The sequence below is a fragment of the Anticarsia gemmatalis genome, chromosome 2, assembly GCF_050436995.1.
Source record: "Anticarsia gemmatalis isolate Benzon Research Colony breed Stoneville strain chromosome 2, ilAntGemm2 primary, whole genome shotgun sequence".
Lineage (NCBI taxonomy): Eukaryota > Metazoa > Arthropoda > Insecta > Lepidoptera > Erebidae > Anticarsia > Anticarsia gemmatalis.
Genome location: NC_134746.1, coordinates 7,669,922 through 8,246,637, shown reverse-complemented (window position 1 = coordinate 8,246,637; position 576,716 = coordinate 7,669,922). Strand labels below are relative to the sequence as shown.

General features: G+C 35.8%; 38 protein-coding genes across 84 annotated transcripts; 19 read left to right on the top strand and 19 right to left on the bottom strand.

Moving 5' to 3' along the window:
• The first annotated feature begins 41,045 nt into the window (after positions 1–41,045).
• LOC142983181 (uncharacterized) lies at positions 41,046–101,661 on the top strand. Its single transcript, XM_076130067.1, has 10 exons — positions 41,046–41,401; positions 81,870–82,103; positions 95,240–98,144; positions 98,238–98,473; positions 98,586–98,662; positions 98,757–99,129; positions 99,210–99,340; positions 99,427–99,576; positions 99,889–100,046; positions 100,268–101,661. Exons 2-10 carry the CDS (start codon positions 82,028–82,030, stop codon positions 100,392–100,394), a joined length of 4,233 nt encoding a protein of 1,410 aa, XP_075986182.1. The 5' UTR covers positions 41,046–41,401; positions 81,870–82,027; the 3' UTR covers positions 100,395–101,661.
• A 78,456-nt stretch (positions 101,662–180,117) lies between these two features.
• LOC142983159 (odorant receptor 4-like) lies at positions 180,118–186,378 on the bottom strand. Its single transcript, XM_076130032.1, has 9 exons — positions 186,099–186,378; positions 183,305–183,454; positions 182,780–182,962; positions 182,157–182,355; positions 181,655–181,751; positions 181,244–181,345; positions 180,858–180,946; positions 180,481–180,547; positions 180,118–180,283 (listed from the first exon to the last, which is right to left on the bottom strand). Exons 1-9 carry the CDS (start codon positions 186,376–186,378, stop codon positions 180,224–180,226), a joined length of 1,227 nt encoding a protein of 408 aa, XP_075986147.1. The 3' UTR covers positions 180,118–180,223.
• A 14,759-nt stretch (positions 186,379–201,137) lies between these two features.
• Positions 201,138–204,537, top strand: arg (arginase). Of its 2 annotated transcripts, XM_076130045.1 has the most exons (7): positions 201,138–201,178; positions 201,715–201,875; positions 202,232–202,420; positions 202,768–202,954; positions 203,205–203,315; positions 203,391–203,518; positions 203,743–204,533. In XM_076130045.1, the coding sequence occupies exons 2-7, from the start codon at positions 201,731–201,733 to the stop codon at positions 203,982–203,984; spliced, it is 1,002 nt and encodes a 333-aa protein (XP_075986160.1). In that variant the 5' UTR covers positions 201,138–201,178; positions 201,715–201,730; the 3' UTR covers positions 203,985–204,533. The 2 variants fall into 2 exon arrangements, with proteins under 2 accessions (XP_075986160.1, XP_075986169.1); XM_076130054.1 differs by lacking the exon at positions 201,138–201,178 and having other exon boundaries at positions 201,675–201,875; positions 203,743–204,537.
• A 734-nt stretch (positions 204,538–205,271) lies between these two features.
• Positions 205,272–211,253, bottom strand: LOC142983148 (cytoplasmic 60S subunit biogenesis factor ZNF622). Its single transcript, XM_076130020.1, has 6 exons — positions 210,618–211,253; positions 210,080–210,280; positions 209,031–209,185; positions 208,541–208,687; positions 207,807–207,935; positions 205,272–207,423 (listed from the first exon to the last, which is right to left on the bottom strand). Exons 1-6 carry the CDS (start codon positions 211,083–211,085, stop codon positions 207,312–207,314), a joined length of 1,212 nt encoding a protein of 403 aa, XP_075986135.1. The 5' UTR covers positions 211,086–211,253; the 3' UTR covers positions 205,272–207,311.
• A 458-nt stretch (positions 211,254–211,711) lies between these two features.
• LOC142983141 (uncharacterized) lies at positions 211,712–214,866 on the top strand. The gene is made up of 3 exons (XM_076130008.1): positions 211,712–211,973; positions 212,118–212,285; positions 212,372–214,866. Exons 1-3 carry the CDS (start codon positions 211,924–211,926, stop codon positions 213,711–213,713), a joined length of 1,560 nt encoding a protein of 519 aa, XP_075986123.1. The 5' UTR covers positions 211,712–211,923; the 3' UTR covers positions 213,714–214,866.
• A 3,587-nt stretch (positions 214,867–218,453) lies between these two features.
• LOC142983133 (zinc finger CCCH-type with G patch domain-containing protein) lies at positions 218,454–223,255 on the top strand. The gene is made up of 10 exons (XM_076129996.1): positions 218,454–218,662; positions 218,737–218,931; positions 219,161–219,256; positions 219,634–219,771; positions 220,088–220,182; positions 220,269–220,386; positions 220,641–220,827; positions 221,250–221,419; positions 221,810–221,980; positions 222,753–223,255. Exons 1-10 carry the CDS (start codon positions 218,621–218,623, stop codon positions 223,167–223,169), a joined length of 1,629 nt encoding a protein of 542 aa, XP_075986111.1. The 5' UTR covers positions 218,454–218,620; the 3' UTR covers positions 223,170–223,255.
• A 1,143-nt stretch (positions 223,256–224,398) lies between these two features.
• Positions 224,399–267,312, bottom strand: raw (NDT-like domain-containing protein raw). Of its 8 annotated transcripts, XM_076129931.1 has the most exons (15): positions 267,049–267,312; positions 262,142–262,449; positions 247,913–248,321; positions 242,020–242,132; positions 236,031–236,148; positions 235,007–235,089; positions 231,248–231,369; positions 228,931–229,142; positions 228,140–228,492; positions 227,651–227,761; positions 227,089–227,249; positions 226,688–226,846; positions 226,209–226,548; positions 225,959–226,125; positions 224,399–225,875 (listed from the first exon to the last, which is right to left on the bottom strand). In XM_076129931.1, exons 3-15 carry the CDS (start codon positions 248,245–248,247, stop codon positions 225,735–225,737), a joined length of 2,415 nt encoding a protein of 804 aa, XP_075986046.1. In that variant the 5' UTR covers positions 248,248–248,321; positions 262,142–262,449; positions 267,049–267,312; the 3' UTR covers positions 224,399–225,734. The 8 variants fall into 8 exon arrangements, with proteins under 8 accessions (XP_075986046.1, XP_075986079.1, XP_075986086.1 ...); XM_076129964.1 differs by lacking the exon at positions 247,913–248,321 and having other exon boundaries at positions 267,049–267,311; XM_076129971.1 differs by lacking the exon at positions 247,913–248,321 and having other exon boundaries at positions 262,350–262,449; positions 267,049–267,310.
• A 307-nt stretch (positions 267,313–267,619) lies between these two features.
• LOC142983068 (uncharacterized) lies at positions 267,620–282,530 on the top strand. Its single transcript, XM_076129890.1, has 10 exons — positions 267,620–268,947; positions 273,326–273,536; positions 274,145–274,301; positions 274,376–274,536; positions 275,207–275,373; positions 275,763–275,903; positions 276,294–276,458; positions 277,430–277,655; positions 277,845–278,001; positions 278,094–282,530. Exons 1-10 carry the CDS (start codon positions 268,120–268,122, stop codon positions 280,000–280,002), a joined length of 4,122 nt encoding a protein of 1,373 aa, XP_075986005.1. The 5' UTR covers positions 267,620–268,119; the 3' UTR covers positions 280,003–282,530.
• A 133-nt stretch (positions 282,531–282,663) lies between these two features.
• LOC142983077 (rab-like protein 6) lies at positions 282,664–287,694 on the bottom strand. 2 transcript variants are annotated; one of them, XM_076129903.1, is made up of 11 exons: positions 287,370–287,694; positions 287,125–287,279; positions 286,458–286,648; positions 285,806–285,952; positions 285,264–285,438; positions 284,844–285,002; positions 284,566–284,708; positions 284,335–284,487; positions 283,687–284,018; positions 283,548–283,588; positions 282,664–283,391 (listed from the first exon to the last, which is right to left on the bottom strand). In XM_076129903.1, exons 1-11 carry the CDS (start codon positions 287,479–287,481, stop codon positions 283,197–283,199), a joined length of 1,803 nt encoding a protein of 600 aa, XP_075986018.1. In that variant the 5' UTR covers positions 287,482–287,694; the 3' UTR covers positions 282,664–283,196. The 2 variants fall into 2 exon arrangements, with proteins under 2 accessions (XP_075986018.1, XP_075986025.1); XM_076129910.1 differs by having other exon boundaries at positions 282,664–283,388; positions 287,370–287,693.
• Positions 287,695–288,534: 840 nt separating this feature from the next.
• Positions 288,535–289,375, bottom strand: LOC142978428 (small integral membrane protein 8). The gene is made up of 2 exons (XM_076122883.1): positions 288,936–289,375; positions 288,535–288,762 (listed from the first exon to the last, which is right to left on the bottom strand). Exons 1-2 carry the CDS (start codon positions 289,044–289,046, stop codon positions 288,607–288,609), a joined length of 267 nt encoding a protein of 88 aa, XP_075978998.1. The 5' UTR covers positions 289,047–289,375; the 3' UTR covers positions 288,535–288,606.
• Positions 289,376–289,789: 414 nt separating this feature from the next.
• Positions 289,790–295,012, top strand: LOC142983044 (uncharacterized). Of its 5 annotated transcripts, none has more exons than XM_076129862.1 (13): positions 289,790–290,093; positions 290,301–290,399; positions 290,618–290,718; positions 291,155–291,320; positions 291,411–291,522; positions 291,593–291,727; positions 291,955–292,082; positions 292,211–292,449; positions 292,569–292,646; positions 292,730–292,891; positions 293,064–293,234; positions 293,528–293,714; positions 294,097–295,012. In XM_076129862.1, exons 1-13 carry the CDS (start codon positions 289,949–289,951, stop codon positions 294,183–294,185), a joined length of 1,812 nt encoding a protein of 603 aa, XP_075985977.1. In that variant the 5' UTR covers positions 289,790–289,948; the 3' UTR covers positions 294,186–295,012. The 5 variants fall into 5 exon arrangements, with proteins under 5 accessions (XP_075985977.1, XP_075985993.1, XP_075985985.1 ...); XM_076129878.1 differs by having other exon boundaries at positions 290,298–290,399; positions 291,188–291,320; XM_076129870.1 differs by having other exon boundaries at positions 290,298–290,399; positions 292,232–292,449.
• On the bottom strand, positions 294,963–313,215 carry Rim (Rab3 interacting molecule). 12 transcript variants are annotated; one of them, XM_076129803.1, is made up of 23 exons: positions 312,248–312,375; positions 312,055–312,150; positions 309,733–309,937; positions 309,180–309,651; positions 307,048–307,586; positions 306,217–306,433; positions 305,928–306,092; positions 305,539–305,675; positions 305,047–305,292; positions 304,805–304,942; positions 304,056–304,214; positions 303,802–303,918; positions 303,467–303,590; positions 302,728–302,861; positions 302,535–302,643; positions 301,962–302,151; positions 299,968–301,850; positions 299,743–299,907; positions 299,453–299,600; positions 296,585–296,747; positions 295,775–295,972; positions 295,334–295,468; positions 294,963–295,256 (listed from the first exon to the last, which is right to left on the bottom strand). In XM_076129803.1, the coding sequence occupies exons 2-23, from the start codon at positions 312,099–312,101 to the stop codon at positions 295,254–295,256; spliced, it is 5,694 nt and encodes a 1,897-aa protein (XP_075985918.1). In that variant the 5' UTR covers positions 312,102–312,150; positions 312,248–312,375; the 3' UTR covers positions 294,963–295,253. The 12 variants fall into 12 exon arrangements, with proteins under 12 accessions (XP_075985918.1, XP_075985890.1, XP_075985908.1 ...); XM_076129775.1 differs by lacking the exons at positions 312,055–312,150; positions 312,248–312,375 and adding an exon at positions 313,059–313,215; XM_076129793.1 differs by lacking the exons at positions 307,048–307,586; positions 312,248–312,375 and adding an exon at positions 308,426–308,511 and having other exon boundaries at positions 312,055–312,241.
• Positions 313,216–315,639: 2,424 nt separating this feature from the next.
• On the top strand, positions 315,640–327,883 carry LOC142982941 (antichymotrypsin-2-like). Of its 6 annotated transcripts, none has more exons than XM_076129728.1 (9): positions 315,640–315,793; positions 316,913–317,013; positions 319,014–319,148; positions 319,488–319,694; positions 319,897–319,995; positions 320,071–320,211; positions 321,149–321,358; positions 321,647–321,791; positions 322,886–323,039. In XM_076129728.1, exons 2-9 carry the CDS (start codon positions 316,957–316,959, stop codon positions 323,026–323,028), a joined length of 1,137 nt encoding a protein of 378 aa, XP_075985843.1. In that variant the 5' UTR covers positions 315,640–315,793; positions 316,913–316,956; the 3' UTR covers positions 323,029–323,039. The 6 variants fall into 6 exon arrangements, with proteins under 6 accessions (XP_075985843.1, XP_075985835.1, XP_075985809.1 ...); XM_076129720.1 differs by lacking the exons at positions 315,640–315,793; positions 322,886–323,039 and adding exons at positions 316,357–316,659; positions 327,747–327,883; XM_076129694.1 differs by lacking the exon at positions 315,640–315,793 and adding an exon at positions 316,357–316,659.
• Positions 327,884–329,211: 1,328 nt separating this feature from the next.
• On the top strand, positions 329,212–336,775 carry LOC142982913 (antichymotrypsin-2-like). Of its 2 annotated transcripts, XM_076129658.1 has the most exons (9): positions 329,212–329,297; positions 329,380–329,698; positions 330,070–330,814; positions 331,624–331,797; positions 331,923–332,135; positions 332,273–332,512; positions 334,365–334,568; positions 335,267–335,390; positions 336,580–336,775. In XM_076129658.1, exons 3-9 carry the CDS (start codon positions 330,167–330,169, stop codon positions 336,687–336,689), a joined length of 1,713 nt encoding a protein of 570 aa, XP_075985773.1. In that variant the 5' UTR covers positions 329,212–329,297; positions 329,380–329,698; positions 330,070–330,166; the 3' UTR covers positions 336,690–336,775. The 2 variants fall into 2 exon arrangements, with proteins under 2 accessions (XP_075985773.1, XP_075985765.1); XM_076129650.1 differs by lacking the exons at positions 329,212–329,297; positions 329,380–329,698 and adding an exon at positions 329,750–329,971.
• LOC142986104 (neuronal acetylcholine receptor subunit alpha-6-like) lies at positions 332,523–333,963 on the bottom strand. Its single transcript, XM_076134359.1, has one exon. It carries the CDS (start codon positions 333,961–333,963, stop codon positions 332,692–332,694), a length of 1,272 nt encoding a protein of 423 aa, XP_075990474.1. The 3' UTR covers positions 332,523–332,691.
• On the bottom strand, positions 336,773–339,323 carry LOC142982927 (uncharacterized). Its single transcript, XM_076129670.1, has 3 exons — positions 338,712–339,323; positions 338,136–338,298; positions 336,773–337,180 (listed from the first exon to the last, which is right to left on the bottom strand). Exons 1-3 carry the CDS (start codon positions 338,928–338,930, stop codon positions 336,894–336,896), a joined length of 669 nt encoding a protein of 222 aa, XP_075985785.1. The 5' UTR covers positions 338,931–339,323; the 3' UTR covers positions 336,773–336,893.
• A 171-nt stretch (positions 339,324–339,494) lies between these two features.
• Positions 339,495–345,566, bottom strand: Csp (Cysteine string protein). Its single transcript, XM_076129683.1, has 2 exons — positions 344,827–345,566; positions 339,495–340,397 (listed from the first exon to the last, which is right to left on the bottom strand). The coding sequence occupies exons 1-2, from the start codon at positions 345,413–345,415 to the stop codon at positions 340,372–340,374; spliced, it is 615 nt and encodes a 204-aa protein (XP_075985798.1). The 5' UTR covers positions 345,416–345,566; the 3' UTR covers positions 339,495–340,371.
• A 449-nt stretch (positions 345,567–346,015) lies between these two features.
• On the top strand, positions 346,016–347,240 carry Mpv17 (Mitochondrial inner membrane protein MPV17). Of its 2 annotated transcripts, XM_076129628.1 has the most exons (3): positions 346,016–346,173; positions 346,315–346,537; positions 346,772–347,239. In XM_076129628.1, the coding sequence occupies exons 2-3, from the start codon at positions 346,340–346,342 to the stop codon at positions 347,129–347,131; spliced, it is 558 nt and encodes a 185-aa protein (XP_075985743.1). In that variant the 5' UTR covers positions 346,016–346,173; positions 346,315–346,339; the 3' UTR covers positions 347,132–347,239. The 2 variants fall into 2 exon arrangements, with proteins under 2 accessions (XP_075985743.1, XP_075985751.1); XM_076129636.1 differs by lacking the exon at positions 346,016–346,173 and having other exon boundaries at positions 346,180–346,537; positions 346,772–347,240.
• Positions 347,241–347,884: 644 nt separating this feature from the next.
• LOC142982894 (S-formylglutathione hydrolase) lies at positions 347,885–350,547 on the top strand. The gene is made up of 5 exons (XM_076129622.1): positions 347,885–348,006; positions 348,363–348,586; positions 349,472–349,717; positions 349,900–350,119; positions 350,279–350,547. The coding sequence occupies exons 2-5, from the start codon at positions 348,372–348,374 to the stop codon at positions 350,459–350,461; spliced, it is 864 nt and encodes a 287-aa protein (XP_075985737.1). The 5' UTR covers positions 347,885–348,006; positions 348,363–348,371; the 3' UTR covers positions 350,462–350,547.
• Positions 350,548–350,719: 172 nt separating this feature from the next.
• rho-7 (rhomboid family intramembrane serine protease rho-7) lies at positions 350,720–354,107 on the bottom strand. The gene is made up of 9 exons (XM_076129609.1): positions 353,921–354,107; positions 353,662–353,848; positions 353,377–353,499; positions 352,949–353,111; positions 352,527–352,622; positions 352,067–352,191; positions 351,631–351,732; positions 351,247–351,344; positions 350,720–350,918 (listed from the first exon to the last, which is right to left on the bottom strand). The coding sequence occupies exons 1-9, from the start codon at positions 353,965–353,967 to the stop codon at positions 350,822–350,824; spliced, it is 1,038 nt and encodes a 345-aa protein (XP_075985724.1). The 5' UTR covers positions 353,968–354,107; the 3' UTR covers positions 350,720–350,821.
• A 1,765-nt stretch (positions 354,108–355,872) lies between these two features.
• Positions 355,873–364,183, top strand: NaPi-III (Na[+]-dependent inorganic phosphate cotransporter type III). The gene is made up of 10 exons (XM_076129597.1): positions 355,873–355,988; positions 356,561–357,149; positions 357,320–357,565; positions 360,114–360,296; positions 360,788–360,943; positions 361,028–361,518; positions 361,640–361,875; positions 362,037–362,222; positions 362,447–362,593; positions 362,705–364,183. Exons 2-10 carry the CDS (start codon positions 356,951–356,953, stop codon positions 362,793–362,795), a joined length of 1,935 nt encoding a protein of 644 aa, XP_075985712.1. The 5' UTR covers positions 355,873–355,988; positions 356,561–356,950; the 3' UTR covers positions 362,796–364,183.
• Positions 364,184–364,858: 675 nt separating this feature from the next.
• On the top strand, positions 364,859–368,079 carry LOC142978422 (lipopolysaccharide-induced tumor necrosis factor-alpha factor homolog). The gene is made up of 4 exons (XM_076122871.1): positions 364,859–365,010; positions 366,400–366,487; positions 366,940–367,064; positions 367,392–368,079. Exons 2-4 carry the CDS (start codon positions 366,407–366,409, stop codon positions 367,486–367,488), a joined length of 303 nt encoding a protein of 100 aa, XP_075978986.1. The 5' UTR covers positions 364,859–365,010; positions 366,400–366,406; the 3' UTR covers positions 367,489–368,079.
• Positions 368,080–368,547: 468 nt separating this feature from the next.
• LOC142982867 (lipopolysaccharide-induced tumor necrosis factor-alpha factor homolog) lies at positions 368,548–374,758 on the top strand. 2 transcript variants are annotated; one of them, XM_076129574.1, is made up of 5 exons: positions 368,548–368,787; positions 372,374–372,431; positions 372,933–373,028; positions 373,488–373,612; positions 374,280–374,758. In XM_076129574.1, the coding sequence occupies exons 1-5, from the start codon at positions 368,765–368,767 to the stop codon at positions 374,374–374,376; spliced, it is 399 nt and encodes a 132-aa protein (XP_075985689.1). In that variant the 5' UTR covers positions 368,548–368,764; the 3' UTR covers positions 374,377–374,758. The 2 variants fall into 2 exon arrangements, with proteins under 2 accessions (XP_075985689.1, XP_075985697.1); XM_076129582.1 differs by lacking the exon at positions 368,548–368,787 and adding an exon at positions 371,173–371,351.
• A 156-nt stretch (positions 374,759–374,914) lies between these two features.
• IntS8 (integrator complex subunit 8) lies at positions 374,915–380,934 on the bottom strand. The gene is made up of 9 exons (XM_076129562.1): positions 380,641–380,934; positions 380,201–380,410; positions 379,701–379,798; positions 379,291–379,421; positions 377,594–379,190; positions 377,242–377,404; positions 376,672–377,020; positions 375,833–376,076; positions 374,915–375,510 (listed from the first exon to the last, which is right to left on the bottom strand). Exons 1-9 carry the CDS (start codon positions 380,756–380,758, stop codon positions 375,271–375,273), a joined length of 3,150 nt encoding a protein of 1,049 aa, XP_075985677.1. The 5' UTR covers positions 380,759–380,934; the 3' UTR covers positions 374,915–375,270.
• A 424-nt stretch (positions 380,935–381,358) lies between these two features.
• On the top strand, positions 381,359–385,937 carry LOC142982850 (lipopolysaccharide-induced tumor necrosis factor-alpha factor homolog). Its single transcript, XM_076129550.1, has 3 exons — positions 381,359–381,613; positions 382,115–382,310; positions 384,760–385,937. Coding segments are annotated over exons 1-3 (312 nt in total). The 5' UTR covers positions 381,359–381,612; the 3' UTR covers positions 384,875–385,937.
• On the bottom strand, positions 385,935–390,779 carry LOC142982842 (uncharacterized). The gene is made up of 3 exons (XM_076129538.1): positions 390,562–390,779; positions 387,944–388,253; positions 385,935–386,949 (listed from the first exon to the last, which is right to left on the bottom strand). Exons 1-3 carry the CDS (start codon positions 390,572–390,574, stop codon positions 386,844–386,846), a joined length of 429 nt encoding a protein of 142 aa, XP_075985653.1. The 5' UTR covers positions 390,575–390,779; the 3' UTR covers positions 385,935–386,843.
• Positions 390,780–392,038: 1,259 nt separating this feature from the next.
• On the top strand, positions 392,039–440,171 carry Mid1 (calcium-permeable channel component Mid1). Its single transcript, XM_076129527.1, has 3 exons — positions 392,039–392,642; positions 432,391–432,748; positions 433,305–440,171. The coding sequence occupies exons 1-3, from the start codon at positions 392,178–392,180 to the stop codon at positions 433,637–433,639; spliced, it is 1,158 nt and encodes a 385-aa protein (XP_075985642.1). The 5' UTR covers positions 392,039–392,177; the 3' UTR covers positions 433,640–440,171.
• Positions 440,172–440,414: 243 nt separating this feature from the next.
• On the bottom strand, positions 440,415–469,145 carry Mmp1 (Matrix metalloproteinase 1). 11 transcript variants are annotated; one of them, XR_012960018.1, is made up of 15 exons: positions 468,813–469,145; positions 463,108–463,391; positions 451,107–451,260; positions 448,987–449,091; positions 448,673–448,841; positions 447,707–447,782; positions 446,119–446,196; positions 445,724–445,855; positions 445,344–445,512; positions 444,775–444,978; positions 444,276–444,532; positions 443,854–444,007; positions 442,217–442,408; positions 441,090–441,208; positions 440,825–440,847 (listed from the first exon to the last, which is right to left on the bottom strand). XR_012960018.1 is itself a non-coding variant. In XM_076129479.1 (13 exons), the coding sequence occupies exons 2-13, from the start codon at positions 463,258–463,260 to the stop codon at positions 440,738–440,740; spliced, it is 1,761 nt and encodes a 586-aa protein (XP_075985594.1). In that variant the 5' UTR covers positions 463,261–463,391; positions 468,813–469,145; the 3' UTR covers positions 440,415–440,737. The 11 variants fall into 11 exon arrangements, 3 of the variants coding, with proteins under 3 accessions (XP_075985594.1, XP_075985611.1, XP_075985599.1); XR_012960023.1 differs by having other exon boundaries at positions 443,923–444,007; XR_012960021.1 differs by having other exon boundaries at positions 451,107–451,236.
• Positions 469,146–481,169: 12,024 nt separating this feature from the next.
• On the bottom strand, positions 481,170–492,821 carry SiaT (beta-galactoside-a-2,6-sialyltransferase). Its single transcript, XM_076122857.1, has 5 exons — positions 491,888–492,821; positions 484,582–484,679; positions 484,059–484,204; positions 483,610–483,740; positions 481,170–483,205 (listed from the first exon to the last, which is right to left on the bottom strand). Exons 1-5 carry the CDS (start codon positions 492,666–492,668, stop codon positions 482,961–482,963), a joined length of 1,401 nt encoding a protein of 466 aa, XP_075978972.1. The 5' UTR covers positions 492,669–492,821; the 3' UTR covers positions 481,170–482,960.
• Positions 492,822–495,405: 2,584 nt separating this feature from the next.
• Positions 495,406–498,279, bottom strand: Tmem43 (Transmembrane protein 43). Its single transcript, XM_076129469.1, has 8 exons — positions 498,078–498,279; positions 497,874–497,978; positions 497,564–497,790; positions 497,119–497,312; positions 496,663–496,838; positions 496,101–496,329; positions 495,754–495,859; positions 495,406–495,566 (listed from the first exon to the last, which is right to left on the bottom strand). The coding sequence occupies exons 2-8, from the start codon at positions 497,976–497,978 to the stop codon at positions 495,425–495,427; spliced, it is 1,179 nt and encodes a 392-aa protein (XP_075985584.1). The 5' UTR covers positions 498,078–498,279; the 3' UTR covers positions 495,406–495,424.
• A 258-nt stretch (positions 498,280–498,537) lies between these two features.
• Positions 498,538–503,418, top strand: LOC142982756 (transcription termination factor 5, mitochondrial-like). 2 transcript variants are annotated; one of them, XM_076129449.1, is made up of 9 exons: positions 498,538–498,634; positions 498,905–498,950; positions 499,272–499,509; positions 499,838–499,998; positions 500,286–500,626; positions 500,838–500,969; positions 501,270–501,388; positions 501,803–502,051; positions 502,454–503,418. In XM_076129449.1, the coding sequence occupies exons 2-9, from the start codon at positions 498,926–498,928 to the stop codon at positions 502,680–502,682; spliced, it is 1,494 nt and encodes a 497-aa protein (XP_075985564.1). In that variant the 5' UTR covers positions 498,538–498,634; positions 498,905–498,925; the 3' UTR covers positions 502,683–503,418. The 2 variants fall into 2 exon arrangements, with proteins under 2 accessions (XP_075985564.1, XP_075985556.1); XM_076129441.1 differs by lacking the exon at positions 498,538–498,634 and having other exon boundaries at positions 498,698–498,950.
• repo (homeobox domain-containing protein reversed polarity) lies at positions 503,413–510,455 on the bottom strand. The gene is made up of 3 exons (XM_076129459.1): positions 509,713–510,455; positions 506,065–506,188; positions 503,413–505,983 (listed from the first exon to the last, which is right to left on the bottom strand). Exons 1-3 carry the CDS (start codon positions 510,051–510,053, stop codon positions 505,330–505,332), a joined length of 1,119 nt encoding a protein of 372 aa, XP_075985574.1. The 5' UTR covers positions 510,054–510,455; the 3' UTR covers positions 503,413–505,329.
• Positions 510,456–516,119: 5,664 nt separating this feature from the next.
• Positions 516,120–529,465, bottom strand: LOC142982747 (uncharacterized). Its single transcript, XM_076129430.1, has 15 exons — positions 528,701–529,465; positions 528,022–528,246; positions 527,184–527,390; positions 526,354–526,503; positions 525,772–525,906; positions 525,117–525,352; positions 523,810–523,924; positions 523,200–523,357; positions 522,830–522,905; positions 520,267–520,419; positions 519,768–519,918; positions 519,199–519,342; positions 518,186–518,342; positions 517,650–517,836; positions 516,120–517,277 (listed from the first exon to the last, which is right to left on the bottom strand). Exons 1-15 carry the CDS (start codon positions 528,934–528,936, stop codon positions 516,299–516,301), a joined length of 3,309 nt encoding a protein of 1,102 aa, XP_075985545.1. The 5' UTR covers positions 528,937–529,465; the 3' UTR covers positions 516,120–516,298.
• Positions 529,466–530,320: 855 nt separating this feature from the next.
• Bcs1 (mitochondrial chaperone BCS1) lies at positions 530,321–533,513 on the top strand. The gene is made up of 7 exons (XM_076129419.1): positions 530,321–530,767; positions 530,852–530,991; positions 531,359–531,571; positions 531,796–531,934; positions 532,238–532,432; positions 532,933–533,076; positions 533,284–533,513. The coding sequence occupies exons 1-7, from the start codon at positions 530,445–530,447 to the stop codon at positions 533,402–533,404; spliced, it is 1,275 nt and encodes a 424-aa protein (XP_075985534.1). The 5' UTR covers positions 530,321–530,444; the 3' UTR covers positions 533,405–533,513.
• Positions 533,504–542,307, bottom strand: LOC142982721 (uncharacterized). 3 transcript variants are annotated; one of them, XM_076129400.1, is made up of 4 exons: positions 542,197–542,307; positions 539,015–539,152; positions 537,901–538,038; positions 533,504–537,635 (listed from the first exon to the last, which is right to left on the bottom strand). In XM_076129400.1, exons 2-4 carry the CDS (start codon positions 539,135–539,137, stop codon positions 535,170–535,172), a joined length of 2,727 nt encoding a protein of 908 aa, XP_075985515.1. In that variant the 5' UTR covers positions 539,138–539,152; positions 542,197–542,307; the 3' UTR covers positions 533,504–535,169. The 3 variants fall into 3 exon arrangements, with proteins under 3 accessions (XP_075985515.1, XP_075985522.1, XP_075985506.1); XM_076129407.1 differs by lacking the exon at positions 542,197–542,307 and adding an exon at positions 539,385–539,588; XM_076129391.1 differs by lacking the exon at positions 542,197–542,307 and adding an exon at positions 539,389–539,588.
• An 821-nt stretch (positions 542,308–543,128) lies between these two features.
• LOC142982719 (uncharacterized) lies at positions 543,129–547,981 on the bottom strand. Its single transcript, XM_076129376.1, has 7 exons — positions 547,826–547,981; positions 545,891–546,106; positions 545,466–545,591; positions 545,092–545,229; positions 544,883–545,003; positions 544,693–544,805; positions 543,129–544,478 (listed from the first exon to the last, which is right to left on the bottom strand). The coding sequence occupies exons 1-7, from the start codon at positions 547,847–547,849 to the stop codon at positions 543,672–543,674; spliced, it is 1,545 nt and encodes a 514-aa protein (XP_075985491.1). The 5' UTR covers positions 547,850–547,981; the 3' UTR covers positions 543,129–543,671.
• An 892-nt stretch (positions 547,982–548,873) lies between these two features.
• Nct (Nicastrin) lies at positions 548,874–555,821 on the top strand. Of its 2 annotated transcripts, XM_076129363.1 has the most exons (16): positions 548,874–548,939; positions 549,017–549,103; positions 549,536–549,637; positions 550,029–550,224; positions 550,618–550,821; positions 551,067–551,168; positions 551,554–551,644; positions 551,719–551,785; positions 552,147–552,251; positions 552,631–552,863; positions 553,061–553,325; positions 553,434–553,588; positions 553,759–553,992; positions 554,154–554,256; positions 554,464–554,692; positions 554,859–555,821. In XM_076129363.1, exons 2-16 carry the CDS (start codon positions 549,052–549,054, stop codon positions 554,881–554,883), a joined length of 2,163 nt encoding a protein of 720 aa, XP_075985478.1. In that variant the 5' UTR covers positions 548,874–548,939; positions 549,017–549,051; the 3' UTR covers positions 554,884–555,821. The 2 variants fall into 2 exon arrangements, with proteins under 2 accessions (XP_075985478.1, XP_075985469.1); XM_076129354.1 differs by having other exon boundaries at positions 548,882–549,103.
• A 2,566-nt stretch (positions 555,822–558,387) lies between these two features.
• Positions 558,388–571,126, top strand: Cndp2 (Cytosolic non-specific dipeptidase 2). Its single transcript, XM_076129340.1, has 9 exons — positions 558,388–558,807; positions 560,452–560,649; positions 561,717–561,978; positions 563,209–563,356; positions 564,459–564,559; positions 564,850–564,980; positions 565,805–565,927; positions 566,234–566,392; positions 570,776–571,126. The coding sequence occupies exons 1-9, from the start codon at positions 558,397–558,399 to the stop codon at positions 570,824–570,826; spliced, it is 1,584 nt and encodes a 527-aa protein (XP_075985455.1). The 5' UTR covers positions 558,388–558,396; the 3' UTR covers positions 570,827–571,126.
• Positions 571,127–576,716: the final 5,590 nt, after the last annotated feature.

Sequence of the window (576,716 nt, the reverse complement as noted above, 5' to 3'; positions counted from 1 at the left end):
TAGCACATAGATCGCTACAGTAGTTCACTATTCTGTGGTTGGTACTATTACTTATTAGCGAGTCTTTAATGTTTAAAATAACTTGATGGAAATTGGGTTCGAATCCCACCCGGGACAAATCTTTATGTGATGAGCACGAGTATTTGTTCCGAGCTTGGCTGTTTATGTATCTATATAAGTATATATGTATTTAGAAGTATATAAGTATGTTTATCAGATATTCGGTTACCAACGATATTTATTTAAATAGTTCTTGCGAAATACGCTAGAGGCGCTGATCAGTTCGAGACAAAATTAAAAGTCGATAGTAACAGAAAATCACTATTTTGTTTATAGAGACATAATATTCGTTGTATTAGCACTTGTAGTAAAAACACATCACTAAGGCCACAAAGATAAAAGCTGAAATCCTAACAAATACATTAATTTGTAAGTATCGTACAGCGACATTATGTTTATATATGTAACAAGACATGTAAGCACAAAAGTTTCCTAAAATAATAAAGCCCGTGGGGTATTCGAAATAACAAAAGACTACCCTAATAAGTTTCGTAAGGATTCTGCCAGAGATCATTATGAAGGTTTTATTAAAAGCGTTGTAAGCCACAAAAATTCGCTTGAAATGTTTTTAATTAAGCCACTGAAACATTTGGTGAAATTAAATGGTTGTGCTGTTATAAAAGCTCTCCTTTATTATATAACTTTATATTTACACTTTGTTTTCACGAACCGTGATTTTTATTTTATCTTTTGTGAAGTAACGATAACAATTTGTAATGATACGATAATATTACTATATTAGTGAATATTTGAGTTCCATAATTAGTAGTAGGTTTATTTCAAACTTGTTTTAAAGAGGGAAGAAGAAGGAAATTTTGCTTTTTTTGTCTCTGTATCAAAGACTTTTTTGGTAATGGGTAACGTGAGGAATAATAATTATTAGCTATAACGAGTTTAGTAGGCGCTAATGACAAATAACAGCTTAGGCTGAATCTAAGTATTAGAGAATTATTAATCTAATTAAAAAATACTGTTTATTTCACAAATTTCCGCTTAACCTCTCGAGCGCCCAACGTCAAAATTCAAATATACCGTTAAGCGTCCGGGCCAAAAATGGCGCGCGAAATTGAATTGGCGGTTGGCGTTTAAGCGCCGATTCCGTCATATTTTGATACTAACACCCTAGTCATACCTTATATATTTGAAATCTACATAAAATTTGCTATTTATTAAAAAAATAAACCTCAAATAATATTTGATAGTGGTGGTACAATAGTCGGTTTAATCTGAATATTGTGTGCTTTAGGCATGTGTTTGAAAAAAGTCTAAAAAATATTTTTAGGCATAAAAAATAATATGGCGGAAGGTCTTATCGTGTAGTTAATGAATAATGACATTAAAATCCAACTGTAAAATATACTCAAATCTTTAAAATTAGTTAAAAAAAGTATTTACAATATTGGTCATAAAGGAACATGTCGTTGGGTCGGATGTTGTTTAAGGTGCTCTCTGGCCTATATCAACCACTTATTCAAGTGTGTGCATTCGATCGTCGTCTCGTTTCATCAGCTTCAATGTCAAATATGTTTGAAAGGGATAAACATAGTTTTAGCATTTCGTTTTTACGTTTTTTTAATGTAAGATCGTTTTGCCGTACCACGGTGGCGGGGCGCTTGACGGGGGTAGCACATTTAACCGTGACACGGTGGCCGGGCGCTTGAGAGGTTAATGATTACCTACTCACCAAATCATTCTCTCTTTATTAAAGTAAGGGATTTTTGTATCAAATACACGATTCAATGCTCAGCAATCACTGTTGTATTGATAAAAAGTTCGGCTGTTTTATTTCACAACAAAATAAAAAGGAAAAATTTAAAATTTGCTCACTCCGCTCACTTGTTTGTTATTTGTTTCGCTCAAACAGTACGTATTTCGTAAAAAATCTGTCCGAATTCAGTACTGCAGGCAAATAAATTTTCGAACTGAGAAATTAACTGAACATTTTAAAGAATTTCCTTTTTTTAAGAGGCTTATGGTGAGATCGTAGAACCTTGTTAGAGGAACATCGATTGTGTCCCGCTTCGGTGAAATATGACCGATACGATGAACTTTAAATTGCTATTGCTCTTGATCCATACATATTTTATGGAACTTGCGATTGGTTTCTAGTCAGGAAATACAGTTTCAATTGCTGGAAAACGTACGTGGATTTTTCAATGCAATGGCGCTTTCGTCTCTTTGCCTTGATATAAATTTAAATCCTGCCAAGAAAAATAGAGCAAGCATTTTTTTAAGGTTTTACCATTACTTAATGATAATGAAAGTTACTAAAATCTAAAGTTAATTGTATCATTATATGTCAATTATAAAATTTCAGTTTTAAATAAATTATATTGCCAAAAGTTAAGCTTGTTGACGTTATTAAGTTGATATTAATAAATTTAAAATTAATCTATACTAATATTATAAAGCTGAAGAGTTTGTTTGTTTGTTTGAACGCGCTAATCTCAGGAACTACTGGTCCGATTTGAAAAATTCTTTCAGTGTTAGATAGTCCATTTATTGAGGAAGGTTATAGGCTATATATCATCACGCTACTACCAATAGGAGCAGAGTACCAGTGAAAAATGTTACAAAAACGGTTTTTTTTTTACACAACGCAAGCGAAGTTGCGCGGGTCAGCTAGTTTATTATAAAGAAAAGATACACGAGTTGCTGATTTTGTGTCTACGCCTACGTCCCAAAAATTAAAACTTGTTCGTCCCAGTTTTTAAACGATAAACGTAAAAATATAACGATGTTTAAATAATAAAGTTATTTCTTGGCTATCCTATTTAAAAGTCCATTTTGGATTACCTATCAACACCTTACAATTATGTATCTTTTAATGGTAATAAACTACTATTTAAAACATGGGTAGTTGATCTAAGTTAAAAGTTTAAACGGTTTACAGGTCGCTCTCAATAAAACTTTAGATGGTAGAGATGGAGTCGTGCTGTGGACCCGCTTATTTTATATTCTACTACTTTTGTCCTTATTCACATAGTTGCATGACACAATAATGGGATACGTCTTGGTTCCTTTTGTCGAATGGTGATCGAATGGTAATACTAAGCTTTCATAGTTTTCAAAATAAAGTAACAGTTGCCATTTTTATGTTTATTGTAACGATCTCGATGCTCACTTGCTCAACAGAAATACCCTTGCGAAACCATGAAAGCATATAAATAATAAATTGCATAAGTAATACCCACTCAATAAAAGTACCCACATCCAAGAGAATAAAATCGTGTGACGTCTATACGAAACCATTACTTTGATGTTTATTTCAAAGGCCGACCTCCCTTTTCATATAATATTTCTGTGTTGACGAAAAGAATTGGGCGATTACCTACCCCGATAAAATAAACATAACAAAAATGTACGCATGGACCAATGTTGCCGGTGATAAGAAGCTTTCTATGAATTGAGGAAGTTAAAAATGTATTGGGTACTTCTACGAACTTTACTTTTGTTGTAATCAAAGGTCTTTAGAGAAAGTTAATATTTTAGCTGAATTAATAAAGTAGGTTTATTACGATTCGTATTTTCCTGGTAAGCTAAAGGAAGTCTGTTCATTACATTCATAATTAAGACGAGAATAAACTATAAAAGATTTACTTTGCTGTAATACGTGTTTAAACTTACGCCACTGAGTAACAAAGGAACTGTATTTTTGAGTTACGCGACTGGTATCACTGAAAACTCAAATTACTCCGCATGGAGTGGGGTCGCAGCACTCACTGCTCTCACTGCGACCCTCAATGATGTGAGAGATCAAAGAGCAATTAACTGATCAGATGCGGCGTGCGGCGCGGCAGCTTAACGAGAAAATTCTCGTGTCGAAGTGAACAGGGGACTGATTTGACACACGAACTGATTACACGTGCTGTTTACACTCCAGATTGATCCATTTGATGTTAGATTTCCATTGATTATAGGCGTTAATTAAAACAGATTTGAAACTCATGTTTGATAAACAAATCTGATGAAGTTTCAGTGTTTACACCGCATACATAGCTTATCTACTAAGTAATCGAGGAAATTGCATTGATTTGCGTAAGTTATTATTATCTTATTTTATGCTTTGAATCTTTATCGTAAAAATACCATATTATGATATAATAGTATATATAAGGAGATGCATTAAGGATTTACTGTATCCGTCACTGTCTATTGGTATGAAGAAACATCAACAGATATCATTTATACAACACTATTTCCCTTGATCGTGTTTGTAAAGTACAATTTTAACACAATTTGTGTTTATATTACTCCTCCTCCCTCTAAATATAGACACGGTGTTTAAACGACTCACTGTCAAGCTGTTATGGCTTGTAAAATGATATTAGGTATTAAACGTTAGGTGCACTACAGGCTATAACTATAAACGTAATGTCTAGGGTTTCTGTTAACTACCCAGAGCAACACTTCAGAGTGCTTTGACCGAGCGCATATCTATAAATTCAACCGCAATAGGTGAGTGAGAATTACGAGTCGCCGCCCGCAAATACAACCAGCGCCTTTGCTAGTACTCCCCACAAACATTGTTATTTTATACGATATTTCAACGATGCAATAACTTGTAGTGTAATACTATTATTGAATTAATTTTACAACGAGAAGCGTAGACGGAGAGATGATACGTCTTTATGAACTGCTGTATGTTTATGAGTGTAGTAATAGCCATCGCATAAGGCCCGGGAACGGTGTATTTAATGGGCTGTAAATGAAAAATGGCACAATTGCCGTGACGTTGGTCGCCAAGGACGTCGCGGCTCCTCCGGGACCGATGTATGGTCATTGTGCTTTTATGAGCCATATGTATTGGTTTGGCGCTGACACTTTATTGAACTATTCTTATAATATCACAATAATATTATATCCTTAAGTTATGTAAAAGACAATGGTTACAACGGAGACGTAGAGTGCTTGTTGACGCAAAGTGCTACGGACTTTGTTTTTGTTTACTTCGTAAGACTAAAAATATATTTCAGTTGAGCGACGTGAACATTAATAATTTACTGAAATCATTCGTTTCCTTTCTGTTTTGTGCCAGTCAGCGAGGAAAACGTCAAAATGAAATTTTCTCGCATTAGACATAAACATTAAATATTGGAAATTATATTATTTTTGTTGATAAAATGTTTGATGTATATTTATTCGATTTTCATCTTGATGTTTACATTAAACCTTATAGCCTTTAGCGTTATAAAATAATAAAATTGCAAAAACAGAGTACTCCAGATTCTGCTAAAAACAAAATAATATTTGATTCACGATATTGTAAACAGCAAACAGAATTGTTTACAAAAAGGTTTCATTATAGATTTATTCAACAACAAATATAAATCTGTAGGAGAGCGTATTCTGAATCAAAACAAAAGACAGTTTATGGTAGTAGATGTACGTCGGTGAGGGTCAATCGATTACCTTATACATCGTCGTGACAAATAGTTCCATTTGCCGTTTCCAGATGGCAGGGACTGCCTTTTATTTTCGAAGCATTGCCGTCGGCAATTTCATATTTTGCTTCTGGGAAAAGGATTTCTGCGTCCAGCGTCAAATTGGAATCACGATTGCTCAAAGGAATCATTTCGTTATATTATACAGGTGCTTTTAGACGCGACCCAGTAGGAAGTATGAGTGCAAGAGAAATAATCTAATAAAAATCTTGTCGTGTGCCGAGTGCTTCGTAATTTAGCTATGCCAACTTTTTAAACTCTTCTTTAAAATTCAACTTTGAAAAAATAAAAATTTGAAACTTTTATAGAAACAAGAAATTGCTGTTCTCAGTTTGAAACGATAAACACGTATCTCTTAAGTCTCCCGAGATTCCAGTTAATCCTTCAGAAGAGGTTGATGATAAATAGCTATTGTACTTTTCAAATACAAAACGTTGCGATAAAAGCTTACCTATATTGGTTCGACAGGTGGGCAGACAGATAACGTGTCAAGTGGATTGAGTGCGGTGGCTCGATGCGATCCCAAAAAAACTCACTCCTTTGATTGTCTACTCTCTACTACAAAGCTTTTACAAGACGACAATGTTACGATTGAAATACCTTTTGTACTGAACATACCTAGGTTTAAAAGTAATGCTACATTGAACCAAATTTAGAGGAAAAATGGATACAACCGTCAAGACTACATTAGGTCCTTTGTTGTGAAAATGGGTCGTCCGTCTCAATGTAGATGGATTGACAGAGTAAAAATCTTGACAAAGATATATCGGAATGTTATATGTTAGTATATTATATTTTCTTTGACCACATATAACATTCAAACGATAAATCAAATATGTAAGAGCGATCTAAGATATGTAAGCTCAAATATATTCAATCTCCCAAATCGCTCAAAAGGACAAAAAGGACGAAAATAAAATGAACAACAGAAAAATGTGTCTTAAATTCATTACTGTCTGCGGTTTACACAGTCAATGTCAAGAAATTGGAAAGAAGGCTAAAAATGTTAGAGGCGAGACCCGACATGTCCTCTGGGAACGGATAGCCAACGAGTTTACTCGTTTTATTTTCGACTTTCTTTGAAAATAATCTTTTTCCAACAAGCGACGTGTTCTATTGAAAACTTTATAATTAAGAACAGTCGAAAGGTCGGAAGCTAAGAAAGGAAGCTGTCGGACACTTCAAAACTGTGGAACAAGTTTGTAGCATAAACCAATTTGTATTTGCGTGTACACATTGTAGTGTTATATGATATTGAAGTATTGCTTAGTAATCGACATTAATGTGCCGAAGGTAGCTAAGAAACTTCAATGTGTTTAATTAATGCGTTGAAAAGTTTAAAAGTCTTCTGTGCCCCATTAGCCCATTTAGAAGTTGTCTTTTAACTTCGTAAATTGGAGTTCGCAGGCATTAAGGTGGAAATTTGGTAGGATGATGTTTATACTGAATATTTAAGTTGATAGCGTTATGAGTTCTGATTCACTAAGTGCCGTTTGTTTCTATTATTTCGTTTATGGGTTCTCGCCTACTTTGTTATGGAATGTCTTAAATTATTCTGAATGTTATTTTCCTAACACCGATTGCTCATTTAACATTAACGTAATCACATCTTAATTCTAATTAAAGCACTAGATTCACGAAACTCACTTTACATAAAGTAATCACTTAAATGTTTGTAGACTTATGACAAACATAAACACAACTCCTAACGACTAACGAGATAGATACTAGAGGATTTGAAACTGCATGAGAGTTAATTGGAGTAGTAGTGTGAATTGAATTATTATCATGCAAATATTTGCATGTAAGCCTTGTACCCGCGAGATGAAGCAACATGGCGCAACTCCGCGATTCCCAGACAAATAATAGGGCATCACAGAATAGACATATTGGGTAATTGATGTAGCCTCTATATTATTATTTGGCAATAAAATAACTCCTTTCATTCGGATAGTTCAACGAAGGTTGCGAATCACAATGGCATGGTCTTGACATTGTCTCGCAATTCAATCCCGACGTCACTTTCATGTCTTAACAATTACGTTTTATTCATCAGTCAGCAGTTTTTAATTAGGAAAAGAAAGTATTCGCGACACGAGTGTGGGAATTTCGCAATGTACCTACTTACAATGGGAGAATTCGCTATTGACTGTGCGTCAGTTATCGTTGAGTTAAAATTGTCGTAATTGCGCAATAAATTTGTGTAAAGTTAGTTGAGAAACCTCTTCTTAAGTGTAGGAGCACGCGAGGTGTAGCCGGAGGCACGCGCGTGCTCGCCTCCCGCATCTACCCACTGGAACCCTCGTGGCGAACAAACAACTTCAAGGGAACCGACACCCTCGGCCAAATATCTCCAAAGCTAATGAATTCTAAGAATCCCTAACGAAATCCTGATTGAAAAATAAATCGCACCTCAATATTGACATTGTTTTGCCGCGAAGAAAATAAGCCAATAAATTAGAAGGTAATTCGAAGACAATTTAATGGTCTCCCTTACGTTTTTCGTTGATCAATAGCTTATGAGGTAAATTATTTGGGATCGTCGTATCCTCGTTCGGAATCATTATTGTAGTTAGCATCATAAGTAAGGGAATTTCGAGAATGAAAGAAATGTTTGATGTCTATTTTTGTGATTTGTCCTTTTTGTTAGAAGAAACGATATTTCTAATAATAACGAGATAAAGGTAGAGCCTACAGTGAAATACTGACATGGAGTTGAGAAATCAGTAAATGTCACAATTGTGTTCCTTTGATGCGGTCGGCTCTAAAGCGTCACTCTATTATGTCGGTCTCACAGCGTGCGGTCATTGTTTAACAATAACTGCTTGCCTACCGAGTGTGTTCAACGTGAACAACAAACTGTTCAAGCCTGTTTTTGACTTATTGTTGCATATGTTTACCAAACCCCGGCTTAATATCTCCACCATGGTATAAGTATTATGACATAATAATTAAGGAGCGTTCCCCTAATTTAAGTGACGCAAGTACAATCCTCGAAATTAATGTTACACAAAGTAATTAGTCGGAAGAGCTTTACAAATGGTCCTGGCACCACCTTTATCGGGCTTACAGCATGTTAAGTTATATGACAACAGAATACGTCCGTAAACGCCAAATTCAGTGCGATTAAAATCTTGTGTCACGTCATGTGAGACAGACTGTGTGCTTTGTGATGACTCGTTTAGATTTCATGACTAGAACTGTGTTATAATGATTTTGTCTAGTTAAATCTTGACTGAAAATAAACTTCCTAGTTTCTGATTATTAAAAAGTTCCTTGTACTTAAGATTTTGTCTTACACAGTTACGACAGTTTGAAAACGTGATGAAGTAAGAATCATCCTTTAATTGTAAACAATAAAAGCTACCAAATACTCATTAAAGCCATTGTTCTGTGATGAACAATTGTCAGCGTGGGTGTTTTATACCGTTACCTAAAAAAAGGCAATTGTCTGAATTAGGATGGTTAGGTTATTTATACACATGAGGGCACAACGGATCCCCTGAATGGGATCGGATGATCATCGTTACATCTCATACGCTATTTTAAATGAATCGTGTAATCAACCACGAAGGCAGGTGAATACCTAATTCGTTAGCTTTCAGTAGAGAGCATCGTTGACCCATTTGTTCGGAGCCCAATCACGGGTCGAATTCAATTTCGTCCACTTTTATTCGCTACAGTAATCTTGAAAGATACGAAAGGAAATAAGAGAAACCCTATTATTATTTCCCTTTTATTATGAGAGTTATTGGTGTATTATTCACTCATGAAAGAACAGGTATCGGTAGTTGTGAAAGATATAGTTAAACGTTTCCGCTGGAAAAGTATAAAAAATTACAATCTGTAACATTTTACGAAAATAATGTTTGTTCGTAGGAAGTTTAGGGAAAACAAGCTCATCAGTTTCACACGTAATGTCCGCGATAAGTGAATAATTTAAGTTGGCGGTGATAGTAATAGGAAGCATTTTTTACCTTGTAGAACTTAGAGAACTGTAGGGTAATAGGCATATACGTAGTATAAATAAATTTGCATGTAGGCAGAGCTCATAATAGGGGCATAAATGTACATATATAACATGTTTCAAGGCATGCAGGAACCAAGGCAGTGCGTGGGCTGCGGGGCCATTAGCCGCGTTGTTCGTGCTAGCAACTCTCGAGATAAATTGTCGCGAGTAAATTCTATTGCAAGTATAATATGCGGTGGTGTGTTGGACAGTCCGGTACCAGTTAACTGGCAGTTTGCGCTGCGCCGCGGAAACCGCAATAAAATAAACGCGACCCGCCCTAATGTGAGGACGTATACCAAATGAAAGTTGAATTGCTACAAAGGTACAGATGCTTTCCCTAATGTGCTGTTTACGAGTATAGTGGTGCTGGGACTAGTGGATTGCGACACATTTTTAGTTAATTTATTTTGTAATTACGAGTGTAGGCTGTAGGCTGCGGACGTTTGTGAACAGTACACAGAATGGCCTTTATTTTTAGTATATTTTTACAATGGCACTGGGTTTTATATCCAGCCAAGTTTTATTAAAGTTAGCATAAAGTCGAGTATTCGGCTTTTTGCGAAGGTTTAGGTGGACACTGCAATATAAGAAAATAGGATAAAAGCGAGCAGTGCTAAATATAAATTTTTATTATAAAAAAACATAAATCGGAAGATTAAAATACGCAATAAAGTTGTAATATCATATAATATTATTATTATAGAGTACTGCGGATAACATTGAAACGTATAGGTAATGGCTGTTATTAGATATTCTATACAATGTTGCATGGACTAACCCTAGCCAGGCTTTATCTCGGCTAGCAACCACTATCATTTATACCATTCGAAGCCATTAGGCGATTTGCCCACAATACTCGTGATTCTCGGGAAAATGTCTTTATCATTTTAACCAATGGTGTATACGTTTTGAACTATTCTAAAGTAGACTTACTATTTTATTACACAATCCCGGGATATATAGAACACAAGCAACAACAATAAAAACATGAGTTTTTTTCAGTTAATCGATGACACGATGCAAAAGGCGTGAGCCTTTTTTAGTTATTTATATTTTACTTATACTTACTTTTTATTAATACTTAATTCAAATAAAAAATACATTTTGTTTTTTTTTTTTATAAAAGCGTGTTTTTTTTATTGATTGTATTCAGTTTGATGAAACGTTGCCAAACACAAACTTAATAAAATCATCTCAAATATTATTATTACCCTTAATACTAATTAGTACCATATTTGCATATTCGAGTACTTTAACTATAAGTACTATAAAGTATAATAAGGGTATTAAATAGGCATTTATGTTCCGTAGAGGAGTTTGTACGTGAGAAGGATAATATTGTCATTTGAGATTACCGCCGTTCAAATACTTGTCTTGAGGGCCGGGGCTTGTGAGCGTTGCCGCCATTATGCAATAAAAAGACTTTAATATTGCCATTTTGCAGGCAATTTAAACTCCAATTTTGTGATGGCACCTTAGTGAACAATACTGTCTTTACATTTTATTGCATCCGACTGTTTACAATGAGTTTCTGAGAATATTAATCACTGAATCTGGTGTGCTTTGTTTAGACTTTGGTCGAGTAATTCTGCAGATTTTTAGAAATGATAGTATTTTTTCTGTTCGTTCGCTTTTTTTGAAGTATCCTGTCAGTTATTATTCGAGCTTTATTATTTTCTAGATCAAATACAGTTGTTACAATATTTGTTCAATCGATCTGTCTGCATCAAGTTTATACTAGTTACCGTAGAGCATTATTCAATACCAGCTTCTATCCGCGATAAAAGTATTCTATATCTCATTAAAATCCCTTAAGTAGTTATCCCGTGAAAACAAACATTGATTCATACCTACAAACTTTAATTACTTTAATTATTAGGATCAATAACATTGATCAGTACATTTACTCCAGAAATCGAAATACTAAACTACAATCACAGTACTCCCGACCCATGTTTCATGACTTTACGTGCAGCTAAGTAGAGCACACCCCCGTTTAATAACGGCATTATAAACTTTGAGATTTAAGCACCTAATATGTTCTCAAACTTAGTTTACACTAAGCTTTGTACCGTGCCCTTGCCATTGATATAACAAACCCATTAGCAATATCTACCAGTTTCTACTTATCTTATTGTTTGTTGCCAAATTGGTTCTTAGTTTTACATTAAAGGGTGCTTAGAGTTGAATAGTATGTAATTGTAATATAAATTTACTTTAGTAGCAAAGTTTTAATTAAAGTAGTAGGTATGTAACTATTAAGATACATGTTTATTATGTTATGTTACTATAGGATCGTTGTAAAATAAAATATGTAGGTACGAAACTATACGTAAGATTTCAATGTCGCTTACAAATAATTTGTCTAACATTAGTTCGAAAAAGCAATTACGTGTAGACGCAAAAACGACATCAACGTTTTATAAATTATAAAAAAATACTTCAAAAGAACTTATCTAGTATCAATTTCCTTCGAAAGCGAACCAATATCAATTTATCAAATCACTTGCATACATTGGATAAACATGTTATATTAGCGAACGCGCTTCGAGGCACTAAACTATCAGATATATCCGACAAATAGGTATTAGTTTCTACATTATAATGTACTTAGTGCACGTAGCATCGAGAAACAAGAAACTCCCTCCTCGGGGAGGTGTCCGTTTGCCGACATACTTATGTACTCCTTCGAGGCAACGTCGTTGTAAATTTTCACCTGCTATCTATACTATAAATACGAAAGTTTGATGTATGTGAATGAATGTTTGTTACTCAATTACGCCAAAATTACTGAAAGGATTTTGATAAAATATTGGTAGTCGGATAGTTTATAATCTGAATTAATAGAAAGGACATTTTTTTTAACCCTCTACTGTCCCAACTCCCACTGTTGGGCAAGGGTCCCCTCCCAAACGAAGAAGGGGTTAGGCCTTGACTCCACCACGCTGGCCACGTGCGGGTGAGAGACTTTTCATGCCCTCTTCAACCTTTTAATGCAGACGGAGTCGTGGGTAGTAGTTAGCTTTAAATCAACACATTTTATTTAAAGACAGATATGCCTGCCAGCTACTCTATAATTACATTTTTATGAGTCTCATAATTATTGGCCGTAGGCTGTGCTTTGTTTTCGAAATGTCGAACACCCACTCATAGAGAGCGATATGAACTTTTCTCTGACAGAATAAAAATAATTATGATCTGATGAACAATATTTAAATTATATAATATATTTAGACATCAGACTTGCGATCGGAAGGTCGTGGGTTCGAATTCCACCCACTCTTACAACTGAAACTTGAGTTTGAGGGATGAATAAGATTGCTATTATTAGTCGTAATACTATTCATCTTCAATTGTTTTTGTTTCCAATCTTCAGCATAAAAAGAAAACTAACATAATAATATGTTTAAAACTAACATACATATGTAAAAATTGTGTTAAAAAAGCGATAGCCAAGTAATTTAAGCTTGCACTTCCCACACAAGGGGTTGATGGTTCGAACACGAGGCAACACACCAATGACTTTTCGGAGTTATGTGCGTATTAGAAATAATTATCACTTGTTGCAATAGTAAAGGAAAACATCATAATGCAGCCTTTGCATGTCTAAGAGATCTTTAACACAGTTCCCAACTTAGCCAGCGTGACTTGGACGTGACATGGACTCAAGGCCAAACCCCTCCCAACTAGCACACAAGCGCTATAACAAGCTGTACAATGGCCGGTTAAAGGATTTTTATAACGCCTTAGGCTCCTTAGTAAGAAGTATAGTGGTTCTATAAGCGGCTACAGAGCTCTTGTAGCGTCAAATAGGCCCATACTGTCCAGCTTATAGCTCGACATTGGATCTACAGTGGTCGTAAATAGTAATTATAATAGTACGTAGTATAGTAGTTGTACAGGAGCGCTAAAATAAGATAAAGGTGGTATAATCGCGCTACAAGAGCTTTTCGCAGCTTCGTGGCGCTTACCAGCTGTTGTACAGAGGTGGTTAGCGCCACGAGCGTTCGAAAAAGCTCTTGCAGCGCGATTATACCACCTTTACCTTATTTTAGCGCTACTGTGTAACGGTTATAAATGCTAACGCTCTAAATTAGTAATATAGTCGGTTTATTATGGTGTAAACTAAATATATTTTTTTAAAATGAATCATCAGTGACAAATGAGGAGACATTTTATTTTTACGGATTGGATTATTAAAATAACAAGTAGTCTATCGCTTTTATTTCTTTGTGTACGTGATATGAAAGTGCGAGTTCAAGTTTGCTGTCAATATATATGTATATTATCGTCAATATTTTCATGCGCCCTCAAAATATTCAGTTTTAAGTGCAAAAATTATATAGATATGTGGATTTGGAAATTGTATTTTGAACATAAATAAGACTTTGAGGGTTACAGATAATTTAATTAGGGTTATAGGTAATAAAAAATGATTTTAATTATGTTAACGTTACCAGGCTATAGATTTATTTGATCTTCAAAAGATCGTAATAACCTCAAAAAATATGTTTACCAAATGCTATAATGGCGTCTCGATCAAGCAGCTCTCAGAGTTGGTTACATCTGCTCTAGCGCCTTAAGCTGTACAAAGGCTCTAGTGTTTGCTGTTGTAGACCTCAAGGTTTTGCAGTTGTGGCATAGGAGTGCTTCAATATAACTGTTTTGGTCGCACACCAGCATTTTACTCGTACTTTTAGGGGTCAGTCGTTGAATATTAAAATAGTTTGAAAATCTTTTTTATTTTATTTTATTTTATTTTATTTTATTTTATTTTATTTTATTTTATTTTATTTTATTTTATTTTATTTTATTTTATTTTATTTTATTTTATTTTATTTTATTTTATTTTATTTTATTTTATTTTATTTTATTTTATTTTATTTTATTTTATTTTATTTTATTTTATTTTATTTTATTTTATTTTATTTTATTTTATTTTATTTTATTTTATTTTATTTTATTTTATTTTATTTTATTTTATTTTATTTTATTTTATTTTATTTTATTTTATTTTATTTTATTTTATTTTATTTTATTTTATTTTATTTTATTTTATTTTATTTTATTTTATTTTATTTTATTTTATTTTATTTTATTTTATTTTATTTTATTTTATTTTTTCTTTAAAAACAGTTGACAGACTGAACCACCACTGCACCTATGTAAATATATTATGATAATAATTTTAAGCTTTAGTATAAAGGTATATTACTCGGTTATAGCGCTTTAGGTGCTTAACATAATTCTGTAATCCCCATGGCTGTAAAAATGTTTCGAATGATACCTTATACATCTATTTGCCATACAGAAGCCATATAAATATCTGATATAACGCTCAAGGCGCTATTAAAGACCTACGCAACTCTTTTATAGATGAGTAATACACTAGCCCTAAAAAAATCTGTTATAGAACCTAAGGCATTACAAAAAGCTTATTTACGCTCTTGAGCGCTATAAGCGCAACGCATAACTCCGTTTAAACTCCTTTATCTCCTAAAGTCCCCTTATACAGTTTACGGCGTTATAGAAGATTCCATTAACTCAGTTATACTTCCCTAGGCTGTCTAGCGATGCAATTACATGCTCATATATCACTATAAGTCATTAGTTTCCTACTAAACGGCTACTGTCCCGCCTAGCTGTTAAAGGGTTTTTTAAATAGCTAGTATACAACTTATAGAGAATTGTACAGCATTTGAACGACTCTTATGCAACTATCAGGCTGTATAACGACTGTATAAGCAGCTTGTGTGCTAGTTGGGCTCCCTCATTACGGGAGAAGACCCTTGCCCAGCAGTGGGACATTAATGGGTTTTTATAACATATGTGAAACTTCTCATGTGATATGAATTGTAATATAATATCCTCACACAATATACTTTGAAGTTGAGTCTTGTATAATAAACGTAGGTAAGCTCATACTCATACCGCTACATAATTCATGTAAGTCACGAAAATAATAGTTTAACTTTTGAAGTTTAAGTGACATGGAGTCAAAGCTGTTTAGTTATGGACAACGTGATGTAGGTGTTACGCTTGAACTACTTCAAAATAATCTACATATTTAACATGTGTACTACAAATTGCCGTCTAGTTTGTAGTTAAGAGTTTAACTAGAACCGTGTTTGATATCGAAGGGTACAATTATGTATCGGGTCAATAGGCATGACTGTGGAATTTCTGGAACCTTCCATTAAACTCCTGTACATAAGTACTATGTGGAATTATACCATGTTACCATTTATTTATCTAACGTATGGTAAATTGATAAACTAATGCCATAGTTGTTCAAGCAATCGAAGGCTTTTGACATTGCTTAATTATTCTTTATGTTCCCTTTCAGGTATAGACACTAACACTTAATACAATTAAGCGGCAACCCAAGTATGGAATATCCCTGATGAGCTTATTAACGCCCTGATTTTTTACCGACCGACGACTGCTGGTGAACGTTATGCTATGCTTTGTGAAAACAACTACTTAAAGAAATACTAATTACGTTTTCCGCGGTGAGTTGAAATTCCAGTGCTATTGCACCATTACGTACATCTTGGATTTGTTACTGATGCGTATATATTGTTTTAGTGTCTATCCTGGGTCCTATTGCTGTGAAAAGGGTGAAGGGTAATAATAAAATAGTTACTTTAACCAGTGTTCAAGATACAGTGCAGTTTATGGCATCCATTTTTAGTGCGTTACACTTGAGAGCATGTGGTGGTTTAAATATGTAAACACTGCTGAAAGAAAGCGGAGGTACTTCTTATAAGTAAGTTTTCTTCAACAATTTATTCACGTCATATAAAAAGTATAGAGAAGATGCTACGCGCCGATATTGCCGAGATTCCAAATTAATGTAATAGGATGACGAGACTGAAATGTTCGCTCGCCACAAAACTGTGGTTACCACAAACGATTCTTGCCTAACTTTGATTTTTTCATCAAATACAATCACGAAAGTTCTATTCAATCAGCCTTTGTCATGCATGAAATTGAGGGCTCGATAGGTTAAAGGAATTTATTGACCCAACATTTAGGCACAGCCCGTATTTTTTCTAACACATACTATGTTTCGTATGTGTGCCAGTTCTGTGCGATATTTTAATTTAAAAGAGATAAATCAGCCGATGTTTTATTCGAATACAAAAAGATTTATCTTCCGCGTTTTATACTGGCGTCTTTTAATCCCGAAATCGATTGCGCAGAGTTCAGCCGTCGTGTTTAATGGTACACTTGAGGCATTCCGAAAAAGTTTCAGCACAGATCGAAGTTAATTAAAAAGTTGTGTTTGGATTCCGTTTACGTTTACTGCGACAGCGGAATAGACAATGAGCGGCAGAGATAATAAACAACATTAAATGGTACCGCGGGTAACTGTTTATGGTGCACCCAAACTCTGAAGATTTTTCCTCCGTACGTTTGTTAGCCTTTATCTTTAGTACCTCTGTGCTTTGGGAAAAATATTGTTAGGTTGGATGGCTCGAGAGGTATGTAATGACATTGCGGTTACGTTGCTTTTTCCTTGTTCCACGTCAGGTAATGGTCCTGCGATAGGATTTGAATTATTTCATGCGGGAAATTGAGTCTCTCGTAATGTGCCTGAGAAAGTAAAATGGTCAAATTCAAAGTCAATCGCCGATAAACAACGTAACATGAACCATATCATATATGTTTTGTATTGTATGTACTTATTATGGAATTGCAACCATAAGTCGAAATAATGTTAACATTGTAAGTAAATATCCTTAATCACTGCCCACAAAGACGATAATAAACAGCTTAGCGCCAGTTATTTCCTCATTTATACGAAGCAATCTCTTCACATAGATCGGGTAACTATAACATGGTCGGACAGGGCTAGTCAACGCAAATATTAATTACAATATGTTACACACGGGCGGGCCGAGAGTGTAACTGACGAACAACAATATTGGAGATTAACTCAAACAGAGGCCTACAGTCCAGACTGGGTAATCACATCTGTGGCGGCTAATGTAAGCGGCCCAAACAAGAGCCCTGTTAAATTGGATCCCGAAATAATTAAATTATCGGCCGACGATCGCGAAACAATTTTCGGGCAATATTGACTTACTCGATCAGCGCTGCTGGCTAAATCGAATTCTTACCCCTAATAGAATCATTAAAGCCAAAGACAACGGACAATGAATCGTTTCGCCTTTATATTTTTTTTGAAAATCCAACAGAGAGGAAAATTTAAATATTGATAGAGGTCGCCAGCATAAAAATGTTGCCTTAATTGAAAGGTTGACTTTGTTCCTTATTGCATGGTGACCTTTTATAGAATTTTTTGGTACAACGTTTAGGTTTGTAGATATATTTTTTTGCGCACTGACATGGCCTTGAATTGAATTTATGTGTAAGCTATAACTAAAAGCAATGATTTTTTATAATCTATTGAAAACGGGTTGAACAAGAACAGTTTACGTTAGCAAACAATCGAGCACATAAATTGCGATATTACACAGCATATTTTGTAATACAAATACACAAATTCCAATGTATTAAATAATATTATGCGACGCTGGAGTGCACCTGGCCCCGACTGCTCTTTGTCATAGCAGCCAGCTTCCTGACAAAGCGTCTTAAGTGTAGGGTGCGTCAAACGCAGCCGCTCTGAGCACTACACCCATCGGCAAAGCAAACTACTTTCTAACTTAGCAGAGTTAGTTCTGCACTTCTAGTTAGCTCTTCAATATCAATAAATTGGGTCCATTTCTATACAAACATTTGTTGACACAATTTAACGATTTTATGTCAAATATTGTCTATATGTTTTTTTGTAGTAACCAAAAATGTTTGATGTAATATATAAGTATCATTTTATTCGCTAAATAGGTAGTAATAAAGAAAAAGAAATGTTTTAAATCAGAGTTGCGTGCAAATTAGTAAATTCTTCGGCGTGATTTCTTGTGCAGGGTACGAAATGAAATGTAACTACTTGCAAGCTATCGAGATTTTTCATTTAAAGAAATAATCAGCGCCAGCGACAAAAAATAATAGCTAGTGATTTTAAACCACAAATACTAGATGCGAATGCGATAGACGATATGTTAGCGAGATTGTGATTTAAAAGAATCAGCGTTGGAAATGTAAATAAATGATGTACAAGAAAAGGAGAATAACTTGATAGAATCAATATGTTTATGATAAAACCTGAATGTGAGGCCTGCGAACCCTGATCGCGTATGTATCGTATGTTGATCTGATTACATCAATTCAATATCGTTCCCTCACAGATATCAGGAACTCATTTATAAGATACCAACTCCCCGTGATTCTGTACGAAGAAAACCAGCAAAGTATTAACTAGTGAACATGATTTCACTTATAGTGAAATTGCAATAGTCACCGCCTACTAAAACTATGTGCAAGTTGTACCCGAGGGGAGTGAATTGCAAATTGCAAAGTCTTTGATGTAGCAAGCCGGACAATACGCAATCAGAGACATATCGCAATACAATATCTTATAATGTATCATTTTGTCGCTAGTCACTTACAATCACGACCGATGAGTAATAGCGTCTGTCGCAGCGATTGAAATAAAGCGATACCAAAACAAAAAGAAACATTCGCAATTGTACATTGTTTGACCTTGACATTTAAACTCTAGCTATACAAGTGAACCTACCTTACGTAGCACAGATCCAAAGGCCTACACAGGCCATGAAATATGCAAAACGTTTCGCGAACGAATATTGACGCTCCAATTACATAGAGAGGCGCATGTCTGTGCCATAGCTTTGGTGTTGGACATATTCGTACGGCCGTCATGACGAAACAAGCAAAATGGGAAAATAATTGACGAATCGGACGCGAAGTGCTCTACAGAAGGCATGCATGAACGTTTTTTAACGAATGAATGCCCACGAAAATTGGTTTCGTTACAATACATACAATACACGTATAGGTTCGGCCGAAACAAAAACTCTGTGTATTTGTCTCGATTAATCAATCCTCTTGATTGTATTCTGCGGCTTATTTGTAATCAAAAGCCCAGCAAGTAATTGTGTCAAGCGAATACTTGTTTACTCAAAAACCAGAACGAAATTGAGGCAATAATCTTATGCCTGCAGTGTTTCTAAACGTGAGGCTAAAAACAAAATAGTTGGAACGTAATTAGACATGGTTAATTTAAAGCAAGTTCAAGATTATCAAAGTCTGTTTCGTTCTACCGCGACGACAAATTAGTTTAAACTTGATGCAAATAAGTGGATTAATACTGGGAGAAGTTTAGAGTGGAAAGTATTACTGTAAAGGACTGTTCATTGTTCGAATGAGACATTATTATTCACGGTCGAAGAGTTTAAATGTATTTTTGTCAAAAACTTCCAAAAAATGGAACGCACATTAAGTGCCTTTGCGGGTAACTTAGGAAAATTAGATCAATTGTTTTATTGACTCATAAAAGGAAAGGTAAATAATAGGCTGAAATAATAGGTACGGTTTTCTTACGTAAGAGAGGAATGAATGTGCTCTATGCACAAATACCTTTTCATATTCCACCTTAGCGCCACACGTTGTCTCAGTGAAAACACTTGAGGCTCCTCCCTGAGGAGTTTTCGTCTTTGACTTTATAAGATACAGGAAAAGGTTTTCCTTTTGTGAACAGAGGAGGTTACCAGAGTTAACAAACTTTCAATAAAATATCGAGTGATTGGCATTTCGGATAGCAATCCAGTAGATTGATACTTTTGATGTACCCTAAGCGTATTCATATTGTGGAAGTCACCAAAAATGTTTCCTGATTCCGGGTTCTCGAATAAATAATGGGTACAATTTCAGAATAACGTTGGGTAATCAGTGCTAAGATAATAAACTCAGCCGATTACTAATTCGTCCCTTGTCAAACGAGAGTACAGTCGGCACAAAGCGCTGAAGACAATGCAATCGCGATGGTTATTAACTACGTATATTTATTACATTTCGATTGTTTGCCCGCAATCTAGGCAATTATTCGCTTGTCAATGCCAAACAGAGATGGTACAAATAGATTTATCTGTTGTAAGATAACAGACGTCCGCACAAATTAGTGCAAAGACCCAGGAGGGCTCTTTTGATGACTCAAATAGAATATATAACGCAATGAAACGAGATGAAAGCTATCAGCTAGTTTAAGCTGGTTGGCTTTGAATGCTTTGTTCTAGTTTAATGATTATTACAGGGACACGCGCAGCTATTTTACCTGTAATCGGTACAAATTATTGTTTATATCTATCATTTTGGAATACAAAACAAAAGGATAACAGTTTAGTAATGACCCGTTTCACGAATATTTATTGCGTGTTATTTTTTCTGTTAATTTATCTGTCAGATAGGTTATCTGATACTAATCTAGAGGCCTTAATACTGGTCCTTATGACAGTTTTTTAAAGCCATTCAGATACGTAGCAGTTTCATTGTTGGAAAATCTTAAATAATGTTAACTTAAGGAAAAAGAAATCGCGATTATAACAGCAATAGAAAGAAAGGATTATTCCCGGAAAATATCCTCATCTATAGCAAGTCTCATATTAACAAGTAGTTATCGAACAATAACAATATTATTTAGGTTATTATTACTTAGAAAATAAATCACATGTGCGCCACATTTTCCGGCGCATTACGTCCTCAGTTACTTCCCAAGTAGGAACTTTGTGCAACTTCGCTCTAACTATTAAGCGAGGATTATAAGATATCGGGGCTGTTGTGGCCAAATATAGATAGATTATTTACCGCACATTGGGTTAATGTGTTATTAAACATACCAGATTGTGGTTCAGGGCAACAAAGGAAAATGATGAAAGTATAGAATGTTGCGCAAACGACGTTCATGTTCAGTTCAGATCGAAATAAAATACTTTTCAATAGTATCAATGTAAAGTTCTCGTACAAAACATGCTCTACAAGCATTAACCTACAGGAAAATGTAGAGTCTTATGGGATGGCATATTATTTCACTCAAAAATCTACAGTTATAAATTCTTCCCATATTTTATTTAAATATCACTTGTCATATAATTCAACGAGTATCTTTCTTCACTTAATCGACTTACATAAACTCATCCAATAATACACGGAGATTCTATAGCATTTGTTAACTCCTCTCGAGCGAGTGTGTTCGGTATAATTTAGTAAATCCGAGATTATTGTCCTTTGTCACATCTAATTGGTTGATTAAGCAGAACGTCTATTAGTTCGTGTAATGATGTCTTGTGTCCTGTCCCCTTTGTGTCGTCATTGTGTTATGTAATACCGTTGGACCCTGCTTGAGTTACTTCAAACCCTGTTTATGCTCAAATCAGTTGCTTTAGACGAGGATTATCAGATTATGTTTTCCTTTGAGATTCCTCACTGCCTCGGTATTCCAAGCAGCGTTTGCGACTGCTGATCACGAAATCCAGATAAATCCTTTGCTTTAAAACCTCAACTGTGTAGACGTGTTTTAACATTTTACATCGCAACATTAGCCTTAAACATATATTAGGGAAAATATGTGGAGAGCACTCGCAAGGAACTTTAATCCCATCAAGCTCTTTGCTTAAAGGTGGCTATCTCGTATACGTCTAGCGTAGAATATATAATAGCGGAAATTTGAAACTAGTTCACGTTAAACAGCGGGTGGGTCGGAGCACTTTCCTATATTAAAAGATTTTGCGAGTTGTGTGCACTTGGGCCGGTTGCTTGAGGCGCGGGGCCACAACGCCTGCGTAAACTTTGCTGCGTAACTCACTACAGTCCCCACGAGGAACAAATACCGAGCACGGATTGTTTATGTATTTCGCATGACTTGGAGAACATCTTTAAACGTTTTACAGATCGCAGGTACGACGTCAGATAATATATTGTTTAGTTTCACTACAACTTCAATAGCTTGAACATAGTTTTTGCCACGAGGTCAGTGTTGTAGCTTACAATTTCCGAATTCTATTTTCAGCTTTGAGTCGAGAAAAAACCTTTGACGTTACCTTTTCTGCATTGAAAAGTGGTCGCATCGCCAATCACCATTGCGCTGACTGTGGGATTCAGGCTACAGACAGCTCAATCAATGTTTGTAAAGCCGCCTGCGATACACGAATCATCGTAGTACGGAAGTCGAAAAAAAAGGGAATTCGTGTTTTTCACGTTAGTTTGAAAGAGTAAAAGGGAATAATATATGAAGGTGAAGCAGGAGGCGTGGCAACCCTACTCTCAATAAATGTTACACCGTTTCGGCACGTATGAGAATCTTTTAACTTCTGCACGAAGCTGTAATTTGAGTTTCAAAGACGCGCCGCGACTTTTTCGTGAGTTTTAATTATTCTTCGTTTCCATGTTAATGAGGGTGAACCGTTTCGTTGCTAACTTACAATCGTGATTAAAATTCGTTTTCAAAACGTGCCACGGCTACATTCATTACATAACATTGCGTTTGTATCCCTGAAGGGTTAGACAGAGGTTTATTACTTTTAAATTACGTTCATTATTCATGTAGATGGCTACTAAGTACCCGTGGGCCGGATACTCATGAGCTTCTTGTTTGGTTTTTTTATTCCTTTGCTAGGAGGTAGCTTTACTGATTTTGTTTTTAAAATAGTATGTATACAAAATAAATTATGATATTGAAGTATGTTCTTAATTTGATTATAGGAGGTACCATTTGAAAGTGATGATCATACGATATCACGTTATCTATTGGAGACAAAACACTCAAGAAGGCACTCAAATCAATTGTTCTCGAAACATATTATATTCTTAATCAATATCTATTTTCAGTTAATATAATATTCTTCAGATATTTTCAAGCACCAATACCGAAACAGCCAATGAAAAAGCAAATAATAAACAAACCAGTCTATATTGAAAATATTGATAAAGCCGATCAAATTTCATCACAATTTCACTGAATTTATTAAGATAAAGCTCACCATTCTGGTTGAAAGCGGGCGGGGCCCTTTTAAAAATACCTCTGGAGTGGTAAATATACGGGACTCATTTCGGTAGTATTGTGGCTTATGTCACGTGAGACGAGGGCGTCATACAAACTCCCGCATTATGTAAATAATATAGATAAAGACAGCAATTCAATTAGGGAGCACTTCACGCACGGCCGCGATCCACGCATGTCAACGAAGTCAAGATTTTCATTAATTAACTCAATTATATTCCCGCATATCAAATTCATACTAACTCACAGCGTTGAATAAAGGTCGGAACACATTACCGGCGGGACTGATGGTCGCGACCTACGCATAATGACCATATCTAGTGATATTTACATTATCACTATATACAGTGGATTGTAATCACCAAATGATTTGGCTTTTCAATTTGATTGTTGACCTTAGTTAATCAAATTTCGATTTAAGGCAAGGGAATCTGTTTTCATTGGCATATTGTTGGATAGAATGAGTTTTGTTTCCTGGTGGCTTAACCATAATCAGACAATATAAGCTCTTCCTTGAATTTGATTATGCATGTAGCTACTACTCGTAGACTGAACTTGAGAGTGACAATTAGTCGTTTCCACGTAGTAGTACGTTTTCACGTAGATGAGACAAGTAGCGACTGTTAGTCGCATCCAATGAGTCTGTATTAATCCTTATCCGTATTTCGTATTTGATTCGAATTCTTTATTACCTTCTTAGTCGCATACTTAACGACTCAAGTACATATTTTGGATTTTTTATTGGAGGAATATTGACATCTATTTATATTATCAAGAACTCCGTCGTATTAAGCTTTATGTAAGCGTTCGAGTGAGAGTCACGTTACCTTCCTCCTGAAACGAAATTGATTTCATTTGTCATTTGAGACAAATTCAATCTCAAATGAAATGAATCTGTCGCTATTGGTTTGTTGAATGTTAATTTTATCAATCCATACTTTGAATACTTTTAAGCAAACCAATTTAGAAATTCGATATAATAATTTGTTAACAGTCTTGTGTTTTATTGTCTTATGTGATAAATTTGAAATGTATAGTTTATTTCCAAATATAGCCGTATATATTAAAGGATCCTTATGAGATTTTGAACAATATTTTTGGTCTACCAAATTATTGTAGGATTTTTTTTCTTAGGGAAATTATGCCTTTGGTTTGCTTGTTTCGTTTTGAGTACACAATGAACAAAGGTTTGTAAAAAGAAAATGAAGTAAATTTTTTATTCAATTCAATATCGTCATGTAAAGCGACGTAATCCTCCCAGTTATCGTATTTATATTATTTCATTTCGATGGATTATTTTTGTGGTTTTATCTGCATTGAATTCAATTGAATTGGTATTACTCTTTTGCAGTATTATAAAAAATTGGCAGTATAATAAAAGTAGTATTTCATAATGTACTTTATTTAAATGACATTTGAAACTGACCAACTGGTGAGGGAGAAATACATTTGTAATTTCATCCTTTTAAGGCAAAGATTCATTAATGTTTTGTATATTTTTTATTCTGTTTCACTTACTCATATGCCAAATTGTGTAGACAGAGATATAGTATTTGACAGACTCGCGAATCCAAGTGTAGTCTCATCATTAGGATTCTAGTAGTTTTGTCACTAAGCCGTTACTAACAGACTTTCCTCGGAATGATTTACCTACACTTGTATACAAATGTTGGTAACGAGGGCGTTATTAGGGTGTTTATACAGTATGTTACCGTATGTTCGATATACGTGGGCACAAATACACCCTGCCTACGGAGCGTTCGCAACTGATTGCTCAATTAAGTTCAGCACAAAATCATCAATCAATCGCAAGCCGTGCTCTGTTCACCTTTGATTGATTCCGCTCATTATACTACGATGAGGTTGTTAACCGAACTCCGACGTATTAAAGTACTGCATAATTATGTGGCCGCATGTGTGAGTACGTCATTATATTTTTATGAGAGCCGACTGGAAGAAATCAATAGGATATAATACAGGAATGCTGCAATCGAATATGGTTCAAATTCTATTTTCTTTGTACACAACTTCCTCTTCTGCACTATTCATAAACTTATCTTTTCTATTAAAACTTGCCTACATCATACACACAGGTTAAAATGGCTCGACATATCTATCTGTGGTTCAATGTTGTTGTTTGTCGTATGGTTACTGGTCATCCTAGTGTCAAAGTGGTTTAAGCCGCCCGAGAGGCCTTTGACGTGGCTTAACGACTGTTATCTTAGTAGACATCAGCCGGGACCGACTTTTTACGTCCTCTTCGAAACACGAAGATGTCTAGCTCATATACCACTATGCGGTCGCCCATCTATTGAATGACCGCGCCAAGGGTTGCTTAATCCACAGATCGTTTAACGACCGGTGAGCGCAACTGACTATGGGCGCCTGTGGTTCAATTAAAATTCATATTCATACACAAATGTTTGTTCTATGTTGATTTCGAGCTAATGACAACCGTCGTGGTGGTTACGTCTTCCTGTTGTTTACACCGTCTACACGTGCCGATTGAAAGTGATTTAAAAATCTTAGTCAATATGATACCATTTGTTATAAGATATAATAATTATAATACAGTTCGTATTGTCTGAGGTAACAAAGCTGCTTCTACAATAGGCGTTGAGAGCAATACGAATAGAATGCTTAGCTATTTGATTTTAGTCCAAAGCTTGGCCATTGTCCTATTAACTATAGTAAATAGCTCTGAAGGCAGATAAGGCTAGATTTGCCGGCGGTATTTGTGGCCGCGTGTCGCGTGGTCTGTGAGATTATTATCATTCGGTTCGGATGCAGCGTTATATTGCGGTTACTATACCGCTCTATCAACGCTTTATTCCATTTCCTTTTGATTGGTTTAGCATTTCGATATTATCTCATTTCGTTTTCAAATAGACTTTTATTTTGGTAACACTAATCCTAATTGGATTTCGGTAATTACGGTGCTACTGTTTTGAAGAATTAGAGAAAAACTTTTGTGTTATTTTATTAAAGCCAAACTAATCTGTTACCAACCCGCTATACATAAGTATTTACTGTCTCGCTGCTGGGCACTGGTCGCAAGAGGGTTTAGGCATTTGCTTATAATGTAATTCAATATCAATAGTTAAGTCAAACAACCCTTCAAAATAATAAATTAACATTGTACTTGGCGATGTGTATGAAAATTTCCGAGGAAGACATATTGTTATAGGCTCATGCAGCCGCGTGTCATATCACATTGTACGATAACGACGCACACCGTTGCTTTGTTAACATGTGCGCCACAAAAAGGGTATGATTGATGTCACGTTTGGTAAGAGATGCTTAATGCCTGGAGCGATTCTTTACGCACCTGACACGGGGAGGGAAATGTGACGAGAGAACGGCGAGTTTGTGGATTTAAGTGATAAGCGATTTCACGGCGTCATAATTCATTAATGATTATTTTACACTTAGAAAAACTTTATTAGCTTTGACAACATACATACTATTCTTCAAATTTTGTATATTATGTTTTGCTAACTACTATTCTGTTTGATAAGTCTTACATAAATCAACTTTATTTATCCAGTAGCATTTTTGAGACTGCGATTAACCGTTGCAAAATATTCTATACTTACTTCAAGAGAGACGGGAAGACGTGATTTTGTTTTACATAATTTTACATCGTATTTTTGCAGACGAATAGTAAGAGGGTGCTGTGGAAATAAACGATAGGTCGCGCGCAGTGAGACGGGTGGTTTTCACGTCGCGGCGGCGCCTTAATGTCGTGATCTCAAAGGGCTCGGAAACGATGAGGGAACAATGCTCTACTTACCACTGTAGAGTAAGCTTCACACAAGCGAAACAACAGCTACTTGGGAACAACGATAAGTTATTGGAGGTAACACGATATTATAGAGCACGTATTTAGGGAATACACACGTATATTTGATATACTAACTAAGTTTGCTTGTAAATGCTTAGTTTCCAATAGTATAGGGAAACTTAATCTCCTCACATTTACCCAAATTCAAACAATGAAATCTAACTATCAAGGTAATCGTATATCGTTCTCATTATGACAAGCTTCATATCGCAAGTCTCGGGTATCAAGGGTCTAATTAATTGTAAATCAATTGCGAGTGAAACCCGCTATTTCCTAATACGGATCTTGATCCTGTCCTTTAGTGTCACGCGACCCAATATTAATGTCCTGCAACCTAATACCCAATAATGTAAGAACGATTTCACAATCACGTCCCGAATAAAGCAATAAGTAATCAAATTGTAGATACCTCTCCTTATGTATTAGCGTTCGGTAATGACTTTTTTATTCTTTTTCTATAAAACGATAAAATTGGCCGGGATTCCGGAAGCAATCGCATGAAAGACTCCCGGATTACAATATCGGCAGGTGAGATGAATACGGTGGGAAGCAATAAGGAACTTTCTCGCATTACTCCCGGGCCCCGGCGCGTGAAACGATCCCGCAGTGTAAACTCACAACTTGATTGTGCCGCCGGGATCGCGCCCACCACCATGCTGTTTTGTTTCCACTGATAAACTGTTATTGGCTTTGCAGCAACTGAGAAAAACTTTGACATTGTTCGAAATCGTACCACTTGAATGTCGCGGCGACATGTTTACACGTAACGTTTTTTAACACGCCGAAAGCGATTTTGTTATCGAACGTACAATAGAATCGATTAATAGCTTTAACTATGAGAGACGAAGTATAACCAGTAATTACACACGGCTATTGTATTAGATTACGTGGTGGATCGAAATTCCTGTTTGGAGAATTTAACAAAGACGGCATTTCAAAGGGCATTTATTAATTCTGCAGAAGCAATTTGAAAAGCAATTTTAGCACAACGTCGTCGGATAAACGGGTGGTTAAACATAATCGTGGCTCGACTGTTCAATATTCAGAATCGTATAATCGTTTTACACAAAATTCAATAACCGTAAACCCTTCACCTACTATCGTACTAATTGCTAAAGATTGATCGCGGGACACAAATGTGTGTTTCGTCCATTACATGGTTTATTCGTCCATAATTCAGAGATACGTTTGTCGTCGTTGCAAGCAAACTAATGGGTGGCTGTCACACTTCGTTATTCAATTTGAATACATCCCGAGGGCAACTAAACAAACGGAGCCATACTCCGCCCCAAACGACGTGTTGTGTTGTTACTGTGTTTGTCACTGAAGGCAATCTTCGCTGGATTTGCATACAAATACCGCAAAAATGTACTATAGCCAAAGGGACAAATATCATTGAAAGTGTCGCTGTTTTAAAGCTAATTTGCAGAGAAAATGCGTGTAGTAATATGACCGCGCAAGAACGCGTGAAATTTCTGTAATATAGGTCAAGATGCGTCTTTGAGGGACGTAATAGTAAATTAACTCGCACACGCCGCCTTTATCGTCGAGCATCCATACTAATATCTTGCGGTCTGAAACGGTGACGTGACACAAGTGGCTATTGGCAGTAGCGAGCGAAATTGCTTATTGCCTGCCAACCGACACCCGGGTAAGTATACGTATGTACAAGTGTACATACTCGTGGATATATTGCCTCGATAATGTGCTGACAATGATTGCATTGGACTTTTGAAATGAAAAAAGCAATACAAGAATGTGCTTTATGAGCCATGAAAGGAGCTGTGACACAGACCTAAAAATATGTACCTACCTTATTATCAACTTTTATTCATAATGTCTAATGTTTTTATTTTGTTTGATTAACATCATAATCTTCGATACATTATTATCAAGTGTAGAATCTTTAACGAGAACGACGCAAATAATTACAATACATCTATAAATAAAAGCATGTAGGTACAAAATAATATTTCCTCTCAAAGTGGAAATTTCTAAAAAGCTTCACCGTAATATATCAAGTTATTTGAGTAGCTCAGTAGCTTACGAGGCGACGTATCAATTGGGGACAATCTTAGCATGAGGTGGGTGACGACGCCGGCTAATTAGATTGATAACACTCGTAATTACGTACCCGCACGGAAAATGCGCTCCTTCCTTATATCCCAACACGGCTTACAAAAATGTACACGGAATATTTATAAAGGTACGAAAAATTCTCTGCTAGCTTGATGCTCTAATTAAGGTTTGTTTTCGAAAATACCGTGGAAAATGTTGAGAAAAACCTCTAATAATAATGAAGCCTTGTGGTTTATTGATTTCTAACCAAGAAGAGTTTTATTTTGTAGCCTGAATAAAGAATAAGTATGTAAATAAACAGATACTAGAGACTAGATTTATATCTACCATAGAACGGACAATGATAAACGTAAGCTAACCACAATAAAACTACAGAAATAGCCGAATTCTGTGTACAAACATCAAGGGATTTAGAGAATTACACAAAAACGTAACATTTATTGAGCATTTTAGTTGTAAGTTAGTGGAGCTCTACATATTATAAAACTACGTGGGTAGTCATAAACTTTTGGGTTTTATTTCCCCTTTGGATTCTGCTCTTTTGTTCTCTTGATGTTCTAGAGAAATATGAGGGTAATAATTGTTTCATGTGAGGCTTCATCTCTCTTTGTTGTGTTTTTGAAACTAACTTCCAACTTTACGTTAGTGTTGTCAAACATTTTATAGGTTTCTCTTTGAAAATATTTCAGAACTCAGTTCAGAACTTTGGTGTAGTCCTGAATTTTGTTGTGGTTATAAATGTTTAGCTTTATAATATTGAGCATTATTTTTTCTTATAAATTCAGTAAAATGTACTTTTGTTGTGTTTTGATGTACTTTTAGCGTTCAGGCTTTTATAAGCTGTCGCAGTAGTTGTACATAAAATATGACTAAATTACGTTCCTTTTCGAGACACTTTCAAGGCAGGATTGATATAAGAGACGACTGTCTTGAATTAAATATTCAGGTACAATCTTCGCTCTCTGTTTATCTGACGTAGACAGTATTACATCAGCAGTGTATTGTGTTCTGTATATCTATACATCTGATAACAGATACAAGTTAGCTCCAGATACAAGTAAAAGAAAGGTTTAAATAACCTTTGAGAGTAAACCGAGCGCTACAGTTCAAAAATTCTAAGAATCTGCACCTCCCAACGGAGAACTTTCAATAAAAGCTTCTATAACAAGATGTTTATCTTCGCCTTTCTTTCGTTGCCAAGATAAACGCCAATTCGCAAATCGCATAAACTTTGCAAAAGTCCTTGATTGATCGCTACACTTCGAGCCCGGGATTTTTTCAATAAGCAATTTGTAAACTCAGTTACATAATACCAATAGCCGGATTAAATAATCAAACGATCAAAACGTTTGGTAAACAATCCCTAATTTAGAAGGAAAACCGATGGAAACCGCGTCGATAATAAATTCTGATCATGTTTACTACCTTGAGTAAGAGGTAGGCACATTAATGTGTGTCGACACATTAAACACTGTCAGCGTAATATGTATGCACATGGTACCTGTGTCCGCTGCGGTGAGACCTAGTTAAACATGCCTCATTACTGCACAACCGTACATTATATTACTTTGATTTAGGGTCATCGATTAATTCTGCCAAATAGGTACATTGAAGTGATCCACAGCCTAAATATTTTAAGTGTTACCAGAAAAGTCACGCTTTATTTGTAACCAGTTTTACCACGGTTGTGGAAAAGGCCGCAATGCAGAAAGGGGATTGAGCTGGTCACGTTTGTCGCCACTCAAAGGTATGCCGAGCCGAAACAATTGTATCCACGATACACACGTCGACATGGCGGATCAAAGGGGAACGCTACCCACTTCCAAACTTTACTCCAAAGTGAAAAATGTGCAAAAGTTTCACAAAAACGATTTTGTATTTTTAGCTGTAGGGTATTTAAATTAGGTCAAAGATAAATTGTAACAATTTCGGGAGAGAATATTGGTATTTATAAGACTTGAATTAAAAAAGAATATCATCGATAAAGCATCTTTTTTATAATTTTTCTCGATGGTTCTAATGTCGTTATTCTATCTTTATCGTTCAATAAATTCATACATAAATAATGGCATAAAGCCCCTTTAATTCTTAGAAAAGCACATTACCAAAATATTGTCTGTCAGATGACCCCTAAAAACAGGGTGGCTGACATAATTTTAACGAATTTAAAATGGGGTGGCGTCTCTTCAACCAAAATTTATCGATAAAATATAAGGTTCGACAGATTCATTGGTTCAATTTGAAACGGAGTCGGACGTCGAGTGTAATTAAAAATTCAGTAACTTAGTTCAGGAACTACTAACAACTTTTAAACATATTTAAAGGAAAAACACAACTATAAAATTTCAGAGAAACAACAATGACAAACTTTAGGAAAGAGTTTTCTACCAAACGGTTTTAAACTTCCACTGCGAGTTCAGTAGAAAGGAAAGCGCTGGGAAATGTTTTTGGCACTTCTTAAAACCGTGGGCGGCGCCACAAATAGACAGAAAGGAATCCTTTGCACAATACTGGACTCCCTGTACGGTTTTAGTGAACGAACGACCGCAAATAGTCTTACGGACTGGTTTATTAATATGCTTGAGTGTAGAGACTAAACGAAATTCGTTGAATCCTAATCCGCAAACGTTTGGCGCCACAATACGTATAATAGGGCGGTTCAAAGGAATTAAATTATCTGTGTAACGTTCCGTGAATTTTCCACTTGTTAAAAGAGACCGCTGTTCATAACGAAACCAAACGTAAGCATGAAATTAATTCATTCGTTTTGCTATAATGGGGCTTATACGAGGATTTTCAGCCGCGTACCTTTGCTTTCAATAGATATTCGGAAATTGTTTTATTTCATTCAGCCCGAAGCAATTACCACTAATTAAAAGGATAAATGAATATTAGCACAATGAGTAACGGATTTAATACTCTTATTAGTATAATGTACAATTGAAAAACGTGCCTAGCGTATTAACTTTTCATTATGACATTACGATGGAAAACCGATACAAATACAAGTTTAACGGCTTAAATAAACGACTGGGCGCCCTGAACAAATGTTGTGTAAAGCAGATAAAAGCGCCGCTTAGCACTATTCAAATAGTTAAAGGTTTATAGTTGGTATCACGCTCTCGATCACTATAAAGATGTTGATTGGAAAACCGAATTGTCGACGCGCCGTGACCCGGAAACAATAAAAAGTTTACGGGCGTCGCTGCGGAACCACTCGGCTCGGGGCGACGCCGCTAGGTGGCGCTGCGGCCTGTTGTCCTTTTTACGACCAGATTACGGGAAGATTAAATAAAAAACAGAATCCCCGAGCTCATCGCCATTTTTAAAAGGTTCCGTGTTTGTACTCGAGTCTGTGAACACTCGTACCTAAATGTTAGTTCAACTTTATTTACAGCTGAGTTTTGTTCGTGCGGTGTTCAAGTGGACACTGTTGTTCGAGTAGTTTTAAACTCTCCGTGTAGTTTGTACTACATCTGTTTAAATAATTTATGGATTTTGTTTGTTCTGACCACTAACCAGTGCTGCTTTGTTGTGTTTATATTACTACTAGATTATTTTGATTACAGTTGTTGGACTTATGCAAATATCCTAGAACTGATAGTCCATTTATCGAGGAAGGCTATAGGCTATATATCATCACGCTACGACCAATAGGAGCAAAGTAGCAATAAAAAATGTTACAAAAACGGGGAAAATTTTGACCCATACTATCTTATGTGACGCAAGCGAAGTTGCGCGGGTCAGCTAGTTTAAGTAAAAAATAATGTTAGTAAATTGTTTCAAAGTTTTAAATGATTTTATGATCACTGAGACTACAATAATCGTTAGAGTTAAAGAGTCCTTTAATATATTAAATGGCTTAGGACAGTTTGGTATCAGTTGCAGTGTCTTCATTATTGAGACTTTAATTTGCCATGCAATTTTAACTGTGGAAAAGCTTGGGAGACATTTAGTCTAAACTGTACCTACCACAATTATGAGACTATTGGAAATCTTAAGAATAAAATAATAGAGTACTGCTTACACTATTCTACCTTCGTCTTTATAGATCTTACTTCTTTTTCTTACTTTAATTCGGTTTGAAGGCTTGGACGTTTGGATAGATGTTTGTTATTTAATCATATCGAGACTGCAAAATGGATATTGATAAAATTTGGTTTACAGATAGCGTATAACTTGATTTAACACACAGGATACTTTTTGTCCCACAGAGACTCTTTTCACAAAATGAAACACAGAACGCGAGAGTAAAACATGTAGTAAGTACTTAGTACGGGTACTATTTGCAATGGGAGAGAGTAGAAACTGTTTGCTTAACAATACCAAGCAGTTTACTGGACAGTGAATGCATGTGTATAAATTAATCATAAATTATTCCACTCGTAGTTTAGCTTGCAACGTTTAATTTAATCCGGTACTCATCCAGTTGCTCTCGCTGCTTAGTAAACAGTAAATCAGTTACGAGTAAACACTATATAGTGGTATTTGAGTTTCTCTGTTTTTCTGATACCAATTAAGATGCCTAGCTGCTGAATACGTCAATTTTTTGTCGCGATAATACTCGTTATAATGACAAAGAATACAAGATTATTTTACCTTCTTATAATAGAGCATAATTTCAGTTTTCAGTTATTAGGTAACTACTTTTTTTTTAACCCATTATTGTCCCACTGCAGGGCAAGGGTCTAATAGCCAGTTATCTACTAATAACACTAAATAAAGAGTTCATTCTCATAACTAAAATGGCGTACCAACTAAAGGGTGGTCAGGAAATGAATTTATATTTACGTACTAAAATGTTTAGGCGGCGTATATCCAGTGCGGAGGGACCGCTGTATGACACTATTTTATATTTTCATGTCACGGATCAACCCTTACTTTACGTGACTTTATGAAGGTAGCTACGTTTTCAGAACTCGTGTACTATTGGATCATCGCAAAAAATTGTTCGAGGACCTTGGCGTGCCCTCGATTCACTTTCGCTCGGCAACGGCCGCCAATGAATGAAACTTTGTCAAGAATAATAATAGTTGCAAACTACTTTATTACTCAAAATTAAATTCCACGGAAGGCTTTTGATTTATCTACTTCCGAATAGCAAGGTAAAATGGGTGTTTAACTAAATCACCGTTGCTAATTTTAATGATCGAACATTACGTGTCGGTAATGTGTTCCATTTTTAATGCCCATGAAAGTTGGTTAGTTAACGCACGACTGTGAAATTATAGTGCAGTTTGTCCATTAAAAAATAACAATAAGAAAACAAGCACGACCTTTTTTAATGGATTACATATTATGTACATATATACATACATACATAGAGTCACGCCTTTTTTCCATAGTTGTAGGTGGAGACCAAAGAACGGCTTTAGTACGATCATTACAAACTTCCCTTGTTTTGTTCTCATCCATACATCTTTCTATTGTGGAATTTTTTTTCAAATTTAAATATTGATGTATTTCCGTTGCCTAAGAACACAATTAATTAACACATTACAAGGAAATGCGTAAATAAATCATGTAGACACTTTCCCACTTCACTAAACCATTTGTTAGCTAATAAAGGCTTATAAATAACTAATTAGCAATCTTACAATGTAAATGTGGTTGATTACTCTGCATACGAAACGATTTCAATACATTACGTGCAGCTAAAACAATCTAAGATTAACTTGACGTTAGAACATCGAATTACTACATGCATAACTGAGGTTTAATTAGTACTTAGCAAATTCATTCCGAGCGAATTTCATAGAACAAAGAATGTATTTTGGTTGCCACAGGCTTGCATACAGCGAGGTTGTGTAAGCATGTGTGTAAAGTCTCTCTCTCTCTCATTGAATCGTATGGTTAGTGGTCAACCTAGTGTCGAAGTTGTTCAAGCCGCCCGAAGGCCTTTGACGTGGCTTAACGACTGTCATCTTAAATGACAACAACCGGAACCGACTTTTTACGTGCCCTCCGAAGCATTTAGACGCTTAGTTCATATACCACTCTGCGGTCACCCATCAATGGAATGACCGCGCCAACGTTTGCTTAACCCACAAATCGTTTACGGAACGGTGAGCGCAACTGGCTATGGACGCGTCAGGGTGTAAAGTGTACATTAACCTCACATTATCGTTATATTTGAGATGCATCATGGTTCCTTGCAAGGTCGCTTTAGCATTCAATACTAGTTCCGCGTCCACTCCGACATTGTAGTGCAAGTACGTGGCCTTTTTACGTTCAGAAAATAGCTTTTAAATTTTATTCAGACGTAAACTTCGATGTGTTTTGTAGTACTGACGTACTGTTTATGCATTGTGACCCTGTTTTGTTCGCTGTTGTATATTTTAGACGTTTTTTTATTGATTTTATTGTTTAATATTGTTTTACTATTACCATATTCCTTTTATATTTGCCTTGCTATCAACATGTTCCTTTTTTCAATATTCAGTTTAATCACTCATACTAAGATTAGCGCGATTCTCTACAGTCGGTACCATCAAGTATCGAGAGTTTGACATTTAAAAGTGCTGCAAAAATATGTAGTTCTTACGGCGTCCGCTAGAAGTTTTCGAGAGTCGTAGTAGAGAATCGCATTACTGGTTCTTCTTTTAGTTTTTAAATTATATTTCAAATCTGATAAAATGTTTATTCTTAGGATCGTATAAAGTAGGAATAGCAACACACGCAGTATTTAAAGCATGTTTAGGTGTAATGAATAGGTGTAAATGGTGTGCGACGAGGTAATTAGTAGTTTCAGTAAAAACTAATTGCGGTGAAAGTAATTCGCGTACGGTGGATAAATAGCAGCAGCTTATGTCACGTTTTATCGTCACACTAACAATTAAATCTAACATATTATGAAAGTAATTAACGTATTATGATATATGATATGATGATTACTCCTGATAAAAAGTTCTGCTCTCTTAGTGGCTGCTAAATTGCATATAAACAAAAGATTGAAATTTCCAATCGTCATAGCATCTCTTTTGAATAATAATTAATACCGGTATTATGACCTATTCTCCACTATATTAACTCAAACAGCAACAAACTAACAACACATAATCTAGCAGCAAAAAACATACTTATTTTATCAAATTAGCCGCTAAACTGCAACTGGCAATAAATTCCATAGACACAACTGACCTAATTTCACGTCAAGAAAAAAGAAAAAACCATAAACGGTAGCGCAAGAGTGCACGAAGCATGACGAAACAAATGAAAAGGAAATAGATTTCATACGATATGCACGAGGATGTATCCCACCGTGGCGAGTCGTGCGAATCTAACACAATGGACAGAGATTACGACTTGCTACCGAATGTACTAAACGACTGATCATTTACATATTTTTACGTTTATTGTACAATTTTAATGACTGTATACGTGTATTAAATTGTTTAATGATAGTTTATTAAACTTTTTTGACAGATCGTGGGTTAGTACGAAATTATATAGCAAAGAAACTGAATGATTAAGGGTTTGGACGTTAAGAGAGCCCTCAAATCCATCCAATCATTTATTGCCCAACTGACGGGAATCAGGCTAAAATCTCAAAAGGGGAAAATACTATTTTAAGTATTGTAAGTTACAAATTTTGTTCTTATTAGAAAAGAAGTTGAAATACATATTTTCTCAATAAGGATTTAAAGACCTTTATCAACAGACTCTAACAACGTAGGCGGTGTATTGGGGCTTAATAAACACAGAACTACATTGACGAACAAAATAACTTTTTGAAACATCAAACAGTAGTTCTCGAGGGAAAAACGTACATACGCTTTAATTCGAAATAGATATTTACCCGAAAATATAATTTTAATGCCTGATGATTTCGCCCTTTGATAACTTTACTGTTTAGAAACGGTTTCTATCTGCTGCTATCTGTCAAAAAAAGATATATGTATGTATGTGACCATATGCTGTATGGGCATAGTGATCTTCGCCTCTGCTCCAATACAACAGCAAGAAATAAAAAATAAACAAGAAAATCTGCACAAAATAAATATCTGTTGGTAGAAAATCCGTACTTTAACCACTGTTATATATTCTGCTTTAGCTAAAGGTCTCTCTGTATTATAATATAAAGTTAATACAAATTAACTTAACAAAATATCAGGCACACGACTTGGAAAGGTTGAGCGGAGGTGTGCTACCCCCGCGACGTTCAAGTTCCACTGTGTTATAACCAGTTTACGACCTATATACAACAAACTTTCTAGCCACAGAATACTAATTAGTTTATTTTGTAATTAGTATTAAAAACCTTGTGAACAAACATTGAAAGCAAACGCATATATTATTAACTAGCTGACCCGCGCAACTTCGCTTGCGTCACTTAAGATAATCATAATTTTCCCCGTTTTTGTAACATTTTTCACTGTTACTCTGCTCCTATTGGTCGTAGCGTGATGATATATAGCCTATAGCCTTCCTCGATAAATGGGCTATCTAACACTGAAAGATTTTTTCTAATCGGACCAGTAGTTCCCGAGATTAGCGCGTTCAAACAAACAAACAAACAAACAAACAATCAAACAAACAAACAAACTCTTCAGCTTTATAATATTAGTAAGTATAGATAAGGTACGTTTTTGATTTAATTGCTAATTTTCGGATTATAAATTTAAATTTTTGCCTATTCATTTCATTCAGTTTAACATAATTCTCATTTAATAAAATGTTATATATTTTTTTAATTAAATAGAGCGCCTTAATTTCCACACTGCTGGTATAAAAATAATTGGGTTATTAAAAAACGAAACGGCGATAATTTAAGAATAAAAATTTTAAACATATAATTGAATTAAGTAATTATTTTGATTTCTTTTGTTAAATTTGGTACATAGTCCTAAATGCAAATAAATTCATAACTTATTTGGACCTAAGCTAACTAATTAAATGTTCATGATAATAGCAGTATTTACATGAACATTTTCGACATGTTATACAAAATGATTGTTAAGACAAGTAGTCAATATCCACTTCAAAAGGTATAACACTTAAGATATCTACTAATTAGTAAAAGAAACCCGTGATTGAAAAGCTAAAAAATTATTCTACTTTTATTTATATCTGATGCAAAATATATGAAAAGAACATACCAATATCCATTTCAGAAAGTATAAAACTTAAGATAAGTGGATATCTCCCAATAAGTAAAAAAACCCGTGATTGAAAAGTAAAAAAAAATATTCATCTTTTATTTATATTTGGTGCAAAATATATGAAAATGTTTATTTAAACACGGGAGCCGAATTATTAAATAATTATGAAAACAAATATTGGCAAAAACATCGGCAGATAAAATACAATTTGACGTCACGCCGTAATGACCGCTAATTAAGGCTGGCACCCACTGGTTTCATTAATTATTTGTTGTAACACCCAGTAACCAGTATTGTTGAATAATCAATGATGCACTATCGCTGTGCCAACTAATTATTGATATGTAATTAGTAATTTGTAAACAGGTCCTTTGTGCAACATTGATGCGATTATTGTCATAAATAATAATTGTTAAATGTCGAAAACAAGTTAACATTTTGTTGACTTCACAGTTTTTTAATTTAAAAACGTTAAAAGACTTAAGTGATCAGGTGTAATTTTTTTACCTTTTTTAAGCAATAGATACCTTCATGAATTCTATAAAAAAATCATAATGTTCTTTATAAAGCTTCGGACTCTCAAACTATTTTTTTGAATTAAAATAAATATACCGTGTGCGATTTAAGCAAAACCTGTATGCTAAAGCTATATGATCTTAGACTTCACCAAATCTGGACCTGAACAATACATATTTTGTGTTAGTAGAAATTCCGCATTTAGCATTTGAACTTCCATCATATCGCGTACTTTTTTCCTTTGAAGTTTAACAAGAACTCTATTTCTTCTGTACAAACCGTAGAAAGGTACAAGTAACATGGGTAACATTGTCTGAGTTTACAAATTCAAGGTTCCCATCAAATTGTAGGTTCAAACCTATATACATACGAAAATTATTGTTATACTAAATTCTACGCCTCAGGGAAACGATGAGGTACAGTCAGCGACAACTGTCACTTAGCAACTTCAAATTATTACGAAATGTTTGAACAAAATCAGTTTAGACCAGTTAGAAATAAAATTTTCAATCAATGTCAAATAATATGCCTGCTTTAGAATACAGGGTTTCGAAAGACTGAACATGTTCAGCGACTTTTGTAGCTGACTGTACTCGGGAAACATTTAATAAGCTTTATAATATATTTTGTTACACAGCATTATCCCTGTGATCTGATATTTTTGTATGAAGGCTCTACAAATCCCATATGTTACGCCGTGGGCGGAACTTATCAGTTTTATGGAGAATTTATTTTCTTACACGTTTTCCTGTAAACTATGACAATTTTCGTTTTCATCTTTTTGTTATCGAACTATATTTTCACATTTATTTTTTGACTAGCTGACCCGCGCAACTTCGCTTGCGTCACTAAAGAGAGAATGGGTCAAAATTTACCCCGTTTTTGTAACATTTTTTATTGCTACTCTGCTCCTATTGGTCGTAGCGTAATGATATATAGCCTATAGCCTTCCTCGATAAATGGACTATCTAACACTGAAAGAATTTTTCAAATCGGACCAGTAGTTCCTGAGATTAACGCGTTCAAACAAACAAACAAATAAACAAACAAACAAACTCTTCAGCTTTATAATATTAGTATAGAGAGTATAGATATGAATTGTTTAAGTTATGTCAATTGAAGTATCTTTGACGGCTGATCGAGGAATAGGTTAGTATTATAGCAATATCTTAATGTTTCCTAATATTCTTCAAAGATATCATATTAAGTATTTTTATTCAGTACTTACCTATTAAGTATCTGTGATCTCATTATATAAAAACCTAACAAGGTCCATCTAAATCACACAAACGTGTTAAATTGTACAAAGAGCGAAAATTCGGTTGATCGTGGTGAAAATTCGTTGATGGAAACATTGTGAAATTTAAATTGAATAGTGAATCCACTAACTGATCCGGCCATTTGCCCTTATTGTTAGCTATCGGTTTGTGGACGAAATTCAACGAGTGTGGATCATTTTATATCGAGTTTAAACCGAGAACTCATAGTTACGCGTCAGGGATTATACCGCCATAGACTATGTTAGTCAAAATTAATGGTACGGGATCTTTTGCTTACTTAAAATATCAAATTGGGAATTAAATAGGTAAATCCAAGATAACTGAGATAGAGCAGCCTATGTTTCATTACGACTTACTCTGCACTTGTAAAATTTATATTAGCTTTAGGTGTGATATTTTAATCCTAGTACATTATTATATCCAACAACATTAGACATACGTATATTAGCTAGACCGTGGCATACAAGCGCGGTGCGAACTTATGTGGTAATCGACATTTTACCTTGCAAGCCTACCCATTCATTTGACAATTAGAACGTTTTTGTTATTTCCGTTTACACATAATAAATGCTTGTGCAATGAGATATACCTTTCAAATAATTCACAAAGGCAAAGCACGGTCTTAAGTTAGAACTATCAAGACTCGAGTTCGGGTTTTCCTGTGAGGCTGTGTTGCTATCGTCTCGCTCGCGCGGCCCGCTCGGCGAGGCTTTGGATTGTCCATCTCGCTCTAACTTGGGAAGGCTTGCGCGGAAAGAGAATGTGGGTAACGAACGACCTTTTGCCGTTACGGGCAAGCAGTGCGGCCCGTGCGTTCACCGGGAGCGGTACATTCGGCTGCGGCCACACTACATCGCGCCGACCGTCTGACAAGCTGAAAAAAAAATTACGTAAATATTACAACACTCACGCATTGATTATGAAACGTCTGTAACTGTTAGGCCGAGTCCTGGACATCCTCACGTAACCGAGTGCATGGTGCGAGCGCGTTTTGTTTGATTGTGCGATCCTGTTTGACCCTGGTGATTTTATTTTATTATATTGTTTTGTAACCCTCTCCCGTGGTGTTCATTGTATCGTCCATTTCTGTGTTTCTGTTGTGATTTATTTCTGTCTCATTGGATTGTCACTGGAGCCGTTGGTGAGTAACAACTTTTTCATTCATGTTCTTTAAGTTAATGTTCTAAGATTTTTTTTTCACCTGGATGTTGTCATCACATATTAAAGATAAATTAGCGTATACTTAATCTTATTTATTCGCACACATTCCTAATTTTGTAGATCTAATTTATCTTATTTGGCAAACATAACAAATGTAGAGACATTAGATACTGCATGGTCGAACTTCACTCCTCTGTAATGAGATTAGCTTAACACACTGCAGCTTTTTCTAAGCTTGTACGAGTATGTTTGTGTTTTAGAATTGTTATTTGTTTAAGTATATTTTTTATTTTTCATCCATATTTATTTTTAAAAGACTAATCCTAAGGCCAAAGCTACTGCAGTCGTAATCATTTAGACAACTCTTATTCTACAAAAAGGTCAAAAATAGCTGAGGGTCCTATGGCGTGGTCAGCCCAAGGATGGGTGACCGCATGTAATTTGTTGCTCAAAATTAATTTGTTCGCAATAATATGCTTACTTCTTTGACAAAACCACGCGTCTTAAAGGATAAATGTGAGGATATGCGACTAACCTTCCTTAAGAAAAGATTATAAAAAGTGGACCTATGTCTAGTAATGGAGGTCAAAAGGCTGGTATTATGTATTATTCCGCATTCCCAGTCTACGCATGGAAGAGGCGATTGTATCCCACAACGGTTGTCGATGCCTCTCCTAACTCCTTTAAATAGTTGGAGGAAGTATAATTATTTTCTGTATCAATAATTATTTCCAATGAATTTGGTTGTTGAATTCTTTATTTGGACAATGCATGATTTTTTTGATATGTTATGATGTTTTTAGTATCCCTTATAAAAATCTGTTGGATTCGGCTTATCACCGTATTGTGATTTGTATTTATTCATGATTATTATTTTGCGAGTTTTCTATTGCTATGTAATATTTCTGAGCTATACAAAAATCTGTTTAAAAAATACACATAATATTGTTTTAATATTAAAATCATTGAATTAATAATATTACAAATCATTATTATTATGCTTAGGTAGAGTTTACGTAAGCATACTAATATATGCAATAGTCCGGTTAAACACGATAAAAAAAAAACTAGATGACATTTGCAAATAACCTACGCAAAGACATTTTAAGATTCCAAATGAACAAGCTCTTGTCTATAGGTATTCACACTTCTAGCCGTCTCTGCATACATTAAAAACAATTGGAAATACCCGTTCAATAGCGTAATAAATATGGAAATGAGATACAAAATATCAATACGATTAAGCTTTATAATCTATAGTAAATACTAATATTATAAAGCTGAAGAGTTTGTTTGTTTGTTTGTTTGTTTGAACGCGCTAATCTCAGGAACTACTGGTCCGATTTGAAAAATTATTTCACTGCTAGATAGCCTATTTATCGAGGAAGGCTATAGGCTATATATCATCACGCTACGACCAATAGGAGCAGAGTACCAGCAAAAAATGTTACAAAAACGGGGAAAAACTTCGCCCATTCACTTATGTGACGCAAGCGAAGTTGCGCGGGTCAGCTAGTGTTTTAGATACAAATGATGTCGGATCTCCTAAAACAGTGTTTACATACAATTAACAGAAAATAAACACAATTTATTCTGAATACATTTGAAATTAACATTATTAAATATTTTAATTTTGGTCTTTAAGCCGAAATGAAGGCTTTGGATTAATTCAAGAGATTTACAAATCAGAGTTGTTTGTTCATTTGGGTTATCATTTCTGATTTATACTACAATAGTATTGATCTACTTTTTTACTTCTATTAATGAGAAATCGACGACCAATACTATATCTAATATATATTATCAGTCATATACCTAATATGATGAGATAAAAAGAACATGTTATAATTTAATGCAAATATAATCGAAGCGTTAGGTCAAACAGATATAATAAGATACATTTTTTACCCGTCGTATGTTTTTAGGTACGATTTTGCCGATTCTTTTTCTATTTACGGATAAAGTCACCTTAAACTTCGTGATATTTTTAAAAGTTTTCGTCTTTCAGTCAACTAGGGTGACACGGGTGTTCGATATTACTTCAAAAACTGTTAATTTTATGTAGTAGAGAGAAAATGATCGAGAGAGGTTGAGGCCCGTGACGCGCACTTGCGATATTGCAAACATTGTTTTTCGGTGGGTTACTCTGACAGAGCAGTTTAAATTGCCTAAAGCCTTTTAAGCCGTTTGAATCTGGCTTAACTCTAGGCTGACAACTGCAGGTAAGACTGGCGTTGCTACGTGATTTGCTTTACCTGAGCGCCCCATCAATAGTTAACGGGCAGTGAGCTGATGGTTAACTAGTCTTAAATAATATGAAGTCAATTAGTAGCGGGATAACATTGCTTTTATGATACTGATAAGTACATCGGGGTCAGTTAGGCTTTTAGTATTTAGATGTGTTTGAGTTGAGAACTTTAATATTGCGCAGCGGCTAAATAGATAAATTATATTAGAGAAATCTAAGCCCGTTCATTGTTAAATAAGCAAGGTCTGAAATTAAACCTTTACCCGTCCTAATTCAAGCCGGGAACTTACGAAAATAGGAAGTATCAGCTGCTTATTCACCCACTTAAATTGTCAAAGACGACCGAGGGAGCGGGTCGTCGGTTAGGAGGGTTATTCTCACCATAAAAGGGTGCCAACCTGACACCCTACGTTGAACAACTTTTTACGATTGAAGCCCGTCAATATTTTTTTAAATAAGGCGATGGTATCATTTGTAAAACCTCGGTTTATTAACCTATTAGAGTTTCATAATATTTTTACAAGTATAAACACAACATTTATTTTAACACACGTTTTTACTCTATATAACTTTATAGCGTACATTCCGACGAAATATTTCGCTCAGTGATCATTGTGAGTTATTTTTTCTCTAATGACATACGTTATAACGAGTTACGTTTATATTGCACGCGTTAACTAGATCCGGCTGCGAATGGCAATTCGGTTTGTCATTGTCACGTTAGCTTTTTATAGTTCGCGTCGGTTCCAAGGGAAATCATGTTTTTGTTCCACTACGTGATCTATTATTAGTAGTAATAGTATCGTATTATCTGACAATATAGTATTGCGTGTTGAGATATCGTAGTGTCGGTGTTAACATGTATCGTAGCTTGTACGTCTATTAACGTAGATATCGTATGTCGGAGTGGCAGGCTTCGTTAGTCTAGCTGTGGGCGTATAACATTGTGGTTTCCTGTCTAGTTAGCGAATTTTTCGCGGAGAAAGTTTTGCTATCAAAAAAAGTACTATTCTGTGATGTATAACTCTAACTACGATATATGTTTGATGTGATCTTAGATTCAATTTTCTGAAGCATTATGACCCATTATAACTTTACAATCGTCATGTTAAGTGTTAAAGAATTTGCATAATAAATACAGCAGAGAACTATTCAAACAATATACTTTGTTCAATAAACTCCGAAGTATTTGAGTCTGGTAAAGCTAAGTCAAGGCTTTGTTGGTCACTTAAACGTTAGCAAAGGGAACTTCGCACATTTTTGCTTTAAGTATTGTAAAGGAAATCTTTTCCAACTATCTGTAATTCTTTCAAGAGGTTCTTTAAGTCTTACAGTTCGGAATAAATCTTGAACAATCTCTGAATTATTTGTTTTACTTCTGAATAATTCAAGGACGTGATGGTCAGTTTAGGCAAATTGCGGGCGTTTCGTGTTGCCAACGAATGTTGGTAATGTTGACTGACGCAAACATTGACACACAAGCCAATTGACATTAGCATTTTTGAAATTGAAATGATCATCCATCATAATTATTTTTTGCATAAAACAAAATTATTCTTACATAATTTTGGTTCTGTAAAATAATAACATGTAGTCTATTTGCCATTCAACAAAATTGCTAAATACACCCTAAGTTTAGACTCAATAAACAGTAACTTTATGATCGAAGCTATCTAACTTTGGCAACTTGATTAGTTGGGACACTAATTTAGTAAACTAAAGTCAAATAGTTGGGATTTTTAACTGTTTGGGGCCACTTAATTCAAAAGGAATTATAAAAGGATGAAACAGGTCTTAAAACTCTGATCTTTCACCTGATCCGGCTGTGTTCTTTATAGTAAAGCAGCTTAGCTTAACAAATTATCCTGGGTCCAGAGAAATTATCTAATATACGTATACTGTCGTATTATGTACATAGGTATATTCTAAATCAACTCTGCAGTTTTGCCTGTAAGCCGTGAAACCATAAAAACAGAAAAAGTATAGTATCGATTGTGTTTACGTATATCAAATATTTAAAAGTTGACTCTAGAGCCAAAGTAGTGCTGTTTCATTGTTTAACCATTTATACAGAAGATTAAAAAACGCGATGAAACTCAACTTAGCCGTGATCCTTTGTCTTAGGGCTTAAATAATAAGATTTATGTTAATCTAGATATCCAGGCTGTCGGCGGAGCGTGGCACCGCTAAAGCGGCTTAACTGACAGATAGACGCCCGACTCTGTCCGTCCGAGAGAGACACTTTCTTAAACATTTGTTAACTAATAACAAAACTTTTGACATTTCAAATTGTTTGACAGTTCGTTGAACACTTTTGCTTCAATTTTTATCCGTCAAACGGTTTCTACGAAAGGAATAATGTCTCCTCACCGCTACACAGTTTTGCTCGATCGAGTTGGTGCTCGTAGTTATCACAAGACATCGTATACGGCTACAATTTTTGCACATACTACTTTGGTCAGTTTCATTTAGACCAACCATCTTTTAACGTTTGCAGTCCACACATAGAATGTTCTACTTTTGTAGTGAGTATGTGATATATGTGTCGTGAGGACCAGCTGTAATGCAATCCTCCAATACAGTAGTATCGGGATCCAATTGTCGAACACTTGATAGTGTTTGACATTTGGACGTACTTATCTACTAAATTACTTCCTTTGATGTACCGTAGAGACACTTTGAAACAGAAATCGTTTAATGTGATTTCATAGGAATTCCAGTCCAGCGTGAGTTCGATTTCTTGTGTCGTAAACATTTCGGAGAATTTCACTAGTCCCTTTTAGTTCTATGGAAAAGCAAAGCTTGTTTCTATAACGTATGTTCCTGAAATCTACCAATATTCGAGTACTGTATAACATATAATATCTACGTTCAAACATCGTGTAGAGCTAATTCAAAACATCGAGCTGGGGTCTTCCACCTCAGTACGTGTATTTTAGTATTTAGTCGAAGTACAGTCAACGACAAAAATGCTTTGAAAATTTCGATATTTAAAAGATAACAGTTACTGACGGAATCTATTATACGGACAGACTGTATCCTTCTTGTAAAGCAAAATAGACGATAGATGAGTTTCTTTTTCTTAGTCTTTTGGTCCCGACTGTACCTTAGTTGCCAATGTTCTCACGTTATCTGTATTGATGAGTGCAAGAAGCTGAATTCTAAGTAGCAGCACAAGAAACGATCGTTATGTACAGAGTTACCTAGCCTTGATATTGCTAACTATTTGTGTACAGAGAACACAGTGTAACTTTAGCAAACAGTTTGTTAGATTTCTTATTGAATGCAAGAACATGACTAATGGTTGTAGACTTGTAGTTATAAACTACTTGAGTCTAGTCACATCTCGTACATCGTAGTGGAAATTATTCCTCGAGAGATGGCTCTTCAAAATAAGGCCCTATCATCAACACGAAAACACTGTTTTTTTTTAATTAGTTGTTTATAAACCTACTTAAGAGACGCGACATTGAGACAACAGAAATGTGGGCAGCGTTTGAAGAACTATTGAGATGACTCACGATTGGAAACTGATCCGAGGTCGTTGCGACGTGTGTATCCGCCTTCGATGCACCAGTGCGGGTTTCTTTCATTACGCAACAGACGAACAACCTCTACTTACCAACTACCAACTAATCACGCAAATATATCACGCACAAAAACTAACCTTTGAAGAAAAAGTGAGGTGTAAGATAAATGCGTTGACTACACACAGACGTGCCGCGCTTTGAGAATCACTTGTGTGTGTTTAAAGCTACGACTTGTTGAGAAGTGCCCAACGTGAAAGTTATTCACTGCCGAGTTTTGTACGATAAAACCTTTCTTTTTGCGTAGAAAATGTAGAAATGTCGAAAGTTGAACTATAGATTTTTGTTTTATTGTAATTTTTAGCTAAAATCATTTTCGACATATTTGTTTAAAGCAAATTACAATTAAAAACGTATTTCATACCTTTCAGCTCAAATAAGTCGCTTAGATACGTACTGTATTAAACATAATATAAACTCCCCTGAGTAATATTCCAATAAAATATAGGCTTGAAGTTATGAACGAAATAACGCAATTTAAAATGTATCAAACGAAATGGCAATTAATTTGGTCGGCCCTTATTGGAATTCTCTGTTGTTCATTCACGTCAATCCCTACGTAACAATGTAGGTTTGTAGGTAATCTAAATTCACGACGAGGTATTCCAATAACAATTATTTCAACTCTTAATTGCAAATTAGTTGTGAAACTAACATCAATTCTCTTCTATTTAGTGGAATTAAAGCTAATTTGGAAGTTGACGCGGATAGCTCCCAGGGCGGCGCAACTTTACTTGAGCTACATTAAACTTGCAATTTTCGCGCTGATACTCCGACGTGGAGCACCTGGTCTCACTCGACCTCTAAAACACAAATTGTGTCAGTACCCAGACTATATTGATCCACTTTTAAGCGAATTAATTATGCGATACCAACAAGGTGTCTGTCTGCCTACTTCGAAATACATGGAGGGACAAAAAAGTCTGACTCCGTTTACGGCGTGACCTACTTGTTTCGTTTACAAATCTGTCCATATGTTACTCCATCTACCTCGGCAATGTTAAAAAACAAGTAAATTAAAGGATTTCGAGATGCTTATCTAGAATTACAAAAGGTAATTTGGTTAAATGTACGAAAGATAACAATTTAATAATCAGTAATAAATGTTAAACATAGTTACACGGCCATGTATTTTTTATTTGCTCGCTAAAGTTGTGTGTACACTGTACGCCAGTCTCTGTACACTGCGCATAAAAGTTTGTCGTGTTTGTTCCCGCAAGGCTCGTAGTTGTAAGTAAACAAATATAGTTTATACTCCATAGGTTCCCGTAAATATTGCTTACTGCTGCTGCCGACTAAATTATGTTAAAGAGTTAGCTACGGACACGTGGGAAGTTTGTGTTATAAAAAACTCGGATATGAAATAATTTAATGCTGAAAGTTCGGTTACATTTTCTAAATAAGTATGATATGCTTTCATAAATTGCCAGAGGCAAAGTAACATGAGCCTGACTTGAAACTAACTTTCCTTTACAATTAGCTATATTCGGATTAATACAATAAGCCTTTAAGTGGCTCCACTCTACATCTATACATTTGTTTACTAAAATTCAAAGTGCTAAAGTGGGACCGTAATTAAATTCACCTGTAAGTCTATTAATAGATCCATTATACTTCGTGCCCTCTTGTTGATACAATTTACTGCTTACGCATTTTGAGTGACAACTTTGAATATTGTCCCTTCATAGCGTATTTATCACCGACACTTACCCAACCTCCTCGAGTGACGTCATTAAATGAATAATAATTATAATCGATAGAGTGAGTACTTCTCACGGGCGGAGTCACCTTAGAAGGATAAATTCATCAGTTGTTAACAAAAGATAAACGCGCGACCTTGTCAGATGTAATTAGTATGTAATAGACACTTATTCCCTTGGAAGATATGCCACAATAATATGACGCAACTGCGAGCCTTCGACGATGTTGCATAAGGACGTTCAGTGACACAACGTTGTGTTAGGTACCTTACCGTGCCTTCTCACGTATAAAATATTGAATTCCTTCGGTGATATGTCATAAAAACCGGTCCAGCGTGAGTCGTTCGACGAAGCTGTAGGTGTTTTGTAGAAAAAATCCTTTTTTTTAAGTACGGTAAAATCTTATACATCGGTCCCTTAAATGGAAACTCCTTTTGTTGGTTCCGTTTTTTTTAACAGTTACTTTACGTGATCGTTTTGTTTCCGCAAAACTGTTTGAATGGTTTGTCCCAGAACCATCACGTTTTAAGTTTAACAGTAATGCACAAAGTTACAAGTTATTTTCTTAGAGTAAATAAGCGAACGTGCCAATATTTTTGATGCAAATAAGACACATGTTTTCCTTAACGTTTGGTCCAAATATTGTACCATGCATACATATGTTTTAGTGACATAATTTGCAGAGAAATTCTGAAGAGTTAGAAGTTTGTTGATTTCAGTAAGCATTTTCACTTATTTTTCGTTGAAAGAATTACTAATACTGGCGAATCCTCGTTGTAATCTAAGAATTCACTCGCCGGTGGAAACATGGGCCTCGGCGTTAACTGAGCGGATCCGCGATTTCACTACGCACGCGACTCTGAGAAAGTCACGAATAACTCTGGAACAGTCGGAACCAATTAGTCGGTAAATGGGTCTACCACAATAGAATAATACAACGCGACTAATACATCATATTTCTTGTCACGTATTAGGTTACCGTTCCTTTGTTACGTGAGCCACTTTCAGTCAGTGAATAGAACCGAAGGACCGGGATGTGATGTGAATATGATTAATAATAACTTACGCATAAATATTAACTGTGAATGATTTGATTGGAATACTTTTATTGGAACGTTTCTCAATGTCTGTTTATATGGGACGCGGTACACTTAGTGGGGTCGTAAATTACGGTGGCCGAGCTGAATGTTCCTATACTAGCCAATGTTCGTGATGGAGCGCGCAACTCAATAGCGGTCGCGCGATATAAAGTCGTGCGTACGACGGGAGGGTCACAATATATTTAGTTATTCATATGTTTATGCTCTCTTTACCTCGTACGCTAAACCCACATTACGTTTGAACCGTAATCCTACATGTTTCAACGATGCTTCATGTTTTAAGTACTTATAAGCAGGTAATTAAAAAATACTCACATTTTCCTGTTCCCTAATAAAATTATTTCACTAAACCATAAAATAATTCTCATCACATTTTATTCAGAATATATATTTAAAAGTATTATCATAATTTCATAAATATATGAGCACATTACGTTTAATAAAATTGCGCATTAAGTCCATAACCAGACGAGAAAAACTGGAGCACATATTGCACTTTAAATAAATTTATGTTTCTCAACAATACGTTTGTAATGTAAAGTCCGACTTATCTAACTTTAAGGCTACATAGTCCAAATTTACCAGAAAATTGTCCCAAGAAAAAGTCACCTTTAATTTAGACATCTTACCCAATAAAAATATTGTTTAATATAGTCGTCATTTATTAAGTACGAAGAGATCCTTTTAAGTAAACTTGATTTAGCCAAGAGTTCTTTTGAAGTAAATGTCGCCTGCGTTAAGTAAGAACGACTTTTATTGCTTAAGTGTCTTAAAGAAAGATAATGAAATATTCCAAGGTGCGCTTATTATTGCCTATTATAGGCATTGGATTACATTATTAGGTAATGGATGGAACGAGAATACAGGGACAGATTACCATTGAAACAGCATTAATAAAGGTGCATTTCCAAACATTTCGATTTAAAATTCGTACATTCGCCTAAATAACAAACAGAGTGAGTAATTTATACAAAAACAATATTAAAATATGTGTTCAACACGTTCTAGTTAGTTACGGTAATTTATATGAAATTATATCGCGGCCTTTATAAAATAAACTAGCATTTATTAAAGCGATGAATTAATTATAATTGTAGATTTGATAGATATGTTACACGAGGCTTGGTAGTTTTTATATATGTATTTTTCAGTACTTCATTCTATTTTCAATCGATTTCTATGAAACTATTCGACGCATGGTAGTTAAATTAACACTTGTTTAATTATCTGTAATAGTTTTTTTATTGAAATAAATTATTTCTAGTTGCAATCTGTAGTAGTTTAAAAAAAAGAGTGTATTAGCAGGGAATATAATCAATAACACGAAATATCAAGCGGACTTCGCAACCAATAAAGCATTACAAACAAATATCTATTCTGACGACATCCTCTTACCCACGTTACTAAACTTAGAATTATTCGTGTGAACACTTCCAAAGATGTTTTCCGTTACCACATTACAAGTTTACTTTATAAGAAAAAACATGTCATAACACTTTTCCCCAAGAAAATCGGATTACAGTTGCTCTTTTACCAAAAGGCTGGATAAAGGCGTGTCTATATTTGGCTTCTGTACTCAGTGTTAAGACAATACGAAAGTATTTTGCAGGCAACACCGTTTGATTAGCTTAGATACACCTAAATTTTTATGGTCTTAGCTTTGACAAGCATTTTTTTTACGCAACTGAGATAAACAGTTTTGCCGTTTGAAACCACCGTACAAAAAGTCCACCCCCGATAGTCAAACAAGCCATAAGACATATGAAAAGGTGAAATTTAATTAACATTCTTACATTTTCGGAAGATGGCATTCCTTTAGCACATTGTCATGCAAAATAGACACAATAGTCAAAGAAAACCTGTCTTCTGTTGAATAAAGTTACCACAATGCCAAAGATACGACTCAAGTGCGCCAGTGCGTTCTGTCGGTTCCTCCTTTGATATCGTTTATTCAATCTGTCTAATATGGATACAAGCACGATACGACATAGTGTTTAAGTCACTCATGCCTTTGAGTTTCTGTGACGCTTGCTTGGAGAAGCCAAGAACATCAAAGGAATCTGTGGCGAGATATCTAAAGCTAATGTTACGAATAAAAGATACTAAGTAACTTTGTTGTGAAGACAGTAATGTCATGCTTTTAGTTCCGTAGACTTGTATCTTTATGTCTGTATCTACCAGTACATAAGAACACGAAACTGTGTCTAAGTACAAAAGAAAACGTGAAGGTTATGCAGCTTTCATCCGAACTCAAAGTTCTTTATACTTTTTCATAGCCGTCGAGTGACGCACTCAGAGAGTTTGGGACTGTTGGTTGTTTTAAGCAAGATAAAAAGCAGCTGTCGTTCAAAGGTCCTCGGCTTTCGGCGAGGATTGCCGGGACTCATTACTAAAACAGTACAAGTGCACTTAGCAATTTAGCAGTCACAGACGGCGAAAGGATTTTTTAATTCACGATGAATTACGCTGGGACTTATACTTTGACTCTTGCTATTGTACAAAGGTTTTGTTTTAGTGGTTACTTTTGATTTTTGTTCTTTTGTATATGACGTTTAAATATTTTGTATAAAAAGAGAATTAAAAAGAAATAAAAAGAAAAGTATTAGTAAAACTGAATACCAGAAATTGAAGAGTTTGTTATTAAATAGTTGTCCAACGCCAATATTTAAAAAAGACTACAAGCGTATCGAACATAAGTAAAACGAAGAACTGAATTTAAAATGCAAATTCTCTCTAGAAATATAATTTTCTAATCTTAAAACATACTAACGTGAGAGTATAGTAATTTCTACACTTGATATCCCAACCATAAAGGCAAGCTTAACTAAACACAGATTTCAGTTCTCAAACCTAACAATAATAGAGCATTTCGTGTACACTAGAAATCACACACACTATATTATTATCTTGTAAATACATCTAAGTGACGAAGAGACAATATTATCACGTGTCGCTTTACTTTGAATTACGCTTCTAAATATATTAGCGAAGATACTTATTAATGTATTAGATAGAGTAATAAGCTCTTAGGTTTCAGTACGATTGAATTACGATCTCATGTCACCTAGAGATCTACTTGATTAGTATGATTCAATTAGTCATATTTCTGGCTATAGTTTTTAGCTAGAAATATGTTTTGTTAATGTTCTTTATTTAAAATTTGCGATTTTACAACTTGTTCAACCTCAGAATAAATTACCTCTATATCCATCACACTTGCGGTCAACTGACCAAAGTCACAGACAATACTGGCCATTAATAAAAAAGTAAATTAACAAAACAAACATAATTTAAAAACAAAATTAATTAAACTTGCAAACTTTATAACACAAACACGACGAATGAAATACCTAAATAAATGTTCATTTGTGAATTATCTAACGTTTTTAAACACAACATTTTATGTTAACTCGTTAATTAAACGAAACTAAAAAAAATGTTCACATTAATTTTATGTTTTTGCCTTTTTAGAGCGGGTCGGGGCTCACGCAATGACATTGGCTCGAATCCAAGATGTCTCGCCAAGGTTCAAAGACATGGTACAAGTATTTTTTGTCTGAGTATAATGCTATCATTCTCCTTGAGATAAGGCAATAAACGCCACTTGAAAGCAAAGCTCATTTATTTGCGGAAGACACTGCAGTGGACTCTCTTTTTAATTTCTCCCGCACCGGATTGTCTCATTCAATTATTTTTAAGCCGTATTTCGGGATAATTGAGGCTAGTTCCCCAAGACGACTTATTAGAATTGGGGTGGAATCCTTTGTGATCGTAATTTCTTCTTATAGAAAAAGCCGCAATTTCGGTGGAAGTAACGTCAAAATATCGTCGTTTGATTTACTCTTAATTCTTGCCATTTTTTTTCCATGTTTGTAATGTATTTGAAATGTACATTTTCCCCATCCATTAATATACGATTGCTGTCTATATTCATGAAGAAGGAAAAACAAACAATGCTTGTATGATTCGGTTATTTCGAAAAGCAAAATATTTTAATGTTTTATTAGAGGCGAGTAGGCACTCAAAACGACCCTGCGACTAAAGTGGGATCTTCACACTTCATGCTACGTAAAAATTGGCACACTTTGTAGCTCGTAATAACATTAACTCTGTTTTTCTTTAAAAAAGGGCAATTGCGAGAGCGGCGCTTCGCTACCAAGTTGGAAATATAAACATTTTTCGACGAATGCTTTCTCCATAAATTAAAAACGAATGTAACGCATCAACAATTTCCATTATTTATATTAAGTCGAAGCTTACAGCGAGCGTCGAAAGAATGTTAAATCCGTCGGTATGTAAGAACACTTCCTCCCCTGACAGCGTCTTGAATCTTTTTGTTTTGTTTGCGACATCGGCGACTCCCCCGAGGACATCAATCCGTCGTGTTCGGGATAAAAGTTGGCTCAGGCTAAACATTAACTAAATTTTCTTCTGAAATAACGGTATACATACAGAACAGGCATATTTCCGAGGCCGACGTGCTCAATAATAAAAGTTTTCCTGCTAAGTGTACCCTATTTCTAGTATTTTGCGTACGCACGCACCGCTGGTGTAGGCGGCTTCGACCTAATAGCGATTCATAATATTGATGGAAACTCTGTGATGTCTGAATCTATACAGAACTTTCTTCTATTGTTGAGTTACTGTAACTCTTTTCTTATAACAAAATGGATATCGAGGGTCCTTATTTTGAATGTTGGAAAAAGTTGCACAATACCTATTATGGACTAGACGCTCAAAATGTTGAAGAAAAGGAAAGTTTTTTATTCGTGAAAGTAGATGTACAAATGATAAAATTTTCGCTTTTAGAAGCTTTCGTAGTAAACAGTGAATTGTATTGTTATTTAATTTAGATGGGCAGCTCAGATACCGTTCTACATAGTTCTATCGCAATTGGTCGCGTCGGAACAATTGTGTGACAAAAAGTCCTCGATCAAGTGATGCGTAGAATCTCCACGTGAGAAAGTAACACATGTGTTTCACAGATTTCTAATGCAAATATCAATAGTTGGCGAACAAATACTTTCTAACTCGTCTTGTTACTTTCTCCGCTAATTAGTGAATCGAAAACCCTAAAATATTTTGCATGAATCATTAATAATCTGATGCATAATTATGTGAAATGAAACTGATATCATATGTTTTATTTCGCCATATTCCCTTGAATACGAACTTTTATGAAAACAGTAATGTATATTATTTCGTTTTATGTATTTAGTTCTAGGTAATTAAATTAACATATTTGTACGAGTACTAAAATATTTAACTTCAACAAAAATATAAACGTACGTTGCAATTGTTTCAAAAATTTAATGTAATGAAATATTTTGTAAGAGTAGTTCTGTAAAAATACAATTTTCATAAGCGTGTAAACATTGAGATTGCGCATTCCGCACCGAGCCGCCGACATCACGGGTAATAACAATTATGTAAATAACAGAATGAAGCAATTAAACTCATACACTTTTATATTTTTTTGCAAAATGTCGTCCAACCGCGGATAGTGTTACCATTAAATATGTAAAAGAAAATAAATTCTCCCTGTTTTACTGCAACAAAGCCTTGTTTCCAGTAAATCGTAGTGAAATCTGTTAAACTGAGCTACATACTCGTTGCATGACTAATCTCTCGTGATCGCCGAGAATGCTAGTCGACTTTCAATCCTTTGAAATTTGCATTGTCCTTTGATACTTAGTAGAAAAACTGGTTTCGAGACCTTAGTGTTTACGATTGAAGCTGATTGTGTTCGCTTGCAATGTAGATTTACTGGCAATATGAGACTACTTAAATTAAACCTGGTTGACCTAAACTCTTTAAAAGTTTCTGTTTTCATGGATTGCAAATATGGTAATAAAGTCTCTATAATCTATTTTTGACTTCGTGGAGATAGTTGCATTGGATAAGCAACATTCTCATGTAGGTGTGTAAATTATGTGACACTCGTTCTGTCAGGTATATCCTACATTACCCGTATAGGTGGGCAGCCCGGTTCGCGGGCAGGACGTCGGTATGCAAGGAATGTGACCGCGGCGTTGCCTTCCACTGACGATGGCAAGCGCGTCAAAGTGCGGCGAACTTGCAATCCGCCCGCGACCCACGCACAGCACAAAAAACCCATGAATCATTCACGGATCCACGGATAAAACGGTTTTTCTTTTGTTGCTATCCGTAAATCCATTTCCCCATTTTTGCTGTTTTCGTTCGTTTTAATCGTCTACCGTTGAACCATAAAACCTTCTGACGGACATGTTTGTGTATCGAAAATTAAAATTTGCGCTCTTCGTTTCTGTATAAATCATGTTTTTTGTTTGTTTAAATAACAACAACAGTACTTTTGAGTAAGTTTTAACCATGACATAAAATGGGTTTATTTCTTACTTATTTAGAAATTGAACCGCGTCGAAATCTGTGTTACAAAATTACTCTTTTTGTAATCTAGTTGAAATTTCAAAGAGATATTTATCGCACACACGTTTCATGTGTAGTTTAGTTTATACAAGTTAGTATAGGTGTAATAAAAACCTTCAATGTACACGTGGCAGGTATATGTTGTAGCGCTAGAATTCCAAAGCGTTTACGCTTGATTTCTTAACCGTACGAATCTACTATTGCTAATGTCAGCTTTCTCTAAAACGTATCGCAATATTCTGTGGAGAAACGCTAATATGTATACACAGTTTAAAAGAAATCGCGCAACATTTTTCATATTTTCAATTTTAAAACTTACGTGATATAATTTTCAAGAACTGGCAAGAAAAATGACGTAACATTTTCAGCTACATATTACTTCCTTGCCCGGTTTGCTCGTCCGTATATGAGAATATCTTACTTGTACTTTTTGCGTCAATCTGCGCCAGCAGAGGCCCGGGACTATATTGAAATTCCCTCCCCCGCTCTACCGATAAATATCGAGCACTCGCAATATTCTAAGTTTATACTAAAACAATTGAACGTTGTTTATCGGAAATAGAGTCGAACGTTCGAAAATAGCAACACTTTAATTCCCCGAAGCAATCAAATTGCTTTTATCGTTTTATAGGGATAAACAATTTCAATTGTTTTAGATGAAGTAATGTTATTTTATTCTATTTCGGTATGTTTGTTAAAAGCAGTGAGATTCGCAAGATACCTCATCTGTTTTGATTAATGACAGCACTATCACCCGTGTCATGAATATGATATTTGTTCACAAAGACGAACAACACAAACGCGATACAAATGCGATCCAAGTACGATGGCAATAAGCAAGTGCTCTGAGGCGGCAAGTTCTGAGAATCGGTGGTAACGTCGCTGTCGTCACTACGTTTGTATCTCCACAAAGCTTTACTGAAGTAAGCCTGACAACTTGTTCAACAATTTCTAGGTGTAAGGGATCGCGTTACATTTACCTCGCGGCCCCAGGTTAGGACATTTAGCGATTTTGGAAGATTTCTAAAAGATTTTTGTAGAATATATGCACGTGCATTGTATTCTATTAGCTCGCAAAAAAAAATTCTTTACACATACAGAAATAAAATCATGCCTTTTTCAACAGTAGTAGGAAGAGACCAAAGAGATTTAAGACCATAATATGTGTCTAGCAACAATTATGGTCTCGATTAAGATTGCGTTTGTACTTGTTTGTATATAATTATTATAATTTAAATACTACATACTTTACATTTTGTACTTACTATACTAATCTTTGTTTCAAAACGAAAACATAAACTTTCTACGTATATTCGGATCAGATTAAAGCTCGTCACTTCATGAAAACGCAGTATATTCTCAAGCCGCTTAAACCATTACAGAGCACATTTAGATTTGAAGATAGAGTCTTCTACAAAACTGGAGTTTCTGCAGTAAAACTAGTAGCTATAAAACTGCAAGTTTCATATATTCTCATAGTGTAAACATACGGCTTATTAAGACATTTAGATTAAAATAGCGCTTTGAATTAGCCCTTTAAAGCTGACCCGCACGTGGACAGTGTTTCGTCCATACAAATAAAAAAATGGGCCGTGCCCTTAAATAACAAAATTTCCTACTATCAGCTTTCACCTAAAGGACAGATACACAAACATTTACATTTATAATATTGGTAAAAATGCTTACTATGACAGATGTATACTTCGATAGCAGTCGTGCTATGTCAAAGGTTTTCAGCGGATTGTGGTTTGAAGAACTTTGACATTGAGTTGACCACTATCCATGCGGTAAATAAATACTATAATGCTTTGTGTGCGGTCTGATATAACGATTTGTTGTAACATGACATGGAAAAACATCATCGCGGACGTTTTATAGTAAATCTCTTGTACGCGGACTTTTTTGCCTCGCAAACTGGATTGCATTATGTTTCAATCTTCTACAGTAGGTCATAAGGATATTTTTTATCCGATTTGTGTAAGATGCTTTAGTGAATAGTAACACCAAGGTGTATGTCTAAGCCAGAAGTGACAGAAAAGAGGGAGATTTGTATAAAAGTAATCATTTAATTGCGGACAAAATTTTATAATTTTAGTATTTCAAAAATATTTCTCACCTACTTTCAACGAAATTTGTAGCATACATTTTGCCTGAAATCTCGAAATTCACGCGTGTTTAGCACATGATATTCTCGATAGCAGTCCGGAGTTACGTTACCTGCTGAACATTTGATAAAAATCCCCTATACGGGCAAACGTTGTTTTGCTATAAAAATTTAAAAAAAGTGTCACTTAGGCATGAAACATAAATGTTGGCCGATTCTCAGACCTACTCAATATGCTCACAAAGTTTCATGAGAATCGGTCAATCCGTTTCCGAGGAGTACGGTAACGAAAACTTTGAAGCGATAATTTTTTATATTAGATGGGACTAACATTGTTGATGGCAAAACGTGGGTGTATTTATACACCTTTGAGTATAACAGGCGTTAATGTATTTATACTGTCAAATAATAAGCTAGGTACGTTTCTGCGTCTATAATTAAATTGTCACAGTCAATCGTTTCTATAGAACTTCGAATTACAAGCCAAGGTTAAGGCTCTATTATTAGAACTCGATATTAAGTAATGAAGCCTTGAATTAAAGAAAAAAGTAAACACTGAAATATTTTTTACACTGCTCAATTGAAAATAGCTATTTCTTATAAAGTGTAATGCAAATGATTAGGTATTTTCATTGTACTTTTGTCAACATCGCATGTTTTAATGTAGCTAGTTCATTTGTAGATGTGTATGCTTTAGGCTTGTCTGATGTTTAAGTGCATTATCATTTGATAAAAGATGATAAGTATTAAATCCTTCACCTTTTGAAGTCGAAGCCTCCTTGACAGCGATTCACATTCTCAACATACCATATTTATATAGCGGTCTCAATGCAAGTCATCATTGTAACCTTAATAACATCAACCTCACTTTAAGAACCTAATTTATAATGTGGCCAGGAAGCGCCACAACTAATTTAGATTATCAACTTAATATCTCAAGCATTACAGCTCTTGAAACCAGGTAATTTCATTCAAAAGTCAATTAAAGTTGGTGGCTACAGGCTCAAGTTGAGTGCGTACCTAAGCTCTGACTTAGATTGCTATTGTGTACCTAATTGAGTTTTGAAATAACAAGTTTGATCCAACAAGCCTCCATATCTTAAAGATAGATTAGATCACTAAACCAACGTTATACGTATCGTAAAAAGTAAAGCTCTATTTTGTCTTTTTATATTATCCATTCTCGTCAGATTAATCAAATAGATATATGAGATAGAATAACAATATTGTACTTCGTTCGTGCGAACCTTTAAGTTTCACACGACACACAACTTAGGATCAGATACCTTTACTCGATACTGTATATCGGGACTCTATAAAAACTACTCACGGATTTGGTCATAGCCTGAATAAACTTACCTGCTCGTGAACATATAAGAGATTAAGGCATGTGACTCAATGCTAAACACATCGAATTCGAATCGCAGCTTAGATGTCGATGATGTAATCACCACACCTTAACAAAATGTACCGATCATCTCAGGGTCAAACTAAGCTTGCAGATAGACCAAAATAAATGATGTTTCCAGTAATGATATCACACGGCAACAGTCGGCAACACACTCGCGGCTCTGCGTAGTCAAATAAAGGAACAAATTAACTGCAAAGCCAACCGAGCTGTGATTCGCGAAAATAATTGGATAGGACACAGCTGGTGCACACCGGAATTTCCTCGTTCATTGTCAAGCGTTTCCCATTAAAGCCGGTGTACCGTCCCCATGACGAATCGAGAAATTCACAAAGAGCCGAGTCCGCCGGCCGAATGCCCTCAGCTCGGCTACAGGCGCTCTTCACTTCTGTTAATGACATTGGAAATCGACCGAGTGACTGTACGATTTTTCGGTGCCTTTAATTTACTGGAACGTTCCAAACATCTCCGTCGGAAAATAATTATTTTTCTGCCAGAAAAATTGCTTTCTCGCTCTAGTGATTTTGTCTCAAATTAAAGTATCGGAGAAATGGCTTTCGAAGATCAGATTTCTTTGTCATTTCATCTAATTACATGGCGTCTCATCAGTTGATTCCTCTTTTCAGGATGCTGATGCTGAACGATAACTACATACATATACGTGTGATGACGCATTTGTTCTGCTGCTCTTACATGCTGAACAAATTGCGATTCACTACTATCAGACCCTTTTGGCGGTCATATGTGGTAAATTACGTCATGTAGCAAGTCAATAACAATCAAAGATGATGCAGGCCGGAACACATTTTTTTTTCTTTTGTTATTTGAATAAAACACAAAAACATGTATTGTGCAAAAAATGTTCACATACTTACGGAACTTATGTGTAAACAAAGAAGAATGAAGTTGTGAAGCCGCAGGAAATAAGCGGAGGAGCACTACGACATATTGACCTCTCGCAAAGCCCATTCATGTGATGTGTTCGCCAGAAATGATACATTTTGTTTTCGTCCCTCTTTGTCGCGGAGCCCTCAGCAAAGTTTATTGTTCATTCGCCTTCTCTTTTCGAAATAAATGGAACATTTGCCCACTCACGACGGAATTAACGTTTCATTACTTACAAGCGAGAAATTAGATGACGATTTCAAATGTTGATGTGTTGACTTTATGGTGTTTCACAAACAACCTCTTTAGCTTTACAACGCTGTGAAGCAGAGCTCTTTAAATATTATGACTATTTATTTAAAAATCATGTCAGAATATATACAAAAATCATTAATTGACTGTGATTTAATTTATACATAGGTAATAAATAAATATGAATTCATATGAAATCGTTAAATCTGGACGGATATCCATTTGAATTTTAGATAAACGCTGAGCTTGAAAATTGTATGCAAAATATATATTTGCATGATAAAACTAGTTTTATAGATTTCTAATATTGGCAAATCGTAGCGTTGTAAGTGTTAGACAAAGTTGTTGATAAACAAGTTTAGATCACGAGTTGGGAACAGGTATGGTATGTGAACGGCGACAAGGCGTGGTGAGCCGAGGTCGTCAAGTGCGCGCAACTGAAAGCGGTGGTCGCAGGCTCGGACCATAGTTCGTGCAACTAATTATATTAGATCTACTTCTATTAGTACAAGCTATCTTTGTTTGAAGAGAAAAATGTGGGTAAGCACGGCATCGATTCCGAATCGTATTTAACTATTACAATGCTACATTTTATCTGAAATTAGGGCATTTCTAAAACCCAACTAGTATCACGGATATAAGCCGGCGCGGTCAACACGTTAGCTAGTCAGTTGTGCGTTTTACAAAGAACCCTTTATTACAGTGTTTACTCCGAGTTGTTGGCAACGCTTTTGAAAACACCTAGAACGAATAATAATATGAAATTATCGCTCTTAGGAAAGGTTGACAAACAGCTGTAATGAATAGAAATTGCAGTATAAGTTTTACAAGTAGAAATCTATACAATTATTTTGAAGAAAATATGGGCAATTTGCTTCAACTTTCTAGTACATTAGAACAACTGTAATTATGTTAAGACGCACAACTAACGTCTAATATTTAAGCCTAAGTTTTACGTAACAAGTTACACAATAAAGGAAACGTTAATAGTACCTATTGTTTATTACAGTGCGGTGTTAAATTGTGCACCAAGTTTAAAATAAAACCAAAAGTTTTGTGTCCGTGTGGAAGTCGTGTTGCTATACGAATGTGTGAAATGTCAGCGAACAAAAAAAGTGTCTTACGCCTATACGAGCGCGATACGTGATATTCCATAAATCTGCCTACTTGCATGAAATAATCTCGAAGTATTATGTTCCTACGTCGCACGTTGAACTAACCTTATAAAATAGGTATAACATTTGCCGAAGCTAGGTCACAGTCAGCTGCTGATACAATACAAGAACAAAATGTCCTGTTTGATTTAGTACTAACAAAAACTTTAACGCTTTAGGCGTCCTAAAGCCTAGCTCTCGGTAAAGGTACTCAAATATTTGCGAAATAACCTAAAACTTTTGTATTTAGAACTCTCCAACAAGCCTTGAAACAAAGTCTACTAAATAAAAAAGTTATTTTTAACCAAAATGGCTATTGTACGGCGTTATTGTTACTTCAATAAAAGCTTTATTTAAACAATGTTAATTTACTTTATAACAAAATGTATTTTTTGCTTTACGTCCGCTCAAATATGCAAATTGAATAAGGATCCAATTTTATGGAACACGTTTTTAAATAACGTTTATAAGACTATTATTTTATACAGAAAATGAATAAAAAAAATAATTTGGTGTGGACGAACGTTTTAATATAATATTCCAAAATATATTTTTTGAACAAAGTTTACAGCACAAAATCATATAAATATTTGAAAATCAGACTTCTAACTAGGATATGTCGTGACATTAGTAGGCGTAGGTTCTACCCCAGCATTTGACCAACTATGCAACCCTCTACTTTCGTTTAAAGATTTGGATTTTGCTATTAATATTTTCTCGGAGGCACGTCTATAAACATAAAAATATCAATAACTTTCTCTACACTCTATACATTAATAGACTTTTACTTGCATTTAGTAAATATTAAAAAATACATTACGCATTTTATTCTACCATTAAAACTCACCCGCGATTTCACTTGCGTTGTAAAATGTCTTTTCCAACTATTTTACTAGGTGAAAAGCTGCTATTACTAGTCATGGTAACTGTAGAAAATCAGTTTGTCATACCCATGTATCTCGGTACTTACAAATCATACAAATAGAATGCTTTATAATATTAATCCATAAACAAAGTATAAAAACAAAGTGTAAGTATTCGACATTCAGCCGCGTACAAGATCGATTGCATCGGAAAGGCGGAGGAATATAAAACACGAGTTAGCTATTTATGTGACGCGTTTTACCAAAGCACTTTGTATTTGTTTGTTTGTTTTCCCATGCAGATCATGGAGAAACAAAATGAACGCTCAAATAAATCTTTTGTTCTCTCTCTCCGTCCCTTTTTATTTATTGAAGCGTATATGCGGATTGTGACATCAAATGCTTGAGACATTTTTTTGTCTGGACAGTCGCCCGGGGCGCAGTAAATCATACGCCATATCTTCACCAAGTATTACATTACATAATATTTGGTTAGATTACGCAAAAATCGAGCACATTTGACTAGTCATTCCCAGTCATAAAATTAGTACAAAAATCCTAGGTTGAATAGGCTAAATTACTTAAAAAAGAACGCTGAATTTTCGAGTTTCTCTAGCAAACGTTCGCTTGCAAAATTTGAGAAATGTGCGCCCGAAATTATAAGCTCTTGAAGCCTAATTCGCTCTCTCGTACGTATGCATGCATTTTTAACTATGTTTACGTAGAAAGAGACAAACGTGAGTGACACATTTACTCTTTGTTGAAAGAAATTCTTGCATTAATAAGCCACGACTTGACAAGGCCGTGACACGACTGTGTGATACGAGTATTATACGTGACCTCCCTTGTTTTTATATTACTATGAATTGATTTTTATTGTCTCTATAAAACATTTAACTAATGCTTTGAATGACTATTATCACGAACCAGTAAGATCAAGGAACAATCAATTTAATGTGTGTCTTTGATGAAGACAAAGGATTGTTGATCGTTAAAATGGATCGATAAGTCATTATCTGTTAGATAAAAGTATTAAGACATTTATCTCTAAGTTAATTTACTAATATAATCAATCAATCAAAATTAATGTAAAGTAATAGGATGTTCTTGTGTATTGAAAAATAAAAAATAGAATTCGTGTTTTTATAGCTTTGACTGTGATTTTATCAACTATTAGTGACACCAGACCTATTGTCGTATGACGAAACCTAAAAGAAGTACAAAAGCAAAGAAAGAACATAAATAACAAGGAAATGTCACAATCACTTTCGAATCGCAATCAGTCTCAGTAGAAGTCAGACATTTTACTATTAGGTAATACACCTACTAGTAATTGATTTACAAACTTATACTGACTTCGCAACAATCGAAAGCGCCTAAATGTAATTTGGTTGTTAGTAAACCGGTGGTTACCTATTTTATATCAAAGTTAACAAGTTAAACGGTTTTCGCACGAGCTACCCGCTACCCGGCGAATTTCCCCAGAAATATTTTCGACGTTGTTGGAGAAATGGTAAAAGATTTATAACGATTTTCGTCGCCGACAGCAACTTGCCGAGGCGGATATAAAAGTTTCTTATACGCCGCTATAACTCTAAAACTTAGCTAATATTCAAGTCGTAATAAATTGCCGAGATAATGTTCTTTATAGATTTCATTAGACGAGGATCATGAAGGCTCTGAAATCGTAATGGTTTCAATGAAACTCGTTAAGAATAACAGGTTTTATATTAAATGCACGGCAATAACCGCCAATGATTATTGCGTCTGCTCGCGATTTGATAACACTCCAATGCTCTCAGCGATTTAAATTGGTCAGACTTTTTTATAGTTTTCATTTTTATTTAAAATCGTTTCGGCAAAAAATATTTCATTGGAAACTACTTTCGTTTTAACGCTTGAATACTACTTCCTTGTCAAAATTGAAAATTTTTGAACATAGTTACATAAAAGAAGTACAATTCCTTTTGAATTGCGTCTGTTTTCAAAATATTTACGTGACTATTGTTAAAATAATTGGTTCGTTTTTAAGAGTTGAATCAAACGTTCGGGTTAGCTCGATCAAAAGCCTAGAAGACAGAGCGGGAGTGAATAGGTCTCAGCTTTTATATCGGAGTGAATCCCGTGAATGGGTTCAGTATCGCGAGGTTATTCCACTAATTGGAGAGGCAAACGTTAATTTGATAACCACGCGTAGCATTTACATAATTTGCGGTAATAGTAACAGCTCGATGTGGTCGATATTCAGCCATCGCGACGTGATTCCGTCAAACAAACGAGATACGCCGAAATCGTGTACAGCTGCCAACTCATGTAACGCTTTGCCAGCAGAATACCTAAGCAATTTCAGTTTGTATTTACTCGAAAACAAAGACGAAAATGGCGTGCGCTATTAAACCAGACTCTAGCAATCTCAGTTTTGTATTGAATAATAATAAAATTTGAGATTTGTCGCTTAATACAATGCGGTTTATAGTGAATCAGTTGGTCTGCGTATAGCATTGTTCAAAACGTAGATTGTAAAAATGTGGCTGAAATAAGTTTATACGGGATTTTTGGCCCGAAGCGGGCTAGTACGCGTTTGATATAGTACATCTGTCCCAATTTGGCATAAACATAAAAGCCATGACATTTACGTCCAGCAGCATTGTCTTTCCATGAACCATTCCCGGAGGTCTAGACATACTTGAAAAATAACCCAACAAAAAACCTTACAAACTCTATAATTTTTGCTTCCAAAACGAGTTATAAAGAAGTACATAAAAAGCTACACCTAGAGGTGAGCGTACCTACATAATATAAGTATGTCGGCTGTTAATATTTTACACGGAGAGGGTCCGTTTCACAAGGACGTTGTGAACCGGTCGACACCTGACGCTGACGTCATAGCCGAATTCCTATTGCACTGCGATACATTTTGTACAACAAGTGCAAAAAATACCTGCAGTTATGCATGTGTTTTTATGAACTATATTGGACCTTAATTTTTCATGTTTCTGTGTTATAAATGTTGTAGTTTTTAGGCTATACTTGACTTGATTTTAGACTTTGAAAAGGCAATCTGTGTTACAGACGCGACTTTATTGCTAAACCTACAACATCTAGGTGTGAGATGTTCGAAATCTTACCTAGACCTAGATCTGTCTAGATGTGAGTTTATAATCGCACATGCTTAAATTATTGGTAGACATTCCTAACTATCATGAAAATCTTTGATTATAGTTTGGAATGCCCACCAATAAGGTATGACAAGATGAATGAATGAGAAAAAAGCAAAATAAGTTTGTAAAAACTGTAAAAAGGGTCGAGCTTAGGTCTATATTTTAAAGTTATAATAAAGCGATGAATTTCATGTTTGTCTCAAAGAAGACATATATGATACATAACTTACTTCTAAAGTACACTCATAACCTGTTAAAAAGTAGTTGTTCTATTGAAGGTTCTCAGTTCCGTTCTGTGGTATGTGCTGTAGGGACCTCGATCAAACTGAAGGCAAGTCATATTGACCGACCTCGACAAATAATGTTTTATTATATAGATCAATTAACATGCATGCAAGCTGATTTACTACTCAGTTTTTTTATACATTTTATTACCTTGTACTGGGTAGGTAACTTCATAGTATTGGAAGCTTAAAGGAATTATATACATTTATCAGCAGATTTTCTATGGTTTTTATTTTCATAAGACAAATCCTCTATTAGATATAATTTTTATATATCAGGGACACACAGGGATACATAGATAGTTCAATGGTAATCCAAATGTTGAAAAAATTATATCTTTCATACCTATACACAGTAACTATGCGCTAAGGTATAAGCCCCAATTGTAAATGTGTTAACCTATTGTAATTTTACAAGTTACTCTAAATGAGGTCAACAAATTGATACATATCAAACAAAAATCTGACTCATAACTATCCCTGAAATGTTTACGGAAGCCTTCATCAACAAAGAAGGTTAATTTCGGCCCACTCCTACAAAAATAGGCCTTATTTAATATACTGATACTGATGACAAATAAATATTTAAATAGTAATGACGGTATACTATTTTATTCGTCGTTTCAACCGAGAAGGTGATCAAGTGACATTTAGGTACTTGTAGTTATTCTTCCGCACATATTGAACGAGGGGGTATTTACATAAACCGGTCCCGGCGGCCATCTTGCTTTTTTGTTACACTTCACAGATCAAAATTCCTTTGCCAATATCCGGATTTCAGTGTTGCGAATTTATTTTTTGTTTTTAAACTCTAGGTAGAGCTAATTTGAAGATCATGTTTGGTCTGGTAGATTGGAAGTAGAGGTTTTTTACGTAACTTAATTGCTAGTTATTTTGTCTGTCTGCCTGTTTGTGTGTTTGTAACAAAAGACTATTTTGTTCCGTATACATTATGTCACTTATTAAGTTGATTGAGTAGGTACTTCTGTAAAACATAGTATTAGGGCCGAGAGAAAGAGTTATTGACCCTTTATATATAGTATGCATGGATATACTATAATTGTGTATATCTGGGCAGGCGATAACAATGAAAAATGTTCAAGTCAGTAATCGAACTTGGACTTCAAAATCAGTGGTCTCAATACTAGCACTAGTACAACACACGTAGCCTCGATGTAGAGTTGCGTTGTACGAAATTACATATTTATTGTTAGATTGTTGCAGAATACAAGGTTAATTAAACTAGTTATATTGTAATACGTTGAATTCGATGACCATTAATATTAATCGTCTTGTTTTGTTTTATAATAATTTATTGTGTCATTTCGTTCTATTAATATACACTACGTAAGCGATTTTTGGAATAATGGCCTGTGATCTCAACTCCTCTAAATACTGAAAAATATCAGGTAATTACGTTTTTTTATATGAGTTAAATAGATTGAATAAAAAACTAATTACGGCCATCCACTACTTGCTCGTAGCAAGTACTACGCAATGCGCTACATGAAATCATTCAAAAGACATCAACGCATTCATCATCACAAAAAAAAACTTTGATTAAAAATATTTTTACTTTACAAAGTTTTTTGATTGGATATATTAATAACTTTTACATAATTTATTATGATTAATGTCTACCATTAATCTGCTATAATTTTGTTACGACTTAATGTCATAATCTAAAAATAAAAGTGCCATTTGACCGTCCAATCTTTTACTTTTTATATTTTTGTTAGAAAACTACCTAGCAATAATCTTATTAACCTTTAGGTCGTCACGGTGTTACGTAAAGATCGTAAGTCGCACCTTGAGAACACTATTATTCAACATTATATAAATGAGCGAATTATAAAAATTGTTCACTTTTAATATCGGTGTACAATTAATTCGTTACAAGGAATTCCGACATTTACTTCATTAGACATCTGCCGGAGATTTATTAAAGTTCCTTAATTGGAAATGTTTAACGGATATGGATAAACAATTTAAAATATGGATTTTAATAATTAGGCAATCTAGATGTATGAAAAACTTCCGTGATGGGTTTGTTCGTAAACGTAGATCTTAATTATGGGAAGATAATAATTAAAGACGTTGAATCCATACTAATAGTATAGAAGCAAACGTTTCAATGAGAAGAAATAATTTTATGACATTTTGTAACAAACTTTTTACACTTGGAAATTTCTTCATGCGGAGAAGTTTCAGGCAGATGCTAACTATAAATATTTTTCCATAGTTTGTATGAGTAAGAACAGATAACTGTATTACCATCTAGACTAACGAATACGATGTCGACAGTATTACAACACTGACACATGTTGCAATAAATAATACCTAGATTCAGGACAGTACATACAAAATAATTACATAAGTGTACATTATACATGTTGTATGATATTTATAAGTGCAGATACGTTTTGATAGCACGACTCGACTTCGGAAACGAGAGTGCTTCTACAGATTACTTTATAATTACTTCGTAACAGTTCGCACTCCTTCGAGGTCAACTGTTTTATTCTTAACGAAGATTCACTACATTGACTACATCATCTGCCTATATTATATTTCACGGCGTTTTCCATGTTATCCAAAACAAAAATATCGTCTTTCTGTAAGTAAAAGTAACGCAAAGTTATATTACTCGTATTTGTATTTTATTTTGACAGCTATAAAAGCAAAGACGAGGAAAGAGGCCCTCTATCTAAAAATAAACATCGTAAATAAAATATGTGAATATTCGTACAGTCGGACGGAATATGAATTAAATTTCAAGGCAAAGTCTTACAACATCCTCTATTCACAGAAAGTTTTCTTTCATCGTATTCTTACACGCATTAGAAGGAGCCTTGCTGCCAGAAATCTCGAATTTCGTTTCATTGAAAACGCAAAACCATACAAAACAAATTCTTGCGAAACCACAAAGCTGCCACAAGGAAACATTTTTGTTATTCAAATTCTCAAATACCGAAGACGGCCGAGGAAGGCCGAAGCAGTGGCCCGAGCCGGCCGAGCTAGTGAAAGTGAATCGAGGGCGGGAGAGGGGCGCGGGGCGGAGGGGGCTAGAGAGGGGGGCACAAGGTTGCGAACCGGCTGCACCGGCTCCAGACATGCCAAACAACGCATTGAGTAATAAGTAATAAGCGTTGCGTTAGCTGCTTTAATGATTCGGTGATGTATGGTGCCATTGTGTTGAGACACTCAGGTTCCTACTCAGATAACGTACGTAACAAGGTTATTATTAACTAGCACTTGCCTGCGGGTGCACCCCACTTCGGTCTGCTGTTTGACTTGCTCTCACCCTGATCAAGTCACAGCCGTGTAGTTCATTGTCGTCTGAACTAAGTTTGCTAGTTCGATTCACCATGCAAAATTCTTTTTCCGTATACTCTTTGTAAATTGTAAGAAAAGGCTCGTAATAATAATTTAAAGTATCGCAATTTAGGCTGTATACCAAGCAGCGCGAATATTAAAGGCAATCATACGCCTTCGTAGGATCAAAGTAGACTCCTTGCGTAGGCGTAAAAACGAAAGAGGTTTGTACAAACAGCCAGTTTGTAATTTTTATTTAGCTTTATTTTTTCTTTTTGATAAAAATGCTAGATAACTCTATGTACAAGGTGGAATGTGTAATTAGTTAATTAGTATTAAATATTTGAAAGTCCTATCATTATTTTAACATTTCATAAATAACTTGACCCTGTTAATTACTTCATATCTGTTAATCTAACCGCTCTTTTCCGCTCTATAATTAGGTAATTAGCGAACTATCTAATGCGTTAAGTTTAATAACTATCTGATAACTATCAATGTAAAAGGTTTGGCAATAAATGCGTTTTAAGTAAATACAGCTCGCGTTAATAAAACTTGGCCAGATACTTGACCACCCGAAACTTGGCAGGCGTTCACATCAATACTCGAATTTGAAAGCACGCGCTTGCCAAATGAACTGGCCAATTTTTGTACTCTGCCAATTCATTTTAAACTTAATTACGAAAGGGCTAGAGTACAAAGTGACTGCGGTCGATCTGATAGCGCTCAATCAGAATGATCACACAGAGTAATCTCATTGGGTAACGAACATTATCGGCGTGTACCAGTTGTGTTCGCCTGTGAAATAATATGATTGGCGTTACTTCAAACGAACTGAGAATTTATTACGCTCCAGTTATGTGTGTCCGTGTGCATTGAAACGTGGCACGTTGCGTTATTTTTGCCGCAGTTACCAAATATTATAATTCAATACTGAGACAAATAATAAAATGCCGGTACAGGATTTCACCCTTCAGTAGTTCTACTCATTCAAGTATGAAATCCCACGGAGCTCGAATACTAAAGATATTTACATACGTAATACCTTGCGAAGAAAACAGCAGACGAAATCGTTCAATCGTTTGAGAAAAAATACCTCAGCCCAGATTACGTTTGAAAAAGCTGAGATGCGATAATTAGACAATCAGAAAAACAGGACCGATAAGGCTGTCACTGCTTATCGTAAATTACATAGCCCCGTGCGCGCACTGAAAGCGTCCATCAAGATAAGTGCAAGTATTTTCTTCGAACCATAAATCACATTTTTCATTACGGCGGAGTTTCGATGACCCAAGCGTTGACTTTTATCCTCTTCTTATAAAAAGCATAATCCACGTTATTTACACAAAACTAATAAAAGTCTAGACTTAGAATAACATTGGGAATATTTTTATGTTTGGTGTGTAGCTGTGTAGGTGTGGTTGTGGTTGCATTAGTGAGAGCACGTTGACTGAATACTAATTTATCTTCGCAGCGGCTGGGAGGTAACGAACCCGCGGAGGGATTAATCTGATTTATACTTTATTCACATTCGCGTTTATCACGGCGTTCACGTATCACTGTACAATCATACTGTTGAGCCTTTTATACTAAATTATTGCTTGGTGTAAGTACTGAGTTGTATATCCCAATCGCGATTGATAACGTTTTAGTTCAGAATTTAATAATCAACTTGCTCATCGCACCAAGGTTGAAAAGACTCGAGCAAATGAGCCACTAACCAATTATATTACTAATAAAATTTAGTTACACATCGCTAGTGACAAACAAATGTGGTGAGACGAGAATACATTTTATTTAGTTCACAAATGAGTTACCAAAATAAATATTGAAAAACCATTAAAGCGTTCAACTAATTAAGGTCATACAGCCTGAAAAATAAATTATGACAGATTTATATTGCCTCGACCATTTTCATGAGATATAAAAATACACCATTGGAAATGTTATTCTTTCATTAACGTTGAAATAATAAAACGATTCATGACAAAACCGATTCTATCAAAACGAGATCTTGTCTCAAGTATATAAAAGATCGGACGTTTCATTGTAACAAAGTATTAAATAAACAAAATCTGGGGGCACGGAAGTGCCCCCGCAAGTCGAGCAAAAAAAAGCGGCACGGCCGTACCATCCTTTTCTCGAAGCAATTCGGGCTATTTTCGACCCCCCTATAATGTCGTTGTGGATAAAACAAGAAGCCTGAATTTTCAGCTACTAATTATTCATTGTATAAACACGGTATATTTAAAATTTCAGTCAATTTGAACCAGTAGTTTAAAAATGACAACTTGTTAAAATTTTGAATTTTGTCACTCACTGATTCACTGACTCACTGACTCACTGACTCACCGATCATCAAAAGTATAAGGTACTTCTAGCAGACTTAGAAGCTTAAAATTTAGAATACAAATAGGGTTAAGTGTCTTAATCATGGGAAAAATTCAATATTTTCTAATTTCGGTCCAGTTTTCTAAATACACTAACTGCAACATTAACTTTGTAATCCCATATAAATGTATAAGATTACAAGATTACATTTGCAGTTAAGAATCATTATTACTGTAGAAAATAATAAATAATAGGTGTAGATAGGTACATACTATATGAGGCATAACGGGAGGGGATATAAGGTGGGTAAGGGTGCTTAGCCCATGAAACTGAAAAACATTCCCATAGGAAAATATGTTGAATTATAAGAAAAAACGTCTTTCCATACAAATTGGACTTATGTTCGTTCTACAAAAAGAAGTGAGATGCCACCAAAAATATTCTGTAAAACCTCAAGTCTCGCAGCTCAGTCTTTCTGGCGTAAAAAGTGGTGAGATCTATATAATACCAAGTCGATTAATCTATTTCGTCTCTACTTAAAGGACCTTCTGTCTTAAGTTATTACATAAGTTATTATCATGCCAATATTAAAAATATTTTACGTTTAAAACAAAAAGATCGACTTGGTCATCGCATGAAAACACAAATTCGTAATAAAATTTCAGGAGCATTAACTTCTCGTCGTGCTGTGTAGTGTAATACATACAAATCATGCGATGGCCAGGTCGGTCTATTTGTTTTAAACGTAAAATATTTTTAATATTGGCATGATAATAACTTATGTAATAACTTAAGACAGAAGGTCCTTTAAGTAGAGACGAAATAGATTAATCGACTTGGTATTATATAGATCTCACCACTTTTTACGCCAGAAAGACTGAGCTGCGAGACTTGAGGTTTTACAGAATGTTTTTGGTGGCATATTTTTGTCTGTTTCAAATCCAATTACGTGGTGTTTTGAAGATAAACTTCAAATGTTTTGTACTACAGAGTTTGTGTTAAACTTGTATTCGACGATTGGCTATTGAGGTTTTCGGAAGTAGGAAACTTTTGTGAAATACTAAAGTAACACTTGGAAATGGAGCGAATCACTGGAATATCCCACCTCGAGAACCTTCATAAACCATTTATTATAAAAACTTGTTAAGTGTATTAGGCCTTTGATTTTATAGGTTTAGTGTTTTATATTTAGTATCCCTGAAGTAATAAAAATGATTGATTATTTTATCAGATTTTAAAATATTCGTGACCGCGGCATCGGCCAGGAATAAATTAAGCTGGACGAATTCAATTTTAATCAATCTCGTATTTTTTTATTAAACAGAGCACTCAAAAATACACAAAATCATATTTTAATATCTAATATTTTATTCAGTATCTCTATTTGATTTTCATGAGTCAAAAGTTATGAAAATTATTTTTCGTATTTTTTTCAATCTATTACTAAGAACAACATTTACTTTCAAAGTTGTATAAAATTTACTTTATATTTTCAATGGATATTATTTTTGATATATTTTCACAATATTAATATCAAAAGTTGGTACTTAATATAAGAGTGAAACATTAAATCGACTTGACATGAAAAGTCGTACTGAACTTGAGTTTTTATCATCATGGAGCGCAAAGGTCGTTGTGTGTTAAATATTTATCACTTTAGTTCGAAGAATCGTGATTTATTTAGCAGTTTATGAGTATTAACTGACAAACAGACCTTCATAAAATTGTTATAGTCCAACAACATAGTAGAGAGCTCTGACATGCACGATTAATCCAGATTATACTTAATAATGATCTGATTTTCAAAACAGAGTAACTGTATCAAACAGGCAGCCGTAAGCTACATAAGCTTGCGACGGCGCGATTCTCAACGGTCGGTACTGTCAGGTATTGAAAGTTTGACATTTAAAATGTACTGCCAAAATAGTTCCTACGACGCTCGTTAGAGGCGCTAATCAGATTTTCATACATTTCTCAATAAATAGCCGGTTATGGATACTCGATTGGGGTACAAAATCGCGCTACGGGTCACTGTTACTATAAATTCAGAATTTTGTATACATCCACTAGCCGTGAACCTTACATCATACAAGACCCTTTACTCAGTACCTCAATTATCTACTACTATCGACTATCGACAACCAGGTTGTCATCGAGAGCTTTGTACGAAAATCTGATCAGCGCCTCTGACGGGCGTCGTACGTACTATTTTGGCAGTACATTCTAAATGTCACACTTTCGATACTCGACAGTACCGACTGTACAGTACCTCGATTCTCTACCACTATCAACTACCGACAACCGGCTAGCTATCGACATTTGACATTTAGAATGTACTGCCTAAATGTTTCCTACGACACCCGTCAGAGGCGCTGATCAGATTTTCATACAAAATTTCTCGATGAGAGTTCGGTTGCCGGTAGACGATATTAGTAGAGAATCGAGCCACAGAATCGCGCTACAGCTGTTAGACCAAAATACTTTAAGAACAGTGGTGATCGACCTTTTACGTCATAGTACGTGTCCTTTGTGACCGTGTTACAGTTATACGTTACAAGTTATATAACTTTTCGATTGTGAAATATAAGGTGCATAGTCTCGGTTAAAACTAATTGACTGTGATAAAGGTTGGTTACGACCTCGCTGTAGTTCGACACTCACCTTGTTTCAATCTAATTGGGTCTATAAATACAAGCTAAATTATATAGCAAACCATAGATTTTGAGTTAACTATTTGACTTTGCTAAGGGTATTTCGATGATTTCGAAATCAAATACATACATAATATGACGCCTGTTATGCTCAGTAGTTTGTGCCGATATGTATTAAAATATATGTACAGTTCGCCATTAACAATATTAGTCCTGTGTTATATGGGGCCTATTGCCATTACGTATTAAAAATTCTAAATCAAATTAGACAGATCTACAGAACATTGCACGATTTTGAACTCAATTATAGTAACCAAAATATTTTTGTGCAATATTCGTCACTTTCGTATTGGTTATTTAACAGCTAAAGTGACAGCAAACGTATGAAAAAAATCCGTAAAAATTCCACTTGATAACGATATTTATGAAGAGGTGATGAAACCGGTCTTTAATATTTTAAAGGTGTTTGTATGATGTATGTTGTTTACGCCAGTCAAGTTATGGCACGTAAATAGTTGCGAAGTACACTTATGCTTTTGCAACACCTTCGTTAAAATTGTAAGACCTTTGAAACACTGACCACATGTTTATTACGCATGACCTTCTATTAACGCGTTTAGTTTTTGTTCAAATCATTATTAGAAATGTTTTTAGTTATCTATTACCGTGTATGACCCGAATGTGTATAGGCTCCAAACTCGCGGGTAGTGCGGGCACAATGCGTCGACCGTGAGACTATGTTGTTAGTGTTGTAACCCAAACAATAGGGGTAATTTAAGTGTGCCTCAGACACGCTTGGACTCTCCATTTGCATACGAGAACACTTTACAAGACCGCCTATGAAATTAACTTGCGCATTACTACGTCCACGTCCTTATATATTCTACCTAATAACCATGTGAATGAAATTTCCCCAGCCGCCACGAACTTGTGAAATATACTAGTAATACTTTAAACGTTTAAAGGTCGCAGAGTAATTTATTTTCTTTTACTTTTTAAAACACCCAATTATGCCGGTAAAATTGCCTCAGCGTACCGGTTTTGAGTTTTAATCATTACACTTTTCCTTACGTTAATTGAGCACAACAGTCACGGTAAACAAGCGTCCGATATTGTAAGCAAAAAATAACGTCTAGTAATTATGTCTATAAACATATCGACGAGAATGAAGCGGAAAATACAATTCTAAAAAACGTATTATGCGCGAATGCAAATTAAGCGACGAAACAAAGAATTTAATTCCTGTTTGACCTTGGTGCATGTACTGATAGCTCATCGAAATGTTCCGAGCAGACAGATCCGCTTTATTAATTACAAATTGCTGGCCGCAGCGCCCACGAATTTTGGAGATGATGTCAAACAGTATAATGGACACGATGACGTCAGATGAGAATTCTGTCATCGCAAATTGTCCGACTGCCACATTCTTGGGTGAAATCGTCCCTGATTAAGGCCGGGATGGACGTCGTTTTAGACATCTTTCATTTGCAGTTTGACTTTGATCAAGTCAAAAGAAAGGTATAATTTGTTAAGCTGTCAACTGTGAACGTCAATGAAAATTTTATGAATATTCGGACACTTTTCTTTCTTAAGCTTTTTAAAATTAATGAATTTCTTCAATCGTTTTTTTGTCTATGATAACTCGTGTTGAATTTTAATCTCGATTGTGTTAAGCTCTGATTTTTGTTACTGGCAAATAGGCAGCGTATTTTAAATTACGCTAAAAGAAAAACAAAGTGTTAAAACATCTAAACGTTTATAAGTAGAGGGGAAAGATTAAAGAGGTATTATCACAGCCAAGCCCTGACGGCCATTTCGCTACCGCAATTTGATATTATTTATTGCTTTTCTGGTTTAAATCCTCAGCTGGTTTTACGACGCCCGAGGGAACAGATACCGTATTCTATTCCAGCTAAGCTTACACACGATGCTGACGGAGCGTATTATGCAGGCTCATTCAATAATACATAGAAAACAATCTTCATATGTTTCGCTTTGAAATTGTGAACATTTATCTCTGCATCGTTGTTAGAAACTAAACAAATGTTATTAAAAGAGAGTTTTACCAATAACTAATGAAAATCAAATTCCATGAAAATTATGACATTAACAAGAATCTAAAAACGCATTTTTAGTGATAAGTATAAAAGGTTTCAAAATCACCATACAATCAGATGAAAAATTTCGAATAAAAACATTCTCCTCACAAAGGCGAAAGCCGCAGGCGTAGGCTACCAACATATATTATTCTAAATGGGAATAGAACATACGCAGTCCGTATCAGTGATGTCCTTCAAAAAGGTTAGGTGCGTACTATTCGGTACCCGCGAGCGTAATATTATGGGCTTTATGTATAGAGAAAAGTGGCGCAAGGTCGTATAGTGGGAGGAAATAGGCGAGATACTTGTATGTTTATCTAACTGTTAGTATTGAATAAGAGACTTTTTCAGGAAGTTTTTCATAAATATATGTATTATTGTAACATTTATGTATATTCCTTTATATTTCATAGACTTTTCTGGAAGGTGTTTCCCTACAGTTAGACATTTTATTTGACGCCACCTGAATCATTTGCAATAGATGGATACAGCCCAGTGGTAGTGTATGTGTTGTAACAATACGACACTAGAAAAAAAATCATGAATATTATTTTGAGACACATTGGGTTGTTTTTTACCCTACATATATGTAGTTTTTGAGTGTCATAAGACTTTATTTCATCGACAAGTGATTGACTTAAAAAACCAGTTTCATGTATAATCGTTTTCAATAAAAGCATTTTTAATGTCGTCAACCTGATTCAGACAAGTTAAAGTTGTTTACTTAACATAAATATAACCTTTTTATTTGTATTTTATTTTGTTATTTTACCTACATGAAATATCACCTCTTTTCCTTACAGTTAAAAGGAATATCTACTGCACATTATTTTTGCTTCCTTCATAAGAGATTCTACATCTTAGAGTATTTTTGCAGTTTTGATATGATACGATGCTATTTTCCTCTTCCGATTATGGCATCGATAAAATAATCAATTAATTGACATTGATTGCCCGTGAATCAAATAAAATAAAGCAATTATGTCTGATGACTCTGTCTTCATATATTTAGTTTTATTTTGGGTGGATATGTTCATATTAAACGTTTTGTATTCGAATAACCATTATTTTATTGGCAATAATTGCATTCATTATTTCTAAATAAAAAGAAAACTGACGCGATCGAACCGAGTATCCTTTTTTATCAGTCGATTGAAAACAAAAAGAATATGAATAGAAACTTACCTGATTTCAGTTTAGATAAAGCTTGCACGATACAATTCTATGTAATAGCTCCCCGTAACAATAACACTACAGAACTAAATATGGGCACATTACTATACATGGAACCTGTCTACAGCAATCAGTTACACGCAGCATACATACACGGACTGTACTACATAGCAGGTACAATAATTGTACAAAAACATAAAATTTGCAGACAAATAAATCGTTCCTCCATTACTTTTAACAGCTCAGCTTTCTCGACTACCATTTATGGACCAATGAAGACAAGAATCTTATTTATAATTTCGAAAATCAATCGAGAATTCTATCCATAATCGTAACTTTCCAATTAAATCGAAGTGATAGCTCTCCTTATCCGATAGACTATAGAATATCGAAGTCGCCGGCGGCCATGGAACCATCATTCTCTTGTTATCGATATTAACATAGCAGATCGACTTTGTTCAAGATTCATGAAAAGCAAAATTATTCATAGATTTTTAATTAAATAATCCCTTAGTCTAGCTGCAAAATTAACTGCTAATGCCTTTGAAGTTTCGGAATCAATTGAATTCTAAGTATTTTATGCGTTATTAGTAATTCTTGGTAATTTCAACTCTGTTTTAGGTTATGAACTATTCACTTACTCGAGTCATTTCGTAGTAAAGAGTAAGTAGATATTAGAGGTAGATGCGCAGCTCATATTATGATTGGCATTTCAATATCATCTGATATCAAATTATTTAAAATTATACCGCCTATGTTATCTCACATTCCAAATAGTACGAAATTTAGTTAAACCGCTGGTAAAACAATTAATTAATATTAATGTGTTTGCCAAAGATTACAAAATAAGTGATAATTTATTCTCTACTTAAGAATGGCGAGAATTTATGAATTAAATGTAAATTATTATGAAATTTATTTCTCATGCAAATTATAAACTAAACTAAATCTTGGTGAAGTATAAGTAGATAAATGTATATTAAGTCAGTGAGAAGATATAATTCTAGTATAACCCTGACACAGATCAATGCGCGTTGGCAATGAGTTGATGAAGTATGTCGTCAAATTGCCAATCATTATCATGCGAATTCTAAAAATGTAAGTACAATACGCAAATTTAATAAAAGACCTTGCGGTTATGACACATTAGAGTATCAGAGCGAACATTTAGTATAATAAACGACGGCCAATTTGGAAATTGATCAAGGATTATTACAGAATAGGTCGTTTAGAAGTGCTTGGAACTAATCTAAGTTGTACATAAAATGATATTATTGGCGGGTAAAATCAAAATATTTTTGATCTCAACGTAACAATCTTGCGCGACACAATTAAAACTTTAGTGTACTGGATTGGTCTTGTGTTAGCAATAATCCACAATTCCATTAGAACTAAGGCTTTCAAACTTCACCTAGCTAGGCTATAACAACTTGTCAACGTTTCAAACAGTTCTCTGTCTTAGACGTTTTCGCCTTCGAGATAAAGTAATGCGCTGCGAATTAATTTAACAGTTCTCAAATTAAATAACAACTCTATTCATATTTATTGTAAAGAAAAAGCTCATTTATTTACAATTTTCGATTTAGATTGCTTTGTACAAAGGGTTTAATTTTCTTCTTTCGAAAGAAATTTAGCAGCTGTCTACTAGTCTCATTACATCGTAATCTAAGAACGAGTTTATTACGAGAAGAAAGTATAAGTTTTCTCGTTATGGACATCGATAATTTGTTGAGAGAATTTCTTATTTATTACTTTCTATTGTTATATTGTCTCGTTGGGGTGTTACGTGAATGATTAGAAAAACATGAACGCATGAGTGTGTATTGGTGTGGCGATGTTGTAGAAACGGTCCGTCGAGGCGGAACGACGACGCTTTCACAAGGCGAGTGAGGCGAGTGAGGCGGCCGCTCCGAGCCGCGTGGATACGTGACGCGCTGTGACGTCACACCACGTTTCACTACCTCCGATAATAGACCCGCGGATGTAAGGTTACCAGAAGTGACACGAGATAATTACACACACGCACAAATTTGATAGTCATTCGTAGGCTCTTAACTTAAATGAGTAATGATAGGATGTTAATTAACACTAAAAAAGTTAAATTTTCTAAAAGCAAGTGAATATAACAAGGAGTATTTAATAGATTTGTTATTAGCTTTTTTATATTGTGCTAAAATATTGGACGGTAAATTTCAAATCCATTTTGTAGAAACAAACCCTATTCGATGAGAAATAAATAAGACTAGATAAAGGCCGCCTGTCTGTCAGGATTGAGAATGGATCCATTTAATTGGCAGTTGCAGATAGTCCGCAGGTAGCCTCAAATTAAGTTTACAGTTGGCAATTTAAAGACACCTGCGTAGTCCCCAAAATGGTTATTAATACTCTATGAATAACAAATTAAGGTATTTTATAAACTGACATATAATTATTTCAATATTGGAACCAATAAGAATAAAAAGACTGGTTACAAAAACATGTTTTTCACAGAAACCTAATAAAGAAAAAAGTAAACAAAATCAACTCGAAAATGAAGTTGGTCTCGAGTACAATTCAACAAAGACGAACAAACGAACAGAGGCAGCAGATAAATATAATTTATTAAACAATATTTACAATGTCACTTGCAACTCTCCTCACAGACGGAAATAGGTATTTTCCGGTTCTTAATGTTGGTATCAGGTCGTTAAGGCGAGTGCTCTGCAGGAATGTTTTCCGTCCTGTCGCTCCTTATTCGTTCTGTCACCTCTACAATTTACCAGTTTCACTGGAGGTGAGAGCACCAGAAATAACAGCTTATTAACGCGCCTCCTACAAAGACCTACTTACTCATTGATTATTTTGTTCCGTACATTAGACTCCAGTAATTGGCTACCAAATACAATACGACGAATGCTACCTATCGACTATCATCACCAATCGATAGAGTATCAAATTTAAGTAACCTGAAACTGGTCTTTAAAGGGGCTAATGAACCGTCGTACTAAACTGAAGCAAATCAAAACATCAAAGCGAGTACAACGACAGCTGATATCGACCATCTTTGTGGTCACGTTCGGTTTCGCTCAAGTTTCGAAGGCTGTCACATAAACTTTGTAGTAACGTGTCAGAACCCGCCTTTGGACAATGTTCTAATAATCTTGAACAGTATCGCTTTTCAATAGCGTGCAACAAACCTATCGGTAAAGTTTCACCGCTACCTGACACTTCGTCTTGGGGTTGCTACTTGATTGGATACTACTTAATATTGGGGTTTATTGATTGCGCTCAGCTTAGCGACGGGTAGATAGCCTATCACGATTATTTACGCCGACTAATTTTGTGGTTAAACAGCCTAACTGCTCAACCTTTGTTGAGCAAGCAAATTGTCTGACAAATGGTTCGGCGTAACTAATGGAATATAAAACACTTTACGTGGCAATTATTACGTGACAGTACACACGCATTCTGTATTCAATTATCCACTTCTGACATGACACATCCAGTCTTTTTATTAATCATAAAAAATATTTACGCGATTACGATGTTTTTATGAATCTGTTAACCTACTTCGCGCACGACGCGTTAAGACTTAAGACTGATTACAAATCAAAGAATTTAGCTTTCTTTTTGCTTGACATTATACGAGCGATTAAATTTTTAATTTGTGAAATCAACCATTAGAACAAAATAAAAAGTAGAGAGACGATGACGTCACGCTTGAACTTTTTTGTGTTTTGTTCCAGATGTGACAGAGTTAACGGCATGGCGTAGCGAGCGCTGTTCCATTTTCTACAGCCAAATATGGCATTCTGCAGTACTCAGGGGACTACCGATGAACTTTAAACATCTTCTAGTGACGTGTGATATAGTTTCAATGACAAGGTGAAAATTAATCACAACAATGGGGAGGCGACGTTGGAGATTCGTCACAATCACGGCGTTCTTGCTGTTCGTTATAAAAGACACGCAGTGTCAAGGTAAGTTCTATAACACATAATTCAATCTTATGATAAGGACTAGTCTAGACATAATTATGATGACTATCGTAACAATGTAATGTTACCTAACAGCACCTAAAGAGGCCTTACTGTTCGATCATCGGCCTGACATCGTGGATCGACAAAAATTTGTAAAACATGACATTCAAATCCAAGATTCGAGATTAAGTACAGATACATGTAGTAACTACATACTAAGTATAGGCTAGTTATAACTCATAGCATGATTAAAGTTGGCTCATTTGCTATTCATTGTCAATAATGTTTTATGTAGACTAATCCCTCCGCGATGTCGGTAGGAGCTTAAATAATAAATTTACATCCACCCAGAGGAGTTACTTTTGAGCACACGTTTGCCTTCTGATTAATTTATCGAACAAATTAATTTATAAATCCATTCCATTGTTTACTTTATGTACATACGGTAACGTAATTTGCCCTAGATATTATGCAAACTGTATATTAATGTTCTCGCTTCGTGATTCGTATGAGCCTTTACTCCAGCAATATCGAATTCTTGCAGAACATTCGTAAGAAAATTTTACGTCGGGCACTAATATTGTTTCCGAACGAAATAAGGTCATTTGAAAAACATGGCGCACACAATAAGCTCGAAGTCAATACTTATAACCTAGATAAACAGAGAGCTATAAAGACGGAGAGGTGGTGTAAAACGATATAAGAATATTTGTGCAGAGTGTGTAGGCGGACAATGTGCACGGCGCTGGTGTTGTCACCCACGTGCGCACACTAACTGCCGCTCCATATATTTATTATTCAAGAGCACTGCCGCGAATAGCAACAGCCTCCGATCGTCAAGTTCCACGTTTTAGGGCAATTTAAGAATAGAATTTAGGTTCTGTTTGTGAATTGGGTAAAGGTTAAGGTTGAATAGATAGTTTTACATACAGCATTGTTTGGAAATTTATCTTTAAAGTTTAGTTAACCACTCTCAAAAAAGTTGGAGCCACATTAGGATTCGATTCCTGAAATACAAATAATAATCCAATACTTGTAATAAAAACATTTCGTACGACAGTTCTCAGTGATAGATTTTATAAACTGTTAATGTGATAGACACAAAAATCAATAAGCCTTATGTCATCACAAGCTGAAATAATGAAAAATGTGATTTTCATTACGAAACTACTTGTATAACCTAGACCAGTTTAAAATCAAAAACCGCCTTAAAACTGAGGTAACGAAACTGCAAAGGAAAGCGAAAGTGATTAGTAGAAAATCAATGAGCTACCGATAAGTGTAACATACGGTGTCTGACATTCTGACCACACTGCGCACTGCTCTAATTACTGACACTAATATGATTGAACGCCGTCTGTTTTTGCACACATCGCATAAAAAATATTGTTTTTGTGCTTGTTGTTATACTTCGTAGGTAAATTGTACGTTGATATTTATAACACTTATTATTAAATCGTGTATTTCATAATGGTTAAATGTTTAGCCATAAAAATCTATGAAAAAATATACTTTAGCACTTTATATGTTAGTAAGGTATACGTAAAATTGTTTCGCAAAGCAGTTAGTCGAAAGCAATGTACATTATAAACTAAAATTAATTGTTTTGAAGTAGAATATGAAAGATATTTTTATAATTTTATAAAATTACTATCGCCACGCTACCATTTCGCGTACACGACAAAACGCACGGAAATCACTGATATTAATAGGTATCCAGTCAATAATTACCTTTCCTTATTTCTATTAAAACGCAAATTACTGCTTAACACGAAATATACAGTAGTCATAAATTTTACTGCCTCTGTGGCGCAGTCGGTCGGATATCCGTCTGCTGATCATGAGATCTCGGGTTCGATCCCCGAGTAAGGAAAAGTGTTATTGGTCTTTTTTTATAATTCGTTTTAGAATATTTCTCGATAGTAGCCCGAGGTTTGATTACGTTTAGTTTGTTAACAACGAAAAATAGTAGATTTCATACACCTCTGCCTCAACCTTCGGTATTTTTGGACCTATGTACTAAAATTTCAAATATGATTATAAAGGAAATACTCAATTGATTGTTTCTACATGTCAATTGCACGGTACACAACGATAAAAGGCAATTTAAATGATTTTATTTTAATACGCGTAAATTGAATAATTTCGTCATTGACAACATCGGAAATCGTGCAATGAACCTATATTTAAAATGTAGGCCAACGTATATAAAATGTATTAAAATTGGGCCGACTTATTTTTTTAATTAATATGAACGAACGTGTTTCCTTTAATAAAAGATCATCCTTGGAAATGGTAAATAATATTTAATATTTTTAAAATAATTTGAAGACTAAAATAAATCTAAGTAATAAATGGTAGTACTTGTAACTGCAGGTGCGTGAATCCTAGATAAACAAGATTTCTGGGTTGAACACGTGATTGTGGGTCTTTATCAGCCTAAAGCTAAAATTTGATTAAATGCATTACAAAATTGCAAAACATTCTTCTGAAGATAGCATACAGATAAATAGGAGTAATACCCCTTCGTCTCAAACGTTCAGATAATACACAAAACGCATGCAAAACAAAAAATGTAAATGATTATAGTAAAAAATAAAAAGTAGAACAATTGTGGAACGCAAGTGGACTCGGCACAGTAGTACTTGAGTTGAAAACCACTCAAAATTGCTGTGTAAGCCGGAGATTTGCCACGATAAGACCCTGTCCCAGAGACGGAAACTCGGACACTTCATATAAACCCAGAAAATGTGATCGCAAATAATATTTTTGGTGACAATAAGTAAAGAGAAGTAGGTAAGATATCTTTATTATAAGAATCACTTTAGAAATATTAGACACTTTCGTTCATGTAAGGATGTTTTAGTACTCTTGAAAAAAAAAATTGAAAGCCAATAATTACATTCATAGTATGAGTCTATGCAATTATTTACCTCTCATTGATCAAAAATATACCCCTAACGTAGAAAATATAAATATATGTAGAGAAAATACGACCTGAAGAATGTAATAAACGGGAATTAGTACCATAGTATTGATCTACAAGTCCCGACTTCGAGAAATGACCAAAACTAAACAAAACAAGATGCAAAAAATAATTCAAATCCAATAACAACTCATAAACGACGAGGAAGCCGCACAATGAAGCGGAATTTCCTAGTTAATTTAAACTTGCAATGTAAAATTAAATACCCTGGGAGAAAAATATCTTTTGTATGTACCATAAAGTATAAATGGCAGCTTTTTATACCTTATATAATATATCGTGGTAACAGAATTGGTGAGTTTTGGCAGACGGTCAGACGACGCACGTAATCTTATTAACGTTCAGGTTTAATTCATTAGGTGAACTCGTAATTAATGTATTGATGAATGTCTGAATCGCTCGTGGTAGTGAAAGAAAACAGTTTTTCTATTTTTTTGTTAATTTGGAATGCATACCAATATCAATAATTCGAAAAGAACCCTGTCGCCCTGTCTGTTTGGTTTTGTTGCATCACAAGAGTTAAACCACAAAACTAATGATTAATATTTTTGGCATAAATCACATCTCAGAGTCAACTTCATACTTTTACCCTTTTTACTGAAGAACACATAAACTTACCTTACTTACACCTTAACATAAACCGCTACTTCAAAAAAGTAAACACGAGCGTAACCGCGGGCAAAAACTAGTAATAAATCTAGTTAAATTGAAGTTCGAAGATTAATGTCATACAAACATCGCTAATTCAAAAGAAGTGTCTTCTAATGTACTTTCCATGGTGGTTTCCGAAAGAAGTCAATGGCCTATTGTGACCGCTCAACTTCATTACATAACATCTTACTGGCTGGTAACAACTCTCATTCATAATGCCAGAATTTAAGCCAAGAAAAAAACAAACAATATCAAATTATAGTCAGTCATTTGTCAATTTTCTCATTTATCAATGTTCTGAACCCAACCTCGGCTTAAAAAGTTTAAATTGTGTAGAGTACAAATTAATTTTCCAGACTAATTGACATTTGAGAGGTATTTTATGAGACACTGGTGTATAAAACTATGATCGTGTGGGTTCAAGCATCTCTTATTCAAACGTTGGGAGAGGTGCGTACGTGAGGGCTCTCCTTAATTAGGGATCAAGTGGCTCAACGTAGAGAACCATAGCCCCCATACGCGCTGAGAATGGATCAAAATATTTCGCGTATGTTACTCGTATATCTTAAATTTCGTCCGCGTGGTGAGAATATTAATCGTTTATTTACATTTATTTTAGTGATACGTTTAATTGTACTGCCCGTTTTACGTGTTATGATTAGGACAAAGGTCGGAGCAAAACGTTATTGGGATTTATAGCCCGTAGTTTTGAAGTTCTACTGTATAAACTACAAAATGCTAACTATCTTAATTGCTCAATAGTGAATTATGGAGGAATCTGGACTACTACAAAGGTTTTTATGAGACAAGATAATAATTTCTGTACTCTGTAGTACTTCACAAAATACATACTTATATAGAAAATGCTAAGTAGTTATATGCTGGGACGAAAATGCAACGTTTTGTAAAAGTTAATAAGCTTTCTTTATTATTTTATCTTTTTGATCCGACGCGTATGTCTTGTGCACCTTTTTTTGTTACATCTAATTTAGAATCAATCGATTCGTACCTTCATCAATCTTTTGACAGGCTCATAAGTTTTATTTTGAACCTTGTTTCTTGTCAATATATAACAATATTGTTATATCTGAATATCACGGGCAGACTAGCGTGAAAGTAATATAACTGAAATTAGAAAACTTTTTGTTTTGCGTCTGTTTCGTCTTGCAAACAATCTAAATTGTAATTTGATTTATTGTTGTAACATATGTTGAGAATATATTTTATACCTACGCAGTTATGGTTTTAAACGATTTTTTAACAAAATACTGTCCCACTGTTCGGCAAGGCTCTTTTCCCGAATCCAGGAGTGTGAAGTTAGGCTTTCAGTTACCACGCTGGCCAAGTGTTTGTTGTGGACTTTGTATGACCCCAATATTTAGGCATGCAAGGTTTCAACACGCTGTTTCACAGTTAACTTTCAATCAATTTTTAAACTGTATATAAGTGAAAAAAAACAAAATACTGTATAATATTGTGTCTGAGCTCACACGACATTTATTGGTTTCACAGCTTGTATGTTAAAAAACCTACGGAAATCCAGAGGTTCTTCAAATTGATTTAAAAATAACTTATGACTTCTTCATTGCTCGTGTTTTCTCAAAAGCGCAGAAGTTTCTAGTTTAGTTTTTCTTTAAGAAAATTTAAAGTAAACGTCTGCCACTTGCAATATAACTCATGGTTTCAATATTATGTTTTTAAACTTTCTTGAGAGTATTGAAAATAAATGTTATAAACGCTAGTGATTTATGTTAGGAGTATATAATACAATGTGCTTTCTTTTGCTGTCGTGTTAAAGATTATTAATTAATCTCTAGAAAGTAATTACGTGTACATTTATTAATTAGAAGTCTTCATTAAACTGCGTGTTTCAATAAATTACTTTTATTACTGGGGACGTGGAGTTAGGTAAGGCACATAGGTATATCAAAATATTAATTGCTTCCTAATAAAGTAATTTTTCAAATCAGTGGAGTCTTAGATACATTTATTATTACTCACTGATTATTTGATTAATCATCACGCAGCTTCTAAGTTCTGCTTTAAACTACTCTGTGTGAAACAATCTCTATTCGTTGAGTGCTCTGTCGATTCCGTTTTTGCGACAGAACAATCATCCAGCAATTTTCTTTTTTCCGGGATCAGCAAAGAATTTTCCAAGATATTAAAACGTTACATTAAAAGAAAGCTGAGGAAAATAGAAAAGCGGTCCATTGGCGTTAAATGTCGCTAATTATTATACGGAACCCTCCCACCAGGGCTGCTGCTAATGATAGTTACTTTTCCTTTTTAAAGCTGCCACAGATGAACGCTTGGGCTATTAAACGTTCCCGTATTCTATTCTAAGATACTCCTTTTCCCCGTCATTAGGAAGAATTAAAACAACGGACGCTAATTTAACCGGCTAATTGACAAATTGACTGCCTCTGTGGCTCGGTTGGTAGTGTATCCGACTGCTAGCCCTAAAGATTCGGGTTCGATTCCCTAATCCAGCAAAGTACTATCCGTTTTTTCTATTTTATATTAGAATTTTTATCAATAGTAGCCTGTAATTTGGTTATGTGCCCGGTAAATGGCAATAGGCTCGCTATTAGGTACATGGGACTAATAACACCTCGGCCTTCACCTTCGTGTATATTCGTGTAAATTTTATGTAAGTATGTACAAATAAATTGTTTAAAAGTACGCGCTCTATAACATCGCAGGTGTACGTGTACCGCAACTGTTCACTACAGCTTTTTGCTGATGTATTTTTAAACGGGATAAAACTCTCGATAGGTACGAAAACTGTGTTTGCGTTGTGTATTTATTTTCATGCAGTGATTTTAATATTTTAAAGTATTTATATCCATCATTTAACTGCACGTTTGGCGCAGTGGTTTAAGCGGTCACCTCGCCGCGACAACCGTAGCGCCGCGTGTGGTGGGTTCGAATCCCACCCGGGACATATCTTTGTGTGATGAGCACGAGTATATGTTCTGAGCCTGGTTGTGAATTTATCTATATAAGTATGTATTTAGAAGTATATAAGTATGTTTATCAGTTATTTGGTTACCATAGTACAAGCTCTGCTTAGTTTGGAATCAAATGACCGTGTGTGAATTGTCCCACTATATTTATTTATTTATTTATTTATTTATTATTTAACCTACAACATAACACGAAAGATTTATAGAACATGTTATGATTACGACTTATTTTTATTTTTTAAAGCCGAAATGGACGTATTCGAGCTAAATACTATGACCAAAGTCAACGTTTTAGAACGACTAACGAGATAAAATCTTACTTAAAATGTTGGTCTCCACAAATAAAAGAAAGATAAAATAATTTTAAGCGGTGTGTAGACTTTGCTAGACGATTTTCTAGTTAACATATAAAACACATATGTAAATACAAACACGTCTAATTCTAAGTAAAAATAATTGTTAATTTCAAGCGCAGATCTCTCGCAGAATTTATATTGTTATAAAGTAGGACGTTGTACGGCAATCGTATGTTTGATATAAAAACGCGTGATGCATACGGTCTATTTGCCAGTGCTAATAACGGTTCATAGTCTCCGCAGATGGTTCAGTTTGCATACTAACCAGATGGGCAGAAACCACTGAACGAGATAAATCTCGCTGAATGAAATACGAAAACGAAAAGGCATACCTCTACTAGCTTCTGCCCGTGATTTTGTTCACGTGGAAAGGTTTTAAAAAAAAATATCATATACACACATAGGTACATACATAGATTCACTGCTTCTTACCGTGGGGGTAGACAGTGATTATATAGTTAATATTCTCTCTGTATAACTTTAATCTAAATCCGATTAGTACTTCTGGTGTGATTGAGTAACAAACCTTCATCTAAACATCCAGATTTTCCCATTTATAGTATTACTAGCTTTTGCTCGCGACTTAGCCCGCGATGCAAAATATCCTATGTGTTAAACCAGATTATAAACGGTGTCCCAAATTTTATCAAAATCCGTTCAGTAGTTCTCGCGAGATGAGTAAACAAACATCGAAACTTTCTCATTTAAAATATTTGTATCATACAGATTCGGTCAGTGTGAAAGATTGATAACCTGGTTTAGGTTAGAACGACCTTCTCAGAGTGCATGCTGGTCTAAATTTTACGAACGAGGTCGATTTCGTCATTAATCTGTACTACAGAAACTTTATTACACGGCCGCTACTATTTGGTAGTAAATTCTATGGTAGTTCGTAATTAAATACAAATCGTGTACACTTTTAATGTGTTCTGACTTATGGGAATATAATTGTATGCGTGTACAATGTCTCGTTGAATTATAAAGTACACAGTAACTCGATTTTGATTATTACTTACTTGAAACTTTTCAAGTTTATGAATTAATGAAGTTTGAAAATTTTAGTTTGAAGTTTCTTGCTGAAATTAATTTTCATATTACTTTTGGAAATAAAATACGCATGTCACAATATGTTGCGTATTGTATTTTAATATTATACTAAGGCTTCTTTTGAAAGCCTTTTTTCTTCGAAGTTACAATCAAGTTCAATCCTTTTCGTGATTAAAAAGAAGGGAAATAAGACCCAGCAACGTAAGCAAATTGGATAAATTTCACATAATGAGGCTGGAAAGGGACAGAAGGGTTTTTTGAGAGAGCCGTACAAATTACTTAAAGGCAAGAAGCTAAGTAAAAATCTAATGCGAAATGATTGGAGTTCGTAACGTAGTAATAATGTAGTACTCTCTGTACGGGGATTACGCTCCAGGGATTACACTTTGTCTAACAATGATCCACTTTCGAAGCAGCCGAGCACCGACGCTGTAAGACGAACAACTAATCCCGTTTCCGCATTACGACCGACCTAAGAGTGCAATTTTTCAAACTAGCGTCTAGCAATCACTTGCGACACAATCATTAGTAAGTCCCGATTAAACCAGCTACCTGTGAAAGTAACATACCGTTGCCACTTCACTGCACACGATAATAATCTGCCCAGCTTCTATGATAAGGTTTACGTAAAGAAAACAAAGTGTATATCTTTTTTATTATATCTCGTAAAAAATTTCGAGTAAACATTTTACGCTCGAAATAAAAAAGTGAAATGTTTACCTTAAGCGGGGTACATATCAGGGCAGCCCTGTATATTACAAAGAGCTTTTAAGCCCTTTCCGCACACGTCACGTGCAGACCGGGCCTTAGCTAACGCGTGTGCCTGCCTAATTACCTGCGATTTACGGCATGTGCCCCGCCTCTAATATTAATTACAACTTATTGTTCTAATGAATGTTGTTTTTTTGTGTCCCGAGGCCCCTCTGATGAAAGTTCACATGTCCGCAAAAAGCCCGACCTATTTTTTGTGTCTATGTAATTCCATTTGGCGTCATTGTGCCGAAATTTGTATTATAAATCTTCGTTTACCATTCCCCTTAGATAATGTTTATATATCCGCAACCTTGTAGCACCCAATTTGATAAAATTACGTTCAGGTATGAAGACAATTTTATTATGAAAATATTCTGTACAGTACTGAACGGTTTCGGCTGTGTGAAAGAGATTATAATTTAATCAAATATATTATCGGATCTCTTTGGTACGTTATCACATTTTTGATTTCATATAAAATCTCGGGTATGAAGCTTTTTCGAGGAAACCTAATTGAATAGACTTTTTGCTCGTACTTATATAACATACCAGCGTACGGGTTATAAGGTTATACTCTTACATACTGATATTTATAGTACGTTATTAAAACAAGATATAAAATGTTTATTGTTTCATATCGACCCTTAGACGTATCTTACCATTTTCGTTTTTGTCTAATATGATACTTAAAAAATAGATCATCATTCAACCAAAATATCCGCACGAAAGCGATTCTTGTCATCCTATATTCATAAAGAAAGTTTGAAGGAACTACACAGGCCACTATTGGCATTCTGCGCTCATAATAATCAACCGTGGCGTATAAACATTGACATGAGCGATAAAGCCACGAAACTCGGCCAGTCTCGGGGGAAATTCCAGTTTCTTGCGACCTCCAAGTTAATCAGAAAATATATTGAAGGCAGAGGGGACGGAACAGCATTTCTTTCATCAGGTGAACCTTGCTGTCGATTCTATACGTACTCTCACGAAAGGGTTCATGTTTGGAAAGGATAAAGTTCAAATTGAGGTTTAAGGGTCTCTCTTGTGATAGATTCGATTGACCTGACACACTTTTTATTCAATTTATCTGAGTTTTCATGCCCATCTATTTAAAATACTTTTTCACTTAAGTTGTACATGGTGCAAAATTCAGATACATTTCTTGAATATCTTAATTTGATTGATGACAATTTAAATCCAAAAGTTTGATCACAGTCGCGTTACATTGTTTCAGTAATAAGAAATTCTCTTTATACGACAGAAAGAAGCGTAAATATAACACAATTTATTCAAATTCATCGGTTTGCGTGAGGGATATTTGGGGTTGGTAATTTGTACTGATAAAAATATACAAAAATTCCGGAATATCTCGAGGTCAGCCGGCAATCAGTTATTATAATCCGCCCCATTGCCAAATCTTCGCATAAAGGGAATGCAGTAATAACACTCCGTTAACTTCAAAGCAAAATACATTTTATCTTACAATGGAAATTCCTTTTGTGGAATTTTGGCAAGATTTCATCAATCTTCCGATCCGTCTAAAATACCTGTAAATGAAATGCTGCTATTTTTATGCGCAAAGTGATTCCATTAAATATCTAACGTAAAAGTTTCAACGTAAAACGATTCAGCATTTTCACGCCGAACATAAAAATGCTCTTTATCCATATTTACCTTACTTCTCAATGGCACTCTTGACTCCCATAATATTAAATTTAAAAACGCTGAGTTTGGAGGCGCACCCCAAATGTAATCGAAACATAAATCTGTTTAATTTGCTTTAAATTTTCCTCCGCCTTGATAAACGATGAATCTTTAACATTTACTGACAAATTGTTGCAGACATTACGTTGATTTTTTAATGTAAGACTGATTTAAGATAATGTACTTTATTAAATAAACGATTGAAAGACGTCGTCAAACCACCGTAAAAGGTCACATTTACTAATTTATTACAATGTTCCTGTAAAGTTAAGCTAAAATATGGTGTAATTATAATTTAATTATGTAACAATTATGTTATAAGATATGTTTGCCTTGAAACACTTTTTGCAGGAAACTCTGCTCACGTTTCAATTTATTATTAATTGTTCCTGTCAAGTTAATGAGAGCCTAAATTTCATGCCACATCTTGATAGCAAAAAGTTACGCGAAGTTTTTAGGGCGATTATATTGTTTAATAAATATTTACAAAGTATCGGTAAACAGAGCTCAAAGTTTGGTCGGCTGAAGGGTCCTTGTAGTTTATGAGATATTCAGCTGATCGATTTCCTATTAAGCCCAACGATACTCACTCGGGACCTGATGAACACCGACGCCATTCTTAATTAGGGATATGATCCGCAAGAAAGTAATTTCCTCAAGATTATCTTGCGAACGATATACAGGCCAAAACCGAGAACATAATAATAAACTAGAAGAGCCGTAAAATGTGATTAGAGTGCGTGCTATCTGCTGAGATATGATTTTTTGTCTCAGGTTACAGATTGTAATAGGGGCGATTCACACGACGATAATATGAAAATACTTTTGTTTCGCTACGTACTTAGATGTTTATACTAAAGTAGAAGTAATACGATAGTCCAGAAATAGAATAGTAGTAGTGTTTGCGCAATTCATTGAACCGTGAGTCAACAGATTGGTATTTCGTTCATTCTCTTGTGGAAAAGTGACACCGCGTGTTTATACGACTCAAGGATTTAGTTCTTGGTTCCGTGACGTGTCGCCGCCGCGTATCCTTTACACAGTCATATTACATTTCAAATTCCAAATTGCTTAGCGGCTTTCCATCTCATAAATAAATCTACATCAAGTGAAGAGTCTTTTGTTTCGAGTTGAAGTGTACGATGGTGTAGATAAGGGAATGTGCGTGCACGTACTGCATCAGACATCGCGGCTATTAATCTTGTACCGTACGTTTGACATGTAAATACACTTCGCGCGATATTAAATTATGTCATCGCAATATCTTATGACTTGACTGTACTCAGTAACTTCTTGGAACAACTTTGACCTCTGTAACCTACGAGACTAACAGTGTTCTTAAATCTGTTTAATAAATTTGAGAAAAATTGTAGTTTTTTCAAGAAAGTCGGATTCAGGGGCATTTTGTTCTAGACACAGGACTTAGATATTTAACTGTGGTTGTAAAATATGAGACAAAAATATTCAAGGGAAACAAACAAACTCATAAACCTGTTTGTTTTGAATACCAAAACATAAAAATACCTGTTCATAATAAACCAATGTTTACCGAGATTGTCATTTCCGAAGACACGTAACATGATGTATGGAGTAAAGTACCCGCATACATTAGCTGATACAAAAATATCCTTCACGAAATTGTATTAAAGGCGAATAAAACAAAAATTCACACAAAACAAACTCACGGAGCCATTACGATATTGTTTTTCCCCACAAGTGAGGAGTTGTTTTGCACACTAACTTAGTTTATGGAGAAATAATAGGATTACTTTTCACTCACGTATATTAATAATACTATTTATTATCTGTCTCGTGATGTACACATTTAATAAGTGTCTGAAATAAATCCAGTTACGTAAACTGTAACAGATTTTGAACAAGTAGACCGTTTGTCTAAAAGATCAATGAAGATAATAAATACACTCCGTTAATCCACTTGTCATTCATCGCTATACTATCGTATCATCACAGATTTAAAAACGATTACCTTCTCTATTTCATCATGCATAGAAACTAGGATGGAACGGCTCTTGACAAAACGTTAATTTACATAAAATTGTAAGGTTGTAGCGAAAAAAATACGGACACATGTAACGTTAGAGTGACGTAACGTGTGAAATATTCGCGTGAACATTTTATGCCACAACTAACGCGCCAGACGAATTAATTACACGTTTAATTGCAATTCATTAATTTTAGAACGCAATGCATTTTACTCTGGTTTGACAATATTATATTTGGCAAATGCAAATGGGGATTAAAATAAAATCTTTTGAACTATAATATGATAGGTTTGTCAGGGATTCTGCATAATTCATGTCCATTTTTGTTTGTTTTGTCACAATTATAATAACGCCTTCAGTTTTATTTATCACATTATAATATTGTAATGCTGCAATAAAACTGTCCAAGAATACAATGTATTCTTGTGATTTGCATTCTTTCGATTGCACTTCTCCGCATCTGCATTCAACGGAAATACCCAATGCATTCTTCACATTGTTTTACGATTACCGACTAGCGACGTGAAATTTTGCAACGCTCCAAGCAAAATTTATTTTAAAGTAACATTTTAAAACCACTTTGAAACACGTGGCGTAAATTAACTTTTCATCATAAAAGTGCGACAAGAATATAATTAACGATCTATTATTTTCCTTGTTTCAGATGATAATCACTTTTACTTTTCACCGGTGGAAAAAAGTTTTGCTCAAGTTCAACCGCCTTTGTTTCCAAACAGTCGCCCGTCTTCATTCTACGAACACGGAGATAATAACTACAGAGCTACGCAGACAGCGCAGCAATTAATCTATAACGAGGGTCAGACTAGATTCCCAAGTCCTAACTATAATCAAAATCCATCGCCTTTTCAATTACCTACAGGCAGGAGTCAATCTGGAACTCAGTATTATGTAAATGTAAACCAGCCAGAATTTACGTCACAGCGGCAAAGGTTCAGGCCGGCGCTACCTTATAACTTCCAATTGGTTCACCCTGCCTCTACGAAAAGGCCTGACGTGTCCCAAATACACTCTGTAGCTTATCAAAATGATCCATCGAAACCAGAAACGTTTCTTGGTCAAATCACTTTAAATAATCCTGATATTGATTATTTACAAAACAGCAGGTTTAAAAATATGCCGTTCGATGGCAATAGCTTGAAAAGCAATGGACAAAGCGGTCATATTTCACATGACGAGGATATCGAGAATGACAATCAAGATTTATATGATCATCACAGGGTAACCACCTACAATCCACACAAACTTGCAAGTAAACAAAGACTGAACAATAAGCCTAACGCACCAAGGTTTTCAATTTCAAATGAAAACAGAAATGCTCACAACTCTCAAATTCCTGCAAGCAGCGCATTTACTAGAAACAATAACTTTAATACACCAAAATCGAACGCTAATGTATATCATAGTTCTTCCACTGAGTACAAAGGACTTTTAGATATAGAACCTTTGCTTGAAGATGATATTAGTGACAGCTCGTTTAGAGAGCTTATGAAGAATCCTCAAGGCTCATACGATGTGCAAGTTATAAAATCGAACAACACATCTGAAGTCACTGATGACAGTAAACCTGACGCCAGTTCTATGAATTCTGATAATTATCCAAAACGTGAGCCTTTAAGACCAACTACGACCTCTACTTCCACTACTACTACCAGCACAACTACAGAGAGTAGTAAATATTCCGACGATGATCACGAAAGTGATGAAGTAGACGACGAAGGCGAGTACGTAGAATATTACGATGACACCGAAAGCACAGAGATTAAGCATACGACTGTACAACCGCACTCACACGAACATTCAACCGATATATACGACGAATACGACACAACTGAAGAGCCTGAGAAATCTACACACGAGCCAAAACGAAACACGACAGAGTTCGACGTTCTTGTAATGAAACCTGAAAAAACTATGGTGCAAGAAGATAATTTCAAACATTTCGTTGATACACCTGTAATTGATCAGACGGAACACAAACATAGTAAGGAACAAGAAGCTCCGGTTTCTGAGCAGAATGATTCTGCTAGAGAGGATGATATATCATCGATAGAAACACCATCTATATTAGGACAAGAGGTTGTTTCAGTTGTTACAACAAAGAGTGTTGTTAATGGCACTATTTCCATTCCCGATGTTACTTACGCACCTAGTACTACTAAACTAAGCGCGTCTTCAGAAAGTACTCCGTCTGCAACAAGTAATCAAATGAATGATGCATCAATACCAGTAACGACTGAAAACTGGATTGTAGTTGCCTCAGTTCAGACCAGCAGAAGTGTATCCGGTGCCCGGTTCCTACCTTTCCCTACTGTGGAACAGGAAGAAAAGAAACAAGTACTAACTGATGACAAAGAAGATGAAGATGAAGAGTCTGTTACGAAAGATCCGAGGTCAGAACAAGACAATAGTGGTCTAGTAAGTAACCCATCATCTACAGAAAATATCAATGATAAGTTGGATAGTATACAATCTGAGTTATCAAGCGCTGTTTTGTCTGGATCGCTGAATAATGAGAACAAGAACATCGAGTTAATAACTGAGTCGACTACAGAGAGTACAACAACGACAACAACCACTACAACTACTACTACGACCACACCTTCTCCGCCAAAACTTTTTACACTGAAAAGTACAACGGCTGCAGCAATAACAGAAAGATCGTCACCCGAACCATTGCCAGTTCAAATAAAGAAGTTCGCTCCAAGGGTAACAACATCTACCACGCCAAAGCCAAGGAAGAAGCCTTCTTTAGTAACTGTTATGGATGATTTAGCTGGATTCTTACCTTCAGGCTATAAGGCAAGACATTCTTACAAGGATAAACGAACAAGTACCACCACCACTACGACTACGACTACTACAACCACTACTAGTGCACCAGTGACATCTAGTGAGATTCCAATTATCAATGGAACGCAGGGCCGTTCATCCGGAATTAGCACCAAAAACAAAGTCATAGTTTTAGACTACAAATCTCTACTTCCTAAAGAATACAAGCCTAAAGAAAATAGACCTCAAGATGATCTCGTTAAGAAACTACAGAAAGATGACCTCAGCAAACTGTTACCGGCGAATTACAAGCCACCAAGTACAGAAACACCTGAAACCAAACCATCTATTAAACCAGATATATTACAAAAGATTCAGCAAGTCGATATATCAGCATTCTTACCTAAAGATTTCAAACCGAATGTGACTACAACGGAAAAACCAAAAGTTAACATTAAAATTCCCGCAAACGCTGTTCCAGTGGACATATCAGCTTTGTTACCTCCGGGCTTTAAATTAAATTCGACAGAAGACGCAGACACTCCAGTGAAACCTATCAAGGTAGCCGACGTTTCAAGTTTATTGCCACCTGGATTCAAACTAAACGAAACAACTGAAGAGGAAAGTCCACCTCCAAGCAGCACAACTAAAGCTCCTGGTGGCATCAAATTAGTATTCCCTTCAAGGCCAGGTGGCAAAACGATGAGAAAAACAACGACTCCTAAATCGTTGGGTCCTGTTCCAGTCACACCAAAGATTCAAAAGGGTTGGCCCACAAGGTAAATATTTCTTTTATATTTCAACTGTCTGTTTAAACCATAGTACAGTTATTCTTATTTTTAATCTTTAATATAATATTATTACCATTTTAGAGCTTCAACTGAATTCACTGGCTGGCCATCGCCGTCTACGACTCCGTTCTCAATTGAAAAGTTATTGGAAGCTCAGAGGAATGCCACTGCAACTAGTCCTATGCCGTTCAGTACTGAGGCGTCAACTCGACGCGTTACGACCACGACTACTACTACACCAGTACCACCACCGCCTACCACTCCCGGTGTATGTCGAAGAGAATGTGATATTGCTGCTACCATCAAAATTGTTTCAGGTAAATAAGCAACTGATATTATTTTAATAAGTATTAGCTTACAAACAGGCGACATTTCCTAAGAAAAGTTAGAAATGCATTAATATCATTATGTAATTGTGTTTTCTTTCAGGAGTGAAATGGGTGCCAGAATTGTTGGACCACCACACTGATGAATGGAAACGACTGGCCGAAGATGTGAAAGAAGAGGTAAGAACTCTTTATTAATATATTTAATTTCTCAGCTGGAATACACAATAATGTGAATTTACTTACATATGTACTTATATTTCCTTTTTTCCAGTTGAATTCAGTCTATTCTAAATCCGATTACCTTCGCAAATGGTACAAAGGAATCAGAATTGATGGTTTCACTCAAGGTTCCGTTCTTGTCGACTACTTTATCGAACTTAAAGAAGTCGAAGAGCGAGTGGATACGCTGGATTTGAAGAAAATGTTCCACAAGTCTCTGCATGACGCGAGACCTGGTTCAGTCGTTGAGACAGTAACTGAGAAACCAGAAGAAGACTTTGATCCTGATGTAATGCTTGGAGATCAACCTGATGAAGAAAGGATGAGGAAGAGCAACGAAAAAATGACTAAGACAATTGACAAATCTGCAGGAAAATTAGAAATTGGAAAGTTTGTTATGGATCCTGCGTATACTGAATTTATAGGTAAACTTACACACAAGTTATTTTTTAATAAAACACCACTACGTTTCGTACATTTTCTACTATAATGTTACCTTTTTCAGTGTTGCCAAAACGCGAGGAGCCCACGCCTGTAGTACCGGAAGAAGAATCATTCTTACCTCAATGGGGTATCGCTGTGATTGTTATTGCAATGGCGTCTCTTCTCTTCGTTGTTATATTCGGCGTCACAGTGGTAACTAAAACTGACAAAAAACAAACGATAATAACGCAAAGTGACTCTTTTAGAATACGACATAAATATCTTTTTTTCTTCCGCAGTTGGTTAACCGTCAAAAGAGTGCCAAAGCGAAACAACCTATCCCGCTTAGTGAAGATATGCTCAGAGAACTGGACAAGAGTCATATGGGAGGCTTTGATGATGTCCATCAACTGAAAGAACGTGAACTCCCATATCTGCCATCGGGCAAGGTAACTTGATGATCACTGTAGAATCATCTTTTCCAGATTTTGCTAAAAAGTTCCGAATAGTACAAAAACCTTAACTAATATTATAATGTATAGGTTTTAAGCTCGATTGAAAATTAAGGTAGAATACCTTATCGAATTACATCAACCGTGGTCATGGGCTGACTTCCCGAGTCATGAATAAGGAATTCTAACCTTTTATTTTCAATCGCGTTTAAGACCCGATACATTATAATATTATGTGTACAAGTCGCGAGAGTTCAAACATTAACCTTAACTATACTATATTGATGTTAATATGGTACCTTTTTCCAGCGTATGTCGACTGCGTTCATAGAGCAGTTGGCTTACCCGAACCCGGGAGACTCCTGGCGATCGGAGTGGACGCCGCAACTGCAGAAATACATGCAGCATTACACGCCCGACTCCGGACGAGGCTCGCAGATTTACGGGCCTGCTGGAAATGCCTACGGGTATGCTTGTTTTCTTTTTGTTTTGTCCGATTGTACGTCGACTATTGAGTCTGTATTGGCTTTAGCTCGGTGTTAGTTTGCCTTTGATTCAATACCTCGGTACTTTAGAATATGTTCAGCAGACGAGATTTTTCAGAAATTTTAATTTTGCTTACTTTAGTTAAAAGTTTGTAGTGTGTTGTTTTCAAGAGTGTATGTTAATATGCGTGTTGTGTCGACAGATACGGCGGTTCGCAGCTGTACGGGCAGACAGGAGGCGGGTCCCAAGTGTACGGTTACACGGGCGAGTACCCGGCCCCGCGCTCACACTACTCGCGGCGCCGCTCCGAATACGACAGCAACTTCTAGACCCTTCTAGATATACATATATTCGCCTACTGAGACTTGACACACTCTTGACAATATCTTCTTTTTAATCTCGAGAACCTAATTTATAATACTCGATAGACGTTTCATCCACTCTGTGTAGATTAGTCACTTACTTCCGAACATACTGTAACAGGTTGTGAAATAATTTTATCATTACGGAACCGAACGTTGTTAGAGGGGAATTAGATTCGTATTCCAGAATTTATACGATACGACTTTACATTTTGCATGATATTTTTAGCAGCTTTTAGTCCGGCCTATTTAGGACTTAACAGTGCCAACCCAGATGGTTACGTCGCGTATAATATTTATTTTGTAACAACAATGTTTCTGTAATTAAAAAATAGTTATTAAATGGAAATTATCTGCCAAAATATTAACTATTTACGACTGATTGTGAGATGTAAATAAGTAGAATAAGAACTCACCAATATTGTAAGTGGAGACTAGTAGGTGAGGCTACCAAGTACTTGTGTAGATATCTCTCTGCATACCTATATTTGCTCAGAACCTGTAGTAGATCGTGCAGTGGCCCGTGTGTGAGCGTGAAACGCCTCTTTGTGCCAAATGTTCGTCTGTGTGTGCGACGCGTGCGTGTAAATATAAACATAATATCCCTTTCATATAGATATATTAACATTTAGTGCGTATAGATGTTGGACCATCATTGCATGACATGTCCTCTTCCCACATACGGTCCGAGTGCGTGGTCGAGATGAATTTGTGTAATGTTGTGTCCCCATTTTTCCAGAATAAATAATAATTTATTCGAAGATTTTTTACTCTGTGTCATTCAAACGCATTAGGTTAACGATCTTCATGTATGGATTTCATAATCTTAAGAATGTAATTGATGATCGTCAATTTTAATTACTGCAAAACTCGTCAAACAGGTTCACAAAGACGTTAAATGTAATTTTAATATAATTAGCGATTAGCTACTTAAACTAAATAACATCGTTAATTAGTGTGGAAGTTTTAAAAACTTGAATTTACTTGGATGTGTCAAAATGATGAATTATGTCATAAAGTATAATATATTGATTGTATTTTGTAAATTCCTCGCGTAAAGTGCGACACGGTCATTATGTACCTACCAATTAGATTAAGTATAGTAATTGCATGAATTCGTGTATATAAAACAATTTTTGTACATGTAGATTTTAATTTAATTATTGATTAGTTAGTGACAAAGTAAACCATTAAGATCCTGAATATAGATAATTATATATAATGTAAAAAGTTGTTTTAATTGTTTATTATTTCGAAAACCCAAATCCCTTTGAAATGAGACTGGTTGAGAACTTACTATGTTGCAGTAAATCATTGCAGCCGTGGAGCGGTAAAATTAATCCTCCCCTACAGGCAAACGAACAAAGTGCTTGAACACAATGTGCACTCGTTATAATAGCAAAATGCTATTATACGTACCTAGCTAAAACGTAATCTGGTTACAAACAATGTAGTTTATATCCAAACGAAATATATTTTCGTTAAATCTTTTAATAAACTACTTCAAAGAAAGTTTGTGGGTTCGATCCTCACAAGATATTGTTTATGTGATCTAAAAATACAAATAATTACAGATCTAGTCAATTATAGGTATAGGCACATAATGGTAATAAAAAAAATAAACTCAAGATTGAATCAGGAGCTAAGATGGCTTGTATAGTCCGAGTTGTCTTTAATATCTGACTAATTGCACATCGTAGTCAGAATAATTTACTAGAAGCATCTTTATAAAGAAGTATATTGTGTATATACAATTAAATCAAAAGATAAATCTAATAGGTCTACGCATTTGTGTGGACGGATTACGTATTTAAAATTCCATGAATATTATAGCACTGTGTGTAAGCAGCTACCCCTCAAAGTTTCAACTCTACATAATCTTGGATGCCGTTGTGAGTGGTAAATAAAACACACCTATTTTCTAGGGATATTTTAAAAATCTTTGATACATAAAAAAACAAGCAGAATAAGAAACGTTCGTATCAGCTTCGTATTAAAAAATAAGCACGAGGTTTTCAAGTCAAAATTAAGCAAGCTTCAGCTTCAATAAGCAGACAAACTTGACACGTCTTCCAATCTCAGCATGAAGGTCTTTTTTTTTGTTTCTCTCGTCAATTCTATAATGTTTTCTTAATTTTTCTGGCAAGGTTTACTTTTAGAATTTTAGTTATACATACCTAACCTACCCATAGAAAAGGACACACAAAAAATGAAGCAAAATGTCCTTTTGCCAATAATAGAACTTACTGGGTACCTCTCGGATAGGCATATAAATGCTCGTTGTCATCTTCACATATGATGTCATCTTTATCATATGAGATGGGCGACAAGTCTCTTATCCAATTGAATATAAAAAATATGGATTAACTCATCAACGGAAGAAAACAGAATACGATTCCCAGAACCCTACTCGGTACAGTCGGTACATACTCGTAGTTACGTTAAGGCAATTAAAAGTTCGCAAAACAAACTTGTCTTTGGCCAAATATAATGACAACAGTAACGCAATGGATTAACAAGTCAGCTTACAGCGACCAAATCAAACAAACTTCGGAAATACTCCCTCTAAAGGTATCTCAATTTATTTGGAACGTTTGAACTTAGATCTCATCACTTATAAAAGCTTTACTGGCTCCCAACCCGCATTAATATAAATTCTCTTTTGGAACCAAGGTTTGTATCCGCGACATATACCTACTGCGGAATTATACACGCATTACCATCGAAATAAAAACTAGCCGAAATGTTTGTTTGGTGGAAATAAAACTTTTCGTTGTATACGGTTATTCAGTAACTTATTTGTGTAACTTATTTAAAATTCGTTAGGACAGTCAGCTTCAGAAGTCGCTTTACAAATACTCAAAACTTATAAATACCTACCTGAACATAATAAGGTAGGAATAGTTGGAATAACACATTTCATCTGCACTCACAATAGTCGCCAAGAAGGATCTCACAAGAAGTAGCAATGTGTTAAAGAGTATAAGTTAAAACTGTAACAGTGTGACATATTATAAAAAAAAAAATGTGGGTAGGTGCGCCTTTTTTTGCTGATTCCGGCAATATATAATAATAACTCAAGTTCGACAAAATACATACCTATTTTTGACCATCGGGAGCAGAATCAATGTCAAATGTTTTTTCGCTGGAAGAATAGACTTATGCGTGACCATTAGAGCTGACTGTACATTAAATGTTTAAAGGGAAACTACTACTTTATAACGAAGTAAGTTTATTAGTCGCAAGTTGTTTCTTCTAACCTAACTGAAACTTGAGCAAATTATATAAATTGCGGTGTTTATTAGTTAAAATTTCATACCTAATGAAATCGTACAAACTATGTTGAGTACTTGGAAGGAAACAAAGAAAACTTTCTCTGTATGTTTGGATTATTAGGTTGTAGCGTAAATATGTTTTGATAGGTAATGTTCAGTAGCAAATAAAGCCGTAGATGAGTAGAAATAAAGTGGTGCTACTAAGTTAATCTCAGGCACTTTTTAAATTCTGTTTCATCTTTTCGTACTTCGGGCAACTTGTTTTGGTTCAACTCCTAAAGTTTATTGGAGACATTAAAACATTATTTGTGTAATGATCACTGCTTTGTTTATTAGAAACATATTTTATTTTATTTTCCTTCATTAATTTAGTGAATCGAATATAACTACAGATGTTGATAATATTTATAACAACCTGATACCTAATATTAGGTGCAAATATTGGATGCCCTTACGAATAATAAAAATGTTATACATTATAATCATACTACGATACTCATTACACCGATAAATCGCTGACAAAAGTTTAGCACTCATTACTTATCTACATCAGAATTGAAAGTACCTACTAAACAAGATAAGGGTGCACACAGATAATCCGTATCTGCTTAATTTTCGTCCAATAAAGGAAATGGGCCATTTATGACCCAATCGAGAGCCTTTAGCTTTAATTACTATCTACTTTAGTTTCTAGATACCCATTTCAATAAATCGACGTAACAGAAAATTACCGACCCTAAAGATAAATGCATTGCCTTTTTATTAATCAATAAACATTCCTACTTATACTCATTATAAATGTTTTATTTTGAGGATAGAAGTAAGTAAAAAAAACTTAATGTTGATGTAATAAATAATAACCTAGAATATTTGTTCTGTTCGTGTAAATCTTTTCACATAAACGAAGTCGCGAGAACAAGTCAGTCTATTAATATTTTTGAACCTCGAAGCTTATTAGGTATTAGCTTAATACCTTTACTTCTTAAAACCTTCTATTTACCCTTAACCACGCGTATATTGTAATTGAATTTGTAGTTATATAAAAATTCTAAGCACTACAATACAAAATAGTGGGTAGAATAAACAAGTTTTTCCAATGCCTCGTTATGGAAGGGAATAAATTAATTATAAAGAACTAGTGGTAAATAAATAAGCTGTTTGTTTTTCAGGGAACTTTCCACGGCGGCGGCGGCAGTAAGAACAACAGATTAATTAATTAACAGACCTCTTTTCTCGCGTTCTTTTCCTATTACAATATTAAAAGCAGTTAAATTATAATCTTGATGTTTTCCACGAACGCAAAACCACGTTTTGTTTGAATGAATTATTTGATATGAAAACACTATTTGCTATTTACTTTATATTATTACGGGCTACCTTTCAGGCGCAGTCGGTAGTGATTTTGATTGTGTTCCATTCCCGGCTAGGGTACTTTTGATATTTTCTAATTAGTTTTACAATTTTTCCCAACAGTAACGCTAAGTTCTGTAACGTGCCCAGTAAATTGCAAAAAACTCGCCCCTTTATGCATTTGACTAACATTGTTAATGATGTGAGTGATATTGCTCATGTATAGAGTACTATTACATATTCCTGTTGCGATACATAACTAAGTATCTACGTGAAATGTCCAATAAAATATATTATTATTTTGATAACGAACAGAACATTGCATTGACATAATTTGTGGCCTAATAATCATATTTAGTAAATAACAGTACCTCAAAAGCTTTAGCACATTAAATATCAAACAGCAAATTGAGGTTTTTACGATTGTATCGAAATTATATCTGAATATTTAATGGAAACATTTTTCGGATGCGTACATAAATATTTCATCGTCGTTGGGCTTTCACAAAATCGTTAATATTGAAAACTCCTGTTTGTTTTTCCACAATAAATTCAACGATTCAATGCACCGTAAAAGTTGCACTATATCCGGAAATGTATCATAGTGGGTCATTTATAATTGATTTGTTACTCATTTATTGACAAAACCAGTAGCAACGGAATACGCGTATATTTTAATTTACTGCTACATTTTAATAGAACAAAAGATATTGCATTTGTGTCCCACATTCCAAAATGTTTTATATTGTAAGTTAACGTTAACGTGTTCTCACATTTTTTGGATGCAAAAACTTTTTTTTAAAAACGAAGTCTCTGCTAAATATAGAGCCTTGAACACAAATGTTTACTTCAGAGGTTTAGTTACTTGCTTCTCCAGTAAACATTGTAAAAAAAACCTAGCTCAACTAGAGCGTGATAGTTTTCATTGCCGAGCTCACAGAGTACAGGGAAGGCAAGACTTTTAAAAACAAAATTAAAGCGGCCTAAATGTGGGTCAAAAGCTGGTAACAACATAATAGGCTATTTGGAATGAACAACACCGCGTCGTCGTCAGCAAGTTGGCCGTGTTGCCACCCGCGCTGTTTTTACACGGGAAACTTCATCAAGTGCCATTATTACTTCGAAAAGTGCAGTAAAAGTGAGCAAAGTGCTCATTAGTCATGGCTGTATAAAGATTTAGAAGTTGGCCATTCAAGTACCCATTGAAACTTTAATGCCTTCACTACACACGCCCACCGATGAAATTAATTTTGATAAATGAATTTTACACATTTTTTATTTCACACTTTGGCGGGAACTACCTTATATTTTGGTAAAGCCATTTAGCCATTATGAAATTTTTAAGTATGTTTTAAGTTGATATTACATATTGCCATGAAAGTTCCATACTGTCCCTAGTAAACACAGATTGCATTTAGATTAACTAATTTGCAAACATCGAATAAACATGCACAAAGCAATGAATACGGCGAGTATTTCGTATGGCTGACAGAAACGCCAGTAAATTCGGAAATAGGCGGGACGAATAACACAGGCCTGCAATCGTCAAGGATGCTAAGCCTGTTCAGTGCGCCAATTTCGCCGGACGGGCTCGAAACGTCCAGCGGTTTGATGAATCATCATAGGAAATGAACTACTGTCTGCCGATTATACAGACAAAGCCGAACACGACCGCTTTTACTAGACTAGGTAGGCATTCAAGCGAACGGAAACTTTTTTTCCGATGCACCCAGTGAATTCTCACTCTGTCTATCGGGGTATTTTCGATTCACTAAACGGAAAAATCCGTTGCATTCTCTCGTAGTAACAAGTAATACAATCACGTCGAAAACATACATTTTTGAATTACACAAATAATTATTATTAGTACATAAATCGAAACAATTATACAAAAGGTAGCAGCACCTTAACTAGCGCCAAAGACCTGACGACTAGCGGGAATTTTATATTTATAATTGCTAATTGAAAATTAAATAGATTTCATGAGATATGCTAGGGGCGCAGATCAATTTCTCATTCAACATTGTTCGATAATTACTCGAAGGTCGATAGTCGATAGTGTTTTGGAAATCGCCCATCAGTATAGTCATTATAGCCTGTTAATGAGTGTCTATAATTCGAAGCGATTCGTATTTCCTACACAATGTGTTTCAATGCACGTTTGACGCATTGGGAAAGTGGTCGGCTCGTATTATCAATTCAGCGCATGTAGCGTTCTCGATTCCGGTTCAGAAGTTTGTGTGATCCACGGATAATTGTGACTATTCTAACTGGATTTACCTACTTGATGTGGGATTCGTTTCATAGACTACATTGTTAAAGAGCGATTGCTTATTGAGGTAATAATTAAAAAGAAATATTGATATGTGTTAAGTATTAACCGTTTGAATTAAATTGGTTATTTATGTGTTAGATTGCAGGATACTCAAACTTTGTCTTAAGCTGCATAATGCCTGCTATACGCAGAGATGTATGTATGAAATAAACTCGCGTTTGCCATTAAAAGAGTTAGTTTCATGTAATAGGTACTCCTGAAATCAAAATCCTTACTGTATTAATTGCCAACACGGGTATATTTTACGCCTGTAAACATTTTTAATTACAACACTACTTAAAGACTTACATCTTATAAATGCACAGCATAATGAACGCTACCTGCAAAGTTTCAAAGCAAAATAGCTAGAGCGGGACATCACAATAATAACGAAAGGGAATAATAAAAGAGGACGCCATAACACTTTCCATTAGACTAGGTACATTAATAATGGGTTTCTTAGAACCGAGGAGTAATCTTGAAGCCACAGTGTACATTCATACTGACAATAAGGGTGATTATAAACATAACCATACTGTGGCCCTTAGACACGTTACAGGGTGCGATACGCACACGACATTGACGCCGTCGTTGTATGAAAGTATCTCGTTTAATTGTATGTATGAGTTTGTTTTGCTTTCGAAGTAATGACTACAGAATGCAACATTCACATTGTCCGTTGAATATCCATACTTCCATACTAATATTATAAATGCGAAAGTAACTCTGTCTGTCTGTCTGCTACTCAATCACGCCTAAACTACTGAACCAATTTGCATGAAATTTGGTATGCAGATATTTTGATACCCGAGAAAAGACATAGGCTGTATATCATCACGCTACTGCCAAAAGGAGCAGAGTACCAGTAAAAAATGTTACAAAAACGGGGAAAAATTTCACCCATTCTCTCTTATTAGACGCAAGCTAAGTTGCGCGGGTCAGCTAGTATTAATAATGAGTTTCTTAGAACGGAGGAGTAATCTTGAAGCCACAGTGTACATTCATACTGACAATAAGGGTGATTACAAACATAACCATACTGGGGCCCTTAGACACGTTACAGGGTGCGATACGCACACGACATTGATGCCGTCGTTGTATGAAAGTATCCCGTTTATCGTATGTTTGAGTTTGTTTTGCTTTCGTTGTAATGACTAGTTAATGGCTACAGAATGCAACGGATACATTCAGATTTTCAGTTGAATATTTTCAGTAAGACAATTTCCGGACTAGTTCGGGAAATCGTCTTAACGAAAGTAGTATCGAGCAGTGAGCGTTTAACATTTATCTAGTATCTGGAAAGTATTTCCCGTGCTTAGGAACAATAATTAGAGATTTTAAGTGCAGTAGCTCGATTCACTACTACTATCGACTACTGACAATCGGCCTATCATCGAGAAATTTTGATGAAAAATTTTTTTTCAATGAAAATCTGATAAGCGCCTTTGACGGGCGTCGTAGAAATTATTTTGGCAGTACATTCTAAATGTCAAACTTTCGATACTCGACAGTACCGATTGTACAGAATCGCGCTACTGAAGGGTTTTTCGTAAAAAAGATTTCGTTAGTTATTCGATGGTCGATAGTGGTTATGACAGCAAAAAATTAGAAAGAAGATGCTTCACTTACTTGCGTAATTTTAGTAGTTGAAGTTTAAACCTTTCGTCTCCTTTGTTTTCTCTAGCCTTCATAGTTACTGCTGTATATTGCTGTACAAGCCGAATAAGGTCTCAAAGTTGTATGTCGGAGTCACATCGTCTAATGTAAAGGCAGGTTAAAGCAAAATAGAAGTTTACGTAGGCCGATAACAAACACATTTAGTTTTGTATCACTTAATTATGTTTTGTTACTAAACACAGGTCTCTCCAGACCTCTCCACGCTGTTTACACAAATATAATTGCCTATTTTGCTACTGTCATGTCTCTGAAACTTACACCTTATACCTATCTCTAGTGGTTATTCTTAAAGTTCATATGTTTTTCGCGGTCGGTAGTATATGCGACTGCGGTGCGAGAGGTCTCGGGTTCGAATCCTGGGTCGGGCCAAAAAAAGTCTTTTCTGAGATTTTCTGTTAAGAATTTCTTAGAGATTGACCGGAGTTAGGAAGTTGAGGTCGAAGACCTCCGTGCCTCGGAGAGCACGTAAAGCCGTCGGTCCTGCGCCTGACCTCTCACTGGTCGTGCCGGTTATCCATCCCACCAAACTATGAGAGTGATGGAATAGAGAGTGTACCTGTGTATTGTGCACACACCTGGACACTATAAACAAAGTCCTGCACAGATGGCCAGGTTCAATGAAACTGACCGCTGTAGCCGTATATCGGCTAGGAGGACATTATTATGTTTTTCTGAAGTACTGTAACGAAATTCGAAAAAAACGAGAGTTTGACATTTGAAACGTACTGCAAAAATAGTTCCTGCGGCGTCCGCTAGGGGATTTTTTTAAGAGTTGTGTGACTGCAGTTCTCAAATGTGCAAAAATCACGTTTTTGCATTATAGTTACGGCAACTAGTGCTTAGATATTTCTAATCTACGCACAACTTCGAAGTCATAAATGTTTTTTATAATAGTTCAAGCCTTCACACCGTCCTTAAAATTAGCCGATTACTGTCTCAAATAAAAATAATGTATAAGTATGCTTTAAAACTACGATGTTTCGAGTTAAAATATTCTAGATAATTGCAGTTTATAGCGCAGGAAAAGACACTGTTCTACCGGACGTTAAGTCATAACAAGTTCGCCTGTAAGTTTTAATTTCGTACTAACTTTAGTTGCAGGCCAGCGTCGCTTTATTTCGCCGTTCAAGACATTTATACACTTTAGGTAGGGATAGTGTACAGAAAATAGTAAGCTAGCAAACCTATTATACAAATTGTTTTTAAAACTATGTACTAAGTAGGTACTTTTAAGAAAATAATATGTTAAGTTTGTATGTTCAGTTTATGTTTATGACGAATGTCATTTAGGATCAGTATTTCTCATAATTACTTTAATCCAGGAATAATGTTGATGCTGATGATGATTGCTTTTGATAGTAGCGCGATTTTCTACAGTCTGTAACTATAGAGTATCGAGAGCTTGACATTTAAAATGATCTCAGAAATTAGGTCCCACGGCTTCCGCAAGGGACGCTGATGGTTTTATACAAAATTGATCAAAAGTAAATAATAATTTAAATACTTTTTGCAAATATTGGCGTAATACAAAAACGCGGTTGTTTTGTTTGTTTTCAATAATATAATTAATACAATGAACAAACACTTAGTAATACATGTTACTGGAAAATGTAATTAACGTAATACTATTATTTCAGTTCTGTTGCCGTAAATAAAGGGAAATATTTGTTATGAAAATTTTACGTCGCGTATTAATTAAATATTTTATTAAAACCTTATTATCGATGACATTTTATTTGTAACCATTAATACTGGATTAAAGTTAAAACCAAATAAAGAGAATTCATATTTTGAATTCAATTTTGATGCATCGACCTATGTGGAGGATTGGCGTGACACCGTCAATGACAAAAACAGGTGGACTATTTTAGAGAGATCTTTGCCCAACAGAGGGCACTGCCCAGCTCAGGTTTAATAGAAAAATAATAAACCCGCACTTGGCCAGCGTGGTGGACTCGAGGCCTAGCCCCTCCCTCATTCCAGGAGGAGACCCTTGCTCAGCAGTGGGACGTTAAAAAGTAAAATTTATTTTATTTATCATCTGAAATCAAAGTGAAAAACAAATGACGTAGTGTCACTTTAGCAGTCAGTTGTTTTTGCGCCTCGAGTTCCAATTGAAACCTTTTGTAAGTATATTGAGCGCCTGGCGATGTTGTCTGAGCAAAAAGCAAGATTAACTAGACAGGCGCTTCGCAGTTCAAACAGCGAATAAAAAATAAACACTAAACGCTGTCTCTCCTAGTCAGCTTAGGACCATTAACGTTTTATACTACTGAAGTGAAACGTTTTCTTTTCAAAAACAATAATGCTTTTTACTTTCATTTAAATGTTTTACCTGTTTAAATAAACAATAATTTATAAGTGGTTTTAGTTGAATGCGGGAAAATCCTGTCATTGTGAAGTTTTGAAATGCCTGCATTATAATTGTGGGTTAAATTTCGCTGTTATTTATTGCGCTCAAATTGTTTTCAATAAAGCAATATTAGAGGTTATAAATGAAGGTACATTATCATGAACCACAGATGTGTGCAAGGATCATTTAATCCTTCCACATACGTACACTCTGCCGTAGCGTGGATGCCGCCATACCCTTATTATTGAAAGCGATCCCATAAATTTATTTGAGTCACTGGATTTTCATGGTGCCTTTGTATCCAAAGGTGGCCGTCCGATGAATTTTATTATAATTAAATGCTTTCAGCGAACTTTGGTATTTCCACTTATAAGGAACGGACGATATTATTTGACGCGTAAATATTTACGGATGAAATATAGCGGAATTTCAGCAATTTCAAATAACTTGTAACTTGGCACTTTGAAAGAAAATGAGCGTTTCCTATCATGATTTGTCTGAGAGAAATGACAATTTCTTAAATGCGAAGATAAGACCAATATTGGAATTAACTTTAGTCAAAGCGGACAGTTTGCTAGCTACACAACAATATCTAAGTACTAAACGCCTGCCGTATAAGAGGCTCTGACTTTTCCCGCAGCAGTTACCTGGGCGATCGATCTCCACCGTCGGCTCTCCGTAACGGGCCTATGCTAGGAATAGCACGAAATCGCATAATAATAACGTAACTTAGCAAGTTTACGGCGTATTGTGACACGTTGACTAATTAAACGCTGGCGGTGCGAGCGACTATATGAGAAATTCCGCGAGCACGTGCGTCGCTATAATTACCGTTAAGCTATCCACACCATTCCCTCGGATCCTATAATGGAATAATAATACTCGTTCTGGGGCGTGACTCGGGTTCTAATTCAGAGGTACACGCCTATGTGAGATCCCACACATTTCTATGAATACAGTTTAATTTCGAGCGCCGAGCTTCGGCTTCAGTGTCGCGCCGAATACGCGTAAATGAATGTTCGTTAGGATCTATTGTCTACTAAATCATTTCTACAGGTTGTGTGACAACGTACTTAGTGGGTTACCTCGTCAACAAACTTGTGAACGATGTTAATTGAATATATTTGCCAGCGTGGGAATATTTTATACCGCTACGGTGACAAACTCAGTTATGCTGTCAGACTTTGGTTTATAGTTAGTTGCTTGTTGCCGAGCTAACGCTTACAACATTCTCTCATCTGAATAATTTATATTTGAATAATATTATATACTTACTGTAAATAATTAAGGATGAAGAGTCTTCAAGACACGACGTAAACGTAATGAAAAAATATGCTTCCTTTCATCATGAAATCTTTTGACTCGGGTCGCACGTGTCACACAGTTCCATAAAAATATTTCGTACAACTTCCACCGTTCTACGAATATTTGTTCCTGAAATCAGGTATATTTTATTAATAAAATAAACAAAGTAGGTAACCTTTTTTATATAAAAGTCTCCTATTGGGCGAAGTGCCCACGTGTTGAAATAACGTTGTACAAACAACTAGTAACAATATTTAGAATGATAATAGTACATCTAATATTTAAATTATAAGACAACATAACATTTGGTGTGTAAATCTTTGGGGAAATATAGAATAACGAGGCATAGACACACTTGTATGTATAACACCCACATTCTGACATTTATTCTGACTCTGTTTGTTAACAAATAAACGAGAGTGCGGGTAGTGTAGTGGTAAATAAGATCGAGTAGATGAGTTATATCAGATATCATGAATTCGATTCCGAGGAGCAAACATTTGCTTGATCGGCTATTATTGAGTCAGAATGGAACTAATTTATATGGTCATCAATCCGTAATCAACTCCGATTATAACACAATATTATTATAATATTATAATCCAACGGGTCTTAAACACGATTGAAAATTTATCGTTTTTATTTAGTATACCTTATTTGAGCATCTTATTAGATAAAAATATTTCTGCTAAAGAGCATTTTTGTAACAAAATTTTCGCTACATACATACAATATTAAGCCATGGCATGCAAAAATAAAACACTTATTTTACACGACACATAAATCTACGACCCTCTAGCACAAGATATAGTAATAAAGACGAAAGTCGTATAGCAATATCTCATACAATAAACAGTAAATAAGTCACGTGGCAGTGATTTCATTCGCACAGAACAGATGTGGAGGTGACAACCGATCTTAATTGGCACGAATAAAAACTGGACGTGCCTTTATCTCGCTTCGAATGTACCAAGTTACCTGTGAGAAAATAATATACGAACATAGTATTTTTATTACCTACTTACTACTGAAGGTCTTTTTAGAGATTAAACACTACGATTTTAGAGTATACTCAAGTGCGATTTTCTCCAGTGAGTATTATCGGTTATCGACAAATGTACGATTAATAAATAAGCGCCCCTAATTTACTTTGCAAAAACTGTTTTTTTTTTCAATTATATATCAAACGCCTTCTTGTGACTTTTACTTCCGTGTGAGTTGAAAATAAAATGAAAGTCAAAATTAACTATCTTACCATATTAAAACATGTGAACTTTACAGGCATTTGACAGTTTTTAATAAAGGTTTACGTTAACAACCTTTCTGAAACTAGCGCTTAATGAGTCGTAAACACAGTTTGCACTCCTAAAGATAATAATCATACATACCTAATGGTCAAGAACAAACATTACTGGGTACTAAAATAGTTTTGTCAAGCTCCCCTAACGGTGGTGACGTCACTAGTAATTACTACGTCCACAAATCAGAATGTGAATAAGTCTTGGATACCTCGCCCGTGGGCTTAAACGCCTACTGTTACTTACTACTCTCTACTACATGGTTCCTTCGTAATTCCTAATCTAACTGATACTGATATGACTTGACTTTGACTTTGACTTTGACTTTACGGAATAGAGAAGTTAATATAATATCTTCGCTATTGTGTGATTTTGTACTTAGCAACCATTACACACACACTTACTTACAAACAATTAAATTACGACTTTTAGATTCAAACTAAAACATTTTTTAGTAATAAATCAATTTCCGAATTAATCTATACAATATTATAGCGGAAAATAATATAAAACGGTATCGTTTGTCCCTAACATTTTTCGTTGGCATCTGTCTGAATTATTCACCGGGGCGGCAGATTTAGGTGAAATTAATTGTACAGTAACGGCCGTCCAGCCACAACATACATTTTCCATCAAAGGGATTTGCCCGAAGAATGCTCCCTCAGGACCCGTCTGCTCTAAATGAACAATTGAACGCTCTAAACTCTTTATGTATGGGTGATTTCATGCAAAATGCGTATATAAAATGAGCTGCGTCATTTTATACGTAATACTGTACTTTTCGCTGTCAAAACGCGTCGTTACTTTTAAAATATAGCCTCAAATCTTTACGAGTAGCACTTTAACCTTTTTTGGACAAACATAGTAATACCTAAACAACATTTATTCCGAAATCACTGGTCTGATTTACGATGAAAAACAATGTGAAAGCAGAAAACAATTTATCGCGATGTAACCACAAATGATAAAATACCTTTGCATAACACCATTTCAGCGTAATGGCTGGTGCTAGCTCAAAGAGGCACGTATATAGGTACCACATGAGCAATCGGTCGCAACAAAAGGTATTGGCACAAATTGTAATACATTTTCATCGACAAAAGCATATCGAGTATGTTCTACAAAATAGTTCGGAACGTTTGCAATTGTGTCGGAATGTGAAAAGAATCTTGTAACATTGCCGTCAAAAAGAAATGTAACAAAATGGAAAAATGTGTCCCATTCTTTTGTTGGCCTATTTAAAGAAACAATGGAAAGGAACCTGCAAAAATAGCGTACGAAACAACGCGTAAATGTCCGCCACTGAACACTGCTTTTGATCGCTTGAAAACATTTTTAACTTAAGAATGTGATAATCGCTACTTTTTACTTAAAAGACATTGCTTATGGCACGGTGTGATGTGTCTGGTTTTACGTATAAGACAACTTTAATACCGATCTTATCAATTACGATAAAAAAGGGGCTTATAATCCCATTAATTATTTTAAACCCATTGTTTTCTTTCAAAAAACATTTTATTGCAAATTATCTATATGAAAGTGATTGAATATAACAAATACCCGGATAATGTTATGTTATCATAGCAAATAGCAGCTAATCATATTATTGATGACAAACCACATAGACATCTAATTAACCGCAAAGCTGACAAACTACAGCTATCATCCCTATAATTAGGTACTACGCACCGTAATTAGTCGACTCCGAGAATCTTTTTACATTCTACGAGACTTTATACAGAGTTGATCAAAGGAATGAGTGGTAACCTAGGAGACTTTGAAGATAAGATTAAAAAAATTACACGTGCCTCTCCTCAAACGACCTCAAACTTAAAAGGAAAGCTTTCATTTATTCGCCTTTAAATAAAACATTTGTTAAAGAACCAATAAGAGGTTCTATTTCCGTTGAAGCGTCCCTTTGTTTTCCCCGTTTGACTATTTGTCCAATTATAAGGTAGAACATGAATAGTCGAACTGTTATTATTCATAAAGGTAGTTGATACAAAGGGAACAAAAAGGCTGTTTCGCACAAAACAATAAGTAACCGCGTGCAAGCGACAGCCGAGCGGTAAATTGTTCAGGGGAGCGATTAAAGCCGTGGAAATTGTTTCACAACAATGGTGGTCCGGCCACGACACGTTGGCTAAGGACGCCATTCAATCTTTTATCTTGTAACTACGTACTGTCAACGTGTGGCTCGTTGCAACACTACTATACAGTTATACACGTAATTTAACGCCATTGCTGATGTTTGTTTGAACTAACACTGTTGTTTTACCTGGTGTGGTTTAAATTCCACCAAAAGTCTGACGAATTCAAGTCTGCCGAAGCCCTTTGATTTTAATTACTCTGAATAATTTTTAAAGGAATATTACAATTTCCAAGAAACGACTACCCAGACCTTTACGTACACCTACATTTATGTATTCTTTAAATTATACCTTTGCTAAATTTAGTTAGGCCTAACGGCCTGATATTCTAGTACCTATGTTATTCTACTTTTGAACTACTCCTACAGATTTTATTCATCATGTTCCAGAATAAACATACGGGCTTCAATTTAATCAACTACATTTGTTACGTGAATATGTGAACGAACTATAATGGAAACGTGATGAACTCCCCAATCTATTTTCGATCTAAACTTTATTCGGAAAATGGGCAAACGTAGCAGCAAAAAAGACTAATCAAATTGAAACGTAGAAGTAAGTAAATGAAAAGTTTTCAACTGAACACAATCAAATGACGTATTTCATTGGAAACTTTTATTAATTGGATTTAAAAGTTAGTAAAAACGGATAGCAGTGAAAAATGGGAGCGGTGCGCCGCACTGCTCAACTAGGACAAATGGACAAATCCGGAAAAAGGTGCATAACGCCAACTGAACAGGCAAGATTTATTCGGATACTTTCTCTTCAATATCATATTTTATGGACGTAATAAAACATATAAAATACTTTCACTTTTATCGGTTTTTATAATACTTTTCTACTTTGTTCACTATATATAGTCACTCAGTTATATATGTAAGTAGGTATATGTGTAAATGGGTAACGCCCAAAACGTTCCTTTTAAAATAAAAGTCATTAACACTTCCCGGGACACAGGGGCAGGGTCTCTAAATTGAACTCAGAGGGTGCAAATCACCGTCGCTAAAAATATTTAAACGTAAACACGAACGTTGCATGCCTGAGAGTTCCTTAAATCGTTTGAAGGGATGAAAGGTAGCACCCGTCTTTGCTTACAATTGGCGACTTACGACATGACTTTTTCAATCTCATTCTCAAAGAAACAAAATTTATGGTAAGAAGTGTGATAAACTGCGAACTAAAATCCTAAAACAAAACAAGTATTTCTGATAAATATTCTCCGTCATAACAGGTTAAGGTGACCTTTGATGGCAAAAGGTCCTCTTCAACCATCACAATGTCAAAGATCTCAATGTGATTGGAAACAAGATCAAACTAACTTTATTTATTTATTGGGCAATGTTCCAAAGCCGAGTCGTGGCTAAAAACTACGAAATATCCGATCGCTAACGCTAGAGTGGTCACTAGGCCGATAAATGAAAGAGGATTAAAGAAAATATAAAACATTTTTTATACATTTCAAGTTTACAGCATTGGATTTGTGGTATTGGTTTCAACTCGCAGTTTGTATTTAAAAGTTATTTTTTGTAAAAAAGGCATGTGCAGTTTTATGATTTTAAAAAATTGCTAGCTTTTGCATGTTTTTCGTATCGTATGTTGTTTCCATGGATGATTGCACATTATGACATTGTTTATAGTTACGCGACTGTTCGCAAATATATGAGAATATACAGTATGCTGTTATTTGCATCTACGGAAACATAATATATGATGCTATAAGGCAATAAAAAGAACTCAAAAGAAATGAGGACATTTACAGCATTCTCGTAATATGTGCGCTATAATATACGACATTGCCCCAAAAGGTAATGAACCTTCCACCCCGGCTATGAATATTTTTCTTGCATAAGCTTGTTTAAGTACACTTCCAAAAGAATTTCTTTACTTTCCTACTTAAAAAAAACTCAATTTGGATTGGAGAAATATGAAAGGGATCAACATCAATTGTAAGAAAAGAAAAGTTTTTTTTTTATGTTGCGAGAGACATTTGGAGCGATATAAATTCATGTATTTACATACCAATGGGTATGAGGCGGAGATACCCAATTTGGGATCTGAGAAATATCCCGATATCGGCCGGCTTGTGAGTTCTTTTTGTTAAAAAACCGTTCTTGGTATAATATCAGTGCAGAGATAGAGAAGACGATTCGATGCAAAAGTGTGTATTGGCGAAAGATAGGATTTGTATTTATTTGATTGTATTTGAAGTTACCATACTTTGATTTTATCTAGAACTGGTTGCTCTTGGACAAAGGCACATCCATCTATCGCTGAACTGAACGGTGTCGGGGTCAATCGTTGATAGATTGCCACTTTAAAGAGATGTATGGTCTTTCATGCACGCGAAGCACGTCTAGTTCTAAGAGTGTGAATGAATACTAATATATGTAATTAAATATACGTATTTGTGTGACGAAAATTTGCAGGAAATAATTCTAAACCTTGGTTTAAACTGCGTAAAGTTTTAACGGTGAACGGCCAGTTATAATATTTGTATTAGTTGTATTTTTAAAGCGCGATAACTAAACGCGCGTTCGACGCTTGTCATATAAACGGGATCTAATCCACAACACACTTTAACACAATGTGCAAACAAATTGTTATTAGTTTGATAAATAAAGCTCTTAATACCTTTTCTCGTTATTCATAAAAGCGATACACCCGCATATTTCTTCAATGCAGATTTTATAAACTTCTTTCATCGTTACTTAAACGATAGCGCTTCAAATCTGAGCAATAACACTGAATCACGAGATTGATTCCCGATACGCCTCAGAATAACTCACCCATCACAAGTTATACAAACGACACTCGCATTATTTACAATTTTATGTTTATTTCTTGAACAAAGTTGTTCGCAATATTATGTATGACGATCATTTATTGCAGTCAAAACGGCCGTGAAAACTTTGATACAAATGAGAGGCTGTTTTTTCTAAGTATGAGACCTGAAATTTTCTGCTTTCTTTCTCTGTCTCTCTCCCTCTCTCTGAAGTGGCGCATTCGATGCTTTATCCGACTGTTTGTCATGGCGATTGTTGTGTCTGCCAAAGTACTCTCAATAGTAGCCTGGGTTTGGTTACCTATATGCTGGATTCACTGGACGAACCTTGTTAATGTCAAAGCATGGCTGAATTTCCTTCATACACCTCTGCTAACACCTTTGGGTGTAATAAACGTAATACGTATGTACATACGAAACAACCAAAATAAAGAATATGATAAAAAAGTAAAATGCAAGTGGATTGAACTCTTACTTTACTATTCAAAACAAATATTGCTAGCAACAATTTATTTGAATAATGGAATATACAAACCCATTAAAGTGTTTGAGTGTAAATGAAAAATGTATCGAAATACAATCACCCTGTGTAACAGCGGAAGCGTTGTATCATAGCCAATATAGAGCGTTTGTCCATTTACCATAAATTATAACATAAATAAAACCGCAACGCAGCTTATGGTGGCTGAATGCAACAGTGATATTGCGGTCTGTTTGGTACAGAGAGCCAGTTGCGGTCGCGTTACACTAAACAACTTTGCTTTACTGGCTTACAATAAATCATACGACTCTGGCGTGATTTGATCTGACTTTATGCTGATGATTTTAACTGACAGACAATATGAGTTTCGTTCTAAGAGATTTCACGGCCGATATTTCTATTGTCTAATAACTGCACACAAGAATAATACAAAGAGTTTTGTAAGTCGGTAGTTATTTTTCATTATTTTAGTCAGTATAATAATAATATGAAAATCTCACGGTAAACGGTAATTCTTTTTCTTGAAGTATAGTTAAAAGTACCTTATTTTTGTAGATTTAGTTGCAGTTGAATAGTGCTGCTAAATCACACTCGGTCACGTCACGACGACATGCGTCTTTCAACACGATTTCTAGCGAAAATGGGAAACTGAATACAAAAGTATTGACTTGATATATTTTATCAAAACAAACACGTTTCAAGCAAGACTGCTTAACTTTGAACAACTTGAGTTCTCAAGCATAATTGGTACGCGGAAGTGTGTGCAGGAAGTCCGTTTAGCTAAGAGAATGGAGGAATTCTGGCGAATAAGTGATGTTATCTTGATCGACTGCTGTTTATCGACGCGTCGAACACTTGCTTCGCGTCAATAGCGGACAAACTGCTCCCGTTAAGTGCAGTCTCGCCATTCGAGTTAAGATAACTCACTCTAAAGAATAGGGATGACGACTAATTTTGTGTTTTTAGTCCATCTAGTACCTAAATTGTGAAAAATAATTACACACATATTAGTAATTTTTTTGCATAATCAAATTATTACCGCGATACATTGATTTGAAAAGTCGCATGACGTCACATTAGAGTACAAAATGTGCAACATCGTGACGTCATTAACCCCACTCCGTAACTTTAATGCTTTTAAGTAAGTCACTTTATTGGTTTTAAATTTTAAAAAAATACGTGTCTAATATTTATAAATTATCTGACTGGCGGACTAATTATAATTTCTGTTCTCTTACTTAGAAACATCCCTCTCAATGTACTGTTTACGTTATTTTGTATTGCGCGATTTGTATAGTCGACAAATAACGGTGTGTGGTGCTGTTTATCGGAAACTTTATCCCGTACTGCATAGTGAACTTTCCGGTAAACAGAATCGTTTCTTTAAATATACATCCTAAAGAGTCACTCTGTATTTTTGTCAGGAGAACTGAAGTTCTTTTAGTGACTGTCAAAAGTATAAAGAAGATCATTTTTGCTGATTATTTTAATCAAAATTGATGCATTTATGAATTAGTTGCTTGAAAAATACTTTGAAATTGAATCGTTTTCAAATGAGCCTGAGTTATTTTAATTTTGAAATTTCTTTTGCATTGTTCTCAATTTCTTAATAACAAATTAAATATTTTCAAATTAAAATTAAGTTAATGCTTTCTGTAATTTATTTTAGACATCTGTCGGCAAAGGAATTCTTAAAAAGATAATTTGGGAAAAACGCAGCAGCTGCAAAGTTGAGAATACTTCGACTTCGTTTATGCAGAAGTTTACAAAAGTTTGTTTGTTCCAAAGGATTTTGATTGTAATTATTTATGTTTGAAAAATGTTCAACCTGCCCGAGACGCAGTCGGTAGTATAAGCGGCAGAAGTGCTACTCTTTTCTAATTTATATTAGAAATTTTATCAATATACTCGGAGTTTAGTAACGTGCTCGGTGGATGTCATTTGACTTGCGCCTCTTTACATGGTACCGAGAAAGTAAATAACGAAACATTGGTATATTTCATACCTTACCTACTTTTGGGCAGGCATGACATAATATGTACTATGCATGAATGTTACATACATTCATGCATGTCTCTATGTATATATGTCTGAATTTCGACCACTTGTTAGTAAATTGTACATAGAAAAATGTTAATTCCATTGTTTATAATATAATTAGCAAGGCACAAACACTCGAGTGGTTTACTAATTAGCAAGTAATCAAATGATCAATTATGCATCGCGATAATGCATTGATTGCGCTCATATGCCTTCATAGTCCATACCTCTACATATTACGAAGGATGAGGAATTACCTACTTAATGGTTTATTTCCCTACCCAATATAAGTATGGCTTGAGAAACTAAAGTACTGTCTAACCTGTTTTAATTTTAAAACGTATAGTTATACGCGACAAATATATGAATAACTTATAGAAAATACTGTGTGGTTAAAGAATTGTTAATTTTGCAGTAAATATTGCCATGTAGGAATCAAATCCAATACAATAATGTAATTTTGCATAACTATACATATAATAATTCATAATAAAGCAGCGAATAGGCCGCACCTAGGCCATCAAATTGTTATAAGATTATTTAAATAGAAATGAAAACATTTTATCTCTCAATTCCAAAGTTTAATTGTTTTGTTAGGCCACGATGAAATCTACATAAATATGTAAATGTACAAAGGACCCAAACTAAACAAAGAATAGAAAATCTTTATTCTTTTGTTTCAAAACACTATTTTGTACCGATCACATTTTGAACATAACCATCCTAAAACAACAATGTGGATAAAAAGATAAACGTATAATTGTTTTGTACAATTTTGCATTCTTTATAACATTATTATGATACTAAGGTTTACCTATTACTGTGCGATATGCTAATCAAGAAATGGTATGAGCTTTTTCCCTTTCCAAGCTAACGGTAGATTTAGTAATTATAATAACTGTCATAAGTGTCAACATTTGACCTAAATTAATTATCCGTAACACACAATGTAAACATTTTTCAAAACACGTGTATTTTTTTGTATCGTTGAACATTTATTGACATTCATAATATAAATAGAATGTTAAAACCACGTCACTCGTACTCACCAATGGACAGTAACAATAAAATCAAACGCTACAAATTCTATTTGTGTACAAGTACCAACCTATAAAAACGCCTATTAACTTTGATTAAAGACACGAAAACGAGCAAGTGGCGCTCGCAATCAATAGTAAAAATGACGTCATTGCAGGCGGAGTATCAACGAGGCAGTTTATATCATTCTCGTCCGGCATCCGACTGTTGTTCGTCAATTAATTGACAGCATGAATCTGAGTGACGTCACCGCTACGCACTGCATCGTTACTGCTCGTGTGACAATGAAGCTTGTCACCGATGGACAGGTTTGATGCAAAATGAATTGACTATAGACGAGTGAAAAAATTTAACGATGTGAAAACGTTGTGTCGTAGACCGCTACGGAGCTACGGTGCTACGACAATGTGGTTGTTAGTGTAAATTTGTATTAGTACTTGCTGCTGACGTTCCTGTTCCAATAACGGCTTTAGATAAGCATTGTTCCTACATATTATGACTGTATTGTTACCTGAAATAATGGTAGTGTTACCTCTTGCCTTAACCGTTCAGTCAATCGTTCAGTTAATCCAATGTCAAAATAGCTTTGGAAAATTAGTTGCCATGTGAAAGATAACCAGTGTTCTCTTCCTTTTATTGAGATTTCTCGTTGACAACAGACCAAATATCCTATCCTAATAGAGATCTCATGGACACCACTATTATAACGAAACCCAATTTCACGCGGCACATTTCCACGAACATAAACAAGCCTACGCGGAGATGAAAAACGACACGTAATTTATAAAAGAGAAACTGATAAATAGATAAGCAACACTAACAAAGGATATCTTTTGACGGACACCGCACTAACAACTACAAACGGGATGCGCGCAAACATTTTTTCCGTGTTTTTCTTTTTAATCTTGGAAGCCAAGCGGGGAAAGCTCGAAACGACCATTAATCAGATGTCAACACACATGTTACCGTATTGAATGAGGCGTTCTCTGAACTTACGTAAACCGCCCGAAAAGATAGTCGCAGAGAGAAATGTGTCACTTTGACCCGATAGCGATTCTTTCAATTGTAAGCACGGGTTATGTTACAGATTTTCCTGCGTAACAAATACATGCAAATCTCGCCCGAGATATGTGTATTGTTAAGAAGTGGAGCAATGACGAACCGAATTTCAAAATAGCTTTAGCGGGTCGCTCGGGAATTCTAAAATAAGTTCCGTTAGACACAGCTTTCTCGATACGAGGAAATTGGCTAGTTTTATATTTTATTGCGGAAAACTGCTCAAACAAAGATAGAAAAGAAAGAAGGTAAAACAATGTAAGTATGTAGTTATCATGTAGGTCATGACCCGTAGAAGTTGTGTCACTTGTTCTACGTATCTTTTACTGCGTCCACAATAAACTTAATTGGCACAAACAGAGCTTCACTTACGTAAATAAACTAGCAAAAGTAAAATTGGACTCACGTCCCGTGGTTTCTGTTCGTATAAGAACATAAGATGTTCCTCGTAATAACTTGCTCTTACACAATGCAAGAGCAATTGCAGTATTATGTTAGATACTTTCATTCCCGTGTTGTTGTTCGAAGCGCTCACAACCAATTACACTCTCTACTCTAGTCCATAAACGATTATTAAAGCTCAATGAGGGGGTGATTGCTTCGGAGAGCACGCAATAAAGCCTGTTATTGTTATTGTCGGTAAACAATCGTCGATTTCAGCTTAAATAATAGCAACAAATCACTTAGTGGAAAACGTTACAACGTTAATATGTGTACCCAGACGCGAGACACATCGGATTTCCAATAAAACATTAGCAATATTAAATTCCGGTAACAAATTCGTCCGAATCTATCCGAGGTGGGCCACGCGTGCGGATAACGAGCGTCGATTATTAGCCAGGATTTGTCAAGTCGAGATTGTTTTGTCGGGCCCCAAATTCGCTTCTCGCCGCTACGTACAGATAAACCCTTCAGGCATAAGCCCGAATGCGGAAATATTGACGACAGCCACGATTTAAGAGGGTTTCGTGTATGCGCTTAGTTGAAACCGAAAATAAACCAATCGAGTGGAAATTCCGCCCTGCAACCAAGCGGAAAGCTTTTTTGGAGGTATTTGCTCAAACTGTTATATCAAAGACATACCGTACACCCTACACCCTAGCGATCTGATAAATAGTGATTATATTTGCTGATAATAATATTTTGTGTGACCTAATTTTGCACCAGTATTTTTAAAGTCTTCACACAAGCTAAGCTGTACCTATTTTCTGACACAAAATTCCAACAAACAAAACGTGTAAAATTTCCCAAAAAAAAACACAACAAAATCCTCCTAATCTTTATTCATGACTTGAACGTAAGTAATGAAGTCATAAAGCTCTGTAATAAACATCAAAGTCAGCTTATAAATTAATAAAAGAAAACTTACATTGAGTTTGCAAAGGTCATAAAATATTACGAGAGTAATAATGAATTCTGTTTCAATCACGGTCCATTTTCCCGGGACATAGCGACGTCACTTCGATTGACATTCGGAACATCTATTGCTCTCACAAAGAGTATATCGTCCACGTATTTGACAGATCTCATACAGCACTTAAGAGACCGGTGAATAACGACCCATATCGGAATATAATTCGTATCCCAGAAAGGTCTTTTATTTCCCGAAATAGCAACGTATCCTTCATATGAATTGACAAATGTCATATACACCGCTTTTGTTTCTTTTTGGTTATGGAATAGTTCAGTGGGAAATGGAAATAGACAAGACGAATGTGAGTACTTTCAAGACGAAATAAGATATGTATTGGCGCAAGATATGTATTCAACAATGCAGCAAAATTCCGTTCATTTGAATGTAATGCACATTACTTGAAACTCATATGTTTTTATTTAATTCCGTTTGTATCACCACTGTCGTTATACTAATTCATTTAAAAAGCAAATCTAATTGGCACAGGTAAAGCTCATTATAAATACAGTGTACCCTAATAGGTAAAGGTAGACGTTACCCTAATATCTCCCAACCTGTAACAAACTCATTGAGTATTTAACTAATTCTTTACATCCTTTCGATAACAATTTGTGTTCAGTCTTCATACATAATTTATAAGGAGGATAGCACGCGTCTACCTTTCATTTAAATAAAACATACATACATATTTAACTAGATAAGAACCACAATGCGGCTTGCCTTGTAAGTAAATATTTAAAGTCGAAGCTAAAATATTTAAATTCGGTAGATTTGGCGTGGCTTCCGTGAGTTTTCTAGTTGGCCTCTCATCCATGAATGCAGTAGGGAAATCATTTCGGCGCCGAAAAAATTAGGAATTCTTACTGAGAAAGCGTTTCCTCGGAGAGCTGTTGGTCTTTCATGATTGGATCTTGGCTGACCAACATATAATCAGAGGCTGTACTTCAATATGTATTTAAAACATTATGTTGTTGTAGTTGTTGTTTTTCAATTAATATAAAACGTAAGTTATTAGTTTTTTGCAATAATTTGTGATATGTACATTTCCTTTCAAGTATTTTGAACTCAGAAAACCGTATACAGGAATATATTTTGGGTGAACAGCATTAAAAATTACATAGTAAGTATCTCCTTTAGGACGATGAAGAATTTAAAATAAAAAAAATACATACACGTATTTGCAATATAATTCGTGATAAAGCACTTGTTAATTTGAATCACACATAATGAAATACTACACACATTCACTGAAAATAGCAATTGCAAATATATTCCGAAACTAATTGCAAATCAATACTTAAAATAAACAAAATGAATAAACAATTTTAGCGCTAAATAAATTTAACTAGCCGAAAATGTTTCACGTTAAAAGCTTCACAAAGAGTAAAGAGTAAAAAGGCAAAGGTAACATACGCGTACAGCCTAATTAAGTTATGTATTGAAAAAAGGGTTTGTTTACTCGACACGCACTCGCACACGTGTGTATGTAGGTAAAGTATATTATTATATTGGGCCCTGATCCCTACACTATAAACAGACCGTGTATATGTTTGTTTGTTACTCAATCACGGGTGACGGAACTTCGCACAAAGGACGGGAAAGATATGATTCAGTTTCAATGTCCAGATGAGTTGTTCCAAGTAGCGTAATCTAAAATACAATATAATAGTAGTAAAGTATAGATAAGAATACCCTTTGAGACTGTTTAAAAGGAATAGTGATCGCAAAACAATGAGCAGGCACTGCTATCGAAAAATCGGCAATTAGTTTTCGAAAAATGTTGAGCGAAAATTATGTGAGCGCATTTGCATGTAGGCATATTATACAAATATATTTTTTTATTATTTTGTGTTAGTGTTTTGGGAGTATGTAAATCTCTGTGTGCTGCAACGAATGCAACAGTACGACATTCACGCGAGCAGCGCGGCACGGGTCAGCTAGTCTTCAAAATAGTTAATAATATAAATCTCAAAATAAAATCTGAATCTTCAACAACGTACTTAAGTCTAGAAACACTAATTTAATAAGTGAATTTACTTATAAACAGGCACTCAAATTAATTCTAGATACTGTTAATATACAAATTAATTGGTCTACAAACAGGGTGCTTTCTAGCTAAATTCATTAACAAGTGTCGTTCTTCGAACAAATCCTTTTTGAGAATCAGTTTGCTCAGCTATATTAAGGCTTGGCCCTCGGTAGTCGATTTATTTTTGCCAGACGACGACTAAATGTGAGCGACGGGATCAAATTAATGGAACAAAGAACAACAACGCCTCGAGTCTACTGTGAAGTGTTTATACTATAGACTAGTAGTATAGGAAGATTAGGAAGCCTTGGTATACACGATTTATAAAGATTACAATAAATAATCCGGGGTATTTGGAAAATAAAGTAACTGTATCAAAAAGGCCGTCAAATGCATACCTAAGTCTAACGGTGATCAGATTGTCACTGATGTTTTAAATTATGTTTTTTTTACACGTCTACCAACTTTGCGTACATGACCCTCTAGTAAATTGTTAGACTAAAGCATGTTGTACTTATATTCATATGGATCAACGAATAAAACAAAAACTTCACACACGGTCATCACAAAAGTTATTTGAAATATAATTTCCAACTACAAAGATATCAAATTTGATTACGCTACTGCTTGAGTTTATAATATTTTATTCGTTCCCAGTATAAAGACACGCAATATTACATTTACTTATTTTACGGTACAAACAATGTGTAGTAAAAGTTATTTTTATAAAAAGTGTTCTTATCACAATTTATAATCAAGATTTTTACGCAATATTTTCAGTAAAATCGGGTACTTAGGTACCTTCTAACGCTAATGTGTATTTTGTAATATATTTACGTAAAATATAAAAGCTATTCTACCTAATCCGAGGCTCTACCAAACTACAATAAGAGGCTTCAACGGCTGTAAAATCAATAAGAAACATGGCAATCCAATGAACATCAGTGAGGCCCAACACTAAACTTAATTACGTTGTTTTCCGTGAAACTTGGTTAATCTCAATAGGCCACTTTGAGTAGCCGTGCTGGGCGCCAATGAGCCCCGTGTTTTTGTTCCTAATGGAGACGGAACATTATTGTACAAAGTTTTATACTGACAGCCACAAACTTTGCACACTTTGAACTTTAAATTATTAGGAAGTCAAATATTATTATTTAGAATTGCTTAGATTTTATTTACTGTGTTGGTAATCCGCCTAAATTACTTTAGTAGATATTAGTTTCTTTTATTTTCATTTCCTCAACTCTTTGTTTTTAATACTATGAACTTTTAGTACATCTATTGTAATATAAAAACTACTGAAAAAGAAATAAGACGCAGTCATAAAAAATGAGCTCAATAAAAACAATCAGTGTCAATGGCTTTTCTATCTCCGAGTCGATTACCTTTAAGATACAAAGCAAAATTGAAATAACAGCCACGTGCCAGCTTTACACAGAATGTTTGCACGGTTCATACGTAGCATAAGAGCATAAGGTCAGACAAAAGCCACTCCGAGATAATCCTCTACACAGAGTTAAACTGAAAACCAACACTTGAAATAAGACTTGGAAGACCGACTCACGTACAGACCTACTATTTACGAACACAACAAGCTAACAAAAGCATATTTTCATTTAATCGCGAAAGAATTTTGCAATTACGAATGATGCTACAAAAAATTTGCCTAATTTATTTCATTGAAGATTCATATTTTCGAAGAAAATAAATTATAAAACCACAGAGTTCGAGCCACGTTGAATAAAACAATGTACAATTTTTCTTTCATTTGTGAAACAAAAATTATAGAAATACGTGCGCTTTGAAAACTCGGAAAGTATTTTTCATTCGTATTTACTTTGATACAAGTAAGATAAAAGAGATTTAATTTAATATCGTACCATGCAAAGAAATATAATTAGTGAAGGAAAATTAAATGAAATGTATCAAATTCTTGAGAATTTTCTGTTAAGAACTTACTAATAACGCCGCTGAAATGTAATATTCCCAAAGTCAATCGCTATTTATCAATGTAAAAGCAATTCGGATTAGTTAAAAAAATAGAGTAGTAAAGCACATAGAGACCATTTAGACACTCAACATAATAGATACATTCATACATAAAAAGTTAACTACAAAGCATACAAAATGCTGGTCACCAATAAATATTTTTCGATTGACCGCAAATTAATTGCGTCGGCCGCTGTAACTGATTTATAAGACATACAGCTTTGTTGAGAGCGCCGAATTGCGCCAAATGGGCAAATACCCACACGTCGCGCCACTGCAGCAAATCCCTTCCAAAGTTAAATACGAGAAGGAATTTCAACAACGGATTGTAACTAACAATTCCAAACTCGAGTCGTCAACCACTAATCCCGCATCCTCCTATAAAACATTTGAATACCCGACTTTATTCCTTCTTAAGTCAATATCCCAGAGGCTAAAAACATTTTGTTGATATGTCTGTATGTGCTTATGTGTGGTAGGGGCTTGCTAGGTCTTTAGTAGACAAGTGGCGCTAACGAGGCTTTAAACACGGTTCGTTAGACCAGCCTGAGTACCTCCACATTGGGTTGCGAGTGCCATGGGTTTAGAGGTCAGGGGTGGCGAACATTTTAAAGAGAAAATGCAAACGCGTTAAACCACTTTTACAAAAAACAAGTAAGAGATTAAGTGAAATCTTTTTTATTCACGGCATTGATTTGAATACGCGGAATTATTTTTGTTTCCAAAGTGTCTTGTTAATTTGTAAAAATTGCTTCGATCATTTACTCTTTTCGTAAACCTTACAATATATTTTCAATCCGTTAATATCTTAAAATAAGTACCGTCTTATTCCATCTAATAAATATAAATATTTGCAGCGATTTATGGAAGCTTACCAGCCCTATTGAGACGGCAAGGTAGGAATGATAAATACAAAGATAAATGACTGCAGATATACCCAGGTTAGTAGTGAAAAATATGCGGCTTGCAACACTTGGTTTCTTTGATAAATCGATCATGAATGAATAATACAAAACACTGCGCTTGAAGAATTTATTTGCCACAAAATGTTTTTATTGTTGCAGGGAATAAATTCTGCAGAACTACAAAATATGGAGTTGTCTCCAAATTGACTGCGGAACGTTTACTTAAATTTGTTTCTTAACAAATTGAAATACATGTCAAATAGAAGTTAATCACTTTAGCTGTTACTTTAAATATATAAACGTATAAAGAAACTGGTCGTAAATAATACTACGTCCCTTATTGCTATTGAATACTATGATTGTTTTTAAAAACATTGTTTTACTAACCATTATACACAATTTCACACATAAAATCATATTTTAATGCGTTATAGACACATCTCCGGTAATTGTCGATATTTTATTGTACCTTTTATACAATTTATTTGAAATAAATAATGGAGTATTTATTTAAAATACTTCACACTTGCTATTTAACAAGAATATAAATTACATATTTTTCTCGTTCAACACAAACATGAAAGCAATGTGCAATTAAACTGTGATGTTTCATGCAATTAATTGTAGGTGTTCAGCGCTCTACATATTATGTTGTAACGTGTAAGCGAGTGTTGAATCAAAATATTCCATTTATATTTGTGATTTGATATTTTGAGTAAAATCCATTTTTCATACAGTTATATTTTTATTAAAATAAAACTTATTAATGGTTCAAATATCGCTTGTTCGTAGCATTTTCGATATGACCTGATTTAATCATTTTCGATATTACATAAGAACGATAAATGTAGCAAATGGTAGGCGAAGATGTTTTTTTTATTATATCAAAACGGCAAAAGACTAATCTCTTCTCTCTGTTATATAATGAAATGAACAAAGTTAGCATCAAATTTATTGCTGACATTCAGACAATTGATATTATTATAGTCGTGGAGGAACGAGGTGATCGTGTTCCTCCAACACAAAGGGAGGATCCTCCGACCAGGCGAGGTGATCATGCCTGGTGGGCCTAGGCTGCCCGACTGTTGTAGTCGGGAACTTGTATATATAGTCAGTTGCAGTGCAAACTGCGATAGCGCGATCTAGGACTTGTGACGTCAGTCACACTGCGCGTGGTGGTTGGTTGCGTGCTGGTCCCAGTAGATGTCGCTGTATGTAGCGAGCCGCTACATAGTAATATTGATGATCAACGCTAAATTATAATACCGATTCAGTTCTAAATGTCTACTTAACAGATACAGACTACAAGTATGAATTCCAAATCTATACTTATAATAAATCTGTAGAGAGGTCAATTCTGTACATTGAATATATTTAAAAAAAAACCAATGGGGGATGTTTAGTAACGGATACTGATACCGAATCTGCAATTTATAATTTTCTTTTCTGTCTGTCTGTCTGTTTGTCCTCCGTCTGTATGTTACGCTATCACGTAAAAACTACCGGATAGAATGCACTGAAATTTGGTATATGCATAGAATAAGTAGTGGAGCAAGTACTGGGATACTTTTTATCGCATAAAATTTCATAGATTTTTAGAAAATTTAAAAAAATACGTAGAATTCGTTTGAACCTGCGTTTCCCTAAAGAGACCATAGATGGCGTTGCAAGCCATTTCACAACATTCGCATATAGTTAACGCGGTGCCTGCCGTATCGATACCTGCTGTTCGCACCAACCAATAGATGGCGATATAGTCCGCAACACAGCATGTTTTTCCTAATTAATTTATTTTGATTGCTTTATTGTTAAAAAAATACCTTTGAAACAGGCTATACATTTATAAGATTTTCAAACATAAATGTTGTATGATATATTACTCAAAAATGTTGGTTTACGTGGTTCCGGTGCGATCGGGATATCCTAGATGGCAAATCGAGTAATTTCGTTTGTTGTCGTTGTTCGCCGCAACTAACAGATGGCGTTGTAGTTTGTAACACGTAACCAAATTAATTGTATAAAAAATAATATATAAATAATATATAAAAAATAATAACGGGTTACGCGGTTTCGGACGTATCATCGCAAGTATACCTACATTATTACGCGTGTGAAGAGCTCCGGCGCAGAAAGGTCTGTCTGTACCTATAATAATATTTTGAATCCAGACGGGTAAGCAATGGTCAGTGTATAATAAAGTATTATATTTTACACTGTAAACTGGTACGGATACAGACGAGAGCGGAAAAGAAGGTAACCACAGGAAATCAGGCGCGCCTGAGCCTGTGTCACATTGTGCGCTCTTCGGATCCCTTTCGTAAATAACCATTAGATGACAAAAGAGTTGTTAGCATTTTTATGTGAAGGTGTGTAGTGCTTCGCAATTCGCGTGCTCAAACGAATAAGCAACAGTACGAAATTCACGCGAGCAGAGCCACACGGGTCAGCTAGTACAGAATAAATACGATTTACTTACTACACTTTTGCACGAGTAAAGTAACAAACATTATTTACCTAGTTCCAACTAAAATGTTCGACAGCAACTCTCACGGTTGAATATTATTACAAAAGGTTCTCTCTCGTCTAGAATAAATATTCTAGTTTCCGTATAAATGCCGGTAGTAATTAGTCGCAACAGGTTACAGAGAAAAGCTCACATTATTACGTACATGTGCGAGTATGCTTACTTTGTCTTACAAAGCATTGTCTTGGCCATGCGACGGAAATTACTTGGACTATATACAGTGCTGCATTATAGTATTAACTTATTATCATGTGTAATATACGCAGTAATGGACTTCACATTCGTTTCTTTTGCAATGCTGACTGCTTTAGCTTTGCGTTTAGTATAGTAAATACATTGTATTTGCATAGGGATGCAACTTGACTATTTTCAAAGATTTTCTGATGGTTGTTCATTCCCCGGATGATTAAACTTTGCGTACAATTTATTTGCACTTCTAAATGTTTGAAATATCAGTGTCAACAATTGCATATACCGAAATTAATTACTAATTTGTCACACTTAAAAACCCTACTTCAAATACCATACATTTCAAACATAACATGAAATGACGTGCATTAGACAACTTGCCTTCTTGGAGAAACATTATACTACCATTACACAAAGCAAAGATATCCATACATATAACACATACGTATGTGAACCATGAGTTCGTACGCAGGCACTTACGTAATAAACTATAGATTGTAACATCCTCGTATACCTTCAAGATAATGTGAAAGCCATATAATATTACATTTATGAAGTTCACTCTGGCACATAGTCAGATTTCCCTACGCAGTTGTTTTACCAAATGGATGTGGCTACATGCAGAGAGCTCTCAGATAAAATGTTTTTTATTCACTCTCCAACAAAGTGGTTAACTTCTACGATTGATTACTATTTGATTAAAATGTTTGAAGCGGGGTTTCCTACAAAAAGTAATTTATTGACGGTCAGCAACTTTCTCAACGAGAATATTCAATTATTGTAATTATCCGTGAGTACACTTGTGGGACGTTATATTTTGTTGTAGAGCCTTTTTATTAAAGTTCGTAATTTAATATTGAGAAAGTCCAGCTTAAAGAAAGTAAATTACTGAGTCATCTATACGAAACTCGGAAAATGGAGATTGGAAAGGTAAAAAAAAAACCGCCGTGCTCATTTCGATATTATTAACAAAGTGTTGACCTGAAATGTTTCCCTCACTGAAATCACTCTGACTTTACATGCAATTGGACTCAAAAATTCAAAATCACAATTTCTAAGAAGAACTTTTCAAGTCGTTGAAGCAAGTTCATTCGCCGAGTCACTTCGCAGCACTCAGCGTTGATTCAAAACAGAGGAAGTCAATATCAGTTCGCATGTTTTCATACATTAGCTATAGTCGTTCGCGTCGCTAGTAAAGCGGGGGACTTAATGTAAAAGCAGTCGGAGAGACGCTCGCTTTGTCTACAAAACAATGGGTATGGAGCCGACCGTGTAAACTTAAGTGTTCCCTTGTAATTAAATTTTAAGACACTTTTCATCCGACTTGAATCTTGAAACTTTATTTGAACCTTGCAGATAATGTGTACGGCTTTGAAAGATATAATTAATTTATATTACATACGTAGAGTAGGTACGTATTTGTTTAATGCTAAGTAAGTTATTTTATAAAAAAATATTGCGGGGCTGTCTTTATAACGATATCTTTCTATGCCACAAATCTTATGTTTGCGATCATGCAATTGTGAATTTATTATGCAAAATACATTTATAAAACCCCATTAATTTGTGCCAACAAAACTACTCTATACAAAAATCATCCACAAGTCTCTATCTCAGAATGATTAAACAGGTTACCTGAAACGTTATGACTAAAACCAATATAAAAATGTAACAGAAATGACCTACCGTCAACATTTTCCAAACGTGCCAATCGAATAGAATCACGTTCAGGCTCCGTTCACTAAACTCAGGCTCAAGCCTCCAAGTGTAGCATTCAATTGGTATTTTGTACGGTGACGTGATTCGGGGAACTATGAAATGTCACGTACTACGACACGTTTTCCGCAATACGCAATTGAAAATGATGCAACATATTGTAACAAGTGTCGCTAGGCGATACGCTAGTCATATCAAATACGAGATATGACATCTTTCATTTTTTTTAATCCCTGACGAAAATAATAAAGGATTATTTTATTAACGTTTGACCGCTAGGCGTGTCTGTCTGAGGATTAATGGTTTTTTAATATTGTTCTCCCGTTATTATTCTTCCTTTTCCTGCGCTATGCGTACCTTTACCGGGCCAGACGTCCAATACCTATTGCGAGCCGGGCTGTGTTCAGTAAATTTAGGAGTGTGTGCACCAATATCGAGTTGGTGTGTAGATTTACAAACTGGCAGGAAGACAGGATTTAAACAAAGATTTGTGGTAAAATTATCACGATCCTCAAAGTAATATTTATCGGCGAGCTCCCCTTTGTCACCTAATGCAAACAAACAGAATGTCTTGGGGGCGTAAGGCATACTGAACATTATTTAAATTGGTCCAATTTTTGCGCCTACCTCTAAATGGAAACGTGACTCGTTTCAGAAACAATTTGTAAACAACATAGCGTTCGCATAATTTGATGACTTATCTCGGCAAGAGCGAAAGTACTCAAAGACAGAAACAAAAAAAATATTTCTTTAAATTCAAAAAGTATTTTTTCAACAAAACTTCGCTTGTCTTAGCGTCTTCCTTTGTGTCGATGTGCAATTCAACATTTTCCCGGAGCACTCTCGACTCAAACTTATATTAAGATGATTGCAAACTCGTATGTAACTTCTTAAAGCGGTCGAATACTTCTTATGTTATTGTCTGAGCTTAATGCTGTTCGTTGAAATTATTTCGTTCTAGTGAGGCTATATTCTAGTCTCGCATTCCCGCTTCGCTTTATTTATATCCGGCACACTTTCTCTCGAATGAATCGTGGAGAGAAAAACAGTTCTCAGAGCTTAGTCTAATCCTGTTCGTGTAGCGCAACATGAGCTCACTTACAGAGAGATTTACGAAAATTGCCGACCCATGAATATTGTGTTGTGTTCCCTACACTGATATGACGTCTCGTACTTTGAAACGCCCGCCCTACCTACTTATAAGTAGCAGTAAATATGCTATATCACTTTGATTACTACAAATAAACAGAAAGTAATGGAGTGATTCATATTTTCTGGGAATTTTCCTTAACTTACTGCATCATAAAAGGAAATTACTTGCATATTTCGATTAGTGAGCCTATTTCACACATGAAACAGCCGAAATAACAAACATGTTGTATATTATCATTAGGAGTGATAAAAGATATCATCAGTAGAAAACATTAGGAGTAATGTAATGTGATCGCGGCATTGTTACTCTGTGAGCAAACAGTTCATATATTCTAGTTACGAGTACATTGCGCGATGGTACGTCATGCTCATAGGTAGTATGCACAGGTACTGCCACCTGTAGCCGCCGCAGGAAACTATGCACGATTAAAAGTTTCACACGTACTTTTTTTACGGGAATTCAAAATGAAAAACCATTTCCTTTTTCAAAGAAACAAATCATTTGCACAGAGTGGGAATTTCACATCTGTTATGTTATTTCCTAGCAGTGAAAATAACTTTATATATCTAGTTTCTGGTACATTTACCTTTATTATAAGCTACCTTCTTAAAAATAAAATTAATTAATTTGTATAGTATAAAAATAAATACCAAAATATTTAAGTAAATCTGAAATTGTTTATTTAATAAAATGCACAATTATCAATAGATTAGATGATCAAAACACATTAACTCGTTAATGTCCTAAACAAACTTTCACTACAGGGCGTCAACAGGGTAAAGTAAACATTTTTCACAGATCAGAGTCTCAACTGTTGGACAAACAAAAACACACTCGGCAGCTCTCGCCGTTCCCCTGATTGATGACGTTCCGCCGACTTTTTCCCGATGACATTATCTTCGAGATGAAATCGTAAAATAAGTTTAATGGTGCGAATGTATTTTTTCCATTACACTCGTTTCGCTTTAATCGATTTGATTTCCCCAACTTAGATTAAGTGCCGATTGATTTTCAGATTGTCTTAACAATTTTCCAATAAAATTTAATCACACCAAGAGATTGAGCGTTGATAGAATTTCTGATTATTTAAATGAGAATTACACTTTTGTGTATTTTAAGTATTTTTGTAGATTACGTAGCATCGAAAAGGAGATCATAGAGAATATTTTTACACACTTCCTATTATCATTTACCCTTTCTTTGGCCCTTTGACCCTACATTTTCCCGAGTTATTTGTATTAAAATTCACGAATCAGAGTGGAGAACAAACACATGATTCTTATTCCATTTGCAGGAAACTTTTAGTCTCCGCGTTCCAGTGTTGAAAGCCTTGCTGTTATTACAAGACGTAACTGTGTATTTTACGATGGGCCCACAGCTACATTTCTTTGTACGTTTCTGCGGCGGAAAGAGCCTCCTGCCGCGCCCACAAAAAACCTTCGACAAACATCCACGACGGTATCGAATTCCGCCCGACTTTTGTCAATCACGCCTCAGACTTAGATAAGATTTTAAAATCGTCTTTGAGCACCGCTCGCCGCCGCCTTTGTTCCTTCCTCGATCCTCATTCTTATTTATGAGATCGAGGTCACATTGAAAGCGGCAGCTATATGGCCTCTTTTCAGCTTTGATTTATTTAGATAAACGACTACCACAGAAGTTTTACATAAAATTCACGCCGGCGTGAAATATACAGCGCCAGGTAAAACAGCCGCAATCATTTTTCCAATCAACTATGATCAAAGTCTGTTCCATTCAATTTTACCGAGTTACTTTGCTGGCGTTTTATTCGCTACATAAATTGGAATACACACGGTTGAATTTATTTTAAAACGATTTCACAGTTGTTTTTTTACGGTTGAAGATTTTCTAAGACGTAACAATGTCGTCAATGGAAGTGAAAATTTGTTCAGAAATCTGATGTTAACGCGGCGGGCATCCGTTGGATGTGACACATAGGTCGTCGGCTAGCAACATCGCCGGGCGACACTGACAAATCGTCGGCGGCGACAAACGGCGCGCCGGTGGCGTATCGCGGCTGACATCCGGTGTAACCGCATGACACCTGTCACACCGCCAGCCAATGTCGAGTTAACCGCCCTCATTTACATGTATTAGCTCAACAACCTACACCCTGCATACATTGAGACGATACACTACACAAACTGTTACCTTGTGGAGCATTTAAACTTCAGACGAGTTTGGCATACAGACAGGAGTTTTAATAACAATATGAAATAAGACTGGTGCCTTGTGTAAGTAAACATTTAACACATAAATTTTCGCACTTACTTGGTTTGGTTCGAATCCCACCCGGGACAAATCTTTGTGTGATGAGCACGAGTATTTGTTCTGAGCCTGGTTGTTAATGTATCTATATAAGTATGTATTTAGAAGTATATAAGTATGTTTATCAGTTATTTGGTTACCATAGTACAAGCTCTGCTTAGTTTGGAATCAAATGACCGTGTGTGAGTTGTCCAATAATATTTATTTATTTATTTTTAAGTATTGTGCAAACTAATTTGCAACTTAATTAGAATGTTGTCTTAGGCAACTTATAATATGGCCTACAGGGCGTGTGTACCTTGTACATTTTATTCGCTTCAGTAAATCTAAAGGCCTCCTTTGATAAATGTTTAATAGGCACAATCCCGCTTAAGAGTATCCTTGTAACATTAATAGCTTAAAGTTTCCCTATGACGGGCAAAAGAGAAATTTTCATTTCACAAATTCATAAAATATGAACTGGTTCATTCCAAGTAATGGAGATCCATAAAGTTTCGAATAAATTTGTCCAAAATTAGAATAAAATCGCAACCTGCGATTTGTGGAGGCTTTGATTGCTTCCTAAACAAACTCATTACGAATATTAATGAGAAAATCGTTTTAACTCCTAAAATCATTATTTCATAATTAAACTGTAACGCTCAATCATGTACGTTATACATACATATATTACGTAGGGTGTGTTACTTACGAAAACATTAGTTCTGCAGACGACCTTACGGTAGATTGAGTGTTAGTTTCAAAATTCCGTGTTCTACCTCAGATGAGGCGCTGGTCTAAAATCTATAGAATTAACTTAACAATCAAAACATTAAATCTTAAATCAGAGCTGTCATATTTCAGAATCGCCTACAAAATAAGATAAAATTAAACTAACAAATGCAATTACGATCTCAGTGCCTTTCATCTCGTTACCGAGTCGTTGTCAAAATGTTCTACGTTGTTTGTACCGCAAATAATTTCGAGTCGAGATCCGCTCTCCGTTCCGTTCGCAAGAGAAATAAAAATAAATTACATTGATAGGGTTGGCTTAAAACAATTGTCACCGCTGAAAGGGTAAAGTGATAATTTTATAATCTGTGAAGCCGGACTCGTTGATGGCGCTTTCCATTATCTAAATAGCCAGTTTTAATTAAATTTCCTACGTTGTGTTGAAAGAATAATTTTGTTTTAACGCGTTCACACCGCGCGTAATGAGAACTCTGCACTATCTGTGCACGTTATACTTAATGTAGGCGCCGTACAACTTGTTTATCGTGTCAACTACATACTTGTACATTATGTATTTAAATACACGTACATATGTTACAACATGTTCCTTCACTTTATAGAAGAAGACTAATTTATTATTTTACACAGAATTTGTGATTTTATATTAAAATAGAGGCACAAATTCTATCTCTATTTCTTAATGGATCATTTCAATTAATCAACATCATTCGCAAAAATATTGCGTTCTATTAAAATCTTCGCAATTGTTGTTGAAAAATCTAGCAATTCGCTATGACAGCGTCCTTAGGGATTCACAGTAATATTTCGCTGTTCAACTTATAATAACTATTGTTGTTGTTCTTAATAATGTATCTTTGTAGTTAACAAGGTATTTTGCGATTGTTTTCTTATTAATAGGTTTGATGTACGTAGACGTTTTGATACATTGATCAGTTTTTGATTGGTTTGTTTGTCGTTTTTTCTATAAAATTTGGCACGAGATTATACCCACAGAGAAACTACAAAGGTCTGGCTTCCATGGATTCTTGGTCTTATATCTACTCGGGTTAGGAGCGAAGGCTACATTTTCTGAAACAATGCACGAGAAGCCGCGAAGAAAAGTTCGTTATCTACAAAACTGTAAAATTGCCCTTGAACAATCCCCAAAGAACAAAAGTCAAAGCTATCAAATGTTCGACATTCACGCCCGCCCTCCTCTCAGCGCTCACACTCGCACGTGTTATTTGTCGCATCACAAACTTGACCACCTCGCTATTGTGCTCTAAAACACCGCTACAAAATTGTAATTTGTTTTCAGAACAATGCCATTCTAAAACCGTGAAATATATTGTTTTAAATTCTTCATTGTATAAAATGTTTGTACAAGAATTTCGACCGGTAACATTCTACCTCTCAACTGCGCTGAATTCCGAACATTGCTTCATATTTAGAAAATAAAAGTAAAGTGGAAAAGCTTCGAGTATCTAGGTGCTATTTAATCAAACATCGGGAAGTTCCTTAATGTGACCCTTGTCAAATACCTTCGATCTATCACCTTATACGGACATAGTAAGTCAGTGTGCCGGCTATACATTACCATAATGTAAACTGCGAGCGTGGCTTATCCTTGCGAATATAAATTATTCCAGCCGAATTCGTGTCTTCACATAATTTTTCCTTCGATGTCTATTGAGAAAGAAGCGAGATCGAAAATAAATAAAAAATCTTATTGTTTCCAAGCAAAGTATGTTTTTAATTAAAACATTAAGGCACGTGTAATTATTAAAAAAGAAACGAGGCTGGGCTATTTTAGATTTTTTATGAAGGGTAAAAATACAAGATCGTTTGTTTTGGATTCAAAGGATTTTTCATCTCGATGAGTTTGTGTTTAATTTTATCCTTATCTCATGGTAAATATTACGAATAAATGGAAAAATACGTAAAAGAAATCTGGAACACGTTTTAAAACAAAACATTTACTAGTACGTTCTTTAGCTCTTATGCCATAACTCTATCGCAGGAAAACCATATTGACGTAATTTCGCTACAGATCTATTCTACCGTAAATATCCAAGGAATTCATGTCCCAATGTTTAAAGATATAAATTGAATGGAATCTACAGAGGGATCCTTCCGAGTGCACATAAAGGGCGAGCAACCGATGGATAATTTAGTGGTAGAACAATAATTCGCCGGGCGGCATTAATCCCGGCCATTCGGGCGAGGCCCTGCTCTCGTCCGAGGGACTCGTAAACAGCCGTAATAAACGCTAATGTATCCGCACAATGTTTTTAATATCGGAAATAATGTTTTATAGCCTCCGTAGTTTTCCACGCAAGGGTATCGATTAGAATTAAGCTGTAGTTTATCAGCGCAGCAATTAGTGTCTGGAAATGGGAAGATTCGTTAGGCGTCGATAATTCAGAAGTAACAGTAGGATAGCCTTTATTGCTTACGTATTTGAATCATTAATGTTTAATGTTTGCTTTTATTATCACTAAACTATCAATAATCTGGAACCAATTCTTAGAATATGAAACGTATTGGTATTTATTTCCACACAATCATATTTCTAGCTACACGGATGCATCCATAAGCTAGAAATATTTATTGAGACATACGTTACTGAAAAACTGCAGTTTAATCCGGCACTGCAATGAAATTCCGGAACTATACTCCGATCGGAACTACGCGTTTTATATAATATTTATAGCTTTACCGGATTGCATCTGGGCTAAGCCGTGGCTTACCGGCGTTGGAAGCATTACATCAATAATATTAAGGCTGTAATCAATTTGCTTGTGTACGCCCTGAGATTGTATTATTGTGTTCCAAGCAAATGCAATCTAGGCTCACCTGCAAGTACATCTAGCGCAGCTACTAGAATATGCATAACAATGTACTACCTATTTACTTCTATTGTTTCTATGTGGCACTATTGACACCAAAGCTATTGTAACCCAAAGTTTGTGCTTATGTGCCATATAGAACTGATAAAGGTACACTTAGCATATGATATGGGTACGTATAATCGGAAATCTTTAGAAAATTTGTCGCATCTTACTTGAAGCCAAATTGGGCAAGTTCGATCACATGAATCAAAATTTTCAAACAAGATATCCGGGTAATTTTACAGTGAAGCGATAGAAGGCATATCGGTATGTTGAAATTTCCTTTTTTCTTAGATAAATTTTAATTCGAACGCAATCGGTTCCCTCGGTTAAGTATCAAGGCTGTAATCGTTTCCGTTATCGATAACTCTTAAAATATCTTCAAGAGCCTTGAGTTTGCTCGAGTCAAATTAGGTTAGGGATTCATTATTTTGAGTATTTTTTGGAGTAAAAATACATTTACAAGAAATGAAGCTTGAAGCGAAGCGCATGCAAAAAGATGTAGAAAAGTGTTGGGAAACCAAAATGTTGAGGAGACTTGCCGGAGCCGAATACACGCTACAAACAAAAACATACGTATTTGCGAGTGAGTTACAAGTCTTCATCGGACATTTTGATCACTAATCTTCCGAAAATCCTTTAAAAGTAAATGTGTAAAGTATATCTATCTAATAAACAAATGCTAAATATCCTAAAGAAACAAATAATCTGATTACTAAAACATCCATAATTTATTTTTCCGCGTAATATTAAAACAATTTGCCATCGCTTCATAAATAATCATCCGATATGAATGAAATACGGCGAGAATTAATACCGGGTATACAAACTTCCGTCCCCTTTTGTTTGAGATATACAGATACATAATTTATTTGTGCTTCGGCACCTGGTTCATGGCTGCGATCACGCCCCCAACACTTTTATATTAAATCCTGGGACGTTGGCACAATATCACATCTACAACACAACTTATGTGACTATTTCTAGACGTTTTCTTATAGGTACAATCTAATCTAATATTGTTTCTTATATAATTTAATCTTAGATAATGCTGTGTAGTTAGGAGAAAGAGTATGCCTAAATAATCATAATTAAGATCTACAAAAAGGGGTGCTTCTGTTCTATTGTATCAATGCTATGATGACCAGTTAAGTTACCAAATTGATCATCCGTAAACTAAAGACATTTCCTTAAAACTAAACGTAATAAGCTATCGGTTTAACTGTGACAAAATAATATAATACGCTCGTACAAAAAAAGAAGTAAATTCTTGAGCAGCTGATTAAGTTAACAAAGATTCACGTATGGAGTAGATTCACTGATACCGGTGGCTCAATTCTCTATTACTATCGACTACCGACAACCGACCTGTCATCGAGAAATTTTGTATGAAAATCCGTACCTCGATTCTCTACCACTATCGACTACCGACAACCGGCTAGCTATCGAATTTTGACATTTAGAATGTACTGCCAAAATGTTTCCTACGACACCCGCCAGAGGCGCTGATCAGATTTTCATACAAAATTTCTCGATGACAGTTCGGTGTCCATAGCTAGCCGGTTGTCTGTATTCGATAGTGGTAGAGAATCGAGGTACGGGTAACTAGAGACATCAAAATAATGTTTATCCTTCATATTTTGATAGTTCAAACGCTTTACTAAAGTGTTTGAGGACAAAGTGATACAATAACACAAAGGAGGATTCACAGATAACGTTACACTAGGATATGATTGAAGCAGTAAACAAAAACCAACTCTTTGAACTATAGTTTAACCTAATACGACTCTGATGCCCTACTATTATCAACCTAAACGAATATTCGGTAAAATTTAGTTTGTATTTTACCATATTTCTATCCGCTTTAAAATGTTGCTCAAACTACAATAGTTAGAACAATATAAGTCATGCCTATCCGATACTTCCGACTTCTTTTTTTTATTTTTTTAGAGACAACTCCCACACTAATATTTGCTCTTGTATTGCGGGGGCTTTTGCAAACATACAACAACGGACACAAAGTACAACCAGACCCGAATCAATTATTTGTGGAACGCACAAATAATTATTCCGTTTGGGAATCGAACCCACGACCTCCCAAAGCAAGGGTAGCGGCAGGCGACCAGAACCACTGCGCCACGGAGGCAGTCAAAATAGAATAGTCAAAGACACCATTCATAAACAAACTCCTTCAATATTTGTTGAAATTTCGTTTTCACTAATTGTAGTAGCCGTCTGTTATTTCCTAAGGCACGTGATTAGGTTCACCGACTTTAGTGTGGGAAGTAACCTTATTTTGATGTTTTCATATCTTTCAGAATCCAAGTTAATCTCGTCAGCCTGTTTTTAAACTAAGATGAGCTGACCTACTTGCTGAAATATTATTTTGCGAGCTGACCTGTTTGTGAGTTCCTGATTCTGTTAAGTTTTTTTTATATAAAACAGATAACTACCACGTAGAAAAATTGATCTTGTGTCTCAGGTACTTTTACAAAGTTGTAAGTAAAGTAGACCTTATTAATAAAATAAAGTGGTCAATTAGAACTACTATTTTTGCATCACACATTACTTGCTTTTGCAGCGTGACAATTATACCCGAGACCCCCATATGAAATGGCAACTTTAACCATTGGAACCATAGCACCACGGATATACTCGGAACCTTACCTAAGATCTTTATATTGTACTTAAGACGCACTTAGATCAGAACGTCTTAAGTGTCTTCACAAGCTCTTGACTTGATTTAGGTATAACAAATTACGTACAGAATCTTTTGAAAGTATAAATCCGACGTGACTGAACTGTCATAATAACACTGCCTTCAAAAGCCCATAATATAGAGGCTCATCAAAATTTCAATAAATACGTAATTACGTTGTTAATAAACATGTTGAAATTACACACGCCCGGGGGTGTGATCCAAATATTTGCTACTGCGTACAAAATATTAAAATGGCGCTGCTTTATGAATATATGCATATGTAACAGCTGTATCGTCATTCGTTCACCTCATGCGAATTGATTTTGACACGCGCTAAAAAAAAATCCATTACTGTTTCAGTGCTTTGCAAAAGTATCATTTCGAAATGAGGAGGAGGTTAGGTCTTGAGTCTACTACGGTGGGCAAGTGCAGGTTAGGGGCTACCATTTTAAAACATACGAAATTTTATCAAGATATTTTTCTTCACCCATTAGACTAGTAATTATATTATTTCCAATACACACTTATGTACTTCAAAAAGTAATTGATGTGTTGTTCCGTTTGAATAGTCAACCACTGGCGCGGGAGGATCATTCCACTCGACTATGACTGGACCAAATATAAACAAGCAACAATTTTCTACAAAAAAACGTGTATCTATACTAATATTATAAAGCTGAAGAGTTTGTTTGTTTGAACGCGCTAATCTCAGGAACTACTGGTCCGATTTGAAAAATTCTTTCAGTGTTTGATAGACCGTTTATCGAGAAAGGCTTTAGGCTATATAACAACACGCTACGGCCATTAGGAGCGGAGTAGCAACGAAAAATGTTACAAAAACGGGGAAAATTTTGACCCATTCTCTTCAGTGACGCAAGCGAAGTTGCGCGGGTCAGCTAGTCTATAATACGTTGATTGATCGAATACGATTACCCTTTGAGGGATAATATACAAACCGAAGCATTGTATCGCAAATTGAAAAATAACATCAAAGCAAACAGCCCATTGTTACGTTTTTGTGTTTATTTCATTTGATGACCCAATAACCGTATTGTTTACGTTAATTACCTAAAACAGATGAGTAGCTTATTATTATAACGTGGTTTTGGAATTCAGATAAATTGTTTTGTTTGTTTTACCTTTATTTTAGTCTGCAAATGCCTATATTTTATACCCTTTTTGTAGCATAATGCACGTACCAAATTATTAGGCTCTAGCAAAGTATAAAACAAAGAAGAAAAGTATTAAAATACTAGAGTATGCCCGCCTTTTAGTTGAAAACAGTCATTGGAATATAAATCTATCACTCAGCGAAATCGTATCCAAATCAGTTATGGTTCTTGATATTTAGTTACTTAGTAGATTTAATAACAAAACATACACGTTTTCACGTAATAATAAGGTATTAAGTATAGATTATCTAATCCTCCACAAGCGGAACTGTGAACGGTAGCGAGTATCACATTTCATGGAAATATTAATCGCGTCTGACCTTATTTCCGTTTGCCAACCCAACAGGGTGTCCCTACCGTCGACGAGATAATTATTACAAAATATCCCTTTGAATAATTAAGAATACATTTAACACAAACAACGAATAGATGCGATATAATATAAAAATGATGACGATGGTACACTTCCTGAAATAATGCATAAACTTCGTTAAAATAATAGTAAGAAATTGTAGTAACAATTATATGTAGACCACGTTCTACCACATAATACTAGTGTACTTATTTATATCGTTTATTGTATAAACATGTGGTATATGGTATGTGGTTTGAAAATAATTTTATTAGGTTGTTATTTATAATAGGTTGGTAGTTCAATTTCACCTACATCTTTTAATTTCTTCTTGCGACGCTATTTACCACCAGGGAATGGTATTAATTACTGTATCAGTTAACGTTTTAAATCTATGCCGAAACATCTAGCAAAATCTAGATCGTATCGCGTTAATTCTTATACTACCTTTATCATACAGTTATACAGTTATATTTTTATACAGTTGCAATCAATTGCAACATAAACACAAACAAACAAACCTAATAAAACCCAACGTATTCCTTCAAGAATTGTCAGTTCATATCCACAATCAATTCACACTCGTATAAGCACATAAAAATATTTAAATCGATCACTACAAGCTCGTCAAATAAGCGAGTTATGTGACTTCACAAGTAATAGTCGTTATATGTTTTATTTATTCGCACTTATAGTCATAATACGAAGATGTACGTTACAGTGGAGCTATGAAAAAGTCGCCAAGCACCGATCGCGAACAATAATACTTTAGTCAAGTCCATCAAATAGTTTTATGTTACGAGTTGTTACTGTACTACTACACAATCCGAGATGAGAGGAAATTTCTTTAAGAATTCGGGAGAGGAGTTAATGAACGTTATCATGTCATATTATTTTTTTAACAAGAGACAAGAGTTCAAAACCTGAGTAATACATAAATACACCTCTTCATTTACACTTTTCGAAGTTACAAGGCAGAGAAAATGGGTAGAAAACCTTACATATCTAAAAATGCTCGTAAGTATGTAGAAATGTCTTTACGTTACACTTTTCCCAAACCCTATTAAACCAGCGTAACGGATTCAAAACATAGGTAAGCCCTGTTTCTTGTCTTTCTCAATCTTTCTAAAAGGAGACCCTTATCCAGCAATGATACAGTAATAGCACAAAATAAGTCATATACTTACTATAGCAATAGCTTACATATATTTAATTCATTTACATATACCACAGCCTCCTAATACTAAATTGAACACAAAATGGCTACCCTATCCAGTCACCCGTGGTCATTCATCCTCATATCGGATTGAATAATACGAGTCAACGAGACGAACACAATGAATAATACCGAACGCAATGAATGACTATGATGTGGTAATGAATATTGTGCATAATTAAACCTACTGAGCATGTTCACGCTCCGATTCATCAACTGTACCGCATTATTTGCATTTTAATAAACTACTTGTTTAACGAACGTTTAATAAAGGAATTATTTGTTTGTGTTAAATAAATGGGTGATGAACAATGAACGTTTTCCTTCATTCATGTGGGAATGAGGTATTTTACAATGTAATGCTTTCATTAAATTTTATGGCCCAAAAAAATAATGAAAGTAATAATTTACATAAATAATATAGTGACAGTAAATGTTTGTAGGAGTGTTAAAAGTGTACAGTCCTTTACATTCATGGTTTCTGCAAATTTTTTAATTAAAACTTATTTTTAGTTATGTAGTGTAGCGCGACTCTCTACCATTATCTACTATTGAAAACCTGTAGAGAAGGCTGAACAGAATGGTGCTACAATTCTCTACAGTCGGCAGATAGTTTGACATGTAAAATGTACCGCAAAAATAGTTCCTACGGCCCCCGCTAGAGTCACTGCTGATTTTTATACATTTTTTCGATTTCAATAGTCGTTAGATAAAATAGCGCTAAAGTATAAATACTTTTGTATTTCTCTTAAACAAGCACAGATATCTACATAAAACGGTAGATTACTTAGATTTCTTTTAAAATCACTTTGTATTTGAAATTTGCTTAAACTGGAGCTGTGTTTCTAAAACAGCGCGCTCTACTGCGCTTAGTATTTGCATTCTCATTAGAATATTTCAGTTAACACCCTTCAGCGGTAATGTACAAGGAATTTCACATGCTAGCGTTTATTCCTACTACGATGTTTATTTAATTAGTCGCTACAGATTCATGGAAGATTAAAGGGAAATTCCTGATGCAACGTTCCACTCTTATTCCAATCAAATCAGCTATATATGAAAATGGCTTGCGGCAAGGCTTTTCGCATAACCTGTTATAGATTTAAGGGTTTGAAAGCAGATATTATGTGATTTGACGATGGTGATAACGACGTAAAATGTATGTAGGTCGATCGTGTAGTTAAAAACGATAAAACCTAGTTTTAAACCTGTATTTACTAAGGGACTACCACCAAATTATATTGAGAGCATTTATCTAGAACACGTTCTATTAAAACATTAAAATAAATTATAGCCTACGTGCAAACAAGATCTATAAATACAAAGCTGAATTATATCATAAAAAACATTCCAGGAACATTCATTTCATTATAATACATAACGTAGTTATTCGCAAAACAATTAAATTACACTGCTTTAGCTAATGCCGGCTTATAAAAAAATATGTTAATTACACGGCTCTAAGAAAACAAGCACAGTAATTACACAACGGAGGCTTCTGGGGAACATTTAAAAATATTTTATAATCAGCGCAAGGTAAAAGGGAAGAGGGAAAGCTTGTATATAATATTTTTCCTGGATTATGTCGCTACACTTGGAGCTGAAAGCGCAGTAACAGGGAAAAGTTTTTAGCGAAAAAATGTAGTACAAATTGGCACGTTCAAGTGTAGTTATTACCCTATTAGAGTGAGTGAGTGCGGCGCGCCGGCTAAAGTAGCGGAGATTGAAGGAATAAATCTCGCAAACTATGTTATAGTGCATTGCGGCATGAGCGCTACTCATTGCGGTGCACCCTCTACACGCCGGACTGTCCGCGTATACCATCCAGTCACTGTTGTACAAGTTTCAAACGCGGCTTTACTTGTTATAGGAATTTCATTGTAGCGCACAACTTGTACCGCAACCAGCAAGTGGCGCTCGTTTGATGATATTTATTTGCGAACGCTACGCGACTTTAAAAAGAAGCTACTTAACATCAAATTCACTTCTTTACTATAATGTAGAAAGGTACTTACAATTTTTAAAATATTCCTGAGTACCTACTACACTAATATCTAAGTATTCTTTCAATAATCATTTAACTACAAATATACGGAGCACCAAGCTACCATATACTGAGATAAAACTGAAATCAGTGCGATTTTATCGACTTCAAGCATCCAGAAAATGCTTGCCACATAAAAGGCAATCTAATTTAAGAAAACCTAAAAGCAACTCACATTCGGAACTAAAATCTATCCACATTTTCGATAGTCATGAAATCTTATAGTTTCTTCGTGGAGCTGTACCAATATCCTTATAGTTATAGCAAATAGTGCTGAGCAATCACCGATGTTGTTGCTGGCAATATGCCAAATTCTATTTCTGTAATTCTCAGTTCCGAGTTTGTACGCTAGTGTTCACTAAAAACTTATTATTGCGTTATAGAGATTGCAGCACGAATCCAAACATTGGCCATTGGCAACAATGCCAATTAAAATGAGTAAATTAACAGATGCATCTGTTCGGAATTAGGAATTATAATTGGATTTAGTGATAGAATCATTGGTACAAATTACTGTTATCTAATCTGGCTCGTTACTAATGCCAATAAACCAAGTTTTCATTTGAAGCAGGTAATAATTTTAACATGATTTTGTGAAGTGATTAATCCAATTACATGTTTATCTCATGAATACGATTATATAATAAACGGTGAATTGATTATTGTTTTCTGTAAGTCACAAAACCAAACTATTGTTTTATGTCTTCTGAATTATTATCGGTTAACTTATCCAATAGATAATGTAACAGCAAATGTATAAAAAAATCTATTACATTTTATTTGCAAGCTTACCGATGTCCGTTCAGCAGTGGTGACTCTGGCCAGAAAACTAGATAGACTCTGCTATATACTATATAAGAAGTGGAATAAAAAAAAAGAAAACATTATAAACTTTAACTTACTCAATAACATACATATAGTGAAGCTACCACGCAATCCAAAACCCCCAAAAAAAAATATTTTTCACAAAGAATTTGTATTACATGTGCATAAATTGTCCAGTAAGAGAGATAAGCTGGTCCCTTATCACACGCGGATGCAGCCCCGGCCCTTCACAACCCCCTTCAAGGGATTACTGGCGGCAATTTTATTTAAATCACATACCTGCATGTTGGTTTACAACTGACAGAAAAATCCTTGGGGTTACCGGTTATTTTTTACACAAATTGCTTTTGTATGATTTTGCTAGTGGGATAGTTTATTTGTAGTGGATACTTTACTTCAAAAATACCTCGTGGTCGTTCGATTCCTAGAAAGATGTCGTATTTTACTCCGGGTCTATAAGTCCTTCACGACCGTTATTTGTATGTTTGTAGAAAGGAGAAAATTGTGTGAGTAAACATAAAATCATGACAAAAGAAAATGGGATACATGGCAAAAGCAACTCGCAAATAAAAAAACTCCCTTGACAAATTAATTGTTATTACAATTTTAATTAATTTGTTACCTATGTTTTAAAATAGGAGTGAGCAGAGACCAAAGAACGCCTTTCAAACATCCCCTGCTGCATTCAAAACCATATCCTTAGAGTCACCTGCGAAAAAATACTACAAAAGCATAATAACAATGTACTAAGTATTTGTTTAACAAATTGACAGCCAGTTGAAACAGTAAACGTCACAAATTTACATAATAAGAAGATACTAAATAATTACTCATCGAAACCTGACCCTTTATTCTCTGTTGCGTATAATTACAAAGAACTCTTCCAAACTTTCATCAAACTTTATAAATATTACTTGAATTAATTAAACTCGATGCTCTGTATATTTCATGCCTTAATTATTTAATTTAACTTAGGAAACTCATTACCGTCGTAAATATATGTTATAAAATAGGAAGTTCGGTCACAGTATACTAATAAATATAGCAGTATGGAAACTAAGAAAAAAGTTTAGAGACATCATGTTTCTGCAGATCAATCTGCCTATCAAAACAGACTTAACTTTGGGATTGAGGGCTCGTCAAGTCATTTATTCAAGCTGTAGTGCCATTTAACTTTATGTATCTGAAAACAACCTCGAGCCGCTGCGAGTAAGGAAACACGTGACGTACGAGTAAGAGAGGACGAGTAAATAGTGGATGATGAAGACGTAACGACGGCGTCTCTACGTTTCGCCACCCGCACTCGTCTGCTTTGATTCTTCAGTTCTTGTCTCAGCTTCCAACTCGCTGCTATATTCAAACTGGAACACATAGTTAAAATGGTATACTGTACCTACTTACGTTTGATATTTTCATACTGCTTATAAATGATTCTGTGGTACAGTCGAGTGAACAATTCATCACCCGCCATTAAAGACGGGCTATATTCGGCATGGTGAGGAGCGAGGAGTGAGAATCCCCGTGGATTCAGTGGATAATTATTATCCGTTCAGTGATTCATGATGACAGACCACCCCAGCGGGAGCTGTGAATTAGTATGTTCCAATCCTACTCGAGTTACATCGAACATTGAGATGTTTGGAAAAATCAATACGGCAATTCGAACTATGTTTGTATGTTTGCTATTCTTTCATGCAAAAACTACTGAACGGTTTTTGTGGACATGGTTCACAAATAGTTTATAACGTAGTTTTAACACATAGGAAACTTTGTACCCCGTATTAACACTTAAAATTGGTTTTCATTTAGTGGGCAGAAATATACTCTAACTTAATATGCTGATGCTGAATGCACTGTTTTGGAAGTCAAGAATGCTACATACATAATACTGGGAATCATAACGGAATATTTTTGAATGTTAAAAATCTACTGGAATGAAATAATACTGAGTTATGAACAACATTTTGGTTATTTACGCGTATACATGCAAAACCACGTGATGTATTCAATACTATAAAGTTCTTCGTATTATCCCAGTTAAACCACAACATATTATGCAAACCATACTTCAACCAATAAATTCGTGTTTTAATCGTGTAATATTGAACCATCAATATTACACGATTCTTCGTATTTCAAGAGATAATTAACCAAATGTTTACTTTCATACAGTCACTTAAATACGCAATTTAAGAACGAAATTGAAAACCGATACTATTTCCTATGTAATGAAAGGTACGCGTTATCAGATATCCCATATATGTAAGAGTAAATAAAGTGTCACTCATAGTGTTAATGGTTGACGTCCCGTGACCTCCGTCCTCTTCCTGGATGTATGGGCCCTCTATCTATGTTGTTTATTTAATTTTGTTTGTGTTCAATTCACGTTTCCTTGTAACGTTTTACAAATGCAATGAGATACGTTTGTATTTGTTACTATGTAGGTATTTGAAGTTTGTGGACAGAACAGATGATGTCCATTCGTTCCGTCACCTGCAATTCTCTATTTATTTCTCAGCGTCGATTTTCAGATAAATTCACAGACAGGAAGTCTTTGACAGCCTTCGTAACGCAATGGTTTAGGTGGTCGCCACACGGAATAAGTATTTGTGCACACATTTAATACACAGATAGTGGTTTCGAGTCTGGTTGTGCTTTGTGTCCGTTGTTTGTATGTTTGTAAAATTCTTCGCAAAGAGCACTTTTTAGTTCTTTAGAGTTGTCTTTCTTAAAAGTTACGTGTTACAAACCTAATTCGCACATAGATCGCACACAGTCATGTTTTTGTCCGTGCCGTGCTCAATCGAGAGAGGAGGAAGTAGTATAGAATGAGCACAAAATCTGTAACTTCAAATAAAACTAGCGTAAAAATAAAAATAACGTCGCAAGTGTTCCGCTGCGATCTAAAGAAAATTGTAAGTGCATCATTAGGTACTAAGTCCGAACACTACTAACACATACAGGCACACACTCGTAACAGAAACCTCGCCGGTGGAAACTCTTTGAAACGCCGAGTACATTCCTTTTGTCCGACGCACACTGAGCTACGATCAGAAATGCTACCATAAGTGGGGTAAAAAGGATTGGTACAATGCTTTTTCACAGACCGAAGGACCTGCTCAATAATAATACATTCGTACAATAAGTTATTTATATGCATATTTGTATTATTGTATAATACCCCTCAAAGACCTAATGCACGAAATAACCATATTTTTGTGTAAAAAAAAATCAATTCTCAATAAGAATTAGGCAGTCTTTTACAAATAATAAACACAACTGATTCTGGATTGCATGAATATTTTTCCAGCTTGAAAACCGAACCCACTACCCAGGAAAACAAAACGCAACCATTGATTGCATCATGAGATTTTCATCACCTATCAAATGAAATTACATCAGCGATTAACTCATTAGTTAATACCTCGAAGTCATACATTACTGGAGCTATTTTAAATACCAAAAAATAACAACGTGGCCAGTGCCGCGAGCCTAACTTAGTAATTACTATGTATAACAAAACTGGGGGTTTTCACGAACAATAAAAAGGTCAACCCGAGAAAACTTTTAAGTAAAGTAATTACTTGAAGTTTGTTTCTGTGCCTAATTATGATTGAAATAGCTTTTTGTTCTTTTTGTTTTATTTCGTACAAACGGACTTCGTGGAACATTTATTAAGGCAACATGATTACTTGGTTCAATGATAAAGAAAAAACGGTGACGAAACGTTACATGATTAAGAGTTCAACAGTTGTTAAGAAATTCAAGACCTTCTCAAACTGCAATATCGAGACGTGACTTGAGACCCTTATTAGGATATGAATGAGTCCATGAATGTGCGTGAAGTCGCATGGTCTCTTTCCGGAGTGAAAGACATGCTATCTTCTACCTAGTCCATGTTGCTAGCCAATCGCACATGAGGTCGCAGAACATTGCTTACAAGATGTGCTCGCCATATTTTCCTATATCCTTTAAGCAAGTGATCATAGTTTCTAATACACATTTCGCTAATGCATTTTACTTGACTCCCACACAACTTTCTATGCCATGAATGTTTACTTTTACTTTACGTTTCAGAACGTAGTAACGGTAAATACATATCACCTAATCGAAAACTGTTCCATAAACCTTCGGCTAAGCTATCTTTATTTCAGTTGACAGCTGACACGGTGTGTAAGGCGTTAGGGAACGACACCTAGCGATCCCCTAGTAATAGTTTCCGACTGAGCTGTGACGACTGATAAACAATTACCTGCCACGTCGGCTCTTTGTGAACTAAATAAAGGTATTTCGGTATTACTTTCGCTACGGTAAATACATGTATTGACACAGTATCACATTAATTTTGTTATGTCAACGACAATATACAACTAGAGATTTTGTCGCTCAGTTTGCTGCAGAAATTAGTAATCTATACTTAGATATTACTTATATTTAAAGAGAGTACGAGAATATTGAAACTGTGTCTAAAATGTAAAGTTTGGAACCGCTCTACCAACGTATTTGAAAAAATGTTAATTGTTTGAAAATAAACTATTTTTTGTCAGACTGACATTAGCTATACATTATTTTTAATTAGGTCAATTAGCCACAGGTTAATAATTGATAAAAGAGCCATTAAAATAATATAAAAACTTTGACGTAGATTGTTTCTATAACTTTTTGCTCAATCGATCGCACAACAGACCAAAGAATCTTCATCTATCCAAAGATTATCAATTTATTTTCGCGTTCGTCTCGGCTCAGTAATTATGTACTCAAAACCAATCCAGACATCGTTCAGCCCTCCATCAAGAGTCGAATATTAATCGAAATTAAAACGCCTCAAACGGTTTTAATAAAGTAATCTTATTTAGGAGACTTATATTGAGGCTTTCGTAAATTGGTTGCGTAAATAAAGTGGTTGAAGATGAAATGTTTTCATAACTTGGTACGAGAGAGATAAGATTACGAGCTCCTTCATGAAGAAATGATAACAAACTCGTACTGTGAAAATATGCATATATTGGCATAATACATTAAAGCGCAGAACACACAGTGCGGTTGCGGGTCGGGAGGAGAAAAATTTAAGTAATTGTTTGAAAGGCCGCACACAAACCGGGTACGAATCGGGCGCGGGTCGGACGCATATAGTATCTATGTATTTGTATATTTGTATGGTCGGTAAAAATCACAAAGATAGCGCGGGCATGCGAGTCGATCGGGTCCTTAGTAGGTGCGGGTAATTTTTACAGCGTGCTCTACATATTCAACTGGTTCAGTAGATATTTGTTGCAAGTTGCAACTATTGCAAATAGCATAGTAAAAGACTCGCGCATGCGTTTGTGTGAAAACTAGGCATATGCTAAAAGGCTTACCTACAGCACCTCTTACGCTTTGAAAAAGACCCGCACGCGCACTCGCACTGTGTACTTCACGCTTTAATATTTTCTGAGAAACTCAAGTAACGTAATGTTCCCCAATTCATCGAAGCATTAACTGGAAACGGGCATTATTGTTCGCTTCACCAAACCTCTTGACGGAATGGAAGGATGCCTTGATATGATCCTACAATATTGAATAAAGATGTGTGCCCTAGATATTGCATTTATATAAATGTTATATTATAATATATAAATGTATATTTTTTTTAATGTTATGAAATGTTGATATGAAACAGTATTAACGGGTAGTTCAGATGTTATCACGGCTATATAGGAATAAGTAACTAAGTAGTAAGTTGGTAAATATTTGCAAAAAAAAACTTTATTTTAAAGGTTTTTTACGGGTATACCATACCCATATTTTTAATTTTACGTGAGAGACTCTTTCAGGAAACCTCAATTGCGAATAGAGCGATAAAATCATCCAATTATTTTTTTAAACTTTGTAAAATAACGATTTATTGCAGACTCAACCAACCGAATCTCTATAGACTTACGGCCGATTGCAATTACCTATTTTCAGATAAACTCATACATTTCAGATACCTAGAACATCTATTACTATAGTCGATTCTGCTAATCGTCTATTACGCCTAGATATTGTATTTCTTATTATTCCTTAATAACCTGTCTTTATCTCTATCTATCAGCCTAGCCTTTCTTCCAACTATGTTGGAGTCGGCTTCCAGTTTGACCTGATATAACTGAGTACCAGTATTTTAAATGAAGTGACTGCCTATCGGACCTCCACATCCCGCTTACCTGGGTTATACCACGATACCCCGCGGTAAGACTGGTTGTCAGACTTTCAAGCTTCCTACTACTGGTAACGATTATCAAAGATCTTCGAAAATTACAGCCGAGACCACAATTTAACGTGATACGACTATCCTAGTCACCAATCCATCGAACAACCTCAGCAGGCGTAGCTTAACCTCAGAGACCACTGCGGCTGTTATTACTTAACCCCGAGCTCCTTATCTAACGTAAAATCTATCTCTATCTAAAGATACATTAATGAAAGCCCTCTGTTTATTCAGTTTGACCTCAGGTCCTTTGCGGAGAGAGAAGTGAGCAACGTGCGATGACCATTGACCACGCTGTACAAATATTAGTGTGTAAAAGCAATCAACGTCGATGCTGATGCGGCCTGTTTACTGTTTACATCACTGTCTTCAACTAGTTTCACAGTGTGATTAGTTTCTGTATAAGCTAATATAGAAAGGAAGATTTGTACTAGGTAGATACTTTTGTATATATATATATAATATATACCTTGCCAGTTGCCACTCGTACTCGTATTTTGCTGGTATAAATACGACTTAATTGGACTTAACGAAAATTAAATAAAATTAATAATTTATAGAGTTTTAGTGCAAAGAAATGTGCAAATATAAACTCGCAATTTTTATGATTTCCATCTACCCCAAACAGTCTTGTAGTGCTCCCATAATTATACTAACTACTCACAAGCTAAAACACCTCGAGCAACTAAAAAAAAAAGCAAACCTCATGGTCTGCCAATGATAACAACCTATACCATATATCTAAAAATGGTCAAGGTTAGAATAAATAAGTACATGCATTTTTCCATACGTGACTGTCCCACTGCTGGGAAAGAGTCTTCTTCCGAAAGAGGGAGGGGTTAGGCTCCTAATGCTAACTAAAGGAGGGGTTAGGATTCAGACTAGGTGAAGGCATACATACTAGACTACATTAAATAAGTATTTAAGTTAGACTATTTGAGTTACACCGTTCAATCAAACTAAACTAAGCAAATTCTACTAACTAAACTACCTACATGTTTAGTAAGTATATGTATTTTGGTACTAACTTATGCCTGCAAAGCTCACGTCGTTTCATATTTGATTTCAAAGAGTAGGTATTAAACAAATCTGTTAAGCCGTTCTGATTTAAAAACAAAACCTATCATAAAAATACATTTAAGTAGGATAAGTAAATAATTACCTTCCCAAATATAAAATGGAATGTTCGAATTAATTTGGCTTTTTTAAAGATATTATTACAAAACTATATTATGTTTATTTATAAAAAGCTCCTAAGGGCGTATTTATTTTAAATGGCGATAAGTGATTAGATGCTGGCAGCTGGTAACCGATGTTCATTCATGGTGGGATCTAATTCCGTACGATTGATGTGAGCCCCGCTCTAGCCTCTACTCCACTCGCTGTAATTAATACGATACGCGTCATTGCATTCCTTGTTTAGATATCTATTATTATCACACTTATTTCTATTAGAAGAGTAATCTATTTTATTCCTTAGTGATAATAGCGTGTGCTTGATAATGTTTGATTACATTGGTCAACACGAATTTTGAGTCTGAGTTCTGTACCTTTGATTTTGATTACGTATACCTAACTAAATAAAGAAATAATATTTTTATCTAATAAAGTTTGCTTTTGTAGCTTTTAGAACGAATTTTAAATTTTAATGGAAAAGCTCTTTTTTTCACATTCAATTATAAATATATAAGAGTAAAAAAGTTATGATTTATATATTTTAATTAATTTAAGTGATGAAATAAGGCATAAAGAAACACAAAATACAAAAAGGATACAATTATTTTTTTTAGAAATGAATACTTTTGGTTTTTCTTGTGTGAAAATAGGACCTTGATGTGTCAGTAGGCTCTCTTCATATTCGTGGTACTGCAAGCTTCATCTTTTTTTTCTCTCCTCAGTACCAGGCTGAAAAAAATATTAAAGACATTAATTAACTATGTACACATGTAATGTATATTTAAAAAAATATTTATATAGGCATATACCTAAATGTTCATTTAATATAAGGAGTATTTTCTTACCTTCTAAAGTGTTTTTGCAGTTATTACACAAGAAGTGCCCATATTTTATCCTGATTTCGTACTGACATGTTAAAGTAAGCTTCATAGGCTTCACAAAATGCCTTATTTGATGATAAACAAATTTTATTGGCTCTCACTTTAATAAATTCATCACAAATGTAGCAAAAAGAGTCCATGTCGTTTTTACACTTTTTCGATGCCATTTTTAGACCCCGTGACGCAAAAAAATAAGTTATTCCTTAAAAACGCGCACGCGCACACTGCCATGATACTCTGCTACCACTCACTTCACACCCCCAGCCCCCTTACCCCTGGTTTTGCATCATAAATGCAACGGCTCTTCAAAAGATCTGCCAAAACCCCATATATTTAGGTTTCGTTATATATAGTACAAAAGCAAACTTAATTTATTATTAATGTTGTTCCTGTTTTCTTTTTGATTTATATTATCAGAAAATATTCACTAAAACACAGGCGCAAAAAAAAAAAATTTTTTTGTCGACTTGTGTTATTTGATCTAAATATGGGAAGGTATATAACTTCTAAATATATAAAACTCAAAGGTCAATAGAATTCTCTGGCTATCGTAGGTAATTAGTATTAATATTAATTAGTTCCAAAGACTGAGAAATTGGACTCGGCGTACCTTTGCCACCAGGCGCATGCACCGTGCACACTAGGTACTATGTTGGAGTCGACTTCCAGTCTCACCTGATGCAGCTAGATACCAGTATTTTACATAGAGCGACTGCCTATTTGACCCCCACAACCCAGTTACTTGGTTTATAACACGATACCCTTCGGTAACATTGATTTTCAGACTTTCAAACTTCTGACTACTGGTAATGACATTCACAGATCTTTGAAATGCCAGTCGGGACCCACAATTTAACGTGCCTTCCAAAACACGAGCTTGATATTATGTCTAAGATGGTCATCCATCCGCAGAACAACCTCGGCAAGCGTCGCTTAACCTCAGAGATCGATCCGACCGTCTGTTATTGTCTAAGCTTCTTCTTAACTTCATAAATACAGTTGGTATATTTTGTATACAAGTAGGTGCAATGATGTAGTGGAATATGTATACGTGTTGGGTCATGTGCAACGTTGAGCTGAAACCGCTTGTTAAAACTTTACACCTCACCGACACACGCGTAACATAACACACATTCTAGCAATTATACTATCACTATGTATGATATTTATACAACTATCTGTCTTACTCCCGGCTTCTGAGGTAATTTGAACGCTATTGAATAGATAAACTACCGCTAAATGTACTCAGAAACCCGGGTTTAGTAATAAACGCTTTGTAAACTCTGATTACACTCTAAGTGATACAGAGGTCTGTCTCTTTTTCACTCATATAAAGTTTAACAATTGTTTGAATGCCTATCTGTATGTTCCTGAAGGAAATAAAAGCTACTGAACGAATTTTCATACGGTTTTCAAGAATACACGGTGTTCCAAGAAATAAAAGAAAATTATATTCATTTCGGCGTCAGTTTATATAACTGGCTGAAATATGACGTAGATCTTTAAAAATGACTCTGAGATCCGATAGGAAAATGTTTAGTATGTGCGTTAGTTGCATTATTGTAAACATCTTTTAAAGAAAATATCATGAGAAACACTTTCACCCTCACGGAAATTAACAATACTTTTAAAAAACAAAAGCGTAACACCGTAACAAACTGGAATCAAATATAAATTGCGTCTGTCAACACTCGGCGTGCATCATAATAATACGCTCTCACCCTTCGACATTTACGAGAGGGCGGCTAAGAAAAACAACTGACTGCCGTGCCCCATTTATTTGGTTCTCTTTCACTGCCAGATAAGTCTCTAAATAGATAAATAAATATTCTATGTCTCTGTTATTCTATTCTTTATAACTGTTTAAATAAAGTCTTTTTACTTTATTTACTAAAAACATAGTGATTACACTTTACACATAGTTTCTTAAACAGTTTTTAAGGAATTGAGTTTACACATTACCTTCTTTGTCAGTGTAGTGAGTTTGAGGCGTCAACCTCCTCTCATTACGAGAGAAGACTCATTCCAGAATATTAGATACATTTTAACTGGTCCGGTCCGGTCCAGGAATAGAATCCATAACATCATAAACAGTTACATAAACTACACTCCGACCATAAAAGCAGTAACATTAGATTTACAAAACAATATATTTTAGAGAAAACAATATACAGGGTTCAGGGTTGGTAGGAAGTGTTCAAGCGTGGTCAGAGATTGCAACGGACGCTTTTCAGTACAGCCAGCCGAGCGCGAAAACACGACCGATAGCGGGCACGCGACCGACGCCCGCCGTACGACCCCACCCGATGTTAGTGCGGGGCTCAAAATACACATACTTTGAATAACTAGAATAACACCACTATGTAGAGTAATTTTTGACGTGTTAGGTATTTAGTGTTGTTTGTGCATTGTAATTTTGTAATTGATAAGCTTCTAATAATAATGAATGTAAAAGCTTTATAATTACAAAGAAAATGGTAAAATATGTTTGGATTATTTACTATAGGTACCCTAGAGTACTGACAAATAGTATAAAAGCTTTAAGATTCTTACAATCCCTTAAATACATTGATTGCCCATATGTTATTCGACTAGCGTTTTGTGGTATTTAGTAGCAGTTGTTTCCGCTTCTTTTGACGAACTCGTATAATCAGTCGACATCATCACACTGGTGGTAATAGATGAGAGCAGTGCAGAACAACTGTGTACAAAATACTGTGTTAAAGTGGCCTGGGCACATGGTAAAAATGTACCAGTTAAACTACAACTAAACTCAAAAATTCTAAACAGAAATACCGGTACAGTAACAAAATATCCAGCTACGTACATCACTAGTAACAAGTAACAATTCATCCAACAAACTATGTCATAGCTATGCTTTTAGTATCGCGATATTCCGCTCTTTGTTCCATTTGCATGTACTAGTACATAACTACACTACGTACTAGGTCCATACTAGGTACGGTCAGCGTTGGAGATATTCATACACATTTCCAAAAGCATATTTATCAATGGAAATAGTAATATTTAAACTGTATAATATTTTCAGAGTAATATTACAACTACTGTGTATTATTTCTTGTCCAATAGCAATAATTAAATTGTTATTTTCATACAAAAAAGTACGATTAAAATGTGACTCTGTGTGCATATTTTTAATCCTATCTGTTTGTAGTAGGTATCGTGTGCCACTAATAAATCTCATCCCTATAGCATATTTCAAATGGTAACCTATTGAAAAACGACGCTTTAAATACGATAGCTATTTTGTAAAATATTTTAGTTAAATTCATTTAAAATTTATTTTCATATTAAGTTTTAATGTTTCGCACATTATGTGAAATGTGCTTTATTAAGCTTGCCTAGGAATTAATTCACTTTTATATTGTAGTAAAACTTCAAAACAAAAATGTATTTTCCATTTAAGTTTTCAGTAGACATATCCAAAAATAATTAAATTAAATAACAACAATTAAATTAAATGACTATATTTGTTTTTAGAACTCTACCTAGTACCTACGAAAGACGAATGATAAGTTATTAATTCATCATTAGTCTAGCTCTTCTCCCAACTACGTTTAATCGGCTCCCAGCATTTTACATGAAACGACTGCCTATCGGACCTCCACAACAAAGTTATCTGGGTTACAACAAGACCTCTGTAAAACTGATTCTTAGACTTTCAAGCTTCTGACTACTGGTAATGACTGTAATCTTTTGAAAATGTTTACTAACCTCAGGTTATTAAATACTTTCATTTATTTTTTTACCAAAACATCCCAAAATAGAATCCGCTCACATAATTAGTAACACCATACATTATATTCATAAACACGTACATTTAATGTTGCGGAAGGCTTCGCGCGAAAATGAACGACCTTGCGCCGAAGGTTTGTAGGTCAGAGGTTTAAAGCCTCAATTTTGCATACCGCTCAGTTATTAAGGGGATGTAACTCAGTAAAGTGGACCACCTGAGCCTATCTTAGACCCGGCCTAAATAATGGCCTAGATTAAATAGTGATAGAACTGCCGCGGAATGTACAACATAGATTTTCTTGAGATTAATGGCAAATTATGGCTTGTTTTATGCAGCTTCGGTTCTATGTGTTTTAAGCTTGTTGTTGTTGGAAATATGTTATATAAAAACTTTAATTGAGTGATAAAACATCTATGATATTATATGAAGTAGTATTAAACCAAATGTAGAGAAAAATTTAAGCAATAGCGGGACTTCCTTCACTCGGTACTTTCAACAGTTTTATATTTTAAAACTTTTAGAATGAAAAAGTAGAAGTAGACAGACAAGACCACGTAAAAGAGAGCTGGTCGTTCTTTCATACAAAATGTTGCGATAGATACTCGATAGTCGATATTGGTAGGAAATCGCCTGAAAAATTGATTATAGTATACATTTCTTTACATCCTTTAATATTATTATTTTTCCAGAAAAGCATCTTAGAAAATTTCCTGCTATAGAAAAATGGTGCAGTTTTCCGTCGGCTACTAGGTTGCTGACCTACAAGTAAAGTATTCTCCACTCACTCCAGTACTCTCAGGGAACATCATTATTTTTAATTTTCTTATCTTAAACAACATTGTTTTCTTTTTCTTCCTTTACGGAAATAATTTTGACGCTTAATAGGACTCATGGTGGGTAAGACTTTATGAAAAGCATTATAAAATAATGATTTTCTGAATGTGTTTGTGGTCCGAAAGATACTGTATGAGTTAGGAGGTCCTGCATAGGTAACATTTTTAAAACTATTACTTTTAACAGTTATTGGTTATTTTAAAAAAATATTGAAATATTTTTATTGCACGAAATTTAATAATGTTCCTTACCTTCTTAATTAGAACTAACATTAGCTTGGCACTAACGTTACGTAACGTTTCAAACCTCAGAAAAAAAATACTGAAATACGCAATACAGATATTATAAAGTGTTCAAGCCCTTTCAATTAACATTTGATTTAAATATATAGCACTATGATGGTCTGACTGTAGAACTTTGTAGGTATTTTATTATCGTAGTGAAGTGGTTGTAGTAATTCCTAGGTAACAATGTAAGCGGCGGAATGGTCGCCGAGATTGCTCTTAATAAACTGTGATGACGAAGCACTGAGAAATGTACCGTAGTACAAGTTTTTAAACGGCTAGACTTGCACTGAATTCTTACTGAAACTCTCAAGATTAAGTACACTTCATACAGTGCGTTTAACTGCTGATTAATGGAAGAAATGAGAACGATTTTTATAAAGTTGTTCTTAGTTTTTCTCTCAAAAAATCACTGTATGCATAGTATATCTTTTTAAGTACTTAATATGTTGAGTTGAGAGTGAGATTTGGTGTTTAGAGATCACATAAGCAAATATCAATTAATGAATGGATTGAAAAAAAGGTGTATAAATGATAATCAAATTTCAACTTCTCTTGGATACTAGGGATACCTACAATTTGCACGATCGAAACACGACTCTCACTTTTTTTAAAATTTGTATTACACGCAAATAAATATAAAATTTAGTTCCTAAGCTAGCTCGAGGTTATCTCAGTAGACGGTAAAATACCAGTGATCCGTTCACAGAATATAAACCCTAATACATATAGACTTTTATAGTATCGGACCATAAATGATTCAGGGAAGAAAGGGTGCTCCCTCTATTTATGATTTTTCTACGTGGAAAAAATTCCGGATAGGCCGATATAAGTAATTCTGTAGCGCTAAAATATACAGCGCAATTTCCTGCTACGTTCGACTGATGTTCAAATAGAAAATTGTTATTTTGTTTGACGCGCCGCTTGTAATTTAATATCGTTGTGGTTTTGGTCAAATACAGGGTAATATCCGAAATAAAAATTGCTATTGTTTTGACGTTTCTTTTGTATCAGTCAATCGACAACGGTCTGTGGTATTTGTATTGTTTTTTATTTGTTACTTTTTTTGTTGTTTTTCTTTAGCTACCAGCTTCACCAGAATTATTGAAGTTACATCTATTGATAAAGAAACATATATCAAAATAAGTAAATATTCATAAAGGAGCTCATTAATTCCTTTCAATCACTATATAGGCACGTACTACAAATTCATGAGATCGCGGCTCGCCTTGTGCAGCGTTTACAGGCTTGTTTACCAAATAAGCGTGTGCATGCTCGCGTGTGAATCACACAGCCTGTTGTTACAACATCCTTTGTGCCGCCATTATCGCACGCCCAAACACTCTGCCGACTAATTCTCAACGTTCCTCTTAAGTCAAACTATGTTTAGCTTAATATCACAGTAATCTATATCAGTAAACACAAGCCGCTCTCGACTATTACGGTCTTAGCACGCGATTAATATAGAATATCGGGTGAAGGACGCCACCGCTGATTATAATCGAGTGACTGTCAATCCAGTTGGTATTTCATGACGAGGATTTATGGTGCGAAGGCTCGATATCAGCAGTAAATTATTTACCGTCCGTCGATCGCGACCCTAGTGATTAATGCTCTCAATGTAAAAAGCTTCCTATGATACGCTCGTAACAATTTTAGGATGTTATTACTGCGTTGGATATTAAAAATTTAATTTCGCCTCATAATTCCTTGAGCACATATCGTAACATGGGGTTTTATTATAGGCAGTAAAACCGCTACAGATATATGCCAACATTAACTCACTTTTAAGCTACGTAGCACATATTCAATTACTAATAACGCGTATTCACGTTAGACATAATTAATTTCAACATCAAATGAAATATAATGTTATATTTTCCGCAATTACGTCGATCTATTTTCAGGGAAAATGTCTGTATATTTACAAATTGTGAGGTGAAACATTATTAGTCAAATTGGCAGGTCGGCTATTAAGGCGGTCCCTGGCGGCTCTTTTAACTAGTCTTAATTCAAACCACGTGGATAATTAGCAATTTGGGCTAATTCCCATTTGAACCTCTTCACATTAAAGTAAAGTAACTAAGTTGTGACATTGAACAGTTTAACGTAGAGTAATCGTGTCTATTTATGACTATGGTCGACAGTCTGCTTGAATACTAATTTTCATGCATTTAACTAAAATTACGCAGGTAGAGACATATTTTTTTAAGTCTTCATTCAATTTTTAATCGACATAGTGACTTCATATTCTTTGTCAACATTGTTTCATTATAACGGTCGATCATTATTATTTTCGCCTTTTTATTTCCTTCCTGTTCAACCCCAAGCATTACAAACACAAAAGCCCTCAAGACTCAAGACAATAGCACAAACTCCTTTGAATATTTTGTTTTGTTTTTCATTCTTGCATCTAAAATGGAAGCTCGATACAAAAATGTTGACGTTTAACGTCGTGTGATGCACCGGGAGTTAGAGGTGAATTTATTTCGACCACATATCTCCGGTTACACAGTACGCGTGAACGTAAATCCTCGCAAAATGTGACGTCACAAGCAAAGAGCCGTGAATTTCAGCCTCCAACTGGCTATTATCAGAGCGGAAGTTGCAGTCACAGTGACGGACATGTGGCGAGCCGCGACAACCCTCACCCCCGGGACGTTTTAATTAGCCTACCGACGAGTCCTCCACGCTCCACAATACCTAACTAGCTCATCAGTACACGGCTTAACGCACTCGCCACGCTTAAAATAACCAGCTATTTCACAAGCAAAACTTTCTCATTTTCAACACACACCGCTAACTTTTATCGACCTTTCACACAATACATAACTTAATTTTCCTTCAAAGTATAGGCAGCTGCCGATAGAGGTAAGTTTAATTTTCACTGCGAGCGAACTACTCGACAAGTTCTCTAACACTTCTTTCTCCGAGCAACTTGCAATGAGATACTTAAAACAGATAACTAGATGACCCGCTCTCCAACTACAAAAGTTCTTTTCAATTCGGAAAGTTAAAAATTGAACTTCCTAAAAGCAATTCAGAAAAATCTGAAGCCTCGCTGTTCACTGACGACGCGAACGAAGTTTCGTCACAGATTAAAAAAGTTTAAAAGTGTTCCAGACTATTCGTGATTTTTAAATTTTGATGTTTATACGAACGAAAAAGAGAGGTTTATTAGAGAAAATAAATAGACATGGAACAATATAGTGGGGTCGGCGCCTGCCGGTTCATTTCCGCATCGAAGCTTATATGCCCCGAGGCATAAAAGTTGTTTGTGGAGTTGCAGCTGCTGAAATAAGTTCCGGGAACTCGACACTATTTCAAATTAAGTTAGATAAAGTTGTTTTACTTATATCAAAGAGATGCAATTTAAATTGAAGCAGATATCTGAGAGGCTGGTTGCGTGAAGTTTTGCTTTTGAAGTGAGAAAATCTTTAGGAAATTGCTAATTACTGCTCTACATATAAGTCGTTTAGAAACTTGGAGCCAAAACGGAGCTTTAAAGTGTTCACGTATTCAATATATGGGTATGGTAATAATTTAAAACAGTTCATAAGGCAGTTTAAATGCATGTCGGGCACTATAATGTTATATCTCAAGCGGCCGCTCCGCTCGACTGCACAGTAACTGGCCGTTAAAATGTAAATTTATATTACGAGCAATGTTGCACAACTCGCCAGGATCCTAGCCTGCAGATAATTAAAACAAGGCACGAACTTGCCACTCAACTCACTGTAAAATGTATGAAACTTTGATAAACTACTTAAGAAAAATGCTGATGATGAGATTCTAACTATCGAAGAAGGTACGATAAAAGTATATTATTATATTTTAACCACCTAAATACCGACCTGGGAGTCGATTTACTACTATCGACAACCGACTCGTATTCGAGGAATTTTCATGTAAAACTGATCAGCGCGTCTAACGTATAAATTTTATTGTGAGGCACTCGCTACGCGATAGTACCAAGTATACAGAATTGACGTTTTTATTGTCTATATCAAGGTATGTAAGTAAAATGACGTGTATGTGAAAGGTATACCTACTTTTCTGGAAAATTGGCCGTCAAAAATTAACGCTGAGGCCTGAGAAATACATTTGGTATAAAAATTGTTCTTTGAATAATTCAATACAGCCAGAGTAGGTTAACTTTCCAAAGAAAACTTCAAAAAATTTAAAAAAGTCTTTAAAAATTAAATATCGAGACGTGCAAATTGGCTTTTAAGAAAATGGCATTTTATAACGGCACTTAGAAACTTCGTGGTTCAACATTTTTTGCAACAAAGCTTAGAAATTGTTGCAAACTGTAGCACAATTTCCTACATTCGGAATCGAGTAACGAGCATACGACATATAAAATTGAGGGTAGAAATAGTTCTTGCGGAATGCGCTAGAGGGGCTGACCAGTTTATTTATAAGATTTCATAATAGCTACTTAGTTGTCGATTGTGGATAGTGGTATGAAATTGTATAGGGTACTGTATATACTGTTGAAGTAGTTGCAATATAGCTATGTTTAGTTAACGAACAGCCTGTAGGCGAAGATCATTTCGCAAGTTGGATGCAAACTGTAACAAATTTAGCGAGGAATATGAACAATACTGGTTGTACCCGCAGTTTCACTAGCCGTCAGAATAGTAGCGTATTTCCTTAATCATACCCAAATGGGATCAGCTGTTTTTAGGTGAAAAGAAGATTAACATAATATATAAACACCTCATGTTCAAATTCATAGCATGCCGCTTATGGCGAGGGTTTAACTCGTATTATACTTTATAATACGTTAGTTCTTTCTCATATTCCTAATTTACCAACCTGGTAAATTTCATCAAAATCAATTCAACAGTTTTGACATAAGAGAAGTACATACAAACATACAGTTTTACATTTGTAGATTTCAGTCCAGTATGGCCGCCAGGTGGCGATTCACAACAAAACTACCACAGTACCTAGAACGTAGCCTTTGAAACTAAAACTGAACTATGAACAAGCTATGAGCACAATTTGCCGGCTTCAGTTTGTACGAATTTCAGACCTAGTTTTCTTACTTAATCTGTTTAAGAACTCGCTTAATACTTTCTGAAAGTAATGGTTTTCGTGACTGTACGAATGTTGATGGTGAATGTTCAGACTTTTAGTAAAATATACTTTGAAACTTATGAGATATAATTTATGGATGTTTTGGTTTCGTTACCCGTTTTTTTTTTCATAATATCCCTTAATTTGACCGGGTTACAGATTTTACCCTTGGAAGAATATTTTAACCGACTTCAAAAAAGAGTTTTTTTTTTCTATTTGCATTTTTTTTATAATACTTTTTGTGTACCCGTAGTCAGTGGATAGCGGTACAAATTCGTTTTAGATCTAGATTACATTTCATATCATAGACTATACCACTTCAAAAATATATTTATTCCATCTCTGTGTGAGAGTTATGCAGTAAACAAAGATACTGATTCAACTATCAATCATGCACGCTAAAGCTGACACCCGATGTTTTCAGCTCGCTCGTGATTCATGCCACATATTACGCAACATGACAGATACATACAGACACACTCACCATTTTAAATCATTTTGTTTTGCTATACCTACATAAGTATGTATCAACGTTCAAAATATTTGCATTTAATTTTGTATATAATAACTTTTTAGAAATAGAACTCAAAGAGATATGAAAAGAAAAAAAATAAAATGAAATAATATAGACACATTCTATATTCAAAGGTTGAAATAATACCCAATTTATTTCTAGCCAGTCTTCTTTTTGTTTTTTTTTATGTGACCAACTATTTTAAGCTTTACACAGAAAGTCTACACAAAGTTTATCTACAGCTCTATACGATATAAATATTATTACTTAAACTTTCCTAAAAAAAATATGTATAACTTAGCTTAAAAATCGAAGAGCAAGAACAATGTCAGTCATAAATTCAATGATTGAAAACATTTATAAATATAAATACCTTGCCCTCACTCATTTTTTACTGAGACGAAGAAATGCGTATAAAGTCCCGACTTTGATTAATATGAAGGGTGTTTTGCGCGCGTGTGATTCAACCAGGTGTCTCCTACTAAATTAAATTTCTTCGTAAGGAAACAGAGCTGCTTATAACCCGTCATAAAAAATAAACGTACATTATTCAGTGCGCAAATTGCTTCAAAACGTACAGTCAAAGGCACAAATATATACACTTTCATAAGATCACGCCTTTTATACCCGAATGTGTAGGCAGAGGTGTATGAAATACACTCATTGACTTGTTAGTCCCATATTATAGGGTTCAGACCTATGTCCATATACCGGACAATCCGGGCACGTCACCAAACTTCGGATAACTATTGAGAATAATCTAATAACAATTTAAAGAAGAGCTCTTTGTCCGACCTAGAAATCGAAACTGAAAGAAATCGAAATCACACTACAGAACATTGTCACATTATTTTTTTTAAATTAATTCTGCCTCACTTTAATGCGATTTAACTATCTCTGTGTATTTATTTAAAGCTATAACTTTATTAATATTTTCATACGAAAAAGTACGACTGAAAATGTGACAGAGTATACGCATTTATGCTCGTGACTGTACATTGTACATGTCTAGATATTAGAAAACTTAATAACGTCGTTGTTGGTGTTATAACGCTTTTCCAAGTTAAATAATGAGGCAAATATTTTTATATTTTCAAATTAGTATTGCGCGTGGGAGTTTTGATGTGGCGACGTAAGAATAAATGGCTGTTTTCATCGTCAAAACAATTTTCTGAAACAAATCTGTGGCCAAATTATTATATTACTGTAATTTTCAGATGGTCTCCTTAACCTAGTCAAGGATTCTCAACTACAAAGTACCATTTTCCAGTTTTTTCATATTTTCACACACAAATGTGAAAGTTTATTTTTTATTCAAAAATATATTTATTTCTTTTGGATTGGTTTTGGTTTGTTGCTCCTAAATAAAAAACAATCTTAACTAATAATATAAAGCTAAAGACTTAGTCTGTTTGAACGCGCTGATCTCAGGAACTACTCGTACGATTTTCAAAAACTATGAGTTGAATAGACAGTTTATTAACGAAGATTGAAGGCCAGATAATATCACTCTATGATTAATAGGAATAGAGCAATATTAAAATACTGTGAAAACGGAAATTAAAGTTCACGCGGGTTTCTGCGAGTTTAAATACAACAACCAGATCTACCTCAACTATACAATACATAATTATGTAGCCAAGTCCTTTCTATGCGAGGATCAGACGCGTATTTACAAATAAACAAAGTGAAACATCCTAAAGTGTAGGTGTACAATTTATTGTGCGGCTGAGAATTATTGTTCTGTACCACAAATAAATTGTATAAGGGCGCTTTTATGTGAACAACTTTTACGTTTACCTATAGAAGGCATTGTATTGCAAATTTATGTTCCATAGTTGCATAAGTTTTTTATTTCCAAACATCAGAAACTGACAAAGCTAAACTGATATGTCTCTTTTTATAGTCTTTGCCAAAATTCTGTATGAAACGCCGAATATCTTACATGAAGATTTTAATAGTATTTTTTTGCATTTCATGTTGCCCGAGATTTTCTACCGCATACAGCCGGGTGGTTTTCGAAGAATTTTGTGTACATAACTGATTCAACGTTCCTAGCGTATTCCACAACAATAACATTTTTCAAGTAATTCTCAATAACTGAAACTGGTTACTGGATAGTACTGAGTGAAGCAAGCAAAGTTACTAGATCTTAGTTGTATACGCTGGCAGAAACATGAGTAAAAACAAATTATACATATATTGATACACGTTAGGCACAGTATTTAAAGTGGGACCTCGCCGCAATAACCGTCGCCGCGTGTGATGGGTTCGAATCCGACCCGGGACGAATCTTCGTGGGGTGAGCAAGAGTATTTGTTCTGAGCCTGGCTGTCAATTTATCTATATAATTATGTATTTAGAAGTATATAAGTATGTTTATCAGTTATTTGGTTACCATAGTACAAGCTCTGCTTAGTTTGGAATCAAATGTCCGTGTGAGTTGTCCAATGAAATTTATTTATTTTTATGCATTTTATAACTTAGTTCCGTCTAAAGTTAGGTGTAATATTAAGAAAAAATTGCAGTATTTGTGGCTGAAATAGATCTACGTTTTCACGTCAATATGTAGGTGGCTCGTTACCGCTGCGGTTGTTTTCCTACAGAGCGATGTAATGAGCGTCGTTCCGCTTGATTAACCGATTAGTTACAGCAATTACATGTGGAGCAAATAATTTAGACCTTGATGATGGTGGGCACGTGTTTATGACCATTTTATATGTTCCTATTTTTTTACCAAGATTTTCTTTGATCACTTGTCATTGGGGTCCTCTCAAAAAGTAAAACGTTCTTGGTTTTAGGAATTTTCTTTAATAAGAGATAAACTAAAATATACACGAATCTGATAAAAGTGGAGGGAAAAGGTTTTTCGGAAATCTAAGATGTTGCAACGCAACTTCAACAAATTCAAGGGGCAAAGATACCACTGAAAAGTAGCTATTATTAATTTATACGTATAATTAGGAACAGGAAAATTAGGTTCTAGTAAATAATGTTAAATATCTTAACACAAAATAGTAAAGAAACCCACTCAATTTACTGGAAGATATCAAAAGGCCGGTAGACAGCCTCATACAAAATACAGATAAATTAAAACAAATGTACTAGAAATCTAGCGGCTATTTATTGGAAGGTTGGGATAGTAAGGTTGTGGAAAATGTGGCCGGTTTTATCTGTGAAGCTAGAATTTAGGATACAATAGTTTTTCTCCCGCTCCGTATAGGTTTTAGGATCCACTCAGCTGAATTTAACATTATTAATAGCGCTCCCCTTTCACAAATATTGTAGATTAAGGTAGGCTTTTAGATGTATTAAGTAACCGTATCTAGGATTTTGTGAAAAAACGATAAATTATCTGTATACTTTGCTATTTGTATATACCTTTACTACACACATTATACACTTGCCGGGCTAACATTGTTATTTGCGAAACGTTGGTGTATTACTCATCTGCCTACGCTGTCGGGTGTAACAGGCGAACAACAAATACACAATATAAAATAAGAAAAAGTAAATAAATGTATCAAATTGTATTCCAGTTATATCGCGATACATGTTTACTTACCCAACGAAACTTGGAGCAAACACTACGAATCTAGTACAAACTGAATGATTGTAATCAAAACTAGATCGACCGCGACAAAGTTCTGTGACATACTTCGATAGGAAACAAACAAGTAGGTCCCAATAAATTCAGTCATAACAAGACCTCACTCCCGACACTCGAATTAGAATTAATTCGTGTCGGATTCGAGATTATGTCCAAAAGAAATATATACTAATTATACTAATACTGATATTATAAAGCTGAAGAGTTTGTTTGTTTGTTTGTTTGTTTGTTCGTTTATTTGTTTGAACGAGCTAATCTCAGGAACTACTGGTCTTATTTGAAAAATTCTTTCAGTGTTAGATAGCTCATTTATCGAGGAAGGCTATAGGGGCTATCATCACGCTACGACCAATAGGAGCAGAGTACCAGTACAAAATGTTACAAAAACAGGGAAAATTTTGACCCATTCTCTCTTTTGAGATGCAAGCGAAGTTGCACGAGTCAGCTAGTCTTTAATAATTCCAAGTGACGCATATTCAACACTGATTTAAAATTAAAATAAGTTGGATGAAACAACCTAATAAGTGTCTTTTAAAAGACAGCCTTTAATCATGCGTTAGTTTCGAATTAATTCGCACGATTTTAACATCAGCCAGACACAGACACGATTTGATTCTAATTCGAGTGTCCAGAGTAAGGTAGCTGATCAAAACGGACTCTCTTTGTCTACAAGTTACTGCTTTATAGTCAGATCAACTAGATTTAAACTCACCCAACTTCTTGCCCAACTCCTTTAGAATATACGAATATACGCAGGCCCGCGTAACCTACAAACCTCCAAGGATAAAAGCTCTTTCACATAAAACAACGCAAAATTATGACTGAATACCAAAATAAAGGGATCATTTAGATGTTTTCTTATTATACATAAAAATATTTTTGATGGATTCTAGGAAACACGGATGCGGTATGCGAAGCATAATTATATTAAAATAACATTTCCTACATCGTTACACGCGATTTTGTTGTACTTTATTCTGAGACTTAAGGAAGGGCTTACTGCTGCTACGCGAGTATATTTTATTATTTTGAGGGATGTTAATGCTTCATTATTTTTGAATTACCAAATAGCGAAACCCTACCTCTCTCATAATCTACCCCATAAATCTTTTAAGAGAAGATGTGTATGAAATACTTCAATAGTTAGCTTAATTATTCCCCTGTGATTTCTCGCTATTGTGCAAGGAACGCTTTCACTATATAATACAGCTTTAAAAATATTTTTGAGTATAGCTACAGTAGAAATATAAAACCACGCATAGAATTTAATTTCGGTCTGCGGCAAACTAACCGAATACTAACTGAGCAACACAGGAATGTTGTAACATAACAGTATTTTGTTTCAATTACGTTGAACATTTGTCTGTTATTTCAGCAGGTCCTGGGATAATGTGCGACATACCTGCGATTCTTTATCTAAATAAGTGACGGGCATAGTTGTAGGACGCTAGATGTCTTTACAAATAGTTGTGTAAAAGTTTCGCGTTACCTCTGTACCTGTTCCAGTCGTAATGCGGGCTGTATTCTACCAACAAATAACCCGCATGTCTCATGTCTGACTCTTTCTCTTACAATTTGAGGGAAACTTTTCATAAGGTTTTACATACAAGGCGTAGTTATGTCTGTGGACTACCAGTACTACCTACCCATTCGTTTGTAAGCGATCTGTTTCCTTTACAGCCGCGATTTATCAAAACTAATGAGTGAAATTAATCAACAAGGAGGTACCAAAATTTTGATTCATAATTGGCCATAGTTAAACGGAAAGGATCCAACCCACACTATGGGTAAAATGAGTTATGTATACCAAAACACTCCTTGAAGTTAAAATTTTAATATCACGAAAACAATCCAAGTAAAATTCAAACCCACCATGAAGTTATAGTCCTGAGTTAGTCCCCAAAGTTAAAGTGATCTGAACTTAAAAGTTAAATATCTCGAAACTACGTCTGTGTGGGTTGGATCGTTTCCGTTTAACTATGGCCAATTTATATTAAAGAAAATTACCTTAATTCTTACACTTGTGGGAAGCTCAGCAAAAGTCGAAAATTCAAGATCTTTTTATGCGATCAAAATTTGCGCGTTAAAGTTAGTCTTCAATAATTTCCATCACAAACGTTAGCACATAAATAAAGGGTTCGCAGTTTCTATTGATTTTTTTCCAAGAATTCTAAAGGGAGGTGTCCTTAACATTTCCATTAAAGTGATCCTTGAATACCAAGTAGGGCGATTAGAATTTTTAAGATATTACCGTCTGATTGATCTTTTGCAGAGCTTTGCTTCCACTTAAGAACAGCCAGTCCATTATAGGTAAAGCACTTAAAATGTATGTGTTTTAATTTATTTGTGTATTTTGTAAATATTGTTCTCAGCTATATGTACTGTTGACGTGACTAAATTGAGGATTTTAACTTTCCTATTTAGAATAAGAGACTTTCGCCCTGAATTTCATTTCTAAGCTGTTAATGATGATTGTTATAAATATTGTACTCATAGTACTGCTTCTACTTTTTCTAACCTTCTTTTTGCACTTAAAACTGAGTTTTTTTTTTCTATAAAAAGGTGGATTATTCATGTGTAAGTGTGTTTTATAAACAATAACAGCAAAATAACCCAAAGGGAAAGCCATGTTGGTGGTAGAACGTCTGCATGGGGTAGATCGTCGATGGGTAAATAAATTACAATCATTAGTCAGACAGTGTTTGGCTGGTACGTGCCGCGCTTGTATATCGATGCGTTTAGTTCTTACAAACAAATGAAAACAGGGGGAAATATTGTACACATACACAGAATACTAACATGTTTCGTGAAATATGTATTCGACAAATCATGGGCAGAACACGCAACGAAATAAAAGCAAGTTCGTAATGTTTGTCTCAGTTCGAAGATAATTTTGAAGAACTCGATAATAATAGATGTTTTAGATAAAACTTACAGAAAAAAATCGTTTGATCTATAGAAATCTATACTTATAAGAATACAAAACTGAATAGTTTGTTTGTTTAAGCGGGCTTTTCTAAGGAACTACTAAATTGATTGATAAATTATTTCAGTGTATAGAACATCGCGCTATGACTAATAGGAGTGAAGCTGAAAACTAAAATCCACACAGACGAAGTCAAAAGCCGAGGTTAGTAAGTATTTAACAAAAATACGGCATTACAGGTACTAAAGTTATGTCTAAACATATAACTATAAATACTAAGACAGTAAATAATGAAATACACAAAACTTTTACGGCATAAACATTAAATAAAAGTGGAAAACTTCCAAGAGGTTTTCTTCCGCCGGCTAATGTTCAACATTCAACATTTTAATCTTTTCTTTGCCGAAGCTGGCCGGTACAAAAGCTGTTCATTTTTTAAATGTTATTCTAGTACGAAAATTTAATTAAAACTCGGAATTGGCCGTTTAAATAAAGGAGAGCTGTATCAGCGGGCCGCGACGGTACAGATTATAAAATTATCGTTATAGTACTCGTTACTAATAGGCACTTTGGATTAAACTCTTTAACTAATGATAGAAGTTATTTTCTGCATTTATTAAATTCGATCTTTGAACATTGCGTCGTCTTCTAAAGAACGCTAAGAACCAGTCACCTGAAGAATCAAGCTTAAATGCCTACAGTTGACTTCGTGAAGTGCCTTCATTCTGTTTACAAGATGCAAACAACAAAAAATGACACTCATGCTAGTTACACCACGGCAGCAGTAAATCCAATAAAAGCGAATCTAAATTACCCTAAACGGATTGGCGTTTGAATTTACTGCCTATTACATTACAACTGCACTAAAGCAGTAAAACACTGCATCCAGTAGGCAAACATCACACCATAGAGTACCTTTAAAGGATTTATGAGCACGATGGCTAATTTGGCCCTGAAAACCGCGGGTTGTAAATCGGAACGGACAGGAACATTAATCACCGGAGAGGATTTAAGCCTCCGCCACGATTTAACGTCCGGTCATTCCGAATATCAATGCAGGAACTATCGTGCCACTTTATAGATGTATACAAGCTTTCATTGATTATGGAAAATAGTAGCCCGATTGTCTACCACTGTCGACTTTCGACAAACTAGCTATCAATTAATTTCGCGTGAAAATTGAGCTGCGCCTCTAGCGGGTACCGTAGGAACTATTTTTGAAGTAATACTTTTCATGTAATACACAATAGTTAAATAACCAAAAAAATATATTTGATAGACTTTATTTAGACATACAAATATTCCTATAAAAAGAAAAAAATTCTGACATGCTTTAAATAAATCTCCCCAAACCAAAGAGAGTATCGTTTTGCTTCAGTTGAAAAGAAAGTTGGTTTGCAATTTGAGTCCAAAGTGGGTTAGTTTCATTACTTTTTGACCTTGGTCTATTTATATCACTGAAACAAAGAGCACACATACATGGATAAAATCACGCCTTTAATTCTCGGAGGTGTAGACTCAGGTATAATCTCTCAGAAAATCTTCTCAGGTAATAGGCACATACGTCTTACCATCACCGAGCACGTTTCGAAACACTGTTTACTATTGAGAAATATTTTTAAATTAAATTAGGAAAGTTCTATCCTGATCCGGGAATCGAGGCCGAGACCATGTGATCAGCAGTTGCATGCACTAACGGCCGTCACCGCGCCACATCGGCCGCGCCAATAATCACAAACACAAACATAGAGCACGTGTAATAAAAATATTATAAAGCCATAAAGAACCTTCCAGAAATTTAAAATATTGTAAAGATATAACTTACTCATTCATGGCTGGAGTAGTTTGTACAATTTCCGGAGTTGCATATTTCTTGAATATACGTGTCACGATATCCCATAACTGATTCTGAGAAGACGATACTTCAGATCTTCGATAATTATCGCTGAGTAAATCCAGCGACTTCAGCGCTGCCACCTGCATCATAAACAGAAGACCCGTTGGATTTTTGAAGCATTTACCTAGGGGCTGTATAGTTACATCTGCGACAGAAAGAAACTTTCCCGGTTAGTTTGCTGTTATAGTCATTTCAGAGCCATATAACAAAATAAAGGATGATATTTACTGACTCCAGTGGCGCAAGAGAACAAATCAATATGACAGTGGTTAATCATGGGTCTGTAGCTCGAAGACACCATGTTACTTTTCCAGATTTGTGCACAAGCTGGTTCATAAGTTTCTGTGCAGTATGTAGGGCAAGTGTGGTTGCAAGCTTGGTGAGCTCCCACGATACTGAAATCATATACCCTGCGGCCGTCCCGAGGCGGCTCCAGTGCTAACCGCTGTGCCGAGTCCTCGTCCGATTCCTCAGGCTCGTCTCTCTTTATATTGCAGTATTCATCTGGCATTTCGTATATTACTGGAACAGATATTATATTATTGTATAATCATTGTATATTGCCGTGTGTTACATACAATTCAAGAAACATACCCCTTGTCGTAAACTAGTTACTTTAACTTACCTCCTACTATAGATTACAGTTTGGATATACGGAAATTACGGGCCACAAAATGCTGTCTTTAAATGAAAATTTATAAAATTACTTGGTAAAACATTGTTTAATATGCAATCTACACCAAAGTGGCTGACTTGCCGACACATGTTGATGAATTAAGTCAAATTCATGTCGTCTATTTCAAGTCTCGTGTCGGCGGGTCGACAATATTTTGTGTAGTGTAGACTTTGTTAAAATAATACAGGCACTTACATATTGATTCTCTCAATTCACACTGTTTTCGTCTCAAAAAGCACATGTTTTGATACTTGATATATATTTCTGTGCCGTCTTCAGACACCGTCTTACCGCAGACGTAGTCGTTTACTTTAGCACATCGCAAATTACAGAATTGAACTCCCAGCGATATGCCAATCAGTGGCACTAGAAATATGTTCAAAGTATATGATCAAAAACTTTCTTGCCAATATTTTTGTTTTCATATTATTGTAGTGAAATAAAACAGTTAAAATCACCAACATGCTGAGCCTACGTCCTAGTAGTTTTATGTTATTCCCATTTTGAGAGGATATCCTTGCCCTACAGTAAGAATGATTATGGACATTTTTTAAGTATTTTGCTATCAAAGAATAAAGAAAAAATGGTTTAAAATACTATTTCAGTGGCTCACGGCGCTGCCAAGTGAAAATCCAGAGAGTATTAGATTAAATTTTTCATTAAAATCTACATTCACTGTTGATAATATTTAATGCAAGGCCGCTTATTGAAGCTTTGCAGTTATGCAGAATAGCTCTAAAATATTTCTAGAAAATTAAATTTTATTCAACATTTAGGTATATTGTATCCGTTAGTTTGTTTACTAAGTGTTACACTAAAGGCTTTACTTCAGTAACGTTTGGCACTATTGATTCGCAGTAACCTTGTATTAAACAAGTAATCTTACAGTACTTACACGTTAAAAAACATGAAAGTAACATGTCCCAATCAAATATTATCTAAAATATTTGTACATAATCTACGTGGATATACGATTATACGAACGAGTCGAGTTACCGCGATATTGAAATTACTTTTTAATGTTCGCTCAAGAGATTTACGTTAAAAATTTAATTAAAATGGCAATTCGTCTGCGTGATAACACATTTATCTCGCGATGGGAATTTTCAGGACACGATTTTGTGTCGTTAGTGCGATCGTATTTATTTTGCGAGAGTAGGAAATTATTCTGTCGTATAGGGTGGATGGCAGTGGGCAAGGACGCGCTGATTTATGGGTGGACGTTAACTTTGGAGGCCGGGACATTAGCGGCGAGTGATTGCCGAATGCCGAGCGTCGCGCTCCGCTCGTCGCCCGCCTCGACGCCGATCACGATCACCCTCGCAGCTCTGCACTATGTCACTCATTTGTTTGCCGTTTAACTATTTAGCAGTGATTTAGTGCCACTACGTTAACGTTTTTATACTTACATTTACTCCCATCACTATCAAAGTGATTAGATCCTAAGTTTATCTAGAAACTAGTAGATCGGATAGGGTTTGAATTCGTATAATAACGGTTAAAAGAGTAGGGAGACGTGTGAGTTTTTTTCACGATGTTTTCTTTTAATTACTTATTGTTAAACCAGCAACCACCTTAAGTTACTACGAGGCGGCTTGGTTATCAGTGCCAAGTAGTTAGTGTAGTTACAGACCATACCTTCTATTAATATTAATTTTAATCTTATTCTCAGACATCTATTTATTCATCACCCTCTTATTTGTAATTACAAAGCCAAATTCTAAGATTACAATTTTCTCACTACAAGCAAAAAGAATATTTTACTAAGGCTTTTAATCTCCAGCTCACAAAGCAATTTACTCCGAGAAACTAACTAAGAAACCTATTTGCAAGACATCTTGAAATGAATGCAGACGAGAAATAGATGCGGAAAATAATGAGGATGCTGTAGCGAAAGATTTAATAAGAAATATACGTAAGTAGTTGGTAAAATAACAACAACAGCGAGTAATTTAAACGTTTAACTTGAAGATCTTTTAAGAAGACTTCGGGAGGAACCGTTCCGTATACTTACTCATATAGCTATACATTTTATGGCGTTTTCTGAAACCCCATTATGGGCTCTAGTATTAAGCTCTGCGCTATATAAAGCTTAACCGACCTCACACAAGTTTTATTACGTTAATCTTTTTTACTTAATCCCTAGCCTTTGCTTCAACGTTCTAGTAAAGAAAGCACAGAAGCGCTAAACGCGAAAAATATTCTAATTTTCTCATCTCATTTTACTTGATATTAGAATAACAGATTATGAAAAATATACCGTATTTGTAATAACGTTTTTTTATTATAGTTGTTATAATGTTTAAAGGCACTTTATTGATGCTCATTAGGGAGAAACGAACGCTTGTCCGTTAATATAATGTTTAAAATTAAAATATTTTCCGTGTTCGTGAACCAGTAAATACTTACCTGCTTAGTAAAATCCTTATTAAAAATATACTTTTATTGACCCTTAAATTATATGTCTGCGTAATGGATATTTTATTATCTATTTACTAACCTCCGCCTACGGTTTCGCCCACGTGAAAAGCTGAAAATTGAATGAAAGGATCGAAGACAGAAGGGTCTTAATTGAAAAATGATTCCACGTAGCTATTAGATATATTTAGTAAAAGTCAAACACATCACATTTACGACCAACTGATAAGTCTACACTAAAATCTCCTTTCTATTCTTACTCACTACTTACTAATCACGACGATAAGAAGTGTATAGCAATGTGAAATATGAATAAGCTGTAGTGAGAATCTGAAACAAATATCAACAAAATATTTAATTACTTAAGTAGTATATGTACCGTGGTATATTATTTTTATTATATCATACAATACATTTTAATCAAATCTCTCTTTGAATCCAACACAATAGTAATCACAGTGAGATATTTTGATGTATTCGTAATATCAGGTAATAACGCGTAAATATGCTCTCAAATGAATACATACTGAACTATACGTCGTCATTGTGATGGCTCTGAATTTCAGCGCGGTGAAATACAAAGGCTTTTGTGACCTGCGAACAAAAGCCCAATAAACGATATTGTTTTAAATAAGCTCATATCAACTCCACGTATAAAGAATCAAGTAGCCGGTGGAAAATAAACACTTTACATGAGTCTAACATAATAGACAGATACACTACAGCTGTGTTAATGTGAGTCGTTTGCAAACAATTAATTACGTCACACCGCATGGCAGCGTTAATAAACAAAACACAAGAGAGTGTCAAGAAACCGTATTCCAAGCTAACAGAGTGGCGTACGTGAGTCATTAAGTTAATAAGTAAATAAGGCTACTCGCAAAATAAACTCAAAGAGCCGTACCTTTGGAGTACCACGAGCATCGCGCGCCGACTCTGCGTGTTGCTTTTATACCAACCGCTTTCATACACCGCGTCCGCCACACCCACACTCTGAACAAAATATTCGTACAAATAGAATACGTCTAGTGCACTCCACGTTACCTATTACATGAAAAACTCAAACATATTCAACGCTATCCCTCTATTACAAATTTAACTCCATGTTATATCAGTCTGTTTATTCTACTTCATTGCTTTACTTGAATTTATTACTTGAATAGCTTGTTTCAAAGTTAAATATTTGAACGGAACTTTTAGTTCAATTAACGGAGGATATTATTTCTAGAATATATTGGTTTTTAGCGACTTGTTATTGATCTTTTGACTATTAATGATTTAATTACTTACAGCTCTGTAAATGTCATCGGCGTACCAACAAACTATGCCCATTTGTGTTAGGACTGCTCCGAGGTAAAACTTGTTGCTCAGTTCCATCCATGAGTCGAGGAACTGAAAACAGCTTACACTTCAAAGACGCAATAGAAGACTGAAAGATATGTAAATAAAAAACAAACACACAGCAACCGCAAACAGCGCCATCTAGTTTACACACACACAAAACATAAGTAATGACGTCGCCGTCGGAAGCAGTTTGCGGTCACAGTTTGCAGTCAGCCGCTAACAACAACGTCACTAGAAATAAAATCTAAGATCTTAAAAGTTATTTCAGTTAAAAACTTGGACGGTACAATAATGAAGGCAATCAAAACTAAACTGTAAACGTGACTTCTATGAAAGTGTAGTGTTGTTATAACTTACGACGATAGCGAACATGACGAAGCAAATGTTAACGGAGCTGAGCAGCACGTTGATCAGGTTTATTACTGAAAACGCTGACTCCAGGTCGTTGATGTAGCTGAAATACAACATTAATTTACTACCAGAAAATAGGGAGTAAGAACTTGTGGAGATTTTTTCTTGAATCAGCATTTATTTTGTACTAGTCTTTAATCAGAAAAGTCGACATCACTCTGTTATTTTTATTTTAGTTCGTAGGTTCCCGGTTACCACTCTAATATCGTGGATGAAATTCTCAGAATTAGACTGAAATACTCGATATTTTTGTTCACACGTCACGCGATTGCAATTTTCTTTCCAATTGTATTGCTAAAGATCAAGTTTTAAAATTGATCCTTGCATCATCATACCTATTTCGCTTAAATTCTGTTTTCATATATTCGTAACTCTCAGCCGTCGGACAAGATAATCAATAAGTCAGAAAGGCATACCGTATATCACAAACGAACGAGATATGACTTACCTAATAAGTCGCTGGTGTATCTTAACCACGGCTACAATATCCTTGTAACAGTCAACAGGTTTAGAGACGGAGGTCGAAGAGTCCCCCGCTCCGAGACGACGGATTTGTTCTTGTAGGAGTCGTAATAGCATGCTGATGTGACTGGCCATCGTCATGAACAGCAGGTCCGAGCCTAGCATGCAGCAGACTGATGTAAGACCTGGAACGAAGGAGGTTTTTATTTGGGGACTTTCTGACCTCATATGGATGATATGTTTTTTAATATGATTAATTTAAATGACAATACCGACTGTTGATGGAAATCGCTCTACATCAATAAATCAATCGTATTAGACCCAATATTTATGCGATACAAATTTTCCTTTATTTCTGTTCTTACCAAACAATTTTAAACCATACTTAGGTAATACTATAACATATATAGCGGACGATGTCGCGGGCAAAACCTAGTTATAAAATAAAGTCACCTCGCCGTGTCTGTCTGTCTGCTCGCTAGAAACACAAAATCCACTAAAGAATTTTCATGCAGCTTTCGCCAATACAGTAATTCTCGAAAAAGAATTGTGCGTATAATTTGTTCAGGTTAACCCGGTGTAATCCGGACTAACTGTAGGTATACTAACCTGCTAAAGTTTCAAAGATATAGACAGCAATATGCGGTAGGAGTTGAGTTTTATCAAAGGGGTAGTACATCTGCCACACATAGCCGAGCGCCGCAGGTACGCCTCGCGCTTTGCGGTATATGAGCAGAGCTATCGGCGTCAAGTTATAGAACCATACTCCTAGGATGTTCCAGAACGCATATACTGAAATATATTGGGGGGATTAAATCACATAATTAGATCACTTAGTAAAAATATAAAAATAATTTGTTAGATGTATATTTTGGACGCTTTAGCAAGATGATCGCGTTGCTATTAAACCTAAGTATACATATAAACTTGACTTTTTCCAAAGTTTATTTTTAAAGGAATATCATGGACCCCTATTTATTGAGGGGTATAGTTTAAAGATCTTTGTAAATCATCACACGTTACTATTTTTTTTCTTTTATTAAAGTCTACTAAATATAATAAACTGAATTTACCTACAATTTTCATAATTCCTTAAAGTCCTAAATTTTCCTCTCTCTCTAACATAATACTTACAGTTCTGTCTATGTTTAAGTGCAGAGAGGCTGTTGTATTTTATCTCGGCCTCGGCGTTCTTGATCGAGACCGGCCATATCTCAGCCAGCTCGCTCATCAGTTGCCTGAACGTGTGCCGTTTGTACCAAATCGTCAACAATTTACCAAAGCCTGCAATGCAAATGTTACCATATTCTTACTTAGGTTACTGCAGTACTGAAAAATACCTGTAGAGTACGAAAATATACTAGGTTTAAAGGAAATGCATTAGGTTGATCAAGTGAAATATAGCATAAGATTCTTTAAAATTTTATTGTCATTTAAATTACTTACAGACTCGCTTCTTTGGTTCAAATTCTATGCTATTGATATACAACTTTTAAATTGCTTTCGGCTTTAATGACAAAATTACTGAAATTTCGGAATTATACTGCTTGCCCAAAGAAGCTTAAATCCTACTTTTATTTCCAAATATAAATCTTAGCGCCTAGTAGATCAAAACAAAAGTTACTATTTTACAAGGAAAATTGCTATCGCCTTGAGCGTATCTCAAAAGAACTAATTACTTTTAAGCTTACACTTAAGTCAAGCTCTCGACATGAGCGTAACACGATAGTCTGAAAGTTTCAAATGTGTACAGTCAGCTACAAAAGGCACTTAACGACTTCATTTTATTAGGAAATCTTTATAAGTAGGTAGGTACCTGAACAAAATCAAGTAGAATTACCTGGAATTAAGAAATTTAGTGGCAATCAATGTCAAATGTTTATTCGATTGAATAGGATAAGATAAGATAAGATTGCAATATGGGTACAAAATATATTACAGGTGTTGTTATATTATATATTTTAACAGTGTTCAGCCATACTTGACCTAAAGTTATGCAAAAAATATACAGAAAACAAAATATTTACAAAAATTCAAAACAATCTATACTAATACTAAAATACTAATTAGTATAAAGCTGAAGAGTTTGTTTGTTTGTTTGTTTGAACGCGCTAATCTCAGGAACTACTGGTCCGATTTGAAAAATTATTTCACTGTTAGATAGCCCATTTATCGAGGAAGGCTATATATCATCACGCTATGACCAATAGGAGCAGAGTACCAGTAGAAAATATTACAAAAACGGGGAAAATTTTGACCCAGTCTCTCATATGTGACGCAAGCGAAGTTGCGCGGGTCAGCTAGTAAGTAATATCTAGAGACAAAATCCACAAATAGGGTACATAAATAGAGTTTAAAAACGTTGGATTGTTCCGCGACTTTTGGAGCTGACTGTACCTAGTCTTGTTAATGTTAAAAGGTAATAGTATACAAAACAACGAAATCTACATTGAAATGAGATTCTAGCAATATGATAGACTGTACATTTGATAGATTCAAATCTTTTACCATCTCACGTACAAAGCTCTAACATTTGAGTCCATAAAGAGCTAAGGACGGGTTAAAGACAACGCTATAAGAATTGTTTAAAGAACCCTCAGTCACGCAACATTTGAAAACGATATTTTCCTTCACTGTTCAATCTAGTCCTAAACAGTTTCTAATTCACATAATGGCTGTTAAAAGTTATTATTGTAATACTTTGTTATATTTATGAAATACTTATTTGTTATCTTTGTGTCTGCCTACACCATACGAAACAGGCGTGATTTTATATATCAATAAATATATGTTTATATCATACAAAAATGCATGAAATTGTGTGTGTAATATAATTTCACGCCCTTTTTCCATGGGGGTAGGCAGCGACCAAACAACGCCACTTGGTACGATCATTACAAACTTCCCTTGCCTCATACATCCAGTCATATTTATACCACTCGGCTACAAACGCTTCAATTTAACATTTACATCGAAATATTACCATAATACTATAAAGTTCATGCCATTTAACGACTGGCTATGGTTAGCTATTATTCTAGACCGACCACGCTAGCAGTTTCTCTTACATTGTACTGAACCCAAATGGCTTGACTTGGACTTAGTTAACATAGACTAAGTGAAATAGTTGAGTAATAACTGCTTAATTAACACTTAAGTTCAACTATAATATTGAGTTAGGTTTAAGTATTCATATAAGCTGCATAAGTGTTTAACATACTTTATAATGAACCACTATGCAAGCTTAAGAGTTTTGAGAGGAGAGCTTTATTTTGTAAATATATTTAATTTCAACTGTACCTCGATTCTCTACCACTATCGACCACCGACAACCGGCTAGCTGTCGACACTTTGACATTTAGAATGTACTGCCAAAAAAAGGTTTCTTCAATGCCCGTCAGAGGCGCTGATCAGATTTTCAAACAAAATTTCTCGATGACAGGTCGGTTGTCGGTAGTCGATAGTAGTAGATAATCGAGCTACTGTATACGGAACGCACATTTCAAGTTTAAATATAAGCTTTTTTAAACCGAGGTTCAACCCTCATACGGGCTAGACTACAAATTCAATTCAGACAGTCAATACATTTCATCTGATACCCCTTTACGATAGCTCGAAAAAAAAAAATCTGTTTGTCTCTATCAATACCAGCAATACTTAAAGCTTTTCCAGAGATTTAGATCAGTGAAGAACTAAACACAGATAGGGAACACGGTACATGTAGCTCGATTCTCTACTACTATCGACTAATGACAACCGGCTAGCTATCGAGAAATTGTAAGGGAAAATCTGTTGAGCGCCTCTACCGGGCTCCGTAAGAACAACTTTGGCAATACATTTTTAATGTCAAACTCTCGATACTCGACAGTCCACAGTGCTAATGATATTGACATACATAGTAATCTACAGTATTCTATAATACACTTACTCAAAGTGTCATATCCAGCGATGTGTAGGTAACTACCGACAAACTCCTCCACCGAACTAATGTTAATCAGTTGTCCGGAAACATACGCTATCTCACCTGCTAACATCAAAACTAACAAGGACGACGATATTATCAACGCCAAGTTCTTTGATAGTTTCTCATAAAACGTCTTAGGCGTTTCATCTATAAAAGACAGTCCCACTCTGCGTATGCAGAAATTACACAAATTCAACGTAGTGTGAATTTCTTTAAGGGCAACGGATTTTTCGTCGGACGACATTTTGAAACAAGGCACGCAAAGGATGATATAGAAATAGTAGAATTTTTTAATACGAGAATCTTTTATATGTATGTTCAAAGTAAATTTAATTATTTACACAAATTAGGCAAAACTTTAGGAAATCCGTACAAGTAAATCATACGTTAGCGACCTTCAAAGTTCCTAATAATCAGGTAGAAGGTTGTTTGAAAGTTTTTCTGTCACACACACATACACATACACATACATATACCTCTATCTCTAATACATTTTTATCGTCACAAACTTCTCCTACATTAACCTTCGCAAAGTAATTTTGGTTATAAATTATTCCGCTATCGAAGAATAATCGGATTAATCATATACCGAAAAGATTTTCAAGTAGTTTGGTTCCGAACCTACTTATTACTTTTACCTTGATATTTTATTCGTAGAAGGTACCGTATTCCGTATAAAATTTACTGCCATGTATATTTTGTAAGAAGAGTTAAAACTAATAATAATCATCTATCATATTATGTCGGTTTTGAAATAGCAGAAATAAATATATGCAAACTACGATTGCTTTATGAAACCAATTACCATTTCAGTGTTACAGTCTGCTTGATTTCTGACTTAATTATTCCAATTTCACCACAAACGATGTCAACTGCAATCATTGAATTCATCATGTGAAATAGCGTCCAGTACACTTGATCTGCATTGCTAATACGAGTGCAGCGTATTGATGAAATACTACGAAGCTCTTTGTCTACTGGTTATGTGTGGAGATGTGATTAAAACGTGGCTCTGAAACAATGCAATTAGTATGGAACACGCATGTTCTATTATCTTTCACTTACACCAATAGATGACAGTCGTAAATATTTTAATAGCTAACTCATACCACGTTCTAATGCGAAAGATCAGTTCTTCTGATTCCAATTAAATGTCTGAAAGATAACGCCACTCACAATCACGAACAGACTAAAGATTAACTCCGAGATATTTTTGAATTTCAATTACCAATAAAAAAGAATTCCTGCCTCTTATAACAGATCCTTGTACGCATTTTGAGAAAATTGAATGGTTGTATACGATAGCCATTATAAGTAATCCCCATTACACAACTCTGTGTGACAGAAATGGGACTCTCTTTCCCAGCAAAGATCCACTTAGGATGTCAGTTTTAATAAAACAACGGTCCAGGGATCAGGATAGAATCGTATTTGTAAGTAGGCAAAGTTTTGAGGACGACACTAATTAGATAAACAAGTAAGCTATAGCAAGTAGTTATGAAACAGAACTTGTAAGTCCTGTGTATATTATAAGCTGTCACTCGCAGGTGCACACCGTAGCCGACATCAACGTCAGACGACCAACTAAAATTGCATTTCGCACGCTCCCTATAAACCCACAAGCAACTTGTCACCCGCCACGTTGCACACTTTACACGTGAACCAAGTTTTGATATTATTAAAGTTGAGATATGAGGTGGCACATTTCAGATATTAGGAGATTGACGTGCGGTCTCACGTGCGGTAGTAAACCGAACAAATTGATAGACGTTTCCCGAGATTATGTCCATAATAAAAGCGTGTGTAGGTATTGAAGGTAAACAAACTATCGGCCTCAAATCCTCGCGGAGGTAGAGCGCACCGGCCTCACCTGTCCCTGGGATTATTCAACTCTCGCATTTAGCTGGCTTTACGGGATTATGGGACGGAGCGGGATCTCGCGAAAGTAGGCAGGCGGATGCTCGTTTATCCACTGACAGATCTTTACTTTGTTTCACTTTTCAAGTCACGCGTCAGGCTCACAGCTCCCGAGGTGACCGTTGTACAATTTACTGCCGCAGACACGCACGTTGGTAACTTCACCCAAATTTCAAACTTGAACAATAGTTAGTGGTCGTGATAAATAATTTATGTTAAACACGTTTGGCAAGTTCCCTTTTTATAAAATGTTCCGCGAATCCTTTGATCTCCTTCAAAGACAAACATTTTACTAAATCTAGCAAATATTCTCAATTGTGTTCGTAAAATTACTTTTTTGTAAGATCGTAATATTTTTCGTACGATAGTTATTCTACACATAACACAGCATACATTTCATAACGTACGTTATAAGATATACATATAACAAGACGTGGAGTTTCATTGGCTTTGCACTTGTCGCAAAGCTAGCGCCGAGGTAGCAAAAATGTAGAGGCTCGGTGCGGCTTATCTCTTTACACTGAGCTCGCCGAGTGAAGCCTTCTAGACATTTTAAAGGATTACACTACTTGTACGTATAATATGAAAATGTATTTTTCCACATTTTCAATCTCAGTTAAAGAACTTAACTTTAATTTATTATGAAAAATTAAAATGTTATTATGAACTTAATTATATTATTAGTTATTAGGAACTTAAATATTTCAATCATTTTTATATGTTATCACAATATTATAATAACAAGTGTTAAGAAAAAAAATCAAAGCTCTTTTTTGTAATAAAAAACACCATCAATATCTGTCACAAACAGATGTGAGACACAGCATACAATAAAGAACGAACGTAAACAATAAGCGTTGCATATGAAAGCAGCCCCCGTACGTCTTTCAATTTATTTATATATGCAAGTCGTTATCATTCTGTGAATTTACACTTGCCTCAAATTTCAGCATCTGCGCTGCACCGAGACGACCGAGAGTGACCATTAGCGGGAGATCCGAAGATATCTTAATAACGACGCGCTGCTGGCTTCACCGCTCCAGCTAAAACCACCTACACCAGCTAGAAGCGCTTTAATTAAATGTCTCAGAACCTCCTACTTATATAAAATTACTAGCCATTCAAGCTTTAATAACGTTGGGCGTGTATTGTTGTGCAAATAAACGCAATATCATTTCAGTTAAACAACTCAAAATGGCTTTTTGGATTTAGAGACACAATTAAGGAGCTGTTTTTTCTATGATATTAATATTCTAATCTAATCTGGTAAATCTAAACAAGGTAATCCTCAAAACTGATTTTAAAAAGCCTAGATACCTTTATGCAAAGATTAGGAAAAACCACTAATCATGGCCAAAATCTGGTACTACTACGAGCTTTTCCAGCTCTTTAAAACTTCATATTCCGTGTGACCAACCAGATTGAAAATAATTAGATTGCACTACCATGGAAAAGTGTAGTAAGAGAAACATCACACAGGAAATAACAGTGCTTTTGCTAGAATATCAAGGGCGTGTGCGTCGACGTCGTGTCGCTTGCAGCGGCCGGCGGCGGCTCGCTGGCGGCTCGGCCGGCCGCTCCCCGAGGGCTAGGGGGGCAGTGGGACTTCGTCTCCACTTCAATTTGCGCCCAACCGCACTCCCAACAGAATTCAATTACGAGTACATGAATAAACATTCCTTTTTCCTTTGCACGCCAACTTCGTTCACCAACGTATCGAGTGTAAGTGGAAAACTGTAATTGAGTGAAAAAGTGCACTCGTTTAAAATATCAACTCTTTGTGTTCGCTGACATTTAAATATTCATATTATTCGTGAATATTTTTATTGCCTAGCTGATGTTTACAGTTTTTCTTGAATGTAGTCAATATTCCGGCCTTAACGTTATAACGTTCGGAACAATGTATCGGGTAAAAACATTTTTTATAAAAACGTTACAATAGGAAAGCGTGAGGTCATTTATACCTCCATAAAACCTGCGATGTCGTATATCAGAAAAACAATAACCCCGGTGTTTCACAGTGAAGTAGACATATGGGAAATGGACAAAAAATATATTCGAGCGGAACCGTTGAATTCTAAAGCAATCCATTACGTGAAGCAAAAGCAAATCCCAACGAACGATGCGCTATAAATCCCCACTCGATGACAGATCTCGCGCCACCACCGCCGCTGCCTTTTAACACTTTATATGAAAATGTTAAATTGAACTTGATTTACAACAATGCCGTCACTCGGCTCGTATTTGCATAAAGCATATGCGTAAATATGACCTGCATGCGCATGTGTTTTATGGTCTTATGCTGCACCACTATTTAACTTGCAACAAAATAATAACAACATTTATTCCAGCACTTTCCTGACATAAAAAACTTTAACCGAAAGGTGGTAAAGGCGACTAAAAATATGATTCATACATAAATTGTATTATTAGTTACCTACGGGATGTTAGGTGGAACAACATTGACATTCCTAAGAATCCTTTACTAGCATGTATCCTGTGTGTTCGATGTTCGTTCGTTGGAAATGGCTTCAGCAAAGCATATAGCGCTGACTCTTTGGCAGTAGAGTACTTGGAAGAGCCAATCAACTAACAAGAACATTTCGTTATTCTACAAACTAGTCTAAAGTTATGTTGAAAACCAACATGTACGTTTTTCCTCGAAACCAGATGAGTGATGCAAAATGGACCGAAGAATTTGCGTATCCAATAAAAAAATTAAACTGCGCTAACCGAACATCGTTTCACGAAAAATTGTTTCATCAAACACGAGCACTTTTGAATACCCTCGACATTGTTGGACCAAAAACATAGTGGTAGGTGAAATAACGAACCATTTTAACAGTAGATTTTAGTAGTAGAGATCGGAAACCGAACATGAAGCCGCTCCATCGTAACCAGGAACTAATGGCATGCGGTACTCGCGTACTCACTTAATTAAGTCAGTAGCGAACGAGTTGCGAGCCACGTGTTGTACGTCGCTCACTTTACCACTACTCGCTAAGTGCGCCAATAAAGAACATTCGCTGCCGTACTAACTTAATTCATGCTATAATTATAAAGTTTCAAGTAAGCAACTTAGCTATTATACTTGCAAGCATCTTTTGAACTAAAATTTCGTTTGTAGTTTATGCGATGGGTTATATGATAATGTTATGCTGCTTAATTGTGTTTCCTTAATAATATAAGAAAGTTAACGGTAGGTTATGTTTTATAATATAAATAATAAATTCCTATCAGTTAATGACATAATAAGTACCAAATTCAATACTTCCTGTGTTATTCTGTCCTTGTTTATTGAAATAAGTAACTGTTTTTCCTTATTTCCTTTTAATTAAAACTGTAATGAAAACTGTAACGGTTTATAGCGCATATTCTTATATTTAAATAGTAATTAGGCAGCCACATTAACCTACATTGTAAAGTGTAACGCGGTGTGGCTGTGTTGGGCTGTTGGCCCAGCGTTGCTAAGAGTGTCCTAATAAACTCCGCGTAAAACCCTCGCAGCCAACGAGTTAATTTACTCCTCTGATGATGTTTACCTTTTTACCGCTAGATGCTTTTTTCAAGCCTCTTAAGCTTTCTCTTTAAGTGCGGGTCGCTTTTATAACTTTTGCGTAAGCACTAAGTCGGTTAGCCACTTTAGAGTTCTTGATTTTACGCTAGAATGTCTACAAAATATTTAAAAAAGGCGTTAAACGTTCTTTAATTAAAAAGAAATGCACCCATTTCTTAAATTGAAAGATCGGAGCGTAGTTCCGTTAAATGTAAATTCCTCTGGTTTAGTCGGAAAATCGCGGTCTGGCGAGCGTCACACCTCCCGGAGCCTGAAATGTTCCCTTTTAACTGAATAGTACGGCTCGCTCCTACACAATGGAATTTTAGTTGCACCAAAGAGTACCGTATTGTACAACCTTGTACCGCTTCTACGGAGAAGGTTGGTTGATGCGCGACGAAAAACACAAATGCTGCAGTTCTAAATACAGAAATAAACTCAAGGAGTATTTTGGTGCAAAATAGCTTCCGTTTGTTTCAATTAGGCTAATTACTCAAGTAAAACTTGAGCTAACAATACCGAAATAGACATTCAATACCTACGTCGAGCAAAATGCCTAAATATAACTGTGCCGCTCTAATGAGCTACTTTATAGAATCATGTAGAGCCCTACGACACTGTCGAATGTAGATAATTGGCGCGAGTTTACTAACGAAAGGCTAAATTTGTGTGTAACGAAAACACACAAATTTAGCCTTTCCTCCTATGAGCGATTGACAATAAATTAACAATAAATCCGTTGTTGAACCCGCGTATTCACTCACCCTAAGCAGCCCTGAAAATCTCTTCAACGTCATGAATGGAATTCCATTCGTATTTTTGTTGTATCTGGCTCGAGTCTACTGCACCAAATCGGACAGGTTCGTAAATCGTTCTTCTCCTACGTGCTGCTATAAATCGTATTCTAATCGAAACATTCATTTCTCATTGCCACGCTAACGCCCGATTTTCTCGTTTAAATCGCCCCCTTGTCTGTAAGCACCAAAGGCATCGGAACCTACTTACGCGACCTTTTTTCGTCTCCACTTTAATTAGAAATGGGATTCAAGCTAATTTTCCTTTCATGGGCTCAACGTTCATTATCAATCTCTTGAGCCGGCCAATTCTTTTTATAAAGGTTCTTCTATGTATTAAGTAATATTGTAATAGTTTGTAATGTCATAGACATTTATTGCCAGATGTTATTAATATAGAACAGGAAGTACATACCGACCTCCCTATTTTGAGATGCACAAAATTCTATAATAGGTATTTTTGGTGCAAAAAAACAATAGCTACTTCAAACTATATAAACACAAAAACAGCTCATAGAGCTTCCTAGCAAAAAAACTAATTACTGCGAAACCACGGGCAGTGGAGTATTTACTCGGGGGTCCTTTTTAAAGAACCGCATTAAGTTGCCTACTCACTTGCGTCCTTTTCTCTAACGAGGGCAATCACAGCGTTCACGGCTGAGCTCTTGTCACGTGCGATATATTGAAATAGGGACGCTCTAAATAAACTTTCCTTTCCGCCTCCGTACTCCATGACCGACGTCCGAATCACCCTTTGAGTCGTGTTTTGCTGAAGCCGTTTATTGCGATTGTAAACCCTTTCTCACAACACATCGAGCAATAAACAACACACTCGTATCAATGGAAACTTTCTGATGAATGTTTGTTTAATTCGCGAGCGTTGTGTGTGGACAAAGACACAAAGAAAATAGCAACGATATATTTTGGCCTTTCCAGCGATTGTTTGGGAAAGGTTTGTGAGAAATGTTGGAAAAATTACGAATACAGAATTGTCGCGAGCGCTTGCGGTTTTGATACCGTGAAAGTGACACGTTTAAACTGTCCTGTGCAGCTCGGTTTACACTCCATAACCACGTTCACAGTTATAAACGTTGTATAAATAGGTGGTGTGCCTATTATTAACATGGTATGAGTGTTGATTTTTGTTATTTATTTACATAATATACCATGCGTTGAGTTCCATTAATCAAACGAACACTATATTTTTAATACCGAAGAACGAAGGTCTGTATGTACTATAATATCGACGGACAGTCCTCGGGCTGCTACTACGATGATACAAGGAAACTCATTATGAATATTTAATTATTTTTTCTTCGTCGCTATAAGGTACTATAGGACGGAAAAACAAGCAGGAACTTAACGTACGCAAGGCATCAAAACATTGTCATACTTTAAATTCAGAAGCATCCAAAGTAATCTCAATAAAATGTAATACTTTTGCTTCGTATAAAATCTCAGTTGCGCAATTTGCATTTATGTCAGTCACATTTCGCGTCACAAGCCGGTACCGACCAACCGCTTCAGTTTTACGTGTTTCACTAAAATTACACGCCAAACTCCCGATCCCGGATTTCTTTTAGCGAAACGTCCTCTTATTTAAATGTGGACAAATCCCCGACGGACGCGCCACGGAGAGAAAATTAAATAGTCTGAAAACACTAAACTTTTTAAAGCGAATACGGCAGTGATGATACTATAACAAATAAATTACTAGGATCGACTTTTTTCTGCGTAAAATTCGTAAACAATCTACAAATTATTACGCACATAAATTGAAGTTCGGCCAATAAATACAGGCACACATTGCTTATTCAGGCACTTTATTTCTCACCACCAATTTGTTTCCACCTGCGAGCACCCGCAACTTTCATTATGTGTAATGCGAGCTGAAAATTAATATCGATCATGACAAAAGCGCTATTTAAAGAGCTGTATACCCTCTCAATTATACACAATGCATCGTGTGTATAAGTATAAGTATACTGTATTATGAAAGTACAGCCGGTCCCTCTGAATATAGAAATGACGAGCGACCCATATATTTGCATCTTAAAAGAGCAAAAGTTTACCGATACGAATGACTGAGTTTTATAAAGGTTGATAACGGCAAGGCTACACAAGCCCAAATACGAAGAAATAAAATAGGCCAGAAAATAGCTATATTATCTATATAGGAATAAAATTACATTAATATGATAATAGAGGGACTATTACGATGTATCCTACATCACAATTAAGGCTTTGTTTTGGTGTAATTGTACGACGAGATGTGTAATAACACGCATTGTCATTTGAAGTGTTAGCCATTACGGCCAGTCACGTTTTTGTCGTAGTGAAGCAATCATATTAGTGGGGCCTGGACCTAAAGCAGGCACACTCGCTGGAGTGTGGTGGGACGGTGGGAGCAAAAAGTTATTCTGCGAGCTTTATCACGTCGTCGCTGCGTCCCCGTCGCGTCCGCACAAGTTATTATAATCTGACGACCCATTCAAATGAAAGCTGCGCCCGAGGGAGGGGACTGGATACATATAAAGCTGTGAAAATCTTGCGGGAGACCCATGGGAGACAATCGAGTGCCTGTCCCTCCAAAGATAGGCACGTGTGTGATTTGGGCTTCATTGTGCTACGTTATAAAAAGGTTCTTTTTGTGTATTATGAAAACCCGAAGCCTTTTCCTTGAGCGCTTTTGAAAGAAAGGCTCGAGTGCTTTTAAAAGGCGAGAAAATATGACGGATGATACTGTGTTATATAGTGCTTTGTGCAGAACAATGTAAATTGTATTTCGGACGACTAGTACCCCCTAAATTAAGCGTAGTAAGATTCGAGGGATCGTGTTAAAAACAGACTCTACGACTCTATTAAAATGAGAAACTCGTTTTTCATAAAGAAAAATTGATAGAAACTATACCTCAAAAGATAACAAATCACTGAGGTCATTTAACAAAGATTCCCCTGCATTTCTGAATCAAAGGCAATCACGTAATAGCAATCTAGAACAATAACAATAAACCTTCGACTGCAATAAAATCCTACCAATCATTTACGTGCTGTGATTAAATTACGTAACATTCTACATTTACAATGTTCTTAAACTTTCGAGAGACACTATGAAATAAACAAGAGCTAAATGCAATAAAACTCACCTTTATTTAGAAAAGTTTAAAGCACAAAGCGCCGTTTATATTTCACGTGAATCGTTCTAGTACCACGTCTGCTTTACGAACGGCATGAAAACGTTTTCAGTTCTCGACGCTTTTAAATAAAATAAAATCAGATGCCTGCAGTTTTAATGCATCGCGACTTGCGAACCGCGGAGACGATTGCGCCATTGTTGTGCCTTTTTACGTAAAATCTCTACGATTTCTTTTTTCTAGACTCTTTATTATTGTACAGTTTCCGGAGGGGTATAAAAATAAAGTGTAGAGAATGCACCAACATTTTGCATTGTATTGTTAGTTTTATTTTTTCAACTAGGGTATCCCTATTACCCTACATTATGGAACTAGCGGGCTGCCCAAATCGACTCATTATAAGATTTCTGCTTTGGTTATGGAAGCATTTTGCAGGATCTTTAAAAAATATCAATGACCCCATAGACGAAAATTTTGTTTTACATATAAACATAAAGAATAATTCCTAATAAAACAACAATTTAAACCGCTATATTAATATACTGCTGGTAAATAGATGTTTAAATGTAAACGTGCAATGAACAGGGTGTTTGAAATGCAACAAAGGTTGTCATGGGTGTGATAGCTACTCGATCAATCGAACACACCCCTCACAAGTTTAGGGGAGGGCACGAACCGACCACCAAATGTAGCCTTTCTATTGTCACATAACTCAAACCGCAACAGTACGGTCAATGTTCAGTTTTGTTTACTTTTGAAACACTGCAACAACTAAAAACTAGGTATAGTTAGGTTTATAGCAGGGTTCGGTACCTAAAAGGTAATTTAAACATAAGAATTTAAATATTGTGTCATTTATGCCTGAGATTATGAATTCCTGTTTCACTCCCAAAATGGTAAGATTAGCTCGCTTAGAAAATATAAATTAACTAACTTCATTGCGTCTGTAGATACTTAAAAAAAAATCTAAATTTACATGCCGCAAAAATGTGCTAAAAGTACAATAGAGATGTTTAACAAAACTAAATAAATACGTTGTTCTAAATAAAACTATTCCGACTTATTTCATGTAGAACTAAAGTTTACAGAGACCCTTAAAACACGAAATTATTTGTTTATTCTATTCTCATTGTCAAACAAACATATTATAATAATGTTAGCATTGGCCGTGTGTTCAAACCTTTTGCGTATCGTTAATTAGGGTAACTTAAACACTTACACATTTCATGACATCATTCATGATTTAATGATATCAAAAAATTTTGAAGGTACCTATGATAATATATTATCCTAAACGAAGGAAAAGTTTTCCTTTATTCTGTTACAATCCAAGACTAAACGCTAGCTTATCTGAAACTTTTCCTAAAACTCTGGAAATAGTTTATATTTGTTATACATATAATTGGATAAAATTATAAATCTAAAAGAGAGCACTGTAACTACAGTACTGAAAACGTTCATAAGTTTTAGTTTCAATATCGAATAGTCGTATCAAACAAATAACACAAAGCAGCTGGAAACAACCAGACATATTTATTTATTAAATGGTTCTGACGATACCGCCAGTACAACGCAAAATTTCATTATTTTATTTTGCATCCAATTTTGCATCGAACATTTTTAACATCTGAAATAGCAAAATAAACTTATTTGAAAATGGATTCAGCACAAACCTTTTAAATAAATATACGAATATTTGTTTTAAAAAGTATCAACATTGAAATTTAATTAAATAACCCACAGAGTAATAAAAAAAAACATTGTTCTCTCAACACTGAGTTATGAATGTAAATAAAATCATTTTTTTACAGCTAACAAATTAACTGATTGGTCCTTCACTTGCTTAGGATTTAGTAGTGTACTAATCAGTTTAAAGTAAAGATAAAGTTTTAAATCAGTGTTTTAATAAAATCATCTTGTTTCTTATTATAACACTCAGGTAAAAACTACACCTGCAGCAAATAGAAGCTTAATGTATATTTTTCTTTTTCGGTTACTCATTGATTAATTTTCTACTAGTTTCCATCTTTTTGGGTGACGCTTATCGATAATTTCAATTTGAAAGATTAGTTCAATAATTAAGCTTTGATAAAAACGCTTTTAAGTTAATTATCGATAAAAGTACTCATGATTTTAGTTACATTTAATCTTCGCTGATAGATTGATTTCTGTCTTACTTTCTCTTTAAAACGAATGGAGGAAACCAAGAAATTAATATCTCAGTTATGATCTTTATAACGCTAAACCTGTGTTCTGATTAAATCCGATTATATTTTACAGTCTATTAATCCATACTAATATTATAAATGCGAAAGTAACTCTGTCTGTCTGTCTGTCTGCTACTCAATCACGTCTAAACTACAGAACCAATTTGCATGAAATTTGGTATGGAGATATTTTGATACCCGAGAAAGGACATAGGCTACTTTTTACCCCGGGAAAATGACGCATTTCGCGGGAAAATTCAGAAAATTCAACGAAGTCGCAAAAAAATAATATTATAATGACATTTAATTAACAAAATTCCGTTGCCATGGCAACTGTTTTAATGGCAGATGCCTTAGCGCGACTTCGTTATACTAAGAGATATAATTATTTTGAGAATATTTTTCGAGAAAAAAAGCATATTTTATATCATCACGCTACGACCAATAGGAGCAGAGTAGGTAACAGTAAAAAGTGTTACAAAAACATTAATTCTGACCCATTCTCTCTTATGTGACGCAAGCGAAGTTGCGCGGGTCAGCTAGTATCAACATAAAGCGCTTACATAATATTAGTAGGTACTGATGTTGTCTCTACTTATTGTTCTAGTTGACAATAATCTCCCAAAAATAATATGTTATTCCGTCACATATTTGAAACAGCAGCAAAGGAAATCTATTTCCTTGAAAATAAGCAAGTATATCGTTTGTCATTCTGCTGACGGAAATTAGTTTTTTTCTTATTGGAGGCGACTTTTTGTCGCGCGTGACTCCTCTCCCCCACCGAGAATTCCTTCCCTCTGTACATTCATTACCGCTGGAATTTCCAATCGATTGAAGACAAACCAAGCAAATATACAATTTATAAAAGCCTCGGAAACGTTTCTCACAACCCAAGGAAAATTGCAAAGAGAAAATTCCGATCAACAATAACACGTTCCAGTTTTAAATCTGTTTCGTTCTTTCTGATTTTGATCTCGTAACGAAATAAATTATGAAATATAAAATGGAAATTCCGAGTACGTTACTTTGCAAATTAAGACATGACGTTTTTCTTCATAATTTATATGGAGAGTAAGCATAACGTACCTTACGTACATATTTTATATCCATTTGCATCGCCTTTTTAGCGTTAAAAGAATTCTGTTCTTTTTTTGTTATTCTTTGCGTGTAACAGCACTCATCTAAGTGTAAAAATACTTGGAATAAAGATGACACTTTGCTCTATTTTCCAAGTGGTCCCCACATACTCTTTACGTCAGAAGCAAATAAAAATATGCCTACTAATATGATGTTCGGCGTGTGAGGGAGAGCGGGAGGCGACCGTCAGTCTCCCACGGTAACGGCGCACCTCAGCATTTTCGTTGAAGGATCATCGAAATGGAACATACCCTTTCATTCGTACTTACCATACTATTACATTTGAAAATTTACAACTAACTTTTTTTTATTTGTTATTGGAATGAACTTGTATTGCGTGGTTGTGATGAATCTTTCTATAAGAAAACCAGCTTTCCGTGTATAACTGCTGGAAAAAGGTATTGAGACCACAAATGGGTATCAAATTTTTTGATAAAATTCACGATGCAATAAGATGACAAAAATGACACAAAAAATATGGTTCCAAGGACAATCAACAGAAAGTAAGGATCAAAGCGTACTTGAAGTTCGTATTATCATGAAATCATATCGTTCATGTCACGGCAAATCTGCTAGCGGCCATGGACCGGGTGCAGCGCAAGATGTGTACAATCCCAGATCGTGTAGATAGAACACGCTACCTAGCAGCGCTGACAAGCAGAATGAAAACATGAGTGCACTTCACAGTTTTAACTCCTGCTTGACGTTACCTTATGAAAAACTTATCATAGGTTTATTTTAAGCATGAAGACGCAACCAGGTTTATTTTTAGAACGTTATACAAAAAAACGTACCATTTTCGTGATATGACTTTTTCTGTCATCGTCCAGTTTAAAACACATACTTGTGAATTAATAGCTTCTAACTTTGTTTGCTCACAAAAGAATGTAATCCACATACGTAAGCATGCAAGAGATACAGAGATATTGGATTTATAAGAATCACGGATCAGCATAGACAATTACCAAACATATTTATTTTTCTTAAGTAATTTATTCCTCACGCGATGAACGCACCGAAGTCTTGTAAAAATGTCATTCTGTGCCAAAAAGAGATGTCATCTGGCAATCAATTCATAATTTTGGAGAAAATCATTTATTTTGAATATTCGAAGACTATACAAACATCAGATGTTCGTTGAATGAGTTTGCTATGGTTCGGACGTGGCGATATATCATAGTGATTACAGTCATAACCTTTGCATATCCGGGCTTGTCTAAAAAACCTGCCAAAGACTTCTTTGGACGCCTTTACAGCGAGACCTTTAAAACAACGGACCCAGCAGACTGGAGAATAATAGAAGCACTAGCGGAAAGACATCCGTACATCGTGGCCCTGTTGAACAGTATGAGAGATTACATATGCACGGGTAGCGTTATCAACAAACAATGCGTAGTGACGTCAGGCAACTGCGTAGCCTATGAACCTAAATTCGTGGCAGTAAACACAGCCGTATATAATAAAAGAGTTAATAAAAACACAGTATTCAAAGTATCCTCTGCTTTAATCCACGGAGACTACATGTTTGAACTGCAGACGGCAGATCCAAACGTTACTCGTATGCACAGCAATATCGGACTTGTTTTTGTCGATCGCCCTTTCTTGGAATTTTTTATTAATGTCGCCGAGCTAGGAAATTTCTTCGCATCGGAACTAAAAGATAAGAAACTGATAGCAATCGGGTATGGGAGTCTTGGGACAGGAAACGGAGTCGCTTTGCAATATCAGACGTATCAACAGGCAACGTGCATGAATCCGAAGTGGTATTATTGCGTTTGTGGCGTCGAACATACTTCAATGTTTAAAACGTATATTGTAGAGTTTGGTACAGGAGCACCCGTTCTTTTAGATTCTATAGTTGTTGGAATATCTGCTACTCCGTGTGGAACATTGTATCTGAAGAAATTGGGGGTGAAATATAACGTGTTCACTGTCATCGGACCATACTTACCGTGGATGGAAAAATCTATGTATACTCGTGCCGTGCCGGATGTACCGGTGCTTCGTAGTGCTGATCGAGGTGTATGTATACAGAGAAGTATGTTGTTGGAATACTGTTATATGTTAATAATGATTAGTAAAGTATTTTTCTGAACAAATACCATGTTTTATTTTAAGACACATATTACAAAAAAACTTGAATAAAAGTGAGCTAAGGTCAGAGTGTATGTGTGCAGACGTCACTTAGAGCGTGATTCGCTAATTTTCTATAGAAAATGACCATGAATTATGATTTAAATACAGGTACATAAGTGGAACGGTAAACAATTCAATACAGTCAATCAGGTCTCTTCTTTTAGTAAGTACACCATCACTTTTTTATGTCTTTTCTAATCTACTTACTTGAGATAATAACTTACAGAGTAAAATAAATATTATCTGCTATCTTTAAAAGACTGTAAAACTCGCACAGTGCAGAGAACTACAGAATCGAAATGATTTGAGTAAATAAAATGGTTCATTAATTAGGTATTATCACATAAACCGAACCTTATAGATATATGATAATCTAGCTATATGTGTAATTTAACATGAATGATGTCTAGCGTAGTAGCTTGAGAGATTTTATTTTTTCAATTAATAAAGAACACTCGTCACCTGCAATGTAGGTACCTACTACTTACTACCACAATAATTATCACCATCTTAATCAACATTGGAGATAATACATTTGTTTTGTCAAAGCTTATAATTAAAAAAACAGTTATTGCAACCTTTGACATCGGCACTCTATCGATAACGCGCCGTTTTAGTCAGAGAGTTATCTCTCAGCGTACGCGGACGAAATTGAACAATTCAGTTAAGAAATTTAACAACCAAAATGAATATTTGTAGGGTTTTTGTGCGAAATATGAGTCAAGGGAAGAAATGGCAGCCTTTGAAGAAGGTTGGGATCATTGGTGTGCCTTTTGAGAAAGGACAGACGAAGTACGGCGTCAGCGTGGCACCGGCTGCTTTACGATCAGCCGGTCTTTTAGAACAACTACAAGAAATTGGTGAGTATAACAAGATTGTATAGTACTTTTGATTAGAAATCAAGTGAAATGTGCATCTTAATTCATCATTATCGCTACAAAAACGTGCATGATGTAAACCTAAATAAAATTATGACATGCGCTGGATTTAATGTAAACAAACTATGTGAGTAAGTAGTGGAATTGGCAATCTACGATATTGTCGCTTAGTATCTGATAGGAAATTTGAGCTTAATTTGAAAGTACAAAATACTAACAAATATTGTCAAATATAAAATGTAAACCAGGTATTAGATCCTAGTTTCGTACAAGTGAGGAGGTAGTTCGTAAATTTGCCCATATTTTTTTAACAAGTACCTATGAAACATTTCTCTCAGACAACCTGGACGTGAAGGACTACGGTGACATCGAGACCACAGGCCCTGAGAAGAGCCTCGCAGTCAAGAACATGGAGCACTTGTCCATGGTGTCTGACTGCAACAGGAACCTGTCACAGCGGGTAACTGAGGTGCTGAGAGACGGTAGAGTCGCTGTCACTATTGGAGGAGATCACTCTATTGGCATCGGTAAGATATTTGTATTTATAAGAACTGCGCTCGTGCAACACAATGGTAGCTATTGTAGCACTTAAAATCAAAAAGATTCATATAGAATCAAATTAATAGAGATGATATATTATATTTGATTTTTGCGTGAAGGATAGGTAGGAATTTGTAGGTATAGTTAAATACAAAATAATAAATAAATACTAAACTTCTACCTAAAATCAATCACGCTTAAATTCTGGAGTAACTGATGCAAAAGAACTTGAACTTGGGTGAGAGGAACTTGGGAGACATGTGGACAGTTCCTGTCAGTAAAAAAAAGAAATAGCAAGCAAGCGACACTAAAGCTTCATATTTTTAAATTCCAGGCACAGTAGACGGGCACTACAAAGTAAACGAAGATATGATAGTGATCTGGGTGGACGCCCACGCAGACATCAATACTAACAAGACTTCAGGCTCTGGATCCGTGCACGGCATGCCCGTAGCACTTCTAGTCAAGGAGTTCTCGCATTACTGGCCCTTTCTACCCACTTGGGACTGGCAGAAATTATCGTAAGTCATTTGTTAAGTAACATAGGTCAGACCTTTGCTTTACTAAATTTATAAATCCACGCTTACTGCAAACAAGACGTCATGTAGTCAAAAATATCTGTAAAACTTCGAAAGAACAGACTTAATCTGTTACAGTAGACAATCTATGTGCGACAAAATTATCTTGAGTCTCAGCCTTCCTTTACGTCACACTAGAATACGATTAATGTAGTAGTTGTGTCTGTAATCAAATACGTGGATATTTCTGCAGGTTCTCCATAAAGAGCTTGGGATACATTGCTCTTCGTTCCGTAGACCACTACGAGAGGCTTGCCATTGAAAAATACAATGTTCCGTGCTTTGCCATGGAAGACGTCGATGAGTAAGTATCAACCGTAAGATTTTTCTTTTTAATTCAAAAGATCATGCACTATAAAATAATATGCTTGTTTTTTAGGCATGGAATTAAAAACTCAGTTCACCATGTACTGCAGAAGTTGGACCCAACAAACTCACGACCAATCCATGTGAGTTTCGACATTGACGCTTTGGACGCACTTGAAGCTCCTAGCACTGGAACTCCAGGTCGGTACCGTTTTATATCCTTTGACTCGATTTACTATCAGAACCGATATAATTCTCTCTTCTGATGTTGAGACTGTCAATCAAGTTTTTAAACCATTAAATTCCGTCCAAACTACAACGGCTAAATCTATACAATAACAACAGTTTTAAGAAACTCGTTTACTACTCTTTGGCGCTAAGATAAAGAGTCCCTTACTAAAATATACAATTTCCTACGATTTCAGTTCGCGGCGGACTGTCCTTGCGTGAAGCGATCCAACTGATGGAAATAGTGCATGGAACTGGCCGACTCCGAGCCGTGGACCTAGTCGAGATCAACCCAGCCATCGGTGATGAATGTGATAGAAAGCGGACCATTGAAGCTGGCATATGCCTTGTGAAGGCCGCACTCGGTTTCTCAAGAAAAGGATCAGCTCCTCCTGGAGTAAAAGATCTTCCTATACAAGACAATCAACCAAAAAATTAGCAAACTGTAGTGCGATGCGAACTCTACCATCGATCAACTGACACCTAATTTATTAATTAAGTCTGAACTCTAAATGTCGATTATGAAGCGTGTCTGCTAAGGCGGAAAGAACAAAAATGTGTCAATAGGATTAGGTAGAAAATACTCTTTTCTGCTTTTTAGAAGTACAATATTGGCAATTGACACAACTCCGTTTCTTCTCCGTTATGATTAACAAGCAGTTGGCGAACTAATCAATTTTGTTACCTGTTAGTTAATCGAGTGATGTGTAAATGTTCATGGATTATTCAGAAAATAATTAAACGGAAATCGATTGAATGAGATATTTACCATGTCTTGAATTTCTCTAAAATATGAGATAGCGATTACGAAAAAAAAACTCATTTCGCTCGACTACTTACGATTCTTAAAAAATTGTCAACGAACTGCCTAGTAATAAAAAGATAAAATATAAAATCTATTTTTATTATAGCTCGTGTATAAATCCCATACTAAATATCTACGTTTTAATCAACATTCTAAAACATTGGAATCGTAAAGAAAGTTTTACGAGTTTTCTTTTGATTAAAGCATCTTGTTGTTTGATTCCACAAATGTAGTCAACATGAAACTCATTTTGGTAAGATTTTTAACATTACAATATTTATGCTGTGATAAATATGCTATCAGTACCTACATAGAGAATTATGAAACTGATAGTTAATAAACTATCACAATCTAATCTGAAGCTCAGCAATTATTTATATAATAATAATTAACGCAATTTTGAACATTTACACCTTTCTTTTATACGTCTTTGTATCGAGCTAACAATTTTACTTAGGAGTTTTATATCTACTGCAGTAGCTATAATATATTTGAATACGCGGAATTATCACAACTTCCCGGCTTTCTTAGATTATAAGGTTCGTAGATAAAAATATTTTAATGTTTACAGTTTGTATCCGTAATCACTTTAGTCAACTGCTTGGAACGCCTACAAGACAATAACAAGATAGATGACGAAATAAAAAATGTAATCAGCAAGTACATCAATAAGATACCGGACATCGAGCCACAGTACGTAATACACAATGGCTTATCTAAAGTGATATCACGGTACTTTAAGGAGAAAATATCAGCATTCCCTCTGTACAAAATTAGTTTGAAGTTAGATAGAAACCCGGTGAAGATTCCATGGACTTTGGTGAACAAAGACGACACGCCTACAGCCAACAAGACAGACACCAAGAATATGAAAACTTATAAATATATCCCAAAGAAAAGTAAGGAATAAAACTACATCAGTTTGTTTCGTTCTTTTATTTCTATTGAACAGATTGACTCAGTACACCAGTCGTATATTCGTTACATATTTCATATTTACACAATGATCTAGTGATTTCAATAATAAAATCTATTTAGCATTGATGATATTAACAATTTTAGGATTAATCTGTTTGTAGGATAATTTATTGGTCTGATATAAACGTAATTTATCTAAGCTTCGATGTTGATGTCAAGTTGTTTAATCAAAATAGGTAACTTTTTTTAAACTATGAAAATTTCATGATCCCAGAAACACCTTGCTACTTAAATTAGTCGGACTTCATAAATTCCTGTAATGTAGAGCAATGTTTATTAACCTGTGGTCCGCAGCCTCTAGATAGCCCACGAACGTGTGTAAACAAAGGGATACGCAGCGTCGCAGCCGCACTTTAGCATTGGAAATAACTTTTTTTTTCCCAAGTAGAAACAGATAATAATTATTATGTTTATTCAAGGGGCCTTGAAATCGTGTTCGATATCATGTGCTCAAGGGGTCTGCGGACTGGAAAAGGTTAAAAACCACTGGTATAGAGATAAGTGATTATATTTAACAATGCAATTTTTATAATATAAAACGAACAAGTACCTAAAAAACAAGGCTATCGGCTTTCCTTATATGAAAGAAGCCCAGCTCCCTACAAGTCATGTATTGAATAGTTAACAAACAACTAAGTACCTACTAAGACTCATCTGGTGAAATGCCTCAAGGCATACTGAACACTTTAGAAATGAACAGAGTTACTTAAATAGTACATTTAGAACAGTTTCACAACTTATGGATAAGTCTCGGATAACCGACAGATAAGGTGAATGTATAAATTCTATCTGACAAACTGGCCGATACTTTATCATAAGGTATGATATTGACGCTTAATTTGTAATCCACTAGAATGGATTGGTGACTATTACACATCGGAAAATTGCATCACAATGTTGACGAATCGATTAAAACATTAAGTTCATTCAAATCTTAACAAGAGGCAGTTATAACGTGATGTCAAATGTCTTCAAAGATCGTACGACGTAAGTATAACTACGATATTGAATTTACACGGTATTAATTATTGTTATACATAATTGCATAATTGGCGCTCGGCACTATTTACCTCAGCGTTATATAAAGTCATTATGAAGACTTTACAGCACCTACTTTTATAAGTTAATAAAAAGATTGCACCAAAACGATATTTACTGTTTAACATTTATTTTAGCATAATTTGACTTCAAGAGATCCAAGAAATAATCTTAAAGGTTACGTTATAAAGTAATACAAGAAAGGAGGGTATTATGTACAACAGACACAGACAAATATAAAATATCAGTCAATTTAGTACTACCCTACAATCCGCAAAAATGCATAACTTTAAGCATTTAGGCACTGCTGACGTCAAATGATAAATAAAGGAACAAGTTCGTAATATACAGTCACTGGTTATATTATATTGAGCAAGCTAAAGAGTTGTACTAAGCAGCGTGTTTCGCTGATACAGTGTACTTGTGTACGAGAATTTAGTAGAGAGCGATGGAATGCACGGTTTCTCTTGAGTTTTATTAGGATATTGGTGTAGTAAAAGTAGCCGTAAGAACAGGCACACGTCCAATGCACAAATCTGCGAGTTAAGAACTAATTCTAGATGTTGTATTCCTCCGCCACCCGCGCATTGCATACAAGGCTCTTTACTAAGTTGTCGGACTATAAATAATCGCTATACTACCAGCAGTGCATAGCTAATGAAGCGATACACGAAGTACACAAATATTTACCCTCTTATTCATAAAAATATATGAAGTTATGAAAGCTTATAAAGTGTTTTGTTTCTTTCACTCCATAGCGAAATGAAAAAGAGAAAACATATTGTAGTAGTTTTTTAACTAAAATAGGTTTATAGTGTGTTTATGAATAAGAGGGTTAGTCTAAACCTCAATATCAATGGGCTATGTACCTTGTAAACAATAGATGCCCTGAATACAGCTATAAAATTTAAAATATAACAAAGAAGTAAAGGCGTGTCCTGGTTTCTAAAAGTTGACTTGTGCTCGGTAATGCTTCTGGAACTTGTTGGCTTTTAGAGACAGTTTCATCTGCCATTTAGCCTGAACTCGTTTCATGAAGTGAATGTCACGTGCTTTCCTGTAAATAATTTTTGTTGATTAGTTTCAAATGTTATTTGCTTTGCTCTGCCTGATTGAAGAGATAGGTTTGCTTTGGCCTTTTTAGATTTAATGAAGACCAAGAGAACCAAATACTTATCGTAGCTCAGTAAGAGTGCAGTTGTTAAAACACGTTAATCTGCTACTGTTCAATTTCGTATTAAAAAATAGGAGGATATACTCCTCAATATTTTCTTATTTAAGTAATTTCAAAATTCAAAACAAAGCAATCGGTTTTATTCAATTTACGTATATGTATAACACCACAGCTCGTAATCAAGGAAAAACATTACAATAACATAACTTATCAGCTATTGTCCCGTTAGTTAATAATATGTAATATATAATTATTAATATACTTACTTTGCAGCAACGGCCTGTTCCTTAGGTGCCCAGCCGAGGGCTTTATAAACACCTAGTAGCCTGTGTAACTTGCGATCTGATTTCTTTACTAAAGCCTGACTGTTGTGTGTTAAGTTCTGTTTGTAGTATCTGCAAATAAGGTACAAAAATAATCGAATATGGTGTCATATTTATCCTAAGCCATACATAGTAGTTACGGTCAAAATCCTTTGATTAAACGAATTGTTTTCGTAATAAGCTTGATTAATGTTATGCCTGCTATGAAGAGGCTAATAATTTTGTAAGAAATAAAAAATCTAATACTTGCGTGAGGAAACGTATAACGCGTATATGCACGCAAAGGATATAAGCAATACATCATTGAATTAGTACAAAGGTAATGGTTGCGTCAGAAAGGAATAACGTCTGAGTAGTAATTCAATAATGCATGAAATAATAAACAAAACAGTTTACTATCACACTAAAAACTGTAGTTGGAAATCAAAATACACAGAGTGTCTTATGAATACTAGAGAATAAACATATGTTTATATAATACTTGTTATTATTAAACTTTAGATTTAGAGATATACCTAGCTTAAACCCAAAAATGTTATAATCTGGAATCTACATTAAGTACAAAGGGATTTCTATTGTTCCATTAATAGCTGTAGTCAAATGATAATGGAGACTATTTTCTTGTACCTTTCTGGACATGTTTTCATTAGTTAATTTAACATGTTTAAAATACTTGCCTCATAAGTGAGCGATGACCAACAGTGACACCTGAGGGTAACACCAGCTGAACATCATCTCCCTCCAATGTTGCAGGTCCTTCCACTTCTTCGTCTACGTCCATGTTCTCTTCACCAGCATCCTTTTCATTGTCAGGGTATGAGGCACTGTAAGATAAATAATTTTGAAGTGTGTGTAAGCAGGTTTCATTTTTAGAAATTATGAAGTAGTTTGACATTAACAGTGCAATACTAATTGCACAATGTTTTGTAATCATTGAACCAAGTGCTTTTATAAAAATATCATTATAGTCACAATTTAACCGAAATGTTGGTTGAAATGCTTTAAAAACTGGAACACTTACAACTTTGCACAACCAAAACCATTTTTATAAAAGAATTGCAAACTAATTTGATGCTTATTCAGTGATTCATTGCCTTATATATCTATGTATTACTATATATTTACAATTAGTGCAATAGATGTGTATTTCATTATAGTAAAGTATACCTGTAATCATAATAGTCTGCATATTCTGCTAAGGCAAGTCCTTCATGCAACATTTTGCAATGTCCCTTGTCTATCATATGGGCCCTTGCAGCTTCCATAGAGTAGAAAGTCCGGCCAGCATCATTACACCAAAGGCACATGTAACCTTGTGATATCTGAAAGTTTTGAAGACAAAATAAATTAACTACATCGTAATATATTAGTGGCCTTACCCTTGTTTTCTGAGGTACATTTAGCGGTAATTTATGTATTCAATAGTGTTAAAATGCATATAAAAAAACATTATTGAATAGATAAACTACCGTTAAATGTACTCAGAAACCGAGGGTTAGTGGAGTAGTATTCAAGTAGACAGATATATGAGTATAAAAAAAAATGTTTGTGTAATTCAACATGGAAATAAAAGTGATTAACAGCCAGTTTCAAGATATACATTTAAATGTCAGATACACTTTTCTGTCATACATATAATTATACTGACAGATTTCTATCAAATAAGCTACCTGGTAGATATTTAGAAGTGATAAAATTTGACAGGTGAAAAGATGAGAAGAGAAAGAAAATAAATTATACCAACCCAGTTAAACATGTATCATAAGGTCAAGTCATACAAATACAGTAATAACCTGATAAGATATTGGCAGTTATAATGAACTATTGTTGTTACAAATAATGTTATTGTGTTTTGATTTCAACAAATATTTACACAGATGTCTAGTACAACATCTATAACTGTTCTTTGTTAATATTCCAGAAATGTTTCAACTGGTTGTTATTCTACCACCACCAAATGTAACAGCTAATAAATCTTATTGTGGTTGATGATGTTCAACACAATGGCCTCATCATATTTTAAGTCTATGGTTTATTAGTATTTGTAAACAGCCTCCTTTTGTTACCTTTAGGTTTTAAAAATTAAGTTGTAAGAAGTTTGTAAGGATCATACTCATACTATGTGGAGTTCTTTGGTCCCCACCTACCCCCATGGAAAAAGGGATAATATTATGAACATATGTTTGTATAGAAATAAAATAATAATTTCCACAAACCTTTTCTCCTAGGTACAGTAATAAATCCTTGATATTAACACAATATTCTACATCAGGTATGAAGAATGAATGGCTCTCTAACATGTGTTTGAGGTTCTTCACCATGTTTTTGCTGTGGTGTCCACAGAATAGACAATCTCTTGGCTTGATCAGAGAGTCACTGCCCTTAATGCGACATTCCTCCCACTCATCCGAATCAAGCTGAAAAAAGGATTTATTACTTCAGTTTTATAATCAACAACAAGATAGATGACAGTTGTCTTTTCACAAATTTTAATTAGTCATAAAAAAATTTATATGATGTTCCGAGGACTCTAACCTATAAAACCATGGACATCAACATAACCTATAACAATTGTGCAACATTTAAAAATTATAATTTACTTATTGTCATTATTTATAGATAATTAGTTACTGCTAATCTGCAGTGGCATCTATTATTGCGCAACAATTGAAAATTTTAACAATTGGATAATGTATGATTAAACCTTAAAAAATATATTTTAAGCACATATTGTAAATAAAACTGTTAGATTACCTCCTCAATATCTGAGTCTGTTTCAATGTCATCTTCATCGCCAGAGTCATTGGCATTGACTACAACAAACTTGCCTGGCTCATTGGAGCCTTTAGCACCAGGCTCTACCTTCACAAAACTGTCTGTATCTGATGGTCCACTGTGCTCCTCCTCCTGGTGCTCAGTTTCTACATACCTCTCCTCACTAAGCTTATGTTTCTTACTATTCAAGTGATTATTAAAAGCATTCTTTGTATTGAACAACTTGGAGCAATATTTGCAGTACTGTGATTCATCTCGATTCTCGTTTTGACTTAACTCTCTATGTTCTTTAGCACGCAGTTCGAACTCCTCTAGAGTTACAGGTGGTATCGAGGCGACTTTCCTTTTTAAATTATACCTGTGCCAGTCCTCTTTATAATGTTCACGCTGAAGTTCAGGCGTTTTGAACATCACCTGGCATGTTATACACGTAAAGCAGTCAGGCATGGTTACTACAAAAGATATCACAACGCTAAATGAACACGTATTAATTTTATAACAAAATTCGGTTAGCTTTTACAACGGAATAGAAGTAATAGCGATAAAAATGAACTGAAAATCAGGCAAGTACGTAGTATTTGTCTGATTTTGTCCTTTACTTTAGTGATGTCAGTACCTGACTGTTGACATTTATCTTGAGTAGATAGTTTTTTAGTAGATTATTACCAAGTTACCAATTAATCCAATTAATAAACTTGACAGTCAACGTATTACTGCGTAGGTAGTAGTTTATGATGTGCAATTTCATTTTTTAATTTGTTTTTTACATATGTTATCCAGCATTCGATGATTTTCAAAATTGTGAAAACTAAACATTTTATTCTTCGATCAAGAAGTTTTTTAGGTGCCAGTTATCAAAACCAAACTGATAAAAAGTGGGAAAAAATGTGCCGGGGCAACAGAGTTTTGGAGTGTTTTACTGTTATACGTTAAAGAGTACTTTTTTTCCCAGAGTTTTTAAACATTTGCTGTCCTTTCGCTTCTAGTATTTCGTTACAGCTAGTTTCGTCGCTGTCATTATTGTACATCACTACTATTGACGTCATCTGATGTTGACAGTTGACATGATTGACAGCAAGCAGTAAAGTACTTTTTAACAGTTTAACAGAAAACTGGTTGACCGACTCCCGCTCTACGTGAACTTTGTAAAAGTGTTATTAATAATCTAATATAAATAATCGAAAGTAGATAGGCGGCGTAAGCAGTGTCATTGTACTTTTAACGTGAAACAGATGTCCCACATTTTAAATTCATTTAAATACTAAGTACTTGTAGATAATTTAAAATGTTGGAAACAGAAGAAGTTGATGATGATTTCTTCACACCAGTTGCAGGGTAAGTTTGTTTTCTTTGGAGTTATTGCTCATTTGCTAGTTGCGACTATAACAAAGCGTTCACCAAACCAATAATTGCACCAATAAGTAGACTTTATATTTTTTTTAAGGAAGTATTAACAATTCAGAATTTTCTTTGTTTTAGTACTTCATTAGCATTTATATTCGGAAGCGCGTCTAAGAGCGAAGATAAAACTGAGAATGACTCTCTTAAGTATGTACCACCAAAGCCACAAAATATTGCTCCCATAAAAAAGGAGCAAATTAAAACCACTGAATGTGTTTTTGCATCTGCTCTTGTAGCCCATGAGTGGTAAGTAGTTACAAACATGAATTTTATCCTATTAGTTGTAATCAAATATAGTACATATATTATTATATTACTGTTATGTTTTTAAGGTGTGACAATGTCTACACTTCACGCGGGAAGCTAGGCTTTGCGATTATTAAGATACACAAAACTGGCGAGCACAATATTATACTTTATGACTCAAACAAAACTACTCTATCCAGCGCAAATATATCAACACGGTTAGAAGTAACTATAAAAAAGAACTGCTACATTTCATATTATGACAGTTCTAAAAAATATTGGAGTCTGTATGGTACACAAGAAGAAGCAAAGAAAATTGCAGAATTGCTAACAAGTTTGGGAGCAAATGTAAATTATGCTCCATACTCAGATAAAGGATATACACAACCTATTAATGCAGCAACTGAATCATTGAATTTTTCGTCTACAACACAATATGAACAGCAAAATAAGGAAAGTGATACAGATTCTGCCACTAACAAAAAAACCAAGGCTAGTCTCCTCACCCGCATGGCTAATCTGGGTCATTCATTACTGCCTTCTAAGCATGTACCAGCAGAAGTAAGCAGTGATTCCTCTGATGTTAATGATACTGACACTCAACTAAAATCCGTCAGACACAAACCAAGAAATAACTCCAAAAAGAATCAGTATGATCATTCTCTGTCTGAGCTCCAGCACCAGAGAATCATTGCAACAAAAATGGATACCGATAACAATGTTGCTCTGTATAACCAACAGTTTATGCCTCTAGTCAGTCAGGAGATGAACATGTTCATGTTAGAACAAAGGGTCAATAACTGTGAACTAAGAATGAGTTTAAATAGGATCAATGACAAAGTGGAGTCAGTCCTGCAACAGATTGACAATTTCGAACAACAAAACCCTAATGCTGTAATGACAAAGTTACTGGATGAGTACGAAAATAAAGTTAAACTTTACTTAGATTCAATGGAACAAGACAGGCTTGAGGGGAAAGAGATTGATAGTGCACCAAGTACTCCCAGCAAAGATGATGACATTGAAGTACTTAAAAGGAAAATATCTGAAATTAAGCAGGACAATGAGGACAAAGTAAATGAAATAACTAACTTACATGATGAAATGCAATTATTGAAAGACAAACATGCTCAAGACTTAGAAATCCAAGCCGGTAGGGAGAAAGAGATGCTCTCAGCAATTAAGAGGTTAGAAGATGAATTAAAGATGAAAAGTGATGAGCTGACAGATATGAAAGATAATATGTCTGCAAATACCAGTAATAATGAAGATATTGGAGAAAAAGTAAAAAATATTATGAATGAAACATTCCAAACTATATCAATAAACTTCGATAACAATGATCAATATACTGGTGAAACCATTAAAAAGATAATTGGAACAGTGATAAAGAAGATTACAATTCAGACATTGAATGGTTTAAAATAAATTAAACTTCCACTACATAGCAACTTAATCCATAGCAATTTTGAAATTCTAATAATATTATCTCATAGCATGCTTTCATTCCTAAATGGTAGACGTAATAAATAAATATAATTAAAATATATAATTTTTTTTGTGATACATTTTACCAATTCATGATTTTAGATATTAACAGATGAATTATTAAAAAAGTAGGTACACCGTAATGTCAGTTTTGACAATTTCTGGTTGTTTGTCAGTGATGTGATGTATTTATCTAGCTCAATCCGATTTTTCGGTTATGTTTGAATCGATTCCTGAAGTATGTATTTAAATTATGACAAGATATCTTTAAAAAAAATTAAACATATATATCATTATATTTATTGTGTAATTAGGGTATTACGATGTACTTCCTAAAGATGTCGCCAAACAACTTGAACGCGAGGTGGTGTTGGAGTCTCGATCCTTGATTATTGTTCGGATTTGGCGATTGAAGCGCAATAGCCCTCGCCATCGCGCCCTGCATTTTCTTCCAAGTGGACTATAAAAATCTCGTTATACCGTATCGAAATTGTTCAAGTAATTTGGTCGGCATCTTGATCATATAAAAGGAAACAGTATTATTTATTATAGTTGTAAATGGTTTAGTCTTAGATACTTAGTAATTATATTATACTAATTTACATTTTAAATGTCCATTTATATACGTAGAAATGTTACTAGACATTTTCATCATATGAGACAACTTGTATTTGATCTTTAGACAATAAGAATTGTAGAATAAGTATTTAAATCGGAAAGAAAAATCAGGAAAAGTGAGTGGCGGACATCCTATACGTTCCCGAAAGAATTGAAAGAGACTTGTAACCGCGTCGTATCTGCAAAACAGTACGGCGCGTGTTGACCGCTGATGAGGATTATCGTAAAAAATGATCTCTATTAAAATAATTTAAAACGCGCGTTGCGTTCTTTCAAGCTAACACTAAGTATTAAAAACCATTCCGAAGAAAGTATCATTACTTAATACTTGAATTATTAATAGCCAATGGATGTTGTAGCAATGTGCACATTGTATAATGTATTAAAAAATATTTATTGTAACAGTACCTACATACATAACACATATTCCCCTTATTGTGAATCCTGAATAAAGGCATAATATTTATTCGTGTAACTGGTGTTTTATTGAAGACAATAACATTGGTCACCCACAGTGAGTCACACCAACATTTTTATTAACACCTAACTCGTAAACGAAGAAATTTTATTTTCTTTCCATTTAAAAAAAAAATGTCTGAGATAAGAAACTATAAAGTGCAGTCTCCGCTGCAGAGTTTGACACGGCGAAACCTCGGGAAATATTCGCGACTTTAACTCGTATTTGATCGTGTTTGAGAAGTGGGTCACTAGGATAAGGATGTTTAGGAAATATTTTATTGTCTGTGTACCTAACTTAGCGGAAATACAAATTAAAATATGTACGTCAGGCTGGCCCGGCCCCATGGAATTTAATAATGAGATTGTTATCAATCCAATGTACCCGGGTATACTAATATATGTAACACCTTCATTTTCAATGTAACTCTTTTTAAAAGAAATTACGTGCACTTCTTAGTGGCCGGGCCAGCCTGACGTTTTCAGCCCGGCCACCTTGTTTCCCACTAATCTACAAAAAATACTGGCAATATTGTGCTACAGATGAAATGTACCCTATAATTTATGCATATGTAACACAAAATCGAATCCTAAAATGCAATAGCATACGAAATATTAGCGGTTGCAGGTGGCCGGGCTGAAATTATTTCGTTAATATAAAACAGTAAAACTGCAACACCTACCAAAAACTAATACCAGTACATAATGAGATATAGAGATATAGAATACATGTAACGCTTTCATTTTAAATTATAATACATATTTAGAAAGAATAATCACTTGAAATTATATTTCAGCCCGGCCACCTAAAAGCGGTAATATTCCCTAAAATCTTATGCCAATTTGTACAGTAAAACCTGATACAGCTATGAAATGAAAGTTACATTCGTTTCGTTTTAGTCGTATACCTTTAAGCCTTCTGTTTGACTAGATTATCAAAATCTGAGAAACTTGCCGAAGAGTGACTATCATTTATTAACTAATTTCAGGACATTTGGTTTGTTGAGTGAAACAAAATTGGTAATTGTCATATTTTTTTAATAATCATTTTTGAAATTAGTTAGACAACATTTGTACTTATATTAATTAGGTACTATAACAATTGTTAATTATAAATAATGTAAAAAAAGGTTACACATTGATAATAACACAGTTATCAAAAAATTATAGTAATATCAATATTACCTTAACATCGAACATTCATTCATTCAGAATATTAGAAGATAATTTTTGGTTAAATACTTATTATACCTTGGTAAAAAATCACAGATTTTCATAATGATTTTTACATCAACTTTGAATTTAAAGTTTTGAAAACTTTCAATTAAAATTATGCTAATATAATTATTAAAACAATTCTTTAATAAAGAGAGAACCATAGTTCTTTCAGTGGCAGCTAATGGAAATATAGCTATGTAGTATATATAATTTAACATAATATTAAAATCACAGCTAAAAATCACAATGTTAACTTGTATAATTAAACGTATGCTAATATAATAATCATTGCTAGCCTATATCTGGCATTTGTACTATAAGTATTTTGACTAATTCAAATTTAAATATATTGCTTATTAGAATTTTAGCTGTGATTTTAATATTATGTTAAATTATATATACTACATAGCTATATTTCCATTAGCTGCCACTGAAAGAACTATGGTTCTCTCTTTATTTAAGAATTGTTTTAATAATTATATTAGCATAATTTTAATTGAAAGTTTTCAAAACTTTAAATTCAAAGTTGATGTAAAAATCATTATGAAAATCTGTGATTTTTTACCAAGGTATAATAAGTATTTAACCAAAAATTATCTTCTAATATTCTGAATGAATGAATGTTCGATGTTAAGGTAATATTGATATTACTATAATTTTTTGATAACTGTGTTATTATCAAAGTGTAACCTTTTTTTACATTATTTATAATTAACAATTGTTATAGTACCTAATTAATATAAGTACAAATGTTGTCTAACTAATTTCAAAAATGATTATTAAAAAAATATGACAATTACCAATTTTGTTTCACTCAACAAACCAAATGTCCTGAAATTAGTTAATAAATGATAGTCACTCTTCGGCAAGTTTCTCAGATTTTGATAATCTAGTCAAACAGAAGGCTTAAAGGTATACGACTAAAACGAAACGAATGTAACTTTCATTTCATAGCTGTATCAGGTTTTACTGTACAAATTGGCATAAGATTTTAGGGAATATTACCGCTTTTAGGTGGCCGGGCTGAAATATAATTTCAAGTGATTATTCTTTCTAAATATGTATTATAATTTAAAATGAAAGCGTTACATGTATTCTATATCTCTATATCTCATTATGTACTGGTATTAGTTTTTGGTAGGTGTTGCAGTTTTACTGTTTTATATTAACGAAATAATTTCAGCCCGGCCACCTGCAACCGCTAATATTTCGTATGCTATTGCATTTTAGGATTCGATTTTGTGTTACATATGCATAAATTATAGGGTACATTTCATCTGTAGCACAATATTGCCAGTATTTTTTGTAGATTAGTGGGAAACAAGGTGGCCGGGATGAAAACGTCAGGCTGGCCCGGCCACTAAGAAGTGCACGTAATTTCTTTTAAAAAGAGTTACATTGAAAATGAAGGTGTTACATATATTAGTATACCCGGGTACATTGGATTGATAACAATCTCATTATTAAATTCCATGGGGCCGGGCCAGCCTGACGTACATATTAAAATTGTTGTTTCATGCGATATTAATATTCATAAAAGTAACAATTTTCTACCCTTTAAGGGATCATTTCGTAAAAATGGTTCAATACGTATTTTTTTAAATATGAATTTTTAAGCTTCTAGCTATAAAAATGAATAAAAAGTTCTATCAATATTTAATCCCCTATTTTAACTTTCCGGAGCATGATTTTCTATAGACACTCTTTCAAGAATGACATGTTTCATTTTTTTGGGAAGGACCTAAACATAAGATTTTATGCTTCCACCTCTAAAATGAAAGAGTTCCTATACAAACTTTCATCCTCTCTTTCATCTCCTCAAGGGAAAATGTTCTAAAAAATCTGAATAATTTACCTAATTATTTACTTCTAATCAAATATTATCCGTAGTTTCATGCCCATAGCCACTAAAATGTCATTTCCATACAACCGTTCCTTCGGGGTGAAATATTAATAAAATCTTTCGCGAGTGGTTGCTTTCATTACAAAATGTACCCCTTGTCAATTTGCACCTTTCCTTATTTAGTAGTACAATCGATATTATTGTCACAAAAAGTCGAAAAACTGCTTTTGTGGCGCATTCTTTTTAACCATTACTGTACTCTGCTGGACATGGGTCTTCTCCTGGATTAAGGGAGGGAATTGGTCTTATGTCGACCATGTCCTTAAGGATTGCGTTACACAATTTTAAGTCATGCAAGGTTTCATCACGATATTTTCCTTCACCGTTGGAACAAGTAATAGTAGGTAATAATTATTATTTTGATAAGTCATTGGTGTGTGGCCTACAGTGCAAACCGTTATCCACAGTAACGTTAGAAACCGATTCTTGACAAGTCCGATTTTGTGGCCACATGTCTGTGTTAAGATTTTGAGGATTATCTGTCATCTGTCAATGTTACGTCAAATTGTCAATCTTCTGGTGAGAATGAATCTGACGGGTTGACAAAAAAAATGTTTTTTATGAAATCTGAATACTGTTTTACTATAATGATTATCTGTAACTGGGATTACGATATATAGTATCTACATAAATACACTGGTAAACATCAGATATGGAAGACTTAAAGAAATCTATAGAGGAATATGAAGAACAGGTATCAAGAACGGAAGGCGGATACAAACTTTACGGGATATTTTCTATGATTACTACTAGTTTTTATTATTTCAGCTTCATATGGTTAGCAGCACTCTTGAAACAGTTAGTGACGAAAATGAAAGAGAATCGTTAATAAGTTTGCGTTCTGATTTGCAACAACTGATTCAGTTGACAAAACAAAATTTGGAGGCTTTACTGCCTAAAGATGCAACTACTTCAGCTACTCAAAACACAGATGAATTGGATGACGAATACGCCTTATTTATGGTAAAGTTATAAATCATTGATAATAATTTCAAAAAGTTCACTCATTTGACATGAATGTATCCATTTTAGGCATTTTTAATTACTTTGTTGTAAATAGTAAATATCTTTTATTTATAGAGATCTTACGTTTTAGTATACATTGTGTCTGTTGTATTTGTGTTTGGAAGACATTATATACCTAAATGATTTATTCTAATCTTAAAACAATTACATATCAACTTGTTTGCAGCAAGAAATGGCAAAAAGTGGTGCTTATGAGGCAGAAAATCAACCTGAAGCTGAAGATACAAAGTCATCTGATGAAGATGATGACAAAGACATAGAGGTAAATTCAAATAATTAAAAACATTTTGACTTAAAAATGTGTGAGTAAATGTTTGATGTTATTGAGCAACTTAACTGCCAGTAATAGAATGTTCATTTCTATTTTTTTGTCTATTCTATAGTGTCCCATTGTTGAGCAAAGGTCTTCTCCAAACTGCATACCAATTATTTGCATTGTTATTTTTTTAACTTTCTAAACAAATGAAAATATTTTTCCTTGTATTCAATTTCTCAATCATAACAATTTGCACATCATAAAGTCCAATAAATAAAATAATAAAAAGAGTGTCATCATGATGATGAATTGTAGTATAATGATGAGTAAGGATTACTAAAACATAAACAATGAAGTTTATGTGAAATGTTATTATATTCCAGGATGAGCTATCTTCTCTATTAGGGATGAAATGTGCTGTGTACCACACACACACTTGGGGAGGACAGCCAGGTCTTTACAATGCAATGGTCAGTGCTATTATGCCTCGTGACTGTGATGGCCAGTTCAAAGATATTCAGGTTGGTTTATATTTTCTTTATTGTTATCTTTGTGTCCTTTAAACATTAGTATTCTATTTTTTTATTATGAATTAGCTCTTCTCCCCAACTTTGTCCACATGGACTATACTTATTTAGGTTGTTACCTGCATAATTGATGTGGGAATTGTTTAAAATATGTTGACTATTTCAAATATGTTGTAAGAAGTTTACAAAGTAAAGGATGTTTTGAATTTGAATTTATCTGTTTTCATCTTCTGTACATGTAATTAGCACCTAGCTCTCCTGGTTGAGGAAATATCACAGAAATGTAGATGTTATTCGTTTTATATTACAGGTTCGAGTCTTATTTACTCATCCAACACATGCAGAAATGCTACCTTGTCCCTTCTTCCTTGATGGTGAATGCAAATTCAGTGATGAACAATGTAGGTGAGTCCAATCAACAAACAATTTGTATTAAATATTATTTATAGAGTTTTACTATGTAGGTTTTATATTATTGTCTTTTATTACAGATATTCCCATGGAGCAATAGTACAATTATCGGATTTAAAAGAAGCCATAGAACCAGATTTTAGTTCTTTGAAAATAGGAAGTCGAATTCTGATGAAGTTGAAGCCACCAGCAGATGAGGTATAGTAATTTAATCACCCATTAATGCTGACAAAGAAAAGAAAAATCTACTTCTTGTATGTCTTGTATGCATTGCAGGAAGAAAACATTTGAGTAGCTGACTAAATAAGTTTGATTTTGTCATTCAAATAAATATTTACTTCAAAACTCTCCTTTACCCTTAATAAATAGATTTCATTACTTTTTTTGTAACTTTTAAAAGAAGCTCCAACATTAATTCTAACCATTACATAATCATATAATATTTCTTCCAGGACATAAGTGTGACTAAAAAATCAACAGAAAAGTATCATTTATGGCACAGAGCAGTAATAAGAAGTTTAAATATTGAAAAACGTACATGTTCTGTAAAGTTAGAACATGGGGTGCACACAGGACAGAAACGAAAACTAGGCTCTGGTGAATGCACTGTTTCTATTGAAGACTTAGTTCCATTAAATAGTAAGTACTTATATCATTAGTCAAAAGTAGGTAATGGCATTAAATAATATAGCTCTGTTTATAACCGTAGATACATGCACACACCAGCAGACGCCCAAGAATATATCAAAATAGACAATTTTAATTACTTGTAGCACTTCCAAATGATATTTGATGGTGGCCCTGACCAGTTTATGTACAACACAATATGTGTATTGCCTTAATTTTCTTTCTTGAAATTGCTTGAGCCAGACATGTCTGCTGAGAATTTCTTTAGTGTCATAGTTCATGTAATTTTTTTTTTCCTGATCTGTGAGTATATCTGAGACCTTTAGCTTGGGAGTCACCATCAAAGTTAATTTATCATATCAATAATAGAGTTGCTTGTAAATGTTCAAAAGTTGCAAATAAAAAAATATATGTTTCAACCAATGTTTTTACAGATGAAGACAATGACAGCAGTGATTCAGACAATAGTTTGAGTGATACAGAGTATCCACAAAACAAAACTAAGTGTGAGGAGACTCCCACTGATAATACAAGCCTTCTCATAGAGCAGAGTCTTCAGAATCCAAATAACACCCCTATTGGGGAGTGGGAGCGACATACCAGAGTGAGTATGTATTACTTATTACTAGAAAAGCAATGGCACAGAAATACTAGACTATAGATATTATTGTTCATTTATTAGTCAATTTTGATGTTTCTGTCAATAGATAGTTGGTCAACCAGTGATTTTTTGCATCTCTATAATTCAGAGGCCTTACAACCCATGCTTAAGAAGTTCAAATTCGAATGCAAAACATCAAATACTAAGCTACTACCAATATCGTAAGAATTAAAAAAAAAACGAGTTATGGGAACTCGGTTTTTTTTAAATTCTTAAGATTTTGGTAAACTCATGTTTTCAAGTCTTAACCTAAGAATGAAAACACTGTGCCATTGCTGGAAAAATAATTACATTCACTCCTAACGATAGTACTGACCGGCTATATTTCCTCAGGGTATAGGCTCCAAGTTAATGTTGGCGATGGGATACGTGCCGGGGACGGGGCTGGGCGCGGCCAGCGACGGCCGGGTGAAGCCGGTTGAAGCGCGCGTCTTACCTGTTGGAAAGAGTCTCGACCATTGTATGGCCATCTCGGAGAAGAATGCTGCACAAGACCCTTTGAAGGTATGTCTATTTTTTTTATTGTTTATTCATCGTGGAAAACGGTCACAATTTTGTTTCGCCTTTTTGATGTGATGTTATATTTAAAGAAATTGCTGCGCAATGTGTTTGAGTGCGAAGGACATAAATATTCGATGTGTCTCAAAAGTCCGACAGAGTTTATATGTCATTGGCTTCTTTCACTTGGTGTGTCCAAAATATAGCGTTTATTTGAACTACAATATGCAAACATAGAAGACCAATTTATGTGCTTAAATGCTATTGAATAGATAAACTACTGCTAAATATACCTCAAAAACTGAGCATTAGTTAGTGAAAAAAATTGGCAGTATTTATGGAGTAAGTCAACATTTTAATGTACTTAAGTACACATAAAGTAGTAGTCGAATCATAGTATGATAGTAGTTTCTTGAACTTTTTCTAATCTTATGGTGCTTAAATGAGCCAGGTATAAAATTTGGTAGAACTATACTACAGGAATATTGTAATGCTTTTATCATGTAGTTAGAATATACTTTAGGCTAGTAAGGGTGTAGTATTATTACAATTAAAACAGGTTTAATTTTGTTTTGGGAGCATATCGTTTGAACATTCACAGTGCACATTTAAAAAAAAAAAATTTTGCTGTTCAGTGAAAAGATCGCTGACATATTGTGTCCTGATCTGTATTTATTATATTTGTAGTAGATTTATATATTTGTAAACAGAAAACTAGTAGGTAGGTGTTTGTATAACAAAATTTTACACAATATTATGATTGTCATGTGCTTTGCAGGTGGAGCAAAAGTTGAGACGATTGCAAAAGAAAGAAGAAGAAAGACACAAAAGAGCTTACGAACGTGAAAAAGAGCGAGAAAGACGGAATGTGTTTAATTTTCTCAATAGAACATTAGGCGATAAGGCTGACGAAGAACAGGAACCTGAAACATCATTGAACGTGAAACAGTCTTCTAGCAAAGAGCTCAATATTGAACAGTTTAAAATCACCGAAGATAAGAAAAGAATAGAACGAGAGATAGTAAAACTGAATAATTCTTTAATCAAGTATCCGTCCGGAACTAACGGCCACAGAAGTATTAATATGCAAATCATGGAAAAGAATAAAGAACTCAATGGTCTTGCGCTAAAAGAGAAACAAATCAGCAAGGAACAAGCACATAGAAAAGATAAGCAGAAAATGACTGTTTTTTAACGATGCAAGAATTAGATAAATATAGGAATAAAAGTTTAATAAATGTTGATTGTTACGAATCATGAATTGATTAAATTTTAACACAAGTCTTTGTTTCATTTATCCTTCTTCCTTATCAATTTAAAAATAAATGGGTTCTTTGGAACGTAGCGTTAGTGTTATTGTTTATTATACAACTGCGTTGGTAACTACATTGCTTACTTTGCACAAATGCTCTTATCGAATCCTTTATTTTATGAGACATACGAATCTTATGGCAATAGGCTCGTCCCCTATAGTATGACCACTAACATAGTTTATGGCGAAACGCGAGTGTATTGTCAATTGTCATGTATCTTCGCCTACACCTTTGAGTATAACAGGCGTGATATTATGTATGTATGTATGACATACTAACATAAATAAAAAGTTCAGAGAAAATTGATCTTATTTTATAAAAGTATGTTCTGAATACTAACAATAATTATTATTGTCATATATTTTGTATATCCGTTGATATAATAATATTATTACGGTAAAATGGTCAATTTATCATTGTTCAGCAAAATTGTAAGAAATTAATGTACGATAGTAAAATGTCATTGTCATATTTATGTAAGGTTTTATAAATAAATTCGTATCATAAAATGCACCATCACAAATATCCGGTATTTAATCGCAGATTAAAATTGTAATATAATACTTCCTTAAACATACTAGGAAGTTTATATTATCGTATTTCTTATGACCGTAGCACATCATCTCATAATAATGTATTATCAGGAAATTATTCGAATACCTTGGGATTTTGTTGATAAGTTTATAAACCTGATTAAATTATAATCGGTATTTTCAAGTCGTAATATTAGAAATGTGATAATGTATCATGTATAAGAATTATTTTATCGCACAATATACAACAAAGTCCTCCATCGCGACAGTCTGTCTGTGTGTTCACGATAAACTCAAAAACTACTGGTTAAATTTTCACCCTGTTTTTACTCACACATAGAGAGTTTTATGGTGGAGGTTTAGGGGTATAATTGGTAGTGGTTTGGAAATATGACTATAAATATTAAAGGTATCGAATAAATCAGACTTATATTATAGGGAGGGTGATCTAGGGTATGGGGATAAGGGATAAAAGATTATTTAAGCAATAAAACTAGTACGTCTATCGCCTGTTGATAAAAGGTTATTGATAATGGCCGTTAATAGCCACTAGCCAGTATGATAATAAAACACAATAATAATTACAAATTTCTATATTTACATATGTGATGTTTAGTTTAAAATAAGCGTACATGGCATAAAATTACAATTAATATATGACATATTTTTCTATAAATTAGATATTTGTACTATCAATCAATATTAACAAAGTACTTAAAATGTTAATGGGCGTGTGACTAGCAAATAACATTTGCTGATTTTTATAATTACGAATTAATTTTAGTGACAGTGGGTCAAATGTTTCACCACTAACTACTCAATATTTAGATAAATACCTAGATTAGGTATGGAATTGTGGCTTCAGTAACCTAATTTCATCAAAATCCATTTGCAAGCGTTAACCATATTAGATATTTTTAGAAAGGTACAATTGATTATAATAAAAATGAGTATAAGATGTTAATTTCTATAAAATTTGCATTGCCATAATTTAAATAATAACTACTAAAACTTCTTAAAATTGCTACGTGAGCAAGTTATTTGTACTTTAACATGTTTCAATGTGATGACGTCTACAAAAGCGTTTGCCAATTCAAAATGATTTAGAGCTAGCTCGATTCATAATTGGCTAAGAGACCCACTGTACGAGCTTCCCGGGACGACTTTGCTATTGTACGATACCATTGTCAGAAGCGCGCGACCGTCTCGGTCTATGTACTGACCGCCATCAGCAGCGGTAATATCTCAGCATACACGCCAATATGACTATGCGTACCTGCCTTGCAACAATACTACTAATGTATAGTTATCATCTAATTATATGCGTATGCATTGAAGTTTACTATTAAAATTTCCTAGACAAATTCATCACAGAGATTTGTTATATCCTCATCATGACAACCTTATTACCGTCACCATCCATTCTCGCGCATACATTCAATTATATTTATTTTAATATCTATATATTACATTAGATATAATGCAATAGAGAGTGATGAAGTAAAGAGAGACGTTCTTTGTACTAAACTAAACATAAGTACACTCTTATGAGACTCTTCGCCACGCAGGTAAAATAATTACATTATGATTTTATGATGAATTAAATTTGTGATGTCTTTATTAAGTGAGTTGTGATTTTAGCCGCTTCTATATTTATGCACTATAACGTTACGTATACGAACTCAAATCGCGAACACAACAAATATGACTACGTTTGACATGAGATTCGCTTAAGTTTCCGTGTTTCATTTACTATCATTTGAAGCGGCGGTCTTTCGTAGATACGGACGATACATACCTACACTCCGCACTACAATATTCTTATCAATTGCGCAACATACATATCGTTTATCTTCCTTTCATACATCGATAGCTTTCAGGTATTAGTGTGAAAGTCCCGCGATCGTATTAATGCTATAGCGTCGCTCGGAGTCGGCTGACGACGAATGACATGACAGAGTCTACGTTGTCGAACACGGGAACCCCGGAGCGTCGCGCTAGATCTGATAAATAATGGCGACCTCTATTGTAATCTTTGACGGCCGCTTCACTGTACTGTAAACAAAAAAATGGTTTTAAGACCAAGACAAAGGATCAATTATATTTACCAAATTAAATCTGCTTTGGATTTTACGTACATTGTGTGCCTTTTTGGGGTCCATGGGTTGGACTAACAGCACTGTAGCCGCCGGTCGCAAACCCATGTAGTGCGCGGCTAACACCATAGCCGCAAAACATGGCGAATCCGCGCTCATCGCGAATACTAACACTCGCGATCCTAGTAACAGATCTTCATCGTACGTTCCTGAAACGATAAAAAGCTATTAGAAAATACGTCGCATGGTGAAATTTAAATCGGACACTCGCGTACGAAAGAGACAGCCTTACCTTTGAACGGCTGCGGCGTGACGTCCTCCGTGACGGTGTAGAAGTCGGAGGCGCTGAGGCGGTCGCTGCGCTCGGCGCGCTCGTCGGGCGAGCGCTGCCGCAGCTCCACGGCGTCCGGCAGCTCCAGCGCCGCGGGCGACGGGGCCGGCGCGGCCGCGGGGGGCGGGGACAGCGCGGGCGCGGCGGGCCGCGGCTTCTTGTCGCGGCGCGGGGACTCGGGGTACGCGGGCGCCGCTCGCCGCCCCGGCGTCGAGAACATGCGCGTGTAGTCGTTGGCTCGCGCCACCACCACGCTGAATCCTTCTCGTCTTAGCAGCTCTTCCGGCCGCGTGTTGTTGCTCTGGAATGTGCAAAAGTCCCTCGTTAGTTTAGGCGAAGACGGTACGCTGCTGTCATAACACATTCGTCTGAATTTAAACGAGTTTGTACGAGAAGCGCACAGTAACGAGTTACTAAAAGAGTATGCCGTCTATAATTACCGGAAATGTTCCGCCCAGGTAGACATCGTGAGTGGGAGCTCCGAGCATAGCGGGTAACCGCTCGAGACGTCGCTCGGTGCCCGGCGTAAACACCGAGTCTCCACTCCCGGGTGATGCGGCGCCACCCTCGACCTCGGTGGCAGCTCGGTGACCACCGTTCTGTAAAAGTAAATTACAAATAAAAACCAGCTATGTAATAGTGTTATCTTAAAAACTCGAACTATCAATACTCGAAATTATCATTAAATCAAATTTAATGATATAAATACTTATTTTTGACAAACAATAATACTGTTAATACATATTGCAGCAAAATCCTCTGAAGTGGAAAGTGGGAAAAAAATATTTCAGAATAGGAAGAGTAATCGGCATGGATATCTGAAATTTGTCGTTGTACGTACCTTAGGAATGATTAAGCCGAGTTTTCTTCCGTAGGCCTTGAGCCGGGCGTTGTACATGTGTCCGTTAGAGGCAGCAGGCTCCAGCACGCGCGCGTCACCCGCGCTCCTCGTTACCGCTCCGCCTACACCTGGCGCTTCTTGACCGTTGCGACTATTGCTTTCTGGAAAATTATTTTAAATTTAGAAGTATGATTTTTTAAAACCTATTTTTTTTTAAATTTACAAATACACAATTAAAAGTGAGTTATTGGAATGATTTAACACACCAATCATTTAATGGATAATAGCAGCTGAGCATTTGTTGTATACTTTATTTACAAGACACCAGAAGCCGAATAGAGATAAGAAACAGAATCATACCTATGCTTAATGGAGATGGATTTTGGAGAAACGAAAATTTAAGATTTAAAAGAGGAACAAAAAAAACAATCTTGAGATATGGAGCATGAAGTGATGCAAAGCCCATAACGCCAGTTATTATTTGAATTTAAAAAGCGCAGGTAGCGTAAGAAATGAGATTCAAGTGCAAAACTTAGGGATGAAAGAAAGTGCGCACACGCACCAGGAGCGGGCGGGGTGAGCAAATCACGTAGTGTGCGGAACGCGCGGCGGATCCGTGACGACATACTCGCGCTCACGTCCCCGCCCGCCGGCGGCCGACTTGCCACGCCGCCTTCAACAAATATCACCCCTTACTCACTACCCACCACCACAACATCACATCATAAAACGACTAGCTGAAAAGAGCATTTCATACTGTCCACCCAATACCACCACATTTCTATCTTAAATGAATTGATCGATTAAGGACAGAGAAGGTGCACGGTAGAGGCAAAAAATAGCTCTTCTTTGCTTCGCCGAGTTGTAAAAACAAAAACGTTTTGTCGAAATCGTTAAATTGCTGCAATCTCAAACTTCAAATATTTCCATTAGGTGCTATGATGTAATTCGTTTTTCACGACCATGCATATGCTGGTTTATAGACGATACATTTCCATGAAATTGCAGTGTTTTAACGAGTATCGTGAACATTAATGCGAGTCACACTGACCTGCGTCGGCGGCGAGTTCGGCCACACATGCACAGAACGTTTCAAAGTCTACGGTGTCAGCACCAGGGGGTAGACAGTGTTCAGCGACCTCGCGAGGGACTCTCGTCACATCTTTGAGCGCGTCGACCGCTTTAGCTCTCGGCAGCCGAGAATTCCTTCCACCCGCCGCATCATACGTGCGTTTCAGCCGAATGATGGTATGGCCGAGTGAGTGCCGCGGGTGTGTGCGAGCTCCTCGCAGCACGGCGCGCGCACATCGTAGCGCCGAAGGTATGTCGGTAAAAGCCGGCAGACCCCGCCTTTCCACGGCCTCTTGCAACGTCGCTCGCGCACGCGACAATTCTACGTACTCGCTGCAGTCACAATCAAACTTGTTATTAAACATTCTTCATACAAACTATCAATAATTACGCGATAATCGCACGCGTGATTCAGACTACACAATCACAAATTGACGTCAGGTGCTAGTGAGATTGTCGTGTCACCTTTATCGACTTTTATAAAATGTTTGACGTAAAGATCTAAAATCGCCTTCCTTTGTCATGGAAAACTTATTAAGTATGCATTAAGCAGGTCCGTTATGAACCAACTCAGCAACTTAGTCATCGCAAGGACAATTTAGATATAATGCGTTAGGCATAAATATGACCAGACGTCGCGTCGTACGAGACATAAGAGAACTTTTAAATATACATGCTGACATAGAACTAGTAATCTGAGGTTAATCAGTATCAGCGGCAACCCACCTACTAATGAAAGATATTTGGACTTCAAGTTTAGTGAACACTCACTGGTCACTGATGGCTTCATGTCCGATGGTCTGGTGTCTGGAGTAAGGTCTGAGTACCAACAGGAGATCTCTGGGTGCGGCGGCTAGATGTGCGGCCTCCACGCTGGCGGCAACAGCGCGTGTCTCACTGTCCAACACGAACAGTAGTGCTCGCGCTGCCGCCTTTGCGCGGTGCTCCACTTCCATCAACTCCGTTGACCAGTCTTCTACTTGCTAATGAATAATACACGACACATAAGCTTTTATTGAATGTAAAAGTTAAAGAAAGAGAGACAATAGTAGCAAAACACACGAAAATGCTCTTTTGTTGCCAAGAAGTCGCACGTATGGCTTTCTTTTTGTCTGTGATCAGTCAAATAATCTGCGTGATAAAAGCTTAGCAATTTATTTCAGTCTAATGTACTGTATTAGGTACCAAAACGTTAGAAAACTCAGAGAAAAAGCATATCGACATGTAGGTAAGTCAGTTTTGTCAGTGCGGGGTTCAAAATTGTCACCTAATATCAATCATTCGCTACGGTCTTTGGTCGTTTCTATTGTCATGAAAAAAAGCGTATATTACTACATATAACAAGGAATTTTAAATACATATGTATGTCTTAAACATGTCTTGCTTCGAACACTAATAAGGTAAAATCGGTCGCTGGCGGACTCATTGATGCTTGATTACCACCTCCGTCATATTCTATTTCGGTGTAGTGACATCAAATAATACTTCAATGCATATTAAGTCCATACTCTCATGTACATTATGAGCAAAGTTCACATACCTACATTGTAAAATCTATGGGACAGATAATTCACACGTTGTTTATCAAATTAGTTCCAAATTACACAATAATTCTGCTATTATGTCCGAGAATACAAAGTTTTTAACAAATTGCATCATTTGTTCCATAATATTGTCTTAATAATTGATATTTTCATACTGTTAATCTTAATGTAATCCTATTTTGACAACTGAGATGAAAGTTGAAAGTTTTTTCTATCGTAATCGCCTACGGCAGCGTTGTGAGTGGGTGCAATCACGTAAACATTGATTCATAGCATTCAGACGCGGTTCAGATCTATCTGCATAAAACGTTTATTTCATGTACTTTTACGCGTGTTTTTGTAACAGAAACTAAGAACTCAATTGAATTTGATTACGATTCACACAACACATTAAAGTCGTACTGTAAACAAACTTGTTATTTGTCATATGATAAGCGACGCAATTTCTATACGCAGTGAGTATCACGGCACATCCGTGCGAACAACGCCTACGCTCTACAAACTATCGTCCAAGAGTCTCCAGTTAAGTTACAAGAAATACACGTATGACGATAGTAATATGACGAAAGCAGTTCATTGTACTATTACTATCAACGTTAAGTAGTTTAGAAATAATAGCAGTATTTTGTGTAACATTAATTTCAAAAAGGACGTGCCATATCTCATTACCAAAATCACATTAATCTAGAGCACGTTCCATTCGGAGAGTTATCAGAGACACGTGTTATCGAGGCACTACAAGACGAATCTAGTTAAGATAATTCGTTTGTGTTTGTATGTAAGCCATTTCATTAAGCAAATTTTGTGTGTCGACTGTATAAGGATCGTTTTTAAAGCTTTTTATAACAGCTACTACTTTGAATGTTAACAGTTACTTACGCTGTCGTCACAATGATTAAAGATTTTTCAAGAAAATCTTGTACAAATCAGCAGCATTTTTTATCCTTTTTGTTTTTTCTAATAATATAAGCCTTGATAACCAACCAGTATTATAATATATGTAGTTTCTTAGTTTAAAAGGATGTTAGAAAAATGATTTCATGTTAACAGCTGTATTATAATAAGAATTCACAAACTAAACAATTCATTATATTATTTATTATAGATCTCCATTTGTCGCCCAAACACGTAACCAACATTAGACGATACATTTATTTTTCTAATCGGACCCGACAATTAAACCACTGACCTTTAATCTACTCTTAGATCATAGCATATAGGTTTTCATAGCAGAATCGCCTAACAATTAATTGACTTCATATCGTAAAGTGGCGAACAATGTTCAATTGTTTACTTCTTTAGCACATACTTCGTCAATGGGCAATTGTGTGACTTTGTAAACTCACACATTAAAACTTAGACTAGACTTTATCACATAATATCAGTGACATACGTCATCTCCATTTGTATGTATATAATCGAGTATACGACAAAGGCTTTACGCAGTTTATAAACTATAAAGAATAGAGATGGCAACAAAACATCACTTCGTGCAAAAACATAATATTATAGCTATTTTCTTGTCTATTAGCTCAAATACTTACCGGATTGAAATATGTGATGCCCATCTTCTTTAGTATCGGTATGGCAATATCCGATCTCCAAGTGGTGGGATTGCAGGACCCGCCCAGGAACACCTCGCATGGCGGAGGTGACGCCTCGCTGCCTGCGCAACACCACACTTATAAAATGTCAGTAAACGATTAACTTGTAATGCTAACTGGAACACTGGCTTTATATTTCTCATTCTAAATGACTGCGAAGGTGCACGCAATAGAAAGCTCGCATTCAATTTAATAGGTATCTTTTCAAAGAGACATAATATTTTCTTATGAATGTACTACTATGGATCTTTATATTTTTTATCGCATATGCCTTGAAATATATCGAGGTATCCAGAGCTTTATCACGTGATTTAGAGCCCACGCTTTTCAATCCAAACATCATGTCTAACGTATTGTCTACGTCAATAACATGAGTAACTCCATGGATATTTTGTATAATCAATTGCTATGTGATCTCGATCGCAATTTTTAGTAAGTGAACAATGTTTGATACCGAACATATAATAGGATGAGTTGACCCTATTTCTAAGACGACTCGAGGCACGCAAAAGAACCACTGTTAATTGTTAACAATTGTACTGTGGTTGAACACGCAACCAATGAACTCAAACCACAGTTTGTTTGTTAGAGATTGATGAGTGGCATTTACGAACCAGTCCCGTACCTTATGTTATGTTTAAATACACTAAGTCTGGTTTTGTACGACTAAATACCATTTTACAGACAATTTGTGAGGCCTTGGCGCTGACGCTATTCACAATACAAAAAGTATACTAACTAATAGCGTTGATAATCGATTAGTATGCAAATGTAATCCATCGATATGATAATAGAATACAAATGTTAATGTTGATGCTAAGAGTTCGTACACATACGGTTTAGATTAGAAAGCATTACGACAGGCGAAACATAGTAGGTTAGTAAGTTAGTTAAATCAACGATACTCATAGTCAATGATGGATGAGTATCGACAGCGTGGGCTGCACCATGTAGGCCGACCACCGTACTACTTAACGCACCTACTTGTACCTTTGTACATTAATGATTTCCATAAAAGGTCGCCCATTCGGTTCGTACAAATGTTAACTTTTAACTTGTATCTCTTGCCCATACATAGATGATGTATAATTAATCGCTCATATAAAAACATATGACATATGTAAATAATGAGCTAGTAACTACAGTCGTTTACTATTTCACTAAAACAAAATATTCACGTTGTTTCGTTTGGAAAATATTTTACAAAAATTAAATAGAACGACACGCACAGGTAGATATTCATTCATGTTTGCACTGCAACTCATAAAACGTGGCCAACCAACACATCAATCCAATTCGGGATCTTCGTTCAATGCCAAAACGAAAACGTAAACACAACGCCAGATCAACAAACGCACTAAACATTGGGTGTTTCGCCCGCACACGCGAAATATTGAACAGAATATCCTAAACTGTCACAACAACATGAACTTGCGAACACACATTATTTGATTAAAATCCAATAGGTACAGTCGTACAGTGCTATCTTCTCTCCCATTTTAATCACTCATGAAACTAAGAAATCATATTTGAAAATATTGTACAAGTTAAAATGATAAATGCAAACAAAATAACAAATGTGATAATGAATAGTGTCGTCACGTGGACACTTTTTCATTGATGACAACAAAATACAAGTATATTTGAAACGCACAGGGCACTATCATTGTGGTCGGCGGCATGATTGCGGATGTATCGTGCAGCAGTGTCGGCGTGCACGCTGTCCACCCGCGAACGGTCGGCGGCCAACTGGCGTCCGACCGCGTCTCAGATCTACGCCCAAGTACTAGCCAATTCCGCATTTTAAAATATTCCGTTATTTCTATATAGTATCACAAAGACATGGCACAGACTTATGGTGTTGAATGTGTTGATGTTACCCATAGCTCACCCACTAAACCTGTTTTGTTTTGGACTCAACCATAAATGATACAAGTGATATCATCATTCAATAAATGAAAGTCGTAGAAGTCGATCGAATATACCTATGTTTTGCCTAATGTTTCCTACAATTCGCAGGATAGTTTAAAGTAACTAAGATAGTCTGCAAGAGGAAACAACTTATCGTATTGTTATGTTAACATCACCATCCATTATTAACTTTTGTGCGTCAAATATTTATCATGGCATTGTTTTAGTAAACTGTTTTGGTTGTTTCAGTTCAATTCTAAAACGCTTTTTGTTCAAGGAAAATCTTGAATCTTTTATGACAGACATGTAAATAGAAAATGCGAAATAAATGACAGTGTTTGCCTTTAGGAGTTGTCATCTGACGGAATAATTCTTCCGGGAGATAAGGAAGTTGACGCAAATCGTTTGTTTACGTTATATCTGTTGGAGTTGGAGCAGTCCAGTGTCATCAATGTATTGTGTTTATTTGCAGCATTTAGCGGTCGTCGAAATCGTGGACGCGTTGTACTCTGCGCAGGGCGCATCGCGAGTTCACGCTTCCGTACTCTGTTTATAGTATGTGCGGAAGAGCCTGGAAGGCCACGCATGATATTTACTTAGTAAACTCTGCCTTTTATGAATTTACGTACGAGAACGGAACTTCTTTCCGATAACTATCATATTTGTCAAATCTAAAATCACATTTTTTCCAAAATGTAATCTGCTTATCTCAATATTTTATTTAAATCCCATTTAGCAGTAAAATAAAACGATTTGCCTTGACCTTTATTGCAAAAAAATTCAGCGTGGAAATACGTAATAGGTAGGTACTTGCACCTGGCTCTAATATTATATTATGTTAGTCAGATGCACCGGGGAGATTGACGCAAATCCACGTATTACATCTGCGAGTGCAAAATAGGAACGAACGTAGCATAGGGCAATCGCATTAATAGCAGAACAATTAAAAACATAGATATACGCAATAAGTGATGACCACATGTCTCACGAATGTGAGTTAGTTCCTATTTATTATTATGAATACGTTCATCAAAGCTGTCATCTTATTGTGAATGTACTCGTACCTACTTAGTGCGACAAATACAAGTTATTTTTAAGCTTGGTTGATATGTAAGTGTATGATTCAATCGTGGTTGATTTGATAGACCTATATCCGCATATTATGTAAACTATGCAAATCGAATGTAGAGATGATCAAGAAGGGTTAGCATAATATATTATTTCCACGCTCCAAGACTCATATAAAATGGAAATATTATACATATAAATTCGACATCGACAGTCTACTTAAGTGGAGAAATAGACTTCTGCCTTTTTCACTGTCGGCAGTAACAAAACACAGTATAAGGAACAACAACTTACGCCTCGTTTAACGTTTAAAACATTAGAATATCAATAACTCCGTAATTATTGATTTTAGATCACAATAGATTTTCAAGAAGTCTCTATAAATCGATAAGCGGTCGCTTCTATTGCTCCCTGATAACGGATACAGTGGCGTGGGCAGACACCGGTGACATACAATTTATAGTGAGTGATTTTAAGATATTGTTGCGTAGCCATAGGGGCCTGATGTGTATTTCTGGATTGGTACCGTGCGGAAAGTTTAGTCACCATTTGTTTCATCACGGGCCGAACGACCTTCCACAACACGGTTTTGCGTCGAGGATGAGGGACTCTTGATTAAACATTATTTAAAATTAAAAAGCCAGTGTTCACAGCCAATTACAATTTTGCAAAACAGATCGGACGAGAAAGGTCATAGTATAAATAAAAATAAGTTCTCACCGTTCACATGTTTACATAAAGCGTCCTTATCTCTGAGCTCCTTCTCTAAGTTCCATTGCGGGGACTCAGGTTTGTTCGAAGTCCTGCGAATGAAAACTGAAATTAGAAACAAAAAAATACTCGATGAACTAACATGTTGGCGGCGGTAAAGTATGATGTTGCATTGAAAATAATTTGATATGTAGCGAAATTATAGGCTGTAAAGTGTGGATGTTAAAATTCAGTGCATGACAAATGTCTTATTGTATGGCATTCATGGGTCATTGCACGCGTCAGACGCAGTAAGCGAGGAAAAGGAGGCAAATCATTTTTACGTCATCGGCAAAATTATCCTGATTCATGTTGTTCTCGGTGCGGACAATAAAGACATTGCTTAGGTATTTAATTATATTACTGTGGGTACATTCAGTGCAACGCCTTAGGAAAATGTACATTAAATTACATAGCATTCTAAGATATTTTAGTAATATAATAATAGAAACAATAGTTTCCTCTTTGCATCAACGAATTGAAGTATAATAACGATGATGAGATGGAAGAGATTCAAGTTAGATACGGCAGTAGGGATTTGGTAGTCTTATGTTTGTCCTTCCACGTAAAACATGAGAATCCAGGTAAACATGAACCTACATAAATTACTAAAACATTAATATACCTATGTCTACTTTTAACACGGAAGGAAATGTAGGCCAACATGGGTAATTAGCAGAAACTGACTAACGAGTGATCTGACTAATTCTGTACCAACCATGTGCTTCGTCGCGTCAGAAGGGCTGTATGACAAACGTTATTCTACAGAATTTTAGACATAAAAAAGTTAACAAGAATCAGGGAACTTTGGAATGTCCGTTAAATGCCAAAGTAGGTAGGTCTGAAGTACAGGATGTGATGATATGAGTGTTATTTGTAACTCATGTGATATTATAAGGCCAATAGCCAGCAATGTTGGTCGATTTTTTCGTCTATTCTGTCGTACCAGAGTGCATGTGATAAGTATGTGAACAAAACAAGTTACAGTACTCACTGCCTGGCTTGCCTCGAACACCGACGCAGTTCAGCGGCGAACACGCAGAATTCTCCGAATGTGAGAGTGAGCGACTTGCGGCGAGCACACTGGCGCGCGCATACCAACATCTCGAATACTGTACAACAAACAAATTAAAATACAGTAAATAATTTCCATGGGAAGTACGAATAAGTCAGGAGTTTAATAGTGACGTCATCTAGGAAGTTGTCATTCACAAGTGGATGGTCATAACACTGAATATCTGAAAAGGATTTCCAGTCTTTATTACCCACCTTTGTTATCATCGTAGGTTAAGGTTACAAACATGACGATAAATAAAATTATCATTGTGTATGTAAAATATAACTTCAAAATATTCATATTATTTATATGGATAAACGATTACGTACTTCGGAGTTGTTACTCCATCAACATCGATTAGATAAATTTAAAGTGCCTCAGTGACAGGGCAAGATTTTTCATTACAAATAAGCTGATCTGGAACTACGAGTATTGCTTAATTTAATTATATATCACCCGAATGCATATTAAATAAACTTAAATAAGGCAGTTACGACGTGGATATAATGAAATATAGGAAGTCGGTTCAGGTGCAGTACACCTCTATAGTTTGCCAATACGAAGCAAATTAACATACTCGCGGATTGTTTGTAAACCACAATGGCATCAACACAATTTAATGTTTTGTTTTCCTTCTTAAATCATGTTATTACCTTAATAATGGTATTATTAGTTTATTATTTTTAAACTATCCGTCATACAACTAATAATATAAATAAGTTAAAGGTCTATGAAAAGCACGTAAAATCAGGTCCAGCGTTTGAATTCTACACTTGGTCACAATAAAAAACTACTGCGAAGATACCTAGTTTTGTTTCCTTGAAACTGAACACTCCAGCCGAATTCCATTCATACAAAGGTTTTTATTTGCTAGTTATAGAAGAATCATAATTTCTAACTATTGCTACCTTAATATCTTAGTAAAAAATGGCTCTTCAGATCGTAGGGAAGAATCAGCCTTTAAAAACTTGAAAAAATAAGGCAGAAAATGCGTTCATTCTGTTTTTGTATAAAGCTCACAAAAGAACTCTACGACGCTAAGGCCAATAGAGTCTCCATAGTCCTCAGGCTCTTTCATCTGTCATAAATACAGCTACATTCGTCTACTGCTTAAGCCATTTCAGCCACAAATGTAAGTGTGCCTTTGTCACAAGTTACCCTTTATCTACCTGTCGCTACCTAAATCATATATTCATTGTTCATTGATACTGACTGTTCAAAAGCTACGATCAAAAGTTACGTACGTAACTCGATGTGATAGAATTTCGTGATTTTTATTGATTTACTCATTTATTTGTTTACATGAACCAGGGCTCTGAACGACCACCAGGAGCAGTTAGAATATAAAAAATAGTTCTTAAAAAAGAGTATTGAGAATAATCAAACAGAGATGGTAAGGACAACACGTCCTTGTGTAAAGTGTTTATATCAACAAAAAAGTGTGCTAATTTAGACTAAATAACCCAAATCTCCTTCAGACATTTGAGCCCAGGGGGCTCGCGTGTATGCAATATTATATGTTAAATAAGACAATTTTGGACTTGAATGATCGACCAAAAAAATGCATACCCATTAATATTAGTGAGTTGAGCGAACAATATGGAGTCGGCATATCAAACGAGGAGTCATGAACTCATTTGGCAGCAATTGGTCATCAGTGAGCAATAACGGTGAGATCACTCGAGTCGCACGCGTAACACCTGCTACAATAACAATAGCGGATATCTGCCGTAATTAAACACGTAGTAGTATCCTATTCCAAGCGTAAAATAAACGATTACGTTATTAATTGTTATGATTGCCTATAAATAATCACGATTTATTCCGCCTATGACTTAAGATTACAGAACCTTTTTGCTCAAGTATTGAAAAACTTACTTATATGCCATATCCTGGATTTAATCAAAATAAAAAATAATAAGCCACAATGGCCTTTCAATTACTGAAATGTCTAACTAGGTAATAACATAATCAAGCCTCTTTAAGAATTAAGATTACTATCTTACTATACTTAAAGAAAGAATAAGTAAGCTTGAATAATTATTAAAAAATAATACAGTATTTGTATAGTGTAAAGGTAGATACTTCCGACAAACCGAAACTCGGCTATTTTTCGATAAACAATATCATTAAAATATAATAACGACCGTGGGGCATTTTTAATTAGGCGTTTTTGTGCTTCCCCATTTCGCTATCTGTCATTAGGTTTATCATAGTTACATCACACCCTGATAAAAATCAACAAAAACGAGTATAATAATCGTATGATTCTGTGAAAAACATGAAAATAATCAATAAGCTTGAGCATGCGACATTTGTAAGTGTATTTCTGAGGGCGTAACCAGCCTTGAAGGAAAATTCAATAATACTTTTTATTAAAATGTATCTAGATTACGAGGCCGCATTCGCATCAAGCTGTAGAAAGCCTTGAAGCCAGTGACTTTTCAAATTGAAGCGACTTAAAGTCTGGATCATGTGCAGCCAAATTTAAATCTGACGAGTTTTGTTATTTTCGAATGCTATAATGCTTGTAAAGTTGCCTTTTCATGCTTATGCTTACACAAATATAATCTAGCGTCCGGCTCAAATAAGATTATAGGTGCACCTAAGCCAAATCTTCGTCTTTCATCTGAGACATTCGGTTGAAAAAATCCTCTTGACGCACGGATTGTGTACTTGCAGACGTCACTTCCATGTTATGTCTATCAGGATATATACAATGTGTAAAATAAGAATTTGTAAAACAAACTTTACATTGTAGTACTTATATGTAAAAAGTAGATAACTTAGAAGTTCATTGGTTTTTATGCGTTTAATAGACATACAACGTTCTGTTTACAACAGCGTGACCTGAGTTAATTGCTGCTGTTAGATTTATGGACGATAAATATACAAAAGGGGCGAAGCTTAACGTGGCAAGCCCGTAAATTGTTTTATATGACAGATAGTAATCGTCGAATACATTTGCACTGTTGTGATACCATCGCCGCCGCAAGATGTGCGCGTGTCTCAGTGATATATTGGACAGTGGGCATTGATGTCAAATACCTTCAGTAAAAATGTTATAACCTGAATGATCTATTAACAACATAGTTGCGCGAAAACATCGCTTCTATTGATTGAAAAACTGACGGGTATGTAATTTAAAACAGACAATACACTTAGAAGTTGCTTAATAAGTAGATAAAAACAAAATTTATAAAAATTGCGCTATCTTATTTATCTTCCAAAAGTACCTACCTAGTTAAAATTACTCATGCTTATTTCGCAGTAGGCAAGTACGTTTTTACCATGAAGAAAGTCAACATAAGATAACGATCGATACACAACTCAAATGGAATAAGTGTCAACTGTTATTTTATTTATTATAGTTTTAATACGTATTAGAAACCAGATGAACTATAAAATGCAATGAATAACCTACACTATACTGTCTGTAGTGTGATTACTGCAATATATCAACTCAGTCATTTAACTAGGAGCAGTTTGCGACATGCGGAACTAGGTAAAATGGTGTAATTTTTACTGGCGTACTGACATTCACTAGTGAATCAGATGATAACGTCATCATTTATCATCGTTCAATCGGTCATTGAATGGATGAGCCATCATCTTATAACTATCAATTTTCTGAATTGACGCAAATGAGTATTAACGGCTGATTTAAATCAATCAAATACGCTTTTTTAGTCGTAAACGATAATTTGAAATTGTGTTTGCAGTTTAAATAGCATATTAGATGTCTAATGAAATCTTATTTTTAATTTAATGAGTTTTGTATTAAGTTTGTTAGTTTATTTTTTTATTGCACTGTACTCAATACGGTAGGTCAACCAGTATAAGACTCATGTGAATAGAAATAAGTACTATTATAACTTGTTACATTTGATAAGTTCATGCGCTGTGAGTAATAATCTATATTGATAAATGATTTCACTGATAACATACCAAGAGTAAAAAATGTGTTCCTTTGTTATTCAATTAGCTGAAATATTAAGCATTTATAAAATATGTCAATCAAGACTGGGTTTTATATAAGACAGAAGAAAAGTTTCATAATGCCAACTGCATTATCAAACCTTTTTATAAATAGAATAAAAGTGAAGCATTATATCATACTAAACTATAGTTATATGCCATATGAATCTCATTAATGCATAAACAATATAACATTTGTTTCTATGACGTAGAAGATTATTATAATACCTACAAAATAATTAAAAACATTTCAATCACTGACAAAGTACACTTAACAACAACGTTGTTATCTCAGATTTACATTATAATAAAACTTATCGTCTCACAACGATAAAATAGTATCGTATTAGGTACATTCATTACAAATAAATGTCAAAACAATAATAAATATCTGTGACGTCATTACGTCATTGGCTATCAGCGATGCGGGACGTTCCTAATTCCTAACATCTAGTTATATTATGACATTTTTATTAATAGCCAAGTCATTACAATGACACTTTATTATTTCCTGATTTACAAATGTGCCAATTATTTATTTTTCCTGCCAAGCAAGTTGCTATAACATACTTATAATTCCTATGAAGAGCAGTGATAAATAAAAGAAACCTGTATTAGTAAGTTCAATGAGTAAAAATGTATGTAAAAATCGTTCAGTATGCCACTTGCGTCATATCTCAAGAGTCAGTGGGAATTTTATACCGTAAACATTAAAAATTCTAGGCAGTGTTCGCTAAGAATTTCATTCCTCAGGGAAAACTCAAACCTCAATTCTAATTCTGTAGATGAAGAATTGTGGTCATTAAACCAATATTGACGTAATTTGTGTAACTAATTAAATAAAGCTTTTTTACTAATTACCCGTACACATATTTCAAATACAGGGAAGGAAATATTCGCGGCAAATAACGGCCCTGAATAATAATGTAGGATGGGACGGCCCTAAAGAGATACTATAGTGATTAATATGAAAATATTATGAGTTAGGCCTGGCATAAATAATAAGGTGTCTATGATGATAAATATGTCTGCTTATTACTTGGAATATTAGGTCGGGGAAACAGTCTTTTCGCATTATAGTATGTATGAACTTGTAATAAAATCTTTTCTCTACACAAAAAAGCTCGATATTTGAGTACCTCACGAGCTCACTGAAAGAAACCTAATGAACCGAGTACTCATTTGTGTTTCTTGAAGCCAAAGAGATTTTATTACCAGTTCATACATACTATAATGCGAGAAGACTTTTACCCCGACCTAATATAATTACTTAAATAGATTTTTAATAATTCTTATTTAAATCTTGAAAATAAATATGAAATCTTCCATATCTAATGTAAGTCGTTTCACTCTATCGTTCGTATTTTTCTTGAACCTTGTACCATTTTCATAAATTACATTATAAGCAATCTTATAAAAATAGGTTCTGTAGTTTTTCAATTAGTCGTACTCGCTATTAAACCAGACAGGCGCAGTTTTAGAAAACACTCATATATATAAAATGTACGTTTTATGATAATGTAGACTGCTATTTAAATTCTTCCTTATGGTCCAAGGAATGATCTAGTCGACGTACTGTTTAGTATTTTAATTATGATATTTTACAAGTAATAATTTTAGCGAGTACAAAAGGACGATCTTGTCACACGAGACTCATAGTAAATCACAATCGAAAAGTTATAGAAAAAATAAAGCGAAAATTTTATACTTTTTGGGAGGATAGTTTAGAAGGTTTCTATTTTCAATTAATGACCATTCTTCATTTAATTTGTTTACTTTCCAAAATAGTGTTATAATCTCGATCGCAACTTAACTAAAAGCTTTCTAAAGATAAATAAGGCGGTGTGCGAATAAACCTTTCATTCTCAAGTTGTATGCTATTACGTAAATGTCTCCTACTGAATGTCAGTATGTGGATAGTAAATGAGTTGGTGACAGTGTTTCTTACCCTGAGTCTTAGTAGGATATAGTTCGATGTCGTTGAAGAGGCTCTGAATGCGGTCGGCGGAGGCCGGCTGATCGGGTGGGCCCACGCGGCACTCCCATGCACTCGCTACCTCCCTGCAACAATAACAAACCATTATAAGTAAATAACATACTATTACATCTTCGAAGCACTTATTCTCTTACTAGGCATTCTAATCACATGCTACGCTGATTTAGTAATCATAGTACCTTTGTCTCTTTAGTGCTACCATGTTTTAAAAATAATATTCGAATCTGGTTATTATCCACTTCATTAGTATGATGGATGGCACAAACAAAATCTACAACAATAGTCGAGAAACACACTATACTACGTAAGACCAGTGTGTTACGCATTTCAAATATTGGTGTTAACTGAAGAACAAAGATAAGACAACAGTATAAATATTGTTAGATACCTAGTACCTAATCGGACGGGTAAGTCATCCTCGTGACGAAACCACTACGTCGTAGCTACATACATATATAACCTGAACACAAAACATCGTTGTGCAATTACATGATTAACGTTAGTAGAATAACCGCAAACGCCACAGAAGTCATCGACAGCGTTACTTACACGGAATACAAACTGGCTGTTAGCAGAATCGATTATACAGGAACACTGTTTAGTAGGGACTGCCCTTGACACTTAATTTTAACGATACTACTATGCAGCCTGCTTTTACGGAGTCTTTTTTAATTCATACGAAACGATTTCGGATCGTATAAAATCTTTTATTAACAAAAAATGTGCACTTGAGAAATTGCTAATAAAGAAAAACGTTTTACGCGATCTCACAAAAAATACTAAATGTTTTTACTTAAAAAGCAAGCCGGGTGTTATCGTAAATTTTACCTTCAGTTTCTGAAAGGCTGATCAACGTAATAATTCGTTAACACTCTGAACCGCGAAAAGCGTGATTAAACAACATTCGAGAACTTTTTCTTCATAATGTTGGCGTGTTATGTTAGTTATATCGACGTAGACGTAGAAATTAAACGTTTGTAAAAAGTTTTATGTAACCTATTAGTTCCATTCAGAATGTCTGCCAGAATAAGTGAGCGGTTTCGTCTTTACGTGCTGGCCAACTGCGGTTTAGGGACCTTTTTCATACCCTTAAGAACTGTCTTCAAGAACTCTGAGAAATGCACATCATTTTCGAAAATAATAGGGTGCTTTAACTTCTTAAATATTTTTTGTTTTGTACAAAAAAAATACCACGTTCATGACGAAATTCTATGAATAAAAGTTTTGAATCAATGAGCAACGGGCCAAAAACGACCCCTGGGCGACCTCTAAATATTTTTTAATGAGGTAGAAGAAAATGGGTAGGTTTTCAATACATTTATAGATTACTTTCATAGCTTACGTATAAGTTTGGGAAAACCTATCCAATACTTATTCAGAAGTCGTGAAAACGTTTTTATACTACGCATCTAACATATTATATACTTACATATAAAAATACATGAATCGGTACAGTTAAGTAAACTTGTAGTAACAACAAAATATTCTTATATGCAAAGGTCTTATGGTAGCCCTACATTTGCGGTGAAGTGTAACGGCCTTCAAGCCTGAGGTTGTTTACATTAATTACACTCTAAGTAAGTATACATTATGAATGTCAACTAATCTAAAGATTGTTATTATTCAACTACAGCCAACTTACAATATTCGAAACATCTATCACAATCACTGATTTTCAGATTTATATAATGAAATGTTCAAAAGAATTATAACAAAGCAAAGATACGATGAAGAACTGTACTGTACTTTAGCGTCCCGTCAAAAGAACTACAAACCATAGTGTTACTGCGCTGCTATATCTAAAGATGTGGGAAGATGTGAAAGCAATCAGTTCTGTTGTATCAGCAGAACATTTCTCCGATATGCCGCGCCGCGCCGAGTGTAATCGCAGCCGTAAACATAAGTTTCCGGCGGGCAGACTAAATATCAACTGAGGGCGTTAGGTTACCTATAACCACGATAGCGCATGCTGATACCAACGTTCCCACGTGAAACTGACTGGTTATAAATTAACTATGAACATGAGTGACTTTATACAACATAGTGTATAGTTCCTAATATGTATTAGAAAATAAAGATAATGTCGTCTTACAATATGTTCAGTGTTTTTTAAACATAATCCTATATTCATGCCAAATATTTACAGGATAACTTACGAGTACTGTACAGGACAATCTTGATAGTCCCTACACTTAACTGTAACTGTGAGAACTGGCGACACATTTGCAATAACAATATAACTCAGAACGAAAATAACATATTTTATTAATAACTTCATTATCAATTTGGAATTATCACACTAGCGTAAGAACAGAGCTGCCACAGGGCACATAGAGCATCAACTACTAACTTCACATTACACAAACAGTGCGTATTTATCTAATTAGTGATGTGCAGTTAAGTTCATGATTAAATACGGGAGCATGATGTCTTACAGATTTAACAGCTGCTACACACTATCATTATGATAAGATAATTTAATAAATAATTCTGATATTTTTTTCATCAAATGGTCTGACTCATAACTAGTTACATTTCATTTCTGATTTATCTGACAGGTTTAACATGTGTTTATTATTGCGTGCCGGATGCAACAGTATTTCCTTAAAGATTGTCTATGATTTCAACAGTTATCAATGTGACCTATAATTTGATTAACGCAGAATTTTCCAGATATTTCACTCACGACATGAGTAATAAATAGATAGGCAGAATGTATAGTTGACGAGTACGTTAGTCATAATAATAATAATGTAATGATTGTCAAACTCTTCATATGAAACAGTTAGATGACTAAACAACAATCATTTCATTTATAATTCCAAGAGGGTTAGGTACTCTTTAAAGTCGTCATTCTATTGTGTTGATATATAGTGGTAACCAAAAACTGACAACATTAGTTATATTTTCAGGTACCATAACGTTAAACCTTTCGTTAATTATTTATGCCTATATCATACAAATTACAAACGCGAAAATAATTGTCGGTTTCTTTTTCGAAAATAGTTGGTTTACATAAAGCAAAACAGAACCAACTGCAACTAATAGTATAGACATGGTTTTCTGAAACCTTTGATATCTGAAAAGTACGTATTTGCTGTGTAGTTCCTTTTTGCATAAATACGGACAATTTTGACAGTTCACGCATTCATTATTTGTACTAAATCGTTTTACCTATTACGCAATCCCAGCTAAACTATTAACCTTAGTTTGATGAAATTAAAAAGAGACATTTTATCGTTTTTTTCTAACTTTAGTAAGGTAGAAAGACCGAAGAACAAAGAATTCAAACAGAGAGTCTTAATAATATTGGCCAGTCCTTCTGCTATGAGTTATTAAAGACATCGAAAGGCAATGAGCAAGAGGTGGCAATGCTGGCTTGGTAAATGAAAACCAGTAGACTTTCACAATAAGTACCTTTATATTCTTAAAAACACGAGGTTCATTGGTGATCGTTCCTAAGGTCAAGTTGGATATTTTAATGTATGTGCAAGAATTTTTATTCGGCATACAATACACAAGAAGTATTTTTTACGTTTTGCTTTTCCTTAAATTAAAGATGAATGATAAACAGATATTTTTTACAACTATTATTTGAATACAGAAATCTTATTTCTCGACTAACGTTAATATAAAATGTGAAAAATAAATGTGGAATACAATGTAAATGATAATTATATTACTAATAAAATAAAAAAGATGTTTTTTGAAAATGCCAACGGCAACCCAATGGTTTAACCATTTGTGTCAAAAGCAGAATCTTTAAGGTTAATGTTATGGTAATAATCGCTTGTTAGACTCGCTGTTACGGTGCACAAAACACCAAGAGGAAACCTGTGCTCTGACTGTTATTTAGAGCAACTCTTCAATCAGCGTTTTGATACTTGGTTGGACAATTATTGTTCCAGCAATGAACACCAGTGATATTATAAGACAAAAATTTAAGTCTCAATTCTATGAAGGTATTGCTTTTCATGTTTATTTTTCCTTGGCTTGAACCACGCAGCATAATGAACTAACAATACCGATATCGATAGTAAAACTACAAACGAAAAGCGCGTGCGACCGAGTTGAGTGCTTACAAAAATATACCATGACATCATGGTGTGCAAGCGAGACGGTATCGATCCTATCACTCGCGCTGGCACGCTTATAAATACACGAGTGCATTTACTCCATTCGTGTTCGATTATGTTGGTTAGACGTTCGATTTGGCAGTCGACATCAAATAACGATTAAGAGATGGCTTAACAGAACAAGGTCGATGAAAATGACTGAACTTATTTGCCACAATTTAAAACTAGTTTCGTATCACAGTAAAAAATGGTCATGCCCCATTTCCGGACGGATAACGGCTCGGTTTACGACTCCTTGTTGTTTTGTTCAACTATGTGTGAGATCATGGTTGCCAAATTAGATATGTTATTATAATTAATGCTTTAAAGTCCATTGTTTCACATTTGTGCAATGATATTTTCCTTTTGCAAAAGATTCCACTTTTGTAACAATCAACATTTACAAACAGAATATAGATAGGTAGCAAGTCACGAACGTATACAGTCACAATCACTTCGATTCATACATGTTCAGCTATAAGTTACAAGTTAAAATATGGGCCCCTTTGTTGACTGAACCTACTCATGACGCCATGACGTACCCATAGACTAATGTCTATTCTACTACAGTTAACATAATACTGAAAACACAAAGATCATGGCCAAGAAAGCTTTAAAATATGACGTCATTCAAGTTGTTGACCTGAGTTTGTTTCTATACATCATTCAGTGTGTAATAAATGCACCATAGATGTGTTTTATAAATTTATTCATCAACAGAATCGATTGCGGATAGAAGTGACAGGTATTAGTCATTGTAAGAACTAGTAAGAATTTTATTATACGCGCCTATAACAAAGTACTGAATTAATGTAACTAATCGTAGTGGTTAAAGAATAATATGACAAATGGCGATGATCTCATATCTAATCCTTAAGTTTAGATTTTTATTAAGAATAATATTAACAACTGCGACCAAAATACTAGACTAGAAATGCTAATACAGCAACATTTAAGTATATGTAAGTTTAATGATCAATGATTTTATCTACAAATATTCTACGTTTTATGAATTAAAAAAAATACATCTTTCATATATTCAAATTCTAATATAATACAAGGTTTTAATTAGTGTACCTACATACTTTATTATTGACTTTTTGTTGTACATAATAAGCAAGTGTAAACACTTCAACAATGCTGTAGAATAAAATGTATGTGGCAAGTTGCAACTACAATTAAGAAGTGACTCTTACAAAATTGTGCAATTGTCACGTCGCGTCGTAAGCTATTTATTGTATTTTAAACATTTTTTTAATTCAATTCAACGTATTATAATTTCGGCCACAAACCATTCCCGCCATCCCATGTCAACTCATGAATATAACTTTGATACCATGATGTAAGAAAAACAATACTACGAAAAATAATCAACTAAATTCTTAAGTTAATAGATTACTTTTTTTCTTGGTATACTGCTATTCATAATAATACCAAAATTAAGTGGCAATAGTAATAAATACGATGAATATTTAAATCAACAATTGATGTAGCATTATAATTAACGACATCACCTCCACCCCGCGACCTGGGTAAACAAGTCACCATGATGTCATGCTGATGTTGTTGACCCAACTATAAGACGAGCGGCTGTGGCTCATTACCAATCATAAATGTCACCACTAAAGATCACCTAAACCTAGGCAAATTCGAGACTTCATTTACATCTATCATTTTAAAACATGCATGATGTCTTGTTTATTTCACTTGAAAGAATTGTTTTATCTTACCTGGCCAGGGTCCCTTTCAATTTAATAAAACCATTGGGTTTATTCATTGTTTGGTCCTCCACGACATCACATGTGAAGGGCTGCGGCGGTTCGAAGGTTGTCGCATGTTGCGCTGGAGTGCACATGAGAGGCTCCATGCGACAAGAGATGGCGGCTCGTTTAGTCGGCGTTGCTCTCGGGTATGTGTGATGTCGAGCACTGTTGATCGCCACGGAGTCGCCACGCCTCTGCTTCGGCAATGTTCTGGCACATATCGCACTGGCAGCATTCTTTAGATGTGATCGAAATCTATTGTTACTGCTTGAAACACTGAGCACACCACCCTCCATCTTCATCTCTTCGACCGAGCGAATCTCACTGCACTGAATGTATGTTGGAGTCCATGGTGTTTGTGACCCACTTCATCACTCTAAGAAAATATCACCTTTTTGAATTCATATTACGAATTGATTTATTATCAGGAAATAATCACTTTCATAGCTTCGATTCAATTTTGCTTTGGTGCATTGTCAATAAATTAATAACATATTTATAGTGTATAAAATTGCTCTCTTCTAGAAGCCACACATCCATGCTATTTAATTATCTGTACACAAAATGGGTAATTTAGGTGGGTGAATAAAATAATAATGAATCCCATTCTAAATATTTTAGGTATATTATGTAATGTAATTGCTGTTGTCTCAATATATGAAATACATAGGTAGGTAAGTGAAAGATCGAATAAAAACGTTATTATTCATTTAATATAATTTTAAAATCTGCATATTTATTCATGGATACTTTATGAATTTATACAATCTACAAATCTCGTAAGACGTATTTAATTAGAATAATTATGTACGTGTTAGCATTTATCGAACAGCCACTGACTGACAATCCGAACTCTCATTTAACTTTTATTACTCCGAGGTATTATCCTTTTTTCCACCTGAGGACTACGTCATCTTAGTTCATTATCTTGCATATCTTGACCTTAATCTAAAAAGCTAAAAAGGTAAGGCTATTAACCATAATTCGATGACTAAATATGATTATGTTAAATATACCTAACCACCCACAACTAGCGAATGGTAAAGCGAATTAATTTGCTTGCAAAATTAGTCGCGTTGCGGTCTACTTGGCGAGATATATGCTCCACTGCATTGCGGCAACTATTTGATTCAAGAGCATCAAAACTTCGGATAGTGCCAGCTTTTTCCTAAAATGTTATGTAGTCTTTAACTTTCTTTAAACAAAGGGTTTTCATTTCATTTTCAGTCAGTTGGTAGTTAACTCACTAATCCCCTGTATCTCTAAAATTTTTGAGTATTTTCTACTATAAGGCCATTTTTTTTTTGTTATGAAAGGAACGCGGTTTTGCGGAAGGCTTTGCCGTTGCGGCGTAGGTCTGAGAGGCAGCGGGGAGGCGAGCGGGGCGAGACGTGGGCGCGCTGACATCACCGCCAGAGCCAGCCGATCTTACATCACCGTTGACTGCCTCCCACCAGCCACCGCCTGCGCGCCCGCACACCCCCTCCACTACTCCTTTCAAACTTATTAAAAATCAATCATCGCATACATGACACTGCCAAGATTTCTAACCACGTAAAAGGAATTGAACTAATTGTTACCTATTTTATCAGTATCACCCTAAAAAACAGTTTTTTCAGTTGAAAAATCATACCTGCACTACCTGCAGTACCATTCATTTCTGTGTACTGTACTTGCAATTGAGTTTACAAAGTAAGTACTGAAACATTTTACTTTTATTGCCGAATTAAACCGGTGGTAATGTTTATTTACAACAGGCCAGTTTCAATATATCGTTCAGAAGATTTGACATTGGAACATATAATTGAGACTAAATGACAAGATTAAGACTATTTAAGATAGATTCGCCGTAAAATTGATTATATTGAGGTGCTCTAAGATCAAGGCTGATGTCGCCCACTATTATTTCATAATACTGAGCATACTCCAATGGATCCCTTTTGAGCTTAAGCCATTATTGGACATCGAGAGAAGTCGTGAAAATCGATGTAAAACATACTGGCTTAACAAAGTAATCAAATTCGTCTAGGTAGAGTGACCATAAAATTAAAAAATTAAACTTGCAAAAGTAAAATGTGTTGTATAAAGTCAAATGTCACATAATTTTGTATGAAATTCGACAAATTTCTTAAAAGCAATACAGTGAAATTCTAAGTTCTGAGAGAAGGGAAGGTGATAGTAATATTTATTTATTTAATGGCCTGCATTATACAAGTTTCGCTCCGTTCCTATGGTTCTATCACCGTTGATGATATGCGCGATAACAACAAGACACTACAAGCCCATTAAATCCTACGTCCTTTGCTCGTGGTTTAATAATAAAGCTTTGTTGTCAAATTATATTATTGTGCTGTACTGTTGAAACGTAAAGCACTATGTATCCCCACATTTCCCACGGCAATGATGTCAAATTGGTTTATCAATCTCAGCGGGACGGATGCGGCGCGGCGGCGGCCCGCCCGTCGTACGTGGGTGGTGTGTTTTGTAGTGCGTACAAGCCGTTGAATTCATGACGCGATGTTAATCGACCGGCGGGATGTGCTGAGTGCCGAGCTATTTGATAAATTGATACAAACGAAACGATACTTACTTAACAAGCTAAGCTTTAATTTTCAGATCTCACGGTGGTATGCTAGCAAAGAGATTAATCAAGGTAAGGTAAGTTAAATTTTTATTCGCAAACCGTTAGGTGTTAACAATTGGTGTAATAGCTTAAACAGGTTTAACGGCATCTCATAGTGTGCACACGGATGTGGATGGTAATTCGAGTACGGTTGTATGTATCGCTGCGGAGAGGCTAAGTATTGTCCATTGATTGGTAACAATAGAGGTCCGAGCCCGAGGTCAAACTTTTGTGGCACATCGATTGTGTTCTCATCAAGGAACGAGTTCAGGACATCCCCGCGGCCTTTGTACAATAATGATAGCTAATAAACGAATCAAAGGGCAATTGATCTTAATTCGCGTTCAAATATTATCTGAATTGCTGATAGTTTGCTTAACCTTAGCTATTCTTATAAAACCCGTTTTCTAATAAAGCCTTGAAGTAATCGCAGTATATAAAATATAATTTCAAAATCGGAAACCTTCCTACCTATATAACAACAAAAACAATAATACAATAGCGACATAGTTTCAGCGTTATTCGTCGCGTGTGAGAACTTTTGACTAATGGCAAAAGCTAACTAGGTTAATCCAAAGTTAAACTTATGTACACACCACGTTGTGCAGTATTTAGGTGTTCGACCTCCACATGGCACGTGAAACGCCTATCTCAAACCATATTCTTTAAATAGAACGCAAAGTATTCCAGATTGTGTTAGTTACCCATAAGAGGTATTTATATTAGTCATACAGTTTTATAGCGTGGTTCGATAATAATATATTTGTCTCAGACAAGAGCCACGCAGGAAATTCGTGTGTAAATACAAAGGGCGACATTCTTGTCAAACACATTTGAATTGGAATCAAATTTTATGAGTAACACGAATCTTGCATAAATTATAGGCATATTTAACTTATTATTTGCTTTTTCAAGAATGTTTGTAACTTAGTAATTTCTATGATTTTTTTATTCTAAAGAACTGCACTTTGAACAAATTCAAACCAGTTGCCTCGTAGGTTAGTTAAAAATTAATTAAGTTAGGTTAGATAAAAAAAATATATATATAATAAGTGAAAATTGTTTAACGAGATTTGTCAAGTGATTCATTCGTGAATTCATTTTTAGATAAATAGTCACCACAATCGTAAATCGTTAATGGTTATCAGTATGTTTCTAATGAAAAATATAAGGTATTAAAATATTTTATTCTACAAACCTGTACATGAGCAATAACGTTAACAAAAAATGGACACATGACCAATGAAGTCATCGTTCTGCTACAACCGTTCGTCATTCAGTACATAATGGAAATGATTGTTATAAGTAAATCAAAATTGTATATATTGAGGAAGAGAATACATTATGTTTTCTTTTATATCAAGCTGTAAACGGTCAACATCGGCTACCTAAGGCATTGAAAGAGTGGGCTTCAAAGAATCTAACAGTGTATAAAATTGAGTTACAAAGAGAAATATAAAAATAAATTCTTTAAATTAGATATTATACAAGGTAGGTACCTGTACGTTTATGAGTTTGATGCTTTTGAATAAAAAAAAAGAAGTTGTTATTATTCTTAAAATGTAACATTGCTTGACTTTATTAAGAATCTTATCAATTGCTAATGAATCAATTAGAAACAAATCTCTTAACAAATATTCCTCGAGAGAAAAAGAGTTTTCAAAACTCGTTGATTTTTGTCAACAGAAGTGTTTTAGCTGTAATTTATTTGGTGAATTATGTTGGTCATTCAACTCTGCGCGAATACAATGATAAACGTAATTAGATCATTCGCTCGTATTAATAACACATTTTCCAAAGATTTATATGACCTCAGAATTGTTTAAAATCGTATAGTTCAGTATTACGGCTTAAGATTAATTCTGTTAGCCGTAAATTACATGCAATCTCAAACGCAAGATTGATATATGAATGGCGACCCGTATGTTACGTGTATTGTGAAGATATTTGAAATGGATTTACTAATAAATATGTGGAAGACAACTATATGATGAATTTAATATTATTTATGTATAGGTACGTCATATACTATGCAGTTTGCATGTGTGGTTTCTTTTTCAAGTATATGTATGTATTACAGTGTTATCGTAGTCTACTTATGAACTGAGTGTTTAAAGAGATATGATATTAATATATCCCTGACGATATTGCTGCAATATGTAAACCTTGCATAGGTAGATAAGCTTAATATGTGGGAACTAGCCTAAGCTTTGTGACATAACAACTACAATTTAGTGCCCTGTCATTTTATATTAAATATTATAACTATGTATCAATAACCTGATCTGACACTTCCTTGTGTGCATATTATAAATATGTACATGTCTATGAATCATTATCCTACTTACCTATGCATAATATAATTAATGTATTATTATAAAAATCTACATCAAGATCAAATTTTAATAAAGTTTGATACTTTGAACTGACCAACCAAACAAATAAATGTATATAAACTGAGATCAACAAGTTTTAAAAATGAAACATTATGATACTCAAGCCTCTGGTATTTTGCCAAGCTTCAGAAATTGTAACCAAAAAGATTTATTGTAATCGTAACACTAGAAATTAAGCTATTTAATACTTAATTGCGTTGCTTATTAAGTATAATAATACATACATAGGGATGAGACAACAGCACTTGCACAACATAATTCTCATAAAAACCTTCCATATACCTCAAACGAACAAGAATCGGTAAGTATGCAGTATATGATCCATTACTGACATACATTAGTATGTATATCCTTTTATTCACCCGTATAAAACTGAACAGAGCTATGGCAGCTATCCACCAATGTAATATTATGTTCATAAATCAGTTTCACACTACATCACTGCAAATAAACTGGCATGTTTGTTCAATTAACGAAATTAAAAATAAAAACGTCAGTGGAGGCACGTATGTACCACGCGCCGGAGCTGATCGCGCAGCACTGGTGACCGGCGAACGATAGCGACACTCCGACCCTACGGCCGGTACCACGAGACCGATGACGACGCGCAACAACGCACTAGCATCGCGTCCGTAACACCGGGCCGATAGCGGCCCCGTTGCTACTACAACTGATTATACGCTCGACGATAAACAAGCATGGTAAGGAGTAAGCATTGTTGCCTCGACGCACAACGCGCGACGCTGATAACAACTACTTACATACAACTTCAACTGTACATCAACCTAATAATTTATGCATGAAAACATCATAATTAATTGACATTAACAGTGTTGCTCACTTTGCTGAATTCAAATTCTATAAAATACAAGAAGCTATTACAGAAGATCAGAAACACCAATTACTTAGAAAAGAGAACGGTCCTCATAGGAAAGTAATCTTCTTAACTAAGAAATGCATATTATCTGTAAGTAGGCAGGTACCTAATTGATTAAAAACACTGGCTTCTAACAAATACTTACATGACAAATACTGCAGGATTTTAAATAAAGAGCACCAAACTGAAGCCTTGTAGAAACTGTACAAAGTTGCAATGACATTCACCAAACATAATACTGAAAATATTTTTGTACACACCTATGTATTACATGTATGTAGTATTCTTGCAAAACTTTAAGCAAACAATTGCAAAATTAGAAGGTAAAGAGCGACACTACTAATGGAGCAATGACTTTGTTAGCGATTCGCTGTAGCTTTAACTCTGATGTCAAGTAACGAAAACGTATTCTCATAGGTGTATTATGGGACCTATCTTTACCTATTTAACCCCTTAATGCCCCACTGCTAGGCAAACGCCCCTTCCCGAAATGAGGGTGGAGTTATGCCTTGAGTCTGGGGGATCCAACCCGGACTTGGCCAGCGTAGTGGACTGTATGACAGTTCTTGAAGGTATACAAGACTCTGATCTGTCCTGAAGAATTCGGAGGCATGCATGGTTTGCATCTCGATGTTTTCCTTCACCGTTAGAACAAGTGATAATGATTTATAATACTTAAGCCTACTTACTCGGCTATCACTGCTAACCTATCCATACTTATTGAATATTGGGATTTATCCATAATATTATGTTAAATCAGAATGAATCAATGGCAGCCCGGAAAGTATTTTTTTTTGTAAAAATTGCTGAAAATAGCTAAACTAACAGAAATAGAATTAGGCACAAAAATAATTTCGTAATCCACTTACTCGTAATATTATTAACAGTGTAGTTTTTTAAGGTCGACTTAATATTTTTAAACATTAATTATGTAAAAAGGTTTTTTTCTTACATTGTTGTCTATTCATAACCAATGAACAAGAAAATTGGCACATACTTATATATATTCGTTGACAAAAAATAAAAACATGCGTGCCGTGAATATCAATAATATTACATTCCGCAAACTTTTAAACTAATGTATAAAATATCGAAATTACAATTTATTATTATTATAGGTATTCATATTTCAGCCCAGGTTTATCACATCAATAGACCGGAGCGTTAATGACCAGGCATAAAAATACCTCATTTTTTTGAGTTAAATGTCCGTGCATATCCATACTAATATTATAAATGCGAAAGTAACTCTGTCTGTCTGTCTGCTTCTCAATCACGCCTAAACTACTGAACCAATTTGCATGAAATTTGGTATGGAGATATTTTGATACCCAAGAAAGGACATAGGCTACTTTTTACCCCGGGGAAATGACGCATTTTCCGGGAAAATTCAGGTGGCGAACGAAGTCGCGAATAATCAATATTATAATGACATTAAATTAACAAAATTTCGTTGTCATGGCAACTGTTTTAATGGCGGATATGCCTTAGCGCGACTTTGTTATATTAAGAGATATAAATCATTTTAAGAATATTTTTCGTGAAAAAAAAAGCATATTTTATATCATCACGCTATGACCAATAGTAACAGTAAAAAAAGTGTTCTAAAAACGTGGAAAATTCTGACCCATTCTCTCTTATGCGACGCAAGCGAAGTTGTGCGGGTCAGCTAGTATATTATGATTATTATTCTATTAATATTAATATTCCATTAAATATGGCTTGCCAAGCTAAATTTTTAACCAAGGCTTCCAATGAATTGTGAAATGGGGTCGGTAAAATTTGGCAACAGCCAAGATTTTACTTTTGATAAACGAACCTAGCTCCAATTTTTTCTGCTGCTAATGGATTCACAATAAAAAGTTAGTTTACGTTAAAAGTACCACAATGAGTGAATACAAATTATTCGTTCCTCAATAGATTACTGCTGTCAACGGCTTTTGTCTTTTGCGACCTCAAGTACCTTAAAAACTCTTTGTTTGTGATCATCAACATAAAAAGTAAATGTTGAGCAAATTGCGTCTTCAAAATTTAATCATTTTCAAAGGACCTTAATAAAACTACAAAACGCCAGCTGATGGTACTTCGCCGAGTATGGACGTGCTTTAATAAATGTTTAAAATATATTTTTTAAATAATTATCTGACACTGCGCCTTCACATCTTTTGAGAATTCGACCACATAGTAAAAAAAACAGCATACAGTCTATACTAACGTTTCACAAACTGATTTTCTAAAAACAGTGTAATAGTATTTCTCTCCAGGTAATGACTTCGTCTCTATAGACAAACATTTTTCGTATAAACTTGCCCTTAGTTCTTAGAGATCGATTTAATTTATTAAGTAGATACTCTTAAGCTTAATAATATTTATAATTTGCAAACTGTTAAATTTAAAAAGAGCTTAATATTTTCACACGTACATACTTTCTGCCCCTATTCTATTTAAGTTTAGGGGTAATTTTTTACCAGACTGTTTGCAATGACGTAAACTTATGTACCTATCTACTGCAATAGTATTACAATCGCTTCAGCAAGCACCTACATTTATTTCTGCTATGCTCCACACTGTTACAGTTAGTTGCAACAGTTTCACGCTGATATCACCGCGATAAATCTGAAAATACGTGGCAGGAAGCTATAAGCATTTCTGCAACAGTTTAATGTCTGCCTTAACTTTTCACGTTTTCATCTCTGCATCTAGGTAACGATTTGTTTTAATATGAATAAGTCTACGCAGTAAAGCGCGAAAGTATCCACTGCTTGTCATGTGACCAAGAAATCATAAATCATGAAAATTGTGTGATGATGCACTGGGTGAAGCACCCAAGACAACATCCGTCGTCGGACAATGACCAAAATAAAGTTGACCGCGGCACATCGCTGGGAGCATGCTGCTATATTTTGGCAAGTCGACCGGTGCGTGTCGCGGGCGCCCGATGGCATCATCGCTATGGAGGATCGTGACGTCACCGCGCCTTTTCCAAACGTGGCCGCCAGACGAAAATAGTCCCCGCCCCGCTACCGACCGCGGCCCCTCGCCTCGTCACCGACCGAATTAGCAAACGAAGCGGTCGGCATTCGGCAACAACACTACCAACGATGCCAAACCAACAAAGACAAGCCATTTACAAGTCCGCATGATTGCCTGTTAAATGCATAGTAAATTATTAATTCTTCCCATCGTTTACTTACTAACATTCAGTAAAATTTACCATTCAAACAAAGACGAAACATTTTTGTAACATCTAAGATGTTCGGTACTTGCTGAAACTGTTCTAAAGGATACTAAACTTATTTCTGGAGCGTCAGTTGTACCTTAGACTAATTTAGCTAATTTTTCAAAGGAGGATAAAAACACTAGCTTTACAACCAAGTCGGAAGTCAAATAGTAGATATTTTTTTATGTATTCAACAAGCACTTAATTTAAATTATATCGCCAGATTACAAATTTAGTCGCCAATGTCATCACTAACATCCATATCCGGGTTAGTGTCAATTTGGATTGAGCAACAAAACAACAATGCCATATTAAATGAATTTTGATTTGTATGATAATATTCACGTTCTGTTTGAGTTCGAACGAATAATATCTAAACAAACGAGTCTTTATATTTTTATTACACTTAAAAGAATAGGTTAAGGAGCCAGATAAATAAATGCATTTTGTTCTACGTTTTAGTCTAAAACTAAGAACAATTACGCGTTTAGCGATTTTACAACTGGTCATTCAATCAAAAAAAAATGTTATCTTATGATTGCATAGTTGCATGCATGGGAAAAGTTGAGTTAAATCGTATTATTTAGATGCATTTATCCGATATGCCTTTTGACAATAAAAATACCAGGGACGACAATTGACAGATTTTTTAAATATAAGACCAGAAAATCTCTACTTGCTTTATACACCCTAATGGAAACAATGACATATTGAATAAGGTATGTACAGTGTGCTTATGTATAATTGTCACATGTCGAAAGACTAATTATCCTAAATAAATGTAGTTATTGATCGACATAGGTGATTCTTGCCTGTCTACGTCGACCTGAAGTTTTCTGCTGTGGGTCAGTCTTTGACGCACTCATCGTCATTCCGACCTTGCCTGGTGTGGTCTAGTAATGAAGCATTTGTTGGTAATCCCTAGCAGGCGGTATAAAAACTTAAATAATATATGGTAAATTGCATATTAATAAATTAATAACAATCATTGCCAGTGCAAATCAACTGGGGCTAACTAACAATAAAGAGCTAATATAAACTGAGCAGCATACTATAAAATTATATTTTTGTTTTAGTATTCTTTGAATTGTTGACTAAAACGGTAAATAACTTAATATATCCAGTCGTGTGGGCACCGTGATGGTAGAATGGTCAATAAGTCCAAGGAAATCGATACCACCTTTTAGTCATATTGTCTCTACATGGTGTGACTCAATGCTACGTCGTCTCTATATAATATGACGTAAAAATATCAACGCGACAGTTGAGATCTGTACCCTTATAGAAATTTGCCCTCGAATTGATGTTTGATTGATTGATGTTTCAGCGTAAACTCCTTGGCGTGTGTATACCCGCCCATCCCAAACATGGTTCCTAACTAAAGAAGAGCAAAGAAAATCGTAGCATTCTCAGAATTAAAAAGGAACCACATCAGAATCTTTACTTTTCGCTCCAAAACGCGAAATGTGCCGGGAGTCGGGACAGAATATGATAGTTAGATATAAAGAGATGGGCTTATGTTACTTTACAATGGGTGCCGCAGGATGGTCGGCGAAGACTGGGTAGACCCGAATGGAGATCGCTGGACATTGTGGACATGTTTCTAGAGGGATAACAAGTGACCGAGGGGCGTAGAAGTTTGCGGGAAACATTTGCTAAGCAATGAGAAACTGAAATATCTTCAATATAAATCTATACTAATATTATAAAGCTGAAGAGTTTGTTTGTTTGATTGATCGTTTGTTTGAATGCGCTAATCAGGAGCCACTGATCCGATTTAAAAAATTCTTTCAGTGTTAAATAGTCCATTTATCGAGGAAGGCTATAGGCTATATATCATCATGCTACGACCAATGGGAGCAGAGTAGCAATAAAAAATGTTACAGAAACGGGGAAAATTTTGACTCATTCTCTCTTATGTGAGGCAAGCGAAGTTGCGCGGGTCAGCTAGTTAAAAATATGGTTCTAGCTTACCTACTTAAATTTACCTACGTCATATAAGTACCTTCACAGTTTTGAATACCTACCTATCATACATTTTAAAACTCTTAATTGTCCTCGAATGGTTTTGCCCTAAGAAATAAGACAAATGTAGTAAGTACATAAAATACATTTTTAAATGTATTGAGAGTGGATTTTGTGTTAATATGAACGTTTTCGAAGATGGTTTCCCCTTTAGGATTACAAAAACATTAAATCGTGCATAAGGGATTGATAAATTTTTTTGAAGAGATTTTTGAAAACAAACCATTTTTTTAGGTAGTCCATCTAAAGCACCCATTCGAATAGTACCTAGCCTAGTCCACGATGAGAACCTGACAAATATAGGCGAGTAAGGCTAGGTGCTATTCGAACGGGTGCTCTAGATGGACTACCCATTTTTTTGTGCCATTTGAATCTGTGAATAACCCATTGGATTCAGTTTCCTGTTACCTAATCTCAGATCAGTTTCAGATCACCTAATTATCTAGTATTTCCGGAAACGGTTTTAACTTCAATTACATTAAAACACTGAAAATTCATCAAAATCCATAGACACCCAAACAGCAAAACACAAACAATTTAGACATTCCTGCCAATTACTTTTACCTTAAATTCGACAATCTCAGTGATTCTAGCTCCCTGCGGCAAATTAATTCGTTATGAGTGTTTATAGTAATAATGAAAAATATAATTTTTTAGGTCTTTCCTTTTATTTTCCATACTTAGGTAGGTACCTTCTAACGAAAAATGGATTATTGAATTTTAGTCATTACCATTAGTAATACAAATTTCATTACAGGATTGATGTAAGTGCCTACTTAAGTCGCGGCGGAATAATATTATTGCTAGTTGTCACTCATTATGGTCGTGCATGTCAATAAACTTAGAAATGACGTTTGTTCGTACTTCCCTATTATTTCAATTATTTGTAGTATTACATCAGCACTATTCCATACTACTATTAGTAAATATAAACGCATAATACAGTAATTGCTATTAATAATGTTGACAATGTCAAATTAGTGTAAACAAATTACTATTAACCAAAGAGAATTTTTTCCTTGAACTAGATGGATCAAATCGCTCGTAGCTTGTTCGCGTGTACAGAATTCCTGTGAGATATCAATAAGCTTTTCCAATATTCCAATCAGCAAGATTTTAAACTATCCTATTTCAGTTTTTAAGAGGAACAATATAATCATACATTTGCTCTAACTTTATCCATGAAACTTGGTTAAAAATAAAAGAAATCCTAACCTGACGAAATGAGATACTTTGATAAGTTTCCAAGCAATACTATCATATAATTATAACGCAACCCTAGGGTATCCCTATATATTAATTTTCCCTTTTTGGAGAAAGTCGGTATCCCAAGAATCTAATTCTTTGCAGTTTAAATTCCCTATAGTTGGAATTCCCTAAATTACGCAGGAATTTTGTATCTTGCTTTAGGTTTTTCGGTCTAAGGATATTATATTTAGGATCAAAGGAGGTAAGGTGAATGTATCCTAACTAGCCTGGTAGAATGAGATGAAACCCAAGTGTAAGAATAGTGTCATCATCGTTCAATTCGCGTTCCGCTCCAGGCTGCTCCACCGAGCTCTACTTCCGTGGAAACGCACCTTTATACTTAGATGTAAATATGTCCCAGAAGCCTTCCAAATGCAATAGTTTTCATTTCAATACACGTAAGATCTAGTGCTCAAAATTGGCCTATCATACAACAAATAGTTTTTTTCCTTAAAGTGTAAATGTTTAAACTTCTATGTATTTCTATTTTTCCATCAGCGCATAACTACAAATAATGAAGGTATAAGATATACATTTATTCTTTATTATTTATTTCAATTAGCACGTAGATGTTATTTTCAGTATTCATAATGCTATAAATAATTATGTCATACATACGTATTCAAAGTACTTACATAATAAAATAAACTTGATATTACAATATTATATGTAGAAAACAATGATCGCTATGTGCTCGCGGTAAGAATGAGGACATTTTAAATGATAAGATAGCGGCGAGCATAGATGCGCTACGGTTTATAATATGCATATAGGTATATTTTTAACAATGTGAAACAGTTTGTGAAGACTGTTTGCTGAGCCATTCATTGCTGAAAACGCGCGCGACAGTGAATCGGTTCTGAGAAATCTACTCGCGTTTCCTGGAAGCGCTACTATGGACGCACACATTCGCATATCGCTGTGTAGTGAATATAGCACACATTGCCGCCCACGGCCCTGATAACGCGCTGCCGTGACGACTTGACGAGACGTATCGGTGCTCTCATTAACCAACCAACTCATATTGCGTGCCCGGTTCGACTTACAACCAATCAAACAATTTGCTGCTCACGAGTTGCAACGTAACACTCAGCCGTGCCAATACAAAAAAAGAATGCAATGTCATCGGCACGAAAATTCGTCAGTTGTAAATACATAGTACCCAGATAGATTGCGCCAAAGAACAACAAACAAATACAATAAATAAACTATTGATATATTGAGTTGTCATCACATGCTAAAACAAGCGCCGCGCCCTACCAATAGTAAGACCGTGACCATAATTAGTAACGTAAAAGGTGTTACAAGAGATTCCAGGCCCTATGTAGCTATTGAGACTATTGAGAGTCAGCCAATAATGTGAGCTCAATAAATGATCGCAGACCATCGGGGTCAACGGCGAGATGCCAACGGTCAATAATGATGGCTTGACATACGAACTGAATAGCAATCAATCAATTAAACTCTTATTTTACTGCCAAGTATATTTTGTTTGTGTCAAACCGACGACGAACTTGTCTAATTTATACATTTGAAAGGTTTGAGTGTAAAATGTAACTAAATTATATTATATACTTAAATATTTTGACTTGTATTATGTGCAGTCTCTGCAAGTATGATGGAAAGTAACGATCAGCATTAACAACAAAATTCTTTGTTTTGGTACAAGATCATCTTTTATGGCGACAAATAAATATTACGCGACCTACTGTTGTCTATAATAGTTGCTGACTAAACTACTGTTTTGTAATAATTAACCTATAAATAAAATATCGTAAACTAAATTATGATTCTGCGGTAGACTTACTTGGTGAGGCTGAAGGTAGCATCGCAGAAGGCGGCGACGGCGGCGGGCCGGCGCTCCGCTGCCGCGTCTACCATGCCTCTGCATCACCGCGATGGGCATCACTCGCCAGTCGCGCCACCTCGCCCCTACACCACCACCCACTACACCGACACTACCACACTGACATCACAATGTACATATAACACCCTCACTGCCACCTGACCGATACCTGATCACTTGAGGTTGCTATACGATACGATCGTATTACAAATTAAAGTTATACCTCGCATTTAATAGTCACAAGGTTTTATCCAGAGCACATACGGGATCTGAAACAAACGAAAACTATTTTTATAGTAAGACCTTGGTCGGGCCCTTTATGGGCCCAATTCTGATGTGCGTAGATTGACATCACGACAATTAAAAGAGAATTAGATTAATGAACGCAAAGGACAATGCGTGTTCTGTGTGGGATAATCGTTGAGGCCCTAAATTCGTAATGTTCAATATTTTTCTCGATTCGTTGAAAGGTCAATATTTGAGATTGCACATTAGGTACCTATACAAACTGTACATACAAGAGACTGCTAGGCAACTTATTAGCTCAACGTTTCTTAACCGTTTCTAGTTCAAGGAAATCAAATAAGAGCTAGAAAATCAAGGACCCTTGAATAATCAAAAAGATCTCTACGAGACCTTTTAAAACAAAGAGTTATGTCCAAGAAAAGTCTCATAGAGGTCTTTGTAATCGAGGACAAAGTAAAAAGCAGAAAATTTGTCAGTGCATACTCCCATCATAGGAATGAATGACTGGCTTATGATTTTGGGTCATCCTTACTTTGGCAGCTATTCTATGTTTGTCTGCCTGAAGGTCAGAAAAGAACTATCGTAATTGAGGTTGCTGCTGAAAAAATAACTCCTAATAGTTTACTATAGATTTCAAAAGCATTTTGGAAGCCTAACACAAATGTCATAATCGACTAAGCAGGTAGCCAAAATAGTAAGCTGATGATTTGGCATTCAGTTCTTGTAAATATTGACATGATCACTTTTAGTGACTCATGGCTTAGATTGTGATTAATATTCTTTCTAGCGGCCTCCACACTTTGGACTTTGCCCGCAACAGAAACAATAACATGTGCGCTAACGTAATCCCGCAGGAATGAAACAAAGGTCCCTTGTTCACGACGATATCTGTGCACTATCTTGTGTGTTTTGATAGCTTGCGTATCTGATACGTTCCAACTGCGATAGGACTCGAGCCCTGATGATGTAAGAATCATTAAGTGACTTGTTATTCGCTATAAGTACGTCTCATATTCGAGTATGGGTAAATGTACTATTTGTCCCACTTACTTTTCACAAAATCTATTCGTTTTTTATTGTCGTTTGAATTTTATTTTAATAACATAAGTATATTTTCAAGACTGAGTGAGGTGCTTCAGTCAAATGATATGAATGCAAGCAAAATGCTACTGTGTAGAAAGCTTTACCGAAGTATGCACGGTGTATTACCTACGTAAGCAAGTCTGTGTCTGTATATCTTGACATGTGTTCAATAGTGTACGTAGCTATCAAATCTTTCTGTGGATATTGGATGTCAAATTTCTTTTTTTTTCACATACGTAGCTAATGATATTTAATCAAATACGTTACAGAATATCTAGGTTGGTTCGGTACAAATTCGTGACTACCAATCGTACTTTTTCATTGGGAATAACCAAAGAGGTACCTACTCGTTATCTCGCTATTAAATCAACTAATTAAATGGACATAGCCGACATGACCGACACATTCATTATTTAATACAATATCTAAACAAATAAAGTGCTCGAACGAAAGTCATTTTGATTGTGTAGAGACGTTATCATAGAACGCGTGATTGGTCGAATAAGCTTTGATAAAACTTCGATCCTAATATATCTGCTTATCTCTTACAAAATAAAGCCTAAAGAGAAATGTAATATGGTATGGAAACTTTGAGAGTACTTGTACAAAAATAGATAAAGAAACATATTTTTTAGGTTTTCCTATAATTAACGAGAAATTAATCCAGTAGAGTGACGGAAAATTTTAGATTAACCCAATTACTAAGAGTGAAACCATATTATTTGTAAAATAAAATTAACCAAGCCAGCACCCATTTTATAGGACAGCCATAGTAGAGATTCTCAATGTTATTTTAAGCCAAACAAAAGCAAAAGTATCTTTGTGTCCTTCGTTTATCTCGGAAAATACTTTCTCAAATAAAAAGAATCGGGTGCGGCCATCAAGCAATTTCTTTAAACATAAGTTTCAACTTAGTTTGATGATGTGCTCATCTACCTTTATTGTGCATGACGAGTACATTTTTTTAGAATACAAGTATAATGACCTCACGATGATTTCACTCATACGAATGAGAACAGGAACTACGCAGGTTTTGGCACCGCTCAAATTAGAATATAAGGTGTAGGTAAAAGTTCACAATACAGAGGTGGGACATGACTTGTAAAACATTTCTTCGTGAAAATTATTACTGGAATTAAAATAGGTATTGTAACTTCAGTAGCTAATCTATCGGTAACAAAACATACTTTCAAATAAAGCCAATATTAAAATTTCTTGCCGATGAATGGGTGAAATGGGAATCTAGTCTTTTATTTATTTTTTATTGTAGATTATAAACGATGCCGGACGCAGCTTGCAACCAAGGGGACTCTAAATAGAAGCCACAGGGGCCTTTTCCCAGCAGTGGGAAACAGAAACAGACACTCAAAAAAAAGCCTCTAAGACCGAAGTCCTAGTAGGTACTCGCTAATTTTTACATAGATCTTAGTAGGAATGTTCGTTGGTATTTCCCGACTCATAATATTTTACCCGCATATGTATTTAACAGTTATTATTTTATGCATTCGTTTTTCGGATCACACAACAAACATAAATAAAAAATTAGGCTGATAAATAATTTCCCTGCCCAAATATTTATGGTCATAGCCATTGAAGATTATAATGTCTGAGGTATATAATGTAGGTAATATAGGTGCACTTCGTAAGGTGTCTGCTGGACGGGACACGGTTCATGCACTATCTAATAACTGCCTCGTATAAAAGACTAGCTGACCCGCGCAACTTCGCTTGCGTCACATAAGAGAAAATGGAACATAATTTTCCCCGTTTCTGTAACATTTTTTACTGGTACTTGCTCCTATTGATCGTAGCGATTATATGTAGCCTATAGCCTTCCTCGATAAATAGGCTATCCAACACTGAAAGAATTTTTCAAATCGGACTCCCAATTCCTGAGATTAGCGCGTTCAAACAAACAAACAAACTCTTTAGCTTTATAATATTAGTATAGATATCTAATAACTGCCTCGTATAAAAGATTAGCTGACCCGCGCAACTTCGCTTGCGTCACATAAGAGAAAATGGAACATAATTTTCCCCGTTTCTGTAACATTTTTTACTGGTACTTGCTCCTATTGATCGTAGCGATGATATGTAGCCTATAGCCTTCCTCGATAAATGGGCTATCTAACACTGAAATAATTTTTCAAATCGGACTCGCAATTTCTGAGATAAGCGCGTTCAAACAAACAAACAAACTCTTCAGCTTTATAATATTAGTATAGATACGTTACGTTTCAGAACCCGACTGGGCCATTATTGGCCAGTTATTCCGAATCATCCCTAAAGCATTAAAAGATCACGCGATTTTAACCGTGATTTCGTATATGTATTAAAAATAGCTCGATATTTTTTTGTTTATTGATATAGGTACATGTTTATTATTAGTAACGCGAACTTTTCCTTATCCAGTTCAGTGATAAGAACCATTTGTAAAAGCATTATCCTGGTTATGGCAAAATATAGGTTACTGCTCATGGTCATGATGTTATTGATCATTTTATGGTAACCACTAGGCTTATATTTTTTTTTTTTATACATAAGTAGGTAGGTACCTACATATACCTATGTTGCATTTGTTCCTAATAAGGTTTCTTAACTATAGCTACTGAGCTGGTTAAAAAATAAACATAAACTAATTTATCATACCTAATTATCTAGGAAGGTATTATTTCCTATTGCATAATGATTTTTTGTTGTCTGTCATCATGGCAGATTATAATATTACTGGACACCTGGATCCAATGAGATTGTATTATACCTACCTAACTACCTATAGATTAGGATGCTTAACTTACAGCTACTCTACAATGCCTTAACATTAATCAGGACTTACAATGCTGAAGCATTATTCTATACTTAAACATTGTTGATGAAGAATAATGTTTCAGAGAGCCATAGTTGTACTAGGTTCCAATCAATGTTTTAATTAATTATATTATCAACTTATGGCCTAAATAGATACAGTACCTACATCTTTATTAACACAACACAATCTTGGCCATACATAGGTTGGTAGGTACCCACCTCTTTTTTTTGTTGGGAGTATGCAGGGAAGATAGAATGTTTCTAAATAAAAGTACCTACCTACTACTACCTACCTTGGTTTAAAAATTATCTATGATTGCAATACAAGTATGTTTTCATGATAGATACTGTTTTGGACATAGGCAATTAAATTAGATACCTATTCCGATACTAAAAAACAATGAACTTAGGCTATTGGGAACCTACTTAACGAAATAACAGACTAACATTTTAGTTTTTCCATAACATAACATGATTAAAGGTTAGAAAATAATCATAAACTTATTACACTTTATTGGCTCCTCGAATTAAATTATATTGTATTGAAGTATTATGGGCAAAAAAGTATTTATTTAGAAATAAAATACTTCGTACAAAACAAGCTATGGTACCTACATCGTCTTCGAGACATAATAAGCATAGCAATGAAGTGTAAGCCAGTATTACAATTTTATGTATGAGATCATCGTTATGTATATACAGCAAATGTAATAAATATAAATATGACTCACCCGATATATACTCTGCTACAGAAAGACCGTGTAGGTTATCATTATCACTATTGATGAACGTCACACACAATACATACAACACACACGTCGTCACAAATCGCCTACACTTTAGCATTTCTAAGTTTTTATTGACATTAAAGCAATGAATCTAACAGGATCATTTTAATTCTTATAAATAAATAATTCTCAACAAGCAATATCCTACATTAGAGAGAAAGAGAAGCAAAGCAAAAAAATGTCTAAAATCTTCGTGTAGGTATTGAATTTCTGTAAATTTAACAAGTGGTGCCATCTCTGATTTTTCATAAACAATGTTTAGCATACGAAATAGAAAACACCACTGTTTGACATTTGTGATTATGCTTGAAAGGAGGTTTTCAAGTGTTTAATAAAATTGCCATTTTGCCTTTGTTTTCTCATAAATGGTTAATATTATGAATAAAATGTATTAAACCACTTCAATATTATAACCCAATATTATAATTGATAAAAGATCATTTTACCATATTTTAAAGAATAAGATTATGTTTGCAGTGTAAAATAAACGTCTTACCAAGGTTACTGCGTTCAAACGAGTACAACTTTTTTTTGTGACAATGTCTGCATCTGTTGATTAAAATTTGAAACATAATAAGCTTCTAAACAAGGTCAACAGTTTTCATCAACTCGCAGTGGACGAAAATAATTAAAATTAAGAGTGTATTATGTCCATGCTTTCGAATATCGGACATTTTATGTGTCATCACCAAATATTCAAGTACAAGTGTCCGCGAAAATGATCTGTACTTTGTTTTTCGCAATCACAACGTTACATGAACATGGATGACCTAAAACGCGAATATGTGAAGAAAAAAAGATGTTTGGGACTCACAAGAAGTGTAAACTGAAGAAATTATAATGTTTTGCATCACAATTGTCGACAATCATTGACCTGTTCAAGCCATCGCATAACGATCGGTGAATTGCTTGGTCACAAAAGTGAAAATGTGATGTGTCAAACTGATTGTTTACCTCGCGGACAGGTGAGTGGTTTGTAGAAGTTGTACGCGAGGGCGGCGGGAGGCGGGCGGTATGTCTGGTCGATCAAGTCCTGTGAACGGCGGTTACGAGGCCGCGAGGCTCACCGTCAGAAAGGATCTCTTCCCAGAGGTTCGCCTGCCTAAACTGGCGTCAGTCGATTCAGGTGCCAACACAGACCAGGAAGGTGACGACACCGTGTCCTGCGTCAAGCTGGAAACCGATTTCGAACAGAGTATCGACGACATCGCCAATCAAAAGTTGCAAGTGGCCAATGGGGCACTTCCCTGTCCCACTCGGCCGCGACACAGAAAACATAAGCACCACTCTCGACAGAGTTCTGAAGCCTCAACCATGAACGGCTGTTTACCTCCTAAAAGTAAAAGGAAAAAAGACTCATCAAAAGATTCATCACATAGGAAACATTCAAAAAGTAGTGTTGTGCTGTCACAAGTGAAAGGTGGTAAAAACTTAAACTTAGTGAGTAGTAGTGAGTGTCAGGATGATGAGGACAGTCAGGAGTCAGCGGCAGAAGAGCAGATGGAGCTAGTGGAAGACGCAGAAGAAAGTGAAAGTTCCGAAGATGAACAGCTCAAGCGCAATTCAAAGTTACCGTTAACAAATATGCTGCGCCAAAGTGGCAAACCCTACAGTCATGAACTTAGTCAATTATCAACAAAAAAGAGTAAAAAGGACTCTAAGGAGCAAAGAACTCATGCAATCATACCATGTAGTGGCAAACCTCGCTCAATGTTGGGCATATGCAGTTCTCGTAGTAAAAGGAAATCCAAGAAATCAGAGTGTACAACCACATATCACAGTCAGATTGTGGATACAAACTCTATGAAGATTAAGATTAGGAGGACAAGTGTTCATGAAACTGTGAGTACTTTTCTCTTTATTTACTCTTACTGATAATTAATATTATACTACTTTTATGACACTGCATGTTAGTGATAAGTTGTGAGTGTTGATGACAGAATGTTTCAAAACAGTTAACATGCTACTGTATTGACTTCATATTGCAATGTCATTCTTATTTACAATTCTGTTGTGGCATTTTATTGTGGTATAATTCCAAGTAAGTGTTACAGTATTGAAATCTGCTAGTATCCACTAACAATGCAGTGCACTGATAACCATAAAGAAAACAATGATTATTTCCTCATTAGTCTGAACATCATTTGAGTGTAGTAGAACATCTTTTTCTGGTTATACTGTGGCTATCTTGATTTTAATTAAAAGTTGAAAGGTAAGTAATGACCCTGTTAAAAATTTACTAAAGAATCAGTTGCCTAACTATACATTCAAGTTTAATTAATGTTAACTTGTTTTTGGCTGGTTTAATAACTTGTTTTAGATGCTATGCTATAGAAACTAGGTGAGATGTTTTCATTGTAAACTGTAAGGAGCATTATTTAAATATGCATTCTTTTTTCAACTGCTTTTGCCAATTTGATTTATCATTAGCAGAAGACAAAAGTTATAAGTGATTGTAGGCAGCGAGTATCATTGATTATTTCTAAAAACGCTTGTCATTATATTATGGTTATCAAATTTTTGAAAATAGGTAGTGTTCAGCATTTATGCTATGATTTTTCATATTTTGTATCATTTTATTGTGACCAAAAGAAGCCAGTCAGCCAAAATGGGAAGTATTTTACATTTTTAGTATGACTATGTGAAATATTGTGTTTTCCTAAGATATGGTGAGTGATAACTGAACAGAATTATAAAAAAATGGTACTGAGTTGTATCTTTATAAAGTATAACTTACCTGATACATGAATGCATATATTTTTATGAAATTTCATACAAAAGATAGTTGTGTATATGTGACCATATAGCAGGACATAATCTAGATAATTTAAACATTTCACTATGTAGTGCAAGATAGTACTCTGGTTATCATTTTCTGGTCAAATTTTGTAGTAGGTATCTGCATATTAAAAAATATTAACAGAGGGGAATGCCCAAAATATATGAGGAAAAACACAGCCCGTGAACCAAATAAATGCTTTGATGGTGACTTTTTTACAGTATTCATCTAGGTACTCTTGTATTATTGCAGTAGCATTCCCGCTGGGCCTGAGTTTTGTACCTGTACATTATTGGTTAGACTGGTTGAAGTATTTAAATTAATTAATCAATTACAACATTAAAATTTTATAGCTGGTGTCACCATTTCTGTATGACTTTCAGTTAGTGAAAATATAGAAGTTTGACAGACTTTTTCATAAATTTCATGTCACCTTATATTGGTTATTATTATATTATCTGACACTTATCCTTAAGCCTAGAAAATTATGCATAATGTGTAAGTATCAGTTAGTTTAACAATTATCAATTTGACAAAATTTTTCTTACATTTCATGTTGCTTTATAGATTAGTCAGGCTATCTGACACTTATTCTGAAACCCTGAAAATGGCCCTTACAGTTCTTATGGTTGGTCCCACCACTTCTGTTTAGATATTGGTAGCTTATTATGACTTGATTTTTTCATATTTGCTTGCACCTTATCTATTGGATAGTGTTACCTGAAACTGGTTTATATGCTATAAAACTGGCCCTAACTATAATAACCAAGGGTTGTACATTAGACATGACACTCAACCATCAGTTGTATGTTGACATTGATATTGGGAAAGTCCCACATAATGTTTAAGTTGCTTACACTAGTCTGTATTGTATAGTATTTATACATACACGACTCATACTTTTTCATGTATATTTTACTTGAAGGAAACCCTCATAATATACAGGGTGGGCCGTGGAGGAAAAATAGGTAAATAATAAACACCTCATTTTAGAAAAAGACGCAGCATTAACAAAAAAAATAATAAAGTTTAAAGATTTTAGCTGCTGTGAGAGTTACATATCCCTTAAATTAATATAGGTTTTATAAATTGTCTTATACCTAAGTAAAGGTACTTGACTACAACCCTGATAACTCTTTTCTTCATTGTACTTTTAAGTCTTATCTTTGCACATAACTTCAAAACATCATCGTTTTTTACACCATATTGTAGCAGCCAGGCGAATCTTATATAGGTAGACTTCTTGACGTTTTCTGGATTCTTATTTGTATTGAGCAAGAATAAACTGTCTCTTTATAATAGGTATTGTATATATTGTAATATTATCTACCTAGTATATTTTAGTATTAAAATGCTGGTCACAGCGGTTTAGAGATTTCGTATCCCTCTAAGGCAGTGGTTCCCAACCAGTGGTCCATGGAAGTCAAAATATTGCCCGCAAATGATGTAAAAATTTAAAGTTTTCAAGATTATTATTACACTTTATTTTTAATATACTTACATACTGGTCCCTGCTTACAATAATAATATTAAAGTGGTCCCGGAACAAGAAAAGTTTGGGAGCCCCTGCTCTAAGGTTACACGTATCCACTCTTGATATCTTTTCTTCTTCATTGTAGCAAGCAATTAATTTTAAAACGCAAATCAGAGGCGACGCACGTTAGAAGATAAAAAGTCAAAGATGCGTTACCTCGAGTTTGTACCCTTGACCTTCTGTGTGGAGCTCAATTATGTAGTCTGTACTTTATGTCCCTATAATAGTGATCATGAGGATCTTAATTGAGTTGTCTACTGCTTTTGCATTGACTTAAATTATTTATGTAGGTTTTGTGTCGAGTACCTACCTATTAATTTATTAGTCTTAATAATGAGTAGGTGTGAGGCTGATGGTCTAAAAGGTTCATTAAATTTTTCGAATCTGAAACATTGGCTAAACGATTTTCCGGTTAATTATTACAATAAAAAATTCGAATGGTAAAAAAAAATATGCATTTTAAATCACCAGAGACTCAATAACTTTTAGTACCTAGTTCGAACCTTTCCTAAAAAAAAAAAAATACACACAGCCTATAAATACCAAGGTACCTAATTATTTTATCTAGTCTTGACCTAGTGTTCTCGTTTAAATCATCCATTGACATTTATCGTGGCATTCTCCGTTCCGCACTTCAGCAGATTACAATTTTAAGCAATTTATAGTACCTATGCTTTAAATAATCAATAATAAAATAAAAAACTAGCGTATGTCCTGCACCGAGATATAATATACACATACCTAAATTTTTTATCAAAATCGGTTCGTTTCGATATGAAAGAAGGCCAAACAGACTTCACATTTTCAGTAGTTAAGCACTATCTATCGTTTTTCAAAAATTGATGTCTTAATCATGTTGTGGAATACAATATAATTAGGCTAAAATAACGTTATCTGTCATCCAACTACTCCACAAATCTTGTTGCTAAGCATTAAAAAGAAGGGTGAGGACTTTGATGAAATGATCTTATTCAGTTTATTCCATAGCAAATTCTTAAAGGATGCTGAATAGAGTGCCCCCAAATATGTTATTATATTTAAACGTAACTTAGGGTGGCAAACGTGTGTGCTATAAAGATTGAATAAGTAATTATGATCGCAAATAAGCTCTTTCCGTCTATGTTGTTTTCACAAAGGGCGACTTACTGGTTTTTTAAAGGGGACGAAAGTACCTGGCCTTCACTACTCCGGATGCGGGTTGGGGATGTTAAACCCTTGTACAGTGATCCTTGAATAGATTTTTTAGTGCATTCATTGTGAACAAGAATAACATATTATATAATATTATGCGACAATTCAGATCACAAGTTTATTGACTTGCTCGGTGATGGTAGCTACTGAGCCCTCATCATCATCATCTCTATCGTACGTTGTGGTTAGTAATAATTAAGTAGGTCAATATTTTGACAATGTTATTTTGGTCAAGTTTTAATGAGTTTATTTGTAGTGAGATATTTCATTTTATTATAGTATTTCTCTACTAAATAACACAAACAAAAACAGTATTTGTATGATACTAAAGTTAAAACTGAACGGATACGAAACCCTTGCGAACAGCTAAATTCGGTCTTTGCATTTTTTATCAGTTTGCTCCCGTTTCACATGCGATACTTCTGTCGCGCAATTTTAAAACACGTTTTATTTATTCTTCTCAACAAGAGAAAACGTTAGTTCACCCAACCTGATTCGTCATGTTCTCCCAGTAATCCGATATAGTGCATGGCGTCTTATTAAAAAGTATCTACATACATAATACGCGGTTTGATTTATATCACACTACCACCTTATCATTTCACTTGCCTTCAAGAACGGAGCCAATGCTGAGATAGCAACGTTAAAATCGTAATGCACAATCACATATCAATGAAGCAAATTATTGGAATTTATTATTATTATTAAAATAACAGGTGACTCCAACGCCGACGTCAATAGCCGACATTGGTCTGAGGAAGTCTAAGAAGAAGCGGACAGCATCGCCGGCGAGCGTGAGCTCTGGCGAGGAGTACGATCCATCCCGCGGCGACACCGCCGCTGCTATTAGCGTCGCCGCTCCGAAGCCGCGCAATCCTCCGCCCAAGACTGCCAAGCAAAAGAAGACAACCACTTCTAAAAGTAAAAGTAAGTAACAATTCAACTGTGCCGGCCAAAATATCAAAATGATTGCAAATTCCAGATTGATTCTAATTCAATCAATTTGAGATATTTTGCGTTCATTCAATTTACAGATTTTTTGTGAATCTCCGTGAATGTAAAGAGCGGAAGTGAGATTCTCATTTCTTTAATGGGAGATGTTATAAGCTTCCTATGCTAATATTTATATTAATTTCGAAGTTAATCGTGTTAATTTTATTGTGTAACACGTGAACATAAATAAACTGTGTTCAACTGTATGAAATTCCGTTATGTAATGCATATTGCTACTTTAATTCTTGCTAGTCTACTTTAATTTAACGATACATTATCCGATGAGAACAGTTTTCTCTTACCGTTTCATTGTGGTGCATCTATCTGTGAAAATTCCTTTGAAACCTGTTCGACAGTTTTTGCGCGATAAAGCTAACGTGATCTCTAAAAACACTGTATTTTCGTTCGACGCATAATAAATTAGGCGCTTTTTACGATACCTACTTCAACTTATCTCAAAATTAAAACGAATTATGTTAATTGTTCACTTTTGTTTTGAAGTCCTTTAAGCAAACTTTTCATTACGTTATTTGTATTTACAGAGAAAAGTGAAAAGACTGAAAGAACTAGAATTAGTACAGCAGTAAGCAAGGAGACTGGACCACAGAGTCCCTGGGGATACAATATACCTCCGGAGATACTCTTAAAAATATTTGAATATGTTGTGTCCCCACAAGGGACCTTGCCTTCTGTGATCAGGTAAATATCGACAAGATAAATATACAAAGTATTTTGCAAAAAGGCGGTAGATATAAAACTTGTTTTTTTTTCAGGATTGGTAGAGTGTGTAAGTTATGGCACAGTGTAAGCTGTAGGCCTGAATTGTGGAGGAATGTAGATCTTGCGCAATACACGAGTGAAAAATGTAAAACGGACTACAAACTCGTATGGCTCCTGGAAAACCGGTTGTCGCAATGTCAAAGTTTAAATATTGGTACGTATTTATTTTGACTCACTTTCTCATTAGGTTTTATTTTGTACAGATTTTACGAATTTTGAATAAAGCCTAGTAGACAGGTTATTGGCAGTCATTGGCAAGCTTCGCATATGGACGACGTGAAAGTGATACATAACAAACTGCTTTTTTGTACAGTCACCAGCAATAATAATGTGTATAAAATGTTATATTTTTATACTTATGGTAATACTATTTATGAAAACAGAAACATATTGCCGGTATAATAATTATATCCGTCCTATCACAGTTATTGTAGTGTATTTTCAAAGTTAGCAATGGACATGATTTGACTGACATTGACAAATACATGATAGAAAACATCCGTTTATATCTATTCTTGCTGAAGACTATACTACAGAAACTGAAATATAGAATCATACCTATTTTTGTCTTATATTGATTACTAGCTGACTCGCGCATAGAGTGGATCATAATTTTTCCCGTTTTTGTTACATTTTTACTGGTACTCTGCTTCTATTGGTCGCAGCGTGATGACATATAGCCTTCCTCGATAAATGGGCTATCTAACACTGAAAGAATTTTTCTAATCGGACCAGTAGTTCCTGAGACTAGCGCGTCCAAACAAACAAACTCTTCATCTTTATAATATTAGCATAGATTAAATAAAGTTACTTTTTGTTCATAGCTCAATGGAAAGTAAGCAATGTGTCTTGGGTGCTGGCGTGCGTGGCGGACTATTGTCCGGAGTTAGTGGAGCTGTGTGTCGCTGGCTGGAGCCGCATCACTTCGGAACAACTCTTCGACCTCTTCCAAGCTTTACCCAAGCTGCAGAGGATCGATCTGTCTCTTACGGTACGTTAAACTTACTACTACAAATGATTGATGGCGTCGAAGACTTAAGTTGCTGGAAGGATAGGGATTAAATATGATAAAATGTTAACCTGTATATTCACAATAATAGGTTAATTGGCTCTGTGTAATCTTACCAAGGGAACGAAATCGCAGCCGGTTGATTAACTAGGCTAGTATCACTATTACATGAAGAAACATACTTTCCAGATATGCTACATATTTGTGTTATGAAGAAAACTATAGTATTAACTCATTATAGTAAATTAATACTCATAGTTCACAATAATGTTAGATGGAAAATCCAAAAAGTTTCCTGTATGAAAACAGTCATTTATTGAATATGAACTATATTAGTGTTGTATACTAATCGTTATATTGTATTGTTTCAGTCCGAGACCGGTGGGTCGAGCACATGTCTGTCGGCTGCCTCCATGGCTCGTATCACGGAGAACTTCGGCTCGCGGCTCACGCATCTCACCTTAGCTAATAACAAATTCGTTGCTATGCCGCAGATACTGATGTCGATAGCGGTAATTCAATCTTTTCATATAATTTAATATAGCAGTAGTATTATGGAGCCTTTAAAAACTCTGCATTACCATGTTTTTTACGAGATTCGCATTAGTTTGCCATTATCCACCAAACGCACCGACGTAAAAAACATATTGATTAGACCGAGTTTTGAGTGTGCATGAGTTGAGACTGAGGTAGCAACCGAGCTACCCCCATTTCACTGGTTATAATGTGTAAAGCCAGTTGGCCGTAGAATGACGTCTGTAATACCAAGTGGTTATAACATAGGACGGTTCAGGAATTAATTATTATAAAGATTATTTATTTTATTAATCAGAAATGAAAAAATACTTTTGACTTTCTTACTTGAGGGAAAAATTTCTAAATAATATCACATAATGTTGCAGAACCACTGTAGCAACCTAGAGGTGCTGGACATATCGGGCACGCTGGCGGCGTCGCACCCGGCCGCCGTGCCGCTGGAGGCCATGCAGAAGGGCTGCCCCAAGATGCGGGTGTTCCGCGCCGCCAACTCGCAGCTCGTGCTGCAGAATGCCACTACATCGCAACAGGTAATATCACTAGAACCTTAACCTTTATACTGTATCAAATAGCAGTAAGTTTTGCGCATTGCTTCGCAATTAACTACCACAGGGGGTGGTTTTAACCCGCTGGGGAATTAAAAAAAAAAAACTTAACCCTTCATGAAATATCTTTACAAATAAAAATAATCCGGTGTCTCTCTGCAAGAAAAGTTAGGCCCAACGCCGCCTATAATAAATTCCTACTAAGCGTTCACGTTCGTGAGGAAACCTTGCATGCCTAAAAAATTGTTTAATACATTTATTGAGGGCATGCAAAGTCCCCAACCCGCACTTGGCCAGCGTGGTGGACTCAAGGCCTAACCCCTCCCTGTCGTTTGGAAGGAGACCCTTGCCCTGCAGTGGGACAGTAATGAATTAGAAAATAAAAGCGTTCACCCATCTACAAAGTGTCCGCGTTAAGGCTGCTTAACCCAGTGATTATTTTCTGACCGATGATATTAATTTCGCTGCATTACATATTATTGCTATTGCCTAAATTATATAAATGGTTGCAAGTAATTCGTTTAGTTAAATTGGTTCGGTACGTAGCTTCTCATTTTTGTCAAATCATTGCAACTTGTTTTTTATTATACAATGTCAATTACTCATTTGTTTCTGGTGTAATTACGTTATGCGAAAAAATTCTGAGACTCGTTTGACCTCGCTTGGAATTGAATTAAACCGCGCTATGCGATTGTATCGTATTTTACTATAGTGGCGTATAATATTTTTGGCCAGGCGTTGACTGTATTTTTGTCTGGGAACTGGCAATGAATAAATACATACACACTTTTGTTTTTTTTTTAAATACTACCAAGATTCTAAAACTTTGGTGCTAGGAAGAATGAAAAGAAGTTGGATGTAGTTTTCCTGCTGGTCGGCAAAATGATTTGATTGTTACGGCTAGTCACGAGAGAGACATCGAGTTTACCGGACTGACGTGATTGTGGTGTGGTCAGATGGAGTGCAAGGGCTGGACGGCGCTGGAGGAGCTGTCGATCGCGGGCGAGGCGGCCACGGAGAGCGTGGGCGTGGGCGAGTACCGGCTGGGCGACGACGCGCTGGCGCGCCTGGTGCGCGGCGCCACGCGCCTGCGCCTGCTGGACGTGCGCGGCCTGCAGCGCCTGTCCGACTCGGGGCTCGTGCGCGTGCCCGCCTGGGACCTGCAGCACCTCTTCCTCGGCGGTACGAACACAAACAACCCTCTCATTTTGAAAACTTTTGAGTTAGACCAGGATTCGAAACTTTGCGAAGTAGTCTTTCACTTATTAATGCACTGGTACTGCACTGCTGTTGCGATATTGAGAAGTCTGAATTGATTAGTATAAGGTACAGGTCGCTTTTACATATAAAAAACTTACATATTATGTGCAGGTTGCAAAGTGACTCGTCAAAGCAACGCGTGCCTGGAGCTGATCTGCGAGAAATGGTCGCACAGTCTGATCGAGCTCGACTTGTCGTGGGCCTCCGCCACCAGGAGGCTGGACGATGCCGTCGCGGCGCTCGCCGAAGCATCTGAGAGCAAGCTCAGGTACCCCACACCATACAACTCGTTTGTACTAATGGCATTAACATAATCTAACTCTAAACTATTTAGCGAACTAACCTTTAATGTTGTTGCAGGGTGTTGAATTTATGCGGTTCATCAGTGTCCCTGGATCCTGTGAAAAAAGTATTACAGAAGTGTCCACTTCTTGAGTCTTTGAACCTTAGTTCGTGTCGTGCTCTCCCCAGAGGCATGAAACGATTGTACACCGGCAAAGAACTCCAAGATCTAAAGGACAGTTTAGATCCGGCAAAAATTAAAGCCAAAGAAGAAAATGCTGAGCAAAGTGGAAAGTCAAAGAAGGACGTCAAAAAGTCCGCAGCTGATTCTAAGTCTGAAACGGTTAAGGAAGAACCTTCGATGGATTCCGATAAATCAGACTCTAAATCAGAATCGACGAAAAAAGACACGTCCTCATCAGTCTTCCAAGAGCCCAAAAGCATTTCAGAGTCTACTTCGAATGTGCTTGACAAACGATCTCCCAAGACGCAGACGCCAGTGAGATCTTCCCCAGACAGTAAGTCGTCTGAACTGTCCACAAGCATAAACGCGATGTCTGAGGGCAAAAGATCGATAAGAGACACAACTCCCAAATTACTGAGCCCCGCAACCCAATCCAGGCCGGATTCCTCGTCCACACCTAGGTCTGAATCCGTTAAAGGAGATCTCGGTAGTCCCCATTTCAGTCCCGTCCCCAAACCAGACAGTCAAGTACAAAATAGTCCCGAGGTTCAGTCCGAGTTATTAAATCACAGCCAGAAGAGCTGCAACTCCTGGAATCTAGGACAGTTCAAAACTACTCCAACGCATAAGTCTGAAGCCAGTCCCTTAAGTAGGTTAGAAAGTCACAATAAATTAAGACATGGTAAAGTTATAGAACAGTGTAGTCCTACCACTTCACATGATAATAAGCCTAGTCCTGAAACCCATAGTATCAAACAAGAGAGTATAAAAAATCCTAATAGCTGGAATTATGGTAATTATAGCCCCATGCCTCGTCAGGACAGTCAATTCTCGACGCAAAGAAGTCCCTATTCGGCTCAGCCCAGCCCCGCTCAACCTAGCCCGTATTCAACGCAACCTAGTCCTTATTCGACACAACCGAGCCCTTACTCCTCGCAACCTAGTCCCTATTCAGCTCAGCCCAGTCCAGACACAAGTCAAATAGTTAAACCAGAATTACAAAAATCCAATGCTTGGAACACTGGCAACTACAGTCCTATGCCCAAACACAATCAACCATTTTCACCGCATCCATCTACCCACGCTAGTCCTGATCCTGGAGTAGGTTTAAAGCCTGACGGTCTCAGAAACAATCCTAATAAAACCCCTGGACAGTATAGTCCTATGTCTCGACAAGATCGTTTGCACCAAAGCCCTTATTCGCCTAGACCGAGTGTGGATGTGTCATATAGTAATAAAAAGAGCCCAGGAGTCGGTAACTATAGCCCCATGATGCGACCGGATTGTCACTTGCCTAGTCCAGACGGAGGTTCGACTTCGAGACTTACAATGGCTGGAAGGCAGCAACAGGACATATACGGAAGATCTGTGCCTAAGGCTCCCGATCTGATGCACAACAACACACCCACGCCCGATGTAAGTAATTCATGGGGAATAGATAGGTTTAATCAGATTTGCAGCGCCACGACCTCCAGCATCGAGTCACTAGTGTGGGGAACACCGTCGTTCAACACGGAGCCTACTTCGCAGATTCAACAGCACGTCGACAACATTCCTACTATGCTCAATACGCCGTCGCCGCAAACTTGGCCCGGCCTACCTTCGTTCGATAGTAGTGTTCGAAGACCTAATGACGATTTAAGTGATCCGTGGACATCTGGTCAATTTCGTGAACAACCTTACGTGCATAATACGTTTGTGGAACAGAACAGTTTCGAGTTAAGTTCTCACCTGAGCCATCAGGCGCACAGTTTACAAAGTTTCCTCGACGACGGGTTTTCAGAATCGTCTCGGGTAGACTGACGCTCTCGCTTGCCTTCGTTCTTGCGACTCACGAATAAGCAGTTTGTTGTTATGGACAGAATATATTCTATGAGAAATTCTCTCGTTCGAGGGGTATAAGGTGATGTTGTATTTAATAATGATTGAACAATTACTTTATAGACATTGTAAATAAGATTATCTAGTTAAACTTAAGTAAGAGTAATGAAGCTAGGAATGCATTAAAGTTATTTTGCAGCGATAGTTTATGAAAATGATATATGAATTAAGAAAAGTATAATTATTAAGTATAGTGAAATTCATCCATCGATTAAGATATTCTTGATTATACTCATCAGTTAGCTTTTAAATCAAGTCTTTATTTAAATGCCAAAATCTGTTTATACTGAGGCCAAAATTAATTTATTGCTATCCAAATGTATATTATTCTATATTTAATGCAATTCTGTAATACATTTTGTGATTATTTCTTTATAAACTGGGCATTTCATTTTGTATTGTCATTTAGCTAAAACATTGCAATAGTAGTTAAAACATTCCGTTTTACAGTCTGTAACTTTGTATTGAATTTGAAACAATGATTTTATCCCGAAATTGACTTCAACTATCATAATTATTTATTTGCGTTGTTAGATATTTTAGATATTGTTGTGTTAACAAATAAATAAAGGGAAGTTATATTGTTGACATGCATTAGTGTAGGCCATAAATAGATATAAAGTATTTAATATATACATTCTGTTTATAATGATGAATTAGATAAAGATGGAACCGTGATGGCTGGTAATATACATTTAAATAATTGTAGTTGGCTCTATAGTCTTATTATATGACCCCACAGATGTTTGGACTATCAATTCACAAGAAAATAATGTTGGCAGCATCCAGCCACATGTCCATCAAATTGCAGACAAATTATATGGAAACTTTGTTTCTCATCTTTTTCGCAAAATAATCACTTTTATCGACTGTTTTTATTGTAGACTTTTAAAATGGAGTGTAACCTATGTAAATTGGAGCAGCTAATTTATTTCATAATTAGAACTTATGAGTTGGTTTTCTGACAGCATCATTAATCCACTTAATCTTTTTTCTATGTTTTAAACAACTGCAGCTGAATATATTTATTTTTACATAATTATATTCCTAATGTAATTCGTATTTGATTACAACAAACTCCATGGTGCTCGCAAGAATTTATAAACACAAGATATTCAATAAATTCTGAAACTTATGAAATGCAGTTATAATGATTTATATTGATATTACATCCAGCTAATAAAATATTTGCGTGAAGGCGGTACGGTGGGCGGCTAGTTTTTAAATACATGATAACGATGTACAATTGGCGGCCTTAATTATATTTAGCGTTCTCTTCCACGCAACCGCAAGGCTTGAAAGTAATCTGTGGTCATTAATGATGCTGTTTATAACTTATAGAAGTTATATTACGATGTACCTACCGTTTGCCATTGATTTTCTTTGCATTTTGAGGTGGATAGATCATAAAAATTTATCATATTATTTCTATGGTTAGATTAATTTTCAATTCGTTAGAATAGTGATGAATTTGTTTATCTGTTCGCCTCGTTATATTATATTTTAATAATTAGTTTTTCCCAAAATATTTGTTGAGTATCTCTTGGTCCTTCGTCAAATGTTATTTGAATCTCAAGGATAATCTAGAAACAACAATTTAAAACCAATATCAATTGACGTGGGAATGTAATTATATTATTTAGCTTCAGTGCTGTTTGTAATTATTCTACTTTATTGTGCTTTCTTTTTCTATGGTTTTATATTTTTATACACTTTTTGTAGAAGATCATGAAATTTTTACACGAACTAATCATTTTAATATTTATTTAAAAATTAAAGCCAAGTACAAAGTGCTTTTTTAAATAAAGATATATATTACATAGGTACATACTTCGTGTTGTATTTAAAGAAACCGTAAAAGCCACCAAATATTGTTTCCAATACCTACATTAGCCTTATAAATGCCTAACATTTTACTGAAGAGAATATTTTATAGTTTTATTAACTTATTACAAAATGAAAAATTATTATCTTACTATACATAGAATGTATAAATATAGTATAAGGTAAATATTATGTTAAATAATCGTGTACTATAGTATGTATAAAATAAAGTTGACTAATGTCTGTAAGTTCTGTTATGTAGAGATTTTTGTTTGTAATATTGTTACACTACTATACGGACTTCTTACAGGTGGTCCAATTTTTATAATCTAACCAATAAAATATCGATGTGGTTGTACATTTACATTTTGAATAGAATGTACTCTATTTATTAAACTTCTTTTGTTGAAAAACAGTATCCCATCTATTTTATCCATTTCTATCCTGTTGGTGTAAGTTGTCATCAGCAAAGTTATATACACAGACCCTAAGCTTTAAGGTAAAAAGGTATAAGAAATACCTACAGTCTACATCCATTTATGACCTAGTGTGGTCAAGTACAATACCGCATTGGGAATGCTATCGAGAAATCTCACTGGAAATACTGAAACTCTAAGGACAAATACATTTCTGCAAGGAGGACAGAAGGAAGAGTCTCAGTTTATATATCTTCCGATTATTGAGAATATCGTTTACAATTTAAAGTTTCGGACGGAAACTTTTACTTTATTGGCTGAGATAGGTGAATAAATACAATCATTATGCATAATGTTAAAACATTTTATTTAGACAACAAGCATACACAACATGATAAAATATGAATATGCTGTAACGGGTTTAATTTATAACTTACATATACATAATAATATTGCACATAAACAAGACCATTCATAATTTTACACTCAACAACAAGGAAAGCAAGATCTATTAATAAAAAAAATACACAGACAAGGTTTTATAACGATTACATAAGAAACTAATAACTACTACTAATAACGCCATAGAGATCGATTTTCATTTTTAATTGCATTTAAGGATGGACGAGAGATTCAAATAAAAAAATATTATTTCATTAGCTTATAAAATCTCGGAGAATACAAATCTTTGTTGGTGGACATCTTATAGTAGAATAGTAATTAATATTGTACATGGAAAAAGTCCATCACAGAGTTGTTAAATCTATAGAATGTTATAATCTCATTGAACAACAACGACAACGTAATACATTTATAAGTCAATGCATAAAGCCTGATCATAGTGGAATGTGACAATTCATAATACTAGAACGGTCGTTAAATGCTATCATATTCCTCGTAATTGAACTCTGTCGTCGAGGAGGGTGCCAGTAAGTCCTGTTGTGGGTTAGACGATTTCTTTTCACTTTTAGATTTCTTATGTTTATGTTTCTTCTCCTTTCGATCTGACTTATCACTGTAGTCTCCTCGGTCTTTGTCCTTTGATTTCTTCTTTTTGTGCTTTTTCTCCTGTTAAATAAAAAAAAAGTTAAAAGGTCTGTAATAAAGCATAGAGCTAAATAACTATGCTCTCTCTCTTCCATGCTATGAATCACATAGGGTAGTGGAGTCAGCCAGCTTAAATGAAAATACATCAAACAAAATTATAATACAAAATATAATAAATACCTTTTCACTAGGTTCTTTCGTTGTATCTGGATCCTCGCCTCCTAAAACAAATGATATTTTTTTATCGACCTGCCTGTTTTATAGCTGGAACTTTATAAATTATATATTATTTGGAAAGTTTCAAGGAATAAAGTCTTACCTTCAGGCGATCTTCTCGCACTGGTATCACCCGCCCAAAGCGGGAAGTCATTCTCCAGCTGTATATCTTCTATGTGGCGGTTGCTTTCAAACATCGGCGGGTGTGATATATCAATACTAGCATGACTAATGTGCGTGTCATCATCTTCGTTCATCGTGATACGACTCATCATTGTATCCAAAGTGTCATCGTGAAGACTTTGCCTCGTTATATTATTGTTGTCTGAAGGTACTTTTGCTTCAGGCCTGTTGATTTCTGCAGACGAACTGATATCAAAGTCTAAGTCTTCTTGATCTATTGTCACTTTTGGGTTAGTCGTGTAGTCGTCGTCACTGTAAATATAATATTATGAAATTAGTACAGACTAAGCTGTAGCCACCACAGCAATTGAATGGGGTCCTTCAAAGGTTTGTTTAAACGTTCGTCCTATACCGAGAAGTTCATACAATATTCATTGGATGCCTTTACACACACGCTCTTTCGCGCGTGAAACTACAATGGAAAGAGCGTGCGCCGCGCTCATCTGTCTAGCCCGCGAAGAAAACCTTCGCATCGTGTGTGTATAGGAACCTATTGAAACAGCTTTAAAATGGATAGGAAACAGAACTCATCACACAGCTTTTAAATAAATGCGTAAGTATCATTTACCTGTCTGTATCATAGGTACCGTCTTGAATCGTTGTGTTAGTAGGCAGTGATGGAAGATCTTCCAAAAAGCTGCTGTCCAGAGTTCCCGCATAAAATTCATCTAACCCGCCTGAAGAAGCAGAGATGTTGGCACCCGTCGGCGTACTTTGACCACTAAAATGTAAGTTTTGTAAGTAAACGTGATTTTCTAAATTAATTTGTCTTCAATAATGTTTTTGGTTAGCTCCTTACCTATCCTGCTGCGAAACTCGCGGCGGTGTCATGTCAGTACTAACTTGATTCTTAGGCCTCATCAGTTCTGGATTAACATATTGACCTTGTACTAATTGTGTTGGCGATTTCAATGTGTTTCCTCCGGCTAATGACTGCGCTAGCTAAAATCATATCGACTTTTCAATAATATGTCAAGTAAAAAAACAGAATAGACTGTACTTCAAAGCTGTTTATGTAATATCTAAAGAAGAAAGTAGCCATCAAGTGTCGTAAATTCTTCACACGTTGCTACGTACAAGTGGATTGACACTGGGCGGGACGATGGGTTTGCCGGCGCCCAGGACGATGCTCGGAGATCGGTCATTACTGGGTCGAGGTTCCGGCTGACCCGCACTTTGCCGCCGCTTGTTCGCGAGACGGTCCACAAACAAGTTGTAGTGTGACTCCTCTGAGCTCTGTAGCAAAATAAAAAAATCTTTTAAATAAAAATCCAGACTACACAGAATGAAGGGAACAACGCAATATCAAAAAAATAGTAACACCACTGCATTACGAGTATTTCCTCTAAACAAAACTTTGACCGGAAATAAATATTCAAATATCAGTAAACTCGTTTTGGGAAGTCAGACAGCGTTTGATACTATTTATATCGTCGGCATTTCATATCTTGTTGACCGTGAGCGCATATTAATTATAAACATTATAAACAAACTCACTTGGAAATCGTCAAGTTCCTTCTCGATTTCTTCCACATCTCTCTGATTTCGTTGCAGTTGTTCTAGCAAGCTTGTCTTCTGAAGTCTTAAGAATGGCACGCTAAGGAATTTGTGCAGTAAACGCAAGCCAAAACCGTTCCTCATTGAAGACTCCGCATAACGCACTGGTGCTGTCCTATAAAAAAATCACATAAATATTATAATCACAAAACTTTTGTATAAAAGCATTGATTGAAGATATTTACATAATACTGAGACTGAGATTTAAAATAGAGAAATGAGCTGGAGGCTCCCAGGAATAAATTATTTCTCAAGATGTCTGTCATATTTTGAAACAGTTTTGAAATATTTAGTATACTCATCACAGAAAAAAAGAGAGTAAGGTGTGTTGTAGGGTAGCTTAAACATCAAACACAGAATAGAATTGCAGAAAACACAGAATATCAATGATATAGTTTTCCAGACAATATGTAAATGCTAATACCAATTTGTTATCATAAGATAAATACAAGATCATAAAAAATAGATTATGTTAATCTCACCTGACAAGTTTGGCATGATGTAAAGCTTGCTCAATATGGTGTGGATGTACTTGACGATGGTGCTGCATGTCACAATGGTTACCAAGGACAACAACAGGTAGATCAGCCGGAACTTGCGACAATTCCTTCACCACATACTCAAATGTCCTGTCAACAAATTATTTAAATTCATTTGGATGATTTTCACATTTCATAAATCAATACTTATCCATACTAATATTATAAATGCGAAAGTAACTCTGTCTGTTACTCAATCACGCCTAAACTACTGAACCAATTTGCATGAAATTTGGTATGGAGATATTTTGATACCTGAGAAAGGACATAAGGTACTTTTTATCCCGGGAAAATGACGCATTTCTATGGGAAAATTCAGGTGGCGGACGAAGTCGCAGGTACAAGCTAGTTCTCTATACATAAAGCACAGCTCTTACTCAAAGGTGAGGGCAGAGGTGTATAAAATCTTAAGTCCTAAGTAGGGTAGCTATTTTTATAGACCATCATATTTCCCAGTACCCAAACAACAGAGTTAGTCAGTACATTCTGCTACACTTAAATTATAATTATTTAGTAATTTTTCTTCTGACTTTAATAATATTTCATGAATATTTATATACTTGGCTACAAAATGTAGTCTAAAACTAAATCTTACCAAGGTTTTGTAATATCCAGCATCAATATGACACCATTAGCATTTTTGTAAACATCCAAGAATGTTGCATCTAGGACTGGTGTCTCATAGCCATCTTCGGCAGCTGCTGCTGCTGACTGATTCTCTAATTTTAAACCTAATGGAGGTTTCTTTTTTGTGCGTCCTTTGTCAACCACCTCCCAAACTTCTACCTAGATATAAAACAAAGTTCTTTTAAATATTTAAGTCATTACCACAGTAAGATATATGTTAAGATCAATTAAGATGCCTGTATTTTCAACTAAAAATATAACTAACAACTTAATTATTTCAATAATTACTCTATTAGTTAAACACAAATTGATGGCAGTCATAAAAAAGTATGACGATTTTTCTATAATAACATACTGTAATAAAATATATTTATGAAACATCCAATTCATATGAAATATTTTGTTAATTTTTTTTTAAGTCCTATATAAAACACAAATAAATAAAACTTATAAGAGAAAAAACAAAAGAAGAAGAGAAAACATTAATGTTGTTTTAATACATAATTCAGAGGCAATTAAATAAATTGTGATAACAAACTTTCACATAGTAATAGAATGTGAATTAAACAAACACTTATTTGCTGTGTGATAGTATAGTAGGTAATGAACTAATCATTATCATAACTTTCACTCACCTTCACTATGTAGTCTGTGTTTTTGTAAGTCCAATGTATTGGAGCCACTTGTATTTGATCAGTTGGAACATACTCCTCTATAAATGGTCCTCCTTGAAGACGCTGCAGTAAGCATGACTTACCAACGTTTCTATCACCCTTTATTAATATTTTCACTGCAACAAGTATATTTTAAATGAGCAAAATATGGTTCACTGTACCACTTACGTACAAATACGTATTATAAAAATAATAATATAATTTACTGTTAAAGTGGACTCCTTTTGAAAACTTCTTTTGTAAAGACGAAGACATCGGCATAGGAGCTGGGCAGCGATCATCGCCGCTTCTTGTAAGTTTTTTGAGAGCCGAAAACATTGTCACTCTATCTTCACCGTACCTAACTTAAATATAATACGCAAATTTGATATAGATATAAATAGAACTTTAAACAATATACTACTTTAAACTGCGTGTGTTAATAAAATTAATAAAAACCATTGAAAATGTAATAAAAACACTGCCATACGTCGATTCAAGAATGACGTCGTGACGTCAGATGTTGTCAAATGCCAGTGAGCGAAGACTAGTGAAGGACTCACTCGGACTCAGGACGGGATTTCACGAGATGTCATATTTTGCTAGTGATTTCAATCAATTCATTGGGTGAATCGACTAACAATATCAACTAGACAAAATAATTGAATATTCATTATGTATAATATGCAATATCTAAGCCTAAATGCTAGGTTAATTTTATTCCTACCTATTATATTTTACATCTCAATATTCTTTATGAGTCGGGTATCAGCTTTTATAAGCTTACAAATGAACTTGAATTTTATAATTGAGCAATATTTATCAAACTTCATCGAAGGACTTATAAATAAGACATCCGAGTAGAGTAGCTTAAAGATCTCAAACAAAATCCATGTACCTAAATATAATAAGCACGGATTTAGATTTATTAGCTATTTAGCTCTATAGTATTGCAACTGTAGTTTTATTATCTGCTGTAGGTACATACAGTCAAATTATATTTTTAAGCCTATATTTAGGTATATTTAATCAGTTTAATTGGAACCAGTCAACAGAACATGTCTCTATATTCCAATTGTATGCAAAATACACAGATACACTCACTATTCCATTTCTTTCATAGCCCCATCATGGGATGGATAACTGATCCAACAAGTAATGGTTTTACATGCTTGTCTCACTGCCAAATAGCAGCAATATAGATTATCTGGCACTCATTATGTTATGGCTTAAAATAGATGCAGTAGATTAAACAATCAACTCTACTTTATGCATATCACTGGAAACAATACACTGTCTAAGTAATAACACTATGATTAAAATTAACAAAAACAATAAAGAAGTACTTAGTAAACAGTACATGGATAAGAAATAAAATTACTATTATTTTACAACAGAACTAGATTTTATTTTAAAATAATTTACAACATTTACATACAATAATTACAAACTATTTCTAATAAATTAATCCCACTTAGATTTTTTCTTTTCAAATATTTCTTTGCCATCTTTATCAACCGCAGCATAATAACCCATAGATTCATATTTTGATCTCATATAAGCCATGTAGCCAAGTGCTAAACAAAAACATGTAGCTCCGATAGTCATAACAACAATATTCTGAAACAAATGTTTTATTATTTATTGATTGTATTAAAATAAGATATAATAGCATGACAAAGTAACACGAATGAAATGGAAACTTAATAATAACATCCTGTGCTTAATATTCTTATTTGTAACAAGGTATTACATAAAAATAACATTGTTGGTTAGAATATAAAAGCACTTACAGGTTTTGCATAAAGTTCATAGTTTATGACTTTAAATGCTGTACTTGATCTCATTGATCTGATTCCATCCCCAGGTTTCACGTTGTCATTAGGATTATTGTTGGTAGACATTATTATTTATAAAATCTGAAGATTTCTGAAGAATATTATTTGCACACTTCACGTAATAATATCACGACGAAGTTTCAAGCAATAGGGGTTCTAGATAGGTCTAGTAGACTTGAGTGGACTTTTACAATTATTTATCAAACAAAGTTTATCTTAGGTTTAGCCAAAACTTTGAACTTTTCTCTAATTTAATAAAATTTCATCATTTGACAAATTTATTTTGATACCTACAATATGTCAATGTCAATAATAATTATTATGTCTTGTTATTAGAGGAGGGAAGCGTTTCGGATATAATAAAATTCGACATTTTTTAAAATAGGAGTTTGGTTAATATGCATAGCACATCGGTAGGTATACGGGTGAAAGGTGCGTAGTTTATTTATTTTAAAATTATGTAGGTAGGTCCTTAAATATTTCACTAATATAAACTACCACGTTGACCTCTCAACTGTTTTGTGAACGATCTTTCCACCACTCTTAAATTTTAAATTTTTATCTATTTATTACTAACTTGTAATTAAAAAAAAATAAGATTAAAAAAAAATCCTCAGTATTTTTTTATTCCCAAATTCGTCATGTCACGGATCCTTGAAAAATCAGTTGGTGGGTTCACTGTTTGTGCATAGTATTTGCTAAAAAAATAATTTATTTTAGACGATTTTAGAAAATAACATTCTGGCAGATTATTTTTTTACCTGTACTAAGTATTACAACACTATTAAAAAAAATAACGTAGACGCCGACTTGGCACTATGGTTAATGTCTACATTGGGGAGTTGAACGTCAAAAAAGATTAATAATTTCGGAATTATCGTGAAAATGTTCACATTTACGCTATAAACGCCTGTTTAGTTTCAATGTTTTTTAGTAGTCTTTTCTTTGAACGATAAAGTCTTATCAAAATGGAATCAGACTCTGCCCTACAAGGTGATGTGCCTGATGGCGCGGAAGTGTCTCCTTTAGAAGAAAATCAGGCCGCGGATACTGTAGAAGCTGCTGAAGACAATGTTTCAAGCCAAGAAGATGCTATTTCCGCTGAAGAATCAGGTAATTGCACATATTATAATATTGAATATCATAATGCATTATTGATTGCATTCCCGTAACAGATGTAGTGTTATGAAGTCTTGTCGGAAGCGACACCGTTATTTTGATTTACGTTATAATTCTGTGATGTTACATGCTTTAGTAAGTTACGCTGCCGTTTGTTACAATAACATGTGCATTAACATTGGATAATATTAAATATAGCAGCAAATGGAGGGCCCACGAGTAGCAGCGATGCTATTGACGCTGATGCGTTAGCACAGCTACCAGAGGAAGAACAAGAGGAGCAGCATGTGGCTGAACAAGGTAAATTACTCTAGAAATATGTATTTTTTCTTTAACCTGTACAATCCCATTGGTAGGCAAAGAAAAAGATCACAGAATAATAATGCTTTTCACCCCTGAAATATCTACATTCAAAGTGTTCTGCATCAGTATAGGCCTTAACAAACTCAAATCATATCATGAGAATTCATAAATTAATATTTGTCTGACTTGGTGACCCAGCATTTTTATTATTTTAGCTAATCCCGAAGCTGAGGAGGAGATGGACATAGATGACACCACAACCGGCACTGTGGCTGATGAATCTGCCTACATCGGAGACAACTGCTTGTCTACACCTGTAAGATATATTTATAACAAGAAAGCTTTACCATCAAGCATTAGCATACAATTATTTGAATATGATTGCAAGATCATCATTGTCTTCACCTTTTCTCAAGTAATATAGGGTCAGTACAGCATGTTTTACCTGTAAAACTGCTGTAAGAGGATTTGACAGATTTTTTACTAATAATGATTACAAGATTATAAAAGAGAAGTTTTTAATCTTTTTCAAACAACTATAAATAGTAATTGTTAAAAAAGTAATTGTAGTAGTTAATTTTTGGGATCTTAAAAAATAAATTAAACAATTCATAATCTAAAAATTTTATATATTATAGCAAAAGGTAACTTCTGTAACTTTGGATTTACTTCTTATAATGACCTGCTGAACTGACATTACTAAAAAAAAATATAGCACATGATGTAGAATGAATATTATACTTAATTACAAGGATACTGAGAGTCAACTAGAACCTATAACAAAGGAGGAGTCGGGCATGGATGAAGCAGAAGGAGTACCGGGTGGTGCTGAAGAATCTCCCGACCAGTCCATCAGCTCTGCCATGCCTACAGACAGTGGCGTCGCGGAGGGAGATGGAGCACCTATTGTCCAAGATGGTGAAATAAAATTTACAATTTTACTCCAAATATCTTCACTGCATGGTTTACTTTTTTATGTTCCGTACTGATGTGAATTGTTCTATGTAGATGAATCTAGTACAATGGATGAAGACATGGGCGGTGGTGAAGGCGTTGCAAGTAGTGATGATGTAAACGACATTAGCAGCGCTGCACAGGAGGTTCTCAGCACTGGTATTAGGTAAGTAACTCACAAATAAATATATTCATAAATTGCTTGCATTTGTCCTAAAGTTTGATATTATTTCCAGTTCAAGCACGGCAGAGGGAGGTGCAGACATTTCTAGCAGTGGTCAAACCGAGGCTCCTTTGATATCCTCTACAGCAAATGGTCCAGCAGTATTGCACTCTTTTTCCCTAGCACCACAGGAGCAACAGCCAAATGAGTCAGTACCCAACAAATAACTTTTTATTTGTATTTTTAGGGGCTGATGATTATTTGTGGCTTATTAGATTCCCCTTCACATACCAATGTTTTAGATGAACTCTTACACCATGATCTAAAATTACATGCATATTTTGTAACAATTTTTTTCTTTCTTTAGTGGCTAGTTTAGTTTACATGGCATGTTTCCCACTGTCAGGGAGTAATGAGCTTACTTGTTTTCAATAGGTTCGGCGACGCCGACACATCTGAGATGGAGGGAGCAGCCGACACGATGCCGACAGTCAGCGAATCGATGCCGTTACTCACTATGAACGCAAACGGTTCCGCATTGCTCTCACCTACTTTGATGCCAGGTAAAATTGGTTTTCCCAAATATCGTATACCGTCTCGACGCGTAGAACGATATATAGATATCTTTATCTTGTTTACAAAAGTCAGTAAAATATAAGCGACGTAACGAACTCGTACGTGTACGCATTAGCAGATTTTACTCCCCCGATAGGGGACGAGGGCGGCGCGGGCGTGTCGTCGTCAGTGGCGGCGGAGGGCGCGGCGGGCGCGGCGGGCGCGGGCGGCGCGGAGGCGGAGGGCGCCGTGAGCAGCTCGGTGGCGGCGGGCGCGGCCGTGTCGCCCGGCGCCGCGCCGCCGCTGCCGCCCGCCGACGCCGCGCACGCGCTCGCCACGCTGGCCAGCGCCGCGCTGCACCACCAGCACGAACAGGTACATATTCCTTAAACCGTCACCTGCGCTGGCGGGTGCTTTACTAAATAAAGATGTTTTTATTACTAAATAATGCCCGAAAGTATTGATAATCAGAGTTTTGTATTATCACTTAACAGAGTGAACCGGAGGAGCCGAAGGCGAGCGACGAGGACGCGTGGTATACCGTCGGTATCGTGAAAGGAAACTCGTTTACAGTAAGTTCCGTCCTATTTGACGCGTTAGTACTTATACTTTGAAAAATTATACACTGACACGTATTTTTTATTTATGTTTACAGGTTCAGAACTACATCTCGGATCCTAACGTGGATCTATCCAATTTGTCGCTCGATAATTTGCCGGATTTATCCGGTTACGCCACGACGCAGCTTGAACATGGAACTGCGTACAAATTTAGAATCGCTGCGATCAATTCCTGTGGGCGCGGTGAATATAGTGAAGTGAGTATCGATTCCAGAAGTTCCTCTTTGATGTTTTTTTTCTTTGTCTGTTTGGTTCGTATTTTTTAAATCTCATGGAGTTGTGGATTAATTTATAAAATTATATTATTTTCCTATTCGATCACATATTTCTGTTAGTATTTATAATTATTAGCATAATATTTATTTTTAGGAATCAGCGTTTAAGACCTGTCTTCCTGGTTTCCCGGGCGCACCTTCAGCTATCAAGATTTCAAAGTCGATAGAGGGCGCTCACTTGTCGTGGGAGCCACCGCAAGTGGCTGCAGAAGGCATATTCGAATATTCAGTCTATTTAGCTGTGCGGTCGAGTACGCAGGCTAAGGTGAGTAAATTTGATTATCCTATTTTTTCAGCTAAAGATAATGAAGAGTAAATTGTAATTATTATGTGTGGGCAAGTTATCTCATAGTATACAGGTATAAGGTAAGCAACTACTTTCCTCAACTTACCAAATTGAATTATTCTAGTAAAAAAATAATCTCTATGCTGTTGCTCACCTTAAGGTCGGTTTTGGAATCATTTTTTGAGAGATTAAAAAGCACCAAACTATTACGGTGAAAGAATGGAAGAAAACGGTTCTCATATTGACCATTAAAAGTGTAATAACTCATACAGGAGGCATCGAAGTCTCAGCTGGCGTTCGTGCGCGTGTACTGCGGCAAGGCCAACACGTGCGTGGTGCCGCAGAACTCGCTGACGGCGGCGCACGTGGACTCGTCCACGAAGCCCGCCATCATCTTCCGCATCGCCGCGCGCAACGAGAAGGGCTACGGACCCGCCACGCAAGTCAGGTGGCTGCAAGGTGCGTATTATGTTTCTTATGAACTAATTAATATTAGCTTAAGTTTGAAATGTCACTTCAAAATCTTTCTGTTGCCACAATAGCTGTGTCCGAAAGATTTATGCGCGGTTTCTGAGTAGTGGTAGTTTACTATTCAATAGCGTCTAACCCTATATAAAAATCGCTATTGAATAGATAAACTACCGTACCGCTAAATGTACTTCAGAAACCGGGGGTTGGTGATGTAACTGGTCAGCGGTAGCCATCGTTTTTACAGTTTTGGCGAAGGACGACGTAGTAACTGACTTGATCATAATCATGAAGTATTGTGCTATTGAAGCTGTAATGCTTGATTTTGGTGTAATTTCCAGATTAATAATGATTGTGCTAAATGTTCCCGCAGATATAAAGTCAACGGGTGTGAAGAGACCGGGCGACGGCAGACTAACAGGTGCCTCACCATCAAAACAACCTAAACAATTATTGCACTAAGTGTTGAGTTATTGTGACAGTTTAGCAAGTTAATTAGACCAAGACATTAGTTTGTACAGAACTACAGATTATTAAGCGATGTTCGTTTTAATCATTGTTAGTTAATCTAACTACGTTATTTTAGCTTAAGTCTCACCGTGAGAGTAATATCTCACGTCATACTGAAATCACCGATCGCCTTTTTATATATACAATATGTTCGCCTTTGACACTTTCAGCAATAATGATGTCGTTTATAAAAAAAATATTTTATGAATATCTTTATCCGTCGTTCAAGCCGGACGGTTTTAATATAATAGACTGATTGACTTTATTAGACGAAATGAGATGGATTGCAAAATATGGAAATGTTATGAACATATCTATGGAATATAAAAATGGAAAATATATGTTATTTTTTTTGTCTACCCTCAATTTACTAAACTGAAAAGCAATAAATAAGGATTTGAGAGCCAATTTTGCTACCAACTCATTAGTTTTATTTGTGAGAGTTTTATTAGTACTAATAATGTTATAATAAGCGACGATAGCTCAATGGCAGAGCAATTAAGAAACAATCTTTTTTTGTTCTAAGATCCATTGCACTATCGGCGCGAATTAACATCTAGGACAAGTAATTAGTGTTGTTGGAGGGGTGACTGGAATACTAGTAATGTGCGACACACATTGCTAGTAATCTTCTAAAATATAATAAAATAATCAAATATAGTTAATAGAATAATTATTATTATATTGTTAAGAGTAGAAAAATTGGCTCTAAGGGTAAAAAAATATACAGACATTGCATTTGGCTTTTAATACTTAATTACATATTATTGAGTACACTATACATTTGTTTCATTGCTATAAAATGCTATCTATTCAAAACTCCGGTAGGCATTCCAAAAGAAAATAAAAATACAAATTATTATTTATATCTTTCGTTTTATAGAAAATTTCCTATATTCAAGATATTCGCGTTTTATCATGATATTAAAGCAGTATCACTAAATTTATTATTTGGACAAGTTATAATTTTTTATTGTGATATAGGTCCATACACTTGTAGACTGTGTCGTCGAACCTTGGTTACTGTAAACAAAACAAAACAACACATTACGTATATTAATCTGTTACAGCATCTAAAACATAGGGAAAAACATATTTACCAAAGAAGTAGTTCCGAAGAGTTTGTACCATCCTATGACGATGTTAGTGAGGTTTATGTCATCGAGCATGATCTGCGCCACGCCCATGAACACTTTTTTACCCTCTATACGTCCATAGTCACCCCATACTGTTACCTATAACATAAAAAAAAATCAATATACAGGTCATTCTTTCTAACATAATTGGTGACTGGACGATGGATGACGGTTAGAAATATTGGTATTCTGAATTAGGGGTACTTGTCGCTAGATTTCACATTAACGCTTATAAAAACAATAGTTTCAAATCTCCAACTGCGTTGACTTGTTGGTCATCTACTTATACTTATTTTATTAAAAGAATTTATAACTGCGGTAAATCAGGATAATCTGAATCACATATCACATATTATCACGTCCCTAACACCCGATTGTTAGACAATATTGTGAAATATTTCTTACCTGTAAGACGCAACCTTTAAAGTTTTCTCTAAATGTCAGCGTCTGTTGGTACAGTGGGTCGAGAGTCCTTCGCGCTGTGCTTGTCTTAGCCTTGGCGATGCACCGTTTACCGCTTACAAGATAAACTTTCACGTACGGTGCAGGCAGCGTCCGACTACCTTGCCTGGCTTGCAGACCACGAGCGCGAATCACTTCCACCTGAAATATTTTACATATTCTATAAGTAATAATATATTATATACAACCTCCGTGGCGCAGTGGTTGAGGTGGTAGCCACGCCACTACCATTGCGTCGGTAGGTCGTCGGTTCGATTTCCATTCGGAGCAATTATTATTTGTGCAATCCACAAATAGTTGTTTTGGGTCTGATTGTACTTTGTGTCCGTTAGTTGTATGTTTGTAAAAGTCCTCGCAAAAAGTCCACACAAGAGCAATTCTCAGTGCAGGTATTGTCTCTTTTAAAAACAGAAAAACAAAGCAGAATATTGCAGGACGAAGCGACCAGATTTCTTTTTTGCCACCTATTTCATAACTATTACAGATTTTTTATAATTTCAGGCTCTACTAGTACTTGTATCATTAGACTCGATACACGCCTAACTAGAGCAATAACACAGAATGGGGCTAATTGCTTCAGCAATATTCCAATTTCCATTGAGTAATAATTATGCAATTCATAGTGCCAGCAAATGTTATGGTACTTACTAAAAGGTAACAAATTATAAATTGTTTGAACTATGAATAGATTACATGTACAACTATAATTTTCGAATGTTCTAGATTTATTCTTCAAGTAAGTGAAATGTTTACCTCAAGGAATCCTTTCTGGTAGCACATAGACAGTTGTACGTCGCCGAGGGTTGGCGCGCCAAGTAGTTGTCTGCCGACTAGTTGTCCTGGTCCCAAGCCGTCTATGAAGTCTGACAGATTGCCGCCGTCCGAGGAGCCAGATCCTCTCATACCCGGAGACCATCTAAAAGTACGTGAACACACTATACTTTCATGCATATTTATGTAGTCTTTTAATAGCAACAGATTAGAACGACTCAACATTAATGTGTACCCTTATTGCTGGCACTTAAACAAAACTTGTTTATGTTGGGTACGTCATGTAGAAAGCAGAAGGTATACTATAACTATGCACAGAAATGGTATATCATTCTTCCCACTAGGTCCTAGCGTTATAGGTGATTAAAATTATGTCAAAATACAAGGCTTAAAGGTATTTTAAAAGAGGTATAAATAATTAAATAAATTGTATCGTTCAGATCGTTTAGCCACTACCAAAGGAATAATAAAAATATTAATTGAAAAATAAAAATACAATACAACATTTACAACATTGATACAATAGTGAAGAAGAGGGCGGTAGTCTTTCGGATGCATCGATTGGCAAAGTTAAGGCAGAGTATGTGGGTCCAGGTACTAGGTACTATTAAATATTAAGACATCTAACTAGTAGATGTAGTCGTGTAAAGGTGCAAGAAACGCTAGAGAATGGTCTGCATCTATTGATAGACAGGTAGTAAACTTCATAGTGGAGTAAATAGATAGGCTCTATTAATGTAATGTCCCAACAAAATAATACAGGTATAACAATGATGTTTGGCTGGTTCAACTTAATAGCTAGTCTAATTTTATGGTTATTCTATCTACAGTTGAAGTCCAGAAAAATAGTAACACAGTGTGTCTCTTCTAGTATTTTTTAAGTTATTCTTATTTTACATAGAAAGGAAATATATTGTTCTGTAGAGTAGAAAAGTAATGTATATAATATCTATTCGGTTTTCCATGCCTATACATACAATAGTTACATAGTAATATTATGTAAATCACCTTAGACCTAATCGCTTGAAACTTATAAATGATGAAAATATGGAGAGTGATATTCCGGTGAAACATGCATGATTTATTAATGTAGGTGTGTGTACATCAATCAGACAAAATGTAAAATTTGTTAAAACAGTTTAAAATAATGAGTGCAAACATCGTACGCTTTCAGGCAACATTTATCGTCCAAACACAATCGTGCATGATATCCTCCTCGGCTGACGAGCGCGTCTCCCGAACGATAGGTGTCTGTGAGTACTGGAAACTTGACAAACGTGACGCACCGCCTCACACCGGACATAAATGTAGCTATCACATGTTACTTAACGAGAGGGTGCGATGCCTATGCGAGAGAAGACTCGTGCGTGCTCAACAGAAAAGAGAATGAGTGAAATACACCAATATAATCGGAATCATGCTTTGACAAGACGAAAGGCACATAGAGAGGGGCAAAGAATGTAGAAGACGCGAGCAACATCGAGGCGCACATACAAAAACGGAAGTCTGCAGGCAGCTCGCGAACTGCGGCATAGAACGGAGCGGTCGAGCGGGCGACTTACGAGGATCCCTCCGAGCTAGATATGGAGACGAGGCTGGCGGCGCACACCTCGTGCGAGCGCTGGAACGTGGTGGTGGCGGGCCCGGAGCGCTTGCGCCGCGCGCCGCCGCCGCCCTCTACGCGAGACACGCGCGCTGTCGTCCATCCGCCACGGACACCAAGCAACACACATTCATTACCCGTTGTAAGGCACATACTATATTTACATACTTCACACTCCACCCTGGGATCCATCGTCCCAGGAACATGTTTAAAACACAACTGAACAACTTTTTACCACCTTTATTACCGCTTCAGTATTTAATTTAAGGTGGTCTAATGGAATTGAGTGCGCTTTCCTTACGAAATGTAGCTGCAATACCTACTTAACTGATATAAAAATAATAGAAAATACGTGATTACTGAGTGTTAGGCCCAGAGTCTTTAAAACAACGGTTTTAGCAGCAGTATGAAAATCGACTTCTGTGTTTACTAACGAAATCATAATCACAAAAATCGAATGCGTTGATTCAAATTAAAATTCCTACTTAGGTACGTCTTGTACCTGTGTTCTAACAAAACGTGTTTGATTCTGTATGTAACATACTAGAGGTGTGCGTCCGATATCTACAAATACAAAATGAAACGTGCACTTTTTTATAATCTTCGCAATTTGAGCAACTCCGTTAGAGATTTTTCGGAATGATTGTTTGACTTGGGATACTTATAAAGTTGATGGTACTAGCTACCTACTTACCAACACAATGAATCATGTTTTTCACTGAAATATGCCATGTTTAACTGCTTTCATGAAATTAAAATAGAGAAATTTAAGTTCTCTATTTTAAATACCGCTCTAAATGGGTAATAAATCACGAGGTATCTAACGTTTTCAAGTTACCTTTGTTCGTTTTTGCAGTGGTTAGGGCAATAACGATATAACGGTACAATTAAACGGCTTTTATTTCTAAAACGGAGCGCACATCTCGAGTAGCTGTTAGAAAGTATTATTAAACCTAATAGTAAACCCACATCTGCAGTGCAGATTTGATTACATCCATTTACCATAAAAAGCTCTACATTACTTAGCTGATTATACAAAAGCGACATTGCACATTTATTTATGTCTCGTGATGTTTTTTTAACATGCTGTGTTGTTTACGACTGATATTAGTAATGCTATATGCAGATATCCTCTGTCGTTTCTGCGTAACCTTTGCAATGGCGGTTAGAATGAATCGCGAGTGGTCTACCGCCCGGTGGGCACTATTGTGTCAATGTGTGGGTGGCGAGCACCGCGAGGCGCGAACCTGTCCTCGTCGTTCTCACTGGAGGCGGAGGAGGCCCGCGACACTCCGCTCATGCCTCCTCGCATTTCGCCGGGTACCACCTCCTCGCTGCGTTGCACCGTAAACGAATTTTTGCCACGTTTACCAAAACCTAACCTCCGTTTTCGCCCTGTGATTATGTATTAACACTTAAATTTTACATGTTTTGACACTAGTCTTGTGCACGGAGTACGTGCTGTAATTAACTAAAATTAGTAGGCAGAAATATTTTGGTAGGAGCTAGTATAACTAATTACTGTATCAGAATTCACCTGTTGCCGATAGTTGTGATGTGGAATTGCTCTTCTTGCCCATGCCGGGGCCGAAGAAGTCTCGAGGTTCTGCCTTCAGCAGTACGTCGTCGTTGGCTGGCTCCAGCTCGCTAGTTCCACCGAGGGCCGTGTCGCTGAGGCTCCCGTCTTTGTTCAAAACCAAGTCTTATTTTCAAATGTTAGTTTCTCTAAGCAAAGCGAACGTATTAATAATCTTTAAATTACCTGCTTTTTCGTCCGGTGGGTTACTCAGACTCCTTGTAAATTGCCCTCGGCGCGACTCGCGACGTTCCAGAGGCTGTGGTTGATTGTTACCGCGCCCATTCTCCCGTCCACCATAGTCGTTGCTACGTTTAGAATTCCGTCGCGAAGTATTTTCATTTGTCACAGTTTGTTGTTTGTTGTGTTCACGTCGATGACGGTTCAGTTGCAGTGCCCATTGCGTAGGTTCAGTCGAAGTACATGGAGTAGAATTTTCCGAAGTGGAGGGTTCCACCGGTGCGTCATGAATGTTTTGATGAGTGTCACCGAGTGGCAGATGTGAGGCGACAGGAGTGAGCGCACGACGGGGCGAGCCGAGGTTCGGGGGAGAAAGAGCAACAGACAAAGAATTAGCCATAATACTAAACTCCCGATCTAAATGATCAGTTGCTGCTAAAGAATACGATCGGATACGAGCTTTTTTAATAATAGATGGTAAAGGTTGTTTAATAGAAAAATCTATGCTGGATTGAGGTGAGAGAGAATTAGGCGAGCGGTATTCTTGAAATGTTGGAACATCGTTTATACTAACAGTATTGCCATACTTCTTAGCACATTTCTCATCTTCATCGATTTCATTATTTTTCGACGCACTGGACATATCTTTTGAACATATACTCATTCTTTTAAACATATTATTGATCTGATCAGGTGTCGACAATGCTGCCGGAGAACTTTTAAATACAACTAAAGAATCAGAATTTCTTCTGCGGATACGATCTTTACTTTTTGAGTTAGATTCTGATTTTACATGTTTTCCTGAATTGCCCGTAATATCAGTTTTACTATTTTTTATAATTTCTTTAGCCTTATGCACATCCAATGGCTGTGTCTGATTAGGACTTATGTGATCATAATTAGATTTTAAGTCAAGTGACAAAAACTTTTTCCTGCCAATTTTTGCAGCACTAACATTATTCCCGTTCTGACTCTGGCGATCCACTGTCTCGAAAGATAGACTTTTGTATGTTTTATTATTTCCATTGTCTAAACTGTTCTGTTTGTCAATACTTACATGTATTGTAGTTTCAGCTTCGCTACCATCGCTATCATAACCGTGATATTGCGATTGCATTTCTTCTTTTTGTATTAAATCTACGGCACTATAGCTTACGCCAATATTTTTGATAGAAACTTTTGCTATGTTATTATAATTAATTGCGGGAATATCAGGAAGAGACCTGATTCGTGGATGCGATAATTTTTCGATGTTAGGTAACCTTCTTCTTTTAGTTCCCTTAAGCGACTTTGAATAACAATAATCCATATCAAGACTTTGCGTTGGTCTGTCTAAATACCAGTGTACAGAATGAGGTTGAGTTTGTATTTTCTTTTTACTTATTTTAGGCAGAGTTGCTACCGAACCATAAAATATATTCTTTGGTAGGGTCCTGTGGTCTGGGTTTAAGAATACAGTGGTTACATATTTGTTGGGTTTCTGAATATGGGGCAGAGCCATTTGGAATACGTAGTCTTTATTATTCTCAGTGATCTTATAGGTATTTACATGTACAGGATATTCGGGACAGCTGTGGCTTCTTTCGTAAGCGTGTCTGTGGGATCGTTCCCGGGTGCAGGAGCCGGCCGAGCGGCTACGAGCTAGTATGCGGCGAAGACGGCGAGTGGGGCGTGCGCGGCTGTTCAACGTCGTCGTGCCTTGGTGCGAGTCTGCACGGGATCTAAGCCGACGTCGGACCGCGCGCTCCGCACTCGCCGGGATAGAAACACACGGCAATAGACGGTGAGGGGTACTATTAATACGACGAAATCTATGATAGGCATCGGGGATAGGAGTAGCGCTATCGCACGAAGAAGATGTGCTATGAGGAGGAAGGATTCGTCTCCGGCTGTAAAGTTACGTCAATCATAACTTGTACATAGTTGTATGGTACTGGAGCCATATTGATTAGAATAAGTCCGTACAGTATAGTGGTTACCGTTATGTGAAATGGTTGTACCTGAGCATTCTCGTAGGCCGAGGCCGCTCGGACTGTGTGCTGAAGGCGCTGGAAGTGACGGAGGCGACTGACTCGAGGTCGGAGTCTGCGGCCGCTGCGTCAGGGGACAGTCGGCGCCTCGGCGCCCAACCACCACCGCTCCGGGCCGCTAACTCCGAGTCTGATAAACCCGCATAGTGTCTTTCCCAACCTAAATTACGTTTACATTCACTGATATATACAGAACAACTAAAATCTACACTAGTTGCTGTAGCTACTAGCTGCTTTATACAATGTGTTTGTGAGGGAAGTCTATATGATATCATAGCCACATTATGGTAAGGAGCGGTACACTAAAGTGAGCGGTTTGATTCTAACATATATAGCTTTGTGGAGATGTGATAGATGCGATTATTCATATTGTATGTGTTTCTGAGATCACGTTTCTAGTTTCGTTTTAGTTTTTCAATAGATTAATGGACAAATCTTGTAGTTGTTTTAATATTCGTGGTCTAATGAAGATATCCGCAGTTGGGCTGCCTCTAGTGACAAGTGATTAAATCGTGTGTGTTGGGGAGGGTAGCGTGTATTGACCTTGTGGCGTGCTGCGGTAGGTGAGTGTGGCGCCAATGTGGTGCGGGGCGATCCACTTACGTTCCTCTAGGTCCGCCGACACTTGAGCCCGAACTGCCCTCTGGGCGCTCTGCGTAAATAAACATACATCCAATATACCTTAAATTTCTAGCTGATATATCTATTACCTACTATAGTATCGGTTAACACTCACCTGGTGGGGTATTTGTGGGAGCTGTCGTTTTTTGGGGCTGGTGGTAGGAGTAGCTGTAGCCGATCGCGATTGGAATCGCGGCGCGTACGCGTGAGTCGGTAAACGGGACGCGTCGTTACCTCGGTCCTCGTTCACTGTAATTTATTATTAAATTATTTTTTATCACACAGAACTCGGAAAAGCAAAATATTAAAACAACAAATATCGAAATCATTCATGACGGGCATAAAATTTTTTGAAAAGATATAAAAGAAGTACAGACTTACGAAGTTGCCTTTGAAAGAGAAATTGTTAGATTATTAAATTCAGAATGACATGCAATCATCATACATGAAATGAGTAAGATTAATCATTAATGTAGTGCGCTGTATTCACTCCCAGGTGTTATATCTGATCGACGAGAGAATCCGACCAGAAGAGTATGTGGACACAACGCACTTAATATAATAATACCTAATGGATAGCGTGCTCGTATCAGGTATAAAAGGACGAGGTAGCGGAAGATGCGTGAAATAAAATCAAAGTGGAACAGAGCTAGGAGGTGAAAACAGTAAGTGGCAGTAAAGTGGTGAGATGAGCGGAACGCGGCGAAAGAACGTGCGTGTCTCGACGACAAGTGTTCCGTGCGGGGTCGAGGCCCGCTGTCATATCGACGTCCACGGACCAATCGAGGAGTTCGACAATTTCGCCTTTTTATATTTTGATTGGTGAGTAGAGTCGTTTCGGCGCCGGTTGGCACCTGTGTAGCGCCAGTCGCGGTCTGCGGGCGGCGACAGCGAGCGCCGCGGAGACTTGCTGCGCGCGCGCGCCGGCCGCGCCACGCCCGCCGCCGACTGCGAGCGCGCCACGCTGTACCCGCCGCTCTGCCGAACACGCACAATACACTGGCTACACTGATCGGCTCCGGTGCCTTATTATGACGTACCGTTTGTGGTCAAATATGAAACGTTTTCACTACAGTGATCTATATTGTTGATCCCGAAGTTGTTAATTCGAGGTGACATTTGCGGTGTATTTCAACTACCGACCGCCCTACGAAAGTTGACAGTTCAACTCTTAAGAAGAGAGACTTACTGGACAGAGGGATGTTCTCTCCCAACTTACGCGTTCTCTGGTCATTCCGGCTGCTCTCACTCGTCCGGCCGGAGACATATCACGTCGACTGGATCGCGCTCCTTCCATGTCCATGCGCTGCATAAAGTAAACGACCGTCTTTAAAGTGCATCAAGAGTAACAAGTCACTAGTTATTAAAATTAAGTAATTCTTTAACACAAGCACAAAATACCTAATTTAAACATGTTTCTAAGTAAATGGTAGATGTGAATACCTCATGTGGCAGCGGTGGACTAGAGCTAGAAGCCAAGCTGGAGAGCGAGTGATGCCGCCGGAGGTCGCACTCACTGGGAGTATCGGAGTCAGACAGACGTGATGTCGACGTCGACGGCGGCGACAAATGCTCTCCGTCTGCTTCGTCTTCACGATATCTCTGGTGAGTGCATTTCTTTGTTAGTTTTGACAGGTTTACAGTAACAAAATGATCGTTGTGTGAATGAGGGATGGCAAGGTCTTCCAAGACCTTTCAATCCAGCCTTGTGTGTGTTGTTAAGTCTATGGCAAATGGTATGACCATTTAACAGTGAAAATAAAGAGAATATTTTCATACTAGATAATTTTAGGATCTTTAAAACTTAGACTGTTTTAACAACAACGGAACAAACCGGATTCACTTATTGTTATTTTTTCTTTTGATCTATAATTTATTATAGCGTTAGTAACGTCGCCGCGTCGCAGTCTCGCCTCGTGTAAGTAATATAATCGGCCAAAGAGGATTTTTTATTTGTTATCAGTTGCCATATAATAAATGTAGGGCGAGGCTGTGCGGCGATGCAATTAGGCACTGTTCCAACACCCACTGGAATTGTAGTCTCAATTACATTGTCAGATTTGAGAATACGAGCCAAATGTCCGAATAGCAGTGCAGACGCGACTTTCTGCATAAGTAATAATTCCGCTATGAGTATAACGTGCTGGTATAAATATGATAGGTTCAAGGACCTTTAAGTCTGGAAAACTTACGCTAAATCCGGCGGATTCCTCGTGTGGCTTCAAGGTGTACCAGTTCGGTTCATGGTTCATGGAGATGTTGTCTAAATCCAGTAGAACTTCTCCGAGGAAATCGTTAGGTCCGTAGCGGTTAAGATCCCAGACAGTAACCTAGAAAAAATATAATTTTAATTTTAATGTCATCGTAGTAAGGTACATTTACTAAAATAACTTTGATTTGTAAGTCAGAACTAATCAATGATGATGATAATCACCTCGAGAGTCCTCTTCTTTATGTCTGTGATACGAATACCGCAGTACACGAAGGTCTGATTCCATCGCGGCTCGAGTGTATTAGCCAAAGTTTTAGTTCTTCGTTTGCTCTTCTCACTTTTGTCAGGAAGCAGGAATATCTTCGCGTAAGGGCATCGCGGTGAGCCGTCAGTTCTCGGGGTCAAACCGGTCGCTGACACAACTGTCACTAGGAGTTGCAGGGCCGAGATGTCGAAGTAAATTTTGAGCTAGAGTAAGACAAAACGCATTGCTTAAATTCGTAGCTTAGAATTTGTAGGTTCAAAAAAGAAACAGAATTCGAGTTATAGGTTTATAGTCCACGATTTGCTTATCCTTTCTATCCACATGACACGTGCATGTATGTATGGGATATTATAATTTAGTAGATCTTTACCATCCAATCTGAGTCGTAATAGTTGCGAAGCTTTCGGGACTGTTTACCGCTACTTATAGTTGGTAAATGTAACACTGACCTGTATACGTCCAGCTACGTTCGCGTTGTGATGGTTGTGGCGGGCCGGGCGTCGGCGCGAGTGCACGTCCGGCGACCCGGGCGATGTCACCAGCACGCTTGGCTTCTCGCAACCACCTATCACTTCCGTGTACACTTCTGGACAGACAAGACAACATGTTATAAGTAATATGATATATGAAGAATGCTTACCAACCCCAAATCTCCTAAATAGACCCTATTACTTTGATGGGATTCTTGATAGCTCTTACTATCCTTTTTAATCATGCGTAATAGTGTCTAATAGTATTTTTACCATATGATACCCAAGTAATCCAAGAAAATTATTCTTATATAATGTGCAGAGCACAAAGAAAGAGCAAATGATAGTATATTTTCTAGTATTGGTACCTTTGTGAGTTCTCCACGGTTGCGCAGGGGGTCGCGTGGCGGCGAGTGGGCGTGACACCACCAGCTCTACGTGGAGGTCGTGCTTGCTATCCGCCACCACGGAGGCTACCTCCTCGGCAGTACGGCCCTGAAGCGGTACTCCGTTCCATTGCAATACTTCATCACCTGTTGTGTAAATCATAATATTGCTATCCTTTATTTTTGAATACTTTTTAATTACTGGTTGTATCGTTACCAATAAAATTTATCAATGTCTTTTCTATTTAAAACTAAGTACATCAAGACTTACCTATTCTAAGTTGACCTTCTATATCAGCTATAGATCCTTTTTTTACTTTCTCAACGACAGCTCCACGAGTGCCGTCGGGTAAGAGTTTACCGCCTACTACTTTCAGTCCAAGAATAGCCGCTGACGAGTGCGAGCTACCTTCCACGACCATCTTGCGCAACACCATGTGACCGATCATGCGCGTCCCGTCGGCTGACACCTGCCAGCTCAGCGGAAACTGCCACATAACAAGTTATAATGAGCATAGACTCGACAGTTACAACATAACATCACGACGTTTACCTCCAAAGGTTCGAATCAGGTATGTACGGTTACTTTTTAAAAATATTCAAATTTTAGATGCAGGTAGAACTACCTTGCTTCCCGTCGAGTAGATTGAGGGAAGTGCACATTAAACATAAAGAGGATGTAACCCATGCTCGCCAATGCAACCATGCTACAGCCAAACATAAATATTTATATCAACATCATCTATCTACACGCGGAGTACTACTTCAGTTATGTATAAACGTCAAATTAAGAGTGATCTAAGTAAACATTTATGCACTAGATTACATTGCAATAAAATAAAAATTTGACCATTCAGATACACGGCCAATTCTGATTGTTAATAGTAGAGTGGGGATCACGTTGTCATTTAATTTGGTCAGGTACACCTACAGCTATGAAAGTTTTGGTTCATAAAATAATAATAAAAAAATATAAATCTGTATTGCCTGTATGCGTTCCTATATTAGTAACATAACCAAGCCGCAAATCGGCACTAATAATAAAATGAGTAATTACTAGTTTTAAGCAACTAACCGACATAAGTTGAAGCGATCTAAGTACCTTTGGGCAATCGCCTCTGTTAGAATCTTCACTCGATGTGAAGGTGCTAGAGGTATCGATGCCCGAGTCTTTGGTGGCAGAGTCCTGGCTGGTCTGGCGCTCGGACTCCCAGCGCAGCGAAGCCCAGTCGTGCGGCGCGCCGGACGCGTCGCGTCCTCCGCGCGGGAACGTCGCTGCGCCTTCGTGCCCGTCAAACCGAACGGTCTTTTTTCTCCTTTCGGTAAAACGTCTATTGTCTGAGGAGTCTTCCCACAAATAGGCACTCTTATACACCTCTCGATCGGGGCGCGGGCCCTCGTCTGGTCCGTACGGGCGCAAGTAGGCACCCTCACCGTCGTCGCGAGCTCGCCACCGACAATCGGTTACTGAATCGAAACTGCGTCCACCTGACGGCCCCGTCCTCGTCACATCGAATGGACCGCGTGCCTCTGCCTCGTAAGCGGCCGGCGAATGATTAATCAAATTGTAATAATTGTTGGCCGCCACGTTGGCGCTACGAAGATGCGGGTGCCGAACTGGAGCACATGCCTCTAGTTGTCCTAAGAATGACATCGTATGAATAGCAACAGTTACCTACGTCTCGTCTACGCCTGCGTCCGCTCTTGTTTTAGACCCACGCGCCTGTACGCGCCCGGAACCAATTAACCATTGAATTTATTCTAGGCTACACATTATGTTTTAAACATTCCTATCGGTTAACAAAGGAGTCTTGGCGAAGTAAGTTTACTAAACAACTTAATAAAGTTTATATTGCGTGTTCTTCCGGTTCAAAATAAATCAATCGAAAGCGGTGATCATCACGCACAAGCGGAAAGAATGTGTCAAACTTATCCGAGTAAGACAGTAAAACAGCAACAATAAAATAAAGTACACGACCACAAACAATTCTAACGGATTCATAATAAAAATATGAACAAGTACACTTCTTTTCGCCCAAGCATGCGTATTTTGCTTGAACCATAAATTTCGTGCAGAAGCCACCTACTTACTTAAATTACATTTTATTGTGTATTATATAATGTGAATAAATGAAAATGCCATTTTTGGTTCAAACAACAGAAATCTTGAAACAGGGAAGTACATTCACTGGATTCAGTTCGTATTTTGGCTATTTAATTATGGTACCATTATGGCATAAAATTGACATAATTTAATTCAAATCCAAAATGTAAAATCAGTAAGTGAACGTACTTCGTAAGACAGGTTTGAAGACAGATTGTCTTCGAAGAGAAAGGACTTTGTTAAAACAGCCATCACAATTGGTTGACCAGAGAAGGAAGTGTTGTACGTACAGTAATACTGATCATCACATCTAAACTTCAGCAATATAATTACAACGCATAATTAGATAAGTTCCCGACAAAACTCGCCCTCTCACCGATAAGAATTTATTCATTTTCTCGTTTAACATCGTCTGACGCTGGCTTCTGGAAGTCTCGGAACCGCTCTTATCTTTATTTGTACCTGCAAACAGGGTGATGACGTGGTGAGGGCAACACGCCGACAGACTGCCAGTCCAGCTATGTCTCGCGAAGTGGCTACCGGGCGCGTACATGGGCATAGTGCTAACAAGCAAAACGCACGCGGCGGTACACGACACGACATAACACAAAACATACTTTAATATTTCAAACCAGGCACCACACTGTATCTCCTGTGTGCGAAGTTTGAAACCTTAAAACCTCAAGTTTTCTGAAAACAACGTTCATTGAGCAGACAGTGTTTATTGTCTTGAATTGTTGAAATATTCGGGCACTAAAATGTTACAATGGAACAAGTAAATACTACATGATTCAACGTGATGGTAATATAGGTAAAGATAAGTTTAGGTGCTCAACACTATTAGTTTCAGTGAAATTACAGTACTTAGATAACTTAAAAGTAACAATTACCTGAGGCTACTTAAATTAATGAACACCTCGCACGGAACACCTTAACTTTATCATTGCGTAATGCCAGAGATGAATATGACAATATACGTTATGTATTTGTAATCATAAACATGTTACTTGTGGTGTAGTGTAGTGTGTAGGATTGACAAACAAAATTAGCTCGGATGGAAAGGATCTTGTAGTGTTACAAGTGGTGGGACAGGGCGATGGGTGTTAGGCCAGCGCGGCGTGCATACTCACCGCGGTACTCGTCGTTCTCGTCGGAGACGCACTCCGGCACCTCGTCATCCGAAGACGAAGAACGTGGTGGTAGCGCAGGATGCAACGAAGGGGGGTGCGGCATCAGCTGCGAGGGCGGCGGGATTCCGGAGTCCACCACGCCGTAGGCAGCTTTTTGTCTCGGATGCACTAAGTGTGGGTGGGTTCTCGCCAGTCCTTCGAGCTCGCCGTAACACCTCTGATCTTGTTGGCTGTACTGCCGACGAAGAGCACTGCCAGCTCTCTGAAGCGGAAGATTTTCTTTTTCCGCAGCACTGTGCGCACGCTCTAATTTTGGTCTCTTGTCTAGCGCGATATCAGGCTGTGGCAGTCCTCGCATGTCGTTTTCCATGCGCCATAACATCGAATCTTGTCCGGAAGGTTTGTGAATCCATTGTCCAGTTTTAGATAAAAGTTCTTGTTTTTTACGGCACAATATACATACCCATATCACCTGTAACAACGAAGATGAGAGTAAAGTGGCAGAATGTTATAAGATACTAGTGTAGGGATCATTAAGTGAAGTATTGTTGACCTTGTTAGAACGAAGTGTAACTTTCCCTCCACATCGAGCGCAGCATCTCACTCGACAATAATGGCACGAGTGACCGACGCCGTCAGCGAATTTAGTCTTGAGGCAAATGTGACAAGTGGCCGCTAGCTCTACGCCAGCCGCACGCTGCATTTCATTCCTTGAGCGAATTGTCTGCTCAAGCACTGCGACTTCATCTTGCTTACGTCTGTGTAATAAATAACAAAACTAAATATCTAAAAACACATTTTAGCCCGGCCCTATATTTGTATGGGTACAAATAATATTATGCTACCTATATTAAAATGTAGGCACAGCAAGTTAAGCTGCAGACATTCCGTCATAAATAAAAGAGCAATATATAACATCAATGTTCTTGGGCAAATTATTATTTACAAGGGTCAAAAATTTTCTAATTTCAATATTTTTTTATATGAGAGCATTTTATCGATATAAAGACGAAGGAAGTAGATTTCTTATAGGTAGAGCATGGCATATTATTATCATTGTACTGAAGTTTATAAAATAGCTAGATTAGGTAGGCATGCAGGTATGTTTTGTCTGTTTCTTTCAGGTTCGTATCAACTGTGGTATAATTGGTAAAATAATTAATTTGATTAACTTCGCTTGAGATTCTAATAAGCCATTACGTCAATTTAATTATTCAGCCATTGTAAATGTTCATCTTATTATTGCTATTAAGCTAGTAGAAAATTAGAGAATTAAATAATGTTGCAAGAGCCCGAGCCTGTGCCCGAGCTTTAAGCATGCAACATTTTTATTAAAATATTTATGTCAAGAAATTAAAACGACAGTCGTTTAACCAACCCCGAAACACTAGTGTATTGTTAAAGTTAATACTTTCAAAGCCCCTATCTTACTAATATTATAAATGCGAAAGTCATGAGAAACAGGCGACTTTTTTTCAATTTATCCAAATATCACACGAACCGAAATGCACAGGTCAACTAATTTATAATTTAAATTTAAAGGAAAATTCCTTTTTTTGTCCATACGTATCTATTATACTAATCGTGATCACGTTAGTACATGTCTTTCAATTATTTTTAAAGTAATTAAAGTTTTGACTGCACGAATCCTTATTCTTGACTTTACCTATTCTTATGAAGAGATGGATGTATATCGTTTCCAATATACAAATGAATGCACTTTCCAAGTCTTATATACTTCGTATTAACTTCTTCGTATTATCTATTTAAAGAAAATCAATGTCAAGAATTGAAAAATAATAGCTAAATAAATCCAGTAGCGCCCATGAAAAGGTTTCAGTTTTCGTTTTTAATACGATTTTTATTGTAAGAATAACTTCTTCTTTGAAAACAAAATGCTACAATGCTAAGCTAAGGCTGGTTACGTCTGACAGAAGCAGGAGAAATCTTGTTTATCGATTAAAAAGATGGGACACTGATCTAATATTTTTTGCACAATACGATCACAGGACATCTAAACTATGATAAGAACTCAGTTGGCACTATACACATGCACCAATTTTACATTATCTTCTATGTAGGTCAAAAAGTAGGTCAGATAAATAAATTATAACAACTAAATACGCGCCCTAGGGGTATCTCGTGGTTAACATCTGTATCATACTCTCGGATTCCACAACGCGACATTATACTGCAGTAGAAATTAATAATTGCAAAGATATGTTCCAATATGTGAACTCAAGTTTCTATGTAACACATTAATTGGCAGCAGAGACAGGGCATATAAAAATTGTGACCCCGTATTGATTAAATTAATAAAAGAAAAATAGTTTCACTACTTATGTAAACAGAAGGTGGAAGTAAAAAATAAGGGTATCTAATTGAATTATTCTATTATATTTTATAATGATGCAGCGATGCGTCATTAAATCCACTGCATGTTTAATGCGACACTACGCGCGCCATTACACATCGGCCTAGCGAATCATCTTGTACTATTTAACCCCAGACATAAAATATTGTGATATAAAAATATATCCAAGCACAGTGATAGTCACGCAGTAAAACAGTTTACCTACGTCAATACTTTGCTATACCTACTTGTGTACTTAGCGCATATATAGATGTGCTTACGTACATTTGTGGTAAAGGCTCAGGACATTATCACAAAACACAATAGCAGAAGATATTCAGCAGCGGTTGTAGGTAGGTACAATACCGTGGTTACTTTGGATAACTTTGAAATGAATGTATTGACAGAGGAGAGGATCACAGCACTTTCACAAGTAACGTTGGTGCATTACGTCGAACCGAGAGACAAGGCGACACGGGAGGGGTGGCGCGGGCGGGGCGCGGGGAACTTCGTTGGGCACACCTCATGATCTCGTGTTCGCGCTGTTCCTCCTGCCGCTGGCGCATCATGACACTCTCGATGATCGCGCGCTCCTCGGGCGTGAGGTGCGAGAGGTCCGGCATGTCGGCCATGGCGGGCGGCGGCAGGCCGCGAGCGGTGCGCGGGCCCGCCGCGTGCTGCGGTGCTGTGCCCGCGGCGCGACGCTTTGCGCGCCACTCCGGTCGGAGGTTTATTTAATAATGCCGGGCGGGCCAATGGCGCGCACCCGTCTACTGACGTCAGCACGCGTATTGATCGCGGCGGCCGCGGCAGGGCGGTGAGGGCGGCCCGCCCGCCTCGGCGCGCCGCGCGCCACAACCTACATGCGTGCGCATATCAACTATGCAGCGATCTATGTACACAACTCTCTTGGCTTTGCAACTGCTTACATCTAATTATTAACTTTGTGATAAGGTTGGCAAATCTTCCTTTAACGAATAAAAAACCAACTTACTAATTATAACTCAAGGCTCGGGTAACTAGATGCCTTCAAGTCTGCGGCACAAGTAGTCAAAGCCCTATTGAGTGAAGGTTGGTATAAATGTCGAATGTGGATAAGGACAAAGTTCTTGCCGGCAATTCCTATTCTGACGTTACAGAAAAAAAATAGTTTTAGTTAAAGCAAACCCAAGATTTTATCAGTATCTACGCTGATGTGTGACCATTTATGGAAAAACCGGATCGTAAGTAGGTATTCAAATTAAATACTGCAGAGAAAATGATCAGGGATACCTATCTCCTTATAATTAACCCTCCGAATTCTAGGAACCTAATCGACTTACTTAATTTAATCGTTAGGTACTAATATAAGACGTTAAGATACGGATTACCGAGTCTAATTATAGATATAAGTCTGCTGTGCTAGGTGCTTAGTTTATAGTTTTCATTCTACTAGGCTTCTATAGAGGACTAAAATTTAGATAGTTAATACACTCCTGAAAAAACAAGAACTTTTTTCGATAGAAAGTTAATACGTAGGTACTTACTGGACTCAGGTCGTGGCGATTAGTGAACTCTTGAAAATTGCAGAGCTAGTTCTGCGAGGGCATTTATTGGGCTAGTAGCACTGGCTGCGGTGGAAAACACAGGTCACGATGTCGACTGACTCACCACCCGACAACGAGTCACTGTATAAGGCGGCGATATTCGCTGACGTGCCTAGACTCACGTTTTTTTATTCTTTATTTAATTTAGGAACTTCTAAACAAAGTTCAAGCCATTTCCATCATAACATGATCATTAACACAAGGCAGGCGAAAACTTTTACCATTTTATGGACCTGGAAGTTAAAAAGTAGCTACTCACGTGCCTTTTTATTTCTAATCCCAGTTTAATGTTATTTTTTTGTTCGACGTTTCAACCATTGAAACGTTTAATTTAAAGAGGAGTGCCAAATGTCATAAGGTGTCCATCGCGTTCATGTAAAACAAATTTGCATTAGGCTCTCGGTTCGGGGTTCGAATTTGTAAATTATTCTAATATTTCAGGGATTTCGAAACTTCTTTATTTGTCGCCGTCTCAGATGATCCTGGAACGGACTTCGATCTTCTCGCCTTCTTCGATCTGGGTATCCCTCGTCGCCGCCGACCACCACTGACGCCTATTTTGTGACTAAGTTTAATAGTCAGTCTCATCGGCTACATTCGGTGAAGTGTTAGAAAGTGTCTGGCCCACATTATATTTATGAATGCAGCTCTACAACCCTCTAATAAACGTTGACTTTTGGACTTCCGTATCTCAATGAGAGACCTCAGAATCCATGTTATAAATAAGCACTGGAACAATACGCTTATTTGGGGCCTATTTTAAACTTTTAAAGAGAAATTTAGGTTGAAGGCATTGAGTCTCCTACTGGATCGTATATTGTACAGCTGCGTGTATAATTTGTAAAGTTTTTACGCATTGACTTCGACTAACTACTTACTTCTACAATTCAATGTAGAGTGCCTCTGAAAATAGTTGGTAGTACTACTAAGCGGGATGAAGGATTCTGGTTTAAGGATTCATCTTTACTTTTACTTTTTCATAGATCGTGAAGAAAGGACAGTATTTTATTTAGCAGAATTATTATACTTAAAGCAATTTTTTAGCCATACTCTGCTAAAGTAGTCTCTGGTTAGAACCGAGAGACTCTTTACTAGACTAATAAAGGGGTAAAATCAAAATCCATAGGTTTCGTGACGACAAATTTAATTTTTATTTAATTATACGTACAGACCAATATATTGTTTTACAAAAAAATGTTTTCAATTATACTTTTTACGATTTTTTTGAATTTACATACTTATAATTTTTACAGACATTATTTTTATTAATCACAGTCTAAAGGTGGGGGCACGCACTCCCCTGGCAAAAAGTTTACATGATCGTTATGAAAAAATGTTTTTTTATCTCCCTCGGCCCACGGGAACCTCTTCCCTCTCCTGAGCATATATTCGAATTCACGACATTCTCCTTTTGGTGGTGGTTCATGACTTAGAGCGTGGAAAGCTTGGGCTATTATGAGTGGAAAGCATAAGAAGAATAAAATCATTTTGTATTTCTTCCAGGTATTCTTGCCATGATGAAATCTGGGACAACATGGATTAGGTGGTATAGGTCCAGGACGACATTCTGACGGCGGTACTATCTTGTTTCCAGCGCCGTGCGCTGGTGGCGGGCAGCATGGTCCGTACGGTGGTCTCGGTGGACAGCACTTGGCATAATTTCTCGCTCCATAGTTGATATGTTTCAATCTGTTCAGCGTTCCAAGAGATATCATATTTTTGTTCACGAAAATTTTTGGTAGGTTTTCTTATTTTTATTAATTTTGTTTGTTCCTAAGGGAATATTTTATTTACATTTTCTAAAAAATATTTTCAATTTTGTTGACGCACGTTTAACATTTTGATTCCAAGGTATTTGAAAGTTACTTTACAGGCAGGAATAGTCATAATAAAAAGAATGAAGTAGGTTTTAATACAAGAAGAATAAAAATTTTAAACTGAATCGAGAAGTAATGTTTCTTTCATAATTCTGTTGATCTGTCTTTCTATTAAGGCTTTTGCGGCTAAATTGCTGAACCAATTTTGATTTCGCCGTTTACAATGTTGGTCTCATGTAAAAGGATACAAAGGTCATGGAGCTTACGGTCATTTATCGGGCACGTTACCCCATCCAAAGACTAATATTCAAAAATATTATATAAACTAGAAAAGTCAAAAATATCAAATTTGCCCGATCCAGGAATCGAATTCGTGTCCTCATCACTGCAGTCGGTTATACTACCGACGCGACGGTGCCACGGAGGCGGTCAGCAGAGTGGGTGCATAATTAAAAGGTTATTAATGAATAAAAGAAAATAGTGAATTGACCCTATATAAAAATGGCCCAGATGTCCTATTTACCTACAAAGGTAATATGCAGGTATTAAGTGTGCATTCAGATCACATTTTGACACGGAGCTGTCAAAGCTAAATACATTAGGTCGTCAACGTAGAACCTCTCAGTTTAAAAAAAAACATATTTTTCAACCTAGATGGCTACTCCGGTTATCCAAAAGTAACATTTTTCTTAAAATCATACTCTAAAAATGTTTTTTTATTAAATTAGTAAAGGCAAACTTGTAAGGTAATCGGGTAGGCTGTGATGTCGACAAGTGAGTCACAATAAAGTGTAATACAACAAAAATGAAAAATAAATGTTCGTTGTGAGCTGAACCCCCAGTGATAATACATAACAGGTACTGAATGGTATAACTATTCTTTATTAAAATTAATTCTTGACGTCAATTTTGTAGGTATAACATAATTCACTGAACATACCATTGCAGGTTTAACTGGCACCACTTGGTCCAGTGCCTGTACAGACCGTAGAGTATTTTTAAAATCATGAGCTTAGTTTTATAATTATACCCATCACTACACAAGAGAAATTTTACAACGAAGATGGTCATATGCTATCATAGTATGGAACACCATACTATAGAAACAAAAATTAAGTCCAAGGAATAAGACAAACCGAATGAAACTAGGCACATAAAGTTAAGATACTACAATAATGTAGGTTTTTGAGCTTAACGAGAATATCAAGAAAGTTATTTGTTTTTTAAGTAACCATTGAATTTTACAATCTCTGCTATAATAATTAAAACTGTTCATTAAATAAATACTTTAAATAATAATTTTATATGTACAAAACCATTTAGTAACCATTGAATGTTCAACGCAAAATGTTATGTCATATTTGACACTGACAGTGACACATTTCGTTTGATTTTGACGTTACTTTGTTTATAAATAAATATATTTTGTCCTTCTGAAATTGCCTTGCTTCCGCTTTTATTTCTTTTGGACTACTACTTTTTTTGTAGAAAAAATATAATAACTAGTGCCTGTTTAGCAAGGTGGAATCAGTGCGCCAATTTTTACCAGTACGCCTTAAATCTAGCCACATGCGTCGTGCTGATTTTCGTCGATACCGTGCGATAAGATTATAAGACTTAAGATTGATAAGTATAAATTGTTAGTGCAAATAAAAACGCCGGGTAGTTACTCATTATTCTACGTATCTATGAATACTTATAGATGTGGAAACTCTGTATCGCATGTAAGTTGAATTTGCTCATTTTGTGTTAATTTAGGTCTTTTTTATTTCAAACCACATAAATATTGTAAAAATAAGCAGTAACCTTGATTTTCTATCCCCCCTCTAATCGACTGTGAGTCACTCGCTGGCGAGAATGCGCGATAGCGATGTTGTGAGCCGGCGTCGTCTGGTGATGTCATCAATTTTCGTTGAGTGTAGGTGAATTGAAGCAGAAGTACGTTTGGAGCACTAACAGACACTTGTGTTGTTATAGTTATTCTATTTTCGGCGCTAGAAGTTAACAGTACCCAGCAAAACATGGATCCCAAGATTTTTGCATCTGCTGTTGCCAAATTTTCTGCCAAGTTCTGTAATGTAAGTAGATTTTTATTTATCTAAGTAATTATTTAAAAAAAATTGTCATTATTATAATGGTTTTGACAAAGATGCTAAAAAGCTGCTTGGATAACTGTAAAATAAACATTAGTCATATCTCAAAGAGAACCTAGTTATTGTTAATTTAATGTAATACTTTATGTAGGTATTTTTTTACTTCTTTGGGGTAGAAAGATAACTGTAACCAGCACTTGCATCAAATACAAAGTTAACTTTTTTTTAAATATTATTTAATACTTTATGTAGCTTAAATGTTTATATAATGTTAATGATTTATTATCACTCTGATATAGATACAGTGGAATTAAATAAAAAACAAAATGATTTTATATTCAGGCCTGTAGGTAATTCTAATTTATTTAAAAAATAGCCTTTATGTACTTATGAAATAACAAGCAAATTTGAAGCACAATGAATGAGAAGGTATTATATGATACCTACTATTCATTCTGAAGTACCAAATTTATTTGACGAAAAAACATAAACTAGCAAGTATACCTAATTAACTTGTATAACATTATTTTATTTTAACTACTAAAGGTTTCATGAGCTATTAATTGATCATTTACATCTTATAGTACTTCAAAACTAGGACATTTTAATAAAAAAAAATATGTTGAAATAAAATTATATGTGGGTAGGATGGTCCATACAAAATACTATGATAGTATGTTTGGTAAAAATACACTTTGTACTTTACAAAAATGTAATCTATTACACACTTTATCAATAAAGAATCCGATTTGCGGTGCACTTACGGATTTATATAGATAAGGATTAGTATCTTTAAAATATTATTAAATTCTGAAAATAAAATTGTGTTATGTAAATAATGTCAAAAATAAGTAAATCAAGTTTCCTAAATCTTTAAAAATTAAACCTTTTGATATGTTCTTGTAGATTTCAATAAAACTGCTTTAAAACATTTTTTTACTCAGCTACCCACAATTTCTATTTAAAAGCAAATGCAATTCGTTATGTTCACATTTAAAATATAACGTTTATGCGTTAACGGCAAATTTATATATAATTGGACAATTGGACAACTCATTTCAGTATGATTTTTTTTTTCGGTATGATATGCGCTAAAACATATTAAGTGTCGAAGCGGATGAATGATGCCTTTTTCACCTGTAGGTACTTTCTTGTATCTCTTCTTTTTATTTGCCATCCTGGCTATAACATGGTGCATACATATTCTGATACACAAAGTTATTTGGCATACAAGTAAACACGGAAAGAAAAACTATAGGTATCAAGTATCATAATTTGTAAGTAAATAACGACATTGATTTATACCTACGTTGATCAAAATGTCTGAACATAGCATTCTTATCAATATACAGAATAAATAGTCTATATCGTTTTAATTTTAACTTAGATAAATAATAAAATGACAATGACAAATTACTAGTTTAATCCACGAATTTTGTTATTTAACTTTGAATTCTTTGGTTTATGTAACGGCAGATAGTTGAGATAGTGCAGACTTAAAAAAATCATTTTCTTAAAAAAAGATTTAAAAAAAATCAAAACGCACGTATACAGAAATAGCTTAACACCATTATACCAAAGCAGTCCAAATTATACGGAATTCTTATCATACATTTTGAAATGTTGAATGTTACAATCAACTATTACTGTGAACTGTTCCCAAGCTCAAATGTAATCGAACTAGCAAAAAACAATGTACAGGCACAACCATTGTACTCCGACCTTGAACTAAGGCGTTAGGCTACACAGTGCCTGCTTCCGACATTTTCGAAACAAAATTTAGTCTACAGCCAGTACTTATCTAATCCATAGAGACGCTTTAAAAGATTCGTTCGATAATCGAATAATGCACTTATTTTTGTGCATCGATGATAAACAAAATCGATAAATCTTGATAATTAACAGTTACAGGTAATAAAAAAGTTCACCGGCTTTATAATATTTATACATTATAATAATATAATTATTATTGATTATGATTTTAGGAATTGGACAAAAGCAAGAGCGTGGTGTCCTCACCGCTATCAGCAGAGTTTGTTCTGGGACTTTTAGCTCTGGGTACCACTGAGCCAGCACATTCACAACTACTCAAGACACTCGGAATTGCTGACGATAATGCGGTAAGGAAATTTTCAAAAAACTGGAAGTGTCTTAATTCTCTACCTGTCTGATTTCTGATTCACCCTTTCTAATCATTTACGTTATTGCTATTCAACGAATACCTGCTATCTATACGTGACTGATAAACGTCCAAAAATAACTTGATCAATTAGCAACCCGGCCACGATTTGACCGTACCAATGAGGATAACATATCACCACTCAAGTGCAAGTTATACTTCAATCACTCCATCAAATTATGATGGCACATAACAGTCATAATAATATGCAAACGCTGTCCTAAATCGATAAACAGATAACAATCGACAACCTTATTGTACGATGGTAATGAATTTTCAGATTCGTTCGTCATTCGCCGCGGTATCGTCCAAGTTGAAAGCGATCAAGGGCGTCACACTGAATGTAGCCAACAAGGTGTACATCATGGAGGGTTCCTACGACCTACACCCTGAACTCAAGAAAGATGCTGTCAAAGTATTCGATGCCGCTATGGAGAAAGTAGACTTCGCTGCAGCTTCCGCTGCTGTCAAGAATATTAATGATTGGGTACATTTTCTAACTAATTATTCAACAGACTATGTGTACGGTAGAATCAATAAGCATTATGTACATGTACCTACATATTGTACATATATCGTTAATATTTCCCGTAGTTGAGGCGTACCTGGAGACATTTATATCTTATACGATAATACTTGTTTAGTAACCAGTAGATAACGAGATTTTATTGTAATATTGGATGTTTCAGGTTGAAAATAAAACGAATAAAAAGATCAAGGACTTGCTTTCTCCCGACAGCGTCAACTCCGACACTCGCCTCGTGCTAGTCAACGCTCTCTATTTCAAGGTAAACATCTAACATAAACACTGCGATCTTGTATTTATAACATTGACTTATTTGCTTCTTTGATTGTTTGTATAGGGTTCATGGAAAGAGCAGTTTAACCCGTCACACACCCTCGACCAACCGTTCCACGTCAACGCGGCGTCAACTATCAATATTCCAATGATGTACAGAGAAGGAGACTACTCTATCGGCCACAGTGAAGCACTTAATGCTCAGGTATAGTTTACATTACATTTCAATTCATCGGTATTTTTCTTATTCTATAACGATTTGCCTAAATATTTTCCGTATTACAGCACGATTATTAATAGCTATTGATTCTGTGAATAGTTCGGTTCGAGCAGCGTTTCGTCTAAATATTAGTGATCTACATCTATTCATATGCACAAAGAAGTCTCATGGTCATATAAAAACGGTTAGTTGAACATTAGCAGTTAGAGTGGGAAGCCTACGCGGCTATGATTATAGGCAATTATGATTCACGTATGACAATAGGTAGGTATGTACAGACGTTGACTTAACTCAAAATGTTTTAAGCAGGTAATAGAATACAATTGGGGCAAAAGCCCACCTACTTATGGCCTGTGTACTTCCCAACAGGATAATATTTTATTAAATTATGACCATATAGGTGACTAGTTGACTAGTGTTGCTCCCCAGACATACAATGTTTCCTGTCCTATTTCAGCAGCTATTACCACAAATTTTTGCGAAATCGGTGTACGTAAACCGCGATTTATTTTGTTTTAACCTATTGAACTCATGACGTATACATATTTAATGTTGCTTATGAAATCGTGTTGAAATTAGCTAAAATGAATCAGTGCTTTAACTCTGACACATCGATGACTGGACACCACATGTGACATTTTTTGATAAAGATAATTAAGATAACATTACATCCGCAAAATAATTATATTTTGTAAAAGTGCTACCTCAAAACCTAGGGATCTTTTCATATATTATTTACGTAGCTAGCCGTAAATGTCTAGCCAGGAAGCCAAAATATTCATTTTGGCTCAGATTTCTCCAGATCGCCTTTGGAGTTGGCTTATAGCCTTTGCAAAATAAGATGATAGTCCACAAACAAGTTACCACTTTATATCTCGCTCTTATAATTCCACTAATAAGTTACATACGTTTATTTTTACAGCTGCTGGATATTCCATACTTGGGCAACGAGGCGAGCATGCTGATTGTATTGCCGCAAGAGATCGAAGGACTCGACGGTGTGTTGAAGAAACTGGCCGACGGACACGACTTACTATCAGACATCGACAATATGCACCAAACCAAAGTACAAGTCACCATACCCAAGTTCAAGATCGAAACAGAGATTGACTTGAAGGAGCTCCTACCTAAAGTACGCGAATATTTTTCTTTTTCTTTCTAAACTAGCTTTTACCCGCGACTTCGTCCGCCACCTGAATTTTCCTATGGAAATGCATAATTTTCCCGGGATAAAAAGTAGCCTATTTCCTTGCTCGGGTATCATACCAAATTTCATGCAAATTGGTTCAGTAGTTTAGGCGTGATTGAGTAACAGACAGACAGACAGACAAACAGAGTTACTTTCGCATTTATAATATTAGTATGGATTTATGCATTAAAATGTCCAGCGTTTTATAATATTGTTTGAAACATTTTTCAGCTGGGTATCAACGCTATCTTTGACATGGGTAACTCGGGTCTTACAAAGATATTGAACCAGCCAGAGTCGTTGTACGTGTCCAAGGCTGTACAGAAGGCATTTATTGAAGTCAACGAGGAAGGCGCTGAAGCCGCGGCTGCTACTGGTAAGTGTCGTAATAATTATTGCACCAGATAATTAGCAAAAGATAGTCGAGTGGATAACATAATATTTAAGCTATCTTCTGGCCGTCGCGAGAATATTTCCTGGGATAAAAAGTGGTCTGGGTTGATCCCGCATATTTTTTTTTTCAAATTTTTCGCGTGAAAAAGTAATAAACATCTATTCCTAAAATCTAAACTTTCGCATTTATAATTTTAGTACGATAATGTTTCGAACTTATTATTCGTGAGCGTTCCTACATCATCAATAATATTTCAATCGCGTTATGATCGTGAAGCTTGAACTCGCATTCAATTTCCTCGAGACTATTTATTGCTCATTATCTGTGGTTGTTATTAATATAGTCTTATCTGCATGTCTGGTGGGTTTTTTAATCTGCATCGCTGGTGGCGTGATGGTTAATTCCCAATACTTGTCATATAGACGCATAAAGTTTTGTTTTTTGTTGGGTTTTCGGAATTTACCTATACTTATCTTTCTGCATAACTAACATGTCATTCTGTCGATATTTTTATCAAACATTCCGTGATTTTATGACATGTCATTACTCGACTTAATTATCGCTACTGACTCATTTCGTTTCATAAATTTTATCAAGTTTCCTTTAAAAGATCCGTGACTAACAAATACCGATTTTGTGGTCAAGATTTTTCTTCGGTATTTCCGCTTTTGCATGTTCATTTTGTCCAAAGTACATGATAAAATCGTTGTGGAAGATAACCTTATAGATAATGGTATTATCGATCCTAATACGAGCAAATTTTTCAAATTATTCGCACCTAATGCCTGAATATTTGCTTTTACTAACATTTTTAGATAACAATAAAAATCAAAGCTGATTTACTTGTAACTATTTAACTGCACCTTGTAAAAATACACTTTTTTATTGACATGTTATGTATCCCTTTTTCGATAAGATAACAAATTGAGGTCTTTTACTGTGCTATCTTATCATGGTATCTGCTGGTGCTTTGGACTTGTATAGTGTAGAATGTAGTACGTGAATATTTGTTGTATGTGGGCTGGTATGTGAAAGTATTGTGTATCGTCTGAATGGTGTGATGTGTGCACGCGCAGCGGGCGTCCGCAGCCGTCGTTCGTTGCCGGACGCGTTCGTGGCGGACCGGCCGGCGCTGTGGTGCCTGCGACTAGGACACACCGTGGCCTTCGCGGCCGTCTTCCGCCCGTCCGAGCACGAGCCTCAACGCGATGAACTATAATGGTGTGTGTGGCGCAGGCATGGTGATCATGATGCGGTGCGCGATGATCACGCCCGAGTTCCGCGCCGACCGGCCCTTCCTCTACGTACTGCTCGGCGCCAACCGAGCTCCACTGTTCATCGGTGCCTTCCGCGGCAACTGATGCCCTCGTCACGTGCACACGATACATGAGCCGACACAACAGCTTGTTATAACACTGAACACGCAAACGAGCCGCGATGTTGTCTGCAGCTTTTATTGTTTTGCTACAACTATTCACTAGTTTTGCACTTTTAAAGCCGATCAAAATAAAGTTGAAATAAAAGTAATAACAAAGTTCTTTATTTGTAATGTATCGCTCAGGAGTACTTCAAACGCGATGGGCATCTAGGAGAGTACAAATCATAATAATAGTTTATTTCCTTCAATATTTAGATAATTTGAAATAACAAAGTTTCAGACTGCATCTTGGATCTATTATAAACGCACTTACGTTAACCTAAGAGCAAATAATTATTTACTGTTTTTATGTACTTATAGAATATTATTTTTTATTGTTATTAAATGTTTGTAATATAAAACATTATTTTTTTGCCCTAGTATTAGGTACCTACCTTAAGTCAGCTAATTCGTAAGTCGTAACGGTTTAAATGAAGTATAAGTAATTGGTGAAGGTACCGAGAAGTGTTTGCTAGAATGCTGCAAAATCATTATAATTTCTTATTAATATAGGTACCTCACGCATTCTTGTTTAGTTTATCCATAAAAACTTATGGCCCAATCGTTCTAAAATATATTTAACAACGTAGGTACTAGGTAGGTATTAGATGGTTGTTGTTGGTTTTGGAGCATTTAATGACTTTTTAATATATTTTTAAGAAGTACCTACCTGTATTGAGAAAGTCTGCGTTTAAAATAGGTAAATAAGGTGCACACAGAGTTGAACCAGTCATATTTTGTGCAGGTAAACAGGGTATTTGCTTTCAGTAGTATAGTGTGATTGTCTGTAATGTTAGCCGTGGTTATGGCACTTGTGGCTCTACTAGCGTGATCTGATGACGCACGTATTGATTGGATTGCAGCCATGGGCATCGTGATGTGTTCGCTCATATTAGACGAGCCGCCGACGCCGACGTTCGTGGCTGACCGGCCCTTCCTTGCCTTCATCATCGTGGACGGAGCGCCATTCTTTACGTCAACATATCGGGGGGTCGAAGAATAAGCCGTATTGTGGCAACTTAAAAAATGCATGTTTTACAGCCGGTTTCACTACCTTCATAGTGTTGTATAAAGCCACACATTGAGCCGTTAATACAGTAGCCGATTTCTCTTCGCCTCCTGGGTTTAACCCTTTAACCGCCACGGCCGGCTATACACGACATACTTAGGTATCAGAAAGTGGCACCAATTTACTGTAGCTTTAACACTTCTTTGTTATTCAACTTGTATTAATATGTGATTTGTGAAACCGCAATCCCAAAGAGAACAAAGTTCAAGTAAATTAATAGATTATGTATTCCTACTTACTAATATGTATTATATTATAACGTTTTTTTATACAAGCAGAGATATATATATATTTTATAAATACCTACTTATGTTTTTTTTATTATAAAATACCTGCAATTATTCTAAATTTTACACTGAACATAAGCAAGTCGTGTAGGTAAGTACATATCAAAATACCTACGAACAGAGATAAACTTAGTACGGTAACTAGGTACCTACTCTATAAAAAGCTTCAACATGAATTTGAAGTTTTTGATAAGTAGGTACGTACCTTTGGTCTGTCACAAAAAGTTTCGTGGCAGACCATTTGTATAATTACAACGTCGTGTGTTATTCTACTTTTCTAAAAACTTCTTCCGTTCATACGTTGCTCCCTTACAAAAGAAGTTGAAACGTATTCTCTCGTACATAGTACACATAACTCAATGGGGTAAGCACGGTTATTCGCTTTTTGTTTGTTTGTTATGTTGGCCGTGGTTATGGCACTTATGACCTACCTGTGTGGTCTCATCACGCTCGTATTAATTGTATTGCAGCTATGGCACCAGCCGCTTCGTGCTATTTAGGTATGCCGCCCAAGCCGAAGTTTGTGGCTAATCGGCCTTTCCTTGCCTTCATCGTCGTGGACGGAGCGCCACACTTTACGGCGTCATTTCGCGGTGTCAATAAACCAAATTGGCAATAGTTCAAATTTATTTTACTACTTCCAGATTGTTAAGTCTCTATCTTATGTAGGTGTACAAAATACCTATGAACAAAAGAAAGTTTTTTTCAATAAATAAGTATTCCAAGTAGTTCCAAGTCCCTTTTTTTTAAATGATACCTTTCGCCTGCGGCTTCTTGTCTCTTATATGTTTAGTGACATGATAGACTATTCGAATAACCACAAATATCTGCATTTCTCTTCATGCAAGAGAGGATTATTTCTTATAAACAAGTTAACCTCGATAATTATTGTTGCGTTTGAAATTGACAATATTGCTTTTCAAATAATGTAGTCGAAGCTGAAACTGTCAATCAATTCAAAAATAGACTGGACAAATATTTTTTTAATGAATGATTACATCATAGCGAATTACCAGGATACAGGCATTAACCAGTTGTATACAACTGCATGCCTGCTAAATAAATAATAAATAAATAAATAAAATAGGAAAAGAAAACACAAATTACCTACATGCTAAAAAGTGCCTACCTGCTTTAAGCCAAATCATGTGCATTGTCGTTAAATAGCCTGTTCATTGCAGACGATAACCAGTCATAATTTGGGCGGGTGAACGCCGATTTTCTTTTTCTATACTTAGTACCATGTCATTGTTGATAAAATTGTCATGTTCGCCGTGGAACTTATGGCTCTAATTGTGTGATCTCACGACGCGCTTATTGATTGTATTTCAGCCATGGGCATCATGTGCTACTCGGCCATAATAGACGAGCCGCCGACGCCGACGTTCGTGGCTGACCGGCCCTTCCTTGCCTTCATCTTCGTGGACGGAGCGCCACACTTCACGGCTACATACCGCGGTGTCGAAGAATAAACAATATTGTCACTACTTCAATAGCTCGATTGTCTATAGTCGGTACTGTCGAGTATCAAAAATTGGACATTTAGAATGTACTGCCAAAATAATTCCTACGACGCCCGTCAGAGGCGCTGATCAGATTTTCATACATAATTTCTCGATGACAAGGCGGTTGTCGGTAGTCGCTAGCAGTAGAGAATCGAGCTACAAATATGCATGCTTTACAGCCGGTTTCAGAACTTTCCATGTATTTATCTAACACGTTTGACGGATATGATATCCAGCTCTTATTTGTATGTTCTTTGTAATACCGGCCTCTGATATGCGTTAATTATGATATAATCCCAAAGAGAACGTAATTCGCTGGAGTCTATCTAATACTATCTATAATGTACTTATTCCTATTTACTACTAATCTATACTAATATTATAAAGCTGAAGAGTTTGTTTGTTTCTTTGTTTGTTTGTTTGAACGCGCTAATCTCAGGAACTACTGGTCCGATTTGAAAAATTCTTTCAGTGTTAGATAGTCCATTTATCGAGGAAGGTTATAGGCTATATATCATCACGCTACTACCAATAGGAGCAGAGTACCAGTGAAAAATGTTACAAAAACAGGGAAAATTTTTAACGCATATGTAACGCAAGCGAAGTTGCGCGGGTCAGCTATTTATTATAATAATATTTTTTATACAAGTAGAGATATATATTTTACGCACATTTATGTTTTTTAATATAAAATACCAACCTCCTTTCATAATTTCAAATTACTTAGTAAGTAATAATACTTAGGTACTTGTTTTGCGTTACACATTTTGTCTACGGATAGGAAAACATTATCACAGTACCAGAAGAGAAAAAAGAAAGTACGGTAAGTAGGTACCTGCTATAACAAAAATTTAACAAAACCATTCAGGTTTCTAACGTTCAAGCATGTGATCATTATATATTTTGTAAGACAGAAAGAAATTCGAGAAGTCGTTATAAAACCAATTGCTTGGGAAGCGCATGACATAGTTACCAGTCGAATAATATTACTTTGAAGGTACAGCAGTAAATTATACCTACTTACTTATTTATCTTATAAGTATAAACAAAGCAAAGCAATATCAATAACCTAGTCTGTAAGTAAGTAAAGGCCACTAACACAAGTTTCATAATATTGAGGTGTTCATTAAACCGAATGATGTGCAGTCGATTCCTAGTAGGTATGCTGATTGTTAACGCAACATTGCAGATGACTTTAGTATACCTAACTATAAATTTAAAATTAAAAAAACCCGATTCTTTTTTCATACTTTTTCTATATTGGCTAGTTAGGTTAAGCCGTTCGAATATTCCCACCACCAACTTTCTCATCATACGAAGCAATTTGAGACCATCCGAGTAAATTTCCTCTCCTCCCCTCACTTTCACCCCCTACAAATTTTTAACGGCTCAACCGATTTTCATCAAACATGTCTAAGAACACTCGCACATAGTAACCTTTAATACAAAAATAAAACTAAACCGAAATCAATGCATCCGTTCAAGAGTTAAATGATGCCACAGACAGACAGACAGACACACACACAGACAAACAGACAGAGAGACACATCAAATTAATTTTTGCGTGCGTCGGGGGAGTTAATGAAAATGCATGGTAATACCTAATACCTACCTCATATTTATTATTTCTTCATATAAAGTAGGTACTTATTGTCGCAGGCGGAGGTATCGTGATGTTGTGTGCAAGAATCCCATTCGTCATCGACCGACCTTTCTTATATCTGATTCGCTGCTCTCGTATACCACCACCCTTCATTGGAACCTTCCGAGGAGTACCTTAATTTTAGTGTTCCTATGAAGCTAGTATTTTTCGCCTGATGTGCTTCAAATTGTACCGTCAAAAAATTATAAGAAATTACTATTGTTGATTAAATCTTCTTTTATTTGCCTGAAATTTAAACTTACCTGCTAAAATGTTTACCTCCCTACTGTCCTGAAACAATATTTGGAGAATGTAGTTTACTTTATAAATGTATTTTACGTTACTCTTAAGTGTTACGATGTCTCGAATTCACTATGTCGGACCTCTTCCAATATCTGTAAGCCAATGAGAAACATAAGGTTTACAAGAAGATATCCATGGTTGCTTCTAAGAATGTGGTACTAAAACAAAGTACCTAGTTCTTTAGTTAAATTCTCGAATGAATTTACTGAACAGCATCTCTAAATCCGCACATTTTACCACTGACTCGCCAGACAGACAGCTCCTAAGAACAATGTTTTAATTTTTACAGTAACTGTGGGATTGGGTGCATCCCCATCGGCGCCGCCAGTTACAACACAATTTAAATGTGACAAACCCTGTTTATTAATAATGGTTCGGAAGAAATATCCAATATTCTGGACTCTATACAGAAAGCCTTAAATAATGACTGATAACGTATGTACTTAGTGCACTTTTATTTCTCTTTTCTAATTGATAAATAAAGACTTTGCCGAACGTAAAAATATCAGAATATATCTGGCCCTACTAAATAGTACCTAAATAATATAATATTCTTTTTTTATACTTTTTGGGGTCTAAGCAGTGTGCTTTGTGTCTGTGTTAGGAGGTAGGTACGTTTAAACTGACTCTGTCGACGCGGCATAGTCTCGAGACTCGGGTTCGAATTCGGAGCTGGGTCAAAAAACTTCATTCTTTAGTTTCTCTGTCAAGAAATTCTCAGACCATGACGTTACAACACCAAGTAATCAGCACGAATTTGAAACGTCAAGAACGCAGACCTCTGTGCCTTGAAGAGTACACACTGCACTCGCGTATAAACAAACTTCTGCACAGTTGACTAGGTTAAACGAAACCGGCTGCCTAAGTAGTCGAATATTGGCAAGAAGGACATTTATTTAGGTAAGTTTGAAAAGTCAAGTTTTGGCAAACCACAACCAATTAAATGTAAAACAGTGGTGGGCAAGACGGCCAGTTATAACTACACTACTTTGGGCGCTCAATGCTTATACATATACCTATACTTACTAAACAAACCGAGACGAACTACTGGAAACTAGAAAACATTTTATATTGTTTGCATTCAACCTTTACTCGTATCTTCACGCTATTAGATTAACAACGAGTGTTGCCTAATCATGGTTAAACATTTCTGAAAAAGCCGTAGGCACGTGTTAAAATGACTATGGGAGGAAGTATTCTCAATGACGCCGAGCATCGTGTGTATTGCTACTATTTTTTAAATAATCTAAGCAAAAAAGATGTAGGTAAGTACAGATATTACTAAATAGAATATTATTTGTAATGCGATATATCCAACTGTATTTTTTTTCTTCTTACGTTTTTAAGGTACACTGTACAGTATGGTAAATCCCCCTCATACGAGAAAATAATAGTCTTCTGGTTGTAGAACTTTTATCATCTTTACTAATTCAGTGGAACGGTAGACTGATAAGCCCGGCGAGGACAATGCCCAACATTTAAACTCCGGGTAATTTGAGACAGAATTTCAATGATCACTTGTTACATACATTCATAGTCTCACAGAGACAGGTTACACTGGAAGATATAGAAATAAGGCACCGAAGCACATGCGAGGAAGAGGCCAATGGGTGATCAAGACTGAACTGATTTATTTGGCAGATGCCACAGAACATCTCTCATTTAGGTAGATATCTATTATTCTAAAGTAGATATTTAGATCTACCAATATCGTTGGGATCCTATTGAGGCTAAATTCTAAGGGTCCAATCACATTCAGATACGCAGCTTTATGTAAATTAGTCCAATCGACATTAATTACTTCTACTAATTCGGCGGAAAGTGCTTACCTAGTCCGCGTAAACGAGAAACGAATGTGATTATCGTGGATACGCCTTGTAGTCGATTAAGTTCTCTCAAGTGCAGTGGTCATAACTACTTACTGTGATATATTATAGAAGTAAGATATAATAATATGTATATACTTAAGTGATTTTTGTGATATTCATGTGCTAGCCTCTTATTCATAGAATTATTTACAAAATGCTGTACTTACAGATACCTATCCAGACTACTCGCACATAAAATGATATCTTAGCATCAAGAAAACGCTCCAGTCATACGAAGAGGGGGCATGTGATGTTTCATATTTACTATGAATCGAGACTGTGCAACATTTGTAATAATAATACTTGAAATTTTTCAAATAATCTGTCTTCAAGCAAATGATATACCATCCTCCAATATAAACAATGCCACAGGACGTCATTATATTTCTTCCTATCCTGTACCGAAATTAGACAATACAAAAAAATCTTTCTGTGTGGTCGATAACAAACTGGTCGAGTGTTCAATTGATGATGAAAAAGTAAATAACAAGAACTTGAAAACGCATTTGCACAATTTAAATAGAATGAACTCATTGCTCAGTGAAGTGCCACCTGTGTACCGACGAATTCTTATGACTAGGTCTGCTGGCACAATGAACCCAGTGCAGGGCAGAATACTTCCAAGTAATATGATGTACCCTGTGCAAGGAGCCAGCTATTATCCACCTAGTTTCAGCTCCAGGCCGAATTTGAATATGATACTGAATAACGTTAATAGACCATTTAGTTTACCACCGCTGGTTAAACAACCTTCAGGGGGCTTTACGCCATCCTTGAATAACATAAACAGTATTGCTACTCACAATCTATTATTGAAACCAACCGTAGCAGAACCAACACCGCCGTACCAAATTCTGTCTTCCTTTGAGAAATTTTCACGGAGCCTCGATCACTTTGAACGAAAATTTTACGTGGTAAGTTTTATTTAGATTGTTATGTTTAGTTTTAACTTTGTACTTTTTTTATTTTAAATAAAAAGAAATACAAATTAAGTACCTGATACAGTACATCACCTGAGTACAGTAGTAAGTATAAAGGTGAACGTATCGTACAATTCAGATGACCGACGGAACTGTCCTTGCGGCCTTTACATGATATGCTTGATAGTAAGAATGCGACGATTATTGTGAGAACACAGAGTTTGTGTCATAATTAAGTATTTCAGGCTGCGCCATGCCAATCAATATTCATGAATACACTCTATATTTTATGCTAAGGCTAAGACTGTAAAACAATGGAGTAATTATATAAAAGTATTATAGGCATGAAAACAAAATTTGTGTTGATGCTATTATTAAAATTAAATAGCGTTTATTTACTCACATGTGATGGAACACAATATACAGCCTTTAACCTTATCGATATGTTTACCGATTTTGTTTCATTGAATATCTCAATACCCGTTATGAATGTATGAATAGTTATGGTTTGTTGATATTGACACAGGACTGACAGAATTAAATAATAAAAAATTACGATTCTTAAACGGGAGGTTATATTTATTTTTATTTTTCTCTTATGGGCTACGGCCGGTACCATCACTTCTGATTAAGTGTTGATTAAATTAGGCATCAGGTGGTTTTCCTGCCAATTTATCTAGTAAGTAAGTAGTAAGAGATTATCCGACAGTTATATTTATGCTATGTGTCCTTATCTCATACTGGCTACAACTTACACAGAAACAGGGAAGGCGTATTAGCTGAGTATCTGTATGTTCTTTCAGATAACGTTCAACAAACTGTTGTCAATAAGTCCTCAAGAGCGACGGACTAATGGAATGAGCTTCGTCCAGTCGGGCTTCTTCTTACAACTGGTGTTGATGGCTCTCGCGCTAGAGGTTGACCCTCAATCTAAAGCTGAAATTACCAAAAGTACTGGCTTTCAAGGGAGTGATGTGGTAGGCTGACTTTTTAATTTTATTGTGAGGTATTATTTTAATTCTGGCAATAGTAAATTATTTTTCTGGACTATATTGTCTTAACGAATACATGGAACCATTTAATTACTCTAATACTTTTTTAGGAAACTACAAATTTTATAAGAAATTTGATATCACATCTGCCAAAGTCGTCGGATAAGATAAAATTCCGGGCGGCATCGCGACTTATACTGTGGCCCGGTAGAAACCTTACTCCGACATTTTGTGGTGGAGCTGCGGCTGCGCTGCGACTCAACATTGATAGTTTTAACGGTACGGAGAGACCTGACCAGATAGTTTCAGTGCTTAACCGAAATGTAAGTGTTAAATATCGCCTATTTGATTTTTCCCTTGTACTTAGACGGTTTTACGCACGTTATAGAGAATCAAAATAGTATTAGTGTACCTACTTACTAGTGTGTGGTACTTTTAAAACACAAACACACCAAAATAGGTGGAGGCGGATTCTGGTGGAGTAATACGTGACACGTTCGACGAGGACGACGTGTCTGGGGGCGTCACGGCGGTGCTCACCACCACGCTGTACCTCCGCGCGCGCTGGCGCTCCGCCCCCACCGTGCTCAACGGCACCACCCCGTTCCGTGACGCAGACGGCGCACCACACCGCAACGTACGCATGGTCAGACTCAACGATGTCATGGGATACGCCGACATCAGGGAATGGGACGCTCAGGTTAGTAGTTAGTTCGGAACTCTATCTGATTTTATTAATATTTATTGTTATAAAATACATACAGTAATTACAAAACTAATATGATTGTGTTATGCGTGATCCACTTATTATATGCATAAGTATGAGTACTGAGTAGGTACTTAGAGGCTAAAGTGTTTCATTATTATCTATAACTTAACTCAGTTGTCGCGCGGTAAGTAAACCGAAAGAAGCACAACATAGGCCAGTGCTGCCACGATGAACATTACGCTATTGAGTAAATTCGCGAACTGTATCCAATCCAAGTGCACGCGCGCTTTAGCGTCATCCCCCCTAGAACTAACTTCAGTCAAACCTTTGGTGTCGAACTCCTCATTTGGGTCAAATTCTGTGAACACGACGTACTTCCCAGGTCCGCTGCTAACCAATCTATTCACTGTCACTATCCATCCGGGGGCCGGTATTACACGCTGTCTCAGATACATCAAAAGTAATGTCTCAACAATCCCAGCGAGTGTAATAATCATGGAATCTCGAAGAAACAGCAGCAAGATAGGTGGATCTGCGCTATGTTTCGGGATCTGGTACCCTATTTCTTTGAGAAAAGCAAAATGTCCGTAAAGACTGAAGCATATTAATACTAATCTTGTATAATCCTTCACATCTAACACTAGAGACATCAGTGTAAGTAGTATAATAACTACCGAAGGTACTACGACGATGGCTGCCGGTCCCGCTGATATTCTCTTTAGTACAAATGTGTACTTCAACATCGGATATGTGTTATTGGGACAACACTTGTATTTTCCGGGCAAGCGTTCATTTACGACGTGCAGCAACTTCCACCCTGGCCCATTCTGATAATCATCCATGACAACTGGTCTCGTTTTAAAAAAGGTATAATTTACCTGTTCCCCGGTATTCATCCACGATCCGAAGTATAAAGTACAATTTTGTTCATCATAAGGCCAGTTTCGAAGTGACGTCCTACAGATGCCAGTGTGAGCGACGTGTGGGACGCACGTCACGTTGCCGTCGTGCTGCACCAGGCACGATGTGTACATCTGTTCCGATTGGTACATTGTGGCGTCAGCGTTGAATAGCGCCATCCTCGGGCTCCAGATTTGGTGACTCTCCAATTGTGTTTCTAAAATGTTGCCATAGTCTGATGGAGTCCATTTTAAAAATTGATCTTTCCAGGTAATTCCCACCCAACTGTGGACAGTAAACGTTTCTTCTAGGGCGTCGAAGCTGAGGTATTTGAGAGCCAGCCGAACTGATACATTAACGGCATCTTTATGATCTGTGACTGGTCGAAAATCGGCGTTATATGCGCAAAGCAGATCGTGATTGAGGTTTGCTTCATCATGGTTTTGTTCTTTGCGATTGTCCGGGCATTCCCGATCACAGGATGCGAGGGACACCAGCAGCGCTAACGAAGCGCACCACACGAAGTATGTGAACTGCACCATGACTGACACCACAATGACAGACCGGGCAATAGTTATTGTTCTGAGTGTCGTTGATACATGACACTGTGAGCCGCCCCCAACGATAACAATTTTGATATTCTCCATTTCCAGATCGTCAACACGTGTAGATGTAGGTAGAGATATAGGTACCTAACACACCACTGTTAGGTACATACTACATACTATCTAATTAACTAGCTACAAATATATTTAAATTCAAACAAAATAAGGTTTGATTCTATGTTTTATTATAATAAATCATCGTCAGTAATAATCAATTTTAGTTACCTAAGTAAATAACTTGTTAAATCACTGTCCTGTCCCATCAATTTAAGCATTTAATACAGCTCTAAGATGTCCCTACACATATTAAGATTTATTCAAGTACAACGGTTTTTCAGGCCATAGAGATTCCTTACGCATCACCAGATCTCAGCCTGGTGATCGTGGTGCCTCGCGCACCCTCCCTGAGAAGACTAGTAGACCAGGTGAAGAGCACAAGCATCACAGATATCACAGCTAGGATGAAAAGGATTCGGATGGCTGCCATACTCCCAATCTACACACTGCGCATGACTTTGCTGTTGCCCAATAAGTTACAGGCTGTAAGATTTTTTTAATTATTTCAATGGCTTAATCATTCACACCTGATTGTGGCCATTAATCAGGTTCGAATTGATGATTTTTATATTAACATTCCTGACATAACTTAAACTTAAGGATCTTAACTAACTTAGGGACGAAAAAGATGCTTTATTGACGTTGTAACTATGGCAAGGTATGAAAACTTTAAAAAATTGTGAAGAGAAATTGAAAATTTGCTGTTATCGATTTAAATAGGTACTCGATTATTTAGAATTCAATCGGAATGTTATACGTTATATTGCATATCGCACCATGACGAAGCCACCACTGATACGCGCCATACGGTCGTGCCCCGAATAGATTATGTAGGCAGATCAAGTATCCAGCTTTATCCGCCTACATCGAAAATCCCTGACATAATGACGCATAGTCTAAATGGCTGGCTCAAAGGGGCTACAATGGCTTTGAAGTGCTGTCAATCCTATGGTGGAAACCTATAAAGTATCTTCCAATCGTTTTTGGTGGCCTCCTGACAATATCAAACTCCTAAGAATGAATTTGGAACGGGAAAAAAATTAAAATCGATTTGGCGTAGATACATGTCGCCAGGTATTTCTTTATTCTTCTCATTAGTTCGGAAGTTAGGGCTAATAATAGACCCTAAATATTTGTTGTGAGCCCTTTCAAATACCTGAAATAACCTTTTCTGTTCTGCCAGATGGGCATATCGCGGCTGTTCGATGTCAAAGATCCATCGGCAGGTGCATCTTTACGTCTCTCTCATATGGTGCAGCGACTTATGTTCTGGGCAGAAGCTGGACGGAACGCGTTCAAAGACGATGGTAAGATCTTCATACACCACAAACAACCCTATCATTACTGTTCATAAATTATTGGAATCATTACCACTTATAATGTTTCGAACACAATGGTATTCAACTAGCGCAATCAATTTTGAACAAGTAGCGACATCTAGTGCAGCGATATGAAAATTGTAAAACAACACGTAAACAGCGATTGACCCATATTCTGTTTAAGAAGGAAGTGTATAAATTGTATGTAATAAAAGAAGAAGCTCTTTACCGAATACCATTTCAAATTCTCAATTGTTATTGAGGTCGACTACGCTGACCGACCTGGGAATCAAGCGAGGCCGTGGCCGGTGGCCGTGACGATCTACGGCGTAGTGACTATCCAATATATCAACAAGGAAATGATAGCTAAATGCTAATACTTTTAGTTCTATCGCTCATTATCGCGAAACGGATCTTAGATATCCACGAAGTCATATATTGACGATATACGTGTATTATTGTTATTTAGACATATGTAATTTCAAAAACTAATACCTGCTAGACTAGGTAATGGTATACACACTAGACTAAAAGTAAGCATATTTATTGTGTACCACTACCATGTAGCATTATCTTTCTTACCATGAATTTAGCACATAGGATAATAAGGTGGGTAAATATAAATCGTTCCGATATCTAGGTCGTTAGTTATTTTTTTTATATCCTATATTTTTTTTTTTATATATATACTTATACACTATATTTATTTTAACTATATACCAAATTCTGTTTCTGTTATGTAACTCGTCAACTATTTACTAACGGGCTAATCGTATAGTCATAACCATATCTATTAGATAAAATACCTGTATATCTTTATCTTTGATTAAAAGGAGCTTTATGACGCATAGATACCTACGCAAAGATAAGGTTTCTGAATAATTTCTTGTGTTGACTATAATTAGTTCTTAAAAACATGATAACCTGCATTTTCCTTCGATATCGTAAAATACTGATACCGACAACTATGTAAGCTAATAAATAAATAGGTCGACGCAGTTTTTTGATGATATTTTGATTTGATGCACCTGCACTATGCTTCCATAGGATTTCCCAAACCATAGAGCAAACTAAATGGGGGTTTCTATGAAACTATGAAAGTACATGTACAAATGTTCTATGGTCGGTTAATTTAGTTCTTATTTTATTAATATAGTATTCCTAATTCATATTGCAGGTATCGAATGGGACGAACGACCGGAAATGGATCTCCTTGTTGACAGACCTTACATATTCTATGTGCGCTGGCGCAATCTTACGCTCATGAATGGAAACTTTGTATTATAATCCATGAAAAAACACTGGTCTTAATAACAATTATTTAGTAGTGCTTTAACTTTAAAAATAGTTCTTACAAATAAATAAGTAGGTAAAACTAATTTTGAATTTATTTATTAAAATGAAAAACAAGCCTTCTGAATGTATCGTACAGTCAGCCACCTATACTATTGTGAAGTAGCAACAGCATAATGTAACATTTCCCTACCTCTATCAATTTTTAAACGTGCGCATGGTCTCACTTTTATTGAAATTAGCAGTGACATAAAATTCTCTGACGGGTTCCTCCTTCGGCTCACAGAGAGGTCTTCCATAAGTGGGAGCAATAATACCACTGCGGTGAAATATGGCGCTCAGCTCGGTCACGGTGGGCCAGTAGGGGGCGCGCGCGAATGCAGCCGCTGACTCGCCGTAACAGTCGCGAATGACAAGCACTTCGCTCCCTCGACGGCCGAACACAATCCACTGGTCTGCTGATTCGTTCTGAATCGTATACTCACCTGTATTATAATTTAGCTGTGTTTTAGTTATGTAGGTACAACTTATGCAAATAGGAATACCGAGAAGTTTCGCCTTATCGACTTTTGCTTGAATGGGCTGGGCCGCAAACCTTGAACCACAGATTACTTAGTACCTAGTCACTATTAGAAACTTTGGGTTGCTAGGCTGGCTAGGCGCCAGGCTGGGATCTCGCTCGATTATGGAATATATTACCTCCAAAGTTTCGTTTTGACTTTGAAATGTAAGCAAGAAGCTATAATAAAAGTAAAGACATTGTGCGCTTGTGTCCGTAATTATGTAGGTCAATGAATTGCAGCCTTCTTGAACATCTGCAGGCGCAGGTGTTCGACCAGGATACCTATTTTTAGAAACGTATTGTATTGAGTTTATTACCATACGTTTACTACCAGCTTTTACCCGCAGCTTTGATCGTGTAGACATTTTATTTATACGCTGAGGAGATATTTATTCTGAGTACATTCCTGGGTAAATTTACGGTCAGTCAAAGAGGTGAATATGAGCACATTTTGGAGAGGCTAAGTATTGATAGTGATAAACCGTCATTATTACACAATCTGAGGCAATTTAAACCAAACTGGTACTATTTTCTACTGATATGTTTCAACCGCAAACAAGCTCAACAATCGTCTCTCGATTTGAAGTCACTTCACACACACGGGGAAGTCCCGTGTTTTATATCACTGAGAATGAGAATTTAAGCACTTAGTTGAACTATGCAAATAGACAACAGAATAGCTAATGAGTCATGTTAACAATCATTATGACAATTACCTACTCCAGAAAGTTGAGTCAACCTATGAGCAGTATGTGTAGAGTGCAGATAAAACAACTCTATTTCCAAGAAACTGCTTAACCCATTTGGTTATGACAATAACTAAAGATAGGTAACATTGGAAGGTTGGTACTAATACTTTTCATATAATTTCATTTTACCTGGTTTATCCTCAAAAATAAAGATGTTTTCCATAAGGCCGGAGTCGGAGCCGATGCCCTGTAGGAAGTGCTTGCCGACTGGAGTCTCCACTTGCAGTAAACACCGGCTCCATATTACTCGATTACTAAAGTTCCCGTACTTCACAATGTTTTGTTCTCGTTCCTGATTAAATATATTTCATGTAGATATTAAACATTATGGTAGTAGGTACGTAATTATAAAAACAGTGTGGAGATCAATGAATATGGAAAATAAGAATTCCCGAAATGTTCTTCTGAATAGGGCAATTTTGGTACTTTTTAGGCAGTGCAGTTATTCATTTTAATTTTCTGACACCTTATTAGATTTATAAAATATTTTTTTGTGTCATATTCACAGGACACCACTCAGTTAAATCGATCACACTCGGGATTCGAGCCCGCTGCGCTTTGCGCGTTAACCATCCACACGTACACTTAATTGAGTCACATTACTTGGAAAGAGCCTTAGCAGACAAGCATATTATATATCGAACATTGCATGTTTTACGCTAAGCCTTAAACTTTATCTTGAAAGACTGGTTAATTAATACCTACCAACTCTGTCGTGGCCCTTATCCGAAATTTGAAACAAGCAGCAGCGTTTGGCGTCGTATACACCGTCAACCAACTCCCGACCAAGTCGAACACGTTCACATTAGGACCCTTTTTGTAGATCGGACAAAGTTCCGATAATGTTTTATTATTATTCAACGTTATCACTGTGGTTATCGTTACCAGTAAAATGAAATAAATTGAATAAATATTACTGTTCATTTTTTATAACCGTTTTAGCGAAGTTATAACTGTGACCGAGAGTCAACCGTCAGATATTGATCAGCGGAAATCTGTTGCGCCGTTTTTATAAAAGACAAATAACAGTTACTTTCGGATGTTTAAACACCATTCACATTTAATGCACCTATTGTTCAAACAAAATATTTAATGTTTGTGTTAATTGTCGCCAAATACTTGCAGTCGTCAACGGAGAAGAGTGCAGATGCACGATAATATTCAGGTGGAAGAAGCCACAAGACTCAAAATCTGATTTATTTTTTGACAGACACGATTTTAAAAGGACTGAATCGTCATATAAATGCATAATAAACATTTATTTCTACCAATTATCGCATCGCACTTATTAGGTAAGATACTCTACTTTACCACCTTGAGCAGTTATGTTACCGCGTTAGTCGACGTGTCTTGTTTTGTAACATTCATTAATATTCATTAGTTAAATTTTATGACTAAGGCAACACTCTAAAGTTTAACACACATGCCCCTTAAATTTAACTTGTGATTTGTGTTTCCAATAGAGTTATCTAATTATTAAACAAGAAATTTAGTGGAATATTATATTTTATTAATACAACCAGTATGTAATATATAATCAACACAGGTATAACAGGTATACAGTCTCATAAAAATAAACTAGAGGCCAATAACAATCTACAAGCAAGAACTAGGCTCTGCGGAATTTGGAGTATTTAGAATAAGCATACACTGTACATATTACACATCTAATAAATACAATATGTAACATTTTACCTATTACAACATGAGTGTATATTATTCATAAAATTTCCGCCTTAATATGGACCTATAATAACTAAGATGTAGAGGACAGCTAGTAGCTACACAATGTACCAACAGTGAGTGTAAGATGTGTGCTCGACGTCGTCGGCCGCGTTCATTGCTATAGTACCGTGTAGAATAGATATATTAGTACTATCAATGCCATTACACATACATAGCAATGCCTTAAACCAAGAATGTTTTGAAAGTGCATCTTTCCAGGCATGTAAATTCCAGATTGGATTGTCTTTGCAGAGATGTTAAATGAATCGATCAATCCATCATAGATTATTATCATTACGTTTTGCGCTCTATCTCCGAATTATGCTCATATCGTTTAAAGATTATAGTCGTGTAAAATTCCCAATAAATTCATAATAATAAAACATACATATAATAGAGTCGAAAAACATAAAACTGAAATAATTACTTGTCAATAAAAACAATATTTTTTGTATAATATATTGGAGTAAAATAATAAGTAGCCTAATCAAAATAATAAAAGTATAAAAATATTTCGTAGCATGAACAAATAAGTTTATTTTAGTCTTACATGGTACCTATGTTCAAAGTTCGCGCTGGTGGTTATACAAGTACGTTCCTCGTTTCACTTACAAATTATGTTAGACTAGATGTAAATACTTCATGTGTATTTTGGAATACTGCTTCCTGGGAACAAGAAAAAACAAAATTATGTCAAATTTGTTAATACCAATATATGCGTATTTTAGGGGATAACAGAGAAATTAATGTTTTATTCGTAATTAATCAATCAAAAGAATATTGATAAATTAACTATTATGTGCTGATTATTTTATTAAAGATACTAAGTTGATGCAAGTGGTGACTGACTGACTGCAAACTGTTAAAAATGTCCTGTTTCCTCCGCCATAGACACGCTTTCCATATGATTAGTTCCAATCTGAAGCTTTTATTATCTAAGTAGTCTTCATTCGATCGTTCCGATTCAGTTCTCTGTGCAGATCTGATGATCTTCCTTAGCGCGGGTGTTTTTAAACAAAGTAAAAAGGATGATTATTATCTAAGTGGCCTAGTTAATAACTGGTTCTGTCAATAATAGATATAACATTTCTTATGCAGATTTTTATTTAATTGAAAGTTATAAGTGTAGTTACATTTTAACATCCTTATTATTTGACAATGTCGTTATAAATACTCGTTGACTAGTACCATAACTTTATAATACATACATAATGAGACATAACATAGTCCATCCTTGCGCTCGATCTCATACTAGCGTGGAGCTGGTGGAACAATGAAATTTTAATCATTTTCAAATGTTTACAACAACAACTACATTAATTTACAATATCACACACATTTCAAACTAATGCATCAAGTATAGATAATATTATTATGTAATAAAATGTTAACAGTGTAATATTAGAAACGTGTCGCATAAGTAGATATTCATTTAAATTTTTTAATCATGAAGCTTCTGTGATTTACAAAGTGGATCTAAACTAGCTTTTCCTTCGTCTACAATTCATTACAACGATTAAAACGTTAATTCACGCTATTCCTTATCTCTTAAAGCATACTTAACCGTTAACAAGCAAGAATAAAATATTAGGTATTAACATGTAATGGGTACACAGGGGTATGCGTATTCAGTTAGTTTAAAAAATGGACCCCATATCGTAATCAGGCCAATGCCAACTGCTTATAAACAGGCGATAGTTACACCACAATAGTTGACATTGTTTGCATTATACTTATATATCTGCTAGGGAAAAATGGAGTCCATGTTTAAAGTAACATCTAATCTTACGATTCCGACAAAATTATTTTATGGGCCTTAACGAAAAGTTTTCTACTGAGTGCTATGTTATGAACATAAACGAATTCATCTAGCGAAAAATCTAAGGGAGTCAAATATTTTTAGAGAACAGACTTACAAACAGTTTCAAACCTACCCAGTCTAAATGTTCAATTGAATCGCCGTAATCGCTACAATCTTATAAATACCTCATAAGTTTCATTTTGGTCATTAACTAGTTATTTACGCTAAAATGATTTAGCTTACAAGAAATACATAAACTCAATGAATATTGATAACACGACTTCACGTTTCTCCTAAACATATTATTACGAGCAAACGAATAAATAGTAAATACTAGCACTATTACCTCGATTAACATAAATATGAATATAACAAAGTGTAGGCGATAATATATAAATTCTAATTGTAATGTAGTTATTACGACTTAGATCGATTTAGACACACACATTGAATAAAGACTGTCCCAAACTTAAGCATGGTTAAAGCCAAGAAAATCTAGGTCACCTAGATACTTAATTATACCTAATGTTTCTTACTTATTGATCTGTTAACTTTAAACTATTATGCACTTCTCAAGAGGCAAATTTTGATGAACCAAGGGAGAATAAATGGAGGGAACAAGAACAACATCACACACTTTTCTATACATCAGTAAGAAAATACAAAACACTTGGCATTGCAGATCAAATATTTACCTGGAATACTTAATATAGAATGATAGAGCAATTTTTCTGACTACAGGATTTCATCATATTAACTTTATACAAAGATAATAATGGCAGCATAGTTATGGAAGTCAATATGGAAGAACATTTTCCTTAAGCGATTAGTATATCAATGTAATGGCTTTTAATCATGTTTAATTTTGGTACAATCTATTATTGGTTTTTCAAGGGATTCTGAAGTCCGCTGACCAATTCATAATAGCAGACAAGTTTTAATTTGAGCACAATTTACCATATTAAAGCAGAGGTACTTAAAATTGAGTAGTTACCTACTTAATGTCGACAATTGATTTAATTAATGATATCATCCTCTGGATAATTGGAGTCTACCAATTTTATATACTTGTTATCCTGAAAATGTCCTAAAGTAAGTTTTTCATAATATTCAATCCTTTCTTATTTAGTTTGGGAACATTTTAATAAATACACTAGAATCTCCAAGCTAAACCTATTCAATACTTAAGACTCAGTTGCAGTTAAATCTCGATAGAAGAAGTAATTTAATTAAGGATGCAATATTTTAAAATTACATTGAATGACAAATATAAAGTCCAACTTAAAACACCTTTATCTTAAATTATATTTAAAAATCTTCACAACAGATATTTAAATAGATGTTGCAAATACTGAATCTTGCCAATGCATTTTCGATGCTCTTTAAAAAAATTTGGTTAATTACCTTTTAAGACACTTGCTTTTATATTTTATCATTTATGTTGTAATTGCTGTTATGATAATTTTTTTGGATAAATTTTGTTGGCTAATTACCCTCAGTGACTGATATTAAGTGATAATAAATAGCATAATTAATTATTTCATTTTGATAAGCTAAAACTACTAGGAAACTAAAAAGGGAGGAATGTTACTTTATAAATGGTTAAAATTATTTGGATATTAAATGTGTTTACTATTTTGTGGTCAACCAAGAAACAGTAAACATTTTTAATTGACTTGTATGTAGTATAATTTTTTTCAGAATATAAGAACTTTTTTGAAGCCAAATCATACTTAAGTATATATTTTAGATGCTTTTAAACATGTAATCTTAATCAAATAAAGTAACATCTACTTAAGTTTTAAATTAAAATTGTTATATACTAAATTGTCATTACTAGAAAACATTTTTCGAAATTTTCTGGACATGTTTCAGTTACTTACTAAAGATAAATGTGATTGTAATGAAATGCATTATCTATATTATAGATGTAATATAATATGTAACCTAAGTAAATATTATTTTAACAAGCAAGGCTCTGATTGAAGCATATACACTGGCTTCTTTAGGTAATTAATAAGGTTGCATTGTTTGCTCCAAATGATTTAATAATGTCATAATAATTAAAAATCCAAGATAATTGTTTATATTGCAGTTGCTTCAAAACATGCCACAGGATTATTGACACATTATTATTTTCTTGAAGCATGTCTTTACTCAAGGCTAGTAATATTAACATTTTAAAGTCATGTTTACAAAGAAGTATAAAGCTGTGTAGTAATAGTCACATGTTTCAAGATTATGTAAAAGTTAACTATACTTCAAAATATGAAAGCTGGAAACCTAAATGATGTAATGAAAAGTTAAATAATCAAGTCTATATTGGTTGTTATGGAAGCTTCTAAGCTTGAACACAGATAAACTGTGATAGTAACTCACTGGAGACCGATATAACAACAATTCTTAAATCTCATACCAAATAAAAAAGGGCAGCATTTGGGGAAAGCTGCTACTGATTTTTCACCACTAAAGAGTCATAAACCTAGTGATTTCATTAAACTGATATCCCCATTAAAATACTACAAATAGTTTTATTAAAATGTATCTTTACTACACATATTGGTTCAGTCACTAAATTTATTTCTACATACTTTTTTAATTAAGGCCAAATTGAAGTACTTATAGAATGGTATGATATATGTTTTACTGATAATACATATTATCAATTTGACAAAGTTATAATATATTAGTGGTAAAAGACCAGTATCCACACCAAACACTTATCACCGCTATCATACAAAGTACAGCACATCATAACATATTCTCCCTAAACCCTCACTTGTACAATAATGACAATCAACACAACATACCTAAGCAAATCTCTACAGTAGTTTAGATAAAATGAAAAACAAGATTAACCAACAACATTATATAGTCAAATGTATAGTTATACTATTTCCATGAAGTCTGTGATGTTGATTAACAAAGCCCCGTCACTTTTAGTAGCCACAGACCATACACCTTTACATAGGTACCATTCATGTGAAAAATAATACTTTGAAAAAATATTTTAAAATCCTTATTATGTAACAATTTAAAGAACAAATGTGTATTTCACTTAGAAATTATCTGAAACCAATGGCTAGTATTGTTGCCTAGTTCATTTCAAGACAACTTTATTATTTTTATATCTGTATAACAAGCAATGAGGTACCAATACAGGAACTGATTACTCAAGATATTGTGTCACACAACTCCAAATCATAATGTTCTTACTCAAATACAGTGGTTGACACATTTATTCAGAATAGTTGTGATTACTAGATTAATTTGAAATTCCATAATTGACCCCACCTGTGTTCAGACCTGTGTTCTCTGACGCGCCGCCAGCGGCCGGAGGAGGCGCCGGCATGGCGATTGGGGGCGCTTGGTCGCCCTTGGGACGGCTCTCTCCACCCGGCTGCACGGTCACGGCTTGCACGCCGTCCGAATCATCCCTCTCCAACGTATGATAATCGCCGGATTCTTCCGGGGGACGCGGCTTGCACTTGCCGCAGCAGCAGTTGCAACAACAGCATAGGCAGCAGCAGAAGTAGCATCCGGTCAAAATACCGCATACAATAAACAATGCTTTGCACCAAGTACTTGTTACTACGAAATAGGCGTTGACGTTTTCTTCACCAAATTGCTCAGAGATGTAAAGTCCGAGGGAGCCATAATTATCATAAATGTTCCGTTTCGTAGCATCACTCAGTATTGTATGTGCCCGATTTACTTCTTTGAATTTCTCAGCAGCTTCAGGATTGTTAGGATTCTTATCAGGATGGTATTTCAATGCTAATTTTCGGTAGCTTTTCTTGACATCGTCTGCGGTTGCAGTTTTTGGAACTTGCAGTATTTGATACAGGCTATCCCCAGCGGTAGACAGTTTCCTTTTGTCCATTTTGATATAGGATATTTGAGACGGCTTGAATTAACACGGTCAATAAAATATATTAGTGCAAAACTAAGACCCCTGAAGAATTTACGATAATACGAATATCTCACTCAGTCTACATTTTTTAACGCGCAGTCCGCAGTGTTACCGTTTAGAAATTGATTGAAAAGGGAAATACTATTTCTCACTACAAAAAAAATTCTAATATTGGTAATTACCTAGTTAATGACATATTTTAGTGTTAAATATATTTTCTTAGTTAGATTTCAATACCTACTATTCCTTCATATACTAAAAAAAAATAGCAGTGTTATAAAACAATCTAAATTCATACTGCAAAAAGATACTAAACTAGAGAAATAAGGTCGAAAAATAATATATGTTAGAAATAATTAATATTCTGTAATTTGTTGTGAAGCTACCACTATTTAATAAATAATTTAATAATAAACGTATAATACCTAGGTACTGGAACCGGCGAACCGTGTCACGTTTAACAAAATGTTGTAGTAGGTACTTAGGTAGTTAGTTTCTACCAACGCATACAGAATAAGTAGGTACCTAGGTATAACTAAGTGGATGTTTTTTAAATTCCGTTTTAGAGTTCTAGTACCTATCTAGAAGATAAGAGTAGATTATTATTTTTGGATATTGTCAACAGCAAGTGTTAGTCGAATCGAAGGTGAAGGACTTAAGAGAGAAGTAAACGGAAGTTGGAATGGTTTGACACTTTGACTTCACTGCGAGGCCACCAATATTTAAAGGTTATGTTGACAAATAAATACACGAAATATTTGAATTTTAAGATTAAATTCTATGCTTTTATGTAGTTTTTGTGAAAAAAATATATTTCATTTTTATGCTAGCATATCTTATAGTTATTATTTGTATGCGTTTTAATTCAGATAAGTCCCAGAACTGCAGCCGGTAATGATGAGAGGTCGTGGAATTTTTAAATTGTATCAAAACACTCTTAATCGACGACCTTATTTAATACAAGCGATACAGGCAGGAACTTTGATGGGTGCAGGAGATCTAATTTCTCAAACGTTAATTGAGAAACAATCTATGCGGTCTGTTGATCTCGTAAGATCATTAAAATTCTCCTCAATAGGCTTTTTTGTTGGTGTAAGTAATTTTAAATGTTATAATTAATACCTAACCAATTGTTATCAAGATCAAGAATATTTATGTGACTAAAAACTTCAGCTGTGTGAAGTTTTATACATTCATATATATACCTATCTACTATTTAATTTTGGTATGATATAATAAGCATTTCTGGAATGATGAGTAGTATTAGGTACAGTAAAATAGACAAGGACATTACCATGTATGTTAAATAATATATTTTTCTTTCAGGGCCCAGCTCTGCGTATGTGGTATGGTGTATTAAATAAACATATAGGCTCTAGTGGGAAAACTGTTGTATTAAAAAAAGTATTTGTAGACCAGGTTATATTTGCCCCTGCATTTTTATGCACTCTCCTTGTTGCAGTGGGAGGGTTACAGGGGAAGGACTGGGCTACAATAAAGAGAGAGTTAAAAGCTAATTATTTTGATGTATTAGTAACCAACTATTATATTTGGCCCTGGGTGCAGATTGTTAATTTTTATTATGTACCTCTTCAGTATCAAGTTTTAGTAGTACAAACTGTAGCATTATTCTGGAATACCTATTTGGCTTGGAAAACAAATAGGAAAATCAATTTAGAAAATTAGGAACACAATAAATAGTTACTTAGCCGAGATAAACATAGGTTATGATCTGATTGTTACAAATTGAAATATTAGTAAGTTGAATTATAAAATGTTGTAATTATTTGTATTTACTTTTTTTGTAACCTTATGCCTTTACATTAATAATGTTGGATAAATTAGCTTATTTTGGCTGCATACAAAAGATGATAAAAACTATTGTATAAATATTGTAGTATAAAGTATTGTAAAGGTAATACTAGATTAATATTCACAAAAATATATTGATGTTGAAGCCGCAACTGGCACATAGGCGCAGTGGTTAAGAGGTTGCCATTCAATGATTCAAGTCGCGTCAAAGTTGCCCTATATATTTAATAACCCTACGCCACAGCGATAGTTGCCATTTCGAAAATACATTATTATTTAAAAGACCTAGGTACCTACTCTTACTTGCAGTCCAATCAAGTCCAACTACAATAATTCATGGAGGTTTAGGCGTTATTAGTGTACTAAATTCAATTTCAACGATTAAACTCCATCGTTTTGAACAATCTTGATAGTGATAGTGAGTTTAAAAAAACTGTTGAAAGTATCAAGTTAGTTGAACTAGAACAGTCAGCTAGTAGCGCGGTTGCTGGAAAGGTTGTGTGGCTATAAAGTATTGCCGCTATTATTTGTGTTTGTTGATGGAATTCCGAGCTTTGTGTCGAATTCCGCCAATTCTAAAGTTACTATTGGGATCAGCACTACCTAGATTGACAGTTCATTTGTCACTTTTGCTTTCTGACAGTTGTTGTCACACTTGTCACTTGTTGTTCCACTTTGCCCAAAACTCAGGTTGTCTCTTGATGATCTCGTAAATTCCGTCATTTCAGCGTCGAAATCAATATAAAGTGGTACGTACCTATTACGGTTTCAAGTTATTTGTCTTTAGGTACACAAGGTTCAACTTATTCATGCGTTGAAGTTAATTCTGTGTATGTGGATAGCAATATTTTAAATTGAACTAACTTACCGGTGCCCCGGTATCTATTTATTACGTCATTTAATCTTATATTTTATTCGATTAATTTATAAATCGCCGTTCAATGTTCAATTAAGGTTACATTTCGGTACACTGGGTTATGATATTTATACGAAGTTTCTGCTTAAAGTATGCCCGTCAAACGCATCATTATTCGATACACAGCTTAACCATTTATAAGCTGCCGGCTTTTGAAGTTTCAATAATAAATAGTCATTGTTGTTTCAGGATAGAAAAATGGAAGGTTTAGAGCAAGTTTCGTCTAATAAGATATTTGGGGGTTATCAGAAGGTGTACTCCCATCAATCATCAGAGTTAAAATGCAAGATGAACTTCTCTATATACCTGCCGCCTCAGGCAGAGGGTGGTGATGTCAAACTGCCTGTTATATTCTACCTCTCTGGACTTACATGCAATGAACAAAACTTTATTACAAAATCAGGATTTCAGAGGTATGTACTGTTATTCTTATATCTTTCTTTCAACCAACTGTCTGTGTCTGTAACATAGAAACTATTGTATTGCAGACAAGACTGTAATCTTAGCTAATTATGTTTATTGTAATTTGGATTATTTTTAATCATTACTCAATTTAGGCATTTAAAAAAAAAGGGGTGTGGGTAGGTCAAATATTGAATTTTTTTGTTAGGTTTTCTAATACCTAATATTAAGGGGTATCAATAAGTAAATATATTGTTATATTTTCAACAAATATATACAATGAGGTTATGAGTGCTTGATTGTTTACTATAGATATAGTATAGTAAAAGGTCTATACCATAGTTGCAACTATGGTATAAAACTTTTGTTATCATTTTTTTAGCTATTTATGTAATCATTATCTCTAGGCTAATTAGTTGAACGGGGGCTATAATAATAAAATGAAAATTATCATATTGACCTCAAAAAGTAATATTTATGTGATTTTTATAGTCTCATTAGAGTTTTATGACTGAACTTCTTGATATAAACTTACAAGTTTATCATTTTACTTAACATAATCATCATTATTATCAAATATTAAGCACATTATCAGTTCATACCTACAAAATAGCATAAAATTGCCCATTACATAATTACAAAAGTATGTTTACAAATTATAAAAAGCTATTTTGAAGAAAAAGTTTTGTCATCATTATTAGCCAAAATGTATAATGCATGAAATTACTAAACCTCATTTTAAATTTACTGCCTATGCAGAATTATCTGACCTTGCTTGATATCATAATTACATATTTCTGTCTTGTATGTATGTGAATGAAGCAAAGGAAGTTTGTAAGGATTGTATGAAGTGGCATTTTCTGGTCTATTTTATGTATGTATTTATTTCTGTTCAGATATGCATCAGAACATGGCATCATAGTTGTTGGCCCAGACACCTCCCCCCGAGGTGTGAAGATTGAGGGTGATGATGAGTCCTGGGATTTTGGAGTTGCAGCTGGTTTCTACCTGGATGCTACCAAAGACCCCTGGTCTAAGCACTACAGAATGGCCAGTTATTTAAACAAAGAGCTGTATGGATTAATTCAAGAAGCATTCAGCAATGTGGTTGACAGTGAAAGAATTGGAATTATGGGTCACAGGTATACAGATTATCAATAACTGAGATTTTTTTTGTTATAAGTTACATGTCAAAGCTTATGATTATATTTTTATAACTGCTTCCTTGGCGCAGTGTTTAAGTGTGGGAGTTGTCAACTTGAAAAGCAGTTTAGCTATCAATTATGAAGGATGGAAGCTAATTTTATATTTTTATTATTTCCAGTATGGGTGGTCATGGTGCTTTAGTATCTACTCTCAGAAATCCTGGTTTGTACAAATCCGTGAGCGCCTTTGCACCAATTTGTAATCCAACAGCATGCCCATGGGGAGTCAAGGCTTTCACTGGATATTTGGGAGAAGACAAAAGCCAGTGGGTTGAATGGGATGCCACAGAACTAGTGAAGAAATATGATGGCCCACCACTAACTCTGTTGATTGACCAGGTAAAAAATCATTATATATTTTTTTAAAGCATGATATTTCTGATTCTCCTTACTCTCTAATGGCAGTTTGACAAGTTCACTCACTCTTTAATAGCTCGGTGTCATAATAGTTTGTGACCATGTTAATTTTAAAATATCATTTTTATTTAAATTCTACAGGGCGCCGGCGACACTTTCTACACTCAGAAGCAGCTGTTGCCTGAAAATTTAGTTGAAGCATGTCGTTCAGTTGGAGTTCCCGTCATCCTGAATTTGCGTGAAGGCTATGATCACTCATATTACTACATTTCCACATACATCGGAGAACATTTCAACTTCCACGCCAAAATACTCAAGGCTTAGGTTATAAGGAAACGCTAGTTGACCAAGTCAACTTGCAAAATGCATTTTGAATGTCTATTTTTACAATAAAGTTGTTGGTTTTTTAATTGATATTGTTTTGGTTATAAGTTTTGTGGTGACAAAACGGGTGTGGGGTTGTCTCGTCGCGCAATATTTAACCTAAACATTTGGAGTAATAAATAACAAAACCTTGTGCAAGATTTAGGTCAGATCTGGTATAATGTTATTGAATGTGTTAATAAAAAAAAAACAAGGTGATATTTTTAAAATAATAATATAATCTGTCAAGTTACATTTATAACAATATTTTCTTAACAAAATTGTTTTTAAATATTTTTTCTTTAACTACATAGTACCTTGCTATCTGTTTGAATCATTTTTCCTAATAGTATGGTAATACTGTAGGAATTTGTCCCTATTGCCCCAAATAGTATCGCTACCCCAGCGACACCAGTACCTGGAATAATAGTAGAACATATTATATTTTAGGAGATAATTAATGGTAGTGGATAATCATCTCTAAATAGTTCTATATTGGTGAAAACAGATTGTGTTATGGATCTAACGAACTTTATCTTACCACTCTGAGGAAAATAAGTTAATTCAAACCTGTGCTAAAATCAGTTGAGTACTTTTTGGGTTTTACCAGAAAAATGCTTATTCCTATTTTATAATACGTGATTAAAGTTTTTATGTTAACAAGTTGCTATATAGGCAAAATGCTTGATTAACTTGAATCTATAGAATCAAAACGGTGACATAAGTATCTAATTACGTGAACTTACATTCCGAATAAAGCACCACCGAGATGCGCCGCGTGATCAAAGAATTTCCATCCAAATACGACGCCGGCCAGATCTACGCTCATTATGACCTTTATAGCCTGTAATACAAAAAACAAGCTGTTATGTGACTGATAAGTAGCTTATTAAGATAAGGGTCTTATTAAAGAATAACGCGGGTTAATACATTCCTATGTGCTTAATCAAATTGTTATTGGAAAAATAATCAAAAGTCGTTTTAGTTAAGACCTTAAGAAAAGTGATAGATTGTTCACGTTTTTAGGCATAAATATTTTTAAAAAGAATATATTTTCATTAAATTATGTGTCAAACTAATGTTCAAAGCCTATATGAACTTGGATGCCAATGTTTACTCAGAGTACTCACCGTCCCAGCGGCAAATGTGTACATGGGCAAGAAGATAATACTCAGCCTGGTGTCAGGATATTGCACACATACATATGCTAACACCGACATAATTGCTCCCGACTGAAACAAAATAACTTATTACAGAAAATATTCTATAATCGAGACAGATTCTTTCTTAGTTTTTAAAACATAATCTTGTCTTTGCAGGGTTTAGTCGCCTTGCCACAATAATCGCCTCACCATTTTTGATGGGACGGAATCCAATCCAGTCTCTTCTAAGCTTAAATGTTCATTTATCTATACTATAGAAATGTACCTATATATGGATAGCAGTTGTCTAATTACTATAATACAAGATCCAGTCAACTTGTACTCAGTTGATAGCAATAGTTATCCAAAGTTATTTATATTCTGTAAAAACTTTCAAAGAATTGCAAAAAAGTAAACTACTCACTGCTCCGAGACTAAGGCCAGGCTGATTTAGCAGCACCTTATAAACAAAGCTGGCAAAACTGCTTATGACGCCAGCGCTGAGGTACATTGCTGTGAATTGCTCCTTCCCTAGTGATGCTACAGCAGCTGAAAGTATAGATCATTATTAAAACTTGCACTTGTAGTTCTTTTTGTCAATCCATACTAATATTATAAATGCGAAAGTAACTCTGTCTGTCTGTCTGTGACTCAATCACGCCTAAACTACGGAATCAATTTGCATGAAATTTGGTATGGAGATATTTTGATACCCGAGAAAGGACATAGGCTACTTTTTACCCCCAGAAAATAACGCATTCCCATGAGAAAATTCAGTTTGCGGACGAAGTCGCGGGTAAAAGCTAGTATTTTATAAATGATGTAACATTTAGACATGTTATGTAAACTTTAACAATTTAATAGTATTTGAGTTATGTTCTTACCTGGCATGAAACTATAAAGGACATACATATTTGCAGCCAAGTGCATTGCTGAGTAGTGGCTGAATGTAGATAATAACATTGGGAGACATTTGGCACCTGCAAAGTTGAGATTAAGCGTAAGAAAAATATGACTAGGTAAGTTTCAGGACACAGATTATTTAGAACTGTTAAAAATAGTTTGGATTAATATTATATCAATGAAATAATTGTATTAGGATATGGAAAAGTTCTTATATAAGTTACCAATGAGGTCAACTAAGTATTAATTATACAAAATTTTTACTTAACTTTTTTTCTATTATGGATCATACCTCATAATCTTACATCTAATAGGAAGCATGCAATATATTTGCAAATCAACATTTTGAAATAGTATAGTATCAGAAAAAGTTAAAAAAGAATAAGAATAAAATAATACTAACTGCCGGAAGGATTTGAACAGAAGTATTTAATCATAAATGGTTGAAGTTGTCTCATGCGCCATGCTCCAAATACCAGTACATTGGCTGCCAATATTGGATAAAATACTTTTTCACTTTCTCTTAGTGAGTTCCACCATTTCTTTACAGGACCAGGTTCAGATCTCTGTTGACATAATTTTGACTATTATTTTTGAATTGCAGGAAAAAATGATATTTATAAGATGACAGTACAAAGCATTTATTTGATTGAGATATAAGATGAACAGTCCATTATATGTTCAGGAAAATAAGAAATATTTCTAACATGATACTTTGATCAAGTTTTATCTACAATGACAGATTTAAGAAATTTGATAATAAAAAGCAATAATAGTGTTATCTAGCAGATAAATGGGAGCACATTTAAATATGCGTTAGGTGTAACATACAGATTTTAATCTCCTTTGTTGAGTACTTAACCATGCACCAGATTTTCTGAAAAACGAGGTGGCATGTGACCGGAGAGCTTCATATTCCCAAATCATACATGCTCCAAGACTCAATGTGGACACCTTTAAACAGGAATACAAACATTATAACTACCAGATTCATCTCTGAAAACGAAAAATGATAAGTAGAGAAAATATGAAACTGTACTGTACTAAAAAAATATGTTTATTATATAATGCTTGAAATTGTCTCTAGATATAATAATTTCTGACAGGTTAACTTACCCCAACAGTAAAAAAGAAGGGTTTGACCAATGCATTGGGATGCAATGGTCTACAATCAATTTTGAGGTGTTCCAGTGGATTTGGATCATTGTCACGTCCACCGCGTCTTGAATTGTGAAGGGACTTTCGTATCTGTACGCGAACATTTGCGACACTACAACGGTATTGTTGAAGAAGCACTGGTCTGCTGAAATATCAAAGTAATTCATGAGCACCGATTGTTTTGTCACTAATATAACCTCAATCAACAATTATATACCAAGCATTTGTCAGCTCAGCCGCAGACCAAACATTTCTGAAATACATTATAGATATTTTCTTATTCTTTTGTTACATTATTATTCAATCCAGTTTGTTTTAAACAAGGTATGCAATTACAAAATATTTTGGAGAATTTCAAATGAAATAAAGTTGACAAGTGATTTTAGAAAAAAATGACGGATGGAGACGGCCATAGACAATTAATTTCTATGGTAAGGGACTTGAAAAAAGTAATTAATTTATATTAAATAAATGTTACCTGAGGTATAAGCAAGGACACTAATCACACTAAAGCACAAAAAACACAATAGAATTAAACAACGCATTGGCAAGTCTCAGATTCATAGAACAATTTATTTGTGTTAAGTTAATAAGTAACGGTTAAGTTAATAAGTAACGGTTATGTTAGTCTTAAGGGCAGCATGGAGGCTGCTAAAACATTTAACAAGTCACGTTTGGCTCAATAATAACTTATGTATATGTATCTAATTAACTAATCCTACTATCCTACCAATATTATAAATGCGAAAGTTTGTGACAATGTATGTATGGATGTTTGTTACTTTTGCTCTTCCACGCAAATACTACTGAACCGATTACGATACGGTATAGGTATAGGTTGCTGAAGACCCAGAATAAGACTTAAGCTACTTTTTATCCCGGAGTTCCCGAGGGATCGGGATTTACGCGGGAAGGGTTTCCACGCGGACGAAGTTTCGGGCGGCCTCTAGTTAATTATAAATAGTTCATCCGGACATTATCACACAAAATTATTTCACAAAAGATAGGTTTTATAATGTGATATTGGTTTAGTATCTAGGCAAATTTCAGTGAACAAGCGACCTGCCCAGCTTCGGCCAGTTTATAAAGAAACTTCTACACAGAACGTTAAAAAAACATATTTGAATTTATATTAAACCTACAGAGGGAACGCTATTTTACAAATATTATCTGGTGATGATACCTATATTATTTTCTCAAAGCGGCCTTAGCAGATTTTATAAAAAATATGTTTTGCTAATGGTTGTATACCTTACCAAGTCATGGTGACATCATGATCATAGTCTATGATCAGAGTGTGATGATGGAGGTCCTAAAAAAATCCAGCGTAACTCTAAGAAATAGTAGGCTCAAAAAGAGTTTCCAGTATTTTTATTGGCATATCGTTTAGGAGTCGACGTTTAAGAGTTGATGTTAAGAAATCATCATCTCCTGATGATTAACATATGATAAAATACCATGTTACCTAAGTACTCATTTATTTGTACTAGGGTAGTCTACAGAAGATATTAAGCGTTTTATTCGCTTGTAAGAGCTACATATAAGGCCTCGAAATTTGCGGTGTTCCGGATTTTCAGTCCGAGAGACGTCCCGCTTTTCTATCATCGCTGTCGTAGTGAACCTTTCTGTATTCTCAAAAAATATTATTTCTGTGCTTCATATTCAGATATAATAAAATATCAAAGACTTAGAATTTCAAGTATTAATTCGCGACGTTACAGTGGCATTGGATTCATCCAGTTTTGGGCACACGTATTACCTGTGACATACATAGGTATATTCGTAATTCGTAGCAAAGTTTGTACTTTCATTCCTAAGTGTCACTGGCGTTCAGTACAATTTTTGGCCAAAAACACATAGCTATCAGCGTTACTATAAACACTTATGAATGATTGGTTTATTAGAAAGGACAAATTAACGACAGTACAAAATTACGTAAGCCCAGCTTAGCACTATACATGTACTTAAGTAGTTTTTAAAAACTGTAGTTAAGTATTATCCTTTTATAACACGTTTTGATTGTCAGTTACCTACTTAAACTGTTGAATACAGTTGGCTGTATTAAGGGCAGTTTTGCTATAGAGCAAACATTTTTATTGTGTACGCGTCTGAATAGGGGGGTTGCTGGTGGGGGCCCCTGTTTACCCTCGCGCATGCTCCATTCAGTCGGCGGCCCGGTGCGACCCTCGTCAACTTCAGTCTACAGCTGAAGAGCTCAAGGCGAAACCTCGTGCTTCATCGACACGGTTAAATACTAGGACCATAAAATCCTACTTTATTCAAAAGTAAGTGCGTTTTTTTGTAACTCATAGTTAACTAGTGGTGTCACATAGGTAGTGGTAGTTTAATTAGACGGACGCCGGGATGCTGAGCCGATGTCGTGAACATACTGACACGTGTTATAGATAGCCGTGACATAGAGCTAACTAACTACCTTTAAAAATAAGCATTCCCGATGATGGAAACTAGACGCTTATGACGCAATGTTAATGAAATATGTACATGATTTTTAAGAAAACTGGAGTTCAGTGGTTATACGCGCGCATTAGTAGTAATTGAGAGTGTAGTACCTTATTTTCTGGTAATTTTTAAATCAAATGGCGTAAATCGATATTCCTAGGACCATGGGATGTGAAGTCTTGCTTTTATTTTCTTGTGAGTAGTTTGAATTGACGCGTGTTAGATTACTATATGAATCTTATAGGAACGTTTGTGACTACAAAAATAGACTGAATTTAAACGATCATTTTTTTAAACAGTTTTGGCGGCCGGTGAACTAGCAAGGTTACAAATGGTTAGGGTTAAGTATAATTGATTAGTAGCTAGTTATTATAAAGTCTGTATTTATTTTTTTCAGAAATGATGAAGCCGAAATTATCCTGCCATCATCATCTATACGAAAGGCTTTATAAAGATCAAACATTGTGACGCACAACTTTCTTATAAATTTCGAATTACATTATTTATAATATTTTAAATGTATAACTAATTTATTGATTGCTTTTGAGATCATACTTACTACCTACAATTAGATGGTTAGCTATTCTATATTCACTTATTTTTATATAAAGGAATGAAAATTCGACTGTTTTAAGATAAGGGGAGTGGTTTCAAGAGTGTTAAAAATATTATAAATATAGAGCGAAGCTTGTTGTTGATTATCGTAATGTTTGCGTTTGAGTAGGTGCTAATCATGTTGTTTTATGTCAAAATTGTTTTGTGAACACGGAATTGGGGTAAAGAAATAATGACGATGTTGTATGAGTCTGATGAGTTGCTATGGCTTGTGATAAGCGGGTTTGTGGTGGCGTTCGTGCTGGCTTTCGGCATCGGCGCGAACGATGTGGCCAACTCGTTCGGCACCAGCGTCGGCTCCAAGGTGCTCACGCTCACGCAGGCTTGCATACTTGCTACAATTTTTGAGATCGCCGGTGCAGTACTAATAGGTAAGCTACATTTTATTTATATCCTGTATACTGTTTACAGATAAATGTAATGTAACTCGAGTTTATAGGCGTGTAATAAGTATAAATTAACTTAAATCGCTTGAAACATGTTGATACTTAAATGTTGTACCTACTTACAATTTTGGAATATAATGAAATATATGTTGCAGGTTATAAGGTATCAGATACGATGCGCAAAGGCATCTTGGACGTGACTCTGTACGAGAACGGGGGTGAGAAGCTGCTGGCGGCCGGGTGTCTGTCAGCGTTGATATCTGGTGCGATGTGGCTGATCCTCGCCACGGCGCTGAGGTTACCTGTCTCCGGCACACACTCCATGGTCGGGGCCACAGTTGGCTTCACCCTCACTGCTAAAGGCTTCATTGGAGTGCGCTGGTCCACGCTTGGAGCTATTGGTCAGTAAGTTTTATACCAATATTTTGTTTCACTCATTTCATTTCACTCTGCTTAACCTACAATTCTTTGTGTTAATGTATCTTAAGTAACTGAGTAGGTAAAGTTCCATGCATAATATATGAGAAGTGTATTTACACTTCTTAAGTATATATTATGCATAAAACATTACTCAACATCCTAGTCGTTGACGCGACGACGCCGACGTCCCGAAATTATAAGCTAGTCACCTCATCTCCTCGCAGAATAATTAATAACCTATAGGTACTTGTATACGTAGAGCGCCCTAGAAATTGAACGAGGTCGTTAGGAAGTTTGTGCCTAATTGACAAACAGTTTTCCACCATCTGATATTACATTTCATAGCTCAAAGAAAATTAATTAAGTGAAAGTTGATTAGGTATAAGTGCGCCACGGAGTCGACTGCCTCCGTGGCGCAGTGGTTTAGGTCACCACGCCGATACCACTGCATCGGGAGGTCGTGGGTTCGATTCCCACACGGAGCAATTATTTGTGCGATCCACAAATAATTGTTTCGGGTCTGGTTGTGCTTTGTGTCCGTTGTTTGTATGTTTGTAAAAGTCCCCGCGACACAAGAGCAATTCTTAGTGCGGGAGTTGTCTTTTTTAACGAAAAAAGAAAAAAAAAAAAAAAAAAAAGATAAGTAGGTGTTTTTGTTTGTTTACGTTTCTTAATTGCAAACGTTTAACAAAATCGTGTATATGTAGGAAATCAAGAAAGTGTTATTGACTATGTATCTAATTATCTACCTAATTAATATTATTACTAATTACTTTGTTTAGAGGACGAGGATTCGATGAGCATAGCTCTTATTGTAATCTAAAAAAGATTTTTTCCGGTCCAGTTTAAAAAAAAAGTGTATTTTTGATAAAAGATCGAAACATCTTTGTTTGAAATTGTAATAAGTAACATAGAAAGATTAAAATATTATGGTCGTGTATCACGAAAGAATGTCGCTATTACAACGTAACAGCAATGAAATATCTAATTGTGGCTCATGAAAATATAAGTATGGCTCGTTTGATGTTCCCGAATTTATGGTCCATTCGGTTGATTACTTCGACTTCGTTATGCCTTTTGTTTGCGACGGTACTTCGAGTTCAAGGTCAAAGTTTTCCGAGAGACTTGCGTGGAATTTTACCTACACTATTACTACTGTTTCTCTTGTTTTATAGACAGTCTGATTTTATTAAAACCGTGTATCTACCTACGACGAGTTGTATAGTTATGCTTTGGTTGTAGAAAAAATGAAGCAGTTTATCAAATCTCCAGTTTGTTGTGATATTTAGGAGCGCTATGTGAATCTCTATCTAATATATTTTTCCTTACACAACATTTTAATTTAGTTGTACCTTTCGTATGGATAATAACTTAATCCCTACCTACGAATATAAAAAGAACCGAAGCGATAAGTGGTCGTTAAGCAACCTTGTATTAAGTTGTTTTAAAACGGAGCCAAAGACTTGACTTATCTCGATCGCGACAAACGCTTCTGACTCGACGTAGAACATAGAGTTTGCTCTTCAAAAGAGTTCATAATATATCTCAATGTCGAAAAACATCTAAACAACATAGTTTTATTGTATCTACAATCATAAAACTCTATTAAACTACGTAAAACTTTTATTAACTATTTAACCTACATAGTTTTCTCGTCGCTTTATCCTTATTTAGGTCTATATGAAAACGCTTTTAATGTGAACGTAAGTAAGGGTTCTAGAGAAATCTTAAGTATGTTTGCTCTCCATAATGATCAACCTTGAGCGAAACGAGGTGAAATACTAAATATTGGGACTAGTTGACTTTGCCGTAGGATTTTTATACGGGATTAAGGTTGAACATGCGATTAAAGAGTCTTATTCGTAGCTTTGATTTGACTGCTAAGTGGGTATTACGTCAAAATAATGTGAACAGTATACACAGTTACATTTCAAATCTAAGAGACAGGCTGTGGATTTTTTTAATAAAGTTAATAAGTCGGTAATTAATAATAATAATACAAATTGTTGTACTTTACATGACTAAGGACCTCTAGCCCTACCAATACATTGAAGGAAATAAACGTAGCGGCACGTTGTATTTTAAAACGTAGACTACATAAATAGTTGAACCATACTACGGCGTAGAATTAGCTACGAGTTCTACGCCTTGATTGAAATCACATTTGCTTATTATTTGATGATAAGTAGCTATTTAGTATTTGAATATAATAAACATAAATTTTACGCCTTCCCCTTGTTTTATTTTGTTTTCGTCAGGAAAATGAGTTAATTTATGTAGACCTGCTGACCCTCGCTCCAGGGGGGAAGCGGGGGCCTATCGGGCTCACCCGCCGATAGCGATTAAAAACCTGACGGTGTTCTTTCAACAGTCACCATAAAGTGGCCAAAACGCGTTACCTCCAATTGGACACTCCGCGTTTACCTTCCCCTGTCAAATATGTAAAAACAAAACACGCAATTAGCCGGATAAATGTATGTTTATTTTAATAAATTCAGTGTGTAATTTTTTCCTTGTTATTTTTGACAGTGTTGTCGTGGTTCATATCTCCGGCTCTGAGCGGCACAGCGTCTGCGCTGTTGTTCTGGTTGGTGAGGCGGTTCATCCTGCGGTCTTCTCAACCTGTGAAGGCAGGCCTCACTGCACTACCCTTCTTCTACGGCGCAACCATCGCTGTCAACGTGCTGAGCGTCGTGCATGATGGACCAAAATGTAACCACATAATACTCTATTAATCTAATTATTGTATCAAATTTAAAAAAAATGGTAATCTAAAACTATATAAACCACAAAAGTCTTATAAAATCACGCCAGAATAGTTAAATACGTTATGTTTTCTTATACAATGACTGAGCGGTTTGAATTTAATTATAAAAATAGGGATAGGAAAATATAAGTTTCCTACTTAAAATTAATTTAAGACATTTATTTTAAGGTGACAAATTAATAAATAAATATCATTGGACAACTCACACACAGTCATTTGATTCCAAACTAAGCAGAGCTTGTACTATGGTAACCAAATAACTGATAAACATACTTATATACTTCTAAATACATACTTATATAGATACATTAACATCCAGGCTCAGAACAAATACTTGTGCTCATCATACGAAGATTTGTCCCGGGTGGGATTCGAATCTACCACACGCTACAAAACTTCATAATTAATTTACCTGACCAATTTTTTTATATTGCAGTGTTGGCGATGGATAAGATTCCTCTTTGGGTGGCATTGGTTGGTTCAATGGCATTCGGTGCGTTGGTTGCATTGTGCGTCCGAGCATTCCTTGTACCGTATTACCGTCGGCGGCTCACTGCACCTCCTGTCAACTTCTCGCTGGGACTATCGAATGGTGTGCTAAAAACTTTAGACAATATTATTTTAGCAGTAGTTTCAAAGTCTTTTCGATGACAATAAATTATGGTTATTATTTCAGAAACGACTCCAGCGAACACTCCAACGCACTCTAATAAGAGTAGTGTGCCGCAGCGTCCTACTTCTTTACTATCCGAAGACGGAAAAGTCCTTGAAGCCATTGAAGAGTGCGCGGAGATGGTCACCTTGAGCGACGCGGATAAAACCTCCGCAGGAGTCAGGGAGATGAACGCAAGGAATCGTGCCCTACTCGCTACCATGGATGATTGTAGCATCCTGTCCAGAAGCCTCAGCCCTCCTAACAAGTCACGGTTACAACTAATAGATGCCGATCCTCAGATTAACACCTTGAAATACATAGACGAAACGTTGAGTTGTTGTAAAAGTTTGGATTCGGCTCAAATGGGGACAGGTATGGCGGAGAGTTACGATTCTAAAAACGGTTTTCTTGGAGATTCTTGTGATACGATAGCACGGTGCGAGTTTGATAGACTGGCCGCTGCGAGGGCTCATTGTGTCGATTTTGACACACCACCGCCTAGAATGGACAAGGTAGGACTTAATCGGAAGCGGCAACATAATAATACTTTACAACTGCATGGCTCTGATTAATTATTAGTCGAGTTTACAATGGTATGCGTATCATGCGCTCATCTGGCTCGACAATCGGCAGGCCCCTGAGGGTGGCAGTGCTTGGAGCATCGAGCGGTGCGGCGGCGGCGAGGCGCTGGTCGGCGTGCGCGCGCCCGCCATCACTCCCAACTCCAGCGCGGCGCCGCTGCTGCGCGCCGTGACGCCGCCGCCCGCGCCTCCCGCGCAACCACCTCCTGATGCTCTGCGACTCTTCTCCTTCTTACAAGTCCTCACTGCGACGTTCGGCGCCTTCGCACACGGTGGTAATGACGTCAGGTGAATATTACTGTTCGTGTTTGCGATTTTTGATTATAAAGCAATTGGTAATCTAGATCTTGACTGATGAAAGATGTTGGTTGTCGTAGATGTCGGTAATTTCCATTATCAAACTTTATTTTTGTATATTACAACGTTAATATCATGATTGTATGTTGTAGCAACGCCATAGGCCCGTTGGTGGCTCTGTGGCTCTTGTACTCAGAGGGCGGTGCTCAGTCTCGCGCTGAAACACCTCTTGGCATTCTGGTGTTCGGTGGAGTGGGCATCGCGCTCGGTCTCTGGCTGTGGGGGCGACGTGTCATACGGACGGTGGGAGAAGACCTTACTAGCATCACTCCTGACACGTGAGTGTAATCTTCTGTGTATATTGAACTCCCCCGCATGCTGCTCTAATAGGAGAAATTCTAAGCCTTTGACTAAAAGTAATCTTAGTCAAGTTTCAAGATTATTAATTAGCATTTGAATTTTGGTATTTAATGAGCTATGACGTAATGCGAGTTCATGAGAGTTACTTCACTCGGTATGGATCTTTCGAATATGACATTTTGTTGCTTTATGAATATCACAGAGGTTTCACGATCGAGTTGGGTGCTGCGCTGACGGTCCTGGTGGCAAGCAAGGCTGGGCTACCGGTGTCCACCACTCACTGCAAGGTTGGCTCTGTCGTGTGCATCGGATACTTCTCTGAGAAGGCGGTAGACTGGAGTCTGTTTCGGTACGAACTCACTACCTTTAAACTTCGAATATACATAAAATTGATTCTATTTTAGAAGAGACAAAATGTTGATGATAAGAATTTTGATGTCATGTTTCTTTTTGATTACAGGAATATAATATTCGCTTGGGTGGTGACAGTCCCCGTGGTGGCCGCCATCGCCGCGCTGGCTATGTTAGCTCTAGAGGCGTTCGCCGTGTAACTAGCATCTAAAGTACTCTGATAACTCACAATGTCTATAGTTTACCTGTTCGACCTAACTACAAACATCTTCTCAATATTGTTCCTGATACATTCGTAAAACATTTTGAATTACGAGATCACGATTTATTAACTGGGCGCTCTGAACAAGGCATATTTAATTTTGTGTTTAAAATAAGTGGATTTATGTTATTGAAGTACGTATAGAATTTTTTTCAATCTTTTTTTTTTGTAAATTGGATAGATACTTGACTATTTATGTTATTATAGTTACATGATCAGTATATTTTGGACTTAATTAAAACGATATATGTATTTATTAATCTTACGAAGTCATACCTATGCCTACAGTACTAAATGGACATAGCAAATTGAGATACTTTACTTATATTCTACATACTAACTTTTTGATAGATCTTTGTAAATAAAAATATATTGAAATCCGTCTAAATTGTAATTAACATACAAAGTGGTTTTTCCTTTTGCTAAATGACAGTGTCTCTATTTGCTATGACAGTGTATTTCACGAGCCCCTATCATGTGGTCTATGTCGTTGCTGTTCTAAATGAATGAATGGCCTAGTTGCGTGCCAGATTAAATAGGAATTGTTAAATATCTTTCTAAGATGTCTTGTTCTTACACTATCTTTGCACATTTCCCGACTTTGAAATATAAAATTAATCTTATCTGTAGAATGTCTACTAGATGAACTGTGATTTTCATTGTGGTAAAGAAATTGTAGAGTCAGATCGTAAGCAGAGTTAGTCCTATGTATAATTTTGAATACTTGTGTAACGCATTATACAACAACTTAAGAGTGAATAAGATGTGGGTAACATTAAATGTCAATTTGCGAGTTTCCGACGATACACTCAGGTACTCGACTCTAGCATACCTATTATTACTGTGACGATACATATTTCTGACAGAGTACTGACTGACAAAAGCTGCGAATTAAAGGGTAACTAATCTTATTATACGGAAACGTTCAAGAAGTTTTATTCACGTGTCGTACACCGAAATATTAAGTTGTTTAAAATTGCTAACAACGCGTTGCTTTAAGCTTTTTATTAGTTTGTATTGCTTAGATTGATTACGATATTAATTTGTTTAACATTAATGTCATATTGTTCAGTATGAAGTGTAATGTTCCGTGGTTTGAAGTTTTGAACTATCAGTAATCTCAAATTGTTCTAAGTTAATATAAAATACGAGTGATTGCACTCAATAAGATATGTGATCTTCAATTCTAGGGAAAATCTGTTAGTTTTGATATCATTATTTATTCTCTAAAGCTCTTTTGATAAACAACTTAATGTGTCGCATGAATTTCCGCGTAATATGCCATAGACGATATAATTGTTGACTAAATAAACATACCTAGTTGAAGACGTTGCAGTTTTATTCACTTCGCCATTGTTTACTTGTTGGGTCACACACATACCGGTTACATTATCGCTGTGTTAATACAGTCCACTTTATAGCATAAGCTCCGGAGCAACCAGACGTTTCTTTATGGAACGTGATGCGTGATGATGAACGTAATGTCGATTCATCGAAAAATAGAGGTCTTTTTCCTTAGCCTGTTTGAGTGTCCCACTGCTTCCCTTCCGAATCCCCACATCGGCGGCAAGATCCGACCAGCCCTTTTCAAATGTATAAATTTATAAAAAAGAATCGGTAGTTCTATTCTAATGCTTTCACAGCTAGACAATTTATATAAGGCAAGTTTAGTAGACGTCGTTGCAGCATTCTTAAAACGAAACGAAAGTTTCACTGAAAATGCAGTCGAATATCAACGAAAGTGTTACTATTGCATCATCCCTGTTATCCCTTGAAATATTGCTATAATAATTTGATAAAAAGGTATACTTATATTTTAAACGTAGCTGTCATAATAACACTTTACGTCCATGGAAATAACAATTTCAATGGCTATCAGCAGTTACTATTTATAGTGATTATGAGGACTAAGTGTTGTCCTTTTTCAAGAGGAATGCCACTTGAAATACATATTTTCTATATCTACACTACATAGGCACATTTGGCTTTGTATAGGTAAGTACCTATGATGGGAGTCAGGCTTGGGTGCTCGAAGTAGTTCGAACATTCGTTAACAATTCGTTACGGGTTGCACATCAAATTTGTGTACTTTAGTAAATACTAAACTATTGTTTGATTTGTGAAAAAGTTGACGGCTTCGAATTTGATACAAGGTAAGTTGAATTTTAGTATCTATATGTGACATGAGTATATTGCTCAGTTACTACTCAATAACAATTAAATCACATGATACTTAGTTCGAAATCGTAATTAAAGCACAGGATTTAGGACGTTTAAAGTAACCATGAGAAATTTCCTGTTCGTGTGACGCCTAGTTGTTGTTTCCAGACTAATTCAATCTTACTGAGTAATAAGTATATTGTACAAATTGTTGGCTTAACTTCGTCTAAAAAGGAACTTAAGATTGCAGGACGTAAGGAAAGGGGCTTTCTATCAATCAAAACAGTGAAAAAAACTAACTCATCTAAATCTGGCATCAGACTTATCATTCAGTTGTGGTTGTTGTTAGTGTAGTTGTTGTTTAATAAAGAAGCAAACATTCAAACATCCTGTAAGGCCCTTACAACTCGACATTGTGTTGATCATTAACCATATTATGTATAATATACCTAAACATAAAATACAAGAATACAATATTGTTTTTTTTAAACACGAGAATTTTAACGTTTACGATACCTTATTAATAAACCGCGATAGTTGTAAAACTAAACGTAAAGTTAGGATAGAATTTCAGTATAAGTACTTAGGTAGTCAATATTTTGTAGGTTACCCGAAACCTAATCTTGTTTTTCCGTTTTTCGGTAACTGTTTACCCTGCACTCGTATGTGATTACTTGAGGATGTTTATTTCAGATAACAAAACTGAATGTATTTATATAATATTTTTTTTGCACACAGATCTACTTTGTAATCTGGATAATACACATTATTTTATCCCCGAATACTTTTTAACGCGGACGAGGTCGCGGAAAAAAGTATAGTAAAGGTTGATTTGTTTTTGATTTCTATTTTAAGTATTTCGATAATATTTAATATATGAGTCATGACTGTGTGAACGAAACCAAAAATCAACACAAGTGGAAAAAATACCTTAAAGTAGTCCTGTGTATCAAGTGGTCTAAATAATGATAAGGCGTCACAACAAATTCTAAGAGGCCGTCATAAATTAACAGTTTTTATTGCCGTCTGTCGTTAGTAAGTTTCAGTCTTAAACATCCATTGTTAGTTTTATTCTCCATTGTTAGTTTTATATAAATAAATAAGGGTCCAAAAAATACAAAATGCTAGGTTATCGTAACTGTTAATAATAATTAAACCATACACACATACACACAAAAAATATGAAAGTAACAAACTTTCATATTTTTTGGCTATTGAAGAGCGGGGTCTCTGAGACAATTATATTTGCTTAAAAGGAGTCTCCAATCACAACCACCCATTGTTGTAACAAAATGCTAAAATAAATATATTTCTTATTTTATTGTAAACAGTTCAAAGATAATAAGTGGTATTATACTCATAATGACATTGTTATGTTCTAGATATAACATGTACGACCAACAGCCTATCGCCAATATGAATACGGTTGCTCCAATACAACCTGACACTGTCACACCCGTCCCAGTACAGGTAGGTCTCTTATAAGATCAGAATTACATACATAAAATCACGCCTTCTACCCATAGGGGTAGGGAGAGATCAGAAACCTTTTTGCAAGACATCACCGGTATGATCTGTGTACGTATGTCTTACTAGGGCGTCCTCTCTCGGCGTTACCATTTAGGTCAGCACAGTTTTTTTGTTAATTAGTCATAAAAAATCCTAATCCTAATCCTAAAGACCACGTTCTGAACATGAGATACCGGGCAAATAGAAACTTTGAACACCTTCAACAACCGTTCTAAGAGCGGGTATGATAGGTTTCCATACGATTTTTTCCTTGGCAATATATACTTTCCAATATTATATAGAAAAGACAGTATTAGTATTACCTTGGACACCTGCGTAGGAGGCGAATGCCGATTTTACTCAAATAACATGCATATAATTACTAATTATCAAACGTATTGGTTTTTTTTAAGAGCGTGTTGGGTCCCAAGAGCACGTCGACAACGTGTCAGTTCTGCCGCGCTCTCATCCTCACACGTGTGCGATACACTTCAAATTCCCAGACTCATATTGCAGCGGCTCTCTGTGGTTTGATTTAGTAAGTATCCTTTATTTCTAACCAACTTCTAAGAGGTGGATAACAATTTGACAGCATTTTTTTCTTGCAGAAAAATCTTTCTCTAGAAGTGTAGTTTACGCCATGGTAGCTTTGCAGTATTCAAGATATTTTATCTTAACGATGTACTGTTATTAAGTAAGAAAGATCTGTGTCTGTTAAAGGTTTTCTTTTTCATTTGATTGTTGTACATTTCTCTAGAGGGGAAGTAGGTTCTTAAACTAAAATCTGTTAAGATAAAAACAACCTCCCATTGATGATAGTCTAAAGTCTGCCGGTGGAAAAATACAGATATTGTAATATTTTCAGTTGCTGTTGCTGCCTCCCGTACTGCTGTAAATCGGCAAAGAATGCTGATCACTATTGTCCGCAATGTCATAAATACTTAGGCACCTACGCGCGGTGAACAGACATTATATCTGCTACATCATTGGCCGTTCTCAAAACCAATGTTTAAAAACACCCACGAGCTTTTCCAATAAATTAATTAAAAACGACTTGTCACATTTTTCAACATGTTTTAATTAAATAAATTAGTTTTTTTTTTAATTAGTCCGTTATGATTCCTCCATAGATATTTGTTAATTACAAATTTAAGAAGGGCTAAGCGAAAGAGCTAATGAAATGTTTGTTTTATCTTTAAAAAAAAACTTTGATAAGATACTGTTTATTTTTTAGTTAAGTTATAATTAAATAATCTAGAAAGCATGTTTTTTATGTGGACATGTGATCATAAAAAATAACCTCTTCTAACTTTCTTCTTATAATCTATTCAAGGTCCTTATATTAAGAACTAGAGTGTGTTATGCAACCCAGTAACTAAGTGTAGAACAAGTTATTTTTTTTACTACTAAAATAAAAGACCTCAAACATTTTTTTCTGACCGTGACTGACTGACTCCGTGAGCATTTGTGAACCCTCGGCCCTACTTCAGCCTATATTGTAAAAAATATATGATCCTATTTTGTAACGTGATTTTTTCTACGTTGAACAATTAAATGACCAAATTATTTTTCTAAATAAACAACAATGGTTTTAATTACCCATAACATTAAAATATAAATTTGAATTAACATAGTGAGTTCCTTAACATATAACAGCTAAGCTGCAATAATTTGAAAGAATAAATTATTCCTGTTGGTGTAGCTACTTGTGACAATAGAACTTCGATTCTTTCCGAAAGAATCCTTCGTATTTTATACAAAAAACACCTCAATGTTTCTGAAGCAGTATTCCGTCTTCGTTTACAGTGTCTGCATAGTAAACCGCGTAGTCTGGAGACTGAATAGGTAGGTATGTAGTTGCTGCGAATTACCTCATATCTATAGTATTTATCTACAGTTTACATAAGTGCACGGCGGCTTTTGGATAAGTGCCATGTATGTTCATGATTTCTCATAAAACCAACATACACTGATATTGAGTAGTTAGGTACCTATCTATAGCACATTATTGCAATATCGCAACAGCATTTCCGCGGTTCGCACGCACTGTATCATAACGTCACCGCTTTCCGTATTTAAACAATAATTCTACAATATTTTATTAGTAATTAATACTTTAAAGCTTCAATTTCCTCATAACAAACAATTTAAATAGAGGTAAATTACATAGTTTGATTTTGTGGTCAAGTTGTGCCGCTTTTCAGTACATTCTTACAAGGAAGGCGAACGAAACAAGACATGTATGGCGACGAAGATTTCAGGTATGTTATTGAAAATACTGTATACAATATATTGAAATGCTAAGCGGTGTGAAACGGGAAGCGTTTTTGATTGTTCCTGACATGGGAACACTCATAAGCATTTTGTTTAAATTCTAAAGTTAGTGCTTCTCGAAACTTATGACAAGCATTATTTATATTATTTTATCTCGAGTTAGTTTATAACCACGGTGCAGTCAGTTTAATCATGCGTGACCATCCACGAAGTCTGAATGTATTTTTTTAACCCATTACAGTCCCACTGCTTGGCAAGGGTCCCCCCCAAACTAGGAACGGGCTAGGCCTTGAGCCCTCAGCCCTGCACGTTTGCCTAGTGCATGTTTAGGACTCTGCATGTCCTATTTAAGCTATTATTTGTTTTATTCCTACTTGTTGCCCTTTAAGGTTTTAGTCTTTTATTTTCGCGTGTGCTTTTATTCATCGAAAACTACAGAATCTTCCCTGAGATTTAAGCCTGTGTATCCATTTGTGCATTTGTGTATCCATACAGCGGTCGATCCGGTTTGTTGAGGAAAACTGTTCGAAGTGACTAACACCGGTATGGTGGTATCGAGTGCGTCACTTATAATATACATTTGTATGTAAACTTGTATTACATCGCACTACCAAGCTTATTTCTTAGTACGAAGCATAAAAAGTAATAATAAAATAATAAATTTAACCCATTAATGTCCCACTGCTGGGCAAGGGTCTCCTCCCGTAATGAGGGAGGGGTTAGGCCTTGAGTCCACCACGCTGGCTAAGTGCGGGTTGGGGACTTTGTATGCCCTCAATAAATGCATAAAACTAATTTTAAAAATAAACTATTATTGTCCCACTGCAGTCAGCGTAATCCATCGAGAATGCGGGCATTAGGCTTGAGGTCACCACGCGCTCTGATCAAAAGACATCTTCAAGAACTCAGGCATGAGAACGTTCATAACGATGTTTTTCTTTCTCGTAAATTTACAATTCTTCTCTCTTTTCTTCTCTTAATTCCCGTAAAGTTATTGGTAGATTTGAACACATTAGCGTTTGAAGCGACTGCATTACACCATCCTATTTATCACTACTTATAATACTTTTAAGTATGTAGATAATTTCAATCGTTAATACGCGTAATCGAAACACAAACAAACCATTCCATACGCCATACTTCAAAGCTATTACATTAGGCATTAAATACAAATACTATATGTTATAGCAATCGATACGAAAATATCTCCCAGAATACGGGTTCGGAATTTGCTCTGGGGATTCCCTTGAAGGTAAAAACATCTGGCATGTGTATTGTATATTGATAACGTTGAACAAGCGCTACTACTTCACAATAAGGACTTGAAATAATAGTTGCTATAGTCCAATAACTTGACAGAGAACTATGTACGCAAGGTTCGCTGCAGTCTTAGGTATAAAAACTCAGAATTTAGAACTCTCGATTCGTAGGCTTGTGCAAAGATGGTAGTCTGTCTAATATATCTAATTTATTTTAGAAACACACAGTAGTATTCATTACAGTTTCAATAAATCGTGCGTGCTAATGCTCTCTTCTACGTTGTCTGATTATAACTATAACAGTTAAGATAATGCGTACAATGGCAGGGTTTAACCAGTGCGAGCAAATAATGTTAATGATTTTTCCTTTTAATTATTATTAGTTAATCTATGCATCGAAAAAGATACGCATTGTTCTATTACTATGGGTATTTTTGAAACAAAATAGTACGCGTCATAATTTCATTTCGATGACGTCTTTATGCGATGATGGCATTCTTACAACATTTTAGAGAGCCAGTTAGCTTGTTACGTACTTATACGTTTTTGCAGAACAGATTGGCGGTAGTAAATCATTAACTTCTTGAGTTACCTATGTATCTATGTCTTTATTTCAAGACTAATATAAACTGCTTTATTCTACTTTAGTACTAAAATCCACGCCGGGTGTCAATTCTAGCTATAAGAAAGTAGTTTTTTGATGATTGCCTTTCACTAAACGCTTTCATCAGGTATAATTTGCAAATTCATGCCATTTCATTTGCAATATCTGAATGAATTTTGTATTTGTTTAATTGTATCTTAGTATTAGAATACATGGTTTGGTTAGTTCAGCTCTTAGGCAATAATTAAGTAAGCACCTATACCTAAATAATAAGCACACAGGATACATTTAGTCGATGTAGACTGCCATAGGTCATCTTAAACAAAGACTAACCGGATAATATCGTGTTTTTAAGTTATAAAAAAGGATAGCTATTGATGCTTGCTAAACAATTTAGTAGAGATGGATTCCTTCGGGGAATTCCGTAAGACATTCGGAATTACTCGGGCCCGACGCTTTTTTGTTATGTTGTTGTCTATAGTATACACAATAAATGGGGGGCCTTATGCCGCGCTGTGCTTTGCTGATGCATCATTCGATTCAGTTAGTCGTCGCGGAACGGACACCTCTTGACAGTGTATTCGGCAACAAATAGCTCGTCTAACCGGTTCTCGCCGTGTTATCGTGAATATAAATTGAATTAATAATCAAGAAACCGGTTTTCAACCAATATAGAATTTGAGAAAAGGTGAGTCTAATTGTTTTGATACAGTTTTGTTGCCACATGTACGGTTTTAACCTTGATAGAGCATTTACTAACAACACAAGGTGTTTCGAGATTTGGTGTAGGTATCACAAATACGAAATATTGTAAGAAGTTTATAGGATCGACGAAATTACTGGGTCCTCAAAATTACATTTTTAAACTGGAAAAATATTGTATGGAAATGATATGCCTAGAATGCACACTATAATAGTTTAACATCCAAATTTCTATAACAACCTATTATTTTCACTTAACTATATTATTGTTAAACTTTATTAATCGCTTTAACTCAAAACTTAGACAGGATTTCAAAAAGATAATCCCTATAATAACTTTCCCTAAACTCGAATCTAGGATTTCAAGGACTTTTGTAAGGACTGTACCGGTTTGAACCTTAGAGGCAATCTAGATTTATTAGATACCATATTTGTATAGGAAACGATCAACATCTTTATATTTCTACAAATTAATAAAGATTTAATGATTTTAGTCATTAGATAGGTTAATCGGTAGTTATCCGTTAGTGTAACTAAGATCTTCTAACATATCGTCCACATGTTGCTGTTGATCAAATGTAGTCAGTAGTAATCTAGTCAGAACAAGTGAATACCTATCCTCACTTATTTCGTGCAAACCAGCATAAAAATGTAAATGTGCTTAATTGCACCGAGGGATTCCCCGAGCACAATTTTTTTTTCATGGCAATTACTTATACCTATATTTTTTTCGTTTTGATATAACTATGCAGCTTTTTATGCAAAGTTTTTAGGTAAAAAAATATTAGAGACAATGAATGCGAAAAATATTTATCAAAAGGGCTTATCGAAAGGTACGATGTAGTTGATATGATTTTAATAGTTAAATAATTACTTTGTAACAATGATAAGATGAACCTAAGTATGTAACCGATTATACCTCAAGTGCTAAGGAAATAAAACCATATATTTTCCTTATTGTGTTAGACATATTCACAGTTATGCCCATAATAAAATATTTGTTTCTAGTTACAACATGGACCATGACGGAATAAAACTGTGCCCTACAGAAAATATTCAAGCTCAGGTGAGTTATTTCTTAAACTGAACCTATATCTGGACCAATGACGTTTTGTTTCTTTCTTTCCAAGTAACTGCGTCCCGGTTTCCTCAACACGTGAGTCACGGGAAACAATTTTAGCTGTTTAATAAACCGATTAAATTGTTGATGTTCTGTTGTACTGATTGAGTGCGACAAGTGAAGTCAATGACCCTCAATACCTATGGGTACAGATTTATTTTAATACTAAGTTAGATAGGTAATGCTTATTTTCCCTTAGCGATAAAATTCCTACGCTACATCTATTTCGGTCTTCTAGAAAGGTATGCATTATGTAATCCTACGAAAAAGTATATTATTACAACACTGAAGAAGAAATCTTAACGACGCGACCTATAGCAGGATTTTCGTAAAAGATTAATTAATATTTAGCTTGATCCTCCTAGATTACATAGCCAGTCATTCGCACGTTAACTAGAAAGTTATTCGATTAATTACCTTAGTAAAATATACCCATATTTTTTACAGTACAAAAGGACACAAGTGTTGCAGGCTACGGCTCCAGTAGGAATGCTTCCTGCGGAATCCAATGACAACAGGAATGCTTTTCAACAACAACAAATGGTAAGGACTAAGTAACCTTAAGTTTTAAAATTGTTTCCTGAGTAGTTCAGACATGACATTACTGTTAAATACATATGTAGGTAAGTATGCGAAAAATAAAGAAAACAATGGAAAACATTAAATTGTTAAGTGGGATATTTCTTCCTGTGCTTTAAGGTAATTGAGTACCTATAGTTACAATTTATAGGTATATTATTATTACATACACAGTACATAATTCTAACCACATTGACTAATAGCGAGTGCCGTATTCGATATGTAATGAGGATCACTTACTACTTTGGCACCAATTTGCACAACAAGTTGTAAAAGATAAAGTCAAAAATAATATTCTTTCACTTCGGTAGATTAAATAATAACATCTTTCATAACATACGAGAGTTTGTAAGCTAGCTAGGTTTGAACAAGCCTTAAATTGTCTGTGATGTTTATTTATGTTTTTATTTTTATATGTTACAGAATTTGTTGGGTCCCGAGAACACAATAACGACGTGTCAGTTCTGCCGCGCTTCTATCAAGACTGCTGTCAAATACACAACCACTTCACGGACTCACATGGCTGCAGCTTTGTGGGGCATGATATGGTAAAAAAAAACAACTTTTACGACTAAAAGTCCTTCTATCCTCAAAGTTGCTTAAAGTGTCTGAGTATAAATCGGAAAGTGCGGGTGAACGTCTGATAGAGATCAACGATGACGACCATTCGTTCCATTCCATTACCACTTCTCCCCCAAATATTCTGGATTTTTTTATCGCAGGGTCTAGCGGCTATATTATGGCACACTAGTTATTTACCGAGTGCTATGCCTAGTCTGTTTTCTTAAAATAATTCGTAGCTAAAGTATGTATAAAGCTTTCAATAATAGTAGGTGTACCTAATCAATTTTTAACATCAGAAGAATCTTATATTACATGACATTCAAAGTTAGGTCATATTTGGGATTCTGCGTCACGATTTAATCACGAGGTGCAATTATTGTGATAAGTCATTCGGACCGGTCGTAGTCAAAACGTTTAAACCGGTAAAAAATATTAGGTATAGGTTTGAAAAATCAAATGGAATGTGCGAATTGTAGAGTGGGTGATATTGTAGGTAACCAAAATTGAATGACTTTTGGAGTGATGAACACGAGTATTAATAAAATTCAAAGTACGTCTGTAAACTTATTTGTCCTTTGTAACCAGAATCTTTATAAGTTTGTCTCAATTGACCAAATGCCTTTTAGGTAACAAATGTATTAATATTTCCAGTTGCCTCTGCTGTGTTCCGTATGGCGCTGAATCAGCAAAGAATACCGACCACTACTGCCCCGCCTGCCAGCGGTATCTTGGAACATACGTCAAGTAACACTCACCTAGGTACTAAATGGCATTATAACGTACTGAACGTAAGAGATGTTTAGTTTAAGTTGTTGGTTGTTAATCAATAAAAGATTATTACAATATTATATTATATATAGGCGTAGATTATATAATTTATTATGAAATTATGAAATATTAATTGTATTTTGGCAACATTCTATTAAAGTTAAGTGGCAACACTCCTGCCTAATTGATGTTATATGATACAACCATGATGCGACACTTAAAATGTGCCATACGGTGTTACGAATAGGTTTGACCTAAAATAATGACTAAAGAAAAAAAAGACTAACGATAAGGGGGAAATCCATCAGTTTTATGTATATTTGTGAATTTTATACTATTTAGAACAAGAAAATTTTTATAAATTACTTTGTTTTATTTAATTTTATTTTCCTATAACATTTTATCTAAGGCTGTGTCTAAGATGTGTTATTTGTAGGCTAAAATAAATAGTTAACTATTGCCATTAGAAGTAAGATTAATTATTATTTGCGAAAAGAGCATACAATAAAACCACAGTTTTAATTCATAATTAAGTATAATTTCATATATTACACTGAACCAGTCGTATCACAAGTACCTACTTAACTAGTATTAAAAACAAGTGATAGTGTGTATTGCCAGAGACCCTTAAAATGTCAGAATAAGGCCGCAAATACTTAAGACAGTAAAAAAGTAAACGACGTCACAATAGATCTTCTAGGGTACTATGTCCAGTAGATCTGGACCCCTATTTCACTTAATACATCGACGGGTTTCAATAATCTATCGCCAGTAAGGGACATCTCTACTAACAGAGGATGCCTGTTAACAACAGTAGGTATACTCCTTACTGACTATACGATATTGAACCTGGCCGTACGTGTCTGAGGATAGCTCACGCTACATATTGATTAGTAAGTGCGCGAAGGAGCCTGCCCCTTCGTATCGCGGCGGCCTCTCGCTGTATGTCGTCACTGTTGTTGGCGTTAAGTTCGAGTGCCCCCGCCGCCCGCACCGCCCGCGCCCGTCGACCCCCCTCCCCGCGCCGCGCGTGTAATGCTACTGCCACTTCCAGCAATGTGCCGTCCCATATGCAACCGTAATATGCGTCCATTGCATCTGCAGCGTTGCCCGTCTGAAAGGAACAATGACTTGTAAATCACTGTAAATACTCAGATTCAGTGCGCATCATACGCGGCTGCTTTTAACTTTCAATCTGAGGGCTGTTCGATGCATTATGTTAATTGGTCGTGCGAACTTGTACTTATATTATGCGTCAAAATATCTACGACGCTTTCGCATCTTATCCTCACATTTTCATGCGTTGACATCGGTGTATAAATCACTAAAGGATTGAAAACACAAAAACTTGTTTGCATCTGCTTGTCTATTTCAGTATCTACTCCATAGAATCAAGAGTTTCTACTATATTTACCTATTTTAGGAGATAATGTTACCTTTTCTGCGAGACACTTGAAGGCGGTGGTGTAGTCGGGGTCGTCGGGCAGCTGGCAGAGCGCGGCGGCCTGCGTGGGCGCGGCGAGCGCCTGGCAGCAGCGCGCGGCGCGGCGCATGACGCCGGGCTCGTCGGGCGCGCGCTTCTGGAACAGCCACGAGCCCGCCGCCGCGCCGCACAGGTAGCGCCGCAGCGCCGCGCCCCACCGCCCCTCCACCATCTCCACGTCGCCGTATAGACGCAACCTGAGACGTTATATCAAATTATAACCTGTCGACTATCGAAAACCGACTAGCTATACATAAGTATTCTATGAAAAACTGCAGCGTCCCTAGCGTATTTTGTAAGAACTATTTTCTTCGAGTAATGTGGAGATTCGCACTAAAGAAACTGTAAACAATGTGTACGTGAACTTGTGCGTGCACGCATGTGTACGTGTGCGTATTTACAGTTGTAACCTCATTAAAAGTAAATATGAAGCAAGATAACATCGATGTTACTCAATATCGTCGATTATGATCAGTCACCAGATCTTCTTTGACAATGTAACAATATAATATATGTATGCGCCAATATAAACAAACTTAAAACTCTTGGAATTAATTTATTTGTTGAGTCTTGACACTCCATATTCTGGTCACAAACTACAAAACGACATAACCGTATTGCATCCATATATGCATTGCATTGTGTGCAAATGCAGTGTTACTTGTTTTGTTATTGTACACAACGTCATCAAATGTTATTTAGTACATCAGAACGTTATTTTTAGTAGCGTTACGCCTTACGTAAATTAAGTAAAATACAAGTCCATCTATAGCTACATAAACATTGACTTACCATGAAGTATTATACGGGTACAACTTCAGACTCCTTTCAAGTAGATCAGTGAGAGATTCAAGCACGAATTTAGCGTTGTAGTTGTTCATATTGGATAAGTTTGAAGGCCATAGGTTGGTGTATTCAACAACTAGTTCTAGCGAACTATCGTCCACTAAAAAGTTATGTATTCGAGCGAGGAGGGAGAGCATCACGCTCACTGCGAGAGGTTCACGAAGTGTTGATAGGAAGGCGTTGAAAGCATTTCTCGCTTCAGTGGAGGCTCGGTCTACATCACGAGAGTGTGTTGGTAAACCTCCCGCTGAACGTTTCACTGGCCCTGTTGCGCCGTTACTGTATATTGATAATGCTGGAAAATGAACAGGTATTTTAGTATTCTATGAAAATTAGATCAAATTTTTAATGCGACTCCTGAACGTATTGATAGTCGTTTTACTTTTCATTAACCTTGTAATTGCAGTTTAATGATAATAAAATCATTTACCTTTATCGCGTTCAATCTAGTCATGTCATACTGTCTAATTAAAAGGTATTTGGGTAAAAATATTATTCGAAGCGTAAATTCCATACCATAATCCCACAATGGTCGTGGGAACTTCCTTGTAGCTTTTCCTCTCTGTAGCTCAAAGCACGCTGCACAAAGCGCGGCGGCAATCTCTCCCGGACCCGTCGTTACTCCCACGCCTTCCCATTCACACGCGTTCACCAGGCAGATCCAACATGCTTCTATTATCTGAAAATAAACATTCAGGTTATAAACACCAACAAAAAACTATCTTTGTAAGCAGCAAAAGCGTTTAATGATATAAAAACTGTTGGAAAGTTTGATACAGTGTTCAAAATTGACTATTTCTGATACTTAAAAGTACGAAAACTAAGTATGCGGAAAAAAAAACTACGAGAATCAATAGGGTATTTTTACCTGTGGTCGCGGTACTACGCCGTCTCCAGCATTGACGGCAGCGATACACGCTTTGCACTTATTCGCCAAAGCTGTCAGGTTCAGTCTGTGGTGCGGCCATTCACTAAGCATCACATTGATTTGTAAGAAAAGCACCTCCCATGATAGATGGCGGCACAGTCTATACAAGTTGGGGTCATTGCCCGCACCGAGCTGACTGCGAGCTTCACCTTCTAATACAGAAAGCAGTGACAAGGCGACGCGGGCACATCCAGCTTCAGCTCTTGAACGAGCCGCACCAGACACTACGTAACCAAAGTCTTGTAAAAATCCCCTTGGTAGTGACACTAAAGCGTTGCACAACTCTCCAGCTGGTTTCCACGAAGGACTTAACTTCCACAACAATGACTGAGGCGCCATATTCGCCAGCTTCACCAAACACATTCGGACATCGTCAGCAGTCGATGCCTCTATTAGTCGTTTCTTCAGTTTACCCATTTCCAACTCGGGCACAGAGTTGTACTCAAAGTCTGGTGTCTCCCAATCATCGATCAGCAACTCCCGCGGAATGTCCATGTTCTCATCATCGATGTTCACGGGATCGTTGATGATTATGTTCAAATTCTCATCAGATATCAACTTCTTTCTAATGTTCTCAGCTGGCTCTCCAACGTGTTTCTTGAGATATTCGTCAATTCTATCGATGGGTAATCTACATTGAGACGTGGCCAGATGTAGGAAGAATGTTCTTAAGTTCTCCCAGTCAGTTTCAGATAGATCAGATGTTAAAACAGGAGCGAGCGCCCAGAAAAGAAGGTCGAAGAATTTTATACCAACTGTTTTGAATTTGTTTAGGAATTCGGGGTGAGTTGATGGCAGACCACCTTCTAAGGCGTACCTTACTGCGTTTAGAGCAGATACTCGGTTGAGAAGATCTCGAGCGACTGTAAATGCTCCACTAGAAGCAGACCCTTGTATATCTAACTCCACCACTTGTCTGTGAACCATGGGAATCTCCCTCGCCAAGTTATCAGCCTGTAGGACAGCTATAATTCCAGTATAATGGTTAGCAATAGAGTCTTGAAGCTTTTGCAGCAAAGTCGGATCCTCGTTCAGTACCTCGTAACCTAAATTCAATGCTCTGATATACCCGAGTATTTCGTCCTTCGTCATACTGGCGTAGTAAAATTCACCCCACGGCATGGTTTTATGGCTCCCATAACCATAAATAGCAATTTCTCTTTCCAACAAATTCGAGTTTTCTCTGCACCCTAGTATGTGCTTTTTGGCCAAATTATGCTGTCCATAGAAAAAGTAATTGTAACAAAGATCGAAATGTATTTGCATCGCGAGCTCGTGCTGACTGATTACAATATCGCCAGCATTCCAATTATGATTCATATCACATGTATCTTCAGTTAAATGTACAAAAGCCTCCATGACAGGCACTTTTATCTTTTTAGATTCTTTCCTGCCAGTACTTGATGTTGGTTCATAGAACGATAATATTTCGTCTAAGAACATAATACTTTGCATACGGGAGGCATCACACATGCGTAATATCTTCTCAAAGTTCTGGTTCATTGGACTATATGCGCTATCCAGTTGCATGCCAGGTCTGCGACAAAAAAAATGGAATGTTGCAAAATGAATTCTGCAAAAAGATCCTGTGAAAACTGTGAACTACAATATATCTCTTTAATGTGCTAGATACTTACATGTGAATATATGACATTTTATTAGATTTTGCATGGAGTGCAGCTTTGACTGGGAACCTGACGACCCATCTGTGGTATAAAACCAATGCGAATTGTACTTGAGGTTGCTGCAGCAACTCTACAGGCACTTCCTACAAACAACACAGAAAAAATATTTCATTATAATAAATACATTTTGCCATAAAATTATATTTAGCATGATCTGTTTAAATAAACTTTTATTTATTTTACTTTTTTCTATAACTTTATGCTTGTTACACCGCCAGTTAAAGGCAGAAATGTATTTAATACACTATGATTTCATCATTCACAATCTTAGTTCTGAAATATAAAGGGGGCCGATTACCATGTACTGGGCATGTTACCAATTGGTAGGCTACTGTTAAGTTAATAATTTCAGTGTATATTACCTGTGGTGGTACAGCAAATGCAGCATCAGTGGTCATGTACACAAGATCCTGCATCAATTGCTGCTGGATCTGAGGAGGCAGCTTACTCTCAAATACATCTGTAATCATTCACATTTGTTTAAAAATAACCTTAAGAAGACTAAGATTAGGTTAGAAAGTGTTTTTAACACATCAATATCTCTTTCTATATATGTGACTTATTGAAGACCACTGTTTTAAACAGTTCGATATACTTTTCTTTATAATAATGAGTTTTTAAAATAATCATTAAATGCACTAATGCATTTTACATTTAATACTTTCAGACCATGTACTGTATATGGGGTTTGTAATATCTTTAGACTATGTAGTGTGCACTGTAACATCACTACACTTAATAACTTGGTAGGCGATTGGTACCATTATTTTTAAGTACACAAAAAGACACATTTCAATACAGAATGGATTTGTAACTAAGTAAATTAAACTAAATATCACAGTTAAATTAGATATAAACTTACCTAAATTCCAGTGTAATGTGGCAGCTACTTTTAGTGCAAGGATCTTCAGAGCCAGCTGTTTTCTCGTAAACTGTGCGGGTGCAGGTGTGGTGGCTGTGGGAGGTGTAGGTGGAGCATCCACATCAACCACACGTTCACTTGTAGGCTTTGAGTTCACATTCTTTGTGTCCACTGATACAAACTCCTCTATCAGTTCACAGGCCGTTGGCTCTGGGAATGAGACAATACAAAATTAACCTGAGTGTTTGATTATGTATAATCATAAGTAAAAATTTATTGATGCAGACCAGTTTCACTACATAATTATACAGGATTTGCATTGTATAGCTTGATTTGTAAATATTTCATCTATTAAGTTTGTCAATCCTTATTGAATGGGAAACAGGCTGTAGTAATAAAGGATAGTTTTGATTATTTTTAATACATAAAAGTCCCCTTACCTGGATTTGGTTTACTCAGATGTTTCTTTAAAAGGTTAGGGTCTAGAAGAAACTCAAACCATAATATAGTATCTGGAGATATAGGCACAGTGCCTGGTCTTAGCAAATCTACATCCATTCTGCTGGTTATAACTTAAGTTTTATGAGAATTTAATACATTATCTTACTGTACACTTAACATAAAGAAATGATTAAAGTTTATAACATTAATTCAGCAGGTTTTAGTTGTCCTAATTCATTAAAATGTTGTTATTTTTGTATCTGATATGACGAAGCCGCATCACGAGTACACAAGTGTCAATGTCAAAATGTCAAACTTCAAACTTGACAGCTGATAGGATTTTTTTTAAATATTTGAATAAATATCTTTTGAGATCGTTATGTGTTTTAACGTTAATGAAAGTTTTCAACGTGTTTTAATATACCTATACTACAATACTACAAATTGCTTATAAGATTTTTTTTAATACAGGTATACAATAAATATGTTATATATGAAAAAAAAACACTATGTAAGTACCGACCGGCTATTTAAAATGAATAGGTAACGATTCAACCTATTCATAACACTAGCTCCTAATTACTTTAAAATAATATTTAAAAGATCTAGAAAAGCATTGTGTCGTGTTCACTACATTTCATTTATATAGAATGACCTATTTGATATATGGCACCTACCTAAGTAGGTATTATCTTTACGATAACTAATAGATATCGGCATTTCACGATTATCAATGCGGCAGCTAACAACTAGGGTACCTAGTAATCGCGAGTTATTTCACAAGTTGAATTTGTATCAGATATAATTATACCAGAAATTCGAAAAACAAAACTGGACAAAGAAAGTTTAGTGTCATTTATATTCATACTTGGTGTTAATATTATAGCTGGTCTAAGTGATTATTGTATTTACTTGATTTATCAGAACTAGTGACACTCAAGTGTTATCTCGTCCGGCGGATTTTGTAAACAAGTAAGTTATGTGGATCTAGAATACTATATTATCCTAACACTTTTTATTAACTATTATCCTCATTATATTATACACTTTAATAATTTAAGATTAATAAGATATAAGTATACTGGCATTGTGACAAATGCGGGACCAGGTGGTTCAATGCATAATTTGATTATAGGAATTGAACCTTATACTAATTCCATACCAGTTTTATAGTCAGTGTCTATACCAGAAAATTCATAAAAATTTCTCGATTTGCTGATATGTTTTTAAATGTGTTAAGTTTAGGAACTTGCCGAACACACTACGAATTCTCCATAGAATAAATTCCATTCCCAAACTATCCTGGGTTTTAATATCAGATCAGTAAGATTTTGCCTGCCATCTTAATGCAGTTAAATGCAATATCTAATACGGAAGTGATAGAAGTTTGTTAATTGACTGTACCTACGTGGTGATCGCTTTTGCAACAAGGTGCAATAGTACACTCAACTTCGTATCTCGCTTTTGTTTTAGTGGATTCCAACGCATACCGTCAGATAGGTCAAAGCACGGAGAATGCTGTGTGTATTGAAATGGACCTCTTACAAGTGGGTTCAGAACCTGTCGGGATGCGATGTCCTCACTGCATGGAAGACGTCATGACGAAAGCTACTTACAGAAGTACCACCCTCACACACACTGTTGCTCTGGTTCTCGGCATATTTTTCTGGTAAGTGTCCACCTGTTTCCTTTACAAAGTGGTTTGTTGGTAATAAAAAATAAGTTGTAATCAAAATATTGTGTGCTGCGGGAAAATGCGCGTTAAGATTATATAAAACCCCCGCTAAGATAAAACACGCATAGTACACTCAGAGATACTGCACTTCTTTGTTCTTGAAGATAGCCGCCAGTAGTTTAAGTAGATTTACTAAATAAAAAACAATTAATTGTAAGTAAAGCATAACAATGAACAACGTTCGTGTTTATTCAAGGTACCTATATTTTGTTCTACCAATGCGGCTGGCTGTACACAAAATTAAAAAGATTTTAATCTCGGTTCCCGCGCAATTTACAATGCCTGTCTCGTGGGTGTCAGAGGGACAAGGATAAAACTTAAAAAAACCTATACGATCATGATTCTATTCTAATCACAGCGATGTCAAATAAGTATTAAATAATAATCTAAAAATATTTACAAGATACCTATTCTACAATAGTGATTGAAGATAAGATGTAAATATTTGAACGAGTGTGGTAATTGTGTTAACGCGTTTGTATTAATCTATACCTACAAATTAACTAATAACTATGACGATTCGATGTCCACTGACGTTCAGCCTTGCTTTAAGGCCAAGTTTACGTTAACCGCTAACATAGTAGATATGAATTAGTAAATGAATTGATTAGTGTGTTAATTGAAGTATATAAAATAGGTGTTACACGGGAGATTAAAGTGCGCCGATTTATTTATTTTGCTACTAAATGGTGGACGTAACTAATAAAAATGGGAACCATAGCTGTAGATAAATATTGATTTGTAGATCATTTGAGATTAATGCTTATAGCGTGATTTTACTTGACGTAGGAATCATGATATACGAGGAATATACGACTTTGGACTTATGGTAATTCCAATATAGATATCAATATGATGCAACGAGGTCAAGATTAACTATATCGGCATCACGCAAGTTACTGTAATTCTGTAACTAATACATATAACTACGTATGTACATACATTAAATCACGGCTTCTTCCCATATTGGTATGCAGAGAACAGAGATTGATCTTTCATATTTGAGTTATTATCTATAAGTACTAAGTTGGACGTCGGTACGTTTGTCTATAACAACTTTTTTGTAAAGAAAAGAAAGGTAGCTCTTGTGCAATGGCAAACTCAAAAAGAGCGCGAGACGAATTCTTTATAATGTTAAGTGAGAGTGTTAATGATTACCAAATTAAACTAGTTTTAAGTTTGAATAGAAACTAAGGTAGACTATTATTTTAGATGAGAGTTTACGTGTAAATCGTATCTAATAGTGGCTCTATGTTACTCTTAAATTATTAGGCACCACCACTGTGGCTAACAGTGCAATAAGTATGGCGGAAAAAGTAACGTGATTCAAAATGCCTTTTTGTGAGTTCTCATAAAAACCACATAGCTACAGGAAAAAAATATTGAACGTATTTCAATTGAACTCGTATCTATGACCTCAGACTTCAATAGACCACATCACCACATGTATAACACCCGTAGGTACTTGCTAATGAGGACTTGGGTTTATCCACGATCATACGCGCATATTGTATGTACCTATCTATCTACCTGTATTATGTACTTCAACGTAAATATCAGGTTTTTTTTGTTATCTCTGAAATGAACTCCGCATTGTTGTATTGATGAATCATTAGGTAATACTGATTAGACTTGAGTAGACTAGACTAAGTAATTATGGTACAGTAGTATTTTTGAGTAGGTATAATAGATAGTTCAACTTTTCCGATTGCGTAGTCTCTGATTCGATGCTTTGCTTAGGCAAAGAGATGTCGGTATTTTCTGCTATGAAATTCATAGCACCAGTCTATATTTTTGTTTTCTTTTCAGTAGGTAGAATGCGAGCGGTTCAGATACCTAGTAAGCAATGCTTCCGACTTGTATACGTGCGAATCAAATCTTGTTAAATGTTTTAAATAAAATTTAACGTTCCACATTTCAGTGTGTGGATGTTGTTTAGACGACCTAACAACAAAATTGTAAAACGGACTGTTACTCCATACACAATTGGATACAAATACAGGGTCAACGTGAACAAATAACCCGAACACTCATACATACCTCATATTAGGTCGTGGAAAAAGTCTTTTCGCATTATAGTATGTATGACCTTTTAATAAAATCTTTTCTCTACATAAAAAAGCTCGATATTTGGGTACCTCACGAGTTCACTGAGAAAAGAAACCTAATAAACCGTGTACTCATTTGTGATTCTTGAAGCCATAGAGATTTTATTACAAGTTCATACATACTTTAATGCGAAAAAACTTTTTCCCCGACCTTAAATAAATATCGTATTTATTTGATTTGCTACCAACGACACATAATATTAGCTTACCAACAGTCCCGGTGTATAAATGACCTAATTGTCAGATATTTAATAATGTATGTTGTTTGTTCCCAGGTGGTTGTGTTGCTGCATAATACCCTACGTGACGAAGAGGTGGAGAAACGTGGAGCATTACTGTCCCAACTGCCGCAGATATCTGGGCATGTACTCCAGATCTACGATATTGTGAGCTTAAAGAATTAAAATGGTACTTAATATTATAAGATTAATAGTAATGTCAATTATGGGTGGATTTTTCTAACGTTAAATAACTTTTTCTGTTTGAATTCCTCGTTGTCCAAAGGTCCTTTCCAAACTGCTCTACCGGCTTTTAGTTCGGATCAGATATTTCTATTTGTTGTCTTAGAATGGGTTCAAGTAATACTACTATCTTCGTTTACGGCGTCTGAGTGTGCGATTCTGGCACATCATGAGCCCGAATATCTAAATGTTGTTAACGTGTCCGGTCCAGTTTTCTGAAACTCTGACAGATTTTGTTTCGCTAGATTTACATTAAATTTTATTTGTTTAGCACGTCGATATGATTCATTGAAATATAGATATCTGGCGTCAGAAAAATATCGATCCTTATTAAGGTGCGGTACTTACAGTGAAAATATTCAGTGCAAGTGCGATTAAAATCTGAATTATCATTGTACCTGTATCGTCTAAATCCGTACATTACTGAATTCTAAGATAAGTTGTAGTGACGTAGTTATTTGTAAAGATAGGCCTAAGGTGTATTTGTTACCCGATAATCTTCGTTCAGTTTGATATGAACAGATGGACGGTGCCATTTCAATATATGTATGTACCTAACTTGTAATTTCGCGGAGATTTTAATTTTCTGAAGCTCTGCAATGTGTGAATAATTTTAGAAAAGTCTTAGACAGACAGTATGGTCATCAAGCATTATAACTTTTTGATAAGATCGTTAAGTTATGAATCGTTAAGGAAGTATTCCCACGTACCAAATTATTTATTAATTTATTGTAACCATATGGACAATCATTATTATTGATTAGATGATTATAAAGTAGTAGGTAGTAGATTAAGTAAAATAGGTACACCACGTGGAGACCGTATCTTTAATATTATAATCTGTGTAATCATAAGGAAATGTGTTATTTTCAATCGATTGGGCGATGTTTTCACGACAAAAATATGCAATGATGCAAAGAAATAAAATTTGAGAACAGATTATTTAAGTAAAGTATATAGGTATGATAAAGAATAAATAATAAAACATATTTGAGACAATTATTTATTTATTTAAAAATAGTATTAGTATAAAGGACCCTCGAAAAAAGTATATCACAGAATTTAATATACTTACAATTAAATATGCATTATCCATAAGACCTCCTACAACAAGTATTAGAAAACTTATATTTTCAGGCATAAAATATAAATCACTTTCTGAATATTTATTATTTTATCATAGAGCCTACTTATAAATTATAAATTCGATTCACATTTGGTCAAATGTTCTCAAGTTATAAATATATTTACGCAATAACTCTTTACAATTGACATCTGTGCTAAAATTAAAATATCTAGAATAAAAAAAGCTTTGTCTATGAAAGGCGATACCAGATCTCTTTCAGTAGAAAACAATATACAGTTAATATACGGCGTATACTGGAAAGATCTATGTAAAAAACATTACAGGCATAAACTATATTTAACTTATCATAAAAATTGAGTTAAGTGAGATACATAAGACGAGATTGCATTTTATAAAATTCAGTAGATCAGGGGAAATTTAAGATTTATGTACAGAAAGGAACAACGCCATCACTTCCCATTGTTCGATTCTTTTTTCACGGTAGATATCGGATTATTGTATTAATAGACTGATATCAACAACTCAGTACCACGATTTTAAGAACCCGTTTGTAATACTAAAATTGGTTCTTATGAGTATGCTCCCAAGTTTAAGCCAGTCTATTATTACGGACTTTAAACAATGATATTTAGGTAGTTAAAGAACTGTTTCAAAACTGTTAAAGCTGCCTGTTTTTTCGATTAGCTAATTGTACAAGTATATCAAGTAGTCGATATTTGCACTCCGTGGGCAGTTTGAAACAGGGCCTGAGTAATCTTCTTTCTTACATATTTCATTAGGCATAATAATTATTGAGTGTTTGAGATTTAAATCAGGACGGCGTGTAAGATCCGATGAAGGCTTTGCATTGTGGGCAGTAGTGGTTGGCAGTCTTGCATGACCTCATGCAGTAAGGCACGAAGCAACCACAACAGCAACTGAAACGTTAAATTATCATGTAAGACTTCTGAGATTATAATTCAAATAATGAGAAATAAAATGAGATTATAATTGTAATGATCTTGAGATACCAATTATTACCTTTATACTAAGAAAAAGGCCAGTTTCACGTTTCTTTAATTGGGATTTTCCGTTCTTATTAAAACTAATAAATTAAATTAAATTTACTTGTATTTTCTAATAATTCAATATTTCATATTATACGAAAAATACGAGTTAATTTATATCTTATATGTGGTTGGCTAATAAAATTAATTCGCTATAAAATTGATATTACTAATGTGTTATTTCTAATGGGTTAAAAACTATGAAGTAAACGCTTTAGGTACGAGTAGCAAAAGGATATTGCTGCATATCCTTTTGATCGAAACTACACTAACAACTACCTACCGAGGTTATTAATATTCGTAAACGATTCCTAACAACGCGTTAAAATGAGTTGTAGTCATGAACTCTATTGACGCCATGATGTCTAAATGTCAAAATTGCGATACTATCGAGCTGCTATCGTTTTAATGTAAAATACTCTAGTGTTTGACATTTAAAATTAGTTCACGCGCAGCAAAAGCAGTACTTTATTTTCCATACTATAATACTCGGAATAGGAACTTCCGCATACATCGGACACAGTTGTTCACTTCGTTGACGATAAACTGTATGACTACTTGTAATTACGATCATATCTTATGATATACCACATTATTTATAAACTTTTATATCTACTGACTAATCGCTAAGTAGTAGGATGTTCCGGTATGTATCACGGACGTTTAGAACTAGACATTTCTTATCTGTTGACCTTTATCATAATAATTTAGTCATAATACGATGAAAAATTAGATCGTTAACCTAATCTATAAGTAAAATGTTGTTTAAAATTGTAAAAGAAGCATTTAACATTGTTACTTTTGGAGTAACGTTTGTCGAAAACCAATTTCTTTGTGTGTAAAAAATAATGAAGAGTTTCCTTACCCGGCTAGAATGCAAAGCGCTGCTGAAATGATGTGCGTGCGGTTATTGGGAACATACTCGACGGTAGTGACCACCGTCTTATTGCACGTCATACACGTGGTCCCCGTTGGTCCTGGTCCCATCTTCCCTGGGCGAGTTGATCCTTGCCCGGCTGCCGGTGTGGTAATGACTGTGGTCCGAGGAGCCGTCGCAGGAGGAAGTGTCGAAAACCCAGGCGGTGGTGGAGGATTGTCACCAAAGTATGATGGCGGCGGCGCAGGATTAGGTCTCGTCTGTTCATATGGCGGTGGAAGGCCCATTTTATTCTCCACTGAAACGCATAAAAATACCTTTGTTAAACAACGTTCGTCATAGCAGTGTACTGGACGGATGCAGATGTATTGTAATCAATATGTTTATTCCTGTTTATCAGTCATTCGCATTAAATTACTAGGTTTTTTTCTGCTCTAACATTCATTGTTTGAGGTTTAGTAACAAAGGAACTAAATGTTTTAAACTGGACGGCAATTGGGTCAACTATGAATATGAATTGTATGTGTCTATACGCAACTCAAAATTCTGTGGAACATAATAATGATCTATTCGATACTCAGCAGGTGCTTAGTATAAGAATAAAGGAATTCCTACATTTTTTATTTAGTACATTTCCATTATACAATTAAAACACATTCTTAGATTATTTTTTTTGTAATGTTAGTCGGACAGTCAACATCTGACGTATCACAGTTTTCCGTTACGTGATTAAAATACAGTGGGAGTAAGCACAGCTATTTTTTATTTTATGATAGTAACTATAGACATATGTAGATAAGAATTTATACCTAGTTGGTATTCTAAATGATTCACACAAGTCAGTAAAGGTCACGATGATACAGACAATTATTTGTTTACGATTGTGTTCACCTCACCATTTTTAGACCACTTATATGCGTAATTAAATACCCAATATAAGAAATGCCTTAGAAAGCTAATTATTATGCTGTGGCTTGCTTGTATTGACGCACGCAATCATGACTTGTCATATCATTTAAAAATAGCTATATTACTGTTTATTTCTCTATATTTAACTAGTTTTGTGGTTCTACTGCGAAGTGTGAGTAATTTTTTATTTTGTATAACTATGACAACTATGTAAAATCAGCTATTGTAGGCAAAGTAGCCATTATGGTATATAAGCAAATACAATTGGCGGGTTTGTTTTCGTATATAAATCCGTAGACATTCAATTCAAATCGTGTAGTTCGGACATAATATCCATATTCATACTGGTCACAGTAAGCATTCATTGACCAGATGTCTGCTTCAATTAAGATTTTCTAGTGTAGATATTATACTTAATGTATTTTAGAAGGTACAAGTTTGCTATTGCAGATTTTGTTCAGAATTACTTAAAGAAACTTCTAATATTTAATATGTAGAACTAAGCAAAAACTATATTACCTAAATATTCGCATTTGTACTTTGCATTTTCGGTATATTTTGTTAAACAACGACATTATTTTGTTAAACAAGCGGTTTGTTATCATTGAATTGTGCTCATCGCAGTTAATTATGAGGTCTATTTAGTCTTTCAAATGATTTTTATCGCTTATGAACTTAGTGACAGTTTGTGTTTTTTAACCGATGTGTAAAGTAGGCCGTTGAACAAGGTTTTAGCGTTAGATACGTAAGCAAAATACTACATTGCGAAATTCGTTATTTTATTATGACTAACAAACAGGTATTCTGAAGGACAAAGTCGTTAGTACATAATTATTTACTCTTTTGCTGTATTGTTAAGAATTAAACGAGCGTTGATTAGCGTTAGTGCCTGTATTTATACGAACTTAACAAAAAGAACATTTTGAATATGATTACAGTAACCTTGTCTGCTAGAGCCTTGGAAGAAGGCAATGCTACACTAAAATAGTAAATTACATCTCATATGTTACGAGGTTAGTGCGTAACAAGAGTTTTGTTGTTCTTAACGATGTTAGTTTGAAGTCAGACGCAGTGTTTAATGACTTGGACTTGGTTGTCAGGCGTGAGTCGTGAACGGTTATGATGAAACTGCAGTTTGTGATATTCAGGGCGTGACTTTACAAGGCTTTACAACTACTGAAAGTGATCATACCGGCTGCCACGAATTATAAACAATAATTCAAGGTGTATCAGCCTTAATAATCAATTAGTATTGTTTTACTTTTTAATCGATTTTGTTTGAACGCGTTTTTGATAGTTGAGCAAGGTAGTGAACGTCTCCAAGTCATTTTCGTAATAAAGTTAATCATTATTAAACATGAATATTTGTAACAACATTTTATTTGATGTCAGCTACATCAGATATGATAAGCATTTATGATTATGGAGGATATTAATATGGTGCACGAAATGTATGAATGTGACCACAATGCGATCCTTATCTTGCGCAAGATAAGTGTATGTTTACATTAGCGTGCTGAGATGGGATTACGAAATATTATCTTAATTTGGTTTTGACTGTAAAACATTTTTACTTGATACAATATTTGTGAAAGTTGATTATGTTTTTTTCCTTGCTCTGTGCTGGGCGTCTTTGTGTAGCTATGATGAACGTGTAGGTCGGTTTTTACTTTACAGATCAAAAACCAGTTACTTACTAGTGGCGTCCATAGTGTGATGAAATACAACCTTCGGCCGATTTCTTAAATATTTGATCCGCACAACACTTCAAAACTTCGTATTATTGTCTTCACAGAAACTATCGTAATACTTTGATTAATTTTGTTACACAATACTGGCATTAAATCTCCAGTGAAATATAGTCTACGTTGTGATCTTGCGCTGTTTACGCGGTGAGTGAATGCACTCGGAGAGTTGCGCGGGCACATTACGTCACGACTGTGCGACAGAGAGCGTGCACGATCGCTCCACGGAGAGAGAGACGGAAGATATGTCGTCATGTAACTTGTTGTTTACGTCGAATCAACTTACTCGTCTGCCTAATTACAATAGCAATTAATGCGCAGTACCAGTGTAACAAAGCGTGTATTATCCATACGACAGACATCAGAGAGCGGGCGCCGCACTACTTGGCAGATGCGTGCGAGAACGTCTCATGGCATTGTTCAGCGCCAACATTGTGCACGCGTAGCGAATGGGTCGTTAAACCTATATGGGAAGTGCACATATCCATTTCGCGGTGAGACCACCCAAGAATAACATCCAGGTGATCATTTTTGTTTCCTTTGGATGTATTGATTATAATAAGACTCATTTATATGTTTTATTTTATTTCATTAACAGCGTTACCTATTATTTAATTGTTTTGTTGCTAATTTTGAAAAGGGAGAATTAGGTCATGATCAACGGATACTGCGGAAATAACATGTCCACAGGTTTATGCAGGTTCATGGTAGAAGCAACAAGTGGTTGGAGTAAAAAGTAGTTAGACAATATTTACATGTGTGCCTAAAACAATTCATCTACAGGTATTAAAGTAGTTCGGTCGATCCAACAGATCTGCGTTCATTAAGATATTTTATCAATACTGCATTTTTAACAGGTTGATGGACCAATATGTTAGTGAATAAACCAGAAAAAAAGAGAAAATAAGAACGTTAACTTTAAATAACTGATTTACGGTACTTGGTGATTTGATGCCGTTGGTTTAAGGGTTGACAATTTAAGAGCCTAGCTCTAGGTAGACGTCGCTGTACGAGTATACAGTTGGGTGCTGTTCAGTCATATTATTTGGTTCTCTGGTAGAGCCGTAGAGTTAAAAAGATTTTTGAACCTTAAGCGTTGGCTTTGTGAACTCTGTACCCTAGTGTTGCTTGGGAACAGGCTTGCCATCAGTTGGTACGAAGTTTAAACCTATAGATGTCGGAGTAAAACAAGGAGATACGCCCTCTACGGGAAATCAACTTAAACCGTTTTAATGTCAGCATGTTGCTATTTGTTGGGCGGGCGGGAAATTGTTCAGTTCCGCTAGAGGGCGGGCGGCGCGGCGGGCGGGACCAGAGGGTGCGCGCGCACGGTTACATAACGGTGGCGGAGGTTTAGCGGGCGCGCGCAGCGGCGGGTGCGGGGCGCGGGGCGATCGATGCGCGCCCGGGGGGAGTCAGTCGAGCGGCGAGCGAGCGACATGGCGGCGCGCCCAACCCGCGCGGCGGCCCCGCGGCCCGGGCCGCGCGAGTAGGTCGCCATGCGCGATGCGGTATGAGGCAGCGCCGCGCCCGGCGGGCCGGCCCCCGCTAGCGGCGCCGCCCCCGCCATGCGAGCGCCGCCGCTGCTGCTGCTGCTGCTGATGGCGGCCGCGGGCTTGGCCGTGAGTCCGCTCGCGCGCCTCAACCCCTGGCTGAGCGCGTGCGACCTGGAGGAGGAGGGCGCGGGCGGCGTGCGCGAGTGCAGGGGCGCGGCGTGCGGCGGCGGCGGCGGCGCGCCCGACGCGCTCTCGGAGCGCGACGTGCCGCACCTGTGCGCGCTGGGAGCCGGTGCACGCGCGCGGCGCCTGGCCGAGCTGCGGCTGCGCGCCTGCTGCGAGCGCTCGCCCGCCTCCGCGCTGGACCGCGGCGCGCGCGCCGACGTGCAGGCCGGAGGCGAGCGCTGCGAGCGCGCGCTGCACGACCTCCTCGGTCTCGACGCTATGGTCGCGCGCGTGCACTGCGATTTTGTCGACATCCTCGGTCGCTACGACTGCGAACAGCCCTACTCCGTACACACGTGTACCGAGTGCGAGGTGAGTGTCATCACGAGACGACACCGTGCGTTCATCACGTTCGCGTCCGACCCGTGTGTAGCGAACGTTTACAGTGGTTACTGCGGTGATGCTTTCTGTCAAACTCGAGGGAGACGATGGACCGTCTACGAAGTATGCTATGTTTACTACTTTACGAGCAGCACCAATAACAAAAAACTCGTAGCATCACTAGTGCCGCTTTGTAAACCGACCCCGAGTTGTATAGAATCCATCATTCATTTTCAGATAATTCAATTTCCGTTTAATATATAAGAATTGACCCGTTATGACAGCTATATGTGGTCGCAAGTGACGAAGAGGACGTGTGAGGCTGTTCGGTTGTTAGGCGATTACAAGGTTGTATTGATCGAGTTGGGCAAGACACGTTTCTTAACCTAAGTATAGTGTGTCGGAGCTGGCGAGGTGGCGTGGAGGCTGGTGTGGTGTCAGTGTGGGTGATGGATCCGTCGCCCGACCATTTATCAGCGCGTAGTGTGGGTGACAGCCGGCCGCAGACACGCCATTACTATGTGTCTAGCATTCTAAACTAGCATATAACTGCTATTGTCAGACATTGTTCGAGTTATATACCCACTGTTATTACATACATAGGTATGTAAAAACATAATTATGTTAACGAACACAATAAACAATTAAATAATTAGAAACTTTTATCAATTAACGACGCTATAAACTTAATTGTTAATCATATTTATTAGCACGACTTCTAAATACAATGTTAATTTCCAATAACTTACGTCCATGGCAACTAAACATAATACATTGTGACAAATACAATAAAAGTCAATGAAAGCCAGAAATCAAACCCTTAAATGATAAATACAAGGATTCACGTAGATTAGGGGCAAACGTCTGCACTGTTATATATTTGGTGATAATGCAGGTTTAATGCGGACGGCTGGTATCCACGCCCTGTCACTACTAGTGGGCCAGAAAGAGCTCCCGGGTCGCGGGTGGAACTCCTTAATCCCTTTTCCGCGATAACAGATCGGTATGCTAGATACTGTCGTACAAAACCGACCAATTAAATTTAGGGAAACGTTTCTGTCATACATGTTTTGATAAAGTGATAATAGCCAGTTACACTCGCCACCCACATGGCTTTCCATTGAAGTTATCACGACGATACGTATTTTTTCTGTGAATGGATAGTGTTGAGCTATATTTTATTTACTCCTACATTAACTTAATGATTTAGGTATATATACACTTTTTCACTAATAACTTCAGGCAAATTTTAAGTAGGATCGCGAAAATATTTGTTCACTAAAATTCAAGTTGAAAAGGCTTAAATATGGATGATAAATACACGTATTAGCGTTAAACACATCTTAATAATAATAAGCAAACTGCTAAAGACTGCTTTTTCTTCCCGATAGACCTACCATTATTTTGTCCACATGGTCCAACCATAGACCACGTGGAATATCCGCATTGAATCATTTCTCGTCCTGCGTACGGTAAATTTCGTCAACATTTATTTCCCGTAGCAACAAATAAATCTAAATTATCCACTATGAACATTTTACCCCTTAAATACCTCACAATTACAGCATATCATCAAATGTTTATACTGGGTTAAGGATACAGTAAGCAATTACAGTTTCTCTATTTCAAAGCAGCGAGAATGATGCCGGGGCAAAAGCTATTCTTGTTAATGTAAGCAGCCTCTGTAACGTTACGCAACACTTGGAGACGTGTATCAAATATATTTTAACTTTGTTCCCACGTTTCCTTGCCGTTTTCATGTGATATATGTCAAATTACTTAAAATTATTTTGTAAAATTATGTCGTTTATCGATCCATAGTACTAGAACAGACGATTCATAGTATAAGATAGACATATTATAATGTAAATGCTTTAAAACTGTAGATATTCTAATTATTAAAAAGTTTATTCGTGACATTAAATTTCTTAGAACAGTTCACTTTTTTCATACATTGCGATTACTTATTGTACTTAACATAACCTCCAAACTGTGCTACTTATCATTCGACTATTATTTTCCATTTCTTTGACTTCCTCATGCGACGCCATAGTTTTCCTGTTATATTCTTTACTCTCTTTTTATCTGTGTTTCGATAAAAAGTAATACTGATTCATACTGCTTCGAGTTCAGAAACATTTTACTACAGTCGTTGCAGTCAAATTGAAGAATTAATCGGACTTTGTTGTAATAACTATTGTCATTTGTGGGCCTTATTATTTTACTAAAATGATCATACTTGAGAACAAACTAATAATAATGAATGAAAGACGAATTATATTTGACAATTAATATGTTATTTCCGTTATTATATCCATATAGTTTAAAAAACGTATTACTTATATTTTCTCATACTGTACTAAATTGAAAAACTAATCTGAATGTAAAATTATTAAGTTAGATACATGTTACACGCTTTCCTATACCTAGTTAAGTTAGGTATACCCTAAGAGAACTAACTAATATTTGATGATATAACATTATTCTTTTACGGCAATGTATCTTGCCATTATCAGCCTCTAACCAAAAATACTCCCCGTACAGTAATTACAATAGAGTGTCTGAATCAAATTCCACGTTAGATGTAAAAGGCTTCTGCCGACCTTTCTAAGAAACTACTGGCGTGATATTAAACTTCATTTTAATTCCAAGTATAGTAGTTACACGTGGCGCTGGCTCTGCATGAAATTTGGACCCCATCCAAATCAGAGTACTTATTTCATAATTTTATTTGCCAAGCTCAACAGGAGGATCGGTAATAGTAGTAATCAGAATTCTTATCCAACATTTTCTTTTGGCTTTGTTTTTTCTTCTTCAATTATATACATTTGGTTCTTGAGAGTTCTTTTACGTTTTTTAAAGTAAGGCTTAATATCTTCTATTTTGCGTACAATTTCCTTCTAAAGGTTTCTTGAACGTTGGTCAAACTTAAATTTGTCTTATTCTTTGGTAAATTAAATTTATAAATAAGTAGACGAGGTTGCGTGAATTGTCCATTAAAAAATGTTCCTATGCGGTAAATTTTGATTGCATTTAGGAAGATCTTTGTAACTAACATATCGACCATAAAAAATCTTCAGCTAATATATTTGCTTCAATGACCCCATTTCTTTCACCTCAAAGTATGGTTTTTGAAACAGATAATTTCGCATAGGTATATAAAATCTTTTCGATAGTACGTTTAAATATAGGTAAGTACTGAAGCTGACAAAACCTTAAAATGCCCAAGATAATATCACTAGTAGCCTAGTCACTAGAAGATAATAATCATTAACCCTCTTATCATAAACACACTATAAACATATTTTAGTTAAAAATCTACTATAATATGTTTTTTCTTTTTCATTTCGCTAAGGAGTGAAAAAAACAAAACTCTTTATAAGCCTTTCATAACTTATATATATTTTTATTTGGTATATTCACTATACTTATTCCCGTGAAACCCATTCAAAATTTCCAACAACAACTGCAACTGTTAACTAAATAATAAATATTCAGTCGGGTGTCAAAACCTCACAGACTAATAACAAATAACACATCAAACATTTCAGTCAAAATAGTGTATTTTCATTAACTAATCTAGTAAATGATGTATTTCCCTGCACTACATCATTCAGGTATTCCGGGAAAGGAAATTAAATGGATCGCAAAATTAACCGTTAAATATTTGTATTCAATTAACACAATCACTAAACTCGGTAAACACACTATTGATATGAATTGGAAAGCCACTGATGATTCATCAATCAATTAGTTCAATTATATAATTTCATAATTACTTTTATGTTAACCAAAACAGCAAATTAACTTGAATTACTGAAATGTTAATTATTGTGATAGTTATTTGCGTTTTGTGTGTGAGCCTATTTTATCCTACTAATATTATAAATGCGAAAGTTTTTTTGGACGTATGGATGTGTGATTCACTTTTCATGCGGAAAATGTTAATGTTCATTCATTTGATGTTTAACACTGATATTTTATATCCTATACTAACACATAGAACATTGTTTACGCTAATGTATGACATGCTAAAATACTGTTCTGAAATCTAATCAATGAAGAGACAATTAATACCCTTTAGGAAGGTTATCTTCGAAACAATTAAAAGAATACTGTCACAAATAGTCGTCAAATCATAGGAAATCTATTCACTCGGGTCTATATACAGACCCGAGTGAACAGATTTTCCATTCATTGACTTCTGCTCGTATGAGCAGAAGTTTACTTTTGAATTAGTAAATATATCAAATATGTTGTGCATGTTTCTTCACAGATACAGTAGATATAATTATACAGAGATCGGCTACGTAGCCGTGGGTATAATACACGTATCTTTATTTTCTCTATTACTGCTATTACGAGAGGGTTGTCAAAGGTTTGCCTGAAGGTGGCGTGTCGGTAGCCATTTCCTGCTAACGACGACGTCACCTGCAGTTGAAACATCTGAAAGCTTTCAACCGTTTGCCACTCCGTTAACCTCACCTATTTTTATTTGCAACGTAATAAAATCTATGGGGAAGTAACTCGAATTGTCTAGATCTGCAAACACTGGGCTTTATATACCTTTTCAAATATTCTATTCGTACGCTCGTATGAATCTTTTACAAGTACATTACGGTATTTGATATCTAATGTCTCAAAAAAAGCTTTTAAAATAAATTGGGGACGTGAAAGGGACGTTGAGAAATATTTTCGAGGCAAGAATAAGAATGGCTTGGGGAATGCTGCTTGCGTTTAAGATGGCAATATTTTGATCCCGACAGGTTAAAATTGTTTGTTGCCCTCTTTCTGTACATATTGTTCGTTTATGTGTACAGAAGAACTGAATAGCCACTTGAAGTTTCATTCTGGGGTGCATTTGTTTAGATTTTTATTGCTGTATAAGTTTGCAATTTTAATAAATGATAATAAGTTTTTATTGCAGTAGTAAAACGTAACCCAATTGTTGAATAATATTATAAATCTATCAATACAAAGTACACGTGTTCAGAATACTTATCAATTAGTTTCCTTGTAAAACAATGGTTTGTCTGTAGGAATTTACATTAGCATTAATATTATTCGAGTCGTAGAGAATTTTAATCATTTGTGGCATTGCAAAAACAACTAATAAACCATTTATCTTTATCTATGCAAGAAAATTGCTAAATATTTTCTAATTTCGACCTACTTTCATATGTAAGATAAGATTGTAAATCTCGCCAAGAGAAAAATACAGTTTTTAAGTTACTTAATCCTTAAAGGTATAAAACATGCAATTATAGCAGTAACATCGTTACAAATATTTGTTTCACTAGGCACGGGTCTGTTTCATTACTGTGAGAGCGGTAATGCCATAGCCCGTATTAACATAATGTACAATCCTGCAAAATAAATCCCTAGCTGTGATGTTGTATGTAGAGTCGGTGTTAAGGCAGGTCGAGAGACTCGCCGCTCCTACTTTCATAAGTTAGTGGAGTCACCAATCCACACTCAGTGCTTTTCGCACACGTTCCCGCGAGAGAGGCCCTTGTCTGCGGACTGTGACAGGCTTTTAATGATTAATGAGGGTACCACTCGTACATCAGTTATGTTGGCTCAAATATATACATATTTGTTCAAAATTCTTCCGTGTTCATAACTCATTTTTGTTTGTTCGCGGATATGTGGGAGTGCAGCTGTTATCCACGAATTAATTTAATATGTCGGGGCGTAATCACGAAGAAAGTGTATCCTTTCGCCTCCCATTGTTTTGACACTAATGATTTACCGGGAGTGTGAAGTTTCTTGTTCCACCTATTTGTTCACGTTTTGTATTTGTGTGCGTGTGTACATTGTATTTAATATGTTTGTGTGTTTACTCTTGAGCATATAATTAGCAGGTAATGTTATACGTGTCAAAGCATCTTCGATTTCGCTTGATTTGTTTTTGATTGTAATCTGTTTATCTTTCTTTAATTACTGTAAGAAGGCTTGTTTTCATTTCCACGTAGTCTTTGCCTAAAACCTCCACAGCACACTTTGTTCTGTGTCTCTTTGAATAACGTTTCTGGTTCGGTGAATTGTTCACTAATAAGTTTGTTATCACAGATTTGAGACTATAATAAGGTCAATATTTCAAGATAAAAGTTGTGAACAAGACGCTTCAACTCATATATCCTTTTATCCTGTGTAACCTCTAAATAATCGATCTATGTTTTTATGAAAATTGTGGCCTGAGTCGGGTAAAAGACTGCTTGTACTAGCGAGGCACTAGTCGAACAATATAGTAAAAAGATAGATACTTTTTTTGTATGCATTATACAATTCTTTGATGTTTGACTTTGTTCTGTGTCTCTTTGAATAACGTTTCTGGTTCGGTGAATTGTTCACTAATAAGTTTGTTATCACAGATTTGAAACTATAATAAGGTCAATATTTCAACATAAAAGTTGTGAACAAGACGCTTCAACTCATATATCCTCTTAATTATCTAGTCTAGTATTGTCCATATACAAAGGATTTGGTTTGATTTCACCAAGTTTTGTAGTTAATGCTCCCGCATCGAAATGTCCTTTAATATATTTTGTTAGCCAAAATATGTAAATTGAAAGTATTATTTGAACAGTAATATTTCTGTTTTGTTCCCTTGTTGTTAAGATTGCTATATAATTATGTCTTTCCATACAAAACTCACGCACATAGTATTATATCATATATGTCAGACGCGTTGTTTAAAGATACCTTTAGTCAAATAGCCCTTCTCCTCTATGAAGATTTTTAGTATTAACGTGTATATTATTCATGATCTAAGTCTATTAGTAATAAGCGTTTATTTCTTTTCAAGCTTATGTTTTAAAGCCGATCAGTTAGTTACTATGAGTAATATTAGCTTCAACAATTACCTTTTGTTAAATACACTGTACGGTTAAAATAACAGCACAAGTTTGATACGTATTTGTGTTAAAAAACGACAGAACGCGTATTGCACCGTTGCATGTTTAACTTTTGTAAAAAGACTGGCTTTTTATATACATTAATGCCTCCATCACCATATTGTAAAAGCTACCAAGATCGTTTATTCGTAACACTTGATATCAGACAATATTAATCTGTTTATCCACTCACTGAATTCTCATCAGCTGAGATCCAAATCAGAAAACTTAAAAGGTTCGTGATCTATCTTTTACGTAAAATTAGGTAACACAAAATTAACATCTAAATACGATTAATAACGTCTATTATAGTTAAGTGTCATCAAAAGTATCTATTGTATTAAAATTAACTAGTTCTTTATATTGTCCAAGAAGTTATTTCTTGCAACTGAAGCTAACGTGCCTTGAGTTCGGTTTCGCACTGGATGATGGGTTGGTTTTATTCGTAGATATGTAAATGAATCCTATTTCTGCTTTATAGCTGCATCAGTTAAGTTTATATTGTTAATACGTTAAAACTTAGTTCAAAAAGATACATAGCTCCAGGAAAAACAATTAAAGAAAAAATCAAAATCTCTCGAGTCACCGAATCTATGATTTAAACCAAAAACTCCACGATATGCCTTTGTTTTGTAAAGTATACACTTTATATTGCAATGGACTAAAATTCAGCCAGCTCTTCGTAATTAACAGTGGCTAACGTATGCTATAACTCTAACACATATTTCCATTTAACAACAGAATAAACATCATTATCTAATTAGTCTGCGTCCAACAATGCTGGAGCTCATAAAAGCTCGCCAATTGCATTACAAATGAACAAACGGTTTGGTTATCACTTGATTGTGAGCTCAAGTATCTGTCATGTGGAGTCCGCTTGGTGTCGGAAGCGGTAGTTGTTAGTTCCACGCAGTGGGCGGATACCTTTTGTCGCCACGAGACTCTCACATTGTTATGTGTTCCTAGTATTTTATAATGAAACATCCTACATACATACGCAATTGACATTGAGTCATTGAGTTCACAGGTTATAATTTAAAATATTTCAACATATGACTTTTTAAATAACGCGTGATTCTATCCATCCTTATATAATATTAGGCAAACTTGATTTATTTGATTTGCGTAAAATGTGGTTTTTGTTAAATATGAAACTATGGTATTCATTCATTATCATGCCTACATTTGAGTATGATTAGTTATTTGAGTAGTATTGGCTTCAGCTTAAGATGGTAGTGAAAACAAAAAAGCTTCAAAATTATTTCACCAGGACATAAGTGGATAGGAGTGGTATCTGAGTAGCGGTTGTGCCGATTCCATACGGCGTTAAAACAATGCGGTTTTAGGTACTATCGTATTGAAAAAGTAACAACCCAAACAAAAGGTGATAAAAATGGGTTGTTACAGACAGCATTACGATATTATAAATTCACGTATTTATGAATCTTTAAAGGAAGACAACTTCGCCATTATTCGGTTTTCAATGCCTATTACGTAAAAACATATTCATGTGGTTTATTACAGAAGTGAATACGGAGACGTTAAACGTAAGAGTTAAACTCAAAAAAATTATCTATAGACTAACTCGCGATCAAGGTCATCGTTATTGAATGAAGATTTTCAGCCATACACGTTACTCGCGTATATTGTCAACTACAGTAAAAGATTACAAGATATAACAGCATTCCGTACGATATATTTCCTGTATGTTTAATTGAAACTAACTTATCGCCCAGATACTTACATTCTAGGCGTACATTCGTAAGGTTAGATAAGTCGTCTCGAGTGCCGAAATCGCCTAAAAGCAAAGTACGGTCGCGGGGGCCGGCTACGAATGAAGTTTCATTCAAAAACATGCCTCGGATTGAGGTTAAGTGGCGGTGCGCAGGCGTGCGAGCCGCGCATGCGCCCCGCGCGCCTGTCGCGCAATGATTTCACCTACCTTCCGTAGCATTTTGAATTTTACATATGTTCACTCTTGTCACAGATATCGCCAATTTATTTTTAATATAGTCTCAGTTTCCTCGTCTTCATATCATATCTACCATATCGTGTGACGCGAATATTCAGTCCCGGAAAACTTTGCATTCGCGGAGCGAGCTCGCTGCCAAACTAGATGTATCCTGCTGAGATTTTGTAATATCGTAGCTTAATAGGATTTTTATTGATCTAAACGTTTTGTTTTATCTGCTTTTTATAATGACTGAACTATGTTCCATTTATATTTACAACTGTGTTAATGTTTAGAGTTTGGTTTTGGTTTCTATAGAAGTAGTGACAAAACCCCATCGACTTAAAGATTTCAAAGAGAAGCCTGCATTAATAGATTTAGGACTAAAAGTAGATTTGAAAACATTAGTCGTCGACACCTATCCAAAGATTCGAGTGGTACTGTGTTCGAGACAAAGGGAACAAAAGGCAGTGGAATTACGGTTTCAAGCCTTTACGGAGAACTTCTTGTGGGGCCTTCATTAAAATCTGCGCTTATGTAATTAGATATACTTACACCTCGCAGTTTCCTCGCACGAATTAGCTCATGCATTTGTTTCTTATCTATTTCTTGAATCGCATCGTCGCAATACACGTATTAGCTGTTATTTGCTTGGTTTAAGTAAACGTTGTTATGTATGATAAGAATTTGGTAACTTCTGTTACTATGTACTTATGTAAGCAATAACTATCCTGATGCAGTCAAGAGTTACAACCGTAAATGATACGTTTATACTAAATTAATCCCATAATTCTTATACTATGGAATGAATTCAAAAGATGTTAAAGTAGATCCGAATCATTTTTAATGTATCAGATTGGAATCTTACTGTAATTTGTATTAGTGTTAGTTGACTTCAGTTAAAAATAAACTATCTCGGATCTAGTTATCGATTCTTCAGCCAGGTCAGAAGTATCACTAGACAAAGTTTGAACTGGTCTTAAATACACAAGCGGCCTGCCTATCACGTAAATAACTGATCAACTTGTGTGCCACCACCTAAAATACTACCATTGTTTTCTCAGTCTGTGTGAAGGAAATTACATGAAAAATTATAATATACAAATATTTAAAATTAACATTTCAAAGAAAAAAAATTGGCCGTGTAAGTTAAATTAGGGAGATGCTGAATTATCAAAATAGAAAAGAAAAAAATATTGAAGATCTAACTAGTAACTATGTGGGTCCGAAGAAGTACGAGTATCTATGAAGGAGAATAGTAAAATTGTTCAGTAAGTAAGGCTGTGGTGCGACGGAGCCGGCCCGGCCCGTCTCGCGCACAGCCGCTCTGACCTACTTGCATTACGACCCACATTTACACACACATTCGGCAATTTTAATATGACTTGTCACCATCCTCTGTGCCGAATCACACTCTTATATTATAAAAAGGAATATAGATTAACTGCTCGCCGGTTGTGTACAGACCTAATGAGCCTCTTGTAATATAGACGCTTTGATATTATTCAATCTCAGATTGTGTCTTTGTCTTTCTTTCGCATTAAGTAGGGACAGGTGACGGCAGTCATTATCCTCGCTCCATTTTGTCATATTCGCATACTTTTATAATTATGAGATTGGTTCATGATTCTACAGATATTTGCGACACATGCAATAACATTTTTATATTTGGGAGGGTACATATTTTTGACAAAATATTCTTCTAAGCTAAGGGGTTGACTACTTTCTCTAAAATTACAAAATTCTTAGAGAAAACGCAAATGGTAAAGTAAAGTAGCTCGTCTTGAATGTGAAGTGAAGTGTCACTCTGGGCTTGTTTGCATACACGAGCGTAAGGCAACTTCTCTCAAATTAGTGCTCTTGTAATAGTTGGGGTTAAAATATTAACCCTACACGTCTGCCGCTGCCAACACACTCATAGAGGAATTTGCGTAAGTAACGTAACATTACTTGTGCAAATACCTATGTAAATATGAGAATACAATGGAAGTATGTTAAAGTATTAGTATAGTATGTGTACGTTCACGGGCTTACGGGCTAGTTACTTGGCATCGCTTTATTCCAATCTCGACTGCAGCAAAGTGAACGTTTCAAAATTTGTAGCATACGGAATTTTTCCGGCCGAAATCACAAATAGATTTTACAACATTCGTGCTCCAATAGATAGCGGAGTTAAGTAGATAATCCGATAGGTCGTCGGTAGTATTGTGATTTGGTGATGTTGTAGCGGTGCGGTGAGGGCCCGAACACCGAGCACCAGAACTGCGTCAACGCGTTTACATAGTCATGTTTTATTAATGTGATGCATAAATTACTTTGTGCATCGCTCGTTTAGTGCTGAGGAAATTACCGAGCCTTAGTCTCACTCGAATACTTTGGAAGGTTTCCATATTGAGCCGGGACCGCGACGCTTTGATTGTTCATTTAAACAAGTAAGGCTTCGCGTACACGGGATGGGTGGATGGGTTAGTGCTTTAAAGACGTCAATAATAGAGTTATTGTTCTCATCTCGTCGTTATAATGCTTCACATAATTTATTTAAATACGCCGCGTGCTGCGGTTACATTACAGAGTTATATTACAGCTTACGTGTTGTAAGCTCGGCTCGCTCGTTTGTTCGCTCGTAACCGCGTAATTAATTTTAAATTACCGTGTATGGCCATTCATTGATTTGCAGCTAATAATGTTTACGTGCTTAATTAAAGCTTTTCACTATTGTGGTGATTTATGTAAATAGATTCAAGTACCTAAATAGATACTATTCATATAAACACAATTTTATGAGGCATAAGTACATAGTTATTCTAGAGACAATAAAATGTAATTAACGAATCTACATAATATATGTAGTTGTTATATAAAAGAAGCATTTATCAGTAATAACACTTAAATTGAGGAATATATAAACTTCCTTAGAGCCACAATGATTCTCGACAAGACAGTCACAACAAAATACAAAAATCCATGTTACCGTAAAAGTTTAGAGTGAAAACAAAGACTAACAGAGCTGTATGTAACATGAGCTAAGTTGCCGAAAGTTGCTCGTTATAATTAGAGGGTGGCAGGTCGCGAAAATTAATACCCTCTCTCTTTTTGTGGCGGTCGCGAGTTGCGGCCGAACAACTCGGCCGAGTCCCGCCGACTTCGACCGAGATCTGCCGAGCCCGACGAGCTCTACGATGAGACCTAGCGTGTTATTGTTTTACTTAATTAACTCGTATACTTGATAAAGTAATGAAAAGAAGAACTTGAAAGTGAGTCGTAGCCCAGTATGTAGGGCGGCGTAGCACTTCGTAGCACCGTAGACGCTAATGTAGATTTACAGGTTTTCTTAAAGGAGTAAACCATTTTAAGTCAGATTAAAGCTATTTAATGATTATATCTTACTACACATTTACGAGCTATATATACGCTTTTGATGAATTATTACAATTTTGTTATCCACGTGAACTTTAGATATTCATAGAATAAAATGAAGGTATAGTTTATTAATTGTCAAAAATTTGAAACTTTTACGCCTAGTTAGTTCCGTATTACAAGATTGATGTTTTGCTATTCTGTGGTTATTTCATGCTAAACGAAATAACCGCAACCAAACAAGCCGTATACAACAAAACATATATTTCAGTAACGTACAACATCCTGTATCATACCGATAATATAATTATAAATATCCGAAAGCGATATGTGGAAATTGCGGGTCCGGGCTGGGGTAAAAACGAAGCAATTATGTAACAGCGTCAGCGAATTAGTGTTTGTGCTGGCGTGGGGCCAAGTGCACGCGATGCGCGCCACTGCGGGCCCCGACCGCTGCGACCCGCCGCGCGCCCGACACCTCCATCATCACATGAACATTTTGTAACCATACAATATTACACCATCCAGTGGTAATTTACACACCCGGGAAACTATAGGGGGTGTAGTACTTGATGCTTTACGATAGGTGGTTTTGTGTAGCTGTCAGATTTTGGGATTGTGTCAGATTGTTTCGTATACATTAGTAAAATAAGTTAATTGGCGACGGATCTCACTTTAAGCAAGCTATTATTTTAAAATATTATTCACCGAGAATACTTGAAACCTATTTTGACCAATAATAGCCAAATATTCGGTATCGTACTGCTGCACATACCTATGTAGGTATTTGAACGTAAATGTCCCGCAAGACAGCGAGAAAACCCATAAACAATAACGCAGACGGCCGATTAACTCCGGTATTTGGGACGACAAAATACTACCTTTTATTGAGAGTTACACAACGACTGCAACATTTGTTACTTTAAATCAGGAAAATCTTAGTAGGAATCGTCTTCCGAATGTGTGGAGATTGGCTTCCGATTGAACCCGTGCGTCGGTAGAGGTCAGACAACCGTTTGACCTCCGCTACCCCATACCGGTAACACACGATTACAGACTTGTTAGGGTTACGTTCAAATTTTTATTTGTCAAATACATTTTGTCACAATTGAGAAATCCGGCCCAGTGGCAGTTTTTCAGTCATTGACTGAGCTTAAGCAGCTTTTTACCAATGTAGAAACATGCCTTGTTAGACTGCTTAGACTGCTTTACGGCAAGACATTGTTATTGTGAATAATATCGGAGAACTTGAGAATAAAAAATAATGGTGTCAAATACGTACCTACCCATGACATACAGAGAAAAAAATACGGATAATATGTAATGATATTTACGTGGTTATATTTATATTCACCAAAATGTTATATCCATATTCACATCTAAAACACGTTACAGTTCACGGCTAACTTCAGGATATTAGTGAGCGAAACTTCCCGTAGCGCTATTAACTGCAATTAATACATGCTATGTATTGGTTACGTGAGCATATTGAAACAGCTTCAATAAACAAACTCGCAAGTACAGCGGGCACGCTCACCGCTCGCGTGAAACACTGCAACGATTGTACTCAATATCACTGCAATTTATTAATGAATACTACTTCTATTGTTCCGTTTTTAGTAAAGTGTACTGATTTTATTGCTTTCTTTTTTATTAGTTACTCTTTGTTGGGAAACCTACATTCGTAGCTCGATTGTCTACCACTATCGACTTTCGACAACCAGCTAGTTATCGAGATATTCTGTATGAAAATGTGATCAGCGCCTCTAACGGGCAACGTAGAAACTATTTTGACAGTACATTTAAAACGTCAAACGATTGATACTCGACAGTATTGACTGTAGAGAATCGCGTTACCGATAGTTTAGTTTTAAATATTTCAGTCTGCATCCTATTCGGTAGTTGTTAGTTAATTTGGTCATATTTCAGCTTCTGTGAAATAAAATAATATTTTTTTATGACTCGTTGTGGTGCGCTATAAAAAGTGTGTGTGCTTTGACTAGCGTTACTTTGTAATATCTGTCATGAGAAAGTTTGTAAACGTACGTCCAAACAGCGAACACAATATTCAACGTTAAACTTTTTGTGGATCGCGTAAAGTGCTGTTGAAACCGTTACGAATGGTGCATTGTTAAACTAACTTTGTGATTACACGTTTGTATTTTTCAGTCTACTACATGCGAATACAAAATGACTAAAAACATATAAGGGACATTCAGCGTAACTATTACTTTAGGCTTTAAATATGAGGATGTTTATGAAAGGTCGTATTACAGAAAAATGACAAAATTATAGAATTTCGTGTTAATTTATCAGGTTAAGTAACGAACTTATAACTAATATCAAGCAATGTGACTTATCCTATATATTATAAACCACGCAGCCACCTACACAAAAGCAACTAGAAATATAAAATATCATAGCGTTTCAATAATACAAGAGCCATTTACACTTGTCAGAACATTTTACAACTAAGTTGAACAGCTCGCGGTTGTATTTCCCGGCTTCCTGTAAGGGAGGTTATAAAAATATCAGTCGGTTGAACATCGATAAGTGAATAAATCGAGTAGTCGAGTAGAGCGGTAATCGATGGCGCGTGGTTCAATGGGTAAAGCACATGTCTCTGTGACAGCGAGTAGCGAGTGACGAGTGTGAATGTTGGCGATCTTTTGTTTTACTTTTTATAATTATTTCTATTCAACGTTGAGGATAAGGAATATGTCTATTATAATTCACTAATCGTCACTAGTCAGATTGATCAAATGTTCATTAATAAAAAAAATTCTAACCAATCTTTTGACAATATAACTTGACTAGACGAGATATTTCATACAGACTTAGACATTTTTAATGCCATACCGTATCTATTGTATCACGGTTTCTTTAAAATTATTTTTGCTGAAGGAAGGAATGGGTGGGTACTGAAGGACGTCAATATTAGAGACTTGTGTTGTCTGTATAATGTCACTGGCATATTACAATGTATCACTCAAGTTAAGTACATCACTCAGTAAGTGCTTGTTATCGATGAGAGCTTTCGATGCGTTGCCAGTCCTCGAATGAAGACAGACAACGACTGAAGTGAGCAACGAAAACATACTCGCGAAAAATGTAGCAAGGTAGAGACAAAAGCTGAGCAACCGAGGTACGGAAACAATCTATCACTAATAAACATTTAAAAGTTGACAACGAAAACTATGTACGTCAAGTAAACAAATGGAAACAAAAGTGAGATTGTTGATACCCAGTATCGGTTGTATAGCAACCCATGAGTGAGAATTTCAAACAAAAGAAGCTGCAAAAAGAAAAACAATGCAAAATGTGGTCGGGAAATTCACTAGCGATATCCAAGATCATACGCGTGCTGTTCATATGAAATATCTAGAGCGAAAAAATAATCAATCGCGGTTCGCCCACAGCAGCACAAGTGCTCATAGCTCGCTGGCGTCGCGCACCGCTCCTCTAATTGGGAGCTTAATGTATCAAACCATGTGTAATGTCAACATAATTGGAAGGGCCCACTTCGGCTATATAGTAATTTTATTAGAGCATGGCTGATCGCTTTTCTTTAACGTGCCGTAGATTTGGAAAAGTATGCTATCGACTCCGAATGCCTGATCTTCAGTAAGCATATAGTTCATCGTTTTGGAATTTAAGTTTTAGAGTTTTCCTTAATATCAACCTGGATTAATGATAGTGTCCGTTATAAAGATCTCTCTGATACTCTCTCTACCCCTTACTAATATTGAAACCACACATAGGTATCTCGTAATTAAACAGTTTGCGTATCTCTCCTAACCAAACTGTGTGACAAGAAATGTTGTATCACAATACACATCAATTCCCTTCTTATTTTGCTCTGATACAATCAAGAGAATCAAGCTTAACTTACTCTGTATGGAAATAGGTAAGGTAGTTGTCGAGAGTACATATTAATTTTTCTTTTAAAGGAGCGGCTTGAAAATCGTGAGGTTAGATTGAGTAGTCGGCCGCAGTAGTCGGCCGGCGGACGAGCGGACGACGACGCTCGCTACTCGTGCACGCGCCACTTCTTCACGGTAAAAGAAACACTTGAAATTCGTCTACGTCGTCTCGCCTACTTTACTTTAGGCCCCGTTCAATTTAAGGCAGAGTTAGCTAGTCACGTTTCGACTTCCCTTACATATCGTTACTTCCAATATATATACCTAGCTAGGCATCGATTTTATTCCTGCATGTGTTGTGTTTGTACACACTCGCTTGTTTCCAGGAAACGCGTAGTAATATCTCAGTCAATGCACCTTCATTGTTTCATACGACGAGTGCCCTAGACACTCGTATCTATTAATTAAATCTCAATACGAGACATCGCTGCATTGTATTGAACAAAGGATACGTTCAGACTAATCGTGTTATTATTAATTAGCCAATGGAAATATTGACGTAAACAGTTGCACTAACGAGTATCAGGAAATAGGTTTGTTTATTTATCTACGGGTCAAAGAATCCTTATAGTAGAGTTTGTAGCGCAGTTCCGAGCGGTTAGTACCTAATATTCAAAGTTAGTGTGTTTTATTTCAGTAGTAAAGGTAAATGTATTCAAAAAGACCTCATTACAGTTACCTAACCCCAGTGTATATTAATTAGTCGAATGTTCTTTACGCAGAAACATTTGATCTAACGGGAGCGTAGCTGCTATCGGCTGTACTTACGATAAATATCCGCAACAATTTGAGTTTAGTGTTAAAGATCAGCTAATTTAGCATTAGCGGCGCGGATTCGTATATTGGAGTTTGCTTTTATCGAGGCGCTCAGAATTAAACATGCAATGGTACATTATGTGTGCGTTTCCACCGTTTCGCACTTTACCGGTAACATTAAATAGGCCATCGTTCTGTTTGAGTTGAAATCATAAAAGTTGTTCTCGTCTATTAATCCGTGGAGCGGGTGTGGGCGCGGGGAGGTCGGGGGCGGGTGGCGCCGATCAAACAGGCCGGGGAATCAATATGGCCGCCGCCCAGCTGATCCGTGACCTCCGCATCCCGCGCCCCCCGCGCGCCCCACACTCGCGCCGTCCCCGAGCCGCCCGCCACCAAACTTGACGCTTCTCTTTGCAAGTTTTCTCATGACGATCTCGATGTTGCTCACTGACTATACTTATTCCGCACTTACTTATATTTCCCTGTCAGTTCCGCGATATTAATTAGGAATAAATTCGGATGTTTTATGTCTCCCGACAACTACTTCTTTACGCAGTGTCCCAATCGCGCTAGAGTTCATCGCAAAGCTTTCATTCAAATAATAATAAAATCGACCCAACCTTAAAAAATACAGTCTTACCGAAATTTACTCAATTGCTGGGTTTATGACATCAAACTGACGTATTACTGTTTTGTTGAATGCTGTGACGTGTTCTTTTCAGTAATATCAGCGTCATTCATGAAATTCTCGAAGTCAATTTATATCTCTCAAGCAGTCACAAACCCAATTGTCGACCGGTGTGTGACATGCAGTGATCTGTATCTAGGATCGATGTTTTTCAAAGGATCAGTGATTGATAAAAATTTATCGGTGAAATATTTATATTTTTTCATGTTTACGTTCTCTTTAAGGTTTCCAAGTAAAACAGATTATGAAAGGGTGGAATTATGGAGGCTCTTCAAAAATATCTTATGTAGCATGGTAATTACGACTTACCCCTTATCTATTTGACTTGATAACTTCAACAAGGGAATGGCGAACAGTGCATTAAGCTACCGAACGTTCCTACATTACGTTGTTAGATAGCTCTCCCCTGATTTTACGAGTAGCAGTTATGAATGAGCGTTGAAGCATAAGACGATTAACAAGGTTAGTTTGTAAAGTGCGGTTAATTAAAAGTTACGAGCCAAACGGACAGCGGCTGCATCGCGCCATAAACCTCCTCCGTATTATAAACAAACGTACTCGTACATAGCCAACATAATCATACCGTGCCGACAAAAGACACCTATTTAGAAAGGCTCAGCGGAAGAATGGGTAATGCGATTAAAGCAACAATGACTACGTTAGATATTAGTATTCTAGCATTTTGTATGCCTTACGAGTTGTGAATTACGATATTATGACATTGTTGCTTTTATTCATTTGACGCGAATGGTCGTTGTGTTGTTTTATTAAGCAATTGTTTAACACATAGTGATTAGTGGTCTCTGCCCGTGTCCGCCATCATTGGCCATGACATTGTCATAGATGTTTGCATGACAACAAACTGGACAACGGAGATCGATACCTTCGTTCACGCTACGGAAAGGGTTACCCTGTTATTTAGTAACACAAATGATATGTTCTCTCGTATTTATTTCTGGTGTTTCTAAATATCAATGCTTATTACGATAATATTTATTATTATTTTTAAACATGTTCATGTCATTGTAACGACAAAAGTCAAATGTAGAAATTTGAGTAAAAAGCTTAAAGAACAGTATCACATTTATAATACCAGCGGCCTACAGAATACACTTCTCTTGATTGCCGTAGTTCTGACGATTAATGTTATTTTTATATCCACCTCTGTATTATAAATTACCCCGAGTCTTTATAATCGTAAGAATGCTGACCCTTCCGACATTTTGGATTTGTTTTCCCCGTTCGGCTAAAAAGCACAATTGGGTCTCCGCAGGAAATTTCCGTCGTAATGTGAAATTGTAAAAAAACAAATCATGCCGAGGGTTGGGGTTACGTAAATCAGTAATAGGCGCAGTATATTTTTATTTGTTCGCCAGACGTACGGCTAGTAAATCAGATATCAATGCGGATGGTTCACGGCGACTGTGCTATCTCGTACCACATTATACTCGTAGTACCACCACTCCACCACTCCACCACTCCACTTCAACGCTTTACCGCTCAACTTTAAACATGGCTTCCGCTTTTTACTCTTATCACTATGTGTAACTTTTAAAATTGATGTTTTTCTTTCCATTCGCTTGACGACTTTAGTTTTAAAATGTGTTTTCAAGCGAAGTAAAATCGTTTAACGATCTCTGACACAGTTAGATGTAGATACGAGTTCGTCTTCGAGCATCGTGTTTTCTATTTTTTACTTTTTCTCGGCTCTCCTGTTCTCTATTCAAGATTCTCCGTATGCGTCATTAAACACAAAAAGACATCGGTAAAGAAGATTTTCTTTTTAAATATTTATCGGAATTGAGTGTTAGGATCAAAAAGGAAGACCTCAGCCGTCTGAGACGATCGTGTGAGACGACTCAATGGATTGAATTACGCGGGATTGTGGGTAATCGATATGATATTTATTACGGTGATTGTGGTGAATATGTACGTGGGGATGTGTGTAGTGTGTGGAGTGTGTGCGTGCGGCTGTCTCGGGACGCGCCCTGGGGAAACGGCCCGCGTGCCCTCATACACGTGTCCGAGGATGCGAGCCATCACCCACCGCTGTTGTGCACGCCTTTCCTTATACTAACATTTATAATTTATGGACTCTTATCTTTTAAAATAAATTACGGAATGACAAATGTACCTATGTAAATAACATTTTTCCGAGGTAGCAGTATGTTTCTTGTGTAGTGCATCAAATTAATCTATTTTCACTTTTTATCTTTTGACGTATTTTATATACAGATAAGCCCCGAAACAAAAAGCATGCCCCAAAGTCTCGTCCGCAGTTACCCGGTTATCGCAACAGAGAATAAGAATAGATAAATTAAATTAAATAAGCGACGCAATACCAAATTGATATCCCTATCCGTAGCGTTTCAATTAATCCTAATAATACCTATTATTCTAATCAAAAACTTTGCTCGCGACTTGTGTAAGAAACAAATTCATACAGCCGTGATTTGCGGCGCGCCATCGTCCCTAGTTAACTTGAAATTCCTCTCGAAGCGAAGGAGCGAACGGTTTAAATGCAAATAAGATTACAATTAGATATTTAGATCCTCTCACAACCCACTTATTTTGAAACAAGCTTTTTAATACCGGGCTTGTTTAATTAAGTATTTAATAGACGATACAGACAAACAAGGGTTTGTTAAAAAGGTAGCTTTCTTGTTCGTCACGGCTCTACATCAAATATTTGAGTGGTTTTAAATTGTTGCTGCATTGGAAAGTATTTACTTTGCCAATTAACAATGTCCCGCGGCCGCCGGAGCGGGAACCGCAAAACCGTACTCAAACCACCCTAGTGTTACATCATATCAACTGTACTAGCGAATAGTAAAGTTAGGGCAAAAGTCGATAATAATGCAATAGATTAATTAATTGCATAATGTATGTCAATTATAAGACTGGAAATGAATGCTTACTATAATAGGTTCGAATATATTTTGAAATAAATACCAAGGTGAATAGCTATTACGTATGTCGATGCTCCGCGAGGCCCCGCAAAGGCTCTTGTATCGCGTGACGAGCATGGAGTTCACTTGAGAGGTACAATGCGCCACACCCGGATTACTTGTCAAACACCTCGAGATGTCGAAATTCATAAAACTCACTTTTTTGATACGCGCTCGAGAGCTCCCGCCAAGTCGCGCACCCTTCAACATCCGCCTGAGAATTGATTCCCACCCTTGTTTTGTGCTTATTGCTATTTTCACATTTCCACTGTACCATATGCATAGATAATACTGCCTATGAATATTGAGATTGTTTTAAATGAACGCTCACCTGCGTATTTTGCGTTACGTATTCAGCACGGATACGTCGGATGTCGGATCTGAGTTTTTGTATTGTTTGACACTATATTATTTACAATATGATATCCAGATTGTTGGCATAAAATATGTAGCAATATTTTTGTCATGTTGAGATTTAAAAAATGTTTAAAAGTTATTTTAGCTAATGTTCTTCAATATTTGCCTACTTTTTTTAATATTCATTGCAAAATTGAATCTTTCGAAATTTTAAGTATTAAAGTCAGACATCCTGAGATACTTTTAGTCAAGACTTGTGGTTTTGTGACCTATGAGGAGTTACTTTCCTCTAAACACACTGCTATAGGAGATTTAGTTATAATAATGACACAAAATACTAAAAAAAACGATGCTACAAAGTAATAAAACATCGGCAAAAAATTACAAAACAACAAAAGCAGACATACTTGAATAGGCTTTAACCTCTTCAAGCACATAAATACACACTCGGTAACCGCATGCATCCAATAAATTCCTGGGAATGAGAGGGCTATCCCTAAAGCAGCAACTGTAACACCGGTCACAACCCGCTTGACCCAAAAACCCGCTGGAGTGTCGTGGCAGGCGAACGATCGTGCCGATAGCGCGCGACTCGGCCCCGGCTCTCGCGACCTCCCCCGACAACACTGCACCACATCACTATCGGCCAGCATCGGCTACTGTGCAGCGTGCAGTGCGCTTCTGTGACGATCAACCACTCCACTATCATACACCATGCACCTATCGTACACTTGTTCGAGAACTACTAACTAAGTATTCACATTTCCATTAATCTAGCGCCTTAAATATTTGTAACGTTTCCGCATTTGCTTTACGAATTGCCTACTTTTTTAAAATAGTATACTTTTCTTAATTCTTTATGTCGATTGTCTAAGATAATTACTTACATTGTGTAAATCTGGGGGCACGGAAGTGCCCCCGCAAGTCGAGCAAAAAAAAAGCGGCACGACCGTAACATCCTTTTCTCGAAGCAATTCGGGCTATTTTTGACACCCCTATAATTTCGTTGTGGATAAAACCAGAAGCCTGGATTTTCAGCAACTAATCAGTCATTGTATAAACACGGTATATTTCAAATTTCAGTCAATTTGAACCAGTAGTTTTAGAATGACAACTTGTTAAATTTTTGAATTTTGTCACTCACTGATTCACTGACTCACTGACTCACCGATCATCAAAAGTCTAAGGTACTTCTAGCAGACTTAGAAGCTTAAAATTTAGAATACAAATAGGGTTTAGTGTCTTAACCTCTCAAGCGCCCGGCCACCGTGTCACGGTTGAATGTGCTACCCCCGTCAAGCGTCCCGCCACCGTGGTACGGCAAAACGATCTTACATTAAAAAAACGTAGAAATTAAATGCTAAAACTATGTTTATCCCTTTCAAACATATTTGACATTGAAGCTGATGAAACGAGACGACGATCTAATGCACACACTTGAATAAGTGGTTGATATAGGCCAGAGAGCACCTTAAACAACATCTGACCCAACGACATGTTCCTTTATGACCAATATTGTAAATACTTTTTTTAACTAATTTTAAAGATTTGAGTATATTTTACAGTTGGATTTTAATGTCATTATTCATTAACTACACGATAAGACCTTCCGTCATATTATTTTTTATGCCTAAAAATATTTTTTAGACTTTCTTCAAACACATGCCTAAAGCACACAATATTCAGATTAAACCGACTATTGTACCACCACTATCAAATATTATTTGTGGTTTATTTTTTTAATATATAGCAAATTTTATGTAGATTTCAAATATATAAGGTATGACTAGGGTGTTAGTATCAAAATATGACGGAATCGGCGCTTAAACGCCAACCGCCAATTCAATTTCGCGCGCCATTTTTGGCCCGGACGCTTAACGGTATATTTGAATTTTGACGTGGGGCGCTCGAGAGGTTAATCATGGGAAAAATTTAATATTTTCTAATTTCGGTCCAGTTTTCTAAATACACTAACTGCAACAATAACTTTGTAATCCCATATAAATGTATAAGATTACAAGGTTACATTTGCAGTTAATGAATTATTATTACTGTAGAAAATAAAATAAATAGGTGTAAATAGGTACCTACTATATGAGGCATAACGGGAGGGGGTATAGGGTGGGTAAGGGTGTTTAGCCCATGAAACTGAACAACATTCCCATAGAAAAATATGTTGAATTATGAAGAAAAAAACGTCTTTCCATACGAATTGGACTTATGTTCGTTCTACAAAAAGAAGTGAGATGCCATCAAAAACATTCTGTAAAAACCTCAAGTCTCGCCGTAAAAAGTTGTGAGATCTATATAATACCAAGTCGATTAATCTATTTAGTCTCTACTTAAAGGACCTTCTGTCTTAAGTTATTACGTATGTTATTATCATGCTAATTTTAAAAAAAATACCTTTAAAACAAATAGATCGACTTGGTCATCGTAAGAAAACACAAATTCGCCATTAACATTTCAGGACCATTAACTTCTTGTCGTGCTGTGTAGTGTGATACATACCAATAATCAAATCATGCGATGGCCAGGTCGGTCTATTTGTTTTAAAGGTATTTTTTTAAAATTGGCATGATAATAACATACGTAATAACTTAAGACAGAAGGTCCTTTAAGTAGAGACTAAATAGATTAATCGACTTGGTATTATATAGATCTCACAACTTTTTACGGCGAGACTTGAGGTTTTTACAGAATGTTTTTGATGGCATAATAATGTATTCAGTACGCACAGTAACGCGACAGTCCGTTTATGAACTCTATAAAGATCGTGAATCGTTTATTCCTTCTACCAATAATTTCGTATTTCTACTCGCACAGACCTCTAAAATGTTTAAAAAGAAAATAAATATTTATCTATTTGAAATATAGAAAATGATCCCAAACATTTAAAAGTAAGTAGTTAAGCATGAATCAATGTCTAATACACGCGGCTGAGTACTTAAAATAGAAAAGTCTCATATCAAGCAAGCATTTTACTTTTGTAAACGAAGTTAAACTAGAACGAAAGTCACACTACACATATTCCTATGTTCATTCTTGTTTGACCTAAAATAACATTGAACAGAAGTTTACCCCAAATATTTAACATTCATCTGAAAAAGCGATGTTGTTAATAATTTTCAAAGACACGACAAAAGCGTTACCGCTTCATTGACCGAATGCTCAGATTTCTTGGAGAATTCGACAACGCGCCCGACTCTGTATATCTACATATACTTATGTACATCTGTTACCGAATATCACTTTTGCTGAACAACAGGATTATCGTATACCCACGCGAATATCGCTCACGTCTGAACAAGCCTTTATGGACTGTTATAATTGATTTCATTGATGCCTAAATTGCGACAGAGGTTATATTTGATTTATAATACACCCACGATGTTATGTGAGGGATTTACAACAATGTCACATTGCATCTTGTCTCTTGTTTTCTTTGTTTGATTTAAACAAGTCTTTAGAGATTACGAGTATCTGTTTATTTATGTATTTAAGCTGGTTGTTCTTATATCAGATAACTTTATTTAAGGAATAATATTGACGTATTCGCCATATATTTTGTGAAACAAAATTAAAGTCAAAATGATTACTCAAATATAATTATAAGATATAATGAAAGAAAAATCTGTTTTCAAATGGCGATGGTTACTTTATCGTGGAAAGTACCGTTCCGTTTATTCAGTAAATACATTTTTCCGCAGAATTGTCTATAGGAAAAATTCTACCATGGATGACATTCGCACCCAGTGAGAAAATAACTTTGTTAAAATATATTTTATTATTGCCTGCGTGTCTTATTCGAGTAGCATTATACAGTTAAGATATAATTTTCTATAACGTAAAATCAAATAAGAAGTGAATCATACTTGAACTCATACTCTTCAGCTAAGGTTTCAGCGCGCCATTACTCATGTTTTAAACATTCGTATAAACTATTTTAAAACTTTCATTTTTCTTTTACAAACGGAACTGTGAACAGATTTCATACAATTTGAAAGCCTCTCTCAGCGCAAATGAAATTAAATTAAGGTGAAAATCACCATTGGCGTGAACTGATAAGCCCCCCTTACAAATAGATTACAATTACACAAACTGCCATATTTCATGTTGTATTCAAAGTTTCCTTCCTTCTTTCCGCAAACTTTGCCATTTTTTACCTCGATTTCTGTTACGATAAGAGGGATTTTATGCATCCCGCGAGATTCCGGTTCGATGCCATGGTAAAAGTATTAAATGGTAAAGTTACTTTAATTAATTAGGAGCTTTAGGTGTTACGTATTGATACAACCGTTCCGTAAGGTCTGCTTTTTGTCTTTTAGGCGTCACCTAGATTTAATAACTTATCTTTTCCAAAATCGCATAATTAATTTAACCGTTTCTTAACCGAACTGAAAGTAATGTCCTCCGATCTTTTAATACCCAGCGCTGTAACTGATACTTATTGTTACGTAATATAATGTAAATAGTTGAAAGATCAGATTCAACGGGTTCAATTCTGTATTAGCGGGCGATTGTTATCTGCGAGTTTTCAATAAACATGTCAAGAAGACATATGGTGGGTACGGGCGCGGCCGCCTCGCCCGCTCGAGAGCCTGCGATGTCCTCGCTCCGTCTGGAACGGCCTGCGGGGAAGCGGGCCGCGGGGCGGGGGCGTTGACCTGCCCTTCATCCCTCACCTCACTTCCCCGGCGACTTCTAAAATACATGAATGTCAACCTTAAAACCACGCTCTTAAAGATAATTTTCCTAAATTACACGCACGTAAGTGAAGGTTTATCGGGAAAATTGTCATGCGCCATTCGCAACAGTATTTCGAGTGAGTTTGGTGTAGATTATTTCGTCAAAATCAAGTCTGCGGATGTAAGCTCCGATTTCTATTGTTCACATATAAGAGTTATTACAATAAATCACATTATTAATATGAACTGCTTATAAATTGGTATTCGATTGGAGATTAACATTTTATTTAGTACTTTTACTTTCAGATAGACTTGTGAATAAGAGTTAGGTAGAGCTCGAACTGGATCCCCGCTATTTATCCTCTTATTAAGTGTGGATTTCACAATATAGCAAGTTTATTTTCTAAAAGCTCTATTTTGGCAACGTCCTGCAGCTGTGTACTAACAAAATTAGGCACTACTTTACTGAATGGCATCATTTGGCTTCGCAATTTGCCAATTTTGCAAGCCAATCGGGGCTTCCGTGTAAAATTGTAGCTTGCTAATGTAGTTGCAATTGCACGTTGTTATGAAGTGATCCGGTAGTGGGTCGATAGAGAGTAGAGACGATGGAGCTCCACGTGCACCGTAGCGTCGTGCAATGTTCCGCGCTCGAGCCTCACGCCCCCCCTCCCCGCGCGCCGCTCGCCGCCGCACCGCGCCGCAACGTGACCCCCGCGCCACGTGAATTACCCTCTCACGATTCATCTACCCGCCATCCATGGGCTTCTTTATGCCTAGTTCGTCGGTCATCCGTCATTGCCGACTTGGAATTTTCATTTTGTAATGTTGTTTGTTTATTAGGAGGTATTGGGGTCTTGAGCCGGAATCGTTCGGAAGACCTTGTTACTTTAAATGATTTTTAAAAAGATACTTTTAAAGAAATAACAGGGTTACAATCTATTTGTTACTCATATTTAGTTTGGTACCGGTACATTTCATTACAAAGCTTTAAAGTTGAGTTTTCCACAAAACACGACGATTTAAAGACTCCTTTAGTGTTAATTGTTATTTGTACCGGACAAACTAACGATCACTTAACCCGTGAACGGATATTTAACAATATGAGGTTTACAATAACGAACATAACATCCATATACCTAATTCGTTTCTGTTTTTGATTTCACAAACGAACATGTATGCCAAAAAAAAATTTGTGCAGTTTACTTTGTGTACGACTCTACCACCGAGTTAGCGCTAAAAAGAAGTGTTGTGAGGTGCTTCTTGCCCCATGACAATAATACATAGAATGGTTACAAATTGAGATCTACTTAAAACGTATTGATGTTTTGTATCATAAATATCACACTATTAAATAGGTACATACTCGTATATATTATTTATTTATAAATTATAGTATAATATTATATTCATAACATTAATAATATATATCTATTATTATATATATAATATATTTATTTATAGAGATACTTACATAAAACACTACATTAATCACGAATAAAATCGTCCTTATATCGATCGAGACCAATGCACTAGTCTGAAGGAAATTACTTTGCATGTTTTTATTGACTTTTCTAAGTAAAACTATTTTTAATGTAAATTGCCAAAGTTACTGGTAATACTGCCCGAGCTAATAATGTAAGACAAAAGATTTGAGTCGTGTCAGGTACTCACAGGACAGGCTTGCCTAGTGTGGGGCCACAGGATATTGTTTTACCATTGTTAATATTTTTGGCAATAAACTAATTTTTATTTTATTTATTTTTTATTTTGTTCTCTCCGGGGTTTTGTCTAAACCGTGTTAAAGAATTGTTCCGTACAGTTTGTCAAGACAAAATTACTTCATGTTTACCTAATCAAGCTCCAAACAATCCGCTGTCTTAGAGATTGACAACCAACCAAGTATAAACCACAGCCTTGATTCAGTGCAAAATACATACATGTAGGTGCCTACATATATGTAGATAGAGAGTTTGCAAGTTTGTAGGCGGTACTAAAATAGTTTGAAACACATTAGTGAAGTATCGGTGTCATGTGTTGTGCCTACCGTCAGCTAGCGTGTCGAACTGTCAAGCGAGCACAGTGATATCCATTTGTGTTGTTGTGTGTATCGGAGGCCGGAGCAAGTTGCCCACTTCAGGTGAGAAACGTGGTGCATATTTGATGTGTGCCAGCCGTCGGCGCGCGCATCAACAATTCACGTCGACGCTTACCTAACCGAGCCCGAGGCGATGCTTAACCGTTCGACGCTCGAGTTGTCGATCGATGTCGCCGTTTAAATCAGAATTAAGCTTCTCTGATGAAGTGCGGCGCATTGTTTAACTACAGCTGGTCCTCGGAGACAGACCTGCAACGTCTGAGGCGCGATTAATCATGCCGCCCGCTGTCGAGAGCTTGTCCCGTAAACGTTTAATTTTGATCGTTGTTAATTCCGCGGGAGAGTTGCCTCGATAAATACAGACAATTGCCCGACAACTTAATGATTGAGATGTGCGCTCCACGATGTCTTATATCTAATAACGTAGACATCATTATGTTTAGTGTTCTCTAATGTTATTGCCTCAATTTTTCATTATAAGTAATACTAGAGATAACTAGCAAAAAATGGAACAAAATTACCAACTTAACCACGATTTAGAAAAACATGGTATTTTAACATTGAGTCTATATTGAAATAGATATACAATATATTTTCCCTATAAAATATAGAATGTACCAAAAATCCGTAAACGTTGATCGTTTAACCAAATTAAATAATGCGTTACAGGGAGGATGGCGGCCCGCACCGCACAGCTCTTGTTTATATACACATAATTTGATGTTAATGGCACACGATATTGTTGTCGAGAAACAATTTTATCGCATGCATTATTAAATTGCGTCGCCTAGAGTTGAACATCGACGGGAAATTTTAATAAAGCCACCCGAGGGAATTTCGACACTGTATACTGAGTTCAACCTTTAGTAGATAGTGACTTACTGGCAATTTTGCAACGATTAACTAATTGCTCTGCTGTTTGCTTTAGTGATTTAGTGCTCACAGGTGTCTTGTACGACGGGGTACTTCACTGTTAACTATCTACTACTACATAGCGCGTCAGAACAGTATTCATATCTGAATAACGTATTCAAACAGAGAGATTGCCCTCTGACAGGTGACGCTTAGATATCTTGACCTATTGTTATGCAGTTTATGAAATTAACAGCACGTTAGTCTTGTGGTTGTAAGCAAATGTTCGTGCCAATGTTTGCACTGTATTTGATTAGTAATCTCTCAGGTGATTTGCAATGTAAATAAAAGTTAAACCCACTCATTACACACCTGAAAGTTAAAGTAACACAACTATTTACAATACTTTTAGATGAAATAGCTCGAAAATATTTGTCTTATTTTCCAACACGCGCTAAGTAATGTGTGTTTCCAATAGCAATTTAATGGGCACAAACAAAAGTTCCCATTACCCGACCCCGGAATAGATACCCACGTGTTCCGCGGTCGCATGCCAAGCCTGAACTACCTTTCGTTCCGAGGCAGTCAAAAGAACATTCTTGTAGCATAATGAATTCAAAGTCAAGGTAGATATAATATCTCGCGAGCAGTCGACGCATCCACTGCGGAGGTATTTCACAAAGACAGTTGCCTCACTTTTGTTTATAATTAATTCAGTCAACTTCAGCTTAAGGAGTCCTCGGCGCGGACGAAAGTACGGCTTAACTTATTTATTCACTAAGAGTATAAATTTCACATTTTGTACCTATATCCTCTCTGCTTATAGGCACTTTTCATTAATATCTTGTCGCAGTCCACTTTTTACTTCTTTTGTCGCATGCGGTACGAAGTCAATGAAGCGTTTTGACTTATAGATTTTGTTATGAGGTTTTTATTCTGACTTTTAAGTATTGTGTAGTGTCTAGAAGACTCATATATTATTAATTAAAATAAATAAAAATGAAATAAATTTAACCTATTAATGGCCGGGCAAGGGTCTCCTCCCGTAGGTAGTGAGGGAGGGGTTAGGCCTTGAGTCGACCACTTAAAATAAAATTATATATTATCAGTTACAAGCTGCAGTTCTTAGGAAATTTGTGTAGTAGTAATCATCTTTCTAATAGATTTTCAGAAAGTGTTACCGCATACCGCTCTTTACCGCCCTCTGCTTTCAATGATCGTAGACGTGAACGTGTAGCAAATTACTGTTACTAGTTTGAACATTTTGAGATAGACGGAAGCGTTCTCAATGGCTGGTTATGAAAGCCTGAGAGAAACTGAAATGTACTAGATAAATGAAAATACCTCTCTACTATTTGTAGCACTGAGAAGAAATTATATAGTCTGTGTGCTTCCTAGTTGTATTTTGTCTTTTACCAACCAAATTTTTTAAAACGTTAAATTCCTAAAATAGTATTAGAATATTAATATTATTGATATTGAAAAAAAATCCTTAATAATATTGTCTATTACAGTCTGATTATACCGCAATGACAAAGTGCTGCGAAAGCTCGGATCTAGATTACAACTAGACATAAAACTACTATCTATTGATTACAATAACGTTTATTCCGTGGCACAATAATATTTATGCAACAGAAGGCTACGCCACACTACTCTGCTGATCCAGAAACACGTTATATCTAGTTCACATGTTACACTATATCTTAATTGCCATAATCACTTACGATACTCACGGGAGGCGCCGAGGAGCGGGGAGTTCTTAGCAGGAAACCGCTCATTTATAATTAACCGAAGATAGTTCCCTAATGTACGATATCCCGTAAACGTGCCGTTGGCTCTGAGCCGACGCCACTTTGTGTAACACACGGTATATGTGCATGCATTATTCTCATCGTGCGGGTATCTAGCTGTCGTTGACAACTACCCTCTAATAGTGTGATAATACTCGTCACTCTTTCGTGGTGCGGGATCGTTGATGAGGACGTTTCAACGATGAGCTAATTTTATAGTCGTATTCGTGATGTTATGTGTTAACTTCAAAGATTTTAAAGCTTGTCTTAGTCGATTTATTGAAATATATATAATAATAATAATAAAAATCCTTTATTTCTCCTCACAATGTCAAGCTTAACATAGGTGTTACAAAATTACAAAATGTTTGGTCTTATGAACATGTGTGAGTAGCTGGTGTTTGAGTTGGGCATAAAATGCCTGTATTACAAATCACCAGGTCCCCACCCCACGGGTAATACATATTTTAAATATATTATTTAGTAATTCGTATACGTAAAGTAAGTACCTACTCGAAAAATAAGCTCACGGCACAAGTTTATATTTTTGTTAGAGGTCATTTCAAAATTAAAATCGTGGTAGTACGGATATTGCTATTGACATACCGTAAATATACTATAAAAAATGTGGGTACTGCTTATGATGGCCTGACCAGATTGGTCCTTCACCAAACAGTCAATAACGACAAATCGCAAAATTATTATATCAGTCTGTGAAATAGTGCCTATTTGACTAAATCGTCAAATAAAAAATAACGTTTTCTCGAAGGAAACTAAATGTGAATTCGATTTACGCGGCCATTGCATCTATCTTGTAGAAAAGGCAGTAACCGTTTCGATCGTCGAGTTAACAAATTGTTACAAATGGTGGGGTTCGTTCGACGAGCGGAACCGGCGCACAATGACATCTGCCGGCGGCGCCGACATTCATGCCGTGCCGAGAGGTTGCGACACCCGCTCACTGCGCCTATGCTACGAGCTACGACGATCTGTCACCCTACGAGAATATCTCGTAGCGCCTCTACGGACTCGTAGCGCTTTCATTTTCAGAACTATTATGTTTTGATGAGATTAAAAAAGTGAAGCCACTACAATATTATAATTATATTTTGCATTGTCGTGTACATTGCAGATGTTCTATGCAGTGTCATGATCGTATCTTGAAATATTTGTGTAAAATACTTTTAAAAATATGCAAGCAACATCTGAGTGTACAATTTTTTTTGTCCTGTTTCTAAAGAGCAGCACTAAAATAAAAGGCTGATATTTCTATATGAAACAAATAGGCGAACATTTGCTTGCTTGACTTCAGTGGTCATACATACAAACAAATATGGACCATTTCAGTCATGGTCTAAGACTATCTACAAACGGACATCGAAAAAAAAACTATTATTTCTTTAGGCGAACAGGCATTTCTTTCGATTTATCTGCAAAGATGTCACAAGTCTAGCTCTAGTGGAGATGACCTAATATTTCCAAGCTTTTATTAAACTTCACATGTCCACATTCACGTGCGGGTCAAGTCTATTTTGACCCATTTTCCGATGTTAGATTGATCTCAAAGCAGATGTATGAAAATCTGATAACGTTGACGTTGCATTAGTGTAATCATATATGTTGCAGCGTATAGACTCTATTTTGTTGAGGATATTGTGGCTACGTTTTTCGTAGGCATACAATAATGATTAAGTATTTTAATGTATAGCTTTTTCTTGCCCAACTCAACATAATTTAGAACACAAACAAGTTAACATAACATAGAACATTCTGTTATAATTATTTGAGTAATTAATGTCTTTCTGCGAAATCCTTATTGCCAAAAACAACGTTTTCCTTCGTCCTTTTTTATTTTAAAAGCGTCTAATATCTCCAAAATTCAATGTCTGATAAATCTCACACTTGCGATTTCTAAGACGAAGTTCTAGTGGCGAGGTGACATGATTGCGATAAAGGAAGGATACAAATACATGTTTTGTTTTAAACGGCTTATCTGTGTTCCGTGGCGGGCGGCGCGGGCGGCTCGGGCGACGCGGGCGACTGGCGCAGGTAACGGAAACGTCTGATCAACCGAGCCCGGGATAACGCGATAAGAGGATTACTCCATGCCTCGCCTTCTGTTTGTTTATTTTGTTAATTTTGCTCTTTATTCTCAAATGCCTGCTATTACTTTATGTCTACTTGACTCATTGGCAACCTCTATTTTTAGTTGGCAGCCTCTCCCCGATTATTATTTCTGCCACGTCCCTGGGGCACGTTGTCAAACTTAATGGGTTCGGAGCACGTAGTCCTCGCAAACTGATTAAAAATAACTAAATAATGTTACTTTACGTGTGCTTTACCTATTGCAAATATGTTAGTAAAATGACTTACATACTGTCTCGCGAGTGTCCGTTACTCGTGTTGTTAAATAATCAGTGAATAACTAATACGCACTCAAAATACAATATTAACGATTTCTGAAAGTTTTCGCGTTTTTCTATTTTATTAATACACCATTGTCAAGAAAATATTTCGATATTATTCGAAATTAATAAACGTACAAAAGAAACTGAAATAATCTTGATTATATCGCTGAGCTCCCTCAGCCGGCACCCGGCACCCGGCACCCTAGTCAAACATAATGCGGCAAGGCACTTGAGATATTTAGACATAAATTAGGTGCGGAGGCAGGAATGAGCGGCGGCCGACAATCGGTCACTATCAGACGCGCCATTGCCAAATGTCCTGTAGCTGATCTTTGTAAATGGCTGGGATAACTCGCTGCTGAAAAAGTGATCGCACCCGAGGTGCTTCTAGCTCCATGATTTATTCATAATATGCTTATATTAACTTGTAAATGTAGCCAAATTTTAAGAGGCGTTATAGGTATTTAGACTATAGTGCCTAATTTTATAACCTTGAATATTTGGTATACTGAACCCGAATATTGTACCCGACTTCAAAAAGATTGTAGATAGTTGTTCATAGAAATGACTTTTTATCAAAGAAACGTTATTTAATATCAAAAACATTATTATACGCAATTGCACACACAAAAATCAACCAAAACGTTGTCAGTGGGCTAAGTATTAGTAGTACAAGAAGCGGATACCAAACAGAGAGAACATTATCAAGCAAAATAACCATGAAACGACTGACTCCGCAAAATAACCGAAGCAAAAGTGTAGTTGTCACGTAATATTCACATAATTGTACAGTACACTTGTGAAGGCGTATTGCTATAGAACAAGCCCCTCGCTATTTACCCAGCCACGAATTACAAGTCAGAAAATAAAACACAAGGCTTGAAACCCAGAAGCTCTTAAACCTTGGCGGTTTGAAGCAGTACTTGTTAGGCAAAGGCCCGAGGCGAGATTTCATTTGTGTTTCAAATATATTCTAACGTGCTAATGGAAACGAGGCTTTATTAAATATTTATTACGTAGCGATACACTCAGTGGAGCGGATGCTTAGATATTTGGCGGCACGTTAATGGTAGCGCACATTATGAGGGAAAGTCTCGCATGATTTGATCACCGTGAGTCGACACTTGTCCAGCCGCCTCATCCATCAGAGGCGTCGTGTCTGCAGTAATTTCTACTAATACATTACATACTTATATAACTATACACACTGTGTTGGTTGTTGCTACGGAAACCAATATTGATACATTCTTTAAAAAAACAGGTACTCGATTTATCTTGGGGCCTATATAAAATAAAATTTAATGGTTGGTTATATTATACGATGGGTTGCTGCACTAAGTAGGCAAACAACTTTTTTATTTGTTGAAAGCAAAGAATATAAAATATAATTCCTAGCACTATACAGGTTGCATTTGCATATCTTCTCATTTGATAAAGTCTGTTGCATAGGTACTGGCAATGTTTTGCAAAAAAAAAATGGAATGCCCTTAAAACAATAAAAAAAAAACATTTTTAATCATAAATTATTTTAATGACATCTCAAGCATTTTTTTGAGGTATAGTGGCCAGCTAGGAATGCCATTAAACTATTATTATATATTTTTTTAAAACAAGCGTTAAAACACCACTAAATTTAACAAAATATATGTTTTATTTCTTTGATGTGTTTTTATTTGTTTTCCGCAGCAATGAGTTTTCCAAAAAAGGATACAAATTTTATCCGTCTATGAAACTCAAGTATGTACATACCTAATCACATTTCAAAAGCAGTATGTTATATTAATGCCATCAAAAACATTCTGTAAAAACCTCAAGTCTCGCCGTAAAAAGTTGTGAGATCTATATAATACCAAGTCGATTAATCTATTTAGTCTCTACTTAAAGGACCTTCTGTCTTAAGTTATTACGTATGTTATTATCATGCCAATTAAAAAAAAAATACCTTTAAAACAAATAGACCGACCTGGCCATCGCATGATTTAACAATTAGTATGTATCACACTACACCGCACGACGAGAAGTTAATGCTCCTGAAATGTTAATGGCGAATTTGTGTTTTCTTGCGATGACCAAGTCGATCTATTTGTTTTAAAGGTATTTTTTTAAATTGGCATGATAATAACATACGTAATAACTTAAGACAGAAGGTCCTTTAAGTAGAGACTAAATAGATTAATCGACTTGGTATTATATAGATCTCACAACTTTTTACGGCGAGACTTGAGGTTTTTACAGAATGTTTTTGATGGCATCTCACTTCTTTTTGTAGAGCGAACATAAGTCCAATTAGTATGGAAAGACGTTTTTTTTTTCATAATTCAACATATTTTCCTATGGGAATGTTGTTCAGTTTCATGGGCTAAACACCCTTACCCACCCTATACCCCCTCCCGTTATGCCTCATATAGTAGGTACCTATTTACACCTATTTATTTAATTTTCTACAGTAATAATAATTCATTAACTGCAAATGTAACCTTGTAATCTTATACATTTATATGGGATTACAAAGTTATTGTTGCAGTTGGTGTATTTAGAAAACTGGACCGAAATTAGAAAATATTACATTTTTCCCATAATTAAGACACTAAACCCTATTTGTATTCTAAATTTTAAGCTTCTAAGTCTGCTAGAAGTACCTTAGACTTTTGATGATCGGTGAGTCAGTGAGTCAGTGAATCAGTGAGTGACAAAATTCAAAATTTTAACAAGTTGTTATTCTTAAACTACTGGTTCAAATTGACAGAAATTTTAAATATACCGTGTTTATACAATGACTAATTAGTTGCTGAAAAGCCAGGCTTCTTGTTTTATCCACAACGAAATTATAGGGGTGTCAAAAATAGCCCGAATTGCTTCGAGAAAAGGATGTTACGGCCGTGCCGCTTTTTTTTTGCTCGACTTGCGGGGGCACTTCCGTGCCCCCAGATAATATTATAACTAGTAATGTATTAATGTGCTTTCGAATTATCGATGTAAAAAACCTAGAATTTTGCTCCTATCACTTCAAAAATAATGTTACTTAGTTTTACAGAGACCAAACGACATTTTCAAGCGTTGATTTACAACTTATTTATATACATAACTATACTCTTTGGTAATAACTCATAACGGACAAATGCAACAAATTAATTTTAAAATAAAAATCATAAGTAAATGTCATGCTCTGTACCGCGATTCTGTACAACTATCGAGTATCGACTACCGAGTAGCTATCGAAAAATTTTGTATGAAAAATTGATCAGCGCCCCTAGCGGATTTTCGCAACAACTATGTTCTCCAATGGCGCCATTTTCCACCAAACATTAAAATAAAATAAAATTAAATAAATTATTTTTTTTAGGTGGAGCGCACTTAGGAGCAATTCGAAATTCGAATTTCGAAATAAAATGTTCTTTCCATTTTTAATTTTGATAAATTATTTAAATATTCTTTATTAGATAATTTTAGGAAGACGAGGCCAACGAGGCTGAAAAGGTATTGTCTCCTTTGCCTGCTTCAACGTAGAAAAAAAAAGACGCTGATTCTTTTTTTGTGTTGATAATGTTTCGTTGAACAACATTAATTATGATATTTATGTTATTGATTTATTTTTACTAATACCGTTTAAAGTAGACTATAATTATTATTTATGAGAATAATACCTTTTATGATTATTTTTTATCCACTATGTAATATATTTAAAATAAGTTTATACACAATTATTACCCATAAAATTTTATTTAAAGAACAAATTTTCAGAACGAATCTTTTTATCACTTTAAATGCCAAGTTTTCGATACTCGATAGGTCGCGATTCTCTGCCGGATTGCTGCCGGTTTCCTAACGAGTAGCTCGATAGTAATGTATGGTATTCGATAGCGTGACGTTAGTATCGAATGTACAGAATCGAGGTACTGTATGTAGCGCGATTCTATAATGCGTTTGTAATTAAATTATTTTGTGTTCTTGTTTTGCTTAAGAATAAAGCTAAATAATAATAAATTACTTAAAATTTAAAGTCAACTGTAGACCCACTTATAAAAATATATTTGAAATGAGCATAACTCGCGGCTATTCGGCTATGTATATTACTGAATATCTTTTAGTTGAGAAAATGGCCGGCAGATATTTGACTCAAGAAATACGGACTGCTCCAGTTTCAAAACTGAGATTCCCCTTAGGTATCGTAAATATCCGTATTTATTTTTCGATTCTTTATTATTCTTTTCCACATGCAATATATTTACAAAGAGTATACGAACAGTATTTTCGTGACTTTGTCTGCTTTAAAACCATTCTAATACTATTATTTATCTTATGCTAAAGATTTTCGTAATTATTTGGTGGGTTTCGTATCTTTTTTTTTACTCTTCGTGTTTCTTTACCTTTATAAACAATCTCAAATGTCTCAATTTCAAAATAATTATATAATAATAAAATAATAATAATAAATATATTAGGACAACTCACACACGGTCATTATATGATTATTATATGATTTTAAAGAAAATTATGTAACATTTCCTCTAAATAATACAACAAAAAAGTGTAATAAGGGGTCTACATAATACAGAGCGGTACATAACGTAGGTATTTATCAGAGTGCGTGAGTCATCCGTTTATTAGCCATAGAGCCATACATTCGTACTAGACTATAATTCGCACGATATACATTAATGGCTATTAATACAGCTTACGAGATCATTGGCGCGATAACCACCATTGCTGATGTATTACACGAATCGCTTATTGCCTTGACGAGAAATTACTTTGCAGTCTCATAAGTAGAAGAAATTTGCTATGGCAAAATTTTATACTGAGACTGTCAAATGTCTTTAACTATAAAATAAAACATAGTTAAAAACATAGTCATGTAATACACTTGAACATCACACACAAACTTTGAAAGAGCGTTTCCGTAATCAAGTGCTCGCATCCTGTTGACAGTCACTAAGCTGATTCTAATAGAATTTTCAAGAATGCCAACTTCTCAGTTAACTTCGCAGATGCAGCTGCACGTGATGTTGACGATGCCGAGTAGGGCTGTAACAAAATTACGCATCTCATGCGTTTAATTTCATGAATCCGTTTATTTTATATACTGCATGTTGTAATAAATAATTATGTTTATAACTCCACCCTAATGCTTCATTAACGAATTATGATCTTACATCTTTCCTCACATATAGTTAAATGACTATTTGACTGGTAAACAAACATGTTACCTAAGCTATTGTTCCTATTTAGCTTATTTAAAGGTAATGGCATAAACAGAAAGCACACATGGATGCGGTTATCGAGCGACACATCGCGCCCACTCTATGATTGATTGGGTATAGGGTTGGAGGCGGTCACCCCTCCCCCGGCTCCGTGGCGCCCCCTCACCCGCCCTCGGCGGTAGCTTCGAGGCAGCCAGCCGCCGGCGCCCGCTGAGACAACGTTGCTTGACATGATGTTCATTTGTTCTGATTTGTTAGACACCAGGGCGCACCGCGAGCGCTCTAGCATCGAACATTACGTGATTAGAAAATATTATTATGATGTGCCTCATGAGATACGCCACCACTTAAATGTTGCACACCGCTACGTGACACTACACGTGGCTCGCCGAAAGCCTTCTTTTAAATCATTCAGTGTCTCTATAAAATGTAACGTAAATAAAAAACGATAAAAAATATTGTTGCGAATAACCGAGTTCTGGGAAATTAATTTTCATCGTCCTATTTTTATACCAACGAGTTCGACGTCATCGCAAATAGTTCCATTTTAATTTTACAATTCCTGTTACGGCGAGTTCAAGGTGAAAGTGCATTTCCCGGTATTTCGCTTGAATTTACGCGTAACCGATCATTGTACATTGATACGGCGTGTAGTGAACGAGTACGCTGTCTGTAGTGAGATAGTATTGTGTCTGCAGCGTTACATATTATGTGTATAACTATAAATAGTAATCGATTGTAGTGTGCCGTGAATAGATTTGTTTTTAATTGCGTTATTATGTCAACCTTAAATAAAAGTTTAGAGATATTGTGTTAATTATGTTATAATCATTGACTTAGTAGGACGTAAAATCAATAAAATAGGCTAATTACTCCATTCAAAACAAATCGGAGCCGATAAATATGTTTTTCAGAATGAGTATGTAGTTAGCAATAATGTTTATGGCGGGAATGCAGTGTCAATAAGCTATTAGATGAACGAATGCTCGTAAAAGGGCATTGTATTGGATATTAAGCGATTGGCGCGCCGTTAATTGGGGCATCCCCGACTATCGTGCAACATCAATTATGCGATGTACTACGACGGTATTATGCCTTTATAGGCACAAACAATACTATTAGTTAGTATATTTGTAAACAATGGGGCTGTACAAGTTGCAAGTTAATATTTATAATTACAAAGATTGTTAGTTTTGCTCTTTAATATAAGTCATTCCGGGTATCAGATCAGCTATTTAGACATATAAATCAATTTTATGTAAACCTACTAAGGTTAAGATCATTTACTGCCGGTTTCCTCTAAAGAATATTATAAGAAAAGTAACTGTAGAGCGTATTGAAAGAAATCAGTCTAGGTTCTCATATATCGGAATTAGTGATTTGCATATGCTAGTGAAGTACCTGAAGTACTGTTCGTGATTTGTGTGTATAAGAAGTGTTTTTGCAGTAACTGTGTACTACTTTCTGTGCATGCGTTTGGCGCCGCAGTTACCGCGTTGTAACTAATTAATCACTGACTCAGAACGCAGCGTGATTTCCTTCAGTGAAAAATGCCGAGTAACGATAAAAGTGAGAAGGGTCACAGCTGCCTCCGACGCGGGTCCTTCAGACCTCTTTATAAGTTTGCGAATTCTGATAATTATAAACTAGATTTAAATAGACGAGTCTTAAACCATATTTTGTAAGAATATACCAGGAGTACATTATTATATTTTTGAGCGGAGTTTAAATGAAACCAACGATTATACGTTAACTAAGTAGTAAGTTAAAGCATATTGTTATCATGTATCAAGTGATGCAGGTGTATGGTGTTGGTGTTACAGGAGACGTATCGTCGGTGGGCGTGCAGCACGATGGTGCCACTGTGGGTGGAGGAGGGCGCGGAGGAGGGCGGCGAGGAGGGCGGCAGAGCGCGGCGCGCGCCCGCCGAGCACGCAGCGCGCTGGCACGCGCGTCACCTGGAGCGCGTCGGCCACCTGGACCGGCGGCGCAGTGCGGGCGGCGTCGTGGGCCGTTGGGTCCGCGCCGCCGCCGCCGGCCCCGGCCGGCCCATAGTCCGGCTCAAGCCCTGCCTTTCCGTCTGCCAGCTCGTCGAGCAACACTGCCCCTACTTCCTGCCGGCGGATCGCGCGCCTGCATACCCCACACAGTACGCCGGCGAGCCCACGTTCCTATGTCTCGGTGAGTGTATAGCTCTTAGTCTACCTAAGCCGTAAAGTAATTCGAAGCATTTGCTCCTACAGTGTTTTCATCTTCAAAGTGTACACAATTTGTAAATGTTTTAATTCCTACGGGTAAAAAGTAAAATGACGAAATAATTGATCACGATATACACATGATTACGTAAATATTTCGCTGTAGTCGTAAAGAAAGACGAACGGAGCTTTAGATTAGGCGCAATTACCCTTCCGCTATAGCTTCAAGCTTGGCTGCAGTTCAAAATGAGAGAGCACAAAACAAATAGCACTTCTGGCGCGATGCATGCTGTTTTATTTTTCTTTATAGTAGTCTTTGTCTTAGACCAATTGTTGCTTCGCACTTTTATGTTTAACATTTGTGCAAAGTTAAACGCTGCCGAGTCTTTCTTTGGCAATTCAGGCGCTTTATGTGAATTTCACACATTTTGGATTTTTTCACTTTTATGGGAGAAACAGAAGGCGGTGTATCAGTGTAACACGACAAGTTTCACAACCGTTAGTGTACGGATCGGCTGATAGAGTGACGCTACTGATTTCAGACCCGCGCATCCCGGAGACGGGTGCGCAGGCGAACAAGTCCAACTACGGGTGGGACGAGTGCTGCTACTGGTACTGCGAGGGGCGGCTGTGCTACCGGTGCGAGGCGCGGCTCAGCGAGGCGGCGCGACCCGAGGCCGAGCGCTGCGCCGCGGTGGAGGAGCGCGTGGCGACGTGCTCGGTGCCGTACGCGGCGCCGGGCGCGGGCACAGCGCGCGCGCCTCCGCCGCTTCTGCTGGCCGCGGCGCTGCTGGCGCTGGCGGCGCAAGCCGCGCTCGCACGGACTCACTGGACCGCGCCCTCGCCTATAGTGAAAGTGCGCGATTCAACGTTATAGTTTTACGTTAACGTGCGCCGCACCCGCGCGTCCCGCGATCGCCGGCCTGCGATCGGAACCTCTGTTAGTGCTGTACTTATGATAATAAATAACGCGCGGTTACGATTTCGGACGAGACGGACGCGAGTGGCGGCGCGGCTGGAGCGCGTTTGGTCGCGGTCACTCGCGACGCCCCTATAGACTCTAAGTTAATATTTGTGTCCGGTCGATCGATTTACCCGAAACGTGAAAACACCAAATAATGATCTGATGAATAACATAAATCATTTATCTCGTAAGCGCTGTTAGCCGATGTTCCGGCCAATATGTTAATATTTTTGGCAGAAATGTAAACAAGAATCCACACGATGTTTTGCATCGAGTGAAGATGTTACGTATATTTTACATAGTGTTTTACAGTTACATCGTTCATAAGGCACAGAGTTTGAGTTGTATTCGCTGAACTAGGTTATGTATCTTCATGAATAAAAGCAATATTTTACAGGAGATCTTTAAGGAGCAAAACTCTCTGTGACGATCGTTAATCGAGTCTCAATCAATATACATATATTACATACATAGGTGCATTCGACGGAGCGTACGTTTGTGTTAGGATACGTGTGACGGACGTTTTATACTACATTATTATGTAGGCTCGGATACCTCATACAATAGACATGAACGCGCCACAAACAACACAGACGCCAGGTTTGGATTCTGCCGCCCTCAACCGCCGTGGGATAAAGAGTAGGTGTCCTAGGTGTCCTAGGTGTCACGTCCTCGATCACTCGCACCTCACGACCAAACGTTGATGTTAAACTTAATATTAAGGACACGATGTCTCTACTCTTTTGAACATGAGACAATAGGTAGGTATACTGTGGAATCGTTTCTTAGAGAGTTATTTTTGTAATGTTGCACTAGTATGCGGCGGGCGCGTCCGAGGCGGCAGCTGCGGGCGCACATTACCGTTGTCGGCCGCACTCACTCACTGGTACTCGCTAGTATTCACCAGCGCTCACCGGTACTCACCAGTGCTCACTAGTAATGTCGCTAGTAGTCACTAGGAGTAACTCGAGTGGGTGCAGTTAGAGAGAGTTAGTCAATTTGAGTGACGAGGAGCGCCGGCCGCCGCGCTGCCGCCGCGAGGCGCGCCTCTACGCGCGTGGACGCCTAAATAGTTGGTCTATGATTATGTATAAAATGAGTCAGAATGGTAATATAGGGTTAATAAGTAGTTGTTGTTTTGTAAGAAGTAAAATATGACTAAAACATATAATGACAATTATATGTAATATATCCGTCTTATGAACTAAATCAACATTGTAATTCAGATGTAATATGGTTGAAAATGATTTTTATATGAATTGATTTTGAATATATATTATTGTATATTATATAATATGGTACAGAATATTGATAATGGTAAAGCAACATTCAAACAGAGTATCGTATCGTATAGGTAATGGTGTTTGTTAGTTTTGTTTTATTTTTGAAGAATATTAAATTATAGAATTATCGTTGAACATTATGTGATCAAACAAAAGATATGGTTATTAAGACTTTATTGAATGGACATTTGTTGAGAATATTGTCCTCGGTCGAGGATGTAGTTGTTGTATTCAAATGATAAAATAAAATGATAATAATATTAAGTAAGTTATTTTTTACGTTTTTATCGTGTGTACATATGTCAAAAACGGTTTGTTGTTTCCACTCCCATACTTAATCGTCGTCACCGAAGGTGCTAATGGTCTATTAACGCTTTTTAAGGCTTGGTTTGTGACAACTTCCAATATAACTTGATCTGTTTGTCTGTCTGTGTGATGCACGTGCTGGTGCGTGCTGGTACGTGCTAGTATGTGCTAACGCGTACTAGCGCGTGGTAGTAGGTGCTCGTAGCTCGTAGCGGCAGGCGCGGACACACCGGCCACGTGATGCCTCCACTCTCATATCACTCGGCGTTCACACCTCTACTACGTCTACAGATCCTTGCTTATATTTTGATACAATTCTCTGCTGCAACTTTCCCTTCAGCGAAGTACTTTTTCCTATAGCTTACGTGTTAGGTATATGTCGACACAGTGTGAGCAGAGTCGTGACGATGGATCAGAGGGTAGTTATTGTTTCAATCGAGTACTAATTCGCTCGTGATCGTCAGTGCCTTCACTTTGGTGGAAGTGAAAGCGTCGCGTGTCCAGGCTGGTCCACGGTAGGCCCGATAGTCCCGGTAGTCTGGTGGGCGCGGTGGGCGCGGCGGGCTCCACGCTCCGACTGTTCCGAGTCGTCCTCGTTGCCGCTCGCAGTCGACTTCTGTTTGTGTTCCACTGTTCACTGTTACTGTCCACTGTTATGTCGCCGCGTCGACTCTCATCACTTGAATGTATCGTGTTCATCACGTTTCACGCTGTGACTGATGGAACAAGTAGTGTAGTTATTCATTGCACATATTATTACGTCATTTCGTTCAATAAACACAGTTGAAAGTAAAATGTTGAAAATCATAGTGATAGTCTCTTGAAGAGAGTTTATATAGTAGGTATAGATTTGAGAGCTGTTAACAATAAAATGTTTGAGGTCGATTGTTTGCAGTTAATTGACTACACAATATGTTGTAACGTCTAAAACTCATGACAAAATCTAATATTGTTTGACAAAAAAATATTAACGGTCGTTTCATTTTTTTTTTCAATTTTAATCTAAGAATTCTAACAGAATACCTAAAAGCATAGGTGAAGTTCCAGGTAAATTAATTTTCCATCGCGTCAGGTCACATAACGTGTCAAACTGAACAACAATGATTGTGAGTCTGTTGATCGTCGCCTACTGCGTAGGTGCTCTTTCACGATTTCTACATGTATCTATATATATAAATTAAATTATCAAGGTGTCTAAAATTTAGTAATAGAAAATGAATTACTAGAACATAATTAATTGGAACAATTTCGAGCACTCGTTAAAACTTACACATTGACCGTGCATTTCTTCTTGTGAGTGTCATCACTCTCCACTATCGATATCTTCACTCGTTCACTTTATTAGAGTAGATAGTGAAAGACCAAAGGAAACGGTTCGGATGTTAAGTACGATTAGAGTTTATCATTTGTCCGCACTTTGACGTCACCAGGTCCCTACATGCCGTAAGCCGCACCAGACGGTGTGTAGCCGAGGCTTCAGTCCACAGACCGGCCACAGCGCGGCTCCGGTATCGCAGCTCGTCCACTGCACCACAAGCCCACAACCCACGCATGTTTGTGAAACAGCCGAGTTTTGTTCATTACAAGTTGTCAACACGTGTTTCGCTAGGGATGCAGAATTAGCAATAATTCGTAGTAAATGAGATAATGTCTGGTGGTGAGGCAGGAGCGCTGCGGAGTGCTGCCAACGCCGTCGAGCGGCGCCGAGCGGAGCGGAGCGCCCCGCCCGCCGCTACACACTACACGTGCCCCTCTAGGTTTAGTGTAACGGGTGTATTTTTAAAGTTTCGTTAAACGTTTGGCGATAGTGTAACATTATGTTTTTAAATAATATACGTATGTTTTGATGTACATAAATAAAGTGTAAATGTTTAACGCACAAATAATATGAAAAAGAATGCTGAATATGTAATGCAGTGTACGAAAACTTATGTATTTAGCTGTAAAATGTAACTGGGAAGTAATCGATTAGGAAATATGAAAGTAGGAAGTTCCGTACTCCGTCTGCTGCCGAGATCTGGTTATGTCACGTGATCACGTCGTCGTTCTCTCGTTCATGTTCAGTTGCGGCTGGTCCGGTACCGGTGGTGCCGCGTCGGTGCACATCCATGTTATTGTAAATTGTTCAGTAATCAGGAATTAACTAGGTGTACTGTTCGATATGTTAAGTCCCTCACGTTAGGTTGCGCGGCAACTCAGTTGACTGTCACACACACGCACAAAACAAGCAGAGATATGTGCTTTCGGGGTCGTCCATCGATGATTAAGCGTTTTAATGTGTATTTACGTGCATAATTATTCTCAGAATACATATAGAGAAGTAAGTTAAACACCAAATCGTAGCCTTTACACAAAACCTCCGGATAAAATAATTCAAACGTAGTAGGTTTAATAAATAACTGGAGTGATTGTACGTTCAATACGTTTCGATTGCTGCAACATGCGCCAAGCGTGTCTGAATCGTTCCATGTGTACTAGTATCGTGTATTTCATTTGAAACTCTGTTATGTACAAACGTATGTCCGTATATTTATGTTATAAACGACGTATTGTATCATTTGATAACTGCCAGTAGACGTCTCTATGCTTAGGGGTATAAAATGTAAGGTATAGTTCGGCTGTGGTATTAAACTAGTCAGAGTAAACTTTTGTTAATTGAACTAATAATATTTTAAGAGTGAGCTGTTAAATTTGGAGGTTGCCAATACATTTGTAAATTACGAATATAGATACGATATATAAACGAAACGCCACCTCCCGTGATAAGCCTGTTAGTTTAATACCACACGGAACTTTAAGAAACAACGAATATGATTCACGATTGAGATTTTGTAATGCATTTACTTTGATTTATCTGATATTAACACAGAATGTTCCAACGAATACGCGGAACTTGAACTATCTGTATAGCACGTGATCCCGGAGACTGGCGAGTCCCGGCGTGTGTCGGACTGTGTCGGACCGTGTCGGACCGTGTCGGAGCTGTACACAGCTGCAGCTAGCGACACAAAGTGGTCGCGTGCGCGTCTGTACTCGTACCTTGAGTTTGATGCTTGTGTTTCATGATCGGATCCATTATAATGTGCATGCTACAAATAGTAGAACGATATGGCCTTCGATTTTACAGTTTAGAGACGAGTTAAGTAAATTAAGCCACAATTAATGTATCAAAGGTCTTATGATGAAGAGTTATTACATATAAATAGTGTTAACAATTTGTACGTTATTTTAAACCGAAACGTTCAGTAAGTAAGTGGTTCATAATAATTCAACCCCGAAAGTTTCTCTTTAGAGTACACGTTTAATCTAAATCTTTGGGTAAAGCGATATTTATTGTTTCATATCATCATGTTGTTTTTATGGCACAAATACGTAGATAGATGTCAGTCATTGAAGATTATAAATATCAATAAAAAGAAAATATGATAGCCAACCGCAGTCAGTACGCGAGTGGGCACATCAGATATAAGCAACACTATATCTTGTGACTGATTAACATGTTTAAATAGAAACTATACAGTAACACTGTATGTTTACAATAAAGAAAACATAGTAACATACAACGCAATAACATCATATCAACAAGATTAGAAAGACGAAAGTTATATGAAAGAGCTGTGTGTCACACTCGTGTACTGCAACCACATGGGCACCACATGCAGTATTAAGACAAATCCAGACGAAGAGAAATGTAGTCGTTGAATGGCTGCCGTCTATCTATCTATTTGTTTTATTCAAATGTCTGTTCATAAATTAGTATAATATAATGTATGTAATTAGTGTTATTTCCATTTAAAATAAATGTTTTGTGTTAATTTGATAGCGTTTTGTTGGCTCTAGATTGGAGTTGTAGCCACTCATCTGATGTATTGTTTAGTTACACTAAGGACACTTCCCTGTACATTTTGTACTGTTGACAGTGAACGTGTGATTGTGTGTTCGAATTATTTCTAAAGTGTTCTGTACAAAATCGCAGAGGTCCCATTTATTCCTAATGAGTTCTAGATCATATAAATATATGTATGATTGTGAGGACTTTAAAGGCACCACACCTGAAATTAAAACGCTCTTATGTTAAACATCGTTTTGATAAATACGTAGTTAGGATTGCACTGTTGGAGAGTGATTATATTAAAAATACTCGATCTGTCCACAGGACTGCTTTGAACATAATTTTAATCTCTATAAATAATATCATTAAAATGCCTAATTCATAGTGAGAGAGGTAGCGTAGTATAAAATCTTAACTCATAATGATTACAAGGGTAAGAGGTTGAGGGGTGGCGCGGCGCGCGGGCGGGTCGCGCCCCACACACCACGCCACAGCACGCCACAGCAAGCGACAGCACGCGGCGATATATTGATATGATCTAGGATGTGTCGTAGGTGTTTCTCGAGTAGTGATCGTGTAATAATTCTTATGTTACGCCTTCTAAATGATTATAAAGTGTTAGTGTGCGGCGAGGGCTCGCGGGTGGCGCGGCTACGCCGCCTCGCCCGCCGCTACCGGCGCTACCGCCGCGCCTCTACGGCGTAGCGGCGTAGCGCGCGCGCAGTTGTCGTACGCCGCGCCATGTCGCATGTAGGCATCGTTCGACACTCGAAGTAAGATTAATCACGTTCGAATAATCGTAGACAGATTTTGAAATTTAATATTATTTGCATTTTCCTAAGAGTTAGAACGATTGAGACAGTAGGTCGCACGACCGTGTTATGATGAATTGTGGAGATGTTTATTAAAAAAATACGTTTATGAAAATGGAATAAAAACGAAAAATATAAACTTGTAATTACTAACTTAAGAAGAATTATTGGAGAACCAGAAAAACGTTAAATAAACCGATTAAAAATACAAACGCGAGTATTATTTCCCTTCCCTACCATATTAGTTTTATGCAGCAACTCTATTCTACCCACCACAACGATTTCAGCTTCTGCTTACCTTCATTGTGCAACTATTTGTTTAAACACACGTCTGGTTGTGTTCTACAACATGAGATCAATTTTGTGTGATGGGGTTTCACACACTCAACACGTCAAACTTATTTAATTTTGAAACGTGCAAAATAAAGGAAATGTTGAAATAGAATAAAATACAATTTTTCTGTTATCTTTAAATATTTTAATATAAAAAATCATACCTTACTTCAATATCACACTCGAGCTTACATCATCTATTTATATTAAGTATAAAAACTATGACTTCGCATTAAATTATCGTTCTCGCAACAGTATAAAAAGGTGCACTCGTCATCACAGCAGTGCGTTCGCTATACACAATATACCGAACGCGAACACGCACACACCACACGATCACAGTCAGCGACGCGGTCCGAACATGATCGTCCGGAGCTGGGGAGCGCACGTAAGCGCTCGAACTTGCTTGGAAGCGCTTGGTGGCGCTCAGAGGCGCTCGGGCGCGCTAGGCTCGTGACGCCAGCATCGCCGCCACCATCAACAGCAATGACGCGAGCGAGGCGCGCGCCACTGCTGCGCCGCTGCGCCCGCTGCTCTCCGGAGAATCCGGGTCACCTGCACACATACCAATGTTATGCTTAACGCTAACTCGCGCGAGACACTCGAGTGCGCGGGTGCCACTGTGGACTATGTGGATTGCAATCAACATTTAGTGCATAGTAACAACGATTTAATAGACATGTGCACGACATTTAACATATAACAATCAATATGAATCTGTATGGTAGATGTCGAAACCGTCGATTCGAAGGTGCAGTTGACGGTATAAAATCAAAATGAAATTAAATAAAACCTACAGATGCGGATGAGTGATGTCGCGGCGGAGGACGTAAAGCCCTCCTAATAAACGAAGCGGCTCGGGGCCACGGGTGAACCTCATGTTACAGTCTAGCTCCGTCAGACTGAACGCTGATCACTGAAACATCAACTTGCCTTTAGCAAGATATATTTAGTTCACCGTAACCGATACCCCTAAGTGCAACACTACTAATACTACTATCTACTCAAAATATTTACAATTTACTTCACTTGTAGCTATTTACATGCATTACTTCTACCTACATTGAAAATGTCCAAATTTAGTAAAAAATAATTAAATGGAATTAAATTCTTGTTCTGTACTTAATCTGTTTATACTTAAAAGTCAGTTTCATGCGTCACGCTTGGTTAGTTACAAAACTTATGTAAAGATGAATATGAACATTTATTTCGTTCGGTCTGTAACACATCTACTCTACATGTTACATACATGTACATATTACACCGTATCAAAGTTTAACCCATTATAATACGAGTGCGGTCATAAAAGACATCATGTTCATATTTTGCAATATCCATTAAAACCACAATCACGAAGAAAAATGTTATTAGTTCGTAATGTTATAATGTGCTGACAATCTAAACACTATAAAACTGTGTGCTTTTAAAACCATAAAACTTGTTTAAAAGCTTATCTTACGCTGATGCTGATCTTCATTAGTCTTAGGACAATGAACGGTGTCAGCGTTTGTCTAAATTTTCAACACGATAACATTTATTTTATGCTTCGACAGCCCTGGAAACCGATGAGTTTTACATCAATATCTAACGAAACAAATTTAAAACCAACCCTGTAGTAATTTGTGCTACAACTAATACTACCGGTGATCTAACTACCAATAACGCTAACTATAGAATTAGTCCCCGAACCATAGTGAAAGACACCGAGAGCCCATTAAGGTTTAATGATTATGTGAATTATGAATAACAAATTCATTGCTGATTGTACAGAAATAAACTTGTTAGTACTAGAATATTATGTTTAAGCAAAGCATTATTCGTAGCGATGTATGAACCAGCCGCCAGCTGGCGTGATCCCGCCACCGCAAGTGCCAACTAACTAACATGCAGTAAACATGCAAACGTGAAATGAAATAGGACGTACAGGCAGCGCGTGACAAGCTCGCCGGTACTAAAATCACCGCTTATGTTCTATAATCTCACTGGTATTCGCTTATATTGTATGTAACTAATTGAGTCTTTGTTCTTTATGCAATCTATGTACAACGTTCAGGAACACTTCACCGAGGCTATTTCCTGAACCAGAAGAATGATCGGGGAGCGGATGATTTTACACCTAGAAACAAAACACACACATCGACACGTGGACACGTGGACACGCCCAGCCACCGCTTGTGTTGTACGTTCGTAACACGGTGACTGTTTGTTGTTTATGTCATTAACAAAACTGTGATAACACACACAAATATTATCTCGGTGCAGACATTCAACACAAATAGTGAAAATTGAATAAACACAACTTAAAAACACCATATTTGTGGAATCGACTACAATATTTGCTAACTTATTTTTGTAATAAAGATTTTTTATTTGGTTTAGAATTAATTTTTAATGAGTCGATTCTGCAAATATTTACCAATTTATGGGTGTACTGATCTTTGAGGGGTAAAAGTTTATTAACTTGGTGCTTGTGCCACAACAACTTGTGCTTGCGTTGCAAGGTGAGACTAAACTCTTTCATCAAAAACATTGCGCGATTTTATTGCGTTGTTAAATTCCAAAGCAAACTGTGTAGGACGAAATGTTTTTGCAACTTGAACTTTCCTCGTTAAAAGTTATTGTTCTTTTTAGTTTGTAAAGAAGTTTGCTTTGGGTTTTAACAACGGCAGGTAGGTTGGAGGCGCCCAGAAGCCGCTCAGTCGTCAGGTCGCAGGGACCGGCCACCGTCTGCCACTGCACAATCACCATAAGCTCCGGACAATTAGCGGGTAACAAATTTTCTTCCAATGTTAGAAGGCAACATAAGCGGAGCGCTCAGTGTCATCAAAGATCAAACTGAGTCAATGTTAGTGGCCACTATAATTATCAGAGTTAATTGCATTTCCAAACAAGTTAATTGTTATTAAAGCTGAAAAATTATTAGTAGTTACGACGTTTTGTTAGTAAATGGAGGAAATCAATGTTAGTTCTGTAGTTAGTTCACGAAAAATGTATTAAGAAGAGGTAATTTTAGGTAATAAAAGTATTATCGTAACAAAATACAATTATAGGGTAGGTCTGCATTGATCAACAATTCAGATAATTCTACAACAGGTTGACAAGAAGGGTAAACAGTACAACTAATAGATATAGACATTCACATAGACACGATAGCTAACACATAACAGTGGAATTGACGAGTGGTAAAGTCCGTTGTTTCTAACTTTAGGGTGCTATACTCTACAGTTCTTTAAGTAAAGTCAAAAGAATACATTCGATCCAATCTTAAAAAAAGTCCAATACAGTCATGATAAATATCTTGAGTTATCTCTACAAATCGCAATTTTTTATCCAATACGCGAAACGTATACAGATATATTTTTTAGTTTTTCTTTATGTAAGTACATCACGTCAAGTATAAAAAAGTCAATGATCAATATCATTTTATAACTTGATCACGTCTAATTCTCTTCAGTATCGTCAACATTACAAGTATAATAGTTTTCTTTAGCATCTGTATAATAATATAAAGTCAGTATGGTCAAAGTCATGTTTGTCGCGACGTCCAGGCCCCCCTCCTACCTGCGTCGAACAGAATGTCTCCGACGTCTTCGTCGTCGGGCACGGGCGAGTGAGAGAGTCGCGCGTTACCTCCGACGGTGCCTCGCGGCGCGCTGCTGCATCCCAGCCACCAGAAAGCGGTGGAACGAGGGAACGCTGGGTTATCTGAGTCCACCTGAGGAAAAATAAATGTCCATTAAGCCGTTGTCATTTAAAATCAATACAAAACTCTTCTTTTTCTAAGTTACAGAATAGTTATGAGTTTCTGACTCCATCCCAACGATATTTGCGGGCAGTGAGTATGTTTATAACGTAGTGTCACTGTCAGCTGTACAGAAACGGCTTTAAAGTTAGACTACTAAACTTACCATAAAGTGTCATAATTGTAATGGCACAACGATAAAGTTTAAAATATACAAACAGTTAAAGAGTAAGCCACTTACACTGAAAGTTCTATCATTAAACCGCCAGTACGAGCCGCCCTTGAAGAAGTACGTGTAGCCGTTAGTGTACTGTAGAGCAGCATCAATGCCGTCAGGAATACCGTCCCAGTTGGACAGTGGCTTGGGGTACGTAGACTTGACTGGAGGCCTCTGGGCCGGGTCAAACCGCCAGAACTTGGAGCCTTTGTAGAAGTAAATTTTGCCGTTGCCGGACCATACAAGTGCAGCATCGAGGTTGTCAGGGATGCCGGTGAAACCTGGTGGAAAAATTCCATGTTAATTATTCATCATCACCATTGTTTTGGAAGTGCCAAGCTAGGCTTTTGAAGACGACTTGGTAATTGCATACTTACATACAAGGTTATATATTATTTACGGACCATTAAAATATAATGATAAATTATATAACTTAGTTTCCTGACTTTCTTGACTGATTATGACCGAAGAAGTCAACAGCGAAAATAATGTACTTACTTATTCTATGTTTTTAAAAACGTACCTTCACTAATTTCTTTCGGGTATTCTCCGTCCATCTTCTGTCCGTTATACCTCCAGTACTTAGATCCCTTGAAGAAGTAGGTCTTGCCGTTTTTGTAAGTGAAGGCAGCGTCGATGTTGCCGGGGAGACCAGGCCATGCGCGGGAGATCAGTCGGGGGTAGCCGGAGGCGACGCCGTCCTCGGTCAGACGCCAATAGTGTTCACCTGTTGAAAGATTTATTCATGATTAATTCATGTGTTACTACATAAACTACTGCTAAATGTACTCAGAAACCGGGGGTGAGTCTACTAGGACAGCATCTATAGCGCGATTCTGTTCAATCGGTACCGTCGAGTATCGAAATTCTGACATTTAGAATGTACTGCCAAAATGTTTCCTACGCCACCCGTCATCGTCGTCAGATTTTGATACAATTTTTTTCGTGACGGGTTGTCGGTAGTCGATAGTAATAGAGAATTGAGCTATTAATGTAATTAAATTGACACTTCGCAACTTATCAGATTTGTTTGTTTTCTATAAAAAACAGTTAGCTCGATGGATTATTTTTCAATTTAATGATGTAACATACCCTTGAAGATGAAAGTGCCGCCGTCAGCGGAGTTGAAGATGGTGTCAAACTTGGGGTCCGCACAGAGCGCGGGGTCTTCAGCTGAAGGTTGTTGAGTAGTGGCACGAGGGATAGATGGCACTGGCACTGAACCACCGATGTCAGTCTGCGTCTTATGACCGTAGAGAGCCTGTGAAATTTTATTCATGTGGATTTAATGAAATGCGTTCTTGATAACTTAAATACCTCCTTAATTCAGACAATAAAATGATAGTACATCATAATAATCGCACTGATAATATTTTTTTAATCAAAAGTAGGACAAATAGCATCTACATTTTCCTCGTATCCATTTTTTCTTTATTTGAAGAGTTAAATAAAATATATAAGATGATACTGACCTGGATACCCTGGATATCGTCCTGGTCTAGCTGGAAGGCAGGGTCATATCCTCTGTAGAAGGGAGCCATGAGTGCGGAACGAACATCACTGTGAGACAACCCTAGTGAGTGACCGAATTCGTGAGCTGCCACCTGCGAAAGATTTACATATAAACACATTAAAGAAAATAAAGAAGATTCGTTCATATTTACAATCAACACAATGAAACCGATTATCTCCAACCGTAACAGTTAATAACATAGACAGCAAGATATAAACTCGCAAAAAACATTGACGTAAACGTAAACTTTGCGTCAATGTAAAGATACTTTAACAGAAGGGAAAGACTAAACAAAGTACACATATTTATCACAAATGATACAACTATTAAAGGGCAGTTGTTCCGCATAATTACCTGGAACAGATTGGTGCCCCTCCTCGAGTTAATGGACCACATCTCGGCGTCATCAAAGTGAGCATCGCCACCGTACACCTGCGAGCAAAAAACACGAGATTAAGGAAAACAAGCATCATTACCGATGAATCAATAATTGGCATATTGTTATAAAACCTTTGTCAACCTCACGTACACAGTTCTTGGTAATCAACTTGATTGATTCTACAATATCTCATTTGAATATCCCCGTGTACGTAAACTACAGCTTCATTGAGTACGCGGAAAATATTTAAAGAAACGTATGAGTACTGTACGTTTTCAAAAAATCATTCATTTAAAGTAAGGGAAATTGACATTCCCAATTTTGGACAAAGAGAAACACAGGTTAATTTGCTAACATTGTCCAAGGGCTAATTGCAAAGAAAATAAACTTTTCATAGGGACAAAAAAAGTAAAATTTAATAGCCGCTTGTTTTAAAACTCCCACATACATCACTGCACATAAGTACTTGCTTGTCTGAGTGTGTTTATGTATGTCTTAGAACGGATAAAGTTATCTTGTGTTTACTTTGCACATTATAGTGTTGGTCACGTTAGCCAAAGTCTGTCAGTAAGCCATGGAGATAATGTTCGCACTCTGTACCTAACTAGTTTCTTAAACAGTGATATCCTGTTTGGGGTTATGTGCGAAGGATTTCTCCTGACATCTATATAAACTAAAGTGCGAGAATTTTCAACCAATTACAGGTAATACTAATAGAAAAAGGATTTTTTAAAGTTACTAGATTTAATTTCCCCAAAAATTATCAATGACAGTTTGGTCAGTATATTTATCTTTTGCAAATAGTTATCAATTAGTGTTGAAATGAAATGAAATGAAACGGAACACGGATGATGCCGATCGTGATTGTACAATCCGCATTAAAGAAAGGTGAGTTTTGTTAGTATTTAGCAAGCTATCAATAAATTAGAGCATGAGAGTTACAGTTAGAGAATGTACTAAACGGAACGAATATTATAATTCGTTTCGGCCGACAAAGCCTTTGATTATCACATTACCGATACGTGCGCACTTTCACTGTTTAGGACAATCTGTTACATCCGTTAGTTTTATTTGTAACGACATCATTATGTAGAATGTTTTATTGTGCCACAACTATTGGCCAGTGGATAGGGATCAGGAATGATGACACGATTTGTATACCAACAGACTATTCTTGTAACACTCTAATTGGCAATATTTGTCAAACATGATTATATTTACGACAGAGCATATTTATTTTTAGATTTTATATTTGCACTGTCTGGTGGTCCATTAACAGTGAGTTCAGTAATTGGTGCGAGTTGAACAAATACATTCGTTATTAATATCGTTTAAGGGGGTTTTATTATTCAATAATAATAACATAGTTGAAGCTATATAAAATATTTTGCTTCAAAAAGTATGACCAAAACGATATCGATCTATTAGATAGAGTCATTAATCACTCCGTGATATTTTCGCGTCTATCGGCCGCAAGCCACAGACGACCTCATTGCTCAGAGGCCAATCAAATCATACGTATTCGAAAACCAAAAAAATCTTATTATTAGTTAATATACTCACAGGGAAGTAAGCGTGGGCGAGGGTGCCACCAGGACCATCGAAAGGATCACCGTCTCCGTGCTCTCCTTTCTCGAACCTGCAAAGAATAAACATAAACATTAAATACATAAATATATGATGAAAATAGTCCGTCAAGGGCAATACCACGATTTGTCATTATTGACTATATGTCCCCGCCTAGCGAGCGACCATGAAAGGTTTAGGGAGGGTCTAGCCCTTATCTTTATTGCCAACTTATTTACCCGGCTAAGTAAATGAATATCACCATAGTAGGTAGTCAAGAACATCTATTTCAAATATCCTCTTTTGCTTTCTAGACACTTAATATTGCATTTATATTTTACAATAACAAAATAAAGAAACGTTTTGTGACCCGTTTACGTTAATAAATTAAACAACAATACAATTCATTCAGTTTTGCATGATGTACAACTATAAGTAGTTACGTGCGTTACGAGTCGTTCAATGACAACCATTCAGTTACGCAACAAAGATTAGCCGTGGATTGTGACGAAAAACATATTATTACTGATTCAAATAACCCTACACACAATACTGCACTGGCACCGATTACGTTCATCTAAACGGTCATCGTAAACAGACTGACTGACCACGAAATAGTCACTACAAACATAAATTTATTTCATTGCGGACGAATCATTTATTTGTATACACTTTCAACTAGACTCGATCTGATAACGTTACGTTTCATATTATACAGTCGCCTGTTTCAGAACCTAACGAGATGTTTCATAAGATCTATTTAATTCCAACGCAAGTGATTTCACAGCTGCGTTTCATGTAAAGTGTTGCAATGTTTGACATTTGTTGCCTAAATTATGGGATGCAATATACGAATTGTGTCTATTGAATAAAAGTGAAATTGCAATAATAAAGAAAAGAGTGTAGATCAATTGAATGAGCTGACGAAAAGAAAATAAGCTTTTTTAATTTTGAAAGACTTGCCTGATTTCAATGTGCACTTGTCCGGATCGCTTCTGTGTGAAAGTAAGGTCTGTGTAGTTGGACCACACGGAGAAGGCTTTGGCAAGTTCGGCGTCCACCTCGGCACGGTTCAACTTAGACGGATACTTTGAGATCTTGTACGTTAGGTTCTTCACACGCCATCTTGATCCTGGCCAAACAAAACAATTATTAACGTCTAAGAACTCGGAATCTCTTTAGCAGAAATTGTTAAAAAGGAGTATTACTTTTGAATCACAGACTTGGTCTATAAATTTTCTAAAAGAGGTAATTTGGCAGTAGTTAGGTACACTCACCCTGCAGCGCGTATCTTTTGGCACGACTCTCTCCGAAGCCTACTTTATCTCGCACACCGCACCTCGGCAAGGACATCACTTTTGTTGTCTCCTCATCTAGTTCACCTGTTAACAAGCATTGTAACAATATAAGTTAAAATAATAAACTTAAACAATGTCTCATTTATAAGGATACAAACGAAACATCGAAAATCCACAATTATTAGTAAATCTATTTGCGTGCGTAAGACTATTTGAATACCAATTATTATGTCATTTACGGTGTTTAACCATTACTGTGTGTCAAAGGACAAATTTATGTTTTTTGTATCGAACGATGACTAGGAAGTAATTACACAAACACACCGACCAAAACCGCACGCGGAAAACGTTGAATAATCAGGAACTACGGGCGAGCCGCGGCGCGACATCATCACCTGCCGACTTGGAATTCATCAGCAGCCTCTTTGATTTGTATTCATAGTTACAGCGAATAACAATTTAGTTGTAAAAATCATACGCCATAAGGAAAACTCCTTCATATTTAATATCACTGCACTCGGAAGAGGAATTACCTATACGCGAATTTATTTCAGCAAATATCATTCTACGAATATATTTTTATAAATTTTAATTCTTGTAAACGTCATCATAAAGAGCCTAAACGAATCATAACGCTTAGTCAGTGACAGGTCGTCCGAACTCGTGCAGTGACCGATAATGAATAATGTATTTATGTGCCGTCTGTGCGTTATTTGCTTACATAACAACACGGCTTCAGTCATAGTCAAGACCAATAAACTACTTCTCGTGTCAAGGCACGTACGTGTACGAAGACGACTCGAGCTCTGCCCACATAATTCTAGCGTGTTTAAATACTTGGAGAACGCGCAGGCTTATAAATTGCTTCGTGTATGTATGTGATTGTAATAACTGTGATGAGAACCGACCAAGGCTACTGGATGACCGAGTGGGCCTAACGACCGCTTGCCGTCTAATGCAAGGGTTAACGTTAAAATGTAAATACTACAAATCAGATATTCCGAGCGAGTACGTTACAGCTAGCATTAAACGTCAAGTCTCCATTCTAATACTCATAAATGAAGTTTTTCTAGAAAACTTTAATATGCGAACAACCCTGATGAAATGTCAGGTTAACTGCTTGTGTAACTCAGTATTACGGTGGTACAAGGCCAAGGTGGCCCGGATGTGGACTAACATCACATTAATTACGTCAACGTATGTAATTCAAGAAATGCACTGTCACTTCACTGACGAGACGTTTTCACTGTTACTGCATAAACGCTATCAATTAACACAGACATCATGGGAACTTGCCTACACTACTTTATAAACCTAGCTAATTGGTCTTTAAACAGTATTTAAAACTTGACAGAGTGATTGATTAGCGTGATCATATTTATTATCTTCCTCGTCATTTGAATGTTGAAGTGTTGATAGATGATACGGACTATTTTATTGTTTGAATAACTGATTCGGTTTTATTTTCTCACGTATCTCAAAGCAAATAGAAATTCGGTCTAATTTTATTTATTTCATGCATAACAATATTGGTTTTAATTTGATTTTGATCGAATCAAGTAACTGAGAGTAACCGCGACTTGCGTAAACTATTGTAGATTACAACGTTACAACAAAGGAATTATTTCAGCTTTCACAGACCACAATTGATTGTCTTTTAATCAAAGTCAAATGGGCCGTGAATATTTGAGGACGTCGGCACCTTCATATAACATTTACAAAACTGAATCATTTGTGGCATTATTGACAAAGGACATTGTTATGAACGAATAAGTTTTACTAGAATCACTCATAAAATAAATAATTACCATTTGGTTAACCAAATATTTGAGTAAACTGCCAAGGATCGGAAGTGATAAGATATTTTTTCTATGTTTTCTGACACTGAAATTGAACACAAAACTTTGCATTGGATTTTAACGTTAAAATTGCTTAATAAGTAAAATTAATACAATTTATAGAACAAAAATAAAATATCATTAATATCGCTTATGAGTCACACGTTCTCATAAAAATGCGCTACCGGCTGTAAATTGCGGAATAATAACAGGCTTTCATTCGATAATAAATTATCTGATACGTAATGTAGATAAGCTCACCTGTCGCGTTCAGTCCTGCGAAGCTCTGGAACTCGGCGATGGCTCTTCTCCACGAGCTCTCGTCCATGATGTGACCACTTGAAGGATTTCTGACTGAAGGACTCAGGTACCCGTATTGCGCTAAGTACATCTGGAAGTAGGCGTCGTAATCAGCCTGCCGTACCCAAGTATGGAGTAGGCCTCTGTTCTCAGACGAAAGATGTCTAGCTACGTTTTAGTGAGAGTGCTCTAACTACTGTGCATTCATTGCAGCTATTTAAGGGAGTGCGAAACAAAAGTGCTGTTAACTTCGTTCGACTGAAAACAGAGATTATAGTAAGCTATGCCTTTCAAGCATAACCGGCCATTTATGCAATAATCGCTAAAATGGATTTCCCATACATTTTGTGATTAAGCTATGTTTAATAATTGACGTCACAAAGGAGTCACGGATTGTCCTACTCAGCTGGTAATTTGTCGGAGCCCTCGTTATCTTGTACAATGTACTGACAAACGTTATATTATCTCACATCATCGCAAGGTTATCCACCCATTGTTTATTGTCAACGCGATTGATAACACGAACCACGTTGGCGACGTTAATACACGAGGACAATTTCTTATCCAGATTAACGCTAATTATATGATATAATGTAGACACGTATAAATAAAAAGCTATAGAATCTTAAATTCCTTGAATGTTTTTTTTAACAAGGTAAAGTATATTAGTAATATTGATCATAAAGGGATGCATTTTGAACAGTTGTGATGGGAGCGCGAGGCATGGCGACCTTGAGCAGTGGCAGTGGCAGTGGCGGCAGCGTGCGCTGCATCACAATGCGCGCGCACACATATCTCCGGGCGACACCGCGCCGCGCACCCGCACACACTCTTTGTTCCCTCTCACGCCGGGGAATACTCAACAATGTGGCTGTTAATCCTTCCAGTCAATACCCCCAAAAGCCCATGTTTACTATTGTCTGTCCAATGCCACAAGAATACTAAACATACCTTCAAATATTTTCTTCTATTTGTTGAGCAAACCGAGCGTGTTATTTGCAGAAATCGTATGTAGTGTGTGATTGACCATTTAATTAGTAAATTTACGACGTATAATTATTAGAACAAGAGATTTATAAGAATGGCCCAGACGCTGTACCTAAGAATAAAGTTAATTTGACAACCGCCTGTACGACTAGGATATGCTCTATTTGAGTAAACTACTCGTAATGTGAGACGATCAACCGACTTCTATTATCATCATACAGTAAAGTGCAAAAACCTTTGCAAGGAATCTAACACGGCTTTAAAATACTTTCATTATCATTGGGAAATAAATTGATCCTAAGTGTATATTGAATGTAAATAAATCCATGTTCACGTGAATGAGTAATCGTGAGAGCATCGCCATCGGTCAGGTTTTTGGGCGCGTTCAGGCCAGGCCGTTGACACTTGCCGACACAAAGCCCCAGGCTATTGTTTGTTACAAAACCGAAATGCATTACATATACCAATGTAAATACATCTGTTATTCAGTCTACATAACGCATCGATGTTTCCGTACGATTGTTCCATATACGCTAGAATTCTTTGAAAACCCTCTGAACTCTCAGTCACACGCAACATTGTCAATCAACTGCAAGAAGTAGCAGGTAGCCGCCAATTATGTATATTTAACTTGAACTTTTTGAGTCAAAAGGAAATGAGAAAGGTCCGCACAGATACACAAGAAGGATTATTGATGGAGGCGTTTAAATAATGGATTCGCAAGACCATATCGAGGTCAGTGTGTCCCCATGAGTAACGGGTACTGTCGGAGTCTGCGCCCGCGCCTGCGGCGACGCTCCACAGACCTACTTAACTCATGCAAATTTTACCGCCTCGGGGTACATCCAACGGCAAGTATCACGCATCATTGCTATGTGACAATGCTAATTGGAAAAAATATCTCGCTCCTGGCCAATGTTTAACGTCAAACCACTACTCACTTCGCCAAACACAAGATAGTGTTGATAATACCTGTCGAACCCATCTCGTGTCCAACTGGTTTAACGTTATCATTTGCTAACTAGGTATTAACTATTGACACTGCTGCGCTGATGGGAACAGAAAATTGAGACTGCAAACTAAAAATCACGCGTTTAAATAACACACGTATTAGATTTACGTTGAAAGGATATCGATATGACATGTCAGTTATTTCAATCAAAGTAACGGCATCGATTAACGGCAGTTATAATAGAAAGGATTACGTGCTCGAGGCTCGAATTAAAATGCCCAAAACCACGTGGTGTCAGTGTCACTGAGTCACCGCGTTATAACATCGCTCTTGCATCGCTACGAACTAGTGACGGCTTCTTCGTGTCGAATTAACCAAACAATTGTTTTAGGATATTAGGCTCGTTGCATCCGACTTAGCGACAGAAAAACGTCTGTTGATTCATTATTTCCTATGTTAGTAAAAACATGCTCATTACTAAGCTTTGGACTTAGTCATCATTATGCTTAAGTGTACAAGTAGGTAGCTCAGTTCCGGCCAAACGAGCCATGTTTATTTTGTAAGTCATGTTATGAAGTATTACGAGGACACATATGTTCTTACTATCAGATATAGGGCGAGCGCAGGAGTCGTTGTTCTCTCAGGGTTAGACATTACTCATTTTGACAAAGGTTAGTCTTAGCACTAAGGCACCGCTGAATAAATACGGTACAACAATTACACAAAGTCCTAAACAAAAAACTAACTAATCGATCTAAATATTCAAATACATATTACTCATTTCCATAACACACTCTCATAATTCGCGTGGTATATGCACAGGTGATATTTTGTAAGTTATGCAGTTCATTATGCAAATAGTTAATACTAAAGCTGTCAAGTTTAATACAATAATTACATTAGCATGCGTAAGTTACGTAATATTTATGATCATACATATACAATAGTTAGTATTCAGAATGGCAGAACAAAAAAGGCGCAATAGTTCCACATGTGTCGGAGAACGCCATACGACGATTATCTATAGTTAAGCGATTACAATGTAAACCATGCGGGCATTTAATGACACCTATGTATGATTGCGAACATTCGTTATTGTTGGATAACCGCTGACATTGGCTGTGATTCACGTGGAGCTACCATTAAATTACCCCTCCGGTATTATGCTAAAATCGAGAGCCATCCATACTGTGTCGTACATTATGTAATTCTAGATGATTGATTTTAATTTGCCTCTAATAACGCCGTTCTCGGAATGAAAACTGCGTAAACAGTAGACAATGTTAACCGCTCTATGAAGATGTCTGGTTTTGCAATCAAAACCGCTTGTAATTGTCCACTGATAAATATGGGTTTCTCCCTAGACAACAGCTATCTGCTTCAGATAAAGATGATAAAAACATTTAGAGGACGAACATTTCTTTAAATACACTACACTTTCACAGTACGATTTTATGTAGACAGCGAAATCTTTTCACTTCTGTTATATTAATTTACCTATTGGATCCTATACTTTGCTGTTCACATTTGCTGCACCAAATAACAATTTAACCATCAAACTATTATTCCATGGCAATTAAATTGAATGTGGAAATTGGAAAAGCGTCATTCGAAACTACAAACATAATACAAAGGATAGAAAATAAATCGGAAGTATATTTGTATCTAGTAGTAGGTACACGTCGTACACGAGTCACTCAATACTCGCCATGAGTTGAGTCAGACTGAAGCAAATTACACAGAAGTGATTGAATAGTATTACAGTAATTATCACGGTTTTTACGTACGTGAATAAAATCGAAACTAGAAAAATTATAGACTACCTGTTTATCTTATGCATAATCATTATGTTCATATAATCATCTGAAAGAACGTTAGTCGTGAAATGATTCCTAATACCATTCTTATCTCAAGTTAGATTCACGACGTGTTTAAAATGCATGGATGATTTGACCCCCGCAAATATTTAAACGTTTCATACTCCTTATTTACTCAATACAAGAATGTATGATAAGAACAGGTTGTAAGCTATTTCAACTTGCTTATCAAAACAATAGATAAACATAATCGGTAGTCCGAAGTACTTAATAGGAGTTGTTGTATGATTTGAGGTGTCACGCGACTTCCAGGAAGTGCATCTGTTCTCAGCGATCAGTCCGATATGCCATACCGGGAACAAGTCTGCCACGTGCAAACATTCACTAACACTACCTTATTAGAACATTGATTTCACTATTCAACAATACCTGTATCTGTCTGTAAAAGGAGAGATCTCCATCCCGCGATAAAAACTTTTAAAATGGAGACCAACTTTTTGTTGTACTTTTGTAATATCAACTGAAAAACTGAGACAGAACATTTCAACACATAAATGAGTGTCGTTGCACAATATTCCAGTATTTATTCGTTGTTAAAGCAATTACAATCTGATTGTCATTTTTTGTGTTACTATCAACTATTTGATGAGTTGATTGTGTATTTTTCCCAAGGAATATAATTAGGTAATAAACAACGTGTGCATTCATCTCGTTATAATGCTAACGACCCGTCGCGCCCACACTGCTTGCTGCACCACTTTTGCACACACATCTGGTATTATATTCAACTATCCTAAACTAAAACCAAAACACATAGGTAAACAACAAAAGCTTTTTAGTATTTAAAGTTACTTTGAATAACCATTAGACAAAGCTTTATCTTAGTTATACAATTTTATTCGATGTCAATGGCTATAACAATGTTGTAAAGTAATAAAGCGACTTGTTGATTCAATTGCATTTCTTTGTTGCGTCTGCTTCATCAATGGCAATTAACATACCGAAGCGGCTCGGCATCTTAATTCACCATTACACCTTGTAGTACGCAATTAAATTAAAGCATGGTATATTAAATCAGATCTGTATCACGCAATTGCATAAATTTGAACATATTATATGTTCACACGTTCCACCCACCACGGGTAAATACCTATGGGGTGACGATGTTTTCTCCACTGCGCCAACAACAACTCGTGGACTCAATTACAACATTTGTTTATAGTGTTTTTATATCGTAATTAGTTCATAGTTATACTTTATTTATTTCCCTATTTACCTTATTTATTATATCAGAGAATCTATATACTGCGCATATGAAAATATACCCATAAATTACGAGAACCTGCTGACTTTGTATCGTGTAAAAAATTGTCCATAATAGTCAATATTTAAAATCAATCACAAGTCATCACAATAAATGACAGATATTAATTATATAATTATGCGACAAGCAACAAGATAATTCTTTCACAATCATGACAATAACACTGAGTACACATCGTAAGGGAAAATAGTTTTTCTTTCGTACGTAATCCAACGAGGCATTCAATTCAAATCCGATACGTATTTGTATGTACTTAGCTCATTCGTATATATAAAATATCTGTTTTTTGTATAAAATATGATAGTGCGGCGTTGAGATTTGTACACGTGTCATCGCCATTATAATTACTACCATATATTTACCGGAGAACGTGAGTCATTTCAGGAATGTCGCTATAAATACGATACAAATAACAAACACACAAACATCCATACATTTTCAATATAAAAATACACTTGTGGAAGATAAATGAGCTTTACACAAACATAAATTGAATATTTAATTTAGATTGGCGTCTGTTACGTAAGTTATATCAACATGTTTGTTTACCCATCGATGTCATCGCTTTATGTTAATACATGTATTAAGATGCAAGAGGATTAACTTTTGCGTAATGTTATAATATCAGTTCTTTGCACCTGCGAGTGCAGTTTATTTTATTTATTACAGGGTTTAAGACAACAGGGTTTGGGGGAATATAAAACGAAAATCCCCATTTCCCCTATTCGATGGCATTTTGGCAGGTTTTTGATAGACAGTGGGAATACCTTTGTGTTGCAAAAGTAAATGTTTTGTGTTTGATCATGTATTTCCATTTCAATAAATTAAAGACTCTATTCTATTTCTTCATATTATACCTTCATCATAAAGCCTTTGAATGTGTAGAGGCTGTGCGGTTGTTAAGGTGTGGTTATAGTAAAAAACGTCTTAATTCGTAACAGACAAGTGAATTACAGTTTCAAAGAGCTAAGGTCTTCTATGATGCGAGGTGGCTGCGTCGGTCGTGGTCCTCGATCGACGCACCATGGTCCGCGCACCGTGATCCGCGCTTATTCATGCGCACGAGCAATAGGTAGATAATTGCCCACATAATTAGTTTCAATTATGATGCGATTGTCGAAAGATTAAAATAGAATTTATCGCGTGTGAAGCACCACTTTTCCGTACTAGAATGTAGAAAATGTTTTTTGCGGTAAAGTAACCCGCCCTTTGTCCGTTCACTCACGTTTGTCACGTGCATGCGAGCACATTGTCTTGCTTTTCAGATATAATCGACTTTGATCTGATGATTGCTTGCCAATCATTTACAGCCCTACACGTGTACCTAGTCATGGTCGTTAAGTATGGTCAAACTAAGTGGTGAATGTGGTTTTTACACAGCGAGGATACCTACTTGATTCAATTATACTTAATTAAAAAGCTATTGATTGTCTCTTTTCTTTTTTATGAACACCGCAGAGATCGCTGTAATGATGTAGGTATGAAACAGACGATCATTTTCTGCCAAAGGTCTCTGAGTTCGTCAAAGTACAAAAGTCAAAGTCTAGGAACGGAGCAAAAAAACCTTTATCTACCAATTTATAACCGGATGCTGCAAACTGACAGATGTAATCGTTTGCGATAAAATTAAGAAAATAGTAAATAGACGTCACCATTGCTTTAGTTTGACAAGTTCAAAACTAGCAAATAGTAACATTCGTAACGACTTAATATATAAATCAAAATGTGTGTTCAATATTTGTTTATTCAAGACTGATCTAAAATAAATACGTTGTAAAAATAAATTATAAAAACTGAAATTTTCCATATCTTTTTATATTATCAAGAATAACCGTATTCTTTTGGTATGAGATTAGCTGAAGTTGCGTTCGGAATTTTAAGTAAGTGTTAAGCTTGTAGTACACTTTGTTGACGGAATGTTATCGGTAAGGAGATACAATATATCGGCGCGATGACATCAAACAAATGGTAACAATCAGATGTTAGCGACGTGGTGCTGAATACTTGTGAACAATGAGCAGTAGCGACCGGAGGACGGTGGCCGTGGCGCGCGTGTTGAAGGTCGCCGCACGCTTCCTGCGTGCGTGACGCGCATGCGCACCGAGCGACTCCACCACGACCCGCCACGACCCGCCACCACCGCAACCGCAAACAACCACTACTAACTTCAAAAACAACCGATTCGCTACAGGTGCATTGTATGCAGCAGGAACATCAAAATGCCGTTACCTAAAAAGAAGTCCATACAGATTACCGTAACAGCCAGGTGACCGGGTCGCTTTTTGTCTCCGCCGGACTCTTCGGGCTATTGTCCGAGCATTGTGTACACACAACCTGTCTAATTTATGTCATCGCCACGCTTTACTGTGTTTTAACAACATTTAACAAACAACACATCTCTTTTTATCGCTCTAGATAATTTTATCTTTATAAGTTCCGTTTGTCAACTTAAAATAGGCTACGTTAACATTATCATTTGAAAATCTAGTGACATCTCGCAGTTCGTAATCGTATTTTTGTCATAATCTTCTGCGAAATCCTATGTTAAAACATTTATTACCGGGCAAGTCGTGACTAGGATTAGATAAAAGTCTTACGGCTGGTGGCATTGCGAAATTATGTTGTTTTTCTTTATGCACATCTCCGAGGTCTGACGTAAATAGTTCTAGTACATCATGAGATATAACGATATATGTTTCGCGAAACACATAACAAACAACGAAGGGGTCGACACCTTGTTGACAGTTAGGTATGCAAGCAGCATCAAAACTAGCACAACGTAATCCCATTAAACTGCGGCTGCTGATGAAAAACAAGCGTTGGAAAAAATAAACGCAAACCTAGAACGTATGAGTAAATATTTAAATTATTAATAAAAAGTCGTTGAGCACAACGACGGTTATGTTTCCACAGTTCATTGTTCTAAACATCCAAAGGAAATTTTCCGAGAGTTGTCCCCTCGTCGTGCGGGACACGAGTCGAATTTTTATATCGCATTAATCGAGTCAGGTAGGAATAATGAAAACAAAGAACATCACGGGTTCTTGGCACTTTCTGCCAGGGCTATTGTTCTCAGCTGGAGTGCTCGTCAGGAGAATGACCCTCTATAAAAGGTTTCGTTTATCATAACAGTACCTGTTTTAAATGACAGGAAATGCCTTGCCCATGAGTGTGTGCTGAGTGCGGACCATAAGATCTCGTCTTTATCACGTGACGTAAGGACAACGACCTATAAAAAGTAACCGAAATCACCTACATAACAGGCTACCTTACAAAAGTACAGTTTCGTGACTGAATTCGATGTTCCACGCACGACATTTGTCTGCGGCGAGTCGTATCCCTAGTAACCAATTCTGAATTTCAATATATTTTACGGCCGGTTACAGCGCAAACATTTGTTGATTACTTGTTTTCGTGTTATTTCGAACCAATTTGTCGATTCACCTAATGATAATCGTCTGTAGGCGACAATAAAGTGACTTCTCTATAATTTATATGCTGAGTAAAGTATATAGAGGTACATTGTTATTCTATAAATAGTAGTAAGATGACTAGTTTTTCATGAAAACTGGCTATAGGCGTTCATTAAGTCTACTGGAAAATCCCATCTAATCCTTTTAATTGTCGATTCATAAAACCTACTGTGGATAAAAATAAACAATCCTTTGCGTGTTTTTCATACAAACTAATAAACATTTACTATAAATAATAGCTTCCGTGCTTCCTACAACAAGTTGGAACTAACCAACAAGTAAATGACAACTCGCAGCTAGATATTATTATGCAGATAGTAGATCGGTACATTTACAATGATGTAGTAGGTACTATGTTCAGGTGCTACGTACAGTATTGTACGGTTGTGAAATCCCCCTATCTATGAAATGCAACGTTATGGCACTTGACAACGCAATCGTTTCTCCAACATACTCTGCACTTTGATAAAAAGTATACATTGTTTTATATTATATGAAAGAAGTCCTTACTATTATATATTTTAAATTGTTTATATTCTTCTCAAACTCGTTAGATTCCGAACGAGTATTTGCATAGTTAACAATAATATGCGTTAGTGCTAACACAGCTGTAAACCACGTGTATTTCAGGCCTTAAAGAAATGACCTTACGGCGACTTCAGTTAAAAATAACTTTCACTTACTTTCTACCTATTATTGCGGCCAACCTAAATACAGTGGTCAAGTAAGATGAGGTCAGCCCTGGCCAGACGTAAGTCGTTTATACCATGAAATATAAATGTTTTGTATTCGTTATGTCACCGTTTATTAGCAAAACTTATTTGTTTGTTATATCATAATTTAAAAGGCAATTTTTCGTTGACTTTACAATTTTCCATGGACGTAATCTGTATTCATAACACGTACAGCGGAGTCGAGAGAGAGAAAGTTATTAATTAAAGCGTAACATAGGCCTCAATACTTTGTTATAACAAACAATGAAATTCGCGGATGGCTGCCAAAAGACCTTTACAAAAGACTTGCACTCTCCGACTTTTCACTCTTTAGCCAATGTTTATGAATAATAACTAGGTTCGCCATACAAATTGTAAGCGGGTAAGTAGGACGCATTAACCTTGACATCGTTAACACTATTTTATACGGTTTTTAGAACTTATCAAAATCTAATTGATTAGATAAATTGAACACTTGCTGAGTTCATTGGGCGCTGAATTAGTTTATTTGCCAGATTAAGCTTATATGTCAAGTAAATGCACATGTACTACGTTTTACGAATTAACCTAGACTAAGTATAAAGCTCATAGACGAATCGATTGATTGCAGTCTGAAGAAAAAATAAAACAAACGTTCCCACGGATAAGCATTAATGATGGGTTGCTAAACAACTTCAGTATCAAATTAAGGCTTGTAGCAATAAAATACGTTATAGCTAGATCGTGATAACTATTATCTAAATATGTGTACGCTTATTTCCATTAAGAGGCTGTTTGGCACAGTGCCAGTGAGCTCGCCAGATTCTGATAGCATTATCATACCTACCCATATTAAGTAATTAACTGCTTTACATTTGCCACAGTTATGCCTTAAAGCTCGATTATGTTTCTATTAGATGTAGATAATATTGATTGTAATTAAATTTATACTGTACACACATCGTGACTATAATACATAAATACATAAATTATAAGTACTATTAAGTCTACAGTCTATCTATAACGATTTCAATCAACACTGAACTGATTTCGATGAAATTTAACACAGGCATTGATTAAGACAAACTTAAACATATTATTATACTAATAAAAAAAAGAAATCATCCCTTCTGGTCTCTACCTACACCTACATCTATGGGAAGAAGGAGAGAATTTATGTATGTATCATCACTTTTGGGGCTAAAACAGAGCATAAAAATATGTACGAAATGTGAATGTTACTATTTAATAATAAGGTGATGATAAATGATGTGTGTAGTAGTAAAGCGTGGTCGCGGTCAGCGTTCGTTTGCACTATGACCTAGAACTTGGCGGCGAGCGAGATCAGCCTGCGCTCACTCTGACTCACCGACTCACCACTGAGTTCTAAGAAACAATCCCATTTTATTATACCACATATTCTCTAGAACCCTTTACACAGGTTATAAATTACTGTTACTGAATGTTACGTGACTCACACAAGTGTAGCACTTGACTTTCTAGTATACCTGCTAAAGTTGTGTTTATTGTTTTCAGTCTTTAGTTCCACCTTGTGATTGCTTAAATTGCACTTTTTCTAACATATTATTATGGTCTATTCTTTACGTTTTCTTAGTGAACTTCCAAGTATGATTGAAAACATATTGTGGTCTCTGTCCGCGTACGTCAATTATAAAATAATTATATTAATTAATAATGCGGTTTTATACAATTACTGGGAACACACGAACGTAGGTACAACTAACTAACGTAGGTACACATCGGAATAATATGTAGGTAATTTGTATTTCCTTGTGGATATGCTAATTCATCTAACCGCTGTGACTAATTCTATTGCAGATGTAGAGTTCTTTCATAAAACGTTTTAAAAGATAAACGTACTAATTAAATAGACACATGTAGAGCGTCCATTAAGCGCTTATCTCACTCCCTCGTCACAGACATCCTGATAAGACATCTCAAACAAAAGTAGACCATAGACAAACAATCAAACTTTTATAATGCCTACATTCTAAACAGTTACTCATAAATATGTAAATTAAATAACATCATGCACCTCCAATATAATAGGCACCCGAACAGTCTCGCAAAGAGGATGTTGCTGCCATGATTAATTTATAGCCATTGATTCATACACACCACAACTTAGCGTATTTTACAAATACTACACAAATGACGTCACGCCCATTGAAAAAGTATAATGACCAATATCTTGCTACACCCATACACACACACATATGTGAGTGACTCATACCGAGTGTTAAACAAACGATTTAAGAAGACAAACAAAGTGGTACGGCACCTGCGCGAAAGGCGACCTCTCATCTCGGTAGGACTACCTCGTTTTATGAATGATCGGAATACTACAAACAACTACGTTACTACCTTGTAGGGGAGTCGGATTTAATTTAATATGTTTCGGAGACACGACGCGGAGGTGAGCGGTGTTTTCTTGGAGACGTTGAGTCAGCGAGAGGTACGCGTTCTACATCATACTTATAAGCGGACTTCCGATTCCGATATCAATTATCTTTAGCGATATATCTGAACAGGCGCATTCCATTCTGCTTTATCAATGAGCGTATGTATGATAAAACATTACGTTTTGTAGATTATTAATTCTTTACTGTATCGTAAATAGGATAAACAAAGAATGTATCGGGAAATCCATTTCAATGCGACATAATTTTTAAATAATATAAAGCAATAAGACTCACCATCGCCTTGTCGGTGCCGCCGAAGGTGGGCGCGGCGCTACTCCTCGTGAGGAACACCAGCGTCACCGTCACCGTCCATAATAATCTCAAACTACTCTTTAAACTAACGAACGCCATGTTTTCCGATACTCTTAATCTACTAGATATGCTCATTTGATAATTCCTTATATATAAACTTTATAAAAAATATCTAAATGTCGGAACTATTGTCATTACTCTTATGTCGTATTCTTAGCCTAGTTTGTTATTTGTCGTTAAGCTTGAGCACCGCAGTGATATGTTATCTGAAATAGAAAATTTATAATTAATATCATTTGGTATCAATGAGTGTTAATAGATAATAAATATTGACTGATAATGTCAATACAATAGCATTCACGATTTCCATTACTTGCAAATTAATCTTAAGCGTATGTTATGACTTATGACACATGTATGTTATTATACAATAAATATAAGAACTGATAATATAATTTACAATATACTACGGGTCAGAGGTATTTCGTCAAAATAAGTCCCGCGCGTCATATCCGCAATATTCTTAATTGCTGTGACTCACTGTCATCTGTGTACTCAACTACTTATGTAATAACCATTCTAGTCGATACAACTAAATACATAATATTATTGGTTTAGTCATTGAATAAATACACAAGTATCGCTGCTTTACACTTATATCTTGATAATCTCTATATAAATACTTTAATGACCGCTTCTATCGATACGTAAGAAAAATAAATACTCACTGTTGCCTCAGTAACAGATTATACTATTTTATGATAAAAAATATTATAAAACTGAAGTCTTTGCAGCTTTGAAAATCGTTTTCGTATTTGCGAAATTAATTGATTTTACGTAGCTATAAAAATAGTTTCTCTAAGTCATAAGTCTGGATTCGATTGTGACTGGTACATATTGTACCTACATAATATATTGTAGAGCCGTTAACCGCTATAAATAATAAATGACCGAAGCTCACTGATCGATTACATTAATGTTTGCACTTGTCAATCGGAAGAACAATTCATAGAAAAGTGCGGTATCGACCTACATATTTTCGACGTGAGTGTTTGAGTGCGAGGGCTTGTCTACAAATACTATTATCGCAAATGATAAATTATTTTGTAAGCAACACGCGCCGCGGGCAATGAGGAGAACTGATTAGATATTCAGCTGTATTACTCCGCGCCCAGGAGATTTGTGATTCACAACACTTTATAATCTAGCTTCAACAAAGACTGGGTTTTATAATTTCGGTTCCATTTTTCACTAACTATATGTAGATAACATCGATATCAACGTCAAATTGCATAGTGATTACAGTGATTTCAAAATGTTTATAATTTAGTTTTATTATTAAACTGATTGTATAACATTCCCGTTCAGAGTTTAGTTCAATCTAACAATTTCGTTAACTCTTTTTCATCGAACTCGTTTAATTTATTGCTTTTAAAAGCATTCTATTTTTAAACCATTGTCTTTTTTAATAAGGTGCAAAAAGGTTTTAAGGTGCAAAAAGGTTTTAATTAAATACAATCAAGGAGGCGAGATGTGCCTGGCCGCAGAGTCAATACAAATGAAACCGAAAGCGATGTCAGAGGTGTCGCCAGCAATGTTCCGCTCGTCGAACCGTGTCGGAGCGCGGAGGTGACGCCAGTTTCACCGACATTGGACCCCAATCTCTTACCTAACGTTATTTACCCGAGCATTTTTTTCCTACGACTTAACCAGTCTAATCAAAGATTGCAATTTAAAAAAACTTATCAGTTATAGCCAGTGAAACTGATTAAATTTAATTGTACTTAATCGATACGACCCCGAGATAAATTGGCAAGAGATAACCGATGTAGTTTGGTAAATAATATAAATAACGGCACAAAGTAATGTCGGGGTTTTTGAGAGGCTAAAGAACCGGTATGTGTACGCGAAATGATGATGAGATCACTGAAATTAATTGTACTATAAATGCTGTACTAAATAAATGTAGTGAGGTGAGCTACTCCGATGTTGTAGTCTTAACTAATCGCATTTACAAACAGTTATGAATGAAATGTAGGAAATTGTAACATTTTCCTTACTACGTCAATGTTGCGGACATTACGAGAATGTTACTCTTGTGTGTGGTAACAAATTAAATTGATGTTGCTGAGCCAAGACACTTATTTACTCAATCTTTCTTTTAAACTAAAATTGAGTTATTTGGTTTTGAAAATCAAGAAGACAACAAACTATTAATACAATGTTGCTGCGGATCTTATTATTGCCACTTATTAGATAAATATACGCATGGTAAAAGAAACCTAGCGATTTCGTCTTTTGAAATAACAGTCAAAACATTATTTTTCCATACACCTATTTGGAGTCATATACAGCCGTGAAGTACACAAAGTATTTAATGTTGTGTCTGATTTGAGAACCTGTTGATTGACATCATCCTTTCATTGTACATGCGAGGTGTCGTGACACACGGCGATCTCATGAGATGCATCTCAATGAGTGAGCTGTGTGGTCTACGGCGTCGGTGACGCGCGCATTTCGCATTGACACGACATTGGCAAGCTTCCTGCTTCCGGATCCCTGCGGCCAATACTAATAACTTGCAATTATCCAGTTATCATATTATATGCTGTTTTGTTTACTATATTTCTACAATACATAAAGGCTTTATAAACGTTTCTAACTTAAATAACAACTAGAAAATCGTTAGTTTATTTTTACTGGATACTTTAACTGTTTTGATAACGTCTTCAAATATACTAGCTAACTAACCTCACATATTGAAAACCTAGTTATATTAATGCGATGTTAAAAAATAAATGCTAAAGAATTAGGTCATATTAGTAACATGACCCGCTGATACATAAATGACTCATATTTTGATAATGTACAAAAAAAAACAACATATTTTTATTAATAACAGATTCTTCGAAGAACATACTTATTGATACAATTGATTGAAGCGGCGATCATAATTTAAGTCTTATTTACTCTCACAACAAAAAAGGTCGATGTTGTTTTCTTTTCACCCGAACAATGAGTCTTTTACATCTATTAATTGATGTTTTAGTTGACACCTTTGCCTTTTTCCTTGTGGTTAACTAGTAAACGATGGAAACTGCCGAGGCATGAGTCAAACAATGTTTTGGTTGAATAAACTCCAGGGTCACAGCACCCTCGGACGTCAATTATTACGAATATACATATTACTGTATACATTACTAATGTATAGCTTAGGTCATGATTAATGCGAATATGAAATTGTGGTTTGTTATTTACATTTAATATTTAAATAAGCTTTTATTTACGTATAAATAAATTAATTGTAGAATTAAATTAAATAAGTTCGCCCCTTTTTACATGGGTGATAGAGACGTGAGTGTATTTCATACACCTCTAACTACACCTTTGGAAGTAACAGGTATGATATTATACATGTTCGAAGTAAAATGAAAAGGCTTAGAAGAGTAACCGAGAGTTAAAGACATTTTGTTAACGAACATTTTAACTTAATCGAGAGCTTTTTTATATTTATCGGGTCAAACAGTCTGACCTACTGTAACCTTTTTACATATACGGATAACTACATTAATTATCGTGTCATTGCAAAAGTATTAATCACTATGTAAACAAATCGATTGTCAACCGATTGACTTACAAGCTTTGAGTCATAGTAAATTTGCAATATAGAATTACAAAGAAGGACATATTATGTATGTACAATCATTTATATCGTATTTACGCAGATAGGAACTCACAGTACATACGTTTTTATAATAACTGTCTTATGTAAAGAGGTTCAACGCCTTGATGTGAGTCATTGGCAAGGCACTGGTTATAAGGCTTTTGGTGTGATTTTATCTAAATATGTGTGAAAATGTTAGTTGAACATGAACATTACCCCCGGCCTACCGAGCTGTTGCCTACTGAATCGCAATGAAAAGGAATAAGGTAGAAACTTATTTCAAGAATTTTAAATTTATCTCTAAGATAATTGCAATAAGTGTGAAACGGTAGAATAAGTAATTCAGTTTCCTAAAGTAATGTTGTGTCAGTTATTTGTAAAAGCAAAAAAAAACAAAAAAGAGTAAGAACGCGTTCATGTCTTTTTAAAGATACTTAAGAATGGTAGTGAATTATGAATTGACATTCTCAAGACCCGGCTTTTGACAACCTTTTTTCTTCATATTAACCTAATTCAAACATCAAGTCATCTGAAATCCGTGAATACATTCTCAACGTTTGGAAGATGAATCTGTTAAGATTCTGAACATTTGAAATATCAATGTGTTAAAAGTACAATGTCGGCCAATCATAGAAAGTGCTGTTACCAGCGAAAAAATGCTTTTTAAATAATATAATCGTCGTGACTTGAACAACAAGTGTGAATATTTATACGTCAAAGGGCAAGAATTTATATATATATATTTCAAGAATCAGGCATTAGAAGGCATTGTAAGTAAAAACCTTGAAAATAATTAGAATGTTAAGAAATTTTAGGTATAGAAGCTCTTTTACACAGAAATTAATAAGTTCCTACGTATTTTGTTAATACGTGTTGTTGCCGGCAAACATTTCGTGTCAAGTTCGGCGTCCTGCGGCATTACTTAGCTGTGACTCACGCGGGTCACACATTATTTACTTTTCTACTTAGAATTAGTACTTGCAATATAAGGTTCTAAATATTCTAATTGAAATGTCCTTTTTAGTCAAGATATTCGTTTTAGAGATAAGTAATCGATAACTGTTTAGTTAAACTTGTTTTAACGATACAATGTATGAGTCAGAACAGTAGCTTTACTTTATCATTGCGGGTAAAATATTTCATCATTTGACCGATAGTAAAAGGATATTTAGTGATATATGAGTCAATTGTATTTTTATGTATGTTCTCAACTTGTTTTGTATTGCATCGCATGCGTAAGTAATTCGCGTGCTTAATCTTTCCGCAATTAAATGCGTACATAGTAACGAATAAAATATAATTATAACTATTATTTATCGGTACGTAACACACAATAAACTAAAAGACTTGACAAAGAATGAGTTCATACAGATCTTAATGTTATCAGCTAGATAATGTTTACTGCCTTATCCACTAAAATTATCAGATAACGACAACAGCGGTGCGCGCGACGCGTCTTTCTTTCAAACATGAATCTTTATATGTTTTGTTCATTATAGCGTGTCGTAACTTTATGAATATAATTAACAATTAGAAGATCATGGAATCACAGTAACTACGTCGGGCTGCACTGTACCGTAGCAACATTACGACAATGTCATTTTGTGCTGACCGTGACACCAAACCGGCAATACTCTAAATCACTGATTTCGAATATTGCACAGATTTCGTAGATATTTTGTACACTATAGAAATAGATGAAACACGTAAAAATAGATTCATTCCGTTAGAGGCATTAGAACATAATTCTTATGTACATGAGGATTTTATTCGTACGTGATACGAATGTTATCGTACAAATGACAGTAATCATCTGGCTCACATAAACCTAGACGTAATCTTTGTAGAGTTTATCTGAAGTAGTTAAGCAGCAGCGGCTTAATGGTTTCTATGACAAGCGTAATTTATGACACAATAAACAAACTATAAACATATGACGTGCGGGAATCAATTCACGCAGTGATGGGCCCTTCGTCGATGTAACGATACGTGTCACATAAACACGGAAGTTAAAACAACTAACCTGTTAGACTGGTCCAGTGCGAAGTTCACGCAATCCTCACTACTTGAAACGTAAAGGTCTTCGTTCCACTAGTGCGATCACGTCTTCTACTCTATTACTACCGAAATGTTGACAATAACGATAAAAAAATAGAGTCTTTGTATGAGTAAACAACAATCACAAGGCACTCTGAAGTCACCGATTGTCCCGCTTTGTTCACTTTTTTCTTTGCAATTGCGCGAATTTTCAAAGAAAATGTGTGTGTTGAGTGTGGCGGGAACGGGCGAACGGCTGCGATCGTTGCGCCACCGCGTGACACGACCTACCGCAGACCGCGAGTTTGGGTGAGTGTGCGCCGCGCCGCCGCGCCGCGCTTATAATCGCACCAAGCGCGCCCGTGCGCGGCGCCCCGGCACCCGCCCGCTGTCGCCCGCAGCCGCCCGCCGCCGCCCGACGCCGCCCGCCCCACAACACAACTTTACAGGATAACTTTATGCGCTTTCGTCGAACAATGTAACTTGTTTTTTATTGCACGCACAAGTTTCCTTAAATATTAAATTATGTGACTGCATTATGGTGCATCGCGCGAATTTTGATGCGGGCGGTCGATAGGGAGTTCAAAAGAAAACGTCTTTTAACGTTTCTGTTTAAAAGTTCCGCACACTTTCCTAAACACAACAAATATTACAAACATTCGTTAGTTCGATAATTACCCGCTATTGTACATATACATATACTAGATTCTTCAAGTTGATTCAGTACATTAATTATTGGCACGTGTATGTGATTACTTATTTCTTACACTTTGATTAAAAAAACGACAAAATAGGTTGGAAACAAAAGAAAATCAAAGCGATTGTTATATACAGTCTTAACTAGACATAGTTTCCTGTTAAAAATGAAAAGAAAAACGTAAAAATGGTAATTGAATTATCACCTAATTGAAGACAATGGAGAGAGAAAAATGTTATCTGTAGCGAGAGTAATTACTAGTACTTAATGTTAGTACGAGTAGGTACATGCTACGGATTAAAGGAGGAAAATCTACAGTCAATAGTTAAGCCGCCGTCTTCACTTACATAAAAAACAATCGAGATACGTATTTGTTTCAAGATTTAACACAGGGACGTGAAACGTAGCAAGGTAATTCGCAAAACCGGGGGAGGAAAAATAAAACAGTAACACGGCAGTACTTATTGTGATTTAAAATATATACTTGAATCTATGGAAATCCCAAAAAGTTGGAAAATTTCCATAACCAGTGCTGAGCTGAAGTGATAAGTTTTCCTTCAACACATCTTCTATGGTTAAGCTAATAATTTCCCGTAAATATGTCAAACAAATCATAAATGAGCAAACAACTTTAATAAAGTAATAATTGCATCTATTATGTTTGAATACGTAAGTGGAATCATCGCTTCTAGGTAACGATCGCGATACATAATAATACGATTTTCCTAGATACAATTTCAACGATAAAATATACGTATAATATAGTAAAGCACTAGTGCCTTCAGATACCTATACCTTACGGCTGCGTGAGTAATATATTTCTAGAGTAATGCATTATTTTTCTCCGAAGTTAAGAATGACTTTTCATCGAATACAAATCAATAGTAATGGTCTCCTCGCCTGAACTTAACCTTGTGGTCCTGGTATCAATACAATCAAATACACTAAACATTGTTTACTCTGTGTCATAAAAGCCCAAATGTCAGTGTCTCTTGGAATTTGGTAAGCTTACTTTGGTAACTTAGTACTGATGGCATCAGTCGTTCTCATTTAATTCTATGCTGTTATCATTTTTCGGTGCAAGTGGTGGGTCATAATTTTAATATAATAGTAGAAGCAATAACGAACTCCGTAAACTTAAGTGACGGATTTGTCTTAAACTATTTGATAATAATTTTTCAGGCAATGTTCATGCATAGTGACTACTTATATAATTCGGCATAAGGTTCGTGATCGCCCTATCGTTAAGGTACAGTGTATACCGTGCCTGGTAATGGTGCGTTTCAATAACATATAGACCGATACAGAAAGCTTTAGAACGATTTGATGCCGAGTTTTTTTTTAGGGCTTTGAAGAGTCACATGTTGTCATATACGCAATCGTAGGCTAACCATTATCAAATAATATTAATATGTTTTTTAATACCGACCGTATGAATAGTCACCAAACTCAACAGTTATATAAACACGCATAATTTACTAATTCCGAGGTAACTATTTTTGTTTACCGACTAAATATCATGTTACCAATATGAATGTGGAATTCCGTAACTGTAGTTTCCATAAATACTAATAAATAGTCTTTAAATTCATAGCAGTTGCTAAGGCAATAGTTACAATACTGTATTCTGGGACGATGCCAACCTTCGTTCTTGAAGCTTTCCTTGCAGAATACCACATATAGTAACAGGACTTTCTGCGTTGGGGAATTTCATGGTAGTAGGTTAGATAGTATAATATTTCAAGGCTACCTATAAACTGCTGCAGATACGTGCCCGGGGAGTTAAAACCACGAGAAAATGTAAGATGAGTTCTGTCGAAATTCCAGTAGGCTAATAATGTGTTTGTGTGTTTCGGAGGTGGAAAAACCGGCCGTACAACTAATTAAAAATGGTTCTTTTTCTCTACTAAACGATGACGCAAAGTATTATTGATAGGTTATTTCCACCAATAATAATAATATAATATTATGTCGGTATATACCGGTTTTTGAATTTACTTGAAATTACAACTGGTTATCAAAACCGGTATTAAACTATAACGTCGTTGTAAAATTATGAGTAAAATTATTCATAGGAAGTTGTTCTAAGTATTTAATTCCTAGGGGAAATCCTAAAGTGAACGGAAGAGGCGTCGACGTTGTGTCTATGACTGTCACCTGTGATTGATAGCCATAATAAAATGCAGTAGGCTCGTGACAATGAGGAAACATTTGAAAGTATTAATCAGAATTTCAATTTACCTTTTTGCATGAGTATTTTCCCGAGGACTGTATTGTTAAAACCTTATTCCGTTAAAGCCTGTTAGTCCTTCAAATGAAAGCCTATATAATTGAGTGAATTATAAAATTACTTATGATATAATACAAAATCAACAATAAATAACATTGATATTTCTGAAGATCATGAGAAAAAACGTTTACATTTAAAATTCAGAATGAATAAGTTATTAAAATCTTTGTTTTAATTCAACTATGTGCACTGCTCTATACAACAATGTAATGAATATTATTCTGGGCTCCGAACAATTCGAGATGCACCCCACAAACGAACAGGTTATAATAAAACATAGCCTTGGCGGTAAAGTCTCTCTACCGCACGTGCTGCCTTGAGCTTTACGGCTTGTTTTCACTTACCCTTTGAAAGATAACACTGCTGAATATCTACGGAATACTGCATACATTTCCCCAATTTCACTTTATTGAGATTACTTTATGACAACAAGGTAGCATCCATAAATTTTTGCATAACATTGTAAATCAATGCACAGTTAACAAACAGAATATTGTTTTTATTATAGCATTTACAATAATATCATCTTTTTCTCCTTATATGAAAAATACTTGATTAAAATCTTATAAATCTTGAAAGACATATTTTTACATAATTAATTCATCTTCTTGGAAACGATTTATCTTCCCCAGGCTAACTAAAAACCTTACCTAATAATGGTTTTCAGCGGAAACACTTACAACCGCAGGATACATCGTATATTTTCATTATTCTAATCACGTATCATTCCACCCCTTTTCCCTGTAAACAGTCAGAATGTTATCGGCCAATATGTTTTCCAGTAACGTTATTAACTCACAGAGCATGACAAAGCTGACCTTGATTGATGACAAAGCTATTGTTCGTGGTGAGGATGACTAAAACGAGGGTGGTAGGGGTCCGCTGGTGGCGCGGCACCACCGACCGATGAGTAGACGGCATGGCGGTGGGGTGAAGGTCGTGGTATTGTCCCGTATTACTGCCAGTTGCCACTACCGCCACTACCAGCCAGGATCATGTGCACCCGCCGCCGCCTTTGATGTCGTGCCAACTTTCTTCGTCACCATGCATCTGTATTGTTTATTGTGACACCTAGCTTCACGAAGGCTTAACCAATTTACATACCTAGCCTCATATTACGATCACGATCTTAACGTGTTTAATGCAAAGTTATGTGCAATTATTAAACAGATTCTTATTTAATCGTATTTTTATTGCCTTTTGAGGAAAAATTGTCGGATAATAGAAAATAACTAATGTTGAATTAACAAATATATTCATGACACTATATTAGGATCTACTCTTGTATTTAGGCACTAATATTAATTTAATTTATATTTATTGACGTAAGTCGGTTGTTGCTTGGTGAGTTCAAATCGAAATTAATTGAATACAGCTCTTATAAATGACTCATGTATAAATGAGTGGGTCAACTGAAATATAAACCCGCAACCAATCTAATATTTCTAATAATTTCTGTTAATGAAATGTAGGCAATGCGTAACATTATTCGGGATATTTCACAAAATATCTGAATTTCCATGAAAAACGTACAAATTCCTCAAGGCAAAGTTAATAAAGCAGCACGAGTTAGTTCTAGGAAGCTATTGTCGAATAAAGCTACGATCGAGCGCGATTAGAGTGGAGGTCGGTGATTCAATCCACCCCGACTCTACATACACAAAAGTTTTCTCGCTGTCGCCTGACGACCCTAATCGCAAATAAATGCTATCGTGATATTTGCAAGTTTCCCTTTAATACTCCTACAGAGCAAATTCTTCTTAAAAAGTCGATATTGGTAACATGGGTTCGCCTGTACATCTATAAAGTCACAAAATTGTATAAACCGGTCTCGAAAGTAGTTGAATGTCAAGGAACTGCTCTGAGTTTGCACAAAAAAAAACAACTTAGTACAGCTGTATTGTTTGATACACTTTTTTGATATAAAAACTCTAATTTACTTAATTTTTTGGTGAAAAAAATATTTCAAAGTAACGATTTAACTTAAGGGCGCAAAGCCGTGCGTCATACAGTTAGCAATTGTATAATATCGTAATTATGATTTCAATAAAAGGCGATAATTGCGGAGTTCCTGTGTTGCTCAATAACGGTCGCATGTCACATCACAGATAACACTAACGAGCGATCTATCAAAGCCCTAAGATGATTATACGCTACTTTGTAATTGATTTATACGTCTTTGCCGCACATTAATCTTCTTTAATTGATTCATTTCTTTTCTCATTTGAGGAAAAATTGTATTGCTGCGTCTCGTGTACGTTTTTAGAAACAATTAATAAGACGTCGTCGTTTGACATTTGACGGGCTCCGTGCCACAGTTAAGGTGGTCGCCACTTCGAGACTTTGAGCATATTGATCGTGGGTTCAATTCCCAAACGTTTGGATCTTTGTACTATCCGTATGTAATGGCTTCGGGTCTAGTTATACTTGTGTTCGTTAATCGTATGTTTGTAAAACACTAAAAATTTCCTACTAAGCCGTATCGATTATGGCTATTAAAATATAACAAGAACAATTTCGAAAAGATCTCTTACTTCTGAAGGACTTGTATGTATGAATAAAATTATAAAATAAATAAAAAGTGCGCTACAATGTTAGTAGCGCAATCATGTAACGTAGCTATTGTAGGTAAGGATATGAATATTCTATTGACCTTGGCCGCCACTGTAATGTAGTCAAATACTTTGAATATTTGTACACTTATCACAAGGTAAAAGCTCTGCTTATAAAACTATGATTTTCTTTAAACGTTCGTCAAATTTCCTGATATTTAGCTCCCTTCTTCATTTTCTTACACCTCGTCTTGTCACCCACATCGCCTACATTAACTAAGTATTTTATAATTAACTTTAACTTAAGCATTTTCTTAATTGCAGAATTTACAGAGATCATCTCCAGCAAACATAAAAATAAAACCATTTAAATAAGCAAAAAAATTAAATTAAATAAAATAATCATAGGAAATTTCTTATTGGTATTATGACAGCATAATAATGAGCACCTGTTTTACCTCTATAGAAATACAAGTAATTTGTCCTTAATACATGGAGATTCATCAGATGTAGTCAGCCTATTAATATTAACTCTAGGCATCACCCCTCTGCCAAGTTACTACTACAACCGGAATTCCGCCTTCCGCATTCTTATAGGAAAAATATAAACACTATGTTTGTCGAAATTCTTTATCAAGTCACGAGTAAAACGTGTTTCTATTAATAAATTATATTCTTAACATTGTGATCATAACTATTATAATAACAGTATTTAATGATTAGTTTCACAGCTTGCAACTAACCTATCTGCTAGATAAAATTTTAATGACAGTTAATGTATGACAATAACTGTCAAAATTCCAAGTGATCATCAATATTTGATATTTATCCAGAAGTGGTAAAGCCCTAAATAAATTACACATGAGAGTTTAATTTGCAACCGTAAGGAAATGTATGCTAATACTGACCTCGGGAAAATCAGATAAACTAAATGAAAATGTTTGATGAAACCAAGTAGAATTTCACCCGTTCTACTTAACCTTGCATACTCATTGTTTGTCCTAGTAACGGTCAAACAAAGTGCAGCAATACACAGGGTGTAGCAATAGTCAGTGCTAGTGATCGGAACTGATGCGATTCACCCGTTGTATCGTGACATTAGCCAACGACCTTTCCGCTGCCACGTCAATGAACTTCGGAAAATCCTTGCAATTGTAACTGTCAATATTGACATTTCAATTTTAAGACAGCTATTGATCATAGTCTAATAAGTGATAAACGTGAGTGAATGAAAATCACTCATACCCTAAATTGATATTGTGCTTAACAGAAAACTTAACATTAGGTCATATATATTTTTAAGTATTTCAATTCTTGAGTTTAACAAAAGGCTTTTTAATGAGATATTTTTATGTCATAGCTTAACAGAAAGAAATGTAAGAAGATCATAGGATTTTCTACACGGACATAATCGCGTGCTCAAACGGGTACTTAAACATTTCCTTTAATATTTTGCCCTAGAATTCTCAAAAAAGAAAACATTTCAAAACAATAGCCGTGGAATTCAAGTAAATTGTATTAGTCATCCGCGCTAACTAAAAAATCTACCGAATTCCTGCACGACCTCAAGGTTTTTTCAACTCGAATCCTCCCCCGACCTCGTCCTCCGCGCAGGTTTAACTGCGTTCACACAAATTACGCAATTAATCTCAAAACGTGACGCTACCCACCCTCTAAATAACATTACAATTCGAAAAGTATACATTTACGAACTTTTTAGTTAAAATAACACGTAATACTCCAACATTCCTTTCATTCTTCAAACGTGGGTGTATCTCAGTATAATGTTCTGTAGTAATGTGAATGTGCACTGAACACATAAACCAAACCATAGTAGTAAATGCTGCGACCACGATTCGAATTCAAATCGACGTGTGCCGTGAATGCTTGAAACAGTACCATGTTTTATAACTTGAAAATTATTTTAAATTGCTATCACAAACTTCGTAAATCCTGCGTACCAATAAAATAAATCGTACAACGTAAATGTACACTCGTAAAATAGACAAAATACCGGTTACAATAATATGGTCTTGTTTGTGAAATTCCTGAGTCATTGCCGAGTCTTAAGTCGTTTAAAATTAAACAGAAGAAAATATAGAAATATTTACGACTTTGTTCAGCAATGGCGTAAAACAAATGAATACGCCCCCTATAATTTACTATGCTACGTTTAATAAGGCCATGAATGATGATCACAATTATTATTGTAATTGTTGTTAGTATCGTGCAAGACGTTCCTACACGTGTACGATAAGTAGTTTCCCATAAGAGAGTGAGAGCAAGTCATCAGTCGGTTAGTAAGGCGTCTGTCCGCGTGCGTACATTTCCGTGCGATCAATCAGAGTATTTCCATTGTACTCAATTATCAAATTAGCGTAAACTGTTTACAATATGATTACACACGACGCGATCTCTCGATCACGTGTAAAAGTAAAAACTATTTGTTTGTGTGCGCTGTACACAGTTAATCCTGGAAATCGGAAACAAAAATGACCTCGAAACCTGTACAATGAGGTTTGTAGTTTGTTTTCAGTGGTGTTTTGGTGAAACAAAAGAACCCGAGCATATTACGCTTTAACTGTACATTTTGTAGCAGAAGCGTTACATAAAGAAGTGTAAAGTGGTGTTGTTTGGGCCACTCGTGAATCACACGGCGCCGTTAGTAAAGTTTACACGGACAACTATACAATTAATATACAAAGTCACCTCTTCGTCACGGCATATATTCAGGATTCGTTTCTCTAATCTCTCGGGTTTATATCCTAAAGCTGACTTTATGCCAGTGACTTACATTTTGTTTGGAGGAATATGATCATGTTAAATAAATACCATTTGCTTTGTGCATTTAATAATTTTCCTGTAATATTTTTTCGACAAAAAACCAAGTAATGTTTTATTAAGAAGAACAATCAAGATTGCGGGTTGGAGATTTTTCCAGCTTTTCCTTGTACTCAAATTTCGAGGAATACTAAGTCTTCCTAAAACAATATAAAATATATCTCGATAAACCTGGTTACATTTTTGAACGCCGAAGCGAACTAGAAAATGCAATTACGATTAGGTATTTATTATGATAGCGCAGATAATTAATTAAAAATTTGTAGGATCTAAATTTTTCCTCACGTTTACTGCATATTCATGCGTTACAATGGCAATGAGAAACAAAAAATAAGCCCAAATAAGGGCTTAAAAATAAAACGCGATGTGTAGAGATGTTTTTTTCATGTCACGCGTGCCTTAATCACATAAACTGGCTTTTAAATCCATGAGTCATGCATCTACCGCACTCATCACTGACAGATCAGATTTAGTTTAAGCTTTTTAGCCACCACAATGTGTTTAACACCCATTGATTCTCCTGGCTCCGTGAAAAGCCAAAAAAATCATTGTTAAGAAAGATACCCAGATGCTTGTTGATATTACGTATTATTTGCTTTCTGTATGTTTTTAAAAATAAAAATCTAAAACTAATCGTCAGAGTTACTCGGGTTGAACATGCATTTCTAAATTATTAGAGGAATTAAATAATGCCATCAAAAACATTCTGTAAAAAACCCCAAATCTCGCTGCTCATTCTCTCTGCGTAAAAAGTTGTGAGATCTATGTAATACCAAGTCAATTAATCTATTTACAATAAACCAGTAGTAACCTCTACTTATAGGACTTCCTGTCTTAAATTATTACACAAATTATTATCATGCCAATATTAAAATTACTTTACGTTTAATATTTTAGTGGCCCTAGATTAAGTAGCTTAATTTTCTAATCATTTTTAAAGTCAAACGCTCGCTACTCAATAGTGCCGATTGCAGGAAATCATGCTTAATGATATCAAATTACTAGTAAGACGAGCTTCATTTGTTTTCTTATAAAACATCTCAGCATTTGGGGCACACGTGAGTGAGTCACGGTCGTTAGGCCGAACCGTCAACTGTTCCAGTGAACATCCAAATTGAATAGATTGCCTCTCACTCCCCAGTCACCACGTTGTTTGATGCATCATCGTTTTGTTGACTATCGTTTAATCAAAATTCACGAGGCATAACAGATAAATCTTGTTAGTATATTTAGGACTGCTTAGCACGTGTCAATGACTAAATAGAGTAAAACAAAGTAACTGCGTTTGTTTGAGCAGTTTTAAAATAAATTACTTCCTTTACACTAAAGATAAAATTATAGTTATTTTGCGAATGAGTTAAAACTTTTAAAAGTGTACTTCTTTTAAAAGAAATTTTACTTTTAAGTAAGTTGATCGTATTGATTAAGATCGCTGAAATTGCGTACAAATATCGAAGGTTCGACTTCCATGCAGTACAAATATTTTTATGATTCTCTTTATTATCGTTTCTGAAAATCCCTGCACCACATCACTCGTTCTTACTGCAAGAGCAGTCAAAAAAATATTTTTTATTTTCCTTATTCTCAGAGCACATCTAACGTCGTATTTTGTTATTGACCCATTTAGTAAATATTTACATAATAAACCTGTAAGTTTCCTTCTTCTCGTTATCAATAACGTACAAAGTGTATGTGATTTGTGGTTAGCGTTTATTGAGAAGTGTGCTGACGGTCGAAGTCGTCCTACAAACTTGTAACAACTTTATTACTACGAGATATATATTAATTAAAGGGAAGAATCGCTACGTGCGTCAATGTCAACCTAAAACTTCACATGATTCAGAACAATATGAATCATTAAAACCAACGAGTGACAATACTGCACCTGTTTTATGGGATTTTACAAACTACATTGTTTTATTATGTTTTTCATGAATAAGAGCAAATATTTTATTTTTATAACCCTAATTTGGTAATGAATTCGAATTCGCTCCTAATTCGTTGCGGGAAAGGCGAATTACTCAGCATAATAATTATGAGGATAATATAATACCTAGTATGACTATTTGAAAAATATAGGCATGATGCGTAAATCAAATTTAATATTAAAATTTATTTTATTGTATTCACGTGTTTCTAAAGTTATGGGTATCACCAAATATGCAGAAAAATGCATTCTATAAAAGAATTTAATGAGCATGAGTCATATTAACATATCCATAAGTTGATTATTTATTATGAGATGCACATGCGGCAGAACAAAGCTACGAAACCTTCACATGTCGCCAAGGGCGTGCTTAGTACTTAGGACCTAGTACCTACATTATTGTAATTAACTACTTCCGTAACTCTTGATTGTAGTATATAGAATACTACTACTGGTTTATTGTAAAAGTTATCTATTGCGGTTCCAGTGGTTACGATTTCCTTACCATGTAAATGTCATTTCTTGTGAACTTGATTCTTGGACGGAACAAATATTTGTGTAACCAAGTGGAAACTTTTTTGCATATAGTCCTGTGCTATAGAAAACTGTGGTACGGAAGCTATGTTTACTAAAAGAGTAGTTTTTAATACAATCGTAACATGTACGAACTTATAGCTACGTATTTATGTAGTTATGTAAACGGCTCGGTATTAGAGGTTTAGACTCATACCGGATAAACACGTCAGATAAAAATAAAAGGACAAGAGTCATTCACTAACTCGAGGCAGTGAGTCATCGGTAAACATAGTAGTAACGGTGAAATGGACCGGTTCTCCTCGTCCGAGATCATGGATAATGGACCTCAAATTTTCTGGGAACCTCCTTGATATAATAAACGCGTAGTTTACTTGCGTGGAATAACAGACACTTAGAAATACTGCGAACTTGTAACTTTGATAAATTACAAAACTTAGATTAATGGGTAAGTAGAACTTGGCAGGTATGCTCCACAAATTATATAAATTGTGTGGATAAATGTTATTGTGTCTATGAATGCAGTACTCGTGGCTGCTGGACCGCGGCCAGTGCTGGCCCCTGTCGTGCAGTAGGCACGTATCCAGCGCTTCCTAGTACACTGACAGCATTACCTTCATATGTCGACGGAATACCTAGTGCCTTAGTACAGTCGGGATGTATCACATTAGCGCTCGACGAGTTGTCCTCGCATTCGTTGCACTATTCCACGAAACACTCGAAGCCAATGACCTAAGACGCTCCGGCAACAGAAGCCACAGTCAAAGTACAATGCACGAGGAAAATAATTTCCGCTTAACATCATTGTATTTAACTATGCAAGTTTCTGCTCATTGTAGGCTCATTATTAAAATGTCCGCTATTTGATACAAAAGTGTGTGGAATATAAACATGGTAATTACACACTGATTAAGATTCATGTGGTGTCGTTCGCGGACTTTGTACGAATCGATAGAGATGAACAACGAAGGAGGAAGCAATAGACCACGCCGGTCGCTGGGACACGCGTTCTACATAAAAACGTCTGCGGCGCTGACCGATCATAAACATCGCTCAGATATTGTTTGTCATTTACACCCGACCGTGGTCAATCGTGGCATGCAATTCGTTAATCGTGATTGAGCGAGCTAAGTTATTGTTAGTTGCACCCGTGTTGTCAACGACGTCGAGTGCACGATTCGGCGCAGGGCAAGGTCGTTAACAGTTTAATTGTACGAGGTGTTTGCCTGCTCCGCATCTCGGACATGGCGCGCTAATTCCGCGCGCTCACACTGAATCACTAATGAGAGAGGCAGCACGACACCCATCAGTATTCCGGCAGCACCGGCCGCGCCGTACGCTAGCAAATCGCTAAAAATACAAGATGGACAAGGGCGCTTCACGGCCGTATGACCTTACCTGAACCACATAAAATTACAATATCGCTTAAATAGTCATTTCCTGAAGGAGCTGTCAAAATAATGGTACATTTGTATGTAAAAAAGGTATATATTTTACTCAGTACACAACAGCTACGCACAATTGATTCGTGTTCATATTTACGTTCAAGTATAAAACTATTCAATAGTCAACTTCTGTAACACAAACAGACTCAACTGTTGTAAAGTAAATGTTCAGCAGATTTGCTACTTCATCTATTATCCGCAGTTAATTAATAATTACGTAATTATTCTATAAACATCTGTTTATAAAATTGCAACAAATAATAAAATTTACAAATTGTCATAAGAATGCGAGCTAAATAATTTATCGTCCAACATTTCGTAGGCACCTTATAATTATAAATAGGAAGACATTTATTTTGTAATATCTTACACTAGATACATACAATAAAGATTATAACTTAAACCTTAAGGTATTCTATACATAGAAGCAGTAACCTAGTGGTTAAGAAATACAAACATCATTTTTTTAATAGGTATAATTATGGTAACCGAAATGAATTTCTAAGATTGGCACTAAAATAATTCTTTCTCTTTCTTAAAATGACTAGAGAAGCATGACTCAATAAAGTTACGTAATAAGTAAGCTAGGTAAAGAAATGGGTTCACCTAGTTTCCTCAACAACATAATAAATTCTTCGGGAAATATCCCACGATGCAAGAATAGAAATTTTCATGACGTTATTGACCGGTTGACCACAAATTGACTTTTTATTGAATCGGTTCCTTCCGCCTTGTCTACTCTCTTGACACGTTACATATCTCTAGACTCTTACTCGTACTGTAAAAATAAACAAATAAATACTGTCCCGCTGCTTAGTACCTACGGGTCTCCTACCTAGAATAAAAGAGAGTTTTGGGTTTTGAGTCGACCACGTTGGCCAAGTACAGGCTTTTAACGGGTCACAAGTGCATTTCCAAATACACGTAAGTAATTGAAATGTTTTCTAGCGTTGATCAGGAAATTGTTTCATTATATTGTTGTTCTACACATCAGCTACAGGAATTCTGATATCTTTTTAACTTCTATTTATGTCTTGAAAATGGATTGATAGAGTACTGGTTTCTATATTTATACTTGACAATCGAACCTTCTTTAATTACATAAACAAATTATAGATGCTTTTAATTCAGATCGTCTCACTGATAAACGAACAAAGCAATCGTCGCATTATTAATTAGATCATTAACTACATTGTATCGTTGTAATTCAAACTTTTTTGATGTCGTGACCCCCTACCAAAGCTCAAACTACACTTCTTTAATAACATACCCTTAACTTAAATATTTTTTTTATTTTTAAATATTATTGGACAACTCACACACGGTCATTTGATTCCAAACTAAGCAGAGCTTGTACTATGGTAACCAAATAACTGATAAACATACTTATATACTTCTAAATATATACTTATATAGATAAATTGACATCCAGGCTCAGAACAAATAGTCGTGCTCATCACACAAAGATTTGTCCCGGGTAGGATTCGAACCCACCACACGCGGCGCTACGGTTGTTGCGGCGAGGTGACCGCTTAAACCACTGCGCCAAACTTCCCTATATAGTTTGTTACCTGAAGCATCCAAGACACCATCAAAGCCATCCGCGTTTGTTGAAACTGCGCACAACTTTATCTTTAACTTATTTTCAATTCATACCATCATAAAAAAGCGCAATGCTTAATTTGCTGAAAATTCATATTATGCAGCAACATACAAGTTAACTGGATTCATATTAGATTCCTAGTATATCGGAAACTAGCCATTATGAAAATGCTAAAGTTTAATAAGCTATTGTTGAAAATTGTGTATTGTTAAGGGGGTCTCGAAGTAAGGTTGAGAGCCGCTGATTCAGTGACAAGCGACGTTTCTGAAGGCGGGTATGTCGACGAAGCCTCGCTGGAAGACGTCGAGGTCTCGGTTGGTGCGCAGGCGCTCGGCCAGCGCCTTCTCGTGCGCCAGCGGGTGCCAGGCGCCGAGCGTGCAGGCGGCGTCGTCGCGCGCCGCGTGGTAGTGGCACCGCCGCGACGCGCGCGCCGACGGCACGTACTCGAACACGCGCACACGTGTGCAGCGGTGCAGGGAGAACCATATCCCTACAACAACATCAGTCAGGGTTTTTTTTATTCTTTATCTGTATTGTGTATCGAGATTTGCATTATATCAAAAGAATGAAGGAATGAAACCTTCTAGCGAGTAGGTAATATACATTACATTACATACATACATGTATAAATAGTGTACATTTTTATTTTCCACATATTTTATGATCGAATCCACCTTTGCGGGTATTTAATTGGTCTGCGGACGATGATTTTTTTTATAACACTATCCGATTGTCTACAGTCTAGTCTGGAGCGTTTAACATTTAAAAATAACTTGATGTAAATAGTTCTTGTAAAGCATGCTACAGAAATAATTGTCCTTAGTCTATGGAAGGTAGAAAATTGTCCCACAGCAATGGTTGTAATTAGATATTGTTAAAGAAATGCGAACTGACCTATAAACCCTGACGATGGAGGGTTTCTTCGAAGCCGATAAGGAGACGTGTCCTGCAGCACTGACCATAATGACCACAGCACTTGAGGGTTTAATAAGTGGACATCTGCGCCCTTACTCTGTTCAAGTAATCTGAAATATTAAGACGAGAAGAAAAAATCAGGTATATACATAGATATTCTTATTGGTGAGCAATAAAAACATAAAGATAGAATCAGAACAGACTCCAGTCTTGTGAGCAACAGTCGTATTAACTACCTTTGTGATTCACGATTGAAGCCCTGATTGATTTATATTCAATTAAAAATGAAGCTAACAGCTTCATTTTTAATTGAATGAGTGTTAATTAAGCTAAACGTATTTTTTTTAAATTCGCTGTACCAATATCATTTAATTAGAACTGTAAAATCTATAGATTCTGCTTGTAATAATAGGATTATCATAACTTACTTCTTGTAAACCGGAAAAAGATTGTAGTCAGGATGTTGATACCATTCTTCAAGAGTCGAGGAGTAGTTCGCAGGATCCCAAACAAGAATTGACACTCCACGGAACAAGGGGTTCTCTAAAAACCTGAACATCGGTTTTGTTACTACCTGAAAACAAGCCAAGAAGACAGAATAAATACAATTTCTTTATTAAGGTAAATTAATTTAATGACCTATGGTCTGATATGTCCTTATATTAATAACTTAGTGATAAAATAGACATTTACGAATGTGGCTAAATATGACATGGAAGAAGGATATATTATGTTACTTAATTTCCTGACCATCACTACACAACTGAATATGCAGAAGACGGAAACTTATTTTTAGGATTCCCATTATTTTATTATCATTCTCAATCATTCATATAATAAAGTGTTGGGATTTCTGCGTAATAATTTAAGAAAATAAATATTGTACCCATTCGATCGTTAAGACTTCCTTATTTATGCGTATCATTGTAAAGATGAATGTCAAAAGCTCACCTGTGAATTAAGCACTCGGAAGGTAGTTTTGGAGCCAACATCTTCTGTAAAATTTTCAGTCGGCGCGTTGTTGAATCTCAGTACCATGTCGTGGGAGTCTACCGGCAAACATAAATTTAATTTACAATATGCCTTCACTCAAAGTTGTATCCTTTATATTCCATTTAATATATCCAATTAGTTACAATTATTATTATAGTAGTGGTAGCCAGACTTAGTGACACCGATAACAAGTAAAAAAAATGAATGGAAGTAAATTTTGATTTATGAGTTTGAATTAAAATGTTTCTCGATTATTTTGCTGTAGATCATCATCATAATAATATGTACCTATCATACAAAAACTTTTATCAATACGTTAATAACCCAATGTAGTAAAAGTAGTTAATCTTATATTGTTAGATAAATTATATTACGAGAACAATTATTTACAGAACTTGAATCATCGTGAATTATATCACTATAGCAACATGCTATACAAGATTTAATTATAACAACGTGACTAAACTAAATCCACAAATGGTATTTAGTAATTCTAAAACTATTCATCAATTACACATGTTAAATATGGGTATTTTGTGGTCAGTGTGTGTCTTCCTACTGCTCAAAGTACAACCACCGCAAATTGAACTAAAAAAGGTTTTTAACGAATCGTGAGTAACATAGCATTGTCATAATTGTTATAACTCGTACAAGGCCCTATTCTTCAAACAATTGATATAAATTTATAAAATTCCGTTATCAGACCTTGAATACGGTTTCCGCTCCATTTCAGGAATTTTGAAACGTTTTATAATAGACAAGAGAGAGAAATCTTAATCTTTGAACGTATTTACCGAGCGCTGTTCCATAATACTAAGTAACAGTATTGCAATAATCGATCACCCGCAAAAAATACGTGGTTGGAGAAAACTTTTCTTTAGGCTGTGACTGTAAGACACGCCCACAACCACGATACTATAGTAATAGATAGTTACACAAAATTAAGCAATTCTTCACGCGAACAATGCTCCGAGGTGTTAGGCTATATTTGAGGTCGTGTAAATATCTACATAAGTTAATAATCAAGACTAAAACTAAATCGTATTCAAAATAGATTGCAAAACTGAAGTAATAAAGCAATCATTGAGAAATCCAATAAAAACTCTACGATTATTCTGCAACTGCGATAAAGATCTAAATAGCTCATATTTTAGCCCGTCTTTATGATAATTGCATGTCATAAATTATATAATTAAGTAATCCAGGGAAAAGGACATATAATCTTCGGCACGATTCCTCCATACATGTAAGAAAGCGGAACAATGGAAATAAACAACATGATTAGTGGTAAAGGACTTGATAATTACAGCTATTCTTCGCTGTGTTATTAAGTCAAACGGTCACTTTTTTATATTGTGCATTTACTGAGTTATAGGCGTCAGCAGAACGAGTGACTTGTGTTAGAGCACGTAGCCTACATCTGTTAGTACCTAAGTACCTACTCTATTTGTCACTATTCCTATACCAAAACAATCATTCGTGTTTATTTTTAACCTACAGTGTCCAATTACTGACTAAGAGGTTGTCATTATTCCCGATAATCATCCAGGAAAACATACAGGTCATCGCACTCGGTTTTTTATTTACTTTAAAGATTAACTTTAGGCTGGATCGGTATTGTCAACTTGTTCTATCATTTTTTTTATTTGACCAACTTAAGTAATAACTTTAGTACCCACATGTGGATACTAAAGTTACGATCTTTACCAACATTTTTAACAAACTTATTTCAAAAAATAAATATACATTTCTTTGATAATTCAGTACGAAAAGTTTGTGGTTTTCAAGTAAATGATTAAAATTATTCGATGCGGTTAGATATTGTTGTGGTCAAGTTGTGTGGGAAGCCGGATAACAGGTGTTAACATAACAACAAAATGTCTCATGACCGAGTCATCAGATTACTATCGAAAACCCACTCAATTTGAATATTGCAATTGAAAGAAAGTTACACAAAGGTTTACACACCAGTACGGATATCGGCAATAAACCGACTTATGTTAACCATAACTTGTTTATAGGTACCTAAGTCCTAACCTATTTTATTTCTGAATTGCTTTTGAAATTTAAATCGGCATAATCAAATATGATATGTACAAGGAAATTAAAGGACCCTTAAACATAATGTGAAAAAAAAACAATCTTCAGTATTTCAGTATTAGGTAGATATCTCAATAAGTAATACATCTATACTAATATTATAAAGGTGAAGAGTTTGTTTGTTTGTTTGTTTGTTTGTTTGTTTGAACGCGCTAATCTCAGGAACTACTGGTCCGATTTGAAAAATTCTTTCAGTGTTAGATAGCTCATTTATCGAGAAAGGTTATAGGCTATATATCATCGCGCTACGACCAATAGGAGCAGAGTAGCAACGAGAAGTGTTACAAAAACCGGGAAAATTATTCTCTCTTATGTTACGCAAGCGAAGTTGCGCGTGTCAGCTATATAATATATGGCTCAAACTGGTCAAGTTCAAACATTTTCCTCAACAACTGATAAACAAAAGCGGTCAAAAATTCATGCATCGGTCGCACAAACATGTTTGTGCATTTATGATTAGAGATTGGCATGTAAATGTAAATCAGAAGGGCTAGTCACGCGCTCACCGCTTTGAACCAAAAGAAAACGCCCTGGCGATACGATTTAATGGAAAATAAAACTGTTCAATAATGTATGTGGTGCAAAGACACTCTATTGTTTAAGACAACTTACTACGAAGTCAGAGCAGTAATTCTGTGCTTAGAACTCTTTGGTAATTTTTTAACCTGATCCGATCATAGACAAAAAAAAATGATTTGGTCTTCAAGTTTTTATTGTTTTCCAAGATCATAGCAAAATGTTTTTAAACAACATTTTCCTACTCACTTATTTTCTTCTTAAAGACAGGAATTGAAACTTTAAAATACGAAGGAATTTAAAGGTATGAATAAAATGTATCAAAGCAAAGGCTTATTTCTACGGAATGTTCATAATTCAAAAGCAAAACACAGTCTACCGTTACTGGCAATAATCTACAAATACAAATATTGCAGAGAGCTTCTCGCCGGTTTGTTGTCGTATTGTAGTGGTATGTTAGAAGCGCACAATGGTGGCCAGTATGAATTATGCACGCCCTTAACACGCGGGTTGATGACACGAAGGCTCGCACTGGCGGCCGCGCGCCGAACAATACCGCACGTAAACTGCACACCTTTTCTTTCAATTACTAAATAAACACATATTATAGTACTATACACAATGTTACAAAGCTTACGGTATCTCAAATACGTTTTTGTCTTTTAGTTGTCTTTGAGTTTAAGGAAGTGTTTTCTTTTAGAATTATTGCATTGTAGTAGAGCTAACTCTACCTCATTTATTTAAAAATAACGGAAATTGATTTTTCTTTTTTTATATAAAAAAATAGACTGATATTTTATCATAAATGTTTGCTTGATTTTTCTAGAGGCGTGTGTCTAAAATATTTAATGGAATCAACTGTCTCTCCTTATGCTGTTGTCCAAGTTATTGAACAATCGCTTGCGTTGATATCAAAATAACCAGTTTTGTAAAGATTAAGTAGTATTATGACCTCCATAAATAGAAAAGGTTTATGTTAGAGATTCAGTTTATGTCAGTACCATAATGAACGAGTTCGGCTTCTTGCCAATATACGATACTGAATTGTTGTAGAGTTGTAGCAGAAATTGGGCGCACATAGAAACGAAACTACTAAAACCTCTGTGGTTAAGAATCAAAATTCATGAATCACTGACAGCTGTTGATAAGTTTCTTTGAAATGCGATTCATCTATGTTGCTACCGCGGTTGCTACTACTATCTTAAGCGCGCCAGCACTTCCGACTTGCTATTTTTTAAATACATAATGTGTGTTTTACAACCTTATTCTTCTCTCATAAAACCTCATGAGAGCCTATGATACTAAGTATTCTTACGCCTCGCTTTACGCTTCTCGTAAGTATTTGAAATTACCTAAAATATATGAGAACTTTCCAAGAAGATATTCTCTAAAAAATGTCGATATCAATGTGGGTTGTGGTTGGTAAAATTACGTGTACATGCGAGTACATACATACATACAGTTATAATGTTTAAATTAATATAATACCTTTATTCTCCAAACTGTACGCATATTTGCGGTTACAGGTAGTGATCACCTACGTGCAATAATTATCTGCTATCCGCCGGCTACGAAATTAATTACTGTAATGGGCATGGTAATGGAAAATGAATGGCTTGTGTGTCAAAAGTAAAATTATTTATACACATAATTTAAAAATTACCGTGAAAATTCCAAAGCGTTTTATAGCGAATCCAATCAGAAACTATGTGGCACACTGAAAGATCCTATTCCGGATCATAAATAAATCGTTATTGTTGATAGTTTTAATCTTAAAGGTACTTTTGAGGGTATAGACAATATTGTAGTTTTTATAAACAATAAGTTAGCGATGTCCTTAAACGTGCCGGCTCAGTCGGAAGCATGTGTCATTGTCTGTTCCACGTCTGGGCTATAAAGATATCAGCACTTTTTCCAGAAAGGACAAAGACATGCTCTGTGGTTACACAGTGACTAACACCAATGCAATAAAATAATAATATTATTATTCGTTACAAACATGAATCATCAAATACCTACCTGATACTTCAACTTTGACATTTTGCTTTCCGCTAATGAATCGAAAAAATTGTGAATGAATTCATGAATGACAAAGTAGTGGTAATAGTGACAAATATATACCTAAACGTTATTTTCTTCTATTTTGTATTTTACGTATAAAACTATTGGTTACAGCTTTATTATACAAAATGTAAACAATCAATTTAAATATTATCTATTAGTATGGAAAAATAAGGTGGGTTTTCCGGCACAAACGCGTTGGTATTGCAGGAGAGCATCGCAGGCGCCGGCGCCAGTGCTCTAGCCTAGCGTCAAGTTAACTAGGTACTATACAATCTGCATATCAAACTGCGCGTTTCTCTGTAAAACAATGATAGCATCCAACATGAATAAATCAAACTGTGATAAAAGATTGCATAACAGATACGATGTTGTAGTGTGCGTTTGAAGCGCTGCTCTAGGGTTCGTGAATGAACCAAAAGTAGGTATCCATTAAGCTCAGGGATAGGTACAGTGTATTACTATGTATAAACACAATAATGTGCTTTTATAGGTAATAGCTAAAACATTAGTACCTGTGTATATACGCATATCCCCCTAGTCTTGTGTCAATATTAGATTTTCCCAGAATACCTTATTCTAAGTTCAATGTTTTCAATTCAGCGCTTAAGAAAATATTATTTTAGTTTTCTAAGAACATAATGAATAGGGCTGACTAAAACAATGTGCGGAGTTCGGGTCAATGTACTTATAGTTTAACCTTTAACCATAATTTAATCTTAGTAGACAACAATGACGAGATGACAGCTCGCCCCAAACAAATACAGATAGATTTTCTAAGAACAAGAGATTTTTACCTGACCCGACCTCCGGAGCTTGCCTATGTATTTTGCTACGTTCTGGCTACACGTACAATACAATAAGTGAGGCATCTTTATACATACACACATAAACCATTATCGTTAATTGAACAGTAGGTATAATTTTTAATATAATTTAAATAATAAGTGGACACCTGCATCGTTAAATTATCATATACATTGCAAATGCTAACATGTGTCTATACTTACCGTAATAATGTAGTCATTTAATTTGTCTCAGTGAGTAATCAGTGAAGTCCCGTGCACAACAATAATTCGTGTAATTCGCATACGATTTGGGCCGTTCGTCGAAGAGGGCAGCCTACGCATGTCAATGCGTTCGACAAAGCAAAGATCCGATGCGATAAGTGGCACAATACACGGTCGATCACCTGCACGCCGTGACTATAAGCGCAGAACATAATAATATCTACAAGCGTCGCATATCATGAACACTAGATACGATTCTATCTCTGGCTATACAGAAAATCTATGGATTAGCTGCGTTGACTGCTAATATGCGGAACATGAACATCCCAACCTATTTCACATTATATCCAATACTACGTCAAAACTTAAGGACTTTTTTCTACGTAATATGAAGACAAACTAATGCTAATGTAATTATTATAGAGAGTATTCTTACATATGACTACATTAAAATTGTTTGAATATGGAGCAAACGTGTGGATCTTATGCAACATCATACATTATGGCAGCAGACTCTATCTTAAAACGCAAAACAATAACGACTTTTTAATGCCCACAAATCAACATAAAAACAAAAGTCATAAGAATCTTCAGTTTTTTTTATAGACACGTGTATAAAAAATATATAATTTATTTGCTACTTAAACATTTGTGTTATATGAAAGAACTAGCTGACCCGCGCAACTTCGCTTGCGTCACATAAGAGAATTGGTCAAAATTTTCCCCGTTTTTGTAACATTCTTTAATGGTATTCTGCTCCTATTAGTCGTAGCGTGATGATATATAGCCTATAGCCTTCCTCAATAAATGAGCTATTTAACAGTGAAATATTTTTTTAAATCGGACCCGTAGTTCCTGAGATTAGCGCGTTCAAACAAACAAACAAACAAACAATCAAACAAACAAACTCTTTACTCTTTACTTCTCAGCTTTATAATATTAGTATAGTATAGATATCGATGGGCTCATTACGGGTTGTTGCTCTATAGTTAAATGAGTAAAACAAATAAAGCTTAGTAGCAAAAATCGCATTTGGGCCATAACTGTAAACGGGCTAGCTTAAGTGGGTATTGGTGCGATTCACAAGAACACTCAGCGCGTGCCAACTCATATACGATATGAATCACTGCATGCACCGCATTAGAGCACATCACTCTTTACTTACATTATACGGTGCTAATTAGAGGTTTATGTAAACCTTTTAGTCCAAACACGTGGTAAATGAGCTTGTTATGAGCAATAAAGTAAATATATAACTTAATTCGACCTACTGTGTGAATATCCCCAGAACAGGTTACATTGATAACCTACCTACTTAGGTACTTAAGTTTTATGAACGTTTTGTTAATACTCTATAGAGTTGATAGAGTTTTCTGTTACATTCATGTTGTTTAAATAATTGTTGCTATTTAAATACAAAATACTTCATAATACATGATACCTCTGCCTATAACTTTAAGTATGACCGGCAGGATACATAAGTATAAAAAGATAACAAAAGTAAGTTAGTAAGTTAGTAAGATAGACCAGGTTTGACCACTGTATACCATACAGACTTAAAATTCTGTTCAACTCACCTATAAAATCTCCTAATCGTGATCCAAGCAAAGCTCCCGCGCTTGTTACAACAGCGCAGGTATTAAAATGACGGCCTTCTTGCAACGGAGCTCTAGGTATTTTGAAACCTAGTCTTCGGAATGGTTCATCGTCTACTGTCACTGTCTGTACCTTCACTCTCTTCAGGGCACACATCACCTCTTCTCTTGAACTGTCCCTCCGCTTACTGCTGTCATATTTGACATCGTATGTGTTGTGGGCGTCCAAACCGGACTTGAACACTTTACTCTCTCCCATCAGCACCCTATGAAATTCTTTCAACAGAATCTCCTTAAACTCCGCAGTCCGTTCTTCACAATCAGAGGATAACAGATCATCACAAATGTATTTATCAGTATCAAATTCTAGTAAAGGTGTGTGTATGTTAGGAAACCTGGGACTCCCGTAGCTTTTCCTCACTATGGTGTTGGACGGACTGTTATACGAACCAGAGGACTTATTGGACGATTGTAACACCACACCATTACTCCACAACACACCAACTGCGGACCTCCTGTTTTTGCGTAGAGAGTCAATTCTCATACTCAAATTATATGGAGATTTGGATTGATACTTTTCTGGCACGTATGCTTCCTGATAACGGAGAGCCGACGCGCTCCTCTGCGGGCGCGGGGTGTTGCTAAACAATCTTTGTTTCTCTATATACATCCAGTATTGTGACCAAATTAAATACAAATAACCGCACATGCCAAAAAAGAGGAGGTTAATAAATACCCAGACGGACATCGCTGCGGCTTTCATGTTTTCTGTTAACAACACACGTCTCAAGAACGAACCTACCGTTAACTACTTGTGAGCAAATGATTTAAGGAAATGACACACGATATCCTTGAATATAAAAATCACAACCGTAAAAATAGAACAGTGTTTCGGGTGAATCTGTATTCGGAGGGCGGAGTACGATCAGCTGATAACATCCGCAGTGCGCGTGCGCGAAACTGGCGGGAAAAGCCGCAGCGCCCTTTGTTTTGCATGTCTGCCAAAACGAAGGCCTCGTGTCGCTATGAATTTATCTTGGCGCATGAAGGAAAATTATAGATTTTTTTAGCTTCTTGCAAATGAAGCTATGAAAATATTTCTGTAGTTCTCTTATTTATTTACTGTTCAATATATTATCTTACATATTCAAATAAAAATTAAACTTTTTAGGTATTCAGGTTTTTATGGGATAAGATTACAAAAAATAAAAAAAAGATCGTAGGTAATGAAAATAGGTGGGTAATGTACTATTGAATTTTATGAAATTAAAATAATAAGTTGCGTATAGAAGACGCAACTTTTTAAATAGAAATGCAGGATGCGATAAGCATAAAACAAACACATTTATGAGAAGGGATTTATTGTTAAAATAGATTCTTTAGCTCCTGTAGTAAAATGAGTTAGTTCACAACCTGGGAACATTGTTTTATTACAACATTTTCTAAAAATAAACAATGAAATTATGCAAGAAAAATAAATAATTGTTAAACAATTAAAATAATATTGACGTGTTATAAATACAACGAGGTACAAACATTTATGACTATTCTTATTCTTAACTAATTGGTTCACTTGTGTACCTTGTACAAGATATGACAATCATTGTAAAGCCTTTAAGCTTTGTGCCCTGCTGAGCGCTTAACAATAACCTATTTATGACAAATTGAACGCAAACAGTTTAGTCTTATCTAATCACAAGCTGGTTATTTCATGATTAGGAATTAAAATAAAGCAAACGAAGCTGCAGGAATAAAGCAGGCAGTTTTATTTTAGTTTTAAAACTTAAACTTTTAAAGCTGGCCCGGGCAACTTCGCTTGCGTCACATAAGAGAGAATGGGTCATAATTTTCCCCGATTTGTAACATTTTTCGTTGCTACTCTACTCCTAATGGCCGTACCATAATGTTATATAGCCTAAAGCCTTCTTCAATAAATGGACTATTCAACACAAATATTTAAATATTTTTTCAATTTGAACCAGTAGTTTCTGAGATTAGCGCGTTCAAACAAAAAACAAACAAACAAACTATTCAGCTTTATAATATTAGTATAGATAGTTCAAGATATTCTTTTATGTAATCGAAAAATGGCGGATGGCGATACAGGGAATAGAAAAGCCAGACGATCTCATGACCTAACCAGTCCCCAATCCCTAATTAAAATGCGTTTATTCGTTTGTCATTTTTTTTTTTCATGGGCTTGTCAATTTTTATCTGTCCGACGTATTTTTTTTTAAATTTATATTTTGAATAAATACTCTACATCAGGTTAACGTACACATTTGTGCTCAACACTGTCATACCGATCATAATTTTATCACACTACATAATAATTACACAACTTAAATATGCCTGTTGAAAAACCACTTTAACTATTATAATGTAGGTTTTGTGTCCCTAAAAACTTATTGGAATAAATAAGCACGTATTTCAAATAAATCTTATGAACGCTTTTCAACCGTTCTTCGCACGTACACAATACGCTATAATTATTAAATAAATAATAATATAAATTTTAATAAACTAATTCTAGTCTTATTTATATTTAAGATAATTTGATTTATTGCTTTATACAACTGTATTTAATCATGTTTAGGAAATAGGCAACTCTATATTATATTTATAATAAGTACGCCGCACTTAGCATAACTATTACTATTTAATCAGTAATTTACTTACTTTCTAGGGGGTTTTATGAGACAAGAAAATGTTGAGATACATATATTATTAAAAACACGCGTCGGAACTTAGGTAACCGTTCATCTGTCACGTTAAAATAGTTTGATTAAAGTATTTATATTTTCCTCTGTGCGTCATTTTACAACAATCAGGTTTTTGGTATCTTAATTAGTGTGCTCATTATTTCGTCCTTAAACAATATTTCACATTACAATAACATTATAAGTTAGATGTTCTATATCATCACTATCTTCTTATTATGAAATAATAATAATAACTTCACTTAGATATTTATTATTTTGTACAATAATAATTGCAATTTTCATTAATTTCAGTGTCAGTCTACTATAAATACATTATTTAAATACTTTAAAATTCTAATTCACAATAACGACTAGACAAATAGGGATTCCATGTAATAAAAAAAGTAAAAAATAGGGTAATATCTAATGTTAATAGGAATAACATTTTGGCATTTTAATGAATATTGTGCGTTTGTATGGAGGAGCAGTGAGCTGCTATACTAACTAAACAATACTGTATGAATAAATAAGAGTAGCTCGACATTACTGCATCGAATTATTATGACTACTAAAAAAAGACCTATGGAAGCCGTGAGACATAGTATGGACAATAAAATATGCGCAAAATAAAAATTATCATCAGTATTTTGGGCAACTAAAATGTAGGTTTTCGGTATTCCAACTTTGCTACTAATATGGAAGACAGAAGCGGGAAGAAAAGTCAAAGTAAAATTTCGTTTCATATCTTTGTTGGTCACCGACATCAACGTATTAAATTTGAACGTCACGTTTTAAGAAAAAAAAAACAGCGGTAATTTCAGCGCTGGTTGTTCATCCACCGATTATACGGCGGCGGTTCAGGAGTGGCGTCCCGCCGCGTCATCACGGTGGAGTAGTGTAAAAGCGGTAACATCGCACCGCCCAGCACTAATGCGCCGAAAGCAGGTTTGTGTACCAACCTGTAAACAATAGACAAATTATTTTAATAATTTTAAAAAAATACAGCATCCACTTTCAATAAAAAAGGAAATTGCTTACAATCGAACTCAGTTAAGACCATTTATCAGTTTCGGAATAGTCTTAATATCTTAGTTATTAATTGCGTACATATGCAGCACTATGCATTAAATGTGTAAATCAACTTACCAAGGTATTGATATGATGAATAACGTGTACGAAAAAGACAGGACTAAATTGACCCAAAATCTCGTACATCGTCGCAAGTTACTTGATATCCATTGGCACTGGAGAACTGAAAAAACAAAATAAGAATGTGATTAGATTATGAGACTCTTACAAGGTTACTCTTACGAACTTTTACCCTGTCAGTGTTGCAGTAAATGCGAACAGAATAGTTATACACCCGAAATCTTAATAATTTACTAAACCATGGCTTTTTAAAATAAGTAATTATATTAATGATTCCATATTGAAAGCAATTTAAGACAGAGCAGTTTACAACATAGTATACACAACATAGACATAGTACTTACATAGTGTCACCCAATCGGGATGTAAAGTCATAGCTGACGCAAAAACTTGTACAAAGCCTAGCAGTCTATATTTCCATGTATGTAGATTGGCATCTCTTCTCTCTAAGTCATGCAGTTGCTTCAAACTGTACGAGCCTTTACGCAGCAAACATATTGGATCAGCTGTCGGAAATCTTGCGGCATTGTAAGATTGTAGTATACCACTTTCTACAACTCCCACTGCTGTGTACTGAAATTATAGTATACTGTTGTTAGTGTTTGGCATGAACGGTCGAATGACGGTCAACCTGATTTGCGTCGGAATTTGTGAATTACAAATGCGCACTTAGAAGTCACCTGCGCGTCATTGAGGTGATTTTGGTCGACCAAGATGGCTTCTCAAACCTAAGAGTTGTTGTTGCCCTGAGATTAGTTTGGATGCCAAAATCAATTAAACAATGGCCAATTTTGTGGCATAAAATATTGTCTGCCTATCTGATTCACAATAAACTTAAAACATAATTTGTTTTGAAATTTGTGTAAAAAGCATTAAAATGGTTAATAAAATAAAGATCGCACTTACAATGTCGTCCTCACGGCCAGCGTAAGAAAAATGAATGCGCATATCTCCTATTTCATGTTCTAGTGCACTCTCTCCATGGTAATAGAAGCCAGAGTGTAGTTTGATGTCACTGCGCTCAGGTCTTGAGTCAGACCAGATCTCGTAGTAGTCATTTACTTTTCTCTTAACATCTATACCTATAATGAAGAAAAAAATGTCTTAAGGTTAGAAGGAGTTTTCAGTGAAAATATGAAATAATAACCTCTACTTATATTAAAATTGTGCCAAAATGTCTGACATTTGCTTGATGACTAGTAGATACTGCTATAACCAAACATCCTCATCTGGAAGTTCCTTATGTGCTCCAAAATTTAATGTGTTCTAGAACAGGCCCTTACCCCATTTTTTCTTAAATTAATAGAGCATGTCCATGTGCCTATGGTGCACTCAAATTTGATTCAAATGATATTATCTTACCTAAGTACAACCAACCAACTTTGACATTTTCAGCAATATGTGTCTCACTGAACAGAGGCATAGAGGCTGGGTTCTGATGTCCCGGTCTGATGTAGAATAATGAAGAGTCCACCACATAGTCTCTCCAGTCTTTGTGGTACCAGTATGTCTTGTGAGTTTCCTCCGCTGGCTCACTTAGGAATGTTTCTTGCTCTCTGAAATATAGAAAAATTGTTAATAAAAAAGGTGTGTAATCAAGAGTATAAAAAGTCTTTCTATCACTGTACTGGAGAGTAGATAAAGCATTTGTATTGCTTTTAAGATCAGTTAGAAATACCTACTATAAACTACAGTAATGCTCAAAAGAACATAGGCAGTCTAAAAATATTTTGTCTGTTTATGGTTCTGGTTACTATCCCCACAATATTAAAAAAAATATAAATATATAATATCAAGATCAACTCACGTAGTTTCTTCAATCCACTGGTACATCTGAACTCTCTTTCTCAACTTAACTGCTTGAACTTGGATATTGTAATCTGGTTCAGAAATAGGCTCTAATATGCGTAATGGCCCTACAATATGGACGACGCGGCCTTCATAGCGAGCCGCCTCGTCTCCTGTGTGTACATCTATGCTTTCTGCAGCCGCCACCAACTCTTCTAACATTAGGTTACTTTGAATAGTTTGACTCTGAAACATTTATTAAAAAGGTTGTAAGTAACGGTCGAATATTATTTCTATAATTCGATTGCAGGCATTTAAGTGTTATTTACCTCAGCCCAAACGAGGAAATATGTGACACCCGAAAATAAAATCAGACTCAAAATAGTAGTCAACCAAGTCTGCTTAAAATGATTTCTAACCGCACTCCAATCCATCTGAAAAAACCGGTGTGTCATTAGAACAATAGGAATGATTATAAAATATTATAGGTGGTGTAATAATCTGAAAAAATAATAGGAAATACAAAATATAACCTTTCTACTCTTTATTTTTCCTTCCACACTGAATTTTTAAAGGCTATTTTAGTTTACCGTCATCACTTGTAAATTAATAATATTATGTATTTCCTTTTTACACTTTACACTCGATAGTAACCAGATTTCATCACAATATTACAATTTATTTTGAATACAATACAGTAACTTGACTAATGACATTATTCACCCATCCCCAAATTTTGACATATGATTGATTTTGACTCCCTGATAATACGTTTCAAGACTTATGTCTTGAAACGTATTATCAGGGAGTAGCATTATATATTATTTATACTGTATTCTTAAAAATTCTCGTGTAAAATAAAACATGCATCAGCAACTAATTACAAGATTTCATCAATAAGAAGAGAGATATCTTCATTTAATTTTATACAATCCTTTACATAGCTTCTAATGACTCATTGTCAGTCATAGTATAGCCTGGATGTAAATGTATCTATATAAGTATGTATTTAGAAGTATATAAATATGTTTATCAGTTATTTGGTTACCATAGTACAAGCTCAGCTTAGTTTGGAATCAAATGACCGTGTGTGAGTAATCCAATAATATTTATTTATTTATAGTAATACTAGTTTCGAACGAAAACTAAAACATCAAGAGCTTCAAGTTACAAGTGTTGACATTAGGTACAATATGATTATGTTTGTTATTGTTTACATTTAACTAAAATGGGAAATTATTTATTTATTTCACTAAGTATAAGTAGTTAAACTTTTATCATGAGGTCGTGTCTAAGAAATATAAAGTTACTCAGTGACTATATCTATCCAACATACTTTCCTAAAGTATTCTGTTCACAGTACTATCACAATGGACCTTTTATGGAATTTTATAAGGAAGTTACCGGTAAGTTGTAGGTTTACAGATTTCTTTGCTCACATTATATTCCGCCGGCGTTTCGTAACGCTTGCCTATACAGTTTAAGAAAAAAATTGCAAATGCAAAACTTTTATAGGTTATATTAGTAAAGCAACATAATCAAATTTTCAAGTGTAATGTACTAAGTTATCTCATTATAGATAATCAAAGACTACTAAAATGAAAATTAAAAACATTACATATACTTGGCACAAAAGTTCCAGAAATAGAAAACATTTCATAATTTTTGCACTCATACTAAAGTAATGGTTATAAAATATTTCATAATTTAGTATTTATCTCATACAGGTGAAACTATAACCAATGATTATTTTGAGATATTAAAAAAGAGGCATCCAAACATAGAAGGGATCAGTCATGACCGGCTTCAGTGCACTCTGCAGATATTACAAAAGTTTAACATAACAGCACAAGAGGCATGCCAACACTTACATGTCTTCAGCATGAACCCTATCACTATGGACAACTATGGAGAAATACTTAAAGAATGTGGATTTCTTACCATTCTGCCAAATCAAATAATTAAGTAAGTCCCAACTATTCTATTTTATTGTATGGTTAATATTTAGGAACTTTTTGGTCAACCTAGTGTCAAAGTTGTTCAAGCTGCCCGAAAGACCTCTGATGTGGCTTAACAACTAATTGACAATAACCGGAACTGACTATTTACGTGCCCTCCGAAGCACGGAGATCCTTAGTTTAAATACCAATATGCGGTCACTCATCTATAGAATGACCGCGCCACTGATTGCTTAACACACAGATTGTTTACCAACCGGTAAGCACAACTGGCTTTGAGTCCCAACTGAATCTCATATAGCAATACATTATAAATAACTTCTTTTTTATTTCAGGTACCATACACTTGTAAAGTCTAGAACTGTAGCTCAGCTGAAGAAAGACAGTCTACTCCCTAAAGATGTGATACTAGAACAAAACATTTTAGACAAACTAACTGACTGGCCAGATAGTTTAAAAAGTTTACAGAATTTCTCAGACTCTCAGTCTAATATTTGTAAGTAAAACACTGTGGTACTCTTTACATCACACCTGTTATGCTTAAAAGTATAGGCAGAGATGTATGTATGAATGTTAGTCCTATGTAATTGTGGTGTAGAGCACTTTCCATTACCCTAAACACATAGCAAAAAGCTACGAGATACTTCTGAGAATAATCTAATTTAAATTAAAAAGTACTAATAGCACCTTGTCTAATCGGCCAATCCAACTCGAAATCTTGAGATCAACTACGAAGGCCATCAAGCTCTATCATAGTAACTAGCTTAATTATATTTTTTCCAGTAATGGTGCGAATGAATGTTCTAGAAAGATATTTATACTGGAAGCTATCAGTCACAGCAGAAGAGTTCAAGAAATACTGCATATATTACTTACCCCTCAAACATAAGCCCATGTCTGACATACAAGAATCCATTAATTTGGCCCAGAATGAACTTAAATTTAGCAATGAAAGCATAAAAAGGAATGGTTTTGTACTTTCTGCAGACCCATTACATACTAAGTTATTGTTAGAAAATATCGAAGCACTGGCCGGTATAAATATAAGAGATGTGATCAAATTGGAACCTGCCATATTGAAGAATAACTATAATTCTGTTATACAAATAAGGGACATTTTGGAGGTAAGAATTACAAATATTTGCTCCTTACATAGATTCCACTAATTAATAAAATATTCTCGTGAAGTTACAAAGGAAATTACTGCTTCCTTAATACCTGCACTTGAAGATTTTTTTTAATGTGACATACTATAGTCAAAGACCAATAAATAATAGTCTTTTTTTTTCTAGCATTCGGTTAAAATTGTGTTTTACATTCACGTAATTTTTACAGGAGTACAGAATATCAGTTGAGCAGCAGAGGAAATGTTTGAAGGTGTACTGCATGTGTCCAGACACTGTTCGACAAAGACTTGAGGAATTAAGACAGTCTAAAGAATATAAAATATTGTCCACTAACCCTAGGGTAAGTTGCAATACAATACTTTATTAAAATCATAACATAAGGCGAAGTTTCACTTGGCCCTAAAATTGTGTTTTATATATACAGTAATATCTTCCTAGTACATTAGTAGTAATTTCGCCGCACTATGTGTAGTCGGCACGATTCCTAACTGATCCAGAAAGCGTCATAGTATTTCTAACCATAGTTGGATGTGAGAAAGATTTTTTAAGTTTGAAAATGTCTTACAATAAATCAGGGCCTAGGGAAAATATCAATGTAATTTTATTAAGATAAAAAAAAAGATTTTATGTATTTTGTCAGGTTTTGTATCTAGTTGTACATAAGAATAAAATGATGAAACGCCTCGCTAAGATAGAGACGGCAAACAAACAATGCTACAGTTTAAATCATTTGGTTTCTTCTAACAAGGTTTTTAACAGGTGAGCAGAATTTATACTTCCAATTTCTATAAAATACATAGTTTACATTATAAGCCTTACTGGAATCGCTTAAAACGGCTCCGCAAACTAACCTTGCCGTTATTTAGTTTAACATTAACTTGAATATTTTGATCATATTTTGTACCTCCATATAAAATGGGCTATTATAGTACGAATGTACTTACCCCCGGTTTCTGAGTACATTTAGCGGTAGTTTATCTATTCAATAGCGTTTTTATATGAGTTTAAACGCTACGGAATAGATAAACTCCCGCTAAACGTACCTCGGAAACCGGGGGTTAGACAGTTTTTCGTACTATGTTTGGTGGACATTATCAACTTGCCCTTATAATTTGTATAACCTAGTTCCGTCATTGTGAATGAACATTCCCATTATATTATTCATATTTTCAGTTACATCAGCAGTTTCGGCGACAAAGTATGCGGCAGAGACATTGCTGTATTAATAACATCATCCCTACACAATCTAAGCAGGGAGACCAAACGGTCTGAGCTCACATCTGCCTTGCTGAAGCAACTGAGACGGCACAAGTACTGGCTGCATGCCGCCATCAGCGTGATAGACGAAAATATACAATTTCTAAGAAAAAAGTTTCATGATCAAACTATATTTAACAATTGTCATATTTTATTATACCCAGTGTGAGTATTATATTGAATGCTTGTAATGTACAACCAGTATCGCGATTATCTACAGTCGGGACTATCGACTAGCGAGTATTTGACATTTGAAGCTGTTTGAAAAAATAGTTTTTACTAAATACGCTAGGGGCGCTGATAGTGTTCATGTTATGTAAAATAACGGTTACTCGTTGGTTGAAAGTATTAACTATAGGATATAACGCTTTTGATTAGTAGAGATTGGACTCAAAAGAACACAGGCTTTTTGGTAGCCACGAGGCCATCACAGGTACGTTCGCACTATGGACCAAAATATCTCATTTTGATTACAAACTCGATTGCTATTATCCTAACTTCATTAAATTTACTATTTTCATCTTCAATGCAGATGAAGTAGGTACTAAAACCAAGTTATCTTTACAGGAGCGACGTAGAACACTACATAAACATGCTAGAAAACATCCGAGAAGGGAGGCAACGTCACGAAAAGTTCATACACGATATAAACTACACTATTATAAACAGTTCCACGCTCACTGACGATCAGATCTTGAGCCTGGTGCTGTACGAGATAGAGAAGAAGTACCACTTCAGCGGCGACGGCATCTGGTCTAAGGATGCAATCAAAGTTGACTCTCAGTCACTTAAATGACATTAGCTGTTGCAAGTACGGCTAAAATAAGTTACGTTACCAGTTCTTTGCCCGTTTTCACCACTTCTGTATAATATATAGATAGATTTATTTACATACGTAAAATCTAAGAGAAACCAGTTAACGCCAATTGGTACGATCCTTACAAACTTCCTTTGCTTCATTCACATCTATACATCTTGTCAAAAACGACCACCGGTTACGAGTACTACGTTTCTGACCTTTTTGTAAGACCTCACCGATATGATCTCTTGTATGTAACTTTGTCTATCGTCCTAAACCTATCCAATAGATATAGTGAGAGTAAATGAATGTAAACGACTGTCAAAATCCCACCTATCACGTTGACGAATACTTATTCAGAACTGGTGAAATCGGGGCTAAATCAATGATAATATGTACCTTTAATAGAATAAAATCGGCAACCATGTTATTTGACAAGATGCTAAGTTAATTTCCAACCAGTACCAGTGTGTTGCCATGCATTTAAGTTTGAGTTATTTACCGCGTTAGACGCGCTGTGGGCACAAAAGTATACGTATCGTTTGAAGTAACTGCCTTAACTAGTTTCTTAAACTGCCTTAACATTCATGGTTTAGTATTACTAAACTAAAGCTTCGTACTTTCAATAAATATAAGTTTACAAAATCCGTGTTAATGTTAAAATTATAAAAGGATAATATAAGTATACATCTTATAAACTATAATGTATTGTAAATAAAAGATCCAATAAGCACATTTGTATTATAATTTCTCCTCTTTCTTATAATTAAATTTTACAAAATATCCAGCTTATTGCTCTCGTAATCTTACATAAATGCTATTTTAAACTAAGCATACACATGCAGCAAAAAATAAGTAAAAATTAATTAACTTTTACTATTTAACGTACCCTGCTATATAAAAGTTTACAAACTCGATTAAATATAAGCAGAGGCTAATTTTTGGTATAAGCTTTGGTCCCTTCTATAAAATACATCTATTGATACTCTGGAGATCAAAATCTGTTAACATAATAATAATTAATAAAATTATAACTAAATTCATAAACACACTATAAACCTATTTTAGTTAAAAAAATGAATATGTTTTCTCTTTTTCATTTCGCTAAGGAGTGAAAGAAACAAAACTCTTTATAAGCCTTTCATAACATCATAAGTTTATATGAATAAGAGGGTATGATTGTCATTACATACTTCGATCTTACAGAATGTTCCTATTAGTGGTTCACTTTCTATGGACCGCGTATACCTAATTTATAACTGAAAATACTGTCCGTTCAGAACACTGCAGTTCAAAAAAAGTGTTGCGCTATGAAAAATAAAGGAATGACAGATGCACTCTAACATAATTTTAGTTTCCTTGAAAACCAGTTAGATCTCGAAATTCGTATCATTTACAAAATAATTTGAGTTTTGATAATTTAAGTCACTGAACAGAAAACTTTTCAATATTAAGACCATTCTCTAACTGGCCTGTTATTAAAGACGTTGAGTTGCGTACCTACCTACCTTAAATCATAAAATACTGTTTTTAATACATTTCTTCTTAGCGTCCTTATGTTCGAAAAATAGATTATAACAAAAATAAATAAAAAATAAGGAGAATTAATTATAGAAAATATTTATTTGGAAACTAACCGCTTTCATTTAGTGCTTGTACCCGATTCCTACGGGCGACTTAGCTCCTACAAGTTTTGGCACAAATGGTTCACGATTTGACACTTATTTACAAAATACAAACCTATGTCTTATACTATTCTCTTTGATCTAAACAGAGAAACAGACGTACAAACTAAAGGCACTTTCTGTCTTAGCGATCTTGATACGAATAAAAAATATTTCTTCAAATATATGTATGAACTGAAGCCCATTGAAACTCTACGTATAATTCGAATTTATCTAAAAGGTCGTTGTATTTTTTCGTTGTACTTAAATATCTACTTAATAGCAGATCGATAGTACCAAGAGCGCTGAAACTAAAAGTACCCTATTACATAAAACTAAAAGGAAGATACAAACATTAACACCATATCGTTAAATATAAAGTTTAACAACAGGCACTGTCAAGATAAGGCACAAGGAATGCACGAGAAGCGAAGTCTACGAGTATTTTACTCAACGAATAGTTAACTATTCCTAACTAAACAATAACGTGTTGTTTTTAAATTATATAATTCCTAAAAAAATCTATTATTAGAGGCACTTTTATTACTAATTACCTATGATTAAATAAGTAAAATATTTACATGTATTGCAAAAACTTTTTAAACGGCATAATTTATAACTACAAAAATATAAAATTCAACCTAACTACTTAAATTCCCTTATATATTAGATATTTTGTTTGTATCCATCTGCTTTATACAAATGTACTCTCGAGATGAATCAATTTGTATAAAACATATGAATAAGCACGTAAGATATCATAATTTTTTTATCGTTTGTGTTTTAACTTGGAGTACCGAGAATGAAAAGAACTCTAGCAGGCACGATTCAGGCCTATGTAACTGCGAACTTTTGTTAAACAAGTTTTATCCTAATTTATTATCAACCGTCCAGTATTCTTTACATTCTTGCTAATACTCCCTTTCGAAATTACTCTGGCTTCAGGAGCGAATGCTAGGGTAATTTCGAAAAGGAGTATTTCAATTCAAAAAAGGAGGCAGCGTGGTGTAAGCTTGGCCGGTGCTGGGCTCCATTTTGACCACCACTGGTTGTGAGAGGTCCGAGTGGCGCTCCATCTCGTAGTGCTTGTCGTGCGGTACCATCGCGCACTTGTCGTAGTCGTCGGGCGGCGCAGCGTACCGCGGCGGCTCTTCCTGCAGCGCACACGCAGAATACTTGTCCTCGTGCTCGTGTGTACGATACTCCAGTTTCTCCTCGTGGGCGTGTCCTTCCATCTGCGGGGAGTGCGCTGCCATCATCGGATAGTCACGAACGCCCAGCGGCGGTGGACTACCCTCCCCGTACTCATAAGAATGTCTCGGAGCAAACATCTGACCGTCATGACCATTCAGTACGGTCGTGTAAGAATAAGCTGCTGGCTGCGCATTAAATCCTGGATATCCGCCACTGCTTGAAGACAACAGGTGGTGTGAGGACAGTTCGTAAGAATGCTGATAGGACCAAGAGTCTGCCGGAGCGGGCAGTCCGTTCTGCGGGAACGCAGGTAAGTTGCCACCGATTCCAGAGAATCCACCACCTAAAGTTGTGGAACTTGGAGAACTAGATCCAATGTACCCGGTCTTTCGTGGAGGTTCACGTTTGCGCCACTTTGCTCTTCGGTTTTGGAACCACACCTATGAAGATAATAAGTTAATTAGTCATTGAAATTTTAATACAGATATAATGAAGCCTACTTTGATATTTTATGTACATACCTGTACTCGTGATTCAGATAGGTTGAGTTTGAGAGCAAGCTCTTCTCTCGCAAAAACGTCAGGGTACGGCGCGCGCTCGAACGCTCGCTCTAGCTCCTCTAACTGATATGCCGTGAATGTAGTTCTATGAACAAACAAAGAAAACATAAGAGAATGGTTTATCGACAATTGAAACCAGGATACATATAGAAGCTGTACCGGACTACGCCAGCAAATACCTATATATACCTAAGTAGGATAACTTGCAAATTAATAATAAAATATACGTCATATAGTTCATCACCCCAGTTAAAACAACTTGCTCTTGTTCAATTATACATTCACAAATAAATGTATTGTTATCATTCACGGGCGCATCTACCATATGACGCGTGCAATATGGCTGCGGGCCGAAGCACGTCGCGCTGAAATTGATTGAGCGTGAAACGAAATTCACCCCCGTCGCGCGCGACCACCTCTAATTGCCTGCCAATTGACTTTAAACTTATAGTGGCGTGTGTTATTAATTGTTTCACCACGTTTTTATTTGATATAGTTGCGGCACATCTTTTTGTCCATCATGGACAGCCAAAATTAATTGACGACTATAGCTTGATAGTTTGGTAATAAATATAGTTATTATTTTCTAATGATAGCAAAACTCCTCTTGTTGCTTAGATGCTTCTTCTAAGTGTTAATATGTTTACCAATATAAAATGTAGTGGTATCGACTATGAAGAAAAACAAAATTTAACATAGAACATAAGTATCTTCCCCCTATTCTATAACCTACATAAGTATCTTCCCCCTAATCTATAACCTACCAGCTACCTACACACCGAAACTTGAGTCACCATAACGACTAGGGCTCTTAAAGTTTAAACTACATAATTGTTTAAAAGCATATCTACATAGCGATCTTAGAGATGGTGTTGCAACTACATTCATTAAGCGTCATATCCCTCCATTCACGAGATGTGAGATAAGGCAATTGACTCCCCGCGGCCATACGGGTAATTAATCTGAGCGTTTGTGTCGCCTTTGTAACTACAGTTATTATTACTTGACGCCGGCATCAAGTGCAGTTTATGAAGAAAAGGGTGCGTCGGCTAAGGGCCTAGTCTTATGTATAAGGGTGTTGGATCGTAACAACTTGATTTGTATTTCACTATCGCCTCTAATCTGTGATGTATCTAAAGTACACGTACGTAATACGATCCCCTTTCGAAATTTATTGTTGACGGATTCCGTTATTTCAAATTGCTTCTTTGTGTTTAGAAACTTTTCTAAAAGTTATTTTTCAATTCGACTAACACAGTTTGTCTTTTATGTAACTGTGAGTAAAATAAAAATCTCTAGCAAGTAGTGGAACAAGAAAACGTATTAATCCATACATTGAGAATCCAATTCATAGAGATCACTTTTATTGGGAGTGCCAGGTAAAAAACAAAAGTACTCATCCTAAAATATGGAATAGTAACATAGGTCAACGCAACCAGCCATATGTTATTTTATCACCATACGAAAATCATCGTATTAGTTATGCAAATAATAAAGTAGGGGTGTTCTACGATGATACGATACAAATAACACAGGGGGCGCCGCCGGTACACCTGTGACATCGACACGTGCCGGCACATGCTCGCCCAACCAGTGAGACGAACATACAAAATACACATCCTTTGGATCTAATAGAAAGGATTTTTTTTCTAACAAGATGAGCTTACCTACATATCATTATGAACACATGTACTACAACTAAGTACCTCATGAACTAGCAGAAAAACGACAAAATCAATGAGTCACACCAATGATTTTTGTTATGAGCATATTTAAAAACTAGGTACTTCAAGGACAAAAAATCTGTTTTTATTTTTTTCGTATCTTCAAAAATGACCGAGATATTAAACGTCAAAGTATGGCCTTCGCGCCAAACTCCGGCGAAGCGGCCGCACGGACGTGTGACGTCATCTCACGACACTGCTATTTCGTCAGTACTTGCCGATACCTACATAGGCTCGTTGCGCTCTCGCGGTTTCGCTTTAAATAATTTGTTTTGCTTATACTGGACAAACAAAATGGTTAGAAAATATTGTATTGTTCCTATGTGTACTAACTCCAGTGAAAAAACACCCCAAAAATTGTTTTTTTCTGTACCATGTAAACTGTTTTATATTTTTGCTAAAGACACCTAATCTAAAACTTAAAGCCCGTTTCAGATACTGTCAAACGCAAATGTTAAATAGAAGTTTATTGCCTTTTGAACACTTCCTCAAGATCAAGATGCCATATCATGTTTATACCTACCTAGCAATGAACTTCTACTAAACAGTTGATACTATTTAATGAGCAGTTCAATGACCTCACAGGCGGCGGCGAGCCGAGCGCGGCGGTTGAGTTGGCGTTGGTTTTTTGTTTTGAAAAAAGAACCCATGTTTATTATATCTAATAATATCAAAATTAAAATGTTAGTTTAATTAAAAGTTTTTATTACGCGCCCAATCATATAAGACTACCTACAGTGTAGATTCGTGCGTTCATATGATAGCCATCAACTTGACTAAAGTCAGAGGCAGGGGTGACAATTTTTTTTTTATAATTTAATTTTAAAACTATGTTTTCCAAATTTACACTTGGTAGGTACGTAACACTCATTATTTGTAATGCCAGTTGTAACAAACTTTCAATTTTATTGTTAACTACACACAAAAATATTATTAGTAGTATACGAGTTCAACTTTCTTTACCTGGGTCTAGTTGATGATTATGTGCGTGGCGATCGAGATCGAGGATATCTTAGTAGAGGCTTATTTTACAAAAACACGATGATTAAATTTATAGCACATACACATACACAGACTCTTTAAATATTTATTGCAAATCACTTTTCAAATCAAAACTCCGCATCACCCGCAGTCGAACAAGCGTGTCTGTCGCGTCGTGACGTCAGCGCATAGCGCGCGAAGCAACGCAAATTTAAAAAAGCAGTGAAACTTTATAACGCTGTAACTTCGGTAATTTTGACCCGATTTTGATAAAACAAAAACTATTATTATCAGCATAAGTACACAAATTAAATGCAGTATGTTTAATAGTCATATTTTGATGTGCTGGTGTGACTCATTCCGTAATTATATAATCACTTGCTATTTATTCTGGATTTTATGAATATGTAACAATATTTAGTCAATAAACAACATTTATTGTGCCTTAGCACAACAAATAACTATTTAAAAATAATGTGCTTCGAACGTCTTATTGCTACGTAGGAACTTAAACACTCATGTGTCACTGATATTGTATGATATCCTGGAGAAAATATTCAATCAAATATCATTTTTTAATGTAAAACATACCTATTCACAATTATACATTATAAAATTAAACTGTGTAATTATAATTAACTAATTATGGAAACGTAGCGTGCAACGCTCTACGCGTCTACGACGTCGGCGGAGATGCTACGAAGACGAAAGATTACGTAGCACTTTCAACAAGTTTAGCATTTAGAATATATTTTAGTCATTTAGTTACATTATTAGATTTAATGATTTTTTTATATAAAAAGACAAAACTTGTTTAAACTTTTATATTTGGTAGGTTTATATTTTAATGATAAGCATAATTATGTAATATTTACGAAATACTAAGCCAATGAATTAGACTAACCTGGTTTTCTTCTTTTTGATTCCATTATTGTCGTTCTTTTTCTTTTCACTCTTCTTAGTAGTGGGCGGCGGCGGCGGTGGCGGGTGCGGCGCGGGCGCTGACTCGACGGCCTGCAGCAGGAGCGGCTCCTCCTTGCGCTTCTGTTCGGCGGCGGCGAAGACCGGCAGCTCGTCGCGGTACTGCAGCTCGCCCACCTCGCCCACCACCACTTGCACGTGCCGGTCCTTGCCGAACTCGAACATGTGCTCCTCGAAGGTCGGCTGCTCCATGCCGCCGCCGGGCTCGAAGGCGCACTCGTAGCGCGGGCCGGGCCCGCCGGTGCTGTCTCCGCACACGTACATGTAGCCGTCGGTGGCGGGCGGGTGCGGCCCCGCTACCTCGGCGCCCACCTCGCTCGACTCCGTCGCGGCGCCTGCTGCCGCTGCTGCTGCGCTGCCGCCTCGACCTCGCCGAGCTCCACGCACAGATTTATCTACTCCGATATTAAACAATTTGACTTCATTTAGCCGAGCCCTCGGGATCGACGAACGCTCGCGCCGTTCGTATCCTCGTGTCCGTCCCGGTTAAATGGCTTTAATCAACTTTAACGAACTAACCGAATTTGCTCTACGGTTGGTCAATTTATATTACCATAATACGTCGCTCGACAGAGGTTTCGAGCCAATAGCTAAAGCGTGCGAGTGCGTCGAGATCGACCGCGCGAGTGCTAATATCAGTCGTAGTGTGCGGCCGGAGGGGAGGAATTAGAGCACGCGGAGCGGTCGCTTACGACTTTGGTAGAGTCGAGCGTGGAAGCCAATCGCAGTGTTGAGAAGCCCCTCCCTCCGTGCTCCGGCGCCCCCTCGCGGCGCAGCACCCTCGCGCGCTCGCTGCGGGCTCGGCGTCGCCACCGCCGCACCGATGTCGTCCGCACACCATGCGGGATTCCCACAAACTCTCCCGATATTTGTTTGTATCAATCCTATTGTAGGGACGAACGCCCACATCATTATTTTGAAAGACCATAATACTTTATTGTAAATCCGTATCAACACCACTCATATGTCTGTAGCATGATTTATAGCCGTGGGAAAAATATCCATTTCCAATAAAAAAAATGAGACCTGTTCCAAAGTAGATTTGGCAAACCCTTAAAGGAATATTAACGGTTACCAAAAATTATTAAGAGTGTTGAACCGCACGTCGTTTGTCAATTTTATGATATTACAAAACAGTACAAACAATACAAATTAATCATAGGAGTCCAATTACAGGAGGATCATATTAAACCAAAATTTAAGAAATAATGTCAAAACTTAAGATGCAACCGAAAGTCTGTCACGACAGACTTGCTGGGCGGGATGCAGCTGATGCGCAGCGCACCGGCCAGCGACGCAGGCGCACTGATGCCGCCGATACTTCGCCGCCATCGCTTAATTATTAATTAACAGTTATTGCTGGGTATTATTAATAAAACATTCGCCCTGACTATTGGCACTTAGATTAGCACCGAGGGAGTAATGGCGCATTTCAACAATTTCGGTTGTTATTTAATTGAAGTCAATTTAGATGATCAGAGTCTATTTAGGTTGGTGCTGGCGCTCGCCAGCGGGATCTCTGCTTCATTGGGCTTATTGGTGACTTTCAGACAACACGAATTGCACTCGCTGATGCACTTCTCGTCGCATTTGCAGTTTGTGTGACTTGATCAAAGTGGGTCAGGGACGATTCTGGTGTTCGTGTGTGACGCGCGAGTTGGCGGGACCGTGCTCGGATCCATACGTCACCTGATACATATTTGTTGGAAAATAATACTGTGATTTGTGCTCCATACTGGTGTCTATAGTGAAGTGCGGAAACTAAGTGGCAAGTGTAACGCAGACGTTGCATGTTCTGTGTAAGGACTCCGTGAGACCTCCATGAGACGGATATTCCGTGACGACTGAAATCAAACGCTACGCCGCGTCGCTGCACACGCCGCCCAGATGAATGTAAAAAACGTTTGTCGTAATTTGACAATCGAAACGTATGTATACTTAGTTAGTGTTCATATTTTACAAACAATTATTTTGTTATAAACCCTCTTACATGATGGAGTTAAAGATATAATGGTTAGTGCATGCGAGAGACAGAATCACAGACATACTCGCATGGACACTTTATAAGTCTCCTGTAAGTTCGTTTCACGGACCAATCTAAAGAAGGAACTAGCAGAGGTATTAGAATAAGCGAAACAGAAATATGGTCTTGGGATAGAATACTAAGAAAGTTGTCATGTAAATTATTCGAAAACAATATATTTTACAATTTTCCTATTACGCAAAGCGCATAACCTAACCTATCAAAATATTCAATGTTATAAAATCGTTACCTTGTTTTGTAACCCAAATTTACTATATCTATATCTTTTTAAATTTATATCTATGCTCAATATTATGAAAAGGAAAAAATGTATGGACTTATAATTGTTACTCTTTGATGCAATAACTATTTAACGGATTTTATGAAATTTTGTACACATATAGATTATAACATATAGAATACTTATACCCTAGTCTGTCCTTGTTAAATCGTTGACTGAAATATATTTTTTTATTGCATACTACGTGTTTTTTGTTATTTTATAGTCTTCTAAGAGATTTATGTATTGCGCATTGCGCAGTTTAACAGCTAACCAATCTTATAAACCAAAGAATAATTTAATAAACATTTTGTATTTTTCATCATGAACCCTTATTTATTTGTGAGCATGTTAGCTCTTTAATTTAGTTCGATTGACAATACTCAGTTGGCTAAAGTTTTTCAGATTAGTAAAGAGTTGATTAATGTACTTACCCAGTAGGCATGTTGTTAGTTAAGAAATTCAGCAAAAATAATGTAGTATTTCTCTATATATCCACATCATTTTTAAGTGCAAAGCTGAAATGTAGGTGATCTATTGTTATGCAACAAAAACAATCCAGCGTAGGACTTTCCAATGAACCTTTTTAACTACTTTAATAGTGTGCATATTATGGACACTATTTAAGTTTAGTAAGCAATGTATGCTTTGTTCATAGGCCGGCTATAGCCGTGATGCTAGCCGCGGTACGGCCACACTACATAGAGTCATCGTTATTTGTTTTTGATTTCAATTTTCATTTTATCTAACTCTTTTCAAACTCAAAAGTAAGCTCGGCTACATTGTTGTTGTACTTATGCGACATGTTATCAAAGTTACTGCTCCTGAATTCATCTTGTATTCAGTTATTCACTTAAACTTGCCGTAGAACCGACATGATCCCTTATTTAAAGCTTCTGTTATGTATTTGATGAAACTTGATTAGAATTATAATATAACGGATTTCTGCCAATTCATGCTCACTTTTATCATGCCCTTAGTGCGAAAATTTGCAATTCCTCGATGTGACGTTCGTTAAAAAAATTATAACAAAACCTATAAGTACCTCTCTCTCCTCTTCTTCTTTTTATAAGTACCAAAAACTAGAGGTCACCGTGCATTAGGTACTATATAATTAAGTGTTGCTTTAGAATACGGTTTAAAATAAAGGTTACAAAGAAACTATTTATCCGAGAATACTGTCTTTAAAACTGATTTAAAAAAAAACAACATTCAAACAGCAGCTTGTTTCAAATCTTTGATGTTTTGATTGTACCTCTTTTATTTTCTCGGTTTTGATTCTTGTAGCCAAAAAGTTGTTCACGTGTTTCAAAGAAGTCGAACCTACGTGGTACAAAAACTCATTGAATTATAATAATAATATTAGGTACGCATGAACATGGCCGAAACGGGTCAAAAAATATAATATTGAAGCCATAATATTTAGAAAAAAGTTCATAAAAAATAAATCTTTTATGGTATTAGGTACACGATTTTCTTTACTAAAGTGGACAGTAACTATTACTAAAATTGACAGCATTGTTTCTTTTTCGTATTCAATAGCGGTAAAAAGGTTTACATTTTTCTTAATTAGGTAAACCAACCCAACCTATTGCGATAACGTAAACTTAGCTCCAAAAAATATTACCTAAGTTTTCACCTTATATTGAGACGGAAAAAAATTAAGTGATCTTGTTACGGTTGCCTGTGTGAAAAGGAATCATTGTAATAAGTTTCAGTTTTACCGTCAGAAGACACCTTCTAAATTTTACAAATTTTTCAAGCTGAAGCTATGATTTTAAAACATGCGTGGGCGTGTGTTATTTTTTCCATAATTTATTTAACGGTGAACATATTTTTATGCAATGTTTTTTATTGCCATTATTAATCGGTACGTACTGATGTCTAGAAGAACAGTTTACGCACTGAAAGTAGCTCGTTTTCAGAGCATAAACTCGGTTTATTTAACATTTTTGCGCGATAGAGTATTGAGTTTGCTATAAATGCATCTTATCCTATTGCTAAAATAAAGCACGGCTTTGAAACTATTTTAACGGAGGCTTTACTAGTTTTTACTAGGTTCTGCTATGGTAATTTGATACACTTCTGATATGATCAAGGGCGTGTCCGTTAAATGCAACATTTTTTTTTTGGAAAATGATTGTGGTTACCTTATTGAATAACAAACATCTCAGTTAAGGTATAATAATGGTATTTAATACTTTAAAATAATAACAGTTTTAAAAGAAATTCAAATTTTTACTCACATATTATATGTAAGTATTAAGGTTTACTAGCACTTACGATTGTCAAAGTGTCAGATATTAAAATTAGAGCCAGACCTGAAGATAGGGCCAATGATAAGAATTTAACGTCAAGCTACGGAGTTATGGAAAAATACCGTAACACAAGAACACTGATAGCACAGGCCTTCGCTATAAGTATAATTGAGATCTCATTTTAAGTCAATCATCATTCAAAACTCAAAAATCTCCTCTCAACTGTTTTGTCAAGGATCCTTGCTCCACCCACCAACTGTTTTGTCAAGGATCCGTGACATAACGAATGTGGGAAATTAAAAAAATATTGTGCGGTATACTGAAGACTTTTTTGAACTTTTATTTTTTTAAATAGAAGTTAGTAATAAAAAATAATAAGAGATTAAAATTTAAGGGTCATGAAAGGATCATTGACAAAACAGTAATGAGGTTAAAAACTTAAATATCTAGTAAGTATCTAAGAAGCATTCTTCAACAATGTTTTAACTGAAAATGTAAATAGGAGACCATACAATGCAACTTAGCTCTATCGACACAGTTCCTACTAAACTATTGCCTTGTTAGCATGATTCATTAGAATTTCCAGAAGGGCGATTTACAATACAGGAAAATTTTTCGCTATAATTTTCAGGACGTTTTTCTGATCTACGAATTTACTCGGTAGATCAGAAAATCTGCTGTAGAAGCAGTTCCATTGATAAAGCTATGATCGAATCTTAAGTTACGAAAATAAGAACGTTGTCGTGTACGTAACCAACAGAATAATAATTCATAAGTAAACAATCTTTTAAATAAGTAGGAATGTAAGTACCCACGCTTGGTTTCATTTGGTATTCATAAACCGGGGAATTATTGTCTGAACCCCTCATGATTGTAGGTGTCATTGTTACGTTGCTACATATTTAACATGACTGGGTATATAATGATCACATAATGATACAAAAAGCGGGTGTACTTATAGTGAGTCATGTGACGGGCGGGCTCCAGGCGGGCGACGGGCGGCGCGGTCGCGTAGGCGCTTGACGCTTCACATAAAATCTCTCTGGCGACGGCAGCGCGACGCAAAATCTACCGCCCGCTCAATTGGACTCAATTGCTTTAATTGATTTCAATTGAAATGACCTCGCGCACCGGCTCCCGACTCCCGCTTCTAGCCTGACACTTTTACATCTATCTTTTTTGGAGCTGACATAAAAGCTCTAAGATAAATTTCATTGCCCTCAATAAAACTGCCCATTCGTTTGTCACTACAGTTTCCTGTACATTTAATGTTTTGTATCCATCTATCATAATACTGCTAGTGTTATTGTCAATAACTGCTAAATGTTCTTCCAAATGACTTTATTATAATTAACTGTGTATTCTTTGGTAATAAAATACTTTGAAAAAACGATATGAGCTACAATAGCTTGTAAAATAAGATTAATCAAATACAGTATATTTAGCTTCATCAAAGTTGAGTGAAAAAAACTATACTCGGCATGCTGAGTACGGAAATATTTAGTCTATCAATTAATGACAGCACTCATTCCAGGCTAACGAAACACAAGCAAATCAATTTTATAGTAACTTTTATACATCCCCGAACTTAGTAACAAAAGTTGTTCATCATTACAAACGCCTAAAATACAGTTTCAAATAAACATGATGACGGAATGTCATTAAAAAGACATCACACATTTTGGCACGTGTTCTATCCGGTGCACAATTGGTCTTAATTAGGAAATAGCGGCGCGGGACGCAGACGCCGTTGTGGCGACCGTCTTCAACCGATATGAGCCGCACGCATAAATAAAATGTACAAATTATTCATCAAAACATATAATTAGGTAATATATTAATTAAAAGTTACATTAAATTAAATTGCATGTAACAGTTTTGCTATAAGTACGTAAGTAAACGTAGGTAAATTAAAATAAACTCCTATCACAAATAGTAAAAATTAAAACTACTTCTTCTTAGGTTTCTTCTTCTTTTTATCTTTTCCACCACCCCAGTTAAAATATGATTTAAATTCTCTGCCGCTACTTGGTCCTGGTTCTTCAACATCATGCAGAAGGTGAGAGGCTTGTGGCTGTAAATGCGTCACTTTAGTAGCTCCAAACACAATACTTCGACGATTACTATAGATCGGAGCGTGATCAACAATATCGTCATCATTTTCATCATCATCACTCGTGGTTGGTATAAACGTCACATCTTCCTGAAAGCGTAAATGTTTGCACGCTTTTTCTACCGGTGGATTTGTATGAACTTCAGCTATGACCTCTTTTTCAATAGACTCCATAAGGTCACTGTTATCGTCCACGCTGTAGTGATCAGGATTATATTCAAGACACTGAATTTCTTTCTCTTCTTTCAACGATTTTGTAGCTGACATCAAAGACATGTCTATCATTTCATCACTCGAAACTTGCTTAGAAACTGATCTTTGTCTAATGGTCCTCAGAAATTTCAAAATGTTTAACTCATCTGATGGTCGATTTAAATCAATATCGACATCTGTAAGTGTATCAAAATCGAAAAATGAACTCGTCATGCGATCTCTACCAAAGTATTCGTCTTTCTTATCGGTATCACTTAGTGGAAATGCTTCTAATTCTAAGCTCGTTTGCACAGCAACATCTGCTGTAAATGGCGGAAAGGGTGCATACGAGCCCATTTTACTTATTTCCATCTCGGCAAAAGTAGTCATTTTTTTAGAATATAAATTGTTTATGTCGTCGAGAGCTTCATCTTCGGGCAAAGATTTCCCTCTCTTGCCTCGGAACATCGTGGCACATCTTTTCATAAATCTTTTGCAAGCATTGTCTTTACTCGCAATATCTTCACACTCCATGTAATCTAACATGGCTTCTCGATACTCCCTGTGCGTTTTACCATTACCCATATCATGCGGCGATCGCATGATAGAGTCTAAGAACAATCTGAAAAACACGAAATATACAAGATATGTATGTGTAACATAAGTCGATGTTAACAGTTTTATTAGGGGATTAACATAATATGTTAATTGGGGTAAAAGTCTTTTGGCATTCTAGTATGTATGACGTTGTAATAAAATCTATTGGGCTTCAAGGATCACAAATGAGTACACGGCTCATTAGGTTTCTTTCAGTAAGCTCGTGAGGTACCCACATATCGAGCTTTTTTGTGTAGAGAAAAGATTTTATTACAAGTTCATACATACTATAATGCAAAACGACTTTTTCCCCGACCTACTATATACAGAAGTATGAATAAATAGGAGCTCTATAAAGTGACAAGGAACGACAATTATTAGATTTAAATGGACATACACATTTTCAGCAGCATCGGTATAAATAAAGAAGGCGTCTGACACCTTGGGCACGCATCTCTTGAGCCAGTAGTGTACGGCGTATAGCACAGTGAGTAGTGTCGCCAGAAACGTGATAGCAGCCAGCACCGTGTTCTCTTTAGTGCCAAACGCTGCACCACACCTGAGGCGATCCTCGTCGTAAATGTCTAAAAACAAGTCGTTTGCTATAGATACTTTTAATGATGTGCCGTTTTTGGTGCCCCTAGTTGTCTTTCCAATTATATGATAATACAGCAAACGCCTGGATAATCTGGAAAACTATGTTGATTAGTAAGAACTATATAACAATATGAAGTAAACTGAGGAGCGACTTTCATCACTATCAAATTCAAATTCCTTGCAGAACAACATTTCAAGTAATTTTAACTGTTAAACTTTCGCTAATCTATAGTGCGACTAGCTTAGTCGACTTTAAGAAATCGTGCTACTGAATATATCTTTAAATGACTAACAATAACACTACAATAGAGCTGTTATTATAATTGTTGAATGTACCGAAGGAGCCACAGTTGGGGACACCGTCGCAGGCGCTGAGAGAATCGATGCAGACCCGTGCACCAGACACCTGGCACTCGAGGTGTCCCGGCGCGCACCGCGTCTCGCACTCCTGCAGTGTGTGTGCTGGAGTCAGCACTATCATCATGCGGTTCATCTGTATATAGCATTGTATTATCTCTTAATGTATATAGCTCAATATATTCCTTTAAAACGTCATAGCTGAGCCTTTCTTGTTTTACTGTTTATTATTTAGGTTTTAAACGTTTCGGAAGTGGAGAAAAAGCAGATGGCTGAGCTAGTATCAGAATGAAAACGAAGTTTTAGATAAAAAAAAAGTGTTAATTAAGACAAAGATGTTCCATAAATACAGATGATATTAGTTTTTTTAATTTTTACACACGCGATCAAAAGAACTCCTCTACGGAAAAACTTCTTGCCGAGCAGTGAGTAATTATATTGCATTTATTTTACAAGATGTCACGATTTGAACGAACTGTCTCTTCTTATTGGGTTTTTTCGTTTCGTTTTGGGGAATTCTCGGTTTGGAATGACTGATAAAGAGCACTAGGCTTGTCCCCTAATTTCATTACGCAATACTGAAGTTTTGTACATAGAAAATTAAATGAAGTCGTACTTTTAAAATCACCATGACTCCTCTTAAAACTAATTAATGATTTCATTGACCCAATACAACAAATTAGGCATTGTTATGTGTAAGATAAATAAAATTTCTGCACTAAGAAATAATTTATTTCATGTTGATGAAGACTCTTCACAAAATCAACCACTCAAATTACAAAAATAGTTATAAACAATTAACACAACTTGTGTTCGAACTCAAAGCCATGAGACGCCCGACTAAATAGCAACGACTTGTATCATTATGCCACAAATATATTTATTTAACTAGTTTTTTTTAAAACATGACCGTCGCACTACTGCGCAGGGGTCTTCTCCATCGAGGAAGAGGTTCGGGTACTTGGTATTTACAGCATGAAAATGGGACTTACTGAAAAATTGTATAAAGAGAACACAAGCCTGGAGGAGTTGAAGAGATACACGTGGTTGGTGAAGTTTTCTCCCACGTTACACAGGTTGAACAGCGGCGGCCCCAAGTACTGACGCACATACTTCATAGATACTCGGTCATGGATCTTTACGACAAAGTTACAAGGCTTTTTACATTTCATCATAATTTTTCCATGAGCAGCACACCTATGTACTATAGAAGTAATTATAATTAAAGTTTACATTGTTTTTAACATGAATAAAATCATAGATAGCTTAGTCTGTTATATCTTCACTCTGTTAATGCACTTATACCCGGTTTCTGAGTACATTTAGCGGTAGTTTATCAAGCGTTTTTTTATATGAGCTTAAACGCTAATGGAGAGATAAACTACCGCTAAATTTACTTCAGAAACCGAGGGTTAGCTGCGTATTTGTATAAGTAAAAATATACGGAGATCTCAAGTTCGGGCACTAGGAATATTCAGTGCATATCACAATAACGACGGTAAGCTAATAGGAAGAACAATGATAAAACTAGTATGTAAAAACGATAATTTTATGTACATACTTCATCATCCTGTAATTCAAGAAGTTGCTGAAACTCATTGATGCCAATGTCGTCAGTCGCCAGGGTTGTGGAGACAGGTCTTGGCCGCGTCATCCTGTGAGGTCTTGCGTTATCTATACCGATTGCATGCATAAAACGCTTACGGCGCACTCTGGAAATTGCAATAAAATATTGTATACAACAAATACCGCATTTGTCTCGTAAAGGTTTTACTTGCTTAGTCCTCATCCATCTTGTGACGACGCGTACATCGGCATGCCTTCATAAACTAGAAATCAACCATGGTCAGTATAAATATTATAAATAATAATAAAAATAAAAATAAATAATAATAATAAATTTAAAAAATATGTCATTTGCTAAAACGTAAACGAAAGCCTATAAAACCTTGTTAGGTATATTTTTTAGAAGCCATGAAATGCCTACCCTTGCCACTAATATAACTCCCATTCTTGTTAACACTTATAACGATAGGTATGTATAAAGTATCAGTATTTACCTTCGTCTGCCCCTAGTGACATTGCCTTGTGGTTTTTCCTGGGCGTCAAGTTTTGTATGATTTAGTATATCAGCCATTACAGGAGCTGCGTTTACTACGTTCTCCCATGATTCATGATCCACGAGAGACACCGTCAAGGGATCCTGACTAACACTGAAAATGAAAATGGGCATAAATATCCAATTGTAAGTATTTATGTATACTAATATGCCACCAAAAACATTCTGTAAAAACCTCAAGTCTCACAGCTCAGTCTTTCTGGCGTAAAAAGTGGTGAGATCTATATAATACCAAGTCGATTAATCTATTTCGTCTCTACTTAAAGGACCTGCTGTCTTAAGTTATAACATATGTTATTATCACGCCAGTATTAAAAATATTTTACGTTTAAAACAAATAGATCGACCTGGCCATCGCATGATTTGTATGTATTACACTACACAGCACGACGAGAAGTTAAATGCTCCCGAAATTTTAATGGCGAATTTGTGTTTTCATGCGATGACCAAGTCGATCTATTTGTTTTAAACGTAAAATATTTTTAATACTGGCGTGATAATAACATATGTTATAACTTAAGACAGCAGGTCCTTTAAGTAGAGACGAAATAGATTAATCGACTTGGTATTATATAGATCTCACCACTTTTTACGCCAGAAAGACTGAGCTGTGAGACTTGAGGTTTTTACAGAATGTTTTTGGTGGCATCTCACTTCTTTTTGTAGAACGAACATAAGTCCAATTTGTATGGAAATACGTTTTTTCTTATAATTCAACATATTTTCCTATGGGAATGTCGTTTAGTTTCATGGGCTAAACACCCTTAGCCACCCTATATCCCGTCCCGTTATGCCTCATATAGTAGGTACCTATCTACACCTATTATTTATTATTTTCTACAGTAATAATGATTCATTAACTGCAAATGTAACTTTGTATAATCTTATACATTTATAAGAGATTAGAAAGTTATTGTTGCAGTTAGTGTATTTAAAAAACTAAACCGAAAATAGAATCGAATTTTTAATCTCGAGTAAATATTTCAAGCCAGACTCGACAATAGATACTCAATCTTTTTTAAATTAATCAAACTTGTTTTTAAATTAATAAATTTATCTATAAATATATAAAACTCAAAGGTGTTTGACTGACCTAGATTTTAGACCGATCGGGCTGAGACTTTGCATGCAAAGAGCTACAATGACGTTAGTATCCCCTAAGAAAGGATTTTAATAGATTTCATCCCTCAAGGGATAAAATAGGGAATGAAAATTTGTATAGAACTTTGTAAATTTTGAACCGATTGGACTGAGTCTCGCATGCATAAAGCTACTATGACGTAGGTGTCCGCAAAGAAAGGATTTTAACAAATTTCACCTTTAAGGGGATAAAATAGGTGTGAAAGTTGTAGAAATCTTTTAGGATTTTCGACTGATTGAACTGAAATTAATCTAGATCCCCACATAGGATACTTTTAACTACGGCAAAACCTTTTGACTCCGACAAAGTCGCGGGTGGAATATAGTAATATATTTATTATTAGTGTTCTTTCTTTCATCGTGGTATTTTCGACCAATTTGGTATATTTATTTTTTAGATTTTGGTACTTAAAGAGATGTCCAATCATGTGATTTTCGTAATCTTTACATAATACATACAAGGGACACGAGAAGGGTCTGTTCAACCCAGGCAACTGAACAACCTTTCTCTAGGAACATAAGTCCAATTTGTATGGAAACAAGTTTTTTCCATAATTCAACATCTTTTCCTATGAATGTTGTTCAGTTTCATGGGCTAAACACCCTTAAGTTATGCCTCATATAGTAGGTACCCATCTAGACCTATTATTATTATTATTTTCTATTACTACAGTGATAATGATTTACTAACTGCAAATGTAACCTTGTAATCCTATACATTTATATCGGATTACAAAGTTATTTATGCAGTTAATGTATTTAAAAAACTGGACCGAAATTAGAAAATATTTGAATTTTCCCATGATTAAGACACTAAACCCTATTTGTATTCTAAATTTGAAGCTTCTATGTCTGCTAGAAGTACCTTATACTTTTGATGATCGGTGAGTCAGTGAGTCAGTGAGTCAGTGAATCAGTGAGTGACAAAATTCAGAAACTTTAACAAGTTGTTATTCTTAAACTACTGGTTCAAATTGACTGAAATTTTAAATATACCGTGTTTATACAATGACTGATTAGTTGCTGCAAATTCAGGCTTCTTGTTTTATCCACAACGAAATTATAGGGGTGTCAAAAATAGCCCGAATTGCTTCGAGAAAAGGATGGTACGGCCGTGCCGCTTTTTTTTGCTCGACTTGCGGGGGCACTTCCGTGCCCCCAGATATTTAACAATATAAGGGTGTAAGATTTAGGTGGGTACACAAGTTAATTATATAATAAAAATAAAAAATGTATACAAGTTAATTAGGTACAAATGCAAAAAGATTTTTTAATGAAAAGTGCTACGAAATTCATAGCTATCGTAGCACTTTTATTATACTTTATTTGTTTTAACGTTTAATGATATTATAATCTTTTCATACTTTTTAGTGGTAGTAGCTTTTGTTTCTAATCTTGTCGTGAATGTTTCTTGACTTTTATTCTTGTTCTCATTGGTTACTGAAAAATAATTACATTAATGAGCAACATGAATTAAGTGGTTTATAAATTCGGCCTTTTATTATCATTTTATTAAATAGGTATATTTATTTAATTTAACTTTTTCATTAGCAGACATAAATATAGCCTTGTTTAGACGGTATTGACTTTCCTGTATACATGTATTATATACTAAATTTTATCGCGAAAAAATCGTAGGTGTCGACGCGGAAAAATGACGCGTCAGCGTTGGCCTCGCAGTACAAAATGTTCTAGAAGGAGAACTAACGTTGTTCTATGATATTTTATACAAACCATTTTTGATGATATTATCGACGTCAGGCAGTAGAGGTAGCAACGCAATACTCTCGTCACCCGCGTGATTGAGCGCGGAATCATTGCTGCTCTGAACATCTGATTTATTGAACAATTTATTGGAATCTTGTGACGTGTGATTCAGCGTATTGTAAATTCTGAAACATATTTGCAACGATAAAAAGACATTATATGTACAGACTTATGACATCATGGTCACGGAAAAGTTTAAGATATTTTTATGCTTCCACAATTTACAACTTGGCTACTGCAAAGATAATAGTAGGGAGGGTCCAAAATCGAATTTCTTAAATGAAAAATCAGTACGACTATCTGTCTGACCTAGTATTATATTAGGTCTGGGAAAAAGTCTTCTCGCATTACAGTATGTATGAATTTGTAATAAAATCGTTTATCTACACAAAAAAGCTCGATATTTGGGTACCTGACGAGCTCACTGAAAGAAACCTAATAAACCGTGTACTCATTTGTGATTCTTGAAGCCAAAGAGATTTTATTACAAGTTCATACATACTATAATGCGAAAAGACTTTTTCCCCGACAAAATATAATACTCATTAATTTGAATTATCAAAAATCTAATATTCACGTTGAACTGGAAGCTTGTTCTCTTGTTGTTTCTATCGTTGTTTGTGAAGTTAGTGATCCCAAGACGTCATCTTTTGTACTGCTCATCACAGGCCGCACGTTTGTCGCTAAGTAGACTGGAATTATTACATTACTTTGTCACAAGTAATCAGAAACAAAGATAAAATAGCTTAAAGTGAAATATTCCTTCCATTTTGGATTTTAATCTATTCCTTCTTCAGGACCAATAGAGAGTATAAATAGGTATATCACCTTTGGAGAATATAAACGGTTATGAAAAGGAAAAATTATATGTTTCAAATTGCTCTAACGAATAACATTCGTGACTTGTCTGTTACGTAATAGTTTGCAATAAGTGCCCCCCAGTAAGAACTCGTTTCATGAATCAATCAACGAATCTTTACATTATCATTAGGGTTTAAAATTTAATTGCTTTCAAAAGTGCTATTGTAACACTTCTTAAGGAAATGCTACGAAGGTGCTACGAAGTGCTACGCCGTAATTAAAATTTATTTTAAAACTCTGTTTTAAAATTTGCAGATTACTCATTGTGATAGTCATAAAATGAATAAGCACAGAACTAATTCAAGGTACAAGCGTACTTACACATATTTATTCATAACATTAAATCGTATTTAAAAGAAATACATTTTTTTCTACCTTTCACACGAATGGATATTGATTAAATACACATACAGACAATTGCTATAGTCTGCAATCTACAAAGATTATACTGAAATTAGTGAATGCAATCCCGATCTCGCGGGATCCCGATCTCGCTAGATCCCGTGTATTTTTTCGGGATCAATCCCGAAGCATAATATGACGAGATCCCGTTCGGGATTGTCGGAGAGGGCATTTTCAGCAGCTGGCTACATTGCAATAGACTTAAGATGCCGATTAGAAGATCATACTATTGATACACTTTGTTTATTAAGAGGCTGGAGCTACACCAACTTTTTTGATTATGTTCATGTTATTACACCTGTTAATTATGCTACGTTGTTAGTAATATTCAAAAATAAAGGCTTTTATTTTCTTTCAAATAAGTAATAATTTATTGCATTCACCACACTATCACACACATATTACATTAAACAAGCCGTATTAATCGTATTATTTTTACTAACTAGACGGGATCCCGAAAATCTCGGGATCCCGCGGGATTGATATTTCTGATCGCGAGGGATCTCGAGTTGACGATCTCGAGTCGGGATTGCATTCCCTAACTGAAATACTCAACACTTTTCATTATCAGATATTTGAATATTTTCTTTAAATACGCACTAGAATGAATGAGTAACTAACCGCTTTTATTAAATCCTGTATCAGAAACACCACGCAAAAAGTTAGCCAATTCTTGATGAGGTGGTTGCGTTGGCCCATCTTTAGTATCACTTAGATTCTTCAAAATATCGTGAATGACATTCCATGAGTGAGGTTTCTCTACATTTATATGATGGCTGTCATGTGTTGATTGCAAATGCTTGGACAGATCGCTTGGCAGCAGAGTGTGCAGTTGAGGTCGGCGATATGTGGTCGGTCTGTGAAATAAGACTCAAGTAAGTATTGTAAAGTATTTTTTTTAACCCATTACTATCCCACTGCAGGGTAAGGGTCTCCTCCCAAACGAGGGGTAGGGGTTAGGCCTTGAGTCTACCTCTCTGGCCAAGTGCGGGTTGGGGACCTGTAAAGTATATTCTACTAAAAATATGTTTATCCTTAGTGATGGTCGACGCGGGGTCAACAGCCCAGCACGCATCACGCAGTGTTTCTTTACTATATACAGTTGCAAAGATATTCTTATAAATTTTCTGGGTTCTTAATTTTGAATATACTTGGAAGCTGTATGTACTATTGTATGCTGTATGTTACATAAGATATAAGTATCATTTAAATAATTGATAAGAAAGACATTCAGGCTTCTAACATTTCTTTTTATCTGAATAGTCAACAATATTACCTTTTATTGGTTAACTTTTGCTTGGCAGAGAAAAGTCGTTTATTTTTCTTGAAATGAGTAAGCCTGTTAATATTGGGGTAAGGTTTATTTGACTTTCTTCTGTTCACGCTCGTATTAAAAGGGGGAAATGTTAATCTGAAAAAGTTGAATACAGACTTTAATTAAATATTTAAAAAATCATCCATACGTATAAACGTACATTCTGTAAAGTCACTTTTATTAATTATATTATTTAACACAAGCTTCTGCTCGCGACTTCGTCTACGTAAAAATATTTCTCGAAGTAAAAAGTACTTAATCGTATGTGTTAATCCAAGTTAGAACTATCTGTTCTACCAAATTTCATAAAAATACATTCAGTAGTTTATGCGCAAAAGAGTGCCAAACATACATCCATCTTTACAAACAGAATAAGGATAGGATTAAACGACAGCATAACAGCTGCTTGCCTTTTAGCCGTTATGTTGATACACACATTTGAACGATTCTACTGCAATATTAAATGTATAACTAGTTCAATATAATAAAAAATCTACTTAAATGCTATAATATAATGTTAGCTTGGTATAATATAGTTTAAACCTTGGGTCCGGAGTGAAGAGGTCGTTGAACCGAACTTCGACCTCGTCGCTGTACTCTTCCGTGTCATTATCATTGCGCCGACCGTCAGTTATCTTTTTCATAGCAAATTCAACCAACTGCACCGTTTTTGTGTCGTATGATGTTCCAGGTCTAAAAGATATGTATTAGAAACTATAAACATAGCTTTATATATAATTTTATTCTGATGAAAGTAGGTACTTAGAATTGGGTTAACTTATTCATCCTGGTTTTTTAACGCCGAATGAAAACAATGGTTAGGGTAATTACCTAATCGAGTAATTCAAGTTATCTCAGATAAGTCGTATAGGTATAAAAGGAATTTAGTTGAATCATAGGCTTTTACTACTAATTAATTTTCTGTTATATTTCTGAAAGAACAACGTAGTCTTCCAATGATATAAATTTATTAAGCAACTTGGACTGCATAATGAAAAGCATTCCAGATTTCAAGAATATTTTTAAAATACTCGTTCATAATGTCATTCTCCGTGGTGTTGGCGGTCGCGTATACAAATGATTATGAAGAATCAGGTTCGATTCCCGTACCGAGCAAAATGCAATTATTATTTTCTAGTTTTCTCAATGGTATTACGAGTTTCTCAAGAGAGAATATTCTCAATCCCTTTTAAATGACAATAATACTGTTAACTATGTAACGACGATGTAAGTACTTCATCAACTAAGTATACACTACTGCCTACACCTTTGGGTATAACATGCGAGACGTTACTTCTCTATAGCATTAGTTAGTGATAGATGTAAAGTGAGTGATAAATAAATGTATGTAAAAACAGTACAAGATAAGTTACCGTGGCACAACATCATATAACAAATCAAAGTTGTTTTCAGTAGTGAAGGACGACTGTTCGTCGAATATTCCCGGTACTACGATAGCAGATACGTTCAGTAGCGGCAGTAATACTGTGATGTATTCTCTCGGGTCAGTGGTCTTTGTTCTCGGAGTTTCGGTACTAGTGGTCGTGGTGGTAGATACAGTCGTCGGTGATGTTGTGGTACTGCGAAATTAGTCTGATTTAGACTTCAGAAACATTATTTTAACGAGAATAGGGATTTTTTTGTAGAATATGATGACGAAACTTTTTATCGTCATATTTTAAGGCATTATACACTAATCTTTTTGATAATTTATCATCTAGTCTAAGCACCGCTTTCACTATTGAATGAGTGTCGGTTAGCTTATCAGGACAATTACGACATCACGAGTACCTATCTGTTCTGAGCCTAGTTGTTAGTTATCATAGTAAGTACTGTTTGAATTGTCCAATAATATTTATTCATTATTTTTTTATATATAGCGTCTTTTTCAGCACTCTATTATTGTTTAAATACATTTGCTGTTACTTTATCTACCGAATAGTTTATCCGACACTAATTCATTGAAACGTGAAACTGGTATTTAGCATTACGAAACTCTATCTATCATAGTTTTTTAAGATTTTGAGTGAGAATAATAAGTATTGGCTTTTTTTTGTTAGCCTATATTGTCCCACTGCTGGGCAAAGGCCTCTCCCATTTTCTTACAATACTCCTTATCTCCTGCTATGCGTGTTCAATTAATTTTAAAGAAATCTAGATTAGTATTGACTTTGATTAACTTAAAACATGTAGTACTCGTTAGTCGGTTACCTCTCAGTCGGGACAGTGGTTGTCCTACGTTTCAGTGTGTAAGAGCGGTCACGTCTTCGTTTCCTGTACGACATCACGCTTCTCGGCATCTGCCCCCAGTACGAGCCGAACGTCTCGCCAATCTCATACACCACCAACTGATTGTCGTTATTCTTACACGTTTCTTTCAAGTCTTTGTTGTTTAGCACTTGAATTACTACTATGATGTTACTGCCTATTTCCGTCCTGATGAAGAAAAATTATTAATAGAATAATGTCTGAAAACCGTCTTGAGCCTCCTTTACATTTGGACTCGATAAGTTCAGTAATAGGCGTTTAATTCAAAAATAAGTTCTCTGTATGATGGTAGTATATTAATTGTAAGTACACAAGAGCCTTCGTTTTAAACTCGTAAATCTCAATAATATAAAAGAATGGGCTCAAATGTAGGTACCTATACGTCCTGGTACCACCCTCAAAACCCTAGCAACAAAATGAATGTCGTTGGATTGCTCTTTTCATTGGATCAACAATTATGAGTACAACTCGTTTTCGTGACTACTCTGACACGAGCCTTCAAAGTTCCGAAAAGATTGAATATTTTTTCTAATTGAAAAGTCCTGTTCACACATAGATACATTTTGTTGCAATTAAAAATTGGTCCTATTTTACCCATTGCTATTCAAATATGTATACAAACCTAACATTAATAAAGCAACTGTATGGTCGTTCTCGTCCAGCGAAGTACAACACTTGGGAATTAGCTTCAGTGATTTGTCTACTGATAAATATCGAAGGAGCGACGTGCCGGTGACAGTACTCCGACATATCCTTCTGATTCACGTATTTGCGGTAAATTTCGCTTATATGAGAAGCAACTTGCAAAGTATTCATTGATAAACTCCAACATAGTAACAGTATCAAATAGCAAGACATATTTGACTAGTTTGTACGGCCGCGTAGCCTACTTGAAAGGTCTTTTATTTCTACAATTTTTTTTACCTGTCGACAGAGTAATGAGTAGACGTTAGGTAATGATTAAGTGCTAACTTTCTCAGCAGATCAATTCCAACCAGTTAAAAGTTAAGACGATTCCAAAATCACTGATAGATTTTATGATATTGAAAGAGAAATCTTTACAACCATTCAGTTCGGGACATAACCCGCCTTCGAGCTTAACTAACTCATAGACACATTGAAGTCTTTAGGCGAGGGATCGTCTTGAAATCGAGCATTAATTATATGTATGGTACATTTGTAATGAGAATATGATAGACCGGGATCTACAAAACATATTGCACACGATCATTGTTTATGATATTGCGGGATGTATGCTCTCCCTTGCGTTTATAAACGCTTTGATAAAACGCCGGCGCGGCGCGTCGTGCGGGTCACGCGACCCCTATCATTGTGCAGACGTCACGCTACTCGCTTTTTTATTTGAAAATGTTGGCGAGGGCAATCTGCTGGCTTTTTATGTAATACGTTACATATTATTTACTACCTATGTAGCTTCTGCTGTCGTGGAAATTCCCCATGATCTTTGGACTGCGTGGGTGATATTATATCTCCGTAAGTAGTTCTTCAGAGTATTTTCCGACAAATTAGGCACCAAGACAGGTATGAATACTAATACAATCAAATTCTTGACGTAATTAACATTGTAGATACTTACTAAGTTTTATAGATTATCTCTGAACTGGTAGATGAGATCGTAGACATCATGTACTTAGGTCCAAGACTGGTCTTCACTCCGTTTATAGAGGCAATCAATAGTTACCCGATTATAGTTCGTCAAATTCGGTTATCCTTCAGCAATACCAAGTAGGTAGGTAACTTCTTGCTATCTTTAACAAATTAGTATCACTCAACTTAAAAATTTGACCAAGAATCGAACCCGATATTTACGTGAGCTAACATTGCTCAGAATGTGGTTAAGTCTAGAAGGCAAAATGCTCGAAATTATCTCCATGATAAAAGTAGGTAATCAATACACGCCTAGATTTTCGGCATCAGCCACTTGTAACATTTTAAGAAATAAAGATTCAAATCATACCGAGATGTATACTTGGTGATCTATTTCAGGGTAGTTTCAGAACGGTAAAGAACGTTCGTGAATCAGTTGGTTACTGCAATTTTTAACCGCTCATTTTGTTCTTTTGATGTGCAGAAAATAATTAAAAATACTGATAGGTATGTACTTACTTAAAAGATTTCGTTTCGTTTATACTTCTCATAAAAGTAGGTTCAATCAATTTTAGAACGGAAGCATTTTTTCATTTGGTAATATTATAAAACAGCTGATTGTCATTTTCTCTGTCACATTGAATGTCAGTGAAAATCGTCGAATTAGATGTCCAAATTCGAAAAAGGCGAAAACATTGTATAATTTTATTTTAAAACGTTTATTTAACAATTGATGACTTAATTGAAAGAAATTAAATATGACTATCGTCGAGTATGTGGCGTCGCTTGCACAAAATCCATATTTTGGTGCCGGTTTCGGTCTGTTCGGAGTGGGAGCCGGTGCTGCAATATTACGAAAAAGCTTTCAAACATCGATGGTACTATTCCGAAGGCACTGCATGATTACTCTAGAGGTTCCTTGTCGAGATAAATCATATCAATGGCTACTGCAATGGATAACTCAGAAAGGCGCAAAGAAGACTCAGCACCTCAGCGTAGAAACGTCTTTCCTTCAAAAAGACACGGGCCAGATAAAAACTAAATATGATTTTATACCAAGTATCGGTCAACACTTCTTTAGGTACTTATGTTGCTTCTGTTAATTCGTTGCATATTTTTAAGTAACAACATGAAAATTTATTCATTCAATGGATTGTCATTGCAGGTATAGAGACACATGGATCAAAGTGGACCGCACGAGAGAACAACATACATTAGATCTTCACATGGGTGTACCGTGGGAAACAGTCACATTAACTGCATTTGGAAGGAATAAGCAATTGTACTATAATATTTTGGAGGAAGGTATAATATTTGGGATTATTGCAACTGTTAAAAACTACATTGCATAACTTTAAACTCGTATTGCATAGGGCTTAAGACTAACAATAAATTTTATGCATTAAAGTATTCTGTAAGAAATATGTATCTGACAACATTTTAGTTAGATTGATAGGATTTGCACTCAATTATTTTATCATATCTCATTTTATTATTACTGATATTAATATGTATTATGTTAACAATGGGCTAACTATTTTGAAAATTATCTGATACTCGTGTGTGAGATATGTTTAGTTGCTCTTGTTGCGTATTGAATCAGACATATTTAAATGCATCTTCAAGCTCTGACATGTTCCTAAATAAATTATGCACGTATCTTTTTTTTCAGCTAGAACAATGGCTTTGAAACAACATGAAGGCATGACTGTGATGTATACAGCCATGGGTTCAGAATGGCGCCCATTCGGACATCCGAGGCGGCGGCGCCCACTGCACAGTGTGGTCCTTCGTGCTGGATTAGCAGACAAGATCCTGGCTGACTGTTTAGATTTCATTAATAGTCCCCAGTGGTACACTGATCGGGGTATACCATATCGCAGAGGTAAGGAGGAACAGCTTTATTCTCTTTTAGTATATGGATAATTTGCTTCTGGTCATGACTTGGTCTGTGTGAAAAGAATTCTCAGGCTTCAAAGAAACCTATGTGTTAATCCACAGTATAAGCTATCAGTGTACTAAATTTTATCTATCAGTGCACTTTCAATATAGTTTTGTCCCCGTTTCCCCAAGAGTATGGTGATAATATTTCTATTTAATTGATTTCAGGTTATTTGCTGTATGGCCCACCTGGATGTGGCAAGTCTTCCTTCATTATGGCATTGGCTGGAGAATTAGAATACAATATATGTGTACTTAATTTATCAGAGAGAGGACTAACAGATGATCGTTTGAATCATCTTCTAAGGTTAGTATGCTTATACTTAACTACATTTTTAATTAGCAACTTATTTTATACAGAACATGTTATAACATTAAAGGTAAAGGGTATGAAGCTATTATGATATGTCCAAAATGTTCTCACACAGTGATTCATGTGTTCACCACAATGATGCTACAACTCGTGGATTAGCCCCAGTTCCTACTCTGAACATAATATTATAAGTGCAGTCCACTAAAGTAGTTCTTTCCTTCTCACTTTTAGTTTACGACACAAAATTGATTCTGATGCCAAAACATATTATTAAAATAATTTGTGTATATTTTTCAGTGTGGCACCACAGCAATCGATAATATTATTAGAAGATGTAGATGCTGCTTTCGTGTCTCGAGAAGACACACCAACCCAAAAATCAGCATATGAAGGTCTCAACAGAGTCACCTTCAGTGGACTGCTCAACTGTCTCGACGGTGTCGCGTCAACGGAAGCGCGAATAGTCTTCATGACTACCAACTACTTAGAAAGGTATTTTATTTACTACAACAAATATAATATACATACATTCACTCATCATATCACGCTATGCGTTATGCGCGAAGTTGTAGCCCGAAAGTTAGTCCCATCTAATACTGGTCACATCACCAAACTCCGGATTATAAATGAGAATAATCAAATATAAATTAAACAAAGAAAGACCATTAGCACTTCGTCCGACCTGAGTATCGTACACGGGGCCTCGTGGTTAGCAGTTTGATAGACTTAATTATACATTTAGCACATTATCCATATATTGCTGGAAAACATACTTAACTCCGTAACTTGGTTTCACCACTACTGAATAACGTCATAACCACGAAACCCTGTAAGGCCAATTTCACAGCTTATGGTTAAGTTTCGGATAACATTTCTAATAGATAAAGGGACAGTAAACTTTATTTAGGAAGACTGCCAATATGTAACATGTTGACAGTTGTTTTCATAAAAGAAGTGTATCCAGGTGTTAATGTTTTATCACTTGTTTTCAGGTTGGATCCAGCTCTAATAAGACCAGGCAGAGTAGACATGAAAGAATTTGTCGGATATTGTGATCAGGCGCAAGTAGAACTTATGTTCTTAAGATTTTACAAGGGAGAACAAGCAGCAGAACATGCTAGAACATTTGCGACGAGGTTAGTTAACTTTTATATTTGCCAGTAGATGTACTCGATACGTGAATCAAGTCCATTCTCCTCCATTTCCTTCCAAACCAAAATCCTGGTTCTACCACTATTGCCAGATGTAGTATACCGAAGTTTTCTTTAATAAAAGTCAGTGTTCAAGATGTATTATTAACTGTTTCACCCATTTGTTTAAAGTTTTGTTTATTTTTTTCATAGGGTACTTGAGAAGAAAAAAGTGGTCAGTCCAGCACAAATCCAAGGATATTTTATGTTCCACAAACATTCAGCCCCAGAAGAAGTATTATTGGATGTTGAATCCATATGGACCCTGGGATAGAACCTATATAAATATTTTGTGATAACATTTTTTATGTCATATTATTTCATACAATATGATGAGTTGTAGTCAATAATTTTAGTAAAGAAAAAAGTCGAAGAATATTCAATTATGTACTTTTATTTTTTAAATATAAACAGTCTATAGTACTTCCTTTTTTATGGAAAATGTTAAAATATATTTGTTTTAAACATAATAACCTAATATCTTAAGTAAATTACAGCAAGGTTTACACAAAAGTCAAATATCTCTTAATAAAGTAATTAGAATTAGTACAAATTAAACAAGTATAAAAGTTATTGCTATATTATTAAATAAGCACTTATAAATCTGGTGAAGCCAGTGAACAGAATCGCTAATAATAAAGTAACATGTTTCGATCACTACTTTTATAACGACTAACAACTTAATAAGTAATAAAAACATACATAATCATGGCGTGAAAGACGATCAATCAGCATTTTTTAAATTTCTATCTCGACATACATATCACACAATACAATTATACTGTACGAAGGCCTTATAAAAAAAAACCAAACGTTTAATTGCAAATTATATACTTAGGACCTTTTTTGAGATTAAAATTTGTATCATCATGACTCTGATACATCACCTCTACACCAATAACGTTTGCAACTAAAAACCTAAGTATCCAGTGTACACAAGAGGATAGCGAGTACACAAACGATACACAACAAATAGTTACATTTCAATGTTGTACTGTAAGTTGAGACAGTTAATGTGAGGCGATCTTAAGGAGAGCAATCTTACTTCGCTAAACCTTTCTTCATGTCCACCCAGAGATCCACAGACCGGTTGTTTGCACGACACATAGCATTAGGGCAATTTTCTATTAACTAGGCGAGACCAGCCCTTCATTTGGCAAAAATTTCAAAATAAAAAAATAACAAAGGTATTAGATACCACCAGATATTTTCTATTGGCCTACTGTATCAGCCCCAGCATAGTTATATGCATTTTGATTCATACTGATAAAACTATATAATATAGAAACTTATAAAGCCTATAAAAAACCTCTGGTCTCGGGGATGTCTAATTAAAATCAAACAATAGTGCTTAAACAATACTGTACAATACTATTTACAATATAATTTACAACACAAGTAATTTTGGTGGGACATTTCAAAAATCAAACATTAAGCAGACTTGTCATTGATAACCTGCAGACGACGTTACATATATTATGCTGCAGAAAATTTATAAACACATTCCTTACATTAAATCACTTGTCACAAAACAATTTTTATCTCATAAACGATCCTCTAGTCGCTATGTTAATTTCCTTCGTAATTTGTTTGATAATTTTCCTGTTTTTATAATTTTTTTGCGACATTTCGTGCCTTAGTGCAGCCAATGCGGCAAATAGATTGTCACTATTTCTATAAATGACAAAGTATATTCCATAACTTGAATTTGTACACTAAATAATATAACTAATGTAGCACAAACTCGTGATTTTAGTAGGGTGTCTGAAATTATTTTTAATCAATTCTTTGGGTGCCTAGAGACCAACTACCTTACACGACTCGGCACTTTCGCCAGTGTAATTATTATTTTCACTAGTGATTAGGGCGAAAATTCGCAGGAATAGGTGATGATGCGATTGATGAAAAAAACTTTAAAAAATAGTGCCCGAGCGAGTTAATATTATGGAATATCAAATAACCGTTAATCAAAAAACAAATCTGAGTTTACATTCAGGCTATACTGTTGTTTGGCTACACTTCTTCACATCTCATTAGTATCAATCGCATTTTGTAAATTTAATAGATTTAAGCAGGCAAATAAATTTATTAGTATGTAAATATGTATCTTTGCTATGCTTGTGAGCATTATTTAAAAGTTTATCAAGAAGATCTGCTCTCAACAATATTGTTAGTATTTCCCATTGCCAATTTGATGAAACTTTATTTAAATTAACTACTCCTTTATTCTTATCTCTAACATTGAAACAAAACCTTTTCCGAACATTGTTGTAGTATAGAGATAAACATACTTCTACTGGTTCGTCTACAGCCTGTTGCTTGAAATTAACTCTAAACTTAATAAGACAAATATAATTTCCAGGAATTATTTCTACTGAGTGACTTAGCGTTAAGTTGTGCAGCTGTAACAGATTTATAAAATAAGTTACAGGCGACTTTGTTCTTACATTTGGTAATTCAACAGTGTCCAGAACTACTTGATCTGTTTCTTTATTCATGGGTTGAGTCAGTGGGTTAGCAGGTTTCGGAGACTTAGGCCCAACTTCTAGGCATGGAATATTTACTATCTGTATGGGTTGATTAGCACCAGACCCTTGAGGTGCAACATTAGATAAATACACGTTAGGTAAAGTTTGAGATGGCCAAACGTTTTGATTCACAATAATCCTATTCATATCGTCACTGGTGCACACTATCACATTACCAGGCGAATGGGATGCTGTTGCCAAGTTCTCACTTCTCATATTACTTAAAGTTCTTTCCGACATCAATTCTGTAACTGGCTTAACTTTAATTCTCGGAGCTGGTATGTCTTTGCTAGTGGTAGCCACTGGAGGAGGGGTGTTAGTTGTTTGGTGTTCTTCTACATTCGCAGACTCAGCTAGCGATGTCGTCGATGTTATGATTGGCATGCACATGTTGTTGCTGTCGTCATTTTGAAATGTTACAAATTGTTCAGAAACAGCTGTAGTGGTTTTATTCCTTGAATCAGTGTTCAGTAATTTCCTTGGCAGTTGTTTCGGATTAGCTACTGGATTAGCATTAAGGAGTTTATTTTTAGAATCTGGAACTGTACAAAAATATATTAATGCTGTCTCCTGCATAGGTTGGGTGTTATGATTCAAATTCTCTGTTGTTGTTGGACTTTGTTGGCTCACAACTGATGAAGTTGTCTTATCCAACATTGGTACATTTGATTGGGCAAAAACTGGTAAACTGGCTTGGTTCAATACTGGTAGAGTTACTTGGTTCAAAACTGGTATAGTTGATGGGCTCAAAAATTGTTGACTTGACTGACTGGCAGCTGTGGGACTCGGTGTGCTCAATGTAAGTGGAGCCAACGATGGCACCTTTGCACCTGCATTTGGTTTTCTACCATAGTCTTCTGCAGTCAGGGGTATCCATCCAATGTTATCATCCATTCCATTGTTGTCATTCAATATTGCAATAAGACGCACATACTCAGATTCCTTACCAATATATGGTCCAACAGGCAAAGCTTTAGGGACCCAGATAATATTGACACGATGTTTCTGCTCAACATATCTCAGAATCCCAGTACAGTTGATGCCCCGCTTGTTGATAATCTTTCTTCCTATACTTAACACCTTACGTTTTAACTGAGATTCACTGCAAGCTGATTTTTCTGTGTTGTCTATCTTCTTGTGATAGCTAGAAACACACATTGATATAATACCTTGTATTACTTTGTAATCTCGTAGTCTCGCCTCAATCGGTTGCTTCGCCTTTTGAGTGGATTCACTTATGTGCCTATCTGTATCACTATCAGATGAGTTGATACTTATACATTGATAATCATGGTCAATGTCTGTCTGTCTCTCAGCTACATCTTGTTCCATTGCATCTTTGGATTCCTCTTCATTGTCAGATTCGATATTTCTATCAATAACCACAGTATCATTGGAACTCTTAGACAATAGTCTTCTGGTTTTCCCTCGAGGTTTTACCACAAAGTCTTGATCACTGTCTGAAGTGTCAGAACTCTCTTGTGTTTCTTGAGGATATTTGCTTCCAAACACTAGTGTATTATTTTCATTCAATTCATTGGATTTCTGTTTAGAGTATCTAATGTAATAAAGTTTATTACAATGCTGAATTATATTGTTGCTATCGTGCACTACTATATTATTATTACCAATGAAATTTGGTTTATCGTCTATTTTGTCTAACATAACTGAACAATTTCTCAGAAATACATTGGGATACTTTATTTTTAAATCAATGTGAACACGACAGTGGATATTAAAAGACCTAACACTTGGCCAATGACTATGACATATAGTACAAACTAAATCTCGATTGTAACTTGAGCAATCCCATGCTTGATGACGAGTTTTGGCTTGCTTCTTCTTTTTCTTCTTTGTGAGCTTGTTCCTGACAGAATTGTCAGTATCAGATGAATCGGCAGGTCTTTTGATTGTAGTGTGTTCAGGTATCTGTTGACTTGAACTCACAATATCTTGTGGCTGCTGAGTGTATAATCCCTGGAATATATTGTAATGAGAGAAGTAATTAAATGTTATAGGGGATGTAGCAATCTCATTTGTCATTGTCACACTTTTTCATCACAGATTGTGCACATGTAGACATAAATCAAGGTCTAATCAAAAAATGTTATGAGGTTAGGCATGTACCAAATACAGTGCTTTGCAAATTCTACTCTGTTCAAGATATAATGGTACATAAAATATTAAAATGAACATGTTCATGTTCAACATCACAATGTTTAGTAATAAGAGTTTTACTTACATTTATTTGTTTTTTTGTAATCTTGTTGTGCAAATCAGCTTGCTTTTCACTCAGTAGTTTCTTTAAAGTATAGAAATTTGTTAAAATTTCTTTACATTTTAAACATATCAGCTGTGGCAGTCCATCAAATGGATCCACCTGAAAATTAATGTCACAAAAATTGGTTAATTAGTATAATATTATAGTAGGATCAAAAGTGCAATCAAAACAAAACATTTAAAAAGGCAATATCAGGTTCCTATGTAAAATCACAAAACCCAAATGAGTCTAAGCTGTTTTAAAAAGAGTAACAATTAGTACATAATAGGATAATAATGGTACATAGTAGCAAATCCATACTAATATTATAAACGCGAAAGTAACTCTGTCTGTCTGTCTGTCTATCTGTTACTCAATCACCCCTAAACTACTGAACCAATTTGCATGAAATTTGGTATGGAGATATTTTGATACCCGAGAAAGGACATAGGCTATATGTCATCACGCTACAGCCAAAAGGAGCAGAGTACCAGTAAAAAATGTTTCAAAAACAGGGAAAAATTTCACCCATTGTCTCTTATTGGACGCAAGCAAAGTTGCGTGGGTCAGCTAGTAATCCATAAATTAGAATAAGTGGGAAAGCTTAACATTGTTTTTCCCCAAGTTAATCATTTATAACATAGGTTACTATACTTTATGTAGATACACAAAATAACAAAGATTTATTGAAGCAGTCAGCAGGAAGGGAACGCTTAGAGGGAATTATATAACAATGGCATGGGCAGGGCACAACAGTACTGTACTACAATAAGGCATTGGATGCACAGCTCTGGAGACTGGTACTAAAAGTATTAAGTTGATGCTGATATATTAAGAAAGGTAGAACCTTCAGATTTTGCAAGGATTTTATACATACTACCTTTTATGTGTTCCATTGATTGACAGTTATTGTCATACCAATTTTGAGAGCAAAACTACGTACTTACAAGGTAAGTATTGACTGATGTATAAGCAAATTAACAATGAACTGTTATTCAAAGTTGGAACTATGTAGATCTCCATTAGATTCAATTCTAGTTTATCAAGATAGTTTACACAACAGACAAGAAATAAATATCCTTAGAAAATTACTTACATCAATGTCAAAACAATACTTGATTTGTTCTTTAATTTTTGGTATAATCTGATACTGTCCCAGGTCCTCTAAACACAGACGACAGGTGACAAACAGTTTGGGATCAACTTCTATCAAATCCATGTTGTTACATTTATCCTAGAAAAAGATATTAATACAGTGTTTTAAACAGATGTTTCGTAGTGAATAACAATGACATCCGATCATCACAGTTAGGTTAACATTAAACTTTAAATTTCGCGCCCAAAAGTTGTTTCGATAAATACTCTGTTTACAAAAAAGATGAACAGTTCAAATTAATAAAACTCAACGTTGTCTCGTTTCGTACAACTTTTGAACACAATAAGCAAGAAATCGGATAGGAATATACCTACTGAGAATAATTCCGATTCAGTTGAAATTCACTCTTAAGTTTTTAGGAGCTCGCTTCATATCCCGAACATTTAAGGATAAGAAATTGGAGCGTACAATACGCTTTTTATAAAAATAACAAATAGATATAATACGACAAGCACAACATGACACAATTTCGCATAAATCAAGTGACAGCCAGTCGACACACTCCCCCTACCTCACTCCGTTCATGTTTGACTTGACAGTCAGTAATCGACAGGATATAGCAAAAGAGCTGCTCTCTATCGGAAAGTAGCGTTACTACAATGATATTACTACTGCCATCTGTTGGCTTCTTCAACAAACTAACTTGTGTCAGATCCGCCATTTTTAAAGTTTCAGCTAGGGATAGGCCAAAATTTAAAAAACGGCCGTTAATCGTTATCCACCCTAGAGCCACACCGGGGTAGATCTAGGGTAAATGACCAGTGTCCAGGTAGAGTTTTTTATATTTCTCAGATTAAAGGCTGTTGATTCGGCGCCTATCATAATTGCTGCCCCACGAATGCTGACAAAATTTTTGATTCTTCAACATCTAAATGTAACACTTGAACTAGCAGACGAAAAATATATATATCAGCTTAGCCTTTCTTCCAAGCTATGTTGCAGTCGGCTTCCAGTCTCACCGAATGCAGCTGAATACCAGTGTTTTACATGGAGCGACTGCCTATCTGACCTCCACAACCCAGTTACCTGGGATAACACGATACCCTTCGGTAAGACTGGTTGTCCGACTTTCAAGCTTCTGACTACTGTTAACGACTGTCAAAGATCTTCGAAAATGACAGCCGAGACCCACAATTTAACGTGCCTTCCGAAACACGGAGGAACTCGATATGTATAAGATGGTCACCCATCCACAAATCAACCTCGGCAAGCACGGCTTTAGCCGCGCCGATCGATCTCTGAGGTAACTCAGAGATCGATCCGCGCGGCTAATGCATAGTTAAAACTCTAAAGTTTTCTACTCTCAAGTTTTTAATTAATCTATAATTTATTTATCTTTATTACTTCACTAGCTGACACGCGCAACTTCGCTTGCGTCACATAAGAGAATTAAAATTTTCCCCGTTTTTATAACATTTTTCACTGGTACTCTGCTCCTATTAGTCATAGCGTGATGATATATAGCCTATAGCCTTCCTCGATAAATGGGCTATCTAACACTGAAAGAATTTTTCAAATCGGACCAGTAGTTCCCGAGATTAGCGCGTTCAAACAAACAAACAAACAAACAAACTCTTCAGCTTTATAATATTAGTATAGATGTGGTATGGTCTTCTTCAATTTGAAAAAAATTGCATACACGTATGCACGTAGGTTGCCATACTCTCTGCTGTGACTAGTGGCACAGTACATGCTGGTTTCGTCCTTGGCCTTTCACTTATAATGTGAAAGGCCAATGTGAAAATGTCTCGTCTTAAGAATGAAAAAAACTACTATCGCCATTTCATTCTTAAAAAGTAAGACGGTACCAAACCATTAATATCATCGTTAACTGAAAATCAAGTCGTACCTTTATTTATTTTACTAGCTGACCCGCGCAACTTCGCTTGCGTCACATAAGAGAGAATGGGTCAAATTTTTCCCCGTTTTTGTAACATTTTTTACTGGTACTCTGCTCCTACTGGTTATAGCGTGATGATATATAGCCTATAACCTTCCTCGATAAATGGGCTATCTAACACTGAAAGAATTTTTCAAATCGGACCAGTAGTTTCTGAGATTAGCGCGTTCAAACAAACAAACAAACAAACAAACAAACAAACTCTTCAGCTTTATAATATTAGTATAGATTTTATCGTTTGTATAGTTAGTGGTCCACCCAGAAAAACTAACACAAGAGGAAGGGGCATGTGGGCGTTTTGCGCGTGCCATATGAAGTATGTATATCTATACATACCCTAGAATGTACGTTCTTTCTTGAGTACTCTCATCATCTCTAAGAGATGCCACTAAAAGCACGTTGACAGAATTCCGACATGAAGCACAAAGTATGAGCGCAAAACCCGACTCCAATGTCATTGAAATATGGCTGGTCATTTTAATTTGTAACAGTCGATTGTTCTTTTTCATATTTCAGTGTGCGTAAAATGTCGTCAGCTAAGTTTGGTAGCAGCCAGCTTCATTGAAATAGTATGACATGCCCTTTCCTCTTATGTTATTTATTCCGTGGTTCAAAGCACCCGTAAGGCTTTTGACATGGCTTAAGGATTGTTATCTTAATTGAGAACAACCGGGACAGACTTTTTAGGTGCCCTCCAAAGCACGGGGCTCTCGGTTAAAATACTTCTATTTGGTCACCCATCTATAGAATGATCGCGCCACATTTTACGTAACACACAGATTTTTAACAGACCGGTGAGTGCAACTAGCAGTAAGCGGCTCGCAATAGGCACACAGTTTGGCAAAAATATATATTTGTGACAACCCTGATCTCACTTTAACCAATCGTTTTAGACAAATGAAACCATAGATGGCGCTGTTATTAACGATAAATATTTTGTTTTTACGCCATCTATCGGCACTTTCTAAACACCTCATAAACAGGAAATGCAAACTTAACCTATAATATTACATACACTATTTAATTATAATATGTTTACACTAAATAAAAACTTTTATTGTAAACAAATACACAATATAAATCTGTTATTGTGCACACAGGTTTAGAATGACACATGTTTTAAATAACAAATTTTCAACAATTTTACAAATAGAAACAGACCACTTTTTTGCCTTTTTACTGTCCTTTTTTTAATACGAGATAATAATAAAACAGTACTTACTTTATTTTTGCTAAGGACTTGTTCAAATTGTGGCCTCTTCTGAAACTACAGTAATCATCAACATAAATGTTAGTGTTCAGCTTCCGCTCCAGATTATTCTATCTGTGCTACTATAGTACTATCGTGCCATCTAGCGGGGAGTACCAGAACTTTTTCTACACTACCTACTTTGCTTTGGTGCGTATAGATGGCGCTGAATAACACCATAGACAAAATATCTATGTACCGAAACAGGGCTGCCACACTTTTTGCACGAAAACAGTGATATAAATATGTCTTAAAAATATTTAGGTAGGTACCTGAATGGAACGTTGTTTTTTTTTCATTAATTATTTAGGATTTTATTTACATTGCAGAAATTGATTTGTTGAATATTGGAAATCTTTTCAGTACATCATTCCCGAAGGTTTCGAATTAGGGAGTGAATTAAGCGGAGATATAAATTAGAACATTTTGCGAATTTATTCATGAACCAAGGTTTAGAGAGCTAGCACTCGCCTAGTTTGCATAGCTTTTAAAAAATAAGGATTTAACTAGGTACACATACATACACATGCGCATTACTTTTGAGCATAACTTTATCTTTAGAAGCCTGTTCCGCTAGGTGGGAAGAAAGTATTTTACACTTAGCCCTTGTCCAGAAGGGGCAAATTCGCTGGGAAACGTTTCGTTTCGCTGCGCGCACACTGTTCACACAAATTCATTCGTGGCATAGTGAGATTACGAGACGCCGGTACATAGCTTTCATAAGCTTTGCGGTTCACGCGCGTATCTCGAACTCATGAGAAGCCTGATGAATTGGGGAAATTCGCGGCGAATTCGCCCGTTTTGGAGGACGGACAGATCGATCTCAAGTGTTTTATACTATCGGTTGGTTAATTAATGTAAAGTTTGACATTAAAATGAAGTCGGGAAGAAAATAAACAAAATAATATTCTTATAGTTTATAATTATAACTATTCTGTCAAGTCGATTAACAGCAATTTATAATTAAACAGTAATTATTATATTCCTACAACAAATTCATGATTACATACAGGTTAAAAGAAGCACGTCTTGTCGATTATTTATTAAATACTATTCAAATTGATATTCTTAAAATACCATTGTCATAATTATTCACAAAATGCATTTCATTAACTGAAATTAACTTATAACGTGTATCCTACAAAGGTATCTGTTTAAATCACAAAATACTCTGGGGATAACTCAATTAATGAAAATATTTTAAGTAGTTAACCATTATATTGCAGAACATGCAATGTTATCACAGCACTCGTAAAAAATTGCGGTTGTCAAAAGACGAAATATTTACAATATGGAGTCATACAAAAGGATAGCCCCAGAGGAAAGTTATGAGACTCAAAGAGCAGTCAAATTGATAACATTCACCATTAATAATTAATAATAATAAAATTATTATTTTGATTGCTAATTCATTAATACATATCTAACTAAAGAGATATAAAATATATTTATCTACGATGACGTCGCTTCTTTTTGTTCGCACGCCCATTTTCATTTTGAGGCAATCCATTCGAAGGTCCGCTGGACGACGACGGTGGAGGGACCGGCGGAGGGACAGGCGGGGCGACTGGCGGCGGAGCGACAGGTGGCGGCGGAACTGGGCGAGAAGGAAGCCGGTCTGATTGGATCTCATTGATGGGCTCAAATTGAATCATATCTCGAATAGATCGTGGAGCCGGGACGGGTGGTGGTTGGACGGGTGGCGCCTGTACGAGCGGTAATGATTGCGCTTCATTCAGTGCGGCTCTTAGACGCTGTCTCATGCGTCTGCGTGCGTGACGCGATAGTGGCACATTATCAGTACCATTAGCTTGGTTGTTTTGTACTATGGGCGGCGAAGATTCCGCGTCCCCAGATGTCCCTGAGCGCTCGTGCCCACCTGAGTTGTGTCTGTTTTCAATTCGTGCTCGCATTTCTGCTTCAGAACGCACCAGGGCATTTGCTTCTAATCCGAGCGTTGCAAATGCGCGAGAGAGCCTGGCTACATCATTTTGCAAATCTTGCAAAAAAGGTTCCAAGTCATGAGGTGTATGGCCAGTGTGCTGGACATAATCGCGATTGTTTCCGCGGTTAGCTACGCGCAGCACAGCGCGCGGTTGTGTTTGATGAGCCAGATGATCAGGTGGCGTACGGCGCACAGATAATTTGCCACTAATGGATACTGGTGCTACCAGTGCCCTAGCATCTAAGCCGTTGACTACCAAGCAATGTCCACGTTTCTTCAGGGAGCCCTCACACGACCTTACAGACCACACCTGAAAATTGTATTGCGTCATATATCATCCATCACAGACATGTAATTTATTATAGTTGTAAATTTATTTGTTTATCATAAACAAAAAAAAATATCGACAGCATAATTTGATTTGACAATTTCCATTCAATATGAAAAGATAGCTCAATAATATTATAAAAATTTAATATTATGGATGGCAAAGTTAAGAATACAAGGAGAATAAAGGTACATACACAGTCAGAAAATATTGCTTCCCGGTCATTTCCAGATATAGTGATGGTGTAGGAAAACTCGTGTGCCACCCAAGGAGATGCAGCCATGGCTAACCATGCGCAGACAGAGTCATCTGAAAAATGCAGGTGTTTTAACATTTTGGTTCAAATAGTTTTTATATTGCATTATTATTCGTAATTTTTTACTTACTACTTATTTCAATCACCAAGAAAAATATTCCCATATCTGCCACTCTAACAGCAGTAACAATTCTTCCAGGTGCAGTGGAAAACTGCCAAGCTTGTACATATTCACCATTTTCAGATTTGCCCTAGAATTTAAAGTTAAATTAATAGCAGGTAGTTTGATATTAATTAAAAATTTATTAAATCAACTTTGCAAATGATATATTTGTTTACCTCAATTAGTTCAGGAGAGTGAAAATAGCGCAGATGATTCAATAAACGCGCAGCTGGGAGCCTCACTCCATTACCAGTTTTGCAAGAAAGACAACGGAAAAGGCCTTTGCATGCTTGAGGTACTCTTGCAGTTGATTGCTGTAAAGAAAAAATTATATTGATAGGTAAACATTACAATTATTTTAGTCCATTCAGTGTCAGACACTTAGCTCTCAGGGTCTAAAATATATGTCATTCTGTGTTTCACATTTTGGTTTGTGAACAACCATAATTATTGACTCACAAAGATATGAATCTGTTTGTATGGATTGTGACCAAACATAACTAGTACTTTCAATACATGAGTAATATAAGTTTTAACTAAGTTAACTTACATTGGACTGCACGTCACTCACGTCATCATCAGCGCTTTCAGATTCAGGTACTGCAGCTGTACTCTCCTTTGGTGGTGATTTATTTTCGGCTGCCGAATCAGCAGTAGTCACTTTACCACCAAGTTTCTGTTAAACATGAAAACAACACTTAAGAAGAGGATATACATATTTAAAGAGTTGTTGTAACAAATTCAACCAACCTTGACAATCATGTGAAAGTAGTTTATGATATTTTGATTAATGGCTCTCAGAATACTTTTTTCTTACATAGCACAACAAAAACCAATTAAATGCACTGTTTTCAAACTATCTAAATAAAATATTTATGTGCATGTTAGAGAATCTATAGAAATTATATCTGTATAGAGGAAGGGGCGATCCAAATTCCTTGTGAGTGGAGATGTAATAAAAATATAAATACTTACAAAAGCCCTTAATTTTCTGACATTTGCAATCAATTCTTCCATAGCATAGTTCCGAGTTCCAAAGAACAGGGCTCGGCATACGGGGCACAGGTCAAGACGCATTTTACAGCGTCCACATACATGATGCCCCTCATTGCATTGAAATATTTGTCCAGAAGGAATCTCATAACAGACAGGGCATTGAAGAAGATCATCTAAATCTGGCAATGCATCAGACTGTAACAATTTAAAAACATAAAAATTAAATAAAAATAATACTAGTAATTTCATGTGATCAGAGAAGTTTTAAGTGCCGTACTGTTTCCGTCCCAATGCAAAAAGGGCAATTTTGCATCGGAAAGATTAAACATAGAATCCTAAGCCACCAAGATATTCTATAATCTACTATAGAATAAAAAATAACAGTATTGAATTTAGCTGCATTTTACATAACATTGCTGATAGGTCACGATAGGTGTCTCAATAGAATTGCACAATTTTTGCAATACTTATTACCACTGATATATGAACATTAGACAGAAAATGTGATGACTGATAATCACATAGTTCTGCCAAAGCCTATTTTGTAAAGCACAAATGAATAGATCCATAAAGGATTTAGGGTATTGGAATTTGTTAGATGTAGATTATTTCCATTCTAAACCAGTGTTTGATCACTTGCTAAAACTTAACTTTCAAATTTAAAACTATGATTTGACTTTTGTTTGATCCAACCGAATTTGATTTTCGACTCAGTACTGTCGAGAGTAAGCCTGTCTCATGCCTCAAGTCGGTCATATATTTTACACTTTCGCATTGCATGTTTTTTAGCCAACATTTTACAGGAATTAACATAAAGGTCACAGGGAAAACTCCCAACTAGACAGTTGAATGACATATTTAAATGTGTAAAGAGGCAATGGATGAGACAAGAGCAAGGCCATGTGGTGTACTGTAAGGAATGCCTATACAAAACAGAAATGAGCTGAAATAAATAGAACATGAACATGCATGTAACTTTATATTGATGCAGATTTATCTGTGATCAAAACAATACTGGTGCGTTTGTACTTTGAAATATCTTTTGGTGTCATATTTAGGTCTTGGAATTATCAGGGTCTAGGAAGTAAAAACATAGTTGTCCAGAAGATTTAAGTTTGCTTCTACAGCAGTTCATAATGAAGCTCTTATGGTTTGTAGTCTCCAATGGTTTATGTGGTAACTGAAGAATGGTTCAAAGGATCAAGATAATGAAGAGGCAGCAGGCTATACAGATTATTGTAGAGAGGACCGTGTGGATTGATTTACTTTAAATATTTGCTAACTAGCAGATGTCTGCTGTATAGTGGAGCAATCTTGTCCATAATACTCATAGTTGATAGGTACTTATAGATATCAGATAATGAGACAGCTATACAAGTTGAATTTAAAAATCCATTTATGTCTACTACAATGATTAGCATTGAGTAAGAGGGAATAAGAATAAAATTTGTACACAATAATGTAACAGTTTGGAACAGCTGACCAGCAACGCAACTTAAAAAATCACACGTGTATAAAAAATTGCAGGTAGTTTACACCCTACACCATAAAAAAATATTTTCAAAAACTGTAATATACAAGTAGGTATTTGCTAAATGTTATTTTAGCCGTTACGTACTCGTTTAGCAAACAATAAATTTATGTAGAATTGCGAAACCTAAAATGGTGGAACAATTTTTATGTGAATATCTACCGTGTAATTGATTTTAAGAAAATATGCTTATTATTCAAAATGCATTCGAATATCTACGAGAATCTACATAGAACTATTACGGCCTATGATAGAACCCTATCAAATTCTCAATAATTTATGGTTTGAATTTTCATACTGTAAAAAATATCGACCAACGGACAAGGTTGAACAATGGAAGCTTAACGTACATGTTTAAAAGTATTGAAGGGCGACATACATACCTTAACCTCCGCCTCTTCCGACATAGTTAAACTATTTTCTCAACAGTGGAGAAAAGTAAATTTAACTAAGTCCGCAGTAAACCCAATGAGCAGCGAATTTATTTTAAACATAAAACACAGCTGTCGTTCCACAAATGGCGTCCATACCATAATATATCTTTGGTGTTGTCAGTTGTTTATTTTTATTTTATAGCAAGGACAAGAAAGAAATGGGTTAAGTAAAAAAAAGATGAAATACGATTAATAACATAATAAAAAAATATCTATGTAAATTTAATTAATTATAAGACGTGTTTAATAAAGTGATAGAATATATAGTCGTTTAATTTATCCGTTTTAGAAAAAAAAAAATTGCTCGGTTTCTTTTGTCGCCACTGCGCCCTCCGCACCACTCAGGTTCACCTGACCAACGCTCGTTGGGCTAAAGAGTTTCGTTCGTGCCCAGTGTACATAATTACACAAAAATACAACAACTATCGTTATTATCGAAACCTATTTAGGTAGGTATAATGTGGGAACGGGCAAACAACTTGAATAATTTTGCTACATTATTGTTCACCCGATTGGTTAAACAGTCAACCGAGAGCCATCTTCACTGGACCTGCGTTAATTTTACTATAATAAACTACTACCTACCTACTAGAGTTCAAGTAGTTAAGTGACACGTATGTATATATTAGGCTGGGCCTAGTTGGGCCGGTGCAAACACATATAATCGTATGAGGGTAAATAATGTCAAATTTGAAGCCTGTCAGTGTGCCTTTCTGTCATGAATTGACATGCTGTCTTTTTGTCTATTGATGTCGATTGCTTACTACTAAGATAATCTCCCCCTAATTTCAGGTGAAATAAATAGTATTGTTAAAAAATTTGGGCTGAGAACTTTAAAATTTGGATGCTAAACAAGTTGTATGTCCAGCAAGCTATACATTATGCAATTTCTTTTTAAAATGTATAGCATAATATTGGAAATTAATTCTGTCATCCTAGAGTCATCTATTTACCTATTGAAATAAATGTACAACGTATTACGGGAGAAAGAACAGAACAAGTTGGTCACCCTGGCTTACTGATCCGGAGCACAGTGAATTGACTGTTGTTGTGTCATGTTAAAGTAATTTGTTAGTTTTCAATCTTCAATATCTAGTTATTTATAAATAAGATTTATTTAATTTCTCTTATAACTTCCAGTTTATAAATTTAAGGATTAGTGGGATGAAAAGATCATGGCAGTATCCACTTTCTATTGGTTTTTGATACTCTCTAGTATTTACTCTTGTAAGTATAAAATTTTGGTTTCATGACTAATTTGTCGAAGGTTCAAGTGACTATATCATTCTACCTAGAGCTGGTTTGAATATAACGATTTATAATTACAATATCTTGGATCCAAGTCTCCAAGCATTTCATGTTTTAAGTTTTTTATCATGTATTAGTCACAACTTGCCATTGATGTTTACTAAGTGTAATGACAAATTTAAGTATTCTATTGTATATATTGTATATAAATATAATACTCAAACAATTTAGGCTGTCTAGTTTAATACTTGATATAAAAATAAATGAATTGCTGCGAGTTTTTATTGAAAACTTATATACTATAGCCTGTATTTTTGTTATAGTATGACAATCACACTAAGTAGAATAGTGACCTGGTGCACAGACTTTTTGAAAAAATATACATCCTACAGTTAATTTTCTATGTTCTAGGTGTAAATTCAGAGAGGTTGCATGAACAAATATACTCATCTATTGAAGGAGGAGCAGCATGTTTCAGAAGACTTAATGGAACTCATCAGGCAGGATGTTCATGTAAGTACTATATCATATAGATGACAAAAACTCTTTACTAACACTATTCTCTATCCCATCATTAAGAAGATAACTATGAAAGAGTAGTATGAAGATTGTAATTAATGTATTATTAAACACATTATAATAATTATGAAGTGTAATATGTATAATTTGTCAGTTAGATAAAGTTACAGAAAATGTTTAAAAACAGCTGTCAAAATTCCACTTGATTGGCTATTAAATATTTATCCAGATGTGAAACTGTGACTATGTGATGTATCATTTAGACCTACCTTGTAACGTTATACATTGAATGATATATCACAATAATTTAACACCAGGTATTGATAATATTTGATAAAACAAAGGAATAATAGGTCCTGCCATTTACTCAATCATTTTATTCTAGCTGCTGACAATGGAGCAGTAGGTGTGGTCCAAATGATAAGAGGTGTTGAAGATGCACAATGGCTAGTGCAGAATTCTACTGCTGGACCATACATGGCTGTTGTGAGCACAGCACTGTTTTATGACGTCATTGAGCTGTTTATGGACCAACCTGCTTATATTTCTGGTGTACTACTTTATGATAATGCTACACACAGGTAATAAATTATTATTACTGTTTTTTATTCATCAAACTGAGATGAACAAAATATCTAAAATGTTGTAAGTTGAATTGAAACAAATGCTTAGCAATAAATATCTATCTATTCAATAGATTTATGGTATCATAAAATATATTTCTTGCTGCCCTTTCTTTTTCTTAGTGTTAAAAACCTTTGTTCGATTTGATTCTGCACTCATAAAACAGCTATTTGCCATTTATGAGAATGCTTGATTATCACATGAATGATTGATTTACGAAATACTTGAAGGCATCATCATTGGCCTGTATTCATCTAATGCAGACTTGAAGGCAACATAACAAATTATTAAATATCTGTAGTCTTGTAGAGTTATAAACATGTACCATACATTTTTATGTACTTTTTCAGTCCTTCATCTTTCACGCAAGAATCAAGGTGTCCCAATGAGTATTACTCGGGTCCTAACAGTACATGTTCATCATCAGTAGCGGGTGGTATTGTATGGAACGAGAAAGGTACGGGCTTGTTACGCCGCGACATTCCGTTCCCAATATTCTACCTGCCTAAGTCAAGATCTGAAGAGATTGTCAAAATTGAACAGTGCTATGAAAAGTAAGTTATGTTTCTGTATTGTACTCAAACAATATTAGGTGACAGTTCCATGCCTTATGGATAAGTATTAGATAACCTATTCAATACACTAGGTAAAGTGCGAATGTAGAAAAACAAATGTGAAAATTTAGCCTAATAAGTTAACTGATACTATCCCATTGTGATGAATTTAGGCGTTAAATCTATAGATTTGAATGCTTATTAAATTTTATTATAAAGTATATTATTTTGATCTTATATTTTAGATTCAATGTGGACAAAAGCAATCAGGATGGTGCTCCACTATGCTCCCTCCAGTTGAATTCCTTTATGTTTGCTGCAGTCAACAGTGAGGTGTGTTTGAGAAGGTAAGGAAAGTCAGGGTTTGAGATTTGATTAACTGATTTACTAACTAATAAATTAATAGCTTAGTTATTGATGAATTCTATATTAAATATACAGGGTGAATGTATTGACATTAGTTTGTGATCCCATCATGTTTTTCCGCTCTTTATCTGTATGTGCTGATTCATACAAGACATATAAACAAAAATAATGTTTTTGTGCTACACTTCTGATTATACCCAGGCCATTTCAAACTTGCGAAAAAAGTAATGTCATTTTATCGGTTCTCTTGCTCGCACTTACACATTGTCTTATTCATTTAATTCTTTCGATCATGGCGTAGATCGCACGTTTGTACGGTCTGATTATAATTAAAAATTGTTACAAAAATTATGTTTGTTGTTCTAGATCTGCAGCATCGGCTGTAATATCTTCTACGAAAGTATGTGATCCTCTAGGTGATAACAATGTGTACTACTCTCTGTTTCCTCGTACTATGGTATGTATAATTTAAGACTGGCTGAGTAAGAAGTAACGTAGTTTGATTCTATTTGCGTATTTGTTTTAATTCAGGATACCAAGCCAGCAAAGCCGGTGACACTAGTGACGGCCAGAATTGATACAGCCACATTGTTTGATGGTAAGTTTATCACTAAATGATGTGAATGATAAGCGTTTATCACTCAAAATCTACTTAACGTATCGTTATGAGGTTTTCACCAATTAATGTTGCAATTCCCAAGGAAAGTTTTAGTGTATATTATGTAACCAAGAGCTTTGTAAACTGAGCGAATGCGCGATGGGCCAGAAGTTACATGATTAACTGCCAATACTGCCCATAGGAATATCATATTGCTACAGTATTTAACAGTAATTGAACTAACCCACCTATCAAGCAGAGTATATCAGCTAAGAATGAGGAAAATAAGAACTTATGAAGTCTATATTTTATTTTTCAACGTTTTCCTGTATGTTTTGTGACCTAATGTTAACAATTCCAGGTGTATCACCCGGAGCTATGAGTTCTGTCGTCGGAATGGTCACTTTGTTAACGGCAGCTACAACACTTTCGCAATTGATCCCTGTCAAAGACGAACAGTTATATAGTAAGTTTGGTTTTACTCTTTGACTACGTCGGAATCAAATAAGTATGGCATAAAAACTATTTTTTACCAAAAGCCCTTTTAGACACTAAAGTGAGGTATATAAAAGAGAACAAATAAATGTACTGCGACACGTGTCGCGTCGTCGGGTAACGTCGGGTAAGGTGGTGCGACGTTGCAGGCCTCCGATCGACATTCTAATCTTCGCTCATCACTAGGGAAATAATATTATTATTAAGTTGCACAATTTTTTTGCACTTGTAAAGTCTAAATTGTTATTAATCATGTTTTAATTTAAAAAAAGCTTTTGCTCAGTGGGATGGCACATGCTGACATGCTAGCAGTATCAGTATGTTTTTGAGACATTATTGTTACATTCTAGATCACAACGTACTATGGACACTGTTCAACGGGGAAGCCTTCGACTACATTGGTTCTCAGCGGGTGGCGTACGACATCAGTAGGGGCGCGTGGCCGGCCGCCGCGCCGCTCGCGCCCGCTGACATCCGCCTGCACGTGGAGCTGGGACAGATCGGCGGCGCACTTGCCAATGTTAACGCTGACAGCTCGTGGCCTATACATGCCTTTGTGCCCTACGATAGTCCCATACCAGAGGTAGGCTACTTTCGAGTGTATGAGTTTGTTCTCGAATCATCTTTGTATATCAACAAAAAGAATTAGTTATCAGGGGTCTTAATCATAGTAGACTTATCATATAGCACCTTACATAGCATATTGAAGTCCTTATACTATGACAACGGTAATGGATTTTCAACATTACAATGATGACATTATGTTTCAAAATATTCCAGATAACAGAGTTCCTGAACGAGATGTTAACAAACACACAACAGTTCAACATGTCGCTATCGTCAGAGTTCACTAAGAACCTGCCGCCGTCGTCGCTTCACTCGTTCCGTCGTATCCTCAACACCACCCTCACTGGAGACCTGCCCGAAGTACTCCTCGCCGATCACAAGAGCACATTCACCAACATGTTCTACCACTCGGCGCTCGATGACTTTGATAAAATCTACTTCAACTATCGTAATATTACTATCGATGCTAATGGTACATGTAAGTATGATTTTGAACTCAATTTGTGTACGTAGTAATTTTATTGTGAATACTTTCTAGGTTAAGAGGTCATTCAATCATTAAAATATTTATTTGTTGTTTATACAGTTATATCTACCGAAGATCTCATAGCGAACGGAACAATGAAGGAGAGTGATCCGCAAGTGAAAATAGCTCGTCTCGCGACTGCTCTTGCGCGAACTTTGTACCATAAGGTCGCTGGCAAGGCATACAGCGGGACAGTCGTCGCTTCCGCTCATTTGGTACGTATATTGAGGTCAGACTATTGGTATTTGTTTCGTATTCACGTCAAATCTAGAATTTTTTGTTTATTGAAATACGATGAAATAGCGTTTCTATGAGTTCTAGTAAAAATATACTATACCAAAAAACGTCGTTCTGTTCCATGTTGTTAATCGTTTGTCGGTGGCAGGTGGATGAGATGCTGTACTGCTTCCTGCGCAGCCAAGCGTGCCGGCTCATCAGCGCGGCGGAGTACGCGTCGAGCGGCGCGGCGGAGAGCCCGGCGGAGCGCGCGGCGCCGCTGTACGTGGGCGTGGCGGCGTGGTCGGGCGTGGCGCCCGTGTTCGTCGGCCACCTGCTCGCGCTGCTCACGGGCTCGCGGCTGCCCGACAATCGCACCGCCTGCAACGCCAGGACGCAGCCGGTAATCTATCACAATATTATTTTTTTCTAAGGCTACCCATATTTGAACTACTTTCTCATTTTGCGATCCTAGTATAGATCGTCATAGGAGAGTCATGCGTCGTCATAGGTGAAAATATTTTACTCATTCCCGCCTTTTTATTTTAATCGTGTTCGTTGCAGGGTTACACCCATTACTACCTGAGGGGTTGGAATCACACCGGAGTATGTATACAGACGACTATGAACATAAGCGCCGCCGTCAGTCCCGCTTTCCTCATACCGGGTAAGTGTGCTTCATTGTACATTAAATATAAACATTTTAGTTTATAAAAGAGAATAAATTATTTAAGTGTGATTAGAAGTGGTGATTTTTAAAAGACTTGCCAGTGGGCAAAATCTGATACTACGAAGATTTTTACACAAAACGGTCCTTCAGTCCGCATCGACACAGATCCAAACGCTCGTTAACAATGAGCGGTGCGCATTGCAGACTACGACCTGAAGTCGGGCGTGTACTCGTCGTGGACGGAGTCGGTGTGGGCGGCCATGTGGGCGCGCGTGTTCGTGCGCGCCAGTGGAGGCGGGGCGCGGCTGGCGGCGGGCGCGGGCGCGGCCGCCACGCTGCTGGCCGCCGCGCTTACGTACTGGCTGCAGCGACACTCCGCACGACTCTTCGCGCCCTCCACCGTCGCCATCGTCGCCGACGACGCCGCCTCCGGGTAAATATCTTACGTATTTTATATATCCCATTCCGTTTCACTCACCTGTTTGTATTTACTGGCAATTGAGATGTGATAGTACCCCGTTGGTTTCTACGGACGCCGTTATAGATATAACGTGCGATAGATATCCGACCGATCTCTGATTCATACTATTTTGTTTCAGTATCCTACGGACCGTTAACTGTTGAAGTAGCGGAATATTAACGAAGAAGACTGTGTTACGTTTATGTGAATATTTGTGATAACAGGACTGAGACTGTCTTCGGTGTGATAGATAGTTTAAAATATGACACATTCCTTGCTTGCGTGTGGTGTGATTCGACTCTGATACCTTCGTTAGATTGAACTTACCAATTAGGTTAAGTTTTAAAATGTATTCGGTTGGGTAGTATACCTACATAAAGAATTTAGAATCAGAACACCAAGATATTTTTTAACAAGTATAACAACATAACGATCAAATAGCGTAAACTAATCACATGCAACATCTGTAACATGTGACATAGATGATAGAATGGTGAATGCAATGAATGACAATTATTAATGACGTTAGTAAGTTAATCATACTAAGACACGAGAAAGGCTAATAATTTATGGTATTTCAACATTTTCTAGAAGTCCAAGAAAGGTTAGAAAGGCCGCTTTTCAAAAACCTAACTCGCGAACGGTGTTGCGCGATTCAGAGTAGAAATAGTATAATTTTCTTTTTACAATCGTCGTCAATAATAATTTGTTCACTCATTGCAGCAATAATTACATTACCTAAATATGAGATTACACTATTGAACTAATTTTTATATTACCTAGTGCTTGGTTTGATAACACATGACATGATCAGTGACTACTTAAATGTATGTAATTGATAAGCTTATTAAATTTGAGTTATTTTAGTTGAATTGAATTACTGTATTTATTGCCGACTAAAAAGTATTTTATTGGAAATCGTTTAAATTTTAACTGACAGTTCCAGAAAGTTTATTTTCTCTTTTAAGTTGAGAATAAAATATGGATCTTAAAAGATTAATTTGAAATTAGCAATCTTGGCTGTTATCATCCTAGACGTTATTGGTTTGAACGATTTCTAATATGAGAATTAAAATTGTTAATAAAACTAGTGAAAATCAAACATAGTTTTATTTCAGAGCCTACAAAAAGAATACATTGACTAATGATTTGCATAAACTTTTTAGGAAATCAGAATTTAGTGTTTGTGTCACCAACGGTTTACAATATTTTTCAAAATCTATAGACGTTGCGTCAAACAATGCTTCATTTATAATATCGACATTGAACATCTTGGGGATCACAGTACAACTCGTTTTTAGAGTTTTCGATTTCTCATAAAGTTGTTTTACCAACAATTTGCTTTGTGTTACTAGATGGGCGACAGTCGCGTTTGCAGGCTCACTTGCCAGTATAGTGGTTAACTCTTTGCTTCTTATATCACTTGGATCTACAAATTCATTATATTGAAGTGATATTTTGTTAATAGGTATAGTTTTGCATGTTTCTTCAATATCTGTGCTAAACTCTGAAGATAGAATATTCGTGCGTGATATTGTGCGTCGAACTTCAGTAAGTAACAGTTCTTCGTAGTCTAATACTTGAATCAATGTATCACTGTCGGTGCACTCCACGTACTTGATTGCCCTAAGTGGTAATGTCTGATGGTGACCTTCACTAAATACGTTGCAAACGAACGAAGAATTTAGAGAATTTGAACTTATCAAAATATGTCTGTGGTTTTCATTCCATTCAATAGTTTTTGATGAAACTTCATTTGGAAAGTTTTTCGCATAACTTAAGAAGACTCCAGGTTTTAACATAAAGTTAATTTCTATATTAACGTTTGCATTTATGTCGGTGATTAGTATATAATACAATTTTCTCATAACATTAAGGGTGTTAATATTCCCATATATTAGCCTTTTTATTAAGTAACCTTGCGTTAAATTTTGGAAATACCAAAACCCATCAAACTTCGTAGTAACACTAGTTCCTGGGGAAACTGTGAATGTACTACACAAGCTAATTACTTCAGATAATGTTTCCAAGAGATTAGAAAACGAATATTTTGATATTGATATTACGATGTTCATATCCTTCTCTCCTATCATGATACCAAACGAAGTTCCTTTACCATTCGAGGATGTTAGGGCTTTTTTAGATTTCAAGCTTCGTAAGTGTTCCATTTGCTCAGTAAAGAAATGAGTCCTTCTTTTGTAATTTACTAGACTATGTTTATTCTGCGTGTTGCGTTTATGTTTAAAAACATTTGACCAATCAGTATTACCCGTCAATAACTCTTCAATAATATTGCACATATATATTTTTACAAGGTGTAATCGCCTTATATCAGCACTCCCATAATTATTATAATAAAAACTTTCAGTTTTTATACCACTAAAGGGTTTATTAGTTTTTCTCCAACCCCAAGGATTAGTGGCGATTAATTCTCTCTTTTCAATTTTATCAATCACATTTTGTTGTCTTCGGAATATATTTTTGCCTAAATAATTATAAGGTACAATCTCGCAACATTCATCGTGTACAAATTCTATGATATAGTTGTAATCCGTGGAAAAATGATCCAGATAATTTATAATATATTTCTCTAAGCCGCAAATAAATAGTAAATTATTGAACTCCGAATTTATATTTTTTGCGATTGATTTTAGATCGTTTGGTGTTTTATTATGATTCCTGGGCATTTTGTTTTATAATGTATGGATAGCACTGGGTTATATAATATTTAGCTGCTAATTTAGTGCATTTTGAATTGACGACTAATATTATTTTTTAGATTTATCGTATCGTAGTTCAGCACCGTTCAGCACATCACTTTTAAATATTGGGTATTTTTGACTCCATTGCAATTGATTTTCACCTTCTTCACTATTTTTTAACTTTATTTTGTTGACATGACATGGTAATTTGGGATATTTTATTTAATTTTATTTATTGGCAGACTAAAGCGACGGTAAAAGGCTTTGATGAGGTTTGTAGCAAATTAATGAAGTATGGTCTGTGAACACATCTACCGGTGTTATTTATGTCGTTGCAAGGTAGTGTTCATTTACTTCTACTTCTGACGACAGAATCTTGAGATCGCAGGTCCGCATTTAATACAAGTCAGTAAAAGCTTGCTTGCTTGCTTTGTAATTTCTGGTCCTTGTACACTTAATTATCGGGACGAACAAAAGTATCAGAGAAACTCAGGAATCAGCTTCTATCCCGACCAGGGATTCGAATCCGAGACATTTAATATGCATCATGATCTCCAACAACGGATCTCCAACTAAATTAGGTAGGCACTTACTATCCCTATTTTATGTAAACTACATAGGTAACTTCTTCTCTTTATTAATAAGTTTCTTTCAAATCGATTCATGTCTTGTGCGTCTTCTACCGAAACTAGGGTATTGTCTTTAAAGTTTTCACCCTGGAACACAGTGCAGATAATACTCTGTGGTGTTTGTTTATGTATATTATATGAGCACAGTTTGGATTAGCTACTAGATATATTTTATTATATCAGTAACTGCTTAGCAACCTATAAGAATTCCGACAAGAAAATTGAGCTATATTAAATAATAAATTATATTTCTATATTTTAGGATGAATACGTTTCGTTTCCCATCTTGTTAGTTCGACTGTCATGTGTCAAAGTCACAATGACAGCTGTCAGTTAGCCGATCAACATGACTGCTTCTTTGATTAGGAGAGCGATTAGCATTTGTAATGATATAAAGTTCCCGGCGGTCAGAGCATCACTGTCAATAAGAAGCAATATAAGAGGCCGTTTAATCCATAGAAATTACACAGTAGCTAAAGAGATTACTTTAACCATGGGCGATAAGACATTACCTCAGATATTCAAGTTCGTAGATCAGAATGCGAGTTCTTATAAGAACCTTTTGAAGGAAGCAGTCGCAATTCCTTCTGTATCATGTGATATAAAGTACCGAAATGACTGTGTACGAATGGTGGAGTGGACACAGGAGAAACTGAAAGAGGTTGGTGCTACCACTCAGCTCAGGGACGTCGGCTATCAGACTATTGACGGACAAAAGGTTAAATTGCCGCCAGTTTTAGTAGGCGTTTTGGGAAATGTAAGTATAATTATTTTAGCTCCTTAACTTATTGTTTATTAAGAGCAAAATTATGTTTACTTATAAAAGTTATAAACTTAAAGTACTGAATAGTAGTGGAGTGACATATTCAATATATTATCATTGATCAAATGTAGCTCTCTACTTTCTATGTCATTTAGATAACATATACCACCTCTTTGTTCTTATTTTGTTTTCTGAGTTCTGAAATTTGGAAGGGTTTATATAGGGTATTATATTACTTATTTCATTATTTGCATTGATTTAATTATATACATAGGACAGTACCTGATTAAAATTCATATGAATTTGTGTTAAAAAATAGTTTAATATTACATGTTTTGGATGGTAAATTTGTTATTTAAAATTTTATTTACTGAAGGTGATCCATATTTATACAACATCTGTTATTTGTATCTAAGTCTTAAAGGAATACTATTAATAAGGCTGGTTGTCAATCAGCTGTCAGAATGTCAGATAAACTGCAGTACTTCCTTACATCTGGATTAGGATCAACAATATTAATATGCAGTGAATAAAATATATATTTGCATTGATTGATTTACTCATAAGACATGAAAACTCTATTTGTAGCTTATATCAATAGGCAGACTCACTGCTTGCGAGCACATAAAATTCAAAATTATTCCATGCAATATTTTATTTCATTCAGTTTTACTTTATAAAAGTTATCACCATAAAAACTATCATAGAGAAATATTAGTTGAAATTAATATCAGAGATTAATTACAGTGCAGTAAATTATACATGTAATATATTAATTTTACACAAAAGATACATAATGGAGAATGTTAACAAATTTGGATTATTAGCTCTCCATATTCTCTGTTAAAAATAAAAAATACTAGTGAAAGAATTACTTTGATACGTCAATTAGTTTCCGATTTATAAGTAAAACAAGTTGTAACCGCGCGAGTCGGTGTGACGTCATTCTACATTACGCTAAGTCTGGCTCACATAGTCTTTTTTAATAATATTTACTATTATTACACTTTAAATGTAATAAGCAGACGAAAACACAACAAAATACTGCATAAGCTATTACATCTACGGCTGGAGACTTGATATTAAGCGGGACGCGGCCCGCGCGGCATGGTGTACTATGACGTCACGCTGTTAGCGGGACTCGATATTTTTTGAAACTTTGAATGCTTGTAAAATCAAAACTACTTGGTATTTTTGACTGAAACAAAAACTAGTTTGCATGTACATGTACAGGCTTTACTAAGTCAAAATTTCAAGCGATTTGGCATACCTAGTAACATTCTCCATTACTTTAATTTTACTCAGATGTTTTCTACATGTAATTACATTACAAGGTAATAAATAGAAAAGTAAATTTATGCATTATCTTGTAATAAAACTAAAGAACAATAGCAGCAGGTCATAAAATAGACAATTTAATTGGTCATTATCAAAAATAATGTAATATTTCTAATGCACAACTGAATTGATAATGCTGTTGCTACTACAAAATTAAATATACATACAGATCTAAAATTACACCTTTTCCCATGTGAGTACTGAGAAATCAAGAAAATAATTACATGAATGATAAATTGTAAATACAAAACCCTTTATTTACATATTATTTTAGCCAATAAATATTTTTTTTCATTGAAGGATCCCAAGAAGAACACCATCTGTATATACGGTCACTTGGACGTCCAGCCTGCGCTGAAGTCAGATGGCTGGGACACGGAGCCATTTGAGTTGGTTGAACGCAATGATAAGTTGTATGGCCGTGGTTCTACTGATGACAAGGGACCAGTACTGGGCTGGCTTCATGCAATTAATGCCTACAAGGGCATTGGTGAAGAGGTATGTATAATAATAATTTTTAAACACTAGTATACTCTTGTGGCTTTAGCTACATAAACAGTTTTTTGCTCAAATTAGTAAGCTCAAAAAGTAGTCACCAGCTTATTCCTAACGCTTGATTTGATCTCCTGTGTTTAAGAATCATGCCAAATTGCATTAAAATTATATGAGACCTATTTGCATTTTGAATATTACATGGTGAATTAGATAATTGTTTTCATAATAATTTGTGTTATTATATTCTTACGGACTTTTATTGCTGTTAAAAGTTTATTATTAAATTGAAAACATTAAAATCGGTACTTATTTAGATTAGATACTTAATAGGTACTAATTTACTGATTTATCGTAATTAATGTCTAGAATAATTATCCAAAGAGATGATAAGTCACCTCTAGTTTTTTATCAAGACAGGAGTTTTTGTGGTTTTGGTGTTTTGAAATACAAAAGGAAAACCTGTTTGCATCTATTACTCTATTTGTGTTTGAATAATACGATTATCGACTTTACATACTCCATTAAACGTTACACACTTTTAGGCATTACAATCATGGTTTAGATTGATAACAGTTGCAATTTCATTGTGTTGTAAATGTGCATATGTCAAGTTCATTCTTGATGTTTAGTTTTTATTGAAAAACATAAACACGACTGCATTGTGGGTTACAAAAAATATCATATTTTTTTGGAACTTCTTTAGCTAAGCTAAAGATTAAAAAAGGATTTTCAGCACCAGTACAACTAGTATTATTCGTACATGTCCAAGTTATGAATTCGTCACTGGGACTGTGGGACTTATTTATGTAAAATGTAATATTATGACAGTTACTTTTGTGGTCTGAGAGGTAGTATAAGCGACTGCCGATCACGAAATCTCGGTTTCCGTTCCCGGATCGAGCAGAGCCCGTAATAACCCGGAGTACGCTATCTTGCCCGATTTATTGCAATTATGTCTTCTTCTAGGGAATAACATTACGTACTGTTTAAGGTATGAGAATATCACACACGTCTGCTTATACTTAGGGGTATAACAGGTGTGATATTATAACAAGATTAATTTGTTTTAGCTACCCGTTAACTTGAAATTCGTATTCGAATGTATGGAAGAGTCTGGTTCAGAGGGTCTAGATGAGCTTCTTATGGAAAAACTAAAGCCGGAAGGTTTCTTCGACACGGTGGACTATGTGTGCATATCAGACAACTACTGGCTCGGTACCTCCAAGCCGTGCATCACTTATGGCCTGAGAGGAATCAGCTACTACTTCTTAGAGATTGAATGCGCTAAAATGGATTTACATAGCGGTGTCTTCGGTGGAACTGTTCACGAAGGTAAGACTGCTCATTTAATTCGATACAAAATATTGTTGTTTTTTATGTTCGTGACAGAAATTTATTGTCATATTTTAAATATTTCAGTACTGTTTGCGTGTCTTGCAATAGTATCATAAATAATATTTACTGATGTTCAGGCATAAAAATGTAAGAACTGGAAACGCACTGACAAGTTTTTAGAATCATAGAGGCAAGGTTTTTATAATAACAAGGCGAATACGAATTTTTGTGCAGTCTTCGATAAAATTGTATTGAAATTTCATATTATTAATAAGTATTACTTTCTTGTAGTATGTCGTTGTGTAATAATGATAAAGCCGTAATCCTTTAATAACATATTTGTATAATGTGACAATAGATAATGTTTATCATTTCTGATTATGTACGCTTGGATCCCTGGTAACAACACAAATACGACGGCACTATCAATGTTCTTATCATAATCAATAAGCGATGTGATTAAATAAAAAGTAACTTGCATTTGCCCACGATTATTTAAATTTAAAATTCTCGAAATGTGGGTAAAATATGATATTTTTAGATTATTATATTTATGCACGATATTGGGTACATAATAATATACAACAAATTACGAAGTTACTACGCGATCTTATTCTTGTATCTCACAAATACTAGAATATTGGGATCGTGCTTCTTTTCGAACTATGATAACAGGACTTTAACGTGAAATTGAAGCTCAGACATTAACCCCGTGAACTTTAATAACGTCTTACGCTATGCAAATGGTCGATGAACATTCAGTTAATTGGATGGCGGTTTGTCCGGTTATAGACTCAAATGTCATGTACCTATATTATTATGCATCTTCCAAAGGTTCTTATACTTATCCGTAAAACGCCACTAGGTAGTCTAAATAGCGGCATTTTATATATTTTAAAGTCTTACCATTAGCCCGTATTCCAGACAACTATACGTGCAATAAAGGCCGGTATATAAGTATATTTTATTTTACCCTAGGACGGGCATAATCATCGTTCACCATCATTTGCTGTGAGGAGTACGACTGATTGTCAAGACAATAGGAACAGCTAGAGACAATTTTAATCGTTACCAAACACAGCCTTATATTTTGTTACGGATGGTTTTTACCGAAAAAAATATAAACCAGTCTGAACCAGGCATTTTTTGGCTACAACAACATAGCAATTCTAACGTAACTGCTCCAATATAACGAGTATCAATTGAACATGATTGTATGAATTACAGCGATGTCCGATCTAATTTATCTGATGAACCAGCTGGTGGACAAGGATGGGAAGATCTTAATCACGGACATTTACAAGTCGGTCGCGCCCTTGACCGACACCGAGAAGAAACTGTACTCCACCATCGATTTCGACACGGTCTCTTACAGGTATTTATGAAAGTGTAAATACGCGAAACGACGCTTGTCTCACAAACAGACTTTTCAAGACGTATTTCGTAATTGTTGACACAAATTGGACGCATTTTATTGCATTCTACTTCAGCAGTTATTTTGTTGTGATAATTTTTCTTGATCATCTAAATCCGGTTGGACTAATATCTGCTATAACTAATATCCAATATCGTCAGCAGGCCATTGTTCTATGAAGTTTTTTATAAGACTTCGCTTGAGCATGAAGCAGGTATTTAACGGATCTATAGCTTAGCGTAAAAATCCTGAACATTACAGGCTCTCCAAAATAATTGTTAAGTATGATAAAGTAGTTACAATAGCGTAATAATTGGTAAACCTCGAAGACTATCATAGATATGAAATTTAGGTAGGCTACTTTACAATTTTAATAGAAAAATGTGTTGTGAACACTTTAACATTGTATAATAAAGTTAAGTAAAATAACTTTTTATGTAGCATTGTTCGCTAACACCATTTTGTTTCACTTATTTGAATGTAAATAACTGAATCTGGTTGTAATGTGAGACAATAATAATGTTATCAGTTTGTTATACGATACGGCGGGCTTTAAACTCTTGCGTGTAGGTATTATATTATATGTATAAATGTTGATTCATGTGTTTCCCGAGTCAATGTTCATTGGCACTCTTTGTTTCTGTCTATCTAGCGAATAATACAAATTTACAATGTTTTGATACATAGTCCATGTTAGTAATGAAATATGACGCATTAGACATACGGTGAATCGTATTATGTTTGTAATTTGAGTACTTTGTAGAATTAAATGGCAGAGAAAATGTTTTTAGTAATAAGCATATACATACATAACGGGACACATGACGCTACTTGTCTAAAAAAACGAGAGCGCAAATTCTTTGAAAGCCGAATATAATTTAACGGGACAATTTAACGTGCCTTCCGAAACACGGAGGAACTCGATATGTATAAGATGGTCACCCATCCACAGATCAACTCGGCAAGCGTAGCTTAACCTCAGAGATCGATCCGCGCAGCTGTTGTTAACTAAGCCACAAGCTCCTCCTAAGCTTACTACATAGTGTTTTTTTGTTTATTTTAGGGAATCTATTGGAGCGCATAAATTGGCTCACAATGGCGACAAGGAACAAATTCTCATGCACCGCTGGAGGTACCCGAGTCTGTCACTTCACGGAATCGAAGGTACGGTTTTATTTTAAAATTCTACATTTGCCTTTTATTCTTCATAATAGCGTTGGAATTAAAATCTAAGTTTCTAGAAAAAATATTAAAATAATCATGGTCAAACTTTGACGCGATACGCTAATTTCGATATCTTATATGAATACAAAAATATCGTATATAAGCGTATTTATTGTATGGTCAAAATATCATATTAAATATCCATATATCATGTAATGTTCTCCCTATATCCGTATCTTATAGTTACTGAATATCTTTATAGCTTATTTAATAAAGTTGTTGACTTTTAGGTGCCGCCTTCCAGCCCGGAGCGAAGACTGTTATCCCAGGAAAAGTCATTGGAAAGTTCTCAATAAGAATTGTGCCTAACCAGGAGCCCGAAGAAGTAGAAAAACTTGTCTTTGACTACGTCAACAAGAAGGTTAGCCTTGAGTTTATAATTGCATGCATGTCTTTTGTAATCTTTTGTTAAGTCCATACTAATATTATAAATGCGAAAGTAACTCTGTCTGTCTGTCTGTCTGTCTGTTACTCAATCACGCCTAAACTACTGAACCAGTTTGCATGAAATTTGGTATGGATATATTTTGATACCCGAGAAAAGACATAGGCTACTTTTTACCCCGGGAAAATGACGCATTCCTATGTGAAATCGCGGGTAAAAGCTAGTTTATTATTATTTAAATATGTATAAATAATGTGCGAGTTCCCCATAAAAGTTTTTGTTGGAGACAACAATGCGTTACGATATAATTATATTTACACAGTTGTTATAAATATGACTAGCACATGACATTGATGGACTGTGGAGTGATTATGAAATGCGCTGTAATTATACATGCACACGTAAATTTCTGTAGGTATTTAGTATTCTATCGTTATATAACGCAAGCTTGTTATATTACAAAAAACCCCACAGCTACTAAATGAACGTTGTTTAATTTCGACTGAAATGTAAACTACCTTGATGGGTATTCTCCCACATATTCGTTGCACAGGCTACGTAAAATGGCTGTTAATTCGCAGTTATATCATTCAGATTCACATTTTCATCTATTTACAAAAGCTGTGGATTTTCTGTTAGTATTTTCATGTGGAGTTATGAATTATGCGGCTTGATTGTAGCGATTTCTCAAAACTTGAGTTTTGTCATTAGTATATCGACTTCAATTATATGCAGCAGCATAACAGTCTTGTTCATAGAAAAGTTCATTACTAATAATTTGGTTTATTTGTGTGTTCCAGTGGGCGGAGCGAGGATCTCCTAACAAGATGCGTATTACTGCGCAGAGCGGTCGCGCATGGACGGAGAACCCCGACCACCCGCACTATCAGGCCGCCGCACGTGCCACCAGACTCATCTATCAGGTATACAGCGACTTTGTTATTAAAGTATACAATAGAATACGGGAATTAACGCGAACGCGCATTTTAGCTCGGGATGCCTGACCTTTTGTCTGTTCAAAGTGATGATATCTTGCTACTTATTAAAATTTAAACAATTTTTTTATAGCCCAGAAGTTTGTAACAAATATTCCATTGCAAATCTTTAATGTTCCAAGTAGCTGCTACGAAAATTGCCGAAAACGTTCAAGCCATATATGAATTAAATCAGTGCACATGAGTTAGCAACATAGGTGTGTATACTGACCATCATTGTTTGTATCGTGTCAGACGGAGCCGGACATGTCCCGCGAGGGCGGCTCGATCCCGGTGACGATCACGCTGCAGGAGGCGAGCGGCCGCAACGTGCTGCTGCTGCCCATGGGCGCCGGCGACGACATGGCGCACTCACAGAACGAGAAGATCAACGTGCGCAACTATATTGAAGGCGTAAGTAACTTATTACCTGACTTTACGGCTAAGGGGCAATTTTTAACTTCTATAGACTATTGGGTAAAAGACAATCACTGAGTGGGTCCCAAATTACAGAAAACGTCAACACGGAAGCCCCAGAAATAGCGAGATGAGTTGGACTCTCAATTCTCATACGAAAGATTGACATTAAATAGATAGAGATAGGTGCAAAAAGGGAAGGGTGACCTTTGCCCAACAGTGGGACTATATGGACTGATAATAATAATAAATAATCGACTATCGACAACCGGCTAGCTAGAACAAACCATTTGGAAATACATTTTCAATGTCAAAACTCTTGACAGTCTAACCGTAGACAAGCGCGCTACTGTATCGCGATACTCTATCACTATCGACTATCGACAACCGGCTAGCTATCGGCAAATTTTGTATGAGAACCCTAAATATAAAAAAAAGCCTTACCAACGAATTTTGAAATAGATTTCAAAAGTCAATCAATAGTTGATAGTACCAACTGTAAGAATTCGCTCCTGGTATCGGAGTTACGCAAATTCGCAACGCAGAAAACTGCGAAGCGAAGTTCATGCAGGAAAGCCCTTCTTCGATTTGAGTTACCATACATATCGCAAATTCCAGTGATGCGTTGTTCAAGGTCGCTAAGGTCGAAATTTTTTATGATGATTGTACCTGTATGTCGTACTTTTCCTGCGATGAGTAAGGTATTAGTTAGAATGATATTATTATCTAATGAAAAAAGCCCGACGTCATTGCGAAATTATCAAACTGGATTTTTCTGTAAGGAAAATCAAAGTTGCATTGTTTTATGAGACTGAAAACGAGATGTGGGCTATTGAAAAGAACTAAGGGAAAAAACATAAATATGCTTTATGTCAAAAAATATTGTATGTTTTATCTACAGCCTTATCGTTTGTACCAAACGGTCTCGCATCTGATACTCCATCCACTATGGATATTCGAAATTAAAAATGATCAAAGTAACCAAAGACTGATATTCAAATACTTACCTATTCAGCGATAGTCCAGTAGGGCAGTACCAGTAACCAGTACCAGTACCAGTAAGGCAAATAGGCAAATCTATACTAATATTATAAAGCTGAAGAGTTTGTTTGTTTGTTTGTTTGTTTGTTTGAACGCGCTAATCTCGGGAACTACTGGTCCGATTTGAAAAATTCTTTCAGTGTTAGATAGCCCATTTATCGAGGATTTATTATCATCATCATCACGCTACGACCAATAGGAGCAGAGTACCAGTGAAAAATGTTACAAAAACGGGGAAAATTATGATTCTCTTATGTGACGCAAGCGAAGTTGCGCGGGTCGGCTAGTATTTTATAAAGCAACTAGCTGACCCGCGCAACTTCGCTTGCGTCCTATAAGGGAGAATGGGTGAAATTTTTCCCCGTTTTTGTAACATTAATTACTGGTACTCTGCTCCTTTTGGTCGTAGCGTGATGATATGATGATGCCTATGTCCTTTCTCGGGTATCAAAATATCTCCATACCAAATTTCATGCAAATTGGTTCGGTAGTTAAGGCGTGATTGAGTAGCAGACAGACAGACAGAGTTACTTTTGCATTTATAATATTAGTATGGAGTATGGAGGATTTATGTACTCCCAGTCAACACGGTTTTATAATAATTTTATATAAACAAAGCCATTCAACGTTTTGATTTTGTAATAACAAACCCCTGCTGATTAATAAGGGTTGTGAAATCCCATGGAAGGGTTGAAATACGGGGTTTTTTAGAAATGTTTTTTAATCAATTTATTTAGCGGGTTTTTTGTTGTTTTGCTTTTTTTTGAAAGTGATAAAACACAATGTTTGTACCTAGTAATATTATCAAAATTCAAATTCAAATTCAAATTCAAAATTATTTATTGCAACAAACATGGTTCAGAGTTCTTATTTATAATACAGTTTCACATATTTGGCCGTTATAGGGACGCTGCCCCCGCCGCCGCGGCCGGCCCGTACCGTGCCGCAATACTAATATCGTGATATCTCCTAAACTATATGTCTAAATAACACACTGTAAACTGCAAAAATAATCTAAATTAAATGCTTGTGATGATGAACTTACTTATTTTGATAAGGATATATGTATTATTGGTTATATCACCAGTTAAACATCACCCAACGAATTAAATGTTTTTTTAATACAGAAAAGTAGTTTTTGTGACTTAAATAAAAAAGCTGGATATATGTCATCGCGGACTTTTTTGTAGAACTAATAAAGACCAATGTTTTTGCTATACATTGTTCTTACTTGTATCCAACGGTATAAGCGGCGCACGCACAAATGCAATCTTCAATTAGATTTTTTTTCTGACTTCTTGGACATAAATCGCTATAACTCAGCTAATATAGTTTCAATGTATTTCAATTATATATAAAAACCTGTCGGAGTAAATACTCTTTCTATTAGTGAAAACCGCATCAAAATCCGTTGCGTAGTTTTAAAGTTTTATGCATACGAAGGGACTACAGACAAAATGGGCGACTTTGTTTTATACTATGTAGTGATATAAAACTTCCTCCTGTTATACAGTTGACAGAATAAAGATAGATGTGTCGCAATTCGTGTGTTTTCTTACCGCGATTTTCATTGACGTCTTATTGACGCAAGCAAAAACCCCCAAAATGTTTGATACATAATCATTTTTTTTTCCGGGTTAAAGTCACTCTAGGTTTTATGATATATTTTTTTAGTCTAATAGTTAACCTAGAGTTATCCGAACCAAACACGGATTTACATAGGTACATACATAATATGCCTGTTATATCCGACGGTGTAGGCAGGTTAGAAATATAAAATATACCCATGTTATTACCATGTAATAGGGGGCGAGCCTATTGCCATTTACCGGACATGTTACCAAACTCCGGATTACTATTAACCCTAGAAAGATAACCTACGCCTCAGAGGCGCCCGCGTCCGTTTGAAATTGCTGTCTCTTTCTAATGAGCGCGCGTATCTACCTGTCCTTTTTAGTTAGCTTTTTAGTTAGTTGTAGTTAAGTTAGTTCATTAAAAAAAAAATATTAATATATCGTACGCCTCTAAAGCGCATGGTTATCTTTTGTGGCAGTCAAAATATGGTTATCTTTCTAGGGTTAATGAATATTCTAACATGGATGGATGACAGATTTAAGATAACTATTTTCATTACCGAGAGCGTCAGACATGTTTGTCGTTACGTCACTGCAGCATAACTTACTAAATGACGTGAATCACTTAAAATATTTGTGAACGGTGATCAATAGTCAACAGTTTAATGTGGGTAAGTCCCATCGGGAACCCGTATCCTGCGTTGTGATCTCGACTTTTACTGTGACTTTTATCACGTACACCCAATTTCCTTAACTATTTGCGTATGTTACTAATTCCTTGAATCTACTGCTACTTACTATTATAACTATTCATAGATTGTTTTGTTTCAAAATCAATGTTTCTTTTATAAATACAAATCCCGTACTAAGCATTGTACGTGTATCGCTGGGACATTTATAGATACAAACAACGGCCACATAGTACCACTAGACCTGGAAGCTGTTTGTAGATCACACAAATACTTATTCCGTGTGGGAATCGAACTTCTGATGCACCCAAGTAGTGGCGTGGTCGTGAATCACTGAGCCACAGAGACTTTATACTATTATTTACCATTTGAATTTATACACAGTAAAACACCGTAAGCCTTTAATGACAACCTTTCCTGTTGGCTAAAAATAAGCATTTCGCTGATGGATCTATTTTGATAAATACACATCCGCTAAATATAACGCCATCAAAATCATTCTGTAAAATCCCCAAGTCTCGCAGGTCAGTCTCTTTGCCGTAAAAAGTTGTGAGATCTATATAATACTAAGTCGATTAATCTATTTAGTCTACTTAAAGGACCTTTTGTCTTAATTTATAACATAAGTCATTATCATGCCAATATTAAAAAAAAATACGTTCAAAACAAATAGACCGACCTGGACATCGCATGGAAACACAAATTCGCCATTAAAATTTCAGGAGCATTAACTTCTCGTCGTAGCGAGCGAAGCATAGCGCACTTTCCCTTTCTGTTAAAATTTATATCTTTGTAATATTTTAGCTTAGTCAAAATATTATAATAATTGTAAATATTCTTGTGCTGATAATCTAATATATAAAATTCTCGCGACACAGTTTTCGTTGACGTAGACTCTCATGTAATTTTGTGAGCATATAGAGTAGGTCTGAGAATCGGCCAACATCTATTTTTCATACCCCTGAATGACACTATTTGTTTTTTATTTATATGGCAAAATAACGTTTGCTGGGTCAGCTAGTAATAACTATACTTGTGTCATATTCAAAAATCTTATGAATGTTGTGTATTTTCAGATCAAGTTGTTCGCCGCATACATGCATGAAGTCGGCAAGCTCGCCAAGTAGAACATCAACGTTGCAGGCTTCTCGTTACATAAGAACACTATATTCCTATCAGGCAGTGTGTTTACAGCTCATTGTTCACATTCCTGTCTTTAAGTACAGTACATATTTGCATAATCGTTTAAGTTTCAGCATAATAAGGTGCCTTACATATTATATACAATTTTATAAAGATTTTAATTTTACACGTCAATTTGTTTAAGGTGGCTGGCTACGCAATTTACTTTATTTGTGTTCAGTTTTAGTTGAAAACTTTTTGTAACGTTTATATTATGACAATAAATATTTTCGTTTAGTATAGAACTTTTTCTTTCTTGTTACCGCTGTTCCTTGCTACAGGATGTCCCTTCAAGAGTTTTCTTGGGGAATGAAAGCTAATTTTATGCTTTATGCACCTTTTATGCAAGTCCTCACCAGCCGTTTAATTTATTCTCATTATACCGTTGTTTTCCCCAAAACGGCTAAACACAAATGTACCTATTATTACCCACACCTTGAATATTTTTGTTCTTACTAACTATTTTATATTTTAATATTATTATATTGCAGAATCAACTGACTTTTCCTCTATCATCATCTGTTTAATTTATAGTAAAAATGTGAATGTATGTATGTTTGTTTGTATATTGTTTAATCAGGACCACAAATTGACATTGACTGCTTTATACGGCGAAAAATATTTGATTTTCAAAAACACGAAACCCATGTGTCATAAATCCTATAATATTATAAATGCGAAAGTTTGTGGGTATGTATGGATGTTTGTTACTCTTCACGTCCCAACTAGCACACAAGCTGCTTATACAGTCGTTATACAGCCTGATAGTTGCATAAGAGTCGTTCAAATGCTGTACAATTCTCTATAAGTTGTATACTAGCTATTTAAAAAACCCTTTAACAGCTAGGCGGGACAGTAGCCGTTTAGTAGGAAACTAATGACTTATAGTGATATATGAGCATGTAATTGCATCGCTAGACAGCCTAGGGAAGTATAACTGAGTTAATGGAATCTTCTATAACACCGTAAACTGTATAAGGGGACTTTAGGAGATAAAGGAGTTTAAACGGAGTTATGCGTTGCGCTTATAGCGCTCAAGAGCGTAAATAAGCTTTTTGTAATGCCTTAGGTTCTATAACAGATTTTTTTAGGGCTAGTGTATTACTCATCTATAAAAGAGTTGCGTAGGTCTTTAATAGCGCCTTGAGCGTTATATCAGATATTTATATGGCTTCTGTACGGCAAATAGATGTATAAGGTATCATTCGAAACATTTTTACAGCCATGGGGATTACAGAATTATGTTAAGCACCTAAAGCGCTATAACCGAGTAATATACCTTTATACTAAAGCTTAAAATTATTATCATAATATATTTACATAGGTGCAGTGGTGGTTCAGTCTGTCAACTGTTTTTAAAGAAAAATAAAATAAAATAAAATAAAATAAAATAAAATAAAATAAAATAAAATAAAATAAAATAAAATAAAATAAAATAAAATAAAATAAAATAAAATAAAATAAAATAAAATAAAATAAAATAAAATAAAATAAAATAAAATAAAATAAAATAAAATAAAATAAAATAAAATAAAATAAAATAAAATAAAATAAAATAAAATAAAATAAAATAAAATAAAATAAAATAAAATAAAATAAAATAAAATAAAATAAAATAAAATAAAATAAAATAAAATAAAATAAAATAAAATAAAATAAAATAAAATAAAATAAAATAAAATAAAATAAAATAAAATAAAATAAAATAAAATAAAATAAAATAAAATAAAATAAAATAAAATAAAATAAAATAAAATAAAATAAAATAAAATAAAATAAAATAAAATAAAATAAAATAAAATAAAAAAGATTTTCAAACTATTTTAATATTCAACGACTGACCCCTAAAAGTACGAGTAAAATGCTGGTGTGCGACCAAAACACTAGAGCCTTTGTACAGCTTAAGGCGCTAGAGCAGATGTAACCAACTCTGAGAGCTGCTTGATCGAGACGCCATTATAGCATTTGGTAAACATATTTTTTGAGGTTATTACGATCTTTTGAAGATCATATAAATCTATAGCCTGGTAACGTTAACATAATTAAAATCATTTTTTATTACCTATAACCCTAATTAAATTATCTGTAACCCTCAAAGTCTTATTTATGTTCAAAATACAATTTCCAAATCCACATATCTATATAATTTTTGCACTTAAAACTGAATATTTTGAGGGCGCATGAAAATATTGACGATAACATACATATATATTGACAGCAAACTTGAACTCGCACTTTCATATCACGTACACAAAGAAATAAAAGCGATAGACTACTTGTTATTTTAATAATCCAATCCGTAAAAATAAAATGTCTCCTCATTTGTCACTGATGATTCATTTTAAAAAAATATATTTAGTTTACACCATAATAAACCGACTATATTACTAATTTAGAGCGTTAGCATTTATAACCGTTACACAGTAGCGCTAAAATAAGGTAAAGGTGGTATAATCGCGCTGCAAGAGCTTTTTCGAACGCTCGTGGCGCTAACCACCTCTGTACAACAGCTGGTAAGCGCCACGAAGCTGCGAAAAAGCTCTTGTAGCGCGATTATACCACCTTCATCTTATTTTAGCGCTCCTGTATTACTACTATACTACGTACTATTATAATTACTATTTACGACCACTGTAGATCCAATGTCGAGCTATAAGCTGGACAGTATGGGCCTATTTGACGCTACAAGAGCTCTGTAGCCGCTTATAGAACCACTATACTTCTTACTAAGGAGCCTAAGGCGTTATAAAAATCCTTTAACCGGCCATTGTACAGCTTGTTATAGCGCTTGTGTGCTAGTTGGGGTAAATACTACTCAACCGATTACGATGAAATTTGGCATGTATGTAACTGAAGACCCAGAATAATACATAGACTACTTTTTATCCCGGAGTTCCCGAGGGATCGGGATTTACACGGGAATAATGAGTTATGGAAGGGTTCCTCGCGGACAAAGTCGCGGTCGGCCTCTAGTGTTTTATAGTTTTCCTTATCGATAGATCGTGTGGATCGCAGCTAGTTTTTATATTCTATTTTCCGTTTCCCGGATAAGGCATCAATTCCAGTATATGTTAAAGTCGTAATAATTTTGATAAGTAGGTATCTTTTGGGGAAAAAAACAATATTACTAACACAAAGATAAGGAAAAGTTCTTCCGTTGCAGAGTAACTTGAGCTCAGAGTTGACGTTGAGAAATTATCCTTCCTGACGTTTAGTCACGGTGAATAGTTTCACTGAAAGTAACAACTCGCTAGTTTGTTTTTAGTGACAACGTGTGTAATATTATGACAATGCTGGCGAGAATCTAGATGCAGTTTTAGGATATTCTCGTTTATAGGCACACATGGGTGACCGCATAGTTGTATTTTAACAGGGCGTCTCCGTGCTTCGGAGGGCACGTAAAATGTCGGTCCCGGTTGTTGTCAATTAAGATAACAGTCGTTAAGACACATCAAAAGCCATCAAAGGGGCGGCTTGAATAACTTTGACACTAGGTTGACCACTAACCATATAATAATAAGAAGAAGACTGCTGACAAACACCGAATTATGATCTTGACAAAATCACAAGCACAAGTTTTGACACGACCTAGGGTTTGAACGCGAGACGCATACCTAACAGTCAAATTCACTACCACTCCACCACAAACATGAGCACCTAGGTAAACTCATTGCAAGTTTCAGTTACCGTGAAACTGAAAACAGGTAGATGCAGTTCATACAGTAAAGAGTTTCACGTTTCTTATGTTATCAAAAATTGTGGTTTACGTTAGATGTATGCATCAATGTTAAAAAAGGCAAAAAATAATATCTGTAAAATCGTAAGCGCTTTCTTCGGCAAACTTTTAATTATATACATAATGGTTTCACATAGCGCGCTAATGAGAAGTTCATCGACGAGCTCGCAGTTTTTAAACCAAAGTGAGGAAATACTAATGTTTGAGAAAGTTATGAAAAACAGCCTACCGTTCCCTCAGTTAAGAGCCTGTGATACAGGATTTATTTATCCTAATACAGGCTCCCTATGTTTTTATTATGTACCTACCTAATATTCTAACTATAAGACTTATATTAAACTTTATGTATTAATTTATTTGAATAAATTGAAAATTGAAATTGAATTGAAAATAGTTGTCACTATTGCTACCTTCATCATCGCTAATTTGAAGTAAGCATAAAAGCTTATACTGTCCCTTCTTTTTAATAATAGATATATTATATTGAAATAACATCGCCAAAACGCTTGTTGGTCGTAACAACAACTGTTTTATACAACTTACAGTAACATAAGCTAGCCCAGAGGCTAAAATCACGACCCTAATTACATTATTGTATGATATGACCTTGTATGAGTTGAAATATGGATGCCTGACATTGCCACTCCTAGTATTAGACGTAAACAAATAAATATGTAGATACAGTCCGCTCCAAAAGTCGCTTAATAACGTTGAATTTTCAATTTATGAAATTTTAATGAATATACCTAAGAATAAAATCAGGGAGAAATAGTTGGAATTGAATGTTTCAATCAGTGTTAAATGTGCTTTCGTTGAGACAATATGCGTGCTCCAGAATAAAGAGTTTCAAAGGATTGAATACATTTAGCGACATATGGAGCTGACTGTATTCAAGAATCATTTTTGAAATCGTATTTATGTGAGTGGTAGACCACTCTCTGGCATGCATGGTGGGATGGTAATTATTACTCGAGACAGTTACTGTTGTATGAATTGTAGACGCCCAAAGTCTTGAGAAGCTTAGTTTTGATTCCAAGTTTGAGCTGAGTCAACGAGTTGTAAGAAACGGTAGTGTTCCTACAAACGGTTTGAGAAGTTATTTAGCATTGAGACGATTACACATACCAGGATACTTACGCCGTTCGGCCCACTGCTATAACTTGTATTTTTTTAACCTCAGCAGGTAGATACTCAATCTAAGACAGCTATCTCACGAAATGTTGGTGCATCATTTCTTCTGGGAAATGCTGATGTCCGATTTGTTAGTGACAATTTAGAAATACGTGCTGAATGATGCTGGGAGATCCCGCGCTGAGAAATCCCAATCGTCAGCAATTGACTGTCCGAAACCGGATGGTAATCAATTCTGATTATTTAACTAACGTAAGTTTTAGTTTTACGACTATTAGTATATTTTGTAGAAGATATTGTATGTAGGTATGCCCAGACATAATGGCGATAAAATTGTTGTCAGCTACTGGATGTAGTTTTTACAATTTTTTATCAATATTAACACAAAATTGGGTTAAGCAGTTACATAATGCACTTTTGCTACTATATGCACTGCTGATATATTTATCTATATATCAGCTTAGCCTTTCTTCCAAACTATATTGGAGTCGGCGTCCAGTCTCACTGGATGCAGCTGAATACCAGTGTTTTATATGGAGCGACTGCCTACACTTCACGATACACTTCGGTAAGACTGGTTGTCAGACTTTCAAGCTTCTGACCACTGTTAACGACTGTTAAAGATCTCCGAAAATGACAGACGGGACTCACAATTTAACGTGCCTTCCGAAACACGGAGGAACTCGATATGTATAAGATGGTCACCCATCCACAGAACAACCTCGGTAAGCGTGGCTTACCCTGAGAGATCGATCCGCGCGGCTGTTGTTAACTAAGCCACGAGCAATTTTTTTATTATGTAAAACGTGTAAATCTCCATGTTAGCTTTAGAAATTGAGATTAACGGAACACTGGACCCTTGCAGTTTCTCTCTATCAATTGATGCTTCGTCACGGCTACATGTGATGGTACGCTTTGAAGAAATCACTGAACATTAACCGCACAATACGAACTGGCGCTCTCTCCAC

What these genes read in the sequence shown, in the direction of transcription:
- LOC142982747 (XM_076129430.1), bottom strand. Translation starts at nt 528,936, where the DNA reads ATGTCTTGCTATTTGATACTGTTACTATGTTGGAGTTTATCAATGAAT. An exon ending in GAACAAGCTTCCAGTTCAAC is followed by an intron (nt 523,358 to 523,809) that starts GTGAATATTAGA and finishes AATATGTTTCAG; the next exon opens with AATTTACAATACGCTGAATC. An exon ending in ACCGATGCTGCTGAAAATGT is followed by an intron (nt 517,278 to 517,649) that starts GTATGTCCATTT and finishes CGTGTTTTTCAG; the next exon opens with ATTGTTCTTAGACTCTATCA.
- LOC142983133 (XM_076129996.1), top strand. Translation starts at nt 218,621, where the DNA reads ATGGAAGACTTAAAGAAATCTATAGAGGAATATGAAGAACAG. An exon ending in ATGATGACAAAGACATAGAG is followed by an intron (nt 219,257 to 219,633) that starts GTAAATTCAAAT and finishes ATTATATTCCAG; the next exon opens with GATGAGCTATCTTCTCTATT. An exon ending in AGACTTAGTTCCATTAAATA is followed by an intron (nt 220,828 to 221,249) that starts GTAAGTACTTAT and finishes ATGTTTTTACAG; the next exon opens with ATGAAGACAATGACAGCAGT.
- LOC142982756 (XM_076129441.1), top strand. Translation starts at nt 498,824, where the DNA reads ATGAGGTCGTGTCTAAGAAATATAAAGTTACTCAGTGACTATATCTAT. An exon ending in AAATAAGGGACATTTTGGAG is followed by an intron (nt 500,627 to 500,837) that starts GTAAGAATTACA and finishes TAATTTTTACAG; the next exon opens with GAGTACAGAATATCAGTTGA. An exon ending in CATATTTTATTATACCCAGT is followed by an intron (nt 502,052 to 502,453) that starts GTGAGTATTATA and finishes TTATCTTTACAG; the next exon opens with GAGCGACGTAGAACACTACA.
- LOC142982721 (XM_076129400.1), bottom strand. Translation starts at nt 539,137, where the DNA reads ATGGATTTGATAGAAGTTGATCCCAAACTGTTTGTCACCTGTCGTCTG. An exon ending in AGTATTGTTTTGACATTGAT is followed by an intron (nt 538,039 to 539,014) that starts GTAAGTAATTTT and finishes ATTAATTTTCAG; the next exon opens with GTGGATCCATTTGATGGACT. An exon ending in TTACAAAAAAACAAATAAAT is followed by an intron (nt 537,636 to 537,900) that starts GTAAGTAAAACT and finishes AATATATTCCAG; the next exon opens with GGATTATACACTCAGCAGCC.
- LOC142983077 (XM_076129903.1), bottom strand. Translation starts at nt 287,481, where the DNA reads ATGTTTTCGGCTCTCAAAAAACTTACAAGAAGCGGCGATGATCGCTGC. An exon ending in ACACAGACTACATAGTGAAG is followed by an intron (nt 286,649 to 287,124) that starts GTGAGTGAAAGT and finishes TTTTATATCTAG; the next exon opens with GTAGAAGTTTGGGAGGTGGT. An exon ending in CGCCCAGTGTCAATCCACTT is followed by an intron (nt 284,709 to 284,843) that starts GTACGTAGCAAC and finishes ATATGATTTTAG; the next exon opens with CTAGCGCAGTCATTAGCCGG.
- Mpv17 (XM_076129636.1), top strand. Translation starts at nt 346,340, where the DNA reads ATGATGAGAGGTCGTGGAATTTTTAAATTGTATCAAAACACTCTTAAT. An exon ending in CAATAGGCTTTTTTGTTGGT is followed by an intron (nt 346,538 to 346,771) that starts GTAAGTAATTTT and finishes TTTTTCTTTCAG; the next exon opens with GGCCCAGCTCTGCGTATGTG.
- repo (XM_076129459.1), bottom strand. Translation starts at nt 510,053, where the DNA reads ATGTACGTGTGCGGAGACAGCACCGGCGGGCCCGGCCCGCGCTACGAG. An exon ending in ATCAAAAAGAAGAAAACCAG is followed by an intron (nt 506,189 to 509,712) that starts GTTAGTCTAATT and finishes GTTTGTTCATAG; the next exon opens with AACTACATTCACGGCATATC. An exon ending in TATCTGAATCACGAGTACAG is followed by an intron (nt 505,984 to 506,064) that starts GTATGTACATAA and finishes TTATCTTCATAG; the next exon opens with GTGTGGTTCCAAAACCGAAG.
- Csp (XM_076129683.1), bottom strand. Translation starts at nt 345,415, where the DNA reads ATGGACAAAAGGAAACTGTCTACCGCTGGGGATAGCCTGTATCAAATA. An exon ending in GAACACAGGTCTGAACACAG is followed by an intron (nt 340,398 to 344,826) that starts GTGGGGTCAATT and finishes TCTTGTTCCCAG; the next exon opens with GAAGCAGTATTCCAAAATAC.
- Mmp1 (XM_076129479.1), bottom strand. Translation starts at nt 463,260, where the DNA reads ATGAGCATATCTAGTAGATTAAGAGTATCGGAAAACATGGCGTTCGTT. An exon ending in CAAGTGCACATTGAAATCAG is followed by an intron (nt 447,783 to 448,672) that starts GCAAGTCTTTCA and finishes TATTCTTTGCAG; the next exon opens with GTTCGAGAAAGGAGAGCACG. An exon ending in GGGGCACCAATCTGTTCCAG is followed by an intron (nt 445,856 to 446,118) that starts GTAATTATGCGG and finishes AATCTTTCGCAG; the next exon opens with GTGGCAGCTCACGAATTCGG.
- Nct (XM_076129363.1), top strand. Translation starts at nt 549,052, where the DNA reads ATGGCAGTATCCACTTTCTATTGGTTTTTGATACTCTCTAGTATTTAC. An exon ending in TATCGATGCTAATGGTACAT is followed by an intron (nt 553,326 to 553,433) that starts GTAAGTATGATT and finishes TTGTTTATACAG; the next exon opens with TTATATCTACCGAAGATCTC. An exon ending in GCCGACGACGCCGCCTCCGG is followed by an intron (nt 554,693 to 554,858) that starts GTAAATATCTTA and finishes ATTTTGTTTCAG; the next exon opens with TATCCTACGGACCGTTAACT.
- LOC142983068 (XM_076129890.1), top strand. Translation starts at nt 268,120, where the DNA reads ATGTCTGGTCGATCAAGTCCTGTGAACGGCGGTTACGAGGCCGCGAGG. An exon ending in GGACAAGTGTTCATGAAACT is followed by an intron (nt 268,948 to 273,325) that starts GTGAGTACTTTT and finishes TTAAAATAACAG; the next exon opens with GTGACTCCAACGCCGACGTC. An exon ending in ATGTCAAAGTTTAAATATTG is followed by an intron (nt 274,537 to 275,206) that starts GTACGTATTTAT and finishes TTTTGTTCATAG; the next exon opens with CTCAATGGAAAGTAAGCAAT.
- Bcs1 (XM_076129419.1), top strand. Translation starts at nt 530,445, where the DNA reads ATGACTATCGTCGAGTATGTGGCGTCGCTTGCACAAAATCCATATTTT. An exon ending in ATCGGTCAACACTTCTTTAG is followed by an intron (nt 530,768 to 530,851) that starts GTACTTATGTTG and finishes TTGTCATTGCAG; the next exon opens with GTATAGAGACACATGGATCA. An exon ending in CTATAATATTTTGGAGGAAG is followed by an intron (nt 530,992 to 531,358) that starts GTATAATATTTG and finishes CTTTTTTTTCAG; the next exon opens with CTAGAACAATGGCTTTGAAA.
- LOC142982850 (XM_076129550.1), top strand. An exon ending in GTTCTCGGCATATTTTTCTG is followed by an intron (nt 382,311 to 384,759) that starts GTAAGTGTCCAC and finishes GTTTGTTCCCAG; the next exon opens with GTGGTTGTGTTGCTGCATAA.
- LOC142978428 (XM_076122883.1), bottom strand. Translation starts at nt 289,046, where the DNA reads ATGTCTACCAACAATAATCCTAATGACAACGTGAAACCTGGGGATGGA. An exon ending in ATGAACTTTATGCAAAACCT is followed by an intron (nt 288,763 to 288,935) that starts GTAAGTGCTTTT and finishes CATTTGTTTCAG; the next exon opens with AATATTGTTGTTATGACTAT.
- LOC142983148 (XM_076130020.1), bottom strand. Translation starts at nt 211,085, where the DNA reads ATGCCTGACTGCTTTACGTGTATAACATGCCAGGTGATGTTCAAAACG. An exon ending in TACTGTACCTAGGAGAAAAG is followed by an intron (nt 209,186 to 210,079) that starts GTTTGTGGAAAT and finishes CAAAACTTTCAG; the next exon opens with ATATCACAAGGTTACATGTG. An exon ending in GGTCATCGCTCACTTATGAG is followed by an intron (nt 207,936 to 208,540) that starts GCAAGTATTTTA and finishes CCTTATTTGCAG; the next exon opens with ATACTACAAACAGAACTTAA.
- LOC142982719 (XM_076129376.1), bottom strand. Translation starts at nt 547,849, where the DNA reads ATGTCGGAAGAGGCGGAGGTTAAG. An exon ending in CGGAAGAGGCGGAGGTTAAG is followed by an intron (nt 546,107 to 547,825) that starts GTATGTATGTCG and finishes AAATTGTTACAG; the next exon opens with TCTGATGCATTGCCAGATTT. An exon ending in ACTCTCCTGAACTAATTGAG is followed by an intron (nt 545,004 to 545,091) that starts GTAAACAAATAT and finishes TTTAAATTCTAG; the next exon opens with GGCAAATCTGAAAATGGTGA.
- SiaT (XM_076122857.1), bottom strand. Translation starts at nt 492,668, where the DNA reads ATGAAAGCCGCAGCGATGTCCGTCTGGGTATTTATTAACCTCCTCTTT. An exon ending in TCCGAGTGCTTAATTCACAG is followed by an intron (nt 484,205 to 484,581) that starts GTGAGCTTTTGA and finishes GCTTGTTTTCAG; the next exon opens with GTAGTAACAAAACCGATGTT. An exon ending in CTTTTTCCGGTTTACAAGAA is followed by an intron (nt 483,741 to 484,058) that starts GTAAGTTATGAT and finishes TTAATATTTCAG; the next exon opens with ATTACTTGAACAGAGTAAGG.
- arg (XM_076130054.1), top strand. Translation starts at nt 201,701, where the DNA reads ATGAATATTTGTAGGGTTTTTGTGCGAAATATGAGTCAAGGGAAGAAA. An exon ending in AGAACAACTACAAGAAATTG is followed by an intron (nt 201,876 to 202,231) that starts GTGAGTATAACA and finishes CATTTCTCTCAG; the next exon opens with ACAACCTGGACGTGAAGGAC. An exon ending in AGATCACTCTATTGGCATCG is followed by an intron (nt 202,421 to 202,767) that starts GTAAGATATTTG and finishes TTTAAATTCCAG; the next exon opens with GCACAGTAGACGGGCACTAC.
- IntS8 (XM_076129562.1), bottom strand. Translation starts at nt 380,758, where the DNA reads ATGGATGTAGATTTGCTAAGACCAGGCACTGTGCCTATATCTCCAGAT. An exon ending in TCTGAGTAAACCAAATCCAG is followed by an intron (nt 380,411 to 380,640) that starts GTAAGGGGACTT and finishes TCTCATTCCCAG; the next exon opens with AGCCAACGGCCTGTGAACTG. An exon ending in CATTTGCTGTACCACCACAG is followed by an intron (nt 379,422 to 379,700) that starts GTAATATACACT and finishes TGTTGTTTGTAG; the next exon opens with GAAGTGCCTGTAGAGTTGCT.
- Cndp2 (XM_076129340.1), top strand. Translation starts at nt 558,397, where the DNA reads ATGACTGCTTCTTTGATTAGGAGAGCGATTAGCATTTGTAATGATATA. An exon ending in ACAAGGGCATTGGTGAAGAG is followed by an intron (nt 560,650 to 561,716) that starts GTATGTATAATA and finishes AATTTGTTTTAG; the next exon opens with CTACCCGTTAACTTGAAATT. An exon ending in TGCGCAACTATATTGAAGGC is followed by an intron (nt 566,393 to 570,775) that starts GTAAGTAACTTA and finishes GTGTATTTTCAG; the next exon opens with ATCAAGTTGTTCGCCGCATA.
- LOC142983159 (XM_076130032.1), bottom strand. Translation starts at nt 186,378, where the DNA reads ATGTCGTCCGACGAAAAATCCGTTGCCCTTAAAGAAATTCACACTACG. An exon ending in TCGTCATGTTCGCTATCGTC is followed by an intron (nt 181,346 to 181,654) that starts GTAAGTTATAAC and finishes AGCTGTTTTCAG; the next exon opens with TTCCTCGACTCATGGATGGA. An exon ending in CAATGACGACGTATAGTTCA is followed by an intron (nt 180,284 to 180,480) that starts GTATGTATTCAT and finishes TATTTGTTTCAG; the next exon opens with ATTCTCACTACAGCTTATTC.
- LOC142986104 (XM_076134359.1), bottom strand. Translation starts at nt 333,963, where the DNA reads ATGGTGCAGTTCACATACTTCGTGTGGTGCGCTTCGTTAGCGCTGCTG.
- LOC142982842 (XM_076129538.1), bottom strand. An exon ending in GCGCTTTGCATTCTAGCCGG is followed by an intron (nt 386,950 to 387,943) that starts GTAAGGAAACTC and finishes TTAACGTTTCAG; the next exon opens with TTGCTGTTGTGGTTGCTTCG.
- raw (XM_076129931.1), bottom strand. Translation starts at nt 248,247, where the DNA reads ATGAAGATGGAGGGTGGTGTGCTCAGTGTTTCAAGCAGTAACAATAGA. An exon ending in ATATCCTACTAAGACTCAGG is followed by an intron (nt 236,149 to 242,019) that starts GTAAGAAACACT and finishes TTTGTTGTACAG; the next exon opens with TATTCGAGATGTTGGTATGC. An exon ending in TTTATGTAAACATGTGAACG is followed by an intron (nt 231,370 to 235,006) that starts GTGAGAACTTAT and finishes GGTGTTGCGCAG; the next exon opens with GCAGCGAGGCGTCACCTCCG.
- Mid1 (XM_076129527.1), top strand. Translation starts at nt 392,178, where the DNA reads ATGCGAGCGCCGCCGCTGCTGCTGCTGCTGCTGATGGCGGCCGCGGGC. An exon ending in ACACGTGTACCGAGTGCGAG is followed by an intron (nt 392,643 to 432,390) that starts GTGAGTGTCATC and finishes TTGGTGTTACAG; the next exon opens with GAGACGTATCGTCGGTGGGC. An exon ending in GCCCACGTTCCTATGTCTCG is followed by an intron (nt 432,749 to 433,304) that starts GTGAGTGTATAG and finishes TACTGATTTCAG; the next exon opens with ACCCGCGCATCCCGGAGACG.
- LOC142983044 (XM_076129842.1), top strand. Translation starts at nt 289,949, where the DNA reads ATGGAATCAGACTCTGCCCTACAAGGTGATGTGCCTGATGGCGCGGAA. An exon ending in AGCACCTATTGTCCAAGATG is followed by an intron (nt 291,321 to 291,410) that starts GTGAAATAAAAT and finishes TGTTCTATGTAG; the next exon opens with ATGAATCTAGTACAATGGAT. An exon ending in GGTCGAGTACGCAGGCTAAG is followed by an intron (nt 293,235 to 293,527) that starts GTGAGTAAATTT and finishes TAACTCATACAG; the next exon opens with GAGGCATCGAAGTCTCAGCT.
- NaPi-III (XM_076129597.1), top strand. Translation starts at nt 356,951, where the DNA reads ATGACGATGTTGTATGAGTCTGATGAGTTGCTATGGCTTGTGATAAGC. An exon ending in CTCGCTGGGACTATCGAATG is followed by an intron (nt 360,944 to 361,027) that starts GTGTGCTAAAAA and finishes TTATTATTTCAG; the next exon opens with AAACGACTCCAGCGAACACT. An exon ending in GTAGACTGGAGTCTGTTTCG is followed by an intron (nt 362,594 to 362,704) that starts GTACGAACTCAC and finishes TTTTGATTACAG; the next exon opens with GAATATAATATTCGCTTGGG.
- Rim (XM_076129738.1), bottom strand. Translation starts at nt 312,164, where the DNA reads ATGGCCGACATGCCGGACCTCTCGCACCTCACGCCCGAGGAGCGCGCG. An exon ending in CTACCGCAGCACGCCACAAG is followed by an intron (nt 302,152 to 302,534) that starts GTCAATACACGC and finishes AACGTAATTTAG; the next exon opens with GTTGGGAAAGACACTATGCG. An exon ending in CCCACCGGACGAAAAAGCAG is followed by an intron (nt 299,908 to 299,967) that starts GTAATTTAAAGA and finishes TTTGAAAATAAG; the next exon opens with ACTTGGTTTTGAACAAAGAC.
- LOC142983141 (XM_076130008.1), top strand. Translation starts at nt 211,924, where the DNA reads ATGTTGGAAACAGAAGAAGTTGATGATGATTTCTTCACACCAGTTGCA. An exon ending in TTCTTCACACCAGTTGCAGG is followed by an intron (nt 211,974 to 212,117) that starts GTAAGTTTGTTT and finishes TCTTTGTTTTAG; the next exon opens with TACTTCATTAGCATTTATAT. An exon ending in GCTCTTGTAGCCCATGAGTG is followed by an intron (nt 212,286 to 212,371) that starts GTAAGTAGTTAC and finishes TATGTTTTTAAG; the next exon opens with GTGTGACAATGTCTACACTT.
- LOC142982867 (XM_076129574.1), top strand. Translation starts at nt 368,765, where the DNA reads ATGTATGGCGACGAAGATTTCAG. An exon ending in CAGAAAATATTCAAGCTCAG is followed by an intron (nt 372,432 to 372,932) that starts GTGAGTTATTTC and finishes TATTTTTTACAG; the next exon opens with TACAAAAGGACACAAGTGTT. An exon ending in GCTTTGTGGGGCATGATATG is followed by an intron (nt 373,613 to 374,279) that starts GTAAAAAAAAAC and finishes TAATATTTCCAG; the next exon opens with TTGCCTCTGCTGTGTTCCGT.
- rho-7 (XM_076129609.1), bottom strand. Translation starts at nt 353,967, where the DNA reads ATGTATTTCAGAAATGTTTGGTCTGCGGCTGAGCTGACAAATGCTTG. An exon ending in CTGGCCTTAGTCTCGGAGCA is followed by an intron (nt 351,733 to 352,066) that starts GTGAGTAGTTTA and finishes ATTTTGTTTCAG; the next exon opens with TCGGGAGCAATTATGTCGGT. An exon ending in ACACATTTGCCGCTGGGACG is followed by an intron (nt 351,345 to 351,630) that starts GTGAGTACTCTG and finishes TTTGTATTACAG; the next exon opens with GCTATAAAGGTCATAATGAG.
- LOC142982927 (XM_076129670.1), bottom strand. Translation starts at nt 338,930, where the DNA reads ATGAACAGTAATATTTATTCAATTTATTTCATTTTACTGGTAACGATA. An exon ending in TAAGGGCCACGACAGAGTTG is followed by an intron (nt 338,299 to 338,711) that starts GTAGGTATTAAT and finishes ATATTTAATCAG; the next exon opens with GAACGAGAACAAAACATTGT. An exon ending in TATTTTTGAGGATAAACCAG is followed by an intron (nt 337,181 to 338,135) that starts GTAAAATGAAAT and finishes ATTATAATACAG; the next exon opens with GTGAGTATACGATTCAGAAC.
- LOC142978422 (XM_076122871.1), top strand. Translation starts at nt 366,407, where the DNA reads ATGTACGACCAACAGCCTATCGCCAATATGAATACGGTTGCTCCAATA. An exon ending in TCACACCCGTCCCAGTACAG is followed by an intron (nt 366,488 to 366,939) that starts GTAGGTCTCTTA and finishes GTTTTTTTTAAG; the next exon opens with AGCGTGTTGGGTCCCAAGAG. An exon ending in GCTCTCTGTGGTTTGATTTA is followed by an intron (nt 367,065 to 367,391) that starts GTAAGTATCCTT and finishes TAATATTTTCAG; the next exon opens with TTGCTGTTGCTGCCTCCCGT.
- LOC142982941 (XM_076129694.1), top strand. Translation starts at nt 316,638, where the DNA reads ATGTGGAAACTCTGTATCGCAT. An exon ending in GTGGAAACTCTGTATCGCAT is followed by an intron (nt 316,660 to 316,912) that starts GTAAGTTGAATT and finishes GTGTTGTTATAG; the next exon opens with TTATTCTATTTTCGGCGCTA. An exon ending in TCAACGCTCTCTATTTCAAG is followed by an intron (nt 319,996 to 320,070) that starts GTAAACATCTAA and finishes TTGTTTGTATAG; the next exon opens with GGTTCATGGAAAGAGCAGTT.
- LOC142982894 (XM_076129622.1), top strand. Translation starts at nt 348,372, where the DNA reads ATGGAAGGTTTAGAGCAAGTTTCGTCTAATAAGATATTTGGGGGTTAT. An exon ending in ATTGGAATTATGGGTCACAG is followed by an intron (nt 349,718 to 349,899) that starts GTATACAGATTA and finishes TATTATTTCCAG; the next exon opens with TATGGGTGGTCATGGTGCTT. An exon ending in TAACTCTGTTGATTGACCAG is followed by an intron (nt 350,120 to 350,278) that starts GTAAAAAATCAT and finishes TAAATTCTACAG; the next exon opens with GGCGCCGGCGACACTTTCTA.
- LOC142982913 (XM_076129658.1), top strand. Translation starts at nt 330,167, where the DNA reads ATGAATCGAGACTGTGCAACATTTGTAATAATAATACTTGAAATTTTT. An exon ending in TGCCCAATAAGTTACAGGCT is followed by an intron (nt 334,569 to 335,266) that starts GTAAGATTTTTT and finishes CTGTTCTGCCAG; the next exon opens with ATGGGCATATCGCGGCTGTT. An exon ending in GAACGCGTTCAAAGACGATG is followed by an intron (nt 335,391 to 336,579) that starts GTAAGATCTTCA and finishes TTCATATTGCAG; the next exon opens with GTATCGAATGGGACGAACGA.
- Tmem43 (XM_076129469.1), bottom strand. Translation starts at nt 497,978, where the DNA reads ATGGATTGGAGTGCGGTTAGAAATCATTTTAAGCAGACTTGGTTGACT. An exon ending in CAGTGGATTGAAGAAACTAC is followed by an intron (nt 497,313 to 497,563) that starts GTGAGTTGATCT and finishes TCTATATTTCAG; the next exon opens with AGAGCAAGAAACATTCCTAA. An exon ending in AGTTGGTTGGTTGTACTTAG is followed by an intron (nt 496,839 to 497,118) that starts GTAAGATAATAT and finishes TCTTCATTATAG; the next exon opens with GTATAGATGTTAAGAGAAAA.
- LOC142983181 (XM_076130067.1), top strand. Translation starts at nt 82,028, where the DNA reads ATGGGGAGGCGACGTTGGAGATTCGTCACAATCACGGCGTTCTTGCTG. An exon ending in AAAAGACACGCAGTGTCAAG is followed by an intron (nt 82,104 to 95,239) that starts GTAAGTTCTATA and finishes TCCTTGTTTCAG; the next exon opens with ATGATAATCACTTTTACTTT. An exon ending in CCGAAGATGTGAAAGAAGAG is followed by an intron (nt 98,663 to 98,756) that starts GTAAGAACTCTT and finishes CCTTTTTTCCAG; the next exon opens with TTGAATTCAGTCTATTCTAA.